At 42.8% G+C, this 442524-nt stretch overlaps 3 protein-coding genes across 4 annotated transcripts; 1 reads left to right on the top strand and 2 right to left on the bottom strand.

Annotated features, from left to right (window-relative positions):
- The first annotated feature begins 35655 nt into the window (after nt 1-35655).
- PLA2G12B (phospholipase A2 group XIIB) lies at nt 35656-66316 on the top strand. 2 transcript variants are annotated; one of them, XM_087702691.1, is made up of 4 exons: nt 35656-35991; nt 51673-51749; nt 53168-53333; nt 65536-66316. In XM_087702691.1, exons 1-4 carry the CDS (start codon nt 35754-35756, stop codon nt 65652-65654), a joined length of 600 nt encoding a protein of 199 aa, XP_087558817.1. In that variant the 5' UTR covers nt 35656-35753; the 3' UTR covers nt 65655-66316. The 2 variants fall into 2 exon arrangements, with proteins under 2 accessions (XP_087558817.1, XP_087558816.1); XM_087702690.1 differs by having other exon boundaries at nt 35658-35991; nt 51673-51761.
- Nucleotides 66317-67970: 1654 nt separating this feature from the next.
- Nucleotides 67971-145645, bottom strand: OIT3 (oncoprotein induced transcript 3). Its single transcript, XM_087702692.1, has 9 exons — nt 145438-145645; nt 132199-132573; nt 119856-119966; nt 112611-112733; nt 110787-110909; nt 105296-105456; nt 86970-87385; nt 74127-74226; nt 67971-70211 (listed from the first exon to the last, which is right to left on the bottom strand). Exons 1-9 carry the CDS (start codon nt 145583-145585, stop codon nt 70038-70040), a joined length of 1731 nt encoding a protein of 576 aa, XP_087558818.1. The 5' UTR covers nt 145586-145645; the 3' UTR covers nt 67971-70037.
- Nucleotides 145646-168785: 23140 nt separating this feature from the next.
- On the bottom strand, nt 168786-328384 carry MCU (mitochondrial calcium uniporter). The gene is made up of 8 exons (XM_087701843.1): nt 328167-328384; nt 198756-198825; nt 188068-188238; nt 185354-185458; nt 182254-182414; nt 179992-180195; nt 174280-174396; nt 168786-170740 (listed from the first exon to the last, which is right to left on the bottom strand). Exons 1-8 carry the CDS (start codon nt 328335-328337, stop codon nt 170663-170665), a joined length of 1077 nt encoding a protein of 358 aa, XP_087557969.1. The 5' UTR covers nt 328338-328384; the 3' UTR covers nt 168786-170662.
- Nucleotides 328385-442524: the final 114140 nt, after the last annotated feature.

Raw genomic sequence — 442524 nt, forward strand, 5'->3', positions numbered from 1 at the left:
CTTTGCTTTTAGTGACTATTCCAGATTTAAAGCATGTCGTTTTATGGATTTATTGCCAAAAATGTATTTTTAAAAGTGTTATAAGAGTAATGGTACTGGTACTGTTCCCTTAGAAAATGCGGCAGATGTTAATTTACTTTGATCAGGGTACTAACCCCATATTTAGAGAAAGTCTGGATAGAAAGAGGGCCAAGTCCATTAGAGGTGACTCTTGATACTTTGCGTTAAGTTTAAGCTTTGGGGAACCATCACATTAAGCAGTTTTCTTTCTATAACTGAAAAGGACTGCAAAATGGCAATTTTCATCTTGATTAAAGTGCATCAGTGCACTTTCGCTTGCAAGATACAGTTCAAAAGGAGTAGTTTTTTTTTTTTTTACTCCTTTCAAATCAGCAGTGGAAATAATCCCCTGCTGTCAATCACTGAGAGCTCCATTCCTAAACTCAATTTTAACCAGCAGCTCAGGAAGACATTCACATCCTCCAGTGAAAGAGTTGGAATGCTCTTTGATTTACTTTCACGCCGTTTTTCCATCCTGTGAATTGAAAATAGCAAGTCTTTCTTCTGCAGAACTTTAATCTAAGACTTCAATTCTTCTGCAGAATTTTAAGATTACAGAAATGGGGTGAGGAGAGGTCAGCCTTCATTTAAGAGCTGATGACCGGACCCATCACTCTTAAATAGTGAGGTGACACTTGATAAATATAAGTTGAAATATTCTCCCCTGGAATAAATGTAATGTTTTATTTCAAGTGTCTGTTCAAAATAGGTAAGTGATGGACTGTTTCAGTGTTCAACTGTGGCTTGGTTTTTCTAAGTATTGTTTCTGAAACACTAAATTCCAGTTTAAAATCTACCATGTACTTTCTCCTCCCTGTAAAAAACACAAATGGGAAAAAATACTATGCCAATCACCTCCACTAGACCGATTAGATCCCACAGATTAGGCCTCCTCCGAATTCCATCCGCCGGCCAGTGTCGACTGGCGACTACCCGGAGGAGAGCCTTCTCGGTGGCAGCTCCGACCCTCTGGAACGAACTCCCCGTGGAGATTCGAACCCTCACCACCCTCCAGGCCTTCCGCAAAGCCCTTAAAACCTGGCTGTTCCGACAGGCCTGGGGCTAAAGAGCTGTTGCCCCCGTCTCGAATGGTATGACTGTTGTGTGTTTTTAAATTATGCATTCTTATGTTTCGTTTTTATTTTTTGTCTGTACCCCCTTCCCTGATTTGAATTGTGAGCCACCCTGAGTCCCCTTTGGGGGAAAAGGGCGGCATATAAATATAATCAAATCAAATCAATCAATCAAATTTTTAAAACACTAGGTAAGATTTCACAAACTTTCCAGAAGCTAGCTCAAGAAAAAAAACCATCTGTCTGAACTTAAAATACTAACTATGTGATAGTGCCATGGAAATCTCTGAGCATCGGAACATCTAAAAACCAGAAAGATAAAGGATCCCCTCGCACATATGTGCTAGTCGTTCCTGACTCTAGGGGGCGGTGCTTATCTCTGTTTCAAAGCCGAAGAGCCAGCGCTGTCCGAAGACATCTCCATGGTCATGTGGCCGGCATGACTAAACACTGAAAGCATGCAAAATGCTGTTACCTTCCCACCAAAGGTGATTCCTATTTTTCTACTTGCATTTTTATATGCTTTCAAACTGCTAGGTTGGCAGAAGCTGGGACAAGTAATGGGAGCTCACTCCATTACGCAGCGCTACAGATTTGAACCGGCGAACTGCCGATTTTTCTGATTGACAAGCTCAGCATCTTAGCCATTGAGCCACTGTGTACCTATAAAAAAAACCCAGAAAATAAAAAACTCATCAAAACTGTTTAAAAATCCAGAAAATAGCCACTTAATTTATGTTAAATATCTAAATCTGTGAAACTTAAGATTGATTTTTCTTTTTTCTTTTTGTTTTAAAAAGTGTCTCCCTTAATGAGGAACAAAGCTGACGTTTTCAGATTGTTCCCAATTATTGGGGCAGGGGGGGGGGAGTTTTAAGCCTATTGTGAAAATCTAATTTCTCACCTTGATTTATTTATTTATTTATTTATTTATTTATTTATTTATTTATTTATTTATTAGACTTATATACCGCTTCAAAGGGCTTTCAGCCCTCCCTAAGCAGTTTACAAATTTTTTTTAGCAAATTGAATCAGCAATTTGCCCCCACAGTCCGAGTCCTCATTTCACCCACCTCGGAAGGATGGAAGGCTGAGTCGATCTTGGCCGGTGAAATTTGAACCGCTGAACTGCAGATCACAGTCAGCTAAAGTGGCCTGCAGTACTGCACCCTAACCACTGCGCCACCTCAGCTCTATATCCTGTACAGGTAGTCCTCAACTTACAGCTGTTCATTTACTGACCTTTTCAAATTACAGCAGCACTGAAAAAAGTGACTTACGACCAGTGGTGAAATTCATTTTTTTTTTTACTACCGGTTCTGTGGGTGTGGCTTGGTGGGCATGGCAGGGGAAGGATACTGCAAAATCCCCATTCCCACCCCACTCTAGAGGAAGAATACTGCAAAATCCCCATTCCCACTCCATTCCAGGGGAAGGATATTGCAAAATCTCCATTCCCACCCCATTCCAGGGGAAGGATACTGCAAAATTTCCATTCCCACTCCATTCCAGGGGAAGGATACTGCAAAATCCCCATTCCCACCCCACTCCAGGGGAAGGATACTGCAAAATCCCCATTCCCACTCCATTCCAGGGGAAGGATACTGCAAAATCCCCATTCCCACTCCATTCCAGGGGAAGGATACTGCAAAATCCCCATTCCCACTCCATTCCAGGGGAAGGATACTGCAAAATCTCCATTCCCACACCACTCCAGAGGAAGGATACTGCAAAATCCCCATTCCCACCCCATTCCAGGGGAAGGATACTGCAAAATCTCCATTCCCACCCCACTCCAGAGGAAGGATACTGCAAAATCCCCATTCCCACTCCATTCCAGGGGAAGGATATTGCAAAATCTCCATTCCCATCCCATTCCAGGGGAAGGATACTGCAAAATCCCCATTCCCACTCCATTCCAGGGGAAGGATATTGCAAAATCTCCATTCCCACCCCACTCCAGAGGAAGGATACTGCAAAATCCCCATTCCCACCCCACTCCAGAGGAAGGATACTGCAAAATCTCCATTCCCTCTCCACTCTGGGGCCAGAGGTGGCATTTACCAGTTCTCCGAACTACTTAAAATTTCTGCTATCGGTTCTCCAGAACCTGCTGGATTTCACCCCTGCTTATGAGTGTTTCTCAGCATCATTACAATATCCCCATGGTCATGTAATCCAAATTTGGACCTTTGGCAACTGGTAGTTGCTGTATGGTTTCCGTGCCCCGGGGTCATGTGACTCCTTTTGCGACCTGACAAGCAAAATCAATGGGGAAGCCCGATTCATTTAACGACCATGTTATTAACAACTGCAGTGATTCACTTAATAAAGGTGGCAAGAAAAAAGTGGTAAAATGGGGCAAAATTAACAACCGTCTTGCTTAGCAATGGAAGCTTTTGGGGCTCAGTTGTGGTCAAGGATTACCTTTACGGTGATCGTCCTCCTCCTCAACTTAAGGAGGTTATTCTCAAGAACTGATTATTCAATTAAGACTAGTCCTTCTCCATTGCTTTAAGAGGCAAAGCATGACTTGCTGTGAATGAGGATCACATAAAACATGAATGACAATCATGTGGGCTTACACATGATGCTCCTCTTTCTGTTTTCATATCATTTTAATCTTTTAAAAAGAGGTTATAAATAAAGAATGTACTGGGAAGAATCTTGCTTGATTTATTGTGCCATGACCTTTTTCATTCATATTTCATTTATAGGATCCAACTGGCATTTGATGTCTTTAAAAATAAGTTTTGAGTTTGAGTTTTATTTCATTTGTATGCCGCCCTTTTCCCTAAGGGGACTCAGGGCGGCTCACAACTCAAAAAGGGAAGGGGAGGATACAAACAGTTTAACAAGAACACAAAACTATACATAGTTAAAAAGCACAACAATCATACCATTCGAGATAGGGGCAGCGAATCTTTAGCCCCAGGCCTGTCGGAACAGCCAGGTTTTAAGGGCTACGCGGAAGGCCTGGAGGGTGGTGAGGGTTCGAATCTCCACGGGGAGTTCGTTCCAGAGGGTCGGAGCAGCCACAGAGAAGGCTCTCCTCCGGGTAGTCGCCAGTTAACACTGGCCGGCGGATGGAATTCGGAGGAGGCCTAGTCTGTGGGATCTAATTGGTCTAGTGGAGGTAATTGATAAGTTGTGCAGGTTTATATAATAATGCCTCCTTCCGGCTTCCAAAGATAGTTAGCCCAGCATGGTTTCACTGACTGCAGGAAGAAGTCTAACTGTAAACCTAATCTTAACCCTAACCAAGGGAGGAAGAAGTATGCAAGGAAAATAGGAGTATTGCCCTCAGGGCCGGATTTAGATGAAAAGAGGCCCTAGACTATTCCACTTATGAGGCCCTTTCACCTCCCATTTTTAAGTTTGTAAATTACATGAGAGACAATAAAATACATCATTACTGTGATATATATCAATATATATCAATATATATAGCTGGCCTCCCGACGGAGGGCGGCTCTGCTCTGCGGCAAAGGCAGCGAGGCCAGCCGCCTCCCCTGCTGCGCTCAGCTGCCCGGCTCGGCCCCCTCGCCCTCACCTGCCTGGCCACTGGTGGGCTCTGCGTCGACGGGGCGGCTACTGGGAGCGGCCGCGCCTCTCGCCCGACCGCCGGTGCCGGGAATGTGGGCGGGCTCCCCAACTGCCGTGACGCTGGAACGATCTTAACCAATACATTTTTATGTTTGTTTATTAGTCATATGCGTAGAATTTCTCCTTATTTTCGGTTCAGTGTTTTAGTGTTCACTGTTTTTAGAATAGTGTAATTTTAATTTTGCTAACAATTTGAATGTAGGCCCCTCTTGATCTTGAGGCCCTAGGCTGAAGCCTAGTTAGCGGCCTATAGGAAAATCCGGCCCTGATTGCCCTTAGTTGCTTACCACATTTTCCTTTTGGTTCTTGGCACACAAGAAAGGCGATTCTGTTTCATGGACAAGACTTTTCAGAGAAAGGTTGCCAACAGGATCACAACTTGATTCACAACTCAGTTTTCTTGATCTATTTGCAAAAGAGAATCCTAGCTAGTAGGAAACGCCAGCATTGGAATAAATAGGATTTCTTGGAATTTGAATGGATAGATGTGCTAGTACTGTGATGGCAAACCTATGGCACACATGGGTGGCACGCAGCGCCCTCTGTGTGGGCACGCAAGCCGTTGCCCCAGTTCAGCTCCACCACGAATATGCGTGCACCTCCCACCAGGCAGCTGATAGTTGGGTCTCTGTCACGTATGCAGGTGGGGGCAAGGCACAGGTGCCCCCCCCCTGCATGTGCATGGGTGGGCAAGGGGCATGTGGGGAGGCATGCACGAGGGGCAGGATACATGCGCAGGGGCAGATTGCACATTGCGAGTTCACATGTGCTTTGGGCACTCGGTCCGGAAAAGGTTAGCCATCACTATGTTAGCAATAGCAATAGCAATAGCAGTTAGACTTATATACCGCTTCATAGGGCTTTCAGCCCTCTCTAAGCGGTTTACAGAGTCAGCATATTGCCCCCAACAACAATCCGGGTCCTCATTTTACCCACCTCGGAAGGATGGAAGGCTGAGTCAACCCTGAGCCGGTGAGATTTGAACAGCCGAACTGCAGAACTGCAGTCAGCTGAAGTAGCCTGCAGTGCTGCATTTAACCACTGCGCCACCTCGGCTGTTAGTACTTTATTGTCCTGCAACTTATATTTCAAAATTGACCTGCCTCGACAATTTTACAGCATAAAACAGAAATCATTACAGGGTGACGAAGCTGAGAATTCTGGTCCATTTTGTGCAACATTAAACTTAAACAATATGTATGTATGTATATGTATGAGATATGTATGAGAGCCGAGGTGGCGCAGTGGTTAAATGCAGCACTGCAGGCTACTTCAGCTGACTGCAGTTCTGCAGTTCGGCTGTTCAAATCTCACCGGCTCAGGGTTGACTCAGCCTTCCATCCTTCCGAGGTGGGTAAAATGAGGACCCGGATTGTTGTTGGGGGCAATATGCTGACTCTGTAAACCACTTAGAGAGGGCTGAAAGCCCTATGAAGCGGTATATAAGTCTAACTGCTATTGCTATTGCTAAATTATGCCTGAAATTTCCTAACAAAGTAGTTTTAGAATATATTAATTTAAAATTCACAGACACTCCAAAAATCCCACTGCACCACCAAGTCCCAAAACACTGGAATATTTCCAATTCTCTTCACTCTTTCAAATCTTTCAAATACTTGATTCAGTGCAATTGTAGTAAGGGAAGAAGAAACATTGGATATGTTTGCCGCCTGAAGTTATTTGTAAAAATAATAAAAATAGAAACCAGGATATTTGTGAGCTCTAATCCTGCCTTAGGCTTGAAAGCCAACTGGGAGGCTGACCAATCACTCTCCCGTCTATGAAATCAAGCTTAGATGTCAAGTTGGTTGATGAATTTCTGTTGCAACCAATGAATCCACACTTTGGATTGTAATGCGCTCTACATGGGGCTGCCCTTGAATTAGAATTAGAATTAGAATTAGAATTAGAATTGATTTTATTTGTAGGCCGCCCTTTTCCCTGAGGGGACTCAGGGCGGCTCACAGAAAACCAGGGAAGGGGGAATACAACACTAAGACGACAACACATAATAAAATAGCAGACAACATGCATACAACATTCGGGCGGGGTAATGGTCCTTATCCCCAGGCCTGACGGGCGAGCCAGTTCTTCAAGGCTGTGCGGAAGGCCTGGACGGTGGAGAGGGTACGAATCTCTACGGGGAGCTCGTTCCAAAGGGTCGGGGCCGCTGCTGAGAAGGCCCTCCTCCTTGAAGAGTGTTCGAAGACTCCAATTAGTCCAGAATGCAGCCGCGTGAGCGATTGTGGGTGCACCAAGGTACACCCACGTTACACCTATCCTCCGCGAGCTGCACTGGCTACCCATTAGTCTCCAAATCCACTTCAAGGTGCTGGTCGCTACCTATAAAACCCTGCATGGCATCGGACCTGGGTACCTGAGAGACCGCCTCCTGCCGATTACCTCTCTCAGACCAATTAGATCGCACAGGTTAGGTCTCCTCCGGATTCCATCTGCCAGCCAATGGCGACTCCCCGGGGGAGAGGCTTCTCTGTTGCAGCTCCGGCCCTCTGGAACGAGCTCCCTGTTGAGATCCGGACCCTTACTACCCTCCCGGCCTTCCGCAAAGCCACCAAGTCCTGGCTGCTCCAGCAGGCTGGGGGGGGGGGGGGTTGAGAAGCATCTACCTCCACGGAAATTGTGAATGTTGGTTTTGTTTTTAATATGTTGTCTTTGTCTCGTTTCCCCCCTTTCCCTTGTCTTTGTGAGCTGCCCGGAGTCCTCCGGGAGTGGGCGGCATACAAGACAAACAAACAAACAAACAAACAAACAAACAAACTTGATTTTAAAAAAGCACACTTGTAGGAAAAACGCTAGGAAGGAGAAACATAGATTTAAGAGGTGAAGAAATAAATTCTGTACGTGATTTTTTAAAATGTTATTGCTTCAGTGTTACCAGTTCCAGGATGACTCTGGGCAGTTTACAATATAAAAATAACACAAATACAACAAGGTGGGAGGAATACAGGGAAGGGACAAAAGAGTTTTGAAAATAGTAGACCAGGGTTTTCAGATAGATGAGCTGTCATTCAAGTAGCACCTAGTGAATTTCAGGCACCATCATAATAAAGAGATGCGAGTCGGTGGCTCTAACAATGTCGGAAATGGAGTATTGATTTTTGGAAGTGTGTCCAGTGTGTCTAAATCCAACATCTGTCTTGTTTAATGGAGAACCCATTTCCTGAAGGGGATTTTTGAGGGACCCATTCCTAAGTCATGTGAATTCCAACCCAGGGAACCCTCTTCATCTTCTCTTGGAAAAACTGTGTGACTTGTTTGGTTATGGAAAAGACAATAATTGTATTTGTTAGTGACTGGAAAAAATTTATGGGTTCTTTGCTGAAAACAGAAAAAAAAACCATCAAACTTGTGATTTACCAGTTGATGATGGCAAGGGGTAGAATTGGCCCAAAGTCACCCAGCCAGCTTTCATGACTAAAGTGGGACTAGAACTCCCAGCCTCCTGGTGATTGGCCCAAAGTCACCCACCTTAGCTTTCATGAATAAGGTGGGACTAGAACCACTATCTTCTAGTGATTGGCCCAGAGTCACCCAGCCAGCTTTCATGACTAAAGTGAGACTAGAACTCCCAGCCTCCTGGTGATTGGCCCAAAGTCACCCACCTTAGCTTTCATGAATAAGGTGGGACTAGAACCACTATCTTCTAGTGATTGGCCCAGAGTCACCCAGCCAGCTTTCATGACTAAAGTGAGACTAGAACTCCCAGCCTCCTGGTGATTGGCCCAAAGTCACCCAGCCAGCTTTCATGACTGAAGTGAGACTAGAACTCCCAATCTCCTGGTGATTGGCCCAAAGTCACCCACCTTAGCTTTCATGAATAAGGTGGGACTAGAACCACTATCTTCTAGTGATTGGCCCAGAGTCACCCAGCCAGCTTTCATGACTAAAGTGAGACTAGAACTCCCAGCCTCCTGTTGATTGGCCCAAAGTCACCCACCTTAGCTTTCATGAATAAGGTGGGACTAGAACTCACTATCTCCTAGTGATTGGCCCACCCAGCCAGCTTTCATGACTAAGGTGAGATCAGAACTCCCAGCCTCCTGGTGACTGCCGAGTTTGGAGTCACTTGTGTCTCCCCTGCCCTCTTTGACCTAGCTCCTCCCCAAAGGGATCCATTGGTGGGGGAGTGGGAGTCAGCTGGCCAGTTGACTGATGGCTGGAGCCTGGCTGGAATGTCTCTGGCCTATCTGGGCTCCAGTGGTGGGTTCCGGATCCCATCACAACCGGTACGCTGCGACGGGGCCGGGCGTCTACCACGTGCATGCTCGCGCCGGCAGCCTGCGATGCTCCAGCTGCTCAGCAGAGCGTCGTGCAGGTGCCGTACACTGCATGCATATGCACAAATGGCCCGGTTGGGTCAAATACAGTTAAGGAATGCGGGTGGACGGGCAGGCCCTCTGAAGCATCGTACCCGAATGGTGCCTGCTGCTCCCAGCAAGCACCGCTACCCGCGTACTGGGGCGTACTGCCCGGAACCCACCACTGCTGGGCTCCTTCCATCCTTTGACAAAGCAGAGCACCAGTCTCCAAGGGCAGCCCGATCCAACTGCACATTGCATCCAGCTGGGTCAGAGGAAAGAAAGTGTCTCTTGCCATAATCTGGGTAGTCTTACAACTCTGCTTGGGGTGGGGGTGGGGCAGAGGTGGGTTCCTACCAGTTCGCACCTATTCGGTAGAACCGGTTTGTCAAATCTACCGAACCGGTTAGAAGAGGTTCCACCAGTGGACCCGGAAAGCAGGCCACACCTACAGAAGAGGTTCCAAATTTTTTTGAAACCCACCACTGGTCCTTGGATATGATTATTCTACACTATCAGGCTCCTATTTATAAAGCTCAGTGCCTCTGTGAAAGGTAAGGATGACTCCTGCGTTTGTGGTGCAATCAGAACATTGCGTGTGTTGAAGTTGTTTTAACGCAAACCAAAGATGCCTTTTAAAAAACAAGTTTACATCCTATTCTTATGCAGGCCAGTGCTGTGTATGAGGTCATTTAAGGTGGTTCTGACAAGTGTCGTCGGCATCTTCATATCCGGTCACATGGGCGGTAAGCCACTCCCATCCGGTCACACGGGCAGCAAGCCACTCCCACAAAGGAGGCCACACCCACAGAGTAGGTTCGAACAATTTTTGAAACCCACCACTGGGGTGGGGGTTGGCTGGAGAATTCTGTGAGTTGAAGTCCACACATCTTAATAGTTCCCCAAGGTTGGACATCCCTGTATAGAGTCTCCTATCCCAGCAGCGGGTTGGACTAGAAGACCTCCAAGGTCCCTTCCCAATCTTGCTATTCCATTACTTTTAATATGAAAAGAAGTGAGCCTTCGAGAGTAACCTTAGAGAGATAGGACAAAATATAAATGCACTTATAAATGCTGTAAAGATTGGAGGCCACTTCCTTATATCTTTCTTTTCCTTTTGCCTTTTTTCTTTCATTTCTATTTACTCACTTCATTTTCTCTCTCTCTCCCCCCCTTGAATTTGTATTGCTTTTACTTTGCAAAAACTCCTTTAATAAAAATGTGGTGTTTTTTTTTAAAGAAAGCTGATTATGTACATTTCTTCACTGATTAAGCACATTTGTTTTTAGGTGGGTGTTCTGAATATGCCAATTAATCAAGATTATTTGGTGTTCTCCATTCATGAGAGTGTAGTCACGGGAATGTAATGTCTATAAAATTTCTACACTGTAACACAGCTTGACTGGGATGTGGCAAGATTTTCCAAAGCTCTCTCAGGCCAGAGCCCAGCTAAAGGAAATTAAATACTGTATGCAGATGCTAGCTGGACAAAGAAAAAAAAAATACACTGGTGTTGGAAGAAATGTCCCTTCTGGGTTCAATTCCAAGTGGGGAAAAAGATACTGGAAACATGGAGGCTGCTTGAAAGATGGTTTAATGATGAACAGGATCAGATGGCTTGAGGTCCTGAACAGAAAAGGGCGATCACAGGCTTCCAGATGTTGGGTGAAGAAGAAAAAGAGACAGAGATGCTGAACGTCCCTGGTTTTATGCCCTCTCTGGCCTTTGATCTTGATCTTGTATTCTGATTGGTTGTTGAGACTCCCATGGGACCATGCAGAGGCAACTCTCTAGGCCAGTGTTTCTCAACCTTGGCAACTTGAAGATGTCCGGACTTCAACTCCCAGAATTCCCCAGCCAGCGAATGCTGGCTGGGGAATTCTGGAAGTTGAAGTCCGGACATCTTCAAGTTGCCAAGGTTGAGAAACACTGCTCTAAGGCTGTGTTTTGAGTCCAAGTTTGGTTAAGCATTGCTTCTTCCCAGGTGCCCTATGGTGAGATGGGTAAAGGGCTAATACTATCATGCCTTAATCCCATCACTCTGGAGCTGAAGGGGGGAATCTTTGTTATGTAGAATAGACAGACTCAGGCCTTTGAATGGCCCATTGACAAAGGTGGGGACTATTAAGAGTGAGTCTGTCTCCTGCCTAAAACATGTTTCTCCATTTCTTATCCAGGGAAATATAATATCCTGCCTTTTCAATATTTCCTAGGATATTTCATTTTTCTAGGAGAGGGGTGGGTGCTAACTTTCTACACTGGCAGTTATCATTAAATCACTGGGCTTCCGCCCCACCCAAAGCTTTATTCCTTTTCCTTCGCAATATCTTCATCCTTAAAGATTTCCTCACCCCCACCCCTTAATAGTTCTGCAGCAAATGCAGGCAGTTATTCCAGGCTGTTAATTGTTCTCTGCTCTACATAGTCAGGATGCAACATCTGCAGTTTGTTTTGTAGCCTATCCATGATGGTATCCATCCATCATAACCAATTTCGTTGTATTTGTTTTGTACAATGACAATAAAGACTATACTATGGTACCCACATTGTGAATCGCTCCCAAATTCTAAATGACTGTTCTAACCTAGACTTCCCCAAAAAGCATGAGGCAGAGTTCGGGTGCCGACAAAACGCCTTTTATTAAACGAATGTGAATTCCTCTCATTCACATTCAGCAAGGCCTGGCAAACAGTCTTTCAAAGGAATATTTAGGACTACAGACGTTATCTATCTTGGAAAGCTGCCATGTAAATATTTTCCAAATGAGGTGCTCTGCAAGGAAAGGCAGGGCGCAGAGTCTCTGAGATTCATGGACAGATCTTCACACTCCTGAAACGAACCTAACAACCGAATGAACGAATTGTTTCCTGCAAAAGCCCATTCCCCTTTTCTTCCTATGGAGTTCATTTCCTGTGGGAGGGGCCAATCACCTTCCATCTGTGACTTTACTCCCGAGTCTACCCTGATTTCTGAGTTGTTCTTTTCTTCTGGCAGCTCTGCGCACAATGGGAACAGGCTCCAGCTGTTCCTCTGCCTCACTGCTGTCTAGCTCCATAGGCACCTGACCACGGCCAGATCACTGCCTCGGCCCCATCTCTGCCTCTAATAAAGAGCCCTTCTCTGAGCCTTCCTCAGCCTCCAGCCTCCACCCATTAATAGTTCTGCAGCAAATGCAGGCAGTTATTCCAGGCTGTTAATTGTTCTCCGCTCTACATAGCTGTTTCCATTCTGTATAAACTTCAGTAGTCTAAGAATTTAATCAATATTGGGATATAGGTTTTTTTCCCCCCGCAAGCAGCATAGCGATTGACTGAATTAGATGCACCTCTCGGCCTCCCATTCATTGCAGAATCTGAGGCTCCCTGCAGGGAAGAATCCAGCTTTTCCGACTCTTCCTATCCTTTCTAAAAGCTTTTTTTTTTTAACCTACTTCAAACCATTCTTCAGCGGCTCTACAATGTTGACAGCAACCATTTGGCTGCATTATTCATAACAGGAACCTATCCCGAGAACTCAATCCTGCTGCTAAACAAAATGCCGGTTTAAAATGTTGCTTGTACGGAGTAGCATCCCCCCAGGTCTACCTCTAGTACCTCTAGAAAAGGTACAAATCCAGGTGGCTCCTACAGGTTTACTTCTTGGTGCAAAGATGAGTTCATTTACAAATGGATGGCTTTCCTTAGCCAAGTGCTGGCATGGTGGTTTGGGAGCTGTAATGTAATGCTCTCCCTGTGCCAATTTTTAATGGATTACCAATGCCCTCATTTTCTGTAATAACTTGGCTAAAGTCTCCAAGTGCAAAAGAAGTGAAGATGCAGAGTAAACCCCCTTCTCCTTTGCATCATTCATAAGGCTAGTTCCAATTACCTCCAATAGGCTGATCAGATCCCACAGATTAGGCCTCTTCCGAATTCCATCCGCCGGCCAATGCCGACTGGCGACTACCCGGAGGAGAGCCTTCTCTGTGGCTGCTCCGACCCTCTGGAACGAACTCCCTGTGGAGATTCGAACCCTCACCACCCTCCAGGCCTTCCGCACATCCCTTAAAACCTGGCTGTTCCGACAGGCCTGGGGCTAAAGAGCTTTTGCCCCCCTCCTCGAATTTGTATGGTTGTTGTGTGTTTTAATTGTGTATTGTTATGTTCGTCTTTTTATCCCCTGTCTGTACCCCCTTCCCTGACTGAATTGTGAGCCGACCTGAGTCCCCTTTGGGGAAAAGGGCGGCATATAAATGTAATAAATCCAATCCAATCCAATCTTAATGAATGGAGACGTCTGACTATAGAACCATTATGGCATAAGTAGAGCAGGGGTGGGCTTCAAACATTTTAGCAACTGGTTGATGGGTAGGCATGGCCGTGGTGGGTGTGGCCTAGTTAGCTTCCTGCACCATGGCTTGGGCGGGGCACGTTTTTGCCCTCCCTGGGTTCTGGAGGCTCTCCTTGAGCCTCCAGGAGGGTGAAAATGGCCTCTCCCGGGCTCCAGAAACCCTATCTCTGTCTATCGGCTCGTCACACTGTCTGGATGTTCTCTTGTGATGAGCCGATAGACAGAGATAGGAAGCAGTAAGCTTCCTCCTATATTTGGGCATACCAGGGGTTGTGACACTAAATACATACCTATTTCCCTGGCTCAGCTAATAAAGGAGGAGAACTTTGTCGCTTAGTGGTTAACACATCTGCCTAAGATGTAATACAGCACAGGTTCAAATCCCAGTAAGGGTATGGCTAGCTGATGAGAGCTAAATAGCTTGAAATAGATCTATACTAGTCTCCCTTTATTTATTTATCAGCACAAATACAACACACACACACACACATCTATATCTATATCTATATCTATATCTATATCTATATCTATATCTATATCTATATCTATATCTATATCTATATCTATATCTATATCTATATCTATATCTATATCTATATCTATATCTATATCTATATCTATATCTATATCTATATCTATATCTATATCTATATCTATATCTATATATCTATATATCTATATCTATATCTATATCTATATCTATATCTATATCTATATCTATATCTACAGCTACAGCTACAGCTACAGCTACAGCTACAGCTACAGCTATCTATCTATCTATCTATCTATCTATCTATCTATCTATCTATCTATCTATCTATCTATCTATCTATCTATCTATCTATCTATCTATATTACTGTTGACGTATAAATATATTGAATACAGTGTTAATTGTCCTGGCATTCCACTTGCCATGAAACAAAAGTAAAAACAGGTTGCAAAAGGAGATCACATGATCTCGGGACACCGCAGCCGTCACTTTTTTCAGTGCTGTTGTAACGTTGAATGGCCACTAAGTGAACTGTTGTAAGTCGAGGACTAACTGTATTGAAGCTATGATGATGGTATGGAGGAAGAAGAGGTAGGAAAGAAAGAGGCTGTAAATGGTGTCAGGATGCAACATCTGCACTTTGTTTTGTAGCCTATACATGATGGTATCCATCCATCATAACCAATTTCGTTGTATTTATTTTGTACAATGACAATAAAGACTATACTATGGTACCCACATTGTGAATCGCTCCCAAATTCTAAATGACTGTTCTAACCTAGACTTCCCCAAAAAGCATGAGGCAGAGTTCGGGTGCTGACAAAACGCCTTTTATTAAATGAATGTGAATTCCTCTCATTCACATTCAGCAAAGGCTTTGGCAAACAGTCTTTCAAAGGAATATTTAGGACTACAGACCTTATCTATCTTGGAAAGCTGCCATGTAAATATTTTCCAAATGAGGTGCTGTGCAAGGAAAGGCTGGGCACAGAGTCTCTTGAGATTCACGGACAGATCTTCACACTCCTGAAACGAATCTAACAACCGAATGAACGAATTGTTTCCTGCAAAAGCCCATTCCCCTTTTCCTGCCTATGGAGTTCATTTCCTGTGGGAGGGGCCAATCACCTTCCATCTGTGACTTTACTCCCGCGTCTACCCTGATTTCTGAGTTGTTCTTTTCTTCTGGCAGCTCTGCGCACAATGGGAAGAGGCTCCAGCTGTTCCTCTGCCTCACTGCTGCCTAGCTCCATAGGCACCTGATCACTGCCTCGGCCCCATCTCTGCCTCTAATGAAGAGCCCTCGTCCGAGCCTTCCCCAGCCTCCAGGACTGGCCCATGCCCCTCCCCAACCTCCTCATTGTCCGACTCTACTGCCAGCCTCGCGGGCCACAACAATGACCCAAATGGCCTAAAATTAGGACTACCAGATGGGGACAGCAAAAAATAATAATATTTGAGACTCCTAAATGGCAGCAAAAGTTCATTCAGTTTAGCCCACCTGAGAGGGGGGGAAACCCATTTCTTTACTATATTTTATTCTAAAGCTCAATGCATTTATCACCATTCAAAAAAAATAATCTTACTAAGTATTTTCTTAAAAAAAAAAAATCTGGGACATTCCGTATGAAGGTCTGTGACTCAGTCAATTTGTAAAAAGCACACGAGGTTGCTGAGGCCTTCCGTGAAATATTCATCAAGAGGCTATTCCTTTGCATCAACATCTGTCAAGCAGACAGAAGCCAAGCCAGGGTTCCTCACTCTCAGCAGCTTTTGAGATGGGTGGACTTCATCCCCCAGAACGCCACGCATCTTAACGCTTTGTGCGATTGAGAAACACTGAGCTAAGTAGTTCAAGGACATCTGGAAGAAATTGCAGATGTGAGGTCAACAGGGGGAGCTGCTGTTCCGAGCTTTTCTGAAGGGAAATTTCTCCGAAGCATTTTGGAAGCCGGTTTTATTTCATCTATCTCAAATTCCTAGAAAGCTATTTTATCACTCCTATTTCAATGTATATCTTTGGCACCACTGAAAGGGGTTTATGTAAATCTCTCCTTTGACTTCACTACCCATAAGTAAAGCTAGTCTTCCACTAAGAACCATTTGTTAAATAGCAACAGCAGTTAGACTTATATATCGCTTTACAGTGCTTTTACAGCCCTCTCTAAGCGGTTTACAGTGTCAGCATATTGTCCCCAGCAACCTGGGTCCTCATTTTACCAACCTCGAAAGGATGGAAGGCTGAGTCAACCTTGAGCCTGGTGAGATTTGAACTACCGAATTGCATGCAGCTGGCAGTTAGCAGAAGTAGCCTGCGATACTGCACTCTAACCACTGCACCACCTTGGCTCATACATCATTATTCCAAGCCACTGAAAAAAGTAACTTATGAATGTTTTTCACATTTATGACCATTGCAACATTCCACAATGGTCATATGATCAAAATTTGAACGCTTGGCTCGTACTTATGACGATAGCAGTGTCCCGAGGTGATGTGATCACCTTTTGCAGCCTTCTGATAAGCAAAGTCAATGGGGAACCCAGATTCACTTAACAACCCTGTGACTAACTTGGCAACTGCAGGGATTCACTTAACAACTGTGGCAAGAAAGACCATAAAATGGGGCACAACTCACAACTGCCTCATTTAGTGATGTAAACGTTAGGCTCAATTGTGGTCATACGTTGAGGATTACATGTGTTATCATAGAGGTACAAATACTGTTGTGGCCTGCCACACCTTCTATTATTTCACTATGCTGTTTCATTAGTGTAGTAATTGGGAATAGAAAAGAGTAGAATTGTGGAATGTATTGTTGTCATTCTTTTCTAGAAGCCCAAGGTCATCTTTTGTCTCTGCACTTTTACACCTGACCGGAACCAGCTGGGTGGAGATGGCAGTGTAGCCAAAGAAGATTGGACCATGTGATGGATTTATGGGTGTGGAGATAAGATCATGAACTTTCAACTGGGTGGAATTCCAGGAAGTTTTCAGAATTGGGATTTCACAGATATGCTAAGATGTCTGACTTATTAAATTGGAACTTTAAGGATCGTTTTGCCTTGGACTCTGATTTAATTCTGCATGATCCTTGGAATGCTGACACAGACAGTGAGAAGATTGGGGAGGAACATGGGCCAGTTCTGGAGTCTGGGGAAGGCTCTGAAGAGTGCTCTGCATCGGAGGCAGAGATGGGGCCAGGACTGTCCAACAATTATCAGCTGCCTTTTGAGTCGGAGATCTGTGGGGCAGAAGAACAGCTGGAGCCTGTTCCCAATGCGTGCTTGTGCAGAGTTGCCAGGACAAGGGAAGAGTTAAGGAACAAGGGCCAATTTGGGAGTAAAGGCACAGATGGACAGTGAATGGCCCCTCCCATAGGGAATAAAGAGGAGTGAAAGGGGAGGGGAGTTTGCAGGAGACAATTAGTTCCTTTAATTAGTGTGCAAATTTGTTTATGACTCTCAGAGACTCCTTGCCAAGTATTTTCTTATACAACATTGCGTTTGGAAAATATCGGCCTGGCAGCTCTCCAAGCCTGATAAGGTCTGTGGTTGTAAATTCATCCTTGAAAGACTGATTGCTGGGACTTTGCTGGATGTGAATGAGAGGAATTCACATTAGCTTAATAAAAAGGGGTTTTGTCGGGACAAGGAGTCTGCTTCGTGATTTTGTGAAGCCTAGGTCAGAGCAAATACATACAATCACCTGGCTCTCAGTGACAACCAGAATTAATATATACTTTTATGTAATGTACATTACATGTATGTAATGTCTCCTGATTGAATGTTAGGGTTACAATCCCATAGTACTCCCCTTGAGTCTTCCCATTGGCCACATAGGCTGAAAATATTGTCAATTTTGGCCTGCTCCTGTCTTTGATAAGTGATTGATTCTGGCCAACTTTAAAAGCCCTAAGGTTTTTTTTAGCTTTTGGGTGGACGATCCCGGGAAATCCAATAATAAATAGCAATAGCACAGACTTATAAACCTTTTCACAATGCTTTTACAGCCCTCTCTAAGCAGTTTACAGAGTCAGCCTATTGCCCCCTAACAATCTGGGTCCTCATTTTACCAACCTTGGAAGGATGGAAGGCTGAGTCAATCTTGAACCAGTCAGGATTGAACTGCCAAACTGCTGGCAGTTGGCAGTCAGCAGAATTAACCTACAATATTGTATTCTGACCATGGCCACCATGGTTCCTGGAAGAAAGCTAGACTGTGTGGAATTAAAACAAAGAATCTCTGTGGAATTAAAAAAGAGTCTGGAAGAATGGAAAGGCACTTTCAACTATTGCCAGGAAAGCTTTATGGATGCATCCACATTCATCAGGGGCTAAACTCAGTTTAAGCCTGTATCTTTTTTGTCCAGCCCTAACACACTGGCATCCTAGTTGCAGAAGACTAAGTAGAAATCCTGGATGATACACCTTAGCGTGGCACGACAAAACCGCGCTCGACTAAAGCGCGCCCGATTAAACCGTGTCACTGACGTCATCAACAGGGCGACAACAGCCAGCGTGGAGAAAGAAGGGCGCTTTAAATAGCGCTTTGAAAGCAAGCCGATTCAACTTAAGGTAAAGGTTAGGTTTAGGGTTAGGTTTAGGGTTAGGTTTAGGGTTAGGGTTAGGGTTAGGGTTAGGGTTAGGGTTAGGGTTAGGGTTAGGGTTAGGTTAAGGGTTAGGTTTAGGGTTAGGTTTAGGGTTAGGTTAAGGGTTAGGTTTAGGGTTAGGTTTAGGATTAGGTTTAGGGGGGTTAGGTTTAGGTTTAGGGGTTAATTTTAGGTTTAGCGTTTACAGCGTGCTTCTGTCTCCGCACTGTTGTCACCCTGTTGATGATGTCAGCTACACGGTTTCGTCGAGCGCGCTTTAGTCGAACGCAGTTTTGTGGTGGAACCACACCTTAGATATGAAATGTGTTGGTGAAGATTCTGAATCATCCAGGTAGAGTTGTCTGGAATTCAAAGCACAATAATTGGATTTCTTTCTCTCTGAAATATTTTGCTGCTTATCCAAGTAACTTCCTCAGGTCTTTAGTCCCCCTAACCGACTTGCTGAGACAAAGAAGCTACTTCAATAAGCAGCGAAAAATTTCAAACCTAAAAAAGAAAAGAAGTTCAGTTACCATGGTTCAATTCCCAGACCTGATATGAAACAGCTGTAACGTTCCCGTGGTTCGTCCATGAGGCCAATGTGGAGAAAAGACAGGACACGATCTTTCTCGGGATGGAGCGACCCAGATTGGGGGTCTGAGAGCCCCTTTTATTGAGATAGGACAAAGGCAGGAGGAGCAATAGCATGTGGTTAAAAACAGCCTGTAAAAGTACAATTTCTAATCTACTGCTCAGGGAAGTTCTGTCTATATATGGTTAAATCCTGGGCGTCATTGGTAGGGCACATCTCAGGATGTTATGTTATGAACTATCAGGATGTTATGGAGTTTTAGGAGTTTGTTTTCTCCTGTGTGGTTCAGCGTGGCTCTGCATGCCCCGTTATGAACTGGGCCATGGGTGTCCCACACCTACACAAGGAACTATATTACAACATCAGCCATCATGAATATGCTGGAAAATGCATGGACTTGCTACTGGAGAATCTACCTGTGGAATTATTAAAATGAGAAAGACGATAAATACACTACAGGACTTGATGGGGGGGGGGAAGTCCTCTCTGATTCTATTACAGAGGTACTTTGGCAGTCAACTGCTTTGAAACTCATCAAATTTGGTACTCTGCATTTTGATACAAAAAGTTTGTCCCAGTACTCATCATTTGTTAGCACCTGTCGCTGTTGGCTGCCTTGTGACTCACTACATTATTCCTTATGGGAAACATTTGTTTGATACCCGATACCCGACATTTTTGGTACTCATCACGCCTCCGGGAGCCAATTAAGGATAGGTACAGAGGTATCACTGTAGTCCTTATTTATTTATCTATGAGATGTAATGAGTAACAGAAGCCTTCTGATGACTTTGAAGCCAACAGCGTAGACCCGCAATGGCGAACCTATGGCACAGGGGTGGGTTTCTCGCCCATCCCTGTGGGCCAGCGGCGTCCTTGTGCACGCGCGCGGTGCGCGCATGCGTACTAGCGTCTGTGCGATGCTCCAGCTGCTCCTGGAGGATCGTGCAGGCGCTGTATGCGTCCTGCGCATGCGTGGAAGCGTAGAACTTGTCAAAACCGGGTAAGGAGCGCGGGCGGGCGGGTGGGCCCTTCGCTGTTCCCGGAAGTTACTTACTTCCGGGTTCACCGACCAACCGGTTCGCAGGGACCGCCGCAAACCGGTTGAAACCCACCCCTGCTATGGCATGAAGAGCTGTCGCCCCAGCTCAGCTCCATCGCGTATGCGCACATGTCTCCCGTCAGAGAGCTGACTTTTGTTTTTTTGCTGTGCATGTGTGGAGGTGGGGTACATGCAGGAGATGTGTGCAGGGGGAGAGGATCATGCAAGGATGTGGGGGGGGGGCAGGGGGAACGTGGGAAGGGGGTGCCCCATCCCATTTTTGGTCCCAGGAGGCTGCAGGGAGTCCTGCTAGGCCCCCAAAATGGGCAGGGGGGGGGTCAGTGTGGGGGGCCGGGGGATGTCACACGGGCATTGCAATGATAGGTGTGGGCGTGCTTTCAGTACACTATGACAAAAAGGTTAGCAATAGCAATAGCAGTTAGACTTACATCCACTTCATAGGGCTTTCAGCCCTCTCTAAGCAGTTTACAGAGTCAGCATATTGCCCCCACAGTCTGGGTCCTCATTTCACCTACCTCGGAAGGATGGAAGGCTGAGTCAACCCTGAGCCGGTGAGATTTGAACTGCTGAACTGCTGAACTAGCAGTCAGCTGAAGTGGCCTGCAGTATTGCACTCTACCCACTGCACCACCTCGGCTCTCGGTTAGCCATCACTGGCATAGACTATTGAGTACTAAAATGAGAACTTGTTCTTAGCTCAAGAAATAAAGTATGTGCATCTTTGCTCTACAGTAGTGTTCTTTGTCAACTTTAAAATGGGTGGACTTTAATTCCCAGAATTCTTCAGCCCAAACCCTTGAATTCTGGGCGCTGAAATCCATCTTAAAGTTGCCAATTAGAAAAACGCAGCTCTGAAGCAATTTGTTATGCAAAGACCTCATCACCCCTTAGTGAGATGGGTGGCACATAATTTTAATAAACAAACAAACAAACAAGTATTAAAAGGCAGCTGGCTATGGCTTATGAGTCGAAGTGGCGCAGTGGTTAAATGCAGCATTGCAGGCTACTTCAGCTGACTGCAGTTCTGCAGTTCGGCTGTTCAAATCTCACCGCCTCAGGGTTGACTCAGCCTTCCATCCTTCTGAGGTGGGTAAAATGAGGACCCGGATTGTTGTTGGGGGCAATATGCTGACTCTGTAAACCGCTTAGAGAGGGCTGAAAGCCCTATGAAGTGGTATATAAGTCTAACTGCTATTGCTATTATACTAAGAACGTTTGGTCTTGGGAGAAATTATTAGCAGGGATAGAGAACTGAAAGAACAAACATTCAGTGAACCTTCAAGAATTACATGAAAAATTATTATGGGGATTGAGTGAGTATGTGACTTTGAAAGAAGTGTCGTTCAGACAAATTTTTATTATTCACTCTGCTGTATTTTCCATCCATAACTCTATCAAACATTAATGAAGTTCCTTTGGAAAATTGCTCCATTTTCAAAGCAATTTCAGGGCAGGTTTTATAAGCCCAGAATCCTGATCCAACCATCTGATTGATAAGAGAAGCATCACTTGTCTTGAAAGTGCCCTGAATCTATTTTCATGTCCATTAAGCAAGTCTGGAATAGACATACTTTTAACTTTCACAGGTAGTTGTTTTACTTGTTTTTTGCTTTCTTTCTTTCTTTCTTTCTTTCTTTCTTTCTTTCTTTCTTTCTTTCTTTCTTTCTTCCTTCCTTCCTTCCTTCCTTCCTTCCTTCCTTCCTTCCTTCCTTTTTATTCCAAATTGCTTCCCAATCACCTCCAAGTTGGGGCTTTGTTTTAAATGACCTACATTTGAAACTGTTGCATTCCAATAGAGCAATCGCTTTTAAATGTAATCAGTGAAAGGGAAATGAAGGTGTTGTATTTTCTTAATCCCATAGAATTTCCTTAATTCTGAGACCTGCTGCCTCAGAGAGCCACAAAGTTAAGCAATGAAATAAATAAAATAAAATGAAATATCCTCAGGCCACACAAACATAAGTCTCTGCATTAAGTAATAATTCAGCAAGTTATCAGGGGGAATTCAGGTACTATGGACTCAGGGCCGGATTTTCCTATAGGCTAACTAGGCTTCATCCTAGGGCCTCAAGATCAAGAGGGGCCTACATTCAAATTGTTAGCAAAATTAAAATTACACTATTCTAAAAACAATGAACACTAAAACACTGAACCGAAAATAAGGAGAAATTCTACGCATATGACTAATAAACAAATATAAAAATGTATTGGTTAAGATCGTTCCAGCGCCGTGGCAGTTGGGGAGCCTGCCCACATTCCCGGCACCGGCGGTTGGGCGAGAGGTGCGGCCGCTCCCAGTAGCCACCCCGTCGACGTGGAGCCCACCAGCGGCCAGGCAGGTGAGGGCGAGGGGGCCGAGCCGGGCAGCTGAGCGCAGCAGGGGAGGCGGCTGGCCTCGCTGCCTTTGCCGCAGAGCAGAGCCGCCCTCCGTCGGGAGGCCAGCTATATATATTGATATATATTGATATATATCACAGTAATGATGTATTTTATTGTCTCTCATGTAATTTACAAACTTAAAAATGGGAGGTGAAAGGGCCTCATAAGTGGAATAGCCTAGGGCCTCTTTTCATCTAAATCCGGCCCTGTGTGGACTGTTACTTGCAAAGACCTGTTTAGCATGAAGTCTGAACATTTGAGGAACGATTGAAGGAACTTCTCCAGATGTTCTGTCTTTGAAGATCTGACATGTTTTGGGTTCCATCTATTAAGGAGTGCCACCTTGTGGCTCCCAAGAGTCATGCTTTCTCTGAAATTCACTCCCTAATTCACTCACTCACTCATTCACTGATCTCTAGAGCAGTGTTTCTCAACCTTGTCAACTTGAAGATGTCTGGACTTCAACTCCCAGAATTCCCCAGCCAGCATTCGCTGGCTGGGGAATTCTGGGAGTTGAAGTCCAGACATCTTCAAGTTGACAAGGTTGAGAAACACTGCTCTAGACAGCATTCCCCCCCACTCTTCCCCAACCCTATTGTCTTTAAAGAAAGCCTTGAAGATGTAGCTCTTGGCTACGATGCGGGTATATTCAAAGTGGAGTAAATGGGTCATGCCTTTCAACAATTACGGCCTTTTCCTCTGGCATCTTGATTTGCTATTTATGACTTTGAATTCCTCTCTGTTATAATCCTTCTATGCAACCAAGAGTCATAGATAGGTAGGCAGTTCTAGAAATTTAAATGACAACTATAAACATACTATGCGTACCTAGTCCTCGGTTTATTTGTGCATCACTTTTAAGCCACATCCCTAAAGTAGTGTTGGGAGAAATGTCCTCCTGGATTCAGTTCCAAGTGGGGGAAAAGACACTGGAAACATGGAGGCTGCTTGGATAGATGGTTTAATGGTTTATAGATGGACATCCCTTGTCAAAAATGTTGTGTACCCCTCATCAATGACAGCTATATCATTTGGTGTTTATTTTTTTGTTGCCGTTGTCTGTTGTGTTTTCATTGTGTTATTTTTTTCTTTGTTCCGTTTAACATATAAAGAGAAAAAATACGCAATATATTAGTGGGTCCCCAAAGCAGTATGCATATTAAAAACAGCATGTTACTTTGATAATAAACTCCATTGCTTAGAGTTTATTATCAGCAGACCTAAACACCATTAATCCAACCTTCTTTACAAGATTATTGTAAGGATAAATCAGAAAACCATTTTACCTCCTTCTTTTAATTGCTGGAGATAATTGCAGTGAAAAAATGTTAATCTAGATATCATTCGTCAAAAGTAAACCAAGCGATCAATAGCTGCATATGTGTATAGTACATTTCCCCACTATAAATATTGTAGCCAGGTTGACATAATGGTTCAAGGGTGAGGTCAGGATCCAGCCTCTAGTCCACTGGTGTCAAACTCGCCATGTCACATTGCCACCATGTGACGTTTTGCGACATTTCCCCCCTTCACGGAGCTGGGGTGGGCGTGGCCTACTGCGTGTGATGTAGCTGGCCGTAGGCTGCCAGTTTGACACCTCTGTAATAGTTTATCTTCAGCCATAGAAGCTCATTGGAGGACCTTCTCTCTGCCCAGTCTATCACCAGAGTTGTGGGGAGGGTGAGCTTCTGGAGGATATAAATCTAGCCAATAAATAAAACAATAAATATACATTCCCATAAAAAAAACCCATAAATATGAACACAGTTGAACTGCTTACTCTTTCATGATCGCAACTAATAAAAGCAGTAGAAAAAGTTCAGTGGTAATATATTTTGCATGCCCAGTCCCATATATTTCTGCATCTAGAATTTGGAAAATAGAATAATAGGGTTGGAAGAATCTTGGAGGTCTTGTGGTCCAAACCCTGCTCAAACAGGAGACCCTATCCCAGGGGTGGGTTCCTGCCAGTTCTAGCCTCTTCTATAGAAGAGGTTCCACAAATCTACAGTGCCATTTAGAACCGGTTCCAGCTCCTTCCACCCGCCCATCCGCACATCATCAAGATGAAGAACGAGAGGAGGAATTCTGGGAGTTGAAGTCCACAAATCTTAAAACTGTCAGGTTTGAACACCCCTAGGTTTTTTTTCTAAAGGGTTAGGGATACAAGGGTCTTGTAACTTGACAGCTTTAAGACTTGCATGCTTCAAATGCCGGAGTTTCTGAGCCAACATTTTGGTTGCTAAGCAAGAGCGTTGTTAAGTGAGTTTCACCATATTTTACAAGTTGGCCACGCCCACCCAGCCACATGGCTGGCAAGCCACTCCCACTCGGTCACATGGCTGGCAAGCCACTCCCACCTGGTCACATGGCTGGCAAGCCACTCCCACAAAGCAGGCCACACCTATAGAAGAGGTTCTAAAAAGTTTTGAAACCCACCACTGCCCTATACCATTGTGGCTGTCTCTTCTTGGAAACCTCCAGTGATGGAGTACCCACAACTTTTGGAGGGAAATTGTTCTACTGATTAATTGTTCTCACTGTCCGCAAATTTCTCTTTACTTCTATATTGGATCTCTCTTTAATGACCTAACCTTTACTTCCTATCTTGCCCTCAGGTGTTTTGGAGAATAGTTGACCCCCCCCTTCTCTGTGACAACATCTCAAGTATTGGGAGAGTGCTATCATATCACCTCTAGTCCTTCTCTTTGTTAGCGTGGCACGACAAAACCGCGGTCCACTAAAGCGCGCCCGATTAAAGCCCGTCGCTGACGTCATCAGCAGCGCGACAACAGCGACCGTGGAGAAAAAAGGGTGCTTTAAAAAGCGCTTTGAAAACAAGCCGATTCACGTTAAGGTAAGGGTTAGGTTTAGGGTTAGGTTTAGGTTTAGGTTTAGGGTTAGGTTAAGGGTTAGGGTTACGTTTAGGGTTAGGTTAAGCATTAGGGTTAGGTTTAGGGTTAGGTTAAGGGTTAGCGTTAGGTTTAGCGTTAGGTTAAGGGTTAGGTTTAGGGTTAGGTTTAGGGTTAGGTTAAGGGATAGGTTTAGGGTTAGGTTTAGGATTAGGTTTCGGGGGGTTAGGTTTAGGTTTAGGGGTTAATTTTAGCTTTAGCGCTCACAGCGTGCTTTTATTGTGCTTTACTTTAACAATAAAGTTCTTTTATTGCTCCTTGAAGCAAAACAGAGTGGACAACATGACTTTTGAACCTGTTTTTCTCTATTTCAGCAGTTATTGATAGCAGGTTATCCAAATTACAAATAATATTTAAGAAGGAAAGGACAACAAGCATTTAACATCCGATGGACTTAGGTCAAAAATGATCTGGTTTTAAATTGTAGTACATGACTAAAGGGATGTGTGGTGGCTCAGTGGCTAAGAGCCTGAGCTTGCCAATCACAAAGGTCAGCAGTTCGGCGGTTCAAACCCCTAGCACCGTGTAATGGAGTGAGCTCCCATTACTTGTCCCAGTTTCTGCCAACTTAGCAGTTCGAACGCACGTAAAAATACAAGTAGAAAAATAGAAACCACCTTTGGTGGGAAGGTAACAATATTCTGTGCACCTTTGGCGTTTAGTCATGCTGGCCACATGACCACAGAGACGTCTTCGGACAGTGCTGGCTCTTTGGCTTTGAAACAGAGATGAACACCGCCCCTTAGAGTCGGGAATGACTAATACATATGTGTGAGGGGAACTTTTACCTTTACCTACATGACTAAAACGGACAATCAAACAGATAGTAACAAAATGTGGGAAGTAAAAGTGTTTTATCTGGCCATCTTTTTCTGTGCGCAGTGTTTCATGAAGTGTCATATTACAGAACATTAGACGCTCATCCCTTATAAAAATATGTCATCTTAGAACTGAAAAACATAACCTAGGGAAGTGTTTGTTATATGCAATTAAAGAGTAACCTGGTTGGTATATAAAAAATAAAAGGTATTTTCTAGATGAGACTCATCCAGATTAATATTCTGCTGCCCTAAAACCCAAAACAACTTGGTTTTAAATTCTAATCCACTCATGAAACAAGCAGGATCAAAAAAGAAATGCTATGTTTTATTTTACATTTCCATATATTTGATCTATTTCATAATCCATTGATCGCTAAGATTGCTCAGGATTCTTTGGTGAGTCAAAAGCCCTTCAGAATATCAGAATAACAAAATTTGAAGGGATCTTGGAGGTCTGGTCTTCTAGTCCGGCCCCCTGTTCAAGCAGGAGATCCTATACCATTTCAGACAAATAGTTGTACAATCTTTTCTTAAAAACCTTCAGTGTCAAGAACACACAACTTCTGGAGGCAAGTCCCTCCACTGATTAATTGTTCCAACTGTCATAAAATTTCTCCTTCATTCAGTATTGGTTCTCTTCCTCGATTAGTTTCCATCCATTGCTTCTTGTCCTGCCTTCAGGTGCTTTGGAGAATAGGTTGACCCCTTCTTCATTGGGGCAGACCAGTGGTGGGTTTCAAATTTTTTTGGAACCTACTCTGTGGGTGTGGCCTCCTTTGTGGGAGTGGCTTGCTGGCCATGTGACCTGGTGGGAGTGGCTTGCCGGCCATGTGTTCTCTCTCTCTCTCTCTCTCTCTCTCTCTCTCTCTCTCTCTCTCTCTCTCTCTCCCCTTCCTTTTGTCTCTCTGTCCCTGTAATTTTTTTCTTTCATCTCTCTCTCACTCTTTTTTTCTTTTTTCTTTATTTCTTTCTTCCTTCCTTTCTTTCTCTTTCTCTCTCTCTCTGTGTCTGTCTGTCTGTGTGTGTGGCAGTGGTGGGTTTCAAAATTTTTTGGAACCTCTTCTGTAGGTGTGGCCTGCTTTCCGGGTCCACTGGTGGAACCTCTTCTAACCGGTTCCGTAGATTTGATGAACCGGTTCTACCGAATAGGTGCGAACTGGTAGGAACCCACCTCTGGGGCAGACCCTGAAATATTGGAACAATACTATCACGTCACTCCTATTTCATCTTTTCATTAAACTGGATATACCCAATTCTTACAACCCTTCTTCATATATTTTAGCCTCCAGTCCCCTAATAATCTTTACCGCTCTTCTCTGCATTCTTTCCAGAGTCTCAACATCTTTTTGATATTGTGGTAACTAAAACTGGATGCACTATTCCAAGTATGGTCTAATCAAGGCACTAGGACACCATACTAACACTTCATATGATCTTGATTCTTTCACTCTGTTAATGCAGCTTAGGAATGTGTTGGCTTTTTTGACAGTTGCAGTATACTGTTCGCTCATATTTAAGCGATTACTTTCATTAGAAAGTGATTTAAGTGGTTACTTTCATTCCAAGAATCCATCACAATTTAAGAAGACTATATTGATGGGTTCACTTCTATTTTTGTGATAATTTTTACTCCATATAAAATGTTATACAGCGGATAGAGTGGATGGAGGGAGGAGTAGAAGGAAAGATAGGAAGGAGAGGAGAAAGGAGAGGAATAGGAGAAAGGGAAAGGCAGAGGAAGAATGGGAGGGAATGTAAGAGTAGGAAAGAGGGGAGGAATGGGAAGAAGAGGGGAAGGGTAAAGGGGAGGAAGGGGAAGGAGAGAAGGGAAAGGAGAGGAGGAAGGAAGGAAGGAGAAAAGAAAGAGAAGAAAGGGGGGTAGGAAGGAGGGAAGGAGGGAAGGAAGCAAGGAGGGAAGGAAGGAGGGAAGGAAGGAGAGAAGGAGAGAAGAAAGGAGGGATGGAAGGAGGGAAGGAAGAAGAGAAGGAGAGAAGAAAGGAGGGAAGGAAGGAGGGAATGTAGGAGAGAAGGAAGGGGGGAAGGAAGGAGGAAAGGAAGGGGGAAAGGAAGGAGAGAAGGAGAAAAGAAAGGAGGGAAGGAAGGAAGGAGGGAAGGAGAGAAGGAGGGAAGGGGAAGGAGGGAGGGAAGGAAGGGGAGTAGGAGAGAAGAAACAAGGGAAGGAAAGAAGGAGGGAGGGAAGAAGAAGTAGGACCATTGTAAGATAAGATGGATCTATGGGATGTTAAAAAAGCAATCTTCAAGTATATTGTTAACAGTAGGGAAAAATTGTTATAAATACATATTATTAATAACAGTTATGAGATCATATAATTGTGAATGTATATATGAAATTGATAAAATAAAATTAAAAAAAATGTTATACAGCTAGTCATGACTTTGGAATATGCATTATCAGGTTATCAAAAGATTTTTTTCATGAATTCTCCTCTCCTAAGATCATCTTTGATCTTCATCATACTAGCCTGTACTTTTCAAGTTGTCTCCTGGATCGCAATTTCACATTTGAATTTTTAAAGGACTCTTAGAGAGACACCCTCTGACTTGGTTTATCAATAAGAACTAGAATATTCAGTCTGAGAATCAGAAACAACTGGGGGTCCTGAAGAATACCATAATAATGAGATGTCCAAACAGTCGTAATTAAATACTCAACATCTAGTTTAATTTAAAATGCAATTGAAAACTTGTGAGTTTTGACATTCTTGTCCCCAAAACTTGCAAAAGTTTCTAGAGGAACATGGATGTCTTACTAGAGTTGGTAGTTTCATCAGATTTCAACCCTTTGAAAGAAAAGATAAATGTAAATTAATTTTTCTTTAATTTTAGAAACCTACAGGGACATTCAGAAGATCATCATGGGAGCCACTTTGGCCAAGCCATTATGCTACTGACTCCACTCTAATTCAAGGGTTCTGAAAATGTTTCAGAGGAAATGTACATAAAGAAGATTAGAAACAATTGTATTGAAACATAATTTCTTGTCATTGTTCCATTCGGCTTCTCAGTAGTTATGGGTGCAGTCAGTGCTCAAAGTCTCAGCCTAATCTAGAAATCTCAGGTGTCCAGCAAAAATCAGTCAGTTGGTACTTGGGTTTAAGCAAGTTAGACCCTTAGCATTAGCCAAGGTATCTATCAGATTTTGGCAGTCAACGGAGGGCATCAGATGGTTAGTTACATGAATTGTTCTTTTTGTAGTTTTAGTGTCAGGGATTGGAAGAGGTTCTTATCATATTTCTCCGTGGCACGACAAAACTGCAAAGCCCTTATCCGCGGAGACATAAGCGCGTCGCTAAAGCCGCAATGTCATCATCGCGCATCATCATCGCTGCGACAACATCGCGGCAACAGAAGGGCGCTTTAAAACGGCGCCGCGGCAGAAAGCCGATTTCAATTAAGGTAAGGGTTAGGATTAGGTTTAGGGGTTTGTTTTAGGGTTAGGGTTAGGGTTAGGTTTAGGTTTAGGTTTAGGTTTAGGTTTAGGTTTAGGGTTAGGTTTAGGGTTAGGGTTAGGGTTAGGGTTAGGGTTAGATTTAGGGTTAGGGTTAGGGTTAGGTTTAGGGTTAGGTTTAGGGTTAGGGTTAGGGTTAGGGTTAGGTTTAGGGTTAGGTTTAGGGTTAGGTTTAGGGTACTGAGTGCTTGGGAATGCACGGATTTGCCCTCCGCGATTATGTCATCGTGGTAGGGTCGCGTTTTTCCTTAGCACTTCGAACAGCACGAATTAGTCTTCGCGCTTATGTCTCCGCGGATAAGGGCTTCGCGGATTTGTGGTGGAACCATATTTCTCACCCCATAGACTAAAATAATTCCTTTAGTTTTGAGATTCTATGCCCTTGACCTAGAACAGGGCTTGGCAATCTTAAACACTCAAAGAGCCGCAAAGATCCTAACTGGAAGCCCTCTGTTCAATTCTGGAGTCAACCAGAAGGCTGGTTCCCCCACCATAGAGTTTCCTTCTAGCGTGGCATCCTTTTTCCTCTACCTATCCTAACTTAAAGCCCTATCAATTGTGGAGCTGACTGGAAAACCCGCCCCTTGTCATAGAGTCTCCTCCTGGCGTGCTGTGCTTCCCCCCTCCCAACTGGAAGCTTCTCTCAAAATTGTGGTGCTGACTGACGACAGGGAGCCACAGCAGAGGGATGAAACAGCCACATGCGGCTCCAGAGCTGCACATTGCTGACTCCTGACCTAGAACAAAACATAGTTTATGTTTTGAGGCTAACTCTCTGCCTCAAATAATGAAGTATATTGAATCAGCCTTGAGTGGAAATCCCATGTATTGTAGAATACCAGACCCAATGAGATAGTTTGCCTATATGAAGAAGCAACGAAAGGCCAACTCTGTGTGGCACTGAGAATCACAAAGTTAGGGAAACTCTCTGAAAATATCTACTTCTGATCAGGTATTTTGGCCTGAGGCCCTCAAAGGTCAATGATGTATGTCAAGGTTATAGCATATCTTAAAGATATAAGATATAGCATCTTTCTTTTCAATACATGCATGGCAGTGATGCAGAGGTGTGTTCCTACCAGTTCGCACCTATTAGGTAGAACCGGTTCGTCAAATCTACCGAACCGGTTGGAAGAGGTTCCACCAGTGGACCCGGAAAGCAGGCCACACCTACAGAAGAGGTTCCAAAATTTTTTGAAACCCACCACTGGTCCTTGGATATGATTATTCTACACTATCATGCTCATATTTATAAAACTCAGTGCCTCTGTGAAAGGTAAGGATGACTCCTGCGTTTGTGGTGCAATCAGAACATTGCGTGTGTTGAAGTTGTTTTAACGCAAACCAAAGATGCCTTTTGAAAAACAAGTTTACATCCTATTCTTATGCATGCCAGTGCTGTGTGTGAGGTAATTTAAGGTGGTTCTGACAAGTGTCGTCGGCATCTTCATATCCGGTCACATGGGTGGCAAGCCACACCCATCCAGTCACATGGGCGGCAAGCCACTCCCACAAAGGAGGCCACACCCACAGAGTAGGTTTGAACAATTTTTGAAACCCAGCACTGGAGTGATGGAATGCTGCCGGTTTAACAACCCGTTTGGTGAGCGTGCAGTTTGCAGCGCTGAAAATGGAGCATTTAGAAGCTCAGCTGCTTACCTTCCAAGTCAGCGACAGTAAGTCGAACAGCGACGGGGAGGGAATCAGCTGCGCCACGTGATTGATATGAGCTAGAAAGCAGGAAATAAAGGACAGGATAGGGTGGGGGCACGGGAGGGGGGGCAGCTGATCGTCAGCTACCGGTTTGCCTGAACCAGTCCAAACTGGCTGAATACACCTCTGATGCATGAGAATAAAATTACAGAGACATCTTTCAAACCTCCAAGGCTGTACTTAAGCTCCCACGAACTTCCTACTTTGCAGCCCAATACAGTATTATCCTACTTGTGAGAAAATCTCAGTGAGCTTAATAGAGGATTATTGATTGGCTGAAGTTGTAGAGGTTTGTATGATGAACATTTAAGTGCTCCCAGACCAGCAGTAACATTCATCAAAGGATGACACTTCTGCATTGAAACAAATGGCTCAGTTGCGTTGCTGCTCAAGGAGACAATCTCCATCTCCTCCCTTCCTTCTTCTTTCACTGGCTGCAATCAGAGGGAGACTGTTTTTGTCTTTAAGCTTTCCTTGACTGCCATAAGAGTAAATGAAGCAAAGAAAGAGAAGAGAGGACCCAGTTGGTGGCTGCCCATCAGACAGAATGAGCCATATATCCACATTTATAGAGGGTAATTCTCCACCTGAAAGACTATCCAGTCCAAATGAAAGATCGGGGGGGGGGGGGAGGGCAGGGGGGAGATGGAGACTCTATAACCAGTGGTGGGATTCAACCGGTGTAACAGCCGGTTCACTTTGCACACACTTTGAGCAGGCACATTGCATTGCAAATCAGGGTTCACCGACAAATGTGCGCCCGACAAATGCACGCCGACAAAACTGATGCGACAAAATGGCGACGTTGAAAGGGCGCCCACTAAAGCGCATCGACAAATGCACACTGACAAAAGCATGCAATCGAAAACAATGTGAAAACAACGTTAACAACCCTAACCCTAACCCTAACCCTAACCCTAACCCTAACCCTAACCCTAACCCTAACCCTAACCCTAACCCTAACCCTAACCCTAACCCTAACCCTAACCCTAACCCTAAGCTAAAACCCCTAATCGCGCTTTTGTCGGTGCGGTTTTGTCGTAACGCTTCAGTTGGCGCGCTTTCAACGTCACCGTTTTGTCGCGGTGGTTTTGTCGGCGCGCATTTGTTGGGTCACAGCAAATCAGCACTAAATCTTACTTTTTCCTGCAGCTCCAGTGAGTAAAACAGCTGAGATGTGGCAATCTGCCCTGCCGCGCCGATCAGCTGGGCTTCAAACAAAGGAAATATAGGACGGAAAAGAGCAGGGGTGGGCGGGCGGGGCCAACTGATCAACGGAATTACCAGTTTGCCCGAACTGGTTCGAGCTGGCTGAATCCCACCTCTGTCTATAACTCTCCCTGATGTTAGGAGCCGAGGTGGCGCAGTGGTTAGAGTGCAGCACTGCAGGCTACTTCAGCTGACTGCAGTTCGGCTGTTCGGCTGTTCAAATCTCACCGGCTCAGGGTTGACTCAGCCTTCCATCCTTCCAAGGTGGGTAAAATGAGGACCCGGATTGTTGTTGGGGGCAATATGCTGACTCTGTAAACCGCTTAGAGAGGGCTGAAAGCCCTATGAAGCGGTATATAAGTCTAACTGCTATTGCTATTGCTATTATTGAGGAACAACTCCAGCATCCCTTACCCAGAGGTGGTATTCAGCCGGTTCAGATCAGTTCGGGCGAACCGGTAGCGCTGATGATCAGCTGGCCCTGCCCACCTGGCCCCACCCTATCCTGTCCTTTATTTCCTGCTTTCTAGCTCATTTCAATCGCACGGCACAGCCGACTTCCCCCACCCTCGCTGTTCTACTTACCATTGCTGACTTGGAAGGTGAGCAGCTGAGTTTCTAAATACTCTATTTTCAACGCTGCATGCAAGCGCTTTAGGCATGCACATGCGCAAAGCACGACTGCCGCACACGCTCACCAAACCGGTTGTTAAACCAGCAGCATCCCACCACTGCCCTTACCATTGACCCAAATGGTGGGAAGCTCCTGAAGGTGGCCTTCAGAATGCCACTGATAGAAATGGGACCCTTAAAGTTGTCCATGAGGATAATAAGCTGAATAACAAACTGAATAACAAAGATATCCCAGGAACTTGGTCTTAATGATTCCTTGTAATTCTACTGAAATTAAAGTAGTTATTTATAAATTTTTTAAAATTTATTTTGTATTTTTAAATACATTTTTTCAACTTATAACTTTTTTGGGTGGGGGGTAGAGATAACCTTGTTGTTTGATTGTGTAAGTGGTCTTCTCACTGCTGTGTTGTGAGACCAATTGACTTATTCCAGGGGGTGGGAAGTTAAAGAGTTAAAGAGTATTAGGTTCTAGCACCGTAAAGGCGAACCTATGGCACATTTGCCACAGGTGGCACGCAGAGCCTTCTCTGTGGGCATGCCAGCCGTCGCCAAGCAGCTCCACCAGCATGTCCGTGTGCCTCCCGCAGGCCAGCTGATTTTCAGGTCTCTGCCATGCATGCAGAAGATGTGCGTGTATGCGCAGGGGGTGGGGGATTGCATGTGCATGCATAGGGATGGGTGGAGCATGGGGTGTGCCCCCCTCCCCGGAGCCCATTTTTGCTCCCAGGAGGCTGCAGGAAGGCCTATTAGGCCCAAAGTGGGCCATGGTGTTGGGGGGGGGTCACATGCGCATGCACAGGGGGCCGGGTCACAGGAGGGTCACACGTGCATTACACTATGGGTGCGGGTTTTCACGGTGACAAATAGGTTGTCCATCACTAGGTACTACTCTACCAAGATCTACTGTATTTTTGAAGTATAAGACGCACCTCCCCTTCCCCAATAAAAAAGGGTGAAAATTTTTGGCCCCCCCCTGTCTGCAGGAGCACTTTACAAGCCTCCCAAAGCTAATGCCTGCCCTATTTTTTGCCAAAAATGAGATGTGCAGAGGGTTTGGGAGGCCTGCAGAGTGCAAAACCCTTGAAGAGTATTCGGAGACTTCAACTCGTCCAGAACGCAGCCGCGCGAGCGATTGTGGGTGCACCTCGGTACACCCACGTTACACCTATCCTCCGCGAGCTGCACTGGTTACCGATCAGTCTCCAGATACGCTTCAAGGTGCTAGTCATAACTTATAAAGCCCTTCATGGTATTGGATCTGGGTACTTGAGAGATCGCCTGCTGCCAATTACCTCCCACAGACCCATTAGATCTCACAGGGTTGGCCTCCTCCGGGTGCCATCTACCAGCCAATGCCACCTGGCTATTACCCGGGGGAGGGCCTTCTCTGTGGCAGCTCCGGCCCTCTGGAATGAACTCCCCGCAGGGATTCGGACCCTCACCTCTCTCCAGGCCTTCCGAAAAGCCATCAAAACCTGGCTTTGCCGGCAGGCCTGGGGGTGATGAGTTCCCTCCCCTCTCGACATGTATGGTTATGCGACTGTTGTCTACTTTTATTATTTGTATTTTGTCTTTTTATGTTCCCCTTTTTCCCCTTGAATTGTTCGCTGCCCTGAGTCCTCCCGGAGAAGGGCGGCATACAAATAATAAAATACAAATACAAATACCTCTTCAAAATCTTGGTGCGTCTTATACGCCAAAAAATACGGCATATGCCCAATAAGGTAAGGTTCAAGAAGGCCTGACCCAACTCCCTCCCTCTGCAGGAGATTAGAGAGAAGAAAAGAAACTTCTCTAGTTGGGGCCCCCATTTTGTGAAACTATTGATCCCAAGAGTTTCAGGTGCCTCCTGAATTCTAGTGTTCCAATTAGGTACTGAAAACAACTAAGTCTTGCTAGATTTTCAACTTCAGATGTTTTGTGATGCACAACTGGGAAGAGGTCTCCCCCCCCCCCCAACATAGTTTAAATGCCATTAACCCTGCATGTACTTTTTGAACAGTTTTTAGGTTCTGAGACCGAGGATACCCTGAGGTTGGGGAAAATATCTGTCTTTCAAAAATTAAGGTGGGAAGCTCACTTTCTTTTATACTCTTTTCCCCCAAACATGAACTACTCCGGGCGTTTCAGCAGAAGCCATAAATAACTAAAATGGACCTAAAATGGAGGTGTGGATGGGGGACTCAAAGGTTTGGGGGAGAGGATGAGTTTGCCTGCGGGAGTTTATGATTACCCTTGGAATTCTGCCACCCCAGCATCCACCTAGGCAGGACATTTCAAAGCCCTTAAATATTGGGCAACACACAACGCTGTTCATGTGAACTTTGTGCTCCCTGATTCTGGTGACTTCACCTTGTTAACACAGCAGCGTTTAAAGTCCACCGCAAAAGCACACTCAAAATACCTTCGGTCTTGTTATCACGATCCCACTAACTCTGCTTCTGCTCCTGGAGATTTCCTGGGACCAATTTCGTTTTGTTCAACTTCAACATGAAGCTGTTCGCCGGGGCACTGATCCTGTGCTTATCTCTGAGTCAAGGGAAATGCACCGAAGAAATCCTTCAGGATACTGCCATCCCTCCTTCTCCATTGCCGGAGGACGGCTCCTACTCCGACTGGGGGATTGGGACCATCCGGGATGGCATTGACGCTGTTAATGGCTATTTTGACTTTGTCTCAGAGCTGTTAGGAGGGAAGAATGGTGTCTGTCAATACAGGTGCAGATACGGTAAGTATTTCTGCTGCTGCTCCTTTCATATCCAGTCCCTGATAGCACAACATCGTTATTTTGTGTTGACAGTTCTTGTTTCTTTATTTTGTTTGACTAGATCAGTGTTTTTCAACCTTGGCGACTTTAAGGCCTGTGGACTTCAACTCCCAGATTCTGGGTGTTGAAGTCCACAGGACTTAAAGTCGCCAAGGTTGAGAAACACTGCACTAGATGCTTTAATGATGAGTAATTGACCAAAACACTGTATTCTTACTGTCATGTTTTATTTTACTTCCCTGAACTGTAGCACTTTTATGATGCAAATTAGTGTATTTGAAGTGAACTCAACATTGCCTCTATTATCATGAACATCATGACATACAGTATTTCATCTGCAAAAGAATGGCTGTATCTTGGTATTCCTTTAAATATCATGTTTGTAGTTCCATTTATTCCAGCCAAACAACTAATACTAAACAGTCAGCATTACTCTTTTTTTTAATGTATTCAAAAGTTTTATTTCTTTTAAAACAAACATTTCATCATTCCTCAATCAGTAAGACATCGAAGTACAATTTTTTGTAGGTCAAAATAATTCTAGTTTACCACCAAATTCTTGTCTAGCCTAATGCATACCCCTCCCTCCCTCCACCCTCCCCCCAACCCCCCTCCTCCTTCCCCCCCCCGCCGACTTCCCAGAACCCGTACACGGTATGGATTTTTAACAAACACAGTCTAAAATCTATTGAAAAAAAGAAATAAAGAAATTAATGACATTCTACATTGACCTTAGCTTCTTCTTGCTGAACTAACTTTAAACAATTTAAATCATTCCTGATCTTAAGCATAGGCTAACTGGAATTTCTTGGTCCCGTATTTATTTTGTATATAATCAATCCATTTTTTCCAGTCTCGTTTATATCTCTCACTTGAGTGATCTTTAAGATATGCCGATATTTTAGCCATCTTGGCTAAGTTTGTAACTTTCAATGTCCATTCTTGAGTTGTAGGCAAGTCTTCCTTCTTCCAGTATTGCGCCACCAACAGTCTTGCTGCCGTTATTAGGTGCAGAATCAAGTTAGTCTCTACCACTGTAAAGTCAGTACATATACCTAGTAAGAATAACTGAGGAATAAACTTTATCCTTCTTTTAAAGATATTTGGCATAATCCACCATATTTTTATCCAGAATGCCTTAACCTTTTGGCAGGTCCACCATATATGATAATATGTAGCATCGAGAGAACCACACCTCCAACAGTCAGCATTACTCTTCAGTTGCAAAGACTGGCATGCAGCTCGTTTTTCTAACAAGTTGCCTTGTTTTCTAACAAGTTACAACTGTCCCCTCTTACAAGGGGACACTTCTCTTTACAATATACTTCTGTAATTAAAACGTGGTATGTTGGCAGAACATGGCTGTCTATTTGGCCTTGCTAATTGAATTGTTCTACTTCCCATGCATTTTAAGCAGTCCGATTTGTCAAAATGCCAACTTATTTTCTGTACTATGTGAGCTTTTGTATGCCTTCTAGTTTCGTAGGATCACTGTACATCCTTCCATCCTCAACCTACAACATTGGGGGAAATGGGGTATTGTTTGCACAGCTGAAGGGTACAAGGTTGAGAAAGAATAATTAGATTATGCACTTAGGGAATTCAGTTTTGAAACATTGGACTACAACAGTATGGATTCCCATAGACCACGTGTAATTCTCCTTTCTTCTTGCATAGACCCATAATCCCTGTCTCTTTTTTTTTTACCTCTCACCAGTGGTGGGTTTCAAAAAATTTTTGAACCTACTCTGTGGGTGTGGCCTCCTTTGTGGGAGTGGCTTGCTGGCCATGTGACCTGGTGGGAGTGGCTTGCCGGTCATGTGTTCTCTCTCTCTCTCTCTCTCCCTCTCTCTCTCTCTCTCTCTCTCTCTCCTTCCTTTTGTCTCTGTCCCTTTTTCCTTTTTTTCTTTCATCTCTCTCTCTCACTTTTTCTTTCTTTCTTTCTTTCTTTCTTTCTTTCTTTCTTTCTTTCTTTCTTTCTTCCTTTCTTTCTCTTTCTTTCTCTATGTGAGTCTGTGTGTGTGTGTGTGTGTGTGTGTGTGTGAGTGGTGGGTTTCACAAATTTTTGGAACCTCTTCTGTAGGTGTGGCCTGCTTTCCGGGTCCACTGGTGGAACCTCTTCTAACCGGTTCGGTAGATATGACGAACCGGTTCTACCGAACTGGTGCGAACTGGCAGGAACCCACCTCTCACATAATGACCACCCATAATCTAAGACAGAGGTCTTCAAATTTGGCAACTTTAAGATTTATGGACTTCTGGGAGTTGAAGTCCCAGAAGTTGACTTGTAGTCTTAAAGTTGCCAAGTTTGGGGAACCCTGATCTAAGAAATGAGTGATACACCCACTGATTTCTAACTGCAAAGAGCAATGAAAAACAGTGACAACAATCAGGATTGAAGGGAGTGAGGGCTTCTTAGCTAGAGGTGGGAGTGAGTGAGTGAAAGAGTGGATGTATTATATAAATATGTGTGTGGGCGTGCATTCACACTTGTTATAGCCCTATCCATCAGCCTTGCTTAACTGTGCATTCCGTGAATGGTTTCTCAGTATAAAATAATAATACCTTCCCCATCCATTCAAAAACCCAGGAGGCTGTCTATCACAGGTTGAGGAAAATAGCAATAGCAATAGCAATTAGACTTATATACCGCTTCATAGGGCTTTCAGCCCTCTCTAAGCGGTTTACAGAGTCAGCATATTGCCCCCCACAATCCGGGTCCTCATTTTACCCACCTCGGAAGGATGGAAGGCTGAGTCAACCCTGAGCCGGTGAGATTTGAACCGCCAAACTGCCGAACTAGCAGTCAGCTAAAGTAGCTTGCAGTACTGCACTCTAACCACTGCGCCACCTCGGCTCTATCATTTGCCCCGTCTAGCCATGTGGATTCAGGGCCCAAGTAACTTCTGGAATGGTGTTTTTTTTTCTGTGTGATGCTGTCAAGACTGATTTTTCCTCTTATAGAATACAGAGTCCCACTCCATTCTTCTCCCTGGGCGAAAGCTAAAAATGAATTTTGGGATCAGTAAAATTAACACACACACAAGGTCCTTGTGATGCATACCTAGTCCCTTGTGGCTGTGAAACAGCAACAGGAAAAAAAACCCCACAGATAATCTTGTTGGATGCAAAGTATTACATTCTTGTTCTTTCTTTGTTCTTCTGGTTTGCTTGATAATGTATATTGTTTTAATTAGGCTTTCTACACACTCCATTAGCCTCTGAAATTGGTACTAATGAATTCCCCAGCCACTGTTAATCAACTTCTTACCTTTCTTTTCCCCACTCATGTGGCTAATAATTATTTACCCTGACTTCTCTTTTACTTTAAGGTAAAAAAAAGGAGACATTTGATTCACACATAGACATGCCAAGATATATAGAAGATTCAACGCCAGTTCTTACATGATCACAACGAAAAACATGCTATTCTAATATCCTCGTTAAAGAGATGAGATTGCTTAGGGTGATTGGTGTTTTAATTGCTTCATTTACATGATGGCAATATGCTCTGTATACCACCCTCCTTGAAAAGTGTTTGAGACACTACAGATGGTGCAAACTATAGCATTTTGGCTTTGATCAGACGAGTGTTTTGAAGATCATGTTGGAACAACTTTACCAGCTTCCAGTTTTGTTTTCTTTTGACATAAATCAAGTTGTCCCTCTTTTTAAGCTATGAAATCCGTGGAGTCAGCTCTAGGGGAGCTGAAGGACCATTTCCTTTCTTATTAAATTACATTACTCGGAACCTATTATAATTATCATCAGCCTTGTTCTAAGTTCATGTCTTTGGCAGGGTCTACCTCACATTGGAAGCCCCCTTTGAGGTGCTATTTCTTTGAAATGCAACTGCTAATCAGCAGGCATCCATATCGAACCATTTAGCACAACATCCACTGTGCTTAAAACAGGAGCCCAAGACACATGGTACGATAGCAATAGCAGTTAGACTTATATACCGCTTCATAGGGCTTTCAGCCCTCTCTAAGCGGTTTACAGAGTCAGCATATCGCCCCCACAGTCTGGGTCCTCATGTCACCCACCTCGGAAGGATGGAAGGCTGAGTCAATCTTGAGTCGGTGGGATTAGAACCGCTGAACTGCAGATAACAGTCAGCTGTAGTGGCCTGCAGTACTGCACCCTAAACACTGCGCCACCTCGTCTCTTTTGCTTCGTCTTTTGCAGCCAATCATTCTGCTGTTGTATTTGTTTGAAAGGTCTGTTAAACAACTCGAAACATGCAGATCTGTTCATAGAAACAAAGTTTTAACATTAAAATGGTTAATGTTAATGGTTAAACTTTAACTGGGCGTTTGTGCACAGGATTATATATCTGTGTTCCTGTTCTTTGGAATAGCTCAAAATATTGTTTCTCATCCTGGCATCTTTAAGAGGTCTGGATTTCAACTCTCAGAATTCCCCAGAGTTGTCCTTTTCAGCTTCCTACTGCCACACTCCTCCCAACGGCCAGTAAGATCCCACAGGGTGGGCCTCCTTCGGATGCCGTCAGCCAGACAATGTCGGCTGGCGGTTCCCTGGAGGAGAGCCTTCTCTGTGGCTGCTCCGACCCTTTGGAACGAACTACCCCCAGAAATCAGGACCTCGCCCACTCTCATGGCCTTCAGAAAAGCTGTCAAGACCTGGCTTTTCCGGCAGGCCTGGGGCTGTTGACCTCATTGTTGAGGTCCAGCCCCGACTGAAACGAATGTATCTGTGTTGTTTTTAACTTGTCTATTTTTATTTTTATTTTCTTTTATTGTTTTTCTTCCCCTCGCTGTAAGCCGCCCGGAGTCCTCTGGGATTGGGCGGCCTACAAATAAAATTAAACTTGAAACTTCCTGACTCTGAGTGGCAAGCTGCAGTTACCAATTACCTCCAACAGACCGATTAGATCCCACAGATTAGGCCTCCTCCGAATTCCATCCACTGGCCAATGCCAACTGGCGACCACCCGGAGGAGGGCCTTCTCTGTGGCTGCTCCGACCCTCTGGAACGAGCTCCCTGTGGAGATTCAAACCCTCACCACCCTCCAGGCCTTCCACAAAGCCCTTAAAACCTGGCTGTTCTGACAGGCCTGGGGCTGATGAGTTCCTGTCCCCGCTCAAATGGTGTGGCTGTTGAATTGTTTTTAAATTGTGGTATTGTTTGTCCATGTCTTTGGCATTTGCTGGCTGGGGAATTCTGGGAGTTGAAGTCCGGACATCTTCAAGTTGCCAAGGTTGAGAAACACTGTTCCAGGCCTACCGGTTCGGACTGGTTCAGTCGAATAGGTGGTAACTTTTTTGTATGTACCGAACCTGTAGTAATGCTGGCATCAACCCACCGCTGTTCCGGGCTCCTCTGTAGGTTACGTCTAGTGTTGGTCTTTTGTAGCATGTAAGATTAACCTTGATGGAATCTTACCACGAGGTAGAATGAGTTCAGGGTGGGCTGCTGGGGGTTCGCATGGGTTCAGGTGATCATCTAGCTAGGATTCCGCCCAGTTCGGTGAACCCTCAAATGTCACCCCTGGCTGGCCCAACCCCTCCCACCCCACCCCACCCCTCCCAGGAGTCTCCATGTCACCTATTCATCATGCCAGGTAAGTGTTGGGCCTGCACGGAGGCTCAAGGATGGGGGAAACGGGTCTACCAGAGGCTCTGGAAATCCGGAAACGGGCCTGTTTCCGGCCTCCGGAGCCCAGGGGAAGCAGTTTTCATCCTCCCGAAGGCTTGAGGAAAAACTCCAGAGCCTGGGGAAGGTGAAAAATGCCCCCCACCCCCACCATGGTGCAAAAGGCTGACTAGGCCGCATCCACCATGGTCACGCCCACCCAGCAACGGGGCAGCGGATGTGTCAGATCCTCTCCATTAGATAATTAGGAAAGAAGACTCCATGTGTAGAAATCAAGTGTACTTTTACTAATTATAAATGATTAAAGGCATAGCGAAGCGAAGTCTGATTATTTAGGCGCGAAAGCGATTGATATATAGAATAGCCCATTCCCCCACCCCTTGGCATCACAGTTACAGTCCAATCATAAATCCCCCAAGTGTCAGGTGTGAGATAACTTCAAAAGGCATCACGAAGATGGAATGTCGGTGCCGTTAGTCCTGGCGGGAATATCCTACGCATGCGTAGTCTGACAGGCAGCTGAACTCCAGAACCTTCCTCCAGCACAATGAGTAACCCCTCCCAAATACCATGCCCTCCCTCCCCGTTTCATGGCAGCCAAAGCCACAGCAAAGCAGAGGCTGACAGGATGTGTTGCTGCAATTTTTGAAGCTCACCCCTGGTCATGCTTCTGGTTTAATAGGAGGACAGAATCTCTCAACTCTGAAAATACAAACTTCCCACTGTCAGATTTAATGGCTTGATCCGTTAGATTGAGTTCTCCCCGTGTTTCCTCTTCTGACCATTAAGCCACTGGGGCTCCTGTTTCTCTTCTCTGATTGTTTCCTACTGTAGACAGCATCTCTTCCCCTCAGTCCCCAAAGCCATCAACACATTTTGTCCCAGGGTGCCCCAACAGGAAATGCTTTGTCTTCCCAGGTGTCCTTTTTAAAATATACAGATATGCCTCTCCCACCAGATCTGACGGGATGAGGAGACACAATCAGGGAGACATGGTCCTTCGGATACTTCTAACTTTGTTACTGTATGATTTGTATGCTCTAATGTTTACACAGCATTGACTTTCCTCATTTTAACCTCAAAACAGGTTGCCATGATAAACTTTAAATGATGATTACATTGTACATTACTAAAGACACCTATTAGGGTGCAATTTATAAATTGAAAATGTTGTATTGTATTGTAAATTAAAAAAACAGTAAAAAAAATATTGGGTTCTGTCTGGATGGTCTCTTGTGACGAGCCGAAAGACAGAGAATGGAAGTAGCGATCTTCCTCCCATATTTGGGCATACCGGGGGTTGTAAAATCTAAATAGATACCTTTCACCCTGGCTGGCTGATAAGGAGTCGAGCTCTGTGGCTCAATGGTTAACACATCTGCCTTAGAGGCAATACAGCACAGGCTCGATTCCCAGTAAGGGTATGGCTAGCTGATGAGAGCTAAATAGCTTGAAATAGATCTATACTAGTCTCCCTTTATTTATTTATCAGCACAAATATAACATATATATATATATATATATATATATATATATATGTATGTATGTATGTATGTATGTATGTATGTATGTATGTATGTATGTATGTATAATTTGTGCTGATAAATAAATAAAGGGAGACTAGTATAGATCTATTTCAAGCTATTTAGCTCTCATCAGCTAGCCATACCCTTACTGGGATTCGAATATATATATATATATATATATATATATATATATATATATATATATATATATATATATATATATATATATATATATATATATATATATATATATATATATATATATATATATATATATATATATATATATATATATATATATATATATATATATATATATATATATATATATATATATACTTAAAGTCACAACCCCTGGTATGCCCAAGTGTGGGAGGAAGGTCACACTTCCACTCTCTGTCATTAGGCTCGTCACAAGAGTCCATCCAGACAGAAACCCAATATTTTTACTGTTGCCTTTGTTATATTTGTGTTTTTATTTGTGCTGATAAATAAATAAAGGAAGACTAGTATAGATCTATTTCAAGCTATTTAGCTCTCATCAGCTAACTTCTATAGACTATTAAGCTACTAAAAAGCAATGTAGTATTTTGAAACTCTACCCAACCCATTTTTTTTTGGGGGGGGGGGTAATAGCAATATAGCAATAGCAGTAGTCTTATATACCGCTTCATAGGCCTTCAGGCCTCTCTAAGCGGTTTACAGAGAGTCAGCATATTGCCCCCAACAATCTGGGTCCTCATTTTACCCACCTCGGAAGGATGGAAGGCTGAGTCAACCCTGAGCCGGTGAGATTTGAACCGCTGACCTGCTGATCTAGCAGTAGCCTGCAGTGCTGCATTTAACCACTGCGCCACCTTGGTGAGGGGGGACAGGGAGTGGCAATAGAGGACAGGCATAGATGTCCATTTGCCAAGTTGTAATATGTACTATGTATAGTCATGTAAGCATTATGCATAGCCATTTCACACACCAGTTGTCTGTTCCCTTGTTTTTCATCTCAACAACTACTAGGTAGTCACCAACCTGTCATACTGGTAAAAGTGTGTGTGTCTGTGTGTGTCTGTATCTGTGTCTGTGTCCGTCTGTCCGTCCGTCTGTCTCTATTTATCTCTCTCTTTCCCTGTCTAGCTCTCATCAGCTAGCCATACCCTTACTGGGATTTGAACTTGGGCTATATTACATATTAGGCAGACGTCTTAGCCATTAGGCCACAGGCTCTGATCCTCTCTTTCTCTGTCTAACTGTCTGTCTGGAGGCACAATTCAATGGTTGAGATCATACTTTGTTTATAAATGAGCAGAATAACAGAGTTGGAAGGGACCTTGGAGTTCTTCTAGACCAAGCTCTCTTCAAGTAGGAAACCCCATACCAATGATGGTGAACCTATGGCACGCGTGCCACAGGTGGCATATGGAGCCATATCTGCCAGCATATGAGCCGTCAGCTCCAGCTCACATGTATGGCCAGCTGACCTTGGCCTTCCAGAGGAGCGGGGAAGGCCGTTTTCAACCCCCCCGCCCCAGGCTCCAGGAAAGCCTCTGGAGCCTGGGGAAGGTTAAAAACCCTAACCCTAACCCTACTGGAAGTTCAGAAATGATCTGTTTCCAGCTTTCGGAGGGACTCCGGGAAGCCAGGAAAGTTTAGAAACAAACTTTCACTAGGGCCCATTTTTCGCCCTCCCCAGGCTCCAAAGGCTTTCCCTCCTCCCCAGAGGAAATGCCAAGCTCAGCTTAGAGGTGAGCAGTGTGGCGTGCGTGGGGGGAGTGTGTGTGTATGTGTGTGCACACATGTGCATGTGGGAGGGTGCTTTGCATTATGGGTGCCAGTAGGCACGCGCTATCACACGTGTATACTCACATTTTTGGCACCCAACAACAAAAAGGTTAGCCAGCACTGCCCTATATCATTTCACACAAACAGTTGTCCAATCTCTTCCTAAAAACCACCAGTGTTGGATCACCTCAAGTTCTGGAGGCAAGTTGGAGTCATTTTAATATATGATGAGCTTCTAGCTCTTGCAAATATTCTGGGTGCTATATTTGGCCCCAGTTATTCAGTGGTGGGTTTCACATTTTGTTACCACCGGTTGACCCTGCAATAGCAATAGCAATAGCAGTTAGACTTATATACCGCTTCATAGGGCTTTCAGCCCTCTCTAAGCGGTTTACAGAGTCAGCATATTGCCCCCAACAACAATCCGGGTCCTCATTTTACCCACCTCGGAAGGATGGAAGGCTGAGTCAACCCTGAGCCGGTGAGATTTGAACCACTGAACTGCAGATAGCAGTCAGCTGAAGTGGCCTGCAGTACTGCACTCTACCCACTGCGCCACCTCGGCTCTTCCATGTGCCCGGTCCCTTCTGTGCATGCTCCCGGCCCTCCATGGATGTGCTTTGCTCGAATGTGCACCTTCTGGGCATGAGCCTGGCTTCCACACCGTGCCTAAATAGGATGGCATAGAGCCAAGGTGGGTGGGCTGGACCGGGCCCACCCGCAATTTCCACTACCAGTTCGAGCAAACTGGTCCGAACCGTCTGAATACCACCTCTGCAGTTATTCCTTCATTAGATTGTTTTGACAAAATGAAGGGATAAAAACAATTATTTAAATATGCAAATTTATGTAGAATAGTCAAGTCAGAACATAACCAAGGAAAGCATCCCATGTTTAGGCGAGCTGACTCTAAATAAGTGAATTCAGCATCTCTGGTTTTAAAATTGATAAAAAATAACTTATCATTAACAGCCTTCAGATAGCAATGGACTAGAGAGGGAAGGAGATTTTAAGTTGTTTTGCACTAAGCAACTGTTTGACAGACAATCTTTTTTCCCCTCCAGTATTAATCATCTCTGTCCAAAGATGAACTCTTTTGCTGTGTGAATGAGTGGGTTTCCCTGTTGAAATGATGTTGACAGCATGTGAAATAGCAGATTTTTCACTATCTACAAGCAGATGGGACTGTATGAAGGAAGCCATCTACGAAAGGGCTAGAACAGTGTTTCTCAACCTTGGCAACTTGAAGATGTCCAGACTTCAACTCCCAGAATTCCCCAGCCAGCAAATGCTGGCTGGGGAATTCTGGGAGTTGAAGTCCGGACATCTTCAAGTTGCCAAGGTTGAGAAACACTGGGCTAGAATGAAGAGGTTTATTTTATAAAAGAACATTACTTCTTTGATAGAGGTATTTCAGAGGTGGGTTGCTACTAGTTCGCACTGGTTTGTGCAAACTGGTAGTGGAAATTGGGAGTGGGTCGTCGAACCAGTAGGGACGCAGGCTGGCCACGCCCCCAAACCAGTTCCCCAGTCACCCATGCCGTTGCCGGCATGTTTTTTAGTCATTTTATAATGTTCTGCGCGTGCAAAGAACAATTTAAAGGCAACTGCGCATGTGCAAGCAATGCACAGAGGGCACACACTCAAGCGAAGCAAACCAGCAGTAACGCTTACAGCAACCCACCCCTGGGCTAATTGTCTCCTCACTGCTTTCTGGAGAAGATTAAACCTGAGCTTCAGTTACCTTTTTAACTCTTTTTGAGTATCTACGACTCGGAATTCCCCCCCCAACCCAAATAGAGTTGTTACACTATTTATGTAAAACATGATTACTTATGTGAATATGTAATGACGAATGTTAATTTTTGGGTTCCACCACAAAACCGCGCTCGACTAAACCGCGCCCGACTAAACCGCGTCGCTGACGTCATCAACAGGGCGACAACAGCGCGGAGACAGAAGCACGCTGTAAACCCTAAACCTAAAATTAACCCCTAAACCTAAACCTAACCCCCTAACCTAATCCTAAACCTAACCCTAAACCTAACCCTTAACCTAACCCTAACCCTAACCCTAACCCTAACCCTAACCCTAACCCTAACCCTAACCCTAACCCTAACCCTAACCCTAACCCTAACCCTAACCCTAACCCTAACCCTAACCCTAACCCTAACCCTAACCCTAACCCTAACCCTAACCCTTAACCTAACCCTAAACCTAATTCTAACCCTAAACCTAACCCTTAACCTAACCCTAACCCTAAACCTAAACCTAAACCTTAACCTAACCCTAACCCTAACCCTAACCCTAACCCTAACCCTAACCCTAACCCTAACCCTAACCCTAACCCTAACCCTAACCCTAACCCTAACCCTAACCCTTAACCTAACCCTAACCCTAACCCTAACCCTAACCCTTAACCTAACCCTAAAGCTAACCCTAAACCTAACCCTTACCTTAAGTTGAATCGGCTTGCTTTCAAAGCGCTATTTAAAGCGCCCTTCTTTCTCCGCGCTGGCTGTTGTCGCCCTGTTGATAATGTCAGCGACGCGGTTTAATCGGGCGCGGCTTAGTCGAGCGCGGTTTTGATGGGTCATGAATTTTTGCTTGCAGCTAATGTTTCCTCCTTTATTTGATAGTTGTCAACTCCCTCAAACCAGATATCTGCAGGGGACAATGACAAAGAAGTCATGATGATGGGTTCACCGACAAATGCGCGCTCGACAAATGCGCGGCGACAAAACCGTGCCGCGATGAAACAAACAACATTCTGCGACGCAAAAACAACATTATAACCCTAACACTAACCCCCAACGCTGTTTTCGCATCCCACTATGTTGTTTTTTTCATCGTGGCGCGGTTTTGTCGGTGCGCATTTGTCGGGCGCACATTTTTCGGGTCACGATGATGGTCACAACCACATACAGGCAGTCCTTGACTTGCAACCATTCATTAGAGACCTGGTGAAGTTAACAATGTCCATGAAAAAGGGACCTGCGATTCACTTAATGACTGATGGTTCACTTAACAATTGCAGTGATTTGCTTCAAAACCTTGGCAAAGAAGGTCTTAACATTTGGCACAACTGACTTAACAACCATCTTGCTTATCACTGAAAATTCTGGTCCCAATTGTGGCCATAAGTCGAGGTCTAGCTGTATTCAAAGTCCTTACCCATTTTCTTTAAACGCACTGCACATGTGACATACAGAAAAATGGCACAGGGCTTCCATTATGCAGTTGTTATTGGCATTTTGACTCTTTTGAACCCTCTTGTATCAGTCTCAGTTCTTAAAACCTGCTCCTTTTATGCTATACCTAAAATATAACGTTCTCCTTCCATAAATTAGCTGTATTACTTCATTATAATGAAGAAAAGCAAGGTATTTTGTCTTATTAAAAAACTTCTTGAGTTTCTAATGAGGGCATGATCTGCAAACATTAAATATGGAATAGAAAAACTATAATCTTTGATTACCGGCGTACCACATTATTTGTTAAATTTGACAATAAAGGTACCTGGAGTGGCATATACCGTCTTTCCCCGAAAATAAGACCGGGTCTTATTTTCTCTTAGGCTTGAAAATAAGCACTCTGGCTTATTTTTTGGAGAGGTCTTATTTTTTTTTTGAGGTAGAGGAGGTGGGAAGCGCAGTCACCCCATGTTCCACAGATCAACTGAGCCAGCAAGGGCCAGTGAGGCAGAAAATCATGTGGCCTGTTGGAATTGGCTCTCTGCAGCCTCTACCCAGCTACTGCTGCTTCAGAAAAAGACAATTCTGGAAGATTGTGGGAAGCGTGTGCTTCAGTGGTGGGTTGCAGACGGTATGCCCTGGTACAGGCGTACCAGTGCCTACCTGGAGCACCAGGTACCGTTCCGGTATGGTGCTCCGGAGGGCCCACCCACCCACCCAAGCTCCTTACCTATATTTGAGCTCTTTGGCACTTCCGCACATGGGCATGGAGTGCACAGCACCTGCATGACACTCCGCCAAGCAGCTGGAGTGTCACGGAGGCTCGCAGAAGCATCACAAGAGGTAAGGACGCATGCGCGTGCTACTGGTGTGTGCATGCATGCTGCACATGATCATGGGGTGGACGCCGGGCCCCGTTACACCATACCAGTTGCAACGGGATCCGGAGCCCATCACTGGTGTACTTACAGTAGAAGCAAACCACAGTCTGTCCCTTTCAAGCAATCAAATGTATGTGTGTGTGAGAGAGAGAATGAGAGAGCGAGGGAGCAAGGGAAGAGAGAACCAATAATTGCAGGCAACACTGTTTGAAAGGATTCCGCCGTTTCTCTTTCTCTCTCTCTCTCTCTCACACACACACACACAGACACAAAGAGACATTTCATGAGGAACAACAGAGAGCAATCAGGAAAGGGGGTTGACCCTCCCCTGCCTCCAGCTTGGCACTTGCTCAGGTGGTGCCCCGAGGCCTGCCTCTGTGTGGGTGACCCCTGCTCGGCCCACATGAGAAATGGGTTCCCTCGCAGCACCTCATGTCCCGCATGAAGCCATCTGGCTCAACCCCCACCAGCGTTGGTGGCCAGGATCGGGTCAGAGCCACCGGTGGCAGCAGCCAAAATCAGCAGGCATCCCAGCCACATAAAGGCCGCCCGAATCCCCAGGCTGTTCACAACTTGAACGAGCTGCATGCACCACTGTGAGATTTGTCATACCCGCACAGCCTCTTGGAGCAGGACCCTGCAAGGCTTGCTGCAGCATTGCACTTGTGAACGGCAGCACTGCCACAAGCTTTACCATACCGGCACAGCTGGCATCCTGCCGCAAGCGGCTGCAGCGATATGCCGAACTTGCGGCAGTGCCGCTGCTCTCGCGTACAACAGCACAACAATCCTTGCAGGGTCCAAGAGGCTGCACTGATGTGATGAACCTCACGGCGATGTTACCACTGACACATGCAATACTACAACAAGCTTTGCAGGGTCGTGGGGAACGCTGAAGGCTCGGAATGGAGCCTTTTCGATGAACGGCAGGAAAATGGGCTAGGGGATTTTCCTGCCTGTCATCAGCACAGACGGACATCCCAAAAAGGCGCCATCCCAAGCCTTCAGCGTTGCAATCAGGGGAGGGCTCCAGCAGTTGCTACTGCCGGCTTGCTCATGGCTGCGCCGCGCCGCATGTGCAGTACAATAAAAATTGCTCTGAACATGTGCAGAAGCAAAAGCAAGACGGCGGCAGCTATGGCACTGCCTGGAGAACCAGTTTGGGGGCTGTTGGTTCCAGTAACCCAGGCTGCCAAACCAGTACCAGTTCAGCCGAACTGGTCCAAACCGCTAGCAATTCACCACTGGTTGCACACTGGTTGTGTGTCCTTTTCTCAAGAGACATTTGAGCATTTAAAAGGGACTGGCTGCGCCCAGAGAGAAGGAACTAGAGGCAGCTCCCAGTCCTCATTGGTTCAGTTGATCTATGGCAATAGCAATAGCAGTTAGACTTATATATCGCTTCATAGGGCTTTCAGCCCTCTCTAAGCGGTTTACAGAGTCAGCATATCACCCCCACAGTCTGGGTCCTCATTTCACCCACCTCGGAAGGATGGAAGGCTGAGTTAACCTTGAGCCGGGGAGATTAGAACCGCTGAACTTCAGAACTGCAGAATCATGGCCCTGATTAAGGGGCTGAACAGCCAAGAGGTAACTGGGGAAAAGCTGCCTCCTGTGCTAGCCATGCCTACTCCCTTCACTAGGGCTTATTTTTTGGGGTAGGGCACAGTGGTTGGTTTATTTTATTTTATAATTTATTTTATTACCTGTTCGCTGGTGCGCATTCGCTCATGTGCAATGCTTTTGCGCATGCGCAGAAGCATCCAGGCAGGTGGGCGGAGCCTCCAGCCACTGCCACTATCTGTTTGCCCGATCCGGGGAGAACCGGCAGAGACTCACCTCTGGTAGGGCATATAGCAATAGCAGTTAGACTTATATACCGCTTCATAGGGCTTTCAGCCCTCTCTAAGCGGTTTACAGAGTCAGCATATCGCCCCCCACAGTCTGGGTCCTCATTTCACCCACCTCGGAAGGGTGGAAGGCTGAGTCAATCTTGAGCCGGTGAGATTTGAACCGCCGAACTGCAGATAACAGTCAGCTGAAGTGGCCTGCAGTACTGCACTCTAACCACTGTGCCACCTTGGCTCTATTAGGCTCACCCTGAAAAAAGTCAGGCTGGGGCTTATTTTCGAGGTTGGTCAGGGTAGTATTCTCGGGATAGGTTGTATTTTTGGGGGAAACACGGTGTTTGGTCATAAATTTCCAGCTCCAAAAGTTATTTTGTTTTCAGCGGCCACATCTAAAAGGCTAAAGACAAAAGGAACCCCTTTCCCAGCCTGCTTTTATATTTCAGAAGGAGAGTGAACAATTCAAAACTGAAATGCCCAGAATTGAATTATAGCTGTGAACACAAGTAAAGTTTCTGATCTTCCGTATGCATATTGGATTTTTAATGAAAATGTATGTTCTTGTCTTTGGCAAACCCTAGCTGTGTCTCTCCTATTTTCCAACAACATTGCAAAAGACAGAATTTCTAGCTTTTGAGCCGCTGCTAAACCTTATCATCCTTTATCACTGGCCATGCTGATTAGGTCTGATGATAACTGGAATTCAACCTCTGAAGGATATCAGATGCACGTACAGGACTTTATGTTATACTGTATAATTCTTTTCAAGGCTGCCACAAAGCACTTTTCTTTTTTTTTCCAGGTAAAGCACCATTGCCTAGACCGAATTATAAATCTCCAGAACCCAATGGCTGTAGCTCCTATTTCCTGGGTCTCAAGGTACCAGAAAGTGTACGTACTAACAACCCATTTCCCATACGAAATAATTAACTAATCAAAACATCCAGGAAGAAAGAAGCGTTCGACCTTGCTGTAAATAGCTGCAATTGCTCAACTATGTCTATTCAAAGTTGGCTGGACAGTCAGCCTCCCCGTGTTATGCAAGCTATTTCTCTGTGCTTGCCAAAGCTGCTTATGGCAGACAAAATGAATGTGTTTTTGTCTGACCACTGCCCATAGAATTTACTCTTTGATTGGTTGGGCAACTGAATGTTTAATCCCCAACTGTTAGGAACAGCTGGAGTGTTAAGTATATCTTCTAAAAATTGCAGATTTAAAAATGGGTCTCTGGCTAGAAAACCCCTATCATCTCAATAATTAAAGTTAAAGGCCCAAAGTACTGTAACGTGAATATTAACAATAAGAGGGCTGCTAAAACAATCAAATCTGATTCAGAGTAGACTCCATTCATTTCACCTCAACTGGTGCCACAACTTAATTTCATTTAGCCAGCATCTGATATTTTCCTAGCAGATGTACAATTTGCTAGCATTGAAATCCGCCCCCCCCCCCCCCCCCCCGTTACAGAATTCTTTGTTGCAAGAATCCTTTGCAATTGCTGAATGGAAATTGCATTCTCCATAAATGCGTATTTCCTTTGTACAAGTTCATTTTGGACAGCCTATTAACCTGCCCAGGGGTGGGTTCCGGCTTCTTCTACTGCCGGTTTGCTCAGAGATGTGCTTCGGACACGTGCGTGCTTCAGGCACATGCTTGATGCATGCGCTGGGCGCACGCTCCATGCGTGCATGGACAGTAGTAAAAAATGCTTTTGCGCATGTGCAGAAGCAAAAAACAAGATGGCAGTGCCTACGATGCCGCAGATGGAACCAGTTCAGGGGTGTGGCCGATCGAGTTACTACCTATTTGGTTGAACCGGTCCAAACCGGTAGGAACCCACCTCTGGTACTGCCCCGGCTTCAGGCTCGCTGTTCACAAATTGCTGGTACTTTCAACATGATGCAACAGCAGGGAAGCCTTGCTCTGCCACCCTAACATTTCCAAGAAAGTTTGGGACGATTGCCGCTTTGTTGACCTATTCAGCTTGGCTGAAAGCATCCTTGGACGTTGAACAGTATCTTGTCGCTCAAAGCCATGGGCAGATACAGCACAGGAGATCCTCTCCTGGTTCCTATTTATTCCCAAAATAAAATAGAAGATCGATTTGCCTAATCTCACATTTCACTGCAGTCTTCCTGCTGAGCAAGGCAGTCAAATGTACAGCACTTTCCCTTGTTGAAATATTCATTGTGGAGAGGCACGGAGAGCTTTTTTTTATAGGAGAGATGTGGGAGGAGGGGAGAATCCTTTCAAACCCCAGAGTGATTTTTCCCACGTCTCTTGGCATTCTTTTACAGCTTGACATGGGCATCCCAGCCATGACGAAATGCTGTAACCAGGTGGATGCATGTTATGATACCTGCGGGTCTAACAAATATCGCTGCGATGCCAAGTTTCGTTGGTGTATGCAGTCCATCTGCTCTGACCTTAAACGGAGCCTTGGTTTTGTCTCCAAGGTAGAAGGTAAGTTTCCTGATGGGGAAGATGTTAAACACATAAACACATGACTGCAGTGCCTCACCACGTTCTGAGCTAACAATAGAGACAGGGACAATAGCAACAGCACAATAGACTTATATACCGCTTCACAGTGCTTTACAGCTGTCTCTAAACAATTTACAGAGTCAGCCCCCAGTATTGTAGGCTAATTCTGCCCACAGCCAGAAGTTCAATCCTGACCAGCTCAAGTTTGACTCAGCTTTCCATCCTTCCAAGATCAGGAAAATGAGGAGCCAGATTGTTGGGGAAAATATGCTGACTCTGTAAACCACTTAGAGAGAGTTGTGAAGCACTGTGAAGTGGTATATAAGTCCAAGTACTGTTGCTATTCTGCCATGAAATCAGTATAGGACTCTGACGTTCTGATTCTCTTAGCAGCAGGAAACCAATGATCAGTGGGACACTCCTAGTAGTAGCAGAGTAAGAGGGAAATGTATGATGGGAACCAGTAGGCAGGCACCCCTACCATTATTAGCAATAGTACTTAGACCAGTGTTTCTCAACCTTGGCCACTTGAAGATGTCCGGACTTCAACTCCCAGAATTCCCCAGCCAGCGAATGCTGGGAGTTGAAGTCCGGACATCTTCAAGTGGCCAAGGTTGAGAAACACTGGCTTAGACTTATATATCGCTTTGTAGTGCTTTACAGTCCTCTCAAAGCAATTTTACAGAGTCAGCATAATGCCCCCAACAACAATCCGGGTCCTCATTTTACCCACCTCGGAAGGATGGAAGGCTGAGTCAACCTTGAGCCTGGTGGGATTCGAACTGCCAAATTGCAAGCAGCCGGCAGTCAGCAGAAGTAGCCTGCAGTACTGCACTCTAACCACTGTGCCACCAAGGATCATATAGTAACCTGGACTTAGGCCCTTGTGAATCAGCTCAAAAATCAAATATAAGTAGTCCTCGACTTACAACAGTTCATTTAGTGGTCATTCGAAATTACAACACCACTGAAAAAATGAGACTTATGTTTTCCCACTTACTATATTTTTCAGAGTATAAGGCGCTCAGGAAGATAAGACACACCTTAGTTTTTGGGGAGGAAAATAAGGGGGGGGGAATGCCTACCAGATATTCATCCGTGGCACGACAAAACTGCGCTCGACTAAAGCGCGCCCGATTAAACCGCGTCGCTGACATCATCAACAGGGCGACAACAGCAAGCGTGGAGAAAAAAGGGCGCTTTAAATAGCGCTTTGAAAGCAAGCCGATTCAAGTTAAGGTAAGGGTTAGGTTTAGGGTTAGGGTTAGGGTTAGGTTAAGGATTAGGGTTAGAGTTAGGTTTAGGGTTAGGTTAAGGGTTAGGGTTAGGGTTAGGGTTAGGGTTAGGGTTAGGGTTAGGGTTAGGTTTAGGGTTAGGTTAAGGGTTAGGATTAGGTTTAGGGTTAGGTTAAGGGTTAGGTTTAGGGTTAGGTTTAGGGTTAGGTTAAGGGTTAGGTTTAGGGTTAGGTTTAGGATTAGGGGTTAATTTTAGGTTTAGCATTTACAGTGTGCTTCTGTCTCCGCGCTGTTGTCGCCCTGTGATGACGTCAGCTACGCGGTTTCGTCGAGCGCGCTTTAGCCGAACGCGGTTTTGTGGTGGAACCATATTCATCTGGCTAGCATCCTTCAGCACAGCTTCAGCACATTAGTTTGCTGGTTATGAGCGAGCACGGAGTTGGGGCTGAAAAAAACCTCATTGGGCCTGAAAAACAGCTTCTAAAGCACAGCTGATTGTCGCAGGGAGCTGCAATTAGTAAAGCAAGCGAAGCGTGGAAGAGGTAAGAGAAGGCAGCTGCTGTTCCGGGTTGCCATTTTGGGCTCTACACTTCACGTTTTCAGTCTCCAAACGCTCCGATCACTGCCCAAAAATGCAACACGCAGAGGCAGCGATCAGTTGCGATATGCTCTGGTGATCCCAGCAGCCTTGAACAGATCTCAAACGGAGTGTTTGGAGTCTGGAAACATGAGGCGCGGAGCCCAAAAATGGAAGCCATTGTCTGTGGCAATCTCTGCAGCCAGGAAGAGCATGTGTGGAGGTCGAAGGGTGGGAGGCAGAAGGATGGGTGCATGCGCGGAAGTGGCACATGCACTTGCAAAGTAGGCGCAAAGTAGGCGCGAATTGGTGGTAACAAATCTGTATTGAGAGTATCTGAATTATTTTTTTTTAATCTATCACCCTGATGGACAGGGAAGGCTAAACCAGATCAGTGGTGGGTTTCAAAAATTGTTCGAACCTACTCTGTGGGTGTGGCCTCCTTTGTGGGAGTGGCTTGCCGCCCATGTGACTGGATGGGAGTGGCTTACCGCCCATGTGACCGGATATGAAGATGCCGACGACACTTGTCAGAACCACCTTAAATTACCTCACACACAGCACTGGCATGCATAAGAATAGGATGTAAACTTGTTTTTTAAAAGGCATCTTTGGTTTGCGTTAAAACAACTTCAACACACGCAATGTTCTGATTGCACCACAAACGCAGTAGTCATCCTTACCTTTCACAGAGGCACTGAGTTTTATAAATATGAGCATGATAGTGTAGAATAATCATATCCAAGGACCAGTGGTGGGTTTCAAAATTTTTTGGAGCCTCTTCTGTAGGTGTGGCCTGCTTTCCGGGTCCACTGGTGGAACCTCTTCTAACCAATTCGGTAGATTTGACGAACCGGTTCTACCGAATAGGTGCGAACTGGTAGGAACCCACCTGTGAACTTATACTTATACTCATCCTGAAATAATTAAAAAGCACAGTAGGCTGCATGGTCCAGGCCAAAAAACCTGCATTTTTTTTCTTATGAGATTTATAGAATATAATTAAGTAGGAATGGAAGTAAAGTAATTCCAGATGGATGCTACAAAAGTGACTCAACAATTTTTTTCATTGCAGTGCTTGTACTCCTGAAAGGACCGATAGGGAAAGCGTGGCTCTTTACATATTAGGACTCAACTCCCACTCTGGGAGCTGACTCACGATCCCAATTAGGATCAGAATTTATGCTGCTAAGCCCGGTGGCTGTTAAATGAGTCACACTCAATGCGATGGCCTTTTTTTTTGCCACGTCTGTTAAGCGAATCACTGAGGTTCTTAAGTGAACCATGCGTTTGCTAAGCAAATCCCTCTCTCCCCCCCCCCCCACCCCAGTGACTTTGCTTGTCATCAGCCAGCTGGGAAGTTTTCAAATGACGATTGTGCGACCTTGGGATGCCGCAACCATCATAAATGCATGCTGGTTGCCAAGAATCTGAATTTTGTTTATGTGCCCAAGGGGATGCTGCAACAGAGATCAGTGTGAGGGCTGCTCATAAATCACATTTTCCAGTGCTGTTGTAATTTTGAACAGTGGCTAAACAAATGACTAAATCTGCCACTACCTGTATCATCATTGTCATCATCTTTTTTTAACGACCCCCATAATCCCTTGCGGGGTGGAGTCTGGGCAACTTGAATGGAGCTAGCAGAGTGTTTTAATGGCCGGATGCCCTTCCTGTCGCCGATGCAGAGTTTTGTTCAGCAGATAAATTCTCAATGTGCTCAGAGAGAAATATCTGCCTCTACCTAGGATCAAACTCACAAGCCTCCTGATTGGGAGGTGAGAACTTCACCTCTAGGCCACCGCACAACTCCAAATCTGGAGTAACTGTATTTCCCTCTGAATAACTAAAAGCAAAACTTCCTCTAAAACCAGCCGGCTGAAGGAAGGAAGGCAGGAAGGCCATTGCATTAAAAGATGCAGAGATTTATCAAAACATATTTGCGAATTTAAAAAGGCGTGGAACACTGAACCAAGTATTTTGAAAAAGCTCATTCAGGCAGAAAGCAGCATTTCATCCTCACGCACCATTAAGTTCTCTTTGATTAAATCAGAAACAATTAGATGGCAGAGGGATTGCTAATTTATTTTTCAAATGTAATAATTAAGATAAATTAGGAAGCTCCTACTTCAGAGATACTGAAGTATGGGGACTAGCTAAAAAAAGTGACTTAATAATTCACTGGCTTCATTAGGGTGCTCGAATGTGTAGATTCACCACTTCCTGGTCCCATGGCTTGAATTCAACACATCTTACTCAAAAGTTTCTCCTCTTCTCCTCTGTGTCTTTCACCATTTCAGCAGTAATTATTTATATATCGATAAATAGGGGTGAGGACTGATTTGGTTTCCACGAAGTTTGGGATTAGAATATTGTCCTCTGGTTCTGGGTATGTTGCCCAGTTTTGTACGAGCCTACTCTAGGAATTTACCTTAATACAGAAGATTAGTGTGAGTAGTCCTTGCTCAGGTTCAGCTACAGTACACTCACTGGCATTATCTTCTAGAGCAGTGATGGCTAACCTTTTCCGGGCCGAGTACTCAAAGTGCAGGTACAAGGACGTAAATGTGTGCACGCATGCCAGTGGTGGGTTTCAAAAATTGTTTGAATCTACTCTGTGGGTGTGGCCTCCTTTGTGGGAGTGGCTTGCTACCCATGTGACCGGATGGGAGTGGCTTGCCACCCATGTGACCGGATATGAAGATGCCGACGACACTTGTCAGCACCACCTTAAATTACCTCACACACAGCCCTGGCATGCATAAGAATAGGATGTAAACTTGTTTTTTAAAAGGCATCTTTGGTTTGCATTAAAACAACTTCAACACACGCAATGTTCTGATTGCACCACAAACGCAGTAGCCATCCTTACCTTTCACAGAGGCACTGAGTTTTATAAATATGAGCATGATAGTGTAGAATAATCATATCCAAGGACCAGTGGTGGGTTTCAAAAAATTTTGGAACCTCTTCTGTAGGTGTGGCCTGCTTTCCGCATCCACTGGTGGAACCTCTTCTAACTGGTTCGGTAGATTTGACGAACTGGTTCTACCGAATAAGTGCGAACTGGTAGGAACCCACCTCTGGCGCATGCCCAAACCCCCAAAATGCAATGCACTCCCCCATGCACGTGCCCCGTCCCACAAATGTGTGCCCTGCCCATGCGCTCACAGCTCTGCACATGCACAAACAGCCCCGTGCACTTGCCCCATCCCCATGCATTCACATGTGACTCCTCTCATGCACCCCAACCCCCACACATGCACGCACAATCCCTGCACATATATCCTGCTCCCCGTACCTGCGTGTGTGCCCCCTGCACATGTGCCCCCACTTACCCCACGCATTTGCAGCAGAGACCTGAAGGCTAGGTGGCCTGCGGGAGGTGCACGCATATGAGTGTTGGAGCTGAATTGGGGCAACGGCTTGCGTGCCATCAGAGAGAGCGCTGCGTGCCACCTCTGGCACAGCTGCCATAGGTTTGCCATCACAGTTCTGGATGCTGAGGCAAACATCTTTCTTAGCTCTTTCTGAAGATGCCAGGAACTGAGCCTTTGATCTTATGTATACAGACCATTTGCTGTCCCATTTCCTCCGTTTTCCTACTTCATTTCTAGAGATGATCATAGAGCAATCGCACTTAGCAATAAGAGCTAGGGTGGCACAGTGGTTAGAGTGGAGTACTGCAGGCTACTTCTGCTGATCATAGGCTGCCAGCAGTTTGGCAGATCGAATCTCACCAGGTTCAAGGTTGACTCCGCCTTCCATCCTTCCGAGGTGGGTAAAATGAGGACCCAGATTGTTGCGGGCAAGAGGCTGAATCGTTAAACCGCTTAGAGAGGGCTGTAAAAGCACTGTGAAGGGGTCTATAGTCTAAGTGCTATTGCTATTGCTAGATTCATATACCACTCCACAATGCTTTACAGCCTTTTCTAAGCAGTTTATAGAGTCAGCCTATTGCCCCCTATAAACTGGGTCTTCATTTTACCCACATTGGAAGAATGGCAGGCTGAGTCAAGCTTGAGCCAGTCAGGATCGAACTCCTGGCTGTGAGCAGAGTCAGCCTGCAATACTGCATTCTAACCACTGTGTCACTACTACAGCTCCTAAGTAAGACAGGGGCAACATTTACCAAATAATTATGTCTGTGATCAAAACGCATCTTTCTCCAATCTACTAAGGGAAACTTTTACCTGATCCTTTCTAAAGAGTAAAAAAGGAACTATTACCTGATCCTATCTAAAGAGCATCCCAGCACAGCGTGAATCTTTTTCTCTCACACAAAAACGAACAGTTACATAACGGACAGTTTGAGTGATCTATCTTTTGAAGATCGGCGGAAGGACGAGGCAGGACGTAAGTCGAGGGCTTTCTGAGTCCTCAACACTATCCTTCTAAGGGAAAAATGGAGGGAAAGAAGTGTTTTAAGACCATTGTGAATTTAATAGTATAATCCATAAATACCACATTGGAGGCACTACTAGTTTACTTTGTTCTGAGAAGTTTTGCTTGCTGTTGTATGCCTCTATTATTCAATAATTATTGGATTATTAATTAACATTATGATTTAAATATAGTGCTATCATTAAATCTGCTCCAATTTACATATAAATATTAAATGTTAACAGTTTGTTGAAAAGGACGAAAGAAACCTGTGAGTTATATATAGATTTTTATTAATGAAAAAAACATTCATAATAAACAGTATTAATGAAATATATAGAGCAATAACAAAGCCACAAATCATAAATGCATATCCTGTCGAAAAAAATGATTTGGTGGCTAATAAACTCTATTTCACATTAGCTAAATTTATCCTTCAGTTAGCCTGAATAAAATCCCCCAAAATGCTGAATCATACTAACTAGAACAGAAAATCTAATTTGTATGTCTGAATTCATAAACACTTCTTTTAAAAATTATGGTATCCAAGCATATTACAGCTAGCTCTGAAAATATTAGGCTTCTAGATTCCAAACCTTTGCTATATTCTGCCTTCCGAATTAATTTAGCTGAAAGAAATAATGAAACCCATATTTTAATTAGGAAACACTTTCTCCCCCAGTTATATCATTTTCCATAGAAGAGCCAAGGTGGCGCAGTGGTTAAATGCAGCACTGCAGGCTACTGCTAGATCAGCAGGTCAGCGGTTCAAATCTCACCGGCTCAGGGTTGACTCAGCCTTCCATCCTTCCGAGGTGGGTAAAATGAGGACCCAGATTGTTGTTGGGGGCAATAGGCTGACTCTCTGTAAACCGCTTAGAGAGGCCTGAAAGGCCTATGAAGCGGTATATAAGTCTACTGCTATTGCTATTGCTATATCGCTATTGCATTCTCTCACAGACCCAGTCGCCCTTTTAAATACTCAATTTCTGTATTTATTTTCCTCGCCTTGAATTTCTCTCTTCTCTCTTTTTAATCCTCCTTTAAGTATTTATCTGGAAGGAGATGTCCTCTCTTTCTTATAGCAAATGTCTCATGCATATTTATAAAGCTATATATTTTAAATCATGTTGCCAAAGATCTTTTCCAGATTGGTTCTACTGGTTAATAAAGGGGAATAAAGTTATAAATATTGGCTAGAACGCCAAGACTTAAGAAAGTCTGCTGAAAAGAAGAAACTATTTCTCATAAATCATTTCAGAAGCCAGGAAGAAGAAACCACAGTGGGGAAAATAGCTTTTTTTAAAAAAAAAACCAAGACTTAGGACACTGCTTCAATGGGATTCTTCATACACAATTTTCTGTTCTTACGAGGTCTGAAATGTTTAGACATGCTGAGTCTCTATTTTCCTAGTATCCTTGTCTCCAGTGCTTTACTTCAGACTTATTAGGAAAATGCTAGTTTGACCTTTTTGGCATAGATCTTCTTCCATAATAAGATCTAGGTGTCCTAGTGACCACCACTTGAGTACAAGCCAGCAATGTGAGCCGTTGCAAAAAAAACCCCAAACCAATGCAGTCTTAGGCTGCATCAACAGAAGGATAGGGTTAAGATTATGAGAAGTGATAACACTGCCCTATACCACACTAATGGGGCCACATCTGGTGTACTGCATCCAGTCAGTCAGAATACAGGTGAAAGGGACCTTGGAGGTCTTTTAGACCAACCCACAAGCACAAGCATCCTATACCCATGATAGATAGATAGATAGATAGATAGATAGATAGATAGATAGATAGATAGATAGATAGATAGATAGATATTTTATTTGTATGCCACCCTTTTCCCTGGGGGGACTCAGGGCGGCTCACAGTTCAGGGGGAGGGAGGACAAACCATGTTAAACACATAAAACAATACATCGTTAAAAGCACAACATTCATACAATTCGGGTGGGGTCAATATCTTTAACCCCAGGCCTGTCGGGACAGCCAGGTTTTAAGGGCTGTGCGGAAGGTCTGGAGGGTGGTGAGGGTACGAATCTCCATGGGGAGTTCGTTCCATAGGGTCGGAGCTGCCACCGAGAAGGCTCTCCTCCGCGTGGTTGCCAGTCGACATTGACCGGCTGATGGAAGTCGGAGGAGGCCTAATCTATGTGATCTAATTGGTCGAGTGGAGGTAATTGGTGAACCTATGGCACACATGCCAGAGGTGGCACACAGTGCCCTCTCTGTGGGCAGGCGAGCCGTTGCCCCAGTTCAGCTCTGCCGTGCACACACCTCCTGCTGGCCAGCTGGTCTTTGGGTCCCGGCCATACATGCACCCTTTCCCCCCACATGGGGGGCCACGGGGCATGTGTGTGGGGATGATGGGCAGGCGGTGGGGGCATGCATGCACATGAGTGGGGGGAAGGGTGCATGCATGGGTGCTGCCTGCGCATGTTTGGTGGTGCATGGACAGGACCTCACACACATTGCATTTTGAGGGGTCGGGCGCGCACCTGCACTTTGGGCATCCGGTCTGGAAAAGGTTAGCCATCACTGCCCTATACCATTTCAGACAAGTGGCTGTCCAGTCAAGGCACTTCTTTAAAGCCTCCAGTGCAGTGACGTGCAGTCAGGGGAGGCAGGGGAGGCAGACCCTCACCGCTGTCATCCTGAAAAGAAAAAAAAATGTAAAAGGAAAAAGGTTGAGCTAGTTGCTGCCAGAGTCACAGTGGATGACTCTGCTTAGTGCTTAACTGTTTAAAAAAGCCTCTAAGAAAACGCCCTCTACAGGAGGAGGCAGGAAAACCACATGTCTCATTTAGTCTGACTTTATGATCACTTGAGCAGAGTTAAGCAAGGGTTAAAAGCTGAAAAATTCCTTATGTAGATGAGGCACGTGGTTCCCTTGCCTCCTCCTGTAGAGGGCACTTTTTAGAGGCTTTTTTGAAAAGTTAAGCAGAGTCATCCATTGGGGACTCTGGCAGCAGCTAGCCCAGCCTGACCTCAGCAGCTCTTGCCTTTTTCCTTTTACATTTTTACATTTTCATGATGGCAGGCAAGAGCAGAGTTGAAATCCTCTGTGAAACAGCTGGAAAAGGTATGTGGGTCGGAGGGAGGGGGAGGAATTCAAAATTAATCTAATTTGTAAGTAATTGTAAGTAATTTGTGTGTGTGTGTATGTGTGCGTGCGTGTGTTTGTTTCTTCACTCAAACAAACTCTCCCTCAATTTGAGAGAGAGTTTGTTTGAGAGTGAAGAGAGGGAAGGGGGTAGGAGTCGGAGGAGGCAGGGAGGGCAGCCTGCCAGCTTTCTTTCTCTGTGTCCACGGCAGTCCGCCAGCAGAGGTGGGTCTTTTGCCCACCTCTGCTGGTGGGGTGCCGCTTTCTTTTGCCCAGAGGCGGGCAGTTCAGATGAGCACCTCTTATTTGAGCACCTCTTATTTGCAGCCTTTCACATAGGATGAATTGGACAGATATGATATTCAAGGTGTGGAGTCCTTGGTTGTTTTCTTGCAGACGTTTCATTACCCAACTAGGACACATCTTCAGTGATGGAAGAGAGGGGGTTTGCTCTCTGTTTCTATATAGTGGTTTGCTGTGTTAGTTTGATAGCCTTGATGGTTTTGATGATCTCCAAAGTCCTTGCATAGCCCCGTGAAAGAGCATTTTAAGCAAACCTATTAAAAGTTCTGCCTTAACTGGATAAAGGACACCCATATTTAGGATAAAGTGACCTTAAACTTATCAAATAGGGCTGAAATTTAGTGATAATGTAGCAAGAGGGGAAGGAGGGATGTTTAAAGAGGAAAATGGCATAGGAAAAAAAAATATTGAAACCATTTTCCTCATTGCTGTATTTCTAGTTCAGCTCATTCACACTCCAAGAAAACAAGAGCTTTTATTTTTTTAAAATGGCAATCTTTATATTTTTAGCATGATACCATGCCAAATTAAAAGGAACAATAAATATAAAAAGCATTTTGCAGCTTATTGAATTCTCCCGCTAATGGGAATGAATTTATAGTCTAAGTTATCTCAAAAGTGCCAGAGAAAGGCGAGATTGGACTATTTCCAATGTGTTTGAGGGACCAAAGAACTGCCAGGAACGGACCTTGGCTGCGTGGCAAAGATGTACTAGTAAGCCTGGAACACAGCTGGAAGTTCAGCTCAGGCATCCCTTAGGACCAACCAGAATGATGACAACCCCTTTAGAGATAAAGGTACTTTTGGGGTTCAAGAAGAAACACTCTTCCATGAGGACAAAGAACCATGCATACTTGGTGAGAAATGTGGTACTGGGCAGTTTATGATTTATTGATACGAAAAGCTTAATATAATAAAAATTAAAACTGTCCTGTATATTAAAATAAAGGAACAAAGTGTTTTTTTTAAAAAATTAGTACCTTTATCACGTTTCTGTCAATGCTATAGGTGTAATGCTATTATAGCCCCCCCCCACCAAATTGCTATCATTTGAAAAGGTGCAGTATTCCTAAAGTGAATACTGCACCTTTTGAAAAATCAAAATCAAACAGAATAGAGGTGGGAGGGACCTTAGAGGTCTTCTAGTCCAACCTCCTGACTCAAGCAGGAGATCAATATTCATAACCGAATATTGGATGGATTTTTGGAAGCTTTTATAAAATAAGAAAACTGTTGGTTTTGGGGAATAGTAGGGCCCTGTTTGTTGTGGCGCCCCAGAAATTTCAGGCACAGGTTCTGGAGGTTGTTGAATCAGATCTTGATCACATTCTTATGGTCTAAGGCAGTGATGGTTAACCTTTTTGGTGCTGAGTGCCCAAAATGCGTGAATGCGCACATGCCCCCCCCAATCCCCCAAATGCAAAGTGAGCATGCCCCCTGTGCATGTGCCCTACCCCCTGCACATGTGTGTGTCTGTCCCATGAATGCGCCCCATTCCCCCTGCCCATTTTTGGTTTCCAGGTTGGTGCAGGAGGCTTCCAAGGTCTAAAATGGGGCACGGGGGGCTCATGCGGCACCGCTGCACCCCACTTTGGCTTCCAGGTTGGTGCAGGAGGCCTTCCAAGCTCAAAATGGGGTACGGGGGGAACGCACATGCATGCAAACTCCCAAAATGAAATGCAAATGCCCCTGTGCATGTACTCTTCCCTGTGCATGTGCGTGTGTCCACCACATGCGCCCTGCACCCCTTGCATGCACATCAGAGACCCGAAGACCAGCTGGCCAGCGGTAGGCACATGTGCATGCACAGTGGAGCTGGGCTAGGGTCACAGCTGGCATGCCCGCAGAGGGCTCTGTGTGCCACCTGTGGCATAGGTTCACCAAATCCGCGAAGCCCTTATCCGCGGAGACATAAGCGCGAAGACTAATTCGCGCCGTTCAAAGCGCTAAGGAAAAACGCGACCCTACCGCGATGACATAATCGCGGAGGGCAAATCCGCGCATTCCCAAGCACTCAGTACCCTAAACCTAACCCTAAACCTAACCCTAACCCTAAACCTAACCCTAACCCTAACCCTAAACCTAACCCTAAACCTAACCCTAAACCTAACCCTAAACCTAACCCTAAACCTAACCCTAAACCTAACCCTAAACCTAACCCTAAACCTAACCCTAAACCTAACCCTAAACCTAACCCTAAACCTAACCCTAAACCTAACCCTAAACCTAACCCTAAACCTAACCCTAACCCTAAACCTAACCCTAAACCTAACCCTAAACCTAACCCTAAACCTAACCCTAAACCTAACCCTAAACCTAACCCTAAACCTAACCCCTAAACCTAATCCCTAAACCTAATCCTAACCCTTACCTTAATGGAAATCGGCTTTCTGCCGCGGCGCCGTTTTAAAGCGCCCTTCTGTTGCGGACGTCGCGGCTTTAGCGACGCGCTTATGTCTCCGCGGATAAGGGCTTCGCGGTTTTGTCGTGCCATGCATGGGTCCAAGGAAAAGAAATCCCAGTCATCTTATAAAAGAAAAGGTGTTGATGGATTTGATCTCTTTCTCTTTTGCTACAGCGTGTGAATCCATAGCCGATACAATATTCCAGACAGTCAGGACTCTGGGGTGCCGTCCGTTCATGAACAGCCAAAGAAGTGCCTGCATCTGTAATGAAGAAGAACGAGATGAATTGTGAAAATGACCATCAAGCTGTTTGGTAGTGTCACCACGGTGGCTTCTGATGTCCTTTGTTTACAAGAAGCTTGCTCTTCTATCTTCTGGAACAAGCACAAATATCTTAACTTTGGGGCTTGGGAATCAATCCCAGGTCTTGTGACCACCCATGCATTAATTGTCAAGTCAGCATGATTGAGAAAGGAACCCCAAAAGCAACGGAAAGACTTAGTCCGATACCCTCCTCTGTTCTATCTAATGACGTCTATCTACTTCCCAGAGCATCTGCTAGACCTAGAGATGATTCGTCCTGTAAGAAGAGCAGCTGAGATGCATGTGATCAATTCAAGCATCCAAGAAGATCTAGAGAGGCTGCAAGATGATATTGACAAGATACACCTTTGCAGCCCACATGTATATGATAAGCCCAAAACTTTCCTCACATGCTGTCACTTTTGCTTTTCGAGTGATACAAAGTCATGGAAACTTCACACTGCTGTAAAAAAAAAAAGAAGAAGCCCATCAATATTGACTGGGTTAACCCATTGCAGAACTTGGTTTGAGTTGTGGGCACCTGCTTGAAGACGAACGAGAGAAGAACACCAAGATCGGAGTATGAAGCCATTTGCATAATGCTCATTTTATTTTGACTAGATCATCATTCCATTAAAAGAGTAAAAAATACGAATCATCTTATAATCAGGAAACGGTATAAGTGGTACATGATGGTAAGAAAAATATAAAATGCAGAGCATTTCAAACTTTTATTAAATAACATATATCACTGAAAATAATATCAGAGCTAATCCAGAAGGAACTGGCAAAGGAGGTTAAATTCCAAGCCCCCCAGAGACTTTGCGAACGTCTCTGAGGTCACTGGATCTCCTCCAACCTTTCACTGTCTCTCCGGGACAGCTTGGGTCCGAAAGGAACCGTCCAATTTCCTTCGGAATAGGGGAATTTCAGGAATAGCCTGAAACTCCGTCTTCTCACTGCTAAGCCCCGCCTTCTTCCTGAGCCTTCCTGATCTCCTGATTCTTGTTCTATAAGGTAAAGGTTCCCCCGCACATGAGTGCCAGTTGTTTCCGGCTCTAAGGGCGGTGCTCATCTCAGTTTCAAAGCGGAAGAGCCAGCGCTGTCAGAAGAGGTCTCCATGGTCATGGCATGACTAAACGCCAAAGGCGCACGGAATGCATTTACCTTCCCACCAAAGTGGGCCCCATTTTTCTACTTGCATTTTTTTTTACATGCTTTCCAACTGCTAGGTTGGCAGAAGCTGGAACAAGTAATGGGAGCTTCCTCCGTTACACGGCATTAGGGATTCGAACCGCCGAACTGCCGACCTTTCTAATCAACAAGCACAGCGTCTTAGCCACTGAGCCACCGTGTCCCTTCTTTTTCCTCCTCTTTAAAATTGAAGCATTCTGGTAAATTGCCCATTGCTCTCTAAAGAAAGAGGACTATTTTCCCCCCTTTGAACACAGGCTAATGGAATTAAATCTTCTTCCTGAGATTGAAGTATTTGGAGCTGCTTTATTGTACTGCAGTAATTGGATTTGCACTGGCCAACCTTTTGCCTCAGAAGAATCAGTTCTTTTTCATAATCCCCATAAAAGAAAACTTTCCCTTTCCCCTGTTGCTGTGATCCTGTGAATCAGCAATCTTTCATTGGGTTCCCCCGAATTTTTGTTATCACAACGCAGTTATTCCTCGACGTACGACCACAACTGAGACCCAAATTTTTGTTGCTAAGTGAGATCTTGGTTAATTTTGCCCCATTTTACCACCTTTCTGGTCACAGTTGTTAAGTGAATCATGGCAAGTTTAGAATCAGAATACAGCTGGAAGGGACCTTGGAGGTCTTCTAGTCCAGCCCCCTGTTCAAGCAGGAGCTCCTATACCATTTCAGGCACGCGACAGTCTCTTCTTAAAAACCTCCAGTGATGGCGCGCCCACAAGGTCTGAAGGAGTTAATAACACAGTTGTGAAGTGAATCTGGCTTCTTTATTGATTTTGCTTGTCAGAAGGTTGCAAAAGGGGATCGTGACCCCAGGACACTGCAACCGTCATAAATATGAGTTGGCTGTCAAGCATCTGAATTTGATGGGGATGCTGTAACCATCGTAAATCACATTTTTCAGCACCACTGTAACTCCCAACGGTCATTACACAAAATGTTGTCAATCAAGGACTCTCTTACACAACAGCATACACAGCAATATCATAGCATCCTGATGAATAGAATGCAAGAAGCTTTTTGAATCAAGAGGGAAAAGGAGAAATTTGGGTGAAAACTGCTTTCACCTCTGAAAATAGTTTTTTTAAAAAAACCCCATGGTTAGCTAGTTAAAACATGCAAATTTCAATAGTGGAAATATTATTATTTTTTTCTAAATACATTTGGAAAACCCTACTTTGGGAGAATTGCAAACCTTATTAATTGATTCAGAGTTTCTTAAATCAGCATAGGGAGCTAACATAAATCGAGGGGTTGGAAGAAATTTCCCGATAATTCCATAAAGAAAAAAAAAAGGGTGGGTAAGAAAGAGATAATAGCAAGGTATGGAGCAATAGCAATAAATTTCCAAAGTCCATAACAGTGCGATGTATAAATTTTCTGGGGAAAAAATGTGCAATGAAATATCACGGTTTTCTCTTCAGGAAGTTGAATAATTCAAACTGGAGCCGATCCATTTCCATAGTTGCACAGCCAAGTTTCACAGCCTGAGTTTGAGCATGCTGAAAACTTTAGGGTGCATTATTACTTGGGGAACAGGACACATTTTCAATCCTTGTATGACCTGCAAATTATTATTCTTTTCCATCCACTCTGCAAGATTTTCTCCGTTATCACTGAGAACATTCTCATCACCTGCAGAACTGCTAAAAAAAGCTTCAGAATGGCTAGTGCTCTTTCCACACAACCACACTACACATTTTCACACCATTGCTTTCCAACAGTTGTTCCCTTCCTCTTTCTGCAGCTGGCCAATGGGGCTTCATTAAAATGTATGTTAATTGGATCCTTAATCATGCTCTCTGAGATTGGATGTTTTCTTGCAGCACTGATGTTGTTACCTAGTGGGTGAACGAAACGTCTGCAAGAAAACAACCAAGCTCAGAGAGCACCAAGAACTCTTCATTTCAACCCTGGGCTACAAATAGTCTCCTTTATTGGTGCCATGTTAACTGGTACCCTACCCCTACTTTCCTATTTTCATGCTGCATTTACCTTTTTATGGGTTTAGGATTCCCCCCAACCCCCCCAAAAAAGAATCTGATCATTGTGCAGGGGCACAAAAATAAGCATCTCTCAAAACAGCCTGAATAATGTCAATTATCACATCAACACTTTCATTTCAGAAGGGAAAATCTTGGGAACAGGAAGCTGAGGAAGATAGGAATTTCAAGTAGGAACTGCCTATCCTAGGGAGGATATGCTAGGACAGGGGTCATCAACCTGTAGCTCTGGAGCCGCATGTGGCTCTTTCATCCCTCTGCTGTGGCTCCCTTTCGCCGGTTGGCTCCACAATTGATAGGTTTTTCAGTTAGGACAGGCCCAGGAAAAAGGATGCCACGTTAGGAGGAGACTCTCTGGTGGGGCAACTGGACTTCCAGTCGGTAGAGGAAAAAGGATGCCATACTAGGAGGAGGCTCTATGGTGGGGGAACCGGACTTCCAGTCAGCTCCAGAATTGAATGGGGGGCTTCCGGTTAGGACCTTTGAGGCTCTTTGAGTGTTTAAGGTTGCCGACCCCTGTGCTATGAAGATATGGCACAAATATGCCTTTCCTTTAGATTAGTAGCCAATTAACTTCTGAATTTAATTGGCTGAGAAGGAAAAGACTGCCAGGGGCTCAAAAGTATTGTGACGGTGCATAAGGACAGTGCCTATCTCAGATCAGTAGGGAAAGATCCTAGATCCATGATATCATAATTAAGCCTATGAGGATATCAACTTTTCAAAGCCTGCACACATAATTAAGCATGCCAATTTAATATGTTGATACATTTCCACCACCCCCAACTGTTATCCCAATGTCACTACTGGTTTGCAGAAACTCAACATGTTGACATGTATGAAGAATTGTTTTGATGCATACAAAAAAGGAAGCAAGGTTTCAACTGTAGCTGCAACTTGACATTTGTTTGAGCCATGGATACTCCTATAATTTTGTCTGTGCTTGGAATAAATCATGTCTAATCGAAGCAGACCCTGCTTTGGCCCTGCCAAAATCAAATTTCCCATTCAATGTCCCTGCCACATGCAATGGAATTGAGATGTAGATTAAATCTAGTTTGAACTCAAGGCAGGGGAGGGCATACGCTTCTGAGAGAAATGGGCTATACACCTATATTCACATGTATATGAGTTTATATCCCGGTATATATATGTTTTCATACATCTATTCTTGCACATCTATTTTAATTGGTCCACTCGTCAAGATGTGGTGTGTGATGTGATCTCCTTCCTCTTGTGGTCTAGCTCTTCTGCGCATCCGTCTGTGACAGCCCTGTGCACAGCGAGAGCTCTCGTCTGTTACGCCACATACAAGAACACGGCAATGTAGGAACACTTCCTAAAGGGGGAAAAAAAGCATATTTATGTCTACATACATACCTACATACATACGTTATCTGGCCAAAGGTGATAGCCAGGGATGGGTTTCAAACATTTCAGCAATAGGTTCTCTGCTGGGTTGCTAGTGAATGTGGCAATGTTGGGCGTGGCCTAGTCAGCCTTCTGCACCACGGCGGGGGGTGTTTTCGCCTTCCCCAGGCTCCAGAAACTTTCCTCGAGCCTCTGGGAAGGTGAAAACTGCCTCCTCGGGCTCCGGGAACCTTCCGGGAGGCTTGTTTTCCCCATTTCCCGAACCTCCACATAGGCCCTGCACTTACCTCACATCCAAAGTGGGCTGCGTGGAGACTCCTGGGAGGGGAGGGGTAGGCGGGCGGGCCCAGCCAGGGTTGGGATTTGAAGGTTCTCCGGATCAGCCCTAATGTTAGCTATGGGTTCTCCCAAACCCGGGCAAACCAGTAGCAGCCCACCCTTGGTGATAGGGGGAAGGAGAACCAGAGGCTGAAAAAAAAAAATGCTATTTCATCCTGCTTTGCTTTTCAGACGCAAAAAAATATCTAAGCTTCTGACTATGGATTTTCATGCCGGAAATTGAAAGAAGCAGACCGCCTGGAGATTAACAGTCTAAGAGACACGTATTCATTTTGCCTTCGCTGCAGTTCTTGGTACAATATTTTGAAACTTCTCTCATTCAATAGCAGTAGCAATAGCAGTTAGACTTATATACCGCTTCATAGGGCTTTCAGCCCTCTCTAAGCGGTTTACAGAGTCAGCATATCGCCCCCACCGTCTGGGTCCTCATTTCACCCACCTCGGAAGGATGGAAGGCTGAGTCAACCTTGAGCCGGTGAGCTTAGAACCGCTGAACTGCAGATAACAGTCAGCTGAAGTGGCCTGCAGTACTGCACCCTAACCACTGCGCCACCTCGGCTCCTGACATTCAGGAGGCGAAGACAGAAGGTAGAAGACAGTAGAAGGAATATGAGCCTGGTGGAATCTTACTTGTACCGAACCTTCAGCCACCCCATAATATGGAACAGACACTAATCCCAGGATGGTGAACTTATGGCACGTGTGCCACAGGTGGCACCTAGTGCCATTTGTCAGGGCACGCAAGGCTCCCCCCGCCATGGAAGCTCCCCTCCTGGAGGCCTCTGGAGGTTTCAGGAGCTTCCCTAAAGCCTCTGGAGTGCAAAAAACCAGCCCTATGGGCAAACCGGAAGTTCAGGAACAGACTTCCGGTTTGCTCGTAGGGTCGATTTAAGCCCTACAGAGGCTTCAGGGACTCCTCCTGAAGGTCCCTCTTTTGAGGATCGACGGAAGGATGAGACTGGAGCCAGGACTGTCAGAACAAGCAGTTTATTCACGGTAACTATTTACAGGCGACTCAGCACCTTCCCTGCTTGACCAATATTTAAACGGAGCTGTCGAGCAGGGATAGCCAATGAGCGCGCCCCTAGCGGCTAGCAACAAGCGACGCCGCGCCCCAGCCAATCAGGGCACTGCCTGGCTTGTTGCTAGCTGCCAGGTCGTAAGTCGAGAACTTTCCGAGTCCTCAACACCCTCAAGCCTCCGGCGGGCCTCGGGGGCGCGGGGAGGCTGTTTTCACCCTCCCCAGGCTCATATAAAGCCTTTGGAGGGTGGGAAGGGGGGAAAAGCATGCAAAAATGGGCGGGGGGAAACGCCTCTCATGCGCTTATGGCACGCGAGCCAAAAAAGGTTCGCCATCTCTGCACTAATCCATCGACAATCTTTACCTCAAACATAAAATACATGCAGGTGTGGGCTGCTGGGGGTTCACGCGGCTTCGGGCGTTCCTCTAGCTAGGATTCTGCCCAATTTGGCGAACTCCCAAATGCCACTCCTGACTGGCCACACCCATCCTCCCCACCTTCCCCACCCCTCCCCTCCCAGGAGTCTCCATGCAGCCCATTCATCCTGCCAGGTAAGTGCAGGGCCCGCACGAAGGCTCAGGGAGGGGGGAAAATGGGCCTACCGAAGGTTCCGGAAGTCCAGAAATGGGCCTCTTTCTAGCTTGCGGATGGCCTCTGGAGCCCGGGGGAAGCTATTTTTTGCCCTCCCGAAGGCTCGAGGGAAATCTCCAGAGCCCGGGGAGGGTGAAAAATGGGCCTACCGAAAGTTCCAGAAGTCCAGAAGCCGTTTTCGCCTCCCGAAAAACGGCCCACCCCACCGTGGTGCAGGAGGCCAATGAGGCCACACCCACCAGGGCCATGCCCACTCCAACAACGGGGCAGCAAACCCATTGCTGAAATTTTTTAAGCCCCTCCCTGGATACATTTGGAAATGTAAATTAAATATATCTACCCAATAGTAGGCATGAGCTTCAGAGAATGAGTCAGAACATTGTTTTAGCAAACAGTAGTATTATACTCCGGAACAAAAACTTAAAAGGAGCAATGTTGTTAACGCCTTTTCAAGAAAAACTAATGATACCTCTATGCTGCAGATTAGAACAAAAGCTGGTTTCTCTGTCATTCTTTCCTTGAAAATTTGAAATTGCTGGGATGCCAGGTATCCAAAACTCCTTCTGGAATGTTACGGTTAGTGCTATAAAATGTGTAGCGATAATGAATTCTTAGGATGAGCCCACCTATATTTATTGATCTTGCAAACATTGTTAAGAAGTGCTTTGCACATGAGAAATTCTTGTTTCAAAACAGAGAGTTTTGTGGTCACCCAACCTAAAATGGTAGTAACAACATTTCCTAGGGAAGCAAGCTGTGAAATCATCTCTTTGGTGCAATGGGTGGTGTTTAGCGACCATATCTCAGGCGAGACGGTCCATTTCATCTAAACAACAGTTCGGGAGAAAGAAAATATGGTAGGTGTGGGAAATAGAAGAAGAAAACAGCAGGGTTGAAAGCATTTTGCAAACTCTTTACAATATTAATATTACCGTCCCCCCATTTGGTTTTGCCTTTAAAGTGCTGTTTAATTAATTTAAATCCCCATTTACCAATAATATTCATTCTCCTGTTTTCCTAGTCAAGTCTATTAAAAGTGAGAGAAGATCATGGTGGCATCCAGAGGTGGTATTCTGCTGGTTCTGATCGGTTCGCCTGAGCCGGTAGCGGAAATCGCGGGTGGCCCCGCCCACCCACCCCGGCTTTACTGCATCCCATTTAGGCCCTTTTTAAAGGCAAAACGCATGCGTGGAAGGCGCGCGTGCTCACATTTGTGAAACGTTAGGGAAGGTAAGTTAATACCTTCTGCCCCTGAAGAGTGTCCGAAGACTACAGTTGGTCCAGAATGCAGCCGCGCGAGCGATAATGGGTATACTGAGGTACACCCATGTTACATCTATCCTCCGCGAGCTGTACTGGCTTCCTATCGGTCTCCGGACTCGCTTCAAGGTGCTAGTCGTTACTTTTAAAGCCCTACATGGTATCGGACCTGGCTACCTGAGAGACCGCCTCCTGCCATTTACCTCCCAACGACCAATAAGATCACACAGGTTGGGCCTCCTCCGGGTGCCGTCGACCGGACAATGCTAGTTGGCGGCTTCCCGAGGGAGGGCCTTCTCTGTAGCTGCACTGGCCTTGTGGAACGAACTTCCTGCTGAGATCCGGACCCTCACCACCCTCCCGGCCTTCCGTAAAGCGACTAAGACCTGGCTGTTCCGGCAGGCCTGGGGCTGTTGAGTATTCCAGCCCCATTTGATGAAATGGATGCTGTGTTGATTTTAATTTTGTAATTTTAAATGTTTTAAATGTTTTTATTTCCTGTTTTTATTTACTGTGAACTGCCCAGAGTCCCTAGGGGGTGGGCGGCATACAAATACCATTAAAGTTAAAGTTAAATATTACCCCTGGTGACATCTGGATCTTCTGCTAGTCCATTTCAATAGACTTCTGTCTGCTCTCCTGAAATTCATGAATTTGAATTTTTTGCTCACCTTGTTGTCTTTACCCACAAATTTGAACACTGGGACCTGGAAATGCTTAGCCAGATGATCCTTTGATGTGTACTGCTTTATGGAATCATCCGAAACGCAGCTGAAGAGAAAGGAAGAGAAGAAAAATGTCAACAGCTTTCACAGAGAGATGCCCAAAAGGCAAGACATTTTGATGCCTTCCAGGAAGCTGGCAGGCACTCATATTGCTGTCTTAACTCTACTGGTAGGTCAACCAAGACTGAAGATGGAAAAAACAGAACGGGAGTCTGATTGCATTGCCAGAAATGTAAAAAAATAAAAATGCCCATTGCAATTTAAAAAATGATTAAAAGAATGCATTAGGCTTCCCTCGCACTTGGGATTTGCAGTTCTGCTAAGGACCAAAAGATTTACCAGCATCCTAAATCAAAGTAATCCTTAGCCAACCTTTGATTTTTTCAACAGATATAAAGATGACTCGGAGACGTGGCAAAAACCGAAGAACTAATGGAGAAAATATTGTAGGAATGTTTTTTCTTCTCAGATTCCCAAATATGTGGGATGAATGACAATGTCAGGGTTCCAAATAGCATCCAAAAGTAAATCAGAGTCCAAGGCAAAAGTATTGCTCAAAGTTCCAATTTATTAAGAGAGCCATGTTGGCACATCTGGGAAAACCCGAATCTGAAAGCTTCCCGGTTTTCCCCGCCTAGTTGAACATTCAAGATCTTGCCCTCACACCCAGAAGTTCATCAAGAGCCGAGGTGGCGCAGTGGTTAGGGTGCAGTACTGCAGGCCACTTCAGCTGACTGTTATCTGCAGTTCAGCGGTTCTAATCTCACCGGCTCAAGGTTGACTCAGCCTTCCATCCTTCCGAGGTGGGTGAAATGAGGACCCAGACTGTGGGGGGCGATATGCTGACTCTGTAAACTGCTTAGAGAGGGCTGAAAGCCCTATGAAGCTGTATATAAGTCTAACTGCTATTGCTATTGCTATTGCTATCACATGGTCCAGTCTCCCACTGCCATGCTGGCAGTTCCACCCATCCAATTCCAGTCAGATGCAGAGGTGCAGAGACAAAGAATGACCTTGGCTTTCTAGAAAAGTTTTTATTATGGCTACATCTTACTCCGTACAATCCCCCCTCGCCATTTTCCCACAATAGAAAATGCATGGTAGAATAATAGAAAGTGTGGCAGGCCAAAGATCCCCCCCCCAAAAAAAACCCATAGTTGCAGGCATGACAAACAACACATGAAATAATTTTTCCTGATAATTTTTAATCTGATTTTTTTTGGTTACTTTTTGTATTTTTCTTTAAAGTAGATTGCAAATCCTTGAGTTGTAGAAAGTTTTAAAACATGGGCTGGAAGTGGGCCTTTTGAATGTAGAGGACATAATTCAATATCCTCTATTTAATTATGTCATTGTTGGCAAATAGCCAGCTGTTTTTACAAAGTCTGAAACATCAAAATGGCTGCCATACTCCTGGGATCAAAGCAGTGGTGGGATTCAAATAATTTGAACAAACGGTTCTCTGCCTTGATGATTTCTTCCAACAACCGGTTCACCAAACGGCTTGGAAAGTTAACAACCGATTCTCACAAAGTGGTGCAAACTGGCTGAATCTCACCACTGGATCAAAGCCCTGCCCCTTTTGAATGTACACTGTGATCAGGGGTGGGTTTCAGCCGGTTCGCGGCGGTCCCTGCGAACCGGTTGGTCGCCGAACCCGGAAGTAAGTAACTTCTGGGAACAGCGAAGGGCCCACCCGCGCCCACGCACCCGCCCCGCTCCTTACCCGGTTTTGATGAATTCTGCGCTTCCACGCATGCGCAGGACGCATACAGTGCCTGCGCAGGACGCATACAGTGCCTGCGCGATCCTCCAGGAGCAGCTGGAGCATCGCACAGACGCTAGTATGCATGCGTGCGCCGCGCGCATGCACGAGGACACCACCGGCCTCGTTCCAACCGAACTGGTTGGAACGGGGCGAGAAATCCACCCCTGACTGTGATGCACCATAAAAAAGAACAAGGTATCCAGAGGTGGGTTGCTCCCGTTTTGGCCCGTTTCAGGCGAACCAGTAGTGGCGGTGACAGGAGGCTCCGCCCACCCACCCAGACGCTTCTGCGCATGCCCAGAAGTGTTGTGCACGCACACGAGGGAGCTGGTGGTGCTGGGATTTGCAACCCACCTCTGAAGACATCAATCAGAGACCTACGGTTGCCATCTTCATTTCCTGCCAGACACCCCTGCAAATAACTAAGACATTTATCTGAGAGGGAAAAAAATAGGCAACAGAATACATTATTCCCAAGTCATTTTGTTCCATTATGCTTATAAGTTTTCAGGATATTTGAGTCCAAAAACTGAATTAATCAAATGGTTACAGACATCTTTTGTTTGTTTGTTTTGTCAATGTCTAATAGCTTCTGAGCCTTAATGGAGAATCAAAACCAAATGAATTAATATAAAGAAAGTAGACTGAGGAAAGCAAAATGAATTTCCTTGAAAAATGAGATGTCATTCTAAGGACACCAAAGAATGAGAATGAGCCGATACTTGGTGTTGTTATTCTTCAGTGTCTAGTTTCTTGTGTGACTGTGGTCTGTGTCTTCAAAGAAAAGGCATAGTCTTTGGTGGTGAATGATAACACAAGGGAATGCTTACCAGCAATCTAATCTCCAGAATGCAGACTTTGAACATTATAAAACTTGCTACAAAGAGCAAAAAAACAAAGGAAAAGTACTAGACGTGGACAGCAATGTCCTACATAGAAATAGCCTTTGCCCCTTGGAATCTGACATAAATTGCTCATTAATTGCATTTTATCCCGAGTGAGAAGAGGCTATCAGACAGAACTTGGATTTTCAGGATAAGATGGACTGTCATTCCTTGTATTATTGCTATATTGGGGGGGTGGGGATCATTTTGTAAGCATGTCAAGAAAAGTTCAACAATTATTTCTGTGGTAAGTACCCATGTCAGGCTTGGAAAAATAAACCCACTTAAGAAAATATTGCTATCTTTACTAGTTAAAAACCTATGCTATAAACTAAATCAATTGTTTTAAAGATACCACTAGATTCTTCACTGTTCTTGCAATTCTCAAAGACTTAAGTGCAGTTGTATCAAGCAAGGTTCATTCCAATAGTCTCTTAAAAGATCAGGTGGAACCACTCTCTTAAGTTACAGCTATAAAAACCATCTGTTCAAGTATTTGTATTTGTATTTGTATTTTTATTATTTGTATGCCGCCCTTCTCCGGGAGGACTCAGGGCGGCGAACAATTCAAAGAGGAAAAAAAGGGGGAACATAAAAGACAAAATACAAATAATAAAAGTCGACAACAATCACACAACCATACATGTCGAGAGGGGAGGGAACTCATCACCCCCAGGCCTGCTGGCAAAGCCAGGTTTTGACGGCTTTTCGGAAGGCCTGGAGAGAGGTGAGGGTCTGAATCCCTGCGGGGAGTTCATTCCAGAGGGCCGGAGCTGCCACAGAGAAGGCCCTCCCCCGGGTAATAGCCAGGTGGCATTGGCTGGTAGATGGCACCTGGAGGAGGCCAACCCTGTGAGATCTAATGGGGTCTGTGGGAGGTAACTGGCAGCAGGCGGTCTCTCAAGTACCCAGATCCAATACCATGAAGGGCTTTATAAGTTACGACTAGCACCTACAATTTCAAGGATTACTTAGCCCTGAATTTTTTTTTACATGCTTCAAGTTATTAGGCCATTGCAGGGGTGACATTCAGCAGGTTCTGACAGGTTCTAGAGAACTGGTAGCGGATATTTTGAGTAGCTTGGAGAACCAGCAAATACCACCTCTGGCTGGCCCTGGAGTGGAGCGGGAATGGAGATTTTGCAGTATCCTTCCCCTGCCATGTGTACCAAGCCACGTCCACAGAACTGATAGTTAAAATTTTTGAATTTCACCACTGGGTCATTGATTTTCATTGACGAGAGAGGGGGGAGGGAGAGGGTGAAGGAGAGGGAGAGAGGGAGAGGGAAGGAGGGAGGGAGGGAGGGAGGGAGAGAGAGAGAGAGAGAGAGAGAGAGAGATAGAGAGATAGAGAGATAGAGAGAGATAGAGAGAGATGAATATTCTGTATTCTCAAATGAATACTCTCTGAAAACTTAAAAAAAACTTGATGGCACCTGGAATATGGATTATGATGTTACCAAACACAGAAAGCTGAATGGCAGAAAATTCCTTGCTTAAGTGTCAGGAAAGGAATTGCTTTGAATTATGAGGCACATCTAGGTTTATTCCAAGCAGTAGTTCTTTCAAGGCCAACCTTGGAGGGTATGGAATGGATGAGGAGAAATTCACAAATTCAAAGAGGTTGCTATTCAAATTCAAAGCCTTGCCCATTTTGGGGATGTGTATTACAGTTAAAAAGGGTGGGGCTTTGAACTCACAATCACAGCTGTCTCTTGATTTGTTTTTACACCTACAACAGATGCTCCTTAATGCTTTTTCCCCCCTGCCTTTGTGAAGTTTTCTCCATTTCTCTAATGTTTGATCACCGTGTCTCTTTGTCATTAACAACCGAAGGACTCCAAAGACAAATGAAAGGAAGACTCAATGGTAAGGAATCCAAACAGATGATCCAAACACCCAAGACTAGGACTGAATTGCTTTAACATGCATTTGCATTGTGCTGTAAGTTTAGCATTACAAGAATAAGGTTCCACCACAAAACCGCGCTCGACTAAACCGCGTCCGACTAAACCGCATAGCTGACATCATCAACAGGGCGACAACAGCGTGGAGACAGAAGCACGCTGTAAACCCTAAACCTAAAATTAACCCCTAAACCTAAACCTAACCCCCCTAAACCTAATCCTAACCCTAACCCTAACCCTAACCCTAACCCTAATCCTAACACTTAACCTAACCCTAAACCTAACCCTAACCCTAAACCTAACCCTAAACCTAACCCTAAACCTAACCCTTACCTTAAGTTGAATCGGCTTGCTTTCAAAGCGCTATTTAAAGCACACTTCTTTCTCCGCGCTGGCTGTTGTCGCCCTGTTGATGACGTCAGCGACGCGGTTTAATCGGGCGCGGCTTAGTCGAGCGCGGTTTTGACGGGTCACGCAAGAATAAGAATGCCAGAATAACAATGACAATAGCACTTAGACTGATATACTGCTTCATAGTGCTTTACAGCCAGTGGTGAGTTCCTGATCCCATTGCAACCAGTACGCTGTAACAGGGCTGGGCATCCACCATGTGTATGCGTGCAGCACGCGCATGCCTACCCACCGCCCACCACACTCTAGCTGCTCGGCGGAACATTGCACAGGCGCCGTATGCTCCATGCATGTGTGCAAATGCCCTGGTTGGCTCAAATAGAGGTAAGCGGGCTGGGCAGGTGGGCCCTCTGGAGCACCATACCGGAACAGTACTTGGTGCTCCCAGCAGGCACCGGTACACCCGTACCGGGGCATACCAGTCGTATCCCACTACTGTTTACAGCCCTCTCTAAGCAGTTTATAGGGTCAGCATATTGCCCCCCAACAATCTGGGTCCTTATTTTGCTGACCTCGGAAGGATGGACGTCTGAGTCAACCTTGAACCTGTCCAGGTCGAACTCCTGGCTGTGGACAGAGTTAGCCTACAATACTGCATTCTAACCACTGTGCCACCAGGGCTCCAGAATGCCAATTTAGAAAAATTTTCCCCATGTCACTTTATGCCAGTGAGATTCAATGAACTTCATAAAACATTTACGAAGGAACTTGATACTGTTATTCACAAATGGAAATGTTAATTTACAGTATGAGCTTAGGGATAATACATCTAAAATGGTTTCATAAATAGTCGAGGTGGCGCAGTGGTTAAATGCAGCACTGCAGGCTACTTCAGCTGACTGCAGTTCAGCAGTTCGGCTGTTCAAATCCCACCGGCTCAGGGTTGACTCAGCCTTCCATCCTTCCGAGGTGGGTAAAATGAGGACCCGGATTGTTGTTGGGGGCAATATGCTGACTCTGTAAACCGCTTAAAGAGGGCTGAAAGCCCTATGAAGCAGTATATAAGTCTAACTGCTATTGCTATTGCTAAATAACAGGTACAAAGATGATCCCTAGGGGAACTTATAAATGTATGAACTACATCAGAAATCAACAGCACAAATATAAATTAAGAGGCTGGATAAACACCAGATGCTACATAAGATCTTTGAAGACATGATCACTCTACATTGATTTAAAAGGGTACTTAATTTTGTTATTTTTTTAAAAAAAATAGAACCATGTATTAGATATTCAGAATGAGAATGACATTAACAATTTATTCTGAAAAAGAAACCCCTTTGTATTTTAGGAACTGTATTTGCTAACTGTATTTGTATTTTAGGAACTGTATTTGCTAACTGTATTTGTATTTTAGGAACTGCATTTGCTGGAAATACAGCAACTGTAGTTGCTGTATTTCCAACAATTATTGCTGGAATATAGTCCATTCACGTTTATGGCATAAGAAATTGGCTAATATTTATAGTGCTACAAGACTCCTAGAGGCACCACCCACCCATCCCATTGTGTTTAAAAATGTCATATTTTCCCCTTGCTATTAAAATAGCCTGGTCTAGTAAAAGATACAGTATGTCCTTAATGGCAGGCCACTTGGCTATTTAAGAACACAATTGGGAAATCTTTTTTTTATTGTGCTTCACTTGGCTATCTTTCTTCATCAAAAGCCTTCTGCAGACAAAGACTTAAAATATCTGATTGTAAATGTGTTAACAGCAGCCAGAATTGTGTTTGCAAAAAACTGGAAAAACGAATCAATACCAAAACAGGAAGAAGTTATCCGAAAAATAATGGACTGTGCTGAAATGAGTAAATTGACATTTGAAATTAGAGAGCAAGAGGATGAACAATTTTATAAGATGGGATTTGTTTTATCGGTGGCTAGGGGGAAAAAAAAACTTTGGAAATGAAAAATGCTTATGCTTTAATTGAAGAAAGTAAATGATGATATAATTATGCTGTGAAATAATCTAACAATGACACAATGAAGAATTAATATAAGGTCCGGTGATATAATGTATAAGGTTAAGAACTTATTATAATGATATTTCGCTGCTGATAAGCAATTCTAATAGGGGAACAAATGAAAACTGGTATATATAGGCAGCGATGTTTTGTTGAAAAATGAAGGAATAAGATCTCTGTTTGAAGGTATGAAATGCAAGGTTAACAATAAATATAAGTATACTTTCTGGGGAAAAATAATGCTAATGTTAACTGAATATATATTGTAGAATGAAAATGAGGCCTTTAGTTATATTAGACGGTAAATATTATTTGAAAATGCAGATGTTAAAACACTTGTAACCAAACGACATGCTGCATGTGATGATGGTTTTTTTTGTTTTGTTTTTGTTTTTGTTCCCCCCCCTTTTTGGGGGGTCTTTTCTCTTTTTTTTTTTTAAACCCTAGGTTATTGTGGTGTCTATTAAATATATAACAGAGAGATACGAGGTGTGTGTATGGGGGGAAACGTAGTAGGGATGCACCTGTAATCAAATGACATACTGTATGGGATGATGGTTTCCCCCCCCCTTTTTTTGTGTGTGTGGGTTTTTTTTTCTTTTCCCTCTGCCTTTCCTTTTCTATTGTTACGTGATTATGTTGTCTATGTAATAAAAATAAAATTAAATTATAATAATTTTTAAAAAAAGCCCTCTGCAGAGTTGCCACAGTTTACAATCATAGGTGCCAGAGGCAAGGAGATGCAACTTCCCATAGTTAAGAATGCAGATAAGAACTGGCTCCATGGCATTCCTGTGTGTGGCCCCTCCTTTAACACAAAGGTGGTTTCTGAATGAATATCAACAGCAGAGGAAACAATTATTGCATGGAATTTGAGTTAGCTCCCATCTACATAGTAAGTGTACTCCTAGTTTCCCAGGTGGGTGTCAGCTGCCACCTCACGCCTGTGTTTTATTCTTGCTCGGAGACAATCTGCCATGGACTCTACAGGAGTGGGGGGATTGGGGTTGGATGGGAGGGAGGGAGAAGGTTTCAAGGAAAGTGAAAATTTCACTCTATCTCCCTGAGATGCGACTTCAAGGTCAAGTGGCCAGGAACGGAACACAGTTGCATGCCAACCTACATGTGAAGTGACCATTCGAAAAACATTTTCTTTGAATTTGATTGGACATAGGGGGTTCCAGCATTGGGAGACACGGTTCCACCACAAAACCGCGGATGACAAAATCGCGCTCGACGAAAGCGCGTACGTGACGTCATCACAGCGCGACGAAAACATTCCGCTGTGATCGATAAATGTAAAAATAAAGTGAAAACCTTACCCTAACCCCCCCAAACCTAACCCTAAACCTAACCCTAAACCTAACCCTTAACCTAACCCTAAATCTAACCCTAAACCTAACCCTTAACCTAACGCTAAACCTAACGCTAACCCTTAACCTAACGCTAAACGTAACGCTAATGCTCTAAACCTAACCCTAACCCTTAACCTAACCCTAACTCTAACCCTAAACCTAACCCTTACCTTTATGTGAATCGGCTTGCTTTAATTTTATTTTTATTTCAATTTTTAATTTTTTTCGTCGCGCTGTGATGACGTCAAATGCGCGCTTTCATTGAGCGCGCTTTTGTGGACCGCGGTTTTGACGGGTCATGGGGAGACACATAAGGGAAGGAAAAGTTAGACTTGGGGATTTTGGCACGCAATTTTCAGTTCCGGCTTTGCATTACTATAATTCACTTGACCTCTAGTAAACTATACCTTTCTCAACAAATGGAGTCAAGGATCGTTTTTACTTAGAGGTTCAAGCTGAGGGAGGTCTGACTGGGTTTCAAAGGAGGAATCATTAACCACACTTCTTTTGCAACAAGTTTTGTGGTTCGTATGGGTTGTCCCCAAACGTTAGCCTTTATGCGGTACATGTTAGGATAATAATTTCCAGCCCATAAATCTTAAGTGTGGTTTAGTGTAATGAGTAAATCATTTCCCTTGACCCTTCCATCTGCTTACAGGATTTATATTTTAAGAGACCCCAACTGCTCATTTAATCTCTCATTTCACTAAATGCCGATCACCTCCCATAGACCGATTAGATCACACAGGTTAGGTCTCCTCCGGATCCCATCTGCCAGCCAATGTCGGCTGGCGACTCCCCGGGGGAGAGCCTTCTCTGTTGCAGCTCCAGCCCTCTGGAACGATCTCCCCGTGGAGATCCGGACCCTTACTACCCTCCCGGCCTTCTGCAAAGCTGTGAAGTCCTGGCTGCTCCAGCAGGCCGGGGGCTCTCGAAATATCCAGCCCCTCGGAAATTGTGACTGTTGTATATTTTAATATGTTGTTTTGTGTATTATCCCCCTCCCTTGTTTTATTGTAAGCCGCCCGGAGTCCTTCGGGAGTGGGCAGCATACAAAATCATTAAAACTATAAACTAAACTATAAACTATAAAGGAACAATATACCCTTAGACTTGCCTAAACATTATAGTTAACTTGCAATGATGAGTGGCTTAAGACTGCAATTGCTGATGCTCTGAGGTTTTTTATTTGTGCTTGCCGTCATTTTATTATTTGTGAATGTTGATGTTCAGCAGGGCATACAAATACTTGGAATCTGAATTTTGAGCATCCTGAAACATGGAACAAACTAATGAAAATGATAAAGAAATCAAGAATTATTCTACAGTTCTTGAGCCAAGCTGTGATTAGTTTCAATATTCTGAAACTGGTGGTCTGTTAACTAGTCCAGGAACAATTCATTTGACAAAAGTCAGAGATATTGTGAATTTGTTACTGCTTTTACACAACATCTCCCTAATCTATTTTGAGTCCATTTGTAACTTGAGACTAAACCATAAATTTAACCAGTTTGGGGAAGTTCTATTCACTCCAGTTGAACACAGATTTTACATGGTAGCTTATTAAGGCCCCCAGTTGCATTGAGTTTGTACTTCTTTCAATCAACTTTAAACTTTCATGATCTCTCTGGTCATCACCAAGAAGATTAGGGGGCATATGGCCACTTCATGTTAGATATAAGGTGAGACCAACATACTTCTTCTCATGTTTCTGATGTGTCCTTTTATCATACTTCAAAAAATATAAGTTTTACTAGCTTGTGTTTCCTAATAATTGTCTTTTGCTCTAGCCACTTGGTTGTGTCATATTTTCCTCTCTATTGCTCAAATTTTCTACCCCTGCACTAGTTTGTAGTTTATTTGAGATATTTTGCCATTTTGTTTATCCGTTCTCAAGAGTCAGTCTACAAATCTCTTGGCCAATCTCTCTCTCTCTCTCTCTCTCTCTCTCTCTCTCTCTCTCTCTCTCTCTCTCTCTCTCTCTCTCTCTCTCTCTCTCTCTCTCTCTCTCTCTCTCTCTCTCTCTCTCTCTCCCCCTCCCTCCCTCCCTCCCTCCCTCTCTCTCTCTCTCTCTCTCTCTTGTTCATAGTCATGTTGATTTGGGCAACCTAACCACAGGGATAACAAGACTCGAATCAAATTTCATATAGGGTGATATAATAGATAGATCATCATATACATCTAATTGTACTATACAACTTAAGGTTTATAATATAAATCCTTACTTATCTAATAAAAAAATAATTAGGATAAAAATGCCTGCCTTGAGTTATATATATAGAATGTATACACACACATTCATAGACACACATATAAAGATGGGATAAAATATAATATTCAAAAAAGAATTGTTAATAACAAAGTCAAAAAAAGGTTGGCTAATGAGCCGAGGTGGCGCAGTGGTTAAATGCAGCACTGCAGGCTACTTCAGCTGACTGCAGTTCAGCAGTTCGGCTGTTCAAATCTCACCGGCTCAAGGTTGACTCAGCCTTCCATCCTTCCGAGGTGGGTAAAATGAGGACCCGGATTGTTGTTGGGGGCAATATGCTGACTCTGTAAACCACTTAGAGAGGGCTGAAAGCCCTATGAAGCGGTATATAAGTCTAACTAACTAACTAACTAACTAACTAACTAACTAACTAATTATTATAATACCTGGAGACAGCAAAATAGAAAGAAAAGAGCAGGAGACAATTACAACATGATTTGAGATTTCTATTTGATCTAAAAACAGAAGTTGAATTACTGTGGCAATAGAAAACCAAGATAGTACTAATAATAATAGGTACCTTGGCTACAATCCAAAACAATTGGAGCACCACTTGAATACCATCGGCAAATCACTATCAGTCAATTGCAAAAGATAGCCCTGCTTGGAACACCTTATATCCTGCAATGATACCTCTAATACCACCACAACCATCTGCCTATCCCAGGTCTTTGGGAAGGACTCAATATCTAGATAAAAATCTGGCTGAGTGTGCAACCAATACATTAAAAATGGATAGAAACCAAGAGTCGATGCTTATGTATGATAATTGCAAATACAATTCTCATACAAAACATGAATTCTTCACCAAGGAAAAGAACTGGGCTCAGTTTGAGGCCTGGGACAGCCATAAAAGATCATTTCTGCTCATTAATGTTAAATATGCTCTAATGATGGGTTAACAGCTGGGCTATATAAAAAAGGGTAAATGTCTTTAATTATGGCCACCCAATTGTTCAAGGATTATCATGAGAAAGGAAAGTTTCTCTGCTGCACAGTATTTTTATTTTAATTGTAAATGAGAGTCAGTTTGGTCTAGTGGTTAAGGCGCCAGGCTAGAAAATAAAAGCTATGTGTTCAAGTCCTGGCTTTTCCAATTAAGCCAGCTGAGTGACTTACAGCCTCTTACTTCTAGCCCAACTCACCTCCCAGTGAGGTGTTGTTGTTATTGTGGGGTAAATAGCAGGGGGAAGGTGTGTCGGATGGTTCCACCACAAATGCGCGAACGACAAAAGCGTGCCTGACTAAACCACGGTGACTAAACCGCGGTGACAAAACCACGCCAACGAATGAGCGCTGAAGCGGGCCGACAACAGCGCGCCGACAGAAGCGCGCTGTAACCCTAACCCTAAACCAAACCCTGAACCTAACCCTAACCCTAACCCTAACCCTAACCCTAACCCTAACCCTAACCCTAACCCTAACCCTAACCCTAACCCTAACCCTAACCCTAACCCTAACCCTAACCCTAACCCTAAATCTTACCTTAACTTAAATCGCGCTTCTGTCGGCGCGCTTTTGTCGACGTGCTGTTGTCGGCGCGCTTTTGACATCGCGGTTTTAGCGGCGCGCTTTTGTCGGTGCGCTTTTGACGTTCGCGCATTTGTCGGGTCACGGTGTCAGATATATTTGCTGCCTTAAATTATTTATAAAAATAATAAAGGTGGAATACAAATAAATAGGTAAAGGTAAAAGTTCCCCTCGCACATATGTGCTAGTCGTTCCCGATGGGCAGTGCTCATCTCTGTTTCTAAGCTGAGGAGCCAGCGCTGTCCGAAGATGTCTCCGTGGTCATGTGGCTGGCATGACTCAATGCTGAAGGTGCACGGAGCGCTGTTACCTTCCAACCAAAAGTGGTTCCTATTTTTCTATTTGCATTTTTGCATGCTTTGGAATTGCGAGGTTGGCAGAAGCTGGGACAAGTAACAGGAGCTCACTCAGTTACGCAGCAGTAGGGATTTGAACCTCCAAACTGTTGACTTTTGTGATCGACATGCTCAGCCTCTTAGCCACCACAAATAAATACATTTCATCTATACTTTCTTTTTATGGAGTGGATAGTTTTGCCTGCATAATCATGACCGCTGGCCGTTGTTCTAATTTCTCTCCTGGCCAAAAGGCATGCTGACAGTCTTAGGAAAGATTTGATTTCCTCAGACGAAGATGACTAAATAATCAAAGGACCTCAGTTTTAAATCTCAGATCAAAGACAAAAGTAGTAAAGGCTTACCCATCTCGGATTAAATGGTACTTCAGGATCTCGTCTGTTTTGGATGTAGGGGTAGCAAAGCAACTCTCCACCAATGTCTCCAGACCGTTGACGTGCACCAAGGGCTCAATCCCAAAATACAGAGAGTCTCGGAGTTTAAGAGTGGGGAGGGAATCCCGATAGGACTCTTCAAAATCTTTGTCTTTGAATATCTCAAGGGTGAAAGGGAAGACGCCTTGATTGTGCCCCATAATTTCCAGGGGCAAATTCTTCACATTGGGGATATAGCCTTCTGAGATGGTGTAGTGGCGAGGAAATTCACAAGTCACAGGGATCAGAAGCTTTCCTGTGCGAACAATGATGTCCCCGTTACTGCCGGGTGTTTGCTTCGGCAAGCCAGTGACCATATTGGTGGCAATTATTTTATCATTGACTACCTGTAGACAGAGGGCAAAGATGGTATGGTAAAGTGAGGTGGACCACATGAATAAAAGAATATGTCAGGAACAACGTTATTCATTATTACCTGGACTAGGTGGTCATCTGCAAGAATACTACTACTAATGATACTATTAATATTACAAATAATACTAATACTAATATTACTACTACTACTACTACTACTACTAATAATAATAATAATAATAATAATAATAATAATAATAATAATAATAATAACAGGAAACTAATGACAATGCACTACAGTTTAGATCCACGTGGTGATACTGATAGACTATATCTGCCCTGAAAATCAGGTGGCAGAGGATTATTACAAGTGAAGCAAACAGTTGAAGAAGAAAAACATGCACTGGCTGATTATTTAAAAGAAAGTCAAGAACATCTATTAATCGAAGTAAAGAACAAAAATCTACTGAAGGCCCAACAGACGAAACAAGAATACAGAAAAGATGTGATAAAATCAAGAATGGAGAGTTGGCAGAACAAAGCACTGCATGGCCAATTTCTGGAAAAAAATAAAAGATAAAGTGGACAGTGAACAAACTTGGTTATGGTTAACAACAGGTACATTAAAGAAAGAAACAGAGTCACTAATCCTGGCTGCGCAAGAACAAGCTATCCGCACAAATGCCATTAAGGCCAAAATCGAAAAATCCTCTGATGATGCCAAATGCAGACTTTGCAAAGAAGCTGACGAAACTGTTGATCACATACTCAGCTGCTGTAAAAAAATCGCGCAGACTGATTATAAATTGCGGCACAATTCAGTAGCACAAATGATCCATTGGAATTTGTGCAAAAATTATAATATTAAAACAGCAACAAACTGGTGGGAACATCAGCCTGAAAAAGTCACCGAAAATCAGATGGTCAAGATCTTGTGGGATTTCCGTATACAAACCGACAAAATACTGGCGCATAATACACCAGACATCACACTGGTTGAGAAAAATAAGGTCACAATCATAGACATCGCAATACCAGGTGATAGCAGGGTCGCCGAGAAGGAACATGAAAAAATCGCAAAATACCAGGACTTAAAAATTGAAATTCAACGAGTATGGCACAAACCAGCAGTGGTAATTCCAGTGGTAATTGGCACACTGGGTGCTATTCCAAAAGCACTGGAATTACATTTAAAACAGTTAAAATTTGACAAAATCACCATCAGTCAAATGCAAAAAGCCACACTGCTTGGATCTGCACGCATATTACGAAAATACGTTACGACGTCCTAGGCCCCTGGGTGGGGCGCGACTAGTAACCAATGCCAAATCCGGCGAAACAACTGGCCACTGTGATACAATTGTATAATAATAATAATGTACAGTTTATTGATATCGCTGTTCCTGGAGATGCCAGTGTCGAAGAAAAAGTACTAGAAAAAAATCATGAAATATCGCAACCTGGCCATCGTAACTACACAGCTAAGGATGAAGCATGTAACAGTGATACCCATTGTCATCGGGGCACTTGGCACCATGTCCAAGAATTTTACAAGATACATCAACAAATTACAGCTTCCTGCAATAACACCAGCGGAACTGCAAAAAAACTGCACTATTTGGAACATCTTATATTTTAAGAAGGTACTTGGTTGATACCTAGGATGCTGGCAGCAAACCGTATCAACCATTAGCACCAGTCACTGGTATTTGTAATGCATTTTTGAATGTTCAGTTGGCTGAGTTTCATGTTTAATGAATAAAGTATATATAATAATAATAACAACAACATCAACAACAACAAGAAGGAGCTTTACCTTGTCATGGTGGAGGGGCTTGCGCACTTTAATGATCCTAAGGGCTATGCTGAACAGGTGCAACCATATCAGACAGGTCTCAGGTGAAGGGCCACACAAAATTTGCTCCACAACCCATTCAAATATGGTGAATACGAAAAAAATGAAATTTATGCCGGCTGAACCGTTGCCTGGATTAACAAGGGTTCTGTTGGATGCTAGAGCCGAGGTGGTGCAGTGGTTAGGGTGCAGTACTGCAGGCCACTTCAGCTGACTGTTATTTGCAGTTCAGCGGTTCTAATCTCACCGGCTCAAAGTTGACTCAGCCTTCCATCCTTCCGAGGTGGGTGAAATGAGGACCCAGTGTGGGGGCAATATGCTGATTCTGTAAACCACTTAGAGAGGGCTGAAAGCCCTATGAAGCGGTATATAAGTCTAACTGCTATTGCTATGGCTCCTGGGCATTCTGCTCAAAATAAGTTACAGGGCTCAGCTCCCTCTGCTAGGCAACCAGGGCATGGAGCTGACAAAATACTGGAAGAAAAAGCGAAAAATCTGGACTAGGGAAGAAAACATCTCTATTATGAAAGCTTACTATCAGTCTGAGCCAGCAAAACATGGATTTCAAAAACGAATGTATCAGATTTGGAAGGTGAACCACACGGATTGTGATATCAGTGAACAAAGGCTAATGGACCAGCGATGTGTAATTCTAAGCCACAAGTTTTTCACTACAGCAGAATTAATAGGAATCGAAGAGAAAGCAACTAATGGTCTGAGTATACCAATAAAGAAGAGTAACATTAAAATTGATCTGCAAACTCAAAAGCAAACTGAGGAAGAAAGGGAGGAAGAGGATGCTGAAATGGATGAAGATAAAGAACAAGGAAACACTAAAGAACAAACACCAACAGATATTGCTCAATTAGGTGAGAAAATAAAGCATCAAATGGAAGATGCTGAAAGAACACGTTTGCCAAAGCTGAACCAAGTGAAGTGGAAAGAATTGAGAAAGGTACTAAAAAAGGTCAATGAGGCTGTGCAAACCATTCAAACCACTACATTAGCTGAAACAAACCAGCTGATGTATGCAGCAGCCTTCATAACCACCAAAGAATTGGGTTTGAAAATACAAAAGAACCAAAGAGGCAAGAAGAGGAAGCCTACGTGGAAAATCCGATTGGAATTGAAGATCAAAAAATTTAGTGGAAACTTGAGCAACTTGAAGAACTTAAGGCAAGGTTAGCTAAAGAGCAAGCAGGTCAAAAGCAGCCTGGAAGCAAGATACGATTTGGAGAATAAAGAGATTGTGATAGTAATTGAAGAGCTGAAGCAGAGGGTTGTTGATTAAAAGGGATTGAAAGGGATTGAAAGGTATGAAAACTCAATTCAAGGAAAACTCACAGTTCAGAGCAAATCAGCACCAGTTTTATAAAAGCTTAGAAAGTGGAGATGGAGTAACAACAAATGAAAAGCCTGATAAAGAGAAAGCTCTGAAATTCTGGAAGAATTTGTGGGAAAACAACAAGAAGCACAACAGAAATGCAAAATGGATCAAACAGATTGAGGATTCTATTAAAGTACATAAAATGGAAGATATGAAAATAATAAAAGAAATGGTGCAAAGACAGTCAAGAAAAGTGAAAAACTGGAGTGCACCTGGACCAGATGAGTTACATGGCTTCTGGTTAAAGTCACTTACAAGTGTGCACAACAGATTGGCAGCCCAAATGAACCAGATCTGAAAATGATGAATGGGTGACAACTGGAAGGACATTTTTGATTCAAAAAGATAAAGAAAAAGGAAAGGATCCTGGAAACTAGAGGCCAATCACCTGTTTGCCAACAACATACAAGCTCCTTACTGGTATCATTGCAAACCAAATTTATGGATACTTGAAAAGAAATAACTTGCTTCCTGTAGAACAGAAAGGATGCTGCAAAAATTCAAGAGGAACAAAGGACCAACTGCTGATTGACAAACTAATCCTAAAGAATTCAAAGAAAAGACGAACCAACCTGTTCATGGTTTGGATAGACTATAAGAAAGCAAGAAGATAACTCTTTTTTCAGACAAGAAAAAAGCAGTGAGGAATCTCAGCTGGTAAGAATCTTCTTTGAAGTTCACAGTTTGTTTCTTTGTGAGCTGTGGACGGAGGGGGAGGGTCAACCCAAAGCTGAGTCATTCAACTCCGACCTGAACTTCGCAGCTGTTATTCACAGCACGAGACAGGATCCCCTCCCCCTCAGGACAATCTTTAGAAAAGAGACTATTAAAAATCAATACGAGCAAAGACCAACTTGTGAACTTTTAAACCTTTCTCTATCTGAAATACCAGCTTCAATGTTATAAAAACCTCTTTTGCTTAATTGTCTTCAAAATGGCGTTTACAGCTTCTGCATCTGTTATCTCCGGCTTCCTGCTACAGAAGTAAAGAAATAATCTCTTATAATTTAATTAGAGCTACTCCCTTAAAGCTTTCAAGACTCTTTGTTGATTCAGACACATTCCAAACATTCTAAACGGACTTTCTCTTTTGAAATCCTCCGTAAAACCCCTTGGAAAAAAAAAAAAAGAAAAAAAAAAGAAGGGAAAAAAGGGGGGGGAGGAATTTCTTTTTCTCCACATAGCACAGTGGATTAGTAATTTAGAATAAATAATTAAAACCAAAATATAATGGCATCCAAATCAACCTCTGTTAAATTACCTCCGAAAACGTCTCCCATACCTGGCACAAAGTTGCAGCCCCCACCATCTATGCCCCCTAGTGGAGATGTACTAACAAAAGAATTTTTTCTGGAAATGTTCAAAGAATCCAGAGAACAGAACTTAGAAATGTTTAAAGAATTCAGAGAACAGAATCTAGAAATGATTAAAGATTTCAAAGATGAAATAAGGAATGAGATGGAAGTTCTATATGACAAATTTGATACCAGGGTCACTAAAATGAATGATAATATGATGGGAATTGTAAATGTGATAACAGAATATATTTCTGGAATGGAAGATAATTTAGAAACTCTCAATGAAGCTAAAACTAACCTGATATCCAAAACTGAAGTGGTGGAACAAAAAATTGATAATGCTGAAAAACAAATTATTATGATACAGTATAAGCAGATGGAGCTTGCATTAAGAGTGAGGGGGCTGCGTGAAGAAAAGCAGGAGAACTTAAAGCAAATGTTTTCTGAAGCTTTTGACCGTCTGGTGGGAAAACCGGGATCCAATTTTGATTGGCAGATTGACAGGATTTTTCGTGTTAACTCATGGGCGGCAAAACAAAGGCAACTTCCCCGAGACGTGGTAATATACTTTGTTACAAGAGAATCTAGAAATATGATACTACAAGAGTCCTACAATACTAAGCTTCAAATTGGTGGACAGGACCTGATTGTTCTGAAAGAAATACCGCCTCAGATGCTAAGAGCCAGAAGAGATTATGCTTTTCTGGTGGAAGAGCTCAGAAGGCGCCAGATACAGTACAGATGGGATGCCCCATTCGGTATTATAGTTACAATGGACAAACAAAGATATCGTCTCAGCTCTGTATGGAAAGCTCGTGATTTCTATCATAAGATCCTGAAGATGGGATACCCTGAACCTTCGGGATATGGTGAAAAACCACGAGACGAACAAGATAAACAGCAAACCACACAACCATTAGATAAAATGTATCATCTCCCTCTTCCGGAAGGGCAAGGAGTCAAGGAAAAAAGATCCAACCGCAAGACCACCAGACAAACGGATAAACAAGCTACTATGCAACAATCTCAACAATCATTGGCCACTGACCAAGGAGCTACTGCAACAAGCTCAGAAGCTGTGGGAGGAGCCAAACCAAAGGTGAGACAGGCCTTGCGGGAGGCTCTAAAAAAGCTTCAGGCAACCAAAAATGACAACTAAGATTTTGACATGGAATGTTAACGGATTGAACTCTCCACAGAAAAGAAAGAAAATATTTCATTATCTTAAACAGTTTAAGAATGACATAATTTGCTTGCAAGAAACTCATATCAAATCAACCAATCAAAAATATTTGTTTAACCCCAAACTGGGCCAACATTTTGCGACCTCAGCCATGGAAAAGAAAAATGGCATAGTAATATATTTAAGAAAAGACATTAAAGCTGAGCTAATTGAAGCAGATCCCTTTGGAAGATATATTGCATTAGATTTAATCTTAGAAGGGAAAAAGACGTTACTTTTGGGAATTTATGCTCCTAATCAACAACAAGATGGATTTTATAGAAATCTCCATGCTAAATTAGTACAGTGGGATTTTGAGTCTTGTATATTAATGGGTGACTGGAATGGCGTGATCGACACCAAAAGAGATAAGAAGACAGCTCGCCCGAACACCAAATTTCGAGCTAAGTTACCCAAACCCTTTTTTGACATGCTGGACGACTTTGAATTGCGAGACGCTTGGCGTGAGAGGCATGCAGAAGAATATGACTTTACCTTTTTTTCCAATAGACATCAATCTCTTTCAAGGATTGATTTTATACTAATTACAAATGATTTACTTTGTAGGGTGAAGAAGACAAAGATTATGGCGAGAGTTCTTTCAGACCATAATCCAGTCTGGATGGAATTGGGAAGGGTAGCCCAGGCAAGAAGGTCCTGGAGGTTGAATGAAAACTTATTTAGATATGAAAAGTATGTTAATGATTGTAAAAAATTGCTATCGGAATATTTTGTCTTCAATATGAACAAGGGTACATCTTTGGAATATGTATGGGATGCAAGCAAAGCGTATATGAGAGGAGTATTAATGAATATAAATAAAATACATAGATACAAACAAGGGCAAAAACGAAAAGAATTGGAAGAGGAAATTAAAGGGAAAGAGTCAGAATTAACATTGAATCCAGGAGATACAAAGATTAGGGAAACAATTGCTATATTAAAATCTCAGTTTGATATGCTGATCTCTGACCAGGTAGCTACTAGTTTATTATATGCTAAACATAATACTTTCTGCAATGCAAATAAACCCGGTAGGTGGTTGGCTTATCAGATTAGAAAAAAAAGGAAAGCTCGAAATGTATCCAAATTGTGTCACAGAGGGAAGGAAGTGTTTCAACAGGAAGAGATTCAAAAGGTATTTCGGGAATTTTTTACAGAGTTGTATAAAGGGGATAAAATTAAGGACGGAGATATAGACAAATACCTAGATAAAGAGAAAATCCCCCTAGTCAGAGAAGAACATAGGCATAAGCTGAACCAACCTATAACCTCTGGGGAAATTTTGCAGGCAATTAAACAATTAAAGTTAGGGAAAGCACCAGGCACAGATGGTTTAACAGCTGTTTATTATAAATATCTACAGTTAGAAATGGTAGAACCCCTCAGAGAACTATTCAATAAAATTCAATCGGGAGGGAAAGTGCCTCCCTCGTGGAAGACTGCGTTCATATCGTTGATACCCAAAGAAGATCAAGACCTTACCCAACCAAAAAATTACAGACCTATTTCATTACTCAATGTAGATTATAAAATTTTTACTAAAATATTAGCAAATAGGCTAATGGGGGTAACTCAGCAACTGATACATACCGATCAAACTGGTTTTATACAGGGCAGACAGATGAAGGATAACGTTAGATTAATTATCAACGCTTTAGAATACCTGGGAAAGAACAATCAAATCCCGGCCGCATTCATATTTTTGGATGCGGAGAAAGCCTTTGATCGAGTTAATTGGCAATTCCTGCTGAAGACATTGCAAAAAATGCAGATAGGAGATGGCTTTTTACGGTCAATTGGTGCAATATATCAGCAGCAAACAGCCCAGATCATTGTCAATGGAAGTCTGACAGACTCCTTTCAAATTGAAAAAGGTACAAGACAGGGCTGTCCTCTGTCCCCATTATTGTTTATTATAACTTTGGAAATACTGTTGAATAAGATACGGGGCCTGGGCGGTCTAAAAGGGATCAAAATTAGACAGCAAGAATATAGAGTTCGTGCATTTGCGGATGATCTGGTTATAATATTGGAACAACCGCAGGAATCTAGTAGGGTATTATTGAATACGATCAATCAATATGGTCAAGTCTCGGGATTTAAAATAAATCTAGGAAAAACCAAAATAATAGCTATAAATATGACTATCAAACAGAAGGAAGAACTGGGGGCGACGCTAAGATGTGAGGTAGTTAAAAAAGTTAAATATCTTGGAGTTAATATTTCAATCTCAAATGGGAAATTATACAAGTATAATTATGAATCACTTTGGCATAGTACACAGTTGGAGTTGAAAAGGTGGGAAAAACTGCATTTGTCCTTGCTGGGTAGAATAGCGGCAGTAAAAATGAACATTTTACCAAAATTTTTATTTCTTTTTCAAATGTTACCAATACTTAAAAGAGATGCGAATCTTTTAGAATGGCAGAAGGGTATCAACAAATTTGTGTGGGCAGGAAAGAAGCCGAGGGTAAAGATGAAAATAATGCAAGATGCACGTGAAAGAGGAGGATTGAAATTACCTAACTTAAAATTATACTATGACGCAGTGGCATTATCTGCAATTAGTGATTGGATTCATCTAACTAATGACAGAATTTTGAATATCGAGGGATATGATTTGTTATATGGTTGGCATGCTTACCTGTTATTTAACAAAAAAACGGATAAGAAATTTAAAAATCACATCTTAAGAAATGCTTTATTGCGGGTTTGGAAGAAATATCAACATAAACTAAATGATAAAGTGCCCATGTGGGCAATTCCTAGACATGCAATTGAAAATATGAATGTAGAACAAAAACACGATAGAACCACCTATAGACAACTTCTTATCTCAGAAAGAGGGGTGATGGAACTAAAATCTTTAGAGGTACTTAAAGAAGAGAAGGTAGTTCAAACATGGTTTCAGTATGGTCAACTACAAGCTAGGTGGAAAACAGATAAAAAAACTGGCTTTGTAAAAGTTGAGGATAATTTGTTTAAACAAATAAGAGATCAAAGCTCAATGCATATAAAGAGGATATATAATGTATTAGTACAGATGGATTCTGAAACGGAACTGATTAAGGATTGTATGATAAAATGGGCTCAGAATGTCGAGGAACCAATAATGCTTGAAACATGGGAAAGAATCTGGGTAAGAAATGTGAAATTTACACAAGCACAAAACTTGAGAGAAAATTTTTATAAGATGTTTTATAGATGGCACCTAGATCCTAAAAAGCTTGCCTCTATGTATCCAAATGTTCAACCTAAATGTTGGAGATGTGGTTCTTGTGATGCTACATATTTTCATATATGGTGGACATGTCGTAATGTTAAGGCATTTTGGATAAAAATATGGTGGATCCTGCAAAACATCTTTAAAAGAAGGATAAAATTTACCCCCCAGCTGTTTTTACTGGGTATATGCATTGATTTTACAGTAGCAGAGACTAATTTGATCCTGTATTTAATAACGGCAGCAAGACTCTTGGTGGCGCAGTATTGGAAGAAGAAAGATTTACCCACAATTCAAGAATGGACTTTGAAAGTTATGAACTTAGCCGAAATGGCCAAAATCTCAGCATATCTCAAAGAACATTCAAACGAGAGATACAAAAGAGACTGGAAAAAGTGGATTGATTACATAAAAAGTAAATATGGGACTAAAAAACTCCAGATAGCTTATGCTTAGTATCAGTAATAATTTAAATTGTTTAAAATTTGGGTAACAGTAAGAAGCTGAGTTCAATGTAGAGATATTTCAGACTGTGATTGTTCAAAAATTATACCAAGTATGGTCTTTGGGAAGTCGGGGGGAGGGAAGGGAGGTGGGGATTTAGGGGGAGGGGGGAGGGGGGAAATACAATATGTGTTAAATTCCATGATTGTATTTGTATACTGTGGCTTTTCAATGTTAGTGCGAAAATAGTACAAACCGAATATACTGGAAGGTAATAGATACCGAAGGAAAGAGTCGAGTGAAAGAAGAAGGAGGGTGGAGAGGGTGAGAGAGAGGAGGAGGAGAAGGGAGGGAGGGAATGGAGAGGGAGTGATAGGGTTAGAAAGAAGGGGAGGGGAAGTAGGCGTAGAGGGGTGTGTGAGAAGGAAGAATGAAAGTTGGAGGGGGTTGAAAGAGGGTGTATGGCAGGCCAAGGTGGTATACTGGGTTTGTATTGTAGAGGGCATTTTCTATATAAGTGAGGGCCGTGTTTATTATTCAATGTTATATGCCCTGATCAAGCACAGTGAATATGTGATTGTATAGAATGAAAACATAATAAAATATACATTAAAAAAAAAAAAAGAAAGCATTTGATTCAGTTCCCCATAGCTGGATCAAGAAATGCCTGAAAATCTTTGGCATCAGCAGCAACATACAAAAGTTCATGGAAACTTCAATGAACCTCTGGAAAACGAAGCTTATAGCTAATGAAGTTGAAATTAAACGAGACATTTTCCAGGGCGATTCCCTTTCACCCCTACTTTTTGTACTCTGAATGCTACCACTGATAATCATTTTGAAGAAGATAAACTGTGGATACCAACTTGCAAAGAAAGGACTGAAAATTTCGCACTTGGTGTACATGGATGATCTGAAGCTGTTTGGTAAAACAAAAGCTGAACTGACTTTATTAATTGAAAGCACAAAAGAATTTAGCCAAGACATTGGTATGCAGTTTGGAATTGACAAATGTGCAACAATGGCAATCAAAGCAGGCAAGGTCATAGAAGATAATGTAATAGAACTTGAGAATGAAGAAATGATAAAGGCAGTTAAACCAGAAGAAGGCTACAAGTACTTGGGGATTTTAGAGGCCTCTGACTTAATGCATAATAAAGTCAAGGAATTAACTTCAGCCAAGTACATTCGATGAATTTGCAAGATATTAAAGTCTAAATTGAATGGAGGAAACATCATAAAAGCTATAAATACCTGGGCTATACCTGTGATTCGATGCTCTGCAGGAATAATTGACTGGACCCAGATGGAGTTGGACAATTTGGACAGAAAAACAAGGAAGCTTATGACAATGACTCATGCTTTGCACCCTAAAAGTGATGTTGACCAATTATATCTACCAAGAGCAGAGGGTGGTCAAGGACTCCTACAAGTAAAACAGACTGTGGAAGAAGAAAAACACAGCTTGAATAATTACATCCAGAAAAGTGAAGAACCAATGATTAAGGAAGTAAATAAAGGAGGCTTTTTAAAGACAACTAAGTCAAAAGCTGAATATAAGCAAGAAGTAATTGAGAAGCGAGCTGAAAATTGGAAAAACAAAGCTATGCATAGCCAATACTTGAAAAGTATTGAAGGCAAAGCTGACCAAAAGCTAACTTGGAACTGGTTAAGATCAGGAGCACTGAAAAGAGAAACAGGAGGCTTTATTTTGGCAGCTCAAGAACAAGCTTTAGCCACAAACTACGTGAAGGCAAAAATTCAAATGTTATCACCAACAGCAAATGTTGCCTCTGTAATGAGAAAGACGAGACAGTCGACCACTTGATCAGTGGGTGCAGCAAAATTTCACAAACCGCCTACCTACAACGCCATGACCGCGTTGCTAAGATCATTCACTGGAAATTGTGCCAAAAGTTTGGATTTAAGTACAGCAAAAACCACTGGGACCATCAGGTTGAGAAGGTTTTAGAGAATGAGAAAGTCAAGATCTTGTGGGACTTCAGAATCCAGACTGACAGGCACTTGGCCCACAACACACCTGACATAACAATAGTTGAAAAGAAAAAAGTATGGTTCATCGACATTGCAATACCTGGAGATGCACGAATTGAAGATAAACAGCAAGAAAAAATCACAAAGTACCGGGACTTGCAAATTGAAGTTGAACGACTGTGGAAAAAGAAATCTTGTGTTGTCCCGATTGTAATTGGAGCCCTTGGAGCAATACCCAAAGGGCTACCTCGCTATTTGGAAATTTAAAATTTATCAGACTTGAACATTCTGATTCGACAAAAAACCACCCTACTTGGAACAGCTTATATCCTCCGACGTTACCTTAACTGTTCCTAGGTCCTTGGTTAGGACTCGAGCTGTTGAGCTACCAACCAGGCACAAAAGGCTGTGAATCTCACCAAAGATTAACTAACAACAACAACAACAACAACAACAACAACAACAACAACAACAGTGATACCCATTGTCATCAGGGCACTTGATACCATGTCCAAGAATTTTATAAGATACATCAACAAATGGCAGCTTCCTGCAATAACACCAGCAGAACTGCAAAAACATATATCAGAACATATATTTTAAGAAGGTACTTGGTTAATACCTAGGATGCTGGCAGCAACCCGTATCAATCGTTAGCCCCAGTCAATGATATTTCTGATGCATTTTTGAATGTTCAGTTGACTGAGAGTCAAGATTAATGAATAAAGTAAATAACAACAACAATAACAACACCCAGGACTTAACAATTGTCTATTAGAAAGATAAAAAAAGTCTGGATAGTGGATGTGGCAGTGTCCGGAGACAGCAGAATACAAGAGAAAGAACTGGAGAAGATAGCAATATACAAAGACCTACAAATAGAAATAGAAAGACTATGCCAAAGGCAAGCAAGGGTAGTACCAATAGTAAGAGGCACCTTGGGTGCAGTCCCAAAGCAACTGGAGCACCACTTGAACACCATAGGCATTGACAAATTTGCCATCAGTCAATTGCAGAAGGCAGCTTTACTTGGAACTGCTTGCATCCAGCAACGATATCAGTAACACCATCAAACATCCAGATCAGTGGTGGGTTCCTACTGGTTCAGACCGGTTTGGCCACGTAAGTAGTAACTCAGCCAGAAACGTGACTGAACTGGTTCTATTGGCAGCGCAATAGGTGCTGCCATCTTGAAAAGCAATTTTCTTACTTCTGCACATGCGCACATAGTGTGCATTGAGAGTGCGCATCCCTGAGCAAACCGGTGGTAAAAAAAAATCTGGAACCCACCCCTGATCCAGATGTACCTAGCCAGGTCCTTGGTAAGGACTCAATAGGTAGACACAAGTGCCAAACCCAGACTGAACATCTGGCTGACTGTGCAATGATTAACAACAACAACAACAACAACAACAACTAGCCAAAGGGAACCCAAGAACCAGAAACATCTAGGATTGTATTTTTTATATTTATCTCTTTTAAGAATACATTTCTAGCCCACGTATTAGAAGGACCATATGGAGTCTCTGCTAATTAGCTATGCATGACTAATAAGGTTTCCAGGGTTAATGAGCAGGGCTGGTTATATTATCATCTACCACAACAAACAAAACACATTAGAAGAATAAGGGAAATGAATAGCGCCCATAGATCATAAAAATTCTGCTTAAACAATGACTTCTTAGAAAAGCAAAATATTCCAGTATTTATTATTTTCATTAAAACCGGTTTACAGTTAATTAAAAACGCCCTTCTGTGGAGGAATGGGTATTCCGCTTGGGCTAACGGGATTATGCCATAACCTAGCACGAAAGTCAAATTTTAGCAAGTTACAAAAAACGATTGCAAATTTCGTCAAGAAAAGGCAAAAGGCAAGGGCAATGAATATGCCAGCCTACAATAATAAAAGAAAAGTCCCTTTCTTGGTTCCATTAAATTTGTTTCTAATTGCAGAGCCAAGGTGGCGCAGTGGTTAGAGTGCTGTACTGCAGCCACTTCAGCTGACTGTTATCTGCAGTTCGGCTGTTCAAATCTCACCGGCTCAGGGTTGACTCAGCCTTCCATCCTTCCGAGGTGGGTAAAATGAGGACCCGGATTGTTGTTGGGGGCGATATGCTGACTCTGTAAACCGCTTAGAGAGGGCTGAAAGCCCTATGAAGCGGTATATAAGTCTAACTGCTGTTGATACTGCTATTGCTATTGCATATCATCAAATAACTGATACCACTGTGGGATCTGATAGGGGATAGATAAGTAAAATCGCACTCTCTCCTTTAGTCTTTTTCAAATTTGGCAACTTAAAGCTTTGTGGATTTCAACTGCAAAAAGTAAGTGTGTTTGTGTGTGTGTGTGTGTGTGTGTGTATACACATACATACAGTAGTCCTTGACTTACAATCATTCATTTAGTGACCATTCAAATGTACAACAGCACTGAAAACGTGACCTATGACCATTTTTCACACATGACCGGTGCGGTTTCTCCATGGTCACGTGATCAAAATTCAGAAGCTTGGCAACTGGTTCCTATTTATGACGGTTGCAGGGTCTCAGGGTCACGTGATCCCCTTTTGCGACCTTCTGACAAGCAAAGTCAAGGGGGAAGGGAGATGCACTTAGTGACCATGGTACTAACAGGTTTAACAGATTAATAGAGTTGGAAGGGACCTTGAAGTCTTCTAGTCCAACTGTCAGCCCAAGCAGGAGATTCTACAACCCTTTTCACAGATGGCAGTCCAGTTTCTTCTTGAAAGCTTCCACTGACGAAGCTCCCACAACCTTTGAAGGCAACTTCTGTTCCACTGATGAATTGTTCTCACTGTCAGAAAAATTCTCCTTATTTCTGGGTTGAATCTCTCCTTGATCAGTTTCCATCCATTATTCCTTGTCTGGCCTACAGGTGCTTTGGAAAATAGCTTGACCCCTTCCTCTCCGTGTCAACCCCTCAAAATTGGAACATTGCTATCATGTCTCCCCGATCCTTCTCTTCCCTACACTAGCCATGCTGAGTACTTACAACCGTTCACTGTATCTTTTAGCCTCCACTCCCCTAATCATCTTAGTTGCTCTTCTCTGCATTTTTAATTTGCTAACTTAACAAGTGCAGCAATTTGTTTAACAACTGTGGCAAGGAAGGTGATAAAAAGGGGCAAATGTCTTGCTTAGAGCAAGATAAACTTTGGGTTCAATTCAGAGGTGGTTATTCAGCAGGTTCTGGCCAGTTTCTAGCGGAAATTTTGAGTAGTTGAGAGAACTAGTAAATGCCACCTCTGGCTGGCCCCGCCCCCATCTATTTCTGCCTCCCGAGTCCCAGCTGATCGGGAGGGAATGGGGATTTTGCAGTAACTTTCCCATGGCGTGGGGATGGAATGGAGATTTTACAGTATCCTTTCCCTGCTATGCCCACCAAGCCATGTCATGCCCACCAAGCCACGCCCACGGAACCAGTAGCAAAAAAATATTAATCCCACTGCTGCTCCAGTCCCCTAAACATCCTTGCTCTTCTCTGCACTTATTAACTAAGAGCCGAGGTGGCGCAGTGGGTAGAGTGCAGTACTGCAGCCACTTCCGCTGACTGCTAGTTGCAGTTTGGCGGTTCAAATCTCACCGGCTCAGGGTTGACTCAGCCTTCCATCCTTCCAAGGTGGGTGAAATGAGGACCCAGATTGTGGGGGTGATATGCTGACTCTGTAAACCGCTTAGAGAGGGCTGAAAGCTCTATGAAGCGGTATATAAGTCTAACTGCTATTGCTATTGCTAACTTAGCAAGTGCAGCGATTCATTTAACTGTGGCAAGGAAGGTCATTAAAAGGGCCAAATCTCACTTAACAAATGTCTCACTTAGCAAGATAAATTTTGGGTTCAATTGTGTTGTAAGTCGAGGACTACCTGTTTTTTGAAAGAAAAAAAAAGGTGAATGATGTGGAATAGGAGATGCTACTTCAGGCTCGGATATTTTGCCGGGATATTTTAAGACGAATCGTAACAGTGGCAGTCTTTATTTCTGTATTTCCTCCTATTCAGGAGTCTGCTCCTGGATGCCACAAGGCAACAAGCATTCCAAAAGCTTGGAGAACTGTGTCTTTTTCTAGATTTCTTTAGGAAGGTCTCACAGTGGCAGTGGTGAGTTCCTAACGGTTCAGCCTGGTTTGGCTGAACCTGTAGTAGCTTGGCAGTGTGGGTCGCTGGAATTGGCAGTGACCCAGTCTGCCATGCCCCCAAACCAGTAGGCGCTGCCATCTTGGTTTTGCACTTCTGCGCAGGCACAGGGCAATTTTCGTTGTATTGTGCCTGCATGCACAGTGCGTATCAAACATGCGTGGGTTGCGTCCCTGAACGAACTGGCTGCAGCAGCTGCTGGAACCCACCACTGCACAGAGCTGAGGTGGCGCAGTGGTTAAATGCAGCACTGCAGGCTACTTCAGCTGACTGCAGTTCTGCAGTTCGGCTGTTCAAATCTCACCGGCTCAGGGTTGACTCAGCCTTCCATCCTTCCGAGGTGGGTAAAATGAGGACCCGGATTGTTGTTGGGGGCAATATGCTGACTCTGTAAACTGCTTAGAGAGGGCTGAAAGCCCTATGAAGCGGTATATAAATCTAACTGCTATTGCTATTGCTATTGCACAGTGGAATTGTCATAAACAATTCCAAACTCTAAGTCTGTTCTACTGATCTACAGTTTTTTTTAAAACGACAGCAGCTTTTAGACAGTGGCAGAGAAGCAGGTCGAAAGCAAAAGGTTGGGAAATATTTTTTGCTCCACACAGTTGCTAGGCAATCTATATATCGAGCAGTTACTCTGGTCTGCACCTCCAGTGACAGAGATGTGTCCAGTACGCTAAAGCCACTGTGAAAAATTTAATAACAAAGGAATAAAGGATAATGGCTGAGTTGAAGTGCAGAGAGCCAAGCTGACTCTTCATTTGGACATAGTCCCCGATACAGACAGTCCTCAAATTACAACAGTTCATTTAATGACCGAACGCCACTTTAAAAAGTGACTGACGGACATTTTTCACACTTATGACCGTTGCAGCATTCCTACGGTCATAAGATCAAAAACCGGGCATGGAGCAACTGACTCATATTTGTGACAGTTGCGGTGTCCCAAACCTTCTAACTAGCAAAGTCAATAGGGAAGCCTGATTCACTTAACAACCATGTTACTAATCCAAATAGCATCCAAAAGTAAATCAGAGTCCAAGGCAAAATATTGCTCAAAGTTCCAATTAATTAATAGCAATAGCAGTTAGACTTATATACCGCTTCATAGGGCTTTCAGCCCTCTCTAAGCGGTTTACAGAGTCAGCATATTGCCCCCAACAACAATCCGGGTCCTCATTTCACCCACCTCGGAAGGATGGAAGGCTGAGTCAACCTTGAGCCGGTGAGATTTGAACAGCCGAATTGCAGAACTGCAGTCAGCTGAAGTGGCCTGCAGTGCTGCATTTAACCACTGCGCCACCTCGGCTCCTTCCATTGCGCCACCTTGGCTCCTTAATTAAGAGAGCCATGTTGGCACATCTGGGAAAAGCTGAAAGTTTCCTGGTTTTCCCCACCCAGTTGAAAGTTCAAGATCTTGCCCCCACCCCTACAAGCCCGTCACATGGTCCAATCTCTCACTGCCATGCTGGCAGTTCCACCCATCCAGCTCCAGTCAGGTGCAGAGGTTCAGAGACAAAAGATGACCTTGGCTTTCTAGAAAGAATTTTGTTATGGCTACATAGTTTCTAGCTCCATACACTCCCCGTCTCCCATTTTCCCACAATAGAAAAGGCATAATAGAATAATAGAAAGTGTGGCAGGCCAAAGATCCAAGAGGAATATGGCTGTAGGCCTGACAACTAACTTAACAAGGGCAGTGATTCAATTAACAATTGTGGCAAAAGAAAGGTCATTCAATGCGGCAAAATTCACTTAACGACTGCTTAGCAATAGAAATTTTGGTCTCAACTGTGGTCGTAATTTGAGGACTACCTGTTGACACCTTTGGCCCAGTTGCTCTTTCAGTTGCTCTGTCTCAAAAGGTTATACAGGTAGTCCTCGACTTATGACCACGAGAAAGCCCCAAATTTCTGTTATTGAGATATTTGTTAAGTGAGTTTTGCCCCATTTTGTGACCTCTCTGGCCACAGTTGTTAAATGAGACACTGCAGTTGATAAGTTAGTAACCCGGTTGTTAAGTGAATATGACTTCCCCATTGACTTTGCTTGTGAGACGGTCACAAAAGGTGATCACATGGCGGTCATAAATATGAGTCAGTTGTCATGTTAATTTTGATCACATTATCTTAGGGATGCTGCAAAGGTTGTAGCTGTGAAAAAAGGTCATAAGTCACATTTTTCAGTGTCGTTGTAACTATGAATGGTCACTAAATGAACTGTTGTAAGTCAAGGACTACCTGTATTATGCACATAAGATGAGGAGAGATTCCCTGTGGACTGTACCTCGAGATCTCAAGTGGAAATATAGGATATGAATGCAAGGCTGAAACAAATAATACAATCAGTACATACTTCTATAGATGTTCCACAGGTTTTGAGAGAGAAGATGAGGTTGACATGCGTGCCATTGGATACTCCTTTGCAGGAGCCATTGGTAAGCGAGAGGTCCATTCCCCCAACGAGATCCTTGGGAATATTCACTTCTATAGATGTAGATTTACATATCACCGGAACTGTAAGAAGGAGCACAGCCAATAAGTGAGTCAGAAGTTAAAACGCCGCCTTTCAGTGATATCCCTGTAAGAAGCAGGATTAAGTCTTTTTGAATAGCTGTCACTTCTAAAATCAAATGGTTCCAGGTTCTGGCCTGGGGAAATGATGCTTTGATTTCCCATGGTGGCACAGTGGTTATACTGCAGTATTGGAGGCTGACTCTGCCGACTGCCAGCAGTTCCATTCTCACCAGTTGACTCAGCCTTCCATCCTTCCCAGGTGGGTAAAATGAGGAGCCAGATTGTTGGGGGCAAGAGGCTGACTCCGTAAACCACATAGAGAGGGCTGCAAAGCACTATGAAATGGTTTATGTGTCAAGGCTGCTTCACTTAATAACCAAGAAAGAAACCACTCAACTCCATTTTGCAGAATTAAGAGTATTTTTACTGATTATAAGTAAATAGAAGCTAAGCAAAGCTGGATCTGAGCAAAAGCGCGCGAAAGCATTAGATATCAATACATGACCCTCCCCTTGGTAACCTCAGTCCTTAGTCCAATCCCATATCTCCACAGCTGTCAGGTGGGAGACATCTTCAAAAATCATCATCAGGTTGGTATGCCTGACAGTTGGCCTTGGCGGGAAACTCCCCTCCTTGCCACATGCGCAAACGAACGGTGAGAACAACTGCCAATTAACAGTCCTCCTGTACAGATTATTTCCCACACCCAAATACCATGCCCCCCTCCCCGTTTCAATGGCAGCCAAAAAGCAAGCAGAAAAACAGAGGCTGACAATATGTCTGATTGCTAGTGCTTGAATATAAAATGGTGGGATGGTCGTTGTTACAGAAAGCAATGGTATTTGGGATGATCAATTTAAAAGACACAACAAAGGACCAAGAAGGCTCACTCTGACCTTTTACAGTGTTAGTGCAGTGGTGGGTTGCAGGAGGTACACCCCGGTACAGGCGTACTGGAGCCTGCCCGGAGCACCAGGTACCATTCCGGTACAGTGCTCCGGAGGGCCCACCCGCTTGCCCGAGCTCCTTACTTGTCCTTTAAGTCTTTGGCGCTTCCACGCACAGCCCATATGGTGCCTATGCAATGCTCCGCTGAGCAGCTGGAACATCGCGGAGGCTTGCGGACCCGACAAATGTGCGCACAATAGCACGGCAACAAAACCACGGCGAGAAAACCGCGACATCATAAACGCGCCCACAACAACGCGCCGACAAAACCACGCCCACAAAAGCGCGATTTAAGTTAAGTTAAGGGTTAGGGTTAGGATTAGGGTTATTATGTTGTTTTCGTTGTTTTTTGATGGCGTGCTTTCGTCGGCATCCATTTGTCGGCGCGCTTCTGTGTGCTTCTGCGCCCATTCGTCGGTGCGATTTTGACTTCGCGGTTTTGTCGGCGCGATTTTGTCGGCATGCTTTTGTTGAGCGTGCATTTGTCTGTGAACCATGGCTGCTTCAGGCAAGCCATTCTTAGGACACTGGAAGCTAAAACATATGAAGGATGTTTGCAGAAACTGGTGTGTCTACTCTAATGAAAAGAAGGACTAGAGGTGACATTCCAATATCTAAGGGACTGCCACATAGAAGAGGGGGTCAACCTATTCTCCAAAACACCTGAAGGCAGAATAAGCAGTGGATGGAAAGTAATCAAGGAGAAAAGCAACCTAGCACTAAGGAAAAAATTGCTTGCCTTCAGAGGTTGTTGCTGCTCCATCACTGGAGGTTTTAAAGAAGAGATTGGACAGCCATTTGTTTGAAATAGTTTGGGTTTCCTGCTTGGATAGTGTTCTGACTGAGGCTTCCCAACAGCAGGAAGCAAACACCTGGTCCCGACAAAACTCCCTTTATTAATTTGCTGTGGATTCTGCTCATTCACATCCAGCAAAGTTTTTCAAGGGAGGATTTACAGTCACAGACCTTATCTGGCATGGAGAGCTGACAGGCTGATATCTGCAAAACTTGGCAAGGAGTCTCAGAGAGTCATGAACCAATGAAGTGAACTCATTGTCTCCTGCAAACTCCACTCCCCTTTCGCTCCTCTTTTATTTCTTCTGGGAGGGGCCATTCATCATCCATCTGTGGCCTTGCTCCCAAGTTGACCCCTGTTCTTTAGCTGTTCCCTTCGTCTGGCAACTCTGTGCATGCGCACACTGGGAACAGGCGCCAGCTGTTCGTCTGCCTCACTGATGTCTGACTCTGAAGGCAGCTGATAATTGGCATATGGCTCTGGCCCCCTCTCTGCCTCTGACACAGACCCCTCATCAGAGCCTTCCCCAGACTCCAGGATTGTTCCTCCCCAGCCTCCTCACTGTCCAAATCAGCTGCCAACTCTGCTGTCTGCTGGCGGGCCACAACAGGCAGGTAGTTGGATTAGAAGACCTCTATGGTCTCTTCCAGCTCTGTTATTCTGTTATTCTGTTATTCTTTCTGTGGTTTTGTAGTGGACCAGAAGTATTGGACAGTAGCTTCTATAATTCCCAAGGAAATTGACCTGCTGACTGCTGCCTCCCACCTAACCAGAATGTTGATAGAAATCTTTGCTTACACCCACTCCTAACTCTCTGCGAACTGTAGTATAATTCAGACTCTAAAATCAACCAGCCGAACCTATCAATAGTTCAGCTGGAAATCTGAAGCTTATGGACCAGGTGGAATAGAGATCCAACAGGTGCATCTCCCCCCCAAAAAAGACAGATTCCTCAATGCAGTGAGGCCATGCTTGCCTCAGTGCCAATGAATCTCACTGTCCTTCTAGCTCATCAGTCACCAGACATCCATAGGGGGAGCAGTTCAGTGGCAATGCCAACTCCAGCTGCCACAAGACGGACACTAATGGAATTGGTGAGACCGTCAGCCCAACCTTAGCCAGACATGAAGGCAAGAAGCACCAGGCTGAAAGATTGGAGGGGCTTCCCTAAACTTCTCCCAAAAGAATATATTTTAAAACAATCTTTACTGCTCCTTTGAGCTTTGCAGGCCAAAGTTTTTTCTTTCTTTTTCTGAAAATTGCACATCCATAATGCTTGTCCATGTCTCCCTTCTTAGACAAGGAGAATAATATATCACAATGGGAAAGGAGAGGGAAACTGAATGCACGACATGGTTTTACATGCATATGCTTCATCTGTCTCTCCCTCTCCCCTTCTCTCTTTCTCTCCCTCTCTCCTCTCCCTCTCCTCCTCTCTCTCCCTCTCTCCCTCTCTCCCCTCTCTCTCCTTCTCTGTCTCTCTCCCTCTCTTCTTCTCTCTCCCTCTCCCCTTCTGTCTCTCTCCCTCTCTCCTTTTCTCTCTCTCCCTCTCTCCTCTCTCTTTCCTTCTTTGTCTCTCCCACTCTCTCCTTCTCTCTCTCTCCTTCTCTCTCCCCCTCTCCTTCCCTATCATTCTCTCTCCCTTGCTCCTCCTCTCTCTCCTTCTCTTTCCCCGTCTCCTTCTCTCTCGCCTCTCTCTTTCCTTCTTTGTCTCTCCCACTCTCTCCTTCTCTCGCTCTCCTTCTCTCTCCCCCTTTCCTTCCCTCTCTTTCTCTCTCCTTCACTCCTTCTCTGTCTCTCTCCTTCTCTGTCTCTCTCCCTCTCTCCTTCTCACTCTCTTCTTCTCTCTTCCCCTTTCCTTCTCTCTCTTTCTCTCTCCTTTGTTCCTTCTCTCTCCTTCTCTGTCTCTCTCCCTCTCTTCTTCACTCCTCTCTCTCTCTCCTCTGTCTCTCTCCCTCTCTCCTTCTCTCTCCCTCTAATTCTCTCCTTCTCTCTGTCTCCCTCTCTCCTTCTCCCTCTCTCCCTCCCTCTCTCTTTCTTCCCTCTCCCTCTTTTTTCCTCCCCCTTTTGATATCTACTCTCATGCCCCAAGTAGACTCCTGGCCATAAAAACCATATACTAACTCTTGAAATTAAAAGCTATATTAGAATAGGTCACTCCCTGGAGAGACATCTGTAGGAGGAAATACAAGGATGAAAAGAAATAAAGAGGGCAGCTCTCTGTACAATTAAATATCCTTCCTTTTTAATGGAGGGACGCCCATAGTCCCTTGACTGCTGGACCAAAGGTACCCCTGGGATAAATTTGTTCACTAATTCATGAAAAGCCAGAAAGATAGAGGCTGCATGTACCGTGTTTCCCAGAAAATAAGACAGGGTCTTATTTTCTTTTGACCCTCCAAAGAAGCACTTGGCTTAATTTTTGGGGAGGTCTTATTATTTTTGAGGTGCAGGAGGTGGCAAGTGTGGTCACCTGATGGCTGCTGCTGTGTTGCAATATTTTCGGGGAGGGCTTATTTTAGTGCATCCACTCAAAAGCCCGATTGGGCTTATTATCAGGGGAGGTCTTATTTTTGGAAAAATAGGGAACTTGTGGGGGAGGGGGAGATGTTCCATAAAATGGAAGCTGCTTCTGAGAAGGCTTACTACTTTATTACAGTCCACGTATGTCAGAAAGTGGAGCAATGCTTAGCAGGTCCTCTTGCCACGATCAAACTGGGTGCATATGTGTGGATATGCAACTCATAGCCTCCATAAAAAGCAGCATCCAGCCCTTTAATATTAACCACCCCTATAGAAGTGGTGGTGGTAAAATATGGCATTATTGCTGTCCATAGATCCATCGCCTTTAATTCTTCTTCAATGCTCTCTAAATGTGTGCCGCACAACCATTTCTACAATTCTTAGGAAGCCATTCAAGCCATTGCATGCCAAATCTCTTAGGTTGTTGCTTCCCATCATCTTTATCTGATGACCACACTGTCTAAGACTGATGGGAACTCAAATCAAAACTCTCTGCAGGGACCAGGTTACAAGTTCTGGGCTGGCTGGTAAAATATAATGGGGATGACCTGCAGATTAAATTTGTGTTCTGATTCAGCCTTTTAAAATTGCATTTCCATCAGTAGTGGGATTCAAATTGTTTTCCTCTGGTTATGTGGGCGTGGCTTGATGGGCATGGTGTGCTTGGTGGTGGATGTGGCTTAGTGGGCATGGCAGGGGAAGGTTACTGCAAAATCCACATTTCCTCCTGATCAGCTGGGACTCAGGAAGCAGAGAATAGATGGGGGCGCGGCCAGCCAGAGGTGGTATTTCCTGGTTGTCTGAACTACTCAAAATTTCTGCTACCGGTTCTCCAGAACTGGTCAGAACCTGCTGAATACCACCTCTGGTTCCCATGCTGATAGGACGGGGCACAGAGATAATTACTACAGAACTTTAGGTTCAGGAGCCACCTCAACCCTGGAAGCTCACCAGAAGATAGCCGTGGCCTTCACCTCCCGAAGCAAAAGCAGGATATACATTTACCAAATGAACAAATGAACAAATTACTCTAGACTAGCCACATCCCCCTTTCCCTTTGTACCTTGGCATGTGTGGTTGTCTTCTGACAAAACAAGACCTCGAGGGCATTCACACAGATAACTGGTTTCCAGCATGTTGCATCTATGGCTGCAGCCTCCATTGCTGTTGTGACACCCTTCAATTTCTAAGGCAGAAATAATGAGTAGACAAATAACTTTTGATTTTTATGATTTTTATGATTTTATTATGATTTTATTAGTATTTGTAGGCCGCCCTTTTCCCTGAGGGGACTCAGGGCGGCTCACATAAAATCGGGGAAGGGGAATACAGACGTTAAGATAGAGACATATAATAAAATAGTAAACAACATACATTCATCATTCGGGAGGGGTAACTATCCTTGTCCCCAGGCCTGACGGGCGAGCCAGTTCTTAAGGGCTGTGCGGAAGGCCTGGACGGTGGAGAGGGTGCGAATCTCTACGGGGAGCTCGTTCCAAAGGGTCGGGGCTACTACTGAGAAGGCCCTCCTCCTTGTAGTTGCCAGCCGACATTGGCTGGCCGATGGAATGCGGAGGAGGCCTAATCTATGTGATCTTATTGGTCGCAGGGATGTAATTGGCAGAAGGCGGTCTCTCTTTTTTCCATGTAGCAGTGCCCTTGCAACCATATCCTTTCTCTGCTCACATTGAATGAAGCTAGAGGATCAGGTAAACATGAAGGGGAATTATATTCCTCTATTACACAGTCATTTAAGCAGTCTAAATGTTCCATTGTCCTCTTAATTGTATTGGGCAAAGATCTGTGGAGGTTTCAGGAATCTCTGTATTGAAAATTAATGAGAGTTGTGGAAAGCACCGAGAACAGACAGCTTCGGGGTTGTTCCTATTAAGCCTTAGAAAGATAAACTGTGTGAAGGAACTAGAAGGAAAAGGTTTAATAAGCTCCTGAAGTGGATCCTCCTTAGCCGGGTGCGTGTCTACTTTGTGGAAGCAGGTCGCCTTAATTGATGCTTCCACAAAGAAAACTGCTCTTTGGATCTATGCACAATCCTATTTGTGAATTCTGGGCTTTGAGTACAAGATCCGGTTACTTGAAGATGTACATCTGTCTATGCAATTTTTCCCCACCCACGTCTCAGCACTAAAGAAAAAACCCCACTGGCTCTCTAATACCTGTTCTTGGATGGAGCCTGAAAAAAGAGAAAGCTGTCACAATATTGCCGTGTCCTCTTCTCTTCTCTTCTCTCCTCCTCTCCTCTTTCTTTCCCCTACCCTACCCTTCCCTCCCTTCTCTTTTCTATTTTCTTTTCCTCTCTCCCCTCCTCTCCTCTCCTCTACTTTTATCCCTTCTCTCCTCTTCTTCTGTTTCCTTTCCTTCTTTTTCCTCCCCTTCCTTTTTCCTGCCCTTCTACTCCCTCCCCTCCCCATCCCCTCCTTGTACCATCCCATCCTCTTTTATTCTCTGTTCTCTTCCTCTTTTTCCTCTCCCCTCTCCTCTACTTTTATCCCTTCTCTCCCCTTCTTCTGTTCCCTTTCCTTCCTTTTCCTTGCCTTCCACTCCCAATCCTCCCCATCCCCTCCCCGTCCCATCCTATCCTCTTTTCTCTTTCTCTTTCTCCTCTCCCCTCCTCCTCTCCCTTCTACTTTCATCCTCTCTCTCCTTCTCTTCCTTTTCCTCCCCTTTTGTCCCCTTCCCCTGCCTTCCCCCTCCCCTCCCCCCTTCCTTTCTCCTTGCCCTTCCCTTCCCTCGGACACAACCACTGATCTCTAGGGTATGTTCTGGCACTTCGAACCTTATCCTCTCATGAATCTTAAAGCACGTTAATTAAATCAACCTGCTAGTCAGACGCAAAAGTTCAGCTAGTCATTCTAAATCATGTCCTTACCTTCACAAGTCTTTCCATCCGGCCCCAGGACACGCCCAACGCCACATTCACAGCGATAGGAGTTCTTTAGGTTAATACAGAACTCGCTGCAGCCTCCATTATTCCTTTCGCATTCATTTTCATCTACAAGGAAACATGAGTGAAATACTTCCAACTTAGCAGCAACACTAAAAGCAGCCGTGGCACGACAAAACCGCGCTCAACTAAGCCGCGCCCGATTAAACCGCATCGCTGACGTCATCAACAGGGCGACAACAGCGAGCGCGGAGAAAGAAGGGCACTTTAAATAGTGCTTTGAAAGCAAGCCAATTCAACTTAAGATAAGGGTTAGGTTTAGGGTTAGCTTTAGGGTTAGGGTTAGGGTTAGGTTAAGGGTTAGGGTTAGGGTTAGGATTAGGTTTAGGGTTAGGTTAAGGGTTAGGTTTAGGGTTAGGGTTAGGTTAAGGGTTAGGATTAGGTTTAGGGTTAGGTTAAGAGTTAGGTTTAGGGTTAGGTTTAGGGTTAGGGTTAGGGTTAGGTTAAGGGTTAGGATTAGGTTTAGGGTTAGGTTAAGAGTTAGGTTTAGGGTTAGGTTTAGGGTTAGGGTTAGGTTAAGGGTTAGGATTAGGTTTAGGGTTAGGTTAAGAGTTAGGTTTAGGGTTAGGTTAAGGGTTAGGGTTAGGGTTAGGTTAAGGGTTAGGATTAGGTTTAGGGTTAGGTTAAGAGTTAGGTTTAGGGTTAGGTTTAGGGTTAGGGTTAGGTTAAGGGTTAGGTTTAGGGTTAGGTTTAGGATTAGGTTTAGGGGGGTTAGGTTTAGGTTTAGGTGTTAATTTTAGGTTTAGCGTTTACAGCGTGCTTCTGTCTCCATGCTGTTGTCGCCCTGTTGATGACGTCAGCTATGTGGTTTAGTCGAGCGCGGTTTAGTCGAACGCGGTTTTGTGGTGGAACCAAAAGCAGCTAAGGGCTGGAATGTAGGACATGTATGCTAGAGGCCATATGCAGTAATACTGTTTTTAGGTCATCAGTTTGAAAGGACTGTACTTGTTGAGTGGAGTTTTGTCAGCATCCTTGATGGTTCATCCACAAAAGTTAGACATGCCTGATTTGTGTGTGTAACCGTGGTACTTTTTGCATCACAAGAGTAAAAAAGCCAATGACTCCATTTGTGTTAAGCCCACGAATACAGAAAAAAGACCCACTTGAATGTCTGAGATCTTTCTTGCTAGATCTTGCTTGAAAGCCACCCAGAGGAATTCTCTTGCTCAACCTACAATATACTGAAACAGTGGTGGGATTCTATATTTTTTACTATCGGTTCTGTCGGCGTGGCTTTGTGGGCATAGTGTGGCTTTGTGGGCATGGCCTGTAGGTGTGGCAGGGGAAGGGTACTGCAAAATCCCCATTCCCTCCCCACCCCACTAACCTGCTTTCCAGCTCCGTTTTCCTGTTTAGGGCAACAAAAGAAGATCAGCTATGAGGTTGGGAGGCAGTGTGGGCGGGGCCAGCCTATTTGCCGGTTCTCCGAACTACTCAAAATTTCCACTACCGATTCTCCAGAATCTGTCAGAACTGGCTGAATACCACCTCGGTACTGAAAGCAATGTAGGTGCTCTAAGTCTCTTCTCAGGCATTTCCTTGACCCGGGTTCAAGAAATGTTTGTATAATGGGCTCTTTTCAGGGGTAGTATTCACGTACTTTCTCTACAAGTTTGTAAATGTGCCTCCTGCACATGCGCTTTGATTGTACGCACGGCTTACATGCATGAACACGGTTTGAAAACGTGCCTAAATAGGATGGCTTAGAGCCTGGGCAGGTAGGTGGGCTGGCCCGCCTGGGCAGGTAGGCGGGCTTGCCCACCTGCAATTTCCAACCCGCAATTTCCACTACCGATTCAGGCGAACTGGTCCAAATGAGCTGAATACCCTCTCTGGTTCTGTTCCCGCCTATAACTGTCCTGTTGCTTTCCCTATGTTCCCAAGGTCTGTTGGCATTTCATCACAATTTGCGTGATGGACATGAGAAATCAATTTTTCATTAAGAAACATCGACAAAGCAGCTACCTGCTTCCTCCAATATGAAGAGCTAGCATTTGGATGTGAAAGGAATAGACTCAAACATTCACAAATGAAAAACAGCTTTCTGTGTCCCATTCATTGTCCCTGAATAAAGATAATGGGTTCAATGACGTCAGGTTCAGTACAGATAGTCCTCAACGTAACAACCGTTCGTTTAGTGACGCTTTGACATTACAACGGCACTGAAGAAAATGACCCGTGACTGTTTTTCACACTCCATGACTGTTACAGCATCTCCACAGTCACGTGATCACAATTCGGACACTTGGCAACTGACCAGTAGTTATGATGGTTGCAGTATCCCCGGGGATATGTGATCATCTTTTGTGACCTTCTGACAAGAAAGTCAATGAGCAAGCCAGATGTTAAGTATTCAGAGCAGTGGTGGGTTGCAGGCGGTACGTCCCGGTACCCGGGCCTGCCAGAAGCAGCAGCCACCGTACCGGAACAGTGCTTTGGAGGGCCCTCCCTCGTTCCTTACCTGTATTTGAAGGAAACGGGCCATCTGTGCATGCACGCGCAACGTATGGCACCTGCGCGATGCAATGCTGAGTAGCTGGAGCGCTGCAGAAGGTGAGTGCGCATGCTTGCACAGCGCGCGTGCCCATGGTGCACGCCTGACTCCTGTTGCAGCATACCAGTTGCAATGGGAGCCGAAACCCACTCCTGATTCAGAGTGACATGATTGAAGCTTAGTGCTGTATCAGAGGTGGGTTCCTACCGGTTTGGACCGGTTCGGCCGAACCAGTAGTAACTTGGCAGCCTGGGTCACTGGAACTGGCAGAGACCCAAGCCTGCCACGCTCCCAAATTGGTTCTCCTATGGTGGCGCCATTTTGATTTTCGGTTCTGCGCATGCACAGAACAATTTTCTGCATGCACAGAAAAAAGAGGGTGGGAGAGAGGATTGGAGGGAGGTTGAGAAGGAAGGGAGGGAGTGTATTGGGAGAGAGGTGTGGTAGAGGGGGAGGGGAAGTAGGGTAGAGGGGAATGATGGTGGGAAGACGGAAAGTTGGAGGGGGGCGAAAGAAAGGGTGTATGGAGGGTCGAAGAGGTACATTGGGTTTCTATTTTGGGGGGTATTATTGACAAGAGGAATGGCTGTATTTATTGTTTAATGTTATATGGCCCCGGTTCTGTACAGTATATGTGTGACTGTACGAAAATGAAAATGGAAAATAAAACACATTTACATGAAAAAAAAATAATTGCGTCCCGAACTGGCAGTGTGTGTGCTGTGTGTGAGATTCCCACACATGAAAAAGTATCAGACTTTGATGGTGAAGTGAAACAAATCAGAAAATCAAAGGAAACTTCTAATGGACTTTCTAGAGGACCTTTGGGTGGATGGGGGAATATGGATAAAAGCAGAATATTTGCTTGTAAAGGTGAAATTCATGCTTTATGAAGCATCTCATCTGAATGCTCTTCGCACATTTAGCAGATAACGGTATATCTTTCGTGAGTCTGATTATTCTGAAACATAATTTAAAGCCGAATAGTGATGCGGCTGCTTCCTGACTCATGGCAATTGATTAGATTGCCGAGTGGTGTTGCATTGGAGATTACCCTCTCTGACTGTTCTTTCTACAACTTCACAAATTAAAAGTATTGGCACAGCTGTCAAAACCAAAAATCTAATTAAAACAAAGCTTGGTCCAAATTGTACTTTTCTTCCCCCTTACCTGCAGCTGACTTTTATTAACTTTCTTTGTATTAAGGTCTTGCTTTGGTTAAATACATTGGAATACTGCTATGAAGAGAATAACAGAATTGTTGTTAGTTGCAAAGTCATGTCCATCGCGACCCACCGCAACCCCATGGACGTTGTTCCTCCAGGCCTTCCTGCCCTCTACCATCCTCTGGAGTCCATTTAAGATCACCCCTACTGCTTTGGTCAGTGGTGGGATTCAAAACTTTTAACTACCAGTCCTGTGGGCATGGCTTGGTGGGCATGGCTTGGTGGGCATGGTGTGGTTTGGTGTGGCTGGGGAAGGATACTGTAAAAACTCCATTCCCTCCCCACTCCAGGGGAAGGTTACTGCACAATCCCAATTTCCTCCTGATCAGCTGAGACAAAGGAGGCAGGGAATAGATGGGGGCGAGGCCAGCCAGAGGTGATATTTACCAGTTCTCCAAACTACTCAAAATTTCCACTACCGGTTCTCCAGAACTGGCCAGAACCTGCTGAATACCGCTTCTGGTTTCGGTGACTCCATCCAGCCACCTCATTCTCTGCTGTCCCTTTCTTCTTTTGCCCTCAATCTTTCCCAGCATTAGGCTCTTCTCCAGTGAGTCCTTCCTGGAAGGGACCTTGGAAGACTTCTAGTTCAGTAATGGAGCACCCACAATGTCTGAAGGCAAGCTTTTCCACTGGTTAATTGTTTTAACTGTCAGAAAATATCTCCTTAGTTCTAGGTTGGTTATCTCCTTGCTTAGTTTCCATCCATTGCTTCTTGTCCTGCCTTCAGGTGCTTTGGAAAATAGCTTGATCTCTTTCTTTGTGAAATCTCCTCAAATATTGGAAGACTGTTATCATGTCACCTTTAGTCCTTCTTTTCACTAGACTAGATATACCCAATTCCTCTGACTCTTCCTCACGTTTTAGCCTCCAGTCTCATAATCACCTTTGATGTTCTTCTCTACCCTCTTTCTAAAGTCTGCAGATTTATTATTTTCATTGCAAAGCCTATAATCTTGAATGGAATTGAATTGAATTTATTAAATTTCTATGCCGCCCTTTTCCCCAAAAGGGACTCAGGGCGGCTCACAACCCAAGTCAAGGGAGAGGGTACAAATAAGGAATAAAAAGACAGACAAAACAATACCATAGTTTAAAAGCACACAACAACCATACCATTTGAGGGGGGGACAAGACTCATTAGCCCCAGGCCTGTCGGAATAGCCAGGTTTTAAGGGCTTTGCGGAAGGCCTGGAGGGTGGTGAGGGTTCGAATCTCCATGGGGAGCTCGTTCCAAAGGGCCGGAGCAGCCACAGAGAAGGCACTCCTCCGGGTGGTTGCCAGACGGCATTGACCAGCGGATGGAATACAGAGGACGCCTAATCTGTGGGATCTAATCGGTCTATTGGAGGTGATCGGCAGCAGGCGGTCTCTCAAGTACCCAGGTCCAATACCATGAAGGGCTTTATAAGTGACGACTAGCGCCTTGAAGCAGATTCGGAGACTAATAGGTAGCCAGTGCAGCTCGCGGAGGATAGGTGTAACGTGGGTGAACCGAGGTGCACCCACAATCGCTCGCGCGGCTGCATTCTGGACAAGCTGAAGTCTCCGAATGCTCTTCAAGGGCTGCCCCATATAGAGCACGTTGCAGTAGTCCAGTCTTGAGGTCACAAGGGCACATAACTTTCTGGAGTAGTCTGGGATCATTTGCTATTATTTTACTCCAAGAATACCCGAATACTGCCTGCAGTTTTGCTCACCATATTACAGTATAAGAAAAGAAGTTGAGTTTCTGGAATAATGCAGAAAAGAGCAGCAAAGATGATTAGGGGGCTGGAGGCTAAAACATATGAAGAACAGTTGCAGGAACTAGGCAGGTCTGGTGTAGTGGTGACATGGTAGCAGCATTCCAATATTTGAAGGGCTGCCACAAAGAGGAAGAAGTCAATCTATTTACAGATTGTAAGTTTACAGGCTATTTGTAAAAATCTATTTACCGGCAGGACAAGAAGCAAGTTAACTAAGGAGAGAAGCAGCTTAGAAATTTCTGGATAGTGAGAACAATTAACCAGTGGAACAGCTTGCCTTCAGACGTTCTGGGCGCTCCACCATTGGAGGCTTTTAAAACAAGATTGGACAGACATTTTGAAAGGTATTGGGTCTCCTACTTGTGCTGGGGGTTGGACCCAAAGACCTCCAAGGTTCCTTCCACTTCCACTTGCCCGGACTAGTCCCTCCTGCGCAGCAGGCAATGGGATGTGCATGCACGGCTGGCGCGAAGAACAGGGCAGTGATGGCAGTGGCTTTTTGGGTGCGTTCAAGACCTGAGTTTTCAGTAGCCTCCAGCGGTTCACCCACAAAAGGGCGAACGACAAAAGCGCGCCTGACTAAACTGCGATGACAAAACCACGAGTTCTAAAGCGCGCCGACGAATGAGCGCTGAAGCACGCCAACAACAGCGCGCCGACAACAGCGCGCCGACAGAAGCGCGCTGCAACCCTAACCCTAACCCTAACCCTAGACCTAACCCTAACCCTAACCCTAACCCTAACCCTAAACCTAAACCTAACCCTTATCTTAACTTAAATCGCGCTGTTGTCGGCGCGCTGTTGTCGGTGCGTTGATGACATCGCGGTTTTAGCGACGCGGTTTAGTCGGCACGGTTTTGTTGTTCGCCCTTTTGTCGGGTCATGGCCTCCAGCCAACCGCCAGTGCCAGGAAGCAGCTGGCAAAGAGGTGGCGGCTGGGAGGCTTCTCACAGTCGCACGGAAAAAGAGAGTTTGCCTTCCGAAGTCCGGACCCACACCTGTGGAAGAAAGGTAAGCCCGAAGAAAGAGGCCATCATGGGGGAGGAAGTGGGGCTAGGGTTGGGGCCTCTGAAGTAGGAGAAATGGAACTGGCGAAGGGAGAGTGGGTGGCCAGGAGGGGGCCTTTGATAGATTAGGCCAGGCCTGGGCAGAAAATAGGCAGATAGGTAGAAATTCTGTTTTTCTTCCTACCGGGTTCTGTGGGCATGGCTTGGTGGTGGTGGTCATGTAACTGAGTGGATGTGGGAGTGAGTGACATTGAGTTGGCCACACCTACTCAGTCACATGACCCCACCACCACTAAGCCACGCCCACAGAACTGGTAGGAACTTTTTTTGAATACCACTACTGCCCAGAAAGATTTATCAGGTGAAATTGAAGCTTGTACGCATCGGCTGGAAGAGATCCAGGTCATTTCATGAAGATGAATTAATTCTGAATTAGTAAGTATGTAATTAGGTTCCTGTTCTAATTGCTTTTTCAGATCAGTTTGCATGGGTGGGAATGATGAGAAGACACTTAAATGAATGTTAGTTCCTTTTCACAGGGATAACAATTACTTATATTCCTCTTTTTTTCCTTATCACTTAAGAAAAGTGGAGCAATCGATAAGCAATTTTTTAATTTCCCCCACCTCAGATTTCTCCCCTGGCTTGGTATTTTCCTTTTGGTTCTCCTATTTCTTTGTGCAGAGGCTTCTTACCAAGACAAGTCTGTCCATCTGGCCCCATAATTGTCCCCAAGGAACAAACGCAATCTCCAGTGTCCAGACAGGAACCTCGACAATCCACCACATCGCAAATGTCATAGAAATCTGCAGAACGATAAAGAAAAGTTATTAGAAAAGCAGATTAAAGGTAAAGGTTCCCCTTGCACATATGTGCTAGTTGTTACTGACTCTAGGGGGCGGTGCTCAACTCCATTTCAAAGCCGAAGAGCCAGTGTTCTCTAAAGATGTCTCTGTGGCCATGCGCCCAGCATGACTAAATGCCGAAGGCGCACGGAACACTGTTACCTTCCCACCAAAGGCGGTTCCTATTTTTCTACTTGCATTTTTACATGCTTTCAAACTGCTAGGTTGGCAGAAGCTGGGACAAGTAGCAGGAGCTCACTCCGTTACGGTGCGCTAGGGATTTGAACCGCCGAACTGCTGACCTTTCTGCATCCCTATTAACGGATTGGGTGTACTTAATGAAATTAGTTGGGCTTAAGCCAAGAGCTAGTCACTCTGTCTCAGCCTAACTCACACCAAAGGGTTCTTTTTATGGGGGAAACAGGAGAAGGATCTCCCTGGTCATTGATTAAAATTTGGGGGCATGAAAACATGATATGTAATTGTGACAGTTGTCACATTCTGTGGTCATATGATCATTTGCAACCTTCCCAGGCTGCTTCCAACAAGCAAATAGGGAACGACCACACAATTCATTCAACAACTGCAAAAATTAACAGCCATGGCAAAAAATATCGGATTCACTTAACAACCATCTTGGTAAGCGATAGAAATTCTAGTCCCAATTCTGGTCATACATTGAGGACTACATATATATGCATTAAGTCTTATCTCATGTAACAACACAGTAATGATTTTGCATTGCTATGCCATTCTAGTTCATGATGAGTTCTACTGCAAATAATAGCTTTAAAATTCAAATCTGTTTTATCTGCCAGCTAAGACAATTCCTCAAATTCAGAATGATGTATGTTCTCTCTCTCTCTCTCTCTCTCTCTCTCTCTCTCACACACACACACACACACACACACACACACACACACACACACACACACACAGTAGAAAATAGCAACAAATAGTAAAACTAACACTAGACAAATCTTGAAAGTAGTAGCTCAAAGGCTTTAAAAAGTAGATTGTCTTTCTAAATGCCAGCAGAGAAGGAATTGTTCTGATCTCACAGACTAATTTATCAAAAAGGCCTGCTGGGTATTATCTACGAATGCTTAGAACCACTAGTTCTCATTTGAAAAGCTTGAAAAGTATCAAAACTATCTTCTGTGTAGGAAAATGGGTGGAAATATTTTTGGACTGCAGTAGAAGCCTATTAGGAACGTTTGAGATCTTGTTGTAAATGTACTCACAAAATGGCTCTTAAAGAGAGAATTGTACATTCATCAAATATTTATCATGGGTAGGCGTGGTACCAGTCATAAAAATATATTTACCAAAAGTGAAGCTAGCCATCAGATTCTTTTCTTCCAATTCCATTGGGACCTTTACGGGACTCAAATAAAATGCCTGAAAACACGTATGAAGGTAGAATCCTGTGCTTTGATTTACAACACACCAATTTCTATTTAGAACATAGAACATAGAACAATAGAGTTGTAAGGGGATCTCTCAGAGATCTTCTAGTTCATCTCCCTACTCGAGCCAGAGACCTTATACTCGAGCAAGAGACCTTATACTCGAGCAAGAGACCTTATACTCGAGCAAGAGACCTTATACTCGAGCAAGAGACCTTATACCTGTGATGGTAAACCTATGGCACGTGTGCCACAGATGGCATGCAAGCCATCGCCCTAATTCGATGAGCCGAGGTGGCGCAGTGGTTAAATGCAGCACTGCAGGCTACTTCAGCTGACTGCAGTTCTGCAGTTCGGCTGTTCAAATCTCACCGGCTCAGGGTTGACTCAGCCTTCCATCCTTCCAAGGTGGGTAAAATGAGGACCCGGATTGTTGTTGGGGGCAATATGCTGACTCTGTAAACCGCTTAGAGAGGGCTGAAAGCCCCATGAAGCGGTATATAAGTCCAACTGCTATTGCTATTGCTATATTCAGCTCCACTGCACACTTCCTGCCATCCAGCTGATTTTCGGGTCTCTGCTATACATGTGCAGGGGGCGGGGTGCATGCGGGAGATGTGTGTGCATGCGCGGCGGGGGGGGGGTCACACACGCATGTGGGGTGTGTGTGAAGGGAGCGTGGAGGGGTGCAGTTAGTCCCTGCGGCCCATTTTTGGTCCCAGGAGGCTTCAGGGAGGCCTGATAGGCCCAAAATGAAGTGTGCACATGGCATTACGGGTGTGGGCACTGGCACTCACAGGCAGGCATGCTTTCGGCACGTGACGACGAAAAGGTGGCCCTATACCATTTCAGCAAATGGTTGTCCTGTCTTCTTAAAAACCTCCAGTGTTGGAACCCCCTCAAGTTCTGGACGCAAGTTGTTCTGTTGATTACCGTAATTGTTCTAATTGTCAGGAAATTTCTCCTGATTTCTCTCCTTGGTTAGTTTCCAACTATCATTTCTTGTTGTCTTCTGGTGCTTTGAAAAATAGGCTGACTCCCTCATCTTTGTAGCAGCCCCTCAAATATTGGAACAATGCTATCACAGCAAGAGCAATAGCAGTTAGACTTATATACCGCTTCATAGGGCTTTCAGCCCTCTCTAAGCGGTTTACAGAGTCAGTATATCGCCCGCCACAGTCTGGGTCCTCATTTCACCCACCTCGGAAGGATGGAAGGCTGAGTCAACCTTTGAGCCGGTGAGATTAGAACCGCTGAACTGCAGATAACAGTCAGCTGAAGTGGCCTGCAGTACTGCACCCTAACCACTGCACCACCTCGGCTCATGTTCCCCCCTAATCCTTCTTTTCATTGGAGTAGGCATATCCAATTCCTGTAACCATTGCTCCGTATGTTTTAGTCTCCAGACCCCTAATCCTTTTTGCTGCTCTTCTCTGCACTCTTTCCAGAGTCTTAACATCTTTTTTGTGTTGTAGTGACCAGTCCTGGATGCTGTATTCCAAGTGTGGTCTTACTAAGGCTTTGTAAAGCAGTACTAGAACTTCACATTTACTTGTAAGAAGTAAGCTTCACACTTATTTGTGTTAAGAGTTTCTTTGCTAGAAATATAACTTTCCTTTAATGCAGGAGTTCAGTGAGATATACAAGCGCTCCGTTATTCTTCAGAACCATCCTATGCTACTAAAATACTGTAGGTTAGGCTGAAAAAAGTGACCAATCCAAATTCACATTGTAAGCTTCCATGGACCTGAATTATATTAGGGTCTTTCCTGTCCCTATTAACAACTTATGCACTATATCCATTCCCCTCCCTCTTTCTCTCTATTCATCTCTCTCCCATCCTCCCTTCCTCACTCCCTCCCTCTCCCTCCCTCTCCTCCTTCTCCTCCCTCCCTGTCTGCCTGCCTACCTACTTACCTCTCCCTCCCTCTCCCTCCCACCTTTCTCTCCCTCCCTCCCCCTCCCTCCTTCTCCCTCCCTCCCTGTCTGCCTGCCTACCTACCTCCCTCTCCCTCCCTCCCTCTCTCTCTCCCCCTCCCACCTTCTCTTCCTCCCCTGCCTCCTTCCATCTCTCCCCTCCCTCCTTCTCTCCCTCCCTCCTTCCTCCCTCCCTCCCCCTCCCTCCTTCTCTCCTGCCTTCTTCCTCTCTCTCCCTCCCACCTTCTCTCCCTCCCTCCCCCTCCCTCCTTCTCCCTCCCTCCCTGTCTGCCTGCCTACCTACTACCTCCTCTCCCTCCCTCCCTCTCTCTCCCCCTCCCACCTTCTCTTCCTCCCTGCCTCCTTCCATCTCTCCCCTCCCTCCTTCTCTCCCTCCTCCTTCTCCCTCCCTCCCCCTCCCTCCTTCTCCCTGCCTCCTTCCCCTCTCTCCCCTCCTTCCTTCTCTCCCTCCCTCCTTCTCTCCCTCCCTCCTTCTCCCTTCCTCCCTCCCTCCTTCTCCTGCCTCCTTCCCATCTCTCCCCTCCCTCCTTCTCTCCCTCCCTCCTTCTCCCTCCCTCCCCCTCCCTCCTTCTCCTGCCTTCTTCCCTCTCTCCCCTCCTTCCTTCTCTCCCTCCCTCCTTCTCCCTCCCTCCCCCTCCCTCCTTCTCCCTGCCTCCTTCCCTCTCTCCCCTCCTTCCTTCTCTCCCTCCCTCCTTCTCTCCCTCCCTCCTTCTCCCTTCCTCCCCTCCCTCCTTCTCCTGTCTCCTTCCCTCTCTCCCCTCCCTCCTTCTCTCCCTCCCTCCTTCTCCCTCCCTGCCTGCCTGCCTACCTACCTCTCCCTGCCTCCCACTTTCTCCCCTCCCTCCCTCTCTCCTTTCCACCTTCCCCTCCTTCTCCTTCTCTGCCTGCCTGCCTCCCTCTCCCTCCCTCTGTCTTCCCCCTCCCTCCCTCTCCCTCTCGCTCTTTCTTCCTCCCATCCTCTCTCTCTCTCTTTAATGAAAATAAACTTTTCAAAAAAAGAGGGAGGGGCAGAGAGGAGACCAGGAAGTTGTGTTAGGGCACATTAGCACCATGTTGTCTAGTGTTCCTATAAATCTGCCAAGATCTAAATGCTGTCGGGTGAAAAGGCTGGAAATGCCTGCAAACTTTGATGTTATTGATTTGTAACTGTTTTAGAAGTAAGTTTGATAAGTCTTTGAACAAGAAGGGAAAAATCAATAGTTTCTCCTCCAAGAAAAAGGGAAGGAAAGTATTTTTCAAGGTCAGCTGGATACTCATTTGGAGATGTCATAAAGTTAGTATATTTTCTTCCACGATTTTCTGAAATTGTAGCTCTTTCTGCTAATTCAACATATATTTGCTTAATTCTTAAATGCATTTGTTACAGTCTTAGAACTATTTAACGAATCAACTTAATAATCTCCCCATGGTATTATATTTTGTATATAGGATAAAATCCCTCCATTAAGATACCCACAAATGTAATCAGCCATAAATACATACACAAAGATACAGATAATCCTCGACTTACGACCATAGTTGATTCCAAAATTTCTGTTACTTAGCTAAAGCTAAGCTGTTAAGTGAGTTTTGCCCCATTTTACAACCTTTCTTGCCACAGTTGTTAAGTGAATCATTGCAGTTGTTGAGTTAGCGACACGATTGTTAAATGTTTCTAACTGGCTTCCCCACTGACTTTCCTTGTCAGAAAGTCGTAAAAAGTGATCACATGACCCTGGGACACTTCAGTTGTTATAAATACGTGGATTCTGATCACGTGACCACAGGGATGCCACAATGGTTGTAAGTATGAAAAACAATTGTAAGTCACTAAGTGAATGATTGCAAGCCGAGGCTACTTGTATGCTCACAATAGCTATTTCGCCAGTGTATAAGTTAGACCATTTACAAAATGCTAACTTTTAAAACAATATGCAATATTGCTAAAAAAAACAAAACCACCCAGTTTACTGACAAATTCAGAATAACAGAATAGCGGAGATGGAAGGGACTTTGGAGGTCTTCTAGTCCAACCCCTTGCACAAGCAGGAGACCCTATATAATTTCAGACAAATGTCTACCCCAATCTCTTCTTAAAAATGCAGCACCCACAACTTCTGAAGACAAGCTATTCCATTGTTTAATTGTTCTCACTGTCAGGAAATTTCTCCTACGTTCCACGTTGCTTCTCTCCTTGATTAGCTTCTATCAATTGGTTCTTATTCTGCCTTCAGGTGCCTTGGATAATAGGTTGACTCCTCTCTTCTTTGTAGCCACTCCTTAGATATTGGAACAGTGCTATCATGTCACCCCTAATCCTGCTAGCAGTGTGCCAGTATTTGAGGGACTGCCAGAAAGAAGAGGGGGTCCAAAATACGATAGTCCAAAGTTTGGACTGTCTAAATTTGGCAGTCTAAAACTTTTCCCCAAAGAAAGGGCATGACCTGTCTTCTAAATATCACAAGGGATTACTCTAGATTGTGCAAAAGATATTCAAAGGAAAGATGCCGGGGTGGGATTCAGCCCATTAGGACCGGTTTGGCTGAACCGGATGCTAATTTTACATCTGGTTCGCCAAACTGGTAGATGGAAGGACTGGCTGGCCCCACCCACTCACCCACCCTCCCATGAGTCTACACACAGCCCATTTTGCAGTGACGTGCGGTGAGGTTTATGGCTGGTGAGGCACTGACATAGTGGTGGGTTTCAAATTTTTTTAGACTTGTGGACTTCAGCTCCCAGAATTCCACAGCCAGGCATGCTCAGTTCTGATTTAAAGCGACAGCATTTGTTTTTCTCCTTTGCGAAAAATTTCCTTCATTCTTTTTCTTTTCCCTCCCACTCTTTCCGCCCTCTCTCCCTCTCTCCCTCTCTCCCCCCTCTCTCAAACACACGGACACAGAGAAGTGTGTTTGTGTGTGTGTTTGAAAAGGCAACGTGGCTCTGCCTGCAATCAAACTACACTTGGGGAGGGAGCTACACTTGAGGATGAAGTTTGAATTCCTCCCCCTCCCTCCAACCCACACATACCTTTTCCAGCTGTTTGAGAGAGGATTGCAACTCTGCTCTTGCCTGCTGTTACATCCTCCCGTTCCAGCCAGCGGGAGGGGCCAGAGCTGCAAGATCCTGATTGGCCCCTCCCTCTGGCTGGAACGGGAGGACGTAACACCTGCCACCACGAAAAGAAAAGAAAAAGTAAAAGGAAAAAGGCAAGAGCTGAGGTCAGGCTGAGCTAGTTGCTGCCAGAGTCACTGTGGATGACTCTGCTTAACTGTTTAAAAAAGCCTCTAAAAAGCGCCCTCTACAGGAGGACGCAGGAGAACGACGTGCCTCACCTATGACAGGAATTTTTAGGCTTTTAACCCTTGCTTAACTCTGCTCGAGTGATCCTAAAATGCCTAAAGTCAGACTAGATGAGGTACTTCATTCTCCTGCCTCCTCCTGTAGAGGGCACTTTTTTAGTGCTTTTTAGTTAAGCAGAGTCATCCACGGTGACTCTGGCAGCAACTAGCTCAGCCTGACCTCAGCTCTTGCCTTTTTCCTTTTACATTTTTTTTCTTTTCATGATGACAGTGATGAGGCTCTGCCTTCCCTGTCTCCCCTGACTGCACGTCCCTGTCATTTTGGATGCCAGGTAAGTGCAGGACCCACACAGAGGCTCCAGGACGGCGAAAAATAGGCCTCCTGGAAGTTCTGGAAGTCTGGAAACAGGCCTGTTTCCGGCTTCCAGAAGGTCTCTGGAGTCCAGAGGATGCCATTTTCACCTTCCAGGAGGCTCAAGAAAAGCCTCCAGAGCAGTGTTTCTCAACCTTGGCAACTTGAAGATGTCCGGACTTCAACTTCCCTTCATGGTATTGGACCTGGGTACTTGAGAGAGACTGCCTGCTGCCAATTACCTCCCAAAGACCCATTAGATCTCACAGGGTCGGCCTCCTCCGGGTGCCGTCTACCAGACAATGCCACCTGGCTACTACCCAGGGGAGGGCCTTCTCTGTGGCAGCTCTGGCCCTCTGGAATGAACTCCCCGCAGCTCACCTCTCTCCAGGCCTTCCGAAAAGCCGTCAAAACCTGGCTTTGCCGGCAGGCCTGGGGTTGATGAGTTCCCCTCCCCTCTCGACTTGTGTGGTTGTGTGATTTTTGGCTATTTTAACTACTTGTATTGTGTTCTATGTTCCCCTTTTCCCCTTTTGAGTTGTTCGCCGCCCTGAGTCCCTCCCGGAGAAGGGTGGCATACAAATAAAATAAATCTAAATCTAAATCTAACTCCCAGAATTCCCCAGCCAGCATTCGCTGGCTGGGGAATTCTGGGAGTTGAAGTCCAGACATCTTCAATAGCAATAGCAATAGCAATAGCAATAGCAGTAGACTTATATACCGCTTCATAGGCCTTTCAGGCCTCTCTAAGCGGTTTACAGAGAGTCAGCATATTGCCCCCAACAATCTGGGTCCTCATTTTACCCACCTCGGAAGGATGGAAGGCTGAGTCAACCCTGAGCCGGTGAGATTTGAACCGCTGACCTGCTGATCTAGCAGTAGCCTGCAGTGCTGCATTTAACCACTGCGCCACCTTGGCTCTTCAAGTTGCTAAGGTTGAGAAACACTGCTCCAGAGCATGGGGAGGATGGAAATGCTCCCCACCACCATGGTGCAGGAGGCCGAGTAGGCCATGCCCACCATGGCTATGCCCACAAAGCAACTGGGCAGACAACCGGTTGCTAAAAATTTTGAATCCCATCCCTGGAAAGACGCCGTAGTAGAAAAGATCAGATATTTCCAACTTCTCCCTCCCCGGCTCAGGGAGGAAACCTCTTCAGCTGCCTAGAATGCCCCCAGCAGATTTTCCAGATGAGATACATTACTAAAATGATTTCTCCATTATAAGCTGTAAAGGTCAATGAGCAATGCAATGAAAAGCTATTAACTACGTTGCCCGAGAATGCAGAGCTAAATCGGAAATTCATAGACTGATTCCTCAAGAAAATTAGCCTATGCTTTCTTTTAAAAAAAAAAAAGCAATAGCAATAGCAATAGCAGTTAGACTTATATACCGCTTCATAGGGCTTTCAGCCCTCTCTAAGCGGTTTACAGAGAGTCAGCATATTGCCCCCCACAGTCTGGGTCCTCATTTTACCCACCTCGGAAGGATGGAAGGCTGAGTCAACCCTGAGCCGGTGAGATTTGAACCGCTGAACTGCTGAACTAGCAGTCAGCTGAAGTGGCCTGCAGTGCTGCATTCTACCCACTGCGCCACCTCGGCTCTTAAAAAATAGTTGGGGGTGGGGGGTCAGCTATATGTGAAAAGGAATTGTAATCTGAGGCCAATGAAGACAATTTTTGATAACAACATCAATGTATTTTTGTGTGCTGTTTACGTCTGTGTGTAACTGTGCATGTGGAGAAAGTGTGGAAAAAACGAATAGGAGGGCTATTTTGTTGCTACAGATATATAGATACAGAATAATATGGAGATGGAGGTCTTCTAGTCCAACCCCCTGCTCAGGCAGGAAACCCTACACCATTTCAGACAAACCTCACAGACAGGAACCTCACAGAATCACAGAGAGCTCAAAAACCAACTATTACCCTTTACACAAAAATAACACAAAAGCTACACAACTGCCTCATACACAATGCAAAAGCAGCTGGACTTCACACAAAATGGCCCCTGCAACAAGCAGGAACCTCACAGACAATCAGGCACAGCTGATTGTCATACAGGTGACCAGTAGTAAAAAAAAATGCTTTAAAAAGTTTTTTAAAAGTTCCCACGATTGCCCAGCACTGCTAATTGTTGCACAGCTGATCATCGGAATGTTTTTTTTCCTACTTTTTAAAACATTTTTTTTACTACTGGTTCAGGCGAATAGGTAGTAAAAATGCTTTAAAAAGGTTTTTTTTAAAGGTCCCGCGATCCCGCCGCACAGCTGATTGTTGCACAGCTGATCGTTGGAACTTTTTTTTTTACTTTTTAAAGTATTTTTTTACTACTGGTTTGGACAAACGGTAGCATTTTTTCACCCCTAGGCAATATGCTGACTGTAAACCACTTAGAGAGGGCTGTAAAGCACTGTGAAGTAGTATGTAAGTGTAAGTGCTATTGCTATTATTATCACCAGTGAGAAGCATCATGTCAAGGGGTAAACCAGGATCCAGAGGTGGGTTCCTACCAGTTTGCACCTATTTGGTAGAACCGGTTCGTCAAATCTACCGAACCAGTTAGAAGAGGTTCCACCAGTGGACCCAGAAAGCAGGCCACACCTACAGAAGAGGTTCTAACATTTTTTTGCAACCCACCACTGCCATACACACACACACAGAGAGAGACAGACAGACAGACTGACACACACACACACACACACACAGAGAGAGAGAGAGAGAGAGAGAGAGAGAGAGAGAGAGAGAGAGAGAGAGAGAAAGGAAGAAATAAATAAAGCAAAAAGAAAGAAAAAGAGTGAGAGGTGAAAGAAAAAAGGGACAGAGAGACAAAAGGAAGGAGAGAGAGAGAGAGAGAGAGAGAGAGAGAGGGAGGGAGGGAGGGAGGGAGAGAGAGAACACATGGCCGTCAAGCCACTCCCACCAGGTCACATGGCTGGCAAGCAACTCCCACAAAGGAGGCCACATCCACAGAGTAGGTTCCAAAAATTTTTGAAACCCACCACTGCCATACACACACACACGCACACACACACACACACACAGACAAACAGACTGACACAGAGAGAGAGAGAGAGAGAGGGAGAGAGAGGGAGAGGGAGAGGAAGAAATAAATAAAGCAAAAAGAAAGAAAAAGAGTGAGAGGTGAAAGAAAAAAGGGACAGAGAGACAAAAGGAAGGAAAGAGAGAGAGAGAGAGAGAGAGAGAGAGAGAGAGAGAGAGAGAGAGAGAGAGAGAGAGAGAACACATGGCTGTCAAGCCACTCCCACCAGGTCACATGGCTGTCAAGCAACTCCCACAAAGGAGGCCACACCCACAGAGTAGGTTCCAAAAATTTTTTGAAACCCACCACTGCCAGGTTCCCTCAAGGAGGTTTGCTATTTGTTTGAGGGAAACAAAATAATGAGCATCATTCATACAAGGGAGCATATACTTGCCCCCCCCCCCCAAAGTGAAATCCCTCTTGTTATACTGTGCTGAAAGAAGAGCATACATAAGAAAGGACAATTAAGTAGAGAGTTCTTAGTGCCCTGTGAGCTTCCGTACTTTCTTGCAGATGTTTCAATGCCAAACTAGGTAATGTCATCACGGCTATAGGGAGTGGGGTTCAAATCCATTCAAAAGAGGAAATCAAAAAGCTAAAAAGGCTTTTTTTTCCTTGTTAGGTATAACTACTGATTGTTCTGTTATAGAGACTAACTTGATTTTGTATTTAATAACGGCAACAAGACTGTTGGTGGCACAATACTGGAAGAAGGAAGATTTGCTTACTATTCAAGAATGGACATTAAAAGTAACAAACCTAGCAGAGATGGCTAAAATATCAGTATATCTCAAGGACCACTCAAATGAGAAATAGCAATAGCAATAGCAGTTAGACATATACCGCTTCGTAGGGCTTTCAGCCCTCTCTAAGCGGTTTACAGAGTCAGCATATCGCCCCCACAGTCTGGGTCCTCATTTCACCCACCTCGGAAGGCTGAGTTAGCCTTGAGCCAGTGAGATTTGAACTGCTGAACTGCTGGTAACAGTCAGCTGAAGTGGCTGCCGTACTGCATTCTAACCACTCTGCCACCTTGGCTCTATAAACTGGAGTGGAGAAGATGGATTGACTATACTCAAAATAAATACGGGACTAAGAAATTCCAGATAGTTTATGACTGAAGAAACAAGGAATGATATAATCTGTTTAGAGTTAGCCTAGCAAAGAGGAGTTAAAGCTCAAATGAAAGATGATCCTAACTTTCTTTGAGTTTATTTTAGAACATCTTTGTTAAAGATTTATACCCTGTATTGGTTCTGGGAAGTCGGGGTGGGGGGTGGGGGTGGAAGGTTGGGGGTGGGGGGGGGTTCAGGTGGGGAGGGCAGGGAGGGGAGGTAAACATTTGTAAAAGTCCCCCCCCCCCGTTTTTATCTGTAAGCCGCCCAGAGTCTCTAGGGAGTGGACGGCATACAAATCCTAATAAAACCTAAAATCTAAAAATTGTCAATAAAAAAAAAGCTAAAAAGGAAACAAAAGACCAAAACACCGCCTCACCAGCAATCAACACCCAGATGAGCAGAGATTAACACCAAGATTAACATTAGACTAACAATCAAGAAGCAAACAACACTCCAATCAAGGAACTACCAAATCAGGCAAAGAAGTTAACAATAAGACCACTCCAGAGATGGTATTCAGCAGGTTCGGACCAGTTAGAGCAGTGTTTCTCAACCTTGGCAACTTGAAGATGTCCGGACTTCAACTCCCAGAATTCCCCAGCCAGCGAATGCTGGCTGGGGAATTCTGGGAGTTGAAGTCCGGACATCTTCAAGTTGCCAAGGTTGAGAAACACTGAGTTAGAGCTAACAGGTAGCAGATATCGCCCCGGCTCTATGCGTTCCTATTTAACTATGTTTTTGAGGCTGGGCGCATGTGTGGAAGGCGTGCATGCAAGCAAAGCCTGTGCACGGGAGGCCAGGCGCATGCCCTGAAGGTGCGCGCACATGTGGCGAACTGGTGGTAAAAATAAGTGAAACCCACCACTGGAACTCCCGCCAATACTGAGAGGGCAAGCAACTAGATAGTATATAAAATGAGAGCAAACCCCACTCCCTATTAGAACTGAATGAAACATCTGCAAGAAAACAACCAACCTCAGAGAGGACCAGATACCCCTCAGCTCCAAATAGTCTCTTCTATGGGAAAGAGCAGTTAAGGCTTGGTCACTTACGTCCACAGTAAGCATGGTAGCAGACACTGGGCTTGGCTAAGTGGTAGACGTAATAGCCTCCGGGACACGCCTTGATTTCAACCGTCGAATTCCAGAAGCAGCAGTTTTCATTGAAAGTTGCACAGGTCTGCCTTTGGACAATGCCCTCTGATTCTTGAGGATGGCTGCCGTTTAGCCAGATTGGGGCATGGGTGCCACAGTGGTTCTCGGGAATGCAGAAAGTAGGCATGGCATCTCCGGCCATCCCCGTAAAGCGATACCATTCCCCGTCCACGTGACTGTCACATTCAGGCTGGTCGGTAGAATCGTTGACCTGGAAATCTGTGTTCCTCCAAGGTTCATTCAGGCTAATGTAGGCAGAGCAAGGATCAAGAGCTGGAAGACAGGAAGAGAAAAGCTTGTCATTATCCATGGCAGGATGTTAATCATACTGGAACCCTATAGCAATTATTTATTTATTTTGTCACGCTTGCGTTGGATAACATATACAAGCAGTGACGTGCGGTGAAGCTTCTGGCTGGTGAGGCAAAAAGAAAGAAAGCGGCTCCCTCCCCCCCCCCCCCCGCAGCAGGCTGGAGCGAGAGCCGCGGAGGCGAAAGGCGAAGAGGGGTGGGGGGTGGGGTGTTTGCAGCCCTGGTTCCGTCTCCCAGCAGCCCCAGGAGGAAACGGCGAAGAGGGGTGGGGTGGGGGTGTTCCAAGAGGCCCCCTCCCCTTTTGGCACTCCGCAAGGCCTAGAGCCACCACATGTCCTCTGCAGGAAGAGGCCCGAGAATTATGGGCCTCATTTGCATACTAATTTTTTTGCTTTTTAACCCTTGGTTAACCCTTAAAAGGCAAAAAATATCCTTATGCAAAGGAGGCCCCGAGTTCTCTGGCCTCCTCCTATACTTAAACACTATGTACACTCCAAATCACTGTGAGTTGAAGTCTGGTAGCAACTAGCTTGGCCTTAATTATTTTAGAAAAAATCTTTAAAATTCCTTCCTTTTCCTGAGGAGACTGGTGAGGCCCCGCCTCCCCTGCCTCTAGTGAGTGCACGTCCCTGTATACAAGTATAAACATGATTATAAATACATGAAAAGGATACAAATAAAAGGAAACATTAATATAAGGACGGTAGCAAAGATGGGTTCCTACCGGTTCGGACCAGTTCGGACCGGTTCGGACAAGTAGGTAGTAACTCAGCTACCCACATCCCCAAACTGGTTCTATCTTGTTTTTTTGCTTCGCACATGCGCAGAAGCAATTTTTCACGCATCGAGCATTCGCATGCCCGAAGCCCGCACGTGCCCGAAGCGTGTCCCTGAGCGAACTGGCGGTAAAATAATCTGGAACCCACCCCTGGACGGTAGGCATGTTGGTGCAGTGCGCTTATGCATGTACCTTACAAACCTCTTAGGAATGAGGTGAGGTTGACGGTAGACAGTCTAAGGTTAAAGTTTCAGGGATTTGGGGAAGAAACCACAGAGTCAGGTAACCAATAACTAGGAAGACATAAAATGTTTGATTTCAGGAATAGAACCAGCCAATTATTGAATTCTTGGGAGCATTTTACTTTCTACACAACTACCCGAGGTTAAATATTTATCCCTAGTCAAGCTTCATGGTCATGTGGGGGCCATCTCACAGTAAGTTCCTCTATTTCCTTTATAAAATATTGACTAACATAAAACCATATATTTGGGAAAGGCCATTGAAGCCAATCTTCTGCCCACTCCATGAATTTGATCATAACCAGTTATGAGAAAGCCTGACATTTCTCCAAGCCAGGGGTCTCAAACTGGCAGCCCAAGGGCTGGATGCATCATGTGCAGGCCACACCCACCCCAGTTCCATGAAGGGGAAAAAAAACCAGAGGTGGTATTCAGCAGGTTCTGACCAGTTCTGGAGAACCTGTAGTGGAAATTTTGAGTAGTTCAGAAAACCGGTAAATACCACCTCTGACTGGCCCCGCCCCATCTATTCTCTGCCTCCCGAGTCCCAGCTGATCGGGAGGGAATGGGGATTTTGCAATAACCTTCCCCTGGAGTGGGGAGGGAATGGAGATTTTACAGTATCCTTCCCCTGCCACACCCACCAAGCCACACCCACAGAACCACTGGTAAACATTTTTGAATCTTACCACTGGACAAAACGTCACGATACATCACATGATGGCAATGTGACATTGCAAGTTTGACACCTGTGCCCTAAGCAGTTGGTTCTATTGTTAAAAACCAATCTTCCTATTTAAATATTTCCAGCTGGATCTGCTTTTCCACATTATTATTTGGCTTGAACTCTCTGTTATAGAATTAACTCATGGCCTTTTTCTATTATTCAACTATGTATGTCTTCCTGAGGCTACATAAACCCTGTTCCCCCAGTCTTTCATTTTGAAACCTATTTTCTGGTCTGATAATCATTAGTTGCCTTATAGGGAATCTGGATGTGTTACTACAATACAATAAGGTGCAGTTTTAAATTATGGGGCCTGTAGCGTTGATTTTTCCTTTACTTAAGATCAGATGATCCTTGAGGAATTTCCAACTCCACAATTTGTGATTCTATGATATTTTCTTGTAGGTTAATTGGAACTCAGTAGGAGGTCCACAAGAAATTATCTTGACATGGAAACTTGCCTATATTACAAGTTCAATCAGCAATCTCTCATGTATCTTAACCAGCTGTGAGCTCGGATAAACCAACTCGGTTCATTTCTAGAAAATACGTCCAATACTAACTTGAAGAAATAATTGCTGATTTCAACTCCTGTAATAAGGGAAAGCCCAGTCCAGGGATGGGCTGCTGGGGGTTTGCACCAGAGGTCGCATTCAGCAGGTTCTGACCAGTTCTGGAGAACTGATAGCAGAAATTTTGAGTAGTTCGGAGAACCGGTAAATACCATCTCTGACTGGCCCTGCCCCCATCTATTCTCTGCTTCCCGAGTCCCAGCTGATCGGGAGGAAATGGGGATTTTGGAGTGGGGAGGGAATGGAGATTTTACAGTATCCTTCCCCTGCCACGCCCACCATGCCACACCCACCATGCCACACCACGCCCACCAAGCCACAGAACTGGTAGTAAAAAATTTTGAATCCCACTACTGCTTCGCAAGGGTTCAGGAGAATCTCTAGTTAAGATTCTGTGCAGTTCAGAGAACCCCAAATCCCACTGCTGGCTGGCCCTATGTCATAATGTGATGTTAAAATATTCATAACTGGGAGAGACATGGGAACAAGGAGCCAATAAATAGGCATAGCAACTAAATCAGTCCCCCTGGGAATAGGGCGGCATACAAGTCTAATAAACTAACTAACTAACTAAATCAGCCAATGGGAGCTTAAACATAGCTGAGTGTACAGAGAATTGAAACAGAAATTTAAGTAAGAAGTCTGGGCGTGGCTTAACTGTATTAAGCTCTGTGCTGAGAAACAAAACTGAAGCAGTCTGCTGCTCTGAGAAGTAAACTAGCAGTCTCTGGGCTTGTCTGCTGATATGAAACTAATTGCTTGTGTTTGCCTGTAACTCTCCTGCCTTGTGTTTACTTGAAAGAACCACCTGTTGGTATTGTTCATTTATTACTCTATTCTTATGTATATGAAGAAGTTAATGAATCCTGCTGCATCAGTTATCTGTGTGTGTTTCTGGATTTCAATTTATGCAACGAACTCTGACGGATAACCAGCATCTTGAAGTGCTAACTGGTAACCAGTGCAGCTTGCAAAACAAGTCATGGCCAACAACTCTTCATTTTAATGCAAACAAGTGAATCCCAAAAGATTTGCAGACAGGTAATAGGAAAGCTAGTGTTATCCTGCAAAGGACATGTTTTTCTTTTCCTTTTTTTTTAACAAGACATAACCAAAGGAAATGTAAAAATTATTACCTGGTTAAATAGGCTTAAAAGTTGACAAGACACAAATTATAGCGATTTTGAACAGTTTGCCTTTAGAAGTTGTGGGTGCTCCATCATTGGAGGCTTTTAAGAAGAGACTGGACAGGCACTTTGCTACAATACAGAATAACAGAGTTGGAAGGGATCTTGTAGGTCATCTAGTCCAACCCCCTGCTCCAGTAGGAGACCCTACACCATTTCCGACAGATGGCAGCCCAGTCTCTTCTTGAAAGCTTCCAGTGATGAACTGGTCTGGAATAGTAGAGGGCAGTAATGGCTCGTGACCCGACAAAAGCGCGAACGTCATAAGCGCGCCGACAAAACCGCGGTGCTAAAACCGCGATGTCAAAAGTGCGCCGACAACAGCGCGCCGACAACAGCGCACCGACAACAGCGCGCTGACAGAAGCGCGATTTAAGTTAAGGTAAGGTTTAGGGTTAGGTTTAGGGTTAGGTTTAGGTTTAGGGTTAGGGTTAGGGTTAGGGTTAGGGTTAGGGTTAGGTTTAGGGTTAGGGTTAGGTTTAGGGTTAGGTTTAGGGTTAGCAATAGCAATAGCAATAGCAGTAGACTTATATACCGCTTCATAGGCCTTTCAGGCCTCTCTAAGCGGTTTACAGAGAGTCAGCATATTGCCCCCAACAATCTGGGTCCTCATTTTACCCACCTCGGAAGGATGGAAGGCTGAGTCAACCCTGAGCCGGTGAGATTTGAACCGCTGACCTGCTGATCTAGCAGTAGCCTGCAGTGCTGCATTTAACCACTGCGCCACCTTGGCTCTTAAGCCAAGGTGGCGGGTTTAGGGTTACGTTACACCGCGCTTCTGTCGGCGCGCTTCAGGGCTAATTCGTCGCTAATTCGTCATGCGGTTTTGTCGGCGCAGTTTTGTCACCGCGGTTTAGTCAGGCGCGCTTTTGTTGTTCGCGCATTTGTGGTGGAACCGTGATGGCTAACCTTTTTGTTGTCGTGTGCCGAAAGCCATAAAGCAATGCACACGTGACCACCCCCGCATGCGCATGAGACCCCCGTTTGCACCCTTCCCCTATGTATGTGCACACTCCCCATACACTCCCCTGCCCTGTGCACGCGCATGCTCCTCACATGTGATCCTGCATGTTTGTTTAACCCCCGTGCATGCATGCATAACCCCTGTGCCCCGTGACCCCTGACATGCGTGGTGGAGCTGAGCTGGGGCGTCAGCTTGCGTGCCTGCACCGAGGGCTCTGCATGCCACCTGGGTCACGGATTCCATAGGTTCGCCATCACGGATATAGGTTCTCCTCCCTAGCAGGAGGGGTGGACTAGAGGAACTTCAAGGTCTCTCCCAACTCTGCTATTTTGTTATTCTGACCTACACCTGAGAGCTAGAGATTCCCACTTCATGCAGATAAAGAATCCAGGATCAACATTTCTAATGAAAGAATCAGCAGACCGATACGATCACATAGATTAGGCCTCCTCCGAATTCCATCATCCAGCCAGTGTAGACTGGCAACTACCCGGAGGAGAGCCTTCTCGGTGGCTGCTCCGACCCTCTGGAACGAACTCCCCTTGGAGATTCGGACCCTCACCACCCTCCAGTCCTTCCGCGCCGCCCTAAAGATCTGGCTGTCCCGGCTGGCCTGGGGTTAAGACTCTAATCCCACTTGAATTGTGTGACTGTTGTGTTTTTAATAATGATGTATTGTCTTTATGTTAGAAATTGTTTGTCCTCCCCCCCCCCCTTTTTTTTGAACTGTGAGCCGCCCTGAGTCCCCCCAGGGAAAAGGGCGGCATACAAATAAAGGGAAAATGAAAAAATGAAATGAAAGCATTCTGTGTCACTTGGCGATAATGAGCCATCTTCAAACACTGATCCTTGCCACGCTTTCCTTCCCAGCTCTCCCTGTCTGCCTTCTTGCAATTCAGATCTCCTAGGAGGTGCTGCCTTTGGACAATTCTCAAATCTTGATTACCCAACAACCTGTCACCTGCAATGCAAGATTTTGGGTGAGCAAAGGACATCTCTGTCAACCTCCCCTCCCAGCAAAGAGAATTTCCGAGGTCCCAAGATTTAAACTGAAGGCTGCAAACGAGAATATGATTTAAAAAAAAAATATTCATTACACTTTTCATCCGGGATGCATTTAATCTATTCGCAGCAGCTTCCAAATTTGCCCTTTCTATTTGTGCATCTATTTAACACCTGATTAAGCACCAGGTAACCCAAGCTGTCTGCGGCATTAAAGCAGGATTTATTATTAACCTTCTCCAGATTGAAGCAAATGGATTGTTTTTCCTTCTTCTTTTGCTAAACAAGTCAATTCGCTCTAATTTGGTACATCAAAATGAAGCCAAAAATATTTTTTTCCTCCCTTTTAAAATTTCATTGGCCGCTGGGCTGCCTTGGATTCTTACGTGCTTCAACCTGTGTTTTAGGAACAGTGAAATATCAATTTAATTTGAAAAGAAAAATGGCTTGTTACCTAATGAGAAAACACAGTGATGGCTGGTTATTTATTGTTGGTTCATTGGCTTATGAGTCTAGATGGCGGAGTGGGTGCAATTCATCACATTCATTTTTCCCCCCAGTATTCAGACAATGCATGCCACTTGGGGTGGGATTGAAAAATTTTAGCAACTGATTCTCAGACCAGTTGCTGGGCGTGGCCATGGTGGGTGTGGCCTACTCAGCCTCCTGCACCAGGGCGGGGGTATGTGTGTTTCACCCTCCCCAGGCTCCAGAGGCTTTCCTCAAGCCTCCAGGAGGATGAAAATGCCCCCTGCCCCTCGGCTCTCTGGAGGCTGGAAAAGGGCCTGTTTCCAGACTTTCAGGAAGCCCATTTTTCACCCTCCCAGAAGCTCCATACGGGTCCTGCACTTACCTGGCATGATTAATGGGCCGTGTGCAGGGGTGGGTTTCTCGCCCCGTTCCAACCAGTTCGGTTGGAATGGGGCCGGCGGCGTCCTCGTGCACACGCGCAGCGCACGCATGCGTACTAGTGTCTGTGCGATGTTCCAGCTGCTCCTGGAGGATCGCGCAGGCGCTGTATGCGTCCTGCGCATGGGTGGAAGCGCAGAACTCGTCAAAACCGGGTAAGGAACGCGGGCGGGCGGGTGGGCCCTTCGCCGTTCCCAGAAGTTACTTACGGGGACCGCCGCGAACCGGTTGAAACCCACCCCTGGCCGTGTGGAGACTCCTGGAAGGGGAGGGGTGGGCAGGGCCAGCCAGTCATTGCAACTCCCAGTTCAGCGAACCAGATGTAAAATTAACATCCGGTTCGCCTGAACCGGGGCAAACCGGCTGAATCCCACCCCTGCACTTGTTAGCGTAAAAAGAAAAACCACCGCAATTTTTGCAGATGTATAAATAATCTACAGTGGAAAAGAACCATAAAGCAAAATGGAATGCATCATGGAAAGCACCCAAAGCTTGGGACAGAATGAAAAATTTGGAGAGGAAGTTACAAAATATAAAAAGAACAATCACTTGATACACTGAACATTAATATATGTTATTGGACGTACAACATGTATCTCTTTCCACTGAATGTTCTGCATTATGTACGTAATTTCTGATTTATTGGGCTTTAAAAAAAAAAAAGATAGTTATGAGGGCCAGGATGAGATATGAACTTGATACCCATGATATGTGAGTGGTGCATCATTTTGGTTGTGTGTGATGAATTTAACTTTATGAGTGTCTTGTCTTACTTTTCTGTGTTGTAATTATATGAGCTCAGTTGTTACATGAAGCTTGTAACTGACTGACTGCGTATGTTTGTCAATTGATGTTTTCACAGGACTCTTAATCATGATTTACTTAATTTAAATCAATTTTCTGAGGTTGCAATCAACCATATGAGCTAAGTTTAGGTATCATACCAGTGGAGGAGTAAGTCAAGGTTTCTGGGCCACAGGACAAAAACTCAGATGAAACCAGAGGTGGCATTCAGCAAGTTCTGACCAGTTCTGGAGAACCGGTAGCGGAAATTTTGAGTAGTTCAGAGAACTGATAAATACCACCTCTGGCTGGCCCCGCCCCATCTATTCTCTGCCTCCCGAGTCCCAGCTGATCAGAAGGAAAAGGGGACTTTGCAGTAACCTTCCCCTGGAGTGGGGAGGGAATGGAGATTTTTACAGTATCCTTCCCCTGCCACACCCACCAAGTCATTTATGATCTAATGCCCAATTTCAAGGGATCGGATTTGTTAGTAACCAGGATTTGCGCACACAATGTTTTTGAGGAGGAACTGCAGCAATGCAGTTCAGTATACTCTCTTGGGGATGGATTGGGGTGCTATTAAGCTGTGTCAGTACTAAGTTATCAAATATAGGTTGTAAATATCCAGTTGACCACAAGATGATAGCAAAGAGGAAAGATGTGTCTCTTTGCTGCAACCTAGTGGCCAATCTAGTCACTCATAGTGTTGTAGCCTCGTAAGTCCTCGGACTTACGAATGACAGCTCTTAGCCAATCAGGCGCGCCTGCCGGTTGCCGGGCTGTCATACGCGAGGCTATTGGCTCGTCCGTCTGACAGCTCAGTATAAAAGGCTGTCAGACGGAGGAGAGGTGCCGGTCTACTCACAGTTTCTGTTCGTTCCGTTCTTGCTTGCAATAAACCGTTGAAAGGTTACCTCAGACGCCTCCTCGTCTTTACTGCCGCCGATCTAACACATAGCACCACCTGCATGTTGCTCTGTCCAATGCAGGCCACCCTTCTGGGCAACTTGGGTCCTCTATCAGCAGTGGGTTCCTACCAGTTCGCACCTATTCGGTAGAACCGGTTCGTCAAATCTACCGAACCGGTTAGAAGAGGTTCCACCAGTGGACCTGGAAAGCAGGCCACACCTACAGAAGAGGTTCCAAAATTTTTTTGAAACCCACCACTGGTCCTTGGATATGATTATTCTACACTATCATGCTCATATTTATAAAACTCAGTGCCTCTGTGAAAGGTGAGAATGACTACTGCGTTTGTGGTGCAATCAGAACATTGCGTGTATTGAAGTTGTTTTAACGCAAACCAAAGATGCCTTTTAAAAAACAAGTTTACATCATATTCTTATGCATGCCAGTGCTGCGTGTGAGGTAATTTAAGGTGGTTCTGACAAGTGTCGTCAGCATCTTCTTATCTGGTCACATGGGCGGCAAGCCACTCCCATCCGTCACATGGGTGACAAGCCACTCCCACAAAGGAGGCCACACCCACAGAGTAGGTTTGAACAATTTTTGAAACCCACCACTGTCCTCTATGGATGTATTTTGGCCCGGCAGCATATCAGAAACGGGTTTGAAAGCTGAAAGTCTGACTCTGTGTTAGAAAATAATTATCACTGCTGCTAAGGCTATCAGATTTGGGTTACAAGAATTCAAGCAGTCATTTGTAAAAGTAGACATCCAGGTTTTGCAGTCCAGATTGAGCATTCCAGACTAAAATATGATTGGCTGGTCTAGTTTGGTAGATCTTTTCTACCATTACATTTCTTAAAAATTAAATTTATCCTGTGCATACTGGTTGCAGAGAATTTAGAATAACGAATTTCACCCAGTTGATATGATCGTATTATGGATTATGTTTCATACAATGCTGGCCTTTTCCATAAACCTCTGAATGGGCTGATTTTTGCAGATGCCACTGGAATTTATCAATGCTAATCTTCCTTTTAATTATTTTAATTGTAGTTATCACATTTGGGACACTATATGTGAAGACCAAGCTCCCTTGAGTATAATTCTGGGAAAGACAGAAGAAATGGAGAGGATGACTACTGACAATCTTGATTGACTCACCGTGTTGAGGGACCATTGGAAGGGTTCCACCACAAATCCACGAAGCCCTTATCCGCGGAGACATAAGCGCGAAGACTAATTCGCGCCGTTCGAAGCGCTAAGGAAAAACGCGACCCTACCGCAATGACATAATCGCGGAGGGCAAATCCGCGCATTCCCAAGCACTCAGTACCCTAAACCTAACCCTAAACCTAACCCTAAACCTAACCCTAAACCTAACCCCAAACCTAACCCTAAACCTAACCCTAAACCTAACCCTAAACCTAACTCTAAACCTAAACCTAAACCTAACCCTAACCCTAACCCTAAACCTAAACCTAACCCTAAACCTAACCCTAAACCTAACCCTAAAACAAACCCCTAAACCTAATCCTAACCCTTACCTTAATTGAAATCGGCTTTCTGCCGTGGCGCCGTTTTCAAGCGCCCTTCTGTTGCCACGCTGTTGTCGCGGCGGTGATGACGCGCAGTGATGACATCGCGGCTTTAGCGATGTGCTTATGTCTCCGCGGATAAGGGCTTTGCGGTTTTGTCGTGCCACGCATTGGAAGACTTGAAGGACCAGGGGGGGAACAGTTCATCCAGGTGGAGATCTAACTACAATGCTGACTTGATGTCACATAATCAATAAATCAATTTCCCTTTCAAAATCACTCCTTGATTTCAAAATAGCAGTGAGTGTGTGTATGTTCCCATGTTTTGTCACACTCTTTAGAGACATCTTCATTGAATTCTAATTTAGAATTGCTCATCAAATAAATACGGAAATATAGCAAAACTCAATATTTGCTTGACCACCCCAAGTATAATGGAACTATCTGTCATGAATGCTGGCAGTTGAACAATTGTCTTTTGAACTATTGCATATAACGTACCTGATGTAATTAGGATAAAAATAAAATTAGTACATTTCCAGGCACACAGTATTAGCCTCTGAATGAAAGGTATCACACAAATGTATATCAGAGCATTCAAAAATACATTAGAATATAGAAAACCTTCCTCAACTGTTATGTAGTTGTGGCTTGAAAGAAATGTACAACTCACACAGAATCATGTTCTAACAGCCTGCTTTAAATTAGCAGCATCCATTTGCAATAATTCTCTACCTATGTTAATTTCATTTTATGGTTCACTCAGATAATCTCATTTAATTTTAATATCTTAGCTCAATATTCATCCCTTACAATGTGTGTGTGTGTGAGAGAGAGAGAGAGAGAGAAAGAGAGGGAGGGAGGGAGAGAGGGAGGGAGGGAGAGAGAGAGAGGGGGGGATGGGGGAGGGAGGGAGGACTGTTTTGATTTCTGGGACATTTATAAAATCCTGTTTATTCCTTGTATTTTAGCATTAGAATTGCAAAAAGGCCCACTTTCACAGAACTGAATAAAAGTAGCATCAAGAGCTGAGGTGGCGCAGTGGTTAAATGCAGCACTGCAGGCTACTTCAGCTGACTGCAGTTCTGCAGTTCGGCTGTTCAAATCTCACCGGCTCAGGGTTGACTCAGCCTTCCATCCTTCCGAGGTGGGTAAAATGAGGACCCGGATTGTTGTTGGGGGCAATATGCTGACTCTGTAAACCGCTTAGAGAGGGCTGAAAGCTCTATGAAGCGGTATATAAGTCTAACTGCTATTGCTATTGCTATTGCTAGCATACACTGTAATTGTTGGGCATTACTTATCACAGAAAGATGTAAGGCTATATACCTGGTTTTACATGTACTAATCGCAACCAGAATTGTATTTGCATAGCAATGGAAAAACAATGAGATTCTGTCAGATGAGAATGTAATTACAAAAATATTAGAATGCGTAGAAATGGATAGATTTACACTCACTATTAAGGACAAAGAAGAAACTGAATATATTTTTTATATGGGATGTATTTTATCAATGGCTAGACAACAGAAGTCAGAAAGGAGGAGGCATAAAAAGAGGAAATATTAATGTGGAGAGTTCTTAAAGAAGATGTTAAGTATTATTGTTATTATATTATCAATATTATTGTGATGAATACTACAACAAATATGTGGATTATGGCTATTTAAAAATAACTGTATCCAGATCATACACTACTTGATGGAAATTGAATGATATAAATAAAAGAAATAAAACATGGGAAAAAAGAAAGCAAGAAAGATGTAACCATGTTGGTCTTATTAGAAAATAAAAGAGAAAGTATCCATATTTGTGACTGGTGAAACTCTATTACGCATGAAAGGTATAAATGGAGCAGAATTCCATTCGGATATTAGGTCCTTCCAACTTCTCATTGCTTTTTTTCTAAAGTTATCTGAAATTCTGCTGCTGGGAGTCTATAGGATTCTTTAGCCAGCTATGGCACAAGCCAGCAGGGAACAACAGACGTGAGGAGAATTCAGAGTCATCTCAATTCCTTCTCTCTACTCTCTACTCTCTACTCTCTACTCTCTACTCTCTACTCTCTACTCTCTACTCTCTACTCTCTACTCTCTACTCTCTACTCTCTACTCTCTACTCTCTACTCTCTACTCTCTACTCTCTACTCTCTACTCTCTATTCTCTTCTATTCTCTTCTATTCTCTTCTATTCTCTATTCTATTCTGCTCTACTCTATCTACTCTATTCTATTCTACACTCTACTCTACTCTACTCTACTCTACTCTACTCTACTCTTCTCTATTCTCTATTCTCTATTCTCTATTCTCTATTCTCTATTCTCTATTCTCTATTCTCTATTCTCTATTCTCTATTCTACTCTACTCTACTCTATTCTATTCCACTCTACTCTCTACTCTCTATTCTCTTCTATTCTCTTCTATTCTCTTCTATTCTCTATTCTATTCTTCTCTACTCTATCTACTCTATTCTATTCTACACTCTACTCTACTCTACTCTACTCTACTCTACTCTACTCTACTCTACTCTACTCTACTCTACTCTACTCTTCTCTATTCTCTATTCTCTATTCTCTATTCTCTATTCTCTATTCTCTATTCTCTATTCTCTATTCTACTCTATTCTACTCTATTCTACTCTATTCTACTCTATTCTATTCCACTCTACTCTCTACTCTCTACTCTCTACTCTCTACTCTCTACTCTCTATTCTCTTCTATTCTCTTCTATTCTCTTCTATTCTCTTCTATTCTCTTCTATTCTCTTCTATTCTCTATTCTATTCTGCTCTACTCTATCTACTCTATTCTATTCTACACTCTACTCTACTCTACTCTACTCTACTCTACTCTACTCTACTCTACTCTACTCTATTCTCTATTCTCTATTCTCTATTCTCTATTCTCTATTCTCTATTCTCTATTCTCTATTCTCTATTCTCTATTCTCTATTCTCTATTCTACTCTATTCTACTCTTCTACTCTATTCTATTCCACTCCACTCCAGGCCACCCCACCTCACCTCACCCCATCCTATCCCAGTCTAAAACAAAACAAAATTACAAATCTTCTTCCGAATTACATGCAGCAAGCAAGCAACTGGGCATTTTGTTCCCTACCTATGAATGGCCTGTAAAGGCTTCAAAAGAAACTTGCCAGCTTTGGAGAAGAACATGGGGCCTTTCGGGACTTCCAGTTAATGGGCGTCTGCAAGTACTCACCCACTGTATTCTCCTGCAAAGACTGCGTATTCGTGTGGCGGCAAAAGGACAGCACGAGCAGCAGGAGCATCGCTTGCTGGCAAAGGCATCTAAAGCGAGAAGTCCCAGCAGGACCCATTGAAGAAGGCAAGGTGGCTCTACTTCTCATAATCCCACCAGGTGCCTTCAGGCTCTGGTGTTTTGAAGCAAAGTGTAGATGCAGAGAGAGAAAGTCTTGTGGGTACTGGGGAGGGGGGATTATCAGAGGAAGAGGCCAAGATGATAATAGCTTCCACCGCAGCCTTGACCTGCCCACATCAGCAAGGGGGGGTATTTTCATTCATTTTGTTTGCAAAGCCATCCTCCAATTGTTTGCTTGCAATGTGCCCTGCCGTGACCCATCTGCTATCTTATCCAGAAGGACAACTAAGGAAGAGACACACAGACATCCTGTGGAGATGGGGGAAGATGGTGGCCCTTATTTATTTCCCCCACCCCCGCTTTTATGAATAAGAAAAGCAGCTCTGAAGTTGAAGAACAGCGGAGAATGAGATTTCCCTCCTGGTTTTGCTAAAATGTAGGCAAGCAGATTGGAATGGAGGGAATGCCACGGAGCCTTCCCCAAATCTGGTGTTTCTGCAAATGTGTGAAACTACAGCTGCCAATCTGCTCACCAGCTGCCTATAATCAGGCACATCAGTTGATCATCCAGTAATCCACCCAAGCAAAATGAATAAACGAAAGGCATTTTCCACCCATATAAAGGTAATCTGTTTCAGGTGCGTCTGTGTAGAACTGTGATGGCAAATCTATGGCACACATGCTAGAGGTGGCACACAGTGCCCTCTCTGCGAGCATGCAAACTGTCGCCCCAGTTCAGCTCCGCTGTGCACGCACGGGCACCTCCTGCCCACCAACTGGTCTTTGGGTCTCCTCTGCGCATCTTTGTCAGCAAAGATGAGTGTCAGATCCTCTCCATTAGATAATTAGGAAAGAAGACCACGAGACTCCATGAGTAGAAATCAAGTGTACTTTTACTAATTATAAATGATTAAAGGCATAGCGAAGCGAAGTCTGATTATTTAGGCGCGAAAGCGATTGATATATAGAATAGCCCATTCCCCACCCCTTGGCATCACAGTTACAGTCCAATCATAATTCTCCCAAGTGTCAGGTGTGAGATAACTTCAAAAGGCATCACGAAGATGGAATGTCGGTGCCGTTAGTCCTGGCGGGAACCTCCTCCGCATGCGTAGTCCGACAGGCAGCTGAGCTCCAGAACCTTCCTCCAGCACAATTAGTAACCCCTCCCAAATACCATGCCGTCCCTCCCCGTTTCATGGCAGCCCGAAGCAACAGCAAAGCAGAGGCTGACATCGAGTTTTGTGTATTTAGGTTTTGTTTGTTTAATACTTCCAGGCATGTGCCAAGGTGGCGCAGTGGTTAAAAGCAGCACTGCAGGCTACTGCTAGATCAGCAGGTCAGCGGTTCAAATCTCACCGGCTCAAGGTTGACTCAGCCTTCCATCCTTCCGAGGTGGGTAAAATGAGGACCCAGATTGTTGGGGGCAATATGCTGACTCTCTGTAAACCGCTTAGAGAGGCCTGAAAGGCCTATGAAGCGGTATATAAGTCTACTGCTATTGCTATTGCTATTGCTATTGCTATGTGGGTTAGTACTTGAAATCCTTTTCCTTAAATCAGAAATGGCATTAAATATCAAACACTATTGAGAATAATAGATTTCAGGGGAGACTGGATTTTCTGAAATGTAGTTGTCTGAGATTGTCAGGCAAATTCTAGGGTTGGGTACGTGCGGGGGCCACGTGCATGCATGGGAGGGGGCAAGCCGCATGGGGGGGGGACACACGTGCATTGCATTTTGTGGGTGCACATGCTTTGGGCACTTGGTCCAGGAAAGGTTAGCCGTCATTGGGGTGGAACTTTTGTGCAAGGAATTCAAGGAACCGCAATCAGCAATTTTAGGCTGGAGCACAGAGAACTCAGGCTTTCGAAGGTTGTTTTTTCCTGCCCCAGTTTGTCCTTGCTCCTTTGTGATGATGGATTGACATTATCCGTAGCCGGCGATTTTGCATGCTGTTGCAAATCCCGTAAACATCGATCATCTGTCAAACAGAAAGGTTGCTGATTTCCTTGAGCCTGCTGGACCAAGTAATACTTCTATTGCAAGGGATGTTATTCGAGAATTTCAGCCCCTCTTTCTTGCCTATCGAAGAAACATTCACAGTTCGTGCAAATATATATATATTTCAATGGAGCACAGGTTCGATTCCCAAACTTGGGTATGGCTAGCTGATGAGAGCTAAATAGCTTGAAATAGATCTATACTAGTCTCCCTTTATTTATTTATCAGCATAAATATAACAAATGTAACAAAAAGGCAACAGTAAAAAATATTGGGTTTCTGTCTGGATGGTCTCTTGTGACGAGCCTAATGACAGAGAGTGGAAGTGTGACCTTCCTCCCATACTTGGGCATACCAGGGGTTGTGACTTTAAGTGTGTGTGTGTATATATATATATATATATATATATATATATATATATATATATATATATATGTGTGTGTGTGTGTGTGTGTGTGTGTGTGTGTGTGTGTGTGTGTGTGTGTGTGTGTGTGTTTATTTATATATATACACACATACATATACATATACATATACATATACATATACATATACATATACATATACATATACATATACATATACATATATATATATACATACATATACATATACATATACATACACATACACATACACATACATACATACATACATACATACATACATACATACATACATACATACATACATACATATATATATATATATATATATATATATATATATATATATATATGATTTTTACAACCCCCGGTATGCCCAAATATGGGAGGAAGATCACTACTTCCATTCTCTGTCCTTCGGCTCGTCAAAAGAGACCATCCAGGCAGAAACCCAATATTTTGTTGTATTTGTGCTGATAAATAAATAAAGGGAGACTAGTAGATCTATTTCAAGCTATCTAGCTCTCATCAGCTATTTATATATATATATAGTGTCACAACCCCTGGTAAGCCCCAATTATGGGAGGAAGCTAACTGCTTCCATCATCTGTCAATCACAGGAGTCCATCACGACAGAAAACCAATATTTTTACTGTTGCCTTTGTTATATTTGTGTTTTTATTTGTGCTGATAAATAAATAAAGGGAGACTACTATAGATGTATTTCAAGCTATTTAGCTCTCATCAGCTAGCCATACCCTCATCAGCTAGCCATACCAGGTTCGAATCCCAGTGAGGGTATGGCTAGCTGATGAGAGCTAAATAGCTTGAAATAGATCTATATTAGTCTCCCTTTATTTATTTATCAGCACAAATAAACACACACACACACACACACACACACACACACACACACACACACACATATATATATATATATATATATATATATATATATATATATATATAAAACCACCCAACACTACATTGAATGCCAAAATACAGGATTGTAAGCAAGAGAAAGAGAATACAGAAATATGTATTTTGTACATTCAGCAGGCCACAAAAATAAGCCTCTGATGGTATTAGGGAGGGGAACCAGATGAATCTCCTGTGTTAGGCCTTGGAAAACGAGCAAAAACTAGTTATCCTAATGGTATTTTTTAACTTTTCCAATCTGTCACCAAAGGATCTAAGACAACTAGCCAAGGCTTACTTCCCATGGTCAATCACCGCAAGACAATTCACCATGGGATAATTCAACACTGCATTAATTGTTTCATTCAAATGCTTTTATTATTGCTGACCGCATTTTCATCAAAATTTAAATTTATTTTATTCTTATTCTTATTGGCCATGGTTGCACTGAAATTACTTCCACTTTCGTATTTGTTGAATTGTCCCGTGGCAATTTGTTCCATGGTGAGTTCGTCATGGTGAGTTAGAATATAGAATAACAGAGTTGGAAGGGACCTTGGAGGTCTTCTAGTTCCTGCTTAGGCAGGAAACCCTACACCACTTCAGACAAATGGTTATCCAACATCTTTTAAAAAACTTCCAGTGTTGGAGCATTTACAACTTCTGGAGACAAGCCATTTCACTGGTTAATTGTTCTCACTGTCATGAACTTTCTCCTTAGTTCTAAGTTGCTTCTCTCCTTGATTAGTTGTCCTGCCTTCAGGTGCTTTGGAGAATAGTTTGACTCTCTCTTCTTTGGGGCAACCCCTGAGACATTGGAACACTGCTATCATGTCTCCCTTGGTCCTTCTTTTCATTAAACTAGACATACCCAGTTCCTGCAGCCATTCTTCATATGTTTTAGCCTCCAGTCCCCTAATCATCTTTGTTGCTCTTCTCTACGTTTTTTCTAGAGTCTCAGCATCTTTTTTACGGTTCCACCACAAATGCGCGCACAACAAAAGCGCGCCTGACTAAAGCGCGGTGACTAAAGCACGGTGACAAAACCGCGTGACGAATGAGCAACGAATTAGCCCTAAAGCGCGCTGACAAAAGCGCGCCAACAGAAGCGCGCTGTAACGTAACCTTAACCCTAACCCTAACCCTAACCCTAACCCTAACCCTAACCCTAAACCTAACCCTAAACCTAACCCTAAACCTAACCCTAACCCTAACCCTAAACCCAACCCTAACCCTAACCCTAACCCTAACCCTAAACCTAACCCTAAACTTAACCCTAAACCTAACCCTAAACCTAACCCTAAACCTTACCTTAACTTAAATTGCGCTTCTATCGGTGCGCTGTTGTCGGCGTGCTTTTAACATCGCGGTTTTAGCCCCGCGGTTTTGTCGGCGTGCTTATGACGTTCGAGCTTTTGCCGGGTCACGCTTTTTTACATGTTGGCCATGGTTAGTTGGCCATGGTTAGTTGGCTGTTTCATACTTATGGCCTTTGTGGCATCCTGTGGTAAGGCAATCAAAATCCAGATGCTTAGCATCTGACTCATATTTATGACCGTTGCTGTGTCATGTGACACAGACAAAGTCAATGGGCGAGTCAGATTCATTTAACAACCGTGTTACTAATGTAACAACTGCAGTGTGAGTCACTTAACAACTGTGGTAAGAAAGGTTGCAAAATGGGCCAAAATTCACTTAACAAATCTCTCGCTTAACAACATAAATCTTTTGGCCCAAATTGGGGCCATAAGCCAAAGACTGCCTTGAATAACTTTCAGGAACGGGGGGAGAGAAGCAGTGTTATTTTGAAGCTGTTGTGAAGCCATCAAGAACTAGCTTTCCGTGGCAAGGCCCTCGTGCTGTTTACTTCAAGGCTGAACACTGCAGATAAGACATGCTTCCAAAATTGATTGCTAAGGGTCAAAGAACTAGGGGTGGGTGGGGGGTGGGGGGAAATCACATTAAAGAAAGAAAGAAAAAACAAGTGAGACTACAACTCTATGAGCTCACATTCCACCATGACAAAAGTTAAAAACAGCAAGAAAAAAAGAATGTTGGCTTTAACAGAAGCATTACTGGAACTGAAGACCAAGATAGACAATGGAAAAATAATCTAAGGCAAAGTGCTGAAGCAGCAGTATACCAAAAAAAAAAAGAAAGAAAGAAACAAATAAGCATTTTTTAAAAATAGAGAAATAAATGAGTTGTGGAAGTAGGAAATGAAATCCATATCTCCAAATCCCTCTCTTTAAATCCCTCACTTCTACATTTAAATCTCTAAAACCCGCTCTTTTACTTTTTACATTTACGCGCCAACATTGTACTTTGCATTGGGATTATATACCCACATCATATTTTTAATTGCTTGTTGCTAATATTAGTGCAGGAATCCTCAGCTGCTCTTTGGCAAATGGTAGTAGGGAAACTGGGAAAGCCAATGCCACCTGGCTACCACCCGGGGGAGGGCCTTCTCTGTAGCAGCTCCGGCCCTTTGGAAAGAACTCCCTGCGGAGATTCGGAACCTCACCTCTCTCCAGGCTTCCGGAAAGCCGTCAAAACCTGGCTGTGCCGGCAGGCCTGGGGTTGATGAGTTCCCCTCCCCTCTCGACTGGTATGGCTGTATGATTTTCGTGTATTTTAATTATGTGTACTGTTGTTTATGTTCCCTTTCCCCTTTGAGTTGTTCGCTGCCCTGAGTCCCTCCTGGAGAAGGGCGGCATACAAATAAACCAAATACAAATAGAAATAGTAACAGAGAAAAGGAGAGTGGTACCCAGGAGACAATGATGTAGAATCCATCATGGGCAAGAATTTAGTAAAAACAGACAGCTGAAATGGTAATTGTGTTTGCCTGTTAAATTATTTATTTCGTCAAAGTATTTAAAATAAGAAATAATCTGGGGAAGAGGCAAGAGAATAGTTCAGAAAAAGGATTGTACAGAAGGGGAAGTAAGCTGCTTTTAACGACAATGAGTTTGAATAGGATGTAGAAAAGAGCAAAAAGTATCGGATAAAAGGAATTGTCAGAAAGAACACAAAGTTTTTTTGGCTGAGGATCTGTGAGTGTCAGTCCAGAACTGCATTCCAATTATGGGCACAACTGGGAAAGAAATAATAATTTTGATTGATTTTGCATAGAAATACCTTCTCCTTCTGTTACATTAAAAAGAGATTTTGGAGTCTCCTTCTTGCATATCTCCTTCCTAACATGTTGGATTGTTTTCTTTTTTTTTCCTATATAATTTTTTAAAAAGGTTTTTAATCAAGAAGATAAAAACGAGCACAAGCTAATATAAAATAAGGAAGAAAAAAAAGAAAAAGAAAGACATCAAACAAAAGGCAAAAAGTGTGGGGGGAAAAGAAAAGGTGAAGAAAAATAGAAAAACAAAGTATAAAGAAGTAGTTTTCATTATTTTTCGCAACAGTTATATGTAAAATGTATTTTATCTCTGTCTCTAAAGTTACATCATAGTACTTTTCTTTCTATAATCTATCCTATGTAATTATCAATCCATAGATTACAAATTCATTTTTACCCCAAAAGCCCAAAAGGAGATTTCCAGTCACCAATAAATATAGAAAATATATCTTCCTCTATTCAAAGAAGCTTATGAATCTTCTTCTCCGGTAATATTGTATTGCAAACTAGGCAGTAGTGGGTTTCAAAAATTGTTCAAACCTACTCTGTGGGTGTGGCCTCCTTTGTGGGAGTGGCTTGCCGCCCATGTGACCGGATGGGAGTGGCTTCCGCCCATGTGACCGGATATGAAGATGCCGACGACACTTGTCAGAACACCTTAAATTACCTCATACACAGCACTGGCATGCATAAGAATATGATGTCAACTTGTTTTTTAAAAGGCATCTTTGGTTTGCGTTAAAAGAACTTCAACACGCGCAATGTTCTGATTGCACCACAAATGCAGTAGTCATCCTTACCTTTCACAGAGGCACTGAGTTTTATCAATATGAGTATGATAGTGTAGAATAATCATATCCAAGGACCAGTGGTGGGTTTCAAAACTTTTTGGAACCTCTTCTGTAGGTGTGGCCTGCTTTCCGGGTCCACTGGTGGAACCTCTTCTAACCGGTTCGGTAGATTTGACGAACTGGTTCTACCGAATAGGTGCGAACTGGTAGGAACCCACCTCTGAAACTAGGGCATACAAAAACCTTTGCTAGATCAATTATCGAATACAGCTCATCTGTCTGGAACTGCACTGCATATCAGACATTAATCAAGCAAGTCTAGAGATATTTCACATGAAGAGTTCTCCGCTCCTCTGCTCACAATAGAATACCTTATGCCACCAGGCTTGAAATTTTGGGCTTAACCTTAGACGACTTAGAACTACGCCACCTGAGCATAGTACACAAAATTATCTGCTACAATGTCCTACCTGACAACGACTACTTCAGCTTCAACCGCAACAATACATGAGATACAAACTTAAGATAAACCGCTCCAAACTTGATTGCAGAAAATACAACTTCAGCAACAGAGTGGTCAGTGCCTGGAATTCACTGCCTGACTCTATGGTTTCATCCCCCAACCCCCATAACTTTAACTTTAGACAGTCTACTGTTGACCTCACCACATTCCTAAGAGGTCTGTAAGGGGGCGTGCATAAGCGCACCAGTGTGCCTACCGTTTCTGTCTTATTGTCCCCACTTATTCGTATCCATTTCCTGTCATTCATAATCACGCTCATACTTATATCTGTTATCTTATATATGCTTGACAAAATAAATAAATTAAATTAAAAAACTAAGTCAATTTATCCATGTCAATAAAATCTATCAACTTCACCAGTGGTGGGTTTCAAATTTTTTTAGAACCTATTCTGTAGGTGTGGCCTGTTTTGTGGGAGTGGCTTGGCAGTCATGTGACCGGCTGGGAATGGCCAACTTGATGTCATTCACCAGGAGATGTCATGGATTGGGTAAAATGTGGTGAAGCTCACTTAACAATGCTGTTGCTTAGCAACCAAAATTTTGTCATAAGTCAAGGACTATCTCTACCTTCCTCTGGTTATAACCATATAACCAGTTTATTTTTTTAAAAAAAATATTACACAGTTTTTTTAAAAGAAAAAAGAAAAAACTTTGACAGTTTTCTTCCATACAACAATTCCATATCGGTATATACATCCATTATATGTGCATCCCTTCCCCCCCCAATATGTCATTGTCTATACATGTAATTCCAGTGTTTTTATACATACAAATATGTTCATTTCTTGAGTTACAGTGATTTATTGTATGTTGTTTTCATTTATGCATATTTATTACTAATTTCTAACCCCTATATCTTCTTCGTTTAATCTTTCCTTAAGCTTTTCACCTATCCTCTAACCATTTATACCATTCATTCCATACCATATAATAATCTATTTATGTTTGATCTCTTTTGTGAGCCTATACAGTACATCTCTGCACACTTTAAGACTTTCCTTATCACTTCTTCCTCTGATGGAATGATATTATTCTTCCACTTTTGTGCATACATAATTCTAGCTGCCATTGTAGTATGTAAAATTAGATATTTTGTTTTTTATCATACTGGAAGTAACTATGACTTTAATTTTTCTCATCCCATATAAACGCATGCCATCCTAGTTGTAAATCATGACCTTCTAATATAAAAATCCTTTCAGTTTTTTAGCTCTAGCCAATCTTTTTTTGTTGTTGTTGTTGTAAATGTGTTTTATTTTCCATTTCATTTTCGTACAGTCACATATATACTGTGCATAACCGGGGCCATATAACATTAAACAATAAACACAGCCATTCCTCTTGTCGACAATACCCCCCAAAATAGAAACGCAATGTACCTCTTCGACCCTCCATACACCCTTTCTTTCGCCCCCCTCCAACTTCCCTTCTTCCCTCCATCATTCCCCTCTACCCTACTTCCCCTCCCCCTCTACCACTCCTCTCTCCCGGTACACTCCCTCCCTTCCTTCTCCCCCTCCCTCCAGTCCTCTCTCCCACCCTCGCTACCCCTCTTTCTTCTATCCCTCTAGTCCTCCCTTCGCTGTATTTCTACAATCTATTAATATATTCAGCTTGTCCAATTTTTACAGTGGAATTAAAGAGCAACAGTATACAAGTGCCGTCGCGTTACTTTAAAATCTAGCACATACTATATATCCCCCCCTCCCCCCCTCACCCCTAACACCCCCCCTCCCTTCCCCCCCCTCCGACTTCCCAGAGCCCGTAAACGGTATAGATTTTTAACAAACACAGTCTAAAATATATTGAGACAAAGGGAATAAAAAAAGAAGAAGTTAATAACATCTCTGCATTGAACTCAGCTTCTTCCTGTTGCACAAACTTTGAGCAGTTTAGATTATTCCTAATCTTAAACATAGGCTATCTGTAATTTCTTAGTCCCATATTTGTTTTGTATATAGTCAATCCATTTTTTCCAGTCTCGTTTATATCTCTCATTTGAATGGTCTTTAAGATATGCCGATATTTTCTAGCCAATCTTTAATCCATGTAAGTACTGTTGCCTGGTAGTATGTCTCCCAATCTGGGAGCCCAAAGCCTCCTCTTTCTCTGCTATCCTGTAATAATTTTAGTTTAATCCGTGCTTCCCCCCACCCCCAAGCCAAATGTATTTCATGATTAATTTATTTAAGTCTTTGAAAAAGTCTTTCCCTAAATTTATTGGTACTACTTGGAAAAGGAACAATATTCTTGGTAGAAGGAAGGTTCATTTTAATGGAGGCCATCCTTCCAATAAGGGACAATTGTAATTTTTTTCATGTTTCCAAATTCTTTTTTATCTGCTGCATTAATTTATTATAATTGTCTTCTTTGACTGAAGAACATCTAGCCGATAACCAAATTCCCAGGTATTTTACTTTTTTAGTCACTTGTACGCCCATTCTTTCTTCCAATTCTCTTTCCTGTTTTTAGTAAGATTTTTTGTTATTGCCTTTGTTTTATTTTTATTGATTTTAAGTCCTGCTATACTCCCATATTCTTCTATTTGCTGAACCAGGTCAGGTCCTGTCTCTAACAGTTGTTCCAAGATAAACACTAAGCCGTCCCCAAACCCCTGGACCAGTGGTGGGTTTCAAAAAATTTTCGAACCTACTCTGTGGGTGTGGCCTCCTTTGTGGGAGTGGCTTGCCACCCATGTGAGCTGGTGGGAGTGGCTTGCCGGCCATGTGACCTGGTGGGAGTGGCTTGCCGGCCATGTGTTTTCTTTCTTTCTTTCTTTCTTTCTTTCTTTCTTTCTTTCTTTCTTTCTTTCTTTCTTTCTTTCTTTCTTTCTTTCTCTCTCTCTCTCTCTCTCTTTCCTTCCTTTTGTCTCTCTGTCCCTTTTTCCTTTTTTTCCTTCCATCTCTCTCTCACTTTTTCTTTCTTTTTTCTTTTTTTATTTCTTTCTTTCTTCCTTTCTTTCTCTTTCTCTTTCTCTCTCTGTGTAAGTCTGTGTGTGTGTCAGTGGTGGGTTTCAAAAAATTTTGGAACCTCTTCTGTAGGTGTGGCCTGCTTTCCGGGTCCACTGGTGGAACCTCTTCTAACCGGTTCGGTAGATTTGACGAACCGGTTCTACCAAATAGGTGCGAACTGGTAGGAACCCACCTCTGCCCTGGACTTTGTATTCTTATTTTCTTATTTTCAGGCCCTTTATATCCTGGACGCCTCTGATTTTTATTAATAATACTTCTAACATTAAGATGAATAATAAAGGTGATAATGGACAATCTTGCCTCACCCCCTTTGCAATATTAAATTTTTCAATGGTATCGCCATTTATTATTACTTCAGCTGTTTGGGTTGTGCATAATTTTTCCTCCATCATTCACGAAATTCTCCCCAAAGTTAATCATCTCCAACTGTAAAATAATAAACCTTCAATTTAAATTATTGAAAGCCTTTTGGGCATCCAAGAAAATTAATGCAGCTTGCTTTCCTGGGTGGGCTTCATAATATTCTAATGAGTTTTTAATAGTTCTCGCGTTATACTTTATTTGTCTTCTTGGTAGAAATTGTATTGTATTGTATTGTATTTGGTTTATTTGTATGCCGCCCTTCTCCAGGAGGGACTCAGGGTGGCGAACAACTCAGGGGGGAAAGGGAACATAAACAACAGTATACATAATTAAAATACACGAAAATCACACAGCCATACCAGTCGAGAGGGGAGGGGAACTCATCAACCCCAGGCCTGCCGGCACAGCCAGGTTTTGACGGCTTTCCGGAAGGCCTGGAGAGAGGTGAGGGTCCGGATCTCCACGGGGAGTTCATTCCAAAGGGCCGGAGCTGCAACAGAGAAGGCCCTCCCCCGGGTAGTAGCCAGATGGCATTGGCTGGTGGACGGAACCCGGAGGAGGCTGACCCTGTGAGATCTGACGGGTCTTTGGGAGGTAATTGACAGCAGGCGGTCTCTCAAGTACTCAAGTGAGATGGGTCTGTAATTTTTAATATGTTGTGGGTTTGTATCTTTTTTTGGGGTAAGTGTGATAAGTACTTCTCTCCACGAATTTGGTATTTTCGCTTCTGCAAGTGCCTTATTAAATACTACCATTAACATATCTAATGGTTCCTGTGCCACTTTATATAACTCCACAGGAAGTCCGTCTGGTAATGGTGTTTTGTTATTCTTTTACTTCCTCCTTGCTTCCACCAGTTCCATTATAGTTATTTGAAAAATGAACATAGGTTTTGAAAAAAATGTTGGGTTTTGTTCTTTTTTTCTCCTCTTCTATGATGTGTTACGCCCTCCTCGTCTTGCAATTGGGATATTATTCTTTTCTCTTTTTCTATTGTTAATTTATATGCCAGTCAACATCCCAGCTTGTTTGCCTGCTCACATTTTTTTTTCCATTTTTACTTTTTGTGCCATTTTATCTTGTATAGTCAAATTCAATTTATGTTTTATTAAGTCTTTATTTATTTATTTATTTATTTATTTATTTATTTATTTATTTATTTATTTATTTATTTATTTATTTATTTGTCTTGTATGCCGCCCACTCCCGGAGGACTCCGGGCGGCTCACAAAAGACAAGGGAAAAGGGGGAACGAGACAAAGACAACATATTAAAAACAAAACCAACATTCACAATTTCTGTGGAGGTAGATGCTTCTCAGCTCCCCCCAGCCTGCTGGAACAGCCAGGACTTGGTGGCTTTGCGGAAGGCCAGGAGGGTAGTAAGGATCCGGATCTCAACAGGGAGCTCGTTCCAGAGGGCTGGAGCTGCAACAGAGAAGGCTCTCCCCCGGGGAGTCGCCAGCCGACATTGGCTGGCAGATGGAATCCGGAGGAGACCCAACCTGTGCGATCTAATTGGTCTGAGAGAGGTAATCGGCAGGAGGCGGTCTCTCAGGTACCCAGGTCCGATGCCATGTAGGGCTTTATAGGTAGCGACCAGCACCTTGAAGCGGATTCGGAGACTAATAGGTAGCCAGTGCAGCTCGCGGAGGATAGGTGTAATGTGGGTGTACCTTGGTGCATCCACAATCGCTCGTGCGGCTGCATTCTGGACTAATTGGAGTCTTCGAACACTCTTCAAGGGCAGCCCCATGTAGAGTGCATTACAATAATCCAGTCTTGAGGTCACAAGGGTGTGAGTGACTGTCTGAAGGGCCTCCCGATCCAGGTAGGGTCGCAATTGATGCACCAGGCAAACCTGGGCAAAGGTCCCCCTGGTCACAGCCGACAGATGGTGTTCTAGAGTCAGCTGTGGGTCCAGGAGGACTCCCAAATTGCGAACCCTCTCTGAGGGGCGTATAATTTCGCCCCCCAGCCTGAGAGATGGAACAGTTGGACAATCTTTGGGAGGGAACATTATTAAGTTTTCTTTTTAAATTTCTTTTTACCGTATAAGCTATGGGGAGCCCTTGTATATATGCTTTTGTGGTGACCCGCAGATTTTGGAGTGAGATATTTTCTTTTGTATTTATCTTAAAAAATAATTCCATTTCCTTTTCAATCATTTGTGTACAGGGCGGGGCATAACCTTTTCCTAGGGGGTCACAGCAACACTTGTAATAACAACACAAATAATTCATACACCATTCGAAAGCCCATCAAAAACTGAGTTTATTGACACGATTTAATAGTCAGTATGACCACCATTAGCCCTTCAAACAGCATTCAAACGAGGTGGATAAGAACACAACAAATCTTCAAACAGTTCCGTTCGATTTTCCAGATTTTTCAACACAGTTTCCAAATTCATTCTCAAAGTTTCAACCGAATATCGACACCTCATTTTAAAGCCCATAAAAAACTGAATTGAATGAGCTATTAAATGTTAAATTTGTTTCGGTTGAAACTTTGAGAATGAATTTGGAAACTGTGTTGAAAAATCTGGAAAATCGAACGGAACTGTTTGAAGATTTGTTGTGTTCTTATCCACCTCGTTTGAATGCTGTTCGAAGGGCTAATGGTGGTCATACTGACTATTAAATCGTGTCAATAAACTCAGTTTTTGATGGGCTTTCGAATGGTGTATGAATTATTTGTGTTGTTATTACAAGTGTTGCTGTGACCCCCTAGGAAAAGGTTATGCCCCACCCTGTACATTCTTTTTCCTTCAGTATTTCTTGGTTCAGTTTAAGTTGCACATAATGGTTTGTGAAGTTCCAGGAAAAAGCAAGCGTTCAACTCACCGATACTTATTTTTTTATTTTCAATGCACTCTGCATTGAATGGGGAACCTTTGCATTCAATGCTCTCTTTGAATGCCACTCATGTCTGTGAAGATTTCACTGGAAAGTGGCACCAGTTTTAAAGACTTTGACCACATTAGGATTGGAGAGTGTAGCAAAAGAACGCTTTTAAGTCTTTGTGAGAAAACAGAATACCTCCAGAGTTTTGCTAGAGGCAAATTGAAGTCAACTGAAGGTCAACATCTTTCTTGCTTTAATAGATAATGCATTCTACATTCTCGCTTCCTCTCCTTTAAGTTTCAAGGATTTAACTTTGCTTCCTGAAAAAGGACAGAAACCAGAGAGAAGAAAGAAACAACAACAAAATATTCTTTATGTGGGTGTTATATTAACAATGGAGTCCTTAATAATAGCCTTCCAGAGGTTAATGAAAGCTTCTTTGCCAAATAGCCTTTGGGAATTTCTTTGCCCAGATGATTGTCCTTATTTATATATTGTAATATTGTTATTTATTATTTGATATTGTTATTAAAATTCTGTTTTTGTATATTTAGGACTAGCCGATAACTTGGTATTGCCCGGATATTTATTTATACAGGGGAAAATGTCCAGACCAAATGTAATTTCTAATGTTGGATTTTCCTCCTTACCAGAGGGGTTCCACCACAAATCCGCAAAGCCCTTATCCGCGGAGACATAAGCACGAAGACTAATTCGCGCCGTTCGAAGCGCTAAGGAAAAACACGACCGTACCGCGATGACATAATCGCGGAGGGCAAATCCGCGCATTCCCAAGCACTCAGTACCCTAAACCTAACCCTAAACCTAACCCTAAACCTAAACCTAACCCTAAACCTAACCCTAAACCTAACGCTAAACCTAACCCTAACCCTAACCCTAACCCTAACCCTAAACCTAACCCTAAACCTAACCCTAAACCTAACCTTAAACCTAACCCTAAACCTAACCCTAATCCTAACCCTAAAACAAACCCCTAAACCTAATCCTAACCCTTACCTTAATTGAAATCAGTTTTCTGCCGCGGCGCCGTTTTAAAGCGCCCTTCTGTTGCCACACTGTTGTCGCGGCGGTGATGATGCGCGGTGATGACGTCGCAGCTTTAGCGACACGATTTTATCACTGCTATTTCGACGAGCGCGGTTTTGTCATGCCACGTACCAGAGGAAGCTCCCTTGTGGAGTACTGTGAAGCTGTTACCATGACAACTCTACTGCGCTGTACAGTAGAAGTCATTTGAAGGCACAACAGACTGCATCTTAACAGAACACACACCCTGAGGGGTGTTAGGGGTGTCTTACCCCCACAGGGTTTTTTTCCAGAGAGTAAGTCATCTGTGTACCAAGTTTGGGTTGAAATTGCTTGAGGTGTTCCACAGTTATACTGAAACATCTCTCTCTCTCTCTCTCTCTCTCTCTCTCTCTCTCTCTCTCTCTCTCTCTCTCTCTCTCTCTCTCTCTCTCTCTCTCTCTCACACACACACACACACACACACACACACACACACACACACACGTAGTCCTCAACTTGTTTATTGACGGTTCAAAGTTACAACAGCACAGAAAAAATGTAATCTATGACCATTTCCCACACTTACCATTGTTATTGTTTTGTGTTGCCGCACGCATGTGTAGATGACGCACATGTAAGCGAAGCGTGCATGCACGCACACTCACATTTCCAGTGCTGGACAAACCGGTAGTAAATATAAGTGAATCCCACCTCTGACACTAATGAAAGAAATTAGAAGCAAGTTGTTTTTCTGGATCAACTCCCTTAAGTCATTACTAAAAGTAGAATGATAAAGGGTATAAAGAAAAACAAGGCAGCATCTGGACGTCCTACCTAATAATTCTTCAGAAGGGTCAACAGGCATGTGGATAGAATTCAGGACTGTATTTTCTTTCTTCAGACTTTCAAAAAGCTTTTCACAGTCCATTAGCAAACTTAGAAATCATGTGCTAAGAAGAGAGGCTGTCTTGCGAGTTCGTAAATTATTAAAAAGCAACATCCAGGTTCGGTGCTGAGTCTGAAATGGTAGTAAGAAGTCAAAAGAGTTTCAGAATATATTGTGCCAAATTGGATGCCTTCTATAAAAGATGCTAATACTACATAGGGCCGTGATGACAAACCTCTGGCCAACGTGCCACAGGTGCAGTGGTGGGTTTCAAAAATTGTTCGAACCCACTCTGTGGGTGTGGCCTCCTTTGTGGGAGTGGCTTGCCGCCCATGTGACCGGATGGGAGTCGCTTGCCGCCCATGTGACCGGATATGAAGATGCCGACGACACTTGTCAGAACCATCTTAAATTACCTCACACACAGCACTGACATGCATAAGAATATGAGGTAAACTAGTTTTTTAAAAGGCATCTTTGGTTTGCGTTAAAACAACTTCAACACACGCAATGTTGTGATTGCGCCACAAACGCAGTAGTCATCCTTACCTTTCCCAGAGGCACTGAGTTTTATAAATATGAGCATGATAGTGTAGAATAAACATATCCAAGGACCAGTGGTGGGTTTCAAAATTTTTTGGAACCTCTTCTGTAGGTGTGGCCTGCTTTCCGGGTCCACTGGTGGAACCTCTTCTAACCGGTTTGGTAGATTTGATGAACCGGTTCTACCGAATAGGTGCGAACTGGTAGGAACCCACCTCTGCATAGGTGGCACGCAGAGCCCTTTCTGAAGGCATTCCAGCCATTGCCCCAGCCCAGCTCCTCCATGCATGTGCACATGCCTCCTGCTGACCAGCTGGTCTTTGGTTCTCTGTTCTGCATGCTCAGGGGTGGGGCCTTCCCTGATCTTCGCAGATTCCCCCCAAGCGCGCCCTGTCTTTCTCCTCCATTTCTGCCACCCGGACCAACCTGGAAGCCAAAACAGGACACAGGGGGGCGCATACACAGGGGGGCACATGCATAGAGGTGCTCATATTGCATTTTGGGGATTGAGGCACGCATGCGTTCATTCGTGTGCGCATGTGCATGCTTTGGGAACCCAGCACCAAAAAGATTAACCATCACAGAGATAGGGGATAATTAGGTAAGGACTCTAAAACAAACCTGTCCATTCACATTGTACTTATCTAATTCTATAGCGCATCCATACCGTTAGTATGGTTCTCCTTATAGACCTCAAAATGTTTGTAGGCCTCAGAATGTTTACACAGAGCGGGAGGTGGGGGAGCTGAAAGATTAACAGCTGGAAAAACCAAACTCTATCCATGTCCCAAAGGTGCTTTTTCAAGAGGCAACTGGACTTTCTTTGTTTTTCCTTGAAGATGTTCTGCGTCTCCTCCAAAAAGTCTCTTCAGTTCTGACTCAGTCTGAACTGAAGAAGCTTCTTGGAAGAAGAAAGACTTGCCTACAACTCAAGAATGGACTTTGAAAGTTACAAACCTAGCCGAGATGGCTAAAATATCGGCATATCTTAAAGACCACTCAAATGAGAGATATAAACGAGACTGGAAAAAATGGATTGACTATACACAAAACAAATACGGGACTAAGAAATTCCAGATAGCCTATGCTTAAGATTAGGAATAATTTAAACTGCTCAAAGTTTGTGCAACAGGAAGAAGCTGAGTTCAACGCAGAGATGTTATTGACTTTCTTTTTTTTAAATTTCCTTTGTCTTAATATATTTTAGACTGTGTTTGTTAAAAATCTACACCGTGTACGGGCTCTGGGAAGTCGGGGGGGGGGGGAAGGGAGGTGGGGTCTTAGGGGGGAGGGGGGATATATAGTATGTGCTAGATTTTAAAGTAACACGATTGCACTTGTATACTGTTGCTCTTTAATTCCAGTGCAAAAATAGGACAAGCTGAATATATTAATAGATAGTAGAAATACACCGAAGGGAGGACTAGAGGGATAGAAGAAAGAGGGGTAGAGAGGGTGGGAGAGAGGATGGGAGGGAGGGTGAGAAGGAAGGGAGGGAGTGTATTGGGAGAGAGGTGTGGTAGAGGGGGAGGGGAAGTAGGGTAGAGGGGAAGGATGGAGGGAAAATGGAAAGTTGGAGGGGGGCGAAAGAAAGGGTGTATGGAGGGTCGAAGAGGTACATTGGGTTTCTATTTTGGGGGGTATTATTGACAAGAGGAATGGCTGTGTTTATTGTTTAATGTTATATGGCCCCGGTTCTGTACAGTACATGTGTGACTGTACGGAAATGAAAATGGAAAATAAAACACATTTACACTGAGAAAGAAAAACAAATAATGACCAGTTGCCTCCCGAAAAGCCACCTTTGGGACACGACCTGGATGACTGAGAATCTCCATAGACACACTTTCTTTGTTTGAGGCTTTTGTTGTTGTGAAAATAGCAATGAGGAATATACTAATTTGGGCATATAAGAAGGAGCCCTTTTTTTGCATAGCATTCATCAAACTTACAACCGCAAGATTGTTACAGCTGCATAATTAGTTGTGACTGCACCCATGGCAACTTTTAAAAAAACCCAAAAGTCATTTTCAGGATCCGATATAATTTACTTCTCATGATTAGCTGCTGTGCTTTGAAAAGGTTATTACAGTGAGCCCAATTAAATAGCAGCATTGAGGCAAGCTTCCTTGATCCTAAAGAGCTAGGAAGAATTGCTGCTTAGACTGAGAAGCTGGGAAATATTTTGGGAGAAGACAGGGATATGGAAGCTGTCCATGTTTGGGGCCCACATTGGTACCAATTTGATGAATTAATAGAATTTATCTGCCAAGATCATTTGAAAGCTATGCATAACTCTGAAATAGATCTTTATCTGATTGTGGGCTTCCCATATAGATCTGGAAAATAGGGATTCAATATTAGGCTAGGAAAGACTTGGATCTGACTGCATTGATTTAACAGAATAACAGAGTTGGAAAGGATCTCGGAGGTCTTCTAGTCCAACCCTCTGCTTGAGCAGAAGATCCTACACCTGTGATGGCGAACCTATGGCATGCGTGCCCGGAACGGCATGCGGAGTCATGTCACCTGGCATTCGTGGTGGCGCCCGTTCCTCTTCCGGGGTTCTGGTGTGCATGCGCGCATGACAATCAGCTTGCCTTCATTTTCCGTTTTCCGGTGTGAGCATGCATGCCGGCCAGCTGATCGTCACAAATGCATGCGCGGCAATAGCTGGAAGACTAGCTGGCGTGCCAGAAACCGGCAGTTCATTTTCCGGCACGTGCATTGTAGAATATTCTAAAATATTCCTAAAGGGCCAGCAACAGCCTATGCTGCGCCCTGATTGGCTGGGACGCAGCATAGCCTGTTGCTAGCCATCTAACGCTTCCTGATTGGCCGAGGTACTGCGTCAGCAGTTGCTGGACAGTACTCAGCTCCCTATTGGTTCCCTCGTTTACAAATTCCATATAAATACCTTGGCGCAGGTCCTGTTCGTTTGAATCGCAGTCATCTGTTCCTTTTCTTCTGCAATAAATCTCTGTTGGTGAAGTCCTGGCTCCCGCGTCTTCCATCTGCCTTCAATCCACAAAATGCATGCCCCCTGAGCAGTTCCTCTTCCGGGTTGTGGCCCAGATGAGAATATGAAGCATGTGTATATGTACGCAATCCCTTTTCGGGACTCAGTGCCAAAAAGGTTCGCCATCTCTGTCCTACACCACTTCAGACAAATGGTTTTCCAATCTCTTTTTCAAAATCTCCAGTGTTGGAGCACCCACAACTTCTGGAGGCAACTCGTTCCACTGATTCATTGTTCTGTCAAGAAATTTCTCCTTAGTTTTAGATTGCTTCTCTCCTTGATAAGTTTTCATCCTTTACTTCTTGTTATGCTTTGGAGAATAAGTTGACCATTTCTTCTTTGTGGCAGTCCCTTAGTTATTGGAACACTACTATTATGTTGCCCCTAGTCCTACTTTTCATTAAACTAGGCATACCCAGTTCCTGCAACCGTTCTTTGTATGTTTCAGGCCTTAGTCCCCCAATTATCTTTGTTGTTCTTCTCTGCACTCTTTCTAGAGTCTCAACGTCTTTTTTATATCATGGAGACCAAAATTGGATGTAGTATTTCAAGTGTGGTCTTACCAAGGCATTATAAAGTGGCATTAACATTTCACGTGTCGGCAGGCCTGGGGTTGATGAGTTCCCTTCCCCTCTCGATTGTGTGTCTGTTGGTTATTTTAAATGCTTGTATTTGTAGTTCTTGTGTTTCCCTTCCCCTTTGGGGTTTGTGAGCCGCCCTGAGTCCCGTTGGGAATAGGGCGGCATATAAATAAAACGAAACCTGAAACCTGAAACATTATTTTGATTTTTTTTTGTATATTGTCTGAATCAGTGGTGAAATGTAAAAAAAATTGCTATCGGTTCTCTGGGCGTGGCTTGGTGGGCGTGGCTTGGTGGTGGTAGGCCATGTGATTGGGTCGGCATGGTTAACTTTTTTTTAAAAAAAATTTAAAGCATTTTTTACTACCTGTTTGCCTGAACCGGTAGTAAAAAATGCTTTAAGTGAAAAAAGAAGGTTCAGCTCTGTCGTGCAATCGTGGGAGCCTTTTTTCCCCACTTTTTAAACCATTTTTTAAAGTACCGGTTCAAGTGAATAGGTAATAAAAAAAAATCTTTGAAAAGTGAAAAAAATGGTTCCCAAGATCGCATGGCACTTTCCCCCCCACTTTTTAAAGAATTATTTTCCTGCTGCTTTGGGCGAATAGGGAGGGGGAAAAATGCTTTAAAAAGTGAAAAAAAACTTTCCGACAATCGCACGGCTCACCACGGATCTGTGCGATCGCCAGAAGCTTCCCCTACTTTGTAAAGCATTTTTTTCCTGCCTATTCGCTCGAACCAGCAGGAAAAAAAAATGCTTTAAAAAGTATTTTTTTTATATTACTTTTATTTTTAATTCATACGATCATAAGATACTTTAGAAGGGGTTTGACAGAGGGCAGTGCCAGGTGTGGGCCCTGGGAAGTCGGGGGGACTAGGGATGGGGATCTACGGGGGGTGGGTGGGTGGGTGGGTGCTAATATAGTTTCAATAAGAAGAAGAATGCACTTGTATACGGTTGTTCTTTCTTTTTTTCTTTTTTTTCTTTATATTTTTTTCCTTGATTTATTTTATTTTTTATTTTTTATCATATTATAGTTCAATATTAATAAATAAGAGTTGAATAAAGGAACACACCAAGGGGAGAGGTAGAGGGAAAGAAGAGGGAGGAGTAAGGAAGGAGTAAGGGGAATGTAAGGAGGGCGTAAGGGGAATGTTAGGAGGAAGGGGAGAAAGGAAGGTTTGAGGGGAAAGAGAAGTAGGGAAGGGGAGTGTTAGAGGGAGGAAAGGAAAGTTGGAGGGGGAAGATGGGGTGTATGGAGGATGGAAGTGTCAGGTGGGGTTGTGAATGATGATGAGTTGTGTTTTCTTTTTTATTTTATTTTATTTCTTTTCTTATAGCAAATATCCAGTATATAAGTGACTGTAAAATGGAATGTGAAAATGAATAAAATATATATTTATGATAAAAAGTGGAAAAAAAGCTTCTGGCAATCGTGCGGCTTACAGCTGAGCCGCACGATCTTCAAAAGCTTTTTTTTACTACTGGTTCGCAGCACCAACGACTATTGTCTCTACCGGTTCGCGCAAACCGTTAGCATTTCACCCCTGGTATGAATCCACCATTTACATGTTTCAAAATGATGGAATCAACATAAGCAGCACTTGCACACCCCATTTTAAAAAAAGGCAGTGAACATCATTTCAAGCTCTCACATTTGCCCCCGTGCCTGCGGGTGCTATATGATGACACATTTGCTGTAGATCAGTGGTTCCCAAACTTGGCAACTTTAAGACTTGTGGACTTCAACTCCCAGAATTCTCCAGCCAGCAGAACTCTGCTGAGTTCTGCTGGCTGGAGAATTCTGGGAGTTGAAGTCCACAAGTCTTAAAGTTGCCAAGTTTGGGAACCACTGCTGTAGATGAAAGTGGCATCAAGTAAAAAGAAGTATTTAAAAATTGCCCATATAGAAATGTAGTATTAGGGATAATGCTAAGTTAACATTCTTCTTTGGTATATCATTCTTTATGTAGAAAGAAGATACAACTTTGTTTTGGTTTTCTCCAATCCTATGCTTTTGCTACTCAGCCCCTTGACTAGCAATTCAATTTGCAATAACGTCACTGAGAAAGTATTGAAATAGCATTTGTTGATGTCTCCATTCCATAAATTTGCCTTCCTGCTTCTCCCTGTAACAGGCACTATGTCCAAGACTTTGATTTTCCCTTTGATTGACAATGGAATAGCTAGATAATAAACTGTGTGCCAAGGGTATCATATCCCTAATGGCAAGTGCTTAATTTAGAACATTTAAAAGAGGTATCATCTATATATGATTGATTTATCAATAATTGATACTTAAATAACCGGAAGGCAGGGCGAGGGAGAGAATAAGAGGGAGAAAGAGAAAAACGAAGCAAATCCATTGTGGAACTACCTATAATGTATATAAAACTCATTTTGTGATTGTTGTTAGTTGCGAAGTTGTGTCCGCCGCATCACAACCCTATGGACAATATTCCTCCAGGCCTTCCTGTCCTCTACCATCCTCTGGAGTCCATTTAAGCTCACGCCAACTGCTTCGGTGACTCCATCCATCCACCTCGTTCTCTGTCGTTTCCCATCTTCTTTTGCCCTCAATCCTTCCCAGCATTAGGCTCTTCTCCAGTGAGTCCTCCCTTCTCATTAGGTTTTTAAACACATTTTAAAAGTCCCTAAATAAAATGATATGCCATGATTTATGAGATTAATTTCTCATATTGAAATATTTCAGTGCTGCATTTTTGCAATACATGAAGAGCAGTGGTGGGTTTCAAAAATTGTCGGAACCTACTCTGTGGGTGTGGCCTCCTTGTGGGAGTGGCTTGCCACCCATGTGACTGGATGGGAGTGGCTTGCCGCCCATGTGACCGGATATGAAATTATGAATTAGTACTTAGGTCGGTCCAAGTAGCTATTCAGAAACTCTGCCATTGAAGCATACAAGTCTTAAAGCTATCAAGTTACAAGATCCTTGGCAGTGCTGGGTTTCAAAAAATTTTGGAATCTCTTCTGTAGGTGTGGCCTGCTTTCCGGGTCCACTGGTGGAACCTTTTCTAACCGGTTCCGTAGATTTGATGAACCGGTTCTACCGAATAGGTGCGAACTGGTAGGAACCCACCTCTGATGAAGAGGCAGAGACACATCAAGAGCCCAAGAAATTTTGTTTGAATGGAGGATTTCTACACCCAAGTTCACATATCCCTTGACCCTCCCTTGACTTGGGTGCGACACAACCTCAAGACAACAGTTCAAAAACAGAATAATTATTTATTGTTCCAGAAGTACATTTCTCTTTTATACATATTTAATAAATGATACAGGATTGTACACATGTTCATTATTTCATTTTATTTTATTTTAAGGTCTTTTCTCCATGCCCCCTCCCTCCCCCAAACACACTCAAGAGAATTTCTGCTACAGGACTGTTTGCGTTCTTCCTTTTTAAAATGCTGCATACAAAGAGGACGAACAGATAATTTAACAATTTCTATGGGTGCCCCCCTGCCCCCACCGCGGTAAAATTAGAAACAAAAATCGCCACATAATTGAAAGGAGAAAGACGGGAAGGAAGTAGGAGGAAAACATCTCGGAACATGCATCCATTCAGCTCAACATGCCATTGAGGGCGAGGGAGGAGCGCGACCATCCCGTCTTGCAAGGCACCTGGAGTCTGGTTTATATTTATTTTACACTTTAAAACACAATTCCTCCAAAAGTGGGAGCCTCTTGCCTTGACACAGTGAAGAGGAGTGAGCTGAAAGGGAAGTCCCAAGCTTTGCGAGAATGAGCTTAAGAGTCCTTCTCCCATCTCTTATCCTGCCTTCCCAGGATCGATCAAACAGGACAACGAAGGCGGCCACGGATTCTCGTTAGCACAAGTTTGTAAGTTCTCCTTAGACAAGATCATTGGGCTTCTAAGCAGGTGGTGGAGACTGCTGCCTTTTCCCCACGCCCTATAGGGATGGAGGGGCTACATCTGCTACTGTGCAGAAACCCTGACCCTTCAGCACCAGCCCGTACTTTTAAAGCTACTTAAAGAAGAGGGGGGGGGGGATTGTGGATCAAAGTGCATCTGTAGTCTTTTCCTTATCAAGATATGGTTATTCTGCTAGGCAAACATAATATTTAATCATCCCACTTGTAAAGGGACTTCATAAAGCGTCATGATCTCAAGCCGAAATACTGCATATATATATATATGCATTACCGTAGACCCAAACTCTTTGCTTTAATTCAGATGACTGCTCTATTTGGAGGGAGAAAGAGTAGGGGGAAGAAACATTCCTCCCTTAAGACTGTATATGAACAGTTTTTTTTTTTTCTCATGCAACATCACCGTTTATGTGTAAAAAGTTGATCGGGGCAGTGAAGCTGAAGAAGATATGCGGGAATACTTCCATGTTCAAATGTCCGCGACGAGAATTATTCAGTTTGTGATCCGGATAAAACTGATAACGTCAATAATCTTTCGGAAAGTTTGTTGGGACAGTAAACAGACAGGGAGGAAAATGTTTTAGGTGGGGTTTGTTTTTGTGGAGAAAAAAGAAATTTTGCATTGCTCTAACAAAAAAAAAAGAGAACAACAAATGACAACAACTAAAAAAGGCTAGGGACCAATCTCATGTTGCATGTTTATGGAGACGCTACTTCAATCTGGATCACCAATCACGGTGTCTTAAAATGGCTTGATTGTTTCCTTCTTTTGTTTAGCGCACGATTATTGTGCAAATAGTTTGAAAGAGATTTTAAAAAAAATGCTGAGCAGGCTGCTAGTGCTTCTTCAAGAGGCAAAGCTGGAAAAATATGTCCCCCAATACAATTTCTTCATGAAATGCCCACCTTTATAATCTATATATTTTCATCCAAAAGAAAAAAACATTTGAATGCGACAGTCGTTAAGCCCTTCGAAAAGACTTAGCATTCCACAGTGCCTGATTATTATTATTATTATTATTTGAATGAACACATTATTCCCTCCCCAGTCAAGGTCTCTGTTTTCATGATTTAAAAACCCTCCACCCCAAGAAGACCTTCCAGCTTCCACCTGAAATGCTTTCAAATGAAAGAGGCAAGAGCTTGAAAAGATCTGCCACTTCTGTCAAGGTGTAGACGTTCCGCTGACGATCAATCTTTATCACTGATTTGTTGGACAGGTAAATGTACCTGCAAGGGATCCCGAAGTCTCTTAAGGTCCAATTCTGCCTAAAAATCAATAAAATGAAGACATAAGTACCATATTTCTCTCCATCATAGTCTAGTGTCAAACTCGATTTCAGTGAGGGACGCATCAACGTTGTGTTTGACCTCGGGGAGCCGGGGTGGGCGTGGCCAGCTTGACATCACTCGTGTTGAGAGTACCTCTGTGGATATGAGCACTCCGCCAGCGAAAAACGGGCTCCCGAGCTCTGTTTTTGGCTGCGACGGCGTCCTGCAACCCTCTGCCACCAAAAATGGAGAGCCCTGTGGGCCAGATCTAAGCACCCAACGGGCTGGATGTGGGTCGGGGGCCTTGAGTTTGATTCCACTGCTCTAGTGTAATGCATTACAATAGGGGTCCCCAACTCATGGGCTGCGGACCAGCATCGCTCCGCGGCTTGCCAGAAACCAGGCCGTACATGTGAAAGAGGCCTCATTCGCACATGTGCGGGATGCAGGCAGCGCATGAAACCACCTTCTCCCTTTCCGAAGAAAAAATTATCTCCACATAACCGGCTTCTGAAGCTAAAAAGTTTGGGGGTAGCTGCATTACAGGTAATCTCATTCCAAGTCAACATATCCACATTCACAAAAGGTCACCATTAAAAAAAACCCATGACTTTCCCATGAGGTTAACATAAGTGTTGAACCCATCTTAGACTATATGTGCAGCTGGTCCTTGACTTACAACCAGTAGTTTAGTAAACATTTGAAGTTAGAATGGCACTGGTAAAAAAGTGGTTTATAGCAATAGCAATAGCAATAGTTAGACTTATATACTGCTTCATAGGGCTTTCAGCCCTCTCTAAGCGGTTTACAGAGTCAGCATATTGCCCCCAACAACAATCCGGGTCCTCATTTTACCGACCTCGGAAGGATGGAAGGCTGAGTCAACCTTGAGCCTGGTGAGATTTGAACAGCCGAACTGCTGAACTGCAGTCAGCTGAAGTAGCCTGCAGTGCTGCATTTAACCACTGCGCCACCTCGGCTCTTATTTATGACTGTTTCGTACAGTTATTGCAGCACCCCCATGGTCATGTGACCAAAATTCAGGTATTTGGCAACTGCCCTGTATTTATGACGATAGCAGGAACCCGATCTGGTTTTGTGATTTTATGACGAGCAAAGTCAATGGGGAAGCCAGATTCGCTTAACAACTATATTACTGACTTAACCGCTTCAGTGATCCACTTAACAACTGTGGCAAGGGAGGTCATTAAAAGGGTGCAAAACTCACTTAACGTGCTTAGCAATGGAAATTTTGGGTTCAATGAAGGTTGTAAGCGAAGGACTGCCTGTGTATCCCACTCCAATGAATGCTTATTTTTCATATAAACGAAGCCTGCGACATTCTACAGAAACTGAGATGATGCCAGTGGCAGTAAGATTAGCATTTCCAACAGGAAGGAATGGCCATCGACAGTTTCAAATATACGAGTCAATTACATAAGGCAATATTGAGTAGAGCCAAACCATGGTGGGTCGGATGAAACTGAACCCATATTGGCCCAATTTTGAAATTTACTGTATTTTTCATTGTAATATAGACCAATCGTGGAATGCAGGTATTTTAGTAATTGGATTGGTAAAATAAAGGCAATTATGAAAATCAGCTTCCATCCATCGAAAACAACTTTGAGCAATTATTCCTAAGAGATGGGACGATTCTAAGGACAGACTTTTTTGTTTGTTTGTTTATTGTTTGTTTATTGGATTTATATTGTCTTGCAAATTCTTCATCTATTCCTTTTCCTTCTTTCTTCATATAACACACATATATCTCTCTATCTCTGTCTCTGTCCCATCCCATCCCACCCTATCATCCATCCATCCATCCATCCATCCATCCATCCATCCATCCATCCATCCATCCATCCATCTATCTATCTATGTTATCTCTCTCTCTCATCTGTCTGTCTATCAATCATCTATCTATCTATCTATCTATCTATCTATCTATCTATCTGTGTTATCTCTCTCTCATCTGTCTGTCTGTCTATCTATTTCTATCTCTATCTTATCTCTATCTATCTATCTATCTATCTATCTATCTATCTATCTATCTATCTATCTATCTGTGTTATCTCTCTCTCATCTGTCTGTCTGTCTATCTATTTCTATCTCTATCTTATCTCTATCTATCTATCTATCTATCTATCTATCTATCTATCTATCTATCTATCCTTATATCTATCTCTATCTTATCTTATCTTATCTATATCTATCTATCTATCTATCTATCTATCTATCTCTATCTATCATCTATCTATGTTATCTCTCTCTCTCATCTGTCTGTCTGTCTGTCTGTCTGTCTATCTATCTATCTATCTATCTATCTATCTATCTATCTATCATCTATCTATCTATCTATCTATCTATCTATCTATCTATCTATGTTATCTCTCTCTCATCTGTCTGTCTGTCTATCTATCTCTATCTCTATCTTATCTCTATCTATCTATCTATCTATCTATCTATCTATCTATCTATCTATCTATCTATCTATCTATCTATCTATCCACCCACCGATCCATCCACCGATCCATCTATCCATCTATCTATCTATCTATCTATCTATCTATCTATCTATCTATCTATCTATCTATCTATCTATCTATCTATCTATCTATCTATCTATCTATCTATCTATCTATCTATCTATCATATCTATCTATCTATCTATCTATCTATCTATCTATCTATCTATCTATCTATCTATCTATCTATCTATCTATCTATCTATCTATCTATCTATCTATCTATCTATCTATCATCTACCTACTTACCTACCTACCCACCTACCTATCTATCTAATATATATTTGATCTCCATATTCTATTGCCTTAGAAACCGTATAACTCATTTGGTAGACAAAATATATGGAGTTTTTAGTTGCTATTATTACACATAATCAAGGGACCTCAGAAACACAGGCAAAAATATACATTTATGAATGTACGTTTGCTTATTTTACATTGGAAAACATACTAGAGATAGTCCTTGTTTTATGATCATTCATTTAACGACCATTCAAAGTTATGACAATGCTAAAAAGGTGACTTACAGTCGATGCAGCATCCTGGGAGGTCATGGGATTAAAAAATGATAACAATTACGATGTCACGTGATTGGCAACTCTTTCAGGGAGGTATCCAACAAGCAAAATCAGTAGGGGAAACCAGATTCACTTAACACCCATGTGATTTGCTTAAGGACCATAATAAAAGTTGTCAAATTGGACATAACTTACTTAACAACTGCATCATTTAATGACGGAAGTCCCGATTATGGTCATAAGTCAAGAACTACCTGTAGTGCTTTATCTTTCCAATGTGCTGCAAGTTTAATCAGCTAGTTCAACTCTCTTCTGGGCTGAAACCTATATCAACATTATAAAATCAGCTGTAAATAACAGTATCTTTTGGAATACAAATGGAAAAAACATGAGGAAAGCAGATCAAAGAATTACTGAATGTTCAAGAACTAATAATGGGACAATTTCCTATCCTCCCCTCCAATTTCCTCCAAGGATTTATTTTTATTACCTGAGCAATAGCATCCTTGAGTTGATTGTATTTTTCTAGATCAAAACGAGTCTTTCTGGCTCCTTTATGGAAGAATAGTAAGTACTGCCTGTCTCTAGCATCTGGATATACATATTCCTATTGAATGAAAGAATAAATTAATTGAAACCTTAGACACAAACACTTACTTATCAATAACCAATTTGAAAGGACAAGAAACTCAACTCTGGGCTAATAATTAATTTAACATGGAATACGGACAAATTATATGCCACATGATGCTCGGCAGATCTGATTATCAATTGAAAAGTTAGATTAGGTTAGGTTTATTGGACTTATATGCTGTCCTTCTCCCAAAGGACTCAGGGCGGCGTACAAGATAAAAACACATATTACAAAGTTAAAAGAAAGATTAAAATAGAATATCAAAAAAAAAAAACAATAGACATTTACAATGAGATTTAGAAATTAAATTAAAATTAACAATTAAAATTAATAATTTATTTTATTCAGGCCAGGCCGGTTTGCTGGAAAAGCCAACTTTTTGGAGCGCGCCGGAAGGACCGTGATAATAGTGTATAATATATTAAGTCTTTTTGAATAGTGATAATATATTAAGTCTAATATATTAAGTCTTTTTGAATAGTGATAATACATTAGTCTTTTTGAATAGTGATAATATATTAAGTCTTTTTGATATATCATCTTACTTATGATTATTTGCAGGAACTGAGCAATGTAACAGACACTGTGTCACTTCAAATGTGCAACCGAAAGCAATTCTTGACAGCTTAGTCAATTTAATTTTAATTTTGTTCCACAGTGGTTGAGTAATTTAAGCCACCTAGAGTTTGAGTGATATATTACAAATTACTATAATAAATAAAAAAATGATTAACTAGCTTGTTGGAGAACAGCAGGCAGGATATGAGATTCTGCATGGTACAATAATGCAGAGTAAGTTATGGTGGACAAGCGACAGGAACTGGAAGTATGTGGTTATTTGATCTTTATTATTGCCCCCGTTAGCTACTCCATAGATGGCCAATGATTTTGGTCTTAAAAGCCAAACAGATTACTGGACTTGTAGATGCACATAGGCCAATTCAGACCTACACAAGCTATTTTGCACATCTTCATATTCAGCAATCCTGAATTCTGCCAAAATGGGGAAGAAAGAAGCAAGCTTTCCATTAGCTTTCAAAGCTTTCTGGCGCTCAGCTCTTGATGGAAAAGGTATCGAGAAGCGCTACCAAAATGGCATATATGAGCCACCTCCTCCATAAGCTCTAAGAGAAGAGGGTTTACGGCACTGCAAAGTTATTACGCTGTATGTGCCCCAAGATGCATTTTCAGGAGGCAACTAGACTTTCTTCTTGTTGTTTTTTTGGAGATGTTTTGTTTCATGACCCGTCAAAACCGCGGTCCACAAAAGCGCGCTCGACGAAAGCGCGTACATGACGTCATCACAGCGCGATGAAAAAAATTAAAAATTGAAATAAAAATAAAATTAAAGCAAGCCGATTCACATAAAGGTAAGGGTTAGGTTTAGGGTTACGGTTAGGGTTAGGTTAAGGGTTAGGGTTTGGTTTAGAGCGTTAGGGTTACGTTTAGCGTTAGGTTAAGGGTTAGCATTAGGGTTAGCGTTAGGTTAAGGGTTAGGTTTAGGTTTAGGTTTAGGGTTAGGTTAAGGGTTAGGTTTAGGGTTAGGGTTAAGTTTGGGGGGGTTAGGGTAAGGTTTTCGCTTTAATTTTACATTTATCGATCACAGCGCGATGTTTTCGTCGCGCTGTGATGACGTCATGTACGGGCTTTCGTCGAGCGCGCTTTTGTCTACCGCTGTTTTGTGGTGGAACCGTTTTGTTTCTCATCCAAGAAGCTTCTTCAGCTGTGACAGGATAATAGGGAATGGAAGGATTTATATTCCTTACAGATAGCTGGTCATTTGCATTCTTTTAGACGGCTGTAGAAGCACTTGGAGGTTTATCTGTGTCCTCATCGGTCACCTGAGTAGTCTCCTGATTCCTGTAGTCTGCAGTTTTTCCCCCCTGGAAATCCATTCCTGCTCCCATGCCATTCAAATGGTGTTCATCCCAAATTGTATAGCTAAACGTCTGCAGAGATTCTTAAGTCATTCAGAACTAAATTCAGATTCTCAGTTGTCAGAGCTAAAGAAGCTTCTTGGATGAGAAGTGAAACGTCTTCCAAAGACAAGAAAAAAACCAGTTGCCTCCTGAAAAAGCACCTTTGGGACAACCGTGACCTGGATGATTGAGAATCTCTACAGACTTACACGGGATGTGGTCATCTAAAGCGTGAACATCTGTAAGTTCAATTCTCAGTGGAGGGGTTGAACCTTTTAGAATAACATCTGGCTCCCCACATCTGAAAAACCCCAGTAAGGATCAAATTGATCACATATTACCTCCTGATGGTCAATGAAAACTGAAAACTCTACACAAGACACAAACTGTGTAAACATACAGCCTCCCTCCTTTCCCTCAGAAGAGGTTGTGTAAATAATATGTAATCTAGTACAAGAGTATGAAATACCTGTACCCTTTTCTGAATGTTTAAGGGAAGGTGGACTGTATACAGATAGTCCTTGGGTTAACAATCAATCATTTAGTGACCGAAGTTAAAACGCTACTAAAAAACTGATTTACGACCATTTTTGACACTTGTGGCATCCAGGTTGTCATGGGGTCAAAATTCAGACAGACAACTGGCTCATGTTGCTGACAATTACAGGGTCATGTGATCTCCTTTTGTGACTTCCTGACAAGGTGAGTCAATGGGGTTCACTTTAAAACCAATTTAACAACTGCACTGATTCGGTAATAATTGTGGCAAGAAAGGTCATGAACTGGGAGCAAAACTCACTTAATAACTGTCTTGTTTAAGGAAAGGAAAGTTTTGGATTCAACTGTGGACGTAAGAGTAGCACTACCTGTATACCATTCCGATAATGCTGGCACAGTGGTTAGAATGCAGTATTGTAGGCTAATTCTGCCCACAGCCAGAAGTTCAATCCTGACTCAGCTTTCCATCCTTCCAAGATCAGTAAAATGAGGAGCCAGATTGTTGGGGAAAATATGCTGACTCTGTAAACCACTTAGAGCCGAGGTGGCGCAGTGGGTAGAGTGCAGTACTGCAGGCCACTTCAGCTGACTGCTAGTTCAGCAGTTCAGTGGTTCAAATCTCACCGGCTCAGGGTTGACTCAGCCTTCCATCCTTCCGAGGTGGGTAAAATGAGGACCCAGATTGTTGTTGGGGGCGATATGCTGACACTGTAAACCGCTTAGAGAGGCCTGAAAGGCCTATGAAGCGGTATATAAGTCTACTGCTATTGCTATTGCTACTTAGAGAGGGTTGTGAAGCACTGTGAAGTGAAATATAAGTCCAAGTACTGTTGCTATTCTGCCATGAAATCAGTATAGGACTCTGACTTTCTGATTCTCTTAGCAGCAGGAAACCAATGATCAGTGGGACACTCCTAGTAGTAGCAGAGTAAGAGGGAAATGTATGATGGGAACCAGTAGGCAGGCACCCCTACCATTATTAGCAATAGTACTTAGACCAGTGTTTCTCAACCTTGGCCACTTGAAGATGTCTGGACTTCAACTCCCAGAATTCCCCAGCCAGCGAATGCTGGGAGTTGAAGTCCGGACATCTTCAAGTGGCCAAGGTTGAGAAACACTGACTTAGACTTATATATCGCTTTGTAGTGCTTTACAGTCCTCTCAAAGCAATTTTGCAGAGTCAGCATAATGCCCCCAACAATCGGGGTCCTCATTTTACCCATCTCGGAAGGATGGAAGGCTGAGTCAACCTTGAGCCTTGGTGTGGTTTGAACTGCCAAACTGCAGGCAGGCGATAGTCAGCAGAAGTAGCCTGTAGAACTTCACTCTCACCACTGCGCCACCGAGGATCATTAATGTACATTTTACTGTGGTTAAGATACAAAATGCAAATTTAAATATAATGCAAAGTCCTGTAATGACTTGGAGAACATGGTTCCCGCCCTGCATTTTTAAAAGATAACATAAATGAACTTACAAATTTAAACCAAAGTCTGAAAGTGGCATGCCATAAGCTAAGAAGGACTCCCCGTGCATTCTTCCTTTAGCTTCAGCACATTCTTTACCGACTAAAGGAGTTTTTGAACTTCTGTGCAACAATACGAAAACCATACAGAAATCTCAAAGGGAATGCAGGCCACTGACTGCCAGAGAAAATTAGCTAAAGTACAAAATTGAACCTTAAAAACCAATTCACCCACGTATACGTATTAAAACTATGCAATGCTTTGAGTGATTCTTTTCTCTCTAAAAGGTTCAAGGGGTGCAACCCTTTCATAACTGTTTTATGAAATAAAATGCGCCCCCCACCCGATCTGCCCACTTCAAAGGGTTGAAACAACTAAATTATTTGCATTTTTTCCCCCTGTTTTGCAGCCTCTTTGGGTTTTGTTCTGCAGGACTAACTTTTTAAGTGGAAGAGGAGAGGTTTTCAGAAAAATTTGAAGGAGATTTTGAGGAGGAGATGCAGTTCAGCTTGAAACATCACTTCAAACCTCTTCAAGTCAATGGGATGAAAAACAGATTCCTCTGATTCTTTTACCCAAATATTTTCTGAGCAGGCAGCTTTGGCAAACTAAAACTGGAAGGCAGATCTCTAAAGCTGTGTAATTGACTTTTGGAAGTCAATTGCCATTGTCCTTCAGGCTTTTCTTGGCAAAGCGAATCACATCAGTTCCACAGTGCGTATCTCTCTGCTGAAGTGACTCTTATGTCATGTTTTCCGGGCTTGACATAAATTAGAACAGAACAGAATAACAGAGTTGGAAGGGACCTTGTAGGTCTTCTAATTCAACCCCCTGCTTAGGTAGGAAACTCTATACCATTTCACTCAAGTGGTTGTCCATTTTCTTCTTAAAACTTCCAGTGTTGGAGAATTTACAACTTCTGGAAGCAAATTGCTCCACTGATTAATTGTTCTAACTGTCAAGAAATTTCTTAGTTCTAGGTTGCTTCTCTCTTTGATTAATTTTCATCCATTGTTTCTTGTCCTGCCCTCAGGTGCTTTGGAGAATAGCTTGACTCCCTCATCTTTGCAGCAGCCCCTGAGATATTGGAACACTGCTATCATGTCTCCCCTAGTCCTTCTTTTCATTAAACTAGACCACGGGTCAGCAACTTGTGGCTCTGGAGCCATATGTGGCTCTGGAGCCGTATGTGGCTCTGGAGCCGTATGTGGCTCTTTCATCCCTTTGCTGCGGCTTCCTGTTGCCGGTCGGCTCCACAATTGATAGAACTTTCGATTAGGACAGGTAGACAAAAAAGGATGCCACACTAGGAGACTCCGTGGTGGGGGAATTGGACTTCTGGTTGGCTCCAGAATTGAACAGGGAGCTTCCGGTTAGGACCTTTGTAGCTCTTTGAGTGTTTAAGGTTACCGACCCCTCAACTAGACATACCCAATTCCAGCAACTGTTCTCTATATGCTTTAGCCTCCAGTCCCCTAATTGTCTTTGTTGCTCTTCTCTTCACTCTTTCTAGAGTCTCAACATCTTTTTTTACATCGTGGCAATCAAAATTGGATGTGATATTCCAAGTGTGGTCTTACCAAGGCATTATAAAGTGGTATTCACACTTCACGTGATCTTGCACTGAAATTATGCAACCTCCTTTCCCCAAAGAAATCACCATTTTAATGCAAAGCCCATCTTACCTGACGCGTTACTACGAAGTATGCATACATTGCCATGGCGCTGCCATATGTGATGAAGTAGGTGACTGGCTCCATAATGTCCCAAGAATATTCCCACCAGGTGAGCCGAGCCAAGATTCCAAACTGGGTTGCCATGTAAGCCAGCCCACCCCACAATAGCCAGGTTGTCCTCTTCTCTGCTTTTCTGCAAATTTCCATCCTGACCTGCAAAAGAAGATTGTCCAGGGCTAGTACGGTATTGAGCAGTGGCCTTTAATGCAAGTTGGAACATAATCCAAGAACGTTGTCTAATCCAGTGATCCCTCAACCTTTGCAACTTTAAGATGGGTGGACCTCAACTCCCAGAATTCCCCAGCCAGCCTCTTAAAGTTGCTAAGTTTGAGGGATCACTGGCCTAGTCAGAAGTGTTTTTAATGTCAATATTTTTTGATCGGAGACTAAACGACAGATTGTTCAAATGCAGAATAACCCATTTTCCATTGTTTTGAGTAGTTACCATGTGTTTCCAATGCTCGAATAAAGTCCGTGCTTTAATATGTCCCTATCCTACCTTCTCATTTTAAAATAAAATAGTTCGAAGTGCGATGGCCTCTCTTCCAAATATTACAGAAAGAAGGGAAGGGAAGGGAAACCCAAGGAGAGAGAACCTTATCATGTCCACATAATGTTTACTTTTGGACTATGGAAAAAAAATCACTAAATCCTTCTTTTTTGCCCCCTGTCAAAAATATGGATGTCTGACTAGACCAGTGTCTCTTAGTCTTAGTACTATGAAGATGTATGGACTTCAACTCCCAGAATTCCAGAACAGGAGCCTCTTCTCCAATAGTGGAACAGAATTCTTTCCTCCTTTTAGTCCCTCTTGGACCAGTCTCCCAGTAGTAACTACAATTCTTTTCTTATTTGTCGTAAAAAGAATCAGCCAAAAGATTCTGGCTACATGCTACAAACAGAAAGTTAAGCCACTACTTCTTCTTGGTTTGGATTTGGCATTTCTACATGCCGTAAGTTTTTTTCATTTATTTGGAAGAACAGCCAATCCCAATTTCTTATTCACCTTTCCATGGTGCATTTATAACACTCTTGTGCACCAATCTTGTTTAATCCAGCACCAGGAACTGCGATTTACCACAATTTCCAAAAACTAAGTTTTCAGGTCCTGATGCCTAAACAAACATTAAAATAGTTCCTTATAGTGTTTTTCAACATTGGGAACTGTAAGATAGGTGGATTTGAGCTTCCAGAACTTCCCAGCCAATTCTGGGAGTTGAAGTTCATCTTAAAAGTTGCCGAGAGTGAAAAGCACTGTGATAAAGACTGATGAACAAAGCCAATGCAGACGCAAGAGAAGCCCATGTGTCTGTGCACAGTATTTGAGAATTTTATACTTAGTTGTGGACAAGTTAACCATGATTCAATTAACTGGGAAGCAGTGCTTTATAGCAGCCCGTTCCTCCTCCCTCCCTTTACTAGTTTTTTAAACAGAAATGCTCTGATCTAGACCCATTTATTAATAGATAAGCCTCAATGTGTTGCAGTTTGAAGAGTTAGCTCAAGAATATCTGACAAGGAAATCACTTGTAAACAAACATTGGCTGGGTAGGGATCAGAAGATCTTTGTGGTTGTCTATTTTCTTTATATGATGTTAAGCCAATTATTATTCTGGGTACTTGAGAGACCGCCTACTGCCAATTACCTCCACTAGGCCAATAAGATCCCATAGATTAGGCCTCCTCCGAATTCCATCAGCCGGTCAATGTCGACTGGCAACTACCCGGAGGAGAGCCTTCTCGGTGGCTGCTCCGACCCTATGGAACGAACTCCCCGTGGAGATTCGTACCCTCACCACCCTTCAGACCTTCCGCGTAGCCCTTAAAACCTGGCTGTCCCGACAGGCCTGGGGCTAAAGACTTCAACCCCACCCGAATAGTATGACTGTTGTGCTTTTTAATGATGTATTGTCTTCATGTGTATAACTTGTTTTGTCCTTCCCTCCCCCTGAATTGTGAGCCGCCCTGAGTCCCCTCAGGGAAAAGGGCGGCATACAAATAAAGTTAAATCCAAATCCAAATTACAATACATACAGTAACAGATATTCCTTGGCCACTTAAAATTGGTCCAAGAAAAACAAGTTTGCATATGAAAAAGTTTTTACGTATGAAAAAACCCTTCACAAAGAGGGTTGTCTAAAGCCATTAATGTACAATATAGGTTCTTTGTTCAGCTGTCAAGCTTACTGAAACAACTCTCAGTGACCTCACTTTTTCCATGGGTGCCAATTGCTGCTTGAGGTCTTCTATCCTCCCAATCAATTCCTTCTCCTTGTTCAGTTGGTGTTCTTCAATACACAGTGTGGTATAGAGCTGCTGAACCAGAGTCTTCACATCATTCAACGTGGTGGCATCTTCGTGGCTTAAGAGATCTAAAGAAGAACACAGATCTTTTCATATCCTTATTTTTTCACAGTGTGAATGGCACTGTGAAGAATGTCGTGCGGAAGGACTGAAATTTACAAAATCAAATAAAACAGAGGATGGAATTTATTGGATTACTCAGTCTGTAACATGGCAACTCATGTTCAGACAAGTTTTTAAACAAATGTCATTCCAATATAGCAATAGCAGTAGAATTATATACCGCTTCATAGGGCTTTCAGCCCTCTCTAAGCGGTTTACAGAGAGTCAGCATATTGCCCCCAACAACAATCTGGGTCCTCATTTTACCCACCTCGGAAGGATGGAAGGCTGAGTCAACCCTGAGCCGGTGAGATTTGAACCGTTGAACTGCTGATCTAGCAGTAGCCTGCAGTGCTGCATTTAACCACTGCGCCACCTCGGTTTGGCTATAGGTTTGGCTTATACTTGCCTCTCCAAAGACAAAAACTGATAAAACTCTTTTAGGCTGGATTGGCATATTACAGAAATAAGGAAGCTTAAAATTCCATTTAAAATTTAGTAACAAAAATGGGATAATTGGGCCCAAACTTTTAATGTTGCCTTTATTTTTTATTTCTTAAGACCATTGTGCAGCAAATGTCACTTGAAAATATTAGTGTTTGGTATTTAACATTAAGTGGCTTTTGGACTCAATCAGTAAACAACAGGTAGGTATTCTATTTTATTTTGTTTTATTTGTATCCTGCCTTTATTATTTTTACAAATAACTATTGTGGCCTACCAGCAGCCAGCGAAGCTGGTGGCAGACGCAGACAGTGAGGAGGTTGGGGAGGAACACAGGCCAGTCCTGGAGTCTGGGGAAGGCTCTGATGAGGGCTCTGCATCAGAGGCAGAGAGGGGGCGAGGGCCGTCTGACAGTTATCAGCTGCCTTCGGAGTCGGACATCAGTGGGGCAGAAGAACAGTTGGAGCCTGTTCCCAGTGTGTGCATGCGCAGAGCTGCCAGGAGAAGAGAACAGCTAAGGAACAAGGATCGACTTGGGAATAAAGCCACAGGTGGACGGTGAATGGCCCCTCCCATAGGGAATAAAGAGGAGCGAAAGGGGAGTGGAGTTTGCAGGAGACAATTAGTTCAATTCATTAGAATGAAGATCTGTTCCTGATGTCTTGCCAAGTATTGTCTGCTACAGAGTGGCGTTTGGAAGATATAAGCCTGGCAGCTCTCCAAGCCTGATAAAGGTCTGTAGTTGTAAAACCTCTTGAAAGGCTGATGGCTGGGACTTTGCTGGAAAGGAATTCAGTTTAAACTAAATAAAAGGGGTTTTATCGGGACAAGGAGTCGGCTTCGTGCTTTTGGGAAGCCTAGGCCAGAACAATAACTCAAGGCAGCAAACATATCCAATACCCCTTTCTTTTCCTAAACTCACAGTCTCCTGCTTTCCTGCCTGATGCCTTAACTATTAGACCTGTGTGTGTGTGTGTGTGTGTGTGTGTTGGGTAATATGGAATAGCATTACAAACACGGAATGTATGACTATGTGAAAATTGTTCTCAAATGGGTTGGCAAATCAAAAAAGTACATCAGATTCTTTACATTCCATTTCCTTCTTAATACTTTAAGGTTTATATGAGATGAGTTTCATCCATTTATAAAACAAAAGCAATATAAAACAGATAACGCATGAACACATTAATGTCTTGTTTCATGTAACGATAAAAGTAGAACTTAAATCAAATTATAATGCAGAGAAGGACCCTGTCTGAAGATCATCAGGTGGGCTCATTTTTGGCTCGTATTGGGAAAAGTTTAAGCCTGGAAAAAGAACTGGAGAACTTCTAGTAGATGCAGTATTCTATTGCATTATGAATACAGAGATTCTGCACCATCTGAATCATACAAGAACTTCTGATATCAGAAAGAAAAACAACTATATATGAAGATGAGCTTAAATACACAATGGACAGAACACACCAACCAGCCTAAGAAATGTTTGAATGAGCATATATTCAACCCATTACAAGTAGATTTCCCCCCAATTATATATTTGATCTGAAGAATCCCAAGATAGCTAAATTGATAGGACTTTGATCCAGGCTAATATAGTTTAATTTACATTTTATACCCCAGAGTGCAAGACAATTTATTTGAGCCTTCATGCTTAACTTTACAAACATTTTACCAAAAAGATATTGTATCTTCATTTATGAAGCCCTAAACATCTGTTTAAGCCCTTCCAATGGTAAGGAATCCAAAGGTCCTTTTTTCAAGAGGCAACTGGACTTTGTTTTTCTTTGAAGACGTTTCGCTTCTCATCCAAGAATCTTCTTCTATTCTTCGCCCTTACCCGTTGGGCCTGTTTTTCGCCCTCTCTAGGCTCCGGAGGCTTTCCTGAAGCCTGGGGAGGGTGAAAAACAGCCTAATGGCCTAACCGGAAGTTTGGAAATGAACTTCCGGCCATTGTTCGCCCTCTCCAGCCTTCAGGAAAGCCTCCGGAGCCTGGGGAGGATGAAAAAATGACCCAACCAGAAGTTCGGGAACAAATTTCTGGTTGGAAATTACTGTTTTTTGCCCTCTCTGGGCTCCAGAGGTTTTCTTGAAGCCTGGGTAGAGCGAAAATGGCTTCTCCTGGTCCTCTGGAAGGCCGAAAATCAGCTGGCCAGTACATGCATGCGCGCCAAAGCTAAGGGCTGCTGTGCCAGCAAATGTGGCTCCATGTGCCATAGGTTCGCCAACACAGGCATATAGGAAAAGTGTCAATCAAGACTCAAGAGAACACACCACAAAACCTGGTCATAGGACCATTATTCTCAAGGCTTGGAGAATATTAGCATGAATATTATGATGGCCGGTGATAGTATATTTGGAGAAGATGCAACTTTCCAAACAGACATGAATTATTATTATTTTTAATTATTGGCTGGCAAATGACTTCTGCAAATCTATCCCAATTGCATGAAGCTGTTACCTCTCTTTGGTGGACAGACGTGGTAACTCAAGTCATTAATTACTAGTTTGAACTCGTCAAGAAGTAGGAGATCTATGCTTGTGGAAGCTGCTACTCGTGTCCCATCTGAAATGAAAAGAGGAATAGATGTATTTAGAGCTAGATATGACTTATTAATATTCCACCAGTGTTCCACTGCAAATTAGTATATTCTACCTTATCAAAATGAACTGAAACTATAATTTAAGGGTTCCAATCTATCATCTCAAAATATAGGTAGACCTTGACTTAGATGAGCCACGGTGGTGCAGTGGTTAGAGTGCAATACTGCAGGCTACTTCTGCTGCCTGCCAGCTGTCTGCAATTTGGCAGTTCGAATCCCACCAGGCTCAAGGTTGACTCAGTCTTCCATCCTTCCAAGGTGGGTAAAATGAGGACCCCAATTGTTGGGTGAAGTAGGCTGACTCTGTAAACCGCTTAGCGAGGGCTGTAAAGTGGTATGAAATCTAAGTGCTATTGCTTATTTGAAGTTACAACAGCGCTGAAAAAAAGGAACTTATGGTCAGTCCTTTTATTTACAAGGAAGAGCCGAGGTGGCGCAGTGGTTAAATGCAGCACTGCAGGCTACTTCAGCTGACTGCAGTTCTGCAGTTCGGCTGTTCAAATCTCACCGGCTCAGGGTTGACTCAGCCTTCCATCCTTCCGAGGTGGGTAAAATGAGGACCCGGATTGTTGTTGGGGGCAATATGCTGACTCTGTAAACCGCTTAGAGAGGGCTGAAAGCCCTATGAAGCGGTATATAAGTCTAACTGCTATTGCTATTGCTATTACAGCTGCTGCAACATCCCTATGGCCGCATGAGCAAAATTCGGGTGCTTGGCAATGTATTTATTTAGAATGGTGGCAGCATCCCAGAGTAATAAAGTTGCCATCTGCAACCTTCCCAGCTGACTTCAAACCAGCAAAGTCAATGGGGGGAGGAGCCGGATTCGCCTAGCGACCATGTGATTCACTTAACAGTTGCAATAGTTAGCTGAACAACTGTGTCAACAGAGGTCATAAAATCGGGGCATGATTCACTTAACAACCCCCTTTTTTGACAACGGGCATTCTGGCCGTACGTCGAGGACTATCTGCATCTCAGGAACTAAACTATTCTTTGTATTCTTTGTATAATCCCATTGCCTGATGGAAGCAGAGCTGTGTATGGTCAAAACAGATCATGAGCAAAAAACCAACCGAAATAAGTGGGCAGAGATTTAAAGGGGCACGAAAGTGGTAGGACACCTATTTCCTACCTTTTTTAGTTGCAAACAACTTTCCAATTTCAAATGCTTTTTCTCCCCGTGGAGTCCTAAGACCAGAAACAGACTTGAGGGGAAGAGATTTTTTTTTTACTAACAGAAACTATTACAAGCAAGAAATGGCAAATGGGGAGATTGTTTTAACATCTTTTGTCCACTTTTCTTCTGCTTTTACCCTGATCCACTGACAAATCTTTGGTCAATACAGAGAGCATGTGCAAGATATAATTTAAAAGGTAAAGGTTCCCCTCGCACATATGTGCTAGTCGTTCCTGACTCTAGGAGGCAGTGCTCATCTCCGTTTCAAAGCCGAAGAGCCAGCGCTATCCAAAGACGTCTCCATGGTCATGTGGCCAGCAAGATTAAATGCCGAAGACGCACAGAACGCTGTTACCTCCCCACCAAAGTGATCCCTATTTTTCTACTTGCATTTTTACATGCTTTCGAACTGCTAGGTTGGCAGAAGCTGGGCCAAGTAACGGGAGCTCACTCTGCTACGTGGAACTAGGAATTTGAACCACCAAACTGCTGACCTTTCTGATCGATAAGCTCTGCGTCTTAGCCACTGAGCCACCATGTCCCCATAAGATATAATTAAGACCTACTATTTTATACTTTGCTTTGACTTTTTCTATTACATTTTTAACTTGAACTTGGTAACTAATGTTCTCTTCTTTGTAACTCCAGTTTGTTTGTAGCAAACTGTGGCACGACAAAACCGCGGTCCACTAAAGCGCGCCCGATTAAAGCGTGTACCTGACGTCATCAGCAGCGTGACAAATACGACCGCGGAGAAAAAAGGGCACTTTAAAAAGCGCTTTTAAAGCAAGCCGATTCACGTTAAGGTAAGGGTTAGGTTTAGGTTAAGGGTTAGGGTTAGGTTTAGGGTTAGGTTAAGCGTTAGGGTTAGGTTTAGGGTTAGGTTAAGGGTTAGCGTTAGGTTTAGCGTTAGGTTAAGGGTTAGGTTTAGGGTTAGGTTAAGGGTTAGGTTTAGCGTTAGGTTTCGGGGGGTTAGGTTTAGGTTTACGCGTTAATTTTAGCTTTACCGCTTACAGCATGCTTTTTTCATCACGCTGTGATGACGTCAGGTACGCGGTTTGGTCAAGCGCGCTTTAGTCGACCGTGGTTTTGTGGTGGAACCGTAGCAAACTGTAGGCCAAAAGTTACATACTATTTTTCTTTCTCCAAAAAGGAAGCGGCTAATTTACACAACACCAATCTCTATACGATTAGCATGATGTAACAACAACAGCAAAAAGTCAACAAAAAAGTGAAATATAGCCACATCAATAGCCCTGAGTGTAAATAATCCATCAAGAGCATGCTGGCTGGGGATTTCTGAAGTCCATAAATCTTTTAAGTTGAAAAATAGTGATCTAATTCCAAAGCCGAAGGAGGTCATTGGGTTCCTCCAGGAACGCTCAGTAGTACCTGGTGAATAAATTGCAACTCGGTCGATTCCCCGGTCTTCTGCCTGGAGTTGTTGTAAGAATACCCCAACAGAGTCCGAGAGAGGTTTAAGTGTAAACTGGCAGCGTTCACGCCGAGACGGAAGACTCAAGGATATCACTGGTAGCCCATTTTGGTAAATCACTGTAACGTCTGCGGAGGATAAACAGGGACAATTGAAACAGATTCAGAAAGGCATGTTAAGATGTACATAGGTGTTAAGTTGAAGTCTACAGATCTGTGATGGCTAACCTATGGCCTGCGTGCCAGAGGTGGCACACAGCGTGGCACGACATAACCGCGAACGTCAAAAGCACGGCGACAACACCGCGGCGCTAAAACCGCGATGTCAAAAACGCGCCGACAACAACGCGCCGACAACAACGCGCCGACAGAAGCGCAATTTAACTTAAGGTAAGGTTTAGGGTTAGGTTTAGGGTTAGGTTTAGGGTTAGGTTTAGGGTTAGGTTTAGGGTTAGGTTTAGGGTTAGGGTTATTTTTAGGGTTATGTTACAGCGCGCTTCTGTCGGCGCGCTGTTGTTGCGCGGTTTTGACGGTGGGGTTTTGTCACCGCGCTTTAGTCACATGCGCTTTAGTCTACCGCGGTTTTGTGGTGGAACCGGCACACAGAGCCCTCTCTGTGGGCACGTGGGCTGTTGCCAGCTGCTCTTCTAGGTTCTGGCACGCGTGCCAGCTGGTCTTCATGCTTGCCGGAGTGCCGGAAATCCAATTATCAGTTCCTGGTGTGCATGTATGCACTGGAAACTGGAAACCCAGCTGGCTGGCATGCGCATGTGCACCAACCAGCTGGTCTTCGGGTTTCTGGGCTCCAGCATGCCCGCGTTCCAGTTTTGGTACTCAATGCCGAAAAGGTTCGCCATCACTGCTATAGACAAAAGGCGCATATATTCACACAATTGGGTGTGTGCTATCATAGACAGTTTTATTGATTTTTCTGAACACTGCAAAGGACTAGGCTACAGGTTTCTTTAGGGCTTTTCCAATTCTATACTTCTAAGATTCCTAGAAGATTGCTAAGTATTGACCTCAACTTTTTTTCTGTATGAAGCTTCAATAAATCAACATTACACTTCCTATATGTGTGTGTGTGTGTGTTATATTTGTGCTGATAAATAAATAAAGGGAGACTAGTTTATTTATCAGCACAAATATAACACAAAATGTGTAACAAAGGCAACAGTAAATATATTGGGTTTCTGTTGTGATGGTCTCTTGTGACGAGCCGATTGACAGATAATGGAAGCAGTTAGCTTCCTCCCATAATTGGGGCTTACCAGGGATTGTGACACTAATATATATATATATATATATATGTATATGTATATGTATATGTATATGTATATGTATATGTATATGTATATGTATATGTATATGTATATGTATATGTATATGTATATGTATATGTATATGTATATATAAGATTGGATTTTTTACAACCCCTGGTAAGCCCCAATTATGGGAGGAAGCTAACTGCTTCCATCATCTGTCTATCGGCTCGTCACAAGAGTCCATCACGACAGAAACCCAATATTTTTACTGTTGCCTTTGTTATATTTGTGTTTTGTTTTTGTTTTTTTATTTGTGCTGATAAATAAATAGAGACTAGTATAGATCTATTTCAAGCTATTTAGCTCTCATCAGCTAGCCATACCCTTACTGGGATAGCCCAGGTTCAAATCCCAGTAAGGGTATGGCTAGCTGATGAGAGCTAAATAGCTTGAAATAGATCTATACTAGTCTCCCTTTATTTATTTGTCAGCACAAATAAAAAAAATAAAAAAACACATACACACACACACACACACACACATATATATATATATATACACACACACACACACACACACACACATACACACACACATACATACATACATACACATATACATACATACATACATATACATATACATATACATATGATAGATAGATAGATTTAGATATAGTTATAGATATGATTGATATGAGAATTTGTGTAAATTGCAAGTGGGGACTATTGTGAGAAAGCACAAAGCTTTGTAACCAATCGACATACTGTATGTAACTGGAGGATGATTTCTATGAATTGTGTGTGTCTATGTCTGTTAGTTTTATGTTTGTTTTAAAAAAAAAATAAGAAAAACTTCCAGTGTTTTTAACTGAACATGGGTTGTGAATCAGTAGCTATCTTATTCAAAATAAATGTTATCCAAGTCCCAGAAGTGAGGAGATCATTGCAGATCAATGCCGTATCCCGTTGAATGTAGAAAACCGAATTTCTCCTTTGGTATTAGGGAAGATGGATTCGTTTCCAAAATGTTTGGCGCCACTATAGACCAGGCGTGTCAAATTCAAGGCCCGCAGGCCAGATCCAGCCCTCAGAGTACTTAAATCTGGCCTACGGAAACAGCAAAGGACCATCCTACGGTGCTTCTGCCAAAGGAAACGGAGCTCGGGAGGGCTATGTGCGGTCATCCCAAGCTTTGTTTTCGCTGGCAGAGTGCCCAGGCCACCATAGGTGCCCCTGACATGAGCGATGTTGAGCTGGCCACACCCATGCTGGCCACACCTACCCCTGCCCCCAGAGGTCAAACACAACCCTGATGCGGCCCTCAATGAAATAAGAGTTTGACACTCCTCCTATAGACACTAAAGAATACAATACAATAGCAGAGTTGGAAGGGACCTTGGAGGTCTTCTAGTCCAACCCCCTGCCTAGGCAGGAAACCCTATACCGTTTCAGACAAATATCTATCCAACTTCTTCTTATAGACTTCCAGTGTTGGGGCATTCACAACTTCTGGAGGCAAGCTGTTCCACTGATTAATTGTTCTAAGAAGATGTTCTAAGAAGATGACCTTGAGGGAGATATGAAAAAGGTTCCACCACAAAACCGCGGTAGACAAAAGCGCGCTCGACGAAAGCGTGTACGTGACGTCATCACAGTGCGACGAAAACATCGCGCTGTGATCGATAAATGTAAAATTAAAGCGAAAACCTTACCCTAACCCCCCCAAACCTAACCCTAACCCTAACCCTTAACCTAACCCTAAACCTAACCCTTAACCTAACGCTAACCCTTAACCTAACGCTAAACATAACCCTAACGCTCTAAACCTAACCCTAACCCTTAACCTAACCCTAACCCTAACCCTAACCCTTACTTTTATGTGAATCGGCTTGCTTTAATTTTATTTTTATTTCAATTTTTAATTTTTTTCGTCGCGCTGTGATGACATCACGTACGCACTTTCGTCGAGCGCGCTTTTGTGGACCGCGGTTTTGACGGGTCACGATGAAAACTCCATCACCACATCAAGAAGAGGTTAAACTTTTTTTTAAAAGTCCAGAACATCTAGATAATATCAGGAAATAGTTTAGAGAGATACCGTATTTTCTGAAGTATAAGACGTACCAAGAGTTTGAAGAGGCAAATTAAAAAAAAGTTTTTGCACTCTGCAGACTTCCTAAAAACGGCCCGTTTTTCATGAAAACTGGCCTTTTTTTTTAAAAAAAAAAGGCATGAATAACCTTTAGGAGGCTTAGAGAGTGCTCCTGGGAGGTGCCCCCCCAAAAAACAAGCAAAAAAAAGGACATGAATAGCCTTTAGGAGGCTTAGAGAGTGCTCCAGGGGGTGGGGGGTGGCAAAAATGTTTTTTGCTCATTTCTGCCCTTCTCAGCCCCCAGGAGCACTCTGGAAGCCTCCCAAAGCCTATGCATGGTCATTTTGGTGAAGGGGCGGGGTTTCAGGAGGCAAAAAAAAAAATGCTGTATTCAGTGTATAAGACGCACCCAGATTTTCAGCCTCTTTTTTGAGAGAAAAAGGTGCCTTAGGTTTAGGTTTAGGTTTAATTTATTTGTATGCCGCCCTTTTCCCTAAAGGGACTCAGGGCGGCTCACAACTCAAAAAGGGAGGAAATACAAACAGAGTTACAAAAACATAAAAACCATACATAGTTAAAAGCACAACAATCATACCATTCGAAGTGGGGCAGCGAGTCTTTAGCCCTAGGCCTGTCGGAACAGCCAGGTTTTAAGGGCTATGCGGAAGGCCTGGAGGGTGGTGAGGGTTCGAATCTCCACGGGGAGTTCGTTCCAGAGGGTCGGAGCAGCCACAGAGAAGGCCCTCCTCCGGGTAGTCGCCAGTCGACACTGGCCGGCAGATGGAAATCGGAGGAGGCCTAGTCTGTGGGATCTAATTGGTCTAGTGGAGGTAATTGGCAGTAGGCGGTCTCTCAAGTCTTATACTCCGAAAAATACAGTAGCTCCCTAATTCACTGAATTATAGGAAGAAAGAGGAAGAGCAACCTACTCCAGTTTGAAAGATTCTGTTATTACGGAAGAGTAGTTTTAGCCTTTGTGTGAAGTTGATTTCTTGGTCTGTTCTATTTAGCAGGACTGACACAAATAGAGAGATAGGGCTGAAATTTCAGCCGTTTGGGATTTGGATAGCTTTTAAGGGAGGTCTTAAATATTTCATGAAAGCTTAATGCATGAGTTGACTCCCCAATGGGGAAAAAAACGCACAGTTTTATTGCCAATTCCGGCAGCACATTCTAACTGCTGCAAAAGTAAGGCCAGTTAACCTGTAATCTGCAAGTCATCCACTGTTGTCCACATATTTTAAGCATAGAATAGAATATAATTCTTTATTGGCCAAGTGTGATTGGACACACAAGGAATTTGTCTTTGGTGCAATATTTTCTCAGTATACATAAAAGAAAAGATGCATTCGTCAAGAATCATAAGGTACAACACTTACTGTATATACTCAAGTATAAGCCGAGTTTTTCAGCCCACTTTTTGGGCTGAAAAAAGCCGCCTCGGCTTATACTCGAGTCAGTGAAAAATTTGCCCGAAATGGAGGAGAAAAAGGGGCGGGGCCATGCCGCTGGGTGACGCTCGTGAATGGCCCGGCGCCCCTGTGAGTTTCCCCTCCCTCTGTGTCAGTTTGCCGCGCAGCGTGCACCGCACCATCCCCCCTCCTCACGTTCTAATGTAATGCAGGCCTGTCTTACGATTCCCCTTCCTCCCCCTCCTGCCGCTCTGCAACGATGTCCCACCTCCTCCTTGTTATGGCAAGCAGCCACATAGCGATGTCCCACCTCCTCTGGTACAGTGATCCAATGATAGGAATCACTGTGCTGTGTGTCATAGGAGGCGGGACATCGCTCCCGCGGCTGCACGGGACATCATCATCACAGCGGGACATCAGCATCATGAGGTGAGTGAAGTATTTCATTGAATACACCGCTAGTTTACTGTTTTTCTTTGAAATAAATATTCAAAAACATTATTGGTATCTATTTTTATTTTTGAAATTTACCGGTAGCTGCTGCATTTCCCACCCTAGGCTTATACTCGAGTCAATAACTTTTCCAGTTTTTTGTGGTAAAATTAGGTGCCTCGGCTTATATTCGGGTCGGCCTATACTCGAGTATATACGGTAATATAGATTCTGCTTTTGATCCTGAACAGAAAGAAGTTCATCTTTCATACAGGAGACTAGGTAGGTAGGTAGGTAGGTAGGTAGGCAGGTAGGTAAAGTGAGTGAGTGAGTGAGTTGGCCAAGTGTGATTGGACACACAAGGAATTTGTCTTTGGTGCCTATGCTCTCAGTGGGCATACAAGAAATGATACATTCATCACGAATCATAAGATACAACACTTAATGATAGTCATAGGGTAAGCAAACAATCAAATCATACCAGCAAACCATCGCTATAAATCGTAAGGATACAAGCACAAAGTTACAGTCATACAGTCATAAGTGGGAGGAGATGGGCGATAGGAACAATGATTAATAGTGATAGTAGTGCAGACTTAGTAAATAGTTTGACAGTCTTGAGGGAATTATTTGCTTAGCAGAGTGATGGCGTTCAGGAAAAAGCTGTTCTCGTGTCTAGTTGTCTTGATGTGCAGTGCTCTATAGCGTTGTTTTGAGGGTAGGAGTTGAAACAATTTATGTCCAGGATGTGAGGGGTCTGTAAATATTTTCACAGCCCTCTTTTTGTGAAGTATACAGGTCCCCAATAGAAGACAGGTTGGTAGTAATTGTTTTTTTTTTGGCAGTATTGAGAGGGTTTTATATGCAGGTCAAAATGAGAAGATTGCTTTAGGCAGCCGATGAAATGGGGATGAATAGCATTTGGAGAACAAAGCTCTAAAACACCACCATATTTAAATAATTCCTTCAGATGCAGTTAAAGAAGCTTTCCCATCACCTGTGTTAGATATGCTGGTTATGACATAACTCAATACTGTTTTATTTTAAAACCTGTCCCAAACTTGCAAGTTTCCTCAGTCATCCTGCTTCTCCATCCCGAATCAATAAAACTATTGATTATTGAAACAAAGTTTTCGACGTTGCCAAGGGGATGCAACCTGTAGTTTCAAAAGGATATTCCCTATGGAAAGTTAGCCCTCGGCATCTGCGAACCAATTAGGTTCAGCTGAGAGATAAACAGAGCACAAGCAGTGCCATTAAAAAGGAGAAGGTGGTGAACCAGACCTGATCAAATAGCTCCAAATACTTGGGGGAAACATGGGCTGGGTCTTTAGCAACAAATGACCTTTTTTATTTTTATTTTCGTGCTATCGTTCTTTTTTTAAAAAATTATTTTAATTTTATCAATTTCATATATACATTCACAATAATATGATCTCATAACTGTTATTAATAATATGTATTTATAACAATTTTTCCCTACTGTTGACAAAATACTTGAAGATTGCTTTTTTAACATCCCATAGATCCATCTTATCTTACAACGGTCCTACTTCTTCTTCCCTCCCTCCCTCTTTCCTTCCCTCGTTTCTTCTCTCCTACTCCCCTTCCTTCCCTCCCTCCTTCCCCTTCCCTCCTTCTCTCAATTTTCGTGCTATCGTTCTTCTTCCTCTCCCATTCCCCATGTAAAGACCCATATGCAATTTTATACTTTGGTGCTGCATGCAAACATTTTAAATATACTGCATTCTAATTCTGCAGTATTTTCTCTCTCGAACTGAGGCAATGCCATTTTTGCAGCATCAGCAGTAGTATCCATCCATCCATCAATCATAATCTGAAACAAGTGAAACAATTGGGTTACATAAGAAGATTTAGCTACATAAAATTGGTGGTGACTTCCCTTGGTAAACTGAAAGATATATTCCTCCTAATTACCGTATTTTTCAGTGTATAACACACACTTCTCCCCCCGCACAAAAAAAGTGGGTGGAAATGTCTGTGTGTCTTATGCAACTAATATTGCCGAGGCCACGCCTACCCACCGGCCCTCCACCCTTCGGCTTCTGCATCCCAGCAATTTGCCTCCTTGCAGCAAACAGTCTGGTCAGCTTCAGCACAGCCGGATTTAGCATGAGCAGCTGATTGGCGGTTGGATCGGCCTCCTAGAATACTGCCTATCAGCTACTCCAAGCTGTGGGGATCGCTGCTGCCCATTGGTGCTGGTGACACCCATCACCGCTGTCACCTATCGCTGCTTCCATGAGTCCCATTTTCAGACTGTTGCAGCAGCCTATCCTCAGAGGCCAAAAACGGGACGCACGGAGGCTGAAAATGGGGCGCCAGAGGTGGACGTGATCCCCGCAGCCTGGAACAGCTGATAGAAGGCCGATCCAACCACCAATCAGCTGCTCGTGCTAAATCGGGCTGTGCTGAAGCTGACCAGGCTGTTTGCTGCTTGCTGCAAGGAGGCAAATTGCTGGAAGGCAGAGGCAGATTTTTTCCCCTTGTTTTCCTCCCCAAAAGCTAGGTGCGTCTTATAGTCCTGAGCATCTTATAGTCCAAAAAATACAGTATCTTCCTTTTCTTAAAAAGGTAAGATTTTTCTGTTTGAACTACAGGTAAACCTCAGCTTGTGACTGTTCGTTTAACAATAGTCAAGAATTACAATGGCATCGGAAAGGGTGCTTTACAACCTGTAAAGCATTTCCAGTTAGAATAACATAAAATAACAGGGCTGGAAGGGATTTTGGAGGTCTTATAGTCCAACTCCCTGCTCGAGCAGGAGATCTTATATCATTCCAGATAAATGACTGTCACAAAGCATTGCATCGCCGCCACCATGGTCATGTGATCTCGGTTCCACCACTAAACCGCGCTCGACGAAACCGCGTAGCTGACGTCATCAACAGGGAGACAACAGCACGGAGACAGAAGCACGCTATAAACGCTAAACCACTAAGAGCCAAGGTGGCGCAGTGGTTAAATGCAGCACTGCAGGCTACTGCTAGATCAGCAGGTCAGCGGTTCAAATCTCACCGGCTCAGGGTTGACTCAGCCTTCCATCCTTCCGAGGTGGGTAAAATGAGGACCCAGATTGTTGGGGGCAATATGCTGACTCTCTGTAAACCGCTTAGAGAGGCCTGAAAGGCCTATGAAGCGGTATATAAGTCTACTGCTATTGCTATTGCTATAAACCTAAAATTAACCCCTAAACCTAAACCTAACCCCCCTTAAACCTAATCCTAAACCTAATCCTAAACCTAACCCTAAACCTAACCCTTAACCTAACCCTAAACCTAATCCTAATCCTAACCCTTAACCTAACCCTAAACCTAACCCTAAACCTAACCCTAACCCTTAACCTAACCCTAAGCCTAACCCTAACCCTTACCTTAAATTGAATCTGCTTGCTTTCAAAGCGCTATTTAAAGCGCCCTTCTTTCGCCGTGCTGGCTGTTGTCGCCCTGTTGATGACATCAGCAACGCGGTTTAATCGGGCGCAGCTTAGTCAAGCACGGTTTTGACGGGTCACGGTGATCTCCAGTGGTAGTTTTCAAATATTTCCACCACTGATTCACTGAAAATGTGAGTGCCGGTGGTGCAATTTGCCGGTTCTCCAAACTACGCAGAATCATTACTACCGATTCAGTAGAACTGGTCCAAACCGGCTGAATACCACCTCTGGTGATCAACATACCATATCAGATAGGTGGCTGTTCAGTCTTTTCTTAAAAACCTCCAGTGATGAAGTACCCATAACTTCTGAAGGCAAGCTATTCCACTGGTTAATTGTCCTCACTGTTAGGAAGTTTCTCCTTAATTCCAGGTTGCTACTCCCCTGGTTTAGTTTCTTGTCCTGTCTTCAGATGCTTTGGAAAATAAGTTATCTGCTATAATATTCTAACAGGATGGTATAGATTCCATGTCTTAACATTTCACATTTCACCTGGTTATTTTGCAGCATTTTCCACAACCAGGTGAGTCACAGACAGACAGCAGGACAAACATTCACAGAGCGTGACCACAACCGTTCTTAAATTCAGATTAAGGTGTACTAAGGTGTACCGTGACCCGTCAAAACCGCGGTCCACAAAACCGCGCTTGACGAAAGCGCGCATTTGACGTCATCACAGCGCGACGGAAAAAATTAAAAATTGAAATAAATAAAAAATTAAACCAAGCCGATTCACATAAAGGTAAGGGTTAGGTTTAGGGTTAGGTTAAGGGTTAGGGTTAGGTTTAGAGCGTTAGGGTTACGTTTAGCGTTAGGTTAAAGGTTAGCGTTAGGTTTAGCGTTAGGTTAAGGGTTAGGGTTAGATTTAGGCTTAGGTTAAGGGTTAGGTTTAGGGTTAGGTTTGGGGGGGTTAGGGTAAGGTTATCGCTTTATTTTTACATTTATCGATCATAGCGCGATGTTTTCGTCGCGCTGTGATGACGTCACATACGCGCTTTCGTCGAGCGCGCTTTTGTCTACCGTGGTTTTGTGGTGGAACCAGGTGTACTAAGAAGCAAATACCATTGAAAGAATTTGGTTCAGAAACTCAACCATTATTCCTTAAGTCACCCATGCTAGGTGAGGTGACCTCATGAATGCGCAGCAGAGAAAGCAGAAACCTGTCAGCTTAAGATCACATCTGCATTTCAAATCCAACTCGAGATGCTGAAAACAAAGCAAAGGTTCTTAAAAAGCACCGGTGTTGGAAAATTTCATCCACGGCTATATTTGCAAAACTGAAATAATGCAGAACTGTAATAACCGCACCGAATATATACAAACTGGCTTTTGAAGGCGAAGCGGCAGCCCAGATGTGCGGGAGGCTGTTTGCAAAAGAAACTTGACCTTCAGAACAAAGGCAGAAGCTCCAAACAGCCTTCCTACAGCTTACAAAGAGGCTGTCTTAGAAAAGGAATGATTTGGGTTTTTTTTTTTTTAATGTCGTGAACAAATAGCCGTGGAGAAATATCTTTAACAAAGCAGAATATGGAAAGGAAAAACAAATGGCAACCCCCAATAACGGTGCACCGTTTTTTTGCAATTCAGTACTGTGGAAAGACTAAAGCGAGCAAGATGCCTCATTTATTTCTTTGAAGAGGAAAAGGGTTTTACACACACACACACACACACACACACACACACACACACACACACACCAAGAACTATACCGGCTCTAAATTAATCTCCTCTTTCAATTTTTTTTTTCATTTTAAAAAGTACAAGTAATTAAACTAAAAAAACAAATTCCTTGAGCGTTGGAACAAAAATCCTCTAAAGCAGTGTTTCTCAACCTTGACAACTTGAAGTCCTGTGGACTTCAACTCCCAGAATCCCCCAGCCAGCTATGCTGGCTGGGGGATTCTGGGAGTTAAAGTCCACAGGACTTCAAGTTGCCAAGGTTGAGAAACACTGCTCTAAAGGTTGGTTTATAGATTTGGTACTCACCATTAGAGGGCGCTACAGTACTGCAATAGACAGCTCCCATAGTCTGCCAAGGAGGAAATCTTTGGTGCGCCTAAGGAAAAAAAAGAGCATTTTTTTTCCCGTTAAAACAGTAAATGCTCGGCTGCTTCAGACGACCCATGCCATGAGACTTAATCTTGCTATCTTCCTAACAACTACAGCATGGAAGAGAGGAAACCCAGTTTAACAATGGAAGAAAAACCCATCATTGGATGTGTAGATATTCTCCTAAACCACTTCTCATACCTTTCATTTTTGATCATCGGATTGTTAAAAGGCAAATTACCTCCCATAGACCGATCAGATCTCACAGGTTAGGTCTCCTCCGGATTCCATCCGCCAGCCAATGTTGGCTGGCGACCCCCCCAGGGGAGAGCCTTCTTTGTTGCAGCTCCAGCCCTCTGGAATGATCTCCCTGTCGAGATCCGGACCCTTACGACCCTCCCGGCTTTCCGCAAAGCCACCAAGTCTTGGCTGCTCCAGCAGGCCGGGGGGCCTGTGAAACATCCAGCCCCGCGGAAATTGTGAATGTTGTGGTTTTGTTTTTAAAGTGTTGTCTTTGTCTAGTCTTCCCCCTACCCTTGTCTATTGTGAGCCGCCCGGAGTCCTTCGGGAGTGGGCGGCATACAAGACAAATAAATACAATACAATACAAATACAAATTAGGTGGACATGAAATGTTTAAGTGTACTTTGGGGATGAATTTCTATTTGGAGTTAGCAAATGGAGAAAAGGCATTCATAGGCGGAAACGTTTTATAATATCGGACAGAACCAAGAATGGAATGCTGCACTGATGGGATGGGTTAGAAATGGATAGAAAAACAAGGACTGGCATATACTGCCATTCTCTGTTTAGTGACCACTTTCTGTTCCAGGTGACCAGGCTATTAAATGAAATGGTCACTAAGTGGACACATGACCAAGAAAGAGATGATGTGAAGATCATTGTTTACTGTTGTTTCATTTGGATAAAAATCTCTCATATGCTGGTGTTAATCTCATTAGATCACAGAGCAGGGCAGGGATGTCAAATTCGATTTCATTGAGGGCCACATCAAGGTTATGTTTGACCTCGGGGGCGGAGCAGGATGGGTGTGGCCAGATCGATGTCACTCACGTTGGGGGCACCTGTGGTGGCCCAAGCACTCTTCCAGTGAAAATGGGCTCCCGAGCTCCGTTTACAGCTGCAACGGCCTCCTGTAACCTTCTGCCACCGAAAATAGAGCTCAGAAGTCCGCGTGCAGCCCTCCTGAGCTCAGTTTTAACTGACAGAGGCACTGTGGTCCTTTGCTGTTTCCAGGGTGGCCCCACGGGCCACGGCCCAGAAGGGACCCTAGAGGCCTTCTAGTCTAATCCCCCGCTCAAGGCAGGAGACCTTATACTAGTTATGGCTAACCTTTTTGTCGCCGCATGCCGAAAGCACATGCACATACCCATAATGCAATGCACGCGTAACTCTTCCCGCACGACCACTGCAACTCCACTGCTCCCTGTGCGTGCACATCACCCCTGTGCATGTGCACACAACCATACGCATGTGTGTGCGCCCCAGCATGTGCACCCCAACACCGTGGCACGACAAAACTGTGCTCGTCAAAATAACGGTGATAAAACCGCGGCGCTAAAGCCACGACGTCATCACCGCGTGTTATCACCGCCGCAACAACAGCGCGGCGACAGAAGGGCGCTTTAAAACAGCGCGGCGGCAGAAAGCCGATTTAAATTAAGGTTAGGATTAGGTTTAGGGGTTTGCTTTAGGGTTAGGGTTAGGTTTAGGGTGCTGAGTGCTTCAGAAGGCGCGGATTTGCCCACCGCCCTTATGTCAGCGCAGTAAGGTCGCATTTGCTGTAGCGATTCGGACGGCGCGGATTAGGGTTCGCGCTTATGTCTCCGCGGATAAGGGCTTCGCGGTATTGTGGTGGAACCCCCCAACACATGCACATGTGCCCCACCCCACGCACACGCATGGCAGAGACCTGAAAACCAGCTGGCTGGCAGGAGAGGCGTACTCATGCGTGGTGGACCTGAGCTGGGGCGACAGTTTGCCACCTGTGGCATGCATGCTATAGGTTCCCCATCACTGCCTTATACCATCCCGGTTAAATGGTTGTCCAGTTTATTTTTGAAAACCTGCAGTGATGGAACAGCCACAATTCTGGGAGGAAATTCTATTGCGTTCATACCAAGCAGCCATTCCAGCATGCCCAGGAAATTGGTTGTAAATGAGCACAATGGCCAGAAAATAATTTCTTATTACCATTCATTACTGTTGTATCTGCAAATGGTTTTTAACCAAGGTGGTTTCTAAAAGAGGAGGAGGGGCGGGGGTGGGTTCCTGCCAGTTCTAACCTCTTCTATAGAAGAGGCTCCACAAATCTACCGTGCCGTTTAGAACCGGTTCCAGCTCCCTCCCCCCGCCCGTCCGCACCACGCTTGCCCCACCCGCCGCTCACTGATTGGCTGGCTCACCAATCGCCCCGCCTGCCTCTAAGAGTCCTCTCTAAACCTTAAAGTCTTAATGCTGTCAGGTTTGAACACCCCTGGGGTTTTTCTTTCTAAAGGGTTAGGGGTGCAAGGGTCTCGTAACTTGACAGCTTTAAGACTTGCACACTTCAATGCCAGAGTTCCTGAGCCAACTTGACTGGAGGAGGAATTCTGGGAGTTGAAGTCCACAAGTCTTAAAGCTGTCAAGTTTGAACACTCCTGGGTTTTTTTTTTCTAAAGGGTTAGGGGTGCAAGGGTCTTGTAACTTGACAACTTTAAGACTTGGGTGCTTCAAATGCCAGAGTTTCTGAGCCAACATTTTGGTTGCTGAGCAAGAGCATTGTTAAGTGAGTTTCACCACATTTTACAAGCTGGCCATGCCCACCCAGTCACATGACTGGCACTCCCACTTGGTCACATGGCTGGCAAGCCACTCCCACAAAGCAGGCCACATCTACAGAAGAGGTTCTAAAATTTTTTGAAACCCGCCACTGAGGAGGGGGTATATTCAACAGTCGTGTTCTTATTATTTTCCCATTGTAATTGTAATAGAATTGTAATAGAATTACAATGGGAAATTCTATTACATTGTAATAGAATTACAATGGGAAAATAATAAGAACACTAGGAAATACTGATAAATCTGTATTCACTGCACATATTTGCCTTGTTTATTGAATTAAACAACATCACAAAATATATGGAGCTGGCAAATAATTCAGGTGAAAGCTTGCTGCCTTTTAAAGTCATATGCATCTGTTACGTATAGCATGATTTTCATACATTGGGGCTAGTGATCAAATAAACCTTTCCACAAAGACTTGTTAATAAATGTGTGTTTTGCAAAAACAAGCCAACAACTACAGGACTTGTTGCAAGTCATTTTTTTTCCTTTGCCACAAATTCTTAAATATTAAGATCCCTCGCTCCATCCCATTCTATGAAGCCTACACTTGCACACTTAAACATTCTTTGGCAGATATGAGACCTATTTTGAAAATGCTTATTTACGAATAAAACAATTAATACAGTTTTCATAAATTCTGCGGTTTACTTCTTCTTTTCTCCAAAAAGACTGTGCTGAAATCTAAATTTTGGTAAGATCATCTATATTAATATAGCTGAAGCGAGGAAAACTGTCTCAGTAAAAAGCCGTTGATATTTACTCAGAATAAACACCCAACGTTATGAAAAAGTACTTTAATGTGGCACACCATCCACCATTGTCGGGACTGAAGAAACTATTTTAGCATTGAAAAAATACAAGTTCCTCTAATTTGCACAGGATCTGAACTTCACAGGATCTGAACTTCAGACATTTTACTGTTTGGGAGAACACATCACTAATATAGCAGTTCGTAGACATTTGCTAATTGTCCAAATCCAGCATTATGCTTTCTAATAGCAGTCAAAGTGAAACCTTCTTGGTATTTTATATAAATATAGGATCAACCGCCCACTGGAACAGCAAAACACTAGAAATAAGGATGGTGTTCTCACTCTTAGAAAAGCCTTGGAAATCTGGCTTTGATTTCCAGACCTGGGCTTGCTTGTATATTTAATGGCCGCTGTTTTATTTGGACTTTGGCAACCAATAAACTGGAATAAATACATACATTTAAAGCACTCTAAAGAGCAAAGTGGAGGGTAAATCAATCTCTCTCTCCTCAATGTATTAGATAGAGCATCTCTATATTATTATAATGTTGAGCAACATTTTTGTTCATCCCATCTTCCAGAAGACTCACGAAGGAGTAAGTTTAAAATAAGAAGTGTGTAATATAAAAAGTGTGCAGAAATGTGTGGGCTTCAATAATGAAGGACACTAAGACATAGTCAATGCAGGAAAATTCACTTAAAAGTCTTGTTGGCTAATTTATAAATTGGTCCATATTCATTTAGGTAATATTTTCCTTGCAACAGCCTCTGCTGTGCCAGAAGGAGAAAATAATGCATATTCTCAGGGGTGTGATTCAGCCGGATCGGACTGGTTCAAGTGAACCAGGTGAACCAGTAGTTCCGACGATCAACTGGGGAGCAAAGCGGTTCGCTCTGACGATCAGGTTGGCCCACCCACCTGCCTCTCTGCGCTTTACTTACCTATATCCTCTCAGCTGATTCGTGCAGCAGAGTGGATTGCAGTGCCTCAGCTGTCTTACTCCCCAGAAGTAACGTGGAAGGTGAGTTTTGTTAAAACTGCTGACGCGCATGAAGCACATGTTAAGCATAGGCACGCGTGGAGTGGGCATGGAGTGCGTGCACAAAGACGAGGTCACCAAACCGGTTGTTACACACACACACACACGTACACACACAATATATATATACCAGGGGTTGTGACACTAAATATATACCTTCTTCCCTGGCTTCAGCTGATAAGGAGGAGACCTGTGGCATAATGGCTAAGACGTTTGCCTAAGATGCAATACAGCACAGGTTCGAATCCCAGTAAGGGTATGGCTAGCTGATGAGAGCTAAATAGCTTGAAATAGATCTATACTAGTCTCCCTTTATTTATTTATCAGCACAAATAAAACACACACACACACACACATATATATAATTTTCGGCTTAAAGTGTGATCGGAGCTGCCGTCTTTCTATAAATCTTGCTGGGTGGGTGTGGAGTGCTGGCTTTGTTTCAGTAAGTGGATTGATTGGATGTGTGGCTGTATCATGATTGGTGAAACAACGCCAGCACTCCACACCCACCCACCAAGATTTATAGAAAGACGGCAGCTCCAGCCACGCTTTAAGCCAAAAACACCAGCCTGAGGATGGCGAGTGAGACCTCGCCGAAACGTTGCCAAGACAATCTCAATCTTACACGGGAAAAGACCTGAATACAACAAGACCAGCATACCTACACCGGTGAAAATCTATGAAAACATATGCTGGTCTTGTTGTATTATATATATTACATTATTAGTAAATATATACTACCAGCAAGAACTAGGAACAATACACTTTTTAACATTTTAAATGAGTGTTTCAATTTTAAAACAGCACAGATCTTGTAGGTTTACCGCCTTGCTTGAAAAAAAAGGGGGGGGTGTTTTATCAAAAGCTACCATACTACTAAAAGCTTTTCAGATTCCATTCTTTGGATTAACAAGAGTTATTTTTAGAAGAGCACTTTATTGTTGGAAACTCTAATATGGTTAATTGTAGTCTTCTATCCTGGTAATACTGTTTTTATTTATTTATTATTATTTATTAATTAGACTTCTATACCGCTTAATAGGGCTTTCAGCCCTCTCTAAGCAGTTTACAATTTATTTATTTTTAGCAAATTGAGTCAGCAACTTGCCTCCACAGTCTGGGTCCTCATTTCACCCACCTCGGAAGGATGGAAGGCTGAGTCGACCTTGAGCCGGCGAGATTTGAACTGCTGAACTGCAGATCACAGTCAGCTGAAGTGGCCTGCAGTACTGCACCCTAACCACTGCGCCACCTCGGCTCTACTTGCCCTACTTCAAAAATTTACTTGCCCTACTTCAAAAATTCTAAGTTGTATATGTTGGCCTGTTTCGATCAGAGACAGCCAATTAATTCACTTTTGAATTACAGAATATACCGATAACTATATTGTTACCTGCTTTCATATGAAATGTTATTCGGAATTTTAAAAAATTAAAGATACGCACAACCAGCAAACTAATGTGGATATCTAATGGGAAATCTTTTCTACCAAAGTGGTTCAGCAAGTCTTACTGCTCAATAAATTTTAACTGGGAGCATGTGAGCATTTTGTGTGTTGGGGGTCGCCATTAGATTAGGCGCTTCAGACTACATTCTTTCAATGTCTTTTCTGAAGGAAGTGCGAGGAACTAACGACAATGCTACTTCCCGATGGTATTAATAAGTAATTTCACCTTCCTTGTTCCCGATTCCCTTAAATTTTCATCTATGGCTATGCACCGACAACTGCACTGAATAATGGTTCCACCACAAATGCGCGACCGACAAAAGCGCGTCTGACTAAACCGCGGTGACAAAACCGCGCTGTCAAAACCGTGGCGACGAATGAGCGCTGAAGCGCACCGACAACAGCGCGCCAACAGAAGCGCGCTGTAACATAACCCTAAAAATAACCCTAAACCTAACCCTAAACCTAACCCTAAACCTAACCCTAAACCTAACCCTAAACCTTACCTTAACTTAAATCGCGCTTCTGTCATCGTGCTTCTGTCGGCGCGCTTTTGACATCGTGGTTTTAGCGCCGCGGTTTTGTCGGCGCGCTTTTGACGTTCGCGCTTATGTCAGGCCACGCTGAATAATTACTGCATGATTAAAACTTAACTGAAAATCAGGATGTAAATCTGATTTTCAAAAGACTCTGAAACTAATGTTTGCATTCCTCACAGCATAATGCTGCATTTGTATCAAAGAAGCTACAGATTCTTGCCTTCCAACATTTCCCATGAGTTAGGCCTGGCTGAGAACAAATTATATTTCTCTTTGCAGTATATTCATACTCTTACTAGATAGAGTGAAACCCACTTACATGTTTACATATGGTAATTGCGAGCAGTACACGCTGTTTGCAGTTGCTTCCAATATTTAGCATACTTGATGAACATATTCTAAAAAAATCCCTGGGGATAATTTTGTATATTTCCCAATTTCTTATTTTAGGACCAAAATCTAGCATTGACACACAGTTGGTTAAATACCAAACTTCTGAAGCGTGGGAAGGAAGGAGAGAAGGAGAGAAGAAAGGAGGGAACGAAGGAGGGAAAGAAGGAGAGGAGAGAAGAAAGGAGGGAAGGAAGGAGGGAATGTAGGAGAGAAGGAAGGGGGGAAGGAAGGAGGAAAGGAAGGGGGAAAGGAAGGAGAGAAGGAGAAAAGAAAGGAGGGAAGGAAGGAAGGAGAGAAGAAAGGAGGGAAGGAAGGAGGGAAAAAAGGAGAGAAGAAAGGAGGGAAGGAAGGACGGAATGTAGGAGAGAAGGAAGGGGGGAAGGAAGGAGGAAAGGAAGGGGGAAAGGAAGGAGAGAAGGAGAAAAGAAAGGAGGGAAGGAAGGAAGGAGGGAAGGAAGGAGGGAAGGAGAGAAAGAGGGAAGGGGAAGGAGGGAGGGAAGGAAGGAGGGAAGGAAGGGGAGTAGGAGAGAAGAAACGAGGGAAGGAAAGAGGAAGGGAGGGAAGAAGAAGTAGGACCGTTGTAAGATAAGATGGATCTATGGGATGTTAAGAAAGCAATCTTCAAGTATATTGTCAACTGTAGGGAAAAATTGTTATAAATACATATTATTAATAACAGTTATGAGATCATATAATTGTGAATGTATATATGAAATTGATAAAATAAAAATTATATATATAAAAAAAACCTCTGAAGCGATTCTACTTGCAGTACTTACAGGCAAAGATTAGTTATAAGAAAATTAAAAATATTTATAGTACAATGTTATATGTAGATCCTCAAAAACGAATTCAGTTCTACTGCTCTAGAGTTTAGCCAATTAACTGCCTATGGCAGGAAAGAAAGAAAAAATTGTGCTTCCAAGCACTCCACTCTGAAATATAAAATCAATTTTTGGCTCAGACAAGCAGTACCTCACAATCTTTTGGCTATAATCCCAGTAACATTAGGGATTGCTCTAAGCTTTGCTCTGAAGCAGTCTTTGACTGTCAAGTAAATGGTGTGCAAAACCACACTTCAGTTGTGTGCACGCACGTATGCACGTTTCTGTGTGTGAGTTTATGTCTTGTTAAGTAGCAGTCATTAGGTTAATATGGGTAATTTAACAAACTATGTATAGAGCTTAAGAATTTTTAAAAAAAAACACACCCTGAACCATTACTACTTAATGAATTTCAGTTAAATAACAACAATAGCTCTGATGACAGAGAGTGGTTTTCTTTCTATTATATCAGCTCAGGGCAATATTTAAGATTTCAAAAGTCAACATAATACAAACAGAAAGTTTTTAAAATTATGCAGTTCCTGTTTCCACTGAATTTTTACAGGAAACGACCTGTTTGTTCTGATAGCTGGATTTCAATGGAATATGAAAACTGGTTTTATCTTGAATCTGAAAGAAAATGCTGAAAAAAGTATCACTTGTATGTTACATTGACTGCGGAAGATTGCTCATTCAAAGACTACAGAGTAGTACGCTGATAAAACATATTTTGTATATGCATGTGTGTTGTATATATGAATATAAAATTCATACAACAATCAGTAGATAATATTCTCCTTTTTTAAATGGAGAAATAGCAAAATGAGCGCAGAACTGAGTATATATTTCCTTCCAATCCCAAAACATTCAGGCAACAGAATGTACTTTCAGCTCATTCAAATGCTGATTCCTATGTCCTATTCCTATGTATTACCATGTTTTCCCGAAAATAAGACAGGGTCTTATTTTCTTTTGACACCCCGCCCCCGAAATAAGCACTTGGCCTTATTTTTGGGGAGGTCTTATAATTTTGGAGGTGCAGGAGGCAGCAAGCATGGTCACCTCATGGCTGCTGCTCTGTTGCAATATTTTCAGGGAGGGCTTAATTTTAGAGCATGCGCTCAAAAGCCCGATTGGGCTTATTATCTGAGGAGGTCTTATTTTCAGGGAAAGCCATCAAAACCTGGCTTTGCGGGCAGGCCTGAGGGTGATGAGTTCCCTCCCCTCTCGACATGTATGGTTGTGCGACTGTTGTTTACTTTTATTATTTGTATTTTGTTTTTTATGTTCCCCCTTTCCCCCCTTGAATTGTTCGCCGCCCTGAGTCCTCCCGGAGAAGGGCGGCATACAAATAATAAAATTCTATTCTATTCTATTCTAAACAGGGTATAAAGCTCTACTTCAGCTAGGAATTATCTAAAACATTCTCAACACATAACTGTCTTTTCAATCCTGCAAGCCATCCTTGTTTACAGTTCTTGCCTTTTGAGTGTCTGTTCCAATAGTTTGATTACCTCGGGACTCTGAATACCCAGAATTTACCATTTAAGGTGAAGTGATGTGTTTAAGGACAAGTGAAAAATGTGGACAGTGAATCACAACTAGAATTACAATTTTTCTTCCAAGTTTTCTTGCCAAATAAGCTACAACTCAATTGTAGCAATAATATAATGAAGATGCTTGATAACTAAAAAAAAAAAAAAAAAAGCATTTAAGAACATTTTAATTCCTTCACTCCAATTCCCAATATTATATATTTGGGATGAGTTAGACTACATATTATTTTTGAAGGGGTTCAAAGATAGTTTTAAAGATAGTCACATACAATGTGTCTATAGAGTTACTTTCGTGCAGTTTGAATTTTTAATAACTTCATTTCTACTATGTGTAAAGTGCCACAGAGAGGAAATGTATTCGAGATCTAAATAAAACGAATATTGGGTAACATTGTTAGGAGAACAAATGGGACCTGTGCTATAAGTAAAAACAGAACCTGTTCAGATAACTTCAAAATCGTATTATGTTTTACATCCTAAAGGATGGTGGATATGCTGAAAAGTAACATTCCTACAAAGATATATGCTGAATCTTCAGTAAATCCCTTTGATGTTATATTTTGTATCTTCTCTCGGATCAGATGTCACTTAATGTGCTGTTAAGGGAGAACTGAAGACCTTCTGGTTTTAATATATTAATAGTGTTTATGACACAGCTAGATTAAAGCATTTGACATGTTTAAGTGCTGATACTGACATTTAGGAAAACAAGCCCCAAAGCCGGAATCGGAGTGGGAACATAGAATGTACAAATCGTGAGTGTGATAAAGCTCTACACCAGAAGTGTCAAACACAAGGCCTGTGGGCCGGATCTGGCCTGTGATGTGGTCGGATCCGTGACCCGACAAAAGCGCGAACGTCAAAAGCGTGCCGACAAAACCGCGGCGCTAAAACCGCGATGTCAAAAACGCGCCAACAATAGTGCGCCGACAACAGCGCGCCGACAGAAGCGCGATTTAAGTTAAGGTAAGGTTTAGGGTTAGGTTTAGGTTTAGGTTTAGGTTTAGGGTTATGTTACAGCGCGCTTCTGTCGGCGCGCTGTTGTCGGCGCGCTTCAGCGCTCATTCGTCGGCGCGGTTTTGTCACCGCGGTTTAGTCAGGCGTGCTTTTGTCGTTCGCGCATTTGTGGTGGAACCGGTCGGATCCAGCCGCGGGGCTGTCCTGGAAAATGTAAGGGACTGGCCCATATGGCTTTGGCCTAGTCTACCCATTGTGAAGAGGAAACATCAGGCCGATGCAATACACAACTTTATAGGTAATCACCAACCAATGTTCCCTCTAATTTTTTTTCAGTGTGAGCGGAAAAGTATAGTGTTTGAGCGGCACATTTTCATGCCTGAGCACCTGAATTTTTTTCACAGATGTCACCTAAGACAACAACGAAATCAGTATTATTTGAAACTCAAAGTTATGTTTATTCAAGGTACCCGCTTAATTAAAAGTGTTATATAATATCAGTATCACTTAACAACGGTCCTGCTTAGCAACCAAAATGTTGGCTCAGAAACTCTGGCATTGAAGCGTGCAAGTCTTAAAGCTGTCAAGTTACAAGACCCTCGCACCCCTAACCCTTTAGGAAAAAAAACCCAGGGGTCTTCAAACCTGACAGCTTTAAGCCTTGTGGACTTCAACTCCCAGAATTCCTCCTCCAGTCATGTTGCAGCAACGTCATCTGCGTGGATCTGCTCCATCTTCGGTTTTTTCACAGGAGGCAGGGCTGCTGCTGAAGATGCCAACAAGCTCCCGCCGCCACTAGAATATGCATTTGTTTAGCATGACATAGAATAGTCTTTCAACCAGAAGTATGGAATAAAAGAGAGACTGATAAATATTAAAAAAATAAAACCAAAAAGCAGCTATTTATTTGAGTTCTAGATAAACATTTAGTTCAGAAGAGATTAGAATAGAACAGAGAAAGAATAGAATATAGAGAATACAATAGAAATAGATTTGGAAGGGACCTTGGAGGTCTTCTAGTCCAACTCCCTGCTTAGGCAGGAAACCCTACACCACTTAAGACAAATGGCTATCCCACATCTTCTTAAAGACTTCCAGTGTTGGGGCATTCACAACTTCTGGAGGCAAGCTGTTCCGTTAATTGTTTTAACTGTTAGGAATTTTCTCCTTAGTTCTAAGTTTCTTCTCTCCTTGATTAGTTTCCACCCATTGCTTCTTGTCCTGCCCTCAGGTGCTTTGGAGAATAGCTTGACTCCCTCTTTTTTTGTGGCAACCCCTGAGATATTGGAAGACTGCTATCATGTCTCCCCAATTCCTTCTTTTCATTATACCCAGTTCTTGCAACCATTCTTCATATGTTTTAGCCTCCAGTCCCCTAATCGTAGAATAGAATGACAGAAGGGACCTTGGAGGTCTTCTAGTCCAACCCCCTGCCTAGGCAGGAAACCCTACACTACTTAAGACAAACGGTTATCCAAAATCTTCTTTAAAACTTCCAGTGTTGGAGCATTCCCAACTTCTGGAGGCAAGTTGGTCCATTGGTTAATTGTTCTCACTGTCAGGAAATTTATCCTTAGTTCTAGGTTGCTTCTCTCCTTGATTAGTTTCCATCCATTGCTTCTTGTCCAGCCTTCAGGTGCCTTGGAGAATAGTTTGACTCCCTCTTCTTTGGAGCAACCCTGGGCCCTGAGATATTGGAAGACTGCTATCATGTCTCCCCTAGTCCTTCTTTTCATCAAACTGGACATACCCAGTTCCTACAACCGTTCTTTATATGTCAATATCATTTAGACAAAGTTGATCCCCTTATTCTCCACTCCAGAACCTTGGAGTTTGAAGTTCTTTGGTTCTCTTCTCCCACCCTCTGTGTTCCCACGAGGGGATTAGCATCATAGCTCAACTGCCCCCCTCCCACCCATAAAGACCAGGAGAGCATCGCTGCGCATAGCCAAATGCTACCATAGCAACTATGGCGTTGTCTGATGTCTTTCTTGCACGCTAAGATGGACTGACGGGGTGAAGCATAGCTTGCATTGTCCCTAGTGCGGATTCTTTTCCCAGCCTTGGTCACTTTACGAGGGGTGGACTTCAGTTCCCAGAATTCTTCAGCCAGGGAAATTCTGGGAGCTGAAGTCCTCTGTCCCTCCCTTATTCCTGTTTCCTTTTCCTTCATTATATTCAACTGTTTCAATATTAAGTGTAATTCTTCCTTCCTAACATTTTTCCATTTTTTTCCTTATATTCTTTTCCATTTCAACATTGTCTTTGTTCCTTCCATTCTTTCTTCCTTCTTTCAATCCTTCCAATATTTTTTCCTTCATTCCCTTGTCTGTTTCAATATTAAGTACATTTCTTCCTTTCTTCCTATACTTTTTTCCATTTTCTTCCTTATATTCTTTTCCATTTCAACATTGTCTTCCTTTTTTTCCTTCCTTCCTTCCTATACGTCTTTCCATTTTCTTCCTTATATTATCTTTTCTGTTTCAACAGTCTTTGTTTCTTTCTTTCTTCCTTCCTTCCTTCCTTCCCTTCCTATACTTCTTCTTTCATTCATTATATTTTCTTTTCCATTTCAATATTAAGTGTAATTCTTTGTTCCTCCTTCCTTCTTTCAATCCTTCCAATACTTTTTCCTTCATTCTCTTTTCCTTCAATATTAAGTGCAATTCCTTCCTTCCTTCCTTCCTTCCTTCCTTCCTTCCTTCCTTCCTTCCTTCCTTCCTTCCTTCCTTCCTAAGTTATTTCCATTTTCTTCCTTATATAATATTTTCTGTTTCAACATAAAGTGCCTTCCTTCCTTCCTTCCCTCCCTCCCATCCCTTTCTTTATGTTTTCTTCATGCTTTCTTTTCTTTTTCCTCTGCTCTTTTTAAATCCCCCCCCTTCTTCTCCTCCTCTACATTTAGGTTGGATTAGTTTGTACAACGGTCATCAAACTTCTGAAGTAAAAATAAATAAATAAATCATATTTAAGAAGAAGAAGAAAAAGGAAGACGTTTTTAGTTAAGTCAAACGTTTTAATAAAAGTTTCATCTTTTAAGATTTGTCCAACACATCCAATTGTAACCTTAACAGTAAAGAATATCACCCCAGCTGCTAAAGGTTCAACAAGTCTGAGAACCATTAAAAAGACAACAGTGCAAAATCCAGAAGACACAACTTCCTCACCGCCATTGCTTTGGTACCAAATCTTTGAGGAAGGGGCTCCAGAAAGAAGGAGGAGGAGGAGGAGGAGGAGGAGGAGGAGGGAACCAAAGAGAGGCTTTTACCGAGTCTGCGCCCCACAGCCAGGACCGTCCTTGCACCTCAAGCCGCGTTTCTTCCCCGCAAAGCCCTTCGGGCAACCCGAGAGTTCCGCTTGACGCCAGAAGGGCTTTGCAGGAAGAAACGCGGCGTTTCTTCCTGCAAAGCCCTTCTGGCGTCAAGCGGAACTCTCGGGTTGCCCGAAGGGCTTTGCGGGGAAGAAACGCGGCTTGAGGCGCAAGGACGGTCCTGGCTGTGGGGCGCAGACTCGGTAAAAGCTCTCTTTGGTTCCCTCCTCCTCCCCCTCCTTCCACAGTTTGTGTGACGCTGCCGCCAGGCTGAGAGCTGCCGCTGAAACAAGTTTGGGGAGGTCCTTTGCAGGCGGTGTTCTAGCCGCCTGCAAAGGACTTCCCCACGTTTGCTTTGAAAGAAACCTCTGCGCGGCAGTTAGAAACCTCTGCGCGGGGGTTTCTTGCCATGTGCGCGGCCGCGCGGCCGCGCACCTTAGAGGGAACAGTGTCACCAACACTCTTCTTATTCAAGATCATGTGAAGTGTTAATACCACTTTATAATGCCCTGGTAAGGCCACACTTGAAATACTGCATCCAGTTTGGTTGCCATGATGTAAAAAAGATGTTGAGACTCTAGAAAGAGTGCAGAGAAGAGCAACAAAGATGATCAGGGGACTGGAGACTAAAACATATGAAGAATGGCTGCAGGAACTGGGTCTAGTCTGATGAAAAGAAGGCCTAGTGGTGACATGATATCAGTGTTCCGATATCTCAGGGACTGTCACAAAAAAAGAGGGAGTCAAGCTATTCTCCAAAGCACCTGAGGGCAGGACAAGGAGCAATGGGTGGAAACTAATCAAGGAGGGAAGCAACCTAGAACTAAGGAGAAATTTCCTGACAGTTAGAACAATTAATCAGTGGAACAACTTGCCTCCGGAAGTTGTGAATGCTCCAACACTCGAAGTTTTTAAGAAGATGTTGGATAACCATTTGTCTGAAGTGGTGTAGGGTTTCCTGCCTAAGCAGGGGGTCAGAATAGAAGACCTCCAAGGTCTTTTCCAACTCTGTTATTCTGTTCTGTTTTATTCTACATCATAATTTTTTACACTTATGTTTCGGTTTCTTCAACATGATTTCAACAAGTTCAAATATGCTTAGACAATACATCACAATTTAATTAGCTTAAATTAACAGCCACATGAATTTAGTAAACAATATGGAAGCTGATGTTTCAATGTTTTTCTATTGAATTTATAAAGGGTATGAGTTCTGTGACCCTTCAACATTTTGAATTTAATACAGGACAGCTACTTCCTTAATTTTTGAGTAAGAAGCTTACGAAGTACAGTCACATTATTGCACCCATGTCAGATAAACAAAAAAAGTGGAACTAGTTTGAAAGGCAATTTCAAAACTGTTTGAATATAGATGTCTTTCTATTAGCCTACATGGGAATACAATAAGCAAAAAATGAACTGAAGAATATGTTATCATATTAAACTGAGTTTATGTTAGACTAAATAGTAGAAAATGATAAAAGATTATGCAGGATACCACATATTTGTGAAATATCACATATTTGTGAAATACCACATATTTCACTTGACCAAATATATTAAATTTGAGAACTTATCTGATGAAGAGGGGTTTAAGTAAAATTGACATTCTGCAATTGGATTCTTGACAAGTATTATTCTTTTGACCACAGATGGGATGAAAAAGGTGATTTGGAATGTAATATTAGAAGATCACTCCTTGGGGAATAATATAAAAAATCAATTTATTAGATTGTGTGTTATATGCTAATTATCAGCCTGTTTCATGTTGACATGAAAACATTAACTGCTAACAGATTTTAATAAGAATTCTTTTCATCTGTAGAATAATCAACTTTGTCAAAACTACTCAGATTACATCCAATCAGCTGAATAAAAAAAAAAAATACAAAACTGCAATTCTATTGCTAAATGTGGAAATTTACAGATAATGTATACATATCACCTGTGGATTATCTCAATAATTTATCCATATTCTCTAGGAGTCCTCCTGTCAACCAAAGTGGAAGTTAATGGCCAAATTGAAAGATATTCTGTTAATTGTTCCACACTGAAATTAATACTTTGTTTATTCGTTTTAGCATATGTGCTGAATTTGTCAATTATTTCCCTCCTACGTGAGATAGACATATCCCTTTATTGATAGAAGCATTAAATATTTATCTTAATGAATCTGGCTATAATGTGAGCTGCTAGTCTATAATATATATATATATATATATATATATATATATATATATATATATATATATATATATATATATATATATATATATATATATATATATATATATATATATATAAATATAAATATAAATATAAATATAAATATATATATATATATATATATATATATATATATATATATATATATATATATATATATATATATATATATATATATATATATATATATATATATATATATATATAATGTTTCTTAGAACCATTTATTTTCAGATTTGTTTAGACTCCTCAGTTTGTAGTATTGGACAACAATACAATAGCCCTGGGTCTTTGTGTGTTGCATAATTCATTAGAATATAAATTGGTATATTATGCTGATGATATACTGGTAATGTATGCGGATGTCATTTTTAAAGCTCATTCCTTAGATCAGGTGTTGTATACTTGATTGACACATTTGGGCAAAATGTGTGATACGTTAACCAGTCTGCCAGAATTTATGCCAATGGGCAAAGATTACTCTACTGAAAGACTAGGACAGTGATGGCAAACCATTTTGTCCTTGCGTGCTGAAAGCATGCACACATGCGCTGTTGCGTGCTTGCATATGCCCTCACAAATAGTGCAATGCATGCATGACACCCCCTGCATGTGCATGCAACACCCCTGCACCCCGTTTTCGGCCTAGTAGACTTTTCTGGAGCCTCCTGGGATCAAAAATGGGCCACGGGGAGAATGACGCATCCCCGTGGCCCATTTTGGGCATAGCAGGTCTCCCTGGGGCCAAAAGCAGGCTGGGGGAACTCCCAACACATGAGCATGCAATGTCTCCCACATGTGCCCGCCGCCCTGTGCATGCGTGGCAGAGACCCGAAAATCATCTGGCCAGTAGGAGCCGTGCACACAGGCACAGTGGAGCTGACCTGGGGCGATGACTCGCGTGGCTACAGAGAGGGCTCTGTGTGCCATCTGTGGCACACGTGGCATAGGTTTGCCATCACGGGACTAGGTAATTATCATTTAACGAATCTTGAGTTATAGCACCATACATACCTCTTGATTACTATCAAATTCAGTTTATGTAAAGTCTTTTTCTAGGGCTCTTCTAGGAATATTCATGTAGGACACCTTTAAATAATTAGACTTAGACTTCCAAAATATAATATAATGTATCTTCTGTTACTACTATATGGATTCAAAAGATATTTTTTTCCTGGAAAATTGCTTTCCTTCCTTTCCTGTTAAATTAATGCACACTCTGAGCTAATGTATAATGCCTTATCAGATTGCAAAGATACGAGCATAGGAAAAATAGGATTAGTAAGAATTATTGGGGAGTCAAGAGGAAGATCACACCTACATGTGCTTAGTGTTGTGTGGTGACATCTATAGAGAAGCCCAACCATTTTTGACAAATAGATCAGAAGAATCTCTAACATACTCTTACAGGTAGTCCTTGTCTTACAACCAGTTGCTTAGCAACCATTCAAAGTTGTGATGGACCCCCCTGGAGGTTTCTATGACTGATTTGAAGCTCTAACCGTTGCCCCCACAGTCATGTGGCTACACTTACAACCGTTTGCAAAGTGTCATGACCACATGACTGTGCTTCTTACATTTTTAATGAAATGTATCATTCTCTTCTGGATTTCAACAAAATGGGGCCCTAGTGAACCATTCCTTTGTTTAATGACCACGGTATTTGTTAGGAATATAATCTAACGGTTGGGTTGGCAATATATAAAACATGTAACAATGCTGTATCTGTTTCTTTAAATCATACTGTAAAATGTGATTGGTTGCTGTTTTCCTCAATTGGCCATAAGAGGGAGCCAGAATGACTGTTAGCTCTGGTTCATTAGATGCTAGGCTGATCTGATCTGAGTGTTTTGGAAGCTGGCTATTAGAAAGTGCCATGAGCTATTGTAAGTTTTGCAACTGCTAGAAAACTTTGAGTACTGAACTGATTATATGATACTGGACTACGTTATTTGGATTATCCATTAACTGAAAGACATTGATGACTGACTGTCTTATCCGTGTATGACTTGGACTGTTTGATGGACTCTGATACCTCTATTTCCACAAAAGTAAAAGTCTATTTAAACTGTAGTGTCTCTGTATGCTGGTTTGTGTGTTTTCCAACACAACTCTCACAACACTTCTCGGAACATACTCGCTCTCCCAACAGGGAGTTCTCTTAACAGTATTCAGTGAATGACCATGGTGTTCTCTTAACAACCACCCCAAAAAAGGTTGTAAAATTGGGTCAGTCACACAACCATCGACTAACAACTGTGATGAATAGAGCCCATTGCAGACATAGGCCAAGGACTACCTGTACAATATTTCTTATGAATAATTTTTTGAGAAGTTGTCAATTGAAATGAAACTTCAAAGAACTATTTTCTATCATATATGCAAAGTTCCTCTTTTCTTTCTGCTACTATTTACTCCAGATAAATATTTATTAAGCAAATAATATACACAAAGAAGGTCCTTAAATTATTGCTACATTCTGAGCCCTCAGATTGACCCCACCACATTGTCCACAGATGGTAGCTGAAAGGGGAGAGATAATATTCCTTTAAGCAATTTTGCCCTGAGTTTGCTATTTCATCTCTCATTTAAAGCCATATAAAAGATCATAACAAACCCATCTGTGAGACACAGATGAGGGCAGATCTGTATTACTATGTATAAAGTAGTTTACATTTCTGTTTCATGAAACCGGAGACACATAGAGACAATTAAACCCTTGGATTTAATTCTACTCCTCCTCTTTAATGCAATGTTTCTGAATCTTGGCAACTTAAAAATTTGCAGACTTCAACTCCCAGAATTCTATGCTGGCTGGGGAATCCTGGAAGTTGAAGTCCACATATGCTCTAATGCAGAGGTGTCAAACTCACTGCCTGTGGGCTGCATGCATTATGCGCTGGCCACCCCCATTCCCATTTCAGCAAAGGGGGGAAAGTCATGATATGTCACGTGATGACGTAACACCATGAGTTTGACACTCTGCTCTAATGCCAAAAGGAAATTCTCCCATTCATGCTAGGAAAATTTAAAACATTAAAACAAAAATAATTTTAGGCATTTAATTAGAAGCTAATTAAATGTTTGCAATTAAGCATTTCAAATCAATTCTCAAAGAATGAATACATACTGTACATCAGATTGCTAATGCTCTTTTATTATTTCCTAGACATATAAGTACCATATTGCACTATAATGCAGAATAAAAATGTTTAAGAAACATAGCTACATATTAATTTTGTTATTCATATTAAAGTTTCTTTAAGAAACCAAATAATCTATGGATATATAAAATTAATAATATAAATTTCACTTCCTCTTAAAACTGTATCCCTTAACATTCACTCTCCAAATGATATACTGTACATTTTACCCATAACTGTATATATTTTACAACTTATTGTAAATTATTTTCAACTATATTGTTCTCGAGAACTATAAACGTTTTTTGAGGGAATTCTTCCATTATCACTCCCATCATGACAATGATTTTAGTGATGTGAATAGAAGAATGTGATTATATGTCTCCCATCTGGCAGGGCAGATATTTGAAAATCAATTTCAAAGGCATTATATTCAACACGATAGACCTTAATACTCTTCTTCCCCTGCAGTAATTTTTGGTTCAGTAATGATGATACTAAACCTCCAATACTGCTTAGCAATAAATGTCTTAACTCCTCGGGGGATCATTTTTCAAAATATAGCATAATTTGAATGTGCTGTAAATGTTAATAATACTAGACACCCCATGCTCCATAGTATAATTGTTTCAGAAATGTTTCCTGACCTAAACAGAGAAATAGAATGATCAAGGGGGGGGGGGGGGGAAGCAGTGGGATCAGGTATGTCTTTTGACATCCAGACAGCTTTCTAATTGAATTTTTTGGTGGGAATATGGGAGAGCACCCTTCCACCCCTCCCACAGTAAGTGGCTGGTGCTGGGTGGGGAAGGGGTGAGGGATTGCAAGACTGGCTGGGAAACTGTCATGAAATACTGAAAATGAGGATCTCATGACTGCAGGAGCAGATCAGCAGTGGAACAGCAGGTAATAGCTACGACCTCCTCAAATTTCATTCCCTTTGGAGTCATAGTTTCTGGATTTTGGATGCATCGTGTAAGTTAGCCTACCAAAAATGGTTGCCCTAGTTAAAGATCATGAAAATGAGACTTCTATTTATTTTTGCCTAGTTGTATTTGCTTCACTTTTTATTATACATTCAGAGGTAAGTTCCTACCAGTTCGCACCAGTTCAGTAGAACCGGTTCGTCAAATCTACTGAACCCGTTAGAAGAGGTTCCACCAGTGGACCCGGAAAGCAGGCCACACTTACAGAAGAGGCTCCAAAAATTTTTGAAATCCAACACAAACACACACACACACACACACAGACTCACACAGAGAGAGAAAGAGAAATAAATAAATAAATAAATAAATAAAGAAAGAAAGAAAGAAAGAAAAAAAGAAAAAGTGAGAGATGAAAGAAAAAAAGGAAAAAGGGACAGAGAGACAAAAGGAAGGAAAGAGAGAGAGGGAGGGAGGGAGGGGGGGAGAGAGAGAAAACACATGGCCGGCAAGCCACTCCCACCAGGTCACATGGCCAGCAAGCCACTCCCACAAAGGAGGCCACACCCACAGAATAGGTTCGAAATTTTTTTGAAACCCACCACTGTATAAATTATATAATATACCGCCCTGAGTCTTCCGAGAGTGGGCAGCATACAAAACTAATAAATAAATTAGAGGATTTTTTAAATTAATAACTGTCTTCTGAGGACAAGGCCCATACAATAAGTGCAATCAATTTAGGTATTTAGGTATTTATTGGGATTTATATGCCGCCCTTTTCCCTGAGGGGACTCAGGGCGGCTTACAACCACAAGGAAGGGGAGGTGCAAGGTCAAAACAAAACAATATGTGAACAACAGAAAAGTAATAAAAACCCAACTTTCATTCAACAGTCAAACACTCGGGCGGGTAATTAGGAGCCTATCCCCAGGCCTGCTGGGAGAGCCAGATCTTGAGGGCTGCGCGGAAGGTCTGGATAGTGGTGAGGGTACGGATCTCCATGGGGAGCTCGTTCCACAGGGTCGGGGCAGCAACAGAAAAGGCTCTCCTCCGCGTGGTCGCCAGTCGGTATTGACTGGCGGATGGGATTCGGAGGAGGCCCAGTCTGTGCGATCTAATTGGTCGATTTAGGGAGGTAATCGGCAGAAGGCGGTCTCTCAAGTACCCAGATCCACTACCATGGAGTGCTTTAAAGATGGTCATCAGTATCCTGAAGCGCACCCGGAGACCAACAGGTAGCCAGTGCAGCTCGCGGAGGACAGGTGTAACGTGAGCGAACCGTGGTGCGCCCACTATCACTCGCGCGGCTGCATTTTGGACTAACTGTAGTCGCCGGATGCACTTCAGGGGCAACCCCATGTAGAGCCCATTGCAGTATTCCAGTCTAGAGATCACAAGGGCTCGAGTGACTGCTGTGAGAGCCCCCCGATCTAAGTAGGGCCGCAACTGGCAGACCAGGCGAACCTGGGCAAATGCCCCCCTGGTCACAGCCGACAGCTGGTGATCAAAAGTCAGCTGTGGATCCAGGAGGACTCCTAAGTTGCGGACCCTATCTGAGGGGTATAGAATTTGACCCCCCAGTCTAAGCGTTGGTGTATTAGCCAAATTATTGGGGGGGAAACACAACAGCCACTCGGTCTTATCCGGGTTGAGTACCAGTTTGTTAGCACTCATCCAGTTCCTAACGGCCTCCAGACCCTGGTTCATCACGTCCACCGCTTCATTGAGTCAAGACATATGTCTTCCAATCAAGACATATGTCTTCCAATAAGTTGATGTATTTGGGTTCGTGCTACAATGACATACATATTTTGCAGAGGGAATTGGAATTTTGCTCTCATTAATATTGTACAGGGCAAGCTGAAGGAGAGGATGATGGTTCTTTAAATATGGCGGCCTCTTTCTCTGGCAAAGGCTATAAACATGGAATACAAAACCTTAGAAACAAATAAGAAACATCAAAAGGAAGCACAAAGTTTTTAGGAAGTTTGTTTACAACAACTTGATGATAACTGCCATCATCTCCTACTCCTTCCTTATTTTACAAGAAGGTTTATGAGTATTTAAGTTCATGGAGCCCATCTTCCAGATTAATTCATTGAATGTAGGATTTAATTTTGAATCAATTTCCAAGTCACGGTTGTTAATAGCAACAAATGCAAGAGGAAAATAATCTATTCTTGCTGAAGACAAGGAAGTGAAGGCAGGGTCAGGTTTTTTTCTCCTCCTTTCCTTTCTGGTAATATTAAATTTAAGTTGCCTAGAGATATACACACAGAAGCGGAAATAAATCTATATTCTCATTATCTACTTGCAAGCTACATTCATTAAGTCACACAAAATTTGTACTTACCAACGCTACAGTTCAGAGCCACTGAATTATTTTGTGACATCTTCACGAAAAGGAATTACAGACTAATGAGTCCATGTCATTTCGGTTTTCCCAAAACTATAACATATTCTGTATCATAATTATTTGCCGTCCTATTTCCCGAATCCTTATCCTACAGAAACATTCAAGTCTGCTTAGCGTTCACCTTAAACACACTTTAAATTTATTCAGGTTAAAAAATAGTTTTAGAAAATAACCATTTATTTAACAACAACAAAAAAAAAGCTTTTAAAAAGTGGATGACCCTTTTGCAACCTTTCCTCCGTATTTTTCTTTAATGTACAGTTTTTCAATGACTGCAGCCTGCCGTCAAAGAGGCAAATAAGTTCATTCACCATTGAATCCCATTATGCTCAATAGGATTTACTTTTAAGATTTACAGTATTATAGCCTAAAGCTTCTGACATTGCGTGAACAATATCTGCTCTTAATGTTGTAGTTGAGCAACATCTAAGGGAATCAAAATATTGGGTTTTTAAAAAATCTAATAAAGAACTGTTTAATATCTTAAATAACCTTTAATAACATTATTATTGAACTTCAAAAAGACTATACGGTATATCACTTCGTGTAAGCTCTTCTCTTTATATAAGAAACATTGGGGATATTCTCTCTCTCTCTCTTTTGCAAATAGAGAATATACCGCTTTTCATTTTGGATTGAAGGCACTAGCTTTCAACACTCAATTATTCTTGGATTATGTCCCAGAATACCTGGTGAGTCATGGAAATACTTTCAGTAACCACAGAGGCATGGCAAAATCATATGCTGGCCTATGACTGTAATAAGAATTGGATCACCAGAGCAACGGAATAACCCGAAACTTTCTATACAAATAATATAAACAAAGATTTTTTAAACAAGGATTTAATATTAAAATATTTAACAAGATTTGCCCTCAGTAATTATATCGTATCCAAGAGCCAGTTTACAAAAGCCAATTTAGCCATTCTAAATGCTGTTTTTCCCACGTTCAATTGTTTTAGAAAACCATATAGAATTATAGACAATAACCACTAAAATAATTCTACTATTTTAGTTTTTACAAACACCAATTCAAGCTAGCATAAGCTTACTACACTCCCTATGTTTATTTTTGTATTTTACATAGTTTTTCAAAACTAAGGCAACATGTAGCTTTGTATGTAAGAATGCGCACCTAACTTTATCAGCACTTAAAAACAAATGCAACAACATATTTATTTATCATTAAATGGTATTTAGCTGTGTAGAAGTTGCGAAAGGAAATTCAAGTATTAAAGAAGCAATTTTTTAAAAGTTGTGCTTTATAGTCAAAGCCAAAGTGCTGTTTTAGTCTCTCTCTCTCTCTCTCTCTCTCTCTCTCTCTCTCTCCCTCCCTCCCTCTCTCTTTCTCTCACTTTCTCTCTCTCTCTCTCTCTCACACACACACACAAACACCCATGTGGAGGAGCATTTGTATAGTGCTATGTTTTTCAAACTTGGCAACTTTAACATATATGGACTTCAGCTTCCAAAATTCCCCAGCTAGCATATTGATGTTCACTGATATAACATCAATCTGCCACTCCCTGAAAGCAAATGTTTTGCTGGCTTCCAAACTTTTAGCACAAAGCTTGAGAAAATTCAATTTTTAAATAAGTGCTACGACAGGGGTCAAATGTGTGTCCTTAACTGCCCCCAAATAATTTTTTAAAAAATGTAAGAAATATGAAACACTGCAAGCTCTAATAATTCCCCCCTTGACTGATTCATCTTCATTCATCTCATATCCCTTTCTAATCAAGTAAGTTTCCTAGAGATACTTTGGAGAGTTACCTTAAATAGGATCTAACACTAATATATGGTGGTGACAGACGGAACTGAAGAGACAATGCCCATCAGGTGTGACTGAGGGTCTAGGACAGGGGTGTCAAACTTAAGGACCAGGGGCCGAATCTGGCGCCAAGGTGCGCAGTGGTTAAGTGCAGCACTGCAGGCTACTGCTAGATCAGCAGGTCAGCGGTTCAAATCTCACCGGCTCAGGGTTGACTCAGCCTTCCATCCTTCCGAGGTGGGTAAAATGAGGACCCAGATTGTTGGGGGCAATATGCTGACTCTCTGTAAACCGCTTAGAGAGGCCTGAAAGGCCTATGAAGCGGTATATAAGTCTACTGCTATTGCTATTGCTATTGGCCCATAGAGTGCTTAGGTGTGGCTTTCCATCCGTGGCTCTCCCAAGCTCTGTTTTCACTGGCAGAGGGTTGCAAGAGGCCATCGCAGCCAAATGGAACTCAGGAGGCCATTTTCGCTGGCAGAGTGCTTGGGTCACCAGAGGCACCCCTGACAAGAGTGATGTTCAGCTGGCCATGCTCACCCCAGCTCCTCGAGGTCAAACTCAACCCTGATGTGGCCCTCAATGAAATCAAGTTTGACTCCCCTGGTCTAAGGCAACTCGCCACCGCCAACTTGCCATGGCCAACTCTCCGTGGGATAACTTGCCACAGGATAAGAATTACACTAATATCGAAGCAACGTTGCAGTAGAATAATTAAAGAAAGGATGAAAATGGAACGCCAAAATGAAGTGTGGATGACAAAAATTAAAATATTTTTAAAATTATTTTAAATAATTGAATTGAATTGTTGGAATTGTCCCGTGGTGAGTTATCTATTTTATTCTGATTTCAGACAATAGCTACTCCAGTCATCATTATTCAATCTTTAGTAGGCACACTGACAAGTTTTATGTAAGCAACATACAAACAAGGGACTCTGGGTGGCATACGAAAGAGCTAAAACAGTTAATAAATACATTAGGAAGTTTTTTAAAAAACAAACTAAAACAAAGAATAAAATACAAAGTGATGTTATAAACCATTCTTAGATGCATGCCTTAGAAATATTAATAATTATAATGTGGCAGGTGCTTTTAAGTGAGTAGTGAATAAGACAATGTAATAATATAATTTAATGTATCTCTTGTGTATTATATACAACGTTACATTATTATTCAGAGTGTAATTTGCTTCAGGAACATCCTTATGTAACATGAGAGACTGTGATTCTAAAGAGTGTTCCTCTTGGGTGATATTAACATGAATTGCATTTAGTTGTTGGAATGGTGGAATGAAAAACAGGAATTATCTTGTATTTGGCACACTCAGTATATTCTGTCAAATATAAGCCATCAATGTATTTTTGTAAGTCACATTTAAAAGGTTTAAAATAGATTGGCCTTAAAAAGCTTTTTAAGGACAATTAATACTGTTGTGTGAACCATTTGTATGTTACATCAACATGGAATCAATGGTAAACTCAGATGACTGATGATAAGAGCAAATGATACCATTTATCATTTATGAATGCGCGTCCACAATTTTCTCTAATGCTTTGAGTTTTTTCTTTTTCTTTTTCAGGGCAAATCTGTTACAAAGGAGAAGGAACAATTTCCTGCACATTATCTTTTGACTGATAATGATGGAAAAACTCTATCTGAAGCAGCCTGGGGAAAAAAAAATCTGATGACAAATACATCACCATTTAAAAATGCTTTAGATTGAAGTTACACCAGGCACAATAATTAGATTCACACGAGGAAAAAAAAACCCCACTCGTATATCTAGTTAGCTAAGTTCAAACACACGTAAAAGTTGGATTACATCACAGTTTTGAACAGACTGTTCTGGACTATATAATTACTCTTGGTCTAGTATTTTATACTCTGAATTTTATAACTCACTTTCTCTTAGAAAGATATACCAAAATGTTTAATTTATTTATTTTATTTATTATTCAATACAATACAATACAATACAATACATACAATATAATAGCAGAGTTGGAAGGGACCTTGGAGGTTTTCTAGTCCAACTCTCTGCCTAGGCAGGAAACCCTATACCGTTTCAGACAAATGGCTAACCAACATCTTAAAGATGGAAATGTTGGTGCGTCTTATACACCTAATATGGCCATTTTGGCCTCCTGAAACCCTCCCCGCATGTCCGTTTTTGGCAAAAACGGGGGGCACAGAGGGTTTGGAAGGCTTGCCGAATGCTGCTGGGGGCTGGAGAGAGCAAAAATGGCACTCCTGAGGGGTTTGGGAGGCCAAAAACAGGCCTGTTTTTTGCAAAACTGGGGAGGCAGAGGGCTTGGGAGGCCTGCAGAATGTTTCTGGGGGCTGGAGAGAACAAAAACCTGACAAGCGGAGGCCAAAAACTATTTTTTTCTTGTTTTCCTCTTTGAAATCTTGGTGCGTCTTATAGTCTGAAAAATACAGTGTATATATAAAATTTAAATATGTGGAAACAGATGGGTCAGCCTATATAAATGAACTCATGCAAATCTGACCATACTGCTAAAGATACATGCATCAAAAGCATGTCTTTCATTGATGAAAAGCTTTAAAGACTGTAACATGTAATGACAGTGACACAATAGTCATATTTAGGAAACGGAGAAATTTTAGCAGCGAATGTTAAATATAAAATAAGAGGATGTGGCAAGGAAGCTGTTACATCATGGACTATGTAGAAATGTAGACTAAATAATAGTATTCCAAAGCTTATGCATTGTTTTGTTGATAAGCAATGAACTGAACTTCTGTATTTTACTTATAAAAGGAATATGCAAATTAAACATTTTGACCCATTCAAAGATCTACACTTGCACCGAGCCTTATTATATGAATCCTCTTCTCTTATGATTCTTTCAACATTTAAACCAGGTGCTGGATTTCCAGGAATTTATTTTTCTTTTAAAGTCTCTGATCTATATACACGTCATATATTCTTTCATATAAATAAATCTACTTGTTTACTGTTCATTTCTTGGGTGTTACTCATTTGTTTTGGGCTAAAGGTAAAACCAGCAACAAAAGTTCATAGCACTACGTATTTCCCATTCATTATTTAGAAACAGTACGTATGTAAGGCCTACATGGTATCGGACCTGGTTACTTGAGAGACCGCCTCCTGCCAGTCACCTCCCAAAGACCTATTAGATCCCACAGACTAGGCCTCTTCCGAATGTCAGCTGGCGACTCCCCGGGGCAGGGCCTTCTCTGTGGCTGCTCCGGCCCTCTGGAACGATCTCCCCGTTGAGATCCGGACCGTTACCACTCTTCCAGCCTTCCACAAAGCAACTAAGACCTGGCTGTTCCGGCAGCCCTGGGGCTGTTGAACTATCCAGCCCCCTTTGAGGTTATGACTGTTGTTGTACTTTAAATTTCTGTTTTCTATTTTTATTTTTGTACCCCCTCCCCTTCTGATTGTTAGCCGCCCTGAGTCTTCCGGGAATAGGGCGGCATACAAGTCAAATAAAACCTAAACCGTATGAACAAAATGAGTGGTGCAGCGGCTTAGAGGTGGAACTGTCACCTCACAATCAGGAGGCTGTGAGTTTGATCCTAGGTAGAGGCTGATATTTCTAAGCACCTGAGAATGTATCTGCTGAAAAACCTCTGCATTGGCGATAGGAAGGGCATCTGGCCAGTAAACACTGAGCACCATTCAGTTGCCCAGACTTCACCCCACAAGGGATTATGGGGTCATTAAAAGTAGATGATGCTGACTTATGAACACAATGTTACTGCCAGCCTTTTAGCCTTAACAAAGATTTGATTTAAAAAATATTACTTTTAAAAAAAGTTTACTTTCTTTACCAACTTTCAGAATCCGTTGAAAGGGTCACGTAGGTGGGCATTTTCCTATTGCCCTATATGAATAACTGCACTGAAATTATATAAGAGGTGACCTGTGATTATTTTTCCATAATTTATAAAATTTCTCTTAAAAATGGCATCGAATTATATTTCCCCCCACTTAAATAAATAAAAACAACTTTCAGTACCTCATCCACGTCTTTCCACCTATTACTCAGAGTTGCAGTTCACTGTTTCCATCACACATAAGCATTAATTCACTGCTGTACCAACAAGAAACAACACCTAACCACCTGGGCTAATCTTGAACAATCAATGGTAAAACCTGGGTAATATTTGGGTGGGGCACCACTAGGAAATTCCAAAGCCGTAGGCTAGATCTGCAATTTAAAATATATCCTGGAACAAAGCAGCAGCAATCACTTCTGTCTTATTGCCAAAAAACATGGTTATGTGTCAATAGCTAAGAACCAGAACAGCTTCATGAATAGGCAAAAGCATAGATTCAACTATATTACAAGAATCTCACCTAACTGGCTGCATTTCCTTGGGAACCAGTAGACAAGGCTTCCCCTGGTCTATGAAAGTTCATTCTCTGGAGATACTCCATGCTGGGATGTCTTACTTCATCCTTCTCCTTTAACCAGTGATTTCATCACATTGCAACATTTAAAGCATGTGGAATGAAATTTGGCTTAGCAGAAGCATTGTCTCTACTTTTCTTTTTAATTTCTCTAACCCCTTCTCATCAGCAGAAAAAACCCTTCAGTTCTAATAATATATACATTTATCTATGCCTGGGCCCCCAAAACATTAATCTGGGTAGATAGATATTGGAAAATTCAAATATTTTTAACCTAAATTTGACTCAAGAGGACAATAGAAAACATTTTAATTTTAAATTTGATGCCATTTTAATTATCTTTGATTAGGGCAAGCATAACATCATTCCCTCAGATGTTGAAAAAAAAATCCATTGATGGCAATGGAAAATAACTATCTCACGAATGACTCCTCCAAATAATAAATCCAAGTTTCATCAATGGAAGTAATCTGATCGTTAGTTTCAGGTGATTTGATGGAATGAAGGTTTATTATTACTTTTTCTCCGGGGAAAATGCAGAAATCCTTAAAGCAGGGGTGTCAAACTCGATTTTGTTGAGGGCCGCATCAGGGTTGTGTTTGATCTTCGGGGCTGGGGTGGGTGTGGCCAGCTCGACATCACTCATGTCAGGTGTGGTGGCCCAAGCCCTCTACCAGTAAAAACGGGCTCCCAAGCTCCGTTTTTGGCTGCCATGGCCCTCCTGAGCTCCGTTTTCACTGTCAGAAGCACCGTGGGATGGTCCTTCATTGTTTCTAGGGCGGCCCTGCGGGCCAGATCAAAGTACCCCTTGATTGATAATTGCTATTAGAAAGAACAGGAGGCTCCTGTTCGTATTGTATTATGTAAATGTGGTCAGAGGTGGGTTCCTACCAGTTTGCACCTACTCGGTAGAACCGGTTCGTCAAATCTACCGAACCGTTGGAAGAGGTTCCATCAGGGGACCCGGAAAGCAGGCCACACCTTCAGAAGAGGTTCCAAATTTTTTTGAAACCCACCACTGGTCCTTGGATATGATTATTCTACACTATCATGCTCATATTTATAAAACTCAGTGCCTCTGTGAAAGGTAAGGATGACTACTGCGTTTGCGGTGCAATCAGAACATTGCGTGTGTTGAAGTTGTTTTAACGCAAACCAAAGATGCCTTTTAAAAAATAAGTTTACATCCTATTCCTATGCATGCCAGTGCTGTGTGTGAGGTAATTTAAGGTGGTTCTGACAAGTGTCGTCGGCATCTTCATATCCGGTCACATGGGTGGCAAGCCACTCCCATCCGGTCACATGGGCGGCAAGCCACTCCCACAAAGGAGGCCACACCCACCGAATAGGTTCGAACAATTTTTGAAACCCACCACTGAATGTGGTGTACGTCTAAGTTGTGTGTGTGTGTATGTGTATTTGACATGTTTGTTAATAAAAAAAACAAAAAACAAAACAAAGTACCCCTTGGGCCGGATCTGGCCTCTGGGCCTTAAGTTTGACACCCCTGCCCTAGAGTAGGATGCCCAACTTTGGCCACTTTAAGACTTACGTACTTCAACTCCCAGAATTCCCCAGCCAGCATGGGAGTTGAAGTCCACAAGTGTTAAAGTTACCAAGGTCAGATACCCCTACCCTAAAGTTTTTTTTTTTCAAAGATACGATTTCTGATTTTCTAGAGGTACAATCCTTTCTATTCAAACAGCATTGCAGATGGCCTGGAGGTTGCGTTAGCTTTTGGTGTGATAGAAGGCCACACCAGCATCCCAAAAGGCAACATTCAAAGGCATCTGCCGAGGTGGATTGAGCTCAACGGGGGGTGATAGGTGATTATCCTGAACTACATTAAATGATGTGATTTGTGCAAGAATGTCATGATACACCTGATATCATTTTGTAGCTGAGAGCAGATGGCACTGCTGAGCTTCCTTCTCTAAGTCACTGAAAAATAAAAACGTACATGGAACCCGTCCCTTGTATCCTGAGTCTAAATAATAGATTATTTTTACATACGTTCTTTCTCTTCCACATGTTCCCCAGGATAAACTCAATCCTAAAATAGCTGGCTAATGCTGCTCTACATCACATAGGCAGTGGTCAGTCAACTTTCACTAATGAGCTGCTAACATCTGTGCATGGAAAGAGAATATGTCCTTGCTGCATATCCTATTCTCCCTAAAGAAGGCTTCACTTCGTTAACAACCAATACTTATTGTTATGGTTCCCTTGGATTACAGTCAAATGAAGTGTACTACTACTACTACTACTACTACTACTACTACTACTACTACTACTACTACTACTTCTTCTTCTTCTTCTTCTTCTTCTTCTTCTTCTTTTCCTCCTCCTCCTCCTCCTTCTTCTTCCCTTCCTCCTCCTCATTATTATCATCATAATAAAAGCAACTTCAGAGATTCAATTTAGTGGTGACCGTAGGGATTATTATTGATTCAGAAAGAACTGAAAGTGGGTGTACATAGCCTGATAGTACAACATATTTTTAACTAGAAATAGCACATTCTTTAGTTAAAGGCCTAATGTTTTGATAAGAGGATACCTACCTACCTCCTCCTCCTCCTCCTTCTCCTCCTCCACCACCACCACCACCACCTCCTCCTCTTCCTCCTCCTCCTCCTCCCCCTCCTTCTGTTCAGTCATGTCTGGTGTTCAGACACTGCCTGGACAAAATCCCTCAGTTTTCTTGGCAAGCTTTCTCAAAAGTGGTCTGCCATTACCACTTTCCTACGGCTGAGATTAAGGGACTGGCCAAAGGTCATTCAGCTGGTTCTCTGCCTAAGGTGGGGACTAGAACTCAATTTCCCAGTTTCTAGCTGATGCCTTAATCATTACACCAAACTGGCTCTTGAAGTTAACTTAGTTTCCTATAAATCTTTCTCCAAATTACAGCAAAAATCAAAAGTCGTCTTCATTTAAATCTATTTAGGGGACAAAAGCCAGTGAGATGGTAGTCCTACAAAATGTGAAAGAGCTGTAGTTCATTGACATAGGATTCTTATAGATTCAGACTTCGTACAACTTTTTCAAAATTCAGCAAATTAGTTACTTGATCAAACAAAATTCAAATAAGTAAACGTGGAAGACAGGTGGCTAGAAAACATAAATATAAATAGGGAAGCTTTTTGCCATATTTGTCCATAAACACAAGGAAATAATCTAAGAAAACTTTCTGCTATGGAACTATAAATAAAACTTGACTAAAACTACCACAAGCCTGTCCTTTAAAGGTTAAAAGTAAAAAAATGTTTACCATTAAACACAAGCAGGTTAGGTTAGACCTGTGGTTCCCAAACTTGGCAACTTTTAAGACTTGTGGACTTCAACTCCCAGAATTCTCCAGCCAGCTCTGGCTGGAGAATTCTGGGAGTTGAAGTCCACAAGTCTTAAAGTTGCCAAGTTTGGGAACCACTGGGTTAGACAATAATGGAACAAGATTCTGCCAAGGACTCCCTTCCCATGATTCCCATGATTAGAAAAACTAGAATCTAACACAAATAAACAAAGAAAAAACAAGAGACTATGGGATGGGCAGCAAATAAACTCAACAAACAAACCAACCATAATTGTCCTCCTGTACTCTCCAATTTTTAATTCATTTGTTCAAAGAGATACAACGTTGCTATTAAGATTTCCATTCTTTTTAATCAACACAAAATAAGAGCCAGTATCAGATTAGGGATGAAACACACACACACAAAATAATATCCCAGCTGATTCAAAGATATTCAGGAATATTACACGGTACACATCTATGCCCAAAAAAGGAAATGTATGAAGAGCCACAAGCTTCACTAGAGAGGATGAATAGAGTTAGATACTGAAGAAATAATGAATATCCTACTCATTGCAATAACAATCTCCTTCTTCAAAAACGTTCTTGGGAATGAATTTTAAAACAGAAAACCCATGTTACTTCTAAATCCACACAAAATCTGTTTCTAAAGTAATGGTTGGATTAATAAATGAAGGCTACAACAAGTAAAAGTTGAACAGTAACCTTCCTGCTCAATAATAAATCTGCCAGAGAAGAGTAAACAGAATATTTTGGGTTATATGTAAAAGAAGGAGGTATTACAATGTAATTTACATAGTCAGTTCTCACCTCATTTCAATTTATATTTTACGCTTGCTGGCAATATTTGTAGGGGAAAATGTCCTTAATTTTTGTTTAAAACAAGATTGCACTGGTAACTCACAGTCTTCCCTTTTAAAATACTGCCCCAAGAAAGATGCTGCTATTATTACTTAGGACAGCAATGAAATATCGCCATCAATAAAACCAAGCTTGAGAGACAAGTATAACTGACTACCCATAAAACTTAACGGAAAATCAGAAAATTCTAGCACAGGGCTGTCAAACTCACAGGCCAGGGGCCAAATGTGTCACATGTTGGCCACGCCCACGCTCGGTTTAGCGAAGGGGGGAAAGTCCCGATGTGTCACGTGACGTTGCAGTGACGACGTGAGTTTGACACCCCTGCTCTAGCATTACTACATGCCAACCCCAAGCTACGAATTTTCACTACTATTGCCACAAGTACTCTGAAAGAATATCCAATGCTGAAATCCGCCGAAGATGTGATATCAATGAAAATGTATCTGCCATTATAGCAATAGCAATAGCAATAGCAGTAGACTTATATACCGCTTCATAGGCCTTTCAGGCCTCTCTAAGCGGTTTACAGAGAGTCAGCATATTGCCCCCAACAATCTGGGTCCTCATTTTACCCACCTCGGAAGGATGGAAGGCTGAGTCAACCCTGAGCCGGTGAGATTTGAACCGCTGACCTGCTGATCTAGCAGTAGCCTGCAGTGCTGCATTTAACCACTGCACCACCTTGGCTCTTATTATAGAACTTAGACGCTGGCGCTGGCTAGGCCATACATTGAGAATGCCAGAAAATCGAATCCCAAAAATTTCCCTGCTTGCAGAGCCTGGTCCGACCTGGAAACGGCCAAAAGGAGGTGTTCGTCTAACCACTCTGCGTCATTTCAAATGGAAAGCCGAAGATATAGTCATGCGCCCATTCAATCTTAGCCGAAAATCATATAATAGCGACTGGCTGCACCACCTGACAACCCTAGACCAGGACCGAAAACAGTGGCGTCAAATTTCCATGGAAGTCGCCTATACCCACGATGGGTGAAGAGGCGTCAAGTACAAGTAGTACAAGTACAAGTACTATTGCCACAACCTATGAGTACAAAATGCACGCAGAAGTAGGAAAATTTCTCCAATAGAAGCTTCAGTTAGTAATTATTGAAAAATGAAAGTGTTCAAACACCTCGTACAATCTTCTATCTATAGCCTGGCTCTAAATAATAGGTTATTTTACACATACTCTTTTTCTCTCTCTCCCCCACATGCTCATCAGGACAAACTTAACCTTAAAATAGCTGAGGTATGCTGTTGCTCTCCAACACCATAATGACAACTCTTTAGTCAGGTTTCACTAATGAGCTGCTAATGCCTTTCATGCATAGAAGATGCCCTTGCTGCATTTGGTGAAGATCAAATCGCTGTTTTCCAAATAGATGGAAAGTAGCACAATTAACATGGTTGAAAAACTGAGCAACCGATGATAGCTGAGGTGCACTTCGGTTTATGCCCAAAATAATCAACAATGCATACCTAAAATCAGAACATAACTTGAAATCAACGCATAAAATGCTAACTATCCTATAGATATTTTTAAAAAGCACAAAAAGAAACCAAAAGAGAAAACCAAACATCAAAATTATACGCCCCTCAGAGAGGGTTCGCAATTTGGGAGTCCTCCTGGATCCCCAGTTGACTTTAGAACACCATTTGTCGGCTGTGACCAGGGGGACCTTTGCCCAGGTTCACCTGGTGCACCAATTGCGACCCTACCTGGATCGGGAGGCCCTTCAGACAGTCACTCACGCCCTTGTGACCTCAAGACTGGATTATTGTAATGCGCTCTAGATGGGGCTGCCCTTGAAGTGTGTTCGAAGACTTCAGTTAGTCCAGAACGCAGCCGCGCGAGCGATTGTGGGTGCACCCAGGTACACCCACATTACACCTATCCTCCGCGAGCTGCACTGGCTACCCATTAGTCTCCGAATCCGTTTCAAGGTGCTGGTCGCTACCTATAAAGCCCTACATGGCATCAGACCTGGGTACCTGAGAGACCGCCTCCTGCCGATTACCTCCCATAGACCGGTCAGATCGCACAGGTTAGGTCTCCTCCGGATTCCATCCGCCAGCCAATTTCGGCTGGTGACCCCCCGGGGGAGAGCCTTTTCTGTTGCAGCTCCAGCCCTCTGGAATGATCTCCCTGTCGAGATCCAGACCCTTACGACCCTCCCGGTTTTCCGCAAAGCCACCAAGTCCTGGCTGCTCCAGCAGGCCGGGGGGCCTGTGAAACATCCAGCCCCGCGGAAATTGTGAATGTTGTGGTTTTGTTTTTAAAGTGTTGTCTTTGTCTAGTCTTCCCCCTTCCCTTGTTTATTGTGAGCCGCCCGGAGTCCTTCGGGAGTGGGCGGCATACAAGACAAATAAAAACAAACAAAACAAGCAAACAAAATATTGAGGAGCCATGGTGGCGCAATGGTTAGAATGCAGTATTGCAGGCTGACACTGCTCACTGAGTAGAGTAGAGTAGAGTAGAGTAGAGTAGAGTAGAGTAGAGTAGAGTAGAGTAAAGTAGAGTAGAACAGAGCAGAGCAGAGCAGAGCAGGAGTAGAACAGAACAGAATACTGTGTTTCCCCGAACATAAGACACGGTTTTATTTTCTTTTGACCCCCGAAATAAGCGCTTGGCCTTATTTTCAGGGAGGTCTTATTATTTTTGGGATGCAGGAGGTGGCGAGCATGGTCACCTCATGGTTGCTGCTGTGTTGCAATATTTTCAGGGAGGACATTATCCGGGGAAGTCTTATTTTCAGGGAAACAGGGTAGAATAGAATAAACAGAGTTGACCTTGGAGGTCTTCCAATCCAACCCCCTGCTTAGGCAGGAAACACTATAACATTTCAGACAAATGTTTATCCAATCTCTTCTTAAAAACTTCCAGTGTTGGAGCATTTACAACTTCTGGAGGCCAGTTGTTCCACTGATTGATTGTTCTGTCAGGAAATTTCTCCTCAGTTCTCCTTGATTAGCTTCCACCCATTGCTTCTTGTCCTGCCCTCAGGTGCTTTGGAGAATAGCTTGACTCCCTCTTCTTTGTGGCAGCCCCTGAGATATTGGAACACTGATATCATGTCACCCCTAGTCCTTCTTTTCATCAAACTACATGATAATGATGATAATAATGAGGAGGAGGGGAAGAAGAAGAAGAAGAAGAAGAAGAAGAAGAAGAAGAAGAAGAAGAAGAAGAAGAAGAAGAAGAAGAAGAAGAAGAAGAAGAAGAAATATGTAGGTATCCTCTTATCAAAACATTAGGCCTTTAACTAAAGAATGTGCTATTTCTAGTTAAAAATATGTTGTGCTATCAGGCTATTGACACCCACTTTCAGTTCTTTCTGAATCAATAATAATCCCTACGGTCACCACTAAATTGAATCTCTGAAGTTGCTTTTATCTAACAGCATGATCTTTTTGATATCAACGCCAAAGAAGCTCTCCATGAGTCCAAGGGAATATACTCCCTGGAAACTTGAGCATCAAATTAAGCTTCAATACATCATTAAAGGCATGCATAAATAACAAATGATAGTTTGCTAATACTTAAGAAGCACTGCAGTTTAAATCAAAATGATTTGAACCAAAATAGCCTTTTCAGATATGGAAAGGCGATGTAAGATTTAGAATTAGTAACAATAAATGAAATGAATGTAACTGCTTCTTTAAATACATTATGGTATCTAAGGTTTTCATTTTGATTCTACATTTTATTGTAAAAACATAAGGAGAATGAGTAATTAAATTGTCAGTCATTCCAGTGATGCAAAATGAAATAATTTCAAATATTTCTTTTTCTCATCGCCACGTCCCCATATTCACTACCTTTAGAAAAAAAATTCTCTATAAACTGAAAATAAAATAAAATTCCCCCTTTAAAATGGCACACCTCAACCTTCTGATTCAAAATTTCAGTTCTTTCTCTAATCCATTATTTGTTTGTTTGTTTGTTTGTTTGTATGTGTGTGTGTATGTACATACACACACCCACACAGATTGAAACCACATATAAAAGAACTGCGTGGGAGGGCTTGAAGTTGGAAATGCTGGTTTGTTTGTTCCTTCCTAACTGAAATTCCAAAAAGGTGGTAAAAAGAAATTAAGGTCTTGGGTGCCCTTAGATTCAGCTACGTCCAGGGGTGAGTTCCGGCTTCTGCTACTGCCGGTTCACTCAGGGATGCGCTTTGGGCATGCGCACGCTTGATGCGTGCTACGCATGCATGCACAATAGTAAAAAAAATGCATGTGATGAAACAAAAAACAAGATGGTTGCGCCTATGGCACTGCCGATAGAACCAGTTCGGGGGTGTGGCAGGCCAAGTTACTAGCTACTTGGCCGAACCGGGCCGAACCAGTAGGAGCCTACCTCTGGCTATGTCCCTCATTTTATTTTATATCTACATGAAGCAGCTTGAAGAGATAATCTCTTGGCACAAAATGAGATATTATCACTATAACTGGAAACTTCTGCATAACTGCACCCTGGGCTAAACAGGAGATGCAGTGGAAGTGTTTGGAGGCTGTGAGGGACTGGATTGGAAGATAGAGGCTAAAGATTAATCGCAGTTAAAAGGATTGCTATTGACTTAGAAGTTCTCTGATTTTAGGATAATTCCACCATTGGCTCTAAGTGATGCTGCATTTACCTTGAAGCAGAAAGTAAGGTAAACATTGAATCAGAAATAAGTCCAAAAACAGAAAACTAGGGTTTAATAATTAAATAGTTTGTAATTTTTAAACCTTACAACTAAATCATAAAAGCATGTTTTATATCTTTGTCCTGTTAAACAGTATGTTCCAGAGGAGGAAAAAAGAGAAGAAAATTAAAAGTAGACGAGTTGTAAAAAAAAAGTGTATTTACATAGGTATATGATGAATTCATAAACATCTGTATAAATAGTCTACTGCAAATGTTTTTTTGATCCTGAATATGAATAGGTCCTTTTCAGCAATACCCACAAGATAAACTTCAGAAACCATCAAAAATGCTATTTTGCATTTATATGTACCATATATGATCACTGCATTCCTTACATCAATGCAGCCTGTTTGAACTTTATAAGCAACATAAAGAAATATAAAATTACTATTTCTGTAGCCCATCTACAGCTACTGTTGAAAGTTCATCGAATTTATTTATAAAGAACATCAAATTACAGAAATATTATGTAAAATCCATTGCACACAAATGGAACACACCTCAACTAGCCATTGGAGCACAAAAATACTATTAATGGATTGGATCCAGAACAAAACAGACCCACTGATAAATCTTTGAACTTATACTCACTTAAGCAATATATCTTAAACAAACCAATGACTTCTAAGCAAGACCTCATTAAAGAGTTATGTTTTTTCAGATCATCAGCTACGCTGAATTGTTGGACACTTGGAATATTGCATCTAGCTTTGGTCGCCATGATATAAAAAAGATGTTGCAACTCTAGAAAAAGTGCCAAAAACAACAACAAAGATGATTAAAGGACTGAAGTTTAAAACGTAAGAACGGTTGCAGAAATTGGGTATGTCTAGTTGAAAAAAAGAACCAGGGATGATATGATAGCAGTGTTCCAATAGTATTTATAGTATATTATTTATAGTATATAAATATTATTTATATACTATAAATAATAAACAAATACAAAAAAAAAATCTCAAAGGTTTCCCCAAAGAAGAAGTAAACTTATTTTCCAAAGCACCTGAAGGCAGGACAAAAAGCAATGGATGGAAACTAATGAAGGAGAAAAGCAACCTAGAACTAAGGAGAAATTAGTTAGAATAATTAATCGGTGGAACGACTTGCCTCCAGAACTTGTGGGTGCTCCAACACCGGATGTTTTTAAAAAAGCTTGGACAACCATTTTCCCGAAATGGTATAGGATTTTCAGCTTGAGCAAGGGGTTGGACTAGAAGACCTTCCAACTCTATTATTCTGTTTTGCTTTAGACTAGGTGTCAGCCAGTTACGGCCTGTGGGCCAAATCTGCTTTCAAGCTAAGAATCGATGGGCAGGTGGGCAGATTGCAACTGGAGTCCCAGCTAGGGTACTCCCTCAAATCAAAAGTAATTCTTTCAAACAAGATCCATGCAGAATATTCTTTAGACGAAACTTGTACAAAATGTTGTCAATTGGGACACAAAGAATTGGAAGCAGTTGACAACAGAACAATATGCCAAGCTTGGATATTAGTTAATTATGCATTCCAAGATGCACTTATTGATAGGGCTTAAAAATAAAATGTAAGCATGTTTTATATCTTTGTCCTGTTAATAGTATATTCCAGAGGAGGAAAAAAGAGAAGAAAATTAAAAGTAGACGAGTCGTAAAAAAAAGTGTATTTACCTAAGTATATGATGAATTCATAAACATCTATATAAATAGTCTACTGCAAATGTTTTTTTTTAATCCTGAATATGAATAGGTCCTTTTCAGCAATACCCACAAGATAAACTTCAGAAACCATCAAAAATGCTATATCACATTCTACATTTATATGTACCATATATGAACACTGCATTCCTTACATCAATGGAGCCTGTTTGAACTTTATAAGCAACATAAAGCAACATTAAATTACTATTTCTGTAGTCCATCTATAGCTACTGTTGAAAGTTCATCGCATTTATTTATAAAGAGCATCAAATTACTGACGCTTAATAGTTGCAGTTTTAATTCTGCAAAAACTGATTTGGTGGAAGATTTTATTCATTCTGATCTGATACCACTTCTGCTGCAGAAATAGGAAAATAAGCAATGTAAACAGAGGGTGAGTGGGCTTGCACTCAGCCTGACTCATTTTTCACATTTCATTCACAAAGCTTCTTTTTAGCAAACTCCACAGCACAAGATTTCTTTAAAGAGCTTTTGGATAATAACATCCAACTATGGAATATGGGAATCATGCAGAGGCAGCTTACTTAAAACATGTTTTGATAAACCCCTGTAGGAAGGATTATCTGTGTAGAAATGAAGGTTATTAATAGTTCTTCTTCAGTTCTGAAATGTTTTTATGGTATTTGCCAATGTTGTTTACTAAAGTAGTAAAATATTAACACAAAATAAATGCAAGCTGAAGATATGAAACTGAAAACATAGAGTTCCCTATGGTAAGATATACTTTAAGTACATTAACATATCAATCTGACAACCATTCGCAGAGAATAGAAATCAAATAAAAAAGCATCAAGACGATAGCAATGGCATTCTGAATCTCATGTCTGCAGTAAGGAAATGTTTCCCTTCAAAAAAGAAATTAAGATTTTAAGATTCTATATTAAAGCAAATGTTATCAAGCCAAATGCATCTAAACTATGTTGGCTACCTATAAAGCAACATTATTGAGCCGAGGTGGCGCAGTGGTTAAATGCAGCACTGCAGGCTACTGCTAGATCAGCAGTTCAGCGGTTCAAATCTCACCGGCTCAGGGTTGACTCAGCCTTCCATCCTTCCGAGGTGGGTAAAATGAGGACCCAGATTGTTGGGGGCAATATGCTGACTCTCTGTAAACCGCTTAGAGAGGGCTGAAAGCCCTGTGAAGCGGTATATAAGTCTACTGCTATTGCTATTAAAAAGCAAACGTTTTAATGCAACCTTTCTTCCATATATATTGTCCTAAGTGGGGAAAAAACAGTCATTCAATTATTCCCATCGGAACATAAAATTTGTTGCATAGTTTAATTAGGTTTATCTTTTACTCTATGATTTAAAATTTAACACTCACAGGCCTCAAAAATCAGTTCACGCTTAGAAATACCCCATACCTACTGAAATGATCTGGCAATTGATTTGGGGCACAGAGTTCTTTATAAGTTTACTTGAAATCTGCAGATATGGTTACTGTATGTTAAATAACAAGTGGAAGAATAACTAGCAATGATCTGATCAATTAAACCACTGCTTTTCTAGTCTATAAAAAACAATTGTAGTGGGGGTTCACTCCTAAGAACAGAACCCCCCCAAAACCTAACACTCGATTACAGATGTTTTATGTAATAGCCATTGCCCTTAGTTACATGTCTACGGAGATTCTCAGTCATCCTAGTCATGGTTGTCCCAAAGGTAGTTTTCTCAAAAGGCAACTGGACTTTCTTTGTTTTTCTTTGAAGACGTTTTGCTTCTCCGTGGCATGACAAAACCGCGCTCGACTAAAGCGCGCCCGATTAAACCGCGTCGCTGATGTCATCAACAGGGCGACAACAGCGAGCGCGGAGAAAGAAGGGCGCTTTAAATAGCGCTTTGAAAGCAAGCCGATTCAAGTTAAGGTAAGGGTTAGGTTTAGGGTTAGGTTTAGGATTAGGTTTAGGGTTAGGTTAAGGGTTAGGGTTAGGATTAGGTTAAGGGTTAGGGTTAGGTTTAGGGTTAGGTTAAGGGTTAGGTTTAGGGTTAGGTTAAGGGTTAGGTTTAGGGTTAGGTTAAGGGTTAGGATTAGGTTTAGCGTTAGGTTAAGGGTTAGGTTTAGGGTTAGGTTAAGGGTTAGGTTAAGGGTTAGGTTTAGGGTTAGGTTTAGGATTAGGTTTAGGGGGGTTAGGTTTAGGGGTTAATTTTAGGTTTAGCGTTTACAGCGTGCTTTTTTCTCCACGCTGTTGTCGCGCTGTGATGACGTCAGCTACGCGGTTTCGTCGAGCGCCCTTTAGTCGAACACGGTTTTGTGGTGGAACCTTGCTTCTCATCCAAGAAGCTTCTTCAGTTCTGGCTGACTCAGAACTGTTGACTGAGTCAGAATTGAAGAAGCTTCTTGGATGAGAAGCAAAACATCTTCAAGGAAAAACAAAGGAAGTCCAGGTGCCTTTTGAAAAAGAACACCTTTGGGATGCCCTGTAACTAACTACCTTTTGTTACATCTGAACATATTTTCAGCTAATGGTTACTTGAAGCTACCTTCTTAGGGGGGGCGGGGAACCCAATTTTCTTCAGATAAAAGCAGACTATGAAATAGCAGGTGAAGCTTAATATATAGTGCTTCCTCTGTCAATTCAATGTTTAGCAAAATGGCAAGATTTTTCCACAGGTGTGTTCTTGTTGTGTGTGGAAAGGATTGTTTATTATTTATTTAAGACATTTCTGTACTTCATATCAGCCGTCAACCTGTTCATATGGAATAGTGCTCTAATTAGGCACTCCTGTCTTACTCTTGCTGGCATTAGTAATTCAGCACACATAAACACGGACCACTAATGGCAATGGAATGGATTCATTTGGCCCACCAAGTGACGTATCTGGGATAAATTATTTTTGTACTGAGAATTTGGAAACAGAGCACAGCCTGCATTTCACGTTCTTGATTTTGCAAAAAAATAAAGGTAAAACAAGCAGCCGAATCTAGCTTACTCTAAGAATTTAATATTACACGAAACAAGAGTTTGACCGCTTTCTTTAATAGTCTGTACGCGGTAGCAAAGTTTGCGTATCAAGTGAAATCGTATTTTGTGTTGCTTCGTATTGAAGAAAGCTGGCACCCACCCCTCCTAGAAGAATGAAATATTTCAGGAAATATTAAAAAGGCAGAATATAATATTTCCCTGGATGAGAAAAGGAGAAACAGGTTTTTAAAGACAAAGAACAGCTCACTGTCCCAAGCAGATATTTGGTGTCCGTTGAAAAGGAATGGGCCAGCCTAATTACAAAACAAAAGACCTCAGCTCCAGGCTGATATGATTAAGACATGACCCTCAGGACATAATAGGATTAGCCCTCTACCCATCTAGCAACAGAACTCACCACATGGCACAACCAAGCCCCGTTATTACATCACCCAGCAAGGTTCAACCAATCTCGATTCAGACAAACATGACTCCACATAGGAGTCTGCAACCAATAGGATACATTCCTTGCCACAGAAACAGGAAGCTCAAGTTCAAAGCCCAAGAGAGGGTATAAATAACACTCACTCTCCACCCCATGTGTTCAGCTGCACCAAGACCATCTGCTTAATGGTTCTGCTCCATTAAACCAGCTTTCCAATCGGCCTCCGTGTTTCCAGTGTCGTTCTCCCCACAGAGCCCAGATGGACATTTCTTCCAACAATATGATGGTGAATTAGCTGCAAAGATTGTTAGGAAAAATAAACACGTCCTCTTTTCCCCACTTCCAATTCTATAGCAATAGCAATAGCAATAGCAGTTAGACTTATATACTGCTTCATAGGGCTTTCTAGCCCTCTCTAAGCGGTTTACAGAGTCAGCATATTGCCCCCAACAACAATCTGGGTCCTCATTTTACCCACCTTGGAAGGATGGAAGGCTGAGTCAACCCTGAGCTGGTGAGATTTGAACAGCCGAACTGCAGAACTGCAGTCAACTGAAGTAGCCTGCAGTGCTGCATTTAACCACTGCACCACCTCGGCTCCAATTCTATCTCAATGACTACAGAAGAAGAAAAATAAGGTCAAAACCCACCATCTTTTCCCCTGTGAAAAACAACAACGTGTGCACACAGACAGACATACCATGCCAGAAAATTGAGACAAATGTGATCAATTGGTGTAACCTGTCTCACAAAACATTAACTTATTTCAGAGCCTTACAGTGGGTGTCCACCAGAGGGGAGACAGAACCAAATGCCATGACATAAATGATATATAAACTTCATTTCATGTTCTCTTCCTATAATCTGGTTTCTATTCTTAGTTCAACCCCTTAAGAGATAGAAAGTTATACAATTCTGAGTGACTAAGAGTTATGGATTTCTCTGGGCGTTGTTATATTGCCCTTTGAGATTAGTAATACAACTGCATAATGGTGACTCATTACTGTACAGCACAGGTTAGTACAGTAAGTTAGTGCTAGTAAATTGATAATTTACAGAATACAGAATAACCGAGTTGGAAGAATCTTAGTGGTCTTCTAGTCCCCGTACCAGACATACAAATGGCTGTCCAACTTCTTCTTAAAAATATCCAGTGATGGAGTGTTAAATGATCCATTACAGGTAATCCTTGACTTACAACCACAAGCTGTAAGACATTTATTAAGTGAATTTTGCCCCATTTTATGACCTTTCTTGCCATGTTTGTTAAGTGACTCACTGCAGTTGTTAAGTTAGTAACACGGTTGTTAAGCGAATCTGGCTTCCCCATTGAAAGCTGCAAAACGGGATCACATGACTCTGGGACATTGCAATCGTCATAAATATGAATCAGTTGCCAAGTGTCCGAATTTTGATTATGTAACCATGGGGATGCCGCAACGGTCATAAGTGTGAAAAACAGTCATAAGACACTTTTTTTAGTGCCAGTCACTAAGCAAACTGTTGTAACGTGAGGACTACCGGTATATAGTTGCAAGTACATGAATTATATTTTTATTTCTGAGAAGCAGTGATCTTTCCGCAAGTACCTTGGTTAAAGTGACCAGATGTCCCGATTTCAGTGGGACAGTCACAATTTATAACAATTTGTCCCGTGTCCCGGGGCGTTTTTAAAAAGTCCCGATTTTCTGGCTTCATGTTGAAAGCCCAGTGGATTTGCTTAAGAAATCCTAACCGGGGCAAGACAAAAGACACCCTGTCTAATCCGTCTCTCTCTCTCTCAGTACTTTCATTTAAAACATTAAAGCAAGAAAACGGATCCCCCCCGCCCTTTTACCTCATTTTATAAGAAAAAATGACCTAGTACCATAGAGCTCCACACGAGCAGACCTCCAACCTCCATGCCCCTCCCCTCTGGAAAATCCAGGAGGTAACACTCGCTACATCTCTAGCCAAGTATTTCCTGGAGCTCTATGGTACTAGGTCATTTTTTCTTATAAAATGAGGTAAAAGGGCGGGGGGGATCCGTTTTCTTGCTTTAATGTTTTAATAGCTTCAATGAAAGTACTGAGTGACCAAAGTTACAATGGCATTGAAAAAAGTGACTGATGACCATTTTCACACTTAGTGACCATTTTCACACTTAGCGACCGTTGCAGCATCCTAATGGTCACGCGATCAAAATTTTGATGTTTGGCAACAGTTACAATTTATATTTGTAAATTGTAGTTATGTTGAAATAAAAAAAATATTACAATACTATTTTTGCGTTATATGAAAATTTTTGTTGCTCCGTATAAAATTTTTAATCAAGGCCCCCCCCCCCCCCTGGTCAAAGGTGTCCCTCTTTACCAATCTGAAAATCTGGTCACCTTAACCTTGGTTCCCCCTGCACAATTTGATAAAATATAATCCAACCTATCACATTAAAATATCCATCTGGAAAAAGTCCAAAGACTTCAACACATCCACTCCTAACTGGAAGAGCAAAATCAAGTAAATACTTTTTGGCAAAAAAACACTCTCTTACCATGACTGTCTACTTGGCTAGCTCTAAAAGACGTGGGGCAATGTATTTGTTACATTGAGTGCACCCCTCCATACATCACACCACATGGACTTATGGTAAGAAACAGAGGTGGTATTCAGTAGGTTCTGACCAGTTCTGGAGAACCGGTAGCAGAAATTTTGAGTAATTCGGAGAACCAGTAAATAATAGCTCTGACTGCCCCCTCCCCATCTATTCTCTGCCTCCCGAGTCCCAGCTGATCAGGAAGAAATGGGGATTTTGCAGTAACCTTCCCCTGGAGCATGGAGGAATGGAGATTTTACAGTATCCTTTCCCTGGAGTGGGGTGGGAATGGAAATTTTACAGTATCCTTCCCCTGGAGTGGGGAAGGAATGGAGATTTTACAGTATCCTTCCCCTGGAGTGGGGAGGGAATGGAGATTTTACAGTATCCTTCCCCTGGAGTGGGGAAGGAATGGAGATTTTACAGTATCCTTCCCCTGGAGTGGGGAGGGAATGGAGATTTTACAGTATCCTTCCCCTGGAGTGGGGAGGGAATAGAGATTTTGCAGTAATCTTCCTCTGTTACACCCACCAAGCCACACCCATAGAACCAGTAGTAAAAAATTTGAATCCCACCACTGAGAAGAAGTTATCCAAAGAAATGTTGAGAATAACAGAATTGGAAGGAAACTTGGCGGTCTTCCAGTCCAACCCTCTGCTCAAACAGAAGAAACTATGACATTCTGGACACATGGCTGTTCAATCTCCTCTTAAAAGCCTCTCTTCTTAAGAGCTCCCACCACCGCCGGAGGCAAGCCACTACGTTGATTAAATGTTCCCACTGACAGGAAATTTCTCCTGAGTTCTAGGTTGGATCTCCCTTTGTTAAGCTTCCCTCCATTACTTCTTGTCTTGCCCTCAGGAGAAGAGGTTGACCCCATCTTCTTTGTAACATCCGCTCAAACATTGGGAAGACTGCTATCATGTCACTCCTAGTCCTTCCATTATTTAGACTAGACCAGGGGTCAGCAGCCCATGATTCTGGAGCCGCATGTGGCTCTTTCATCCCTCTGCTGCAGCTCCCTGTCATTCAAAATATGTGTCACAACTGTTAATGTGCGACACCCGCTGTCATGCAATTTATTGAGCTTTTCGACTCCCTCCCTGCCCCAGTAGGCCAACCATGAATAAATCCAAGAAAAGAAAAGTTTCAGTAGAAAACAGAACATTTAATTCAACTACATATGCTAGTTTTGTGGCTACTCAAAAATTGTCAGGCACGGGAAGGGTTTTGTGGCTCCGTGTGTTTTCTTTTCTGTGGGAAACTGCTCCAAATGGCTCTTTTAGTGTTTAAGATTGCCGACTCCTGGACTAGACATAGCCACTTCCTGTAACTGTTCGTTGTATATAGCCTCCAGTCCCCTAATTACCTTTGTTTCGCTAATAGCCTCTAGAGATGCGCTGAATGTTGACACTAGATGTTTTCATGGAACCAAGAAATGAACAGCAAGAGGCTCTGCCAATACAGGGTTAAAAACCATGCTCAGTACAAGTTGTTAAACATGCTTGCTTCATCTAACCATCAGTTATTGTAGGAAAGGATTGCAAAGAATATTGATAAATGCCACTTCACTTGCTACTTGTACATAATTCATCAAACTACTCATGCTTGTTGGTTTTACTGCAGAGTTCTAATGTACCAGATTTCAGAAAAACAATTTCAAAACTTTACACCATATTTCATATTTCATGATAAATAAACAGCCGAACACTTTTTAAAACTGGGTTATTTAACTCTTAAATTGTAAAAGAGCTTAAAAGTAACAAATAAACAATTTTAACAGCATAAAAAAACTAATTCATAGTTACTGAAGTTAGTAATCGCACTATGCAATGCTTCTATTTAGAGATGTATTGTTTAAATCAGGGGTGTCCAACCTTGGCAACTTTAAGACCTGTGGACTTCAACTCCCAGAATTCCCCAGCCAGCATGGAGAAGTCCAGTTGAAGTCCACAAGTCTTAAAGTGATTGATGGATTGAGTGACAGACAGATGAGCTGCAGGCTACTTCTGCTGACTGCCAGCTGCCTGCAATTTGGCAGATCGAATCTCACCAGGTTCAAGGTTGACTCAGCCTTCCATCCTTTCGCGGTTGGTAAAAATGAGGACCCAAATTGTTGGGGGAAATATGCTGACTCTGTAAACTGCTGAGAGTAAAGCACTGTGGAGCAGTATATAAGTCTAATTGCTATTGCTATTTATTTGCTTAGGTGCCCAGTTCAATCAACTGATTTATGCTCCAAGACACCCCCCCCAAAAAAACCCCAGCATACAATACAATATCCACAAGAATAAATTTTAAAAAAATTGTGAGAAAATCCTAAAACAATTAGCAACAAATAATTAGGAAGGTACCAGATAGTTTGTAATAACTAATGCTATTGATGCAAATTTTGCAACCTTCTTAGAAGTTTCTGAATTACGTCCACCCAGAAGAGTAATAGCTATTGACAATTGTAAGTATTAAACGAAATTGCCATTGGATGCATTATGGGCATTTAAATAATATAGATGTAATATAGATTCTGCTTTTGATCCTGAACAGAAAGAAGTTCATCTTTCATACAGGAGACTAGGTAGGTAGGTAGGCAGGCAGGTAGGTAGAGTGAGTGAGTGAGTGAGTGAGTTGGCCAAGTGTGATTGGACACACAAGGAATTTGTCTTTGGTGCATATGCTCTCCGTGTGCATACAAGAAATGATACATTCATCACGAATCATAAGATACAACACTTAATGATAGTCATAGGGTAAACAAACAATCAAATCATACCAGGAAACAATCAATATAAATCGTAAGGATACAAGCAACAAAGTTACAGCCATACAGTCATAAGTGAGAAGGGATGGATGAGAGCAACGATGAGAAGACTAATAGTAATAGTAATGCAGACTTAGTAAATAGTTTGACAGTGTTGAGGGAATTATTTGTTTAGCAGAGAGATGGCGTTGGGGGAAAAACTGTCCTTGTGTCTAGTTGTTCTGGTGTGCAGTGCATTTTAAGGGTAGGAGTTGAAACAATTTATGTCCAGGATGTGAGGGGTCTGTAAATATTTTCACAGCCCACTTTTTGACCAGCTTGTTGTCCTCATAAGTAGTGCCTCAATTCAGGGCAAAGCAAAAACTTTCCTATGTTAAAGAAATATCTAGGAGTTAGCCAAGGAGGAAGAATAATTGTGTTATAAAAGGAATGGACTTTGCCTCTGTCATACTGGATAACTAGATTCAAACCTCTGGTTTACTTCAGCCAGGGTTTTATCAACTCCCAAAGCAGATAGTGGTGACAGATGAGACTACAAGATGCCAAACAGTCATTAATTTGTCTTTCTAGGTTGGAAGAGAATCTATTCAGCAGCATGCGATGAGCTAAGGAGTCCCACAACAGACTTAATTCTGCCAGAATGTAAGGAGACAAAGTCTTAATCAGGCCCCAAGAGAAATGCAGCCAAATTCTAGCTGAATAAGGAATTTGCGGTAAGATTTTTCAAGACTCTTGCTACTAAACTGGGAGACGTCTTATAAATAAATATAATTGAGCACCCTATAGCCTTGATGATGAATCTATGGCATGCGTGCCATAGGTGGCAAGCAGAGCCATTTCTGAGGGCACACAATGCGCTGTCCTGTCAGCTCCAGCGCCATGCCTCCGAAGGGAGAAAAACAGCCCAACGGACAACTCAAAAGTCCATTCCTGAACTTCCAGTTTGCGTGTTGGACCATTTTTCGCCCGCCCCAGGCTCCTAGAAAGCCTCTGAAGCCTGTGGACGGTGAAAAACGCTCCTACCGGGCCCATCGGAAGTCTAAATATGGGCTGTTTCCAGCCTCGGGAGGGCCTCCAGGTGGAGGGAAGGCCGTTTTCACCCTCCCCAGGCTCCTAGAAAGCCTCTGGAGCCTGGGGAGGGCAAAAAATTGACCTACCAGGCCATCCAGAAGTTCCTTCTCTCCTTCTTTGGACTAAGATACCTTTCAGTGGTCCTTGATGCTTTTCTGAGCTTGATTGTTTTCTTGCAGACGTTTCATTACCTGAACTAGGTAACATCATCCTGCTAATAGGGAGTGGGTTTGGATCTCAATTTATATTCTAGCATCTATGGAGATTCTCAGTCAAAGGTGCTTTTTCAATGGGCAACTGGACTTTCTGGTTATATTCTAGTGGCTTGCCCTGTCAGTATTTGGTGGGTTTTGGTTGGGCTATTTACTGTTGCGAATGAAAGCAAATATATTGCAATAAACAAGGACATATATTCAATTTAGCAGCTACTAAGATTGTTGGATGAGCAGGCACAAAAACAGCCAGGGAAGTGATTGAAGCCTGGGAAATGGGCCTCTTGTCAGTCAACAGGAGTGCTGATTTACCACCAAGGAGAGGGTTTGGCAGCACAAGGAAACAACAACCAACAACTTAATAGCCAGCCATCAACACCCCAATCAACCGAAGACCACACACAACAGGCACCATATAAATACCACACACAGAATAGCTCGAAGCACACACTCTGTTAGAGACAAGTTCCCTGAAGATGGGTTCCAGCATGAGTTTGAAAGCGTGGAATGCTAAATCTCTGGTCCCATGAATGACCCAGATTCAATCCTGTTTACTGTTAGATTCTTTGGCAGCTCCTTGATTAGGGTACTGTTTACATCTTGGTTGTAAATCTGATGTTAATTATGGAGTTAATCTATGTTCTTCAGGGTGAAATACTATATCTTTTACATGACTACTATCCAGTTTGCAGCTCTTCTTCCTGTTTTCCAAGATCATTCCTACGTACCATGGCAACTAAAGAGTCAAGTCTCCATACTAGCAATGAAAGGCCAGATGCTGGTTCAACTATAATGTAGAGGTTCCCCGCGCGCATATGTGCTAGTTGTTCCCGACTCTAAGGAGCGGTGCTCATCTCCATTTCAAAGCCGAAGAACCAGCGCTGTCCGTCCGAAGACATCTCTGTGATCATGAAGGAAAGCTAAAATATTGGCGTTCGTGAACGTTGTATAATTTCAATGATGGCTACTTTAGAAAAATGTCCATGCAGCCACACAAGTTGACCTTAATTCCAGGCAATCTTTACCTTTAAAAATTATGTAAAGATATGAAAGTGCTCTGAATTTGAAATATTTTGAGTATGAAATACATTGTTGTAGCTTTCAATGGCTGTTCCAACCTCACTATAAACCTCCAAAATGCTGTTCTGATGATAATGGAAATGTTGCAAGATTGAAACAGCAGCTTTGCACCAGAAATGCTTTCAGAAAAATCAGAACTGTTTCAAATGTAAATTGTGTTTTACATTCAACATGTTTCAAGCATCATCTCTTTATAAGAACGTTAAATTTGAAAAGTTCAAGTTTAAGTCAGCCAGAACACCCATTTCTATACAATTGTTGACAGCCAATGTTGGAATATGAACCTCTGAAAATGGTCAAAGGGCAGAAAAACCTTGTATGCATCGAAACATTTACAATATTATTATTTAACAACATACTTGTGTAGAATTCCCTAAAAGTCAATTTAACAATTCAACAAGATTAGTTCAGGAACAGCACATTTGGAGGCAACATAGGACTAGTAAAAAGCAAATATGTGGCTCAGTGGCTAAGACGCTTAGCTTGTCGATCAGAAATGTTGACAGTTTGGTGGTTTGAATCCCTAGCGCCACATAACGGAGTGAGTTCCCATTACTTGTCCCAGCTTCTTCCAACCTAGCAGTTTGAAGGCATGTAAAATTCAAGTAGAAAAATAGGAACCACCTTTGGTGGGAAGGTAACAGCGTTCCATGCGCCATCGCCATGCCGGCCACATGACCACGGAGACGTCTTCGGACAGTGCTGACTTTTTGGCTTTGAAATGGAGATGAGCACTGCCCCCTAGAGTTAGGAACAACTAGCACATATGTGCGAGGGGAACCTTTACCTTTACTAAAAAGCAAATATCACTATTAGGAAGAATAGGCAAAAACTCTGATGTTGCTTTCTTTTCACATGACATTATTTGCATGTGTCAAGTCCAGAGAGCCAGTTTTTGAAATATATAAACAAAGATATTCAGCTCAGATTAAGTATTGGAAGACACTATACTATAAAATGTTGCACCCTATCAAATGAACCAGAAATCATATGCCCTTTGTACAACTTAGTCTTAGTGGAGGACCAATTAAATACGAGGGAACAGCCTGCGGCAGCAGCCAAACAAACTAATGCAATCCTAAATTGCATTAACAGAGGGATGTAATCAAGATCAAATTGAATTTGAATTTATTATATTTCTATGCGAGGTACTAATACCACTTTATAAACCCTTAATAAGACCACAACTAGAATACTGCATCTAGTTTTGATCACCACACTATAAAAAATAGATGTTGACTGTAGAAAGAATGCAGAGAAGAGCAACCAGGATGATTAGGGGACTGGAGGCTAAAACATATGATGAACGGTTGCAGGAACTAGGCATGGCTAGTCTAGTGAGGAGAAGGACCAGGGGAGACATGATAGCAGTGTTTCAATATCTGACAGGCTTACACAGAGAGGAAGGGGTCAAGCAAGACTTAAAAGAGAATGCAAAATGAAACTTCCTTCAATACTTCCAGTAACCTTGCAACACCATCAAGGTTATTGCCCAAACACTCGCATTTTCACTGTCAGGGTTTTCTGCAGGCTGCTTGCTTTACTGAGTATGTGATGCAGGAGAGACAGGAAGATGCTGGCCGGTGGAAACTCCCTCTGCATGCTAAATAGGTAGTGCGGAGAAAGAAAGAAAGAAAGAAAGGATCTTCTCCACTTCCCTAATTGTTAAAAGGATTCCTTCTTCAGAAGATACCCGTTCAGCCTTCCTGGTTGGCACCAAACACAATTTATTTCAAAGTCCAGTAATTTCTTTTTGGTGCAGGGAACACTTTCCAAGGTAAGGCGATCCCTGCAGATTTTTCCAAGGCTAAAGACATGAAACATTTGCAAAATAGAAAAAGTACATTTTTGAATGCCACTTTTCTCACTATGCTTGGCAGCAGCTCCATTAATGTTCGCAACAAATAACCACGAGTAATAGGGAGAGTTCTTGATTCACAAGGACATCCCAAAATTAGAGGTCCCTTTGCTCTGCATTTGAATAAATAGCCAATTTACTAATCCAAGACCTGATTTACACACAAAGTTGTGGATTGCTACTATCCCGGATTCCATAAATCTTTTCACAGCCTATTTTAGCAATAGCACTTAGCAATAGCATTTAGACTTATATACCGCTTCATAGTACTTTATAGCATTCTTGAAGTGGTTTATAGAGTCAGCATGTTGTCCCCAACAATCTGGGTCCTCATTTTACCCATCTTGGAAGGGTGGAAAACTGAATCAACCTTGAGCTGGTGAGAATTGAACTGCTAGCAGTTGGCAGAATTAGCCTGCAATACTGCACTTTAACCACTGCACCACCACAGTTCTTTACCTCCTTAAAAGGTACGTATCCAATGTCATCTGTGCTTAATTATGCTCTTTATAAGCTTATGAAATTATTCTTGTTAGCTATAATTGGCACCCAACACCATCCAACACGAAATAGTAACACCTTTACAAAAATCCTGCAGTAACATAGGAGAGGTAATTTAGAAGAGAATGGAAAATCTTGGTGTTTATGTATAAAGTTCCTCAGACTATACTGAATAAATGGGAAAACAATTTGTTGTTAATCAACAGGGATACCAATACCCTTAATAGAGGGGGAATGAAAATCTACAGCAAAACCCACTACTACATTCAGAACAAGAGTTCAGAATGGAAAAAAAGAAGAGACATTGAGGAATTTCTTTCCCCAGATATTTTATTTACGCTCCTAAAGAAATAACTGATTTTTGGGGAATTAATTATGTAGGATGCACACTCCCACACTACATCATTTATCCACAAGATGCAGATTTTATCAGTTTGGGCACTATGTGTGCGTATATGTATGAAGGGGAAATGTTAAGAAACATAGAATACTTAAAATTAAATGTTATAGAGCCTTAGCTGGAATGCAAAGGAAGAAAGCTTTTGCACTGGCTAGATGACGAATAATTCAACAAGAAATGTTCAGGTTAACTGGACAACTAAAAGAACAGCAAGAAAGGGTTGATTATCAACTTCATTATGCTGAGGTATCAAGTAATGCATGCAATATCTGTTCCATTACTATCCTGTTTTAGCTTAATATATAAAACTATGTCACTCTATGACATCTTGATGTAAATTCCCTGGTTCTCTACTAATGCAATGGAAAACCAATCCACTATGGTATTATTCTGTTTAGCCACACAGCTTGGACAAAGGACATGTCATGAAAGAACAGATAATCTACTCAGTGCCAGCTAGCAATTCTCTTAAAATAATGCATCAAAAGCTGATTCTGGATTAAGCATGAAATTCTTCAAACATATAGTACAGGATTGGTGTAATCTACATCATTTTCAAATAATATAACTTAAAAATATCTTAAAAGAAGACCAAATAGACCTGGCAAACAGACCATATGTAGTTGATAACAGAACTATATGCAAATAGTTTCTTAAGGCTAATATAAAGATATTCATATCTGTCAAGAGTTTGTTGCAGCAATCAAATCAGGAAGGCACAAACAGGTAACTTATTCAGCAGGATCCATTAACTTCTGTATGTATGTATGTATGTATGTGTATATGTGTGTGTGTGTGTGTGTGTGTGTATATATATATATATATATATATATATATATATATATATATATATATACATACATACATACATACATACATACATACATACATACACACACACACACACACACACACACACACACACACACACACATATACATATATATTTCTTATATTTTTGCTGATAAATAAATAAAGGGAGACTAGTATAGATCTATTTCAAGCTATTTAGCTCTCATCAGCTAGCCATACCCTTGCTGGGAATCGAACCTGTGCTCTATTGCCTCTTAGGCAGATGTGTTAACCACTGAGCTACAGAGCTTGACTCCTTATCAGTCAGGCCAGGGTGAAAGGTATATATTTAAAGTCACAACCCCTGGTATGCCCAAATATGGGAGGAAGATCACTACTTCTATTCTCTGTTCTTCGGCTCGTCACAAGAGACCATCCAGACAGAAACCCAATATTTTTTAGTGTTGCCTTTTTGTTACATTTCTTATATTTGTGCCAAGCCAAAGGACAGAGAATGGAAGTAGTGATACGTACGTACGTACGTACGTACGTACATACATACATACATACATACATACATACACCAAATTTTTCGGATTATAAAATGCACCAGTGTATAAGATGCACCACGATTTTGAAGAGGTAAATAAGAAAAAAAGTTTTTGTCCTCCCCAGCCCCTAGGAGCACTCTGCAGGCTTCAGCTGGGGGAAGGCAAAAACGCCCCCATTTTTGCGAAAAACAGCCCCCCCCCAAATCTTCAAAAAACCAGATTTTTTAAAAATTTAAATTGGATTTTTTGAAATTTAATTCGGATTTGTTTAATTTTTTTATCAAATGTATTTTAATAAAGTGTTTTTGGAGTAAAAATCTATCTAAATATAGTTTTCTATTTAAGATACATTAATAATTTAGTTTGCTCAGCAAGAAATGGAGCTTAGTTATGTAGCATGAGGCTGCATATTCCGCAATATTTACATTTTTGGTTAACTCGTTCAATGAATCCAAGCTTTGCAAGCTGAGATAACATGCACTGCATTCACACAAGTTCACTGTAACCATGAGATAAATCGTGAAACAAAAATCAGGAATATTCCTTTATTCCATAGTTTTGCAAATCTATATATACTACAAACTGTATGATTGTTTGAAGAGAAATGCATCTGTGCCACCAGGCTGTAAGTGTGAGGAGGAAAGGCAAGCAGTTAAAAAGGAAAGTGAAACTTTCTAAGCAGCTTATAAATATAATATTAAAGAGCACCTGTCATTTCAGATCCATCATGGCAGCACCTGTTATTAGGCATCCACTCACCTGCTGCCCACTACGTCCTTCACCTAGTTGTGTCACTGCTGCATCACCTGCCGTCTCATTAAAGTGAATGGGACAGTTGGTGAATCAACAGCATGATTCATGTTGATGAATCAACAGTTGGTGAATCTTCATGGTATTGGACCTGGATACTTGAGAGACCGCCTGCTGCCAATCACCTCCACTAGACCGATTAGATCCCACAGATTAGGCCTCCTCCGAATTCCATCCGCCGGCCAGTGTCGACTGGCAACTACCCGGAGGAGAGCCTTCTCTGTGGCTGCTCCGACCTTTTGGAACGAACTCCCCGTGGAGATTCGAACCCTCACCACCCTCCAGGCCTTCCGCAAAGCCGTTAAAACCTGGCTGTTCCGACAGGCCTGGGGCTAAAGAGCTGTTGCCTCCGTCTCGAATGGTACGACTGTTGTGTGTTTTTAAATTATGTATTGTTATGTTTCATTTTTTATTTTTTGTCTGTACCCCCCCTTCCCTGATTTGATTTGTTAGCCGCCCTGAGTCCCCTTCGGACTCTCTCTCTCTCTCTCTCTCTCTCTCTCTCTCTCTCTCTCTCTCTCTCTCTCTCTCTCCCTCTCCCTCCCTCCCTCCCTCTCCCTCCCTCCCTCCCTCCCTCCCTCTCTCTCTCTCCCTCTCTCCCTCTCTCTCTCTCTCTCTCTCTCTCCCTCTCTCTCCCTCCCTCTCCCTCCCTCCCTCCCTCCCTCTCCCTCCCTCCCTCCCTCCCTCCCTCTCTCTCTCTCTCTCTCTCTCTCCCTCTCTCTCCCTCTCCCTCCCTCCTTTCTGGGCGGCCGATATGCTTGGCTCTTTGGTGCCTCAACTCGCCGAAGGAAGCTCGGCTCCTACAGCGACCCTGGATCGCTTTTTTCAATCCAGGTTTTTAAAAAATAAATAAATCAGGGAGGAGGGGCACAAAATGGAAGAGCCAGGCAAAGCCCTTGCTTTGTGGGTAAGGATTTCGAGAGGAGCTCCCAAGCGGGGAGAAGGAGCCTTGGGAAAGAAAGGAGTTGGCTTCTCTGCTTTGCTTTGAAATGCACCCATAGGTGTGTGTTTCTCCGTTTCTTCCCTATCGCTGGTATGAGGCTCTCGCTGGAGGCTGGATGGCCTTTCTGGGGCTTGTTATTTACACACAACACACTATATCCCCTTCTATGGCCCTGTCATTCCAAGTAGAGTCTTGCGCCCTGTGAGGGGGGCCCACCTCCGGCACTCCTCTGCCACCTTCCTTGCCTCTTAGTGCCCCCCTGCCGCCCCTCTTGCCTCTTAGCGCCCCCTAAGTCATCCCGAGGTGACCCTGAGCCGAGGTGGCGCAGTGGTTAAATGCAGCACTGCAGGCTACTGCTAGATCAGCAGTTCAGCGGTTCAAATCTCACCAGCTCAGGGTTGACTCAGCCTTCCATCCTTCCGAGGTGGGTAAAATGAGGACCCAGATTGTTGGGGGCAATATGCTGACTCTCTGTAAACCGCTTAGAGAGGGCTGAAAGCCCTATGAAGCGGTATATAAGTCTACTGCTATTGCTATATCCCCCCCCCCAGGGGCAGTACCGCCCACTTTGGGAACCACTGATTTAAATCAAAGCTTTTTCCTAGTGATATAAATCATGATTTAAATTGTGATTTAAGTCAACTTGATTTAAATCAAATCCACCCTAGACTTGGTGTATGTCAAGGAGAAGAGCTAGTAACAGTAATAGCCCATCGATCATTTGCCTCATGCATGACAAGTGAGCATCTCATATCCAGGATTCAATAACGAGCTCTCCTTTCCCCGAAGAGAGAGGACAGATTAATTTTTACTGTGAAGACTTTTCAAGTTACTGTGATCCACTCCGTGATGCTGCAGGAAAAGGTTCTTAAGAAGCCATTGCTGGATTTGATGGTGCAAGACAACATTTGTCCTGTCTCCATCTTTCCCTTTTTGTGGAAAACTGCTGAGGAGGTAGTTGGGTTACTGTCAGCCTCTGCTTCGCTACTGCTTTTCGGCTGCCATTGAAACGGGGAGGGGGGGGCATGGTATTTGGGAGGGGAATCATGTGCTGGAGAAGCTGTCCTGGCCATCTCTCTGCGCATGTGGAGGGAGTTTCCCGCCAAGGCCAACTGTCCGGCATTCCAGCCTGATGATGTTTTTTGAAGATATCTCCCACCTGACAGTTGGGTGAATTATTATTGGATTATGAAATGGGGTGCCAAGGGGAGGGGATTGAATTAGCAATAGCAATAGCAATAGCAGTTAGACTTATATACCACTTCATAGGGCTTTCAGCCCTCTCTAAGCGGTTTACAGAGTCAGCATATCGCCCCCACAGTCTGGGTCCTCATTTCACCCACCTCGGAAGGATGGAAGGCTGAGTCAACCTTGAGCCCGTGAGATTAGAACCGCTGAACTGCAGATAACAGTCAGCTGAAGTGGCCTGCAGTACTGCACCCTAACCACTGCGCCACCTTGGCTCTTATTATACATGATATCGAATTATACATGATATCCATTGCTTTCACGCCAATTTAATCAGACTCAACTTTGCTTTGCTACTCATCGTTTGTCATTAGTAAAAGTACACTTAATTCTAAGAATGGAGTTGAGTGGTTTCTTTCCTGATTATTAAATGAAGGAGCACCTGACAGTTGCAGCTTCAAAAGCTCCCTAGAAGACACAGATGATTTGGCAACTTTTCAACTGGGTTTCAAATGTGAGTGTAGTACTGAGATAGCACTGGCTGATGATCTCCAGCACGACTGGAACGATGGGGATAAATTCATTTGGCCATCTTTGATCTCCCAATGGCCTTTGATAGCACTGATCTTGGTAGCCTTTTGGACAAGTTAAAGAGGATTAGCATAGCAAGCTTAGAGAGGGAGCATCATTCTGAAAGGTTTATCCTTCCTCCAGTTCCATTTGATGTTGATTTGGGGTGATTAAATTCACCCCTAAATGCTTGTCTTCGGGAGTTCTTGAGGACTCCACTTTCTCCTTACTCTTATTTAACATGCACATGAACTGCTGAGGGAATTCATCCACCAGCACTGAGCAAAATATCATCAGCCTACTGATGATTCTCAATCAGACATCCCAAATGACTTTATCAAGGCTCTCTCCAAATATCTGGGTGCTTTATTGGCCTGCATAGGAAAGAATCAACTCTCACTTAACTCTTAACCAGTTAGAGCCCCAGATCTGGAGTAGTTTACTTGCGTGACACGACAAAACCGCGCTCGTCAAAATAGCGGTGATAAAATTGCGTCGCTAAAACCGCGACGTCATCACCGCACGTCATCACTGCCGCGACAACAGCGCGGCGACAGAAGGGCGCTTTAAAACAGTGCGGTGGCAGAAAGCGGATTTAAATTAAGGTAAGGGTTAGGATTAGGTTTAGGGGTTTGTTTTAGGGTTAGGTTTAGGTTTAGGGTTAGGGTTAGGTTTAGGGTTAGGTTTAGGGTTAGGTTTAGGGTTAGGTTTAGGTTTAGGATGCTGAGTGCTTGGGAATGCGTGGATTTGCCCTCCGCAATTATGTCATCGCGGTAGGGTCGTGCTTTTCCTTAGCACTTCGAATGGCGCGAATTAGTGTTCGCGCTTATGTCTCCGCGGATAAGGGCTTCGCGGATTTGTGGTGGAACCGTTTACTTGTAGGTGGGTAACATTTCCCCAGACAAAATTTATGTACTGTGAGGATACTTCTAAATCTTAATTCTTGCTCAAAATGTAAGTGGTAGGTTTGGTTAGGACGATCAAGTAATACCTTGGTCAACCCCTATTTGATGACCAAGCAGGAGACCAAGGCTGCTCTTTAAAGTTGCCTATAAGATGGAACCGGCACAGAATGCAATGGTGTGGATCACAATAGATCCACGCCTGGATGATACCATTGCTTTGCGTTAGATGATTGAATAGCTTCTTTATTCTAGTCAAGTTCTAACTTGCACTGTAAAGGTGGCATTAATATTCAGTGAGTTAAATGTGATTCCTCCCTCCAAAAAAATTAATTGTATTGATCAGTGACTGAAATAAAATGATTGACTACCACAACTTTGCAAATTGTGCTGACTCTCAGTTGCATGCAAATTCAAGCGGCTGATTTTAACCTGTGAAACAGAAAGGCAGAATAATTGCAGAACCACCTCTATTCTGATTATTAGGTGTGAGAGACAATTTAAAGAAGGTCTTAAATAAGTAAGTAAGGGAAAAAGGCTCTCTGGAAAATTGTATACCAAATCATTTATATTCAAGCAATGCATCATAAAACAGATACTTCACAGAAGTCAGTGGTATGAATGATGTCTCGTATTACAATAGAAGTAATATTATGCTTTGCATTTGAAATTTCTTATTCAAATAGCAAGGAAAAAACAACAAAAATGTCCCCTCATTCATGTATTTATACATTTCAGTGACCCTGTTAAGTGAACCCTAACAATTAACCTATCATAGAACTAGAAAAAGCCCACCCATATAAATGTTCTACATTTCCCTCCAAAACAGTTGGGGGTCATCTAAAGGTTAGTTTCACTTTAGCACAGTTAACAGTTAGGGTCATCTAAAGGTTAGTTTCACTTTAGAACAGTTAACACAACTATATACATTCAATACATAACAGTTCCACTGGTTAATTGTCCTCACTTTTAGGAAGTTTCTCCTTAATTCCAGGTTCTATCCCTGATTAGTTTCCATTCATTGTTTCTTGTCTTTACATCCATGCAAAGTACCATATATACAGTATGTCAAGACAGCTATCAGGATTGGAGTTCTCCTTAACAGGACACTATTTGGAATATTCCGAAGAAAAACTTCCCAAAGAATAGCAAGTATATTCGTTATTTTCATGAGTACTTTTTATCACGTGGAATCAGGGGTGGGTTTCTCGCCCCGTTCCAACCGGTTCGGTTGGAACGGGGCCGGCGGCGTCCTCGTGCACGCGCGCGGTGCACGCATGCGTACTAGCATCTGCGCAACGCTCCAGCTGCTCCTGGAGGGTCGCGCAGGCGCTGTATGCGTCCTGCGCATGCGTGGAAGCACAGAACTCATCAAAACCGGGTAAGGACCGCGGGCGGGCGGGCGCGCCCTTCTCCGTTCCCGGAAGTTACTTACTTCCGGGTTCGCCGACCAACCGGTTCGCAGGGACCGCCGCGAACCGGTTGAAACCCACCCCTGCGTGGAATCCACTCTATGACTGCCTTGGTCCACCTGCCATCACTTCTTCTTGCTATGTGACCAGCCCATTTCCAGACCTAAAACAAGATGGATTTGATGACCTCAGCAAATATTGTGGGCCCAACTGGCAAAAGAAAGCTCAGGACCATATTGGTTAAAAACATGCAGAAGAAGCCTTCATTCTGCACTGGATAGATAATGACTGAAATGATAATGATAAGTTACTAGCTGGAAGAATTTTCTGACTTACTGGCTGCTCCCCACCATATAGTGTTGTGCCATGAATATTTTTTAGAAGACATATTCCTAATACTAATGTTATTCCATGCTGTAGAAATGGACAAGACAGTATCATCTCCAGTTTGTTGCTAAGTGGCCAGAATATGCAACTAGAAAGGCCTATCTGAATTGCTGAATTAATTTTAGAAATCAAGAGTGAAAAGCGGGGTCAAGGGAGCACCCCATCCAATATATGCAAAGCTTGGGAAGGTTGAGAGAGATATAGGAAAGGATGGAGTTTATGAATGTATGTTTTCATGGAGAGAGAGTTAAAGAGGGAAATGTAATGAAGCCATCAGATTTTCCGGATGCCTAATTAAGGCCCTAAAATGAAATTTGTGGATAGCATCCTGCAGATTATAAGAGCTCTTAGCTTGCAAATAACTGTTACAATCACCCCCCAGGAATCTTGTGATATAACTGTTCGTGTGAGCAGTGTTATAAATAAGGTAGCAACTGCCTGCCTTAAGATACTGATGGGAATAAATATTCTGAATGAGAAAGTAGCAGTTAAAGAGCTTCGATAGTTTTTACAGCCATTAACACATTCCACTGTCCCCATTTCAACAATAATGACACGGCCTATAAAAATTGTGCTTCAAGGTACAAAGTTACGTGCCACAACCTAACAACTGAGGTTCTCCCCCCCCCCCTTAAACCGAGTATAGCGGCCTGTTAGAAGAGAGATAAGGCTTTAAAAATAATCTTTGCATTAATACTCAAAGAATATTAATCTAATCCTTTGCTGCCATTCATTTATTTTTATTTAAGTTGAGAGAAAAAAACAGAGAGAGATAACAGTTGATGGCCTTGGTTTTTAGGGAAGATTAACTGTCCGGAATCAGCAATGGTGTCTCTCCTTTTTTTTAAAAAAAATCATCTGTTTATTTATCTATCTATCTATCTATCTATCTATCTATCTATCTATCTATCTATCTATCTATCATCTATCTATCTATCTATCTATCTATCTATCTATCTATCTATCTATCTATCTATCTATCTATATATATATATATATATATATATAAATGGCTCTGTGTATGTGTGTGTATCAGGGGTGGGTTTCAACCGGCTCGCGGCGGTCCCTGCAAACCGGTTGGTCGGCGAATCCGGAAGTAAGTAACTTCCGGGAACGGCGACTGGCCCACCCGCCCGCCTGCGCTCCTTACCCGGTTTTGACGAGTTCTGCGCTTCCACGCATGCGCAGGACGCATACAGCGCCTGCGCGATCCTCCAGGAGCAGCTGGAGCATCGCACAGACGCTAGTACGCATGTGTGCGCCGCGTGCGTGCACGAGGACGCCGCCGGCCCCGTTCCAACCGAACCGGTTGGAACGGGGCGAGAAACCCACCCCTGGTGTGTATGTTCTAGCATAACTCTGGTGTAACATCCCGAGCTTTGGTTTGGCTCCGAATTTGCGGTCTGGCCATGTGTTCATGGCGTGTCTGTTTGCGGGTCGGAGAGGGATGCAGCAGTTTGTGATGCCGCCGTGGTTTGGCTTCTGGATGCTGGTTGCATTTGGTCTACGGGATAGGTTTGGGTTTGAGTCTGGTGAGGGTGATTTGTGGTTGCTTCCTGTGTTCTTCTGGGTCCGGTGTCGGTTTTCGTGGCTGGGACTCGTTTGCTGACTAGGGCTGGTTTCCAGATGTCTGGTAGGCGGGAGGTTTCATCACATTTATTCATGTTGTGGGTGTGTTTCTCTATTTCGATGGCTTCCATAATTATTCTCTTGTTGAAGTGTTCAGTTTTGGAGATTAATTTGGTTCTTTCAAAATCAATTTCATGTCTTGTTGCTTTAAGGTGCTGGAAAAGGGAGGAAGTTTTTTCTTCTTTTCTGACTGCGTTCTTGTGTTCTGTGATGCGTGCATTTATTCTCCTATTAGTTTGTCCAATGTATGTGGCTGGGCAGATTTTGCATGGTATTTCGTAGACGCCTTGGTTTTCTAACTGGATCTTGTCTTTGGAGTTTCTTAAGATGTTGGCTATTTTTTGGTCAGGGCACACCTAGAGAGCATACTGCTGAACATAGAAAGGAAATGTCTGAAATAAAACATACACACACACACACAAACACAAACACACACACACACGTATGTATGTATGTTTGTGTGTGTGTGTGTTTGTGTGTGTGTTGTATTTGTGCTGATAAATAAATAAAGGGAGACTAGTATAGATCTATTTCAAGCTATTTAGCTCTCATCAGCTAGCCATACCCTTACTGGGATTTGAACCTGTGCTGTATTACATATTAAGCAGTTGTGTTAACCACTAAGCCACAAGGTTCTCCTCCTTATCAGCTGAGCCAGGGAAGTAGGTATGTATTCAGTGTCACAACCCCTGGTATGCCCAAATATGGGAGGAAGCAGACTGCTTCCATTCTCTGTCTATCGGCTTGTCACATGTGTGTGTGTGTGTGTGTGTGTGTGTGTGTGTGTGTGTATGTGTGTATGTGTATATGTGTATATATATGTATATATATGTATATATATATATGTATATATATATATATATATATATATTAGACTAGAACTTTATTATGGTCATAGACCAAAAATAGACAAGAATCATCACTGTTTACAATAATGTTAAAAGATAGTACTAATAATAATAGTGGATAATAACATCCATGGTAATGAAATACATGGTCTCAAACAGTTTGGATCATGCCCGTGTTTGCATGATTGGAGAGCAGATAAAGTATGTGTGTAAATATAATTTCTCTAAAAATTGTAAGAGATATCTACAAACACTTAGTGCAAGTTGACAGCTATAGTTCTGTAAACAAATTTCTCCTTGTGGTCAGTGCAGCAGCACAGAATTTTGCCACTACACGTGTGGTAGCCGGGTTTGAGTCCCGGAGGAGATGGCCTACATAAAAATTGTCTACCCTCCCTGGTAATATCTCTCATAAGGGGATCAATGTTATGCTACAACTTTAAATTATATGTTCCCTTTGAAAAAATAATTGTAGAAATAAGCAAAATAAAGGCAATCTCAGAGGCGTAAAATGTATCCTCTCTCGTTGATATTCAGGAAATTGTAATTTATCTTTCGATGCCATTTCTTTCTAAACTATAAAAATTAATTAACTGTTCAGACTTTTTAAGGAGATTCAGCAGGTTTAAAAGTCACAGCCTCCTCTCCTAAATGACAGAAAATGCTAAATGTTGTTAAATAAAGGCCTCTGAATATAACTAAAGGTAAAGATGTCCCTCGCACATAGGTGCTAGTCGTTCCTGACTCTAGGGGGCGATGCGCATTTCCGTTTCAAAGCCGAAAAGCCAGCACTGTCCAAAGACGTCTCCGTGGTCATGGGCCAAAGGCGCACAGAACTATGCAGCGCTAGGGATTCCAACCGCCAAACTGCCGACCTTTCTGATCAACAAGCTCAGCGTCTTAGTTACTGAGCCACCGTGTCCCTCTCTGAATATAACTACATGGCGGAGGGGGGATCATGCAAGTAGAAGATTTTTGAGACTGTGCAACAGAATCTAAGTACATCATATTCTTTGGAACGACAGGGACCCATAACTATGCTTTACAAATGGAACAGCTTAAGAAGATATAAAGCTTTCACAATATTGTAGTTCACGTTATATCTGATTTTTCTGCATACATTTTTATAATCTTTTATTATAGGAAAATTCCCATGTCCCAAATTCCTCTTCGGATGAAGAAGCAGAGTTTATATTTAATGGAAGATGCATTCTAAACTGAAAATGCTAACTTGATCAAAAGCAAACAAACAAATCGTTTAAAAAGATAAAGATACCATCAGATGATTTTATTCCTAATAATTGCATTGCAATTGGGATTTCAATTGCATATGCCAAATGGGATTTCCCCCACTTTTTATCTAGCTAACAACCCTGAAATTCCCAGATGATCTCCTCAAAAGGAAAAACAATTTTAAAGAAGCAAAGATACCATCAAATCAGCTTACAGCACTTCTAATAATTGTGTTGAAGTTAATCTATATTGTTATATTCCCCCATTTCCTAATCTAGCCAACAGCCCTGAAATTTCAGGTGGTGCCCCATCCATATGCAAATCAAGCACGATACTACTTAACCTATGAGATCAACCAAGGGCAACTGGGTGCTACCAATTTTTAAGTCTAACTTACCAATGTACAAGTATAAAAGGTTATAGACAGGTAGTCCTCAACTCACGATCACAATTGAGCCAAAAATGTTGGTTGCTAAATAAGACAAATGTAGAGTGTTGTTCCATTTAGAACCTTTCTTGCCACAGTTGTTAAGTGAATCACTGCAGTTGTTACGTTAGTAACACAGTTGTTAAGTGATTGTGGCTTCCCCATTGATTTTGCTTGTCAGAAGTTCACAAAAAGTGATCAGAAGACTGTAGGACACTGCAACTTGGGAGTCCTCCTGGACCCACAGCTGACCTTCGAACATCATTTGTCAGCTGTGACCAGGGGGGCATTTGCCCAGGTTCGCCTGGTACACCAGTTGCGTCCCTACCTGAACCGGGAGGCCCTCACAACAGTCACTCATGCCCTTGTGACCTCTAGGCTGGAATACTGCAATGTGCTCTACATGGGGCTGCCCTTGAAGAGTATTCGGCGACTTCAGCTAGTCCAGAATGCGGCCGTGCGAGCGATTGTGGGTGCACTTCGCTTCACCCACGTTACACCTATCCTCCGCGAGCTGCACTGGCTGCCTGTCGATCTCCGGGTGCACTTCAAGGTGCTACTTATCACCTATAAAGCCCTTCATGGTAGTGGGCCTGGGTATTTAAGAGACCGCCTACTGCCAATTACCTCCACTAGACCGATACGATCGCATCGATTAGGCCTCCTCCGAATTCCATCTACTAGCCAGTGCAAACTGGCAACTACCCGGAGGAGAGCCTTCTCGGTGGCTGCTCCGACCCTCTGGAACGAACTACCCGTGGAGATTCGGACCCTCACCACCCTCCAATCCTTCCGCGCCGCTTTGAAGATCTGGCTGTCCCGGCTGGCCTGGGGTTAAGATTCCAACCCCACCCGAATTGTGTGACTGTTGTGCTCTCTTTTAATATGTTGTATTGTTTCCATATTGGAATGCTGTTTGTCTTCCCCCCCCTCCCTTTTTGAATTGTGAGCCGCCCTGAGTCCCCCCAGGGAAAAGGGTGGCATACAAATAAAGGAAATTCAAATTCAAATTCAAATTCAACTATCATAAACATAAACCAGTTGCCAAGCGTCTGAATTTTGATCATGTGACCATGGGGATGCTGCAACAAGTGTAAAGTGTGAAAAACAGTCATAACTCACTTTTTTCAGTGCTGTTATAACTTTAAACGGTCACTAGATGGACTGTTGTAAGTCGAGGACTACCACACTCCTTATCACCCATTGCTAGGATTTTTTGAAATTATATTAGCTTTGCACTATATTCACTCAGATAAAAATTTCTTCTACATACAGTATGCTTACAAGTTCCTGTAATCAATAGGGAATAAGTTGTTACCAGATTACATAGGTCACAGATATCAGAAATATATTTAGATATATTCCCCCACCACTTGTGGGGGAATCAAAGAGAAGAACTTCAGATATGATCCAAAACAGTGCAGTTTTCTAGAAACAAGAAATTAACTTGGCCAGAAATTAACATGGATTGGTTCTACGCTATCATTTTTGCAGGTTTTTTTAATCAAGTATTTGAGGAGCTGCCACAAAGAAACGGGGGGGTCAACTTATTTTCCAAAGCACCAGAGGACAGGACAAGAAAGAATGGATGGCAATTAATCAAGGAGAGAAGCAACCTGGAATTAAGGAGACACTTCCTAAGAGTGAGGACAATTAACCAGTGGAACAGCTTGCCTTCAGAAGTTATGGGTACTTCATCACCGTGACCCGTCAAAACCGTGGTCCACTAAAGCGTGCCCGATTAAAGCGCGTACGTGATATCATCAGCAGCGCGACAAATACGACCGCGGGAAAAAAAGGGCGCTTTAAAAAGCGCTTTTAAAGCAAGCCGATTCACGTAAAGGTAAGGGTTAGGGTTAGGGTTAGGGTTAGGTTAAGGGTTAGGGTTAGGTTTAGGGTTACGTTAAGCGTTAGGGTTAGGTTTAGGGTTAGGTTAAGGGTTAGTGTTAGGTTTAGCGTTAGGTTAAGGGTTAGGTTTAGGTTTAGGTTTAGGGTTAGGTTAAGGGTTAGGTTTAGGGGGGTTAGGGTAAGGTTTTCGCGTTAATTTTAAGTTTACCGCTCACAGCGTGCTGTTTTCGTCGCGCTGTGATGACGTCACGTACGCGCTTTCGTCGAGCGCGCTTTAGTCTACCGCGGTTTTGTGGTGGAACCCTTCATCACTGGAGGTTTTTAAGAAGAGACTGGACAGCCACTTGTCTGAAATTGTATAGGGTCTCCTGCTTGAGCAGGGGGTAAGACTAGAAGACCTCCAAGATCCCTTCCAGCTTTATTCTGATTGATTTATTACTACCTGTACTCCTATCCAACACAAAACTCTTGTTCTTTACAGGAAAACAGGAAAGTACTAATCTAAAGTAAAGAGAGGGAAAAGTTTTTAAAGTTTTAAAACTTCTTTCGCTTCTAGTTTTTTTGTGATACCTCCCATCAAAGCAACCACAACTTCAAGACTTTCAAAACACCACTATCAATATAAAGGTGAATCCTCACTCCAATAAAGAGCATGCATTAAGCAAACTCCAAGGGGCTTGGAGGTGAAATCTTATGAAAAATTTAAAGTGGGGATCATTACTCAAAAGAAGAACAGGATATCAGAAGAACACGATAGCAGCCTTCCAATATTTGAAGGCTGTCCCAAGGAGGGAGATATGGATTTCTTCTCCACAGCTTTTGGGGGCAGGACAAGAACTAATGGAAAAGAAGATTCACATAGGAGATCCAAATTCGAAATAAGGAGTAATTTCCCGACTGTGAAAAGTATTAAGCAATGGGAAAGCCTGCCCTCTGGAATGAATCAGGGATGCTCCATCGTTGGAGGTTTTTCAAGAAGGGGTTGGACAGCCATCTGTTTGAGATGGTTAGACAATTCCTGATCTGCGGGTTCTTTGGTGTTCTCTGAACTTGGCTGTTTTCTTGCAGATGTTTCATTACCCAAAGTAAGCAACATCAACAGTGCTAATAAGGAGTGGGTTTCTTCCAGGGGTGGGTTTCTGCCAGCATTACTGCCAGTTCAGTGCGTGCGCAATTTCCACTACCAGTTTGCCCAAACCAGATGCATCTGGTTTATATTCTAGTGCAGGAGTGTCAAACTAAAGACCCATGGGCCGGATCTGACCCGTGGGATGCTTAGATCTGGCCTGCGGGACCGCCCTGGAAACAGTGAAGAACCGGCCTGCAGAGCCTCTACCAGCGAAAACGTAGCTCAGGAGGGCCATGCGTGGCCTTCCTTAGCTGCATTTTCTGTGGCAGAAGGTTGCAGGAGACGGTCCCAGCCAAAAACGGAATTCGGGAGCACATTTTAGCTGGCAGAGCACTTGGGCAACCACAGGAGCCCCCCGACATGAGTGATTTAAGCTGGCCACACCCAAGCTGGCCACGGCCACCCTAGCCTCCTGAATTCAAACATAACCCTAATGCAGCCTCCAATGAAATCGGGTTTGACACCCCTGTTCTAGTGGCCTATGTTTTACTTGATTGTTGGTCTGATGTTAACTCTAAGATTCAGTGACGTGCGGTCAGCTTTAGCCCCGGTGAGGCTGTTTTTAGACTTGTGGACTTCAACTCCCAGAATTCCACAGCCAGGCATGGTCAGTTCCGATTTAAAGCAACAGCATTTTTCCCCCTTGCAAAATAAGTTTTCCCATTCTTTTTCTTCTCCCTCCCCCTCCTTCCTCCCTCTCTCCCTCCCTCCCCCCTCTCTCAAACAGACACACGCACACAGAGAACTTCGATCCTTCTCTCATTCACTCACTCTCAAACACAAACACAGAAGTTGGATTGGATATATTTTCCAAAGGCTTGAAAGCAGCTCCTCTGCCATAACCCCCCTTTCTCTGTTGCCTTCCGATCAAACTTTTTGAATTCCTCCCCCCTCCCTACACACGCACCTTTTCCAGCTGTTTCAGAGACGATTTCAACTCTGCTTTTCCCTGCCCTGCCCTCCCTCTTGAAAAGCCAGAGCTCTGAAGTCAGACTGAGCTAGTCGCTCCCAGAAAACTCTAAAAAGCCTCTAAAAATGCCCTCTACATGAGGCGAGAGAATACGTGCCTCATTTGCATAAGAAATTCTTCGCTTGTTAACCCTTGCTTAACTCTTAAAAGGCGAAAAAATCCTTATGCAAAAGAGGCCCCTAGTTCTCTGGCCTCCTCCTAGTTAATACTGAGAGCAGACACCAAGCCACTGTGACTTGAAATCTGGTAGCAACTACCCTGGCTTTAATTATTTTAAGAAAATTATTTAAAATCCTTTCCTTTCCCTGAGGAGACTGGTGAGGCCCCGCCTCCCTTGCCTCTAGTGACTGCACGTCCCTGCTAAGATTCTTATCAGACCAACCATTAAGTAAATAACACCCCAATCAAGACACTGCTAAACAAGCCAACAGTAGAGAGCCCAACCAAAGAACCTCCCTCGCTAACACTGACAGGACAAGATGCTAGAATATAAACTGAGAGCAAACCCCACTCCTTACTAGCACTGATGATGTTACTTAGTTTGGTTAATGAAACATCTGCAAGAAAACCACCAAGCTCAGAGAGCACCAATGGCCTCTGATTCCAACCCCAAGCTACAAATATTCTCCTTTATTAATTCCTGACATGGCCAGTGTGTTGGGCTAAACACCTTCCAAGGTTCCTTTCGGTGTTATAATTTCGTGACTCAAGAGGGAATCGGGAACACTTGAACAAGATGATGATTATCTCAATCAAGTGCCTGCAAAGTCAAACTAGATCAAACAGCCATTCACATAATTAACAATTATGAATTTGGCATTTTTAAAATAAATTATAGATACAGAGGAGAGCCAAGGTGGACTTCAGCCTAAGCCAAGGAATAGAGGACTTTAAGCCTTTGCTCCCTGCTGAGATTTTGATTAGAAGTGAATTAATTACATTTGCACAGAGTAAACAGAAGCTTCAATGCCACAGAATAAAGAATATTTAATCTTTCAATCTGAGGTTTTAGTCTGAGCTGGAAATATAGCAAGAATGGCTTTATGCAAGTCAAAGTTCCAATATGCTTACATGGATTTGTTTTTGTTTTCTTAAACCACTAGCTGATAACCCGGCGCTGCCCGGGTATTTATTATCTCAACCCTCCTTCCATTAACGTCACCGCAATTTCTAATGTGGGGTTTCCCCTTACCATAGGGAGCCCCCTTATGGAGTACTGAATAGCCATTACCATAGCAATTCCACAGCACAGTACAGTAGAAGCCATTTTAAGGCAGTATGGTAGAAGCCATTTTAAGGCACAACAGGCTGTATCTTAACAGAACACACAACCCGAGAAGTCTTAGGGGTGTCTTACCCCCACAGTATTTGTTTCCAAATAAATAATCTGTGTACCAAGTTTGGTTGAAATTGCTTAAGGCATTTCAGAGTTATGCTGGAACGAACGAACACACACACACACACACACACACACACACACACACACACACACACACACACACACACAGAGTTGGTGGAGTTAGCAGATATGGCCAAATTGACTGCTTTGATCAAATTCTTCTTCTTTTTGTTTCTACTTGGAAACTGCTTCTGGATTTTGTGCTTGAACTGAAAAAAAAAATGTAATTTTGATTTTGGGTTTTACCGCTTAGATAGATTTGTTGTTATAGAAATGGCTAGTCTGTATTATTATGTAAAAGTAAAAAAGTTGAGGTTTGATGTTATTACCTTATTCTACTGCAGCAAAGAGAATCAGAAGTCAACGCCTTTTCTTTCTTTCTTCCCTTTACCCCCCACTTTTCCCTTCCCTTTTTCCTCCCCCATTTTCCTACTGTTTTCTTATGTATTTTTGTATTGTATATTATAAACTATAGCTGATAACCCGGTATTGTCCGGGTATTTATTTATAGAGGGGAAATGTCCGGACCAAACATAATTTTCTAATGTTCAATTTTTTCCCTTACTAGGGAGAGCCCCCTTGTGGAGTACTGTGAAGCTGTTACTGTGGCAACTCCACTGTGCTGTACAGTAGAAGCCATTTTACAGCAGTACAGTAGAATTCATTTTAAGGCACAACAGGCTGTATCTTAACAGAACACACACCCCGAGAAGTGTTAGGGGTGTCTTACCCCCACAGTATTTGTTTCCAGAGAGTAAATAATCGGTGTACCAAGTTTGGTTGGAATTGCTTAAGGCATTTCAGAGTTATGTTGGAACACACACACACACACATTTTTATATGTATAGAAGATAGTAGAAGAAGATGAAGAAGATTGTACATTTGTACGGTGTTCAGGTTTGATGCTCAGCATGCCAGAAGAAATTTATAAACATATTTACAAATAAACCACCTCAAGCTAAGTCAAGTTACGTGCCGAGACTGCCACAAATGAACCGGCCTTGTAGTCTAGAGTCATTGAGAAAGGGCCTACAGAATCTTCCTCCACTTGTGACATTTGGAGAACATGGTTGATGTGACAGGTCTTCTCTGTCAAAGCAGTCTCCAAGGGAATAAAGGTAGTCCTCAAGATACAACCATTTGTTTAGTGACCAAAGTTTATAATGGCACTGAAAAAAATGATTTATGACTGTTTTTCATACAACCGTTGCATCAAAATTCGGATGCTTGGCAAATGGCTCATATTTATGACGGTAGCTGTGTCCTGGGATTATGTAATCATAATTTGTGACCTTCTGACAAGCCAAGTGAATGGGGAAGCCAGATTCACTTAACAACCATGTTACTAACTTAACAATACAGTGATTCATTTAACAACTGTAGCAATAAAGGTCATATAATGGGATAAAACTCACTTAACAACTGTCTCGCTTAGCAACAGAAATTTTGGGCTCAAATGTTGTTGTAATTCAAAGAGTACCCATATTCTCCACTTAGAAGCGCATGCAGCCCCCCCCCCATCCCGTTTCATTTTCATAAACAAATAAAGTGGTTTTATTTCAACCTACTGATGGATCCAACTCACTAATAATTGGTGCCAATGTTTGGTTTATCTTGTTGTTTTTTTTGGTAGTTGGTTTTTTTGTTTCTGATGTTAATTTGTATTTAGTGATTCTATTCTCTTTTTTAAAAAAAATCTCAAGCAAGTGAAGCCATAAGGTTAAAATGAATGTTTGAAATTGCTGTCATAATTGAACTCTAAGGTCATTTTACTCACATGAAACTTTTAAATATTATTGACATATGCTGTAAACAGATATTTTGCTTTTAACCCCGTTGCTACAATTTGCTACAAAAAAAAAATGAATTAATTCTAAGTGCCATTTGTTCCACTCTGTGTTAGAAATAATAAGCCAAAAGGCAGATAGATACAGTGGTGGGTTGCTTATCCCGTTCCAACCGGTTCGGTTGGAACGGGGCCGGTGGTGTCCTCGTGCACGCGCGCAGTTCACGCATGTCTTAGCGCCTGTGCGATGCTCCAGCTGCTCATGGAGAATCGCGAAGGCGCTGTATGTGCCATGTGCCTGCATGGAAGCGCAGAAGTCTTCAAAGACCGGTAAGGAGCGTGGGCAGGCGGGTGGGCCCTTCGGCGTTCCCAGAAGTTACTTACTGACGGACCTGGGTACCTGAGAGACCGCCTCCTGCCGATTACCTCCCATAGACCGATTAGATCACACAGGTTAGGCCTTCTCCAGATCCCATCTGCCAGCCAGTGTCGGCTGGCGACTCCCCGGGGGAGAGCCTTCTCTGTTGCAGCTCCAGCCCTCTGGAACGATCTCCCCGTGGAGATCCGGACCTCACTACCCTCTCGGCCTTCCGCAAAGCCATTAAGTCCTGGCTGCTCCAGCAGGCCGGGGGGCTTTCGAAATATCCAGCCCCTCGGAAATTGTGACTGTTGTATATTTTAATATGTTGTCTTGTGTATTATCCCCCTCCCTTGTTTTATTGTAAGCCGCCCGGAGTCTTTCGGGAGTGGGCGGCATACAAGCTCAATAAAACAAAACAAACAAACAAACCGGTCCGCGCGGACCGCCGTGGACCAGTTGAAACCCACCCCTGGATAGATACCTTATCTTGTGATATAGCAGGGGTCTTAATGACCATTTACTTGGGGCATTTAATCTCACTGATCTGAACAAAAGGAGAATTTTCTTCACCTGGGATGGTGACAAAGAGTTCCTCAGCTACATCTGGAAGCATCAAAGGACTCTAAGAAGAAATCAATTTGCAAGGTCAGCAGAGTGTGAATGGATTTTATTTCCCTACTAATGTGTTCAGCTCAATTTTGCTTGGAAGTTAGTTACTGGAGAATTTTGGAAGACTTTCCTGAACATTTGGCAGAAAGGAAAGTTTCTGAGATAGATCCTGCGCAGAACAATAGAACTACGACCTGATGTGAAAGATTACTCCCAGTCAACTATAATAAAGGTTCCCCTCGCACATATGTGGTAGTCATTGCCAACTCTAGGAGGCAGTGCTCATCTCTGTTTCAAAGCCGAAGAGCCAGTGCTGTCCGAAGACATCTCCGTGATCATGTTGCCAGCATGACTAAATGCTGAAGGCGCATGGAACACCGTTACCTTCCCACCAAAGGTGGTTCCTATTTTTCTACTTGCCTTTTTACGTGCTTTCGAACTGCTAGGCTGCAGAAGCTGGAACAAATAACGGGAGCTCACTCTGTTATGCGACACTAGGGATTCGAACTGCTGAACTGCCAACCTTTCGATCAACAAGCTGAATGCCTTAGCCACTAAGTCACCGCGTCCTTCAGTCAACTATAGGACCATCTCAAATAAAGTGCAGTTCTGAAGAAATTCTATACATTTCCAAGTTCTTCTCAAACTCTTTGTGGTGGTGAATTCCATAAATAATCCAAGAGGCAAAAACGAAGAGGGAACTGCAAAAGGTTTCCTTTTTGATAACTGATTTTAAGCAATGCAAAGCCAGCTTTCTCTAGTCTAGAAGGAGAGAAATAAATTCAACGGGCTTTCAGTCTTTTTTGCTGGTACGAACTGCAGCATGAACTTTGAACAGGGGAAAGTTTGCAAAATCAAAAAGGCTATCCTTCCTCTTTAAAAAAAAAAACCACACAAACAGAACAAGAAATCTACAGGGATAGCTTCATGAACTCACTATAGATGTTAAGAATTAACAGGCAATTGATTAAACAAATGCTGGAAGAAATGTCCATTTGGGTTCCAAGTTCCAAGTTGGAAGAAAGACACTGGAAACATGGAGGCTGCTTGGACAGATGGTTTTTAATGGTGGACAAGACCAGATGATTTGAGGTCCTGGGCAAAAAGGAAAGAGATGCTGAAACAGCCCTGGTTCTATGCTCTCTCTGGGCTTTTGAATTTGAACTTGTATTGTGATTGGTTGTTAAGACTCGCAGGGGTAACTTTGTAGGTTGTCTGTGTCCCAGGCTTGGTTGACTCTTGCTGGGAGATGATGGAATGAAGGGGCTTTGAGCAATTCCTACTAAGGCTCTGCCTGAAGGAGGTAGATCTTTGTTATGCAGAGTAGACTGGCCCAGGCCTTAGTGGCCCATTAACAAAGGTGGGGGGCTGAGTTACTCCCTTGCTTTTAGGGGAAATATTCTGCCCTTTTAATATTTCCTAAAATATCTCATTTTTCTAGGAGAGGGGTGGGTGCTAACTTCCTACACAGAGTTTGTTTCAAGTAAAGCTCAAAACTGCTTTATTCCATTTTAGTTAGATAGCCTCAATGAACAAAACAAACTTATTAGAAAAAGGTCACACAATGTTTGTATACATTACAATTGAACAATAGTAAATCCTTTTAAGTCACTCCAAAAGTATAACTAATACCGGTAGTTAGGGACGGTGAAGGTACTACGAGCATAGCATTAGGAAGCCTGTTCTTTATTCAATTTTTCAAGTCTGTGTTGAAATCTTTTATGAAATCAAGGAACAGAGCATACATTAATTATACATAATTATATTATGTGCAAGAGATCTCTGGCAGGACAATAAACTAAAAATGAAATATCTTTGGTGGAGATGATCAGGAAGAAAACAGGTGAATTTCAGGTTTAATGTGATCATATGGTGGAGAACCTTAATAACACACTGGAAAACAAAACAGAAAAATGCTTATGACATTTTTTCTGCACCAGAGTTTTCTCTTGAACATTAAATACCAAATTGCTCTTTCACTTGCTTCCACATCAAATACATGTTTGTTTGTTTTTTACTACAGGCTCATATGGATTAAGATATTTAAGTCTACATAGACATTTTTTTTCCTGTCAGCTGTTAAAGTTTTGAAAGTTCAATATGTGTCCCCTGGTTCAAAATAAAATATGCCATTAATTAACATTAAATCTAGTATTTGGACATAGGCTCTTGGTCTACACAATGCAATCAAATAATGCTTGCTAATAGGCACTAATGCTTGCTATTTTAGGCACTATTTTATCTGCAAATGAGATGGGTCTCAATTTTCCTGTTTAATTTATGAAATGGGGGAGACACAGATAGGAACTGTTGATTGATGGGAATGCTGAACCACTAAGCATCTTTAGAAACAATCCTTATCTAGGAATCAATCAATCAACAATCCTCTATGACCGAGATGGCAAACCTATGGTACGCATGTCATATTTGCCAGCCCGCGAGCAACTGACTGATTTTTGACCTCCCAGAGGGCTGGGGGAGGCCGTTTTCGCTCTCCCCAAGCTTCAGGAAAGCCTCCGGAGACTGGGGAGTCCGAAAAACAGGTCCAATAGGCCAACTGGAAGTTCATTCCCAAACCTCCGGTTGGCCCATTGGAGCTGTTTTTCTCCCTCCCAGGCTTCCTCCCACTGGGGGTTGCGGGCACATGTGTAGGTGAGTGGGGTGCACTGAATTGTGGGTGTGGGCATGCACACACAATTTTGGCACACCTTTAGAAAAAGGTTCGCCATCACCGTTCTAGGAAAAACTGGCCCTCCCACTCTCACCTCTGACTTTATAGTAAAGGAAGGAAGTAGGTCATTTTCACATTGATCTTTTGACACACAGGCAACTGAGCATGCAACCGGAACAACCTTGTGAGTAGGCCAAAATAGTTTCTTTATTGCTGATCACCAATTCAGAAGCATCTCACCAGACTAACCACATCCTCTTAGGGACAGAAAGATAAAGCCTTCGATAGTCAGCCTCTACCGTTTCTTCCCACCGAGTGGCTCCAAGCTGGAACGCCCCATTATTCCCTCTTGTAATTTAGTGTATGCGATTCCATCACAGCAACCATGCAAAGGATCTTGGTGGATCAGCAAAATTTGGGACAGGATTCTCCTACTCCAGTCTTCTTTTTACAACTGCGAGAAGGTAGAAATGACTGCTGTTGTGCTGGCATGGTTAAGGTGCTGGAATGGGAAGGAACTGTTCATCCATGCCGGTTCTAGTTCTAATGAAACCATTAGATTTATTTTCAGAGAAACAAACCAATTCTTTTAACATTCTAGGGCTGTGATGGCAAATATGCTGGAAGTTGCATGCGGAGCCATTTCACCTGGCACGCACAGCATCGCCCGTTCCCCTGCCGTGTTTCTGACGCACAGCGCCCGTGACCATCAGCTGGTCTTTGTGTGTGTGGCAATACCGGAAACTGGAAAAGCTGGTCTTCAAGCTGGCCATTCCCATCCTGACCATGCCCCTCCCCCGAGGTCAAACACAACCCTGATGCGTCCCTCAATAGAGTTTGACACACCTGGCATAGAAGGTGTAGACCGTCTGCTGCCAATTACCTCCCAAAGACCCATTAGATCACACAGGGTTGGCCTCCTCCGGGTTCCGTCTACCAGCCAATGCCACCTGGCTACTACCTGGGGGAGGGTCTTCTCTGTGGCAGCTCCGGCCCTCTGGAACGAACTCCCCGCAGGGATTTGGACCCTCACCTCTCTCCAGGCCTTCCGAAAAGCTGTCAAAACCTGGCTTTGCCGGCAGGCCTGGGGTTGATGAGTTCCCCTCCCCTCTCGACTTGTATGGTTGTGTGATTCTTGGTTATTTTAATTACTTGTATTCTGTTCTATGTTCCCCTTTTCCGCTTTTGAGTTGTTTGCCGCCCTGAGTCCCTCCCGGAGAAGGGCGGCATACAAATAATAAAATTCAATTCAATTCAATTCAATTCAAGGTATGTCATCTCTGTTGCAGTACCAGCCATCTGAATATATTCCCTCTTTAAAATCTATACAATTCTCACCATAATGACATTCAGAAAGATACTGAAAAATTGGTTAGTTTCTCATGCTTTGTGACCATGGAGTTTGGTTTTTTTGAGATTCTGTCTTCTAGGTGTTTACGATCTACAGTAGCTGACATGAAACTAAGCAGAATTATCTTATGTTACACCTAGAACAATAGCAATAGCAGTTAGACTTATATACCGCTTCATAGGGCTTTCAGCCCTCTCTAAGCGGTTTTACAGAGTCAGCATATTGCCCCCAACAACAATCCGGGTCCTCATTTTACCCACCTCGGAAGGATGGAAGGCTGAGTCAACCCTGAGCCAGTGAGATTTGAACCGCTGAACTGCTGATCTAGCAGTCAGCTGAAGTAGCCTGCAGTGCTGCATTTAACCACCGCGCCACCTCGGCTCCTAACAGTGATGGCTTTTGTTGTTGTGTGCCAAAAATGCACACGTACCCATAATGCAATGTGTATGTGTGAGACACACCCTGCGCCCCTCCGCACCTGTGCGTGCAATTCCCCATGTGTGCCCTGTGCATGGAACCCCCATGCTCCCCCCACCCCCTGTGCATGTGCGCATGACTCCCATGCATGCGTAAAGGACCCCGCGCTCCTCTACACATGCGCATGTGTCTCCTGCACTTGCCCCACCCCTCGTGCATGCATGGCAGAGACCCAAAAACCAGCTGGCCAGCAGGAGGCGCTCTTGTATGTGCAGTGGAGCTGAGCTGGGGGGACGGTTTGTGTGCCCGCAGAGAGAGCTCTGTGTGCCCCAGGGGTGGGTTTCAACCGGTTCGCGGCGGTCCCCCGAACCGGTTGGTCGGAGAACCCGGAAGTAAGTAACTTCCGGGAACGTCAAAGGGCCCGCCCGCCCGCTCCTTACCCAGTTTTGACGAGTTCTGCGCTTCCACGCATGAGCAGGACGCATATAGCGCCTGCGCGATCCTCCAGGAGCAGCTGGAGCATCGCACAGATGCTAGTACGCATGCGTGCACTGCGCGCGTGCACGAGGACGCCGCCGGTCCCATTCCAACCGAACCGGTTGGAACGGGGCAAGAAACCCACCCCTGGTGTGCCCCCTGTGGCATGTGTACCATAGGCTCGCCATCACAGACCTAGAATGGTAGTCTGTGAACAGTGACTACAATATTTGACCATGCTTGAAGGCATCATTTTTCCTCGTTTATTTTATGTCAATGATGCTGACTACTCCATAAAGATATGGTTTTGTTTGTAGAAAATCTCTTGTTGCAAACTCTTAATTCAACATTTGTTAAATGCATCATACAATGTCTGGAATCACATGGTAGATGAGGCAAAGGGGCTTCAATCTACGTGCTGCTACTAGAGGTGGGTTGCTAATTGTTTTACTACTGGTTCAGGGAGGGTGGGCGCGCGGAAAGCTTCTGCACAAGCCCAATCTGGGCCGAACCGGCCACAACCCATCTTTGGCTGCTACAAACCCCATCTCTCAGACCAATTAGATCGCACAGGTTGGGTCTCCTCCGGATTCCATCTGCCAGCCAATGTCGGCTGGCGACTCCCCGGGGGAGAGCCTTCTCTGTTGCAGCTTCGGCCCTCTGGAATGAGCTCCCTGTTGAGATCCGGATCCTTACTACCCTCCCGGCCTTCCGCAAAGCCACCAAGTCCTGGCTGTTCCAGCAGGCTGGGGGGAGCTGAGAAGCATCTACCTCCACAGAAATTGTGAATGTTGGTTTTGTTTTTAATATGTTGTCTTTGTCTCGTTCCCCCCTTTCCCTTGTCTTTTGTGAGCTGCCCGGAGTCCTCTGGGAGTGGGCGGCATACAAGACAAATAAATAATAAATAAATAAATAATAAATAAATCTGCCACAATTATGTGAAAGAGAGAAAATATTAATGGGGGAAAAATGGAAGAAAAATATATATCGGAGATGTAAAAAAAAATCTCCCACCAAATTACTATGTAGACCGCATTGCTGAAATAATTTAATTTTCGGTGGCTAATCAATTGTCTTTCAGAGATCACTCAAGCTGTGAAAAAATAAGGTCCCGTTCAGTTAGTGTGGATTTTTAATGTGCCTTTGAGGGAAGATAAAGCAACTGTGAAAGAAAATGGGAAAGCCGTTCTGCATTCAGTGATTGTCAATGCTCCATCAAGGTAAACGTGACCTTTTCTTCTAAATTATGACAAAGACATTACTAGACTGGTGGATTTGCATAAAATTGTGAATGTTGCAGCATCAAAGTCAAGAAGACTTGTGCTATTATCTAGGCCAGTGTTTCTCAACCTTGGCAACTTGAAGATGTCTGGACTTCAAGTCCCAGAATTCCCCAGCCAGCATTCGCTGGCTGGGGAATTCTGGGACTTGAAGTCCAGACATCTTCAAGTTGCCAAGGTTGAGAAACACTGATCTAGGCAATGTAACAGCCAAGTTATCTACAATCCCAGACTCTGCCAACCCTTATACAACTGTTAGTTAAGTAGAACATATCCAATAGCCAGGCATTCTAGACAATAAGGCTGATTAATGAAGTACATTGGTTAATTTTTATATATATATATGAATACCACGTCTGAGATAGATAGATAGATAGATAGATAGATAGATAGATAGATAGATAGATAGATAGATAGATAGATAGATAGATAGATAGATAGATCTATAGAGGAAATAGATATGGGAAATTTGGCCTGGGTCGCTGAGTTAGTAGCAACCTCTGGCTGGCCCCGCCCAGTATGTATGTATGTATGTATGTATGTATGTATGTATGTATGTATGTATGTATGTATGTATGTATCAGGGGTGGGTTTCTCGCCCCGTTCCAACCGGATTGGTTGGAACGCGGCCGGCGGCGTCCTCACGCACGCACGCGGCACGTGCACGCACGCGGCGTCCTCACACACGCATGCGGCACGCGTGTGCACACATGCGGCACGTGCATGTGTATTAGCGTCTGCGCGATGCTCCAGCTGCTCCTGGAGGATCGCGCAGGCGTTCTGCGCATGCGTGGAAAGCGCGAAATTCAAAAAAAACGGGTAAGGAGCGGGCGCGGGTGTGCGGGCGCAGGGGGGGGGGCTTCGCCGTTCCCGGAAGTTACTTACTTCCGGGTTCGGCGACCAACTGGATCACAGGGACCGGTGCGAACCAGTTGAAACCCAGCCCTGGTATGTATGTATTTACGTATGTGTGTCTATATATCTTGTCTGTAGAAAGATTAATATTAGCACAGAAGTTCCATCAATTTTTTTGGATGCTTCTCTCAAGACCTTTGGGCTACCTACAGGCCTACTGAGAATTGCCACTATCATAGTAAATTGTCTAAGCAATATTTCATTAGTACAGGTAGTCCTCAACTTACAACCATTCATTTAGTGACCATTCGAAGTTACAACAGCACCGAAAAAAGTGCCTTCACACTTACGACTGTTGCAGAATCCCCAATGTCACAGGACAAAAATTGAGACACTTGGGAACTGACTCATATTTATGATGGTTGCAGTGTCCCGGGGTCGTGTGATCCACCTTTTGCGACCTTTTGACAAGCAAAGTCAATGAGGAAGCCAGATTCACTTAACAACCGTGTTACTAACTGAACAATTGCAATGATTCTCATAAGAACTGTGTCAAGAAAGGTCATAAAACGGAGCAAAACTCACTTAACAAATGTCTCACTTAGCAATAGAAATTTTGAGCTCAATTGAAGGTCATACGTCAAGGACAACCTGTCCATGTCAATATTGTGAAATTCAAGCAAGGAACTTCATGTATTTTTCCAATACATTTGGGCAAATCTATCACCTATGACAGTGATCGCTAACCTTTTTTGTCATTGCATGCCAACCTGCATCCTGCAAATGGCATGCAAAACAATCCCGCAAGGAACCTGTGGCCTCGTTGGCCTTCACGAGCATGGGAGAGCCAGAACCTGGAAGAGCAGTGTTCCATCGCACATGCGTGTGCTGGCACCCAAATTTCTGGTTTTCAGCAGGGGCGCATACCCAACAAATAACTGGCCATTGCGCATGCACGCAATGGAAACACTACTCTTCCAGATTTTGGCACTCCCTTGCGTGCGAAGGCCAACTGGCCAGCGGGCGTGTCTGCACAGGAACGCGAAAGGAGTCAGCGAGACTGTGTGCCCCACACGGGATGGCTCTGCATGCTGTTTCCAGCATGTGTGCCATAGATTAGCCATCACGGACCTATAAAATGCTTTGGAAGTTTTTTCCTCAAATGAAAAGCAGATTGGCACTGGCAATAAGAATGTCACATTTTAATGGCATTGAAAACTCTTACCTAGAATTCTTTAAAAACAAGGTAGTTAGCTAAAATTGTTAAATTAATAAGTTTACTAAGTAGCTTTGCCAGCATTTATTAAGAAAACAAGAACTGCCCCATCGATTACAGTATATCACTGTAATCTGTGCAAGCATGCATTCAGTATATGTATGCAATATCACATATTATTTTATCTGTTTATTAATCAAATGTATATGGCCGTCCATTTTGTGCCCAACAAAATTGTTTGAAAATGGGTAACGTATACATGCTCACTCAAAGGTCTGGCAGTAGTACTTTCAATTGCATAACACTGCAGTGCAGCTATTAATCCATGTGCCAAATTAAAACAGAAAGTACAGCGCATATCAAAAAGACCTGCACTGGAAGTCTTTAAAGATACATATCACAAATCACAGCTGAAGAGGGTAAACTGCCCACACACTATGTGCAGCCTTCCAGCACTGAGCGGGCACGGTTGAAGTTTGGCAGCAAAATTGCCAATTTTCAGCAGTATGCATCTCATTTTTTCCCCTCAAAAATATAGCTGGTAATAAGTGAGAAAAGTCCCTCCCTGTGGTGCCATCACTTTCCAAAGACATTTAACTGTCCACTGTTATAACAGAGTGTTGGTATTACCTGAAAATAGCCACTTTATGTACATTTTATGTAAGAGCCAAGGTGGCGCAGTGGTTAAATGCAGCATTGCAGGCTACTTCAGCTGACTGCAGTTCAGCAGTTCGGCTGTTCAAATCCCACCAGGCTCAAGGTTGACTCAGCCTTCCATCCTTCCGAGGTGGGTAAAATGAGGACTCGGATTGTTGTTGTGGGGCAATATGCTGACTCTGTAAACCGCTTAGAGAGGGCTGAAAGCCCTATGAAGCGGTATATAAGTCTAACTATTGCTATTGATTGCTTTTCTGGAATTCCTATTTTCAGATTTATTCCTGTGCAATATGATGACCCCATTTAGACCTGCACGGCTGAAAAATATTACATTGCTGATTCCCTCTAGCCTCTAATATAAAACTTCCCACACTAAGAAATATTGTTGATTCAGCTACAAGCTCCTCTCAGATGCAGCTCTGAGCAACATTTATGCCTACTGGCTATTATTTTATTAAAATAAACATTTTAAAGAAGAAAATCTTTACGAAAGGGCAGGGAGAAAGGGCAGAGAGGCCTGTGGCCCTCAAGATTTCATCAATTAAAACATCCAATGCTCTTGGCTATGGTGGAGGGATTCTGGGTTTTTATAGGATTGGCAACAACTGGGAGAACACAAACTAAATATACAATAAGGCCTTTTCTGAACCAGAACTGCCGTCCCTAAAGCAGCAAAAGCAGAACAATTTCTCAACACCAATAATATTGAAAGACATTTCAACACTGAGAAGCAAATATATTGTTTCATGTCAAGCCACCGTTTTCCATACTAACTATACTTACAAACTGGTCACAGAAAATGCTGTATTGCAGTTCTTTGGTTTCAGCATCGTTCTCTTTCGTGAATTTATACATGCAATTGAAAACAATCATTGCCAAAAGTTATAATAAATAACTGAAGTCCTTTGCATTACAAGATTAAAAATCACAATGTGAAAAGTGCAATAACAAATAATTTGAAAGAAGGTTTAGGATACAATCTGGATTTCAACTCAGGAATTTTCTAAACAAGGCATGATATATTTTGTTGCTGAAGTATCTTATTCAATATATCTTGAGACATTTTATAAATGCAATCAAGATACAATTAATTAATCCTTAAAAATTTTCAAATATCTGTTAAAAATAGTTTTAGAGATACAAGAAGAAATGCAATACAGAAATACAGAGGATGTGCAGACCAACTGACAAATGTTTTCACCGACATCTTCAACATCTGAGCACCACTGTTGTCCCAAAGTACTTCAATACAACGACCATCGTCCTTGTCCCGAAGAAACCATCAGTGTCCTGCCTCAATGACTACCGTCCCATTGCACTTACTCCAGTGGTGGGTTTCAAAAATTGTTCGAACCTACTCTGTGGGTGTGGCCTCCTTTGAGGGAGTGGCTTGCCACCCATGTGACCGGATGGGAGTGGCTTGCCACCCATGTGACCGGATATGAAGATGCCGACGACACTTGTCAGAACCACCTTAAATTACCTCACACACAGCACTGGCATGCATAAGAATAGGATGTAAACTTCTTTTTTAAAAGGCATATTTGGTTTGCGTTAAAACAACTTCAACACACACAATGTTCCGATTGCACCACAAACGCAGTAGTCATCCTTACCTTTCACAGAGGCACTGAGGTTTATAAATATGAGCATGATAGTGTCGAATAATCATATCCAAGGACCAGTGGTGGGTTTCAAACAATTTTAGAACCTCTTCTGTAGGTGTGGCCTGCTTTCCGGGTCCACTGGTGGAACCTCTTCTAACCGGTTTGGTAGATTTGATGAACCGGTTCTACCAAATAGGTGCGAACTGGTAGGAACCCACCTCTGACTTACTCCCATCATCATGAAGTTCTTCGAGAGGCTCGTCATGAGGCACATAAAGACCCTGTTGCCCGTAACATTGGATCCACTCCAGTTTGCATACCGCTCGAATCGCTCCACTAACGACGCCATCTCCACTACACTCTATTTAGCCCTCACTCACCTAGAAAACAAAGACTTAATACGTACGGATGTTGTTCATAGACTTTAGTTCAGCATTCAACACTATCATTCCTCAACACCTGATGAGGAAGCTGACCCTGTTGGGCCTGAACACCTCCCTCTGTAACTGGATCCTGGACTTTTTGACTGGAAGACCTCAGACAGTCCGGATCACGAACAACACTTCTAATACCATCATACTGAGCACTGGAGCCCCTCAGGGCTGTGTGCTCAGTCCTTTGCTGTTCACCAGGCTGACTCACGACTGTGTTGCAATGCACAGTTCGAATCACATCATAAAGTTCGCTGATGATACGACCGTGGTGGGTCTTATCAGCAAAAACGACGAGGCAGCATACAGAGAGGAGGTGGAGAAGTTAACGAACTGGTGCAAAGCCAACAACCTGTCTCTGAATGTAGACAAAACAAGAGAGATGGTTGTTGACTTCAGGAGGACACAACACGACCGCTCCCCGCTGAACCTCAATGGCTCCTCTGTGGAGATCGTAGAGAGCACCAAATTCCTTGGTGTTCATCTGGCAGAGAATCTTACCTGGTCCCTCAACACCAGTTCCATAACAAGGAAGGCCCAGCAGCGTCTTTACTGTCTTAGGAAACTGAAGAAGGCACAGCTTCCACCACACATCCTCACAACCTTCTACACAGGGACCATCGAGAGCACCCTGAGCAGCTGCATCACCACCTGGTTTGGGAATTGCACCGTTTCGGATCGCAAGACCCTACAGCGAATAGTAAGGACAGCAGAGAAGATCATCGGGATTGTTCTTTCCTCTGTCATGGACATATACACCACACACTGCATTCATAAAGCCAGAAACATTGTGGCTGACCACACCCATCCCTCATACACGCTTTTTACTCTCCTGCCATCTGGTAAAAAGTACAGAAGCATTCGGGCCCGCACAAACAGACTGTGTAACAGTTTCTTTCCACAATCCATCAGACTCCTCAACGCAAAGAAACTGGAACCATAAATACTTGTGTATTCAGCTTGTGTATTTTTGTGTATTTAGCTTGTATATTTTTGTGTATTTAGCTTGTGTATTTTGTTTAGCTTGTATATTTTTTCTCTCTTTAAGTTTTTAGATTTAGAGTTACGTTGTCTATGTTGTCTGATGTAGCACCTTGATCGTGGGGAAACGTTTCGTTTCACTGTGTACTGTATTGTATATTGTTGAAATGACAATAAAACTTGACTTGACTTGACAATTGCTGTTGAAAAGAAAATAGTAGTTTGATTTTGTATATGCATACCCTTACATCTTCCTCTTACCAAACTAAGACAAATCTTTAACAAGTCAGATGGGGAAAGATATTTTAGCAAAATAAATATGTACTGCATGAAAGATTAATTATTTATAGCTTTCTGGGGCAATGTACATTCCAATTTAAAAGAACCAATTATATTTCTCAAAAACAGTGTCACTAGCTACCAAATTAACATTCTTGTCAACTATTCTCATATCCTATTTGAATGTTAAATTACTCTATTTTTTTTAAAGCTCCCCAAGTATCACTTCATCATGGTACAAACGCTTAATTCACACCCAACACTTTAAGTATTTTTACATTTGTCTTGCTGTTCTGCAATGGTCTAACTCCCGTTTCACATACTATATTTTATTCTGGAGTAAAGGTAAAAGTTCCCCTTGCACATATGTGCTAGTCGTTCCCGACTCTAGAGGGCAATAGTAATCTTTGTTACAAAGCCGAACAGTCAGCGCTGTCCAAAGACATTTCCGTGGTCATGTGGCCAGGATGACTAAATGCCGAAGGCGCATGGAACACTGTTACCTTCCACCAAAGATGGTCCCTATTTTTCTACTTGCATTTTTACGTGCTTTCGAACTGCTAGGTTGGCAGAAGCTGGGACAAGTAACAGAAGCTCACTCAATTATGTGGCACTAGGGATTCGAACAACCGAACCGCTGAACTTTCGATCAACAAGCTCAGTGTCTTAGCCACTGAGCCACTGCGCCCCTTTCTGGAGTATTACCATATAAAAAATGGTACAGCTGCCAACCTGGAAAAGTGAACAAGATGGGACATTATTCCTAGTGAAGGTTTCACTGCTTCCTACCGTGTTTTCCCCAAAATAAGACAGGGTCTTATTTTCTTTTGTTCCCCGAAATATGGCCTTGGCCTTATTATTGGGGGGGGACTTATTGTTTTCTGGCAGGTGGCAGGTGGGGCAGGCAAGAAGGGCTCGAATCTCCAGGCAGCTCTGCAGCAGTGCCAGAATGCGGCATTGATGATGAAGCAGATGGTGGCCACCCATGGCCAATCTCAGCGCCTTCATCAGCCCAGCCTGCAGCAGGTCAGGCACCACCAACACCCTCACCCTGCTGGCAGCCACGCCCCCCCCCCCCCACCAGTCCCCGCACCTGCAGAAGCCGCTTTCGAGGCAGAGGAAGGTGCTTGGTTCCGGCCACCTCATCCTCCGGCAAGTAGCGGAGATTTGCTGTTCCGATCGGGAATGTGCGGGTTGCAGGAGCCTCCACTCCACCAGCCCTTTGGAACAGTCTCCTATCTCAGAACCAAGGGAGCCCTGCTCTTTTAACATTCCAGAGAGCTGTGAAGACTTAACTCTTCTCCCATGCTTTGGGGTAGGATGGGGATTGAGCCATGAGGATGATTGTTTGGCCCCTGGGGAAAGGGTTTTTTATTTTTAAATATGTTTTTAATGGATTTTGTGAGTCCCTAGTGGTAGAATCAGGAATGCAGTGGCTCAGTAAGACACTGAGCTTGTCGATCAGAAAGGTCGGCAGTTCGGTGGTTCGAATCCCCAGCGCCACGTAACGGAGTGAGCTCCCATTACTTGTCCCAACTTCTGCCAACCTAGCAGTTCAAAAGCATGTAAAAATGCAAGTAGAAAAATAGGGACCACCTTTGGTGGGAAGGTAACAGCCTTCAATGCGCCTTCAGCATTTAGTCAAAGGTGGCCACATGACCACAGAGACATCTTCAGACAGCGCTGGCTCTTCAGCTTTGAAACTGAGATGACCACTGCCCCTAGAGTCAGGAATGACTAGCACATATGTGCGAGGGGAACCTTTACCTTTAGTGATCTATCTATTTGCTTATTGGCAAATGACATAAAAAAACTGAGCTTTTACAGTTGTTGCTCTCGGCTTCCGGTGCTTGACAAAATCTTGACAGACTGAAGTATGCTCTACACACCTATCCAAAAAATTCTAAAAAGGAATTAGGGAGGATTCCTCCTATGATACTTCTTGCTTAGCAATGATTCAAGGCTGATGTTTCTCTTTACTCTTCCCTCTTACAACTTGGCGCCAGATTCCATCACACCTCTAGAGTCATTACATACACAAGTGGCCAGAAAAAACCCTGTCAATGAACAAATAAGCAAATAATGCAATCTATGAATGATTCAGACTTATTGTAGTGTTAAGCAGGCAGGACTGCAACTATTTTTAACAATTATAACAAGTTAGAACAATATCACCCACAGTTTAGACTTCCTGATTGGCTATTGAATCATATAACACCGTGCTAATAATCAGACGTCTTATACAGGAAATGAAATTGTAATGCTGATGATTTCAGAAATGTTGAAAACTTCAAAAAAATAAATTCTAAACCTTCATTTTTGGTGCCTTTTCCTACAATGGGGAGGTGATGAGAGGCATTACAGCGGTGTTGTAAACATACAGTTCAGTTCAGTATTTAGTATGCAGGCTCTGAATGTTTCATAACAACATAAATACTGTTAAAAATATCAACTGCACAGCAGGACTGAAAATTCTTCTCTGATATGCTAATTCTGTATACAGATAGTTTATGTCTTACAACCGTAATTGTAGCCAGAATTTCCAATTGCCAAGCACCCGAATTTTGATGGCATGATTGTGGGGATGCTGTTGCAGTCATAAGTACAAGGTCTGCTTGTAATTCACTTTTTGCGCTGTGAGCGGTAAATTTAAAATTAAAGCGAAAACCTTACCCTAACCTCCCCCAAACCTAACCCTAACCCTAACCCTAACCCTTAACCTAACCCTAAACCTAACCCTTAACCTAACGCTAAACCTAACGCTAACCCTGAACATAACCCTAAACCTAACCCTAATGCTTAACGTAACCCTAAACCTAACCCTAACCCTTACCTTTATGTGAATCGGCTTGCTTTAATTTTATTTTAATTTTAATTTATTTTTAAAAAATTTTGTCGCGCTGCTGATGACGTCACGTACGCGCTTTCATCGGGCGCGCTTTATTCTACCGCGGTTTTGACGGGTCACGGTAACTTTGAATAGCAATAGCACTTAGACTTATTGTACATACCGCTTCACAGTGCTTTACAGCCCTTTCTAAGCCGTTTACAGAGTCAGCATAATGCCCCCAAGAATCTGGGTCTTCATTTTACCGATCTCGGAAGGATGGAAGGCTGAGTCAACCTTGAATCTGATGAGATTTGAACTGCCAAACTGCTGGTCATTGGCAGTCAGCAGAATTAGCCTGCAATACTGCGTTCTAACCACTGTGCCGCCACAGTGGTTATGGTGGCCTTAACGAATGGTGTATATAGAATTATCTCCAGACAGAAAAGGTATGCCTGCAAAAATTTTGTCTAAACTAAATATCAAACAATGGGCAAGGGGAAATCAAAGAATTATTGAGGGGAAAAATGGTCATTTACCAGGTTCCATGTAACTAGCAAATACAAAAAACCCCAAGAAACACAGGTTTTAGAAAGGTATCTTTAATACTAGTCAGGGATAAAAACAGAATAAATGAACCCCATAATGACTGAATCCCCAGAGTTATAGTGAGCTAATTAAAGTAGAAACATTTTCTTTTGCTGTTCTCCCATTTGTGAGATTGTGTTGCTTCCTCTCACATGTTTCTTTTCCATCTCTCACACCATTCAAGGTGAATTCTTAGTCTAGTGACTTTGTAACCAAATACCCAAGAATCTGCCAAAAATATCATTTTTTTTCCCCAAAAAAAACAAAATATTAAAATAGATACTGCTGCTATTGGCTTCCGATACTCAACTCAATATATCTGAGATTTGGTGAATTGCAGTGGTTGAGATGCTAGGAATTTCCCTAGCCAAATAAAAATCTGTTTCTCTCTATACAACCTGCCTCACAGGGTTATTGTTAAACATTAGGTCCGGGATAGCGAACCTATGGCACGCGGGCCACAGGTGGCACCCGCAGCCATTTGTCAGGGCACGAGAGGCGCTGCCCTCTCAGCTGGCCAGCGTGCATGCGTGCACTGGCCAGCTGAGTTCACCCTTTTTTAAAGCCATTTTTCACCCTCCCCAGGCTCCAGAGGTTTTATAGGAGCCTGGGGAGGGCAAAAAGAGCCTCCCCCGCCCCACGGAGGCCCTCCGGAGGCTTCATGAGCTTCCCTGAAGCTTCCAGAGCACAGAAAAATGGCCCTATGCGCAAACCGGAAGTTTGGGAACCGACTTCCTGTTTGCTCGGAGCATTGTTTTGAGCACTCCGGAGGCTTCAGGGACCTTCAGCAGGCTTCCCTGAACCCTCCGTAGCAATCAAAATGACCCTCTGAGCAATAGCAGTTAGACTTATATACCGCTTCATAGGGCTTTCAGCCCTCTCTAAGCGGTTTACAGAGTCAGCATATTGCCCCCAACAACAATCCGGGTCCTCATTTTACCCACCTCGGAAGGATGGAAGGCTGAGTCAACCTTGAGCCGGTGAGATTTGAACAGCCGAACTGCAGAACTGCAATCAGCTGAAGTAGTCTGCAGTGCTGCATTTAACCACTGCTCCACCTCGGCCCTCCGAGCAAACCGGAAGTCACTTTTGGTTTGCTCGGAGGGCCTCGGGAGGGGAGAGGCTGTTTTCGCCCTCCCCAGGCTCTTATAAAGCCTCTGGAGCATGGGGAGGGCGAAAAAAACATGTAAAAAATGGGGGGAGCGCCTGTAGTGTGCGCATGCGCATTGGGGGGTCACGCATTGCATTATGGGTGCGGCATGCCCGCACATGACCCCCTTGCGCTCCCCCCACTTATGGCACGCGAGCCAAAAAAGGTTCGCCAGCACTGCATTAGGTTTCCTAATCCTTTCAGGTCATTTTATTCTGTCCTGTCCTGTTTAGGGTTTCCTGCCTGAGCAGACGGTTAGACTAGAAGACCTCAAAGTACCCTTCCAACTCCGTTATTCTATTAAAAAAATTATTTAATGAAGGCCACTATTTGAGATGTTTTGAATTCTTATAGAAACTGCCGTGTGGATGTGGGTATGAACGGATTTTGTGCATAATAATTGGGCAAATGGTATTAAATGAAAATGCATCGGTATAAAGTGTTAATTAGCAAACCTATGGATAAAGAGAATTTAAAATGCACCATCCATATTTAATTTATTTCGCAGCATACTTGAATAGTTGGATAGTTAAATCCAAATTAAAAATTGCCTGGCAGATATTTTCAGTTTGCTTTGCTATTTAGTCAGATTATTTTCCAAACATAAAAAAATTAACTGATTTGCATTGTAAGTTAATGGACCAGACTATTTACATTTCTTTGCAGAGAAAAAAAGTATGTGAAAAGGGTTTCATAAGAACACTTTGTTGCGTCTCATTAAAAATAAACAGCCATCCATACATCATAATTATTACAATTTTATTTTCTTTGCCTGCGAATGCTGCTTTTTCTCCATTCATTCAATAAAGCAATAGTTATAAACCAATTAAAATATCAACAATTTTTTCTTGTTTAGGTAAAGCTTTCAAGATCCTGATATCATCTGGGTTTGCTAACAGCACAGCTAGTATGATATGAACCCGAGTCAGCCATAACACGCTTAAGAATAACCCAGTATAACCAGTAAGCTGAAAAATCCAGCAAAAAAAAAATCAGTAGCGGAATTGCAGTTTCCTAACTATGGTTCATTCAAATTGGATGCTGATGTTCAAAGATTTGTTTTTACAACTCAATGGTATTATAATCATCTAGTTAAGTTTCTAATTTAAAAATATGGTGATTTATTTCCAAAAAATTCACTTTAAAAAGGAAATGAGCAGGAACTAATCATTTGACAGCAGTAAAATTAAGCAGTTATACTGCGAAAAGTAAATATAAACCTTCAAGGCCTAAGCAATCAAAGCTATTAAAGTTTCCACCCCCCCAAAACAGCATCGCATTCCCAAGGACATTACAATATATTATGCTCTTTATAACTTTCACATATATATTTGGTAAACTCAGTAAGATTCCAAACTGTTCAAGAATTGCTTTCCTTCAGTATATCCATCTGGACAAACTCCAGCAATGATGGAGGGTTCCACCACAAAACCGCATTCGACTAAAGGGCGCTCGACGAAACCGCGTAGCTGACGTCATCACAGTGCGACAACAGCGCGGAGAAACAGCGTTTAGCTGTAAACGCTAAACCTAAAATTAACCCCTAAACCTAAACCTACCCCCCCTAAACCTAATGCTAAACCTAACCCTAAACCTAACCCTTAACCTAACCCTAAACCTAACCCTTAACCTAACCCTAACCCTAACCCTTAACCTAACCCTAACCCTAACCCTTAACCTAACCTTAAACCTAACCCTAAACCTAACCCTTACCTTAACTTGAATCGGCTTGCTTTCAAAGCGCTATTTAAAGCGCCCTTCTTTCTCCGCGCTCGCTGTTGTCGCCCTGTTGATGACGTCAGCGACGCGGTTTAATCGGGCGCGCTTTAGTCGAGCGCGGTTTTGTCGTGCCACGATGATGGAGAACCTCCCACCCAGTGCCCAAACTGGAACGCTTGGGCAGGTGTGCCTGCTGGAGTACCAGAAACCCAAAGAGCAACTGATTGGCACGCATCCGCACATGGGTCAACTGCTCTTTGGGTTTCCAGCACACACATGCAAGCCGGCCAGCTGGTCTTCGTGTGCGCATGTGCACCTGAAACCCAAAGACCAGCTGGCTGGCACGCTAATGTCCATTTTCAGGCCAGTTTCCGGCACTCCAGTGCCCGCAAAGACCAGTTGGCCACACACACATGCCTGTTTTCAGGCCAATTTTTTTGGCCGTTTTCAGGTGGTTTTTTGGGGTGGTTTCCCGGCACTTGGTGTCCGCAAGAAACCAGAAGAGGAGCTGGCGACGGCGTGCATGCCCAAAGAGAGGGCTCGGTGTGCCACTTCTGGCACCCGAGCCATAGGTTTGCCATCATGGAACTACAGTTTCCCTTAAACAATGTGTGTCAAGTAATTTAGTTTTCTTCAGGAAGTTTATCCATGTAGGAATATGAGGCAGAATACTCTGGAAACATACAAGAAATTATTAAAATTGAAGAACAGTGGCTGCGTCAAACATTCTTCATTTGAAGAATAATAATCTTGGGGTACCTTATAAACGAGAAAACTCAATTAAAGAAACCTGTGCAAGGCATTTAAATTTTCTACTACAATTTCTACTTTAAAATGTGTTCTCAAGAGATAGCATAACAGAATACAGAAAAGGGACATTGGAGGTCCTCTAGTCCAACCCCCTGGTCAAGCAGGAGACCCTATACCATTTCAGACCAGTGGTTGTCCAATCTCTTTTTAAAAACCTCCAGTGATGGAGCAGCCACAACTTCTGAAGGGAAGCTTTTCCAATGATTAATCGTCCTGTCAGGAAATTTCTCCATGATTTTTAGTTGGTCCTCTCCTTGATTAGTTTCCACCCATTGCTTCTTGTCCTGCCTTCAGATACTTCGGAGAAAAGGTTGAGCCTCCTTCTTTGTGGCAGCCCCTCAAATATTGGAAGGCTGCTGTCATGTCACCCCTAGTCCTTCTTTTTACTAGGCTAGACATACTAAATTCCTGCAACTGTTCTTTACACGCCACAAGACCCTTAGAGAATAAATGTTGTTTTCAAATGACTAAATGATGTTTCAGTTTGTTTCTTTTAAAAGTTATTTTAAGAGTCCAATGGTTTTGAATATCTGATTGTTGGTAGTAATCTAATGCAATGAGATGCTATCGGTTCCAAAATAATGCCATGGGACAGGAAATCTTGCTTTTTTTGGTCCTGTTATTACAAGAAGAAAAGAAAAAAAACCCGTTTTTCTGTTCTTTAACTAATATGGTGCGTGCCGCAGGGTTGGGAAACTATAATCTTTCACACTTTCAGATTCTTTTTTTACAACATACTTCTCTGAAAGTTGATACCAAGCAGCATTCAATTAAAAAAAATGCCACTGCAGAACTACAATACAATTCAGAGCCAAACAAAAAAACAGGTGCTGTAATCCTTGACGTAAAACCACATTTGAAACTGGAATTTTAATTTCTGGTATTGTTTCATTTTTCCAGTTTTTTTGCAAATACAATTCTGGCTGCTGTTATCACATTTACAATCAAATATTTTAAGTCTTTGTTGTAGATTTCTGGTACGATCCCCAATAAAAAGACCTCTGGTTTAAAGTCGATTTGTTTGTGTGTCATTTTCAGCGGTTCAAATCTCACCGGCTCAGGGTTGACTCAGCCTTCCATCTTTCCGAGGTGGGTAAAATGAGGACCCAGATTGTTGGGGGCAATATGCTGACTCTCTGTAAACCGCTTAGAGAGGGCTGAAAGCCCTATGAAGCGGTATATAAGTCTACTGCTATTGCTATTGCTATTTTCTCCAACCACATGTGGATTTTAGTCCAGTATCTTTTAGCTTCAGTGCAAGTCCACCACATGTGGTAGTATGAACCCGGTATCTGGTGACATTCCCAACACTTTTCTGATTTATTCTTGAACATTCTTGCAATTCTAGTTGGGGGTAGATGCCACCTGTAAAACATCTTATACAAGTTTCCTCTATATGCAGTAGAGAAACTATGATAGCTTGGGGAAAATTTTTTAGGTATGGGATTGACTTAGAGAATTGGCAGAATTTGTGGTCTCAAAATTATAAAATGACAATGGTATTTTAATTTCTAAGTCAGTGTTTTTCAACCACTGTGCCGCGGCACACTAGTGTGCCGTGACATAGTGTAAGGTGTGCCGTGGGAAAATTACTTTATATATAGTCACTATAGGCACAGAGTTAATTTTTTTTAACATTTTCTAATGGTGGTGTGCCTCGTGATTTTTTTCATGAAAAAAAGTGTGCCTTTGCACAAAAAAGGTTGAAAAACACTGTTCTAAGTGATGTGGCCATTAGGCAAATCATCAGATGGCCAGACTCAATTTTATAACCATTTTTATTGCCATAATTATTAAGTAAATCACTCAAGTCAATCAAGTGGTCATTAACTAAATCCAGCTTCCCCCAATTGCTTGCTGGCCAGAAACTGACTGGACGGTTTAAAATCATGATCACATAACCGTAGAATGTTGTCAGAATCATAAATGTGAACTGGATAAATGAAATGTGATTTGCCAAGTGCCCAAAGCACAATCACATGACCACAGGGAATGATGTGACAGTCATAACTTTGAGGACAGGCCATAAATCACTTTTACAGTGTTGTGGTAACTCTGTACCTTTGTTAAAAGAATGCTCGTAAGTCGAGAGCCACCTGTATGCTTTTCCCTTTTTAAAATGGTTTCTGAAATTGCTTTAAAATAACAACCACAACCTCATAAACTCAGCTTGGCTCTCAATGATTTCATATCCATGTCCATGTGGCTCTCTTGACAATATGGGAATTTCTGGGTTGTTTCTAAAGCCTAGGTATCAAAGCGTTTCCATGACTACTATCAACTTGGGAAGGGAGAATTCCATGCATACTTTTGACCCCTCAAGTCTCATATTCTTTGCAGCTGGCCTGTGAATGCGCATGCCTATAACCTGCCGTAACATCTTGTTGGTGAATGTGATTGATGACTTCAGGCAGAGGGGAGGGGACACAGAGGTAAAGTTCAGACGCCATTAAGTGGAATTTAGTTTCGGCTCCACAGAAAATCATGCCAAGATGTTGATCCTAATAAATGAATGGGTTTTTTTTTAACTTTGTCTTGAGGCTCATAAATTAATTAGGTCATCTCTTGGGAACTTCACACAAGGTCCATGATGGCGAACCTATGGCACATGTGCCAGAGGTAGCACGCAGAGCCCTCTCCGTGGGCATGCGTGCCATTGACAGCTGCTCTTCTGGTTTCCGGCGCATGCATGCACACCGGCCAGCTGGTCTTGCATGCCGGAACACCAAAAACCTGAAAAGCAGCTGGCTGGTGTGCATATGTGCGCCGGCCACCTGGTCTTCAGATTTCTGCCACGCCAGCTGGTCTTTGCGCACACCGGAGTGCCGGAACCCCGAAGACCAATTGGCCAGTGTACATGCGTGTGCTGGCCACCTGGTCTTTGGGTTTCCAGTGTTCTGGCATGCACGAAGACCAGCTGGCCAGTGCGCATGCGTTCCGGTTTGGGCACTTGGTGCTGAAAAGGTTTACCATCACTGACCTACATTTTCCTGGTATCTGCCATCTGAATGCTAATTCGATCTAATCCTTATTAGAATTTGGCATCAGCTAAATTTGGTTATATTACTGTCTAGCTGGGCACATCAGCTTTACAAGGCATGCAAAAAATGAAGAACAAGGGAAAACATTCTATAGTCTGGAAGCCAAAATGGAAAATTCCCCTTCTCTAAGGTCAATCAACTAAAAACATGTTTAATGCACTACCTGAGCACCTTTGTAGGAGATATTAGGGCCACATTAACATTTATATTAAGTATAAGGCCAGCTCAAAAAGAGCAAACTCTTTTGCCACACAAAAGGGTCAATTGTAGCCATTTTTCTCCGACACCTTTAAACTTTACATTGAGATCATATTTCCACTACTGCATGGTGCACCATGAGCCATAACAACAGTTAGAGCCAAGGTGGCGCAGTGGTTAAATGCAGCACTGCAGGCCACTTCAGCTGACTGCAGTTCTGCAGTTCGGCTGTTCAAATCTCACCGGCTCAGGGTTGACTCAGCCTTCCATCCTTCCGAGGTGGGTAAAATGAGGACCCGGATTGTTATTGGGGGCAATATGCTGACTCTGTAAACCGCTTAGAGAGGGCTGAAAGCCCTATGAAGCGGTATATAAGTCTAACTGCTATTGCTATAGTTTCCTCTTGCTTGAAATACAGGTAATCTTTGAGTTATAACCACAATTGAGCCCAACATTTATGTTGCTAAGTGAAACATTTGTTGAGTTTTGCCCCACTTTACGACTTTTCTGGCCACAGTTGTTAAGTGAATCTGGCTTTCCCATTCACTTTGCTTGTCAGAAAGTTGCAAAAGGGGATCACGTGGTCACTGCAACTGTCAGAAATACGATCCACCTGTCAAGTGTTTGAATGTAAATCACGCGACCGTGGAGATGCTGCAAAAGTCATAAGTGTGAAAAATGGTCATAAGTAACTTTTTTCAATGCCGCTGTAACTTAGAACGGTCACTAAACAAACTGTTGTAAGTCTAGGACCACCTGTAGTCCAAAGGATATTTTTGAGGATAGTCCTGCAAGTGGCCAGAGAAATATTGCTTGAGTTTAAAGAAAAAAAATGTTTCCCCTCTCTCTCTCTTTCCCTCACTCCCTCCTTTAGAATCAGTCTAGATTTCTGATGACTTCCTAGACAAACCTTTGGAATTTACTTAGCAAAATTTCCTTCTCTGCAGCTGAGAGAGAATGATTGGCTCAATGTCACCCAATTGGTTTTGTGTTTAAGAGAAAGACTAGAATTCAGTCTCCCAGTTTTTAGCTCTGTCCCTTTATCCACTATACCTGTGATGGCGAACCTATAGCACGCACGCCACAGGTGGTTCGTGGAGCCATATTTGCCGGCATGTGAGCCGTCAGCTCCAGCACGCATGCGCACACCGGCCAGCTGATCTTTGGCCTTCCGGAGGCCCAGGGGAAGCCGTTTTCGCCCTGCCCAGGCTCCAGAGGCTTTCCTGCAGCCTGGGAAGGGCGAAAACGGACTCCACAGGTCCCCCCGGAGGAAATACCAAGCCCAACTTGGAGGCGAGCAGTGGGCGCGCATGGGGGGAGCGTGGGGGGGTTGTGCACGCATACGCATGTGGGGGCGTGCTTTGCATTATGGGTACCGGCACACCAGGGGTGGGTTTCTCGCCCCGTTCCAACCGGTTCAGTTGGAACGGGGCCGGCGGTGTCCTCGTGCACGCGCGCAGTGCGCGCATGCGTACTAGCACCTGTGCAATGCCTCAGCTGCTCCTGGAGGATCGCGCAGGTGCTGTATGCGTTCTGCGCATGCGTGGAAGCGCAGAACTCGTCAAAACCGGGTAAGAAACGTGGGCGGGCGAGTGGATCCTTCGGCGTTCCCGGAAGTTACTTACTTCCGGGTTCGCCGACCAACCGGTTCGCGGGGACTGCCGCGAACCGCCTGAAACCCACCCCTGTGGCACACATGTGTGCTATTGCGCACGTGCACACACATTTTTGGCACCCAACAAATAAAAAGTTAATCATCACTGCACTATACCAAACTGGCTCTTAATGTGCAACTGTCACCTGCCTTGACTCAAATCTTAAACAATGACGATCCATGACTCCCTTTTAAAAGAAGGATTTACTTTACAAAAGGTCAACTCTAGTACAGTAGAGCAAAACCAGATCTGAGTTTTACGTGCCAAATTCCCAAGTGTAATTCCCCTCTTTTAGGACCCACCTGCCCTCAGTCCCCGATTGTCCAATCATATTGAAACCAGATGTTGTTGGAATGGTTATTCTTGGTATGCAGCTATATTTCCAACACTGGAAGTTTTAAATAAGATATTGGATAACCATGTCTCTGAAGTGGTGTAAGGGATTTCCTGCATAAGCAGGGGGTTGGACTAGAAGACCTCCAAGGTCCCTTCCAACTGTGTTATTCTATTCTATTCTTCACAGAATAGATTGAATTTGTGAGAGGTCCTTGATACTCTCTGAGCTTGCTTGTTTTCTTACAAACTTTTCATTACCCAAACTAGGTAACATCATCACTAGCACGGACAATGTTACCTAGTTTGGGTAATGACCAGAGGTGGGTTTCAACCAGTTCGCGGCGGTCCCCGCGAACCGGTTGGTCGGTGAACCCGGAAGTAAGTAACATCCAGGAACAGCGAAGGGCCCACCCGCCCGCTCGCGTTCCTTACCCGGTTTTGACTAGTTATGCGCTTCCACGCATGCGCAGGACGCATACAGCGCCTGCGCGATCCTCCAAGAGCAGCTGGAGCATCGCACAGACGCTAGTATGCATGCGTGTGCTGCGCGTGTGCACGAGGACGCCGCCGGCCCCGTTCCAACCGAACCGGTTGGAACGGGGCGAGAAACCCACCCCTGGTAATGATACATCTGCAAGAACACAAGCAAGCTCAGAGAGCATGAAGGATCCCTGATGTCAACCCTTAGATACAAATATTCTCCTTTATTAGTTGAATTTGTGTCCGGTACAGTGAACAGCAGTGTTCCTTCCTCCTCTCTCCTCCCCCATAGTTTAAGGCTGAGTGGCACCTAAAGAAAGGCACGAGGTGAGTGTGAGTTGGTAGTTCTGACATAAACCTACAGCCTTGAGAATGCATGCCTGCTACAACTACTGGCTTGAACTAAGATTTCATCCTGTCATCTTGGTTGCCTTGATATTATTAGATGAAGGCATAATGGCAATAAGCTTCAAAAGAGACATTGAACTCCATTAGCACATGCCTCTCTTTCTCTTTGATTTCAAAAGCAGAGGCCATGATCAGACAATATCCAATCAATACTGATAGACAGGATGATCCAACATAGGTTTCTAAGCAAAAAGTCAACGTTTTAAAAAAGCAAATTGTTTTGCAGCTCCGTCGATTCTTACACAGAGGAGAACTTTTTCATTATCTAGTTTTGATGCTCTTTCAATGAGCAACTTTGAAAAGAAGATAAGGTAAAATTCTCTACTCTCCAACCAAGCATCATTGTGGTGTAGGAATATGTCAAAGCTTTCCAATATATATCACATATTTCCAAAATGCACACACACACACACACACACACACTGACACTTTTACCATAGTGAGAAATTACTCTTTGCTCCCCTGAGAAAATTTCTAACATGCTTGGATGAACAGCATGTCATTTATCTTAAATCAGATTATAAAATAAAAAGTAGATATAAAGCCAGAGAGTTCTGTGCAGTTGTCTTGAGGACATAACATCAGCTTCATTAACCAATTCCATTTAAAAATGCATCCTTAAAACATATTCAGTTTTGGGCAATGTCTGCATTAAATACTGCACTACATGGGGCAGCCCTTGAAGAGCGTTCGGAGACTTCAGCTTGTCCAGAATGCAGCCGCGCGAGCGATTCTAGGTGCACCTCGGTTCACCCACGTAACACCTATCCTCCGCGAGCTGCACTGGCTGCCTATTGGTCTCCGGATACGCTTCAAGGTGCTAGTCGTCACTTATAAAGCCCTTCATGGTATTGGGCCTGGGTACTTGAGAGACCGCCTACTGCCAATCACCTCCACTAGACCAATAAGATCCCACAGACTAGGCCTCCTCCGAATACCATCCGCCGGCCAGTGTCAACTGGCGACTACCCGGAGGAGAGCCTTCTCTGTGGCTGCTCCGACCCTTTGGAACGAACTCCCCGTGGAGATTCGAACCCTCATCACCCTCCAGGCCTTCCGCAAAGCCGTTAAAACCTGGCTGTTCCGACAGGCCTGGGGCTAAAGAGCTGCTGCCCCTGTTTCGAATGGTATGACTGTTGTGTGTTTTTAAATTATGTATTGTTATGTTTCGTTTTTTTATTTTTTGTCTGTACCCCCCCCCTTCCCTGATTTGATTTGTTAGCCGCCCTGAGTCCCCTTCGGGGGAAAAGGGCGGCATATAAATATAATAAAATGAAATGAAATGAAATGCACAAACCAAGCGTGAAAACAAGGATTTGTTTTTAATACCATTCTGATTACATTTTACTAATTATAACAGATTATTTATTTATTGGCTTTATAATCAATTCAATCAGGCTTCTTTGAGTGGTGTACAATTCTCAATACATTTAGTAATTGGGATTAAAAATAATACAGATCAAACCCTATGTAATATAAATGAAAACATGAATTTTGGAAATATACACGTTATCCTCAATTTACAACCACAACTGGGACCAAAATGCCCAATCTTATGACCAGCTGCTAGTCACATTTTAAAGGCCGTTATAACTCTGAATGGTCACTAACTGAGTGACTGTAAGTTGAGAGTGACCTGTATGCAAAACAATACAAATCCTCTATGGCAAGGGATATTTACCATGAACTGGCCTCCACTAATGCATGAAACTCAAGTTTCGCTAACTTCCTGAAGCCCAAAAGGAAGAGATTATTTCAATGTTGAAGGAAGGGATGACTTAACAGGTAACTAAAACACGTTTCAACAGTGACTTGGTAGCTTGTGATCAGGAAAATTCACAAAGACTACACTGACTGTACCAAACGCTATTGTCTAGCACTCTTATTGTATTAAGTGGGTAAATACTGAATTGCTCCATTTTTTATTAACATCTGCTGCTTTCTCTGAGCTTTTGTGATTTTTAATTTTTTAATAATAGTTGTTTTATATATTAATTATTTTAGTCTTGATGTATATTATCCAGAGCCACTTTTTATAAGACAAGCAGTTAATAAATTTGATGAATGTGTCAGACCTGGAAGCTATCTTTTATATTGGGCCCTTCAGGCCTGCCACATTGTCTACTGTGGGAAAATGGAAGTGGGGATTAGACAGAGTATGGGTGATACATAGTCAAAATAACATTCCTTTCTCAGAGAGTCAAGGACATCTTGCCCTGCAGCTGCAATGGTGAGACTGGGAGGCATCTCCAGTTTTGGATGGATCATGTAGTAGTATAGCCTTTATTGTCATTGTACAAAATAAATGCAATGAAATTGGTTTGATGGACATGTGGGTGCTAGGCAGGGACTTGAATTTTCATTTGGGTGGGGAAAACCTGGAAACTTTCAGATTCAGGTTTTCCCAGATGTGCCAATATGACATCTCTAATAAAATGGAACTTTGAGGAAACTCAAGCTTCGGAGTCGTCTTTCCTTAGGGGTGTTACTTGGAACCATGAAAGAAAGAAAGAATGAATGAACAAACGAATGAATGAATGAATCAAAAGAAAAGAATATATGTAGCTAACCTGCCATCAATAGACACATAGCCATTAATAGACACAAAGAGATAAATGCAGATACCCATGCCCTGATCCATATAGGACTTTAAAAGTAATAACTTTAAGCTGCATCTGGAAGCTAAATGGCAACCACTGCAGCTCTTGGAGTAACAGGTACTATGTGGATATTATGAGATGCCCCTTTAACTATTCCAGTTATTGCATTCTGGACCAAATCCAGCTTCGGAATGCTCTTCAAGTACTGCACATAAACCACACTGCAATGTCCAATCAAGAATTGACTAAGACAAGGGCGGCGCTTGACGTCATTACGACACGATATGCAATCTTGGGGCTCCAGGATTGCTGTCGATATCTCTGTTGCTGGACGATCCTTTTTGGCTCTAAACCATTCTGAAGGAACGGTGATAGAGAAGGGCGTGTCTTGCTGATCTCAGGGGCATCGCAAAGCCTCTGCTTGATCCAGGGAAAGCTCTTTTTGTCGGCTACAAGCAGCCAAAATGGCTGCAGAAGGTTGGGACAAGCCTCTGAAATGGAAGCAGAATAGGAGAGACAGGGTATCGAAATTGTGAGAAAAATCTCTATTATTAGAGAAGAGAAAACCCCAAAGACTTAGAGTTAAAATAAAATTGAGGACAGAAGGAAGCAAGCAGCGAATTAACCCTGGTTTAAAACTATCGTGTTACCTTTCCCACTTTAATTTTGGACTTTTCACAAATGCCTCTTACTTTTAAACTGGACTTGTCTTTTTTTTCCCTTCTACCTGTATACTTTTCCCATTTTTTGTATTTGTGGATTAAAAGCCTCTTTTCTCACAAGGCTCGGCCAGATCTTAATCTTTAAACAATTTTTTTTTCCTCTTCTGGAGTTCAGAGCTTAGAAAAGAGAGGCAAAAACAGAAGGAAAAGATGTAATACTGTCATCTAGAGGCTAGAGGCTTGGCAACATCTGATATTACAAAGCTATTGGCTTTGTTTAAACCTAGCAAAAGCCTTGGATATTTTAGTGGCAATGTTTATAATTTGGAAAAATGGTACAATATGAAAAAGAAAAGGAACTAACATTGCAAAAAATTATGTTAGCAATTTGAAAAGTCTTAATAATCACAGAGATAATTGAAAAGAGACTTGAAATTATAGATCAAAATACAGAAAGTACGGAGGGAAGAGTTGAGAATACTTATAAAACAACGATGAAATTTGAGGAAAGACTTTAAAAAATCACAGAGACATATGAAAGTGATAAGAAAATTGTTGACACTGACAGCAAATCGAGTGCAGAGGGAAATGATAAGTGTGAAATATGGAAAAGAGAGATCGATGAACTGGAACTCTATCTTAGATGAAGAAAGGGGAGAAAATTTGGCAGAAACAATTAGAGTAATTTTGGCAGAAGCACCAGTGATAACAAAAATCAAGCAGATGAAAGGAACAGATGGAGGGTTTCGAATTCTTTTAAGATATCCAATGAACAACAAGTTGTCAAGAGAAGTCCACATAAGACTTATCAAGAAAACACTTAGAATACAGATTCTACAAATGGCAAGAGATATTGGACTGCACTATTTCTGGAAGGATACGGGATGATGAAATGAAATGTCACAATAACATTTAGTTAAATGTAGGTAAACTTTGAGTATTATGTATAAGACAAAGTAATAATAGCTATAATCAAATAAATGATCAATAATGATAATAAAGCACTGATATATACTAGATCCATAATATGAAATTTTATACAAACTGTAAGTGAGATTTATGGAGATGATGTTGAAAAGCCTTTTTATAAAAGATAAATAATTCTATATAGAATAGAATATAAAGATGTAATATCATTGGATGATTTCAGGATGATGTAATGAAACACCATAATATAAATTTACTTCAAATTTAATATGCCTCATCTAAAAAAGATATAATGATAGCTATGCTTAATGGATGTTTAACAATTATAATAATTTGTATACATGTATATTAGATTGCTGATACTAATAATGGTAAAAACATGGAATTGAAAATTATTAGAGAATGTTATCAATGCTAAAAGAATAGAATAGAATAGAATAGAATAGAATAGAATAGAATAGAAAAAATCTTTATTATTGGATATATTGAAGAAGATATAATGAATCATTATAATATAAATGGATACATATTTAGAAAACCTTGTTTAAAATGGAGAAACAATAGTGATAATCAAACAAATGAAGTATAATAGTAATGTATACAAAAATATTTGATTTGACAATATGTGATTTTTGATAAAGCTTAAGTGATGACTAATTCAATTCAATTCAATTCAATTTATTAAATTTATATGCTGCCCTTTTCCCCCGAAGGGGACTCAGGGCGGCTCACAACCCTGTGGCACCCCATAATTCAGGGGCCTAGGGGTCGATCTCTGCCCTCCGACTAACACCGACTGCGACCTGTCCGAGAGGTAAGAGGAGAACCACCGTAGGACAGTGCCTCCCACCCCCACCTCCCGCAGTCGTCGCAGAAGGATACCATGGTCGATGGTATCGAAGGCCGCTGAGAGGTCAAGGAGCACTAGGACGGAGGCATGACCTCCGTCCCTGGCTCTCCAGAGATCATCGATCAATGCGACCAAAGCGGTTTCTGTGCTGTAGTCAGGCCTAAATCCCGACTGGAAGGGATCTAGATAATCGGTTTCCTCCAAGGACCGCCGGAGTTGAAAGGCTACCACAAAGGGGAGGTTGGAGACTGGACGATAGTTGTTTAAGACGGCTGGATCCAAAGATGGCTTCTTCAGAAGGGGTCTCACCACCACCGCCTTTAAAGGACGCAGAAAGACCTTGCAACCAATCCACACACTGTATGCAGTTGAAGAGGTTTTTATGTTATATGTTTTGTGTGTTTGTTGGTTTGAAAATAACAATTTTATTTAAAAAAAAAAGAAGTGACTGAGACATGAATGATAATGAGTAATTTCCCACGTTCCAGCTGTGATTCCAAGAGGACCTTCCAATTGCAACTGCGTCCAGTGCTAATGGTGGAATCTCACTAGAATTATCAGTCTCAAATTCAAACCAGCCTCTTGCTGGGATTGAATCTCCTGTTCACATCCCACCAACTGTCCAGATACGGACAGTGCTTCCCAGTACCATTTAGTCAAAGGCCAACATATAAATTTGGGAATCAATACACTACTATGTAATGATTAAGAAATTAAATTAAAAGAAATGAAAAGACATTTACAAATTAAAAAAATAAAAGCCTAGAAATTAAAAGACTTCCTGGAGAGGGAAGCCATGGAAAATCTAGACAGCATACTAAAAAGCAGAGACATCACCCTGCCAACAAAAGTGCGTATAGTCAAGGGTATGGCTTTCCCAGTTGCAATGGATGGCTGTTTAAGTTGGACCACAAGGAAGGCTGAGCGCCAAAGAATTGAGGCCTTTGAACTGGAGAAGACTCCTGTGAGTCCCTTGGACTGCAAGGTGATCAAACCGGTCAGTCTTAGAAGAGGTCAACCCTGACTGCTCTTTAGAAGAGATCATGAAGATGAAACTCAAATATTTGGGCCACCTAATGAGAAGGAAGGACTCACCATTAGAAGAGCCTAATGCTGGGAAAGATTGAAGGCAAAAGAAGAAAGGGATGGCAGAGAATGAGGTGGCTGGATGGAGTCACCGAAGCAGTCGGTGTGAGCTTAAATGAACTCCACAGGATGATAGAGGACAGGAAGGCCTGGAGGAGCGTTGCCCATGGGGTCACGATAGGTCGGACACGAGTTCGCCACTAACAACAACAATAACACTACTATGAAGCCTATCCTCTTGCTGATGGATGATTTCACATGCGTGTCACATAAAAGCAGGCGGAAGTGTTGAACACAACACCACACCACAATTAAGAGGTATGTAGCTTGATTTCTTCCTCCTTGGACTGAAAAGGGGGAAAGGAGCAGGAAGGAGAATTGCTGCAAAACAGTAGCCCCTATTCCTAACCCTTGGAGAAGGCTCAGGAGGTTGCCCCAATCCGTGACCCGTCAAAACCGCGGTCCACAAAAGCGCGCTCGACGAAAGCGCGCATTTGATGTCATCACAGCGCGACAAAAAAAATTAAAAATTGAAATAAAAATAAAATTAAAGCAAGCCGATTCACATAAAGGTAAGGGTTAGGTTTAGGGTTAGGGTTAGGGTGTTACGGTTACGTTTAGCGTTAGGTTAAGGGTTAGCGTTAGGTTTAGCGTTAGGTTAAGGGTTAGGTTTAGGGTTAGATTTAGGGTTAGGTTAAGGGTTAGGTTTAGGTTTAGGGTTAGGGTTAGGTTTGGGGGGGTTAGGGTAAGGTTTTCGCTTTATTTTTACATTTATCGATCACAGCGCGATGTTTTCGTCGCGCTGTGATGATGTCACGTACGCGCTTTCGTCGAGCGCGCTTTTGTCTACCGCGGTTTTGTGGTGGAACCGCCCCAATCAGTATCCCAATCCAAAGCTAAGGAAGAGGAGAGGAATCTATTATCCCCATTCCAGTCCTGGCAATTATCATCAATAAGCATAATTAACGCTGCCTTTGTGCCATGCATGGACTTGAAATATAATTTTAAAGGGTGTATTTGTTTTCCCCCAGCATCTTCTGCAGTTTTCTCTACAACTTTTCTCAAAAAGGAGAGGCAAGTGGATTGTAGTCCAATTTGGCTTGATCTAGCCACATCTGTTGGAGACATAATATTAGCTTATCTAAAGAAGGGGGTAACACTGGCTCTCTCATAGATATGTTCACCATTGTCCCAAACCAGCTCCCCTTTACCTCTTTGGAAGTTTTTACGATCACTTCCTCAGGACTCCAAGGATCAAACTCACTGCAGATAACTTCATAAGACAATGTCTCAGCATCTCTTCTGAACCTGCCCAGCTAGCATCCAACTCCAAGAGAAACTGAGTGACTTTGTCTTTCAGATCTTTACAAAATTCCTCACAGTAGCTCCTTAGGATTACCTCCTGTGTCTCTATTTAGACGCAGTGTCACTCAAAGCTGCTGGGCAGCTACATATGGATGCAGTGAGAGTGGGATTCATCAGTTTATCAGTATAGGCCCCAGTATGGGCTCGCTCTTGTGGCCAGTCACAATCATTCTTTGATTAATGTCAGTGGCAGTTGAGATATCTCTTGGTTCACTTCAGTCCTCTGGGATTGGGCGGCCGATAAATCTAATAAATTAAATTAAATTAAATTAATTCCTTGAAGTTCCCAGAACTCCCAGAAGTCTCCTCCAGTTAGCAAGCCATGATAGACCATTCAAGAGAAATTTAATCAATTGGTACTGTACTCCCTTGTTCCAACAGGTAGCTTAGGCTTCAACAGAATTGCTCAGCAGGTAACTCTGCCAAATGCTTCTGAAAACAAAGCCATTCCATTAGACACCTGGAGATACTGATTAAATAGGCCTATCCTCTCCATGGAGGTTAATGGCACCTCAACACTCTACAGTAATCAGAGGTTATTGTCTATGATAAGGGGGAGATATTAACAATCCCAAGCCTTCAATCACATCACAAAATCCACAACTATTTATTTTTGGGTCCTATGTGACCAGTGGTGGGTTTCAAAAATTGTTCGAACCTACTCTGTGGGTGTGGCCTCCTTTGTGGGAATGGCTTGCCGCCCATGTGACCGGATATGAAGATGCCGACGACACTTGTCAGAACCACCTTAAATTACCTCCCACACAGCACTGGCATGCATAAGAATATGATGTAAACTTGTTTTTTAAAAGGCATCTTTGGTTTGCGTTAAAACAACTTCAACACACGCAATGTTCTGATTGCACCACAAACGCAGTAGTCATCCGTGCCTTTCACAGGGGCACTGAGTTTTATAAATATGAGCATGATAGTGTAGAATAGTCATATCCAAGGACCAGTGGTGGTTTCAAAAAAATTTGGAACCTCTTCTGTAGGTGTGGCCTGTTTTCCAGGTCCACTGGTGGAACCTCTTCTAACCGGTTCGGTAGAGTTGACGAACCGGTTCTACTGAATAGGTGCGAACTGGTAGAAACCCACCTCTGTATGTGACCCAGTGGTGGGATTCAAAAATCTTTACTAACGGTTCTGTGAGCGTGGCTTGGTGGACGTGGTGTGGCTTAATGGGCATAGCTTGGTGGGCACGGCAGGGGAAGGATACTGTAAAATCCCCATTCCCTCCCCGCTCCAGGGTAAGGATACTGCAAAATCCCCATTTCCGCCTGATCAATTGGGACTCAGGAGGCAGAGATTAGATCGACGCGGGGTCAGTTAGAGGTGGTATTTAGTGGTTCTCTGAACTATTCAAAATTTCCGCTACCGGTTCTCCAGAACTGGTCAGAATCTGCTGAATACCACCTCTGATGTGACCCAGAACAGGTCCATGGCTATCATGGGTGCCCTGAATGACTGAACCTAACTCTTCTCCCAAGAAAAGCAAGTGGAGATCCCTAATAATAATCAGCTTTGGAAACTTTTTTGCCAACTCAGGGCTGGAATCCAAAAACTGAGACAGGGACTTTTCCTAGATCAAAGACGAAGGTATAAAAGGAGCATTCTCACTTTGTCCCTATAACCCAACTTGACGAGTAAAGTCTCACATCTTACTCTTATGTGTAAGACTGATTACCCTTTGATTATGGCAGAGTATCCCAGAATATCATTATTGTTTGCAAATGTTATAGAAATATTCAATTTCTGCTATCTTAAGATTAGTTAGACTACGAAGGTCAGTGCTGCAATCTTTCAGTGAAACAGAACAAATGGCAATTAGCAAAGATGGCACAGGGTAGTATAATATAGTATAATGTCACTTTAATCAACTCTGTTTTGACTATTTGTATTCCCACATTCTGAGGCACTGGGCATAAACCTGACATTATAACTGTAAGCTGCACTCAAAGCACTCAACTGCCATAATGTTTTTCATGAAGATGTTAGGAAAAAGAAAACCAGAATGCTGCTTGCAGCCACTAATTGTTTTATGAAGCCAATTTCTATTTTAAAATACCATTTTGAATTATTCAAATGTATTGTTCAACATCTGAGCAAATCGTTAATTCTTCAATTCCTTCAACAAGAAACCTTTTTTTCCCCTAAAGAATTTTAGGTACATGTTTTTTTTTAAAATATCCCCATAAGACATTTTCTTGGAAAGATTATTTTTTTACACAATGCATCTGAGCTTCTTTATAACATATCACACGGGCAATGTCAAAATTCATCCTGAAAGTATGAATTCTGTGGTTAAACTAAAAGTTTAGAAGTCAAAAGGTAAAAGTGTACATTTTATGTGAATGAATTTAAATGAACCTAACTGTATAAATATAAAAAAATAGATTTATTTATTAAGTTTTATCTTAATAATAGAAGACTTTAATTTTGCATTAGCAGAGCTGTTACTTGGTATGGTTCAATCCCAAATTATAAATGACCAAATTTCAAAGTTTCCTTCTTTTTTTAAAGACTGAAACCTTCTGTGCTTCTACCTGAAATACTTTGTAAGTATTTCAGGTAGAAGCACAAAATAAAAATTAAACCCAGCCACTTCTATAAAACACCTCTAGCTCAAAACAAAACAAAGCTTTCTTTCTTTAAATCAAGCTCAACGTTAACATAAATGAGGTTTGTCACTGTTTTATTTCAGATTTCATTTATTTATTTAAAACATTTATTATATAGCTGTCCATCTTTCAGCCAGCTCTGGCCGTCTCCCTATTAAAGAAGGTGCTTTCAACTTCCCAGTCTAACCTACAAAATTCTCTCACAAGAACATTAACTACCCATATTTTTCAGACTATAAGGTGACCAAAGTATAAGCCATACCTTAGTTTTTGTGGAGGAAAATAAGAAAAGAAATATTCTGTCTCTGCCTACCATGGTATTTCATCTGGCTAGCGTCCTGTCAATGTGTGAGAGAGTTGAGGGTTGTTTGGAAACAAACTGTATTTGCTGTGTGAGCAACAAGGAAGGAGACAGAAAGGAGCCAGGGCGTGGCTTGTTCTGTACTAAAGCTGCATGCTGTGCTGATATCTGAAACTAAAACTGAAAGTGAAACTTCTCTGCTGAATTATCACATTGGAAAACCTGATTTTGGTATTGTATATTTACTTAATGTTTTCTATTATATACAAAAAGAAGTTACTGAATCCTGCTTAATCAGTTACTTGTATGTGCTTTCTGAGTGTGATTGCTGCTACAAACTCTGATACGTCCTTGCAGCCAGGTCAGCTTCAGCACATTATTGCAGCCTGATTCAGCATGAGCAGCTGATTGGTGGGTGGGGCTCCCGGAATACCCCCAATCAGCTGTTCCAGGCTGCAGGAATTGCCACAGACTATCGCTTCGCCCGTGCTTCGCGTTTTTGGCTACATTTGGTGTATAAGACGCACCCAAATTTTCACCCTCTTTTAGGGGGGGAAAAGTGTGTCTTATACTCCCAAAAATACGGTATCTACTTTCTTAGTCTCATCATCTGAAAGCTGAATCTCATTTTTTTTTATTTTTCACCCAAGGAAAGGATAAAAAAAAAAATGAGAGGCTTTAGAGCACGTTACGTACTATCAGTAGTAACTGACATGAAAAGATATGGATTTAGGTAGCAATTCTAATAACTTTTCAAGTATTTTTAAAGTTTACTGTTCTAAAATATCAATCGACTGACAAGTTCTATTTCCATCTTATTGATTTTATGCACATATACCTCATGCCATTGCTTCTGATGAATGCTATGGAAAAGTTATTGAAATTTTTACTAAATTTTATTTATTTATACCCCGCCTTTTTATTTTTACAAATAACTCAAGGTGGCAAACCACACTTTTCTCCTCCTACTTTCCTTACAACAGCAATTCTATGAGATGGATTGGGCTGCAACAGTGTGACTGGCCCAAGGTCACCCCAGCTGGCTTTCATGTTTAAGGCAGGACTTGAACTCGTGGTCTCCAACTTTCTATCCTGGAGCCTTAACCATCAGACCAAATGCTATTGAGAGATACTTTAGTGTAGTGGCTAAACTATCAGGCTAGAAACAGGGAGACTGTAAGTTCTATTCCCACTTTCAACACAAAACCAATTGGACCAATCATTTTTTCTCAGCCCTAAGAAGGAGGCAATGACAAAACATTTGGCAAAATTTAGAAGGCCAGATCCTGAAGATGAAACTCAAATACCTTGGCCACCTAATGAGAAGGAAGGAGTCACTGGAGAAGAGCCTAATGGTGGGAAAGATTGAGGGCACAAGAAGAAGGGGACGACAGAGAAGGAGGCAGCTGGATGGAGGCACTGAAGCAGTACGCATGAGCTTAAATGGACTCCAGAGGCGTGGCACGACAAAACCGCGCTAGGCAAAAGAGCGCCGACAAATACGCGTCGACAAGTACGCGTCGTCATTACCGCGCGTCATTACCGCCGTGACAACAGCGCGGCAACAAAAGGGTGCTTTAAAACGGCGCCGCAGCAGAAAGCTGACTTCAATTAAGGTAAGCGTTAGGATTAGGTTTAGGGGTTTGTTTTAGAGTTAGGGTTAGGGTTAGGTTTAGGGTTAGGGTTAGGGTTAGGTTTAGGGTTAGGTTTAGCGTTAGGTTTAGCGTTAGGTTTAGGATTAGGTTTAGGGTTAGGTTTAGGGTACTGAGTGCTTGGGAATGCGCGATTTTGCCCTCCGCGATTATGTCTCCGTGCAGAAGGGCTTCGCGGATTTGTGGTGGAACCCTCCAGAGGATGGTAGAGGACAGGAAGGCCTGGAGGAAACTTGTCCATGGGGTTGCGATGGGTCGGACACAACTTCGCAGCAACAACAATGCAGGCAGTCTCTGAAAATCAGAAGGAGGGGGGGGGGCATACTCTGAAAAGTCCAAAAAGGCTATACAAATTATTTCCTTATAGATTTCATCACTACTTGTAGTTCCCTAAAATGTTCCATACATGTAGCATCACACAGATGTGCAGTTCTTCCTATGAAGGAAGCCTTAATCAAGTTCTTGAGGCTGTAGAGAATCACACCCACATTTTCATAATGCTATGGATGCAAATCAAGCTTTAAGAAATTCCCAAACAGCCAAATGAGCAGGTAATTCCAAGAACAGATACAATTTCTCATCCATATCCCATTATTATCAAGAGACAAAAGTATACGTAATGATGGCTCTCTTTTCCATACTGTAAAACCTGCTCTGATGTTAACATGTTCTCAACTCCTATTTTAATAGCTGGGTAAAATTATCCTGACTCTATGCCCGTACAATTTTTATTCGGCTAAATTCAGTATTACAGTATGTACTGTCTAAATTAAAAGAGAAATTCAGAGAATAGATTTTTAAAAATTACTGTTTGGGGTCCTTACAAATATCAGTTGTAATTCACTTCAATTAATGATATCTTGTCTGAGTTGGTTTGTCTGACTCTTGTTAATATCTTTCATTCTAGAATTCATTGGACAGATGAATTGTCTATTTGATGAGCTATAGATAAATGATATATGGTTATTTTCAATAAGCACTGAGGTCATGAGGCATATAAATTCAACCAATAAAATTAAGAAATAGGAGTTGTCAAATTAAACGGTGACCTTTATTTCCAGAAACTTTCTAAACATTTCTAATGTGCCTTGATAAGCATGGATTCCGGGTGTTATTGTTCAATGAAGCACTTTGCTAAAGTTTCTTTTTCTTGGGGTTAGGGTTGTCTTGTGTTTGAACTACACCTGGTCAAAATAATTAAGTCACTGTAAAACCCTTCTCGTTAAGTCATTAAATTCAATGTCCAGTTCACTGCTTTGGTATCCTCAATCAGTAGAACACCTATCAACTGCCCCCTTATGTTTTTTTGTGCTTTGCTCAGCGGTGGGTTCCTACCAGTTCGCACCTATTCGGTAGAACCGGTTCATCAAATCTACCAAACCGGTTAGAAGGGGTTCCACCAGTGGACCCGGAAAGCAGGCCACACCTACAGAAGAGGTTCCAAAATTTTTTGAAACCCACCACTGGTCCTTGGATATGATTATTCTACACTGTCATGCTCATATTTATAAAACTCAGTGCCTCTGTGAAAGGCAAGGATGACTACTGCGTTTGTGGTGCAATCAGAACATTGCGTGTGTTGAAGTTCTTTTAACGCAAACCAAAGATGCCTTTTAAAATACAAGTTTACATCATATTCTTATGCATGCCAGTGCTGTGTGGGAGGTAATTTAAGGTGGTTCTGACAAGTGTCGTCGGCATCTTCATATCCGGTCACATGGGCGGCAAGCCACTCCCACCCGGTCACATGGGCGGCAAGCCACTCCCACAAAGGAGGCCACACCCACAGAGTAGATTAGAACAATTTTTGAAACCCACCACTGGCTTTGCTGCTATGCTGTGACAGACTGCCATGAACTGTGGGAAGGGAGAATGAAGGGGGAAGGCTTGGAGAAATGAAAGTAAGTGCTCCGTCTCCTCAAGAAGTTCCCTCAAGGTCATCCAGCTGGAAGGAGGAGGAAGCCGCATACCAAAACGAGCTTGGACTGATCTTTATGAAACTATCTTGCCTGAACCTGATTGGTTGCACTGGAGTGGGCAGTGAGGTTAGAGTTAAGGGAAGGCAAAGTAGAATTTAGGGATTTTGGCATGCGACTCTCAGTTCTGGCTTTGCAATACCGCAATACACTTGACTTCTAATAAACGATACATTTCTCAACAAATGGCACCAAGGTTCATTTCTGTTCAGAGGTGTCAAGTCTGACAACAGCATTAACTCCTCCCCAAAATAAGAACGACTTCAAGACAGTTAAGAGTTTGCCCATACACTACAGCTTTTAAGTTTCACTTCAATTTCATTTTAGTTCTAGCTGCTGGAGAGCAAATTCCTCCTACAGCTTGAGCAGTTTTAAATGATGCATAATGCTAGCTGGGAGAGATTGCCAATCAGCATTGCAGTTTTTCTACCTGCTAGTTAATCATTCAGTGCAACAATGATTTTCCAACAAAAAAACACCCTTGCTGATTTTTTAAAAAATTCCTGAGTTCTTTTTTCAGTTGCTATATTTTTCCAATTTGTATGAATCGTGTTAATTTTTTAAAAAAGTTGGGGTTGTTTTCGTGTGTGTGTTTGTGTGTGTGTGTGTTTTTTTTGTGTGTAAATGAATTGGTTTGACGGTGTTCTGTAACACCCTTAAATAGAATAAATAAAGTTATAAAAACGTCTAGAAAATACTGTAACAGGGATATAGAAGTGAATCAAGAAAACTCCAATTGCAAGTTTTACGGGGCTCAGAAAATTGAGCATTCCATACTTAATGCTCATTTCAGAAGGGGTTTTTTTTTAATGCCAAATTAATTGTACACAGCGAACAGTTTAAATGTGTATTACATTCACACACAGTGCATTTTAATTCCCAGTTAAAAAGGAATATTTTTGTCTTACACATAAATGAAAAAGAGTGAAAATGGCCATTTCTCCGTATAAACGTATAACATTATAGGAGATGGTAGTCTAATAGAAATGGGGGGGGGGGATTGTTAATTTGGATCTAGATGCAAATCAAATTGTTCAACTTGCATTCCACTCCTACTGATTAAAAGAGACTGGAATCCAATTAATTCTGCATCATGCCCATAGTTTATGGCATAATCAATGAATCTCTCTCTTACCTTTTCATATGTTGGAGCATTTTTGTATTAAGATTTTAATTTCCTTGACATCTGAACTGGAGAACTCTAATTTAGCAAACATCAGCATTGCAATTCCCGCTTGTTATCCTGATCTCTTTACTTTAAATCAGCATATAGCAGAAGAAACCCAAGATCAAAAGACGAGAACCCAGCCTAGATTTATAACTACAGGTACTGTATATACTCGAGTATAAGCCTAGTTTTTCAGCCCACTTTTTGGGCTGAAAAAAGCCGCCTCGGCTTATACTCGAGTCAGTGAAAAATTTGCCCGAAATGGAGGAGAAAAAGGGGCGGGGCCATGCCGCTGGGTGACACTCGTGAATGGCCCAGTGCCCCTGTGAGTTTCCCCTCCCTCTGTGTCAGTTTGCCGCGCAGCGCGCACCGCACCATCCCCCCTCCTCACGTTCTAATGTAATGCAGGGCTGTCTTACGATTCCCCTTCCTCCCCCTCCTGCCGCTCTGCAACGATGTCCCACCTCCTCCTTGTTATGGCAAGCAGCCACATAGCGATGTCCCACCTCCTCTGGTACAGTGATCCAATGATAGGAATCACTGTGCCGTGTGTCATAGGAGGCGGGACATCGCTCCCGCGGCTGCACGGGACATCAGCATCACAGCGGGACATCAGCATCATGAGGTGAGTGAAGTATTTCATTGAATACACCGCTAGTTTACTGTTTTTCTTTGAAATAAATATTCAAAAACATTATTGGTATCTATTTTTATTTTTGAAATTTACCGGTAGCTGCTGCATTTCCCACCCTAGGCTTATACTCGAGTCAATAACTTTTCCAGTTTTTTGTGGTAAAATTAGGTGCCTCGGCTTATATTCGGGTCGGCCTATACTCGAGTATATACGGTACTCCTCGACTTACAACCACAATTGAATCCAACATTTCTGTTGCTAAGCGTGACAGTTAAGTGCATTTTACCCCTTTTTACATCCTTTCTTGCCACAGTTGTTCAGTGAATCACTGCAGTTGTTAAGTTAGTAACACAGTTGTCAAGTGAATCTGGCTTCTCCATTGACTTTACTTATTAGAACAGTGTTTCTCAACCTTGGCGACTTTAAGTCCTGTGGACTTCAACTCCCAGAAATCCTCAGCCACCATAGCTGGCTGGGGAATTCTGGGAGTTGAAGTCCACAGGTCTTAAAGTCACCAAGGTTGAGAAACACTGTATTAGAAGATAACAAAAGATGCTCACATGACCCCGAGACGCTACAACCGTCATAAATACGAGTCAGTTGCCAACATCAAAATTTTGATCACTGACTTATGAGAATGCTGCAATGGTCGTGTGAAAAACTATCATGTTACTTTAAAAAAAAAAAACGTTGTAACTTGAATTGCCACTACATAAACTGTTGTAAGTTGAGGACTGCTTGTATTCCAAACTATTATATACCGCCTACTTCATGTACAGTGCAAATCCAATAATTTGTTCATTTTTAATTATTTTCACCTTGTACAGGTAGTCCTCAACGTATGACCATAATTGAGTCCAAAATTTATGTTGCTAAACCAGACAGTTGTTAAGTGAGTTTTGCCCCATTTTATGACCTTTCTTGCCACAGTTGTTAAGCAAATCACAGCAGTTGTTAAGTAAGTAACACAACTGTTAAGTGAACCTGGCTTCCCCATTATTTTGCTTGTCAGAAAGTCACAAAAGATGATCATATGACCCCGGGACACTACAGCCGTCATAAATACGAGTCAGTTGCCAAATGTCTGAATTTTGATCACGTGATCACAGGGCTGCTGCAACAGTTGTAAGGGTGAAAAACAGCCATAAGCCACTTTTTACAGTGCAGTTGTGAGTTCAAATGGTCACAAAATGCATTTTTGTAAGTTGAGGAGTGTCTGTATTGTAGAGGTGGTATTCAGGAAGTTCTGACCAGTTCTGGAGAACCGGTAGCGGAAATTTTGAGTAGTTCGGAGAACCAGTAAATGTCACCTCTGGCTGGCCTCACCCATCCATCTATTCTCTACCTCCCGAGTCCCAGCCGATCAGAAGGAAATGGGGATTTTGCAGTAACCTTCCCCTGGAGTGGGGTGGGAATGGAGATTTTACAGTACCCTTTCCCTGCTATGCCCACCAAGCCACATCCACAGAACCAGTAGCAAAAAAAAAATTGAATTCCCACCACTGCTGAATTGTGTTTTGTAAGCTGCCCAGAGTACACTAGAGTGGAAGGTTATGTTCAATTTAATAAACAACTATAATAATTGTATCTTGGAAACAATGCTTGTATTACTTTCCATGTGTGAGCCTAGCAACTGTTTAGCAAACTCTATGTTTAAACAAGCCATGCCTACACATAAGCAGGAACTGCCAAGGCATTCATCCATCCCTAAGATTAAGTTGTAGGTTGATAAACAGACATTGCCCTTAAACCTTTCCCCCCCCCCTACCTACAGTAGGCTAGAAGCACAGAAAATCTCCTTTGCTAAACAATGGTACCTTTGTGAGCCAGGTACAATAAAAAATGTAGCTCATGTTTTGTTATGTAGCCAGTTCTACAGGGAGATTCATTTGCAATTGATCTTCCTCTTCCTTCTAAATTCCCAGGGCATTCTGATTTATTCCACTTGCATTACCTGTTAGATAACAAAGGTAATATCTGTGTCTTAAATGTTGCCAATTCTTTTTCTACTGTGTGTAAATGCTGGCCTGTGAGGAGCTGTAATTCCTAATGGTTATGCAATATTTTACCATAGTGGTCTTTTCTTTCTCTTGGTTTATGATCGTAATAAGTCTTATCTATTTATCTTCTCTACCCTGTCTACATGCTTTTACTCTGAAGCGTGACCCGTCAAAACCGCGGTAGACAAAACCGCGCTCGACGAAAGCGCGTACCTGACGTCATCAGCAGCGCGACGAAAAAAATTTAAAATAAATTAAATTGAAATTAAAATAAAATTAAAGCAAGCCGATTCACATAAAGGTAAGGGTTAGGTTTAGGTTTAGGGTTAGGGTTAGGTTAAGGGTTAGGGTTAGGGTTACGTTAAGCATTAGGGTTAGGTTTAGCATTAGGTTAAGGGTTAGCGTTAGGTTAAGGGTTAGGTTTAGGGTTAGGTTTAGGGTTAGGTTAAGGGTTAGGTTTAGGGTTAGGTTTAGGGTTAGGTTTGGGGGGGTTAGGGTAAGGTTTTCGCTTTAATTTTAAATTTACCGCTCACAGCGCGATGTTTTCGTCGCGCTGTGATGACGTCACGTACGCGCTTTCGTCGAGCGCGCTTTTGTCTACCGCGGTTTTGTGGTGGAACCACTCTGAAGTACACCTATTTCTTTTATCTGGTTTGAATATAATGGTTATAATAGTTCTATCCATGGGTGGGATTCAGCCGGTTCGGATCAGTTCGGGCGGATCAGTTCGGGCGTACCGGGAGCTCCAACGATGAGGTGGAGAGTGAATGCTTCGCTCCAACGATCAGGTGTGTCTGCCCGCCTGCCCCTGCGCTTTACTTACTTCTATCCTCTCAGCTGATTTGCGCGGTGTGTTACTCCCCAGAGGTAACGTGGAACGTAAGTTTTGTTAAAGCTGTGATCGCACACAAAGCACGTGAACTACCAAAGCAGTTGTTAAACCAGCAGGATCCTATTGGTTCTATCTAATATCAGGGTTCTATCTAATATTCAGGAGCCGAGGTGGCGCAGTGGTTAAATGCAGCACTGCAGGCTACTTCAGCTGACTGCAGTTCTGCAGTTCGGCTGTTCAAATCTCACCGGCTCAGGGTTGACTCAGCCTTCCATCCTTCCGAGGTGGGTAAAATGAGGACCCGGATTGTTGTTGGGGGCAATATGCTGACTCTGTAAACCGCTTAGAGAGGGCTGAAAGCCCTATGAAGCGGTATATAAGTCTAACTGCTATTGCTATAACTGCTATTTTACAGAAAATACCTTTTTGAACCGAATGTGTGGATAAGGTTGTAGGATTCATTCACAATTACGTTTGTTTATTTATATCCTGCTTGTACTTGTTTTCATAGGTAACTCAAGGCAGCAAACAAACATAACACAATTTCTTCGTAATTTCCTCCACAACCACCATTATGAGGAAATTATGACAAATTTTCAAGTGTCAACTTTCGCTTTCTGATTTTATAGCCGGTTTTCAACTGATCCTCTTAAATCTCCCCATTTTTAAGTGCAAAATACAGCAACAGGGGATATTATCCGAGGTTGCTGGCAATGCACAACCTGGATTTCATTCTCATCTCTTATCTTAATATACTTAAAGCTCCCCCCTTCTAATTCTCTAATTTGATATGCAGCTGTGCTGATAAAAGAATGAAGGTTTCTATCTAAATTTTTCTGTCCCTACAAGTGGCAACAGATAGCATGAAAAATGTTCAATACCCATGTAGATATATAAAATGTATATTTGATCTAAGTCAGGGGTGTCAAACTCGATTTGGTCTCCGGATACGCTTCAAGGCGCTAGTCATCACTTATAAAGCCCTTCATGGTATTGGACCTGGGTACTTGAGAGACCGCCTGCTGCCAATTACCTCCACTAGACCGATTAGATCCCACAGATTAGGCCTCCTCCGAATTCCATCCGCCGGCCAGTGTCGACTGGCGACTACCCGGAGGAGAGCCTTCTCTGTGGCTGCTCCGACCCTTTGGAACGAACTCCCCGTGGAGATTCGAACCCTCACCACCCTCCAGGCCTTCCGCAAAGCCGTTAAAACCTGACTGTTCCGACAGGCCTGGGGCTAAAGAGCTGTTGCCCCCGTCTCGAATGGTATGACTGTTGTGTGTTTTTAAATTATGTATTGTTATGTTTCGTTTTTTATTTTTTGTCTGTACCCCCCCCCTTCCCTGATTTGAATTGTTAGCCGCCCTGAGTCCCCTTCGGGGGAAAAGGGCGGCATATAAATATAATAAAATGAATGAATGAATGAAATGATTTCATTGAGGGCCGCATCAGGGTTGTTTTTCACCTTGGGGGTGGCATGGTGGGCATGGCCAGTCTGTAGGCGTGGCCAACTTGACATCAGTCACTTTGGAGCACCGTTTTTCTGCTCGGGTGCCAAAAGGGTGCGCGTGTGTGTGCCCACACCCATAATGCTATGCCCTCCCCCTGCACGCACATCCCCCCACATTCCCCTGCACATGAACACTTCACTGAAGCCTCTGAACGTCCGGTAGGCCCGTTGGGCCCATTTTCCGCCATCCACAGCCTCCAGAGGCTTTCCCTAAAGCCTAGGGAGAGCAAAACCAGCCTCCCCTGCCCTCCAGAAGGCCCTCCGGAAGGCTGCGTGCTGGAGCTAACACAGGGCAATGCTTTGTGTGCCCTCAGATATGCCATAGGTTTGCCATCACGAGGCCTAAGCCCTCTGCCAGCAAAAACAGGCTCCCGAGCTCCCATTTTTGGCTGCGACGGCCTCCTGCAGCTAAAACAGAGCTCGGGAAGGCCTCCCGCGACCCTCTCATGCTTCATTTTCAGTTGCGATGGCCTCCTGCAACACTCTGCTAGCAAAAATGGAGCTCAAGATGGTTGCCCGCAGCTCTCCCAAGCTCCATTTTTGCTGGCAGAGGCACTGCAGGCTGGTCCTTTACTCTTTGCAGGGCAGCCCCCCAGGCCAGATCTAAGCACCCTGTGGATTGGATCCAGCCCCTGGGCTTTGAGTTTGACACCCTTGATCTAAGTGATCACCATCATGAAACTATCCAGAAGGAATCACTGCAATAGCAGGCATCAAGTGCTTGTAGTAAAAATACTGTGAATCTCGGTTTACGTAACTGATGATTATAAGGGTTAAGAAGCATCTTGGCCTAATGGTATGAGCCCCACTCAATCTAGCACAAGGGGGCATTCTGCAGCCCACATTGGTCAAAGAGTTTTGGATGGAGGGGTTCTAGAAGGGCAGTCTTTTCTGCTGTGCTCCTGCTCTTTAGATTATCTTACTTCCTGTGTAAAGTCTCCCCCCCCCCTTTTTTTGGCATTCCAGAAGAGCATAAAAACCTGGCTTGGAGTCCTATGATGGAAGTGGCTGGTGAACTAACAGAGAAGATGCCACCATTGTACCAATCTTGCTTTTTCTTACCTTTGGTCCTAACGTTGTCAACATTTTAAAATATTTGTTGCATTTATGACTGCAATTGTACACCACCCCGAATTGCCTTGCAGAGTGAGATAGGGCTGGCATATAAATAGAGTAAAGTAAACTAAAGGTTAAAATTCCAAGAACATTTTTGTTCACTTCCTCCAATTTCTTTTAACATAAATTCAATACCTGTTTCTCATTTCAAATGACAACTTGGCATCCCGGTTCCTGAGAACACAGGAATATGAAAGCTTTGCATAAATGCAAATAAATTAAAACAATTCACAGCTGAAACAATTTATTAATTACATCTAAAGACTATATGCAAAAAAGGCTAATCAAGTAACAGTAGTTGGAAAAAAAACCCATGGCTGGGTACGTTGGGTTGAGTCATCACTGGCATAATACTCTTTGTTTCATTCCATAAACCATAGTTAAACAAGTGATGACTTAGTACGATGTTTGAGCCCCACCCATTAGGGAGGCTATAAATGCCTTTGCTCAGCTAAGCCTAAAATGAATCAAGTCCAGAATATATATTCTTGAAGAACGCAGAGCTGACCTCAGTGATACAATGCTTAAGTGTGTAGAAAGCTAGCACCCATCCCTCTCCTAGAAGAATAAAATATTCTTGAAAATATTAAAAAGGCAGAATATTATATTTCCATGGATGAGAAAAGGAGAAACATTCTCTTGGAAAGCTGCCCCCCTTTGTTAATAGCCCAGAAAGACTGGGCCAGCATAGCTACAAGACAAAAGACTTTCAGCTCCAGGGTGATAGGATTAGCCCTCACTCAAGATCCAAACCAGGACAAAACCATTCAGCCATAATAGGAATTTCCCAAAGCCCCTTCATTACATCATCACCCAGCAAGATTCAACCAAGCATGGGACTTAAGACAACCTACAAATTTACCTCTGCATGGCCCCATGAAAGTCTGAAAACCAATCAAAGAACATTTCTTACACAGGAACAGGAAGCTCCAAGGCGGGGCCCAAGAGAAGGTATAAATCTCTCTCCCTCTCTAACCCATGTGCTAGGGCAAAAAAGCCCAAGACCTCAAACCATGTGGTCCTGTCCACCATTAAACCATCTTTCCAATCAGCCTCCATATTTCCAGTGTCTTTCCTCCCACCTGGAACTAAACCCAGATGGACATGTCATCCAATAAGTGACATCATGTTTGGAAATTACAATGTGTTCTGCATAAGAAAGTACCTTAGGTTTAGAAAAGCTGTAGTCCACCTTAACAAGAACTACATAGGAACCATATTATTTCCTTATCAATCACTATTAAAACGCAGCGATTCTATGTATTTTGTAAAGACTAGTCTCAGAAGGACACATACACTATGCTTTGTTAAAGACATCACAGCACACTAAGCCAGGATCCCAGCAAATCTCTCCTGAACATGTATCTTAGTCCATCGTTAAGAGTGTTTAGTGTGGCCATTCCAAGCTCAGAACACAATGCTTTTGCAAACCCATAATTTATTCCGGAATAGACTAAAGATATCGTGGCGGCTTAATTGCTATCAGTGACTTGCTAAAGGCTCTTGTTTTGTTCTGTAAAGGTTTCTATTAAGATCCGTGTACTTTAATGAAACTGACGAGCTTTTTAGATGCTATGCCTCTGAAGAGCTATGACTAAAAACATGAAGACATTTATCCTCTTCAAATGGCCAAATCAATTATATCATGAACATCAGTCAGATTTCTAATCCACTTATGCTTCCTCTTTTTTAAAATACACACACACAGGCACACACACACACATTCTCGACTTTCATAATTTTAACCAACACCAAGCTAATAGCACTATTTCCAAACCAATTTGTCATATAATCAACAGTTCATGGAGACCAATTCCTGGTCTTACTATAGCACAAGAGTTATAAGAGCATATTGCTACATCTGTACGAGCACTAATAAATAGCATATTCAGGACACTTGTAGCATATCTCATGCCTTCATATGATCTACTGCTGAACAAACTGCATGAACCGGCCCAATTTAAACTGATTTGAACCTAGCCAAAAAGTCAAAAACCTGGCCAATGATTGCAATAAAACTGTTGATTCAATTCATCAAAATTCCCCTTTCACAAAGCCTGAAGTCTTGTGATCCTAAAAGAACAAAAATTACTGACAAGTAAATTGATGAAAACACTGAACTTACCAGAATCTCACTATTCTTTCTTTGGTTCCAAGATGTCAACTTTTTAAAAATCACATCTGAACCTACCCAACAGAGTATTGAAACCGGTTAGCTGTGATATATTATAGGGCATTATTATAAATTACAGCTTGCAAGACCGAAAGAGATTTTCCAAAAGGAAAAATTAACTTTTAACTTGTTTACGGGTTGGATAACTGCTGTTAAGAACAGGCAGGGATGCCGATATTTCCATGTGTAATAAAGTTCTTCGGATCTTTAAATAGCCATGCCAAGAGAGTATACATTAGACAAGGTGGCGCAGTGGTTAAATGCAGCACTGCAGGCTACTGCTAGATCAGCAGGTCAGCGGTTCAAATCTCACCGGCTCAGGGTTGACTCAGCCTTCCATCCTTCCGAGGTGGGTAAAATGAGGACCCAGATTGTTGGGGGCAATATGCTGACTCTCTGTAAACCGCTTAGAGAGGCCTGAAAGGCCTATGAAGCGGTATATAAGTCTACTGCTATTGCTATTGCTATTGCTATTGCTATTGCTATAAATCATTTCAAGGTAATACAGCATGAAAGGAGTTTCAGCTTTTGGAAGTCTTCAGAATAATGGATAATAGACTTTAGTAAATGTATAAAGGCAAGGCTGCTTGATTCCAGGGGTTTTGAGCACAAGCACAGCTGTTGCTAAGTAAATTCTGATAATTAGAAATCGGGTGCCACATCAGAGAGCCTTCAAAGCAGCACTTCATTCAAACGTCATTTCATAATCCAATGTAACTAAGGTAAACCCTTGGGAGTTAGCAGCAGTGTTAGTAACAAAGAAGACTTTATGTATGAATTAGATTTTAGATTGGTTTTATTATTCAGGTACTCAAGGTAGGATACGAAGCACTCTGTCCTCCTCCCATTTATCTCCACCTTAATAAACCTCTGAGGTAAACAGAACTGAAAGAGAAAGTAGGGCAAAATCTCCCAGGGAGCTGGGAGGAGGATTTGGACCCGGGTGTTCCTGGTGCCAGGATAACACCTGAACCAGGGGTGGGTTTCAACAGGTTCGCGGCAATCCCCGCGAACCGGTTGGTCGGCGAACCCGGAAGTAAGTAATTTCCGGGAACGACAAAGGGCCCACCCGCCCGCCCGCCCTCCTTACCGGTCTTTGAAGGCTTCTGCGCTTCCACGCAGGCGCATGGCACATACAGCGCCTGCGCAAGTCTCCACAAGCAGCTGGAGCATCGCGCAGGTGCTAAGACGCAGGCGTGAACTGCGCGTGTGCACAAGGACGCCGCCAGCCCTGTTCCAACCGAACCGGTTGGAACAGGATTAGCAACCCACCACTGACCTGAACCACTGGCTTTTACATAAGATAGAGCCGTGATGGTGATTCTATGGGTCATATTTGCCAGCACGGCAGTCCTCAGCTCCAGCGCGCATGCCAGCTGATTTCTGGCCTCTTGGAGGGCCAGGGAAGGCCATTTTCGACCTCCCCAGGCTTCAGGAAAGCCTCTGAAGCCTGGGGAGGGCAAAAACTCCCCCACACACATTGGGAGGGCTGCACATGCACAAGGGGGGGTCATTCGTAAATGCACAAGTGGGTGGGCACGCGCGGACACAATTTTGGCCTTCAGAAAAAGGTTACCACCACTGAGATAGAGGATGGACATGCCTTTTTAAAAAATCTTCTGCATATTCAATGTTTTTTCCTTGTAGAAGTTAGATATTGTTTTTAAGCTTTTATGAAAAATTCTTATGGATGAAATTGTATTAAGCGGATTATCTGCTATCACGTCAGTGGTGAGTCTTAGCAGCCACATAGATTTTATGTCAATATTTTGTCATTAGATTTAGAATAGAATAGAACAACAGAGTTGGAAGGGACCTTGGAGGTCTTCTAGTCCAACTCCCTGCTTAGGCAGGAAACCCTACACCACTTTAGACACATGGTTATCCAATCTCTTCTTAAAAACTTCCAGTGTTGGAGCATTCACAACTTCTGGAGACAAGTCGTTCTATTGATTAATTGTTGTAACTGTCAGGAAATTTCTACGTAGTTCTAAGTTGCTTCTCTCCTTGATTAGTTTCCACCCACTGCTTCTTGTCCTGCCCTCAGGTGTTTTGGAGAATAGCTTGACTCCATCTTTTTTGTGGCAACCCCTGAAATATTGGAACACTGCTATCATTTCTTCCCTAGTCCTTTTCATCAAAGTAGACATACCCAGTTCCAGCAACCATTCTTTCTATGTTTTAGCCTCCAGTCTCCTAAACATATTTATTGCTCTTCTCTGCATTCTTTCTAGAGTCTGAAAATCTTTTTTGACCATAACTGGATGCAGTATTTCAAGCATGGCCTTAATAAGGCATAATAAAGTGGTTTTAACCCTTCACATGATTTTATCTGGGATGATCTGTCCCATAAGTTGGTTTTTCAGGTTGTCCACCAATGCACCATCCCTACTATAACTGATGCATTAATGCATTATTTTGGTTGTTCAGCAACTTCGATAAATATTAAAATATAATTATCTTCAGGGGGGATGTATATGGTGATCAAATATAAAAAGAATATGAAGGATAATATTTGCTCTTATATTAAAATAAGATAGACAATTCTTTTTGCAGTTAGGGGCTGCACTTTTGATTACCGTTGTTTAGTGACTGCGGGCCATTGAGCAATAATGTCAAGATTGCTGATGCAACATTTTTTTTACCCCAGGACAAATCTTTTATTTGGAGAGCTTGGTTTGCTAAAAATATCTAAGGTTTATCATTTCAAATTCCCTCCCCCCCTCTAAAAATTTCATAGGAAATCATGCCTCTGTTCTTTAGCAGTATGATGTGGAATTGTTTTAGTGCATTCTTAAGAGAAATTGAGGACCACAATGGAAAGAAAAAAAAAGGCGCACACAATATCTATAAGTGGTTGGTAACCTACCACTGGCATTAAATAACAGAAAATGTTTCTTGTTTTGTGACAATTTATTGAACTTTAAAAAAATCATAGCAGTAGTGTGGCTTTTGAATTCTATCTAATAGCCTTAAACAACAACAACTTACATCTTTGATAGAAATGTAGTGCAAAATTCTTCATTTCATACAGTAAGAGGCAACATGACCCAATGTGGCTTAAAGCACCTGGCTAGTTGGCTACCTTTAAGCCAGTCTCTCTCTCTCTCTCTCTCTCTCTCTCTCACTCACTCACTCACTCACTCTTTCTCTCTCTCTCTCTCTCTCTCTCTCTCTCTCTCATTCTCACTCTCTCTCTCTCCCCCCCCCCCCAGGAAAAAGGAAATGAGCAAAGCATTTCAAAAAATCTTGTCACGGAAACTGCAGATAGTAGACTGCAATGGAGACTGATTAATGGCTCAAATAAACGAAAGCAACACAATCTAGTAAAGTGGAACTTTTGATAATCATCTACAAAATTAGAAAAATATTAACACGCAGGACATGTTTGCATGACAGCTTCACTATTGGCACAATTTTGTAACCAGAAAAAAAAAGGGAGGCTATCAATCACACATGCATATTTGTACACACTCACTCGCTCACATAAATAAATCCTGCAAAAAGAATTCTTCACAACTACCCAGTCTACATTATGGTTGTAAAGATTCAAGCTACACCAATACTGTAAGACTTGTGGATAAAGTACTGTATACAAGAGCTTTACAGAAAGGAACACTCATTATATTCCCTTTTTTTTCCCAACAAATTTTGAGTGATGTCTTTAATTGGGAAAAATACCTCATAGAAGTATATGCCAAAATCACAGGCATAGCAGTGCAATGTTGGTGCAAAATTCTGGTTGCTGTTTCTTGAATGATGGGACTAATATACATTTATACTGGGATCAGTGTATTCCATATAAGTCAATAACGCAGAAGGAATTCCAACCTTAATTCATAAACTAACTTATGGAAGGCCAAATAATTCCAAATAAAGTCCAACTTTGGCCTCACTTTCCATGCAATGTTACTGATTTTCCCCCACGGACTATTGAGGTTTTGAACACAGAAACAACAGGGACTAGGAACTTTTTTTTTTATTTTGTTCGATTTCTTAAACAAAGAAGCACAATGCTCTCTACTGCAAACTGTTCTTTTCTTTTGCTCTTCTTTTAAAATGCTGGCAACAACAGCAACAATATCTACACAACCTTTGTGATGGGGTGAGGTTATGACACAAACATCATATTACCACCATGGCAACCTTGAACATCATTATGATGGTAATATAACCATATAATAAGGTAAGATGCCTTCACCGCCACCTGACCTTTTGACAAGGTAGAAGACGACAAAATAAACAACACTGGAGAGATCTCACAACTATAGCAGTAATCGTAGTAAACATTGGGGAAGGTCAGAAAATGTTCCCTGTCCCAGGAGACCCAATTCTTTTGCTAAGTTCATTTATTCATTCTGAAGGAGGTAGGAGAACTTAGCTTTTGAATAACTAACTGAACATGCAGGCATGTCCCACGTGGCCTGGTTTTTAAAGTTTACATATTCACAGGGCCAAATGTCTACAATAAATAATAAAACATGCTTACAAGAGCAGGCATGCTTCTGTCATCAAAAGCACGCCAGCCTTTCAAATTTAGTGGAGGAAGCTGTTCTACATACGACACATAAATTACAGTTGTGTTTCTTAAACTGTCTGCCTTAATTCAATGTGCCTTTTATTGAATAGCAGAGGACAGAAAACAGTGAAAACTATCTGATTTCTGACCTTATGAAATCCACCAGAATAGTGCAATGCCATCTACTGCAAGCACAAGTTGGTTGTTCAGTGAAATCTACCATAACCTTCAAACAAAACAAATGCAACATTGAACGTATTCTTTTAAACTTTTAAGGATGAAAAAAATATGCCTGATTGTCCCAATGACAGAATTGGACATGAGCACAGCACTAATAATTCCTGGTTTCCCATATATAACTTACTCGCATTGCTATGTAAGAATCAAGGAATGTTTTCACATGATTATTATGCACATGAAAATTATTTTATTTCTCAACAAACAAATCAGCACAAAACTGACATCATGACTGACTCTATCAATACCAGATCTACCATATCAAGAAATTAATAAATGTTCCATTTAACTTATTTTTTTAATAAGCAGTCATCATTCCTACTTTTTCAGATTGAAAAATATTAATTTCAGACTAAAATGTTCCAGCTAGGATTTGGAAGACTTCAGTATTCTGTAAAAATAAATTATATTAGACAAAACTATCACTCATCTATAGCATTATAAAAACCTTTTTTGGGGGGGCCTGAATTCTGGCAAAAGTTTTTTTTTAACCTTTGGCATCTATATATCAAAACTATTGTCTATGATAAGTAAAAATAGAGTTCTGTAATGGCAAAAAAATGAACACAGCCAAGAATGTCCACAGCAATTTTTCTAATGAAATACAGTTCTACCCACTCAGTGGACATTAATTTTGTTATAATATTGAATATTGAATTATCATGTCACTTTGAAATTTAGGGTTTAAAAATTTTACACCAAAATATTAATTTTTCAGTTTACTTTTTTATATTTGAAATAAGTGGAAAGCTTTCTGGAACAATGATAAGGGCATTGATTTTTGTAAAATTGAAATAATACACACAGTTGCATACACAAATTACAGTGATGTAAGTTTCAGTTTTATTGCCAGTTTTTAAATCATTAAAGGTTCTGTTTTTTTGTTTTTTAAAGTATCAGATTCCAGAAAAAGTTTGAAAATTTCTGGCCTGTATACTCTCTGGCCCATTCAAAGTGTTACAAATTTACAACTATAACTCTTGTTGAAAATTCACTGCTGCATACAGGTAGTTGTTGATTTAACAACCACAACTGAGCCCCAAATTTCTGTTATTAAGCAGGACAGTTGTTAAGTGAGTTTTGCCCCATTATACGACCTTTTCTTGCCACAAGTGTCAAGTGAATCACTGCGGTTGTTGAGTTAGTAACCCAGTTGTTAAGTGAATTGGCCTTCCCCATTGATAGTAGCCTCACAACGTGTTTCATTCGAAGAGTGTCACAAAAAAATAACCACTACCACAAAGTATGCTGAAGTTACTCTGGCACAAAGTGATTATATTTGTTTTGAGTAAACCCCTTAAAGTGGGAAGAATAAAGAATTAATAAACCACTGTTACATACAACATGTACTCTTTACTTTCACAACTTTAAGGCACCACAAGATAGTAGGAAACTGTGGACTGCAGCAGCCAAAAGCACTTTAATATCCATCTTAAAAACAGAACATAAGAGGAGGGGATTTTTACCAACTTAAATATGAACCCATCTTTTACTACACACTTAGATGCCAACCACAAGAGTTACCAGACAACCTGTGACAAGATTCTGGAATCACATCCCAATGGCATATCAACATGCAAAGGTATCAGGGCTTTATTCCAACCCATTCATTGTATCTTATGGCTTATGGCTTTCTCTTGTTGACTATATTGATGGGTTCACACAACACTGTGCTCAAACACCCTACAGCAGCTGCCCCAGGGTGGGTTCGCAGAGCAGCCGAGCTGAAAACGCTTGGCTGGCATTCAAGGTGGCTTGTGAATCCTGACACATCGACGGGCTGTCATCGTTTTTGGAGCCTTCAGACGTGACAAGCCAAAACGGCCTGGCGAGGGGTGGGGGGGTGAAGAAAGGCAAAAATCGCTGCCGGTCAAGCGACCTGCATCTTCGCTTAAGCCAGTGTTTCTCAACCTTGGCAACTTGAAGATGTCCGGACTTCAACTCCCAGAATTCCCCAGCCAGCGAATTGAAGATGTCCGGACTTCAACTCCCAGAATTCCCCAGCCAGCATTTGCTGGCTGGGGAATTCTGGGAGTTGAAGTCCGGACATCTTCAAGTTGCCAAGGTTGAGAAACACTGGCTTAAGAGACGCAGAAAACGGGGAAAACCCACCGCACGTCTGAACACCGTTCACCCCCATTAAAAAAACAAAAACCAGCGGGATCCACCCCGAGTCGTTTCTCGGAAAGGATCCCCCCTCCCTTTTTTTCCCCGAAGTTGGGACTGAAGGCGAGAAGAAGACAGCTTGTCGATCAGAAAGGTCGGCGGTTCGAATCCCTAGCGCAGGTCTTCCTGCCTGAGCAGGGGGTTGGGCTAGATGACCTCCCAGGTCCCTTCCAACTCTGCGCCTGTGACTAAAAAAAAGAAGAGTTCGCGCTTTCCCTCTGCGCTCCTCGCAGGGGCGACCGCTTCGCATGCAATGATCGGTTCTCGCCCAGCAGCAGCAGCCGCGCCCACCTGGAGCTCCTCGACTAAGAGGAGGATGATGATGATGATGGTTATTTTTATTTTTATTTTTATAAGCCAAAAGATGCAGCAGCGGAGAGGAGGCGGGGAAAGACCTCCAAGGGCTGCAGCAAAAGCAAAGCAGCCACAGCGGCGGCGCTTCCTTCCCATTCCGCAGCCTGCGGGTCGCCTCTTTTTAACACCCCCCCCACCGGCAACCAGTCCTTCGTTCTCCTCCAGCCGGCCGCCTTTCCTTCTTCCACCACGCCGGGACCGGGGAAAGAGGGTCGTCCTTGCCCCGGGCGGGCGGTCCCTCCGCTGGCGGGGCGGACCCTGAGCCAGGGACTGGGCAGGGCTCCCCGCCCTAAGGAGGGAAGGCGAAGGAGAGGCTCCGACGGGCGGCCACCGGGAAGTCCGGCGTCCAAGGGCTTCCCCGACGGCACCCCCGCCCGCTCCCAGCCCTTGAAGGGCAACCAGTCCCGCAAAGCCCCTCGCCTGTTCTGGCCTCCGCCCCGGGCAACTCACCGTCCGGTGTCTCTGCTGCTGCTGGTGCTGCTGCTGACGGCGCCGCTCCAGCCCCAAGAAGCAGCCGGCGGCGGCCAACGCCGGTCCTCCTCCGCTTCCTCCGCCGCCTCCGCCGCCGCCGGGAGTCCTGGAGAGGACGAGCAGGAGCGATCTGCCCGCGGTGGCCGCCATCGCTCCACTGGAAGCCGCCGCTCTCCGGCAGGCAGCGCTGCGGGATTGCTCGAAAGGGGTGGGGGGGTGTTGGAGGAGGAGGAGGGGAGGGGGGAGTTTGGAGGGTGGGTGGGGAGGAGGGCGGGGACAAAAAAAAGGATCCCCGCGCGCGCCAGCCAATCGGGCGGCCCTCCGTCGCTGAGGGCGCGGGCCGCCGCCTGTCAATCTCAGGCCGGGGCCCCGCCCCCTGCTGCCTCCGCCCTCGCCCGGCCGCCAAGCTGCAGCGGTTGCAGGGGAGGCGGGAAAACGCCGCGGGTTGGAAGTGGGGTGGGGGGGGAAGAGAGAGAGCGAGAGGAGGTTTCCTCAGAGAAGGGAGTGACGCGGGGAAGCCGAGAGGGGCCGTGGGAGACGCGCGAGGCTCCCACGCGGGCGGGATGAGGGCGGGGGGGGGCTGTGAAAGGTGAGGCGTGCGAGGATGAGGCAGCTCGTGCTTCACCCCGATTAAACTCGCTCCAAAAATAAGCCCCGTTGACCTGGAAGCCAGTACCTCGCCACTTGACTTCAATCGGAACAGAGCGGGAAGGGACCTTGGAGGTCTTCTAGTCCAGCCCTCTACTCGAGCGGGAGAGACCGTTTCAGAGAGGTGGCTGCCAAGTCTTCTACGGACTATAGAATAAGAGAGTTGGAAGGGACCTTGGAGGTCTTCTAGTCCAGCCCTCTCTACTCGAGCAGGAGAACCTGCACTATTTCAGATAAGGGGCTGCCAAATCTTACAGAAGAAGAGAGTTGGAAGGGACCTTGGAGGTCTTCTAGTCCAGCCCTCTAGTCGAGCAGGAGAACCTGCACTATTTCAATAGCAATAGCAATAGCAGTTAGACTTATATACCGCTTCATAGGGCTTTCAGCCCTCTCTAAGTGGTTTACAGAGTCAGCATATATTGCCCCCAACAACAATCCGGGTTATTTCACCCACCTCGGAAGGATGGAAGGCTGAGTCAATCCTGAGCCGGTGAGATTTGAACAGCCGAACTGCAGATAACAGTCAGCTGAAGTGGCTGCAGTACAGCACTCTAACCACTGCGCCACCTCGGCTCTTATTTCAGATAAGTGGCTGCCAAATCTTACAGAATAAGAGAGTTGGAAGGGACCTTGGAGGTCTTCTAGTCCAGCCCTCTACTCGAGCAGGAGAACCTGCACTATTTCAGATGAGTGGCTGCCAAATCTTACAGAATAAGAGAGTTGGAAGGGATCTTGGAGGTCTTCTAGTCCAGCCCTCTACTCGAGCGGGAGAACCTGCACTATTTCAGATGAGTGGCTGCCAAATCTTACAGAAGAGGAGAGTTGGAAGGGACCTTGGAGGTCTTCTAGTCCAGCCCTCTACTCGAGCAGGAGAACCTGCACTATTTCAGATAAGTGGCTGCCAAATCTTACAGAATAAGAGAGTTGGAAGGGACCTTGGAGGTCTTCTAGTCCAGCCCTCTACTCGAGCAGGAGAACCTGCACTATTTCAGATAAGTGGCTGCCAAATCTTACAGAAGAAGAGAGTTGGAAGGGACCTTGGAGGTCTTCTAGTCCAGCCCTCTACTCGAGCAGGAGAACCTGCACTATTTCAGATAAGTGGCTGCCAAATCTTACAGAATAAGAGAGTTGGAAGGGACCTTGGAGGTCTTCTAGTCCAGCCCTCTACTCGAGCGGGAGAACCTGCACTATTTCAGATGAGTGGCTGCCAAATCTTACAGAATAAAGAGAGTTGGAAGGGACCTTGGAGGTCTTCTAGTCCAGCCCTCTACTCGAGCAGGAGAACCTGCACTATTTCAGATAAGTGGCTGCCAAATCTTACAGAATAAAGAGAGTTGGAAGGGACCTTGGAGGTCTTCTAGTCCAGCCCTCTGCTCGAGCAGGAGAACCTGCACTATTTCAGATAAGTGGCTGCCAAATCTTACAGAATACAGAATAAGAGAGTTGGAAGGGACCTTGGAGGTCTTCTAGTCCAGCCCACTACTGGAGCAGGAGAACCTGCACTATTTCAGATAAGTGGCTGCCAAATCTTACAGAATACAGAAGAAGAGAGTTGGAAAGGACCTTCGAGGTCTTCTAGTCCAGCCCTCTACTCGAGCAGGAGAACCTGCACTATTTCAGATAAGTGGCTCCCAAATCTTACAGAATACAGAATAAGAGAGTTGGAAGGGACCTTGGAGGTCTTCTAGTCCAGCCCTCTACTCGAGCAGGAGAACCTGCACTATTTCAGATAAGTGGCTGCCAAATCATACAGAATAAAGAGAGTTGGAAGGGACCCTGGAGGTCTTCTAGTCCAGCCCTCTACTCGAGCAGGAGAACCTGCACTATTTCAGATAAGTGGCTGCCAAATCTTACAGAAGAAGAGAGTTGGAAGGGACCTTGGAGGTCTTCTAGTCCAGCCCTCTACTCGAGCGGGAGAACCTGCACTATTTCAGATAAGTGGCTGCCAAATCTTACAGAATAAGAGAGTTGGAAGGGACCTTGGAGGTCTTCTAGTCCAGCCCTCTACTCAAGCAGGAGAACCTCCACTATTTCAGATAAGTGGCTGCCAAATCATACAGAATAAAGAGAGTTGGAAGGGACCTTGGAGGTCTTCTAGTCCAGCCCACTACTGGAGCAGGAGAACCTCCACTATTTCAGATAAGTGGCTGCCAAATCATACAGAATAAAGAGAGTTGGAAGGGACCTTGGAGGTCTTCTAGTCCAGCCCTCTACTCGAGCAGGAGAACCTGCACTATTTCAGATAAGTGGCTGCCAAATCTTACAGAATAAAGAGAGTTGGAAGGGACCTTGGAGGTCTTCTAGTCCAGCCCTCTGCTCAAGCAGGAGAACCTGCACTATTTCAGATAAGTGGCTCCCAAATCTTACAGAATAAGAGAGTTGGAAGGGACCTTGGAGGTCTTCTAGTCCAGCCCTCTGCTCGAGCAGGAGAACCTGCACTATTTCAGATAAGTGGCTCCCAAATCTTACAGAATAAGAGAGTTGGAAGGGACCTTGGAGGTCTTCTAGTCCAGCCCTCTGCTCGAGCAGGAGAACCTGCACTATTTCAGATAAGTGGCTCCCAAATCTTACAGAATACAGAATAAGAGAGTTGGAAGGGACCTTGGAGGTCTTCTAGTCCAGCCCTCTACTCGAGCAGGAGAACCTGCACTATTTCAGATAAGTGGCTCCCAAATCTTACAGAATAAGAGAGTTGGAAGGGACCTTGGAGGTCTTCTAGTCCAGCCCTCTGCTCGAGCAGGAGAACCTGCACTATTTCAGATAAGTGGCTCCCAAATCTTACAGAATACAGAATAAGAGAGTTGGAAGGGACCTTGGAGGTCTTCTAGTCCAGACCTCTACTCGAGCAGGAGAACCTGCACTATTTCAGATAAGTGGCTGCCAAATCTTACAGAATAAGAGAGTTGGAAGGGACCTTGGAGGTCTTCTAGTCCAGCCCTCTACTCGAGCGGGAGAACCTGCACTATTTCAGATGAGTGGCTGCCAAATCTTACAGAAGAAGAGAGTTGGAAGGGACCTTGGAGGTCTTCTAGTCCAGCCCTCTACTCGAGCAGGAGAACCTGCACTATTTCAGATAAGTGGCTGCCAAATCTTACAGAAGAAGAGAGTTGGAAGGGACCTTGGAGGTCTTCTAGTCCAGCCCTCTACTCGAGCAGGAGAACCTGCACTATTTCAGATAAGTGACTGCCAAATCTTACAGAATAAAGAGAGTTGGAAGGGACCTTGGAGGTCTTCTAGTCCAGCCCTCTACTCGAGCAGGAGAACCTGCACTATTTCAGATAAGTGGCTGCCAAATCTTACAGAATAAGAGAGTTGGAAGGGACCTTGGAGGTCTTCTAGTCCAGCCCTCTACTCGAGCGGGAGAACCTGCACTATTTCAGATGAGTGGCTGCCAAATCTTACAGAAGAAGAGAGTTGGAAGGGACCTTGGAGGTCTTCTAGTCCAGCCCTCTACTCGAGCAGGAGAACCTGCACTATTTCAGATAAGTGGCTGCCAAATCTTACAGAAGAAGAGAGTTGGAAGGGACCTTGGAGGTCTTCTAGTCCAGCCCTCTACTCGAGCAGGAGAACCTGCACTATTTCAGATAAGTGACTGCCAAATCTTACAGAATAAAGAGAGTTGGAAGGGACCTTGGAGGTCTTCTAGTCCAGCCCTCTACTCGAGCAGGAGAACCTGCACTATTTCAGATGAGTGCCTGCCAAATCTTACAGAAGAAGAGAGTTGGAAGGGACCTTGGAGGTCTTCTAGTCCAACCCCCTGCTCTACCCGGAGACCCTAGACCATTCCGGACAAATGGCTGTCCAATCTCTTCTTTAAAACCTCCATTGATGGAGCCACCACAACTTCCAGAGACAACTTGTCCTACTGATGAATTGTTCATACCCGAGAGCTGGAGAGGAGGTGCCCGAGTTGCATGCATAAATGTGGTAGTCCTGCTCCAAAGGCCTGGGACCATTTTTGGCTCCTTGGGTCATTTTCTTAAAAACCTCCAGTGATGAAGCACCTACAACCTCTGAAGGCAAGCCTTTCCCCCCGGTTAATTGTCCTCACTGTTAGAAAGTTTCTCCTTAATTCCAGGTTGCTTCTCTCCTTGATTAGTTACCATCCATTCTTTCTTGTCTTCTGATGCTTTGGAAAATAAGTTTACTCCCTTCCTCTTAGTGGCAGCCTCTCAAATACTGAAATCCTGCTATCATGTCATTCCTAGTCCTTCTTCTTGGATGACGCCCGGTGATGGTGCCCATTATACAGGTAGTCTTTAACTTACGACCACAATTGAGCCATTTTTCCATTGCTAAGCAAGACAGTTGTTGAGTGAGTTTTGCCCCATTTTACGCCCTCTCTGGCCACAGTTGTGAAATGAATCCTTTTCCATTGCTAAGCAAGACAGTTGTTGAGTGACTTTTGCCCCATTTTACGCCCTCTCTGGCCACAGTTGTGAAATGAATCCATGCAGGTGTTCCGTGAATCATTCGGTCACTAAATGAATCTGGTTCCCCCCATTGATTTGGCCTGTTGGAAACCAGCTGGGAAGGTTACAGATGATGGCCGTGGGACAGTGCAGCTGTCATAAATACATGCCATTTGCCAAGGACACCGATTTTGATCATGGGAATGCTACGAACAGTCGTAAGTGTGAAAAATGGTCAGAAGACACTTTTTTCAGTGCTCTTGTAACTTCAGTCACTAAATGAACAGTTACAAGTCGAACCTGTATTCTTATTCATTTATTCATTACTAATCTTTTATGCAGCTACAGGTATGAAACTAAGCAATGTACAAGCAGCAACATAATTCATTAGTCAACCGATGGAATCCATGTATCAGAAAGAAGAGATGTCATCAGCAGTGATAATATTAAAATCATGAAACCGTGATATATCATCCAGCAGCAAGATTCAACCCCAACTTGGACGCCACCACCTATTCAGACACTAGACTCCAAATCGGCACCAAAAAACACCCCCATGTTTTTAAAAACTTCCTAAATGTTAAAAAGGAGGGTTCCGTTTCATATCCCTTCTGGTATTCAGAGAGAGTGTCCCATGATATCATACATTTTAAAAGTATATCCCAGTAAAGTTAACTCTGACCCGTCAAAACCGCGGTCCACTAAAGCGCGCCCGATCAAAGCGCGTACCTGATGTCATCAGCAGTGCGACAAATAAAATAAAAAATATAGGGTTAGGTTAAGGGTTTAGGTTTAGGGTTACGTTAAGCGTTAGGGTTAGGTTAAGGGTTAGCGTTAGGTTAAGGGTTAGGTTTAGGGTTAGGTTAAGGGTTAGGTTTGGGGGGGTTAGGTTTAGATTTACGTGTTAATTTTAAGTTTACCGCTCACAGCGTGCTGTTTTCGTCACGCTGTGATGACGTCACGTACGCGCTTTCGTCGAGCGCGCTTTAGTCTACCGCGGTTTTGTGGTGGAACCCAAGTTAACAGATTAACAGAATTGGAAGGTAGCTTGTAGGTCATCTAGTCCAACCCCCTGCCCAAGCAGGAGACCCTACACTATTTCTGACGATAGCTGTCCAGTCTCTTCTTAAAAGCTGTCAGTGATGAAGCTCCCACAACTTCCCAAGTAAGCTGTTCTATTGGTTGATTGTTCTCAGTGTCAGAAAGTTCCTCCTTACTTCCAGGTTGAATCTCTCCTTGGTCAGTTCCCATCCATTATTCCTTGTCTGGCCTTCAGGTGCTTTTGAAAATAGCTTGACCCCCTTCCTCTCTGTGGCAGCCCCTCAAATATTGGAATACCGCTCTCATGTCTCCCCAGGCCCTTCTCTTCAGTAGACTAGCCATGCCCTCTTCCTGCAAAAGTTGATAAAAGAGTTTCCAGTTGCCTGCCAGATTTAAGGTGAAATTACATCCGCGGTGGCCCCAGGCCAATAGCAAGGGATGCTGCACCCTGAAGCTCAGTTCACAACTAAAAAGCCACAAGTTTTGCATTCTTGTTTTAGATGACTTCCTATGGTAAAGCCACTTCAAACCCAGAATCATTTCAGTACAAGGCTATATAAAATGAGGGCCTATGTGAAGTGTGAAGACAGTTATCAGTTTGTTGCCAAAAATATTTTGCTGGAAAAGTAGAAGTTTCTGTTGCCTTTCCTTACCAAGATGTCTCTTGAAAAGACTTTAGGGGACTGTTCTGTCCCGCCCTTCACGGCTCTTAACAAACGGCAGACAATTAAACTTAAAAGGAACTTTTCTTTATCAGTTCACAGTTCAAACTGGCTTCGAGCCCAAAAATAACATAAATACAAGTCTTTGACCAGATAATGTAATGAAAACAAATATTTCTTACGGCAACTCAATTTGAACAAAACGAAAGCTAAACACTTCTTCCAAAGTCTCTATGAATCAGGGTTACAGAAATACAGAGCACTTATCCAAGTGAATCTTACATAAACCACGACTGATGATCAAACAATGTTGTACAAACCAAGGCACGCACGAAGGAACGTTGACTCCTGCGACTAGGGCGTGGCAGCATCCATCCTTTTATCTCCAAATCTGCCTCTACAAGCCCCAGCTGCATAATGAATCTTGTATCCCGAAAAGACTCACATCAGACATCTGCTGAGTCACAACAGGGGACTAATGATGTCAGATACAGGGGTGTCGAACTTGATTTCATTGAGGGCCGCATCAGGGTTGTGTTTGACCTCAGGGGGCCAGGGTGGGTGTGGCCAGCTCGACACCGCTGGTATTGGGGGCACTTGTGGTGGCCTGAGCGTTCTGCCAGCTAAAATGGGACTCGGGAGGCCCTCCTGAGTTCCATTTTCATTGGCAAAGACACTGCAGGACGGTCCTTTGCTGTTTCCAGGGAAGCCCCGCAGGCCAGATCTAAGCACCCTGTGGGCCGGATCTGGCCTGCGGCCCTTGAGTTTGACACCCCTGCTATAGGATGTAGCAAGAAGTGGTTGGTCATCATGACTCCTTGTATACAGGTAGTCCTCGACTTACAACCATACATTTAGGAAGCATCCAAAGATACAGCAGCACCAGGGGTGGGTTTCTCGCCCCGTTCCAACCGGTTCGGTTGGAATGGGGCCAGCGGCGTCCTCGTGCACGCGCGCAGTACATGCATGCGTACTAGCGTCTGTGCGATGCTCCAGCTGCTCCTGGAGGATCGCGCAGGCGCTGTATGCGTCCTGCGCATGCGTGGAAGCGCAGAACTCGTCAAAACCGGGTAAGGAGCACGGGCGGGCGGATGGGCCCTTCGCCGTTCCCGGAAGTTACTTACTTCCGGGTTCGCCGACCAACCGGTTTGCAGGGACCGCCGCGAACCGGTTGAAACCCACCCCTGAGCAGCACTGAAAAAAGTCCATGCTTACAGCCCTTGGAGCATTCCTCATAGTCACGTGATCAAAATTCAGCCACTTGGCAACCAGCATATATTCAAAATGGTTGCAGTGCCATGGGGTCATGTGATCACCATTTCCAACCTTCCCAGCCAACTCCCGACGAACAAAGGCAGTGGAGGAATGTGTGCGATTAGCCTTGCAAACTGGGGAAGAAGGACTTGCAGTGCATAGTACCAATATGCATACTTATGTACAGGTGGTCCTTGACTTAACAACAGTTTGCTTAGTGACTTTGAAGTTACAACAGATCTACTTTGGTGGTGTTTACAAGATGGATTTCAAGTTCTGATGATCGGGCCCCTCCCACAGTCACATGACCAACATTTGGGCACTTGGCAACCGGGCCAGATTTATCATAGTTGGCAGCATTCTGTAGTCATGAGACAATATTTTATGAATGTTTTGCTAAAAACTGGCATTTACATCTGGCTTTTCATCAAAGCCATGCCCATAGTTCAACATTGGTTTGCTTAGCAGCCTTCCCACAAAAGGTTGTGCAATCAGGTCAGTCGATCCATTTTACAACTATCATGACTTATGACCACGTTCAATTAAGGTCATAAGTCGTGTACTACCTGGTGGTGTGGCCCTCCAGCGGCCTCGGAGCTGGCAGCAGATTCGGACAGTGAGGAGGTTGGGGAGGAATATGGGCCAGTCCTGGAGTCTTGGGAAGGCTCTGATGAGGGCTCTGTCTCAGAAACAGGGTGGGGGGCAGTCGGATGCCAGTTATCAGCTGCCTTCAGAGTCAGATATCAGTGAGGCAGACGAACAGCTGGAGCCTGTTCCCAGTGTGCGCATGCGCAGAGTTGCCAGACGAAGAGAACGGCTAAAGAACGGGGGTCGACTTGAGAGTAAGGCCACAGGTGGGCGATGAATGGCTTCTCCCAGAGGAAATAAAAGAGGAGCGAAAGGGGAGCGGAGTTTGCAGGAGACAATTACTTCGCTTAATTAGTTCATGACTCTCCAAGACTCCTTGCCAAGTTTTGCAGATATTGGCTTGGCAGCTCTCCAAGCCAGAGAAGGTCTGTGACTGTAAATCCTCCCTTGAAAGACTTTGCTGGATGTGAATGAGCAGAATTTACAGGAAATTAATTAAAGGGTTTTTTGGGGGGGGACTAGGAGTTTGCTTCATGCTCTTGGGAAGCCTCGGTCAGAACACTTGGACTGTTTTTAAGTCACATTTTGTCTTTCTAAACTGGATTTCTACCCAGCTCTAATTGGGAACTGCAAAAACATAGGATTGGGAACTACTGCCCAGTGCCCCCTTGTAGGGAAGATGGACAGCATATAACTAAACAAATAAATAATCTTTGCAGCCTTGGGTTGCAAGTCTACCTCTATGCTAAGAGGCACTCAAACCCCTTTTGCGGACCTGAATATAAACAAAATCCACATAACACTGCTGTTCCTGAACTCCTTTTCCTGCAAGATCAGCTAGGGCAACTAACGAAAGTGCAAACACTTATCACAAATTCAAAATAAATTAATGGAGGTATTTAGACACATCTTGGCTACAGAAGAAAGAAAAGTCCCTTTTATGGCTCCCTAGCTTTTGCACCGGTCAGAATAGGCTACTGCATCATTGGGGAGGGTGGGGGGTGTTGCATTTGAGAACTTAAAATAGTACATCAGAGGAAAAGCAATCCAGAATGAATTGATTGGTTGAGTTGAATAGCTCAAAAGATGTGGTGACAGGAATAATTTCTGGACATTTCTGTATAATAAAGCAAATCTGGCTGGGATCTACCATTCTGGCAGTTGCAATGTGCTAAAAGAAGAGATTCATGCACAGCTCGTTACAGGGTTACAAAACCAAAATTATTAAGAGGTGTAAAGGGAGCAGGACGAGTGACGAAGAAGGAAAGCCCACTAATTCTCAGAACAACATGGATCTGCAAAGACGGAACAACACTGAAGGTAAAGCTCAAAGAGGAAGTACAATAAAACCACAAGCAGTTAAGGGAAATCTTCTAACGGAACCTGTACTCGGTGAATCTCATGGGAAACAGGTTGACACACTCTTGGACACCTGACTGACAACTCTATTGCAGTGGGGTTAGAATAAGCGAAGAAGCATTTCCCACGGTTCTTGTAGTAGACTGGAAATTGTGCAATACTCTTGTGGTCTTCTAGCAACATGTGCTCATTGCCACCTCATGCAGCAATTTTGCATAATTGATACAAGAAGAATGGCAGCCTAGAATTGGCATCCTGCTGAGCGGAAACAGAGGCTGAAGGATGTCAGAGCCCAAAAACCAAGAACACCATGAATTCTTTTTGAGTAGTTTCCTTTATTGCTCTTTTATCTATAGACAGAATCTTGCCAGATTAAACAACCATATACATAACTTAATGTACACTCTGGGAATTGCTAGGGATGAGCCATTGTAACTCTCTTCCTGCTAATTAAACTTCCCAAACTCTTCTGCCTCTTTTCCTTTGCAAAGCAGCCCTTCCCTCCTGGGAATCCAGACTGCATCCCACCAGTAGGGGAATTAAAAAGCATTCACATATTATGCAAGTCTGTGTGGCTGTTGCTCATGTCAAAGGACACACTTTGTGGCTTGTGGACCCTGATGTGCTAGTAGATGGACAAATTAACTATCTTTCTGTTAAAGGTAGGACAGTGAGTTGAATGAGCGAATCAGGAAGAACTCGGAGGGATGTGGTGGCTCAGTGGCTAAGATGCTGAGCTTGTCAATTGAAAGGTCGGAAGTTTGGCGGTTCGAATCCCTAGTGTCGTGTAACAGGGTGAGCTCCTGTTACTTGTTCCAGCTTCTTCCAACCTAGCAGTTCGAAAGCATGCAAAAAATGCAAGTAGAAAAATAGTGACCACTTGGAGGAGGAGCCAACATCGCAACGATATGGTTGTGCGGTCTCAATGCTCTGAGACCGCAGCCAATACTTTTGCCGCTGGATGGTCCAAATGGACCTAAACCATCCCGAAAAGATGGTGAACAGGAAGAATACATCTTGCTGATCTCGGGGATATCGCAAAATCCCTGAAAGAAGCAAGAGAAGTTCTTCAAACTGGTGACAAAAAATCCAGCCAAGGCTGACGAAGTCGGGGCGGCTCCAAAACGGAAGGATATGGAAAGTGAAAGTGTTTCTAGCTGGTGAGAAACTTTTACTGTTTAAAAAAGTGACTGCCTATAAAAACTTAAAAATTAATTTAAATTGAATAGAAGAGTCAAGCGGCGGAATTAAATTTGGAATGGTTTTGGACAGTGGTTATCTTACTTTTTAAATGCTATCTTCATGGATGGAATTTATGCAAACCTTTTGAAACGGATTAAGTTTTCTTCTACCTTTTCTTTATGATTCGCTGTAATCTATAGACTAAAGTTTTCCTCTTTCATTGCTGTGGGTATTTTTCAAATTCATTTAAAGATTGCCTTTTTCTAACTTGAAATACAAAAAAGATACAAAAGGAAACTTTTTAACAGCATTACCATTGCTCGGAGGTTGGGAGGTTTTTGTTCCTTCACGGATTGTTTTGACTTGGCACCACAAGGTTTTACTGCTTGGCTACAGAGAGTGATAAGAAGGGAAGCACACATATGTCCCTTTGAAGTGGAAACAACATTATTTGTGAATCTATGCTTTAATCTTATTAACCTTCCAAGCTAGAGCAGCTGTATTTGTTAGAATGGCACAACTTCAAAAAAAATAGAAGTCTCAAATTTGCAAAATATACTTTCAGAAATACAGAAATTATCAAATAAATATGAAAGAATAGAGGAAAAACTGGAATACTTAGAGCACATAACAATAAAATATGATGAAAAAAATGAGGATGTTTATCAAATTCAAGACGGGTGATTGAAACTCAAAAAACCGAAGTGGAAAATGAATATAAAGAGATTAAACCTGCTGATATTGATGGTAATTGGTTTGTTCCTGAAAATGGAAAGAATGGAATACTGAAAGAGGAAGTGAATGGAGAGGAAATCTATTCCAGAGGGCAGGATATAGAAGAAGAAGAAATTAAAGAATCTATGGACTTAAAATAAATAAATTCTATTCTCAAAAGTATTGATAACACTGCTGACAATCAAAGACAAGCTGAATAAGGAAACAGAAAGAGGGCACTATTTAAATAATGTATTTAAATAATGCAGTATTTAAATAGTTGCATGAAAGACTGCAATGTGTTCTTGTTCTTGTACACCATATAATAAAGGATGACATCAAAAAATATGTGCATTTCTTGAAATGGGCTCTTTAATCAATATAATGGAAAGACTAGACAACATGATTTCAAGTGCTCAAGGTTTCATTTGTTTAGTTTTCTAAAATAGACATTGTAAACTGTCCTTAATCCTAGTAATTTCTCAACTTCACACAAGTGACAGTGTTTTTGACCACAGTGTTTTGGTAATTGGGTATCCATCCAATCTCAGTGGGACACGGTGGCTCAGTGGCTAAGACGCTGAGCTTGCCGATCAGAAAGGTTGGCAGTTTGGCGGTTCGAACCCCTAGTGCCACGGAAAGGAAGGAGCTCCTGTTACTTGTCCTAGCTTCTGCTAACCTAGCAGTTAGAAAGCACATAAAAAATGCAAGTAGAAAAATAGGGACCACTTTGACGGGATGGTAACAGTGTTCCGTGCGCCTTCAGCATTTAGTCATGCCGGCTACATGATCACGGAGACATCTTCAGACAGCGCTGGCTCTACGGCTTTGAAACGGAGATGAGCACTGCCTTCTAGAGCCAGAAACAACTAGCGCACATGTGCGGGGGAACCTTTACCTTTACCAATCTCAGTACCTTTCCTCCTATTTAAGGCCTGTTTAAGGCACCGGGGGGGGGGTGTCCAGTCTTACTAACTTTAAGATCTGTGGACTTCAACTCCCAGAATTCCCCAGCCAGCCCTCAGGAGTTAAAGTCCATAAGTCTTAAAAGTTGCCAAGGTTGGACATCCCTGATGTACTACTTACAATACTATCTTTTTACTCCTAGTTGGAGAGGCTGTCCTCAGCTGGGATTTGGGGAAGGCTTTTCCTTTTCACACTTCTGTTTTAAGTTTATGCAGAATCATAAGACAAAAATCGAAGGAGTGTCCTCCCTGTAGATTATTCAGATATTTACACCAGAAATCCCCACATATAGAATGGACCACAAGCAAAGCTGTACAGCACAATTTTATGTAAAAAAAGAGGGGGAAATAACTTTGTGCTAAGGCTTTACTTGGCCTTCAAGCAACATGCTGGGGGATGTATATTTTTTTAAGTAGATAAGGCCAAGACAAAAGCTATAATTTGTTTTATTTTGTTTCCATTTAATACAAGTTAATATAGCCCTGTTAATTATAGTAGAAAGCACTATACAATTAACCTTTTGATGTTATATGTTACATTCAGTCTCTGGTTAATTTATTTGCTTCTCTAATCTAGCACCATGGTATTTTCTGGGGTCTAAGGAGATTCCCAGTCATCCAGGTTGTCTCAAAGGCGCTTTTTTTGAAGAGGCACCTGGACTTTCTTGTTTTTCTTGAAGTCGTTTCACTTCTCATCCAAGAAGCTTCTTCAGCTCTGACTGGTTGGTGGGGAATGGAAGGATTTCTGGTTAATTTTCCAACCCGAAACTAACTTAATCTGGCTCTGCTTAGCATTTTGCTACCTTCTAGAGGCCCTTGATGGACCTAGTTTGCAGTAAGAAATATATATGTATGTCCTAGACTTACAACATTTCATTTAGTGACCATTTAAAGTTACAGCGGCACTGGGGAAAAAACAAGTTATCACCATTTTTCACACTTACAACCATTGCAGTACCCCACGGTCACATGATCAAAATTCAGGAGCTTGACAATTGGCTTATATTTATGACCTGTTGGCAGAAATGTCCTTCTGGGTTCAGTTCCAAGTGGGGGAAAAGACACTGGAAACATGGAGGCTGCTTGGAAAGATGGTTTTAATGGTGGACAGGATCACATGGATTGAGCTCCTGAACAGAGAAGGGGGATCACAGGCTTCCAGATGTTGGGTGAAGAAGAAAAGAAAAAAATAAGAAGGGGCTTGCTGGGTTTTTTTTTGTATCCTTTTCGGCCCCACCTCTCTGTTTTCTCTTCCTGTGTAAGAAATGTATTCTGATTGGTTGTCAGACTCCCAGGGTCTTAGCTAACTTTGTAGGTTGTGTGTCTTTTTGAGTTGTTCGCCGCCCTGAGTCCCTCCCGGAGAAGGGTGGCATGCAAATAAACTAAATCTTAATCTTAATCTTTTGAGTCCCAAGCTTGGTTGAGTTCCTAGACGCCATGTGGTGAGTTTCTGTAGAAGACTAATCCTACCTTTGCTATGCAGAGTAAACTGGCTCAGGGCCCCTAATGGCCCATTAACAAAGGTGGGAGCTATTAAGAGTGAGTCTGTTTCCTGCCTAAAAACATGTTTCCCCATTTCTTATCCAGAGAAATATAATATTCTTCCTTTTCAATATTTGCCAGGATATTTCATTTTTCTAGGAGAGAGGTGGATGCTAACTTCCTACAGACCATTGCAGCGTCCTGGTTTCATGTGACCCCCCCCCCTTGCGACCTTCCAACCAGCAAAGTCAATGGGGAAGCCAGATTCACTTAACAGCCATGTTACTAACTTAACAACTGCAATGATTCGCTTAACAACCTTGGCAACAAAAGTCGTAAAACGGGGGCAAAGCTCACTCAAGTGGGGTCAGTTGTGGTCAATAGCAGTAATAGCAATAGCAGTTAGACTTATATACCGCTTCATAGGGCTTTCAGCCCTCTCTAAGCGGTTTACAGAGTCAGCATATTGCCCCCAACAACAACAATCCGGGTCCTCATTTTACCCACCTCGGAAGGATGGAAGGCTGAGTCAACCTTTGAGCCGGTGAGATTTGAACAGCCGAACTGCAGAACTGCAGTCAGCTGAAGTAGCCTGCAGTGCTGCATTTAACCACTGCGCCACCTTGGCTCCTAAGGTCATAAGTTGAGGACAGCTTGTACTTGATCTCTAAGGGTGAGAAGTGAGAAATCTCCTGGAATATAATAAACCTTCTAATCTGAACACACCTAAAACTGTTAACAAGCAGGTTGGTTTGGATTTGTTCTCTGTTGCTCACCCTGTGAGTGCATAGATTGTGGTCATCGTTTTTTTCACTCTCTTGCCAGTGGAAATAGATCTGATTCAACAATAGTTGGGATGCCTTCCCTAGAATACAATGTGCCCAGGGGAAATAAATGGTGTACAGTATACAATTCCTTGAAGGATTGGCTGACCTCCCTTAGGAAAGTTTTTCTTTCTTTTCTTTTCTTTCTTTCTCTGGGTAGCGCTGGTTTGATTTCAAGGCACACCGTCCAAAAAAACCATTAATGTCATTTCTGGAATGTACCCAGAGCTGGTGCATTAAAGTAATTTGTTTTGCAGAAATGTACGATTTCTTCCCACATGTGTCAGGATGGTGGTGAATGAAAGAAAACACTTGATGGCAAGCATCTGGCTTTTCCACTTTCCCCGTCTCCTGCTCTACAGAGGAAAAATTAGAATGACTGCTTTCTTAATGAGAATGGATTACAGTGTTCATTTGGCCGGGAAGATTGATGGCAAAAGGGTGGAGATTTTTCACGTCCGCTTTCTCGCTATGTAAATTTTTACCCGATCTGCTGCAAAGAGCTTTTTTTTTTTTTTTAAAGTGATCGTGTGTCTCTTGCTCTGATTTCTATCTGCTCTTATAGACTCTTAATAAGATCCTTTGCATTTTGGGTCAATATTTCCTTATTCAAAAGCTCTGCTCACAGAGCACTTAAGTGGAATGATTTGTCTGCATGCGCACCTTTGATGGATTTTTTAAATCTGAAACAGAACAAGGGCTGAGAGAGGCAACAAGCAGGCTTGACTCAGCAGGAGATGTAGCACAGAGATGTAGGAGAAGAGCAGGAGGAACTGGAGGCAGAGTTAAATGTATCATAAGCTTAGAATCATTATGTTATCGTAAGCAGTCCAATTAAAAGACACTGAATTCCATTGATTTGATTTTTGATTTGATTTGTTTATTATTTATAGGCCGCCCTTTTCCCTGAGGGGACTCAGGGCGGCTTACAATTTATAGGGAGGGGGATACAAGACAATAAAACAATAAACATGAAAACAGTGCAAGTAAAAATAAACACAACATTCATCATTCGGGTGGGGACAGATTACAGTCTTTATCCCCAGGCCTGACGGGATAGCCAGGTCTTGAGGGCTGTGCGGAAGGTCTGGAGGGTGGTGAGGGTACGAATCTCCACGGGGAGATCGTTCCAAAGGGTCGGAGCTACTACTGAAAAGGCTCTCCTCCGCGTAGTTGCCAGTCGACACTGACTGGCAGATGGAACTCGGAGGAGGCCTAATCTGTGCGATCTAATAGGTCGCAAGGAGGTAATTGGCAGGAGGCGGTCTCTCAAGTACGCAGATCCACTACCATGAAGGACTTTATGGGTGGTAAGTAGGACCTTGAAGCGCACCCGGAGATCAACAGGTAGCCAGTGCAGCTCGCGGAGGATGGGTGTTATGTGGGCGAACCGAGGTGCACTCACAATCACTCGCGCGGCCGCATTCTGGACTAGCTGAAGTCGCCGGATGCTCTTCAAGGGCAGCCCCATGTAGAGCACGTTGCAGTATTCCAGCCTAGAGGTCACAAGGGCCCGAGTGACCCTTGTTGTTGTTGTTCGTTGCAAAGTCATGTCTGACCCATCACGACCCCATGGACAATTCCAGGCCTTCCTATCCTCTACCATCCCCCAGAGTCCATTTAAACTCACACCTACTGCTTCGATGACTCCATCCAGCCACCTCATTCTGTCGTCCCCTTCTTCTTTTGCCCTCAATCTTTCCCAGCGTTAGGCTCTTCTCCAATGAGTCCTTCCTTCTCATTAGGTGGCCAAAGTAGTTGAGTTTCATTTTCATGATCTCTTCTAAAGAGCAGTCAGGGTTGATCTCCTCTAAGACTGACTGGTTTGATCGCTTTGCAGTCCAAGGGACTCACAGGAGTCTTCTCCAGTGCCATAGTTCAAAGGCCTCAATTCTTTGATGCGCAGCCTTTCTTATGGTCCAACCTTCACAGCCATACATTTACCCTTATCTAGCGCCAATTGAGGCTTGAATTTTAGTCGATTAGATTCTTATGTATAGACTTCAGCAATCTTCTGAGCTGCAACCTATGGTTCTGAACCCTTGCACCTGGCAGAGTAGAATCTAGTGCCACAACTTCAGATTCTAAAATCTAACACTCCAACGAATGATCTGACTACCAAACTTGTAAGAGCATCTTCACCAAAACACCAAAAAAAGTATCAGTTTGTTTAGAAGAGACTTTTAGAATAAGTAGTTTACTTAAGGATATTGCTCCTAACTAGTCTTGTCCCTGAAACTACTTAAGATGAGCCAGTTGAATGTGTGACCCGTCAAAAGCGCGAACGTCATAAGGGCGCCAACAACACCGCGGCGCTAAAACCGCAATTTCAAAAGCGCGCCGACAACAGCACGCCGACAACAGCGCGTCGACAGAAGTGCGATTTCATTTAAGGTAAGATTTACAGTTAGGTTTACGGTTAGGTTTAGGGTAGGTTTAGGGTTAGGGTTAGGTTTAGGTTTAGGGTTAGGGTTAGGGTTAGGGTTAGGGTTAGGTTGAGGGTTAGGTTGAGGGTTAGGTTGAGGGTTAGGTTGAGGGTTACGTTTACAGCGCGCTTCTGTCGGCGCGCTTTTGTCGGCGCGCTTTTGTCGGCGCGCTTTAGGGCTAATTAGTCGCTCATTCATCGCGCGGTTTTGTCACCGCGCTTTAGACACCGCGGTTTAGTCAGGTGCGCTTTTGTTGTGCGCGCATTTGTGGTGGAACCAGTTGAATGGTGCCAGTACAGGTAATCCTTAACCATAATGTCACCCAAGATTTCTGTTGCTAAATGAGACAATTGTTAAATTAATTTTGCTCCATTTTACCACTTTTCTTGCCACAGTTGTAAGTGAATCACTGCCGTTGTAACACAATTGTTAAGTGAATCTGGCTTCCCCATTGATTTTGTTTCCTAGAAGTTTGCAAAACGTAATCACATGACCCCGAGACATTGCAACCGTCATAAATATGAGTCAGCTGTCAAGCCTAATTTTCATCAAGTGACTGTGGGGATACTGCAAAGGTTGTAAGTGTGGAAAAAGGGACATAACTCAGTTGCCAAGTGTGTGAATTTTGATCACATGGCCATGGGGATGCTGCAATGATCATAAGTGTGAAAAAACAGTCATAAGTCACCTTTACTCAGTACTATCGTAACTTCAAAGGGTCACTACAAGAGCGGTTGTAACTCGAGGACTACCTGTATTTAAGTCTCTACCTGATAACATAAAAATGCCGATGTAACTTCTGGAATGGAGAGCCAATTTGGTGTAGTGGTTAGGGCATCAGGCTAGAAATCAGAAGACTGGCAACTCTTAGACCTGCCTTGGGAAGGAAGCCAAACTGGGAGAACTGGGGCCAGTCTCTCTCTTTCTCTCTTTCTCTCCTCCCTCCCTCCTTCCCTCTCTCTCTCTCTCTCTCCCTCCCTCCCTCCATATCTCTCTCTCTGTCTCTGCTCTAGGACACAGGCAATGACAAACCATTTTGAAATCTTGCCAAGAAAAACTTGAAGGACCTGTCCAGACAGTTGCCAGGAATCAAGGTTGACCTGAAGGAATGCACGTGTGTGCGCGCACGCGCGCACACACACACACAAACACATCAAAACTTCTGGAATAGTTAATGTACAGTAGAAGCCATTTTAAGGCACAACAGGCTGTATCTCATAAGAACACACACACACTGAGGGGTGTTAGGGGTGTCTTACCCCCACAGCATTTTTTTTCCAGAGAGTAAATCATCTGTGTACCAAATTTGGTTGAATTTGCTCAAGGTGTTCCAGAGTTATGCTGAAAACACACACACACACACACACACACACCAATTTATATATATATAGAGAGAGATTGTGATTGCCAAGATTGTGAACTTTGAAACCCATACTGGTCTAATGATGCCGAGTCCCACTTCCAATATTGAACTCTGACTTCTTGAACTCTTGAGAAGAGATAGTACGTATGTAAACAGAAAGATAGTATGCTATTAACTCTTTGGCTATAGTTAGCTATCAAGACTCCTTTTCTGTTCACCTGAGATTCAAATGAGGACTTGGAGAATTAAGATGAAGGCATCTCCACAATTAACCCAGATTACTAAATGTTCAGCAGGCATGTCATTGTGGTTATGAAAAGGGATTCCTTAGCTGGTTTCCCTGCAGGATCCTTCTTTGAGCTAAACTAGCTAAACTGGACCCTTTGCTAGTTGATCGGTGTATCCAGCAAGTTCACAGATCTGTATCTCAAATCCTGTGACCTATCAACCTCCACAATACGCTGAAGATCTTTCTGATGTAGAAGCTGCTTAGGTGCTCATGAAGTAGTTGTTTTATTTTTATTTTTATGTGCCACATACGGCAATAAAATACATCAGAAAACTGATATAATGTATTAAATCCAATTTATGTTGACATCCAAAGGCTGTAATGGTTAATTTTAAAACAAGATTCTCGTCGTCTTTGAAGTTTACAAGGATCATTTGAAAGCACATTTTCTAGAGAAGGATAAATCCAAACCAAATGTTTTGGTTGACGTGTGTCCCACTGCAGCAAAATCCCCCAATCCTTTTTTAAAAATGTATATTTTTATGCTTTCACATTTTATGTATAGTATGTATTTCCAGAGCTGTAAATAACTTGAAAATGACAGGCAAAATAAAAACATCTTAAACCAATACATTATTCTCACAGACTGAACTGATTATAATCCCAAGATTAAATTTCATGCTTTTCCAATCCGAGGATATAAACTTCTGAAAGCTATGGGAGGCTAGCATCGTTATTTTTTTTTTACACCCAAGAAGAAAAGACCAAGACAAGGCATCATAAAAATATTTTAATTCAATGACCAGAGATACAGCAATATTTAGAGCATACGCCAAATTGTAAACACAGCCTTTTGCGTCCCGCAAGGGGCAAAAATAGCAAGGGGAGAAAGGGGAAGGAGAGAAGGGAAAGGAGAGGAGGAAGAAAGGAAGGAGAGAAGAAAGAGAAGAAAGGGGGGTAGGAAGGAGGGAGGGAAGGAGGGAGGGAAGGAAGGAGGGAAGGAAAAAGAGGAGAGAAGAAAGGAAGGAAGGAAGGAGGGAAGGAAGGAGAGAAGAAAGGAGGGAAGGAAGGAAGGAGGGAAGGAAGGAGGGAAGGAGGGAAGGGGGAAGGAGGGAGGGAAGGGGGAAGGAGGGAAGGAGAGTAGGAGAGAAGAAACGAGGGAAGGAAAGAGGGAGGGAGGGAAGAAGAAGTAGGATCGTTGTAAGATAAGATGGATCTATGGGATGTTAAGAAAGCAATCTTCAAGTATAATGTCAACTGTAGGGAAATAATTGTTATAAATACATATTAGTAATAACAGTTATGAGATGATATAATTGTGAATGTATATATGAAATTGATAAAATTAAAAATTAAAAAAAAATAGCAAGATCAAAATTCAGTGACTGGATCATTCCAAATCCATTTGGTTACCAACAACCCAATGTAGGAGTGGAAACTTTTGTGTTTTTGGAAGAAATATCCATCTGGTTCAGTTCCAAGTGGGGAGAAAGACAATGGAAACATGAAGGCTGATTTGAGAGATGGTTTATTGATGAACAGGACCACATGGGTTTGAGGTCCTGGGCAGCTGAACACATGGAGTGGAGAGTGAGAGGCATTTATACCCTCTCTTGGGCTTTGAACTTGAGCTTCCTGTTCCTGTGCAATAATATGTATTCTATTGGTTGCTGTCAGACTCCCATGGGGCTATGCAGGGGTCATAGCTGAGGTTGTCTGAGATAGGTTTTGTTGAACCTTGCAGGGGTGTCAGACTGGATTTCTTCAAAGGCTGGATCAGCATTGTAGTTCTTCGCGGGCTGGCCGGGGGGGGGGGGAGACAGGCTGGGCGGCTCCTGCAGCACCCTGCTGGCCAAAATGGGGCATGGGAGAGCTGCGTGCGCCCCTCCCATGCCCCATTTTCAACCTGGATGGCTTCCTGCAGCACTTTGCTGGCCAAAATGCGCCCCGTGCCCCATTTTTGTTAGCAGAGGCACCGCAGGGCTGTCCTTTGATGTTTCTAGGTCAGCCCATGGCGCAAATTTTAACACCCCGTGGGCCAGATGCAGCCCACGGGCCTTGAGTTTGACACCCCTGGCACCCCTAGATTCCCAATTAGACTACATCAAAGTCTGTCTATGGAGATTCTCAGTCATCCAGGTCATAGTTCTCCCAAAGCTAGGACTGCATGGTACTTTGGATTCTGTTCCAAACGAAGAACTGAAGTGAATACACGACTGTAAATATAGTACCCACCCACAACTCTTTAAAGTAGATATTTCATGAATCCAGGACCATATTTTTCAGAGTATAAGACACTCCGAAGTATAAGACACACCTAGCTTTTGGGGAGGAAAATAAGGAAAAAAATCTGCTTCTGCCTCCCAGCAATTTGCCTCCAGCGTGTTTCAGTTTCAATTTCAGCACAGCCTGATTAGCACAAGCAGCTGATTGTCTGTTGGATTGGTCTCCCAATGATCAGCTGTTTCATGCTGCAGGGATTGCCATAGCCTATTGCTGCCTCTGCGTGCCCCATTTTCAACCTCCGCATCCCTTTTCAGCCTCCGCACACACCGTTTTCACCTCCGTGCACCCCATTTTTTTGCCTGTTCCAGGTAGCAGCAATTAGAATTGGTGGAAAATGGGGTGGGGGCCAGCAGGTGGGTGGGACTACATTCAGTGTATAAGACACACCCAAATTTAGGGGGTAAAAGTGTGTCTTATACTCCAAAAAATACAGTACCTACAGTGGTGTGCTGATGCATAACGTGGCACGACAAAACCGCGCTCGACTAAGCCGCGCCCGATTAAACCGCGTCGCTGACGTCATCAACAGGGCGACAACAGCGAGCGCGGAGAAAGAAGGGCGCTTTAAATAGCGCTTTGAAAGCAAGCCGATTCAACTTAAGGTAAGGGTTAGGTTTAGTGTTAGGGTTAGGTTTAGGGTTAGGGTTAGGTTTAGGGTTAGGTTAAGGGTTAGGGTTAGGTTTAGGGTTAGGTTAAGGGTTAGGGTTAGGTTTAGGGTTAGGTTAAGGGTTAGGGTTAGGGTTAGGGTTAGGGTTAGGGTTAGGGTTAGGGTTAGGTTAAGGGTTAGGGTTATGTTTAGGGTTAGGTTAAGGGTTAGGATTAGGTTTAGGGTTAGGTTAAGGGTTAGGTTTAGGGTTAGGTTTAGGGTTAGGTTAAGAGTTAGGGTTAGGGTTAGGGTTAGGTTAAGGGTTAGGGTTAGGTTTAGGGTTAGGATTAGGGTTAGGTTTAGGGTTAGGTTAAGGGTTAGGGTTATGTTTAGGGTTAGGTTAAGGGTTAGGATTAGGTTTAGGGTTAGGTTAAGGGTTAGGTTTAGGGTTAGGTTAAGGGTTAGGTTTAGGGTTAGGTTTAGGATTAGGATTAGGTTTAGGGGGTTTAGGTTTAGGTTTAGTGGTTAATTTTAGGTTTAGCGTTCACAGCGTGCTTCTGTCTCCGAGCTGTTGTCGCCCTGTTGATGATGTCAGCTACGCGGTTTCGTCGAGCGCGCTTTAGTCGAACACGGTTTTGTGGTGGAACTGAAGCATAACAGCTAGCTCTGCTAGTTCCATTGCCTCTTCTGTGCTGCACCTTGAACTGCCAAGCAGATGGTTGGCTTACAAGCAGTGGTGACTTAGCTGTGCTCTCAACGGGCTTGCAAAATTCCAACAAAATCCAGTTATTGGCTCTCATGCGCATCTACACAAGCCAGCTCCAGCACCATTACCGGATACCTTTTCATACCTTCCTGCTGCTGCAGCTAATTAAGCCCCATTAGTTGCTTGCGATGCCCTTTTTATTGCATTGGCAGATGCCCAAAGGGCTTAATTTGAGCAGGTCAACTTCGGTACCTAGGATGCTAGTTTAAGAGCCGGGCTGTATTGATCACATCAGCTCTAGCCGTCTTCACTTCCTAATCAAATTGCTTCTCCTTTCCTTGTTTGGTCTCTTATTTCTTACCAATTTAGAAGTGCACATTCTACTCGGCCCATCATTAATATGGGTCATCATTCCCCCCCCTTCCCAAGTGCTGGCACCGATGACTTCATCCACCTCCCACACCTAGCCCATTGCAGATGCCTTTTCCCCTCCATGTTTCCAGCTTCAGTTCAAAAATGCTGTATCCTGTCCTTGGAGAAGTTAATGTCTGGAATTTCATTCTACTCTAGCAGCCAGCTCTGCCTGGCTACATAGCTGGCATGCCCTTTCCAGTGGTGTGTTTCAAAAATTGTTCGAACCTACTCTGTGGGTGTGGCTTCCTTTGTGGGAGTGGCTTGCTGCCCATGTGACTGGATGGGAGTGGCTTGCCGCCCATGTGACCGGATATGAAGATGCCGACGACACTTGTCAGAACCACCTTAAATGACCTCACACACAGCCCTGGCATGCATAAGAATATGGTGTAAACTTGTTTTTTAAAAGGCATCTTTGGTTTGCGTTAAAACAACTTCAACACACGCAATGTTGTGATTGTGCCACAAACTCAGTAGTCATCCTTACCTTTCACAGAGGCACTGAGTTTTATAAATATGAGCAGGATAGTGTAGAATAATCATATCCAAGGACCAGTGGTGGATTTCAAAAAAATTTGGAGCCTCTTCTGTAGGTATGGCCTGCTCTCCTGGGTCCACTGGTGGAACCTCTTCTAACCGGTTCAGTAGATTTGACGAACCGGTTCTACCGAATAGGTGCGAACTGGTAGGAACCCACCTCTGGCCCTTTCCATTCATAGGTTGGTTGCTGCCCTACGTTCTCATTTCATGCTGGGCTGCTCTGTTCTCTGTTTTTCAGCAATTATTTTTATAATCTTGGGATTAATCCAGTTATGAATTAACCCCCAAGATTAATGGGATTAAATCAATGAACTATCCTCAACGCTAATAGCTCATGTTCCATTCGACCATGACATCTGCCAGCGGGCATTTCAGTTCCTACTCAGTGGGCTCTTCTTCCTTTCCCACCTCCTGCCTTCAGTGCCTCGGAGCTTCCTTTCCTTTTCAATTTTAAAAACATCTTTAAATTGCAGTGTTGAAAAGTTACTCTGAGGGGTCCTTGGTGCTCTCAGAGCTTGGCTGCTTCCTTGAGGACGTTTCATGACCAAACTAGGTAACGTCATCAGTTTTTGAATATTACTACTTTGTTTCAATGAAGCTGAACCATCCATTCTTTTCTTTTTTTAATATATAGTGTTTTTATTATAGAGTTTTCTTCATTTTACATCAGAGTTTCAGCTTTGCAACATCGATATACTGGTTGCACCCACAATTTTTTTACATTATGCGTACTATTATGTCTCCTAGTATACAGTAGCATGTTCATAACTATTGTTTCCATATTTCTAACATAAGTCTATATATTTATCATTCTAGATGTTTTATTTTACATATTATATTTTTATCATATCTTACCAATATCTTACTTAGAGCCGAGGTGGCGCAGTGGTTAAATGCTGCACTGCAGGCTACTTCAGCTGACTGCAGTTCTGCAGTTCAGCTGTTCAAATCTCACCGGCTCAGGGTTGACTCAGCCTTCCATCCTTCCGAGGTGGGTAAAATGAGGACCCGGATTGTTGTTGGGGGCAATATGCTGACTCTGTAAACCGCTTAGAGAGGGCTGAAAGCCCTATGAAGTGGTATATAAGTCTAACTGCTATTGCTATTGCTATATTATTTATAATAAATATTCTTCTATCTATCACTGTACTGATACTTATTTCTAATTTCTAATTCATTGTCTTTCATTGTTAATTTTCTCATCTTTGCATCTGCTATCTAACCAATTATACCATACCTCCCAAATTAAATTGTATTCTGTTTCTCCTTTGTCTTTAATTTCCATTGTCAACCTGTCCATCTCAGCGCAGAATAATACTTTTTTTATTACCATTTCCACTGTGGGTATATTTCCATTTTTCTTTCCAGGTTTGAGCCGCTGTTATTACATGTAGCGTTAAATATTGAGTTTTTAAAATTATATTTCCCTGTTAGCATGCCTAATGGAAATAGCTCTGGCTTTAATTTTATTTGGTGTAAAGTTAGATTTTCCATGAATAAAAACTGCCCACATATGTTTTTGCCGGTATAGCACCCCATGGACTTAAAAGCACAATTCAAAGGTCCTCGTGGAAGGAATCAATGCTACAGTACCAAGAAACAGTTTGAAGGAGGGAATGTAGGAGAGAAGGAAGGGGGGAAGGAAGGAGGAAAGGAAGGGGGAAAGGAAGGAGAGAAGGAGAAAAGAAAGGAGGGAGGGAAGGAGGGAAGGAGAGGAGGGAAGGGGAAGGAAGGAGGGAAGGAAGGAAGGGGAGTAGGAGAGAAGAAACGAGGGAAGGAAAGAGGGAGGGAGGGAAGAAGAAGTAGGACCGTTGTAAGATAAGATGGATCTATGGGATGTTAAGAAAGCAATCTTCAAGTATATTGTCAACTGTAGGGAAAAATTGTTATAAATACGTATTATTAATAACAGTTATGAGATCATATAATTGTGAATGTATATATGAAATTGATAAAATAAAAATAATAAATAAATAAATATTAAGGGGGAAAAAAACCAAGAAACAGTTTGAAATGGTGCACACATAATCCTTGACTTACAACAGTTCATTCGAAGTTATACTGGCATTGAAAACAGTGACTTATGACCGTTTTTCACACAATCATGGCAGGATCTCCACAGTCACATGATCAAAATCCAGATGCTTGGCAACTGGTTCACATTTATGACGGTTGCAGTGTCCAGGGCTCCTCACGGGGTGGGGGGGAGCTTTTTGTGACCTTCTGGCAAGCAGAATCAACGGGGGAGCCAGATTCACTTAACAACTTTGTGACTAACTTAAGAACTGCAGTGATTCACCCAAGAACGGTGGCAAGAAAAGTTGTAAAATGGGACCAACTCATTTAATAAATGTCTCAGCGAGGGAAATTTGGGGCTCAATTGTAGCTGAAAGGCAAGGACAACTCGTACTTTAACTGCAAAGTGTGTGACTTAAACCTGTGGCAGTTTTTTTTTTATTCAAATCTCACACCAAGCAGTCATTCTCATTCCTCTACTTTATTTCAGTGGTTCCCAAAGTTGGCAACTTTAAGACTTGTGGACTTCAACTCCCAGAATTCTCCAGCCAGCAGAGCTCTGCTGGCTGGAGAATTCTGGGAGTTGAAGTCCACAAGTCTTAAAGTTGCCAAGTTTGGGAACCACTGCTTTATTTGATGGAGTTTCCCAACCACACAGAAAATCAACCAGCATGACTCAAACTCATATAGCTCACTTAATAATGTCTAATAGTCTGTAATCATGCTAGGAATGCAGCTTTGAAATTCATTTGTTAGCTCAGATCAGGTTAAAAATAAATCCCCATATTCAGTACATATAGAAATGCTGGTTGCCTGGTCTGCAGCAAAACCAGAAGTGGTTGTAATATGGGGGGGGGAGGGGAAACTGAACCTGGCAAATAACATTTTAGTTTTCCTGTGTTCAATTAAACCACCTTAATAAAAAGATGGTAGAATATTTTGTCATCTCGATTGCGTGTTATTATTCAATTCCCCTTCTGATTGTTAGCCGCCCTGAGTCTTGCTGGAATAGGGCGGCATACAAACCAAATAAAACCTTAAACCTTAAAATCTTATCGTGAATAGAACATAGCTATTCTGTGAATTGGTAAGGGACACAGTGGCACGTTGAGCTTGTCAATCAGAAAGATCAGTAATTTGATGGTCCGAATCCCTAGTGCCGTGTAACAGAGTGAGCTCCCGTGACTTGTCCCAGCTTCTGCCAACCTAGCAGTTCAAAAGCAGGTAAAAATGCAAGTAGAAAAATAGGGACCACCTTTGGTGGGAAGGTAACAGCGTTCCATGCGCCTTCGGCGTTGAGTCACGCCAGCCACATGACCACGGAGATGTCTTCGAACAGTGCTGGCTCTTCGGCTTTGAAATGGAGATGAGCACCACCCCCTAGAGTTGAGAACGACTAGCACATATGTGCGAGGGAACCTTTATCTGTATTCTATGAGTCATTGAGTTCAGATCTCTGTAACATTCTATGAATGACTTCAGAGTACTTATATAATAAATGCCTTATCTGAAATGTTTCATTTGGCAGCATTTCAGCTTTCACCCACTGCAACACCCTAATTTCTACAACCTGACTGTGATCTTCAGCCTGGCTGAGCACAAGAGATTAACAACTATGAAAATGTTCTTTTCTTTAGCCAACGCCTATCAGGCATAGGCTCCTTCCTATCCCTGAGTTAATGGGCGATCCACCCATCTCTGACTCATCTAAGACCCAGAGCGCTGCTCACATTGGCAGAACCAACACTGTTTCCTTTGTGTTTGCTCCAAGTGACTACAGAAAAAGTTTACCTTGATTTGACGCGTGCAAGCAGTGTATTATGCAAAGCAATGTGTTGAATCCTTCAATCTAACTGTGGTACTCACTTGTCTTTGCGACATCAGCCAGTAGAAAACGATCAACCCATTTAGGGATTGCAACAATGGGCTGGGCTGCCATGTCTAATTTCCTTTCTGTGCCTTCATCTTATTTTTATTATAACCTCACCACCACTTTAAAAAAAAAGAAGCAGAAAGAGCAGACTCACTGGGTCATAAATTACTTAACTCCATTCAACTCCTTCCTTCCTTCCTTCCTTCCTTCCTTCCTTCCTTCCTTCCTTCCTTCCTTCCTTCCTTCCTTCCTTCCTATCAAATTTCCATACCAACCATCTCACCTAAGTGACTCTGGGTAGTTTGCAAGAAAAATAACCAGTAGTTTAAAAAAAAAAGCAAAGTTAAAAACAAATAGACTTAAGAACAAAGTTAAAGAGGTTGAAAGAGACGGAGGGAGTGCCTTCAACCCATCAATCATCTCCCGGGTTGCATATCACCCTTAGACACACACACACACACACCCATGATAATCGGCAGTAAAGATAAAGGTTCCCCTCGCACATATGTGCTAGTCGTTCCCAACATTAGGGGGCGGTGCTCATCTCCGTTTCAAAGCTGAAGAGCTAGCGCTGTCCGAAGATGTCTCTGTGGTCATGTGGCCGGCATGACTAAATGCTGAAGGCGCACAGAACACTGTTACCTTCCCACCAAAGTTGGTTCCTATTTTTATACTTGCATTTTTACATGCTTTTGAACTGCTAGGTTGGCAGAAGTTGGGACAAGTAATGGGAGCTCATTGCATTACGCGGCACTAGGGATTTGAACCCTCGAACTGCCAACCTTTCTGATCGACAAGCTCAGCATCTTAGCCACTGAGCCACCGTGTCCCTAGTGAACCACCACATCCCTAGATTGGAAAGTACCCTCTCTTGAAGCTCAACTGAAAAGTCAGAAGAGTCAAGGGCCACCTCACTTTAGTGGGATTACATGTCCCAAAAGTCTGGGCCAATGGAATCTATTCCCGGATTCTGCCAAATTTCTTTAAAGGATGGAATCTGCACCGTACTCTCCCTGCCCGAGTGGATTAAATGAGTCAATAAGAAAAGAAGGACTAGGGGAGACATGGTAGCAGTGTTCCAATATCTCAGGGGCTGCCACAAAGAAGAGGGAGTCAAGCTATTCTCCAAAGCACCCGAGGACAAGAAGCAATGGGTGGAAACTAATCAAGGGGAGAAGCAACATAGAACTGAGGAGAAATTTCCTGGCAGTTAGAACAATTAATCAGTGGAACAACTTGCCTCCAGAAGTTGAATGCTCCAAAACCTGAAGTTTTTAAGAAGATGTTGGACAACCATTTTTCTGAAATGGTATAGGGTTTCCTGTCTAGGCAGGGGGTTGGACTAGAAGACCTCCAAGGTCCCTTCCGTTATTCTATTCTATTCTATCAGTGGTGGGTTTCAAAAATTGTTCGAACCTACTCTGTGGGTGTGGCCTCCTTTGTGGGAGTGGCTTGTCGCCCATGTGACTGGATGGGAGTGGCTTGCCGCCCATGTGACCGGAAGATGCCGACGACACTTGTCAGAACCACCTTAAATTACCTCCCACACAGCACTGGCATGCATAAGAATAGGATGTAAACTTATTTTTTAAAAGGCATCTTTGGTTTGCATTAAAACAACTTCAACACACGCAATGTTCTGATTGCACCACAAACGCAGGAGTCATCCTTACCTTTCACAGAGGCACTGAGTTTTATAAATAGGAGCATGATAGTGTAGAATAATCATATCCAAGGACCAGTGGTGGGTTTCAAAAAATTTTGGAGCCTCTTCTGTAGGTGTGGCCTGCTTTCCGGGTCCACTGGTGGAACCTCTTCTAACCAGTTTGGTAGATTTGACGAAGCGGTTCTACCGAATAGGTGCGAACTGGTAGGAACCCACCTCTGTATTCTATTCTATAACTCTTTATATATAAGTAACAAATACTGATTTTCGAATTCCACTGTGTTTCTTTGGGAAGCAGTGAGGATCCCACCATTCCAATGCCATACACTTTCACACTGTTATGCTATTTATTTATTTATTTATCATTTCACTGTTTCCTGTTTTCAGTTTTGTGCTAAACCAAGAAAGTTAAGTAACTAGGGGAATCTTTGCCTTCAAAACTATATCATATCATATAGAAAGCGAAAGGAAAGGGAAAGAAACAAGGAAAGTCCAAATGACAAAAGCAGCCTTACATCACTGTACTGCGATGCAAACTTGTCTCTTTTTGTACATCTGTTGTGACTTTGCATACACGTTCAAAAGACTCAAACTGTGTGTAGCTATAGTGTGATGCTGTCCTCTTGATTTTGATGAAAGCTTTTGATCTTATGGAAGCAGGGATGGGTTCCTGCCAGTTCCAACCTCTTCTATAGAAGAAGTTCCATGTTCAAAAGCGTCAAACCGTGTGTGGCTATAGTTTGATGCTGTCCTCTTGATTTTGATGAAAGCTTTTGATCTTGTGGAAGCAGGGATGGGTTCCTGCCAGTTCTAACCTCTTCTACAGAAGAGGTTCCACAAATCTACTGTGCTGTTTAGAACCGGTTCCAGCTCCCTCCCCCCACCCGTCCGCACATCATCAAGATGAAGAGAGGAGGAATTCTGGGAGTTGAAGTCCACAAGTCTTAAAGCTGTCAGGTTTGAACACCCCTGGGGTTTTTTTCTAAAGGGTTGGGGGTGCAAGGGTCTTGTAACTTGACAGCTTTAAGACTTGTGTGCTTCAAATGCCAGAGTTTCTGAGCCAACATTTTGGTGGCTAAGCAAGAGCATTGTTAATTGAGTTTCGCCACATTTTACAAGTTGGCCACGCCCATGCAGTCACATGACTGCCAAGCCACTCCCACTCAGTCACATGGCTGGCAAGCCACTCCCACTCAGTCACATGGCTGGCAGGCCACTCCCACTCAGTCACATGGCTGGCAAGCCACTCCCACAAAGCAGGCCACACCTACAGAAGAGGTTCTAAAAAAAAATTGAAACCCACCACTGTGTGGAGGTGTCTGGTAATGGGAACAGCATCAGAAGAGATCTGTCCGTTACAGATGGTTAGAAGTGGAAAAAGTCAAGGCAGCCATCTGGTCTAGGCTGGTCAATGGAACCCCTGCAGTTCAATGGTTTTGAAACCCTGGCAGATAGCAACAGAATCTCTACTGAAACACCTAAAGGGTCATTTAATGGACACATGATTTTATTCTGCAGCCCAAGAGTTCCTTCGCTGGAAACTTACTAACCTGAAATACCTACTTATTAGCTCTCTTCTAACATGATAACGATGGAAGAAATGCCCTTCTGGGTTCAGTTCCAAGTGGGGAAAAAGACACTGGAAACACGGGGGCTTCCTTGGAAAGATGGTGGACAGGATGACATGGCTTGAGCTCCTGAACAGAAAATGGGGATCACATGCTTCCAGATGTTGGGTGGAGAAGAAAAAGAGAGAGAAAAGGGGCTTCCTGAAAGTTCCTGAGTTTTTTAATACTCTTTATTCGGCCCCACATCTCTGTTTCCTGTTCCTGTGCAAGAAATGTATTCTGATTGGTTGTCAGACACTCAAGGGCAGGGGTCTTAGCTAACTTTGTAGGTTGTGTGCCTTGTGAATCTCAAGCTTGATTGCTTCTTCCCAGGTGGGTAAAGGGCTAATCCGATCATGTCTTAATCCCATCACCCTGGAGCTGATGTTTCTCCATTTCTTATACAGGGAAATACAATATTCTACCTTTTCAATATTTCCCAGGATATTTCATTTTTTTTAGGAGAAGAGTGGGTTTTAACCTCCTACAATAGCAGATACGGTTGCTCAATTTTCTGAATAAGAACCCTTCAGATAAATGAAACATGCTATTACAGTATGCCTTCTATTAATATTCTTCCCTCCAGGCTAAATGGAAAATAATGAGATGACTCCTGGTAGGCACATTAAAAACATTGTTGTAGTTTTCTAGGCAGCACTTCCAAATTGTCTACTGTTATTTTTTTCTAGGTTCCCCCCAGTGGTGGGTTCCGAATCCCGTTCCAACCGGTATGGTTGGAACGGGCCCAGTGGCATCCATATGGACGCGTGCAGCACACACACACACATGTGCAACATGCACATGCGTCTTAGTGCTTCTGCGAGCCTCCGCAGTGCTCCAGCTGCTCAGCGGAGCATCGCACAGGTGCTGTATGCGCCGTGCATGTGCGCGGAAGTGCTGAAGACTTAAAAGACCAGTAAGGAGGTTCAAGGTTCAAGGTTCATTTTATTTATATGCCGCCCTATTCCCGGGGGGACTCAGGGCGGCGCACAAATCCAAGGAGGGGAAGGGAAACACAAGAACTACAACAAAAAGTACAGGGAATTTAAAACAACCAACAGCCACATGATTCAAGAGGGGAAGGGAACTCATCAACCTCAGGCCTGCCGACACAGCCAGGTTTTAACGGCTTTTCGGAAGGCCTGGAGAGAGGTGAGGGTCCGAATCTCTGCGGGGAGCTCGTTCCAAAGGGGCGGAGCTGCCACAGAGAAAGCCCTCCCCCAGGTAGTAGCCAGATGACATTGGCTAGTAGACGGAACCCGGAGGAGGCCTAATCTGTGTGATCTAATGGGTCTTTGGGAGGTAATTGGCAGCAGGCGGTCTTGAGCGGGCGGGTGGGCCTTCCGAAGCACCGGAGCGGAACGGTATCCGGTGCTCTGGGCAGGCTCCGGTACACCCGTACTAGGGCGTACCGCCTGCAATCCACCACTGGTTCCCCCACTTTTTCCCCCTCTATAGCCCAATCTTCAGTTCTGATGATCTCTCCTTCAAATATAAACCAAGTTTCATGTGGTGGACATGTACAAAACCGAAAAAAAAATACAAGAATTTGAATGTGGTTGGAGAAGATGACGCAGCAACAAATTCACTTAAAATCTGAATTGTTCTTGTTGGGTATCTTACCAGCGAAATATAGTAAAGAAAATGTACTGTATATTTGATTATTCATGTAATAACTGTGGCTAGAATTGTATTTGCACAAAATTGGAAAGCTGAAGAAATCCCTAAAGATGAAAATGTGATTAAGAAAATATTAGACCCTGCAGAAATGTGTAGATTAACACTAGCAATACCATCACTCTGCTGAACATCTAATTCCCAAAGCATTCTCTTAGGCCTAAAGCAGAGGTAGTATTCAGCAGGTTCTGACCAGTTCTGGAGAACTGGTAACAGAAATTTTGAGTAGTTTGGAGAACTGGTAAATACCACCTCTGACTGGCTCCACCTTCATCTGTTCTCTGCCTCCCGAGTCCCAGTTGATCGAGAGGAGATGGGGATTTTGCAGTAACCTTCCCCTGGAATGGGGTGGGAATGGAGATTTTACAGTATCCTTCCCCTACCACGCCCACCAAGTCATGCCCACCAAGCCACATCAAGCCACGCCCACAGAACCGCTAGTAAAAACGTTTGAATCCCACCACTGCATGGTGGGCCTTATGGATGTGTGTGCATATTATGCTCTAAAAAAAGCACAGACCGTAGTTAAAAAACAAGACCATTTGGAAGGGATAAAACGGCAGCTTATGTATCCCAGTAGACTTAATATGTCATAGAAACACTTAATATGTGATGTGTTTCAAGATCGCATGCTCAAAATCATGGCTATCTAGAGCATAGGGGAAAATGATGGAATATATCTCTGACAGTTTGCATAGCTTGGCACTTTGGCATTAGCCTGGTTGATCTATGATCAGAAATATAAACCTGCATAACAACAAGTAAGAACTAGGTCTTAAAAAGATATATTTGAGGCCCAAACCTGCAATCTGTATTCTGGTTCCAGGAACTGTCTTCAGGTGCCACAAACTACCCCTAGTACAGAAGGGAGGAAATTGAATTAGATTGGATTGGATTGGATTTATTTCATTTATATGCTGCCCTTTTCCCCGAAGGGGACTCAGGGCGGCTCACAATTCAGTCAGGGAAAGGGGTACAGACAGGGGATAAAAAGACGAACATAACAATACACAATTAAAACACACAACAACCATACCATTTGAGGAGGGGGGCAGAAGCTCTTTAGCCCCAGGCCTGTCGGAATAGCCAGGTTTTAAGGGCTTTGTGGAAGGCCTGGAGGGTGGTGAGGGTTCGAATCTCCACGGGGAGTTCATTCCAGAGGGTCGGAGCAGCCACAGAGAAGACTCTCCTCCGGGTAGTCGCCAGTCGACACGGGCCGGCGGATGGAATTCGGAGGAGGCCTAATCTGTGGGATCTGATCGGTCTATTGGAGGTAATTGGCAGCAGGCGGTCTATATATAATTAAGTTTATATTAGCCTTATCTTTCCTTGAGGAAATTCAGAAAAGAGATTCAAGAAATAATTTCAGCTTTGTCTCCAGAGTTTATGGTAGCCAACCACAGTATGTTGGATTATGAACCTGGAGAAACAGTGAGGAGGGTTTTTGGCAACACAGATCTTTTCCAGAGAGAGGCCCAAATTAAGAGACTGTGCAGTCCTGAGTTGGAATTGATCCAGGGCTGGCGACCACCCCAGGGGAGAGCCTTCTCTGTTGCTGCTCCGGCCCTCTGGAACGAGCTCCCCGTGGAGATCCGGACCCTTACTACCCTCCCGGCCTTCCGTAAAGCTACTAAGTCCTGGCTGTTCCGGCAGGCTGGGGGCTATTGAAGTAGCCAGCCCCACTTCAAATTGTGAATGCTGTTTTTTTTTTTTTTAAACTATTGTATCGTCTTATTTATTCCCTTCCCCTGTTTTATTGTAAGCCGCCCGGAGTCCTTCGGGAGTGGGCGGCATACAAAACTAATAAAACAAAACATAAAACAAACAAACAGGGTAGCCACACCCCACAATCTCTCAGGATAAACATAGAAAATTAGAAAATTATAGCTTTCGTTTGGCAAGATTCTGTCCATTAGGTGTAAGCAAATACAGCAGTTACACCTGATGGAGACCATCTTGCCCAACTAAAGTGATAAAACTCAGTTGGACTTTGCTGTGTTGTCTCTAAGTTTGGGCCTGGCCTACTGTGATTTATGAACCACCATCAGAAGAAGGAAAACATCATCATCATCTTTAGCTTGCATAGATAAATGCAGTACTTCAGGACTCATTTTCAACGCATCTGTTCTTGCTACAATAATGCGGTCTTCAGATAGACATAAAAACACACTGCACACACATGTAAATTCTGCCAATAAACAGTAGATCTTGAATTTAAATTTCCTGAGCCAAGAAAGATATCAGTCTGGGGGAAAAATACCTTGTTACGTTTTTGGGTTGGTGTACAGCTGTTCTGGATTCTTCCTGAGATGTTCCAGGAACTTGCAATGAAGTTGACAGCTGGTGTGCAATTCAACCCTGATTGCTGAAAGTGAGTTCAACTGTTAGTCTAAAATAATTTTCTTACTGCTGCCCAGAATATAAAGCATGGCATCTCACAGACTGTGTAACAATCGCTTCAAGAATGACAGCTGTGCATGCATGTTCACATGAAATTTCAATTTAGAAACAGTTGTTAGTTCTGTCAGTTTCTTGGGTTTTAAAATCCATATCTTGTATATTGTAGTTTGGAGGTACTTCTTCAGTCCAACTAGCACCACAAATTTCGGTTCCACCACAAAACCGCGCTCGACTAAAGCGCGCTCGACAAAACCGCGCACCTGACGTCATCACAGCGCGACGAAAAAAGCACACTGTGAGCGGTAAAGCTAAAATTAACCCGTAAACCTAAACCTAACCCCCCCAAACCTAACCCTAAACCTAACCCTAAACCTAACCCTTAACCTAACCCTAAACCTAATGCTAACCCTTAACCTAACCCTAACCCTAACCCTAACGCTTAACGTAACCCTAAACCTAACCCTAACCCTTAACCTAACCCTAACCCTAACCCTAACCCTAACGCTTAATGTAACCCTAAACCTAACCCTAACCCTTAACCTAACCCTAATCCTAACCCTAAACCTAACCCTTACCTTTACGTGAATTGGCTTGCTTTAAAAGCGCTTTTTAAAGCGTCCTTTTTTCTCCGCGGTCGTTCCTGTCACGCTGCTGATAACGTCAGCGACGCGCTTTAATCGGGCGCGCTTTAGTGGACCGCGGTTTTGTTGTGCCACGCAAATTTCAATTGTGATAATCTTTGTTTGAAGAAGGTTTTAATTGCTGTTTTGTGCTTTTTAAAAAAAGAAGAAATCAGACGCCTCTTTCATGTCAATTCCTTTTTAGACTTTCCTAATGAAACAGGACCAATGAAATTATTATTACAGTTTTGACGATTAGAAAAAGAAAAAGTGAACATTATATTGTAATCATAGAGTACGTGTTTAATTTAAATGTAGACCTATGTCATTTTAAAATATTTTTACTCTCTTTTTTGAACTTTATTCTTTCTTTACTTCTTTTCCTTATTATATCTTAAATATTAGTATTTACTTTTGATCTTTCTGGTTTAAAAATCTAATAATGTAATAATAATGTAATAATAATGTAATATAATATAATAATCTTATTATAAAAATACTTGTAGATGCCCACCATTTGTAGGAAGTGTCCCACATATATTTTAGTTGCTGTTAAGTATTAGAAGTGTTTATTGCTTCTAAAAACAGTCTAATCACTATCTGCTTTTATTCACTTCCTCCAATTGGGCCATCTGTTCTTTGACTCCCTGCTGGAAAGCAGGATAAGCACCAGGCCAAGTTGATGAGTCACTGTTTTGTGCAGTTCTGCAAAAAATCTTTACACCTCCATTAGCTTAAGAATCACATTTCTGGATTTCCCATCTACATAAGAGTAAGAGCAGTGTGTATATCAAAATATGTCTCCCCCCCCCCCCCGGCCATGGGAATTGAGAATTCTAGAAATACCATACGTAACAGCAGCTGTTGTGTATAAGCGTGGCACGACAAAACCGCGGTCCACTAAAGCGCGCCCGATTAAAGTGCATACCTGACGTCATCAGCAGCGCGACAAATACGACCGCGGAGAAAAAAGGGCGCTTTAAAAAGCGCTTTTAAAGCATGCCGATTCATGTAAAGGTAAGGGTTAGGTTTAGGTTTAGGTTTAGGGTTAGGGTTAGGGTTAGGGTTAGGTTAAGGGTTAGGGTTAGGTTTAGGGTTACGTTAAGCGTTAGGGTTAGGGTTAGCGTTAGGTTAAGGGTTACCGTTAGGTTTAGCGTTAGGTTAAGGGTTAGGTTTAGGGTTAGGTTTAGGGTTAGGTGAAGGGTTAGGTTTAGGGTTAGGTTTAGGGTTAGGTTTAGGGTTAGGTTTAGGGTTAGGTTTGGGGGGGTTAGGGTAAGGTTTTCGCTTTAATTTTAAATTTACCGCTCACAGCGCGATGTTTTTGTCGCGCTGTGATGACGTCAAGTACGCGCTTTTGTTGAGCGCGCAATTGTCCAACACGGTTTTGTGGTGGAACCTATCAAAATATGTCTTCCCCCCCTGGCTATGGGAATTGAGAATTCTAGAAATACCATACGTAACAGCAGCTGTTGTGTATAAGTTGGGTTGACAAAATGAGAAATGTGGAGGTGCTAAGCCACCCGGGGAAAGTCAAGGGAAATCATCAAAACCATTAAAAAGCAAAAGTTAGAATATTTTGGACATGTGATGCGACACCCAGAAAAAGACGCCATACTTATGAAGCTTGGGCTTTCTTATTCAATCTACCTTTGGATTATGGATTTCCTGTCTGACTGCTCTCAGAGGTTCAGATTAGATAATCATATCTCTTCAGCCCTTATTCTTAACACTGGTACACCACAGGGTTGTGTGTTGAGCCCCTTAATCAATAGTCTTTATGTGCATGACTGCATTTCCACTCACGCTAGTAATCCTATTACTAACTTTGCAGATGATACAACAGTGGTGGGACTAATCTCCGGGGGAGGGACAGGAAGGGAAATGTGTCTGCCTATCGAGATGAGGTGGAACGGTTGCTTTTGTGGTGTGGAGACAATAACTTGATCCTTAGCACAAACAAGACGAAGGAATTTATAGTGGACTATAGAAGAAATAGATCAGACATCCAGCCCTTGCTTATCAGTGGAGACTGAGTGGAGCAAATGGCCAGTTTTAAATTTCTGGGTGTTATCTTAAAAGAGGACCTGACTCACATTGCAGCACTGGTCAAAAGGGCCCAGCAGAGAATATACTACCTGAGCAGTGGTGGGTTTCAAAAATTGTTCGAACCTACTCTGTGGGTGTGGCCCCCTTTGTGGGAGTGGCTTGCTGCCCATGTGACCGGATGGGAGTGGCTTGCCGCCCATGTGACCGGATATGAAGATGCCGACGACACTTGTCAGAACCACCTTAAATCACCTCGCACACAGCACTGGCATGCATAAGAATAGGATGTCAACTTGTTTTTTAAAAGGCATCTTTGGTTTGCGTTAAAACAACTTCAACACACGCAATGTTCTGATTGCACCACAAACGCAGTAGACATCCTTACCTTTCACAGAGGCACTGAGTTTTATAAATATGAGCATGATAGTGTAGAATAATCATATCCAAGGACTAGTGGTGGGTTTCAAAAATTTTTGGAACCTCTTCTGTAGGTGTGGCCTGCTTTCTGGGTCCACTGGTGGAACCTCTTCTAATCGGTTCGGTAGATTTGATGAATGGGTCCTACCGAATAGGTGTGAACTGGTAGGAACCCACCTCTGTACCTGAGACTTCTCAGAAAACAACGTGAATGAAAAACTGCTCTTGACCTTCTACCTCTACAGTATACTCGAATTTGCTGTGCTTGCTGTGCTTTTTTAAATTGTTGTATCACTGTCCTGTTTGTCTTACTTTCTGTATTTGTTTTTCCCCTTCCCTTGGTTTTTGTTCAGCTGCCCTGAGTCCCTTCGGGGAAATAGGGCGGCTTACAAATCGAATAAATACCAAATACCAATACCATACCATCTGTGTACGGTTTGCCAATTGATAATAAACTAAACTAAACTAAACAACTTCACTTAAACCTCCAGGGAAAGATTGAAGGCAAACAAGGTCCAGGCACAAGAAGAACATTGTGGCTTCAAAACCTAAGGGAGTGGTTTGGACAAAACTCAACAGCACTTTTTCATGTGGCTGTTGATAAAAATAGGATTGCCAACATGATCGCCATTGCCCGGTTACAGATATGGCACAAGAAGAAGAAGGAGGAGTACCGTAGTAATTCCACACAGCTGGAAATTCTATATTGGGAAAAGTCACTATAATCTTCCAATGTAAGATAAATCATGTTAGTCAAATGAAATTCATAGCTTCTGGCTCATACAATCACAGAGGCAAAGACAATAGGTTCTACCTTCACATACTTGAGAGACCGCCTGCTGCCAATTACCTCCCAAAGACCCGTCAGATCTCACAGGGTCGGCCTCCTCCGGGTTCCGTCCACCAGCCAATGCCATCTGGCTACGACCCGGGGGAGGGCCTTCTCTGTAGCAGCTCCGGCCCTTTGGAATGAACTCCCCGCGGAGATCCGGACCCTCACCTCTCTCCAGGCCTTCCGGAAAGCCGTCAAAACCTGGCTGTGCTGGCAGGCCTGGGGTTGATGAGTTCCCCTCCCCTCTCGACTGGTATGGCTGTGTGATTTTTGTGTATTTTAATTATGTGTACTGTTGTTTATGTTCCCTTTCCCCTTTGAGTTGTTCGGCGCCCTGAGTCCCTCCTGGAGAAGGGCGGCATACAAATAAACCAAATACAAATAATACAAATACTCAAAGCCTCCTCATTCCCTAATTTTAACCTAAGCGTAGCTGGAAGGAAAGCTTCCAAAGATTTCTTCAATTGGCCCAGATCCTAGCAATTTAAAAATAGCTTGATAGGCAGAAACTGAACAGGTGAGAAGATAAGATTACTATATCAGTCACAAAGCGGTGACGCATAAGGTTATGTGCCTTAAACGGAATCATCTCAAGGTTCAGTTTATCTTGAAAGACCAAAAAACTAGTTGGTTTGGTTTTGGCACTTGCACTAACCAGGGTATTTACTCTAACCCAGACAGCACATTTTTGTGATCCAAGGGGGGAAAAAAAATAATGCAACGTACCACCATAGTTAGAACCAGAATTTCCATTGCTAAACAAGGAATTTGTTAACTGAGTCGCTGCCAATTTTCTAACCTTTTCCCCCATGTTTTTTAAATGAATCACCGCAGATGTGAAGTGAATCACACGGATGAAAAGAAGGACTAGGGGAGACTTGATAGCAGTGTTCCAATATCTCAGGGGCTGCCACAAAGAAGAGGGAGTCAAGCTATTCTCCAAAGCACCTGAGGGTAGAACAAGAAGCAATGGGTGGAAACTAATCAAGGAGAGAAGCAACCTAGAACTAAGGAGAAATTTCCTGACGGTTAGAACAATTAATCAATGGAACAACTTGCCTCCAGAAGTTGTGAATGCTCCAACACTGGAGATTTTTAAGAAGATGTTGGATATCCATTTGTCTGAAGTGGTGTAGGGTTTCCTGCCTAAGCAGGGGGTTGGACTAGAAGACCTCCAAGGTCCTTTCCAACTCTGTTATTCTATTCTATTCTATTCTATTCTATTCTATTCTATTCTATTCTATTCTATTCTATTCTATTCTATTCTACTCTACTCCACTCCACTCCACTCCACTCCACTCCACTCCACTCCACTCCACTCCACTCCACTCCACTCCACTCTACTCTACTCTACTCTACTCTACTCTACTCTACTCTACTCTATTCGTTAGGGGAATCCAGCTTCCTCTATTGACTTTGCTTGTTGGAATCTGGATGGGAAGATGCAAACTGCGGTCACATGACCTCAGGACAGTTCATACATGCCTGTTACCAAGCACCGGAATTTTGGTCACATGATCATGGGAATGCTGTGACAGTTGTAAGTGTGAGGACAGGTCATAACTCATTCTTTTCAGTGCTATTGTAACAGTCACTAAACGTACGTAGCAGTAAATGGATGTACGTTGAAGACAGAAAAAACTAAGAGAAAAAGATAGGAAGGGAAAGGGAGCCTTTCTTTTTGTTATTATGAGGTACCCACAGTCTCTTGAATTTGGGCAAGTTCCAATCTGAATAAATAAATAAATAAATACATTCACACAATAAAAAGAGCATTTATAGTCCATTTTTTCCAATTCATTCTCTGAGGCAGATCAATAAAACCAGAATATAACCTGCTAATGAATTGATTTCCACCTCAAGTCTGAAGTAATATTTTTAACATTTTTTAAAGTCTTTTATTGATTCAAGTTTTATCATTCCAACTCTTTATTCGCGCAGGACTGAATTGATAACATCATCAACAAATATCAATACTTTCAACTATAAAGGCATTTAAATTTTCTGCCATAATTTCAAAATGATTTAAAAGAAATGTCTCTGTAAAAAAAAAATGTTATTACCTCAGGCTACTTTGAGGCAAGGAGGGGCACAGTGGGGTAGAGATAGAACTGAGGGAAAACAGTGTGGTAAACTTTACTCATTGGAATATAAAAACCAGAATTTATTTAACAAAGGGGAAAGGAAATTGAAAAAAATGAAAATTCAGATCAAACTCTTTAGGGCAAGACCCTAAGAAATGGAGTCCAATAATTTATCGATTCACAGGTCTTAAAACTGTAAAGTCTGGATTTATAGAATCTTCTTGTACGTTTTGTGGAGTGGTTTATATATTGTAATTCTAATTAAAACCCCATTGGCAGACTAAATGGTTGCAAATTACATTCCAATCTATTTCTAGAAGCTACATAACAGGGGTGGGTTTCTCGCCCCGTTCCAACCGGTTCGGTTGGAACGGGGCCGGCGGCGTCCTCGTGCACGCGCACAGTGCACGCATGCGTACTAGCGTTTGCGCGATGCTCCAGCTGCTCCTGGAGGATCGCGCAGGCAGTGTATGCATCCTGCGCATGCGTAGAAGCGCAGAACTCGTCAAAACCGGGTAAGGACCGCGGGCGGGCGCGCCCTTCGCCGTTCCCGGAAGTTACTTACTTCTGGGTTCGCCGACCAACCGGTTCGCAGGGACCGCTGCGAACCAGTTGAAACCCACCCCTGGTTCGTACTGCTTCGCACTGGTTCAGCTGAACCGGCAGTGGTTTGGCGGTCTGGGTCGCTGAAACGAGCAGCAACCCAGGCCTGCCAAGCCCCCAAACTGGTTCGCCAGGCACCGCCATAGGCACCGCCATCTTGTTTTTCAGTTCTGCGCATGTGCAGAACAATTTTAATTGTACTGTGCATGCGCGCACAGTGAGTGAACTGGCAGTAGTGCCTGCTGGAATCCACCCCTTATTAAGGCATTGCAGAAGGGGTTCTTTCTCCCCTATACCAGTCCCCTGAATGATGTACTTCATTATCTTTCCAACTGCTAAATAAAAAGTGTCAACTTATTTAATTATAAACGTATCAAACTATACACAAGCATATTACACTTAAGAATATGAATGCTGTTACATATTAAATACAATTTTACAAAACAACGTAACTGCAAAATTTGGAGATCTACAGTAGTACTTTGGGATATTAAAGTAGTTTTTGAATCATTCTTTTAAATTAGATGGGGAAGCTGATTGAATGTTTTTCTTCTTCTTTCCATTTAATCGTGTCTAATTTGTCTAGACTGCCTGGACAAATCCCTATAATTTTCTTGGCAAGTTTTTACAGCAGGTGTATTTTTTTTCACAAGGCAACTGAAATTTCTTTGTTTTTTCCGTGAAGACATTTTCACTTCTCATCCAAGAAGCTTTTTTCAATTCTGGATGAGAAGTGGACTCTCTTGGATGAGAAGAGAAAGGTCTTCAAAGAAAAAACAAAGAAAATCCAGTTGCCTCTTGAAAAAAATACCTTTGGGACAACCACGACTAGATGACTGAGAATCTCTGTAGACGTTTTTCAGAAGTGTTTTGCCATTGCTTTCCTCCCAGGGCTAAGTTAAAATGATTGGTCCAAGGTTACCAGCTTGCTTTGTGCCTAAGGCAGAACTAGAACTCATGGTCTCCCTGTTTATAGCCTAATGCCTTAACCACTGTAGCAGGGGTGTCAAACTCAAGGCCCGGGGGCCAGATCCGGCCCACAGGGTGCTTAGATCTGGCCACTTGGAAATAGTGAAGAACCCGGCCCACAGTGCCTCTGCCAGAGAAAACAGAGCTCAGGCTGGCAGAAGGTTGCAGGAGGGGTTCCACCACAAAACAGTGTTCGACTAAAGGGCGCTCGATGAAACTGCGTAGCTGATGTCATCACAGCGCGACAACAGCGCGGAGAAAAAAGCACGCTGTAAACGCTAAACCTAAAATTAACACCTAAACCTAAACCTAACCCCCCTAAACCTAACCCTAAACCTAACCCTTAACCTAACGCTAAACCTAATTCTAACCCTTAACCTAACCCTAAAACTAACCCTAAAACTAACCCTAAAACTAACCCTAAAACTAACCCTAACCCTTAACCTAACCCTAAACCTAACCCTAAACCTAACCCTTACCTTAACTTGAATCGACTTGCTTTCAAAGCACTATTTAAAGCGCCCTTCTTTCTCCGTGCTTGCTGTTGTCGCCCTGTTGATGACGTCAGCGACGCGGTTTAATCGGGCGCGCTTTAATCGAGCGCGGTTTTGTCGTGCCACGTGCAGGAGGCCATCACAGCTGGAAATGGAGTTTGTAAGGGCCACGGGCAGCACTCCCAAAACTCTGTTTTCATGGCAAAGGGTTGCAGGAGATTGTCACAGCCAAAAATGGAGCTCAGGAGCCCATTTTCACTGGCAGAGGACTCAGGCCAGCACAGGCGCCCCCAACAACACGAATAATGTCGCTCTGGCCATGCCCACTCTAGCTACCCCCATCCCGGCCCTCTAAGGTCAAACACAATCCTGATACAGCCCTCAACGAAATCGAGTTTGATACCTCTGCACTATACCACCTAGTTTTAATTCTCAGCTTAGTCCTTAGTAACTACTACATCAAACTGGTTCTCTGATTGAATATACCACTCGAGTGATCATCTTTTTTCTTTCTTCCCTAATTTCAGGTAGTTATAACTTTACATCATGCACGAGACAGGTATGTGTAGGTAAATCTGTACTGTACATGTGTTTGTCTTTAGACTCACTTGGAGATAATGCAACACAAACACCAATGAGAATATTGATAGGGTGCATCTTACAAACAGCTAAGTGAATGGCACTTTATGAATTGTAAATATCGTGGCACGACATAACCGTGAACGTCAAAAGTGCGCCGACAACACCGCGGTGCTAAAACCGCGATGTCAAAAGCACACCGACAACAGCGCGCCGACAACAGCGCGCCGACAGAAGCGCGATTTAACTTAAGGTAAGGTTTAGGGTTAGGTTTAGGGTTAGGTTTAGGGTTAGGTTTAGGGTTAGGTTTAGGGTTAGGCTTAGGGTTATGTTACAGCGTGCTTCTGTCGGCGCGCTGTTGTCGCGTGGTTTTGACGGTGCGGTTTTGTCACCGCGCTTTAGTCACACGCGCTTTAGTCTACCGCGGTTTTGTGGTGGAACCTGTAAATATATGTGGATCTTTGCTATTATGGGCAGTCCTCAGTTTGACATCTGAGGCACATAATGCTGCAACAGATCTATACATATCTCACTTGGGTCAAAGTTTTGCAAAGGAATTCACATACATCACCTTAATGAGAAATAAATGGTTAGCTAAAGAAATAGATTGCAAAGAACTGGAATTGCTTCAGAATATCTTACGGAGTAGAAATGCCAGCTTCATGTTCCGTTTTGTTTCTGTACAATTCCTATAAGGGATTGGAATCAATACACAATAATAGAGTTGGAAGGGACCTTGGAGGTCTTCTAGTCTTACCCCCTGCTCAAGCAGGAGACTCTGTACCATTTAAGACAAGTGACTGTCCAGTCTCTTCTTAAAAGCCTCCAATGATGGAGCACCCACAACTTCTGAAGGCAAACTGTTCCACTGATTAATGGTCCTCACTGTTAGGAAATTTCTCCTTAGTTCTAGGTTGCTTCTCTCTTTGATTAATTTCCATCCATTGTTTCTTGTCTTCCCTTCTGGTACTTTGGAAAATTGAGCCCATTTTTTTTTGTGGCTCCAAATATTGGAACACTACCATCATATCACCCCAAGTCCTTCTTTTCTCTAGACTAGACAAACTCAATTCCTGCATTCAACCATTTTGACTTTGTGTACATGATAGCACAATGTACCGTACATATTGTGTCATTTGATAACCTTTCTGGAAAAAAGCACCTGTTCCTTTAAAATACATATAAGATTTAAAAAGAAAGAGTCAAAACTATACAAAAAGTATGAATAAACTCATTTGAATCTAGTCCAGTGCTTTTGTGAGTTCATTTTGATAATATATGAACTGCTTTATTCTCCCTCTTTCCCTCTGTTGTTTTCCTAGATCAAGATTAGCCTATTCTAATATTTCATGTAGGATTCTCATGCAGCATAAATCAAATGCTACTGCTATTTGTTTTCGCTATCAGTCTCTTTCAACATGTGGCTATTCCTACAGCTTTTCGAAAGCAGATGGCAATACCCGTTTCTCTTTTTACTGTTCTGTAAACACCCCTCTGCCAATTTATAATATTATTTGTTTGTGTCTCTGTAAGTGATTGTTCTGGAAGAATAATAAGGAAGCAAAAGATGGACAGAATAGAGCATAGCCTATTACTAAAACCTTTCTGTCAGTTTCAGAAAGGCTGGATCAAATGCCAATCTTTATGAAACACACTACACGAACTAATAGAAAATGATTTTGAAAACCCCTAATAAAAGTAGCAGGTAGGTGGGTTCGACAGGAAGTTCTCCAGCTAGACAGATGTGGGAGATGTGGGCTCCTAAGAGTCTCACACGAACCCTGTTTGACAAACCATCTCTGAAGATCCTTTTGAATCAGAACCCCCACTGGAGGTGGGGACGAAGAGGACAGCGTCTCATCAGACCCTGAGAGAAGCAACAGATCTCTCGTGGGTTAGAAATTTGCCTATGAATTGGAGTTGGGGCAGCAGCCTTCATGGCTGACATGATGCTAGCATTTTATTTTGGAACAGGCGGAGACCAGGAGAGATAAAAGACCTGGTAAGAGAATTTATCTAACCCACAACTATAAATTAAACCTGGAAAAGGCAAAGAAATTTTGAGAACATAAATAATACTGATGGTCAGATCAGGACTTTTTTTTTCCTAAAAGAAAAGGAAGGAATGAAGGTGGAGGGTTGTAACACCAGCCCCCCCCCCCCCCGCCCCAGGAGGTTCTTTGTCTACGCTTTCAAACAGAAGAACAGAAAGCAGAGCAGCTACAAATCCACATAGTTATAAACATGAAATTCGGTTTTGGATCTTAAACAGAAACCAATATTTTTACTTTGAATTCCTTCCAGCTAAAATAATCAAGAAAAAAGCACGTCTTCTTCTGAACCCACTCGATATAAACTCTAAATTTGGTGTCAGATATCAAATAGAAACCAAACATTTTGATCTCTTTTTCTCTGATAACGGATAACCTAACCTTGACTGTGTGGGAAGTTTCAACTAACCAACTACCATAAATCAGAAGTTGCAAGAGCAGGAGGCAAAAGAGACACGTACCCGGATCTAGATCTTTATAAATTTGTTGTAATTGATATGTTTTAAGCAGCTGTGGCTGATTGAAGATGGAAGATGACTTCTGGAAGGGGGAAGAATTATTACAGAGATAAGAACTGGAAAATGCTAGGGTTTTTTTTTTTAGATTTTGAAGCCATGATGTTCTTCTTCTGCCTGGACCTTGTTTGCCTTCACACAATTGCAAAATAATAAAACAGAATGTTAATAAAATGGAAGGCAGGAGATCCATAGGAACTTTGGTTTCCACAGAGACACAACTGTGCTTGTCTATTCTCCCTTTGGCTTGAATGACTCAGCCATGCAATAGCAGTAGACTTATATACCGCTTCATAGGGCTTTCAGTCCTCTCTAAGTGGTTTACAGAGAGTCAGCATATTGCCCCCAACAATCTGGGTCCTCATTTTACCCACCTCGGAAGGATGGAAGGCTGAGTCAACCCTGAGCCGGTGAGATTTGAACCGCTGAACTGCTGATCTAGCAGTAGCCTGCAGTGCTGCATTTAACCACTGCGCCACCTTGGCTCATGCAAACCAGGGGTGGGTTCCGGCTTCTTCTGTTGCCAGTTCGCTCAGGGATGTGCTTTGGATGCAGGTGCGTTTCTCACACAAATGCATTCACAGTAGTAAAAACAAGCGCAGAAGCAAAAACAAGATGGTGGTGCCTACAACACCGCCAATAGAACCAGTTCAAGGACATGGCCGCCCGAGTTACTACCTACTCAGCTGAACTGATCTGAACCGGTAGGAACCCGTTTCTGATACAAACCCATCAACCCCTGTCTTGCAATCCAAAGAGCTTTATAAAACATGAATATGTGAGTGTGAGATAAGCAAGAGTCAGGTTTATAGTTACAGTGACAACTAGTCCTGGTGAGTGTGCTTAGGACAGTGTTTCTCAACTTTGGCAACTTGAAGATGTCTGGACTTCAACTCCCAGAATTCCCCAGCCAGCATTCGCCTTCTTTCACTTGTTCTTCTTATTCAACTTTGTTCTGTTTCAACTTTCTTCTACTTCAAATGTTTAATAAACGTTTATACATTTTAGCAATGACATGTTCATCATTTGTACACAATTCTATTTCCAACTCAATCTTACAATGTTCCAAACCCTAAGCTCTTTCTAAAAACTGAAAATAAAAGAACGATTGACCAAAGAATCAATATATCCTTCTGGAACCAGTTCTTCTTTTGTTTTTAGTTTATATCCCCCTTGACAAAATTCTGGTATCTCCTGATAAGTTAGCCTATTTGTGTTTGCCTATTATTTCTTGCTTATAAAATGCTTCTTGTGCTGAGAATCACAAGGATGTTTTCAGGCAAAACCTGGGTTTTTTTAAAAAAAAATCTCTTTCATATTCATGAAATATGGCATGTCTAACATTGATTTTTAAAATGCACCTTGACCCTGACTTTGCTGTACCACAAATATCCATGTCACACGAATATCAGGTTGTGTCCTTCAAGAGCCTTCTATTTCTTAGCAACAATATTTCATCCAAACAAAACTGAAAACTGCAAAATACAATTTCAAATTAGGTAGTTCCAATCCTCCTGGTTTCTTTGCATCTTATATTTAATGAGCCGAGGTGGCGCAGTGGTTAAATGCAGGACTGCAGGCTACTTCAGCTGACTGCAGTTCAGCAGTTCGGTGGTTCAAATCTCACCGGCTCAGGGTTGACTCAGCCTTCCATCCTTCCGAGGTGGGTAAAATGAGAACCCAGATTGTTGTTGGGGGCAATATGCTGACTCTGTAAACCGCTTAGAGAGGGCTGAAAGCCCTATGAAGCGGTATATAAGTCTAACTGCTATTGCTATTGCTATTGCTATTGCTATTGCTATTAATTTGTAGGGGTGTGTGTGTTCTTCTGCCACACAAATTTAGATAGATCCTGTGTCATTGTTTAAATCAGGGGTGTCAAACTCAATTTCATTGAGGGCCGCATCAGGGTTATGTTTGACCTTGGGGGTGGGGGGCTGGGTGTGTGTGGCCATGGTGTGTGTGCCTGCCCAATGTCATTCATGTCAGGGATGCCTGTGGCAGCCCAAGTGCTCTGTCAGTGAAAACGGGCTCCTGAGTTCCATTTCCAGCTGCGACAGCCTCCGGCAATCCTTCACTATTTCCAGGTAGGCCCCAAGGGGCCAGATCTAAGCATCTCACGGGCCAGATGTTTGCCAACGGACCTTGAGTTTGACACCCCTGGTTTAAATGATACATCAATTGTCAGAAAATGGATTGTCTGAAACAAAAACATCCTTCTAAGCAAGACATTCATTTTTAATGACAGAAATTCTCCCTAGAAATAACAGTTAACAGTTTCTCCCATCTTAACATGTCTTGTTTAACTTCATTCCATGTCTTAATATAGTAATTTTGAAATGTCATACCATTCATATTGTGACACCCACATATTTTATCTTCTTCTCAACCTTAAAAAAAAATCCATTTTATTCCTCATTTCCCTCTGATCTCCTATTTTTATATTTTTGTTAGCATCTGGGTACTTGAGAGACCGCCTCCTGCCAATTACCTCCTCACGACCCATCAGATCACACAGATTAGGCCTCCTCCGAGTTCCATCCGCCAGTCAGTGTCGACTGGCAACTACACGGAGGAGGGCCTTTTCAGTAGTAGCACCGACCCTTTGGAACGATCTCCCCGTAGAGATTCGTACCCTCACCACCCTCCAGACCTTCCGCACAGCCCTCAAGACCTGGCTATCCCGTCAGGCCTGGGGTTAAAGATTGTAATCTGTCCCCTCCCGAATGGTGAATGTTGTTTCTATTTTTAATTATGTATTGTTTTTTATATGTCATTGTTTGTATCCCCTTCCTCATAAGTTGTAAGCCGCCCTGAGTCCCCCCAGGAAAAAGGGCGGCCTATAAATAAATTTTCCATTCCATTCCATCTTTGCCTTCTGCTTATTAAACCTGATAATGTACCAAATTCTTTTAATTTGCGCATTAACATTTCAGTTCTTTTTAAAGGAACTTCTAGAACCAATACCAATAACTCTTTTATTCTTTTTTGTACTTCACAGGTTTTTGTTAGGTTTCCATTAACAAAAGTAGATTTGTTCTTTCTGTGGAGCGTAAATCAATCTTATACATTTTATATGTTCTCTCCAAAATTCACATTTTACAAAACCTTGAATGGGAAAATCCTGTTTAAATTATCAGTGATCTTCTTTTCATCTAACAAAATCAATGCAGCTTGTTTTTCATTATAGAATAATAGAATCATTAAGTTGCTCCAAATATTCCAGAACATCCAATACATTTCAAACATTGTTCTTTAATGGTCTTTTAGGTAAAATTGTCTACCTAGTAAAATAAATGTCTTCATTGATCCTTATGAATAAATTCTTGCAAAATTATTTTCAGTCTATTATTTTAAATTGTTGTAAACAACTTGTAGTCACTTTTGATTCCTTTGGGGGGGGGTTCCCACTAAAAAAGGGCAGCCCTAGATAATGTTCAATGAAGACATTCTAGAAATACCTTTAATAAAGAGATATTCAGGAAGCTGATAAAGCCAAGATTTAATTACTTTCTATTTAAAGAAAGCACCAACAAATATAAGCAGCACAGATGCGTGGGTGTTTCTCTCTGTTGTAATTGGCCTTTTCTTTCTGTAGGCAATATTAGCTCATTATTTTCCCGTTATCGTGATAGCTTGGGGTGCTCTGAGTAGGCTAAGGACCACATGTTAGTTTGAATGCTCCATTTCTTTTCACATTACCTAATAAAAATATAATTTCCCCACTTTTTCTTACTTTCTGTCTGAAAACTCAACTAGGGTGAAACTACATATAAGATTAAACAGGTTTCCCACCCCAAAAAACTAACAAAATCTTGGCCATTTTAGTTTTAAAGAAAACCTCTCTCTTCAAATACTTTCTTTCCCACCTTTCTTTTCCACGATGTAAAAAATACATTGAGACCAGTGGTGGGTTTCAAAAATTGTTCGAACTTACTCTGTGGGTGTGGCCTCCTTTGTGGGAGTGGCTTGCCACCCATGTGACCGGATGGGAGTGGCTTGCCGCCCATGTGACCGGATATGAAGATGCCAACGGCACTTGTCCGAACCACCTTAAATTACCTCACACACAGCACTGGCATGCGTAAGAATAGGATGTAAACTTGTTTTTTAAAAGGCATCTTTGGTTTGCGTTAAAACAACTTCAACACACACAATGTTCTGATTGCACCACAAACGCAGTAGTCATCCTTACCTTTCACAGAGGCACTGAGTTTTATAAATAGGAGCATGACAGTGTAGAATAATCATATCCAAGGACCAGTGGTGGGTTTCAAAAAATGTTTGGAACCTCTTCTGTAGGTGTGGCCTGCTTTCCGGGTCCACTGGTGGAACCTCTTCTAACTAGTTCGATAGATTTGATGAACCGGTTCTACCGAATAGGTGCGAACTGGTAGGAACCCACCTCTGGTTGAGACTCTAGAAAGAGTGCAGAGAAGAGCAACAAAGCAGATTAGGGAACTGGAGGCTAAAACACATGAAGAACGGCTGTAGGAACTGGGCATGTCTACTTTGATGAAAAGAAGGACCAGGAGTGACATGATAGCAGTGTTCCACTATCTCAGGGGTTGCCACAAAGAAGAGGGAGTCAAACCAGAGGTGGCACACGCATGAGCGAACTGGTAGTAAAACCAGTACAAACCCACCACTGAGTAAAACTATTCTCCAAAGCACCTGAGGGTAGAATAAGAAGCAATGGGTGAAAACTAATCAAGGAGAGAAGCAACTTAGAACTAAGGAGAAATTTCCTGACAGTTAGAACAATTAATCAGTGGAACAACTTGTCTCCAGAAGTTGTGGTGCTCCAACACAGGAAGATTTTAAGAAGATGTTGGATAACCATTTGTCTGATGTGATGTAGGGTTTCCTGCTTTAGCAGGGGGTTAAGGGTCCAAGGTCCCTTCCAACTCTGTTATTCTATTCTTGTTTTCAATCTCTCCACTCTATTATTCCTTCCCCAAGTGCTGTTCACAACATTTGGCAAATAGGAAACTTTTAGCAGGAAACAGGGTGGATATATCAAATGATGCCATTTTAAAAGGCATCATTTCATATAACAAATCTTTTGTTTTTTTTAATGTGATTAGATTGAGAATTAAGACTACTTGGTATAGTGGTTGAGACATTTATGTTAGAACCTGTGAGATGATGAGTTCTTGGGTTCCACCACAAAACCGCGGTAGACTAAAGCGCGCTCGACGAAAGCGCGTACGTGACGTCATCACAGAGCGACGAAAACAGCACGCTGTGAGCGGTAAATTGAAAATTAACGCGAAAACCTTACCCTAACCCCCCCAAAGCTAACCCTAAACCTAACCCTAAGCCTAACCCTTAACCTAACCCTAAACCTAACCCTTAACCTAACGCTAAACCTAACGCTAACCCTTAACCTAACCCTAACCCTAACGCTTAACGCAACCCTAAACCTAACCCTAACCCTTAACCTAACCCTAACCCTAAACCTAACCCTTACCTTTATGTGAATCGGCTTGCTTTAATTTTATTTTAATTTAATTTATTTTTAATTTTATTTGTCGCGCTGCTGATGACGTCACATACGCGCTTTAATCGGGCACGCTTTAGTGGACCGCGGTTTTGACGGGTCATGGAGTTCTTGTCCTTCCTTGGGCACAAAGCTAGCTGGGTGACCTCAGGCCAGTCCCTCTCTTTCAGCCCTAGGAAGGAGGCAATGGCAATTTTTTTTACCAACAGTTTGGGGGTGCTTGTGCGCAACACCTCTGCGCATGCTGTGCATTCTGTGGAAGAGGTGGATTGTTGCCGGTTTGGCCCGGATTGGGTGAACCAGTAGTAGCGGTGGTGGGACACTCCTCCCACTCACCCGGATGCTTCTGTACATGCACAGAAGATTCACACACATGAGCAAGCATGCCCAAACCAGTAGTAAAAAAATTGGTAATCCACCAGTGGCAAACCATTTCTGAAAAACCTTTCTGGGAAAACTGCATTGTCTTATCCCAGCAGTTACCAAGAATTTGACACAATTGAACTGAAGGGGGTGGGGGGAAGACTGAGAAAAAATATTTGAGTTTTATTTTTCATTGAAAATCCTCAATTAAATGTTATCTCTCTTTTTTTTTTTGCAAGTTTCCAAAGCCAAGGGTTTTATGTGCCCCGGGGTAGAACTCCATTTTTAGAGGAAGAACATCATTTAATAGATCAGCCACCCTAGCTGGACTGGAAATATTTTTTGATAAAGTTTGAAGATCCTGAAAAACTCAGAAGAACCAAAGGAGAATCAACATGTCTCATTTCCTTTATTTCATTCCTTGAGAGCTGAGTTAGACATATTCCAGAGGTGGTATTCAGCAGGTTCTGACCACTTCTGGAGAACAGGCAGCGGAAATTTTGAATAGTTTGGAGAACTGGTAAATACCACCACTGACTGGCCCCGCCCCCATCTATTCTCTGCCTCCCGAGTCCCCGCTGATTGGGAGGGAATGGGGATTTTGCAGTATCCTTCCCCTGGAGTGAGGTGGAAATGGAGATTTTACAGTATCCCTCCCCTGGAGTAAGGTGGGAATGGAGATTTTACAGTATCCTTCCCCTGGAGTAAGGTGGGAATGGAGATTTTACAGTATCCTTCCCCTGGAGTAAGGTGGGAATGGAGATTTTACAGTATCCTTCCCCTGGAGTAAGGTGGAAATGGAGATTTTACAGTATCCTTCCCCCGGAGTGGGGAGGAATGGAGATTTTACAGTATCCTTTGCCTGGAGTGGGTGGGAATGGAGATTTTACAGTATCCTTCCCCTGGAGTAAGGTGGAAATGGAGATTTTACAGTATCCTTCCCCTGGAGTGGGTGGGAATGGAGATTTTACAGTATCCTTCCCCTGGAGTGGGTGGGAATGGAGATTTTACAGTATCCTTCCCCTGGAGTAAGGTGGGAATGGAGATTTTACGGTATCCTTCCCCTGGAGTGGGTGGGAATGGAGATTTTACAGTATCCTTCCCCTGGAGTGGGTGGGAATGGAGATTTTACAGTATCCTTCCCCTGGAGTAAGGTGGGAATGGAGATTTTACGGTATCCTTCCCCTGGAGTAAGGTGGGAATGGAGATTTTACAGTATCCTTCCCCTGGAGTAAGGTGGGAATGGAGATTTTACGGTATCCTTTGCCTGGAGTGGGTGGGAATGGAGATTTTACGGTATCCTTCCCCTGCCATGCCCACCAAGCCACGCCTACAGAACCGTTAGTAAAAATTTGTTGAATCCCACCACTGACGTATTCCCTTCCCCTGCACTGCTATGGGATGCAAAGAATTTAAGAAACAAAGAAAAGAAAAAGCCAACAATTCCGTTTTATCTGTGCTTGTCTGAAAGCTTTGTTTTTTCCACCATGCCAATCTCCACGTTCTTGTAGCATAGCAGAGTGGTCTGACTTTTGAGCCTTCCAACCGAGCACTAGGATTGCTCTGCCTGAACATTTTATCTTGCAAAGAGAAGAAAGTTGACCTTCTTATCAAGGGCTCTCTTTTTCCAATAACCATAATCTTCAGATCCTTTTAAAATTAATTGTCTGGCTGCTATGCTGCAAAACAAGTGTTCTTTGGAAAATTGAGGGCATCCATGCAGCTGAGGATAAATGATCCTTCTAGAACACATTCCACACATTCATACAGTCACTGAACAATACAAGCAATTACGGCATGTTATAAGTTTGAAAACCCGTCTCTTGTTCCAATCGCTCCAAGCATTCTCAATAAGCAGAAAGATGCAGGTCAACAGCTCATTAAAAACGTTGAAATAAACCTAGGTGTGCATATGCAAATATTACACTGAACTGGATATCAAACCCTGGGAAACCAGCATATATTTCTCCTGCCAGGAATAAAAAAGTTTTCAGTTTGAAAAAAAAAAACAACCCAATGGAAGAAAGCACTGGGAAAAAAACAACAACAAAAATTGAGAAAGTCACAGATGGCAGTAAGTCTCGTGACCCGTCAAAACCGCGGTCCACTAAAGCGCGCCCGATTAAAGCGCGTACCTGACGGTCATCAGCAGCGCGACAAATACGACCGCGGAAAAAAAAGGGCGCTTTAAAAAGCGCTTTTAAAGCAAGCCGATTCACATAAAGGTAAGGGTTAGGGTTAGGTTAAGGGTTAGGGTTAGGTTAAGGATTAGGGTTAGGTTTAGGGTTACGTTAAGCGTTAGGGTTAGGTTTAGCGTTAGGTTAAGGGTTAGGTATAGGGTTAGGTTTAGGGTTAGGTTAAGGGTTAGGCTTAGGGTTAGGTTTAGGGTTAGGTTTGGGGGGGTTAGGTTTAGATTTACGTGTTAATTTTAAGTTTACCGCTCACAGCGTGCTGTTTTCGTCGCGCTGTGATGACGTCACGTACGCGCTTTCGTCGAGCGCGCTTTAGTCTACCGCGGTTTTGTGGTGGAACCGTAAGTCTATCAACAGTGCAAATGCACTGATTAAATCCATATTTGAAACTATCTTGTTGGCTCTTCCTTACTATTGATAGGTCGTCCTTGACATGTCCACAATTGAGCCGCCAAATTTCTGTCACCAAGTGATACACGTTTTGAGTTTTGCCCCGTGTTACGACCTTTCTTGCCACAGTTGTTAAGCAAATCACTGCAGTTGTTAAGTTAGTATCACGGTTGTTAAGTGAATCTGGCTTCCCCATTAACTCTGCTTGTCGGAAAGTTCCCAAAAATGATCACATGACTTTGAAGCATTGCTACCATCCTAAGTAGGAGAGTTGCCAAGCATCTGAATTTTGACCGTGTGACCATGAGGATACCACAACAGTCGTAAGTATGGACAATAGTCATAAGTTACTTTTTTCAGTGCTGTTGTAACTTCGGATGGTCACAAATACATTACAACATTGCTGTTGTAATGTATATGAATATAAGTAGCTCGGGTTGGTAGTTGGGCTGTTGGTCTGAGCTCCGAGCTTGGCAATTTGGTTGCAAATGTTTCACCCCCATTTGAGGAGACATTGTTAGTGCACTTGGAATTGTGCTCGTCTATCTTTGAATTGTGCTCAACGGACAAGCACAATTCAAAGCACACCGACGATGTCTTTTCGAACAGGGACGAAACATTTGCAACCAAACTGCCAAGCTTGGAGCAACAACCAACAACCTCGAACTGTTCTAAGTCAAGGACTACCTATATTTACCTTCTTCTAAACAATCCAATAGATCTAGGAAGTATTTAACCAATGCCTAGAAAATGCCACGTTACTGGAATATCTACAGGAGAGGTTGAGAGTATAGACCAGCGCTGTCAAATTCCAAGCCCATATGGGCTGGATGCGTCACATGCTGGCATTGCCTACGCCCAGTTTAACAAAGGGGGGGGGAGTCCCAATCGTGACCCGTCAAAAGCGCGAACGTCATAAGCGCGCCGACAACACCGCGGCGCTAAAACCGCGATTTCAAAAGCATGCCAACAACAGCGCGCCGACAACAGCGCGCCGACAACAGTGCGATTTCATTTAAGGTAAGATTTACAGTTAGGTTTAGGGTTAGGTTTAGGGTTAGGTTTAGGGTTAGGTTTAGGGTTAGGTTTAGGGTTAGGTTTAGGGTTAGGTTTAAGGTTAGGTTGAGGGTTAGGTTGAGGGTTAGGTTGAGGGTTACGTTACAGCGCGCTTCTGTCGGCGCGCTTTTGTCGGCGCGCTTTAGGGCTAATTAGTCGCTAATTCGTCGCACGGTTTTGTCACCGCGCTTTAGACACCGCGGTTTAGTCAGGCGCGCTTTTGTTGTGCGTGCATTTGTGGTGGAACCGTCCCAATACGTCACATGATGACACCATGACGACGTGAGTTTGACGCCCCTGGTGTAGATCATCTACAATCTGACAGCTCAATACTATTCCAATGTTGGAAGAAATGTCCATCTGGGTTCAGTTCCAAGTGGGGAAAAAGACACTGGATTCATGGAAGTTGCTTGGAAAAAAGTTTTATTGATGGTGGACAGGACCACATGGTTTGAAGTCCCGGGGCGGGAAGGGGATCACATGACTTGAAGATCTTGAAGAAAAAGGCAGAGATGCTGAGGGAGCCTGAGTTTTATAACCTCTCTTGGGCCCTGCCTTGGAGCTTCCTGTTCCTGTGTAAGAAATGTACTCTGATTGGTGATCAGACTCCCAGGGGTCTTAGCCCTGGGAGCCCTTAGGTCTTAGCTAACTTTGTAAGCTGTCTGTCTTTTGAGTCCCAAGCTTGGTTGAGCTGTTGCTGGGTGATGATGTAATGAAAGGGCTTTTAGGATTCCTATTATGGCTTTGCCTGAAGGAGGTAGAACTTTGTTATGTAAAGTAGACTGACCCAGGCCTTAATGGCCCATTGACAAAGGTGTGTGGGGGGGTGAGTTTCTGCCTCCCTTTTAGGGGAAATATTCTGCCCTTTTAATATTTCCTAAAATATTTCATTTTTCTAGGAGAGGGGTGGGTGCTAACTTTCTACACTAGAATCAGGACTTAATGCGTATATATGCATACATTTTGTCATGTAACAACAGCAGTAAGAATGTTGTGTTCCAGAACTGCTGTTTCTGTCTCCCGAGGTCTCGGTTGACGCTAAGCCTCCTTCTGAAGTTTCAATCACCCAATCCCTATTTTTCAGCCTCACATCTCCCTTCAAGACTGTTGTCAAAATGGAGGAGGAGGAGGAGAATGGCAATAAAATGTCACCTTGAACAATTTGAAGGAAATGGAAGTCATCCATTTTAAAAAAAAAGTTTGTTCAGCTGCTGGCTGTTAAAAATAGATTTGTATGCTTGCAATGGCTTGATTTACACACCGAGAAAACCATTGTGGTGATGCCAAGCCCATACATAACATGAATCCATAAATCGTGACTGACAGAGAACGATGGATGGCAAACTTTCTGAGATGCGCATTACCTCAGAAGGGACTCGGGACTGATATATATAGGCCACTTTTGTCTAATAAAGTAACTCTACAGAAAACGATGGCCTGTTTGTCTAAGCAACAGCAAGGAAGGGATCAGCTGAAGGGCTTCCCCCTCTCTTTGGAGTTCCTCCAAAAGCAGCATCTGATAATGAAGAAGAAAATAAAGCTCACCCCAACTCTCACCCCGAACTGCCACAGCGAGAAATCAGCATTAAGATTTGGTTCATTGGTGCATATTGAAGGTCAGGAATTGCCCAACTGGCTCCAAAGCTAAAGACAAAATTAGACAGTGTCAGGCTGTGTCAGTAAATGCTCTTAATAAACAATTATCACCCACTTAAAGCTGTAAGTTAGTCAGATGAGTGGAGAGGTCTCTCAGTCTCAAGTGATGAAGCTCCCACAACTTCCCAGAGCAAGCTGGGGTCAGCTTGGCCCCCTCCTCTCTGGGGCGGTTCCACCACAAATCCGCGAAGCCCTTATCCGCGGAGACATAAGCGCGAAGACTAATTCGCGCCGTTCTAAGCGCTAAGGAAAAACGTGACCCTACCACGATGACATAATCGCGGAGGGAAATCCACGCATTCCCAAGCACTCAGTACCCTAAACCTAACCCTAACCCTAACCCTAACCCTAACCCTAACCCTAAACCTAACCCTAAACCTAACCCTAAACCTAACCCTAAACCTAACCCTAAACCTAACCTAAACCTAACCCTAACCCTAAACCTAACCCTAAACCTAACCCTAAACCTAACCCTAAACCTAACCCTAAACCTAACCCTAAACCTAACCTAAACCTAACCCTAAACCTAACCCTAAACCTAATCCTAAAACAAACCCCTAAACCTAATCCTAACCCTTACCTTAATGGAAATCGGCTTTCTGCTGCGGCGCTGTTTTAAAGCGCCCTTCTGTTGCCACGCTGTTGTCGCAGCGGTGATGACGCGCGGTGATGACGTCGCGGCTTTATCACCGCGATTTTGACGAGCACGGTTTTGTCGTGCCACGCTCTGTGGCAGCCCCTCAAATATTGGAAGACTGCTATCATGTCTCCCCTGGTCCTTCTCTTCACTAGACTAGCCATGCCCAGTTCCTGTAACCGTTCTTCATATGTTTTAGCCTCCAGTCCCCTAATCATCCTGGTTGCTCTCCTCTGTACTTTTTCTAGAGTCTCAACATCAGTAAGAGACCATATCTTTATAAACCTGTCAGGAGACTTTTACAACAACTTATTTTTTAAAAAAAATACTTATAGCAAACTTTTGTTTAGAGGACAAAGAGGCATGTTTAAAACTGAGGGCATGCTCAAATTCTATAGCACAAGTGCAGAAGAGGACAAGCAACCACGTTAAGATAAGCAGATCTAAAATTAGACTTAATCACCTGTCAGTGATGGTAGATGTAGATTTCTTTATATGTCTACTGTGATATATCTCTTCACAACAGATGGAACTTTTTTTTTTTGGCATGGCGTGCCATATTGATGAAAGAAATGTCCTTCTGGGTTCGGCTCCAAGTGGGGGAAAAGACACTGGAGACATGGAGGCTGCTTGGAAAGATGGTTTATTGTTGGACAGGGCCACATGGCTTGAGCCCTGAACAGAAAAGGGGATCACATGCTTCAATGTTGGTGGAGAAGAAGAGAAGGGCTGAGGGAGGGGCTTGCTAGGCTTTTTATAACCTGTTCAGTCCCACCTCTCTGTTTCCTGTTCCTGTGTAAGAAATGTATTCTGATTGGTTGTCAGACTCCCATGGGGCCATGCAGGGGCTACTCTCTGGGCTGTGTTTTGAATCCAGGTATGGATGAGTTCTCAGATGTCATGTGGTCAGTTGAGTTAAGGGCCAATATTATCAAGCCTTTACTCGCATCCCCCCTGGGGCTGCAGTGGAGAAGTCTTTATTATGTAAAATGGACTAGCTTGGCCTTCTCAATGGCCCATTAACAGTGGGGATGGGCAGGAAGCTACAGGCAACTCTTCTGTCTTTTAAAACATGTTTCTTTCTTTTCATATCCAGAGAAATATTCTGCCTTTTCAATATTTCCTAGGATATTTCATTTTTCTGGGAGAGGGCTGGATGATAACTTCCCACAATATAAAAGACAACCATGCCTAGTGGGAAAAATGCTAGCCCACCCCTGCTAAGGTTTATTTGTTTTTGCTTTACTGGTAGCATCATGAGCGAACCACAGGATGCTTTGTTTATTTATCACTTACTTATACAAACCCAGCCAATTCTGGGTTATTCAATAAAACATTATTTAAATGAAATTAAATAAATTTGCACCATGGACAGCCTTTTTTTCCGAGGAAATCTCTGCTTTGTGGATTGCATTTTCTAAAGAAACTGCCCTGTTAGGCTTTGTTGTTACACATTGGACCCACAAGTGAATCCAGTCTTGGGGTGTGTTTTTTTCAGGACCCAAAGAAAATTCTAACCCTTTTCTTTCTTACTTGTGTTGAAAGAAATGTCCCTCTGGGTTCAGCTCCAAGTGGGGAAGAAGACACTGGAGACATGGAGGCTGCTTGGAAAGATGGTTCATTGTTGGAGAGGGCCACATGGCTTGAGTCCTGAACAGAAAAGGGGATCACATGCTTCAATGTTGGTGGAGAAGAAGAGAAGGGCTGAAGGAGGGGCTTGCTAGGCTTTTTATAGCCTGTTTAGTCCCACCTCTCTGTTTCCTGTTCCTGTGTAAGAAATGTATTCTGATTGGTTATCAGACTCCCATGGTGCCATGCAGGGGGCTACTCTCTAGGCTGTGATGAGTCCAGGTAGATGAGTTCTCAGATGCCATGTGGAGAGTTGAGTAATATCCCTTCCCCCTACAGCTGCAGTGAGGAGAAGTCTTTATTATGTAAAGTGGGCTAGCCTGGCCATCTTAATGGCCCATTAGCTGGGGATGGGCAGGAAGCTACAGGCAACTATTCTGTCTTTTAAAACATGTTTCTTTTCACATCCAGAGAAATATTCTGCCTTTTCAATATTTCCTAGGATATTTCATTTTTCTGGGAGAGGGCTGGATGATAACTTCCCACACTTGATTCCTCCTTTCCTTCACTCTGAGTCCATCTGCACATTCTCCTAACCCTTTGTGTGATGATGGCCATTTCTTCTTGAGAGCAAGAATGCGTATTGTATACTTCTTGACTTGTTCCCAGCTCACCAGGAAGGCAACCTCCATCCATCTTCCTTCTGCTGGTATAACTGTGCAGTTACTTTGTTGGTGGCAAGGCCTGGTCTCCAGTGGTCTTGTGAACACTTTGGTGGGAAGACACCTTTCCTTCCATTTACTGGTTATGACTATAGGAAGTTAGCATCCACCCCTTTCCTAAGAAATATTGAAAAGGCAGAATATTATATTTCCCCGGATAAGAAACGGAGAAACATGTTGTAAGGCAGGAAACAGACTCACTCTTAATAGCTCCCACCTTTGTCAATGGGCCATTAGGGGCCCTGAGCTAGTCTACTTTACATAACGAAGGTAGGATGAGCCTTCTACAGAAACTCACCACAAGGCATCTGGGAACTCAACCAAAGCTTGGGACTGAAAAGACACACAACCTACAAAGTTAGCTAAAACACCCCCACCCCCCACTCCTGGGAGTCTGACAACCAATCAGAATACATTTCTTACACAGGAAAAGATAACAGAGAGGTGGGGCCAACAGAGTATTTTTTAAAAAAACCAGGAATTCTCAGCAAGCCCTTTCCCCCCTCTTTTCTTCTTCACCCAACATTTGGAAGCATGTGATCCCCCTTTTCTGTCCAGGAGCTCAAGACATATGATCCTGTCCACCATTAAACCATCTGTCCAAGCAGCCTCCATGTTTCCAGTGTCTTTTTCCCCACCTGGAACTGAACCCAGAAGGACATTTCTTCTAGCAAGACCTACCTTCATGGTTATTTCATCTTGGGCTCCTCCCAGCCCTCTTCCAAAAGGATCTTTCCACATAAAGCTAGGACCCTCCTTCCTTTTGGTGGAAATTTGAATCAGTGCACAGTTGTACCTATTGATCTTTTTCTTTTCAACTGGTCCAAGAGTGGAATGGTGAACCCCTACACTTTTCTTTTCCTTTCTTTAGAAAAAAAAAAGTAGCTAGTACCTCTTGAAATAATCAATTATCTCCTTCTAGGATTATGTGGGAAGCATCTTCAAAATAATGGCAGCCATGTACTTTGCAGGCGTATCTCCTAAAAATCTGCTCCAGGAAATGAAGAAATATATTTTATCAGATTTAAAGCACAATTGTTTATGGCCCAAAAATAATTGATTTCAGGATTTTGCAAACTTGGTATAAGAATAAGGTTTATCCTATCCTAGTATCTGTTCTCAGAGTCAGCGATACAAATGCATTTTTTTTGTCAATTTAATAGCATTTGACTGGGGCGGGAGGTGGAATCTGTGGAACCTTGGCATCATACCAAATGGAAAAGTTTTTTTCCCCCCTTCTTCCTTCTTTGATGGGAGGTTTCCACAGACATCAATAGGAACTTTGTTTGAAATGGATTTCAAACAGCAACTTCAAACTGGAAAGCTTTTTCTGTCTCATCCTGCGTGATTTCATGGTGTTTCACTTCATTTTCATGTCATCAGATATATATCTGCTCTCATTTTAACAATAATTAAATTTACATTTATTTTATTTCAGTCCAACACCATAAAATAACATTTAAAACTGCAGCTTTATGAATTCTTCTAAACACAACACCACTATGTATGCAAATCATGAGCTAAACTATTAAGTTTATAGACCAGAACTCAGTGATATTTCATGCATACACACCCATTTTATTTAAGAATTGGAAAAATGGTATCAGGGTACAAACTCTGCTAGGCCTTCATTTAATCTCTATAACTCCTATCCAATGATGTGAAACCCATAGCCTAAAACCCGAGGATTATATATGACCCAGAATAGCCTAAAACCCCAGGACTATATATGACTCAGAATATCGTGGAGTGCAGTCCTCAGAACATCTTTGGGAGTTACAGAATTACAGAATAACAGAGTTAGAAGGGACCTTGGAGGTCTTCTAGTCTAACCATGTACTCAAGCAGGAGATCCTGTACCATTCTGGATAAATGGGCATCCAATCTCTTCTTTAAAAGCTCCAGTTGTCATTGGATTGTAACATGTGATAGGGTAGAAGAGGAAAAGTATTAAATACATTACAAGAGATCATATGAATTTCATATAATTAATGCAATTTAATTATATGTCAAGGAAATGAGATTAGATTCAGACTTGGCTTCTTGAATAGCTCTTCAAAGGTTAAATGTGGCTGCCTAAAGATTTTAGGAAGGGACCAGATTGGTACAAAGAGCATATATGCTGTCACCCTATTTCCATGATGGCGAACCTATGGCACGCATGTCACAGGTGGCACGTGGAGCCATTTGTTAGGACATGCGAGGCATTGTCCTGTCAGCTCCAGTGTGCATGCGCACACTGGGCAGCTGACGTCAGCCTTCTTTTTTGGCTGTTTTTCACCCTCTGGAGGATTTTCTGAAGCCTCTAGAGCAGTGTTTCTCAACCTTGGCAACTTGAAGATGTCTGGACTTCAACTCCTAGAATTCCCCAGCCAGCGAATGCTGGCTGGGGAATTCTGGGAGTTGAAGTCCAGACATCTTCAAGTTGCCAAGGTTGAGAAACACTGCTCTAGAGGAGAAAAAACTGTGGCACGACAAAACCGCGCTCAACTAAAGCGCGCCCGATTAAACCGCGTCGCTGACGTCATCAACAGGGCCACAACAGCAAGCGCGGAGAAAGAAGGGCGCTTTAAATAGCGCTTTGAAAGCAAGCCGATTCAAGTTAAGGTAAGGGTTAGCTTTAGGGTTAGCTTTAGAGTTAGCTTTAGGGTTAGGTTAAGGGTTAGGGTTAGGTTTAGGGTTAGGTTAAGGGTTAGGGTTAGGGTTAGGGTTAGGGTTAGGGTTAGGGTTAGGGTTAGGGTTAGGGTTAGGGTTAGGGTTAGGGTTAGGGTTAGGGTTAGGTTAAGGGTTAGGGTTAGGTTTAAAGTTAGGTTAAGGGTTAGGTTTAGGGTTAGGTTTAGGATTAGGTTTAGGGTTAGGTTAAGGGTTACGTTTAGGGTTAGGTTATGGATTAGGTTTAGGGTTAGGTTTAGGATTAGGTTTAGGGGGGTTAGGTTTATGTTTAGGGGTTAATTTTAGGTTTAGCGTTTACAGCATGCTTCTGTCTCCACGCTGTTGTCGCCCTGTGATGACATCAGCTACGCGGTTTCGTCGAGCGCGCTTTAGTCGAACGCGGTTTTGTGGTGGAACCGAAAAAACAACCCAACCAGTTTGCGCATTGGGCCATTTTTCACACTCCGGAGGCTTCAGCCTTCCTGAAGCCTCTGGAGGGCCTTTGGGAGAGGGGGGGGACAGGGGGGGCTGTTTTTGCCCTCCCCAGGCTCCTAGAAAGCCTCTGGAGCCTGGGGAGGGCAAAAAATGGGCCCATCGCACGCCAAAAGCGGGGGGGGGCAGGTGTTTCAGAGCCTGGGGAGCGTGAAAAATGGCTCCATCACACAGCAAAAGCAGGGGGGAGGACGGGGGTCACGCACACATGCACGTGTGGGGGCAGTGTCACGCACGCATGCACGCAGGGGGTCACGCACATAGCATTAAGGGTGTGGGCACCCACGCGCAGGACCCCTCTGCTTTTGGCACGCGATGGGAAAAAGTTTAGGCATCACTGCCCTATTTTATTCCCTGGACAAGGTTTTCTCCTGTTTTTTTGTTTTCTTTCTATTTTCAAATTTATATCTTCCAAATATGTTGGCACTGCAATTTTTCAAACACTGGAGGCAGTTGCTTTGGATGTCATGTCCATTATAATAAAGAGGCTTCAAGTTACCCTTTCACTTTATCATAAAAGCAGGCCTTCTTTCTCGTGTTACAGCACGTTCATCTTTTCTTCTTGGATACATCTCAATGGAACTGAATAGCAAGCTCTTGTTAGCTAAGGTACATTGCAAACCATGTGCACAGCTGCCGTGTGAATAGGAAGATGGGTGTGTCCCCACAAACAAAAAAGCACACCCTTCTATCCTGTTGCACAAGGTTCCTACGGATCATAGAGCTGTCAAGGAGCTCTTTGTAAACCTATATCCAGGAATGCAGCCAAGAGCCACCGCCATGAAAACTAGTCCACCTTCATGCTTCCAGGTTATAAATAAACGCATAGAGCAGGAAATAAAGTGCAATTTTATTATGGTCAGAAGAGCACTCTGTAAAATATTAATCTCAGGATGCCAGAGTTTGAGTTAGGAGGGAGTCTTTACTGCTGAAAGTCAGGCTTGATCTAGTCCTCACATACTACAGGTAGGCCTTGATTTAGGGCCACAGCTGAGCCCAAAATCTACGTCACGAAGTGAGAAATTTGTTAAGTGAGTTTTGTCCCGTTTTACGATGTTTCTTACTATATTTGTTCAGGGAATCACTGCAATTGTTAAATTAGAAACATGGTTGTTAAGTAAATCTGGCTTCCCTGTTGGTTTTGGAGGTCAGAAGGCTGCAAAAGTTGATCATATGACCAGGGGTGGGCTTCAGAAATTGCAGCAATGTGGAGGAGGAGCCAACGTCACGATGATACGGACGTGTGGTCTCAATGCTCCGAGACCGCAGCCAATACTTTTGCTGCTGGGTGGTCCAATCGGACCTAAACCATCCGGCAGAGACAGTGAACAGGAAGAATATGTCTTCCTGATCTCAGGGGCATGGCAAAATCCCTGATCGATGCAAAAGAAGTTCTTCAAGCTGGCGACAAAAAAATCCAGCCAAGGCTGACGAAGTCGGGATGGCTCCAAAATGGAAGGATATGGAAAGTGAAAGGGTTTCTAGCTGGTGAGGAACTTTTACTGTTTTAAAAAGAGACTGCCTATAAAAAACTTAAAATTAATTTAAATTGGAGAACAGAAGAAATAAGCAGCGGAATTAAATTTGGAATGGTTTTGGACAGTGGGTTATCTTACTTTTTAAATGCTATCTTTATGAATGGAATTTATGCAAGCCTTTTAAAACGAATGGATTAAGTTTTCTTCTTCTATTTTTTTTTCTTTTATTATTCTCTGTAACCTATGGACTAAAATTTTCCTCTTTCATTACTGTGGGTGTTCTTCTAACTCATTCAAAAATCGGATTTTTTTTAAAACTTGAAATACAAAAAAGATACAAAAAGAAACAAGGAAAATTGCAACAATAACACTGCTACTCGGAGGCTGGAAGGTTTGTGTATTGGAAACGAAACACTCTTATTTTTCTCACTGATTATTTTGGCTTGGCACTACAAGGTCTCACTGCTTGGTTATAGAGAGTGATAAGAAGGAAAGCATACAGATGTCCCTTTGAAGTATATCTTTAACCAGAGAAAAGTGAAAACAAAACGTTACTGTGAATCTATGCTTAATCTTATTAACCTTCCAAGCTAGAACAGCTGTGTTTGTTAGCTGGAGATAATGGCACAATTTCAACAGCAGAAAGAAACCTTAAGTCTGCAAAAGACATTCTCAGAAATACAGAAATTATCAAATACATATGAGAGGATAGAGAAGAAGCTGGAAGACTTAGAGCATCTGACAGCAAAATATGATGAAGAAGTTGAGGATGTTATCAAGTGGAAAACGTGGTGGTTAAAACCCAAAAAATTGAAGTGGAAAATGAATATAAAGAAATTAAATTTGCTGATATTTATGGTGATTGGTTTGTCTCTGAAAATGGAAAGAGTGGCATACTGAAAGAGGAACTAAATGGAGGCAAAATTTACCCCAGATGGCAAGATACAGAAGAAGAAGAAACAAAAGAATTTATGGATTTAAAGAGAGAAATTTCATTAGCAATATCATTGATAACACTACTGGCAATCAAAGATAAGCTGATTTAGGAAACAGAAGAAGGGCTTCGAGATTACACGAGAGATTTTACAAGCAAGGAGTTGCTAAGAGGAGTCCATATAAAGTTGATTAAGGAGATGATTAGATGTCTGACACCACAAATGGCAAAAGATATGAGACTGTTTTGCTATTGGAAATATTCAGGTTGATAGATGGAAGAGTATAATTTAAAACTAGTTAAACTTAGTGAAATTTAGTGACAATAGATATAGTTAAATAAATAATTGATAATGTTACTAATGTATACAATGTGTAGTGTCATGATGAGTAATAATTGGATATGAATATTGAATGGTACCCATGAAAGGAAGATTAGAAATCCCTTTGGATTATATATAAAGGTTAATAAAAAAAGAACTAAGTTAGATACAGTTAAAGTTCTGATTATTAGGGGGGAAATGTTATGATACAGGATATAGTTAAATAAAGGAGGGATAAGGGTAACAACATATATATATATATATATATATATATATATATAGATAGATAGATAGATAGATAGATAGATAGATAGATAGATAGATAGATATAGATATAGATATAGATATAGATATAGATATAGATATAGATATAGATATAGATATAGATATAGATATAGATATAGATATAGATATAGATATAGATATAGATATAGATATAGATGATATAGATATAGATATAGATATAGATATAGAGATAGAGATAGAGATAGAGATAGAGATAGAGATAGAGATAGAGATAGAGATAGAGATAGAGATAGAGATATAGATATAGATATAGATATAGATATAGATATAGATATAGATATAGATATGGGTATAACATAAGGAAACTGATGTAAATTGTAAACAGTGATTTGGGAAAAAAGGATTAGAAAATTTTCTTATTAAATATAATGGATGTTTAGCTAGAATAGGACATAAGGATTCAGTGTTAATGGAGGATTTTAGAAATAGTAAATGAAAGGCCAGTATGTGGTTATGTATTAAATCTTGGTATATTTCATGATGATGTTTAAACAATTATAGTCAAATGAAAATGGAGATATGATGACGGTAACATGTATAAATATCTGAGTTAAAATACTTGAGTTAATATGAATTATGTTTGTTGACTGTGGAAGAGATGCACAAAAGTCTTTTTGTAACCAACCGATACACTATCTACAGCATGTAAAGAAGGATGTGTTGTGTTTGTTTTGAAAATTATATATATATATATATATATATATATATATATATATATATATATATATATATATATATATATATATATATATATATATATATATATATATATATATATATATATATATATATATATATATATATATTAAAAAAAGAGATTGCAGCAATGTGTTCGCTGCCCCATTGCTGGGTGGGTGTAGCCATGATGGGTGTGGCCTAATCAGCCTCCTGCACCATGGAGAGAGGGAGGTCACCCTCCCCAGGCTTCGGAGGTTTTCATCGAGCCTCTGGGAGGGTTAAAACTGCTTCCCCCGGGCCCTTTTCTGGACTTCTGGAACCTCCGGTAGGCCCGTTTTCCCTGTCCCCGAGCCCCTGCATGGGCCCTGCACTTACCTGGTATGATGAATGGGCCGCGTGGAACGTGTGGGGCAGGCTGGGAGTGGAGGGGGTGGCTGGGCGTGGCCAGCCAGGGGTGGCATTTGGGAGTTCGCTAAACTGGGCAGACTCCTAGCTAGATGATTGCACAAACCCATGCGAACCTCCAGCATCCCACCCCTGCTGACCCCAGGGCACTGCAACCATCCTGAATATGCATCAGTTACCAAGCGTCTGAATTTTGACCATGTGATTATGGGGATCTGCAACAGTTATAAGTGTGCAAAGTGGTCATAAATCACTTTTTACAACAAGTGCTGTTGTGATTTCGAATGATCATTAAATGAACTGTTGCAAGTCGAGGACTCCCTGCACTCAGTAAAGCAAACGGTCTGTTTACACGGCTGAGCAAATGTTCCCAAAAGAAGATATTATAAACAGGGCTGCCAGCCTTTGATTTACAAAATCATGAATTTGGATACAACTTGGGAATGCCTTATGGGTGGGCCAATGGGCAGGCAGCAATTTTAGCGGCATTGGAGCAAAGAGAAAAAGCTTTATGTTAGTTGTTGTGATGGGCATTCAAGCGATAACTTGATATGGAGTGTTTATATTTCTGTGTTGGTGGAAGAAAGGATGTGGATGTGAGAGCAACTCCCGGAGGGTCAGAACAATGCTTTCACTTACAGTTGTTCACATCCCATATTGTTCTGTCATTATCTAGTCATCTGCCTCACCTACCTATGATCTGCACAAAACATGACTCAGCCATCCATGCCAGTAAGCAGAATACGAAATGGGAAACTTTCACAGAAATGAGCAATGCAATGCCTCCGGAGATACCTTCAAACATAATGGCCGGTTCACAGTTCACATAAAACCAAATGCAAATAAAGAAACCACCATGGCACGACAAAACCGCGCTGGTCAAAATCGCGGCAATAAAATCGCGGCGCTAAAGCCACGACGTCATCACCGCGACATCATCACTGCCGCGACAACAGCGCGGCAACAGAAGGGCGCTTTAAAACGGCGCCGCGGCAGAAAGCCGACTTCATTTAAGGTAAGCGTTAGGATTAGGTTTAGGGGTTTGTTTTAGGGTTAGGTTTAGGGTTAGGTTTAGGGTTAGGGTTAGGTTTAGGGTTAGGGTTAGGTTTAGGGTTAGGTTTAGGGTTAGGTTTAGGGTTAGGTTTAGCGTTAGGTTTAGGGTTAGGGTTAGGTTTAGGGTTAGGTTTAGGGTTAGGGTTAGGTTTAGGGTTAGGTTTAGGGTTAGGTTTAGTGTTAGGGTTAGGTTTAGGGTTAGGGTTAGGGTTAGGGTTAGGTTTAGGGGTTTGTTTTAGGGTTAGGTTTAGGGTTAGGTTTAGGGTTAGGGTTAGGTTTAGGGTTAGGTTTAGGGTTAGGGTTAGGTTTAGGGTTAGGTTTAGGGTTAGGTTTAGCGTTAGGGTTAGGTTTAGGGTTAGGTTTAGAGTTAGGTTTAGGGTTAGGTTTAAGTTTAGGGTTAGGTTTAGGGTTAGGTTTAGGGTACTGAGTGCTTGGGAATGCGCGATTTTGCCCTCCGCGATTATGTCATCGCGGTAGGGTCGCGTTTTTCCTTAGCGCTTAGAACGGCGTGAATTAGTCTTCGCGCTTATGTCTCCGCACAGAAGGGCTTCGCGGATTTGTGGTGGAACCAGAAACCACACCGGGCCTAGTGTTATGGGTTTTCCAGGATTATTCAACCATGGACAGGATTTATATTGGTATTACTTCACAGTACCTTGGTTTTAATTCACATGAAAGCTAGGACATGATCAGTGAAGTAAAGACAAGGATAGAGAAAGCTCCAACAGCATTCTTCAAAATGAAAAAGGTCTTCTGCAGTCACGGCATAAGCGTAAGTCTGAAAAATCAGGCTTGTCAGATGTTACATCTTTTCTATCTTGCTCTATGGAATAGAGAGTTAGTCTCTGACAGAAAGCTGCTTGAAGAGACTAGAACCACTCACTCACGCCCTCGTGACCTCAAGACTGGACTACTGCAATGCGCTCTACATGGGGCAGCCTTTGAAGAGTATTCGGAGACTTCAACTCGTCCAGAATGCAACCGCGTGAGCGATTGTGGGTGCACCTCGGTACACCCACGTTACACCTATCCTCCGCGAGCTGCACTGGCTACCGATCGGTCTCCGGATACGCTTCAAAGTGCTAGTCGTAACTTATAAAGCCCTTCATGGTATTGGACCTGGGTACTTGAGAGACCGCCTGCTGCCAATTACCTCCCAAAGACCCGTTAGATCTCACAGGGTCGGCCTCCTCCGGGTTCCGTCCACCAGCCAATGCCATCTGGCTACTACCCGGGGGAGGGCCTTCTCTGTAGCAGCTCCGGCCCTTTGGAATGAACTCCCCGCGGAGATCCGGACCCTCACCTCTCTCCAGGCCTTCCGGAAAGCCATCAAAACCTGGCTGTAGGCCTGGGGTTGATGAGTTCCCCTCCCCTCTCGACTGGTATGGCTGTGTGATTTTCGTGTATTTTAATTATGTGTATTGTGTTTATGTTCCCTTTCCCCCCTGAGTTGTTCGCCGCCCTGAGTCCCTCCTGGAGAAGGGCGGCATACAAATAAACCAAATACAATACAATACAATACAATACAATACAATACAATACAATACAATACAATACAATACAATACAATACAATACTAGAAGCATTTGAAATGTGGATTTACGGGCAGCTGTTAACGTATAAGTTGGGTTGACAAAATCACAAATGAGGAGGTGAAAGGCTGCCTGGGAAAGGCAAGGGAAATAATCAAAGCCATTAAAAAGTGAAAGTTAGAATACTTTGGACATGTGATGTGACACCCAGGAAAATACGACATCCTTCACTTAAGGGAAAGATTGAAGGCAAACGAGGTCCAGGCAGAAGAACAACACCGTGGCTTCAAAATCTAAGGGAGTGGTTTGGAGAAAACTCAGCAGCAATTTTTCATATGGCTGTTGACAAAAATATGTTGCTGTTGCCAACGTGATCGCCAATATCCGATGACAGATATGGCACAACAGGAAGAAGATTATTTCAGCAAATGGGTAAATCAGAGGTCTCCCCAGGATGTGGTAAAAAAGGATTGCATATAAAAAACAAGTAGAACTTCAGTTGCAACTTCAAGTGAACCAAGTAAGGAAGAAAAGGATTCAGATTTTCTTTGGGTCCTGAAAAAGACTGGATTCATTTGTGGCACCAATATTTAACGTCAAAGCCTAAAAGGACAATTCCTTTAGAAAATGCAACCCGCAGAGCAGAGGTGTCCTCAGAAAAAAAAGGCTGTGCTTATACACAGTGCAGAAACAAAGAAGATTCATTCAAATAACGTTTTATTGAATAATCCAGAATTGGCTGGGTTTGTTCAAGTAAATGACAAACAAACAAAGCATCGCGTGATTCATCCATGATGCTAAGGCAAAACCAAATTAGCTTTATCCTTAGCAGGACACTAAATGATATGTTTAGTGTTTTGTTTTATTTTTTAATACACGAGGAGAGAAAATGATGTGATCACCGGATCCTGCAGCTCAGAGGTGGGTTCCTACCAGTTCGCATCTATTCAGTAGAACCGGTTCGTCAAATCTACCGAACCAGTTAGAAGAGGTTCCACCAGTGGACCCGGAAAGCAGGCCACACCTACAGAAGAGGTTCCAAAAATTTTTGAAACCCACCACTGGCAAGGATCTTGTAACTTGACAGCTTTAAGACTTGCATGCTTCAATGCCAAAGTTTCTGAATAGCTACTTGGATCGACCTATGTACTTAATTCATCATTTCATATCTGGTCACCTGGGCGGCAAGCCACTCCCATCCGGTCACCTGGGTGGCAAGCCACTCCCACAAAGGAGGCCACACCCACAGAGTAGGTTCCAACAATTTTTGAAACCCACCACTGCTGCAGCTGATTCCAACAATTTTGGCCACTGTCAATGAAGTCAATGAAATCATAGCCAGAGCAGGTAAACCTTCCCTAATTAGTTTGCAACTTCAATTCTAAGCAGATGAACTCTGAAATAGCCACAAGCAGAATAAGATGGCGTTGCTTGTTTTTTACCATGTACCTTGCCATAGGTAACTCTTTGATGCTGAAGGTTCGCGGTTAGTTTCAATGTCCAATACTGCTTACTGCTAGGTAGGACATCAAAGGTTTCTCTACAGAGGCTTGAAGGGGTTCCGCCACAAAACCGCGTTCGACTAAAGCGCGCTCGACGAAACCGCGTTGCTGACGTCATCACAGCGCGACGAAAAAAGCACGCTGCGAACGCTAAAGCTAAAATTAACCCCTAAACCTAAACCTAACCCCCCTAAACCTAACCCTAAACCTAACCCTTAACCTAACCCTAAACCTAACCCTTAACCTAACGCTAAACCTAACGCTAACCCTTAACCTAACCCTAACCCTAACCCTAACGCTTAACCTAACCCTAAACCTAACCCTAACCCTTAACCTAACCCTAAATCTAACCCTAAACCTAACCCTTACCTTAACGTGAATCGGCTTGCTTTCAAAGCGCTATTTAAAGCACCCTTTTTTCTCCGCGGTCGCTGTTGTCGCCCTGCTGATGACGTCAACGACACGGTTTAATCGGGCACGCTTTAGTGGAGCGCGGTTTTGTCGTGCCACGCTTGAAGGACCCTGTAGCACATGAGTGTCAAACTTGCTGAATAACATTTCCGTCACATGACGTATTGTGACATTTCCCCCCCTTTTCAGAACTGGGGTGGGCGTGGCCTGCACATGACGCATCCAACCTCTGGGCTGCCAGCTTGACACCCCTGCTGTAGCAGCAGATATAACAACTGGAGCTGTGGTGGGTTACCAATTTTTTTTACCACCGGTTTGCTTGCGCGCTCATGGGCGCACACACAACACTTCTGCCATGCACAGAAGCATCCGGTTAAGTGGGCAGAGCCTCCCGCCGCCGTTACTAAAGGTTCGCCCAACTCGGGCCGAACCGGGAGCAACCCACCTCTGAACTGGAGGATGTGCCCCAATCAGAGATTTGTATTTATTGGTTTTGTATGCCGCCCACTCCCAAAGGACTCCAGGCGGCTTACAATAAAAAAGGGAGGGGGGGATATATAAGACAATACAACAATTTAAAATTACAACAACATTCATAATTAAAGTGGGGCTGGATACTTCAACAGCCCCAGGCCTGTCGGAACAGCCAGGATTTAATAGCTTTACGGAAGGCCGGGAGGGTAGTGAGAGTCCGGATCTCGACGGGGAGGTCGTTCCAGAGGGCCGGAGCTGCAACAGAGAAGGCCCTCCCCCAGGGGGTCGCCATTGGCTGGCAGATGGAATCCGGAGAAGGCCTAGTCTGTGCGATCGAATCGGTCTATGGGAGGTAATTGGCAGGAGGCGGTCTCTCAGGTAACCAGGTCCGATGCCATGCAGGGCTTTAAAAGTAACGACTGAGATTGAGTGGCTGGCTGGGGAATTCTGGGAGTTGAAGTCCACACATGAGAAAGAACACTCCCACCAAGTGACACTAGTATATAAAAAGAGAATAAACCCCACTTCCTTCTAGCACTAATGATGTTACCTACTTGGATAATGAAACATCTTCAAGAAAATAAGAAGGATCAGAATGTACCAAGAATTCTACAGTGTAAGTGTTCCAAGTAATAGACCCATAACAAGCAAAACTCAGAGGCAGGTACATTCCTCAAAGAATAGCTTTATTGGATATATCATATTGGCACAGATCTGGTGAAAACCGACTCTGAAGGTTCCCACAGTTTTCACCTAATTAAAAGTAAAAATTTGTCAACAATCAGTCATATGGTCCAATCACGGGGCTGTCTGGTTGCCTGGTGGCATCACTCCCCCTTTCTCTGACTAGGTGTGAGAATGTCCTTGGTTCCCAAGAGAAAGTATTTTGTTTTGGCTACAAAATCCCAGCTATAGTTGACTAACTTAAAATGATCTAAGCAACAACTCAAATAAACAATACACAAAGACAGAGGGACAAATGAGAGTAGAAATGTATTAGAGGTGAGAATTCACCATTGAGTAACACCATTAGACCACAACGTTGGAAAAACTTGAAAAGCTGATAGGTGATCCGTTATAACTACCTGCATGGAATTAGCAACCTAGTTTCATACTAGGTAAGGCGAGATGAGCAATGGGAGATGAAAATATGTAAAGAGCTTTATCTATTTTTGTATCTTGTATTTTGTAAATCTTGCCTTTTTTATATAACTTTCAAATAAGAAAAAAAAAAAAGAGAACCAGGTCATCCCCTGAAGAGGAGAATATGTAAACACAACAATGGATAGAGTGGATGGAGGGAGGAGTAGAAGGAAAGATAGGAAGGAGAGGAGAAAGGAGAGGAATAGGAGAAAGGGAAAGGCAGAGGAAGAATGGGAGGGAATGTAAAAGTAGGAAAGAGGGGAGGAATGGTAAGAAGAGGGGAAGGGTAAAGGGGAGGAAGGGGAAGGAGAGAAGGGAAAGGAGAGGAGGTAGGAAGGAAGGAGAGAAGAAAGAGAAGAAAGGGGGGTAGGAAGGAGGGAAGGAGGGAGGGAAGCAAAGAGGGAAAGAAGGAGGGAAGGAAGGAGAGAAGGAGAGAAGAAAGGAGGGAAGGAAGGAGGGAAGGAAGAAGAGAAGGAGAGAAGAAAGGAGGGAAGGAAGGAATGTAGGAGAGAAGGAAGGGGGAAGGAAGGAGGAAAGGAAGGGGGAAAGGAAGGAGAGAAGGAGAAAAGAAAGGAGGGAAGGAAGGAAGGAGGGAAGGAAGGAGGGAAGGAGAGAAGGAGGGAAGGGGAAGGAGGGAGGGAAGGAAGGGGAGTAGGAGAGAAGAAACAAGGGAAGGAAAGAGGGAGGGAGGGAAGAAGAAGTAGGACCGTTGTAAGATAAGATGGATCTATGGGATGTTAAAAAAGCAATCTTCAAGTATATTGTTAACAGTAGGGAAAAATTGTTATAAATACATATTATTAATAACAGTTATGAGATCATATAATTGTGAATGTATATATGAAATTGATAAAATAAAATAAATGTATATTAAAAAAAAATCCCAGCTATCTCAAATTCCCCTTCCTATCCCTCAGCTCCAATGTGTTAACATTGAAGCTGTCAAGATGGCTTCGGTTCAGGTCAGCTTCACAGTTGACACACAGTTCAACCCTGAACTTCAAATATTCTCTTCTACTGCCCTAGAGTCACTGGGATTATTTCAGGCATCAACAAGATCCCTCACAGGTTTTGAAAAAGTTTGATGTTTGATGGCCTTGGATCCCCATATCCTCAGGAGCCTCTCATCTATCTCAAGATTTATTCTAACACGCAGCTGGACAAATTTGGGGCAATTGTAATAAAACTGTGCAGGAGGAACTAGAATTTTCTGCAGTTGAAAGTATGGGGCTAGTCAGGCAAGAGCTGTAGAAGTTTTTTTTTTTTTTTTCCTGAGGGGAAAAAGTGAAATAAACAAAATTAAGATTGATTCTTTCCCATTGTGATGACTTAATTGCATATTATGGGACTGGACACTTGATGAGCCAAAAATCATTTATTAATTATTTGACTGGCATAAAAGCGGTAGATATACAGTTATATAATAATAAAGAAAATTAATCTCTATTATAGTCCCATATGCCAGGCCTTCTCTCACATCATATTGAGCACTTCAACAGTTTCTGTGTTTCAAGATGGCTGGGCCATTACTTTCTAGAAATAGACAGGAGAAGCATAGGTTGCATACAGTTCTGTGAAAAAAATTATTTAAAGCACAACTGGTCCCTTGTTCTGCTGTTATCTGTGGGTCTGTGATCTCCTTTAGTCATACCCAAGAATAGCAATAGCAATAGCAGTAGACTTATATACCGCTTCATAGGCCTTTCAGGCCTCTCTAAGCGGTTTACAGAGAGTCAGCATATTGCCCCCAACAATCTGGGTCCTCATTTTACCCACCTCGGAAGGATGGAAGGCTGAGTCAACCCTCAGCCGGTGAGATTTGAACCGCTGAACTGCTGATCTAGCAGTAGCCTGCAGTGCTGCATTTAACCACTGCGCCACCTTGGCTAAGAGAGTTAATACTTTAAGATCCATTCATTGACTAATGTCAGATTGTGAAAGATCTGTATAATTCACTTTACAATTGTCTTACAAGGAAGTTTTGGGCTCAATTATGATCATATACAGTATATCTTTCACAATCTCTCTCTCTCTCTCTCTCTCTCTCTCTCTCTCTCTCTCTCTCTCTCTCTCTCTCTCTCTCTCTCTCTCTCTCACACACACACACACACACACACACACACACACACACACACACACACACCGTGTCTCCCCGAAAATAAGACAGGGTCATATTTTCTTTTGACCCCTGAAATAAGTGTTTGGTCTTATTTTCAGGGAGGTCTTATTATTTTTGAGGTGCAGGAGGCAGCAAGCAAGGTCTCCTCATGGCTGCTGCTGTGTTGCAATATTTTTGGAGGAGGGCTTATTTTAGCACGCATGCGCTCAAAAGCCCGACTGGCTTTATTATCCAGGGGAGGTCTTATTTTTGAGGAAACAGAGTGTGTGTGTGTGTGTGTATGTATGTATATATATGTGTGTGTGTGTGTGTGTGTGTGTGTGTGTGTGTGTGTGTGTGTGTTATTTGTGCTGATAAATAAATAAAGGGAGACTAGTATAGATCTATTTCAAGCTATTTAGCTCTCATCAGCTAGCCATACCCTTACTGGGATTCGAACCCAGTATGATGAGAGCTAAATAGCTTGAAATAGATCTATGCTAGTCTCCCTTTATTTATTTATCAGCACAAATAAAAAACACAAATGTAACAAAGGCAACAGTAAAAATATTGGGTTTCTGTCGTGTCGGATATGGAAGCAGTTAGCTTCCTCCCATAATTGGGGCTTACCAGGGGTTGTAAAAATCTAATAGATACCTTTCACCCTGGCTTCCCTGATAACGGATAAGAGCCTGTGGCCTAATGGCTAAGAAGTCTGCCTAGTATGTAATATAGCCCAGGTTCAAATCCCAGTAAGGGTATGGCTAGCTGATGAGAGCTAAATAGCTTGAAATAGATCTGTACTAGTCTCCCTTTATTTATTTATCAGCACAAATAAAAAAACACAAATATAACAAAGGCAACAGTAAAAATATTGGGTTTCTGTCGTGATGGAGCCGATTGACAGATGATGGAAGCAGTTAGCTTCCTCCCATAATTGGGGCTTACCAGGGGTTGTAAAAATCTATATATATATATATATATATATATATATATATATATATATATATATATATATATATATATATATATATATATATATATATATATATATATATATATATATATATATATATATATATATATATATATGCAGGTCTTGGCATAGTAGGGTCTTTTCCCGTGTAAGATTGACAGTATCTTGGTGATGTTTCGATGAAGTCACACTCATCATCTTCAGGCTGGTGTCTTTGGCTTCATGCTTGTGTGAGCAAAGCGTGATCGGAGCTGCCATTTTTCTATAAATATAGGTGTGTGAGTGTGGAATGTTGGCTTTGTTGCTTTAATCGGATTGGTTGGCTGTGTTGTCACATCTTGATTGGTTGATGGAATTGATGTTTGGTGAAGGCGATTGGTGATGGCCACTGGTGATTGGATTCGCACATGCACGAAGCCAAAGGCACCAGCCTGAAGATGACGAGTGTGACCTCGTCGAAACGTTGCCAAGATACTGTCAATCTTACACGGGAAAAGACCCGAATACGCCAAGACCTGCATACCTATACCTGTGAAAATCTACACATACATACATGCATACATACATACATACATACAATATAAGATTCAATTGAGATTCCTTTTCTCTTTATGGGTTTAAACATGTTCTCCTGCTAATGTAATATAGATAGTCCTCAACTCATGATCACAATTGAGCCAAAAATGTCCTTTGCTAAGTAAGACAATTTTAAAGTGAGTGTTCCCCCATTTTATGAAATTTTGTGGTTAAGCGAATCACTGCGGTTGTTAAATTAGTAACATGATTGTTAAGTGAATCTGGCTTCCCCATTGACTTTGCTTGTCAGAAGGTCGCAAAAAGTGATCACATGACCTCAGGACACTGCAACCATTGTAAAACCGAGTCAGGCAATTGAATTTTGATCGCAGGACCATGGGGATGCTGCAAAAATGTAAAAAATGGTCATAACTCACTTTTTTCAGTGCCTTTATAACTTTGAATAGTCACTAAATTAAATTCAAGGACTACCTCTATTCAATATCAGTGCTATGAACCTTAGATGCTAAGAGATGCCCCCGGGACATTGTCACCTGCCTGCAATTCGTTTGACAGTAGAAAACACAAAGGATTAGATGAGAAGACGTGATCTGGCAAACTCCACTGATATTATCAAAGAGTTGAAGCTCCTTTTTGTATTCTGGTGACATTTCTGCAAGATGAATATCTGTTACACACACACACACACATACACACACACAGAGTGAGAACTCTTTCCACACTTTATCAAAGTGTGTGGAAGATAGCACAAGGTTTTTGCATCATGCTGATCAACAGCAGTATCCACTTCAAAGGGCTGATTCAAGAACTAAACAAGAAAGTCAACGGTTTCATTACAGACGGCATCCACATCTCTTCTGTCAGAAGCATGTTGGTGGTATCCCTTGTGTTAGTTTCTTTATTTTATTTTATTTTGCTAGCTGAGTTCCTTGCAGAATCACTATGCCATCTGGCTGGGTAACAGATTCATCTCTTGAAAGAATCGATTGCTCACGGATAGAGACACTTCACAACCACCATCCATAGAAACGGAAAACCCCATAATGTTGAACGGCTTTTATTAAGCGTTCTGTACACAGACATTGGATGCAATAGTGCAATATGTGAATTGAGACATCTGTATTCCTGCTGTGGCTATAGAACATTTACTGAGGCTGTGGATGTTGGAGAAGTGTCATAATGCTGTTTTTTTTTTTTAAAGTATTGATCTGAAAATAACTTCATGGTGAGGAAAAGTCAACAATGAAGATTGACAGTATACACATTATCTCCATTAGGAGATAATAATCTAGAGGACCTTTACCAGTTAATTATAAACTAGAACCATTAATATTAGATACAAGGCATGGAACATCTTTAATTACTAACAAGATAATGTTTCAGAAATTAGCGAATGTCCTTCCATGGGTCAGGGGTTATTTTAAGCTCTTTCCAAAACAACTTATGCAGATGGTGGTGTCCTTATGCCATATAAACTCTGGGGCACTTTGCAAAGGTTTCCAAATTAAAAAGAAAAGTAAAAAAAAGGAAGTAAAACAAAACAAAAAACAGAGGGAGCAAGAGACAGAGAATGAGGAGAGTAGAAAAGAAAGTTCATGCATTTTAGAAAAGGATGTAAAAAGAAGATGCATTTGAAAGAGTAAATCTCCTTTCCTAAATTATGTGTGAAGATCAAGTCCTTTTTGACAAAGAGGCCAATTAAGTCGTGGTTATAATTTATGATAAATAATATATTTATCTAAACCAGTGTTTCCCATTTCATTACGAAATGAAATGAAAATAAAACATATTTACACACCAAACTTTTGACATATGTGTACCCCTTCTATAATTTTTGTAATGCTGAGTACCCCTCATAACTACATAAAAAATGTAGTTAATGATTTTCACGCTTTCATCCAGAACTTTCTGTAGATCAGCGGGCATCTTACGTGTTGCCAAAGCCTCTCTGTGTATGCAACAATGTGTGGATATGACATTTGGAGCAACATTTTGAATTCTTGCAACGAGTCCTTTATTAATTCCAAACCATACTTTTTGCTCCATCTTTGCTTATTCCAACACATCTATTCCAATCAATTTTGTTCTCTTGCATAAATGTATTCATAACATTAAAGATATCTTCTCCTGTTGTGATATTCCCACGTGATCCCCACCAAACTCCGGTGCAACGCGTACCCCCACCAAACTCTTCCCGTACCCCTGGGGGTACGCATACCACGCTTTGGGAAACACTGATCTAAACCAAGTGTCCTTAGCAAAAATAAGTTCATGGTTGTGGTGGAAATGATGTAATCTAAAATGTCACCAAAGTGAATATAAGAATATTTTACATAATATAAAAGGAGAAATCGCTAGGAGGCAAGGAAATTAAAATGATTGAACAGGAATATGATAGGTAATTTCTGCTGTGGAACAGAAGATTATTGGCAATGCTGTATGGAAACACGCAAGCATTTTTGTGTCTTTGGTCTAATATCCCCGGAAGTCTCTTGGTGTCAGGGCTCCAAGTAACACTCAAGTTCCATTTTATTAGAGATGTCATATTGGCACATCTGGGAAAACCTGAATCTGAAAGCTTCCAGGTTTTCCCCACCCAAAAGAAAGTTCAAATCCCTGCCCAGCACTCACATGTCCGTCACATGGTCCAATCAGGCATCATCTCAACTGAAGATGCCTCCCAGTCACACCACTCCAGGTGCTGGGCAAAATGTCCTTGACTCTCTGAGAAAGGAATGTTATTATGACTATAATAACATTATTATGACAACCAACGAATGTTCTGTCTTACACATTGGCAACAAAAATCAAAGCTCCAAATAGAAGTTGGGCAGATACGACTTCGTAGATGACCCTCACTCTGTCAAAGACCTAGGAGAACTCATCTCAAACGATCTAAGCCCCAGAGCTCACTGTAGCAGCATTGCCAAAATGGCATTAGAATAGAATAGAATAGAATAGAATAGAATAGAATAGAATAGAATAGAATAGAATAGAATAGAATAGAATAGAATTTTATTATTTGTATGCCGCCCTTCTCCGGGAGGACTCAGGGCGGCGAACAATTCAAAAGGGGGAAAAGGGGAACATAAAAACGAAATGCAAATAATAAAAAGCAACAATCACACAACCATACATGTCGAGAGGGGAGGGAACTCATCACCCCCAGGCCTGCCGGCAAAGCCAGGTTTTGACGGCTTTTCGGAAGGCCTGGAGAGAGGTGAGGGTCCGAATCCCTGCGGGGAGTTCATTCCAGAGGGCCGGAGCTGCCACAGAGAAGGCCCTCCCCTGGGTAATAGCCAGGTGGCATTGGCTGGTAGATGGCACCCGGAGGAGGCCAACCCTGTGAGATCTAATGGGTCTGTGGGAGGTAATTGGCAGCAGGCGGTCTCTCAAGTACCCAGATCCAATACCATGAAGGGCTTTATAAGTTACGACTAGCACCTTGAAGCATATCCGGAGACTGATCGGTAATTAAGTTGTTAACTTAATTATGTGAAATTCTTCTCCGGTAACATTGTACTGCAAACTAGAGCATACAAAACTTTTGCCAGGCCAATTCTCGAATATAACTCATCTGCCTGGAATCCACACTGTATATCTGACATTAATACAATTGAGCAAGTCCAGAGGTATTTTACAAGAAGAATACTCAACTCTTCTGCTCACAGTAGAATACCTGATGTCATCAGGCTTGAAATGTTGGGCTTGGACAACCTAAAACTACGCTGATTAAGGTCTGACCTAAGCGTAATACACAAAATTGTCTGCTACAACATCCTACCTGTCAATGACTACTTCAGCTTCAACCGCAATAATACACGCGAATGCTGGCTGGGGAATTCTGGGAGTTGAAGTCCGGACATCTTCAAGTTGCCAAGGTTGAGAAACACTGGCTTATACAATTGTATCTTAAATAATAATTTTTATTGTTCATGGTCTCCTTGTTCTTCTGTGAGATAGAGATTGCTTTTCTCACAGCTATCAAGAGATGTATCATTGGCTGAATTACTCTCAGAGAAATAAGAATCTCTGCTTGTTTGCGCATCTTGTAATTATTTCAAATGGTCAGAGGCTGACCTCGGACACTCTGATCTGATCCAAGGTCTTAAGGCTTGACTCAGAATCCCTCCCACTTCATCATCCTCGAGTAATATTAATAATAGAGTGTCCTGGTAGGAGCCATCTGGTAGCTTGGCAAAAACAGACTGGGCATGTTTGTATTACTTCCTCAGCTCTTATTTGCACACCCTCTACGGGCAGCTATGGAAACAATGACGCTGAAGACAGGCGTTCTGTCTGATTCACCTGAGCAGGTGTGGCCTTCATTGCCACTTGGTCCGCAGCCACTTGGCCTGCTGTCTGAACTGACAGAAGATCAGCTCTCTGCAGAGACGGTTGGGAACTGTCAAGCCTTGGAAGAACGCACAGACAAATATTTACAATATTAGTAGCTTGGCTAGCAACGGGCACCTCAGCCAAGAAGTGGAAGGGCTGTCTTAAATACAGTGTATGCAAATAGTCTTTGGGAGGAGAGACGGAAACCAGCTGCTTATGGAATTATTATCTTTTCATAGCAGTTCCTTTGCAGAGGAAAAAAAATGACAAGCACAAGGAACATGCAGCCAGGTAATTCTCCCACGGGCACATCGCTCGTTTCAGGAGATGAAGCTGAAAGGCATAAAATGGGGAGGCAGCAGGGGGTATCTGGAACCCCTAAATCAAACACTTTATCCAGGGAACTTACTTTACTAACACGGGCAGCAGCATTTTTGTAACACATTAAGCTAAGACCTTATATAGAGGGAATATTTAGGGGAATACCAGAGCTATGAGGTTACACGGAGGTGATTTTGGGGCTGGAGTAAAGGTCAAAGAATTCCCTTTCCTCTGCGTTGGAAAATGAAACAGCTGGATCACTTTTTCCCATTTGGGGGGGTTGTCGATTGGGGAAATCAAAACAACAAAACTATTTTGCAGCTGGAGATGGAGCATACAAAAGTCTTCCCTCTGACACTCCCACATGAAGCCAACCTGGTACCAGAGGGAGAAAGCCTTAAGTTGCATCTCAACAGGCTTAATATTTATTAGACTTGGCCCAACTGCTATGATGTAAGTGTGAGAGGACTTGCAGGTGCTGTCAAATCCTACCATTGCTTTTCCAACGCAAAATCGCAGAATACCAGTATATTGCACTGGCCCAAATTTTGCTCTATGACCTTTCATGGTGTGCTCATGAAAATTTCCCAAGCGTTATTTTTGTTGTGGGTTGTATAAGTAAAGCATGTGGAAGTATTGCATAGAAATATTTAGATATCGATGCTAAGCTTATATGCCAGCTCGACGGGCATTTACTTCTTTGAATAGTTTCAAATTAAGGATCCTGATAATCAAACATTTTCCAGTGAACTAAATATATTCCTTAACATTGCAAACGTAATAGATATTTCCCACCTAGAGTTTCACAGCAGAGGGCAGTGCAATGAACCCAAATTTTCTTTCGGCGTATCTCCTAATTATCACCAGGGATGCTTTCCCAAGGACAGGCTGTTCTGTTCTATTTTGATTTTTACACCAAAGCTGTCACCATGGTATCTTCACTTCCTAACAACTTATCTATCATTCTTGGTAACAAGTTCTTCTCCTTCTTCATCACCAACAAGTAAAACAATGGGTCAGAACACATGGCTAAAGAACAAAGCCAAATGGAGAGAACTACTCATAACTCTCTTTTCTATTTAAAATAGTTTTCAACCATAAAAAAACACCACATAATTATAAAAATACAATGTGCAAGCATTGTGGCAAAAAGTCTGTTAGCGAATGAAAGTCGCTATTGTTGTAGTTGTAGCTAAACTAATGGAAGGACACAGGTCCTAGGCTACTCTCCGCCTTAGGGATACTTTTGGACTCATATCTCCTGATTGGGGGCCTTATAACAACTTGGGATTCTTTGACTAGTTGACCAATTATAGCACATACTGGATGAAAAGGCCTTAGCAACATAACGCTTGCCTTCATCACCTTGGTTCCACCACAAAACCGCGTTCGACTAAAGGGCGCTCGACGAAACCGCGTAGCTGACGTCATCACAGCGTGACAACAGCGCGGAGAAAAAAGCACGCTGTAAACGCTAAACCTAAAATTAACCCCTAAACCTAAACCTAACCCCCCTAAACCTAATCCTAAACCTAACCCTTAACCTAACCCTAAACCTAACCCTAAACCTAACCCTTAACCTAACGCTAAACCTAATCCTAACCCTTAACCTAACCCTAAACCTAACCCTAACCCTTAACCTAACCCTAACCCTAACCCTAACCCTAACCCTAACCCTAACCCTAACCCTTAACCTAACCCTAAACCTAACCCTAAACCTAACCCTTACCTTAACTTGAATCGGCTTGCTTTCAAAGCGCTATTTAAAGCGCCCTTCTTTCTCCACGCTCGCTTTGTCGCCCTGTTGATGACGTCAGCGACGCGGTTTAATCGGGCGCGCTTTAGTCAAGCGCGGTTTTGTCGTGCCACGCATCACCTTGAGGTTAGACTACAACAACACCCACTGATTGGGGTTGACTTTGAAGATGACTTGGAAAATGAAGTTGGTTCAAAATCTGGATGCCTTCTGTAAAGCAGAGTACGACGCCTGTTTTGTGGTTCTTAAGTCAATTTCCAATATATTTCTAAGGACAGTTCAAAGTGCTGGTGTTAATTTACAAAATCCTTTATTGTTTTGGGGCTCACTTCACTGAACCGAATCCACTCTTATCTTCTGTGTTCAATCCATTGATTGAGAAAACATGGGTCTCTCAAAAGATGAGGGATGTCTGGAAAAAAGTTTACTTAGAATAGAATAGAATAGAATTTTATTATTTGTATGCCGCCCTTCTCCGGGAGGACTCAGGGCGGTGGACAATTCAAAAGGGGGAAAAGGGGAACATAAAAACGAAATACAAATAATAAAAATAGGCAACAGTTGCACAACCATACATGTCGAGAGGGGAGGGAACTCATCATCCCCAGGCCTGCCGGCAAAGCCAGGTTTTGACGGCCTTTCGGAAGGCCTGGAGAGAGGTGAGGGTCCGAATCCCTGCGGGGAGTTCATTCCAGAGGGCCGGAGCTGCCACAGAGAAGGCCCTCCCCCGGGTAATAGCCAGATGGCATTGGCTGGTAGATGGCACCCGGAGGAGGCCAACCCTGTGAGATCTAATGGGTCTGTGGGAGGTAATTGGCAGCAGGCGGTCTCTCAAGTACCCAGATCCAATACCATGAAGGGCTTTATAAGTTACGACTAGCACTACTTGATTATTGACCCTTATCCTGGAAGTGTTGTGGCCCACCAGTGGCCAGTAGATCTGGCAGCAGATTTGGACAGTGAGGAGATTGGGGAGGAACATGGGCCAGTCCTGGAGTCTGGGGAAGGCTCTGATGAGGGCTCTGCATCAGAGGCAGAGATGAGGCCAGGGCCGTCTGACAGTTATCAGCTGCTTCGGAGTCAGACATCAGTGGGATAGAAGAACAGCTGGAGCCTGTTCCCAGTGGCATGTGCAGAGCTGCCAGGAGAAGGGAAGAGCTAAGGAACAAGGGTCAACTTGGGAGTAAAGCCACAGGTGGATGGTGAATGGCCCATCCCATAGGAAATAAAGAGGAGCAAAAGGGGAGTGGACCTTGCAGGAGACAATTAGTTCAATTCATTAGAATGAAGATCTGTTCCTGACTTCTTGCCAAGTATTGTCTGAGACAGAGGGGCTTTTGGAAGATATCCGTCTGGCAGCTCTCCAAGCCTGATAAATCTCTTGAAAGACTGTTGGCCGGGACTTTGCTGGAGAAGAATTCACTTTAAACTAAATAAAAGGGGTTTTATCGGGACGAGGAGTCAGCTTCATGCTTTTGGGAAGCCTAGGTCAGGACAGGAATCGTGTATTGTCAGACATTTGGTTGTTCCCAACACCAATTTCTCCAAAGGCCGTGAAGAATATTTCATTGCACCAGTTACTTGTGACTTAGGATAATTCGTCAATGGACTATTTTACTTTTGGATACTTTGTCTTAACACCCCAAAGAATGTGCAATGTACCAGTGGTGGGTTTCAATTATTACTACCGGTTCGTTTATGCACGCGCGTGCCGCTTCTGTGCATGCAGAAGCGTCCGGTTGGGTGGGCGGAGCCTCCCACTGCTGCCCCTACCGGTTCACCCGATCTGGGGCGAACCCGATCACCCGAACTGGGGCAGAAACCCACCTCTGCAATATACCAGTTATAGTTGTCCCATATGCCCAAAGTTAGAGAATATCTCCATAGGCATATAGACAATCTTGAAACATGAGTCACTCATACCTACCCGCTATGATGCTTTAAGATGATAAATGCAGTAGAATATATTCTTACACAATATTTTCATACAATCCTGCTGGGTACAGTAGTTGGAAAAAGGCTGCTCCAATGTCTTTTGAACTAGTATTACTATCAAAAGATAAGACAGATAATGGTACCTACAAAAAACATTTCAGAGTAATATATTGAATGACTAAAGCTCAGAGAACATCAAGGATGAATATAATGAATGACTAAAGTCTGGTAAAAACAAGTTTTATTATCCCAATCCATAATGTTTGAAGAACGATTCAGTTCTTAGGGGGGGGGGCGAAATAAATCACGAGCTATTTTAATACCTGTTCTTGCATGCTAAATAGTTTATATTTAATTCTGGAGACCTGCTTTAAATCAGGAGCCCCGTAAAACCAACCACTGAACTGTGTCCAACGGCATACCAAATGATTCCTGCAGCCCTCCAAATTAATTCAAATAAAATAATAATGGGGGAAAAGCATATGGCTCTGATGTTCTGCTGAAAATTGCAGATTCAGTGAAGAAGAAAAAGAATAGGATCATTTGGGCCGGGCAGATGGTGAGAGAAGGGGAAAAAAAATGCTTATTTGCTCTTCTACCAGTGGAAAACTTCTTTTCAGAACGAGATTTCTGGATGTTTCCTACAGAAGGTGTTTTTTTTTTAAATCCAGGATTAGACAAAAAAAAATTTGTCCTATTCCTAGGTGGGCCTGGAGCAGCAAGATCGTTGCCACAGAAGCCAATCCAAACATCAGAGACAATCTTGGACTTTATTCAAACACAGGTGTTGATTTAATGTAACAGCCACAAATATTTTTTAGGTTCATATGGAAAGGATGAAAAATGGTTTGATTGGTTTAACCAACAGAAGACACATTCATGTTTCCACACTTGCCAAATTGTTTTTAAGCATCCACGTGTTTAGTAGCTATGACAGCTATGGCCTGACAACACTTTATACATGGTATGCATTATTTGACTTTTTAATGGTGTATTCTACATAAACAAGAGGTATTTTATGTCTTTCCTTGTATTGGAGATGAATATAGTACTGTGATCTCAAATATCATATCGTCTTTTTTATCCCCCCCCCGTCTGTACCCCCTTCCCTGATTGAATTGTGAGCCGCCCTGAGTCCCCTTGGGGAAAAGGGCGGCATATAAATGTAATCAATCAATCAATCAATCAATCAATCAATATTGTTGAATGTCCTCTCCCTTTTCACTTGTTTAGATTCAGGCTTTATTCAATTTGGAGTTCATGGTATCAATTAAAGTTATCATTTGATGATTCAAATGATTCATGCTTATTTATTCTGAGTCTTCATGGAAATTTCTGAGATGTTATGATCATCTTAAGAGCACTGCAAAGAAAATTAATATGTAGTGAGAAACCTGTTATGGTTTAGTCTGTTTTGAATGGATTTCTACAATGCTTAATGCAATTTTAAAGACACTCATATTACATGTTAAAATAATTTATCGGCTTTCGATAAATGTATCATCTTTTTTCTCCTTAAAAATTGAACTTATTTCTATTGTCACTTAATTTTCCTTCTTAGATTGCCTTCTTAATTTTATTTTTATGTTGAAAAATGGTAGAACATCCACCATGGCGCAGTGGTTAGGGTGCAGTACTGCAGGCCACTTCAGCTGACTGTTATCTGCAGTTCAGCGGTTCTAATCTCACCAGCTCAAGGTTGACTCAGCCTTCCATCCTTCCGAGGTGGGTAAAATGAGGACCCGGATTGTTGTTGGGGGCAATATGCTGAACTCTGTAAACCGCTTAGAGAGGGCTGAAAGCCCTATGAAGCGGTATATAAGTCTAACTGCTATTGCTATTGCTATTAGATATGAAAAAAGCTAATGGTACAATTGCGTATTCATAATAAGCCTTGATAAATTCAGTAGAATTTACAACTTAGTAATTATGATTGGGTTTCCTATATCAAAAGTGGGCGTGGCTCTCTAGACTTTGTTGTATTACAACCTCTAATAATTTCAGACACCAAGCCAATGGTGGAGTATGCTGTAGTTCTGGAGAGTCACAAAGTATAATCTCTGGTTGTATTTATGAATAAATAAACATCAATAATCATCAGGCTCAAGGTGCATTGGATATTTTGCATCTAGTTTTTCTTATTAGTAGTATTTGCTGAAGTTCAACAAATCTATTTTCAGTTGTCGTTAAGGCACAATTTTATATATCTAGTCAGAAGTAAATGCCACAATTTTGGCATAGAAGTTATCTTTAATGTGACCTTCTCCAACTTGGTAGGCTTCTAGATGCGTGGAATTAAAGTTCAATATTCCCCAGCCAACATAGCAATTGTTAAGAATTCTGGTTTGGTAAACTTCCTTGAATATAGTTTCTTTGAATTCACAGCATTTACTGCTAAAAATAAACTGATGTAGGATTATTGTCCTAACCTGCAGCTCCAAGCATGCTTTTTAACAGAAAGATACTATAAACGCAGAGAGACTATTTCTGAACAAAAATCTTTAAGATCAGATAGTTGTCATATTTTTATTACGTTTTTCTCTTTGCGCTTCATTCTTTGAATTCTTTGAATGATCTTGTTTCATTTTTAAAGAAATCTATATTTAGGAAAGAAATATGAGATTTCAGAGGACTTTCTGCCCTGCTTTTTCGTAATGAAAATCTAATTAGAAAAGCTTTTGATAGTGCTGAATAAGGCCTTTTAAAAATATAATCAGCAGAGCTGCAGAAGAAATGTTTTGAAGCCAAGATCGCTATTACTTCTAAGAGAATGCTTATATTAAAACCCAATAAGCCAGCTTCAGAAGAGAGATTTATTTTTAAGTTTGTGTTAAGTTCTCTTTAAACGGCATAGTTCAATCTCCTCTTCTCAAATTCTTAAGAACCTTCTAACCACTCATAACTAGAAATTTGATCACAGTCCTCCTATGAAATAAAGTTTAATACCAGTAACTGGAAGCTGTTATTTGTATTGGGGATATGTCGTTCACGCACCAGCCATGCTACACGGCAGATGCTCTGAATCATCCCTTAAAGTGATTTATGATTTTTCATTTAAAGTGACAAATTACTTGGGAAATTGGCATTGGCAGTGTCACTTTTATTTCTAAGAATGCCTTTGTACAAATTAACTTATTTCATGTGGTGTTTATTTATGTGGCTGTCTATGAAAACAAAAACACCATCACTGGGAAGAGGAAAATACTTTCTGTATTTTATTTTTTTAAAAAGATCTAATGGTCCAATTAAAAACTCAGGAATTGGGCCTTGGATGACTTGTCCCGGTTGATTTGCCCCGGCTGACTCACCACAGCCAACTCTCCCCGGCCAATTTGCCACAGGACAAGTTGCTATGGGACCGTGGCACGACAAAACCCCGCTCGACTAAAGGGCGCCCGATTAAACCGCGTCGCTGACGTCATCAACAGGCCGACAACAGCGAGCGCGGAGAAAGAAGGGTGCTTTAAATAGCGCTTTGAAAGCAAGCCGATTCAAGTTAAAGTAAGGGTTAGGTTTAGGGTTAGGTTTAGGGTTAGGTTTAGGGTTAGGGTTAGGGTTAGGTTTAGGGTTAGGTTTAGGGTTAGGTTTAGGGTTAGGGTTAGGTTTAGGGTTAGGTTAAGGGTTAGGATTAGGGTTAGGTTAAGGGTTAGGTTTAGGATTAGGTTTAGGGTTAGGTTTAGGATTAGGTTTAGGGGGGTTAGGTTTAGGTTTAGGGGTTAATTTTAGGTTTAGCGTTTACAGCGTGCTTCTGTCTCCGCGCTGTTGTCGCCCTGTGATGACGTCAGCTACGCGGTTTCGTCGAGCGCCCTTTAGTCGAACACGGTTTTGTGGTGGAACCCTATGGGACAATCCAACACAGGAGAACTCAAGACAGGGACAAATGAATTGTGGTAAGGCCTTGTCTTGCTTGATTTGAACCTTCTCAAGTTAGAAGTCCGCGAGGCTGGGGTGAGCTGCAATTCACTTGTCTGTCTCTTGAGTTAACCCATTTTCAATTGTCCTGCGGCGAGTTATCCCTGTGGTGAAGTTGGCCATGGCAAGTTGTCCCACAGGACGTTAACAAGGACGAGTTGTTTGTGGTGAGTTGGCTGTACCTGAGAGACCGCCTCCTGCCAATTACCTCCCAAAGACCGATTCGATCGCAGAGGCTTGGCCTTCTCTGGGTTCCATCGGCCAGCCAATGTCGGCTGGCGACCCCCCGGGGGAGAGCCTTCTCTGTTGCTGCTCCGGCCCTCTGGAACGAGCTCCCCGTGGAGATCCGGACCCTTACTACCCTCCCGGCCTTCCGTAAAGCTACTAAGTCCTGGCTGTTCCGGTAGGCTGGGGGCTGTTGAAGTTTCCAGCCCCGCTTCAATTGTGACTGTTGTGTATTTTAATATTGTTTGTATCATCTTATTTATCCCCTTTCCCTGTTTTATTGTGAGCCGCCCGGAGTCCTTCGGGAGTGGGCGGCATACAAGACTAATAAACAACAACAACAGTGAGTTGTCCCATTCTGCAGGAATCAATAGGAAGAGTGCGATAAGCCTTCCCACAAATGAGAACTGTAACAAAAGCAAGGTGGAAATAAGCTGAAGATCAGTTCAGATACCGAACAGGGAAGATACTTCAGAATTATAGAGAAGACAGTCACATTAAAAAAGGAAAATGCCCACCAACATGAGTGTATTGAATGTTTTAATGCTCTCTTATTGTGATAATTTTTACTAATTAGCCTGTGTTACATAGCAAACATAGGCAGTCAGGGACAGCAATAAAATAATAAGACAACTTCTGGTAAGGGAGGCCAATAAGATTTAATTTCTATAGCATTTGTTAAATAAATGAATGATCAGAAAGTATCAGATACTAATGTTTCTAATGATTAGTGAATTTGTGTGAAAATGAACAATTCTTCCATATCTGCCTTTCTGCCTGCCTGCCTATTTATCTATTGTCTACCTGTCTGTCTATCTGTTCTGACCCCCCTTCTTAGTTCGTTCACAGACAACAGTCAGACAGACTTAAAAGGAAATAACTTTATCAGTCCTGGCTCACGCTGGCTGCAAGCCCCAAAATAAACATAAATAAAGTCTCTGGTTATGCAGCAGAATGCAAAAACAAAGAGCTCTTACAGCAACACCAGGTTTACAGAAAGAAAGCAAATCACTTCTCCAAGTGTCTCTTCGAATCAGGGTTACAGAAAGCAAATCACTTATCCAAGTGCCTCTCACAAACAAACCACGACCGATGAACGACAAACCACAAACGAATGAGTGAACGTTGACTTCTGCAAACAGGGCGTGGCACCATCAGTCCTTTTATCTCCAGAAGACGACACTAACGAGCCCCAGCTGCATTGGTATTCCTGCATCCCGACTCAACTCACAGCAAACTTCTGCTGAGTCACAACACTATCTATCTATCATCTACCTATCTACCTATCTACCTATCTACCTATCTACTTACCTATCTACCTATCTACCTATCTACCTATCTACCTATCTACCTATCTACCTATCTACCTATCTACCTATCTACCTATCTACCTATCTACCTATCTACCTACCTACCTACCTACCTACCTACCTCTATCTATCTATCTATCTATCTATCTATCTATCTATCTATCTATCTATCTATCTATCTATCTATCTATCTATCATGGTCTGTCTGTCTGCATATCTATCTATCTATCTATCTATCTATCTATCTATCTATCTATCTATCTATCTATCTATCTATCTATCATCATGGTCTGTCTGTCTGCATACCTGTGTATCTATCTCTATCTAATCTGTCTATCTATCATCTATTTATCTTCTGTCTATCATCTATCTATCTATCATCTATCTATCTATCTATCTATCTATCTATCTATCTATCTATCTATCTATCTATCTATCTATCTATCTATTATCATCTATCATCCATCCTTCCAGTACATATTTTAGAAACAGTAAGTTGTTGCCTTATTTCTCCTCTCACCAATGTCAGTCCAATGTCTTATTTTATGTTTGTATTTCCAAAAAGATTTTTCAAAAATAAAATAAAATGTGAATGTACCCACTGCAATTGTGAACGCCATAAGCAAACAAGAATAAATGGGTATATTATCAATAACTAACAAACAGAAGCTATCTAATGCAAAATTTATTTGGCAGGCAAAGAAATGCATAAATATCATCATCTCCCCTGCATCTTTTCTGCACCAGGTCAGATTATTCCTTCTGAAGCTGATTTTGTTTTCCTCTGAAAAGCAACTACTCTGGGAGGAGTGCAAGTGTAATATGTCATTGAAGCCAAAGGAACAGGTGCCACACAACACTTTGGTGACAGGAGCTATCTTTTTGGTAAAGTTGCACTTGGTGGAGTCAGAAGACCAGTGGTGGGTTTCAAAAATTGTTTGAACCTGCTCTGTGGGTGTGGCCTCCTTTGTGGGAGTGGCTTGCCACCCATGTGACCGGATGGGAGTGGCTTGCCACCCATGTGACCGGATATGAAGATGCCGACGACACTTGTCAGAACCACCTTAAATTACCTCACACACAGCACTGGCATGCATAAGAATAGGATGTAAACTTGTTTTTTAAAAGGCATCTTTGGTTTGCGTTAAAACAACTTCAACACACGCAATGTTCTGATTGCACCACAAACGTAGTAGTCATCCTTACCTTTCACAGAGGCACTGAGCTTTATAAATATGAGCATGATAGTGTAGAATAATCATATCCAAGGATCAGTGGTGGGTTTCAAAAAAATTTTGGAACCTCTTCTGTAGGTGTGGCCTGCTTTCCGGGTCCACTGGTGGAACCTCTTCTAACCGGTTCGGTAGATTTGACGAACCGGTTCTACCGAATAGGTGCGAACTGGTAGGAACCCACCTCTGCAGAAGACCCAGGTTTTTCATGCATTGAAAAATTAGGGGGTTGCGTTTGTTTGATTGTGTCTGGTTTGTTTTTCTTCTTTTATAGTAAACATAAATCTTCATTTACCTTTCCATTGTTTAGCTCTTTGTCCATGATTTTGAGAGATGCAAATTCTGGAGACTCTGGTGGCTGCAGAAATATGATATGGCAACCACATATGACCAATGTTTCTTCCTTCTTTCCTTCCTTCCTTGTATTTTGATTCCTTTGGGTCAGTGTTGTCTCTTTGTGATCAGCTGGAAAAGTCCCTGCAGTTTTTTTTTGGCATGATTTGGAAAGTGGCTTGTTATTGCCTCCTTCCTAGGGCTGGGAGAGAGTGACTGGCCCAGGGCCACCCAGCTGGCTTCATACCTAAACTACGGGACTAAAACTCACATCCTCCTGCTTTCTAGCCCAGTGCCTTAACTGCCTACATCCAGGGCCGGATTTTCCTATTGCCCCCGTCTCGAATGGTATGACTGTTGTATGTTTTTAAATTATGCATTGTTATGCTTTGTTTTTAAATATATATATATATATTTGTCTGTATTCCCCTTCCCTGGTTGAGTTGTGAGCCGCCCTGAGTCCCCTTTGGGGGGAAAAGGGCGGCATATAAATGTAATAAACTGAACTGAACTGAACTATAGGCTAACTAGGCTTCAGCCTAGGGCCTCAAGATCAAGAGGGGCCTACATTCAAATTGTTAGCAAAATTAAAATAACACTATTCTAAAAACAGTGAACACTAAAACACTGAACCGAAAATAAGGAGAAATTCTACGCATATGACTAATAAACAAACATAAAAATGTATTGGTTAAGATCGTTCCAGCACCGCGGCAGTTGGGGAGCCCGCCCACGTTCCCGGCACTGGCGGTCGGGCGAGAGGCGCAGCCGTTCCCAGTAGCCGCCCCGTCGAGGTGGAGCCCACCAGCCGCCAGGCAGGTGAGGGCGAGGGGGCTGAGCCGGGCAGCTGAGCGCAGCAGGGGAGGCGGCTGGCCTCGCTGCCTTTGCCGCAGAGCAGAGCCGCCCTCCGTCGGGAGGCCAGCTATATATATTGATATATATTGATATATCACAGTAATGATGTATTTTAATGTCTCTCATATAATTTACAAACTTAAAAATGGGAGGTGAAAGGGCCTCATAAGTGGAATAGCCTAGGGCCTTTTTTCATCTAAATCCGGCCCTGCGTACATCAAACTACTTCATCCCTGCTTGTATCTTAATTTTTTGCACTTTTGTGGCTAGTATATCATGAAATATTAAAATAACGCCTGCTATCTTTCATTCTTCCTCTAAGGGTAGTATTTATTAATATTTCTAATCCTCCCAGTGCCAGATAAATTAAACCTTGCCTTTTGATTATTCATTGCTATTGAATTCCCCAGAGTACAGAAAGTTGGCCTTGGTCGAGGTCACATAAGAATCCAGTAATGGAAAATAGAGTAAAATGTGGAGCCTATTATATGACAAGCACCGGCTTTAATCATAACTCAAGCCTTGGCAATTTGAAAGGAACCAGTCTCTGAAATAGCACTCTTATTATAGATAGCCACACACGCATTTATTTTCAGGGACTGCTTTGGCAGCCCATCTCTCATTTCAGCATCAGAGGTCTTTTCCAGTATTTCTCTTAAGTGTTGGGATATATACCCTTAAAAATATTGTTGGAAGAAATGTCCTTCTGGGTTCAGCTCCAAGTGGGGAAAAAGACACTGGAAACATGGAGGCTGCTTGGAAAGATGGTTTAATGGTGATCAGGACCACATCTTTTGAGGTCCCGAACAGAAAAGGGGGAACCACATGCTTCAAGATGTTGGGTGAAGAAGAAGAGAGAGAAAAGAAGGGGCTTGCTGGGTTTTCATACTCTTTGTTCAGCCCCACCTCTCTGTTTCCTGTCCCTCTGTAAGAAATGTATTCTGATTGGTTGTCAGACTCCCATAGGGCCACGCAGGAGCAACTCTCTAGGCTGTGTTTTGAGTCCAAGTTTGGTTAAGTTCCCAGATGCCATGTGGTGAGTTTCTGTAGGTTAATCCTACCTTTGTTATGTAAAGTAGACTAGCTCAGGGCCCCTAATGACCCATTGAGAAAGGTGGGGGCTATTGAGTGAGTCTGTTTCCTGCCTAAAAACATGTTTCTCCAGTTTTGATCCAGGGAAATGTAATGTTCTGTCTTTTCAATATTTCCCAGGATATTTCATTTTTTTAGGAGAGGGGTGGGTGCTAACTTCCTACAAAATATATATATTGACAGATAATGGAAGCTGTTAGCTTCTTCCCATAATTGGGGCTTACCAGGGGTTGCGACACTAAATATATACCTTTTTCCCTGGCTTCAGCTGATGAGGAGGAGAACTTGTGGCTTAATGGCTAAGACGTTTGCCTAAGATGTAATATAGCACAGGTTCGAATCCTAGTAAGGGCATGGCTAGCTGATGAGAGCTAAATAGCTTGAAATAGATCTATACTAGTCTCCCTTTATTTATTTATCAGCACAAATATAACACAAAATGTGTAACAAAGGCAACAGTAAAAATATTGGGTTTCTGTCGTGATGGACTCTTGTGACGAGCTGATTGACAGATAATGAAAGCTGTTAGCTTCTTCCCATAATTGGGGCTTACCAGGGGTTGTGACACTAAATATATACCTTCTTCCCTGGCTTCAGCTGATAAGGAGGAGAACTTGAACTAGCTTGAAATAGATCTATACTAGTCTCCCTTTATTTATTTATCAGCACAAATATAACACTATATATACATACATACATACATACATACATACATACATACATACATACATACATACATACATTTAAAGTCACAACCCCTGGTATGCCCAAATATGGGAGGAAGATCACTACTTCCATTCTCTGTCCTTCGGAGTAGTGTAGTGTAGTCCTTCGGAGTAGTGATCTTCCTCCCATATTTGGGCATACCAGGAGTTGTGACTTTAAATATATACCTTTCACCCTGGCTTGGCTGATAAGGAGTCGAGCTCTGTAGCTCAGTGGTTAACACATCTGCCTAAGAGGCAATGCAGCACAGGCTCAATTCCCAGTAAGGGTATGGCTAGCTGATGAGAGCTAAATAGCTTGAAATAGATCTATACTAGTCTCCCTTTATTTATTTATCAGCACAAATATAACATATATATATATATATATATATATATATATATATATATATATATATATATATATATATATATATATATATATATATATATATATATATATATATATATATATATATAATGTGTTTTTTTTTTATTTGTGCTGATAAATAAATAAAGGGAGACTAGTATAGATCTATTTCAGGCAATTTAGCTCTCATCAGCTAGCCATACCCTTACTGGGATTTGAACCTGGGCTAAATTGCATACTAGGCAGAATATATATATATATATAGGGATAAGATATCAGTAGAGACTTTAATCTATATCAGGGATGTCAAACTCAAGGCCTGTGGGGCGGATTCAGCCCTCAGGGTGCTTAGATTTGGGCCACTGGGCTGTCCTGGAAAGGACCGGCCCATGGTGCCTCTGTCAGCAAAAAGCCCCTCCCCCCAGCTCCATTTTCATTGGCAGAGGGTTGCAGGACATCGTCACAGCTGAAAATGGAGCTCAGTAGCCCAATTTCACTGACAGAGCACCCGGACCACCACAGGGCACCCCTGACATGAATGACGTCGAGCTGGCCATGCCCACCATAGTCCCCCACTCTCCCCCTGAGGTCAAACACAACCCTGATGCAGCCCTCAATGAAATTGAGTTTCACACTCCTGGTCTATATTCTCATGATTTTAGAAATATTTTTACTCAGCTATGATACGAAGATAGAACAAACAAAAAGGTTTATGACAAAATGGATGCAGAACTTCAAAGAAAGAGTACAGCAATAGGAAGAACTATGGATTACAGCTACAAAATTTACGCCTAGTAATAAATTAAAGGAAATGTGGTTCAAATAGTTTTATAATTGATTCACAATTCCATCAACAGTAACTGAGATGGGCAAATCATACAGTAATAAATGTTGAAAATGCCAAGAGGCAGAAGAAATATTTTATCATTTACGCTGGGCATGTAAAAGAAGTTAAAAGTATTGGAAAGATATAGATAGTATAATGCAGAAAAGTTTGGAAATTAAAATGGAAATGAACAATTGGAAAGAACAACTGCTCTTATTAGGTATAACCTTAGAAAAATATTAACAATTTAATAATTTAATTTAATTTAATTTAATTTAATTTAATTTAATTTAATTTAATTTAATTTAATTTAATTTAATTTAATTTAATTTAATTTAATTTAATTTAATTTAATTTAATTTAATTATTTAATTTAATTTAATTTAATTTAATTTAATTTAATTTATTTTATTTTATTTTATTTTATTTAATTTTTAGATTTACAGGCCGCCCAATCCCGAAGGGTGGCTTACACAGAACAAGAAAAGAAAAGCAAACAAAAAATAAAAATTAAAAATTAAAAAAAATTATCCAACACGCATATTTTCAGATGGGGGCTGGACCCTACATAGTAAGGTCAACAGCCCCAGGCCTGCTGGAACAGCCAGGTTTTAACAGCTTTTCTGAAGGCCCTGAGGGTGGGTGAGGTCCGGACCTCTGGGGGCAATTGATTCCACAGGGTTGGAGCAGCCACAGAGAAGGCCCTCCTCCAAGGCCCCGCCAGCCGACACTGTCCAGCTGATGGTGTCCTAAGGAGGCCCACCGCTGTGGGATCTTATCGGCCGTTGGGAGGTATGGGGGCTTAAAGCAACGCAGCCGCGCGAGCGATATGGGGTGTATCTAGATACACCCATATTACACCTATCCTCCGCGAGCTGCACTGGCTTCCTATTGGTCTCCGGACACGTTTCAAGGTGCTAGTCGTTACTTTTAAAGCCCTACATGGTTTAGGACCTGGCTACCTGAGAGACCGCCTCCTGCCACTTACCTCCCAATGACCAACAAGATCGCACAGGTTGGGCATCCTCCGGGTGCCGTCAACCGGACAATGCCGGCTGGCGGCCCCCCGGGGGAGGGCCTTCCCTGTTGCTGTGCCGGCCCTGTGGAACGATCTACCTACAGAGATCCGGACCCTTACCACTCTCCCGGCCTTCCGTAAAGCCGTGAAGACCTGGCTGTTCCGGCAGGCCTGGGGCTGTTGATTGATATCCAGCCCCGCTTAGATGGAATGGGTGATGTGAATTTTAATACTGTATTTTTTAATTTTTTAATTTCGATTTTTTAAAATTTTAAATGTTTCTCTGTTTGTTGTGAGCCGCCCAGAGTCCCAATGGGAGTGGGCGGCATACAAATTCTATTAAACTTGGAACTTAGAAACTTGTTCAGTTTTGGAAGAAAAACAGGAACTCAGCAATATTTAATAGAATAACAGATGTTGAAGGGACCATAGAGGTCTTCCAGTCTAACCTTCTGTTCAAGCAGGAAACAAATGATTGATAGGTTGACACTCCCCTCTTCTTTGTGGCAGTCCCTTAGATATTGGAACACTGATATCATGTCACCCCCCAGTACTTCTTTTCATTAAACTAGACACACCCAATTCCAGCAACCATTCTTTATGTTTTAGTCTCCAGTCCTCTAATCACCTTTGTTGCTCTTCTCTGAACTCAACATCTTTTTTACATTGTGATGACCAAAACTGGATGTAATATTCTATGTGTGGTCTCACCAAGGCATTTTATAAAGCGGTATTAACACTTCATGTGATGTTTTTGATTGGGGACTTAAATTTGAAGAACATACATATACAATATACAAAACTAATAGTATATAAACATATACAAAAGAAATTCAACCAAATTTGAGCAAGAATGGTTCCCATGAATAAAACACATCACACAACAACATGGCAAATATAAAAAATATACAGTCTGGCTTTAAACGAGGTCTACATGCTAGCAAATATAGTAAATTAGTAATTGTATAAAGTTGTGAGAGACATAAATTATTTCCCCTTTTTGAAAGTATTATTACTTTGTTTACTTTTTTCCGTTTTAAGTATTTTAGGTGCTTTAAATTTGCTTTCCCTTTTTTTTATTTCCTTTTATCACCACATAAATAACTAGAAATGCGTGAATATGTAAAATAGGCGCCACTTCAAATTTCATTAGGGGATTTTGAGCAAGGCTTAAATTTTAAAAGTATATATTACAAACACTTTAGCTCAGAAGCAGTTCTGGTGTTTTCAAACAGAGCTGTTTTTATAGCTTCTCCAGACTCCTTGTGCCATGATAGAATAGAATAGAATAGAATAGAATAGAATAGAATAGAATAGAATAGAATAGATGGATGGATGGATGGATAGGATAGGATAGGATAGGATAGGATAGGATAGATAGATAGATAGATAGATAGATAGATAGATAGATAGATAGATAGATAGATAGATAGATAGATAGATAGATAGATAGATAGATAGATAGATGATGGATTGGATAGGATAGATAGATAGGTAGACAGGCAGGCAGGCAGACAGACAGACAGACAGATAATGGATAGATGATAGATAGGCATATAGATAGATGATGGATATATGATAGATAGAAAGATAGATAGAAAGATAGATAGAAAGATAGAAAGATAGAAAGATAGAAAGATAGAAAGATAGAAAGATAAATAGATAGATAGATAGATAGATAGATAGATAGATAGATAGATAGATAGATAGATAGATGATAGATAGATAGATGATGGATAGATAGATAGATGGATGGAGGATGGATGAATGAATGGATGATCTGGCTTTGCTTTGCAGTGGCCTAAGTCATTAATTTCATCCCTCCTTCCCTTTTGTCTGGATGAGAATACAGGACATCTCAGATAAAATTATGAGGGAACATTTCTAAAGGCATGGAACAAAGACACATTCTAGTGATGAAGACGATCAGGAAAAAATATTTAAAGCTTGGGTGGTATGATCATTCTGTTTTTAATCTGTTTTTGTGCCTTTAAAACCTAGATTATTTATTCTCTCTAACTATTTTTTTACACTGAATCCACTTAGGTCAGTTAATACCATGAATATTCCCCACATAGTTGGAGCGCCTCCATGCCTCCTCTCCTCTTTCTCTGTCTCCCCCCCCCACTCAAATTAATGAGTTAGACCACCGCAAAGACAAGCCAGGTCATTTATTTTCAAGAGTAGCAGCAGCAGCCCAATTAGCATAATAATTTGCTATTCAATATTGGACTTAAATTTAAACAAGGATAACTGATGGAACGTACCTGTGTTTCATTTGCTACTGCTATAGCAAATTACCTTATGTGCTTTGGGCACCAAAAAGGTTAACCGTCACTGACTTAGGACCACGATTGGCGGTTTGTCCAGATGATGATCTTGCAAAATCAGGATGTCCTTGGTTTTCAGGAGCTTCTCATCTTGGAACATTGGACAAATGTTTGCATCAGAGGCAGCCAAGCATGTCCTGAAGCCATGTACACACCTTGGCTGGACATTGCATTGTTGGAAGAAAGGTCCTTCTGGGTTCAGTTCCAAGTGGGGGAAAAGACACTGGAAACATAGAGGCTGCTTGGAAAGATGGTTTTAATGGGGGAGAGGACCACATTGTTTGAGGTCCTGAGGGAAAAGGTGATCACATGCTTCAAGATGTTGGGTGAAGAAGGAAAAAAAAGGGGGGGCAAGATGCTGAGAGTGCCCTGGTTTTATGCCCTGTCTGGCCTTTGATCTTGTATTCTGATTGGTTGTCAGACTCCCATGGAGCCATGCAGGGGCAACTCTGTAGGTTGTGTGCTTTGAGTCTAAGTTTGGTTGCCTTGTTGGCTGATGTAATTTTCCAGGTGCCTTATGGTGAGTTTCTGTAGAGGGTTAATCCCACCGTTGTTATGTAGAGTAGACCAGCTCAGGCTTTAATGGCTCATTAGGGAGGGGAGGGAGCTCCTTTGTCTTTAAAAACATGTTCCTCCCTTTTCACATCCAGGGAAATATCATATTCTGCCTTTTTAATATTTCCTAGGATATTTCATTTTCTAGGAGAGAGGTGGATGCTAACTTTCTACAGCATTAAGCCAACATCTGGTGAATTAGGAAATGTCTGGGTTCACACCTCTTAGTATAACAAAAAGTAAAAGCTCCTGATAACCTTTTCACCTAAAAAAAATAATCAATGTTTTTCTTATTTGTTGTTGTTGTGAGCCACCCACAGTTGTCTTTAAGGTGAGTGACTGTAAACATCTTTTAAATAAATACATAATTATCTTCCTGAGTTCCTGAGTAAAATTGTGATCACTGCTAAAAAAAATTTTTTTCACCAAGACAAACCAAATATTTTAGGGACGAAAATGCAATTACTTTTTGGGACCTCATTACCTCTGTTTCCCCTCTTTCAAGTGTTTAGTTATTGCAGCCTTGCACATCCAGTGATTTTTGTGGGAAAGGCATTTGTTCTGGTTCCACCACAAATCCGCGAAGCCCTTATCCGCGGAGACATAAGCGCGAAGACTAATTCGCGCCGTTCTAAGCGCTAAGGAAAAACGCGACCCTATCGTGATGACATAATCGCGGAGGGCAAATCCGCGCATTCCCAAGCACTCAGTACCCTAAACCTAACACTAAACCTAACGCTAAACGTAACACTAAACCTAACGCTAAACCTAAACCTAAACCTAAACCTAAACCTAAACGTAACCCTAACCCTAAACCTAACCCTAAACCTAATCCTAACCCTAAACCTAAACCTAAACCTAAACCTAACCCTAACCCTAACCCTAACCCTAACCCTAACCCTAACCCTAACCCTAACCCTAACCCTAACCCTAACCCTAACCCTAACCCTAACCCTAACCCTAACCCTAAACCTAACCCTAAACCTAACCCTAACCCTAACCCTAACCCTAACCCTAACCCTAACCCTAACCCTAAAACAAACCCCTAAACCTAATCCTAACCCTTACCTTAATTGAAATCGGCTTTCTGCCGCGGCACCGTTTTAAAGCGCCCTTCTGTTGCCGCACTGTTGTTGCGGCGGTGATGACGTCGCGGCTTTAGCGCCGCGATTTTATCACCGCGATTTTGACGAGCGCGGTTTTGTCGTGCCACGATTTGTTCTTACATTACAGCATCTGTAATGAGATGGATTAATTTATTGAAAACTCATTTATTTGGAATCTAACATAGTCTCCTCTCCTGGTATAGTGATGACTATCCATTACCCAGAACTATTCCTGCAGACTTGGCAGGAATAGAGCTGGTCTCAGGAGGTCAGATTTATTTATTAATTTATTCGGAAATATTTAAAAAATGATTTCTCTCACAGCTTTATATCTCTCAAAACTCTCATGAATCTCCTTTCTTTTTTGGATTCTTTCACTCCATTTATTATTTATTTATTATGCAATTTATAAGCCCCAATTCACAAGACACTAGTGATTTCATGATTCACTATTCATAAAAGCACTTGAAGAAAAAAAAAGCACAATCAGTCCACATAAATCTGGACAATGTAGTTCAAAGTAACTATTTTTAAAAAAATAATAATACTGAAATTCAATTAAAATAAAAGCATTAGACCAGGGGTGGACTTCAAACATTTTAGCAAGGGGTTCTCTGGGCGGTTGCTGGGTGGGCGTGGCCCAGGGGTGGGTTTCTTGCCCCGTTCCAACCGGTTCGGTTGAAACGGGGCCGGCGGCGTCCTCGTGCACGCGCGGTGCACGCATGCGTACTAGCGTCTGCGCGACGCTCCAGCTGCTCCTGGAGGATCGCGCAGGCGCTGTATGCGTCCTGCGCATGCGTGGAAGCGTAGAACCCGTCAAAACCGGGTAAGGAACGCGGGCGGGCGGGTAGGCCCTTTGCCGTTCCCGGAAGTTACTTACTTCCGGGTTCGCCGACCAACCGGTTCGCGGGGACCACTGCGAACTGGTTGAAACCCACCCCTGTCCCGAACCCCTGTGAATCCCCAGCAGCCAATCCCTGATTGAACATCTTAACACCTGGTTTAACAATGGAAATTCTAGTCCCCATTGCGGTTGTAAGTTGAGGACTATCTACACTTGAGTTCCTGGGAGGCTGCGGAGGAATTCAAACCGTAAACCAGACTGGGAAGTCTAAAAATATCCCAGAAAATGGCCCCCACTGAACCATTTTTCTCTTGTTGCCAAGAAAACCGGAGATCTGTATTCAGGTCCATGAAATCACCACGAATTGAACTTGACTCGAAGGATATTTTGTGTTTATTTCTCGGAAAAAGGATGTCAGAGCCATTATTATTAGAGGGCAAAACCCCAGGCATAATTAATATTGCCAGACAAGCATCATAAACATGATATATTGCGGCTGATGAAGCATAACTCTCCCTCTTCACATATAGTAAATTGCCTTTTAAAAATCATAATTTTATTGAATAATGCTGCCACAGCTATTCTTACTCGTCTTTTTTTTATTTTATCCTTTGTGTGGGACAGATTCCTCTTCTTAAAAACACAGACTTTTAAGACCATCTGTTGCCACTAGATTATAAAGTGCAGGGGTGTCAAACTCATTTTCATTAAGGGCCACACAGTGGTGAAATCTAAAAAAAAAATCCTACCAGTTCTATGGGCGTGGCTTGTTGGGGGGGGTCATGTGCCTGGGTGGGTATGGCTATGTAGTCATGTGACTGAGGGGGGGGGGTTTCAAAAGACTTTAACAATGTCCTACTGGAGCGGGGGTTGGACTAGATGACCTCCAGGTCCCTTCCAGCCCTGGATTGCTGTGCTCTTTCAAGGTATCCTGTGAAGCTAGTGCCAGGTTTGTGGTCCTTCCTCCCTCTCCTTTTTTCCTCCCTCCCCCCCTTCCTTTCTTTTGCAGCACCCACCCTACCCCAACTCTTTTTGGCCTAGCAGACTTCAGGAAAGCCTCGCTCCCGGGAGGGAACCCCCAAATACTAAAAAAAAGTTTTTAAAAAAGTTCCTACCATCATGCAGCACAACTGATCTTCGGAACTTTTTTTTTACTTTCTTAATTTTTTTTTACTACTGGTTCGTGTGAACAGTAGCATTTTTTACTACCGGTTCGGGTGAACCAGCCGGAACCAGTAGCATTTCACCCCTGAGGCAGGGGTGGGTTTCAACCGGTTTGCGGGGACCGCCGCGAACCGGTTGGTCGGCGAACCCGGAAGTAAGTAACTTCCGGGAACGGCGAAGGGCGCACCCGCCCGCCCGCGCTCCTTACCTGGTTTTGACGAGTTCTGCATTTCCACACATGCGCAGGACGCATACAGCGCCTGCGCGATCCTCCAGGAGCAGCTGGAGCATCGCACAGGTGCTAGTACGCATGCGTGCACGAGGACGCCGCCGGCCCCGTTCCAATCGAACCGGTTGGAACGGGGTGAGAAACCCACCCCTGCCCTGAGGCCACATCAAAGTTGTGTTTGACTCCAGGGGCCAGGGTGGGCATGGCTGGGGTCACGTTGGTGGCGTAAACGTGGCCAGGGTGAGCCTGGCTGAGGTGGGCATGGCCAGCTCAACATCACTCATGTCGGGGACGCAGGTGGTGGTCCGAGCGCTCTACCAGTCAAAACGGGCTCCTGAGCTCCGTTTTCAGCTGTGACAGCCTCCTGCAGCTCTCTGTCAGCAAAAACAGAGCTCGGGAGAGCTGCCCGCAACTCTCCCAAGCTCTGTTTATGCTGGCAGAGGCCCCCAAGCCTTGAGTTTGACACCCCTGATATAGTGACTAAAGAAAGGAAGGATGCTAGCATATACAGGAAGTCTTCCATTTTCATCCATTCATTTAGTGAAACTTTGAAGTTACGGCACTAAATAAAAGTGACTTACGGCCAGTTTTCACAGTTACAACTGTTGAAGCATCCCCATGGCCACCTGATCAAACTTTGGGTGCTCGGAAACTGGCAGGTATTTATGAAATAGATATTTATTTATGAAAATAGAACTATGACTATTTTTGGTTTTCATATACCCATGAATGGTAGTTGCCCTGGGTCCAGATGATGGCTAAATATCAGTTGGTGGTTAAAGAAACAGATGTGAAAAGAAGAATAAGATGTACAAGGGTTCCACCACAAAACCGCATTCGACTAAAGTGCGCTCGACGAAATCGTGTAGCTGACGTCATCATAGGGCGACAACAGCGCGGAGACAGAAGCACGCTGTAAACGCTAAACCTAAAATTAACCCCTAAACCTAAACCTAACCCCCCTAAACCTAATCCTAAACCTAACCCTAAACCTAAACCTAACCCTTAACCTAACCCTAAACCTAACCCTAAACCTAACCCTTAACCTAACCCTAAACCTAATCCTAACCCTTAACCTAACCCTAACCCTAACCCTTAACCTAACCCTAAACCTAACCCTAACCCTTAACGTAACCCTAAAGCTAACCCTAAACATAACCCTAAACCTAACCTTTACCTTAACTTGAATTGGCTTGCTTTCAAAGCGCTATTTAAAGCGCCCTTCTTTCTCCGTGCTCGCTGTTGTCGCCCTGTTGATGACGTCAGCAACGCGGTTTAATCGGGCGCGCTTTAGTCGAGCGCGGTTTTGTCATGCCACGATGTACAAGTACCTTAACTGAATTTTTTAGCTTAAGGAATGGTTCCAGAGGTTAAGATTCTATCATCTTCTATCATATCGTCACATCACATCACATCACATCATCATTTCATTTCATCTCAATATCATACTGTATATCATATCATAGATATATCACTAAATAAATACTGTTGTCCAGATCTATTTGGAAGATTCTTCTGCATCTCATTTCATGAAAGCATATCTGACAGCAAAAGTAAAATTTTGCAACTTTACAGCCACGCTGGATTTCATAAAACGAAATGTTGAACAGTTAATAATGTTAGTATTAGCAATATTTGCATTCTGCCATTTCCCAATTGCAAATTTATTTTAAAAGTGTTGCTTAAGGAAGCCACTAATGTAGATCTTGATATAGATGCTGGGGAAAGGTGCTATTTTCAGCTCTCCTCTATTATAACCATCTGCACCTGAATTTTTTTCCAGTAGGAGGGACAGGTGGTCTCTTGCAGCCATATGCATCAGAGTGGAAACTGTTTATATTTAAACTAAGATTGTACTGTAACAATTCTGCCGCAGAGCTGAATGCTTCATGGTCAAAAGCATTCAGGTATGGCGAGAGAAGAAAAATACATCATGACAAGCAAAATAGGCCAGGAACAAATAAAAAAAGGCCATCAGAGGTGTCAATTTGCTTTAGAGATAGATCCAATTCATTATATAATGCTTACCAAAACTAGCTTATATTCATCTGCATTTCCAGTTCTTCAGGGACATTCACCAACAGTTGATTACTCCTCTTTTATTTAAATTTCTGGGACACCATGATAATTTTATTTTTTGCACTAACTGTTAAACAATCAAGATAAATTTTATTTCTTTAAAACAGCAAAATATGGCTAAATTAAGTGTAAACTTCACCTACAAATGGCTGCTGGCATTTCTTGTGGATAGGGCAGTGGTGGGTTTCAATTTTTTTTAGAACTTCTTCTGTAGTTGTGGCCTACAGAAGAGCCGAGGTGGTGCAGTGGTTAGGGTGCTGTACTGCAGCCACTTCAGCTGACTGTTATCTGCAGTTCAGCGGTTCTAATCTCACCGGCTCAAGGTTGACTCAGCCTTCCATCCTTCCGAGGTGGGTGAAATGAGGACCCAGACTGTGGGGGCGATATGCTGACTCTGTAAACCGCTTAGAGAGGGCTGAAAGCCCTATGAAGCGGTATATAAGTCTAACTGCTATTGCTATTGCTAACTGCCTGCTTTGTGGGAGTGGCTTGCCAGCCATGTGACCGGGTAGGAGTGGCTTGGCAGTCATGTGACTGGGTAGGAGTGGCTTGGCAGTCATGTGACTGGGTGGGCGTGACCAACTTGTAAAATGTGTTGAAACTCACTTAACAACGCTCTTGCTTAGCAACCAAAATGTTGACTCAGGAACTCTGGCATTTGAAGTACACAAGTCTTAAAGCTGTCAAGTTACAAGACCTTTGGACCCCTAACACTTTAGAAAAAAATCCCAGAGGTGTTCAAACTTGACAGCTTTAAGACTTGTGGACTTCAACTCCCAGAATTCCTCCTCTTGCTCTTCATCTTGATGATGTGCGGACGGGCGGGGGGAGGGAGCTGGAACCGGTTCTAAACGGTTCTGTAGATTTGTGGAACCTCTTCTATAGAAGTAGTTAGAAACTGACAGGAACCCACCCCTGGGATAGGGGATAGTTTTGTCTTGCTCATTTTATGGAATGTGCTTTTATTTGTCAATGACTAAAATAAAATGTTGTCTGTCTATCTGTCTGTGCTCTTTCTGTCAAAATTAAGTACTGAGATACCCAATCATAGTGTGGGAAGAAATATCCATCTGGTTTAGTTCCAAGCTGGGAGAAAGGCACTGGAAACATGGAGGCTGATTGGAAAGATGGTTTAATGATGAACAGAACCACCTAGCCCATGGTTCTGGTGCAGCCGATAAAATGGAGTTGAGAGAGAGTAGTTTTTATATCATCCTTGAGCTTTGCACTTGAGCTTCCTGTTCCTGTGCAAGAACATGTATTCTTTTGGCTGTTGTCAAATTTCTGTGGGCTCATTTAGGGGTCATAATTGGCTCCATAGGCAAATGCAAATCCTAGGTGTTTATCTGAGCCCCCAGGTTTGGTTGAAGTTTGGACTGCTCTGGGGGAGGGGGGATGCCATTCCCTATTGTGGCTTAATGGCTTTCGTCCTGTTTTGGCTCTTGGGTGAGGGCTCATCCAACCATTCTGCCTTTGTTTCGAAACATCCTCTCTTGAATGGGTTACCAAACCTGCATTTCTAAAAGCTGGCCTCAGTGTCCCCTGGGGCTATTAAGGAAAAGTGGGGTTTGCTTTCTACCTCTAAAAAAACATGTTTCTCCATTTCTCCCTTTGGGGAAATATAATAATCTGCCCTTTTTAATATTCCTCAAAATATTTCATTCTTTTGGAGGGGTGGTGCTGGCTTCCTACACTAGCAAATTTACCTACATTTTCAGAGAGTTCTAAAATCTTTGAAATCCCTAAGATGTGGAGTTTCTTTGCTGAACTGAGATTGATCACCTGGAAGTTAGAGAGAACTGTTTTTCTTCCCTTTTTGTTTGCATATCTATTATTGATGCTGAATGTCTTTCTTTCAATTTGCAACTGGTAGAAGGGGGATTACTTTATAAATCTACCCATGAACGGAGATGTAATTGACATCTCCTCCATCCTCCTGCCTTGTTTTAAATCTACTACCTTTAATTTCTGGCATTAGAAAAAGGAACACTCATGTCCGCAGCTTTGGAATGGAGAATCAAAAGTTTGCTCTGTTTCTTTAAAAAAACAAGAGTTTCCTTAAAAATATTCTGTGATCTTTTAATACAATCCAAGATCCATAGATCTGCCTACTAAGTTGCAAGTCGGATTAGGATCACACATTTATTCATTAATAAAAATACTTTCTCGCACGACAATAGCGCGCCAACAAAACCGCAGCGAGAAAACCGCGACGTCATAAACGCACCCACAGCAATGCGCCGACAAAACCGCGCCCACAGAAGCACGATTTAAGTTAAGGTAAGGGTTAGGGTTAGGTTTATGGTTAGGTTTGAGGTTAGGGTTAGGGTTATGGTTACGGTTATTACGTTGTTTTCATTGTTTTTTGATGGCGCACTTTCATCGGTGCGCATTTGTCGGCGCGCTTCTGCGTGCATTCGTCGACGCAATTTCGACCTCACGGTTTTGTCAGCGCGGTTCTGTCGAGCGCACATTTGTCGGTGAACCGACTCACCGGAGTGTAAGACAGACAAAGATTTTGAAGAGGCAATTTAAAAAAAAAAGGTTTTGCACTCTGCAGACCTCCCAAAAATGGCCCATTTTTTGGTCAAAAAAAGGGCATGAAGAGTCTTTAGGAGGCTTGTAGAGTGCTCCTGGGGACTGGGGGGGGGTGGGGGTTTGAGCAAAGAATGGCCCATTTTTTCACTCATTTCTGCCCTCCCCAGCCCCCAGCAACACTCTGGAAGCCTCCTAAAGGCTCTGCACGGCAATTTTTGCAAAGGTGGCAGGGTTTCGGGAGGCCAAAAATGCTGTATTCAGTGTATAAGATGCACCCAAATTTTCACCCTCTTTTTTGAGGGAAAAAGGTGTGTCTTATACTCTGAAAAATACAGTATGCTAATTGTATATGTTTGTCAAGGGATTCTTACTTATTAACACTTAATCAGTCAATGCTCATTAAGTGTTAATAAGTACCTTTAACAATCTTTGGACCATAATGTTATTATCCACTTTTAATGTAAATACTTTTAATTGTATTTTAATGTTAGTATTTTTAATATAGTGTAAAGACAAATGTATATTGCTGGTCTTTGACCGTAATAAAGATCTTACTCTACGCTTACTCTATCACTTTGCTGATTATGAACTCAGCCAGTGTTTAATAGATTTTTAAAATAACAACAATTCAGTAGTCAACACTAACATTAACAATGACATCAAACAAGAGATTTATTGGTGTTCTATTTCCTGTCTATGGAGTTTGAAAAATTTAACCGCTTATATTTTTGCTTTATTATAGATCAAACTGTCTTACCTATTTAAAAAAAAACCCTACCAAATCACTCTAATATTTACTGATTGCCACTTCTAAAATAGTGGAAAACACCTTGATTTATAAGAAGCCATGAAATAGAAAATCGCTCTGTTGGCCAGTGACACTAGAAAATTGAGAAAATTAAGCATTGAACCATAAATATGACTTTCAACAAAATAGCCATTTGCACTGTGAAGGAGGAGGAGGAGGAGAAGAGGAAAAAGAAATGTATTATAAAATAACAAACAAGCATTACCATATTTTTTATATTCTTTTGATTTTTTAAAACAATAGAAACTAGCAATAGCACCTAAACTTATATACTACTCCAATAGTGCTTTACACCATTCTCTGTATTGTGCCCAATAATCTAGGCCCTCATTTTACCAACCTAGAAAGGCTGAGTCAACCTTGAACTGGTCAGGATCAAACTTATCGCTATGGGCAGAGTTAGCCTGCAATAGTGGACTATTGCATTCTAACCACTGCACCAGCACAGCGTTTTTTCTAAACAATATATAAGTAATAGCCTAAATATTAAACAAACCTGTGTTCTTTCATTTTCTTTACGATTTCTAAATAGATTTCATGTTTGTAAATCTTTATACTTTTATTATGCATTTTATAAACAACAACAAAGGTATGTATGTGTGAGGTGATGAACACATTGTTCACTGCATGCTCCAGTAGGAAACAAGTGATATAATATTCACTCCTATTAATAATGTTTGGTTCAGCTATCTGCAGATTGCACATTAGAAGAAAAACTTTGTTATGAATATAGACCTTCCATTTTATTTTCAATTTGCTCGTTTTGGCGTATGCTATGTCAAAGATTTTATCGGTTCCCAAGAATGCACTTAGTTTGTTCATCTATCTACATTCCACTTTTCTGCAACATGCCAAACTTATTTAAAAAGTATTCAAATAATACAATCATACTAATACAACAACACCCTAAGACAACAATCGGAGTTCTAATTATTACTGGGGGGGGGGGGAGGACCCTAATTACGTGACTAGATATAGAATTCAAATCTGGGACTGGAGATCTGTTTATAATACCATTTGAATGGTACCATTCTTATTCAACGCACAAAAAGTTCCTTTTGTTTTAACGGATACTAATAAGAGAGAGAGAGATATAAACAGGAACTTATTTGTATGGAATATGAGGCAAAGGAATTGTAAACTCAAAACGTTCTTTCTTTTCCTCCCAAAATACTTTGCACCTCATAATAAAGTCAGACACAAGTCTATTCTTAGCTTCTTTTTGCAATTGTAATTGTAATTGTAATTTAATAAATTTATATGCCACCCAATCCCGTAGGACTCCGGGCGGCTTACAACATACAAGACTAAAAAGATAAAAAGTTAAAAAATAGGGAAAGAGAATCGTTCCACAGGGCCGGAGCAGCAACAAAGAAGGCCCTCCCCCGAGGGGTCGTCAGCCGGCATTGTCCGGTCGACGGCACCCAGAGAAGGCCCAGCCTGTGAGTTCTTATCGGCCGTTGGGAGGTATGTGGCAGGAGGTGGTCTCGCAGATATCCGGGTCCTAGGCCATGTAGGGCTTTAAAGGTGATAACCAGCACCTTGAAGCATGTTCGGAGACCGATAGGAAGCCAGTGCAGCTCACGGAGGATAGGTGTAACATGGGTGTATCTAGGTACACCCGATATCGCTCGCGCGGCTGCGTTCTGGACCAACTGTAGTCTCCGAACACTTTTCAAGGGCAGCCCCATGTAGAGCGCATTACAGTAATCAAGCCTTGAGATGACGAGGGCATGAGTGGCCATTTGAAGTGCCTCCCAGTCCAGGTAGGGCCGCAACTGGTGCACCAGGCGAACCTGGGCAAAAGCCCCCCTGGTCACAGCCGACAGATGGTGTTCTAGTGTCAGCTGCGAGTCCAGGAGGACACCCAAGTTGCGGACCCTCTCTGAGGGGTGTAAAATTTCACCCCCCCAGGCTAAGGGATGGAATATCTGGACTATGGGGCAATGATAAGCCTATGAGTTTAAAGGAAACCTGGCTTTTTTTTTTTAATTCCCCGAAATAAGTAGGCTTTGGATCCAAACACCCCCAGTTGTCCAAAACTTGAACAATGCTTTTATGAGCCAGGACATTTAATTAGGACCAAGGGTTGAGTGTTGAAATAGAGCAGTGTTTTTCAACCTTTTTTGTGCAAAGGCACACTTTTTTCATGAAAAAAATCACGAGGCACACCACCATTAGAAAATGTTAAAAAAATTTAACTCTGTGCCTATATTGACTATATATAAAGTAATTTTCCCATGGCACACCTTACACTATGTCACGGCACACTAGTGTGCTGCGGCACAGTGGTTGAAAAACACTGAAATAGAGCATTTAGCAAAATAAGGTAAATTAAATACTGCACCTGAATTGCCAAGTGAAAAACAACTTCTGCAGAAGGCTGATGGACTAAATATTGGCCCTTTTGACTCTTCATGATAACAAAGCAATTGCTATAGGTATAATTACTGTCAAAAGGAATAGTGTCTGATACCGACAATTAATGAGCAGTCCTACTCAGCTAATTGACTGAACGAAGAACAGGAAATGCATGGACCTGTCCATATTTTCACTGGCTTCATTCATAACACCCTGAAGCAGGCAGGCAGGGGATGAATTCATTTATATTTTCCTGAACTTAAATCTATAAATAGTTTTTAGAATTTTAATTTGACACTTCTAAGGTTTCTTCAACAGCAACAAATGGGTGTTTCAACATGTTTGTTGACCACACAACGTTTTCTTTGTTTTGTTGTTGTTTGAGTACTAATGGGAAGCTGTACTAAATCCCGATTGTAGTATCCCCCCAACTGTTTTCTCACAGACGAAAATAGAAAGGGTTGCCCTTGCAAACTAGTTGTATTCTTTCACTTATTCAACTTAGAGATGTGTCTTTTTCCAGATCTCTCTTTTCAGGCATCCTAGGGGGCTCATTTTAAACAAAAGCCAATAGTAATAGAATGCCTGCGAGTAGATATGGCTGAGTCCAGCACTATATTATTTTTTCTTTTATTTTTATTTAAACCATAGCTACTCCATCCTAATTGAAACATTTCCCTGGTTGTACTAAATAATTTTAGTACAAGGTGTAATTACGTAAATTTAGTACAAGGTGTAATTAAGGTGTAAAGTAATACGCTTCAAGGTGCTACTTGCCACCTATAAAGCCCTTCATGGTAGTGGATCTGGGTACTTGAGAGACCGCCTACTGCCGATCACCTCCACACGACCCATTAGATCTCATCGTTTAGGCCTCCTCCGAGTTCCATCCGCTGGCCAATGCCGACTGGCCACCATGCGGAGGAGAGCCTTCTCGGTGGTAGCCCCGACCCAATGGAACGATCTCCCCGTGGAGCTTCGTACCCTCACCACCCTCCAGACCTTCCGCACAGCCCTTAGAATCTGGCTATCCCGTCAGGCCTGGGGCTAAAGATTGTAACCCGCCCGAATGGTATGAATGTTGCGTTTTAATCATGTACTGTCTTATATGTAAAAGTCTGTCCCCCCCTTCCTTTTGATTGTGAACTGCCCTGAGTCCCCCCAGGGAAAAGGGCGGCATACAAATAAATAAATAAAATAAATAAACTAATCTAATTTTATGCTAACTACTTTGGTGCTGACAGAAATCCTAAAATCACCTCCTCCACGGCTATTTGGCTATTTAGTGACACAAATGTTCTACGAGAAGGTCACCATGGCAAATAAGACTGACCATTTGCAGGCCACTGTGCTGCTCATACATAAACATTGTTGAATGGTTTATTAGGTTTTATTTATTTTACTGGATTTCAACTAAGTGACCATATTATAGTTCCTATTTGATTTGTCCTTACAGCTTCACTCCTCTGAGTGAGTAATTGTTGCTGTTTGTTCAGTTAGCAAGTCGGGTCCAAATCATCCCAGATATGACAGCCACCACCACCTGTCCTCCACTTGTCACCCCGAGCCTACCCAAATCTCTGCCCACTGCTCAATGGCACTAATCAGGGTGAATTATTGACATCTGGAGAAGGACATGAGCTGCAGTGGCGCACTGGTTAAGAGTGCAGTACTACAGGCTACTTCTGCTGCCTGCCTGCTGCCTGCAATTTGGCAGTTCGAAACCCACAAGGCTCAAGGTTAACTCGGCCTTCCATCCTTCCGAGGTCGGTAAAATGAGGACCCAGATTGTTGGGGGCCAGAGGCTGACTCTGTAAACCGCTTAGGGAGGACTGTAAAGCACTGTGAAGCAGTACATAAGTCTAAGTGGTATTGCTATGATTGACATCTGCAGAAGCACGGAGCTTGACATCCTACCACAGATTGCCTGATTTGCATCGTCTATCAAGGTGAGGATGGAAACAGCAGCATTCGCGTGATGACATCATCGAGGTTTGCTGCCCTACAACTTTACATTTTGTGCAGGATGTACATTCAGACAAGCTGAATAAACAATTCAGAACTTCAGTCTGACTCAGGGGTGGGTTTCAACCGGTTCGCGGCGGTCCCCGCGAACCGGTTGGTCGGCGAACCCGGAAGTAACTTCCGGGAACGGCGAAGGGCCCACCCGCCCGCCCACATTCCTTACCCGGTTTTGATGAGTTCTGCGCTTCCACGCATGCGCAGGACACATACAGCGCCTGCGCGATCCTCCAGGAGCAGCTGGAGCATCGCACAGATGCTAGTATGCATGCGTGCGCTGCGCGCGTGCACGAGGACGCCGCCGGCCCCGTTCCAACCGAACCGGTTGGAACGGGGCGAGAAACCCACCCCTGGTCTGACTTAAGCGTAGTACATAAAATTATCCACTACAATGTCCTACCTGTCAATGACTGCATCAACTTCAACCACAACAATACACGAGCACACAATAGATACAAACTTAAGGTAAACCGCTCCAAACTCGACTGCAGAAAGTACGACTTGAGCAACAGAGAGGTCAATGCCTGGAATGAGTTACCTGACTCTGTGGTTTCATCCCCAAAACTTTTAACTTTAGACTGTCTACTATTGTCCTCACCCCATTCCTAAGAGGTCTGTAAGGGGGCACGCATAAGCGCACCAACGTGCCTACCGTCCCTGTCCTAATCTTCCCTTTTTATTTGTATCCATTTCATGTATCCAAAATCATGGTTATACCTATTTATGTTGTCTAAAACAGTGTTTCTCAACCTTGGTGACTTTAAGTCCTATGGACTTCAACTCCCAGAATCCCCCAGCCAGCATAGCTGGCTGGGGAATTCTGGGAGTTGAAGTCCACAGGACTTAAAGTCGCCAAGGTTGAG

Source organism: Thamnophis sirtalis, unplaced genomic scaffold (genome assembly GCF_051295495.1).
Source record: "Thamnophis sirtalis isolate CommonGarterSnake01/CBP01778 unplaced genomic scaffold, rThaSir2_p1.2 scaffold_15, whole genome shotgun sequence".
Lineage (NCBI taxonomy): Eukaryota > Metazoa > Chordata > Lepidosauria > Squamata > Natricidae > Thamnophis > Thamnophis sirtalis.

Coding starts and splice junctions, on each gene's coding strand:
- MCU (XM_087701843.1), bottom strand. CDS start 328,337: ATGGCGGCCACCGCGGGCAGATCGCTCCTGCTCGTCCTCTCCAGGACT. Junction 188,239..198,755: donor TACTGTAGCGCCCTCTAATG/GTGAGTACCAAA, acceptor TATCCTCCGCAG/ACGTTACAGTGATTTACCAA. Junction 182,415..185,353: donor CGTCTGTCCACCAAAGAGAG/GTAACAGCTTCA, acceptor GTTCTTCTTTAG/ATCTCTTAAGCCACGAAGAT.
- OIT3 (XM_087702692.1), bottom strand. CDS start 145,585: ATGAGAAGTAGAGCCACCTTGCCTTCTTCAATGGGTCCTGCTGGGACT. Junction 119,967..132,198: donor CTACCATGCTTACTGTGGAC/GTAAGTGACCAA, acceptor ATCGTTCTGCAG/ATTTCTATGACATTTGCGAT. Junction 110,910..112,610: donor GGATGGAAAGACTTGTGAAG/GTAAGGACATGA, acceptor TTTCTGCCTTAG/AAATTGAAGGGTGTCACAAC.
- PLA2G12B (XM_087702690.1), top strand. CDS start 35,754: ATGAAGCTGTTCGCCGGGGCACTGATCCTGTGCTTATCTCTGAGTCAA. Junction 35,992..51,672: donor TCAATACAGGTGCAGATACG/GTAAGTATTTCT, acceptor TTTTTTTTCCAG/GTAAAGCACCATTGCCTAGA. Junction 53,334..65,535: donor TTTTGTCTCCAAGGTAGAAG/GTAAGTTTCCTG, acceptor CTTTTGCTACAG/CGTGTGAATCCATAGCCGAT.